General features: G+C 48.7%; 13 protein-coding genes, 5 long non-coding RNA genes, 1 other non-coding gene and 2 pseudogenes across 80 annotated transcripts; 14 read left to right on the top strand and 7 right to left on the bottom strand.

The window, feature by feature from the left end:
• The first annotated feature begins 1,826 nt into the window (after positions 1-1,826).
• LOC111561052 lies at positions 1,827-1,932 on the top strand. The gene has a single exon (XR_002743422.1). It is a non-coding gene; the product is annotated as a U6 spliceosomal RNA (small nuclear RNA).
• A 4,982-nt stretch (positions 1,933-6,914) lies between these two features.
• ISM2 (isthmin 2) lies at positions 6,915-21,312 on the top strand. Of its 8 annotated transcripts, XR_006599844.1 has the most exons (7): positions 6,915-7,148; positions 13,721-13,963; positions 15,233-15,608; positions 17,249-17,389; positions 17,642-17,725; positions 18,907-19,543; positions 20,961-21,312. XR_006599844.1 is itself a non-coding variant. In XM_045060316.1 (6 exons), the coding sequence occupies exons 1-6, from the start codon at positions 7,023-7,025 to the stop codon at positions 19,422-19,424; spliced, it is 1,356 nt and encodes a 451-aa protein (XP_044916251.1). In that variant the 5' UTR covers positions 6,915-7,022; the 3' UTR covers positions 19,425-20,571. The 8 variants fall into 8 exon arrangements, 7 of the variants coding, with proteins under 7 accessions (XP_044916251.1, XP_023111667.2, XP_023111668.2 ...); XM_045060316.1 differs by lacking the exon at positions 20,961-21,312 and having other exon boundaries at positions 15,233-15,476; positions 18,907-20,571; XM_023255899.2 differs by lacking the exon at positions 20,961-21,312 and having other exon boundaries at positions 18,907-20,571.
• Positions 21,313-24,360: 3,048 nt separating this feature from the next.
• Positions 24,361-32,209, bottom strand: AHSA1 (activator of HSP90 ATPase activity 1). Its single transcript, XM_011283425.3, has 9 exons — positions 31,977-32,209; positions 30,436-30,626; positions 28,621-28,703; positions 28,106-28,223; positions 26,926-27,014; positions 25,986-26,114; positions 25,402-25,503; positions 24,869-24,920; positions 24,361-24,751 (listed from the first exon to the last, which is right to left on the bottom strand). Exons 1-9 carry the CDS (start codon positions 32,054-32,056, stop codon positions 24,579-24,581), a joined length of 1,017 nt encoding a protein of 338 aa, XP_011281727.1. The 5' UTR covers positions 32,057-32,209; the 3' UTR covers positions 24,361-24,578.
• A 397-nt stretch (positions 32,210-32,606) lies between these two features.
• VIPAS39 (VPS33B interacting protein, apical-basolateral polarity regulator, spe-39 homolog) lies at positions 32,607-57,648 on the top strand. 2 transcript variants are annotated; one of them, XM_003987868.4, is made up of 20 exons: positions 32,608-32,765; positions 36,926-37,018; positions 38,359-38,461; positions 40,133-40,279; positions 41,118-41,156; positions 41,507-41,571; positions 42,298-42,354; positions 43,538-43,630; positions 44,265-44,298; positions 44,785-44,887; positions 46,437-46,464; positions 49,974-50,047; positions 51,746-51,821; positions 52,265-52,399; positions 53,069-53,110; positions 53,438-53,527; positions 54,578-54,664; positions 55,252-55,341; positions 55,743-55,847; positions 56,596-57,648. In XM_003987868.4, exons 2-20 carry the CDS (start codon positions 36,926-36,928, stop codon positions 56,614-56,616), a joined length of 1,482 nt encoding a protein of 493 aa, XP_003987917.1. In that variant the 5' UTR covers positions 32,608-32,765; the 3' UTR covers positions 56,617-57,648. The 2 variants fall into 2 exon arrangements, with proteins under 2 accessions (XP_019688934.1, XP_003987917.1); XM_019833375.2 differs by lacking the exon at positions 55,252-55,341 and having other exon boundaries at positions 32,607-32,765.
• On the top strand, positions 56,741-77,631 carry NOXRED1 (NADP dependent oxidoreductase domain containing 1). 3 transcript variants are annotated; one of them, XM_019833377.2, is made up of 7 exons: positions 56,741-56,878; positions 60,919-61,090; positions 62,765-62,967; positions 67,114-67,294; positions 67,914-68,065; positions 68,726-68,948; positions 77,013-77,631. In XM_019833377.2, exons 1-7 carry the CDS (start codon positions 56,842-56,844, stop codon positions 77,188-77,190), a joined length of 1,146 nt encoding a protein of 381 aa, XP_019688936.1. In that variant the 5' UTR covers positions 56,741-56,841; the 3' UTR covers positions 77,191-77,631. The 3 variants fall into 3 exon arrangements, with proteins under 3 accessions (XP_019688936.1, XP_006933092.1, XP_003987916.1); XM_006933030.3 differs by lacking the exon at positions 56,741-56,878 and adding an exon at positions 57,788-60,387; XM_003987867.5 differs by lacking the exon at positions 56,741-56,878 and adding an exon at positions 57,788-60,391.
• A 1,292-nt stretch (positions 77,632-78,923) lies between these two features.
• On the bottom strand, positions 78,924-91,420 carry SAMD15 (sterile alpha motif domain containing 15). Of its 3 annotated transcripts, none has more exons than XM_045060314.1 (3): positions 90,915-91,420; positions 86,979-87,077; positions 78,924-80,118 (listed from the first exon to the last, which is right to left on the bottom strand). In XM_045060314.1, exons 1-3 carry the CDS (start codon positions 91,254-91,256, stop codon positions 79,882-79,884), a joined length of 678 nt encoding a protein of 225 aa, XP_044916249.1. In that variant the 5' UTR covers positions 91,257-91,420; the 3' UTR covers positions 78,924-79,881. The 3 variants fall into 3 exon arrangements, with proteins under 3 accessions (XP_044916249.1, XP_006933091.2, XP_019688929.2); XM_006933029.5 differs by lacking the exon at positions 90,915-91,420 and adding an exon at positions 88,021-90,239; XM_019833370.3 differs by lacking the exon at positions 90,915-91,420 and adding an exon at positions 88,021-90,239 and having other exon boundaries at positions 80,006-80,118; positions 86,979-87,150.
• TMED8 (transmembrane p24 trafficking protein family member 8) lies at positions 90,268-125,431 on the top strand. Its single transcript, XM_023255898.2, has 6 exons — positions 90,268-90,487; positions 108,774-108,855; positions 114,762-114,891; positions 116,455-116,581; positions 116,809-117,114; positions 118,445-125,431. The coding sequence occupies exons 1-6, from the start codon at positions 90,403-90,405 to the stop codon at positions 118,660-118,662; spliced, it is 948 nt and encodes a 315-aa protein (XP_023111666.1). The 5' UTR covers positions 90,268-90,402; the 3' UTR covers positions 118,663-125,431.
• On the bottom strand, positions 100,195-100,539 carry LOC123386155 (annotated as a pseudogene).
• On the bottom strand, positions 125,311-140,503 carry GSTZ1 (glutathione S-transferase zeta 1). 2 transcript variants are annotated; one of them, XM_003987864.4, is made up of 9 exons: positions 140,411-140,503; positions 137,387-137,438; positions 135,415-135,482; positions 134,861-134,941; positions 134,385-134,510; positions 133,205-133,283; positions 132,600-132,652; positions 132,121-132,170; positions 125,311-131,334 (listed from the first exon to the last, which is right to left on the bottom strand). In XM_003987864.4, the coding sequence occupies exons 1-9, from the start codon at positions 140,423-140,425 to the stop codon at positions 131,208-131,210; spliced, it is 651 nt and encodes a 216-aa protein (XP_003987913.1). In that variant the 5' UTR covers positions 140,426-140,503; the 3' UTR covers positions 125,311-131,207. The 2 variants fall into 2 exon arrangements, with proteins under 2 accessions (XP_003987913.1, XP_006933088.1); XM_006933026.4 differs by lacking the exon at positions 140,411-140,503 and adding an exon at positions 137,717-138,124.
• Positions 140,502-184,206, top strand: POMT2 (protein O-mannosyltransferase 2). Of its 5 annotated transcripts, XM_045060311.1 has the most exons (24): positions 141,021-141,154; positions 142,135-142,203; positions 143,106-143,231; positions 144,621-144,684; positions 147,294-147,378; positions 152,431-152,535; positions 154,507-154,615; positions 156,338-156,446; positions 158,381-158,540; positions 159,847-159,953; positions 160,624-160,706; positions 163,460-163,569; positions 167,921-167,987; positions 170,526-170,595; positions 172,328-172,406; positions 173,748-173,899; positions 174,578-174,669; positions 175,772-175,848; positions 178,747-178,818; positions 179,147-179,206; positions 179,293-179,398; positions 180,468-180,608; positions 180,760-180,874; positions 181,701-184,206. In XM_045060311.1, exons 5-24 carry the CDS (start codon positions 147,319-147,321, stop codon positions 181,804-181,806), a joined length of 1,980 nt encoding a protein of 659 aa, XP_044916246.1. In that variant the 5' UTR covers positions 141,021-141,154; positions 142,135-142,203; positions 143,106-143,231; positions 144,621-144,684; positions 147,294-147,318; the 3' UTR covers positions 181,807-184,206. The 5 variants fall into 5 exon arrangements, with proteins under 5 accessions (XP_003987912.1, XP_044916245.1, XP_044916247.1 ...); XM_045060312.1 differs by lacking the exon at positions 142,135-142,203 and having other exon boundaries at positions 141,019-141,154; XM_003987863.4 differs by lacking the exons at positions 142,135-142,203; positions 143,106-143,231; positions 144,621-144,684 and having other exon boundaries at positions 140,502-141,154.
• A 3,364-nt stretch (positions 184,207-187,570) lies between these two features.
• NGB (neuroglobin) lies at positions 187,571-193,638 on the top strand. Its single transcript, XM_023255897.2, has 4 exons — positions 187,571-187,853; positions 189,198-189,309; positions 190,927-191,046; positions 192,449-193,638. Exons 1-4 carry the CDS (start codon positions 187,765-187,767, stop codon positions 192,581-192,583), a joined length of 456 nt encoding a protein of 151 aa, XP_023111665.1. The 5' UTR covers positions 187,571-187,764; the 3' UTR covers positions 192,584-193,638.
• Positions 193,639-200,572: 6,934 nt separating this feature from the next.
• Positions 200,573-330,199, bottom strand: TMEM63C (transmembrane protein 63C). 18 transcript variants are annotated; one of them, XM_023255892.2, is made up of 27 exons: positions 275,576-275,690; positions 263,400-263,491; positions 255,848-255,920; positions 255,224-255,367; positions 242,027-242,089; positions 236,441-236,602; positions 235,828-235,907; positions 235,330-235,411; positions 230,562-230,599; positions 226,240-226,382; positions 224,803-224,851; positions 222,720-222,828; positions 219,885-219,958; positions 219,181-219,261; positions 218,944-219,067; positions 218,069-218,202; positions 216,515-216,637; positions 215,979-216,132; positions 214,673-214,779; positions 213,618-213,704; positions 212,987-213,052; positions 210,898-211,060; positions 210,550-210,655; positions 209,977-210,144; positions 207,860-207,969; positions 206,399-206,467; positions 200,573-203,574 (listed from the first exon to the last, which is right to left on the bottom strand). In XM_023255892.2, the coding sequence occupies exons 6-27, from the start codon at positions 236,588-236,590 to the stop codon at positions 203,371-203,373; spliced, it is 2,421 nt and encodes an 806-aa protein (XP_023111660.1). In that variant the 5' UTR covers positions 236,591-236,602; positions 242,027-242,089; positions 255,224-255,367; positions 255,848-255,920; positions 263,400-263,491; positions 275,576-275,690; the 3' UTR covers positions 200,573-203,370. The 18 variants fall into 18 exon arrangements, 15 of the variants coding, with proteins under 15 accessions (XP_023111660.1, XP_023111662.1, XP_044916237.1 ...); XM_023255894.2 differs by lacking the exon at positions 263,400-263,491 and having other exon boundaries at positions 275,576-275,706; XM_045060302.1 differs by lacking the exons at positions 255,848-255,920; positions 263,400-263,491 and adding an exon at positions 271,788-272,006 and having other exon boundaries at positions 275,576-275,698.
• ZDHHC22 (zinc finger DHHC-type palmitoyltransferase 22) lies at positions 304,408-315,051 on the top strand. 4 transcript variants are annotated; one of them, XM_023255896.2, is made up of 3 exons: positions 304,408-304,651; positions 306,548-307,087; positions 312,262-315,051. In XM_023255896.2, exons 2-3 carry the CDS (start codon positions 306,562-306,564, stop codon positions 312,525-312,527), a joined length of 792 nt encoding a protein of 263 aa, XP_023111664.1. In that variant the 5' UTR covers positions 304,408-304,651; positions 306,548-306,561; the 3' UTR covers positions 312,528-315,051. The 4 variants fall into 4 exon arrangements, with proteins under 4 accessions (XP_023111664.1, XP_019688924.1, XP_019688923.1 ...); XM_019833365.3 differs by lacking the exon at positions 304,408-304,651 and adding an exon at positions 304,837-305,073; XM_019833364.3 differs by lacking the exon at positions 304,408-304,651 and adding an exon at positions 305,116-305,247.
• On the top strand, positions 322,445-327,564 carry LOC102902640. Its single transcript, XR_440591.4, has 3 exons — positions 322,445-322,825; positions 325,281-325,359; positions 326,799-327,564. It is a non-coding gene; the product is annotated as an uncharacterized LOC102902640 (long non-coding RNA).
• Positions 329,658-350,237, bottom strand: CIPC (CLOCK interacting pacemaker). Of its 9 annotated transcripts, none has more exons than XM_045060307.1 (5): positions 350,043-350,058; positions 345,597-345,644; positions 343,259-343,448; positions 336,883-337,052; positions 329,658-333,325 (listed from the first exon to the last, which is right to left on the bottom strand). In XM_045060307.1, exons 3-5 carry the CDS (start codon positions 343,392-343,394, stop codon positions 332,432-332,434), a joined length of 1,200 nt encoding a protein of 399 aa, XP_044916242.1. In that variant the 5' UTR covers positions 343,395-343,448; positions 345,597-345,644; positions 350,043-350,058; the 3' UTR covers positions 329,658-332,431. The 9 variants fall into 9 exon arrangements, with proteins under 9 accessions (XP_044916242.1, XP_006933083.1, XP_003987909.1 ...); XM_006933021.5 differs by lacking the exon at positions 350,043-350,058 and adding an exon at positions 348,397-349,625; XM_003987860.5 differs by lacking the exon at positions 345,597-345,644 and having other exon boundaries at positions 350,043-350,184.
• Positions 350,238-350,402: 165 nt separating this feature from the next.
• Positions 350,403-382,726, top strand: LOC102902606. Of its 13 annotated transcripts, XR_006599836.1 has the most exons (12): positions 350,403-350,545; positions 354,007-354,197; positions 363,060-363,170; positions 370,385-370,542; positions 371,697-371,814; positions 372,420-372,765; positions 374,046-374,257; positions 377,103-377,519; positions 378,205-378,545; positions 378,886-378,992; positions 379,094-379,464; positions 379,925-380,094. It is a non-coding gene; the product is annotated as an uncharacterized LOC102902606 (long non-coding RNA). The 13 variants fall into 13 exon arrangements; XR_002158827.3 differs by lacking the exons at positions 379,094-379,464; positions 379,925-380,094 and adding an exon at positions 380,878-382,726 and having other exon boundaries at positions 350,404-350,545; XR_002158824.2 differs by lacking the exon at positions 379,925-380,094 and having other exon boundaries at positions 350,404-350,545; positions 379,094-379,871.
• Positions 382,727-406,826: 24,100 nt separating this feature from the next.
• IRF2BPL (interferon regulatory factor 2 binding protein like) lies at positions 406,827-410,060 on the top strand. Its single transcript, XM_011279729.3, has one exon. The coding sequence runs from the start codon at positions 406,827-406,829 to the stop codon at positions 409,194-409,196; it is 2,370 nt and encodes a 789-aa protein (XP_011278031.2). The 3' UTR covers positions 409,197-410,060.
• A 6,320-nt stretch (positions 410,061-416,380) lies between these two features.
• LOC102902323 lies at positions 416,381-434,771 on the top strand. Of its 5 annotated transcripts, none has more exons than XR_006599830.1 (5): positions 416,381-416,754; positions 425,219-425,385; positions 425,658-425,816; positions 426,155-431,936; positions 433,594-434,771. It is a non-coding gene; the product is annotated as an uncharacterized LOC102902323 (long non-coding RNA). The 5 variants fall into 5 exon arrangements; XR_002158813.3 differs by having other exon boundaries at positions 416,398-416,754; positions 431,798-431,936; XR_006599827.1 differs by having other exon boundaries at positions 425,658-431,936.
• Positions 434,772-450,289: 15,518 nt separating this feature from the next.
• LOC123386154 lies at positions 450,290-451,404 on the bottom strand. The gene is made up of 3 exons (XR_006599826.1): positions 451,278-451,404; positions 450,668-450,791; positions 450,290-450,349 (listed from the first exon to the last, which is right to left on the bottom strand). It is a non-coding gene; the product is annotated as an uncharacterized LOC123386154 (long non-coding RNA).
• Positions 451,405-452,971: 1,567 nt separating this feature from the next.
• LOC111560968 lies at positions 452,972-454,977 on the top strand (annotated as a pseudogene).
• A 5,575-nt stretch (positions 454,978-460,552) lies between these two features.
• On the top strand, positions 460,553-466,408 carry LOC109500935. The gene is made up of 2 exons (XR_002158811.2): positions 460,553-461,557; positions 466,195-466,408. It is a non-coding gene; the product is annotated as an uncharacterized LOC109500935 (long non-coding RNA).
• Positions 466,409-470,991: the final 4,583 nt, after the last annotated feature.

Here is a 470,991-nt window from a genome sequence, read left to right as displayed (position 1 = left end):
TTGCCCCTTCTGTCATCTCCAGTGACTTCTGTTTTCCAAGCACCTTTCGCTATAGACTGAGTCTTTTTTAGGTGGAAAACAAAGGAGTTAGCTTGATACTTACTGAAGTTGTATAGTCTTCTCTGGTGGGTCTGGCAGTCCACGCTTGGAGGTGGCTTGATGGGGGAGCTGTGGGCAAGGTCTTGTTTACTACACAGTGCACATGATAGATGGCCTTAAACTGTGATTCTTTGTGGTATGATGAGTTATTATAAACCGATCCTAAAGAATGCAGTGGTTCTTAAACTGCAGCTACACGTTTTTATTGAAGCAATACCCAAAGCTCTGTTCTTTGGAGTGGTTGTGGGGAAGCTGAATGGAAAGTAAAGACAAGAGCAATACCCTGATGTGCTAAGTGTCCTGCCTTGTTGCCATCTCCATGGATAAGTGGATCCCTCCATGCGTGAGGACCCTTGAGTCAATTCAGAGCCTGCGTTTTCTGACAATTCTCAGGTTTCTTGTGCAAAAGCTTGGTCGCTTGGCCCAGGCCTTCAAAGGGAATGTGGGACATATTCCTGACTGGGGTGGATGGTAACTTGTCTTCACCCTTAACATTAGGTCATGTTCCCTCAGTGATGTTAAACCAGTGGTTGGAGTGATAAAAAGCATCCTTGATGGTTCTTTACAGGATACTGGTGAAATCACCATGTCAATTCAGCCAGCATGTCCATACAGTCTTGATGATCCCTCTCTGTAGAAAGGTAGCAAACATTAAGAGAAGGGGGAAAGAGAATAAGAACAGAGAGATAGCTTATGGGGAGCTGAGATCTTGTTTTGTTGGCCTTTTTTTTTTTTTTTTTTCATTGACCAATTTGCCTGTAAGCTGGACTTTGCAAGAGGTGCTGTGATAACCCCTCTCCATTGCTGGGATGCCTATCTAATCTGAGAAAGTGTGAGAGGGGGAAATGTAAATAAAAAATGTTAAATTCTAGTACTGTGTTAAAATGTCACTCTTCTCTCTTTCTCCCTTATCCCCATCTACCTTTTTTGCCAGATGATTTTTTTTTTTTTTTTTTTTTTACCTTGGATGACTGTGAAGCTATAAATAATGGGTTGGGTCAGGTGTATCAGTTATCAGTTTTGAGAGCACATGTTAAGAACTGATGGGGGACTACTTGAAATGACTTAAGAATCATCCCATGCAAATAATATTGTTTTGCCCAAATAAACTATTCAGAAAGCTATCTCTGCCTTTATTCATTCAACCAATAAATATGGAGTGTTATTTCCATGTCAGGCTCTGGCATTACCAGTACCAGCAGCAAACAAATAAGCATCCGGACACATACATCATTTTACAAACTGGTAAGTCTGTGAAGGAAAAGTAAAGAGCATGATAAAAACAGGTAACCAGTATGGTTTAGACAGAGGTGATACAGAAAACATTTCTAAGGCATGAGGGATCCAAAAGAAAGTGTGACTGATGCTCTGTGAGCAAAGGGAAGGATGCTGGGGTGCAGGGGTGGGGGGAGGTGGTGCTGATGAAGAGGGGGCAGAGGCTTGCTGCCCTGGGCTGTCAGGGTGCGGGGTTATCTTATGCATTGGGGAAAACCAGTGTGGAGTTGCAAGCGCTGAAAAAGATCACCACTAGAGTCCTTTTTTTTTTTTTTTGGTAGACATTGGCAAGTTGGTAAAATGCACATAGAAATGCAAATAACCAAACAATTTTGAAGAAGAATTTGTACTACCCGATTTCAAAACTTGCTACAGAGCTACAGTAACCAAGACTGCATTTGGCATTAGGATGGTCATATTGAACAAATAAGACAGAATAGAGTCCAAAAATAGTGCTCACTTTGGCAGCACGTATACTAAAACTGGACCAGTACAGAGAGGATTAGCACGCCTCTGCACAAGGATGACACACGGATTTGTGAAGACTTCCACATTTTTGAGTGATGTATAGAATTGTTCAATCACTATATTGAACACCTGAAACTAATACAACACTGTGTTAATTATACTGGAATTAAAATTTAAAACTTAATAAGAAAGTCCAGGAATAGACCTACACATATATGGTTAGTCGATTTTTGACAAAAGTGCCAAATTAATTCAATGCGGAAGGTACAGTTAGTCAACTAATGGTGCTGGAACAACTGAATATCTAGGGGAAATGACCTTCAACTCTTCCCTCACATATGCAACAGTTAAAGCAAAGATCTGAACATAAAAACTATAAAACTTCCAAGAGAAAATAGAAAAATCTGTGACTTTGGATTAGGCAACGATTTCTTAGAACACAAAAAGCATGGCTCAGAAATACTGATAAGCTGGACTTATCCAAATGAAAACTTCAAGGGACACCTGGGTGGCTTGGTTAAGCATCCAACTCTTGGTTTCGGCTCAAGTCATAATCTCATGGTTCGTCAGATTGAGCCCCACGTCGCGCTCTGGGCTGACAGCATGGAGCCTGCTTAGGATTCTCTCTCTCCCTCTTTCTCTGCCCCTCCTCTCTCTCTATCAAAATAAATAAATGAACTTAAAAAAATGAAAACTTCAAGTTTCCACAAAAGGAAAATGCAAACTCCAGACTGAGATAAAACATGCATAACACATATCCAATAAAGGCTTTCTATCTGGAAAAAACCCTTAAAACTCAATAAGGCAAGGCTATTCAACAAAAAATAGGCAAAAGATTTGAACACTTTTTTTTAAGATTTTATATTTTTTAAGTAATCTCCACGCCCAGCGTGGGGCTCAAACTCACAACCCCGAGATCAAGAGTCTCGTGCCTTCCAAACCTAGCCAGCCAGATGCCCCAAAGATTTGAACAGAATTGTCACAAAAGGAGATGTGCTAATGGCCAGAAAAGCACAGGGAAAATGTTCAACATCACTGGTTGTCAGGGAAATGCAAATTAAAACTACACTAAGATTCCACTACTCACCTACCCACTACAATGGCTGAGTTAAAAAAAATTTTTTTTAATGTTTATTATTTTTGAGAGAGACAGAGTGCAAGCAGGGGAGGGGCAGAGAGAGAGCGAGACACAGAATCCAAAGCAGGCTCCAGGCTCTGAGCTGTCAGCACAGAGCCCGATGCGGGGCTCGAACTCACAGACTGCAAGATCATGACCTGAACTGAAGTAGGCCCTTAACCGACTGAGCCGCCCTGGTGCCCCTAGAATGGCTGAGTTTAAAAAGAATTACAATACCAAGTGTTGACAAAGGTATGGGAATACAAAGTTTATAGCCATTTGAGAAAACAATTTGGCAGATTGGGGCAGTGATTTCATCTACCTTAGAGAAGCATGCTCACACTTGCACTTGAATATTCACAGCTGCTAGATTCACACCAGCCCCAAACTAGAAACAATCCAAATGCTGTCATTGTGAGTGGCAAGGACGTTGTAGTATTATGTTCATGGGATGGAATACTGCTCAGCAATGAAGAGGAACAAATCACTGATACCTACAACTGTATGGATGAGTCTTAACATGCTCAAATAAACCAAACACAAAAGAATACATAAATATGATTCTATTAATACAAAAATCTAGAAAGGCAAAAGTAACCCATGGTGACAGAGAGGGGTAAGTGGTTGCCAGGGAGCTAAGATTGGGAAGGTAGGAATGAAGTGCATCCAACAGGATTTTCAAAAGATAATTTTGGGGCGCCTGGGTGGCTCAGTTGGTTAAGTGTCTGACTTCAGCTCAGGTCACGTCTCATGGTTCGTGGGTTCTGGCTCTACACTGGGCTCTGTGCTCACAGCTCAGAGCCCGGAGTCTTCTTCGGATTCTGTGTCTCCCTCTCTCTCTGCCACTCCTCGGTTTGCGCTCTTTCTCAAAAATAAACAAACATTAAAAATGTTTTTTAAAAAGATAATTTTCAAAAAAACAAAATGATTCTCTTACAGATATAAAAATGAACACGAGTTAAAGATTTTCTTTAACTCCCGAATGAGGAAACTGGTAAAGATATTATAAGCAATCAAAGGAGATACTGAAAAACAAGAACATTTATGGATCAAGAATATTGAAATGGATGTGCAAATGTAGGCAAAACTGGGGGCACCTGGGTGGCTCAGTCGGTTAAGTGTCTGACTTTGGCTCAGGTTATGATCTCACGGTCCATGGGTTTGAGCCCCGCATCAGGTTCTGTGCTAGCAGCTTGGAGCCTGGAGCCTGCTTCAGATTCTGTGTCTCCCTCTCTCTCTGCCCTTCCCCTGCTCGCGCTTCTGTCTCTCTCTCTCTCTCTCAAAAGTAAATAAAAATTAAGAAAAAAAATTGTAGGCAAAACTGGTTTCTTCTATACTGGGAGGTCAAATGAACCTCAGAGGACAGGACATAACTTGCATTTCCATATGTAATAACTATTTTACTTCGTTATTCTTGCCTACAACCTATATAGGGCTATAAAATAGCTCAAAGAATCAAAGAGTAGAATCAGATGAACTCAGAAGCATGTACTGTATGTAGACGATGCCTTGTTTTCCACTGAAGATAACCAAGAGCATTCGTGAGGAGGCAGTGAGAACAGGAGAGGATATAATAGAACCAGTCAGGAGGCTACTACAGCTGTCCAGGTAAGGGGGAGAGGGGCCTGGAGCACAGTGGTAGTGACTGACTCAGACAGGTATGCACAAATGAATGAACTTGAGCTCTGACTTTGAGCTGGCAGAAGGTGTAAAAGTTTGATGAAAAGAGGGGCACCTGGGTGGCTCAGTTGGTTAAGCGTCTGACGTCAGCTCAGGTCATGATCTCTCAGTTCATGGGTTCGAACCCTGTGTGAGGCTCTAAGCTCAGAGCCTGGAGCCTGCTTCAGATTCCATGTCTCCCTCTCTCTCTGCCCCTCCCCTGCTTGTGCTCTGTCTCTGTCTCTCAAAAATGAATAAATGTTTGAAAACTGTTTTTTAAATGCTAAAGAACAAGGTAGTCTCACTTTTTGTCTAGAAAAAAAAAAAACAACAACAGTATGACAAAGCAGGTGCTCAAATGCAGGTTTCTTTGGGCTAACAGTTGAATGTTTACCATGTACCAACCATCTTATTAGGTTGAACCTCATGAAATTGCCAATATTTGGCACTTTTGACCAAAAAATGGTAACTGCACCCTAATAAGAATCCTTAGCATAGATTCTTATTTACTTCTTACACCTGTGAGGTAGGTACCCCCCACCCCCCCCCACTCCCCCACTTTTATAAATGACAAATTCACCAAGAGGTCAAAGAACTTGTCCAATAATATCAACTTCTTAGTAAATGGTAGGAGCCGGATTCAAACCTTGGTGGCCAACTCCAGACCCAGTGTAATCCCTGTGATGCACTACTATTCAAACCACTGCCTATCAACAATAGCCAAAGTATGGAAAGAGCCCAAATGTCCATCGACGGATGAATGGGTAAAGAAGATGTGGTAAATATATACAATGGAGTATTACTCGGCAATCAAAAAGAATGAAATCTTGCCATTTGCAACTACGTGGATGGAACTGGAGGGTATTATGCTAAGTGAAATTCATCAGAGAAAGACAAAAATCATATGACTTCACTCATATGAGGACTTTAAGAGACAAAACAGATGAGCATAAGGGAAGGGAAACAAAAGTAATATAAAAACGGAGGGGGACAAAACAGAAGAGACTCATAAATATGGAGAACAAACAGGGTTACTGGAGGGGTTGTGGGAGAAGGGATGGGCTAAATGGGTAAGGGGCACTAAGGAATCTACTCCTGAAATCATTGTTGCACTATATGCTAACTAATTTGGGTGTAAATTTAAAAAAAAATTAAAAACAAAACAAAACACTGCAGAACCCTGGCCCGTGCCGCTGGGGATTGGAATGGTTTCTCAGAACTGTGCCCGGGCCCCTAACTTTTTCACTTTGGCTAAACCCAGATCCCAAGATTACCCCTATGGCGTATTTCTTGGCCATCCTCCCAGCACCTCCAGGGATTTGCTATTCCTGCCCTGAAACCAGGCAGCCTTTGTGGTCCCTGAATAGGCCTTCTTCCTAGTGTCTTCCCACAGCTCCTCACTGACCTGTCCAACCGCTCTGCCCCACGCCCTGCATCACTGCGCTCACATTCCCTCACAGCCCCCATCCAGGCCACTAAAATTGTCCCTGCCCTTCAGGGTTACTGATCTTTATCACGAGCTGAGGTTTTATTTCATGACCCGCATATGCTACACGTGAGGATCCCTGCACAAGAGTCTCGCTAGAGGGAGTGGGTGGTCCCATTGTTTTATCCGGGATAAAACTAGGTGACACCCAGTGGCCGGGCTAGATCTTCTGACCACTCCCTCAACGTGTCTAGCTGCTGTGCTCCTGGGGCTCTATCCTCACATCTGAATCTCAACTCTCTCTCGGTTTTTGTGCTCTGAGAACATCCTGAGGAAATCGGGTGCACAGTGGCAGGTGTTTTTCTGGGCTCCACCTCCAGCTGGGGAGCTCCGGGAGCCCTGGAGGAGTTACTTCCCGGCCCGCTTCCCTGAGCAAACCTACCTCGAGGCACAAACATCTGCCCCAGGCCGGAGGGCTCTCACGCTGGGCTGCGGCGCGTTCCGCGCTCGCGGGGTCCTGGGGGTCCGTGTGTCCCCGCGCCGTCTGCGCGCCCGCGGGGAGGGCGACCCGCAGGAGTGGCAGTGCGGAGCCTGAGCGCGCCGTGCCGGCCGGTCGCGACGTCCCCCGAACAGGAATTCGCTCGGGGCTGCGACGGCACCAGCGGCGGGGACAGGGGGCGGGGAGGCGGCCAGATCAAAGGGAGCCAAGACTGTCCGGGCGCGTCGAGGAGCCGCCCCTCCGGGAAGGGCGGGCACATCCCGGGCGCTGGCCCGAGAGCCGCGCGGCTCCCCCGCCCCGCGCGTCCCCGCGACCGCCGGTCTCCCCCACCTCCCGCCCCCGCCCCCGCCCCCGCCTCTCGTCCCCCGCGGCCGGCGCGCTCCCGCCCTTGGAGGAGGCGAGGCCCGGCGCAAACCGACGCGCGGGAGCGGCTCGGGAGGCGCGGAGGCTCGGCGCGGAGCAGCGCCGGCAGGGAGACGATGCCTCGACTGCCCGGCCGCGCGGGGCTCCTCCTCGGCGTGGTGCTGCTGGCGGCGCTGCTGGCCGCGGGCCGGGCTCTCCCCCTGAGGAAGCCGCGGTCCCGGAGCCCCGCGAGGCTGGCGGAGGTGAGCGGCGGGGAGAGGGGTCGGCGCGGGGCCCGGGGCACGAGCGGGGACCTCCGAGGGCGGGCGCGGGGCCGGGACCAGGTGCGGCGGACTCCCCCCCCCCCCCCCCCCCCAAGCCACCGCTCCGACCGCGTGGCTGGCCGGCCGAAGACAGACTGCGCTAGTGGGCAGAGGGCCGGGCGCGGACCTCCCCCCACACGCCCCGAACGGCCCGGCCTCTCCCACCTGCGGCCGCCTCGCCCTGAGCGAACCTCTCCTGCAACCCCCACTGTCCGGGGGCGCATTCCGAGAGGAGTCGGGAGGGTGGGAGGGGAACGCGACGCTGCGCGGTGTTGCTGAGGTTCAACCCGCCGAATAACGGCCGGTGCAGCCTCAAATCAAACCTGCAAAAGATTTGAGTCCCTTTGGGTGTGAATTGAGACGAGATGAGGTAGTGAGTGGGGTCTTTCAACTTGCTGGAGAGTAATATCAGCCAGGGACCTTGATATTACTATGTAGTTGGAAGAGCAGAAGTCGCTAAGACGTGGCGGGGTGGGGGTGGGGGGGCACTTTCTGGGTGGCCCGTGAGTGGGCTTTGGGGATGCGACCGAAAACAGAGGAGCGAGTCGGAGAAGAGTAGTTTAGACGCGAAGAGGAACCACGGTCTGTCGACACCTGTCTCCCTTCACCAGGGGTCCACAGTCCAGCCATTACTGCGTGGATTGTCCCCTTGGGGACAAAACCCTCCCGACTTGTTCCAGGGTTTGCGGGCTGGTGTGGTAGGGGGTCCTGGCTCCTTCCAGGCTCCGAGCTGTTCTAGGAGGAGGAGGCCAGAGTAGTTCTTTCCATTTTCCAGACGAAGGCATTGAGAGGCCCCGCCGGGTGCGTGCAGGAGACCGGTGGGTGAGCGGCACCAGAGCTCGGGCTGCTAGCGGTGTCCAGGCTGCTGAGGCCCTCCAGAGGCGGCCGGGAGCACCGCCTGCATTTGAGGTCTCTGTGGACTGGTGTTTTATCCACGTTTTTTTTCAACGCTGCCTTTCTAAGGAGCCTTTTAGACATTTTCCCCCCCTAAATGCCTCTCCCACTGAAATTGGGATATACCATTTCATGAATATACTGTTTATGTATCATGGCACTTGGGTATGTTACAAACCATTGTAATATCTAAGATTTTTTTTGCCTCCTGTTGAGACTACATCCTGTAGACCAGAGTTTCTCATCCTCCACAGTCCTGTCATTTGGGGTTGTATAATTCTTTGTTGTGCCTTGTGGGACATTTAACAGCATCCTTGGCCTTAACCTGTTAGGTGTTTGTAGCACCCACTGCCGGACAGAGCCAGACATTGCCCTGTGTTTCCTGAGGGACACCCCTCTCCCCCACTGTTGCTGACAACCACTGCTGTAGACAAATCCAGAGGAAGTGAACATCCCCTGGCCAGTCCCACCTCCTAGGTGGAGGTGGCAGTGGTCATAAAGTTAATTGAATTGGCATTTTTTTCCTACTCATTTTGACATATTTTCTATTTTAGTACTTACTGCCTTGTATTGTGATTATTTTTGATATATTTGCCAGATCTTCCCCCGAGACCAGTCTAGAGGATAGGTTATTTCAGAGCCAAAGTCATACCCCCAGCTCCAGTATAGGGCCTGGTGGAACCCTCAAACATATGTTAAATTAGTGCCATGAATGAAAAACAGAGCTTAGAGCTCAGGTCCTGGGGTTCTGGTCTCAGTGGGTCATTAACTCAGGTATGACTCACCTCAGATGATTTCCTGACATTTAAAATAAGGGGCTAAGTCATCTCCGTGATCCCGTCCAGTTCAAATACTGCTTCAGAAGTCCATGTGATGTGTGTTAAAGCTGTTATGTAATCAAGGTGGTAGTTAAGACATTATGTTGACATAATGCAGACTGCTCTTCTAGGGCCTTAAGTGATATGTCAGAAATAAATGACAACTCCAGAGACTTTTACGATGAAGCTGAAGAACATACGGCCCCTCGGTGTTGTTCCCATGGGTGTTGGATGGGTGTTAGTCTCATTTTCCAGATGAAAAAAATCAAGGCACAGAGACATTAAGCCTGACTGAGACTGGGAGCCAGGTCTGTCATTTCAAGATCTAGACCCGGGACCTCAGGGTCCATCTTTGTATGGCATGCCCCAGCCTGCTCATCGTAAGTCTTGAAAGGTCTTGAAATCATTGGCATCGTGAACAAAATGTGCCACCCTCTCTCTGGTCAGGCCTGTTGCTGAGCATCAGTTTACTCCCACAGTCAAATGGGAATAAGAGAACCCATTCTGTCGGATGGCCTGCTGGGTGAGAAAGCACTGGACGTACACATGTGTGGCATTGTCGTTACAAGAGTTTGTTGGGTGAGGCGCCTGGGTGGCTCAGTCGGGTAAGCATCTGACTCCTGATTTTGGCTCAGGTCATGATCTCACAGTTCGTGACTTTGAGCCTCGCATCGGGCTCTGCACTGACAGTGTGGAGCCTGCTTGAGATTCTGTCTCTCTCTTTGCCTTTCCCTCACCCATGCTCACTCTTTCTCTCTCTCTCCTCTCTCTGTACATTAAAAAGAGATTCAAACTCATAACATAGTTAAAAAAAAAAAACAACACAAGGGTTTGTTGGGCACCAGACAGGCAAAGAAAGAATGACAGAACTCTGCCTTGGGTGTCTTCTGTTCTGGATAGGATCCAAACACCACCCAAACAGCCACAGTGCCTAGCATTTTGTGGTCCTTGTCTTGTTTTCCTTGTTTTAAGGACGAGGAAACAGACAGTGGGTCTGATAACTAAGCCTCGGGTCTGCAGCTAGTGAGTGGCTGTCTCTCAGGCAGAGCTGAGTTTGAAGCCGAGCTTCGATATTATTACAACCTTGGACTTTATGTAAATCCCTTACCCTCTCTGAGCCTCCATAGCCTCATCATTAACATAGAGACAGTCACATTCATCCCTTGGGGTGCTAGTGTTCATTCAGTCACTCAGCAGTGATTTATTGAGCTCCTCCCGTGTACCAGGCACAGGATACTGCGTGAAACAAGCAGACAAAGTCCTACCTGCACTCTAGCTGGGGTGGCTGGGGTGACAGAAGGCACATCCAGGGCCTACTAGCTCAGGCCTGGTAGAGAAGATGTGCTCAGACAGTACTCACGGGCCAGGGCTCAGGGGGCTCTGCCCGTATCTCTGCCTTACTCCCTGTTGCCAGTGTCCAGTTGCTTGAGGGCTGTCACTGGCATGAGGGCCTGTTTTCAGCTGTACATGACCAATCTGAGGTGCCCGGGGAACAAATCCTCTCCTCCACCCAGAAGCCCGTAATCAGTGACTGGTAAGGTTTGCAGGTATGTAGCCCAGCTCCCTACTTCTGGGGGAATAACTGAGGCACCAGTAGGATTGAGCTCCACTTGTCCACCATGGTCACTAACTTGATGGAGCATTCTTTATTAGCTGCCTCCCACCCGTGACCCACTCCCCCACTCCCTGCTGGTGTCTCCTGGGATCACCTTCCAAAGGAATGCCCTTGAATTCTGGTGTCAGCATTGGCTTCTGAAGAAACCCAAACTAAGACCCATGGCCCCATTCCACTCCTGAGAGTTCTGGGGCCTGAAGCACAGAGCAGGGGCTCTAAGCAGCTCTAGAGAAGGGTGGCTGTGATGTGTGGCTGTGGTAGTTAGCCAGGAGTTTCTATGGCCTTGAGGTTGGAGAGGGCTGGAAATGAACATTCTGAGCCCTGCTGGATGCTAGCTCTCTCCCATCATTGTTCTCATTTTACACATAAGGATGCTCACAGAGGTTCTGTCCCGTCAGTGTCCCACAGGTCAGAAACCAGACTATTCAGGGATTCAGATCTAAGCAGCCTGACTTTAGAGCAAGGTTTCTTTTTTTTTTTTAAGTTTATTTATTTATTTAAGTAATCTCTACGCTCAGCATTGGGGCTCAAACTCACAACCCCAAGATCAAGAGTCGCATGCTCTACCAACTGAACCAGCCAGGCGCCCCCTAGAGCAGGGTTTCTTAATTGCAGCACTGTTTTTAAAAAAAAAACTTAAAAAAAAAATTTTTTTTTAATGTTTATTTTTGAGAGAGAGAGAGAGACACAGAGTGCAAGCAGGGGAGGGTCAGAGAGAGAGGGAGGCACAGAGTCCAAAGCAGGTTCCAGGCTCTGAGCTGTCAGCACAGAGCCCAACGTGGGGCTTGAACCCATGAACTGTGAGATCATGACCTGAGCTGAAGTCGGCACTTAACCAACTGAGCCACCCTGGCACACATAAAAAAAAAATTTTTTTTTAATTTATTTATTTTGAGGAGAGAGAGAGAGAGAGAGAGCGCATGCGAGTATAAGTGGGGGAGGGGCAGAGAGAGAGAGAGAGAGAGAGGGAGAGACACAGAATCTGAAACAGGCTCCAGGCTCCGAGCTGTCAGCACAGAGCCTATCGCAGGGCTCTAACTCAGGAACAATGAGATCATGACCTAGGCCGAAGTCCACGCTTGACCGGCTGAGCCACCCAGGTGCCCCTTGATTGCAGCACTGTTGACATTCTGGACTGGATGATTTTTGTGAGGGCTGTCCTCTGTGTTGCAGGATCTCCCACATGGTGCCAGTAGAACCCCTCTCCAAGTGACAACCACAAATGTCTCCAGACATTGCCAAATGTTCTCAGATGAGAACCATTGCTTAACTACCCACTCATGAGGCGGTGATATCCACATCAGCCAGAAAGGCTGCAGCCCCTGAACTCCTGCAGTCCTGAGGCTGCGGACAGAGGAGCTACTGAGCCAAGGCACCGGGACACTTAGGGCTTTGGTGGCATAGTGAGTGGGAGGTGCCAGGAAAGCAGCACATGGGGATGTCCCAGGCCTCCAAGACTGGTCAGTGAAGGAGCTGAGTTGTTCTTACTCATCTGTCCATCCCCTCTGCTCGTCTGGCCTGGCTGTTGAGACCAGAGCACTTTGACTCAGTAACAGACTCCAGGGCCAGGCTCAGATGGGCCATGGTGATTAGTGCAGGAGCCTTGGAACCAGGTGTTTGGGCAGCACCGAAGGAGGGGGTTAAAGGGGAGAGGCCAAAGGTTCTGACTCTCTTTTTCAACCCAAGGAAAGAGAGTCATAGTGAGAAATTAGACTGAATAAGCCCCTGATTTGTGAAATAGACTCTCCACACTCTTGCCTGTAGTGTCAGAGCAAAACAGTTAAGAGTGTGAGCTCTCAGGTGCCTGGCTGGCTCAGTTGGTAGAGTGTGTGACTCGATCTCAGTGTTGTGGGTTCGAGTCCCACATTGATGTAGAGATTACTTAATAAAATCTTAAAAAGAGAGAGAGAGAGAGAGAGAGAGAATGGGCTCTGGACCCAGGCTGTCTGTTTCAAATCCTAGGCTCTGCCACTAAATGTCTGTGTGACCTGAGGCAAGTTACTTGCCCTCTCTGTGCTTTAGTTTCCATTGTCAAAATGGGGATGACAGCTAGCACCTACCTCTGAGGGTTGTTGGGAGAATGAAATGAATGATTAAGTGTTTCGAACAGTGCCTGGCACACACATGCTGTGGACGTAAGTGTTTGATAAGTAAATTCTGACAATCCTTCCAGGTAGGAATTATCCTCATTTTGCAGATCAAGTTGAATGAGCTAGTAAGAGGCAGAGCTAGGATTTGAACCCAAGCTGATCTGACTGTCCAGACCTGTGTCTTTTCACATGGCTTTAGGTGTGAGATGGGAAGTGGGGTCAAGGCTGTGGCCTGGGTGGGGCATGCTTTACATCATAAGGCAGCTCTGGACAGTGCCCCCTCTGTCCTGTTGTAGAGACCTGAGCAATGGCTGTAGCCTGGAAGTAGGTGGATGGCCACCCCAGTGTCCCACTGTCTGAGCAGGTGAGGGCTGCTGCTGGAGTCAGAGACAACCAGGGTCTTTCACTTACTATCTGAGCCGAGGCAGGGACTGTCACGGTGTGGACCCCATGGGCACTGGCTGGTGGAGGGAATTACCTGGCAGACAGACAGCTGCGACGGCACCTGAACTAGGAAAAGGCGCTGGGTCCCAGACGGGCAGGAGGAGGAAGGTAGCAGTGGTCAGAGATGCTAAGGAACACAGCCCTCACGTGGACAGCTTGGGAGGGTCAGTGACAGGGGAGCCTGCTGGGGGAAGGCCCAGGTCTGCCACTACCCTCCTTGTCAGCCTTTCTGGGCCTTCCTGCCCTGACTTGTGAGACCCGCCATCTGTTCCTGGGCAAGAGCCCTGGGGGATTCTGAGGCATGTGGTCTGTGAGCTGCACTTGGAAACACTGCCTTAAACAACATGCTTCCCTCTATGGACCTCAGTTTCTTCATCTGTAAAATGAGGAGGTTGGCTTATGTTTCTTCCACGTGTAGAAGCCCGATTTAGCCCCCCTGTTATGCCTCATGTTGGCACCATTTGTCCAAGCACTCTGTGCACATGGCCTCATTTACTCTCTGAGGCATTGAAACACGTATGTTTGGATCCATGGTCACAGGGTGAATTTGTGGCCTGGTCAGACCCCAAGACTCCTGCGTTGCCTACCTTGGGTCCATTTGGGGTAAGCCCTGACCCCAGTCACCCCCTCCTCCCCTTCTCTCTCCTTCAGGTCTCAGCCTCCCCAGATCCCAGCTCTCCTAGGGAAGAGGAGAGGACCCTCCTGCTCCCCAGAACCCGCCTCCAGGCAGGGCCACGCCAACATAGGCGCCGGGCTCTCAGTGAGCCAGCAGCCCTGAGCCTGGACAAGGCATCCATGCCAAGGACCCTGGAGGACACTCCCTTGCTGCTGGAGCTGCAGAAGCTGCCAGGATTGGCCAACACAGACTTGACTGCCCCAAACCCCAATATCCAGGTGAGAGCTACAGGAGGGCATAGGCCCAGTGGACACCTAGAGAGGAACTGGGCTGACCGGCTCCATCCTCAGGTCAGGCGTCCCCATCCTGTATTCCTTGGAGGGCGGGGGTTCTTTTGGGGGTCACAGAGTAGTGGGGGCTGCTCCTCTACTTCCCAGCTGTGGGCCGAGCAGGGCATGTGGCCCTCTGAGCCTGTGTTTTCCAGTCCATAGCAAAGGAGAAACAGCACCAGCCTGGTAGGGCTGTCATGAAGACCCAAGGAGTGGGGAAGCTTTGTGGATGGCAGGGCCTTCTAGGGAAATGGGGAAGGGGCGACTTGTGGCCCCTACCCAGGCCCAACCCTTCCTGCAGGGTTGGTTGAGTGCAGAATGGGGTGGGCTCGTGGTAGGGGGCTGCCCGCCAGAGGGACTTTATGGAGCCAGTGGGATTCCAGTTTACATTCTCCACTGCCAGTCCTCAATCCCTGATGATAAGAGTCCCTGATGATAAGAGACCTACAGTTTGCAAAACACTTTCATCAAAAGAGAAAAGGCAACGGGGAAGTGTAGAAACTAACATTCTAAACTTGTTTAAGAGTTTGTGTGTATGCGTGTGCGCGCGCGTGCATGTGTAAAACCTGGAAGTTTAATTATCAAAATGTTATTTGTCAGAGATGGAGTGGGGCGATTTTAATTTTTTTCATTATATTTTGCTGGTTTTCCCCCAAATTGTGTTCGGCGATCTCGTATTATTTTATAATAGCCAAAAACAATGTTTCAAAGTTCACTTTCATGTGAATGATTTCATGTTACTTATTTCCCGTCCACAACGTGGTGAATGAGAGCCCCCCCCACCCCCGCCCCCCCAGGGCTGCTGTGGGACTTTGCTCTCTTTGCTACCATTTTCCAGCCCTACAGCGAGACCCAAGGCTGTTAGTGGCCCCTAATTCTGGGCAGCCTGCAGCAGAGTTCACAGCCAGCTTCTCTTAAACTGCTGGCACCCTTGGCACATGTTAGAGCCACCATACCTAGCCCCACCTCAGATAATTAAATTCATGTCTAGGGTTAGGTCAAGGAGCCTGGAATATCCAGGGGATTCTGATGCACAGCCAAGTCTTAAATTGTGACCCCGTGTGCCCTGGGAGGCCAGGAAGGTTGGCCAAGAGAATGAGCTGGTTTGGAGGAAAGGTTGGTCCTCTGCCCCTGCCCCCACACTTGTCATCTCTCCTCTCCTTGGAGCCTTGCTCTGAGCACTCCTTCACTGGCTGGCCTGTGTCTGACCCTCTGCAGGTGACCATCGAGGTGGTGGAGGATCCCCAGGCGGAGGTGGAGATGGACCTATTGGCTGAGCCCAGCAGTCGCTGGCCCCAGGGTGCCTCTAGCTGGCTGTCCGCCAAGGAGCTCTTCTGGCCCCTATTCTGGAGCTACCTGGAGGGCGAGGAGGGGAGGACCAATCTCAAGGGCAGAGCCCCAGGGGAAGAAGAGGAGGAGGAAGAAGTGGAGGAGGAGGATTACCCTGCAGAGTATAGTGAGAGTGAGGACCAGGAGGACAACGAGGAGGAAGAGGAGGAGGAGGAGGAGCCTGGGTTCAGTGGGGCCACAGGCAGCTGGGAGCAGGGCTGGCTGGCCCCTGGGGACTGGGCCTTCAAGGAGCCAGACGGCTATGGTGAGCATCCCCACCTTGGCATCCCCGGCTGCTGCTTCTGGAAGTTCTGAGAGTAACTGGGGCTAAAGGGAGGCCTGAGAGCTTCACCGGGCAGGGGCAGCTATGAAGGCCAGAAGCTTAGGCCTGTACAAACACCATCATCTGCTAAATAGCAACATTACCCATAGCTTGCAAAATCTGTTTTTCCCCCAAACATTTGACCTTCACAACAGCCCTGAGACCCCCTAAGCAAATCGACGTTTGTTAATTTTATATATATTCATAGCTGTCACTTTCCAACAAATTGGGAAATATGGTAAACCCCACCACTCATAACTGACCTCATTTTCAGACTGTGTGGGCTTGAATCCTGGCTCTGCTGCTTACCAGCTGAGTGACCTTGGGCAAGTTACTTAACCTCTCTATGCCTAATTTACTTCCTCTCTAAAATGGAGAATGGCACAACCCTTAACTACATAAGATTGGGCGTAGAGGGTATTGAGTTAATACATTTAAAGTGCCAGCATGTAGTAAACTAAGTATTGGCTATTTTTATTATTTTTATTAGAAAACAACATAGCACAGACTATCAGAAAATGCCACCTAACACCTGGCCAGCTCCCATGACAGCCATTCTTGTTGTTGTTCAGGTTTTCCTGGGTACAGACGTGTTTCATGGACAGTTACAGCCATTCTCCCTAGAGCCCTGATATTTCATCCTTGGACAGCGGTGCCATCATTAAGACTAAGGCATAGCAGGCTTTCCCTGGTTCACCAAGATGGTGTAAATTGGCAGTTTTCGTGCCTTTCAGCTTTTCTTCCATTTATTTTCCTTAAACTCTTGGTGCCCACCTGCTCCGGCCTGCCTGGGAAGTGAGGAGAGAGCTGGGTATGTCAGTACTTTGGGGGCTCCACAGAGCCCCCTGGGTCTCAGCCCTGCAACAGCCAGAGGTCTGAGGGTGCAGTCATGGTGTATTTCAGGTTCCTCAGACCAGGTCTTGGTCCCTATCATGGAAAGTCAGGACTTTCCTTCATGTCCCCAGTGCTGGGGAAGTGTTGTCAGCCTTGGTTTTAATTGACATAAAAATTATAGGTCAGAGGAGCACCTGGGTGGCTCGGTTGGTTGAACGTCTGACTTCGTCTCAGGTGATGATCTCTCTGTTTGTGAGTTCGAGCCCTGCATCGGGCTTGCTGCTGTCAGTGCAGAGCCCACTTCGGATCCTCTGTCCACCTCCCTTCTCTGTCCATCCCCTGCTCTCTCTCTCTCAAAAATAAATAAACATTAAAAAATTACAAAAAAAAAAAAAAAACCCTCTAGGTCAGAGACGTAGGGGGACTTGCCCAGGGTCACATTGACAGTGGTCAGGTAGCTTCCAGCCCCAGATATCTTTTTCTCTTCATCGCTGTGTTGGCACAGAGTGGGTGGCTGGGATTGTTGCTGTGTCTGTAGAGCCACCTGATGATTTACATGGGTGTCCACCATGCAAGGGTCCCCGGCTGAGGGACAGGTGGGGGCTGAAGTCCAGCCCGTGCTTCGTCCGCTAGGCTGGGAGCCCTGGCACGGATGGCACCCTCCTGAGGAAGGGGTACCCTTAGCTAATCTGCACCAATGCGCCCTGTGGGCTGTGCTCACTCACCCCTGGCTCCCTGCCTTGACCCAGACTATGAGCTTCAAGAGGAGTGGAGCCCCTGGTCTCCCTGCAGTGGGAGCTGCGGCAGCGGCAGCCAGAGGAGGACTCGGCCCTGCGGCTACGCCTGCACTGCCACCGAGTCCCGTGCCTGCGACCTGCCCCTTTGTCCTGGTGAGACGAACCCCAGCTCCTACACAGGCAGAGGCTTATACTCTGGGCTTGGCCCCCTGGGAATGTGGGCCTTGTTTGAGGGTGGGGCCTGGAGAAGGGATGCAGGAAGCTTATAGACACGGTGGTTCTGCCTCGTCCCAGGCCTAGTCCAGATGCTGTGGGCACCGAGAGCCTAATGAGGGCTGGGCTTCCCCACTGGGAGCACAGAGGTGCCCTGGGGCCCCACCAGCCTGGCCTCCTCTCTTCCTAAAGGCACCGAGGACAAGGACCCCTCGGGCTTCCCCGGTGAGGGGTGGCCGCCCCTGGCCCACAATGCTACGGACATGCTCAGCCCAGGTCAGTGGGGAGCTAGGCCCTGCTCCTGGGGGCTTGGGGAGAACCTCTCTCGGGAGGGTGGAGCATCACTGCACAGGAGGAATCTCACCCCCATCCACTGAGGCAGAGTACATGTTCCGGCTGGAAGATTAGTCTCCCCAGCAAAGAGGCCCTGTCATTTCTGAGTCCCTGTCATTTCTAGCCAAGCCATTGGCCTTTCCCAACCTGATATTCCTGCTGGGAAGACCGTCCTGAAGGGAGCCACTGAGCTTGGAGATCCACCTGGTGGGGCATATTCTCCCTGGCTGCAGGAAGGGATGGGGACATTCTGGCTTCCACTCCCGGGTGCTCTTGGAGGCTCCTGGGTAGGCTCTGTGTGGGAAGGGATGCTGTCAGAAACAGTTTAGGGGCCAGAATTCCAGGACTGCTCCTTCCAGCAGTTTGGAGCAGACGGTACTTTCACTGGGACATTCTGCATCTCTGTCTCTTGGTGTCACTTGCCCCTCACAAGGAGGTAGGCAGCTGCCAACAGGCCCCCTTGCGGGTGGGACCTATGCTCAATACTGTGAAGCTCCCTGAGCTGGCGTGGTGGGCCTGGCACCGTGCAGGGCAGGGGTTCCCAGAAGACTAAGGCCCGGGATCTGCCTTCAAAGAGCTCGGGTGTTAGGGGGAGAGACACACACGACCAACTTGAGCACGATGCTGCAGAGTGTGCCCCAAAGTTCTGGAGTGAGGAGGAAGGGGCCATTCCTTCTGTGTGGCCAGAGTCAGCGGCCACATTCCCAAGGTAGAGAGAAGGGAGGAAGACAGCATAGATGGAGGGAGTCACAGCGGGCAGAGGTGAGAGTGGGCCAACACGCTTTCTTACCAGTTGCTTAAAACAGCGGTTCCTGCGCCCAACCACCCCAGCTCCTTCCCCAAGACCCCAGATCTTCCCCACCATCCAGCACATAAAGGGACAGCACCTGGCACTTCAGACAGCCTCCAGGCTCCTCCTCCAGCCCCTTGGCCAACATCCATTCTGAGCCGTAGCCTCTGGCTCCAGGTTTCCTGGGTGGTTGTGTGGTAGCCCTTATCTGGCAACAGAGGAGGCCAAGCTGGGCTGCACTCAGCTCCACTGCGGGGCCTTCTCTCTCCAGGCATTGGTCCTTGATCAGCCCCCACCCCACAACGGGGCTGACTGGCTCCCCTCCCCTCTGCAGATGTGGATAGCTGTGAGAAGTGGCTGAACTGCAAGAGTGACTTCCTAGCCAAGTACCTGAGTCAGGTGCTGCAGGACCTGCCCAGCTGCCCATGCGCGTACCCGCTGGAGGCCGTGTACAGCGCGGTGAGCCTGCAGGATGAGCACCGGGGCCGAAGCTTCCAGTGGAGGGATGCCAGCGGGCCTCGAGAGCACCTGGACGTGTACCAGCCCACGGCGCGCTTCTGCCTGCGCTCATTGCTGTCCGTGGAGAGCAGCACCCTGGCCGCCCAGCACTGCTGCTACGATGCAGGCAGCCGGCTGCTGACTCGGGGCAAGGGCGCCGGTGCGCCTGACCTCGTCAGCACCGACTTCTCGCCCGAGCTGCACTTCAAGGTGGACACGCTGCCCTGGATCCTCTGTAAGGGGGACTGGAGTCGCTACCACGCTGTGCGGCCTCCCAACAATGGCCGGGCCTGCGCCGACAACCCTCCCGAGGAGGAGTACCTGGCCCAGTTGCAGGAGGCCAAGCAGTACTAACCAGGGGGCTGCTGTTCTGGAGAAGATTCCCCTGCACACCCCTCACCCTGCCTCTGCCCAGACCCCGTGAGGCCGGCCGGCCTGGTGCTGCGGGCCCTCTGCTTGTGAACCCAAGGCAGGTCAGCACCCCAGGTGTCGGTGTGGGGCTGGGGACAGGTCGAGGGGTGTACAGTGCCCAGGCTGAGGGAGGGAGCTCAGCCCCCAAGGTCTCTGGGTGATGGGGGAGGGGGGAAGTGTGTGTCTGTGGGGGCTGCCCTCTCCTGCCCCCTGGGAGGTGCTGTCCCAGCCTGGCCACTCATTTTCCTCCCTCTCCCTCTGAGCTGGGCTCTTCCACCCTGGCTGTGGGCACACGTCGTGATTCCCAGGGCCTGTGGTGCCACAGCTGCATTTTGTCAGGCTGACAACCAGCCTAGCAGCCAGCCCTCTTTATCTCTGGTTGGTTGTGGGAGGCCCTCTTGCCCCACCCCTGCTGGGAGCCACCACAGACCCACACCGGGGCCCTAACAGGTTCTCCTCAACTCCGAGCTGCTTTCCAGTGGACACTACTTTGGTTAGGGCTAAAGTCAACCCGTGGGGCCCAGCGTGGACAGACAGGCTGAGGTGGCCGAGACAGGGCCGGCTCCTGGCTGGGAATGGGTCAACCAATTCAGGTCCCTTTCTTTGTCCAGCAATCTCTGCTCTGTCCAGGTTGTAGGGATGTGCAGAACTGGATGGCACTGCCCTGAATGGACACAGCTGCCAGGTCTGGGTGGGCTCAGAACAGCTCAGGAGGATGCGCACCATGGTGAGCTGGTACACCCGTTCTCGGCTCGGGTTTGGCGGCAGGGAAGCCCAGATTTGGGCAGTTTCTGTGGTGTTTGTAAAGGCTCCCGCCATGGCCCACTTGACGCTCCCGAGGTGATGTCATTGAACGCACTGAGCTCAGAGCTGGGAAGAGATGCACATAATCGGCTCACCTAGCAAACCTGGTGCTTCTTCCCTGCCCTCCTCACTCCCAAAATCTTACTTCCTTGCCTTGTGTGGGGTTGAAGGGCTGAAGTCCCCACCATCCTGTTCACAAAAGCTCCAAAAGGTGGGAACTTCAGCCCCTAGACCGCCGCCCTGAAGCTCTTTGTGATCCTCAGCAATAAAGCACTTTATTTTCAAATTCTGTCTGATGAAGAATTTGGAGCCTCACCAGAGGTGTAGGGAGCCCTGTGTACAGCCCAAGCCAAGCCCCCATGGTTGTGTTTGTGACTCCTTAACCTAGCCGGGCAGGCAGAGCTCCTGGGATACAGAGGTTAGATGTAGATGTGAGTTATCCCTACTCATACTTGCACAGGGTTTCCTAGGAGGTACGGACCTCAGAGCACATTTACTAGTTCTTGGGGAACAGGAAGACTTCCAAGGCAGAGGTCAATTAGCATGCACTCCAGAGGAAGTGGCCCTATTTCCCCAAGTACCTTGCTGCAAGTTTGGGCAGAGTTGCCCAAAGGACTACCCCTATAAGATGACAGAAGTGGACCTGTACCCTGCCTTGGTTGCTACCCTTAACAGAAACTGCACTGTCACTACTAGCATCTGGGGAAGGACAGAGACACATCAGGAAGTAGGATGAGGCAAGGTATGTCCAGAGCCACCACCTGGAGACGCTCAGAGAACCAGATGTTTCCATAACCATCACACCTAGAGGTAAGTTTATTAGTCTGGTCCTGGGCCACAGTCTAAAAATACTCTGGTGCAACTAAAATATTACAGGGCCAGAGAGGGCAGGATCTCGTCACCAGATGGGATCCAAGTTCCCTCCCATTCTCTTGTCTGGGAAAATCAACATGATTAGTACAGGCATAATTTAATTATCTGTTAGCAGAAACTGTGTGTGTGTGTGTGTGTGTGTGTGTGTGTGTGTGTGTGTGTGTATTTATTTTGAGAGAGAGAACACTAGTGGAGAAGGGGCAGAGAGAGGAAGAGAATCCCAAGCAGGCTCCACACTGCCAGCGCAGAGCCCCGACTTGGGGCTCAATCTCACAAATCGTGAGATTATGACCTGAGCTGAAATCAAGAGTCAGACGCTTAACTGACTAAGCCATTCAGGTGCCCCCGCAGAAACTTTTTTTTTTATAATATAAAAATATCCTAGAGTCCTTTTTCACAGGAATCTGCTAATTCTCCTCCTTTCTAATATAACTCACCTTAACACTTGAACACACTGTCTAAATTTAATCTATACCTAGTGGTTGTCTATTACCCAAAAACTGAGTTTAGCCAGCCACATTTTTGATCTGTAAGTGACATGGGAAATTGCTACCATCTCAGACCACAGATGACAGAAGATAAAGGCAGTTTGGAAAGGAGTCTTGAAGAGGTTGGAGAGCAGGTCAGCTATAAAATAGTGTTTATTCAAACTCTACAAAGGAGAAAGAGGCACTGTGCAGGTGACTTTGGGCTCAGGGAATAGGTGTGTGTGAGGAGAAACAGTGATAGAGAGGTCACTGATCCTGTTAAAGGGAGGATTTTAGGAGCGGCCAGGACCAGAATCAGGCGGGGGCCCTCCCCCGTTTGGGTCCAGTGTTAGTGAGGTAACTGTCTTGCCTAGCTGTTCTTACTTTTCCAAACACCAGCCCTCGTGGCTGCACACCCAGCACGAACACCACCACGATTTCTAGTTTAGCTGCCCGTCATCAGGATGGCTTGCCCAATTTGTCTCCATCTGGTGTACCTCATAAAGGGTCCTAGGCTAGGCAAGACTGGTCAGATCGAATTCTTACTAGGGTTTAAAGCAACATAGTACATCCCTTCCAGATCCTGCTGACTTCCTTTGTTGGAAGATAGAATGTTTTCAGAGCCTTTGTCCTATTGTTCATGAGAAGGTCCCAAATGTGTTTCTTTGGCTCCTCCATTACAATTAGATTTTAACAGGTGGGGGTGCTTCTCAAAATGTGTCCTGACATCAGTATCACTTGGGGTATTTATGAAAATGTAAGTTCATGGGCCACACCCCACGCCAAGTAAGAATCTTTTAGGGGTGGAGTCCACATTTTCTGAATTTAACGGATTCCCCCAGAAGATTCTTAGGTGAATCCTTGGCCTATGATTTGCAATTTAGCCAGCTAACTAGCTTTTCAAAATGTTCTTGCTCAAGGGAGAACATTTGGGCCCTTGAGTCTGGAAGTCAGTAGGTACCATTACCTATGCTTCTATATTCGTCATCTCTAATGCTCTCATAAGGTACCTGTTATAACCATTATACAGGTGGGAAAATTTGCCCCATTTGTTAGAAGTGGTATGATTCAACCCAAGTCCAACCAAGCCCACAGTTTTGTATTTAGCTCGATCTGCGTTTTAGGCTCAAAAATGCTAGCAGCAAGGGGCACCTGGGTGGCTCAGTCGGGTAAGCATCCGACCCTTGATCTCAGCTCGGGTCTTGATCTCAGGGTTGTGAGTTCAAGCACCATATTTGGCACCACGCTGGGCATGGAGCCTACTTAAAATGCTAGCAGTAAAATGGCAGTGGTAAAAATGGGAACAGCCATCATTAGTACTGGGGATGTCAACTGTTACTGAGCAGGTCACAGGAGAGTTCATTTGCCTGGTGCTTTGGTTTTTTTAAGGTGTTTATAATCTCTACTTCAGATTTCTTTTAAAGAACTCTAGACTTGGTTAACTCTCCAGCCAGGCATGAAAGGGCTCCTATTTTGTCACTGGTCTCTGTGTGAGGAAGAGGAGTCTGTTAGGAAGGGTCCCTAGATTTGATTCAAGCTACAGTCCAGGTTCTCTATCAAAAGACTTCTTTTTGGACCCCCAAGAGGAAGATCTAATGCCAAATTAGATGCTAATTAGTTTAGTCCACCATTCCTATGAGTAATTCAAGCCAAAAGTGGCTCTTGGGGGTCTAAATTATCCAGATCAGTACTGGTCTTTTGCTTTAACTACAATGTTTTGGCCAAGTCACCTTGGTAGGATTAGCCTGCAGGCCTCACTGCCACCTAATAAAACAAGCAAAAATAGATGAAGGAAATAGCTGTGCCTGCAGGAGGTAGCATGTCTGGATTAGAAGGCCCTGACTCATACTGGGACACAGGGCACCAGGGCAGGGCTTGTGCAGGAAAGCGGCCCTCCCTGTTCAGGTAGTTACTTCTGCCACGTGGTGGCCTGAACTCCAGTTGAACATATCCCCGCCCTGTGGTCAGTGCTCAGTAAACTTGTTTAACGGAACCAGGTACTTAAAAAATACTTGACCAGGATATTCGTATCTTCCTCTTTCTGGGAGTACTAAGAGGCCTGGCATTTTTTTACTCCAGGAGGGATGCCTAACACACTAGAAATACAGCAGCCTCTTTAAGCAGATGAACCCAGCAACAGGGCAGTAGACATAGTGGTTTAGACTGGAGCACTGGCTCTGCAAGTTCCAGTCCTTCTCAACTCTTGCAAAGGATCAGCTGTAGGATCTGGGAGGTTACTGAAGAAAAGCAAGACTTAGATTTTTCCAAGACAGAAATGCAGGTAGTAGCTTTTTCATAAGGCTATTATGGGGGTTAAACGAGCTAATGCAAGGGGGCTACTTAGTCTCCAGTACATAGAACTGCTCAGTAAGCAGAAGCTCTGAACCTGAGGTCCACAGTCCCCCCTGCCACAGGGCAGGGGATCTTCCCATGTATCAAACCAGCACCTGGTGCTCGTCTCTTCTTGCAGAGAAGAGGCCACACAGAGAGGCAAGCCCAGGGTGCAGTTTCTTGGCACCGTTTACCCCCGAGAACCCCGCCTTGTCTTCTTGCAGTGAGGGGAGCAGCTCTGTGCCAGTCTGCAGAAAGGAGACTAGCTCAGGAATGCGGTGAGGTGGTTTCTTTCCTGCCTCCTAATTACCTGCCTTTTCCCAGAATGGTTTTCCCTTTAATTCAGTGTCTTCAAGGGAACTCATTAATACCAGCCACCCAAGCAACACAGGTTTCCAGATATGCACATTTTTTAAATTACGTTTATTTAGCGTATGTACACATAAAAGAGAAATCACCCTCTGATCCCACCCAGCAGAAAACATGCACAAACCCAAGATATACGTGGAGGGAAGGGGCCCCAGCCCCAAGTTAGTGGTTGGGATGGTGCAATCCTGTGAGTCCCAAGCCCCAGTCAGGAGAGGGCTGGACCGAAGCACTGGGCAGCCCCTTGCTGCCAGCCCTAAAATAAGCGTGCGCCGTAGCCAAAGGTCTGTTTGATGCCTTCAAAGTAGTACCGCTGCCAACCCTGCCGCGTCCTCTCTTCCTCGGGGGCAGGGATGCCTCTGCCTTCCATGCACAGCTCAGTCTCTCCATTCTTGTCTATGAAGGTCAAGGTGATGGTGGCAAAATGCCCTGGGGAGAGGCAGAGGGGAGGGGCGTTTAAGATCCAGGGTTTCCGTCAGGGTTGGAGACTAAGGGGGAAAGAAAGAGTTCTGGGGGTAATGGCACTAAGCAACTATGCATACTTACCTTCTGGCCAAGATTTAAACCTCCACTTCATCACAATAAGTTTCTCAGGGACCTAAAATAACCAGAGAGATCAGTGTGTACCGTAGACTCCAATGCGCCAGATCCTGGCTGGGACCAGCTGTCTGTCTTTCGTTCGGCCTACGGTCTGTGCAATTCTACACCTCAGGGGCACAAAGTGGACCGTGGAGTTGGTAGCATCTGCACCAACACAGGCTACGGTCTCTCCTCTCACTCCCAAGTCCAGTCCGGTCAACTGTGCCCAGGTGACAGTTCAGCGCTACAAATGGAAAGTTACCAGCCGCCAATATACATGACCTCTCTTCCATGTTTGATTTCTTCAGGAAGAACTAATTTAACTCTGAGGAGAAAAATTCTAGGAAAGCAAGAGAATTCAACTGCAACATTCTTTTGAAAATACAAAAATGAGGTTTTACTAACCAGAGAGATTGAATTTTACCTACAGAGCTGAAAAAAGGAATGTTTTTCTTCTGACCTGAGACTATATCCTGGGTCTGGGGCTAGCAGGCACTCACCAGATCAGTGAACTCCCCAGAGACGTTGCCATCTACCAGGTGAAACTTCCCACCTTTGTCTGCTTCTAACATTGCAGGAGCATGGGTAAAGGCCTGAACGAGCTGTGGGGGGAAAAAAAAAAAGAGGTAGGGAAGATGTCCCTCTCAGTGGGACCTAGGGACAAATGCCAGGTGATACTTGCACACCTTAGCTCTCATTTCTAAAGGCACCACTCTGTCCAATGACTGGCTTCTGTTATGTCCCACTACAAAGGGACAGCCACTGCTCAGGGCTTTGACTTGAGTAACTCTTTGTAAATCCATGATGCCAATACTTCAGATCCATTCACTTTTCCAACAAGAATGTTTCCAGTGGTGCCCACTTAAACCACCCCAAAACACTATACGGGAGGACAGAGAACAAGTCCACTTTGAGGAGTAGAGTGAACACAGAAGGGTTTTTTCTTTGTCGCTACTTGTACGAGGAAATCCTCATGGCACCACTTTTTAGTACCTGCTCTGCATGCAGAGGGGATGTGCCTACAACATCCCAAGTCACCTGAGCAGCAAATGCCCGGAGGCCTGACGGACAAGATTATACTTACCTCTTGGGTGGTAAAGACTCTATACAGCTCCTCTGGTGATGTCAGGAAGGTTTCTCTAAGGGTGATCTTACAAGTGGGGATTTTGACACCAACGGGTCTGGCCTGGGTTTTTGAAGGAGCAGACTTAGCCTGTGGAAGTGGCAGCGAGAAAGGTTTAGAGGGTGGGAAGCCTCCATTAACGTGGCTTCCAGGACAGGCCTGTCACTCATTCTCACAAGCTTCTTCGCCTCCAGTGCTAATTATTCCAGGAGGCTGGATGGACGTTTCAGTCATTAGGGGAACCTTCCCAGAATGTTCTCAGTTCCCACCGAAAACAACACTCCCAGTGGAGGACAGATCCTCACTGGAAACCCCACTGACCAAAGGACCTGGCAAACCACTGGGCATTTCTGAAGCACTCAGTGTAATTCTCCAGGAAAAATTCTGTGCTCAAAGAGCTGGAAGCAGCCACCTCCCCTCGGGAATCTCCTTCACTGTGCCGGCAGAAGGGCAGCGGGGCTGCAAACCAAGTGCTGAGCCTGAACTGTACAAGTTCTAGCTCCACAAAAACTAGCTGCTCACCCTGCAAATGTGGTGAAATTGATCAATTTCCTAATAGGTGAATGTCGTGATCTAAGCCCGGTACCTTTGTGACCCCTCTAGTGTCAAAGTACGAAATATCAACACCCCACTTAGAAAGAATACTGAAAACATAGATAGCTGAAGACCATCCTGTGTTCACAACCTAACCAGTGTTAAATGCAATCAAGAGAAACTCTGAAGCCCCTGCTGGCTTCCATTTGCTCTAGGGGTTTGTTATAAATGATTAAAAACCCAGTTAAAGAGGGACAAACAACTACACATTGTAGACTCTGTAAAAAGCACCATGGGCAGATCACAGGCTGCTGTGGCTTGGAGGTTAGGGTCAGAGAAAGAGCACATGGAAATAGCACTTATTTACCTTGCGCTCCTCAGTTTTCAGTGCTGGCTGCCCGGCTGGGTCTACTGACTCTCCGTTCATTGTAGGCAAGATCATGCCCTGCGTGAACTCTGAAAAAATAAAATCCCCACTCCTGGAAGTTATTTCTTAGTAGCTGAGATTTGGGCTTCTTTAGAGTTTGACAAACATGGACGTCTTACCCCCAAATGAAGTAATGACAAAGAAAGAAAGAGTCTACTTACTTTAGGTCTTTACCTTTGCACTATGCCAGACAGGTATCTGAGTGTATGCTACAGAACACAGAATGTTAACTAGGATGATTCTAAATCTCGCTCCATTAGAAGCAATACAACTTGTTAAATGTACATGAGGTCTCCTATGGATGGTAGCCAACGAATGTAGTGGCACTTTCAAGGAATTCAATAGCAGGGCAAGATACCCACAGATGCATACTTAGTCCCCCTTCTCCACTCTGCCTTACCTCAGTAGAATAGCCACGCCTAGTGCACCAGAGCACTCGTTCTCACCAGAAGAGGTATCACCTCGTATGCTGGTGCCCTTTGACAGTCATTTTATGTACTCCCAACACCAAGATCAGAACACACTGGCAGAACTGGAATTCTAGGGGAGAGCTGAGCTGACCGCTATCCTAATAACCCCCTAAGTGTCCCTGGAGAATGCATGTCAAAGATAGTCCAGGACTGTGCTCAAGCAGTCCAGGGATGCCAAGTCTTTAGATCGCACCGTTCAACAGAAATGTAATGACAGCCTCAAATATAATCTTAAATTTTCTAGTAGCCACAGTAAAGTGTTAAAACAGAGAAGTGAAATTAGTTTTAGTAACATGTTTAACCCAATACATCCAAACTATTGTATCAATATAAAGCTATTAGTAATTTCACATTCCTTTTCTGGTACCAAGTTTTCAAAACCCACCGTGTTTTCTACTCACGGCACAGCTTGACTTGGGACTATCTGCATTTCAAGTGATCATCAGTCAATATATCAGATAATCCATCTCTATATCTTTCCCTTATTCAGAGTTTATAGATTGATTTTGAGGTGAAATAAGCCCCCTCCCCCATAAATCTTTTACCCATCTGGCAAAGAAAGGACTGTCAGGACCCTTAATCAGAGTCTGATGGTCGGGGGTGGGAGGGAACTACCTCCTCAAGGCATACGTTAACTACTCAAGGGATACCTGTTTTGAGGGTGCTGATGTAAATTCCCATTGCTTCTCTTAGGAGTTTCACCCCTTCTTCCTTCATTAAGGCCACGAGATTTGTGTCAGGCTCATCTTTGGCAAGGCTCACACTAATCTGAGTGAAAGATCAGAAGTAGGTGGTAAATAACTTGAGGGGCACTCACGGCATGGAATGTGGGTGCTGAGCAATCAGATAGCTGCTGACATTTCCAAAGGAAACGTGTGAAGGTTGGGGTATTTTTCCAATCCCCATGAGTGTTCCTTCTTGCATTCTGCCAAAGCCAAGGTGGCTAACATTAGAACCCAAGTTACTAGCTAAAGCGGAGTAATTAAACAAGCACAAGCTGTGCTGGAAAGCTCTCAATGGCACCACAGACCTAGGAAATCATCTACAAACTGAGGTTCTGAATGCTTGGGCCAGGCCTGGGCTTTAATCTTGAATGGGAAGTCATTTTTCTCATCTGAGAATAGAGAATGTGGAAAACTCAGATGGGGAATTAAGAAGCACAAACCTCTACTTCATCCACACTGTTTTCATCAGACAAATTGGGGATCTCCACATGTCCCTTGTACTGTACTCCAGACTTAGAGGTACCTGTCAAAAGCAATGCAACATCATTAGTCTCCCCCTTTGCAGGAAAAGGCTGCTCTAGAGTCCTAACTACTCTTCTGCTTGCACTTTTTTTTTTTTTGCTTGCACTTCTTTTGAACTACTGAACTGACCCTCTTTATTCTGAGATAAAGCCAGACGCAACCAACCCTCCCCGCTTCTCCCCTAGAAGAAATGTCTTTCCTCATTAGATCTGTTGAGGCCAACTGCGTTATTACTGTATGGGACTAAGAGCTGTGTGGATGTGGCACTGGCAGGAATTGTGCCAGGGAGAACTTAGGTCAACAATCAATGCAGTCAGTTCTGCTAGAATGCTTGTTTTGAAAATACAAATTTATTCCAATGTGACTGACATATTAGGGGTCAATCTGATCACAGCATGAATTTCACATTTGCTAACACAGGACTTCTTTCACGAGAAACACTAGGTGAACACACACCCACGCAAAACCACACCCAGCTGAAATGAGCTGCACAGGAATACACAAAACACACACATCTCAAACATTTATCTGCCAGCAGCCTCAGTTCCCCATGTGCTATGAGCCACGCCACCCACACTGGTGTTACAACTTCTGATTTCAGCTGACCCTCCTTCCACCAATCGACAACAACCCACATGCTGCAACCCTTCTGATGCCCACTTTCACAAGTGAACTTCAGGTCTTTTTCAAGGTAAAGCACCATGTTTACTGTATTATTTACGTACTTCCTCCCATATAACATGTGTGGATTGTGCTATCAATTTTTATGTTCCTAAATTTTAAAAATGTGTCACCAATGAAGGTTTTTGGGTGTTGTGTCGTGTCCCTAACCCTATCCTCCCCATAAGCCCTGTGGTTTTGGTTGAGCAATTTTGCACAGTATGGGGATTTTTAGGAACACACGGGTGACGTTACAGCAGAACTGACTGTATTTCAAAATGAACCAACAAGATGATTATTGATCTTCACTTCTCCTGACCTCAGTTTCTCAATCTATAAAAACAGGACTGGGTAAGATGATACCCAAGGTTCCTTTCAGACTACTATAGTTTTTTTAAAAAAAGTCACGAACAGATAGATCTACTCTTCTCCTCTTTATTACCATTTACTTGAAAAATGCTCATCGAGGCACAAATCTAATGTATGCTTTGCCCCACACATGTATTCCTTTAGCTTTAGTGCCTTTTAAAATTGTCAGGACCATCCAGTTAGGGCACATACATGGCTCCAATTCTTTGCCAATACCACCACAGAAGGGACACAAAAACTGGAGGATAAAACCACCCCAAATTATAGTCACACAGAAACTTTGTTAGCAGGGTAGTCTAAACTGGTAGATTCACACAGGAGAAAGTAAAAAAAAAAAAAAAAAAAAAAAAAAATCAAGACCAAAAAAACCCTCCCCTTTCCACCTTTAAGTCAATCATCCAAGAGACAAAAGTTAGCTAGTCTGAGGAAACGTTACCTGACATAAAATGTCCTAACATGTGGCCCAAAGATTCAGTGGCCCAGCTGCTTCACTGGTGGCGGCTTATGAGGCCCACAGAGAGGAAATGCATTTAGTGTCCCACAGCAGCAGAGAAATTTTGGCACCCAATACTGATTTCTATAAAAGTAAAGAGCCCTGTGTCCCCTGAAGAGTTCCTAACCTTCCCAAAACTGTTCTCCCGGCTCCTTAATAGGTCAACCAAAATGCAGTTAGCCTTTGTTCTAATGGCCCAGCACAGACTTACCTGTCCAGTTTAGTTTGATGCTCCATTCATAAAAGAAGATAAGTTTGCCTTTGCGATTGTTAATGGATGCCTCTCCATCAAGCTTATTCACTTCCGTCACCTCACACTTGCCTTCCTCATTTTGCACCCGCACTGCCAGGAACAGCGTTTTCAGCTTATCCGTGGACCAGTTTGAAGCATCCCTCTCTGTCCTGCAAAACAGAAATAAAACTATGGACTAGCGGCCAAATGGAAGACACACTGCTTGCTCTGCGCGAGAGAATCCAAGGCTAAAAGAGACCTGACAAATACTCTGAAAAGACCAGTCCCACTCCCGTACATCCACAAACATCTTATCCTCTTTTAAGAAGATAAGGAGTCCCATACTGTCAAGAAAGATAACTGCTGTGTGGAATGGTTACAAATCAAATGGAAAATTATACTTTCCTTTCTCAGCATGATGGTGCTAAAGTCAGTATTTGACACTTGAACATGGCGCCCCCGTTTGACCAAACGGAAAACTGTGACCATCTTGCTGAGGTCAGGAGCCTAAGAGTGGGCCCTAGAATGCAGTATTTAGCTAACAAGTCCAGTAAGTAAGAAAGCAATAATCTTGACCTCATTAGCACAGTGTTCTGACCTGTCAAATTCAGGCTGTGCTATAAATTCCCTACACATTCTGTGTCCTCTAAACGTCTAGGAAAACAATGTTAAATCCAGGGCTTCAAACCAAATTAGATCAAAGCACTATGTATGTTAAAAGGAGAGGAGATAGGTTGAAATATAGAGAAGAAAAATCACTATCTGCCTCCCAACATACTAACTAGCAGAGAACCCAGCAGCAAAAAGGGCTGCAACAAAGTAAAAATGAAAGCAACGGGAACAAAGTTCAGTGGAGTTAAAAAATAAAGAAATAGTACTTTTAGGACATTTCATAAATGAGAGTAAGCTTTTAAAAGTGGTTAAGTTATAAAACCGTGATTGCCCGGCAACCGGGGTAGTCCTGGGAGTTACAACACAACCAAATGAATAGTTCCGGGTGAGAGGCCATGGCATCTTCAGCATCACTGTGCTCTTGAGCACTCACCGAACACGTTCCAAACCTTTGTCCTCTGGACTGAGGCAGTGGTTCTCTACGACTCTGAATCTCACCCGTAAGCCGCAAAATAAGAATTCCAGCCCACTAGCCCCGAGCCTAACACAGAGATCTCCCAACACAATCCACGCCGATTTGGGTCTCACGGACTCCTCCGGCCACGTGTGGGAAGCATGTCCTTGCTCAGGCTGGATGCATCGGCCACGGGGGTTATGTTCTCGTATCTCTGAAACCCCTCCTCTGGGCGCAGCCCTCCACGTCGCCCTCTTGCCCTCTAAACACTGAAACAGAGGCAGGTGGTGGTGTGTGGAGAGACCTGGGACTACGGACCCCTGCCACAGGAAGAACCCACCCCCATCTCCGGGCAGGGCTGTATCGGCCCTAGTTTTGTTCCGCCCGAGGTTCCAGGGACCCGCACCCCTGGCCGCGCCGTAGCGTTCCCGCGGCCTGGCCCGCTGGCCCTCACCAGTGCCAGTTGTTGACGTTGGTGGCGTCCGCCCGCTCCTCCACGATCCAGCGTGGGTCGCCCTCACCCCACTTGGCCATCAGCTTTCCTGTCGCGCCGCCACCAGCTTCCGAGCAGCCACAGCCACAGCCTCAGGACTGCCTGGTCCCAGCCGCCCGGCAGCGCCTGGAAACTACTAGAAGCGGCCGCAGAACCTCCTGGCTTGCTTTTCCCTCCACCCCCCGCCCCTCCCCGCCTTAACTTCCGGCTCCTCCTCGCTTCCACCGGGTACTTCCGTTCCACCTCCTCGGACTTTAGTTTATGTGTGTTATAGAGTTCCTTCAAGCTCCGTTGGGCTATCCCTAAATGGGCCGGAAAAGCAACCGCTCACACGACCATTTATCACCCTTAAGGCCACAAAGAACACGTCTCATTGTTTCCCTAGTCTCTGCATTGGCCCTGCCGAGCCTCATGGGAATTGTAGTCTTGTTTAGTAACCCGCTGGATAACCGCGGAAGGTCGCGCTAAAAGTAAAGGAAACTACTTAGGCACGGAGCGCCAGAAGTTCTGGGAGTTGTAGTCGAGAAGCCCTGTGGCACCTCCGGACAGCGCTTAAAGGCAAAGGCGGGAAAACTACAACTTCCAGCATGCTCTGCGGCCACTTTCTTGACTCACGTTCCTTCCTGCCGCCCCACCCAGCGACTGTTCGCTTCCGCCCATTTTCTATGCAGCTTAGCCTGACTAGAAAGGGTGGTCCAGCGGCGGAAGAGTCTGACGCTGCCCTGAAAGGGTGGGCTCGGTGTGGAAGAGGTGAGGGTGTCCTAATCCGTTTGGGCCGCGTATCTGGTTGAGTCCGGCCACGCCGCAGACATATCCTTTCCTCTTACTCTTTGAGGTGTCCCTAGACACCCCCCCCCCCCCCCCCAGGCCCGACTCCTCCAGTCGGAGCGACCGAGTACGCTAGGAGCCCGAGTACACTCGAGGTTGGGGCTGTGAGTGAGCCTCGACATTTGATTTTGAAAGAGCATTTACTCTGCCAGCGATCCGCCGGACTCTGGCGACTGCAGTAGGTCCATGGCTTCCTGGACTTTTCGCCTGTAGAGTCTTCCTAGGTTAACCCACATTCCCCGGTCTCCGTTAATAGCCTCACATGTGGAAGCCTGGCTCAGAAGATAATTGAATCTGAGTGTAACTTCTCGGTAGCTGGTTTCTGAAGTGTCCTGAGGCTGGGAGCGTGTTGGTTGTGGATTTTTTTTTTTTTTTTCTGATGCCTGTTGTCCTTCCTTTGTCCTGTACCTCGGATTTGCTTACCTGTCTTGTGGGCTCTCAGTACAGGTGACGATAGGGACAAGCCTCTGCTGTATTTGAAATCATGTTGAAGCACTTTTTCCAGTCACTCTTAAAATTGTACCTGGTTGCTGCAACTTGTAGAGCCATTAAATCTTTATCATTATCTCTTTACTTGGCAAGTAAATTTGCGTTCTGATTTGGTTAGAAGTACAAATTGGTGGCAAGTATCTCCTGCGGTTGCATGGTTAAAAACGATTCCAGAAATTCTCTGGTGGATTATCGGGTGTGTTAGACACATTCTATGCTTATCTGTAGATATTTCCAGATATTTATTTACTGCCCTGGTTTTCCCTAGAGTAAAACAGAAGGACCATGCATGTCAGAGTGGAAGTGATCCAGGAGCTAGAAAACCTAGATTATAGGAGCAATTAGCAAAGTGGTTTTGGTACCTCATTCTTTTGTGCCTCATCTTCCTCATCAGTGAAATAGAGATGGAATCTGCCAGATCTACCTTACAGAGCTGTGGTGAGGATGAGAGTGCTCTATTAAGTTGGCAATCTGTGCTAGGGACGTTTACATACTCTATGTACGTCTTCAGTGTTGGTGATAGCCACTCTCAGCGTTTTTGTGTCAGATTAATTTTTTTAATCTTTAGGATTGCTTGAAAGTATTTTCTGTCTAGCTTTTTCTAAGCTGCCATGATGCTTTACTAATAAAAATTAACACTGAGCATTAATTTTGTATCAGACACTAGGTGCTCCACATGTATGATCTAGTTTAAGCTTCACAACAATTTTATAAGGTAAGGGGTCTATTGTTATGCCCATTTTACAGATGAGGAAACTAAGATGGAAAGGTGTCAGTAAAATACCCTACACTAAAAAGAACTGATCTTTAGTATTTACTTTCTGCTAGGTGTTCCCTGAGTCCTATTTCTTCTTCACTGCAATCTTGTGAGGTAGGATACCATTTTCTCCAAGGTTTAGAAGTAAAATTATTTACCCAGTTTCCTCAGAATTGGGAGACCAAGATTTGAATTCAAAGCTGCCTACTATAAAGTCTGTGCTTGTACCGCCATGAAGGATGATTTCATTGTATCTGTCGACTTTTTTATTTGGCTTTAAATATACAAAAGGATTTTTAAGTTACATCTGGGTTCAGTAGAAATTGATTAGTGATGTCTGCCATGGGAAGGGATCAGACATTAGAAAATTCCCACCATACCTTTGCAATCCCTATATCCTCTGAAAACACAAGAGTCAGGAAGTGAGAGTACACATGATTTCCTGGCTTATAGTGGTTTGACTTACGATTTTTCAGCTTTATGATGGTGCAAAAGTGATGCACATCCAGGAGAAGCCGTGGGGTGAGTTTTGAATATGGATCTTTTCCCGGGCTGGCAATATACAGCACTGCACTGTTGTGATGCTTGGCAGTGACAGTGAGCTACGGCACCCAGTCAGCCACATCACAAGAGTGAACAACTGGTACATTTAAACTATTCTGCACCCACACAGCCATTCTGTTTTTTCACTTTCAGTACAGTAGTCAATAAATTACATGAGATATTCAACACTTTATTATAAAATAGGCCTTGCGTTAAATGATCTTGCCCAGGGGTGTCTGGGTGGCGCAGTCGGTTAAGCATCCGACTTCGGCTCAGGTCACGATCTCACGGTCCGTGAGTTCGAGCCCCGCGTCGGGCTCTGGGCTGATGGCTCAGAGCCTGGAGCCTGCTTCGTATTCTGTGTCTCCCTCTCTCTCTGCCCCTCCCCCGTTTATGCTCTGTCTCTCTCTGTCTCAAAAATAAATAAATGTTAAAAAAAATTAAAAAAAAAATGATCTTGCCCAACTGCAGGCTAATATAAGTGTTCTAAGCACATTGAAGGTAGGCTAGGCTAAGCCATGATGTTCAGTGTTTTCCACTCACAATATTTTCTTATGCTTGGTTTATCAGGATGTTAACCTCATTGTAAGTTAAGGAATATCTGTAGAGTATGTTAAGGGCCATCAGAAGCTTCAACAGGGCTGCCGTGATGAGTGTATGTCAAGCTTCTGTTGTGAAAGGTACCATTGAGAGAAAAGGAAAAGCAAATGAATTCTTTAGAATTTAACCCTGTGTAGCCTTTGGAGTTCTTTTTGTTGCTTTGGGAGTTTTGGTTACTCCGTCCTAGTGTTTTTTGTTTTTTAATATTTATTTATTTTGAGAGAGCATGTGTGAGCAGTCTGGAAGGGCAGAGAGGAGAGAGAGAATCCTAATCTGGCTCCTTGCTGTTAGTGCTGAGCCTGACATGGGATTCAATCCCAGAAACTGTGAGATCCTGACCCAGGCTGAAATCAAGAGTAGGACCCTTAAACCGACTTAGCCACCCAGGCATCCCACTGTTCCTTAGTTTAAATCAGTTTTCACTCTGTCCAGTTGGCATTGATAATTTTTTTCAGAGTGAAATCTAATTTTAGAATAGTGATGGGAGGGACTTGTGGTATTTTGACTGATTCTTTATATATATATATATTTTCTTTTCTTGGCCATGCTCTCAGTTCCCAGAATTTGGCCAATACTTATTCGTAAATTAATCATAATTTGAAGATACAGGCAGGATAATTCTACTTCATTTAATCTTTGCTTTCTTTCTTCTGACATTTAGCAAGCATGTATGAGAACAAGAGCCATTTTTATTCACTGTGGTATTCCCAGAGCCTGGAATAGTGCCTCAAAGATGGCACTCAGTATTAGATATATGTTGAATACATGAATGCAATTTTTATCTGTTTTGTTGATGCTTTTTCTTCAATTTAATTTTTTAAATATTTATTTTTGAGAGAGGGGGGAGGGTGTGAGCAGGGGAGGAGCAGAGAGAGAGGGAGACAGAGAATCCAAGCAGGCTCCTCACTGTCAGTGCAGAGCCTGATGTGGGGCTTGAATTCATGAACTGTGAGATCATGACCTGAGCCGAAATTGGATGGTTAACCAACTGAGCCACCCAGGTGCCCTGGTTTTGTTGATACTTTGATCTTGTGTATTCAGCAAAATTTGGGATGCATTCTTATAACATTTGCCTGTCTTGTGCTGTTACCTTTATACATATCTGTGCTGAATACCCCAGCTTTCTTGTAGGGTGCTTCAGAAGAGGGGCTGTGTCTTGTACTTTTTTTTTTTTAATGTTTATTTTTGAGAGAGAGACAGAGACAGAGAGAGACAGAGTGTGAGTGGGAGGGGGACAGAGAGAGAGGGAGACACAGAATCCGAAGCAGGCTCTAGGCTCTGAGCTGTCAGCTCAGAGCCCAACGCGGGGCTTGAACTTGCGTACCACGAGATCATGACCTGAGCTGAAGTTGGCCGCTTAACCTACTGAGCCACCCAGGTGCCCCTGTCTTGCATTTTTTACATATCCCTCACAGCTCCTGAGAGAGTGCCTTGAACAAAGTAGGTAGTCTAGGAATGAAGAGTACTCGTGGGTAATTAGAGGATCAAAAGTATGATTTGATCAGGTGGAGACGCAAGGATCTGATTTTATGTGGCAGATTCAATATTTGCTCTATCTAATTCTTTGAAATGTCCCCAAATTACTGGGGTGTGGGGTGGGAGGGAGAGTTTGTAGTGAAGGAAATTAAAGTTTTTGGAGCTCTGTGGGAAGTGATCCAGGAAACGACATGTATCTGTCTTACTCTTACTCCAGATGAATCGGACAAAAGGTGATGAGGAGGAGTATTGGAATAGCTCCAAGTTCAAGGCTTTCACCTTTGATGATGAAGATGATGAACTGTCACAGGTGGGTTTTCTTGAGCAATTGCTGCAGGTCACACCTCCTCCACGGTGCCACTCTAAAATTCCTTCCCCTTGTGTCCTTGGTAAGCTAGCTTTTGACTGTCTCCATTAGGCTCAGAAGTGTTTGGGGTCAGACCTTTAGAAAAATCTTCATAGAAAAGAGGTTTCAAAACAGAGCCAGAAAGATTGTAAAAATCAACTCTCCACCCTTCTTACTTTTGTTCTTAAGGTAACTTATTCCTTTCAGTTTTTTTTTTTTCCCTCAGAACCCCAAGTCTTTTATCATATGATGTAATTGTTATTTTTGAACAATGAATTGGATTGGAAGTTGTCTTTATTGCATCTATTTTACAAATGGGGAAACATTTATTTTGGAGAGATGGACAAACTCACTCAGGTTTACACAGTAAGTCATTGCCAGGAATATGATTAGCACTTTTTTTTTTTAAGAGGTTTTTTTTTTTTTTTTTTATGTTTTACTTATTTTTGAGGGGAGCGGGGGCAGACAAAGAGTCAGATAGATCTGAAGCAGGCTTCACATTGACAGCAGCGAGCCCAATGCAGAGCTCGAACCCATGAACCGTGAGATCGTGACCTGACTGAAGTCGGATGCTCAACCAACTGAGCCACCCAGGCGCCTCAAGAGTTGTTTGTTTGTTTGTTTTTTAAGTTTATTTATTTATTTTGAGAGAGAGAGGTTGAGAGAGCATACGCATGCACTCTAGGGCAAGGCAGAAAGAAGGAGAGAGAGAATCCCAAGCAAACTCCACATTGTCAGTGCAAAGCCTGATATGGGGCTGGATCCCATGAACTGTGAGATCATGACCTGTGCTGAAATCAAGAGTCAGAACTGACTGAGCTGCCCAGGTGCCCCTATTATTAGAACCTAAAAGCAGCTTTGATTCCTTTTAACTCTTGCCACTGGACTGCAGTGTTGGCTAAAGAACAATTTGTTTTCGGGGCGCCTGGTTGGCTCAGTCGGTTAAGCGTCTGACTTCAGCCCGGGTCACGATCTCGTGGTCCGTGAGTTCGAGCCCCGCATCAGGCTCTGGGCTGATGGCTCAGAGCCTGGAGCCTGTTTCCGATTCTGTGTCTCCCTCTCTCTGCCCCTCCCCCGTTCATGCTCTGTCTCTCTCTGTCTCAAAAATAAATAAACGTTGAAAAAAAAATTAAAAAAAAAAAAAAAGAACAATTTGTTTTCTTGGCAAGTATCTGGCAGGCTAGATTGCAAAGGGTGAAAGTGTTTGCCATCTTTAAGTGTCAGTTGCTCAGCCACCTTGATTGTCAAAGCGATAGGTGGGAAATACTGCTTACCTGAGTGCCCTGCCTTATGTCCCTCCGCAGTTAAAGGAATCCAAGAGAGCAGTAAATAGTCTTCGAGACTTCGTGGATGATGATGATGACGATGACCTGGAGAGAGTCAGCTGGAGTGGGGAGCCAGTGGGAAGTAAGTAGAAGAGGCTATAGGAGGGGATTGATATTCAGGGTTCTTGTCACTAATGAGGGCTCCATTTGCTTGTCTTCTCAGTGTTTTGTCAGGAAGGGGAATGAGGGTAGACTATTTTCAGATGAGCATACATTTGGAAATTTAACCTCAGAAGATACTTGAGGAAATAACAGTAGTTCCCATGTGGCTGTCTAGTCTGCTGTCTTAGGGTTAATGCTTGGCTGGGTATTTCGGACTCACTTGGGGTGCTTGTTAAAATTAAATTCCTAGGCTTCACTCCAGAGACTTTGATTCAGTAGGTCTCGGGGGTGAGGGTCTTAATTTATGATAGGTACTGTAAGTGCTTCCAATATGCAGTCATATTTGGGACTATTGGCTTAATTGCTCCTAACTGGCTGGCAGGACTGACTTCCTTAGCCACCAAGTCTCATCGTCTAGCTGTTATATAATACCACTTAACGCTTTTGCAGAGTCCATCTGATTTTTGAGAATGTTAAAATTTTTTTAATGTAGGAATATCATCACACTTTAAAAATATAGTATTTTAGGCAATCAATGAAAAGTTTCCCTCCAACACTATCGTGCATTTACTGTTCTCAGTCCCTGCTATCCCAAAACACTGCTGTGGTTTGCTTCCTGTGTGTTCAACTAAAGATTCTTTTTACATTTGGAAATGCATATAGGAATATGTATATTCTTATCCCCTCTTTTACACCAGTGGTAGCATGCTTTATACCCTGCTCTTTTCAATTGACAATACAGTTTGGAGATCTTTCCATATCAGTATGTAAAGAAGTTTCTCATTCTCTATTTATTTTTTAAAATTATTTTATTTTATTTTTCAGAGAGAGAGAAGCAGAGCACAAGCAGGGGAGGGGCAGAGAGAGAGGGAGACGAATCTGAAACAGGCTCCAGGCTGTCAGTACAGAGCCCAATGTGGAGCTCGAACTCATGAGCTGTGAGATCATGACCTGAGCTGAAGTCGGACACTTAACCGACTGAGCCACCCAGGCGCCCCACTCTCATTCTGTCTTTTAAAACAACAGCATCGATTATGTTGTATGGGTTTACCATAATTTGTTTAAACAGTCCACTTTTGATGAACTTTAGATTGTTTCCAATCTTTTGTTTATACTGCTATCAATAACCTTGTTTTCTGCCCATATATGAGTATATGAAAGATCAATTCTTGAGTGGAATCACTGGCAGAGGGTATTTGCATCTGTATGGGTTAGATATTGCCAAATTGTTCTCCACAGGGACTGTACCAGTGTGCCCCCATCAGCGATGTTTGAGTGTTCCTGTTTCCCCACAGCTTTGCCAACACAGGGTATTATTGAACTCTAGATCTTTGCCAGTTTTACAGGGGCCAATGGTATCTCAGTGCACTTTTACTTTGTGTAATTCTTTTATTAAAAGTAAGGTTGAGCATCTTTTCGTATGTTTAATAGCCACTTGAATTTCCTTTTCTGTGATCCATTTGTTAATTTCCTTTGCTCCTTTTTCTGTTGATGAGTCGATTTGAATGTATTTTTTCTCTCTACTTCAATTTTTTAAGTCCATGCCAATAACAGACCGGGGCCTCTGGTGAAAAACTTCTAGTATTTATCAGAATGCTGTATATCAAGGATTATTTTGTATGAGAATCACTGATTTAGTTCTATCTCACAGGTATCTCATGGTCCATCAAAGAGACTGCTGGTAACAGTGGGTCAAACCAGGAGGGGCGTGAACAGCTCAAGAGCCGAAACAGCTTCTCCTCCTATGCACAATTACCCAAACCTACTTCTACCTACTCCCTGAGCAGCTTTTTTAGAGGTAAAGAGATTGTTAAAGGGGTAGGGGGTCCCTCCTTTTCTCTTTCCAAAAAAAAAAAAAAAAAAAGCACTCAGTTTATAATTTTCATTTACTCTGGAAGAAAAAGATTATTGAAGGATAAAGAATTATCTTTGGAACTGGCAGTTAGGGATTAGAAGTTAGAGAAGAGAGACATTCAGAGGGATTTGGCAGGAACATGATGAACAAAACTGACATTAGTTCTGTGGCAGGTGCTGAAGAAATTTACCTAGGTCAGGATTCCTGCCTACCCCTGTGCATTGCTGTAGGGAACCCTTGTTTACTACTGGTGGGGATATAAAATGGCGTAGCCACTGCGGAAGACAGTATGGCAGTTCCTTAAAAAAGTAAGCCAGACATACAAGGACAAATATTGTATGATTCCATTTCTATAAGATACCTACAATATTTAGATTCATAAAGACAGTAAAATAGTGGTGACTGGGACTGGAGGTTAGGAGAAATGGGGAGTTATTGTTTAATGGGTACAGAATCTTAGTTTGGGATGATGAGAAAGTCCTAGAGATGGATAGTGGTGATGGTTGTTCAGTGTGAATGTACTCAGTGCCACCAAACTGTGCATTTAAGAATGGTAAAAAACGTTTATGTCATATATATTTTACCACAAGTAAAAAAATTTTTTTTCCCTGACTTTGTTTTTCATGGCACCTCAAATTTCTGAAGTTGAATGGAGGTTTGTTTTAAGCCTTGAGTTCCCACATTGCATAAAAAAGGTTCTATACATACTGCATCCTTAACCAAGTGAAATGCTTCTGACTGGAACTATTGACCTCTCCCCTTACATGTTCTTTACTTCCAGGGAGAACTAGACCTGGAAGTTTCCAGTCTCTTTCGGATGGTAAGCATTGACCCTCTGCTCTGGAGTACTATGGGAGAAGTTACTGATATGGGGTACACTCTGCAGGGTCATGGAGATAGGTGGTAATTAGATGAAATGTTTTCTGAGTCTACCACCATTATTAGAGAAATTTTCTGATTTTGAGTAAGGAGGTCAAGATCATTCTGGCTATAGGGGCAAGGGGTGACTTCTAGGGGCGCTGTTTCTGGGGAGGAGCTGAGATCTACTTTGGGCCATAAAGATGCCTTGGGACCTCACGAGTCAACAAAATGCATGTGAGAAGGAAGCAGTAGAGGACAGGAGTGACATGAAGATGGTGTCTTTCTGAATCAGCTGCCTATTTTTTCCAGCTCTGTCGGACACACCTGCCAAAAGCTATGCTCCAGAGCTGGGCAGACCTAAGGGGGAGTACAGGGTGAGTTATATCTTGCACTGGTGTGACACTTCACACAGTGCAGAGTGCTTTGACATACGTTATCTTGCTTGATCTTCCTAACTTTTTGACCAGCTAATACCTTAACTTTTATGTAGAGAAGAAAACTGGATTTCTAAATATCAGGGCTTGCCTTGAGTCTCACAGCTATTAAATGGTGGAACTGGGACTCCGTTTATTTTCTGATTCTGTCCTAGCGCACTTCCCTTACCCATTATACTGCCTTTTGAAGGCTGTATTTTGAAACTTTTGATCATCGCTGTGGTCTGGAAGCTTTGTGGAGCTCATATTCCCAAGAAGCACATAACAAAGTAAATTGATTCATAAGGAAGGAAGTATATCATAAGATCCAGAAGAGAAACATGTCTTTCTTTTCCTTCTGTCTGCATAACCGTCAGTTAGAATCCCAAAATGTGACTAATTGTATCTAGGGGGTGACATCCTGAACCAGTAGGCATAGGGTTATGGTTTTGTCAGTTGGTTCTTTCCCTTTTTGATCCATCTCTTCTTGCCTGTATTGTCCCTGTTGTAATTTCTTCAGACACTCAGAACAAGACCATTCTTGTTCTTCATTTTTTTTTCATCCATTCCCTCCCACAAAATATTTCCCCATTAGGGAATAAAGATAAGAGTTTTAAGTGAGGAGCTGGCACAATGATAATGCTGACCCCTTAACTTCTTGAGATTCGTGTGTTGCTGATATTCTAGGATTATAGCAATGACTGGAGCCCCAGTGACACAGTGCGACGCCTTCGGAAGGGCAAGGTAAGGCCACTGGAGAGAGAATTCTTGTGGGAAAAGAGCACCGTGGCTGGGAGAAAACATTTTCAAAATACATATGTTATAAAGGATTTTTTTTATCAAGAATATATAAAGAACAATGATTATCTTCAATAAGAAGATAAACAACTCAGTAAAAAACTTGGTGCAAGATGTAACCAGTTACGTCAAAAAAAGATACGTGAATAGCCAAAGAGCACTTGAAAAGTTCTTTCACATTAACAGTTATCAAGAAAATGTGAATTAAAACTGTGAAATACCACTGTATAGCCACTAGAATGGCTAAACTTAAAAGTATTGATCATACCAAGCATTGGGACGCTGTGGAGGAGCCAGAACTCTGGTACACTGAGAGCAAGAAGGGAAAATGTTAAAACTACTCTGGAAAATAGTCTGGCACCTTCTTATGAAGTTAAACATACACTTAACTTCATTGCTAGATATTTACAATCCAAGAGGAATGAAAACTTATGTTCAAAGACTTATACACAAATTTTTGTAACAGCTTTATTTATAATAGCCCCCAAAGTGGAAATAACCCAAATATCCTTCAGGAGATAAATGGATAAATGGTGATATGTCCATACAATGGCAAACTGTTTACCAGTAAGTAGGAATAAATTAGTGGTACTCACCACAATGTATTGATTCATCTCAGAAATGTGATCTTGAAGGGCACCTGGCTGGCTCAGTCAGTAGAGCATGTGTCTCTAGATCTCAGGGTCATGAGTTCAAGTCATGTGGGTGTGGAGCCTACTAAAAACAAAACAAACAAACAAACAAAAAAAGTGAAATTGAGTAAAAGAAGCCAAATGTGAAAGAGTACATATTGTATGGTTCTGTTTCTGAAATCCTAGAAAAGGGAAAACTTTGGTGATTAAAAACAGGTGAATGGTTGCGAGGGGCTAGAGATTGGGGGGGGGGAGTTGACATCAAAGCTGACAAGGGAACTTTTTGGGGTGATGGAGTTGTTCTGTATCTTGATTATGGTAGTATATGAACTTGTCAAACTCACTGAATATTACAGTTGAATAGGGTAGACTTTATTGTATGTAAATTATACCTCCTTAAAAAGAGAACAGGTGATCTCTCTACCCATTGACTTTGGCAGGACTTTATCAGGACATCAGGACTTTCTTGCACGCTAATTCTGTTCTTATTTTGCCAGGCCTGCTCACTAGAAAGATTCCGCTCCTTACAGGACAAGCTACAACTCCTAGAGGAAGCAGTAAGCATGCATGATGGAAATGTCATTACTGCAGTAAGTTGTGGGTTTTGTTTGTTGTTTGTTTAATTGTTGTTTTCAGTAGTTTCTCAGAGTCCATTCAGAATAGGACTTTAACATTTTAGGTTAAATGTCTAGAAAAGATCCTAGATTTCTCTTATTTATTTGTTTGTTTATTTTAAGAGAGAGAAAGGGAGAGCAAGAGCATGGAAGGGGCAGAGAGGGGGAGAGACACAATCCCGAGCAGGCTTTGTGCTGTGGGCACAAAGCTTGATGCGGCACTTGAACTCACAAACCATGAACTAAAACCAAGAGTCAGATGCTTAACTGAGCCACCCAAGCGCCCCCTCAATTCCTCTTAAAGTGTAGGATTCTCATGCTCTGAGGCTCGGCTGGCAGGACTTGCATTGTATGTGGAACTCTTGATTATAATCAGGAAGTAGCAGGTTGGCTTCTAAAAAGTAATCTGAGAGAGAAGACGTATGAGAGCAGTCTCTCAGAGGGGGTGTCTCTTGCCAGTGTGGGAATGGGCAGGTGGACTTCTCTTAGACATCTGCCAAGATGCCTAATGTGTCGCTGACATCATTTCTAGACATCAGGAGCTCAGGGCAGGGCTTTGCGTTTGAAAGGTTACACAGAGTAATTTATTCTTTGTTCTCCTTTCCTCTAGGTTCTGATCTTCCTGAAGAGGACACTGAGCAAAGGTGAGCATGGGTTGAGAGAAATCTTCAGTCGACAAGATAGCTGCTACATTTGAAGGGAGAATGTCATTGTGGCTTTTATCAGAATTCACCATCATCAGGTCTGTTTCTGAGACAGCTGGGATGGCCTAAGACTTCAGAGTATCCATCTCATCTCTTGAGGGCAGTTTTTCATCCTGTAGGGTGATAAGTCTATTAACTTCAAAGTGTCCCTGTTCGCTAGACAGACAGATGGCTGTGTTGATTTGAGGACTTCAGAGTCCATGCTAGGTGCCTGCTGGTTGAGTTGGTGAAGGCTGACTGAATGGCTAAGAGTTGCCCTGGACCATGGAGTGCATTGATGGTGGATTGAGCCAGAGGAATGGGTACCATAAAAAACTGTTCCTTGCTTGTGATTGGCTCTGAGATGTTTGGAATGTATGAGGAGGGAGACCAATTTCATACCTGAGTAATAGGCTTTAATTTCCCCACCTATTTCCTGCCTGCCAGAGATCCTCTTCCGAGAGCTGGAGGTGCGACAGGTTGCTTTGAGACATCTCATTCACTTCCTTAAAGAAATAGGGGATCAAAAGTTGCTTTTAGACCTCTTCAGGTAAGAACTGATCATCTTGTCTATGAAGTTTACTGAGTCTTTATTCAAAGCACACTGGAGAATACAAAGAGAAAAGACATTGTCCTTTTTTTGTTATTAGATAAGATACTGAAACGGTGATGGGATAACTAATAATGCACCTCAGCCTGTGATAAAGTGACAGTATAGCAGGTGGTTAAGAAGGAGGCCCTGGAGTCAAACATACCTACATTGAATACTGGCAACACCACTTAGTTCATAGAGTGACCTTGAGCAAGTTGCCCAGCCTTTCCAAGCATTAGTTCCAAACCTGTACAACGGAAATGATGATTTGTACCCGGCAGGTCATTATGAAGATTAAAAGAGTTAGTGTGGGAAAAGCACTTAGCTTAATACATAGTCTGTATTAATATTTTTAAGCATTTTGTTATAAAAAACTCAGAATAAAGGTATCTTTTATTGCTTGGTCCCCAATGATGCCAGTGGGAAGTACGGTGGAAGAGCAAAAGAAGAAAATAACAATCTTTAGTCAGGATACCCAAGGAAAGCCGCATGGAGGTGTTTAGGAATTGAGACTAGGTAGGATTCTAATAGGTAGAGAGGCAAGAGGTAGGCATATGTGCTGGTGGTCAGGGGCAGGAGAATATCTTCTAATGTTTTCCTTCCTTCCCTATCTCATTCTAATCAGTAGAGACTTTCCTGCCCTTAGCTTAAAATGTATATTATGTCTTGTCTTCAATGTCAGGAAAGGGGTTAGTTAGAACCTTTATTTAGGCTGATAATGTGGCTCATGGTAACTCCAATTATCTAGTGACTCCAGCACAGTGATGAGCTGCCCCAAGACTATGGTGGGAAAAGCAGATCACCTAGTCAGGGCCAAGATTACAGATGTTAGCCAGGAATTTGCAGAAGACATGTTCATTGAGGCAGGCTGTTCTCTCCCTCCTTCCCTCCCTCCCTTCCTTCCTTCCTTCCTTCCTTCCTTCCTTCCTTCCTTCCCTCCCTCCCTCCCTCCCTCCCTCCCTCCCGATCAACGAGGCTTTATTAGGCATCACCTCTAGGCCAAAGCAGTGACGTTAGTTACAGTGGTCCATTCAGAATAAGAAAGAATTAGAAGACAATGTCCTTGTTCTCCAAGGTCTTACCACCTTTGGGATAGACAAAACCCATTCTACACTACGTGAAAACAACAGAATAATATAGAAAATCTGTTTCCAAGATTGTTCTGACAGAGAAGAGGGCTTTAATCTTTCCAAAAAACCCTGTAAGATTACTGTGGGCTAAGGTTTTGTGGAGGCTCTGAGCCTATCAGACCTGTTAACATTACAAAGTTATTACTGTCCTGCAATGCCTTCTTGTCCTTGCTTCTTTCTCAGCTAGAGCGATCAGGGGAACAATCATACCTGATCCACCATGTGTTTTGAAGAGGTTGCTCATAGAAATTTTAAGAGGAGGGCTTATTTCATTTATGGAGGCAAATGAGTTTGAATAGCAGCCATCCTATTTTGTGAGGTTATACTGCCACACATCAATAGATAAAAATGCCCTGCTCCCTTCTGCTTCTTCCCAGGTTCCTAGATAGAACAGAAGAGCTTGCGGTAAGTGTGGCCTTTGTTTCAGTTGGGGACCTGTTTAACAGAAATCTAAGCCAAAACCCAGCCTCCAAGATCCCAGAAACCTAAGCCAAAACCCAGCCTCCGAGATCCCAGACTAGTTAACAGTTTCCTTCCTTTGGTATTGATTGCATCCGGAAGAGAAAGGCACTGGGAAGCCTGAAAACTAAATCCAAATGATGTTCTGTTTCTTTTTATATGCTCTTTTGATTGGGCGTGTCAATAAACACTTTTTTGAATAAATGAATAAAAAACTGGCCTGGTCAATTTGTAATTTGTTTTTTAGTTCTTAGTTGTTTTCAGTTCCTGGTTTGTAGGAGCTTTTGGGTTTTGGCTTCTAATACTAGAAGATGTTGGAGAGTTAAGGGGGATTAGAAAGCAGATATAGGTCAAGAAGGAAGATAGGTCAAGCCGGGCTGTACCCAATACACATTTTGGCTGAGGGCTGAATGGCCAAGTGTGTAAACTGATTTTTGGCAGATTTTCACCATTACAGAATAAACTCCTGAAATACCAGAATAAATCTGAAATTGTACCAAAAATTTCATTATTTTATTAAAAATGTAGAGATATACTTTTAAAAGTTTGCCATTGTAGTGCAGGGGTAAGAATTCCTCAGCATGTCCATGGCAGGATTGTCCCTTCAGTCACTACACCACACGTTTGTGGTATTATCAGTGCTCACATTCAGCTGGCACGCTTAATAATCTTGCTAACCTTCTTCTAACCTTCTTCACACCGCAGAATAAAATTGAGGAAAATGTTTTCTCAGTCACATTTTGTAAAAGGAACTTTTACTTAATATTCAAGGCATGGAACAATCACAAAAATCCTTTATCTTAATCTACTGAAAGTGATTGGCAGTCTGTAGTAATCATTTTGAAAAGCTTTTTGTTTACATTTTTAATCTCTACAGATTTGTTGTGGTTTTTTTTTTTTTAATGTTCATTTTTTTTTTTTTTTTTTTGAGAGAGAGAGAGAGAGAGAGAGAGAGAGAGAGTGAGCAGGGGAGGGGCAGAGAGAGGGAGACACAGAATCTGAAGCAGGCTCCAGGCTCTGAGTGTCAGCACAGAGCCCAACACGGGGCTCGAACTCATGAGCCATGAAATCATGAGGTGAGCCGAAGTCGTATGCTTAACCGACTGCGCCATTGAAGCGCCCCTAATCTCCATAGATTGGAAGCTGTAGGGAATTTTCTTCATACAGCATTCTTATAAAGTTTGTTGTTTTGAAGTTTGATTAGTGAAAATAGATGTGTTTGGGTAACGCATTTTCTTCTAAAACTTTATTTTCTTCCTATTCTCTATTATATTTGAATTGAAGATTCAGATTTACATGCATGCGGTTGTATATAAATTTGGAGTTTTCCAACCTTACGAACTTGAGAATTGACAAAGCTGATGATAGTCTCCTTTCAGTTTCTCCTCACAGAGTGGGAAGTTTACCTAAGTAGGACTTTCCTGAAAGACTTAAGGCCAAATGGAATTGAACAATAAAAATAAACCATAGCTCTCAAAGATTGCTTTCTTTAATACTAGGAATGATTGTATACCAAACATTTTATGAAGATTAGATTATGATATAATTTCTATTCTATTTTATGTTATCATTTACATTTTTTTTTTAATTTTTTTTTCAACGTTTATTTTTGGAACAGAGAGAGACAGAGCATGAACGGGGGAGGGCAGAGAGAGAGGGAGACACAGAATCGGAAACAGGCTCCAGGCTCTGAGCCATCAGCCCAGAGCCCGACGCGGGGCTCGAACTCCCGGACCGCGAGATCGTGACCTGGCTGAAGTTGGACGCTTAACCAGCTGCGCCACCCAGGCGCCCCCATTTACATTTTAATATACTTGTTCCTAAAAGGATATACTGTCCTTCTTAAAGCCAGTTCATTCTCTTAATATTCATATTAACTGTCAATCTGTTTATTTATTTATGAAAGATTGTATTTTTAAGTAATCTTTACACCCAATGTAGGGCTTGAACTCACAACCCCAAGATCAAGAGTTGCATGCGCTACCAACTGAGCCAGACAGGTGCCCCTAATCTATTTTTTTTTTTTATTTTTGGAAAGTTTTTAATAATTGTGCATAAAATCTCAACTTTTATAACCATCATAAATTATTGCATCAATTAGCTCTTGTAATAATAAATAGGGACTAATTTTTTAATTATTTTTAATTTTTAATGTTTACTTTAGAGAGAGCACAAATGTGCTCATGTGCAAGTGGGGGAGGGACAGAGACAGAGGGAGACAGAGGATCCAAAGTGGGCTCTGTGCTGACAGCAGAGAGCCCCAGAGCCTGACGCTGGGCTTAAACTCAGGAAATGTGAGATCATGACCTGAGCTGAAGTTGGACACTTAACCGACTGAGCCACCCAGGCGTCCCAAATAGGGATTTAATCTTCAGTTCCTTTTTCAGAATTCCAAAATAGAAAGCACATAAGGAGATTGTCTTTCAGAGTTACATGTATAACTTACGGTATTTGAATGTGAGTCTTCACGTGTCAACAGTGAATCAGATGACTTGCCTTACTTGTGTTACTGATGTCAATTATTAGGTATTTACAGGATAATGCTACCATTGATTGCATATAAGGTTAAGGATGCCAAAAATAATGTTGAAGTAAGCATTTAGCTCTTTGGCCTTTTGAAAGACTAAGGCTGAAGCAAAAGCTGGTTTTAGTTAAATAGGCTAAAGCCAAACTTTGGAGTAAAGCTGGGTGCTCAGCTACTCAGTGCTTCATTATAGGCCAGCGCTGTCCAAATAGAGCTTCCTACGATGATGGCAGCATTCTGTATCTGTGCTACTGGATATGGTAGCCACTAGTCCACATGTAGCTTTTGTACACTTAAAAAAATGACTACTGTAACTAAGGATCTGAATTGTTTAATTTAACTTAAATCATTTAAATGTAAATGTAAACCAGATATGGGTAGTGGTTACTGTATTAGATATTGCAGTTATAAATAAACCAAAGAGTGATTTTGAAGATTTTTTTTTTTTGAAGTTATCTGTATAACCCTGAGATCAAGAGTCGCATACACTGGGGTGCCTGGGTGGCTCAGTCAGTTAAGTGTCCGACTTCAGCTCAGGTCACGGTCTCGTGGTTCGTGGGTTCAGGCCCCACGTTGGGTTCTGTGCTAATAGCTCAGAGCCTGGAGCCTGCTTGGGATTCTGTGTCTCCCCCTCTCTCTGTTCCTCCCCCGCTCATACACTCACTCTCTCTCTCTCAAAAATAAATGAACATTAAAAAAAAAAAAAAAAAAGTCACATGCACTACTTACTGAGCCAGCCAGGTGCCCCTGAAGAGCAATTTTGAATCACTGTTTATCCTCTCCACACCCACACACCCATCCACACCCAGAGGAATCTCTGATAATGAAGAATTTAGTTTTTAAGGATGGAAGGTCTAGTTACATAGCTAACTCAGCCTTCTAAGGAGACAAAATAACTCAAAGCCTGCCTTTTTTTTTTTTTTAATTGTAGTTGTCTCATTATCGAGAGCACTTGAACATTCAGGACCCCGAGAAACGAAAAGAATTTCTTAAGACCTGCATTGGGTAAGTATGGGGGAGAAATGTTTTTAAGCATAAATCTTCTTAGAGAAGCGAAGAGACTAAGGAGTGGATAGGTAGTTGAAGGGAAAGCCTAATAGTGGGTCATATAAGCATCATTAAAGATGGTCTCATTCAGTGAAGTGATTCCAAAATTAATTCCCCAGTAGAGTTTTCACTGATGGGTAGTAAATTGAGAAAAATAAAGGCAATAAAAAGAGGATTTTTTCTATCGCTAAATTTATTTTATTTGAAGACTGCCTTTTATTCTGGAATTTTTTTTTTCCTTCCTCTCCTTCCTTTTTTTGGTGACAAAATGCATTGGAATTTTTTTAAATGACCTCATATATTAAAATAAAAAGTCGGCAACACTTTACCTTCCATATTATTTTCAGTGTTACTGGTCCTTGAGACCCCAAAGCACAAGAACCACTGATTCAGCCTAGGTATTTATCCAGGATGTAAGTTCCTGTAAAAACCAGCCCCACATATTATTCTTCCAGTGATGAGCACTCACTGCTCTTGGAAGTAGGTTATTTTATTGTTGAATAACCTTCATTATCGTAAAAGCTTTGTTATCTTGGGCTGAAACTTGCTTCCCTCTATCTTTCAAGACAGGTATAGAGTCTTCCCGGTAGGCCTTACTCCATGTTCAGTATTCATGGTTGCTTTAGTCCCTAATGGGACGTGAGTGCCCGGTTTCACATTTAGAAATTTGTCTTTGTCTGTGCAATCCTTAATTTGAACATTATCAAATACTGAGCTATGTCATAGTGGCCTCTGGTGAACCAAGAGAAAAGTTGGAATAGTGAAGGAACTGAAACCTATTGCTGTCTCTCTTTATCTCTTGCAAAAATTGGCTGTGGCTCATGCTTCTCTGGGATAGTGTAATTGAGTTTCAGAATTCTTCCAGGAGTGAGTGGAGTATGGGACTAAGACAGCACTTTCTAAAGGAGAGATCTGTGAACCGGAAGCTTAAAATCTGGCTTCTATTCCTGGCCTTACCTCTTGACTTACCATGTATGACTTAGGCAAGACGCTGTTTGTCTCTTAACATTTTCACATGTAAGATGAAAGGTGGGGACCCTTGATCAAGTTTGTGTAGATCTGTGAGATCTTTATCAATCTATAAACGTACCACCATGCCTTGTAATTTAATTGTACCTTATTTCTCTGCAGTAAGAAACCACAGCACTTCACTGGGTTGTGGGTGATAGGCAGTTGGCTAAGCTCACTCACTCAGTATCTCATTTGTCACCAGCTCCCACAGTGAGAGGATTCTAACTAATTCCTCAGACAAACTACTGATGACTACATACATCTTGTGGACTTTGAGGATCCTTCCTTCCTTTTTTTTTTTTTTTAAAGATTTTATTTTTCTTCAAGTAATCTCTCCACCCAACATGGAGCTTGAACTCATAACCCTGAGATTAATAAGAGTCTCACGCTCTACCAACTGAGCCAGCCAGGTGCTGATCAGGATCCCTCCTGAAGTGGCAAAACCTTAAATACAAAATCCTAGTCAAAGGTCTATTCTGTTTTCTGCTTTCTCTCTCTGCCTTTCAGGGATGGTCTAAAGGTGCATCGGGATCAGATTTGTGAAGCGCTGTGAGCCTCTTGTGCTTAGAGTGGTGTTTTGGTTTAGTTGGGTTTGTTTCTTGTTTTAGTAGAAAAAGAGGCGCTAACCTTCTGGCTCTCTACCAGTTTGCCATTTTCAGCAGAAGATTCTGCACATATTCAAGACCATTACACCCTCCTGGAACGTCAGATCATTATTGAGGTTAGACTCCTTATCTCTACATTTTCTGCTTCAATGCCAGTGCTCAGTGTCATTCAGCATCTAGGAGACTTCTGTGCTCTGTCATATATGTCATTTCCTGTTACACTCTGCGAGAGCCTTTCATTTCCTCTTTATGTGATCGCCCTTTTCCCTCCATTGTTCTCAGGCATCCTTTTCCTTCTCACTTGCTCTTAACCTGGAAGTATTTTCTCTTCCTCCTAGAACTCCCATTTCATCCTTACTTCTCCAGTCTTCCTCCATTCAACATGGCTCTGTCATCATTTTATGGTTTTTAAACTCCCTTGGGATATCCTGGGAAGTTTCTTTTTCTCATCTTTGCCTCTTTCCTAGGATAGGAAACACAACTGCTGTAGTATTTAATGTTTTTTCCTACCTCTACTCTGTGGACATTGTTTTTTTTCACTTGTTTCACTCCACCACAGGCAAATGATCGGCATCTAGAATCAGCAGGACAGACTGAGATCTTCCGGAAGCACCCCCGCAAAGCTTCTATCCTCAACATGCCGTTAGTGACCACGCTTTTCTACTCCTGCTTCTACCATTACACGGAGGCTGAGGTATAGGCAAAATGTGAAAGACCCCATACACTCGCACTGCACAAGAGGAATATACTTTGAAGCCAGTTATTTCCTTGTGCTCTTAACAATGGGTGTGTATAGTTTTTGGAAGTCCACCTGGAAGCTTTCCTGGCCCTCAGAAAGGATAAGGAACAATGGATAAGGAACTTCATGTTATTTGACTTTCTATGCTCAGAAGGGGTGGGCCAAGTGGGAAAAAGAGGTTTGTAAGGGCTTGTGTGGCTTCCGGTGAGCTGGCATGCTAGCATAGCACATTCTGTCTCACCAGTGCTGGTCCCACAGCAGTCTCTGTTCAAAGGTCCATAATTTCAAATGGATTTGCATGGTACAGAGAAGAGCAGCAGGGTGTTAAGTATTTGTGAGTACTCTAAAAAATTTTGTTTTTTGAAGAGATTTGAGTTTAATGGTAGTAGGTGGGAATGATCATAATGGTCACAAGATTAACATTAAAACTGGGAAATATATGTATTAATCCAGTTTCATTCAGCCAAGTTGTGATATCCTATTAGACCTGGTGGAGTTTTTCTCTTAAATTATTTTCTGTGTTTAAATGGCTACAGAGTGAAATGTAGTAAAAAGAAAATGTTAGATTAGGTGGTATTTGAGAAAGTCAATAACACTAAAATTCCTTCTCTACTTTCATCCTAGGGGACGTTCAGCAGTCCAGTCAACCTGAAGAAGACATTTAAGGTAGATATAAATTGGTCACTGTTGGGTAAGATAGTATCAGGATAACTACGTGGAGTGGATATTGCTTTGTAACCCTGCACAAGAAGTCTCTTAATATTCACAGTTAAAGGTGGAAAGGACTGAGTTTGTGGGAAGTGAAGAAAGACTGCAACCGAATGGCTTACGGTGGCGCTGGGGCTTGGGAGTGAGGAGGTTCTTGATGACTTGAGAGATTTGTGCATTTTAAGGGGCAGAATCAATCCCAGGGGATATTTTTGCCTGTCTTTTCTAGAATTCTCCCTGATGCATTTCTACTTACCCTTAATTCCTCTGGTCTCTGTTTTTTAGATCCCAGATAAACAGTATGTGCTGACGGCCCTGGCTGCTCGTGCCAAGCTTCGGGCCTGGCATGATGTAGATGCCCTCTTTACCACAAAGGTGGGTGCCCTGGAATTGTGTGGTGCTGCTGGGGCCTCAGAGTTACCGTCTTGTGACCTCATGCCTCATGGGAATCTCGAGTTCTAGTTACTGGTTTACATTTTTCCTCCAACCTTTTATTTGTCAAACTGAAGGAAAAATTGAAAGAATAGTATGATAAACACAAATAGTCTTTACTTATTTCACTAGTTTATTAACATTTTGCCATATCTACTTTCTCTTTTTTTGCCGAACCATTTAAAAGTGAATTGCAGACATAGTGACACTCTTCCCTTGAATACTTAAGCATTTATTTCATTTATAACCACAATATTATCAACTTAAGGGTATTTAATGTTAATATATTTTTAAAATTTATTTATTTTGAGAGAGGGGGAGGCAAAATGCAAGTGGGGGAGGGTCATAGAAAGAGAGGGAGAGAGAGAATTCCAAGCAGGCTCTGACAGGGGGCTTGATCACATGAACTGTGAGATCATGACCTGAGCTGAAATCAAGAGTTGTATGCTTAACTGACTGAGCCACCCAGGCCCTTAACATTAATATAATATCATATGTATAGTCTATATTCAAATTGGCTCTTTAAAACTTTATGTTTTTGTGTTTGCTGTCAGGATCCAATCAAGGATCTTACATTACTTTGGTTGTCTCTATTTGTTTATATTTTAAATATCCTTTTTTCTACTATAGGTTTGAGAATTTTCTCTTTCTTCCCTTTATTAGGTGGTTCTTACTTGTTTTTTTGTTTTTAAGATTTTATTTTTAAGTAATCTTCACACCCAGGCTGGGGCTCAGACTCACAACCCCTGAGATCAAGAGTAGCATGCTTCACCAACTGAGCCAGCCAGCCTCCCCGCTGTATATATGCGTACACACACACACACACACACACACACACACACACACACACATATATATTATATGAGAGCATATAAACCTCCCATCCATCCACACTCCCTACCGTGTTGTTCTAGTCTGACCATGAAATGAATGGTTACAAAGTGTGTTGAGTCTTTCTTGTCTAGCTACTGCTGCCTCATCTTCCCTTTTCAGAACTGGCTGGGCTACACCAAGAAGAGAGCGCCCATTGGCTTCCATCGGGTTGTAGAAATTTTGCACAAGAATAGTGCCCCTGTCCAGGTAATGGCCTTCTAAAGAGAGTTGGGTACAGGATCCTCTAGGAGACCTAACTTTTAGCCTCTTACTGGTCAATGATGGGAGACTTGATCTGCTCTGGTCTTATCTTAAAGACAATATAGTAGCTGCAGTGGATTTTGATATAGAAAAGGTCAGGTAGGGAAGTTGTCCTCTGCCCTTTAGAAGGAATCCCAGACTGCCCCTCTCTGAGGAGCATCTACTGTGTTTAGCCCGTGTGGAGCACTGACATATTACTCAAATGATACAAAAGGAGAGCTCAGTGACAAAGGACATCAAGTAGCACTGAGCACAGCACCGGATCAGATCTAGAACACACCTGTTGCTGGCATGGATGTCTAATTATAGGGTAAGGCAGAGTGTGCTCTTCCTGTCTCTCCTGGGCCAGCATGGAAGTACCGCATAGAGTCTACCTCACTCCCTATTGCAGAACTAGTCTTATGGTTGATGGTGGGAATTGTAGACATCAGATATGGAACTCATGCCTTCCTCAGGATTTTTTTTGTGTAGCTTTTACAACTCTTTGTTTTATGAGTCTGGGAATCATTAATCAGAAGTACCTCTTCCTATAGATATTACAAGAGTATGTTAATCTGGTGGAAGATGCGGACACAAAGTTGAACTTAGCCACCAAATTCAAGTGCCATGATGTCGTCATTGATGTGAGTCCCTAAGAAAGGAGAAGTCTGAGTTAGACCCTCAGTGGAGAGTGGGGGATTATGATCTTCTCTGTCTAGATCCTATGGTACTTCTTTCAATTTTGGCTTTAACAGACAAGATGATCTGGCAAGAGTTAGTTTGGAGACCTGTTCTCCTGTATTATTTTCCCAGCCCTTTGATCTCTCTTTTTTTATAAATTTGTTGCATTCAGAGAATTCATAGAACTGAATCCAGCCACATGAGCTCTTCAGTAAGAAATTCTGTAGGTGCCTGACCCCACTGTCCTCCCACTGTAGCCTCTCAGTCTCTCCTTGAACCTTGGCCCAGTGTTGGGAGTGGCAGGAAGAAAAAGGCCCTTGTAGAGAAGGCTCATTGGAAATTTTATTGCTGTGTGTTGGTACAGACTTGCCGGGACCTGAAGGATCGTCAGCAGTTGCTAGCATACAGGAGCAAAGTGGATAAAGGATCTGCAGAGGAGGAGAAGATTGATGCCATTCTGAATAGCTCGGTAAGCAACTACAGTTTACCCCCTGCAAGCAGTCTCAGGAGATGATCCCCAAAGTAGCATCAAGTATATATTCCCAAGGCCAAGATGGGGTCACAGTTAGCTGAGCATCATAGATATAAGAGTCTGTGAGCCTAAGGGTCTGAAGCGCTGCTTTGAAAGGCAGAAATTACTCCTGAGATGTGGGATGATCCAGGGGTAATCTGGGGACCTTGGGCAGAGATTTCACATAGTATCTTGATAATCGTTAAACATATCAGGTAGGAGGTACACGCCCAGGGACCATGGGAATGACTGCTGCAGACGCAGAATATCCAGATGGTAGTTTTCTGGGGCCAGGTATGATCTACTGGTTGGAAGTAAGTGGCTAAAACAGCTTTTAGCTATTTGGGCAACACAACTGACTCATCTCTCATAGCATGAAATTACTGAGCTTTTTGTTAACATAGAGCTTAGCTCCCTGTTAGATATTTGGGAGCCTACCATGGAGTCATCTAAAGCTAGTGAATCTTGGTCCTGAGGAGGGCAGAGCCAAAATAAATGCCCTAAATCAGGCTTGTAAGATACAGAATGGGTATTTAATTCATCTCTGAATAAGCAAACTCCCCTACATATTAGAAAAACATTTTTCAACTTCCCCCTCCATTCTCCTTATTCTTACTTTACCTAGCTGTGAGCCTTGTTTTATTGTATTCCCCTGCCTGTCTGTAGGGGTCAGTGGAAACTGATCATTGTTTGTTCTTTTCCACAGCAAATTCGATGGAAGAATTAAGTGGCATTAGCTACCCTGAAACCTGCCTCATTTCTTCCTTTCCTGCCTATAGTAGAGAGTGCTCTTTGTTGGGAGAATTACAGTATCACATCGCTTTGGACCCATCATCAACAGGCAATGTCTGCTACTCTTAGGACAGAAACCAGCGTCTGGGCACAGACAGCTTCAGACTGATCTTCTGTCCAAGAATCATCATCTAAGGGCCAAGATCTAAAGCTCTGACTCATGAGAAAGATTCTCTCCACCTGGTGCTCAAGTGAAGGTGGGAATAATTTCTAGATTGGGCCCATATTGGGCAAGATCTCTCTTGGTCTGGGAAAATGACTGCTCTAGAAAAGAAGTCTCCTAGACTAAGAGGTCAGGGATCATAGGATGGCCACTCCATCCCTCTCAGCTAATTATGACCCTGGACTTGGTGCTGGACATTGGCAGTTCTGCTCTGAATGAAGTCAGAATAGAACCAAAATGGCTCTCTCTCAAGGGACCTCAGGAAGGGGTGCCAGTATAGCCAGGAGCTGTTGGAGGTGCCCTCACACCAGACTGCACAGAGTCCTCCGCATAATGACAGAGAGTGCCCAGACGTCGTGTTTCTTCAGCCAGTGTCCTTCTGCTGCCCCAGTCTAGCCTCTGTTCGAGACTTGTGGTTCCTCTTTCACCTGCACACCAAGATGGCCTTGTGTGGGAGATAAGGACATCCCTGTTGTCTACTTCTGTTTCCTCTACTTCTCCCACCCCAGACCCGTAACTTTATATGGAGCTAAGATTCAGCAGTGCTGGAGAGCTCTTCCTTTATGCACAAATCTCATTATTTCACTAGGAGCTTTCAGAAGGTCCACCAGGGCTAAACTCAGCAGCATTTCAGACGGTTAGGATATTAATTAAGATGGAGGTTTTAGTTTCACGCTTGGTTTTCAGGAGGGTATTCTGGAGTGCTAGCCTCTTGCTCTGTACCAATAGAAGCCTCTCTTCTCTATAACTGAATTGGGTTTCCCCGACATGCCTAGACTCCTAATAAAGCTATTTCGTCCTTGGTGCCTTCTCTTTTCCCTCCCAATTGTTTTGTGCAGAACAATGAAATAATTGCCTTGTCTCTTGGGACCACTACAAACCTGCCTCAGTGACCGCATTCAGTAGTCTGTCAACACACGTCAGGTCATGGAGTAACGGTGCTTATGGCAAAGTACAGCCGTGTGGTTAACAGAGCACTGTACCTGGAAACAAAAGACCTGGCCTCTTGTCCCAGCTCTGCTGCTGACAAGCTGTGTGATGTTGGGTGAATCCCTTTCTCTCTGGACTCACTCTCTTAACCTGTCATAGGGGGGCATGTTTCTCTTGGAACTTGTAGAAGTCTATGCTCCTGTGACTGTGCGGAGCAGGTGAAGGGGTAGAAAGAAGAGATGTTGTATAGAGGCACAGAGCATGCTTAAATGCATGTGGTTCTCAACTGGGAGAATTTGGGCCCCAGGAGACTGTCCAAATCTGGAGAAGCTTTGTTGCTACAACTGGTGAATGCTACTGGCATCAAGTGGGTAGAAGCAAGGGATGCTGCTAAATATCCTACCATGTAGGACAGCCCCCGCCAACAAAGAATTATCCTGCCCAGAATGTCAGTAATGCAAATGCTGACACACCCTGCTTTCGGGGGATTAGACTCTATCTCTTGCTCCTCCACTTTGAGATCCCCTTTGCAATTCCAGGTAACCTCATAGTTCCTTCCCTAACCATCTGTCTTGCTGTTCAAGAAACAGGATTTGCTAAATTGTGCTCAAGTTATTTGCCGATAACAAACCACATTAACCTTATTAACTAGTATATCAGGGTTCATTTAGAGAAGCAGAATGTCTAGGAGTATATAGTCTGTCTATATGTGGGATTCATTACAGGGATCTGACTTTACTCAAGTATGGCCATTGGTTAAACAGGCTCTAGAAGGTTGTCTTCGTATCTGGTGGTAGAGGTGGACGTCCATAGGGCAGGCATTGGGGAAGGGTAGATGAATAAAATGTGAGGGAAAGCAAGGACAACATGAAGGCCATGAGGCTGGACAGGAACCCGTGTCAGCTGTCACCGCCTCCAATGTTGAGGATGTGGGTGTCCTGCAGGCAAAACTAGCTGGTGGTCTTTGTCACGAAACTGAACACAAACCTGGCCCAGGAGTGTGAGAAGCTGTAAGAGAGAGGATCCAGGGGAAAGTGTAGTGATCATGGGTCCAGCTGCTGCTCCGCATCAACACGGTCGCCAGCAAAGTACCTGCCCAGGCCTTGTAAGCAAGCAACACAAGCTGGTTGCTGCTTCAGCCTTCCAGATCCTGTGCAAAAGTCTTGTGGCACACCCTAACTGGAAACATTGAGGGAAGGGAATTCTGGGAAATGTAGTTCAGCTTCGCCAACTTGACATGTTACCAAGCCACAACCACTGGATCCACATTTTTGAGGATGTATTAGTGAAGGATGGGCCTAGGATCCACGCCTGTACAGGTTAACCAGTGCTGAGTGGGGAGGTTTTGAACTTGTCTTTCCTTTGGAACAATAAATATCACTTGCAATGTTAGGATGACCTACTCGCTGTTTTGATCAAAGGAAGTATTTCTCAGACTTGACGAGAATTTCCATACTCTTCACTTCAAGTGCTGAGATTGTGAGTGACATAGCCCTTCTATGCAAAGGATTAGAGAAGCCAGCCACGAGAGGTCACATATTGTATGGCTCTAGTCAACATGAAATAGCGAAAAAAGGTAAATCCACAGAGGCAAAAAGATTTGCGGTGCCAGGGGCTGAGGAGGGTGGCGAGCAAGTGGGGGGTAACTGCTTAATGGGTACAGGGTTTCCTTTCACTGGGAGGATAAAAATATTTTAGAACTAGAGGTTCCAGAGCATGTACAACACTGCAAATGTACTGAATTGTTCACTTACAAATGGCTGTGTTATGTGAGTTTTACCTCAATTTCTTTTAATTTAAAAAGTAGATTTGAGGGGTGCCTGGCTGGCTCAGTCCATGCAGCATGAGACTTTTGATCATGGGTTCAAGTCCCACATTGGGTATAGAGATTACTTTTTAAAAAGTGGATTAGAGAATTGAATAGTTTTGATTTCTGGTCTCAATTTTGCCATTGCTATAAAATAGAGTTCTGAATATCACTGATTGTTTTCCCACCGTTACTGAAGTATAATTGACAAATAAAAATTGTATATGTTCAAGGTATACAGCATGATGATTTGCTATATATATTGTGAAATGATTACCAGAGTCCAATTAATTAACACATCTGTCATCTCATATAGTTCCATTTTGTGTGTGTGGTGAGAACATTTAAGATCTATTCTTAGCAAATTTCAAGTATATAATCTAGTATAATTAACTATAGTCACTATGGGGTACATTATATCCCAAGAATTTACTTGTCTTATTCTTCAGTAGCTTGAATACAAAAAGAAGAGGTATGAAAAATAACACCTTGAGTAGTGCTGGGATCTGTATGATATTCCAGTCTGGGAAAAATCTAGATGTCCAGAACCTTCTGTTAGGAAAGGGAGGATCCCATACTGCCCTGGTGTAGTGCTCCTAGGAGTAGCAAAAAGAATTCCTGTCCTCATGAGGCAAGTCTAGAAAACCTCTGGGTGGGGCTGGCCCCTTTAAGGCTCAGAGACTGAAGTAATCTGGTAGCTAAGGAGTCATAATGACAACTTTCTTGGGTAATTCTCCCTAGAAATGTAGTTCTTACTCTCCACGACCAGAAGTACCTAGGAGTAAAGCCACCTTCTCCTCATTTTGGTTGGTGAGAGATATATGTAAATGGGCTTACATATCTCTGGCTTCATTTTCTAAAACTCTAGATGTCCTTGGCCTAGAAAAGAGACCATGTTAAATTTGGGCCCTTTCCTATCCTGTGGGGAACACAGAGTTGAGTGAAAGGGAAGAATTCCTTTGAAGTGGTGTGTACATGTTCAGTCCTATTTCTCAAATCTTGGAGGGAATAGAAGGGACAAGGCCCTGGCCCACAACCACCTGTGAAACCCACTGCTAAAGTAAATGCATCTGCTGAAAAACGTGGCTGTAGCCTATGTAGATGACCATCACTTTGGATTTTTGTTCAGGTTTTTCATGAATCCAGATATTCCTGATCCACGAGCAGTCAGAGCTTAGGAATCCTCCAGGACTCACACTGCAAGTACAGAATCTGAGAGGAGAGAGGTGCTGAAGCCCACCATCACAAGAGCTTGTGACTGGGGCACACACCTTCCTGCGTAGACTCCCTTGTCTTCTAAGAGAGGGAGCCAAACTGATTGGTATCTATCACTGCAGGAGATGGTGGCTTGGAAATGGACTTGCTTGAGGACCTTGAATCCCTGCAGTTTGAGTATGGGATTCAAGAGGAAGACTGCAGCTGGCTGTATTTGCAGGGCCGTTCTCGAGGGCTGGTGATCAAGGCCTGTGCCCACGCAACTTTCTTCTGCAAGCTACTCTGTAATTTGAGGTAAGCTAGGTCTCCAAGGTCAGGCAGATGGAGAAGAATCCCACTGCAGAGAATCCAAACAACTTAAACTTTTTATATTGGAGGATAGACTTGGCAGGGGGAGTGTCTTCCTACCTTTTCCAACCCACAGTCAATCACTCCTGGTCTGAAAGCACCAGGAAATGCATACCAGAATCCCTTGGCTGTGGTTACATAACAAAGCATGGCTTGTGATTACCTTTTGGTGGGTAGATTGGTTAAATGATCATCAGTTCATTCATTCACCCATTCATCCCTCATTGGGACCACCAACTTGGCTTCTACAGCTACCATATCTAGCTATTCTCTGGCTGTTGGCCGAAAATTTGGGGGCTAAGCTAATAGTGGAATTCTCCCTAACAGGAAAACCACCTGAAACTTTGGGGGTCCTTTTGGCCAGGTTACTTACATGAATACAGTATTCCAGGAATACTCTCAGTCTAGTCCTGACCTCTCGTGTCTTTGTACAACGCGGCTTCAGACACTTAAACAAGAAGTGTGTGAGAGCAAGGTACTTAAGACCAGACTCCTGGATTCTATAACTCTAGGTTACTCCTTAACATTGGTAGCTCCCCTGCCACCAGACTACTTTTCTTGGAAATTAGATCAACTCCTAGATGGTGGGACCAGATCTAAATTGAGCATGTTACAGATACAGCAGAAACTCAAAGAGGTAGTCTGCTTAATGAGTTTGCTGATTGGTTGACTGATAAGAATACATAAACCTTTTGGTTGCATCCCAGATGAGTGGTGAGAAATCAAAATATGAAACTTCCGGAGGCATTTTATATTTGGGAGGATTGGACACAGAGGAAATGCTTTCCTTTCAACTTAGAAAACTTAAATAGAATGTGGCTTGTGATGTATATATGGAAACTCCAGAGCTTAAGACCAATTTTTACAGAAATATAGAACAAATATAAGATAGTATAACAACAGAAAACAATGCCTTGTATATTCAGAGGTTAGACTTTGTTCACCTTGGGCCAAGGAAACACATCCAGAACCAGTAAGTGAGCCTCTGGAAAGAGTGGCCTCAAACCCTTGGTCCTCAGTTTCTCAGGTCTGTTTTCCCTTATACACCACTTTTATAAATCATGTTTGAAAAAAGCTAAGTTATCTGGTTCCCCAGATCTATGCAAAAGCAAAATAGCAAACTAGAAAGAGTAGGCGTAGGGTGAGAAAAGGTATGCTTATCATGATGTCAATGAAAATTGACAGCTGTCTGCATAGGAAACAGTGAAGGAACTGGCCCACAGTGTTCCAGGATGATGTATAAACAGTTGGCTGTTCACAATGATAGTCCTGAGTCAAACAGTTCAATATTCAGATCTTGTGTCTAGGGCAGGGAAATGCACAGTGCATGTAACAACAACAACAACAACAACAACAACAAATGTTCATTTAAAAATGTTTTAAACAAGTTTCGGTCCCTTGAAGGGGTATGCTTTTCTTTCTGGAAAATTCACTCAGGAGAAACATTTCATTCCCTAGCGATACTGGACAAGTGGCACTTGATTGGAATGCCTTATCTCTGGAGTAGTAAAGGTGCCACCAGGCTGCCATATGAGGAAGTTAAAGCAGAGAACACCAGAGGTTGACAGTTAAGAGCTACAGGCATATATTCATTTATGTGTCTGTGTGTTCCTTCTCCAGAGAATCATTACGTGAGAAGCACACTTCCAGGTGTCTCTTGACTGGATTGCTTGCTGACACTCCCGATGATGATGATGATGAGTTAAAGGTGGGCATCATTGGAGGTGGCCACCTTGGGAAGCAGCTGGCTCGTGCACTGCTTCAGCTTGTCCCCATCCCTGCTGAGAACCTGAGGATTTCCACTCGCAGGCCAGAGGCCCTGGGTGAGAAGCAGTGTGTGGTAGCTCTTTAGGTGTTGATGAGGCCATTTTGAAGAGGTTCCTTGAAGGAGGAACCCCTGCATGCAACACGCTGAGTTCTCTGCTTGCTAGCCCTGAGAAAAGCTAGGAAGATGTGTGTGTGTGTGTGTGTGTGTGTGTGTGTGTGTGTGTGTGTGTGTGTGTGTGTGTGTTTTAAAGGTTTTATTTTTAAGTAACTTCTGCACCCAATGTGGGACTTGAACTCACAATCCTGAGATCAGGAGTCTCAAGCTCCACCAACTGACCCAGCCAGGGGCCCATAGAAAGATGGGTTTTAACTTGTTCCTTAAAACAACTTTCTTCTCATGCTTCTGTTTCTCTTCAGATCAAATAAATCTTTTGCTTTTTACTGGAAGAAAAAAAAAAAGAGGAAAACTTTCTTTTCTCTGTAAATGTTTTATATACATCTCTCCTCCCTGTGCCCTTGGTGATAAAATAGCTTTCTGAGTCTTTGATACAGAAAAGTTTTCTAAAGAGAGTTCAGATCTTCTCATTGGACCAATTAGAGTCTGGTGGGTATTAACCAGTTCCAAACATTTGGCCTTGTGTTTTTAAAAATAACAATTACTAAATTTGAAAAAATGTTTTATAATAATTTTACTTACTAGTCTATGATGATAGAGGTCAGAAGAGTGGTTGCTTCTGGGGAGACTGACAGAGGAGGGACCCAAAGGAACTTTTTGGGGAGATGAAAATGTTCAATATCTTGAGAAAGGTATGAGTTACATGGGTGTATGCATTTGTCAAAAATGATAAGACTAGATACTTCAGATGTGTGTGTGCCCTGTATATAAGTTATACTTCAGTAATAAAAGTATAACATAATTTTATGTATATTATAGGAAATTTGGAATATTCTATAATGAAGTAAATAATAACTATCCATAATCCCCTTACCAGGGTTACCATTTCCTTCCTATATTTCTCTGCTCATATCAGATTATATCAGTAATTGATACTGTACAAAGTTGTTTGCATTCTGCATTTTTCACTTAATTTATCATAAGCATATTCTCCTATTACTTAACATTCTTCAAAATAATGATTTTAAGGCTATCTAGTATCCCAAAATATGGCTGTATGGTAATTTATGTTGTATTTGGTTGGATTTCCTTGCACATAATTTAAAAAATAAAATTACTAGGTCAGATAATAAGTACATCTTTATTAAGATATAATTTGTGTATAATAAATTGCACATTTTCAAAGTGTACAATTTGATGTTTTGACACATCTGTGTTTTGACACATCTTTGTACACCTGTGAAACCATCAACACAATTAAGGTAATGAACTTATTCATCACTCCCAAAACTTTCCTTGTAATTTCTCTCTCTACCTCCTTGCAGCTCCCCATGGAACCACTGATCTGAATTCTGTCACCATCAATTAGTTTGCATTTTCTAGAATTTTATATAAATGGAATCATACAATTTGTACTTTTACATTCTGACTTCTTTCACTCTGCATAATTATTTTGAGATATACCCATGTTGTTTCACATATTGATATTCTTTTTATTTCTGAGTAGTACTTCATGGCATGAGTATTCCATAGTTTATCTGTTCAGCTGGTGGTGGACATCCAGGTTGTTTCCTGGTTTTAGCTATTATACATAAGGCTACTATGTACATTTGTGTACAGATATTAGTGTGGACAAATGCTTCAATTTTTCATAGGTAAACTCCTGGAAGTGAATGGCTAGATCGTATGGTACGTTGTTTAGTTTTTTAAAGAAACTTCTAATATAGTTTTTCAGATTGACTTCCAAAAAGGGATGTATGCTTTCACCAGAATTGTGTAAGAACACCCATTTCACTAAAGTGGGTGGTTGGCATTGAGGAGGGCACTTGTTGGGATGAGCACTGGGTGTTGTATGTAAGCCAATTTGACAATAAATGATATTTAAAAAAAAAAAAGAACACCCATTTCACTATACTCTTGTCAGTTCTGGGAATCCTTTTTTTTTTAATAATCATTTAAATATGACTAAAATTTTTCTCGTTTAATATATTCTTCATTGATCACTAGAAGAACTGAATTTTTTTTTTTCAGGTTATAAAGATGATTTATATTTTTTTCAATATATGAAGTTTATTGTCAAATTGGTTTCCATACAACACCCAGTGCTCATCCCAACAGGTGCCCTCAATACCCATCACCCATTTTCCCCTCCCTCCCATCCCCCATCAACCCTCAGTTTGTTCTCAGTTTTTAAGAGTCTCTTATGCTTTGGCTCTCTTACACTCTAACCTCTTTTTTTTTTTCTTCCTTCCCCTCCCCCATGGGTTTCTGTTAAGTTTCTCAGGATCCACATAAGAGTGAAACCATATGGTATCTGTCTTTCTCTGTATGGCTTATTTCACTTAGCATAACACTCTCCAAGAAGAACTGAATATTTTTTATAGGTTTATTGCTATTTCATCTTTTTTGAGTTCTTTTTGTTCAACTTTTGTGTGGAATGCTGAACATTTTTTTTTCTAATTTTTTTCTTATTAGTTTGCAAGCATTCTTTCTGTATTAAAGAAACTTGAAAAAAATCTTACCACCCAAGACAAATCTCTTAAATCTTATCAATAGGACTAGTATATGTGATATTTCAATAAGGTACATATATTCCTTGGAAAGCACTATATTTTTTAATAATAAAATTGCAGTTTTTAAAATTAATTAACTAATTAATTTAAGAGCATGAGCAGGGGAGATGCAGAGAGAGAGAGAGAGAGAGAGAGAGAGAGACAGACAGACAGACAGACAATCCCAAACAGGCTCTGCACTACCAGCGCAGAGCTCGATGCCGGGCTCAACCCCATGAACCATGAGATCATGACCTGAGCTGAAATCAAGAGTCCGATGCTGAGCCACCCAGGTGCCCCTGAAATTGTAGTTTTAGAATATCACTGCATGTTGTGTCAGGAAGCAGGAACTCAAAATGCTTAGCATCAGAGTCTGTACACTTTTGAGAGCAAAACATGAAAGAAGAATGGCTGCATGTTTTCTTTTTTTATTTTAGAGCATGAGCAGGGGAGGGAGGGAGGGAGGGAGGGAGGGAGGGAGAGAGAGAGAGAGAGAGAGAGAGAGAGAGAGAGAGAATCTCAAGCAGGCTCCATGTTCAGCATGGAGCCTGATGCGGAGCTTAATCCCATGACCCTGGCATCATGATCTGAGCTGAAATCAAGAGTCAGACACTCAACTGACTGAGCCACCCAGGTGCCCTTGTGTATATTTTTTAAACTTCCTCTTTGTCCTGTCCATCTTCTAGGTTTACAAGTGCCCAGATAACAATAGCATCACATGTATCATGTACTCTTGGTAGTGAAAATAAAAACTCACCTCTCCAATGTCTATAATATTCTGTTTTCCAATAACAATTAAAACATGCTGCCTTATGTGAGTTTACATTTTTACTTTTGAAATCCATATTGAAAAAGTACAAATGATTAACTATCAGTGACTGATATACTGAAAATACATGAGCTACCACATTTCTCTCAACATTTAAAAGTATCTTGCTAACAGTCAGTTGTGTCTACTTTACTGAAACTGTAAGTATATCTTTCCAGACTCCTCCCAGCCTCTGCCCTATAGTCTTCCACTCTCTTAGCCATTCCTACCTGAGAGCTCAAGCCAGTTAGCTGTGTAACTCTAGGCAAGCCAAATGATTTCTTGAAACCTCAGTTTCCTCATTTGTAATATAGGAATAATACCAATCTCTGTCTCAGAAGGTCCTTGTGAGGATTCCCTTACAATGTACGCAGAGTACTTTGTACACTATCTGGCATGTGGTAAGCCTTCAGTAAATTAGAGCAAGAAGGCTTCTTCCAGATTTTTTCTTTCTCAAAAATAAACAAACAAACCTGAAAAATTCTAGCATTAGGTCTAAAAGAAGATAAGGATGAATTGTAATCTCAAGCACTGTTGCAGTGGTGCTAACTGCTTTGATAATGGGGTTAGGGCATTACCTGTGTCTTCTAGAAGATGTGAGGGGAATTCTTTGATTTATGTGTCGACAGGACTTGAGATGAAGTAATTGTCATCCTCTCCCCATAGCTGATGTTTAGCTCAAACTCATTTGTACTATGATCTTTCTTTCTTCCTTTATCCCTCCCAGATGAGTTCCAGAAACTGGGAATCCAGTGCTTCTACCATAACCCTTATCTGGTGAACTGGGCCAACTTGATATTCCTCTGCTGCCTGCCATCTCAGCTGCCTACTATCTGTCTGGAAATTCAAGCCCGCCTCGAAAAAGGTTGCATTGTGTACAGCTTCGCAGCTGCTATCCCAATAGCCAGGTATCCTGTTAGGGAGAGCACGGAACTGGCAGAACCATATCCCCTCATATCTGGCTTCTACCCCCCACCTCCACCCCGGCCCCCTACCTCATGGAGTTGGTCATTCCCGGTAATAAGGTAGAAGCAGCTTCTCCTGCCACACCCAGCCAGCCTTTCTAATTGTGTCTTCCCCACTTTTCCACAAACAGCACTTGTGGGTGGAACATTTTCTTTGATGTGCAAATGTTTAGAACTGCAATGTCGCATTGCTTCCCACTACTTGAGGCTGACTAGCGTTCCCCTTGTGCATTAATGGGAAGGGAAACCATCAGTGACCAACATGAAAAATGATTCACAGCATGTGTCAAATAGTATTTTTGTGCCCCTGTTGTCTAGCCTGGTGTTTGGCATGAGACAACATTCACTAAGTGTTAGTGGTTGAAAGAGTCCAACTAATAAGCAGTGCCCTCAGTGCTGCCTCCACCCATGTTTGCCTCTGAGCGGTGTTGTGCAGAGGAGGATATCTTGTTGTGCAGAGGAGGATGTTGTTGGGGTTGGATATGATCCAATGCAATGGATCCTGTGGTGGTTTATGATAGTCCTGGCCCAGCACTCCATGTCTTGGGGGATTTCCTTTCAGGTTGAAACTCCTGCTGAACCACACCAATATCTTGCGGCCTCAGTATCAGTGTGTTGAAGATTTTGTCAACATCTGGGGGGCCAATAAGGAGATCACAGCTGCCCTCCAAGATCCTGCGACCCTTCAGGCTACCTGCCCCTACAGTTCTGCTGGTAAAGGCTTGCTGTGTGTTTGGCACTCTTTTGAAAGTTACTTCCTCTCGGCCTGGTACTATTTTATAACCCCAGTGTGTGTGTGTGTGTGTGTGTGTGTGTGTGTGTGTGTGTGTGTGTGTCTGTCTGTCTGTCTGTCTTGGGTTATGTGTGTAGGGGGAGTACAAGCTGGATACATTCTCAGCTGTTTAGTTTTGAATGGGAACAGCTTTGGTAACAAAAAGCAGCCTCCATTAAGGAAAGCAGACAAGTCTGAGTATTTGGACCTGTTAAGGCTGAGCCAGAAACAGCCAGAGGGGAGAGCCTATTTAAAAAGGAGGATGTGCTGTCTGGCATTAAATGGCATTTCCCTGCTCTAATCTTGCATTTTTCCTTAGTTTCTTCTCCTTATTGGGAGGATCATTCTAGAGATCTCTAGAGATGCTTTTGCCATTAGCAATGTCTACATTAGTCATACCTGTCCTCCTGTGGTGGGGTTGATACATGATTTGTTATAAAGGGCACAATCAGGGCTCTTGGCCCAGAAAGAGGAGTGTTTGCTTATCTTGAGGTTCATATGACCCACCTGTCTTGGAAAAAAGGCGACTGTTCTTTGTCCTGTGTTCCCGGCAAACCTTTTTGGTGGTGCTGACTGGTATTTCCCTTCCCATTAATGTGTAGGGGGAATAATCCTCAATATCAAGTGGTTGGAGGGAGTGTTCTACGCCATCCTAAACATCTGCACCGCAAAGGACATGCCCCACTTACAAGTGCTGCAACATCTGAATGAACTGTTCCTCTCTGTGCACTTTGAAGACTGTGAGAAGGATGGAGCATCTTGCCCCAAATTTCAATTAGGTGATTTTGTCAACCAAGTCTATACCAAGAACCTATCTCAGAAAAGGTAAGGCATCAGACAGCTGGCTATTCTAATTTCTCCCACACATCTTAGCAGATGCTTTTTCCTTTCACGTGATCTTTAAAATTTTATAAAAATAATACATTCTTGTGAAAAATCCACCTAGTGGAAAAGCGAAAGCTCTCCTTTGCTCCTCAAATACCGTTTCATAGACTTTACCTCCAGTGAGTTTTATATTTTTGTCTTTTAATCTATGTATTTACAAACATTTATATTATCATGGTATTATAATGTGTATGCATATCTATATCTGTACATTTTTGAAACATGGGGACTATATATGCTGATTTTTCATTTACTATGTTGTGGATGCCATTCTACGTCAGTACAATCATATCTACTCTATTTATAAGCAATGCATAGGGATCCATTGGGTATATTATTTCATTGAATTTATTCATCTTATTTATTCTTGACGGTAATGTAGTTTCTCCCTGCCTCAAAATCTGAATAAGGGTCTGCATATGAACATTTTTATACATAGCTTGCACACTTGTACCAATATTTCTGTTGGATGAATATCTAGAATATTCTAGAAGAATATTTCTGGGTTAGAGGGTATATACATTTTATGTTTGATAGGTATTCCCAAATTGCTTATCAAAAACGTGGTGCTTAGAGCACCTGGGTGGCTCAGTCGGTTGTGTCTGACTCTTGATTTTGACTCAGGTCATGATCTTAAGGTTGTTGGGATTGAGCCCCATGTTGGGCTCTGCACTGACAGCGTGGAGGCTGCTTAGGATTCTCTCTCTGACCCTCCCCTACTCGCATGCCTGCACGCACACACTTTCTCTCTCTCTAAATAAATAAACTTAAAAAAAAATTTTTTTTTTCCAACGTTTATTTATTTTTGGGACAGAGAGAGACAGAGCATGAACGGGGGAGGGGCAGAGAGAGAGGGAGACACAGAATCGGAAACAGGCTCCAGGCTCTGAGCCATCAGCCCAGAGCCCGACGCGGGGCTCGAACTCCCGGACCGCGAGATCGTGACCTGGCTGAAGTTGGACGCTTAACTGACTGCGCCACCCAGGCGCCCCCAAAAAAAATTCTTTAAAAAATGTGGTGCTTATTTACATTTACACCAGTGTGTATGAGTGTGCCATTTCTCCATAGCTTGATAGCTATAAGAATCAATCTTTTTAATCTTTGATAATCTAATAGGGAAAAACTGTTGCCCTTATTACCAGTGACTTCCATGCCACTAAATTCATTTGGCAATTTTTTTTAAGTATTTTTTTAAACGTTTATTTATTTTGAGAGAGAGAGAGAGAGAGAGAGCAAGCAGGGGAGGGGCAGAGAGGGAGAGGGAGACACAGAATCCGAAGCGGGGTCCAGGCTCTGAGCTGTCAGCACAGAGCCTGATGTGGGGCTTCAACCCACGAACTGTGAGATCATGACCTGAGCTGAAGTTGGAAGCTTAACCGACTGAGCCACCCAGGTGCCCCAACAATTTATTATTTTTTTTAACATTTATTTATTTTTGAGAGACAGAGAGAAGCAGAGCATGAGTCGGGGAGGGGGAGAGAGAGAGAGAGATACAGAATCTGAAGCAGGCTCTAGGCTCTGAGCCGTTTGTTAGCACAGAGCCCGACATAGGGCTCAAACTCATGAACTGCAAGACCATGACCTGAGCTGAAGTCGGACACTCAACCGACTGAGCCACCCAGGTACCCCTCATTTGGCAATTTTTAATCCTCCTCTTCCTTGACTATTGAACCTGGAACTCTTGAATCCTTCTTGAAGCAATCTCTTTTCTTGGCTTTCATGATACCCTTAGGTTCTTCTCATTTTCTCCCTGTCTCTCTAGCCCCTCCTTTGCCAGCTCCTCTTTTGCCTCATCTTTATGTCTGGGAGTTTTCAGGGCTCTGTCCTAGGCCTTCTTTATTGCCATTCTACACTTTGTTCATGGGTGATCATTTCCAGTTCAGGGACTTAGGTTGCCATCTTTGCACTGACAGCAAATGACTCTTTTTCTAGCCTAGAGTCAACTCTATACCCAAGTTAAGTTTGTAGTCACCATCTCCCCTCAAACTCAACATGTCCAGAAGCATACCTGCTCTCATACCTGCTCTGCTGGTGTTTCTTACCTAATTACATGCTCTTTTGCCAAGTTGTTTAAACAGAAGCCTGGAAGTAATCCTTGATTGTCTCCCATCTCTCGAATTCTAATTAATCACCAAAGGCCAGTGAAGCACTTCTAGTTTGGGGATTTCCCTTCACCCTTAGCCTGGGATTCCTTTTTCTCTCTTACATTGGATCTCTTTTTCCTGGATCCCTCTTCCTCTGGTATGGTTTACTCTTTCATAGTGGTGGATCATATCTTCTTTCAGTAGCTTCTTTTGAAAACAATGTAATTATAGAGACTGTGTCTGAAAATGTTTTTATTCTAACCTAATATTTTATGAGAACATAGCCAGGTGTAGAATTCTAAGTTAGAAGTAATTTTGCCTCAGAGTTTTAAAGGCATTGCTTCATTGTCTCACAGAGTTGCTGTTTTTTTTTTTTTAATTTTTAAATGTTTTTACTCATTTTTTGAGAGAGAGAGAGGGAGACAGAGCGCGAGTAGGAGAGGGGCAGAGAGAGATAGAATCTGAAGCAGGCTCCAGGCTCTGAGCTGTCAGCACAGAACCTGACAAGGGGCTCAAACCCACGAACTGTGAGATCATGACCTGAGCTGAAGTTGGACGCTTAACTGACTGAGCCACCCAGGCGCCCCAGACAGAGTTGCTGTTGAGAAGTACAACGCCATTCTAATTCTTGAATTCAAACTTTTTTTGAAATCTGTTCCTTTTCTCCCTGGAAGCTTTTAGGATCTTTTGACCTCAGTATCCTGAAATTTTATGATGGGTGATGAATTTGGGTCTATTTTATTTTATATTATTTTTGATGTAGGTCTATTTTAACTCACTGTGCTGGGCACATGGTGAGCCTTTCTCCTTTCCCCCTTAATTAAAAAAAATTTTGTGAAATATAACACTTATGCAGAAAAGTGCATATTCCATTAATTCCTAAATAATGCAGTTTAATGAACTATTGTAAAGGAAATATGCATGTAACTGGTACCCATAAAAGAAACAGAACATTCAGCAGTCCTTTTTAACCTGAGTGTCAAATTCTCTACTTTTCTCCAGTTATGTCTTTGATAATTTCCTCCCCTTTCCTGTTTTGTCTCTTCTCTTTAGTCCAATGTTGAACTTCCTGGACTGAAACTCTGATTTTCTTTATCTTTCCTATTTTTAAATTATTTATTATTATTATTATTATTATTATTGTTGTTGTTGTTGTTATTATTATTATTTTTAGGAAGATGGGGAGGGACAGAGGGAGAATCTCAAGCAGGTTCCATGCTTAGTATGGAGCCCAACATGGGGCTCGATCCCATGACCACAAGATCATGACCTGAGCTGAAATCAAGTGTCAGATGCTTAACTGACTGAGCCACCCAGGTGCCCCTATCTTTTCTATTTTTAATATCTTTGTCTATTTCTATTTTCTGAGAGATTTCAACTATACTGTTTTTGCTATCATATTTTGAGCATATTTTAATTTTTGGTATATTCTGAATATTTTCAAAATTTTTAAGTCTCAAAATATTCCTTTTTATGTAGCATCCTGTTGTCATTTCACTATGCAATACCATCTCTTATCCCTTTGAGAATGTAAATGAATTTTTTTTCTTCTGTGAGGAATCTGTACTGATCACTTGTTTTGGTTTCTATCATGGATTTGAGAAGCTTTATTCGAGTACGTATATGGAGAGCTTTGCTCATATTTAAGGTCCGGTTACTAAAACGTTGATTGGAAACTCTGTTACTGTAGTCATTACTACAGAGTGATTTGGTCAGCTATTTCCTTGGGAAACGCTGAATATTGGTTTAAGTCTTTGGGACCCAACTGGGGGAAAGAAAGCTATGCATGTGTATAAGAAGAGGGGTCATCTTATTGCTTATATTTTTTTACTTTATATCCCTTCTATTCAGCAAATCCTTGCCCGCAACAGTGCCTATTGTCTCCTTGTCCAGAGACTCCCTATTTTTTTTTAAAGTCTTATATATTTAAGTAATCTTCACACCCAATGTGGGTCTCAAACTCATGACCCCTGAGATCAAGAGTTGCCCACTCCACCGACTGAGCCAGCCAGGTGGCCCTCATGACCCTCTATTTATTCTCTATTCTAGAGAATAAATCTTCTGTTGGGGAGGAGGAGGGACAGTCTCCTAACTGTGCAGCATTGGGTAGTGTGCTGTGAGGGTCTCTCTCTTTTTTAAGATTTTCAGTCCATCATCCTATTTTGAGTCCCATCTCATCTCCACTTCTGATGTACTGGGTCCCACTACATCTTGAGTCTTTTGTGGGTTCTATGATGTAAATGGACTGTGTCTTGGTTCTCCCTGTTGCTGACTTCGATTCAGCTCAGTGTTATTATTTGTCCATATTTTTTCCAGCTTCCAAGTTGTTGCTCTTGTGTTCTCTCTCGTTCTCATTATATATTCTTTGCCTATTCGTTTCTCTTTTGTTTGCTTTTATATATTGTTTCAGAGAAGGTTTTCAGTAGGAATACATTATGTGTATTGGAAATAATTTCCATATTTTTCTTTCTTTTTGGTACCTTTTGCTGCTCAGAGATTCTCATTTTTGTAGTCAAAAGTGTCAAATCACTGCTTTATGGCTTTGGGGTTTTAAACCATATTTATAAAGACCATCTTCATCCTAAGATATTCTATATTTTCTTCTAGTATTTTATTTTTAAAATATTTAAATCTTTAAGCAGTTTTGGATTTTTAGTATCTTCTATTCATTTTGGAAAGCCAATTTTCCTACATTATTTATAGAGTGGCCATTCCTTTTCCTACCAATTTGAAATATGATTTTTATTATTTAATAAAATGCAGGATATTTATGGGTATATTTTTGGACTGTATTCTGAACTGTGGGCCTATTTTCTATTCCTATGCTATGATTTTTTTTGTCATCAACTTTATTTTTATTTATTTTTAATTTACATCCAAGTTCGCATATAGTGCAATAATGATTTCAGGAATAGAATCCAGTGATTCATCCCCTACCTATAATAGCCAGTGTTCATTCCAACAAGTGCCCTCCTTAATGCCCCTTGCCCATTTAGTCTTTCCCTCCACCCACAACCCCTCTGGCAACCCTCGGTTTGTTTTCTGAATTTAAGTCTTTTATGTTTTGTCTCCCTTCCTGTTTTTATATTATTTTTGCTTCCCTTCCCTTATGTTCATCTATTTTGTATCTTAAATTCCACATATGAGTGAAGTCATATGATATTTGTCTTTCTCTAATTTCACTTAGCATAATACCCTCTAGTTTCATCCATGTTGTTGCAAATGGCAAGATTTCATTGTTTTTGATTGCCAAGTAATATTCCATTGTGTGTGTGTGTGTGTGTGTGTGTGCGTGTGTGTGTGTGTGTGTGTGTGTATGTACTTCTTTATCCATTCATCAGTTGATGGACATTTGGGCTCTTCCATACTTTGGCTATTGTCGATAGTGCTGCTATAAACATTGGGGTCCATGTGCCTCTTCAGAACAGCACACCTATATCCTTTGGATAAATACCTAGTAGTGCAATTGCTGGGTCATAGGGTAGTTCTATTTTTAATTTTTTGAGGAACCTCCATACTGTTTTCCAGAGTGGCCCAGTTTGCATTCCCACCAGCAGTGCAATAGGGTTCCTCTTTCTCCGCATCCTCATCAACATCTGTTGTTGCCTGAGTTGTTAATGTTAGCCATTCTGACAGGTGTGAGGTAGTATCTCATTGTGGTTTTAATTTGTATTTCCCTGATGATGAGTGATTTTGAACATTTTTTCATGTGTCTGTTAGCCATCTGGATGTCTTCTTTGGAAAAGTGTCTATTCATATCTTTTGCCCATTTCTTCACTGGATTATTTATTTTTTGGGTGTTGAGTTTGATAAGTTCTTTATAGATTTTGGATAGTAACCCTTCATCTGATAGGTCATTTGCAAATATCTTCTCCCATTCTGTTGGTTGCCTTGTAGTTTTGCTGATTGTTTCTTTTGCCATGCCAAAGCTCCCATGCTATGATTAATTGCTGTAATGTGTTTCTATATTTTTGTATCTGATAGGGCAAGTCCTCTTCATTATTATTTTCCAAAAAATTTTTTAATGTTTATTTATTTAGAGAGAGATAGAGAATGAACAGGGGAGGGGCAGAGAGAGAGAGGGAAACACAGACTTTGAAGCAGGCTTCAAGCTCTAAGCTGTCAGCACAGAGCCTGACACAGGGCTCAAACTCACGAACTGCGAGATCATGACCTGAGCCGAAGTTGGACGCTCAACTGTCTAAGCCACCCAGGTATCCCTATTATTTTCCAAAATCCTTATGCATTTATTTTTCATGTGAATTTTTAAAAAATGACTTTAAAAATTAGAAAAGTAACAAATGTTTATAGTAAATAGGATATCAACTAAAATGTACCAAACAGAAAGTGAAAGTACCTCCCTTAAATCCCATTTTCAAGAGGTAACTACTCTCAATATTTGCTGTGACAAATGAACTTGAAAATAGGCTATGTTTTTAATGTTAAATTACTGAGTAGGATGTTTGCTCTTGGCTTCTGGCACTATTTATAAAGTTGAAAGATTCCTTCTTAAATGAAGGAGTGGTAGAATATCATCATTTTGTAAACTCTAATGAAATAATCTAGGCAACTATAGGTGAAAAGTTGATGGGGGAGCTTTATAATGAATAGATCAGACTGAATCCATTAATCAGTCTTAATACTGCAGAAAGAGAGACAATGTATTTCTGGATAAAAATAGATACAGATGAAATACTCTTACAAAAAACCCCAGAATTTGATCAAGTATAGATATAAATTCAAGAGACAGGAAAATGTTAAATGACCATGAGATATTATCAGCAAAATCTAGAATATGGGAAATTTTAGAGGATAAACAACCTAATTTCTTCAACAAAAAAACTGCAAGGAAAAAAAAGAGGAAGGGGAACTTATAGATAAAAAAAAAGACTTGAAAGTCCCTATACGTGTTGATTTATATACCTTAATAAGTTGAAGAGGATATCTTTTTTTCTTTTAATGCTTTTTATTAATTTTTGATAGAGACAGAGTGTCAGCTGGGGAGGGGCAGAGAGAGAGGGAGACACAGAATCTGAAGCAGGCTTCAGGCTCCAAGCTGTCAGCACAGACACCGATCATGAACCCGTGAGATCATGACCTGAGCTGAAGTTGGACGCTTAACAACTGAGCCATCCAGGCACCCCATTTGTTGAAGAAGATATCTTTAAGCTGAAGTTGGACGCTTAACAACTGAGCCATCCAGGCACCCCATTTGTTGAAGAAGATATCTTTAAAAAAAATTTTTTTTTTAGTATTTATTTTTGAGACAGAGTGCAGGTGGGGGAGGGGCAGAGAGAGAGAGAGAGAGAGAGAGAGAGAGAGAGAGGAGACACAGAATCCGAAGCAGGCTCCAGGCTCTGAGCTGTCAGCACAGAGAGAGAGAGAGAGAGAGAGAGAGAGAGAGAGAGAGAGAGAGAGAGAGAGGAGACACAGAATCCGAAGCAGGCTCCAGGCTCTGAGCTGTCAGCACAGAGCCCGAGGCAGGGCTCAAACTCACTGACCATGAGATCATGACCTGAGCCAAAGTAAGCCGCTTAACCGACTGAACCACCCAGGCACCCCTGTTGAAGAGAACAGCTAAAAAGAAATGAGATCTTTTGTATTCCTAATGTCCATGATCCTCTTACATATTCTATTTCTAAATTCAAGGGAAATATACTGAAAAGAACATCAATGTCATTATTATAATCATTCTTTAATTAATTATGAATTCCTGCACACTTAGAAAAATGTACATAAGTACAAAAATCATAAGTACAATTAAATCCACATAGTGAATAGTTCTAGCTGAATGTTTAACTATGAATTTTAATTAGTTTGATATAAAAATAAAGTACCTTATTTCCTGTTCTGTTTAACAGCCAAATCAGATGTACTGAACAGACGTTAAAAAGTAACAGTATTTTTTTTTTCACTCCAGGCCTTTCCCCTGGTTTGATCTGACTGCTGTGCAACTCAAGGAAACTCCCTTTAGTCAGCAGCTCTCAACCAGTACTGCTCTCCAGGACCACCTTACCCTTCTATACTGTGATTCATTTGGCATCTCCCTAACCAAAAAACAGCAGCCAGTGGTCTCCAGAGGCTCTCCCTCCCAATAAGAGAAGAGACCTCAGGAATCAGGATTTTTTTTCCCTTCCACAATGGTTGTACCCTGATTATCACAATTCACATTAGGAATCATGTGATTACATTGTGTTTGCCACATGTTGGGCATTAAGGAATTAGAAAATTATGCTGATGTTCTTTAAAATATAGAAGAAAACAAGAAGTCTTTTACATCAGTATATTTGGGTATGTCTGGCTTTTGGAAGCAACCAAAAGAAACTATATAACCTGACACACTTAAGTAAGCCGCTTCCCTAGGAAAGCCGTGTTAATATAAATTATTTCACTTCTAAAAGCTAAATTATTAGCTGTTTAGACAGTATATATTGCAGCTTGTTCTCCTGTAGCAGTGAGTAGCTGACAAACGATACAGCTTGCTTTTCCTACCATTTTGGATAAAGAAGTAAAATGTGTGGTAAACAATCTTAATTGAATTATGACTCATTTCATGCTTATTTCAGCTATATATGACTGTTCTGGAATTATCTTATTTAAAGCTGTTCCCATTTAAACCATTTTATTTTTTATTTGTATTTATTTTTTTAATGTTTTATTTATCTTTGAGAGAGAGAGAGAGAGAGAGAGAGAGAGAGAGAGAGAGAGAGAGAGAGAGAGAGGAGCATGAGCAAGGGAGGGGCACTGTGAGAGAGGGACACAGAATCCAAAGCAGACCCCAGGCTCTGAGCTGTCAGCACAGAACCCGACGTGGGGCTCGAACTCACGAGCCGTGAGATCGTGACCTGAGCTGAAGACAGATACTTAACCGACTGAGCCACCCAGGCGCCCCCATTTAAACCATTTTAAACCACAAAACCATTTTTATAAATGGCTGGCATTTATATTACATGGCTAAAAATAATTTTGCAAAATATAGATCTTATTCCTACACTGCAAAGTTATTGCCTTTACATTTTGCAAATACTTTATGTCAGTTATAATAGAGTAGAAAACAATAGCAGTGACCATCAGGTTGAGAAAGGAGGACACTGACTATGCTCTGTCATTGAACAGGACAATTGTTTGCTAAACGCTAAAGTGCTTTTGAACAAAACCATTCACTATACTTGTAAACCACCACTGTGTTAGATTAATCATTTACATTTTTCTCTTTTGCATAATTGTGAGCCAGGCAAACTCAATGGTATGGTGTAGAATGGTTTGAGATAAAATTTCATTGATCCAATGTGGGAAAAAAGTAGGTGCATCATCAAATATTAACAGTTGGTACGAATGCTAACTTGAGGTACTGTTCCTTTTCTCAGTACAAAAAAAAAAAAAGAAATTGATTCCTTTGACTATTCATTCAGGTGTAGGGAACTGGATAGGGTACATCATTGCCTTTCTGGATTATGGTAGCTCTTTAGTGGCTTTTAGGACTAAGAAGTGAGGCTCGGAAGAGAAAGAACAGTTAAGCCTGTAAACTAGAGAGGAACTGGAGTCATTCAAGCAACACGAACTATTTTATCTTTTTTTTTGAGCAGTCAGTTATGGGTAGACTCTGAATTCATTCATTCATTCATTCTTTCATTCAATTTCTTTCTTTTTCTGTTTTTCTTCTTTCTTCTTTCCTTCTTTTTTTCTTTCCTTTTTCTTTCTCTTTTTATTTCTCTCCTTTCTCTCTTTCTTTCTTTCCTTTCTTTCCTTTCCTTTCCTTCCCTTCTGTAAACCTTACCCCCAATGTGGGGCTCAAACTCATAACCCTGAGATCAAGAGTTGCATTCTCTACTGACTGAGCCAGCCAGGCACACCCTGAATTTTATTTTATAAAGGTCTGGAAAGTACCACATAAAAGAGCCTGGTAAAGAAACTCCAGTCCGTATTCCATACTCCAGTGGTACTCCTATAAGCCATGTTGTTTGTAAGGATACATATAAATTTTAAAAAATATTAACATTTTTTTCTCTGATGCAAAAAATGAAAGAACTCCCCTCCTCCCTTTCCTTACAACATTGCCTTTACAAAACGTGTAATTTAAATCATTTTTCTGTTTTTGACATGTACATAAATCCTCTAAAAAGTTGAGTAAGTCACCTACCAGTTTTACATCCCAAGACTGTCTGTTTGGGGGGCTTTGGGGCCATCTCTTTGAAATGTGAGCATTAAGGAGGATGGCACCTTATCTTTTGGGCCTAAGTGCCTGGCTCCAATAGTAACTTCATGTTTGTCATAAAGATATGAGAAGTTTTCTTTTTCTTTTGGATACAGACAGTTAACATGTAAGTAATGGATTCTGTCTGGCTGGCTATATAAAAGGGTGAGATCTCCTCGACTTTGCAGTCTTCTTTAGCAGCTTGCCTGTGATATACATCACTGACTGATTTAATGCTGATTCAATAATACAACTGTTTCTTTTTCTGCATTTGTCGAGAAGATTAGGTTGGCAGGAGATTTTACTTTTAATTCCATTTCCCTAACATGTTCCTATACCAGATACATTACTGAAATTTATCAGGAATCCTTATAATTACCCAGAAAGAGAAATATTGATATCTTTGTTTAAACACGGAGCTAAATTGAAACCCAAATAAAAGGAAGGTGCTGCGAGGTGCTGACAGAACTAGGGGTGGAGCCAGGAGTTCTAACTCTGATCCTTAATGAAGAAGATAAAAAGAGAACCCAAAAGACCACACTTCTTCCCCCAAGTAGTTTAGTTTGATCTTTCAGGTAAGTGAAATGGCTCTTCCCTACGGTTCAGTGTAATACAATGCTTCATTCTTTTCAGGGGCAGTTACTTTTGGAGCATAGTCCTGTAATCCTGCTGCTTGCACAAATTCAGATAAGGTCAAGGAATCAGATTTTACCCCAGTATGACCTTTTTGCTCTAAAAATAAGCCTATATTGTCCCTGTAGGGAAGGGTGATGGTGCGTCTGAATAATGGCTCTTCAATTCCCAGTAGCTCCCGTGTATGCCGAGAAATTACCTAAAATACAAGAACAATTTTTTAATGGGGTTAACTGAAAATATAAATTAAAGAAGCTTTATTTATTTTCCTAGGCCTTTTGAATGGTAACCTTTTAAGTTATTTCTAAGGGAAAATAAAATAATGAAATAACACATGGAAATGCTTACTAGCCTGGCCTCAAAGTAAAGTCCTTATAAGAAACATCAAATGATTTATTACCTTTTTATAAGTTCCATTTAAAGGTGTTTCTAGGCTCTTGGCAATGGCTTGCCATGGATGGGTTCATTTCTTTCTTTTGGCTGAGCAATCTGATCAGCCATATGAGCAGATAATATGTTCAGATTAAGAGCCATGACTGTCTCTGGGAAGGTTAATAAATAACTTGTCTATAAGGGGCTCAGTTAATTTGCAATTAAGAAAAAAATAATAACTCAAATAGTTACTTAATTTGTTTGACTAAAAACAAATCTCAAACACTAAAAAGCAGACATTAAAGTTCCAGCTGTTTTATTAGAATTAGAGATCCAAATTACTACAGGTGGCTCTTAAGAATTCTCATTTGTAATTGATGCTGCTACACCGAGCACCTTGTTAGGTCAGCACCTCACCCTGAGTGCCCCTGACCAGAGCAGGTTCTTTCACAAATTCACTGAGGTTAACAGATGGTGCCCCCAGGAGGGACCCTGTAATCATAGACAGATTTATTCACTATTAACCAAAAGAACTATGTGCCTACTGCAGGCTGAGAGAGCCCAATACTGTTTAATATTCTAATGCAGAAATTAAAAGTGTTACAAAGCTACTGGTTAGATGTGGAATCAGGAAATAAAATCTAACCATCTCTCATCTAATTCTATGTCTGAAGTTCATCAATGGACCATGAGGGACCTTTGATAGGCTATAAATTAATATAAAACTGTGAGTTCTTTCATTAGTTCTGATAAATGATAAGCAGCAGATCTTATTTTTGCCAAAGACTTAGAATACAGATATTTATGAAGATTATAAGAGTTTCCTAAGGATTCTTAATTCTGCGTTCTAGGATGGAGCCTCATGCTCAATGCAAATGGTCTCATGCAGAATCTGTAATAGTTCTAGTTTTCAAGAGGATTCTATTATTACTATATCATCACTGTATTCTGTGTTGATTATGGTTTTTAAAGGTTGCTATTCTTTTATTTGTAAGCTACGGATAGTTGTGCTTCATCATTAACAATATAATACATACTGTTTGTGGTTACCTTATGTATGTAACTATGCACGTTTACATAATTGGAACCTATAATTAAACCTAAAGATGTCGGGGTGCCTGGGTGGCTCAGTCATTTAAGTGTCAGACTTCGGCTCAGGTCATGATCTGGTGATCCGTGAGTTCGAGCCCCGCATCTGGCTCTGTGCTGACAGCTTGGAGCCTGGAGCCTGCTTCCGATTCTGTGTCTCCCTCTCTCTCTGCCCCTCCCCAGCTTGCGCTCTCTCTTTCAAAAATAAATAAACATTACAAAAATGTTTTAAAAAACCCTAAAGACGTCATCATTATGGTTCAAATATGAATTATCTATACCACCATTATTAAAACAGATTGTATAGTCTCCTTAAAATCTGCTTGTTGATTCATATAATAATGTTGATTAAACTTTTTTTTAAGGTTATTTATTTATTTTGAGAGAGAGGGCGGGGGGGGGGTGGTGTGCAGGGGAGGTAAGGATCGGAGTGGGAGAGAGAATCCCAAGCAGGCTTCATGCTGTCAGCACAGAGCCTGATGGGGGCTTGAACCCACAAACCATGAGATCATGACCTGAGCCAAAATCAAGAGTCAGACACTTGGGGCGCTTGGGTGGCTCAGTCGCTTAAGCGTCCGACTTCGGCTCAGGTCATGATCTCGCGGTTCGTGAGTTCAACCCCCGCGTCAGGCTCTGTGCTGACGGCTCAGAGCCTGGAGCCTGTTTCGGATTTTGTGTCTCCCTCTCTCTCTGACCCTCCCCCATTCATGCTCTGTCTCTCTCTGTCTCAAAAATAAATAAAGGTTAAAAAAAAAAATTAAAAAAAAAAAAAAGTCAGACACTTAACTGACTGAGGCTTCCATGTGCCCCAACAATGTGGATTAATCTTAAATGCATTTTGCTAAGGGAAAGAAGCCAGACTCAAAGGCTATATATTATTTGATTCCATTTATATGACATTCTGGAAAAGGCAAAACTATAGGGACTAAAAACAGATTAGTGGTTGCCAGGGATTGGGGTGAGGGGATAGGCTGACTACCAAAGGGACACAAGGGGGACAGAATTGTTCTTTATGGTTCTGTGTGGTGGATACATGATGCTGTGCATTTGTCAAAACCCACAGAACTACAGACTGCAAGGAGTGACTTTATGCAAATTTTTTTAAATTTTTTTTTTAACGTTTATTTTATTTTTGGGACAGAGAGACAGCATGAACGGGGGAGGGGCAGAGAGAGAGGAAGACACAGAATCGGAAGCAGGCTCCAGGCTCTGAGCCATCAGCCCAGAGCCCGACGCGGGGCTCGAACTCACGGACCGTGAGATAGTGACCTGAGCCGAAGTCGGACGCTCAACCGACTGAGCCACCCAGGCGCCCCAATTTTTAAAAAGCCAGGATGTCTCAGGAACCCATATAGAATATAGGCTGTGGACAAATGAATATAATTATATTACAAAGTAAGACATAATCTCACTGAAGGAGGTAGGGAAGAAAGTTATTTAGCTGACCTAAATAACTTTGAAAAACAGTGCTTTGTCTAGGTGGTGTAAGGCTAAAGACAAGAACAACTGTAGACAAACACTGTACTCTGTTGGTAATTTGTTTCTCATATACATATTTATAGATAAAGAGAATCAGGTTTCTCCTATCAGGGAAAGAAGTTATAAAGAAGCAAAGTAGGGTAGGGAATCGGAAGGATGGGAAGGCTAGAATGAACCCAGTGGTGCTGGACTAGAGTCAGAGATAACAGGATGAACTCATGCTTACAGAAATAAATAGAAATTTGTATCTACATGAGATTTGCATATCTATGTATGTTTCCTACATCTTTCTGCTCAGAGTGCCTAGAAGTAATGATACTCCCATAGCAACAAGCACAACTGGTGCTACATCGTGGTTTCTAAATTCCATTCCCTGATAAAAGCAACCAGGGCTCCTGGGAGACATGGCTGCTTCCAGAGCTGCAGCAAGGAAAGTAAAAAATGAGTCTGAAGTGATGTGTAGTGCCAGAAAGTACTAGAAAAAAATAAGGGGAGCATTGTCCAAAGGACACATGGGCCAAACTGAAAGAACTCCCAAATGGGAGAGAAGGGACAATTAAACATAGAATCGCTTACAAAGCATTCCAGTTAAACATGGAAGGAATGAGGGAAATAGAAAACCATCATCAGAACAACACAGTACTAACTGTTGCAGGCAAGAGTTTAGCATCCATCATGGATGCTAAAATTAGTGGGCCAGACTTTAAGGAGAAACCAATTTGCATAGCCTCAAAGTATCTTCTCCAGCATATTTATTACTGTGGTCGTTTTACTATATGTCCATAAGCTCTGGTACTCCTCCCTCCAGGAGGTGGATCTTAATTTCCATGTCTCTGAGTGTAGGCCAAACCTACTCACTCACTCCTAGTGAATAGAATATGAAAAGGGAAACACAATAACTTTATAATGAAGAAACCTGGCAGATGCCACCTTAATCAGGTGATAAGGTTCACATCTCCAGTAATATAGCCCATTGATATCATGTACTCCCTGATGAGATGAAAAGGGCTCATCACCTCTGTGATCTCTTGTTTCATGGGAAACATTAGACAAACCATAATTGAGGGAAGTCTTCAAAATACTTGGCCACTACTTTTCAAAGTGTCAAGGTTGTGAAGACAAAGATCAAGAAACTGTCACATAGGAGTGCCTGGGTGGCTCAGTCAGTTAAGCATCCAACTTTGGCTCAGGTCATGATCTCATGATTCATGGGTTCAAGCCCTGCATCAGGCTCCACACTGGCATGGGATTCTCTCTCTCTCCCTCTCTCTCTGCCCCTGACCGACTTGCGCTTCTCTAGCTCTCAAAACAATTAAATAAAAAACTTTATGAACAACAATAAAAAAGAAACTGTCACATATTGGAGGAGACCAAAGAAACAATAACAACTAAAGGCAAAGTGGTATCCCCAGTTGGATACTGGAATAAAAGAAGGACATAAGTGGAGAAATATAAGAAATCTGAATAAAGTCTATAATTTACTTAGGAATACTGTACCAGTGGTAATTTCTTTGTTTTGATAAATGTCCCCATGGTTACATAAGATGTTAACATTAGGGAATGCTGCGTTAAGAGTACATAGGAACTTTGTACCATCTTCACAACTCTTCTATAAAACTAAAATTATCTGAAAATTGAAAGTTAAAGAAAAATATTTTGTCTTGTGAGAATTTGCTCACATATTATTAATCTGTGCTTTTCAAATAGTTTGAAACAAGGCAAGTGTAGTAAAATTGCTGGGATATAAAGCTTATGAGTTATATTCTATAATATAAAATCATGCATGCAAAAGGAATAAGCAATTCATCTATGTTCTTCCCCAAATATTTCCCAAGAGTTCTTTTGTTCACTTGATGGAGTGAACAGTTAAAAATATTTTGAGAATTGGGGCACCTGGGCGGCTCAGTCATTTGAGTGTCTAACTCTTGATTTAGGCTCAGGTCATGATCTTGCAGTTGTGAGATTGAGTCCTGCATCAAGCTCTGAGCTGGGTGTGGAGCTTGCTTGAGATTCTCTCTCTCCCTTTCCCAGTGTCCCTTTCCCCTGTGTGTGCACGCGTGCTCTCAAAAATTTTTTTGCTTTGAGATTCTCTAAGAGACAAAGCTGAAGCAGGTGTAATGCTATCTTGTTTAGCTTGTCCCTAGAATAAATACGATTGACTTCCTTTCCCCTTTTTACCAAGCTAATGCATCACTACAAATGGGAATGATAGGATAGTGGTTTTAAGAGATCCTTTGGCCAGGTTCAAAGAAGAATTAGTGCTTCGTCCCTTCTGTACTCCCCATCAGTCTCACCCACCCCACTAGCTCTTTTGTCATCTTCTCAGTACGTTGGAGAAAGAGCAAAGGGAATGGTGAGTTCTTTCTACAAGTGAGGCATGAATAATTGCATAATTAAGGAAGTTGAAGAGAATAGAAACTGGCCATATGTTAACTGCAAGGCTTGTAAATGGGATGCACCATTCAAATGGGGTTCAGTTTCTTATCAGCATGCCTAGAATTTTGCACTCTCAAGCCACCAGCTCTTTTCCCAGTCCTGCTATTCTGCCCAAGTCCATGAATGATGATACAGGAGAGTTATCATGGAAAAGAGCATTACACTATGTAAGTTTTGTTATGGGATGAATTTTGGATGTACTAGGTGCTGTAATTACAATGGTAGAACTAAAAGTGCTTATTTATCAGTAAAAAAGGTATCTATAGCATGCTTAAGTGTGGGGGAATGTGATAAAAAAAAAAAGATGTGACTGCTGATTGACCTATGAGCTGGACCTGGGCACCCAGAGGCTCCTTACCCCCTTCCCTGTCCTTGGAATGTGGGCTCCACTTGCCTTTCCCGCTTCCTGAGGCTGCTCTAAGGACATGGCCTTGGAAAGGTGATGTGGTGTTGAAAACACTTGCACAGTATACATGACTGACCCCTGTTAGGGCTTCTTTATAAACTTTTGAGATTTAGAGGACAGGCATGGAATCATTCATCTTGTTGCCACCCAGGAAAAACCTCATATGTAAATTCTCTTTGTTATTATTAAAACTGCCACCTACCAACCTGGAGTGGCCTACATGTTTCTTCAGTCTCTCCCTGCCCTCTGAGTACAGGGGCCAATTTCAGACGACACAAGAGAGCTCCCAAAAGGGTTGAGAACCAACATTAAGTTCATGTGTGATCTCTAAAAAGTTACCTGTGTCATAGTGTATAATTAGCTTTTTTAAGTGGACCTATGTGTCAAGCAAAGCTTATCTAAGATACCTTTAAATGTCTTAATTTTTATTACTCTAGTGACCTCAAGGAGGGGGTCACACTTTGGTGACCCCAAATATTGATAAATATTCTGAAGTTTGCTTATTCAAAGTTCTTGAGGTATAAGGATAGACCACTGGATTCATCATTTGAGGATTTCAATTTTTTAAAAAATGTTTTACTTATTTATTTTGAGAGAGAACGAGCATGAGCAGAGGAGGGGCAGAGAGAAAGGGGGAGAGAGAGAATCCCAAGCTGTCAGTGCAGAGCCCAACAAGGAGCTTGATCTGACGAACCATGATATCATAACCTGAGCTGAAATCAAGAGTCAGACCCTTAACTGACTGAGCCACCCAGGCACCCCAATTTTTCTTTAACTGAGCTTTATACCCAATATGGGTCTTGAACTCACAACTGAGAGATAAAGAATTTCATGCTCTACTGACTGGGCCAGCCAGGTGTCCCTACTCCTGCAAGACCAGAAAAGGATAATTAGAATTTTTCTTATTGCATTGTTGATACTGTATTTTTGGAATCAAAATGTCAAAGAAGCAAAATGAATTGGAAGACTCTGAAAAATGTTTTCTCATAAGAAGCTGAAATTCTTGGTATTTAAACATTTCAGGAATTTGTATTACAAGTTACTAATTTGCTAATTCTGTTCCTTATTTTTATTTAGAAAATCCAGTACACTATTAATGTAAGTTGAAATTAGAGCTCATACACATAGTTGTATCATCTTTGAACATAAAAAGAGTAAGATATTTATCTGGTGGTACTTGGTAGCTATGTGAGGGTATGACTGGAAATACCAACTTGTAATAAGTGGTCTTTTTCTACAATACAGTGCTCTATAGGGAAACATTAAACACAACTCACCTTCATGTCCTCAAAATCTGTTATCCCCATCTGAGGGAGGTTTGAGCAGTTTACATGAATGAGTTTTCGGCCACTGATGAAGTTTGTGGTAAAACACTCCTGTTAGTATAACAAGAACATCACTCAAATGATTTATGGCAAATAGCAGGAAGTTGGGAAGGAGAAGAAAGAACTGGGGGAAGAGAAGGAAGGGAGAGACAAATCATGTTTGTTTCTGGTTCAATACAGAGAAAAAATTTTAATTAAATTTTAAAGCAAATTGAAATTTAATAATAATCCTAATAATCCCACATTTTTTCCACCTGAGCTCTTGATTAAATTTCACACTGCTCATATATATATATATACACACTTTTTTTTTTGGCACGATACAACCAATGCTTCTTTCATTCCTCAATTACATTTCTAAGTACTGGGGTGCAAAAGATTACAGATCTTATGTTGTTTTGTGGCAGCCTAAGAACATAGCTGGCATCAACGAAATAAGATTTTCTCTTATCTTTTTTTCCCAGCTTCCTTTTTTAAAATTTTATGTTTATTTTTTATTGAAGTATAGTTGGCATTAACTCTATCTTTTTAATAGAACTACTCTTGATGAACTGTTTACATTAATACTGTTAGGTGCTCATGATACATATGACATTTTTGGGGCAGACACTTAAGATTAGTAGTACAAGTTAGGGAGCTGACACTAAACTTGACAAAGTACCAAAAGTCTACCTTGGATAAAATCTGTCAAAAAGAAAGATACTTATCTGTGAAAAGAGGCCTATATAATTTTTTTAGTCTTTATTCAAGAATTACAAAGAAGTATACTTACTGTGATAAATAGGGAAACAAATGTGACCCTCCCTTCCTCTATCAAAATACAAAATACATCAGTAGAAAGGCCAAAATTAAAATCCAAGTTACCTCTACCATAGTCCAGGACTTTTCTATGCTCCTTCTAGGGAAGAAGAAGCAAGAGCTCAGGTAAGGGTAAGAGGAATAAGAGGTAGAAAGATGAGAGAATGTGATCTTTAAAAACATTATTCTTGTATACCTTGTACTGAGGAAAGCCTAGCTTGCTAATCCACTCTGCAACTTTCTCTGGGCTCCATTTAAGATACTCAAATTGTAGCTCTATACTTTCTTTTGGCAAGGTTTCTTCATCTTTGTGTGCCAGTTCCTTCAACTCTGGGGACAAATCTTCAACTATTTCACCAAAAGGCTCCCCCAAATCCCTCTGATAATCTGAGACATATGCGTAGAAGTCACTACTGGTATCAGTAATCTCAAACAGTCCATTATGTTCTTTGGAGAACTCATAACTTGTACTTATTGAGTCTATTTCACTTATTGTGGGAGACCCAAACATAGAATCTCTTTTAGCTTTCTTGGTTTCTTTTACCGACCACGTTCTTGTTTGATAGTCAGAGTACTCTAGCTGATCCTTGTCTACAGACTGCTTAAATTTAACTAGTTCTGGCCAATCTTCCTTGGAAAATTCTACATGTGTCTCTTTTCTCAGTGGTAGTTTGGCTTTATCAGGTAACTCTAGATCTTTCTCTGTAGCTTCCTCTGTTTGTGTCTTCTCTTGAACCTCTGGTTTGGTCTTCTGTGGCAGCACTTGACCTGTTTCCTCAGTTGATTTTCTTGGTTCTTCCTTTGGAAACTTTGGTTTAGTCTGTTCTGGTGGCTCTAGACCTTTCTCCTCTGTTGACTCTCTTACTGTCTCCTCTGATTTGATTTTCTGTGGTGGTGCTAGTCCTATCTCCTCAGTAGATTTTCTCTGCTTATCATTCTGACCTGATGATTTAGTGTCCTCTAGTGGTTCTAAAACTTTCTTCACAGTTGATTCTCTCACTATCTCTTCTTGCACTTCTGGTTTTGTCTTTCCTGATGGCTCTAGACCTGTTTCCTTGATTGATTTTCTTGATTTTTCCTCAGGAAATTCTGATTTGGTCACTTCTAGTGGCTCTAGAACTTTCTCCTCAGTTGATTTCCTTTGTGTCTCTTCACTAGACTTAGTTGGTTTCTGGTCTAGAAACTTTGATTTAGTTTGCTGAGGTGGCTCTGTCTGTTTCTCCTCAGTTGATTTTCTTCCGTCCTCCTCTGGAATCTCTGATTTAGTCTCTTCTGGGGGCTGTGGACCTACCTCCTCAGTAGAATTTCTTGGTTTCTCCTTTGGAAACTCTGCTTTAGTCTGTTGAGGTGGGTCTGTCTCTTTCTCCTCAGTTGCTTTTCTTTGTATTTCCTGTGGAGCCTCTGTTTTAGTCTCTTCTGCGGGCTCCAGACCTGACTCTTCAGTTTCTCTTGGTTTCCCTCCTGGCAACTCTGGTTTCGCCTGCTCAGATGGCTCGGTCCTTTCCTCCCTAGGTGACTCTCTCTGTGCTTCCTTTGGAATCTCTGGTGTGGTCACTTCTGGCGGTTGTAGATCTGCCTCTTCAATTGATTTTCTTGGTTTCTCACTCAGAAATTCAAGTTTGGTCTGCTCTGAAGTTTCTAGACCTGTTTCTTCATATTGTGCTCTAAGTGAATCCTCCAGAACTTCCAATTTGGTCTCTTCTGGTAACTCGAAATTAGTCTCACTAATTGAGGCCCTTTTGGTCTCCTTTGGTAGCTCCAGATCTGTTTCCTCAGCCAACTCTATGAGTACATCCTCTCTAAGATCTAGTTTGGCCTCCTCTGGTGACTCTAAGCCTGGTTCTTCCTTATCATGCATAAGGACATCCAAATCCTGGAAGAGCTCTTCCATCTCTCTGAGTGTTTCTGACTGTGCCTCCCGGGACATCCCTGGATCAGTCTTGCTAGAAAGGTCTATCTCTGACTCCCTGGGAATCTCTTCCTCAGACATGCTGGTCGGTTTTAGGTGTAGGTATACATTCTCTGGCGCCCCCAATTTGAGGTCCTCTTCCTCCGCCTCTGGTTGTGGCTCCTGGTCAATCTGTAGCTCCAGGCCTACTTCTGCCGTGGTGTCAACTTCGCCATCTTGAGCCATTTTAAGTGACCTAGGCAGTTTGAGGTCCTCATACTCCAGGTCTCCTTCATCCGAGCCTGAATCGTAATATTCTGGGACTTCAGCCATGACGCACATTGGCCGACGCGCTCAGGCCTCCTAGCAACCCCAACTTCCGATAGCGTCTCTATGGATACCATGATTTCCGGTCGGGTCTTCCTGACTCTTCCCAAGGTTTTGCTTGTTCTGTCTAGCCCTGACTAAAAACCTGCGTTCAAAAGCACGCAGTCACCCTCCCCGCGTCCGCGTCGCCAGCCTCCGCTGCCCAAAGCCCGTGCAGCCCCTCGGGGCCGGCACTCGGCCCCTTCCGGCCCGCGGGCCCCACTCGGCTCCTCCCGGAGCGCCACCGCCGTGCTCGCTCGGCCTTCGGCTGTTTCCGGAGCCACTCGCTGGTGGCGGCGGAGGCGCTCGCGGCGCTGGCTGCAGATGTCGGAGCGGCAGGCAGCCGGGGGGCCGGCGGGCCGCGCCGGGGAGAGCCCGGGAGTGGAGGGGAGCCAGGCGGCCGCCTCAGGTACGCAAGCCGGGGGCCGGCGGGTGGGTCCGTCCGGCCCGGGGCCCGGCGCGTCGTGCGACCCTCGGGCCGCGCCCTGCCCCGCTCTGTCCCGCGCGCCTCGGCGGAGCGGACCCGCCCGGGCAGCCCTTTGCCGCGCAGAGCCCCCGCCTTCGCTGCCCCTGGCCGCGCCGCTGCCCCTGGCCGCGCCCCTGCCCCCGTCCCCGCCGCCCAGCCTGGGGCTGCGCTCGAGCTTGTTCGCTACTCCTCTTTCGAAATGGCGTGGTTCCTGCCCCGCTTCCGTCCTCCCATCGGCCCAGCTGGCGGTGACGGGGCTGCTCTGCCCGCGGCGCCTCTTGAGCTCGCCCGCCGGTTCCTCCTCGGCCGCGGACCCCAGCCCCTCTGGCCTCGCTGCCCCCTGCTTGTGGCTCCGCACCCCGCTCCCCACCTGTCCGCGCGCTCTCTGCCCGCGTCCGCCTGGGGAGCCTCGCCTTCCGCTGGCCTGAGCCCCGCTTGGTCCTGGCCGCTGCACGCGGGCCCCCGCGCCTCGCCGCCCCTCTCCGTCGCTCAAAGTGCGGGAGACGAGAGCCGGGCGGGAGCCGGTAGGCTCCGGGTCTTCTGAGTGAACGTCATTGCCAGAGCCAAGGCAGGACGTAGGGGCTGACTTAGGGACTTTGGCGACCTCCCTCATTCGCCGGCACCCTCCTCTTCTGGTTCGGGAGACCGTCCCCGTTTCTACCCACGCCAGTTCCTCGGCAAGGGTTCGCCATCCCAGGGGCGAAGGGTGCATCTGGCGCACTTCACCTTTCGGGGCTCCTTATGCTTACCACACCAGGGGGTTCAAAGGGTAGGGGGAGACAACTGGTCTCGCGAAGTGGCAAGTATAAATTAATTTTCCAAGTCTGAAATTAAAATAGGCACCATAAATTGTAGCGGTAGAGGTGGCGCCTGGGTCGGAGTCTGAATCTTCAGTTTACTGATTTGACCTTGGGCAAGTCACTTCTCCCTGTCTCCGTTTCGTCATCTGTCAAATGTGGGTGCTGCTGGTACCTGTCTAATAAGACTGCTGGGGAAATTACATGAGCCAGTGAGAGCGAGGCACTGGTGCCTAGCTCCTGGTACATAACCATACTGGTGGTATTCGTTATTACGAGAATAAGGTGCTGTGGGAGGTGTTCCTGGATGTGTGTCTTCCAGCACAATGGTTTTTCTCGTCTTTTACTTCTTTCCCAAATCTCTCCCATCTTCTAATGCTACTTCAGTGGAACACACACACACACACACACACACACACACACACCTTTGAGTCACCCAGCTTTTCCCCATGACTTTATGTTCTCTTTAAAATATCTAACAATTTTTGTCTTTTCTTCCTTCATGTGAACTTTTATGCTTTGTAGTATATTCAAAATTGATGGCATGTATTTAACATTATACCAATAAAAATTTTAAGCATAATTTCTAGGAGACTCAGCAAATGAACACTCAAAAGTCTCATAAACATCTGTCCCTTGCATATGTCAATAGTTATAAGTTGAGGATTTTTTCTTTTCTTTTCAAATTCCCCTTTAGCTCCTTGTGTGCTTATGGCAAACAAACCCAAACATTTTAAATAGAAAAGTCTTAAGAATAGTCCAGGACTATGTTGGAGGATGGTGGTTTTGCCTCTGAGTGAGTCTCCTCTCCCCCTCACCCCTTTTAATTGGTTCCTGAATTCTCTTTTTGTTCCCAGGACATTGATAAAATACTTCTGGTTAGTTTCTTCCTCTTGTCCTTAACAGGGTGAGTGTTGGTTTCTTCTTCTGTCATGTAGGGGTTTGTTACTGTGGCCCAGAGCAAGTTCTTCCCCTTGAGGTAGGATTTGTTGCTCTTAAAATAATAGTAATGGTAACTTACATTAATTGAATGCTTACTCTGTGCCAGAAAGTGGAAAAAGATTTACTTGTATTATCTGATTTAATCCTGTGAAGAGTCATTTTCTCCCCATTTGATTTATTTAATTAATTTATTTGAGAGAGAGAGAGCACGCGCGCAAGGGAGAGGGGCAGAGGGTGAGAGAGAGAATCTTAAGCAGCCTCCATGCTCAGCACTGAGCCTGACATGGGACTCAATCCCACAACCTGAGCCTAAATCAAGCATCAGACACTCAACTGCCTGAGCCACCCAGGCGCCCCCTCCCCATTTTATAGGGGAACAAACTATAGCTGACAGAGGTTAACTTACTGTCCAGGTTAACTGTGGAGATTTTACTGCCTATAGGAAATTGTCATCTTGTTGTGATGAAGTTTACAATCATTTGTTTTTATTGGCTGTTGAGCCAGTATTGGTGTTCCAGAGCAGATTATGGTCTTTGCCCTCAAGGTGTTTTTAGTTTGGTAAAACAAGAGTACCACTGGAAAAAACATCAGCAATTCAAAACATATAATTGAATGTGATACTACAGTTCTTTATGCACTTACCCCAAGAAATCTGCTTGAGGGAAGGGAAGAATCTGTCTTGTCTCTTTATCTCCTATAGCCCTTGATGTGTCCTAGAGGTTCTACAAATATTTGCTGGATTGTGAGACAGAGTCTCAACACAGAGATTTGGTGGAGCACCAAATGCATATGAAGAATTAGGGTTGAGGTATTCAAGAACGTTCCTTGGATTAAAGCAATGGTTCTCCGGGCGCCTGGGTAGCTCATTCAGTTAAGCGCCTGACTTCGGCTCAAGTCATGACCTCGCAGTCTGTGAGTTCGAGCCCTGCATCGCGCTCTCTGCTGACAGCTCAGAGCTTGGAGTCTGCTTCAGATTCTGTGTCTCCTTCTCTCTCTCTCTCTCTCTCTCTCTGCCCCTCCCCTACTCATGTTCGCTCGCTCTCCCTCTCTCTCTCTCTTTCTCAAAAATAAATAAACATAAAAAGAAAGAAAGACAAGCAGTGGTTCTCAAACAGGACTGATTTTGCCTGGGGATGCTCAGGGGATGTTTTGGTTGTCGATACTAGGGTTGGGGAGGAGTAGGAGGGCTATGACTGATACCTAGTGGGTAGAGGCCAGGGGTGCTGCTAAACACACTGCAATGCACGGGACAGCCCCCACAATGAAGAATTATCTGGCCCCAAATGTCAGCACTGCTCCTTTGAGAAACCTTGAGTTAGCATGCAGCTGGGTTTCCAAAGCAGTGTGGAAATCATGTATCTGGCTTGGCTCAGTGTTGTATAACCTGGGGAATGAAGTTAAAAAACTGCTTCAAATTAAGAGTTTGATTGGATCCTTATGCCACCTTCCTCTGGAAAATGATCCAATAAGTAAGCAGTGGAAGCCTAAGAAAGGATGAAATTGAAAGATTTCTGCCATCCTCTCTTAGAGGGAAAACAGCAATTAAGAAATGAGTTTGGACATTCAGTTGTTACTGAATTAAAGGTTTTGATTTTTTGGTGTATCTTATTCCTTGAAAGCAGGAATCTGCAATTATCCATCGTAACTATAACTTGTTTTTTAATAATATTCTCTGCAGAAAGTACCTTTTGAGTGTCTTCATGTTAGCTCAAGTTTTAGTGATGAAGTAAGAAAACTGTTTATTTTTTCTGAACTCAGCTCTGCAGTGGCCACAGCATTCTTATTGTTTTGTGAACTGTAATTGTTTTTAATAATCTTTTATTTGGGGCACCTGGGTCCTTTAGTCCCCAAGAGGAGAGGGCTACTGCTCTTTATATAGTGTAACTCTCTGAGGTATACATATTGCATCACTTAAGAACAGACTTTTTTTTTTTTTTAATTTATTGAGCTTTGTGGAAAATAAAGGGCAAATCTGTTATGACCTTGAAGTTAGCAGCAGTACTTGGTTTGGTGTATATGACCCTGAGAGCTATCGAGGTACTGAGATGCTAAGGACTATAAACAGGTCATGTGAACTTGTTCATGATTCTTATGTAGGTCTTTGAGCAGTGCAGTTTTTCTGCAGGGATGGAAATGTTGCCTACTGTGGCTATTTCAGTTTACATTGGAATTGAAAAATTGGTGGCTACCATATTGCATAGAGCAAAAGAGTGGAAATTTATGCCAAAGAGCCCTTACAGTGTTTTGGTTTTCTATTGCAGTTTTATATCAAAATGGAATAAATTTGTCTGCCTGTGGTAATTTTTTTTTCTGATAGTAGTTGTGTTTTTGTGTTGAGATAGCCAATTAGTCCTGTCGTAATTCATTCCATAACCCAAAGTTTGTAATATGAATGACCACTTAAGAGCTTATTTCGCTCATAAGGACTGACAAAAAATTGGGCCACATGGTCTCTGGATTTGGTTGGAATGTAAATTCAGCCGGTTTCTTTTTATTTAAGCCTCTTGAGTCTTTAACCACATAACCTGCTTTTGGTTCCTCTGCCCTTGAATCTAAAAGGCCAGGCTAATTATGCCTTTGCAGCCTGTTTAGTGAAGGGGAAGTCCTATGAGACCTGTTCTAAAGAACTCTGACCTGATATTCAAATGCTTTAGGAAAAAAACACTTTTTTGGTTCTCTTTGTAGAAAAAGTACAAAGTACACCATAAATTTAAATCTGAAACATGATCAGAATGTTTGAAACCATATTCTGGTAACAGGAAGAAAATTAGTATTTTAAATATTGTCAAATATAAAAGAAATCATAGGAAAGTTTTTTTCCCTCTTTACCTTGCTTTAGGGGCTATCAATTATAAATTTAATTATTCCTGAGCTTCCATTTTCCTTTCTCTGCCCATTATTTCCAAGACTTCAGCTGTGCAGGTATCACAGTCATGGTTTTTGCCATGTTAGAGAATACATTCCAAAATTATTTGGTTATTATTTTTTCTTTAAATGACATTAAAATTTTTGTTTCATTCTAAATGGTATCTGTGCTGTTACTATTTTGATGTATCAACTTTTCCTAATGTGTGTTGAAATAAATATATATCCATTAACACCGCCCCCCCCCCCCCCCCCATATTCCCATATACTATCTAAATTTGCAAAACCTGTCCTGGTTTCTCTGGTCTCTTTGAGGAATGCTTGTAGAATTTGTCTATATTTGGCTGGCATATTAAAAGCTATCCTATAGGAAAACATGGCTTTTTCTTCTTTATAGTGGTCTAAATTTCATTAAATAAATTTAGGAAACTTGAAAAGCTGTGTTTGTAATTGTTTTCTCTCTCTATAGCAGGACTGCATCTTCCACACTTGATACTTCTGGAAATAAACTTAAGTATTTCTTTCTCCTTTTCTTACTTCCTAGCTCTCTGAATCTAGTTACACGTTGTTTTACCAGTAGCTCTTACATAATTTAGCATGTACCTTTAACCTTAAAAATCAAGAGCACTATCTCTTTTCACTTTTTTCTCCTGCATACATTGAGCTATTAAGATGCTCTGAGAAGTGGCTCTTAGCATATGAATAATGCTCAACCTAATTTATGATAAGGGACATGGAAATCATAAAACTCTGGGCAACTTGGTGTCTCACTGTTGTGCAGGAACAAATACTTTTGTGCGTTGCTGTTAGGAGTGTAAATTGACACAAATGCTGTGGAGGGCAATTTGCCAATATCCATCAAAATTATAGTATATGCCCTCATTGATCCATTCCTTCCAGGAATTTATCCTCTAGATTTTTCTTGTGCCTGTTTAACGACACAGACATAAGGTTATTATATATAGGATGGTTTGTAATGGCGAAAGGTTAGAAAGGACATCGATGTCCATCAGTAGGGAACTGGTTAAATAAATTATGGAATATCCAGCCAATGAAATATTAATCAGCTGTAGAGGAAAATGAGAAAGCTTTTAATATATAGTTACGGAAAGCTCTCTGAGATATAAATGGAAAAAGCAAAGTATGTTTAATATCCTCATTATTTGTATAAAAAAGAATATATATGCACACACTTAATGTGTGTCTAGTATCTCTGGGAGACTGTATAAAACCTAATAACATTGGTTGCTTTGGGAGGTGGGGACTGAGATGAGTGGAAATTTCCCCTGTATACTTTCACGCTTTTTGAATTTTGAATAATGTGGCTATATTACCTATTCAGAAAAAATACACGCAGATGGGTCATGAGATTTTTTCACTGTTCTTATATTGTAAGAGACATCTCTATTACCTTTGTGCTCATCAGGAATTGACCCTTTCTGGGCCTTTTTCTCTCTGATGAATTTTTTATGAAATACAGGTTATAAGTCTCCTTAGGGATTAATTTTTTGTTACTCTGTCCACTACTGCCTTTCATTATTTTTGTGGTAATTTCATTTACACCCAAGGATAAATCAAAGGGGGATAGAACCACTGCTTAGATCAGCTGATACTGTTAGCCAGTGACAGAAAGAAGGCAGACTTTTAAAATTTCTATTTGGTTTCCATTTTATTCAGTAAGGTATTTTCAAACTGAAAAAGGTAAAGAGGCAATGTTGCTTGCTGTTTTGAGTAATGGCAGACTAGGTAATCGGATCAGTTCTCCCATTGGGGACAATTAGAAAATAATTGTCAACATATAAATATTTGCTTGAAGATCCTGGGGAGCTAGCTAGATAATGAAGAATTACCAGGCTGTAATCAATGTGAGGGCAGAAGTATAAAGATAGAAGTTCAAGGATGAGAGTCCATTTTGGGGGTCCTTTCTCCTCTGGTGGCATGTGCTGGATTCTTGAGTGGGGAGGCTTGTCAAGGTTGTGAATATGCTTCTCTGGACTAAAGCAACAAGCATTAATGTTCAGAACCAAGTGGGGGGAACCCTGGTGAATCCCGTTTTCTCTAGGTTGGGACTATGAAAGGCCACGTTCTGGAAGTAGGGGTAAATCAGAAGTACACCGTTGCAGGGATTACAGCTCACCTTCGGAAAAATCTAAGTTCATGAAATTGGGTTAAGGTACCCTCAGGCTGCTAATGCCTCCAGGTATGTGGAAGAGGCAAAGCCACATCTCCGAAGGCTCATTCAGATTAGGCTTCAGATGATTTCTTCAAACAATTTTGTGAGAACAGTTTTCTGGCACATATCATAAATGACCAGATTCCTGAGAAGAGATAACATGAACAAAAATCAAAAGAAACAACAGACAGTAAAAATCGATCCCAAGGGGCACCAGACTGAAACATAATTATATTTATTATGTTTGAGATCAAAGACAAGTTTCAGAAATTTGGCAAAGAACTGAAATTTATAAAAATAGAACCAAATAGAAATTGTATAATTGAAACATACAGATGAAAATTTAAAACTCCATTGATAGGTTTAGCAAAAAGTTACTACACCTGAAGAGAGAATAGTGAACTTGGTCATAAAAAAAGAAGAAAATATCCAGAAGGAAATATGTAAAAATGCAACCATGGAAAATTCAGGAAAGAGGTAAAAGACATAGAAGGTATGGTGAGAAGGTCTAACGTTTGTATAATTGGAGTCCCAGAAGGCGGGGAGAGCCAGAATGGACAGAAGCAATGTTTGATGAGATAATAGCTGTGAATTTTCCAAAGCTAACAGAATGCACAGATTTAAGAAGTCCTGTGTATCCCAAGCAGGATAAGTACAATGAAATCTACAGTAGGTATACATTAAGTTAAACTTGCTATAAAACCAAAGCAGAGAGAAAAAAGTAGCCAGAGAAAAATTACAGTTTGCTTTCAAAAGAATAGTAATTAGACTGACAGCTGACTTCTGCACAGGGCAGTAGAAGCTAGATTATTGAAAGAAGATACCAATATAGATTTTTTTTTTTCAGGAAAATAGTCTTTTTTTTTTTTTTTAAATTTTAGAGAGAGCGTGTGAGTGGGGGAAAGGGGGCAGAGGGAGAGAGAGAGAGAGAGAGAGAGAGAGAGAGACTCTTAAGCAGTTTCCACACTCAGTGCAGACCCTGATTCGGGGCTCGATCCCACAACTCTGGAATCATGACTTGAGCTGAAATCAAGAGTCAGATGCTTAACTGACTGAGACACCCCGGCATCCCCAGGAAAATAGTCTTTGAGAATGAAGGTAGGGTGCCTGAGTGGCTTAGTTGGATAAGCATCTGACTTTGGCTCAGGTCATGATCTTACAGTTCATGTGTTTGAGTCCCATGCTTGGTGAACTTGTACCCCATTTTGGGTGAGCTTGAGCCCCACTTTGGGTAAGCCCTGCCTCTCTCTCTCCCTCTCCCTCTCTCTCTTTCTCTCTCTCTCTCTCTCTCTCTCTGCCCCTCACTCACTTGCACCCTCTCTCTCTCTCAAAAAAAAGTACTCATCAAAAAAAAAAAAAAAAGGAATGAAGGTAAAAGAAAGATATTTTCAGATAATCAGATACAGGATTTGTCAGCCTGCAGACTGGCACTTAAGGAACAATTGAATTCTTCAGGCAGAATAAAAATGATCCCAGATGAAAGGAAAATCACAATTTCATCTCACTCATTAATATAGATGCAAAAAGTCATGAGCAAAATATTAGCAGACTAAATCCAGCAATATATATGACCCAGTTGGGTTTTTTTCAGGAATGCAAAGTCATTTTAACATTCTTTAAAAGTAAGTGTAAATCATCATTTTAATATATTAGGGGATCAAAATGATCAGCTTAATGCAGAAAAAAGTGTTTGATGAAATTTACCCTCCACTTATGATTCAAAACTCTTAGCAAACTAAAAGAAAACTTCCTTAATTGGATAAAGCATGTCTCTACAAAAACCCTATAAGCAGCATCAAACTTAATGGTGAGATTTGAAAGTTTTCCTCTTGAGATTGGGAATAAGACAGGGTACCCACTTTCACCACTTTTATTGGATATTCTAGCTAATACAGTTTGACAAGAAAAAAAAATATATGAGGATTAGAAAGGAACCCTGTTAAATCTGTTGTTTGCAGATGATGGCTATGTACATGGAAAATCCAGAAGAATCTACACATAAATTATTAGAATAAGTTTAGCTAGATTACTGGGTATAGAGTCAGTATGCAAAATTTCCTTGCACTTACATATACAAACATACATCAGAAATATTGCAGGTTCAGTTCCAGACCACTGAAGTAAAGCAAATATCGCAATAAAGCATCTGAAATGAAGTTTTTTTTGTTTCTCAGTGTATATAAAAGTTATGTTTACACTATAGTCTATTAAATGTGCAATCGCAGCCATGTCTTTAAAAAGTAATACCTTAAATTTTAAAAAATATTGCTAAAAAATGCTAACCGTCAACTGAGCTTTCAGCAGAGGTGTAATCCCTGATCATGGATCACTGTAACAAATATAGTAACGAAGAAGTTTGAAATATTGCAGGAATTATCAAAATGTGACACAGACGTGAAGTGAGCAAATACTGTTGGAAAATGGTGCTGATGAACTTGCTTGGCACAGGGTTGCCATGAGCCTTCAGTTTGTCAAAAATGCAGTAACTGGGGCGCCTGGGTGGCCCAGTCGGTTAAGTATCTGACTTCCGCTCAGGTCATGATCTCGTGGTTTTTGGGTTCAAACCCCGCATTGGGCTCTGAACTGACAGTGTGGAACCTACTTGGGATTCTCTCTCTTTCCCTCTTTCTCTGCCCCTCTCCCACTCATGCTTTCTCTCTCTCTCAAAAATAAAGTTAAAAAATTGCAATATGTGCAAAGTGCAATAAAGTGAAGCAAAATCAAATGAAGTATGCCTATCAAATGCCTATCAAATGAAGTTAAAAATATATAAAAGTACTATTTACCATAGATTAAAGAAAGTTCAAATACCTGGAAATAAATCTCACAAAATATGTGCAAAGCCTTTGTGCAGAAGATTATAGTACCTTGTTATTATTTTATTTTTGAAACCAGAACATCTATTGTGTGACTAAATGTTGAAATCCTTGAGATGAACTGGATGCCACATTAGCTGCCCTCTTGGGTTTAGGTGTTGTTCCTTTACAGAATCCAGGCCTGAACCTGCAGCATAGTTTTTAGGTGCCTCGTTCAGCTGGCCCAGTATTATTTTGTCTTTTAGTCTTGGCACTCCAGTTATACTTTCTCTTCCGCTTGGCAGGATAGACACATTTGCCGCAGATTGACTTCCAAAGGTGGTAGGCCTTAGAGCCACAGTGGTGCCACAACATATGTGTCTTATTGTGATGCTTTCCAAATGATGATGTCACCTTTGTCATCTCATTTCTGTGGCTGAAACCCCATAATTATTGAGAGAGATGAAATAATAAATAAATGGAAAGATGTATCATATTCCTATATTGAAAGACTCAATATTGTAAAGATGTCAGTTCTTCCCAACTTGATATATAAATAAAATACAATCCCAGTAAAAATCCCAGTGGGGTTTTGATGTTTTTTTTGCGTGGAATTTGACAAGCTAGTTCTAAAAAGTATATATAGGAATGAAAGGCCATAAATAGCGTATTTAAAAATACTCTGAGTAAGAACAAGATGGAAAGATTTGCTCTATCAGGGTATCAAGATTTATTTTAAAGCTTTTACAAAATAGTTTACTAGGTCCTAGGAATGGAATAAAAGCCTAGAAACAAAATCTTTGATTTACAACCAAGATTGTACTGCAGAATAGTAGGAAAGAATGGTAAATGTTGCTGGGACTATTGAATATCCTAAGAGAAAGGAAAGAAGGGAAAGAAAAGAAACTTGATCCTTACCTCACACAGCACACACACAAAAAATCAACTCTAGTTGGATTTTGCACACCAACATGTGAAAAGCAATACAATATGCTCCTAAAAGATAATATAGAAGAATATATTGTTCTCAGCATAGGGAAAGACATCTCAAACAGGACACATGAAGGGCTAATAAAGGAAAAGAGTGATATTTTTGACTACACATTAAAATGAAGAACTTTGGTTCACCAAAGGATACCATTAAGAGTGAAAAGGTGTATCACAGAGTGGAAGCAGGTATTTGTAACACATGTAATTAACAAAAGGTTTGTATTTAGAACTCTTATAAGTAAATAAAAAGACAATCCAGCTTTCAGCTTTTGGCTTGGAGGTGGCCAAGGTGTAATTTTCTGTAGCTGTCCTTAATCCAAGGTCATCTGACTCCAGCTGCTTCCACCATGCCACATAAATTTGACCCCAATGAGATCAAAGTCATGTACCTGAGGTGCACCAGTGAGGAGGTTGGTGCTACATCTTCCCTGGCCCCAAGATTGGCTTCCTAAATCTTTCTCCTAAAAAGGTTGATAATGACGTAGCCAAAGCAACCAGTGATTGGAAGGGTTTGAGGATTACAATGAAAATGACCAAGATGGATAGGCCCCGATTGAGGTGGTACTTTCTTTGTCTGCCCTCATTATTGAAGCCCTCTAGGAACTGCCAAGATATAAAAAGAAACAGAAGAATATTAAGCACAATGGAAATATCAGTTTTGATGAGATTGTCGTCATTGCTGGACAGAGGAGGCACCCATCTTTTAGTTAGAGAACTGTCTGGAACCATTAAAGAGATCCTAGGGACCACCAGACTGTGAACTGTGATGTTGATGGCCATCACCCTCATGGCATTATAGATGACATCAACAGTGGTACAGTGGAATGCTCAGCTAGTTGAGAACTACAAAGGAAAATATTTCAATAAAGGATCATTTTGTTAAAAAAAAAAAAAACAACCCAACAGTAAAATAGGGAAGAGACTTGAACAGGCATTTTATAAAAGAGGATTTCCAAATGGCCGAGAAACATGATAAGTCATCAGTGATATGCAAACTAAATGAGCATACACCAATCAGAATGGCCCAAATAAAAACTATTACTATGACCAAGTATTGCAGAGGCTACAGAATAATGGGAATATTCTTCAATACCAGCACGAGTACATATTTGGTACAACCCCTTTGGAAAATAGTTTGGCATTGTCTATAAAAGTTTATTCAGATTTCTATTACTCAACCATTCCATTTCTGGTTTATTACAAAATAAATGTATGCACATGTGTACCAAGAGACATGAACAAGAATATTCATAGCAGCATTATTCATAATAGCTAAAAACTTAGAAAGAACCCAGACTTCATCAATGGTATATTGATAAATTAGCATTAATCATAATGGCCCAAAACATAGAACCCAAATTTCATCAATGGTGTATTAATGAATTATGGTGTATTCATGGAATATTATATAGCAATGAAAATGAACAAACTTACCCACAACAACATAGTTAAGTCTTTCTCTTTTTTTTTCTTATGTTTTTGATGCTTATTTTTGAGAGAGACAGAACATGAACAGGGGAGGGGCAGACAGAGAGCATCCAAAGTAGGCTCTAGGCTCTGAGATGTCAGCACAGAACCCAATGCAGGGCTCGAATCCACAAACCGTGAGATCATTCCAAGCTGAAGTTGGCTGCTTAACCGACTCAGGTGCCCCTCTTTTTTTTTTTAAGTTTATTTATTTTGAGAGAGAGAGAGAGTGGGAGCATGAGCAGGGGAGGGGCAGAAAGAGAAGAGGAGAGAGAGAGAGAGAGTGAGAATCCCAAGCAGGCTCTTGTGGGCAGCATAGAGCCTGATGTGGGGCTCCAACTTACAAATCATGAGATCATGACCTGAGCCAAACCAAGAGTCGGACACGTAACCGAATGAGCCACTCAGGTGCCCCCATAGTTAAGTCCTTCAGACATAACGTTGAGTGAAAGGCTTGTTTTAAAATATTCTGCATTGTTTCCCTTTACATGGAAATTATTCCCCTTTACATTCAGGCAGAATGAAGTAACACTAGGAATACGTATTTAGGTGGTCTGGCTGTAAAGAAAAGCAGGGAAATGATTCTGTAAGTTAGGACAATGGTTATGGAAGAAGGGAGCAGGTAATGTTTGGGAGGATCATGAGTGGGGCTTCAGGAGTGCTAGGATTGATCTGTTTCTTGCCTAGGTAGTAGTTTGCACGTTTCCTTTGTAATAATTTATTGAGCTGCACATTTTTGTGTACTTTTCTCTATGTTCTATTTCACAATAAAGATTTGAAGAGGTGTCAGTGTATAATCTATTAAGAGTGCTAGCTTTGGACGTGTACTGCCTGAACTCCTGTCACTTCTATTCCTATTTGCTGGTCATCTTGGGCAAGTTAACTTGATTTTGTTGAGCATCAATTTCTTGAGTGATAAAAAGGAAGTAATGTTAGTATCAACTTCGGTGAGATTAAGTGAGAATTCAAAAAGATGCTGCCTGCAAAATGCTTAGAAAGTAATTGGCATATAGTAAAGATCACTAAGTCTTGGCTGTAATAATAAAGATAATCAGAATGAAGTTAGGATGTCTGGCTACTTTAAGTTCAGATTTCTGGACCTACGCAAATACTATCTAGGTATTTTGGTCAGAGTTCTTGGTTACAAGCAGTACAAACTAATTTTGGCTGCTTTAAGCAGAAAGTGGCTTATTGCAAGGATACAGGAGGCCCATCATATTGTTGGAAAACTGAGGAGTAGGCCAATCCAGAGGCTAAGCAGCAAGAACAATTTGGTTAGGGCTCTCTGGCTGCCACTAGATGAATTCTCTTTTGTGCCACTCCCAGTTCAAATTCTTGGTGGGAATATTTTAGGTCATGTGCCTGTTCCCTAATTTCCTGGGGGCTGGAAAAAGAAGAATCTTCCATTCTGACTTCCATTGTTCACTGTTTACAAAGTCCATCCCCTCCAGGAGAAGGTTGGATATTTGAAAGCCAAAAGATTGACAGATGACTACCACATCTGGGGTCCCGAAAGAATCTGCAAATGTAATTGTGTGCTATCTTTGAGGAATGTCAGGGACTAGAAATGAACCTATATATCGGTTATCCAAAGGGAAGAACAGATTAGAATCCAGTAGACCATTGTTTAGACCAGTAGACCATGGTTTAATGTAGACCATTAAACTTGATGCACCTTCTCAGCAAAGTTCTAGAATATGTCACAGATGGTTTGTGAACATATAGTGAAGGGTGGGGTGGGGGCGGGGAAAATGGGTGATGGGCATTGAGGAGGGCATTTGCTGGATGAGCAATGGGTGTTTTATGTAAGTGATGAATTATGGGAATCTACTCTGAAGCCAAGAGCATGCATATATATATATATATATATATATATATATATATATATATGTATATATATATATATGTATATGTATGTGTGTGTGTATATATATATACATATACATATATATATATGTGTATATATATATATGTATATGTATATATATATATAAAGAAAATCAGCGTCACCAGCATGGGCATCCTGAAAACAAACTTGACCACCTAATGATTTTCTAAGAGAGTCGTCTCTACTCTTTCTCAGCTATCACTATTAGGTCCTCATTATCTCTCGTGAACTGGGGAAAGGCCCCCCATCTGATCTGGCAAAATCCATCTTACCAACAGCTGCTATAGAATTCTACCAAAAAATATAAATTTGATCATGTCATTTCCTAGCTTAAATTTAAGCTTAAAATTCTTGATCATCTGTGGGATGAGGGCCCTTCACAGTCTGCCCTGCTAGACCAAACGCTTCATTAGGGCCAGAACTGTGTCTGCTTAGTGCATCATCTCGAGTATCTGGTATGGGGCCAGCCACTTGTTAGGAATTCATTAAATAATGAGTTAAATTGGTGGGACACGCTGAACTTGCTGTGCACACCGAACTGTCATGGTGTTTCCTTTGTTTATTTTACTAATGTTTATTCTTTTTATTTCTGTGAAGTGCTTCTAAATATTTCCTTAAAATTTTTTTGTGTACAATACAGTATTGTTAATTATTGGCACAATATTGTACAGCAGATCTCTGGAACTTATTCATCTTATATACTTAAGACTTTATACCCATTGACTAGCAACTCCCCATTTCCCTCTCCTCCCATGCCCTGACAAATATCATTCTACTCTCTGGTTTTGTGAGTTTGGCTATTTTAGATACCTCATATAAGTGGAATTGTGCAATATGTATCCTTCTGTGACTGGCTTACTTAGCATAATGTTCTTAAGGTTCATCCATGTAATCACATGTTGCAGAATTTCCTTCTCTTTAAAGAATATTATAATATTCCATTGTGTGTGTGTATACCACATTTTTTTTAAACTGCCACATTTTAAAGGAGGCTCCATGCCCAATGTGGGGCTTGAACTCATGACCCCGAGATTAAGAGTCGTGTGCTCTACTGGCTGAGCCAGCCAGGCACCCCTGCCACATTTTCTTTACCCATTCATCTGTCAATGGACAGTTAAGTTGTTACCACATTTTGGCTATTGTGACTAGTGTCACACTGAAACATTGGAGTCCTAATCTCTTCGAGATCCTGATTTAAATTTTTTTGGATGAATACCTAGAAATGGGATTGGTAGATGATATGGTAATTCTATTTTTAATTTTTTTGAGGAATCTTTATACTACTGTTGTCCATAGTGGCTTCACCATTTTACATTCTCATGTAGATTCAAGGGTTCCAATTTCTACACATCCTCTCCAATGCTTATCTTGCTGTGTTTTTGTTTTTGTTTTTGTTTTTTAATAATAGCTATCCTAACAGGGTAAGGTGATACTTCATTTTTTGTGGTTTTGATTTGCATTTCCTGATGATTAGTGATGCTGAGCATCTTTTCATATACTTGTTGGGCATCTAGATGTCTTTTTTGGAGAAATGTGTATTTCAGTCTTTAGCCCATTTTTAAATCGGGTTATTGGATTGTTAGTGGATTGTTATTTGGATTGTTCCTATTGAGTTGTAGGAGTTTAAAAATTTTTTTTAATGTTTATTTATTTATTTATTTATTTTAATTTTTTTTTCCACGTTTTTTTTTTTTTTCTTTTTTTTATTTTTGGGACAGAGAGAGACAGAGCATGAACGGGGGAGGGGCAGAGAGAGAGGGAGACACAGAATCGGAAGCAGGCTCCAGGCTCCGAGCTGTCAGCCCAGAGCCTGACGCAGGGCTCGAACTCACGGACCGCGAGATCGTGGCCTGGCTGAAGTCGGACGCTTAACCGACTGCGCCACCCAGGCGCCCCGTGTTTATTTTTGAGAGAGACAGAGTGCGAGCGGGGAAGGGGCAGACACACACACACACATACACACACACACACACACAGAATCTGAAGCAGACTCCAGGCTCCCAGCTGTCAGCACAGAGCCCGACACGGAGCTCGAACTCACGAACTGCAAGATCATGACCTGAGCTGAAGTCAGATCCTCAACCGACTGAGCCACCCAGGTGCCCCAAGTCCCTTACTTTAAATGGAACAAAGAAGAACAACAGAACAAGGCCAGTGTGGTCAGAGGTCGTCTGAGGGATGATTGAAAGAACTGGAAATGGTCAGCCTGAGGAGGAATTTGCAGGAAAGATGATAGCAGGCTGTAAATATTTGAAAGGATATTGCGAGGAAGGATAGAAGGGCAGGGCTTAGTAGGAAACAGATTTTACTTAGGTCAACATAGGGGAGAACTTTGTATTCTCATTGTCTCTGTGAAAAGGGCCTCTTCACAGAACTGGGAAACATTTGACAATTGTCTGAGACTCAGTTCCTTTGTTGGGAGGTTTAAAGAAAGCTTAGTCCTTCTGAGTTTCTACTTTACTCTCACACTGACTGCCTCTCACTGCACTTCTGACACCAGAGGTGGGTGTTTTTCCCTCACACCAAACAATTCTGTGACACCATCTGGGTGTCCTACAATTTAACTGAATTATGACACTCTACCTGGATATATAGTGTTACGTCCCACAGATTAAGGGCTTGGTCCCATTAAACTGTTCCTCAGCCAACTTTAGATGCCAGTCTCGAGTAGTAGGTCTCAGGTTACCCACAATTGCCTGCTGACTTGGCTATAAATTGGAGGTTCCCATGACCTCCCCTCCTTGGATTTGATGATTTGCTAGAGCAGCTCAGAGAACTCAGGGAGATACTTACATTTACCAGTTGATTAAAGGATATGAGAAAAGATACAGATGAATAGTCAGGTGAAGAGATACAGAGGGTGAGGTCCAGGAGGATCCTGAGTGCAGGAGCTTCTGTCCCCTGGGAGTTGGGATACGTCACCCTCCCAAGATATGGATGTGTTCGCCAACCTAGAAGCTCTCCAAACCCTGTACTTTGGGGGTTTTTGTGGAGGTTGTATCACGTCAGCATGATCAATCATTAACTTCATTGCCAGCCCCTCTCCCCTTGCTGGAGAATGGGGCTGGGGTCACAATTCCAAGCCTCTGATCATGGCTTGGTCTTTCTGGTGAGCAGCCCCCATCCAGGCGTCCACCCAGAGTCACCTCATTAGAACATAAGACACTACTAACACCTAGTAAATGCTAAGGGATTTATGAACTCTGTGTCAGGAACTAGAATCAAAGACCAAGTATTAGAACAAAACATGCTCCTACTGCTCTTTTCACTTAGGAAATCATCAGGATTTTTGGAGTTCTGTGCCAGGAACCGGGGGCAGAGACTAATATATGTACTTTCTATTACGTCCCAAGAAGAAAATTGGGTGGCATAAGCTCTAAGGTCTTTCTATCTATGAGAGTGTGAGTTGACAGAAAGAAAAATAGATCTTTTCACATACGAAAAAATGAGGTTGGATTTAAGTTGTATCAGAAGGATTTGTCCATCATTTGCACTTTTATGTTTTTACCAAACTCTGAAATTTGCAGTTTTTGACATTTACTTCATTAAGTTGTATTTTGTATTGAGAAGTGGACTTTGGGTTTCAGTTTCTTTCAGTCTTAACTAAAGGAGGTTAAACCAGGGATTATCTAAATATGCTGAACCATTTTCTGAGTGCTCAAGGAAAGTCTAGATGAATAAACCATAAGACTTAGTAGCACCTAAAGGTTAGGAGCATGACTGCCCACATTTGAATCTGTCTGTACCCTAGTGTTCTTACTTGTAAAATGGCAATGATACCAGTCCTAGGCTTGTGACCTGGGGGACATGGCCTTCATTATGCATTTCACCTGTATGCTCCTTGAGGCTACCTAACAGTTCTCCAGTAAGTCATTGGTGAGTGAGTAAGTGAAAGAAATTATAAAAATCCTTTCCCTCTGATATGTGGTGGGAGCCTACCGAATGTGGAGATGACCCTCCATCCTTTGGCTCTGATTCCAGTTCATTTCATCCTAAATCTCACTCTGCCTTCTGTATTTTACCTAATTTAACCATATGCTTTCTGAGAAGTGTGATTCTTAAATTAGAATGAATTTTGTGGGGACTTGTTTTGGAAAGGGTTTTATTCTTTCATGAATGGGTTATGATGGTCTGAGAATACTTGGATGTGAGGACTTGAATAATTTATGCACTGGGCCTCTCAGAAATTGATGCCCAGGATATTTTTGTAAAGAGAAGGTTGGTTGAAACTGCCAGATTTTTTTAAAGGTACAAGATAATTATGATTGTGCCTCTTCTCAAATATTGAATATTTCTTTCCATGATTTTCTAGAGAATGAAGATCTAGAAAACACCAAGGTGACCTCTCTAGTGGCTTCTGCCTCTGATCCAGAGTCCCATTCCTCACCCTACAGGTAGGGACAGCAACTCCTTGGCTCCTAGAGGTTTATCTCCTGAGATAAGGGATTAATGAGATGTGGATGGCAACTTTGAGGGGGACAGCAAGTTGGAGTGAAGAGTATGGATGGTTTGGTGACTAATTAGCCCTTAAGTGTGTTTAGGGGCAGTGTCAGATCTTTTTCAGATTATGAAATTTTCTTCACTCCCAGAGAACGAAATTGTAACAAAAAGTGTAGTCTTTTTTATCTTCTCTTGAAGCCCAGGTTGAAATGTTAAAACATTAGACATGGATCCCAGGTAGACTTTCAAGACAATGTGTGTTTGGTTTTTACCCATAAGATACACAGCCACACACACACACACACACACACACACACACACACACACTTTTGGAGGGGTTTTTTTCTAATGTAATTTTTAGATTAAACCAGTGTGAGAACCTTCAATATTGTTATTCTTTTTTTAAAAATTTTTTTAAATATTTATTTTTGAGAGAGAGAGACAGAATGTGAGTGGGGGAGGGGCAGAGAGAGAGGGAGACATAGAATCCGAAGCAGGCTCCAGGCTCTGAGCTGTCAGCACAGAGCCCGACACGAGGCTCAAACTTACAAACCGTGAGATCGTGACCTGAGCCAAAGTTGGACTCTTTACTGACTGAGCCACCCAGGTGTCCCTCAGATTGTTCTTCTTAATTTCCTGCTCCATCCATTTCATCTGTCTACTGTCATTAATATCAGAGTATATAGCAGAAAGGAAACAGTTGTACTGAGCTCTAGAGTAAGTGGAAACCCAAAAAACTAATGGAATAATTAATGAAAAACTGTATTTTGGAGAACCCTGAGCAAATGGATATTATAGCCCAACTGATCTGCTCATGGCACAGTACTGTTGAGTAGAACCAGTGTGGTCTCAATGCCCCACACAAAGTTGATGGCTGGGCGTAGGGAGGAATGTCAAGATATTTAAACAATCTGTTATTCCTTTTTTTTAAATCTTTTTTTAAATGTTTATTTTTGGGAGAGATAGAGTTTGAGAGAATGTGAGTGGGGAAGGGGCAGAGAGAGAGGGGGATAGAGGATCCGAAGCGGGCTCTGCACCCACAATAGAGAGCCTGATGTGGGGCTCGAACTCATGAATTGAGTTCATGATGTGAGCTGAAGTTGGAGGCTTAACCGACTGAGCCACCCAGGTGCTACTGTTACTTCCTTTTTTAAAAACATTATTTTATTTTATTTTTAAGTAAACTCTATGCCCATTGTGGGGCTAGAACTCACAACCCTGAGATCAAGAGTTGCATGCTCCACCAACTGAGTCAGCCAGGTGCCCCAGTTTGTTATTTCTTGAGTAGAATTTCTTTCTTCTTACTTTTGCATATGAAATAAAGCTTTTTCCCCCAGAATTCAGATGATGGGAGATAATAATGTTTAATATAATAATTATGGTAATATAGTTAGTGATAATAATATAATAGCCATGCTTCATTGAATATTCTCCATCATAATGATAATAAAATAGTTACTTTTTACAGAATGTTTCTTAAAAAAGTTTTTTTTAATCTTTATTTTAGAGAGAGAGTGCAGGCAGGAGAGAGAGGCAGAGGGAGAGAATTTTAAGCAGGCTTCATGCTCAGTGTGGAGCCTGATGCAGGGCTTGATCCCACAACCCTGGGATCATGACCTGAGCTGAAATCAAGAGTCAGACAGCTGCTCAACCCATTGAGCCACCCAGACGCCCCTTTTACAGAATGTTTCTATTTGCTCAGTACTATACTAGGTGCGAAAATGCATTCTACCGTTTAATCCTCCTAACAGCCCTACTGAAACAGGTGTTTCTTTTCCAATGAGGAAAACAAACGGTGAATTTAAAAATTTGCCCAAGTTCACATAGTTCTAGGTTTGTTCTCTAAAGCTCGTTCTGGTAAGTAGCATTAGAAGGGTTTTGAGTTCTATGCTTAGAGCTACTAGGTTATTTATAGAACAGTCCCTTTAGAAGACCAAGCCTCCCCAAGGCTGTGTTGATTTGAGACAATTCCTGTTCTCCTCAAATCCCAGGAGGGAGCGCCTTTTCCTTCTTGCTGCCACCAGCCTTTTTCTGGATGTTGATCTGAGGGATGTTTGGGGGCTGGCTTTTGACACGGACTGATGTTTCCTCCTAAGAATAAAGTTTTGAGTGAAGAATCTACAACATTCTTAGAAAAAAGGAGATTTAATTTTAAAGCTCTGTTTCTAAAATCTAGTGTGTGAAGAAAGAAGTCCAGTCCAAATGACGCTTGAAGTGCAGTGTTTATGTTTTGTGTATATTAGAAATGCAAGGGCCCGACTCTCTCTCTTGCCAGTGAGGCTGGCAGGCTGGTCAGGCTGTCCCCTCCCTTGGGATGGCCTCCCTGCTCTGGGTCAGCACAAACCAGAAGGCTTACAGTAGGAGTTTTTCCTTTATGTGATTTATCATTGGCATCAAGTGATTTGCAATTTATCTTTCCCCAAATACCCTTCATTGATTCTTCAGAGCATGAAATGCTAATGTGAACATTAAACTCATGTGGCTGTTGCATGTCCTGTTTAAAATAGTTTATTTGTTGGTGTGCCTGGGTACCTCAGTTGGTTAAGCGGCTAACTTTGGTTCAGGTCATGATCTAGCCATTTGTGGGTTCGAGCCCCGCTTTGGGCTCTGTGCTGACAGCTTGGAGCCTGGAGCCTGCTTTGGATTCTGGGTCTCCCTCTGTCTGTGCCCCTCCCCCACTTGCGCTCTGTTTCTCTGTCTCTCTCAAAAATAAACATTAAAAATTTTAAAAAGAACTATTCTCTAAAATAGTTTATTTATTTTTAAAAGATTTTTTAAAATTTATTTTGAGAGAGAGCGTGGGAGGGGCAGAGAGAGAAGGAGAGAGAGAATCCCAAGCAGGCTCCACACCATCAGTGTGGAGCCCGATGTGGGGCTCAAACTCATGAACCATGAAATCATGACCTGAGCCAAAATCAAAGGTTGGATGCTCAACTGACTGAGCTGTCTAGGCACCCCTAAAACTTTTTTAATAAGCAGAACAATATTTATACAAAGTAGCATACACAAAGGCAAAGAGGAGACTTAATTTTAGATGCCTTGTACAGTAAGGTCAGGCTAATGGTCAGATTAACTTGTATTCTCACATGCCAGTATTTCTCTTTTGCTCCTAAACAAAAATTAATATATTCATTTATTTATTCAACAAATATTTTGGGACCGTCTACTATTTATTCATTCAACAGATATTTGTTGAGAGCCTGCTACTTACCTGGCAGTGTTCTAGGCAATGGAGATACAACAGTCCAAGTCCCTGGTCTCATGGCGTTTATATTCTAGTGGGAAGGGCAGACAGAAAGCAAGCATACATCCTATTTCATAGACTCTAAGTTGCCATCACCTGTAAGATGTACTGTTATTTAATGAACTACCAAGAAAGGGAAAAATGTCCCAGGCAGAGAGTCTAGTAATAGACACTCCCTCCCACCCCCACCCGCTCCCATCCTTCATGGAGCTAGGACACCAAAAGCGTGAACCTTCAGTGAAAAGGTAAACAAGAAAAAAGATCCCTCCACACAGAGAAAGACCGCAAGGAAAGTTGAGTGTTTCCATCTTGGCTCTGTGTAAGGGGAGGAGAAAAAGATCTCCCCTGAGAATATGAACCACGAGTCTGTAGTCACCAGTTTGTGGTCTAAATTCACCGTGCCATTGGAGTTTGAACAAAACCCTCACACAGAACTTATTCAAGTTGTCTCAGTTGGAAACCCTCCTGAATACTGGCAGAAGCAAAGGCAAATCTCCTGGGCAAAGACTGTGTCAGTCCGGGCCCCGGGCAGTTGTAAGACACCACCAGTTTTTAGGACATCCTGCATTTCATTTGTGTTAAAATCTGAAAACAAATATACACCTTGCAGTCAACAAGATACGAGACATAATATGTCAGGCAGTAGTGAGTGCAGTGAAGACAGGTGAACAGGGTAAGGCTAGAAGGACTGATGGGGCTAGGGCAGGGTGAACCATTCAACATGCGGCTATCTGGGGAGCCTCCCTAGAAGTGATAGCTGAGCAGAAGCCTGAAGGAAGCCCTCAGGTAACTGGCAGCAGGATATTCTAGGCTGAGGTGACAGCGGGTGCAAAACCCTCGAATGCTTGAGGTGTTTGAGGACCCTCAGAGATTCAAGAGGCCATTGTGACTGCAACGGACTGGGCACGACGACATGAGGTCATTTTAGGAGATGAGGGTTCCATGTGATGGGCCTGGCAGTAGATGCCATGCATGCCGGGAACAGGGCCCATCCCTGCCATCAGGCTCACTAATGGAAGACACAGATAGGGATAAAGAGTGTCAAGAAACAAAAGCAGACTGGAATTTCTGGGCTTAAGAGAAAAAATAGGCTTGCAGCCTAGACTAATTTACATTTTACACAGGATTACCCAAGCAAAACCATAAAAATCAACAGTATCCCATACCTTTGGTTTTTATAGTGACTACCTCTTGTTTGTCCTGAGGTAGGTTGGGGTGACTTGTATACTCCAAAAGATGGCTCTGTTTTATCTGAAAAGAGGTAATTTGTAAACTAGGAGTGCTTTTTCTTGTTTATAATTTAAAAAAGAAGAGAGAAAGAAACTAATGAACACCCAATAAGTCCTGTTTCCCCATATTGTCTCTGGTACTGTTTTCCAGTCATTTACTCAGTGGGGAAATGATGCTTGAAAGCAGTGGTTCTCAAACCTTTACACAATTCAAAGTTATTGAGAATCCCAAAGAATTTTCCCTGTGGTTTATCTCTATCAATGTTTACTATATTAGAAATTAAAACTGAAAAATTAAAAAATAGTTATTGATTTAAAAATGAAAATAATGAACTCATTGCACGTAAACATAAATAATATGTTTTTAATGGAAAACAACTGTTTTCCAAAGCAGAAATAATTTAGTGAGAAGAGAGATGTTGTAACTGTCTTTCATGTCTGGCTTCACAAAGACAGTTGGATTCTTAGATCTGCTTCCGCGTACATTCTGTTGCAACATCTCGTGTCCTATACTGGAAAACTCTAATGTATTCTCTTGAGAAGATGGAAATCAAAAAAGGCAATCACGTTTTAGAATTATTATAAAAAAAGTCTGAAGAGCCCCAGCGGTCCTCGCACTGAACTCTGATGACTGCTGCTCTAAAGAATCCCATGCCACCTTTTGTTGACAACAGATTTCCAAGAGACCTGGGGTATTGTGCCATTGCCCTGGCACCTAGCTCACTTTGTGGTCTTTCCAGAAGCCAGGGGGAAGGGAAGAGAGCCGAAATTATTCCTCTGCTTCTTTAAAAGTATTCAAATTGTCAGGCCTTAAGTCATTGGGATAATAGATTAACGTGCTGAAAAAGGGAAAGAAAATGATGACCTTCTTTCATTAGCCAGTGTGATCTGGAGGATGGTGTGAGGCGGAAAGGCTGAAAGACTGCTCCCAGCCTGACTGGAGAGGGATTGCCTTGCTAATCAGTTTGCGCCCCCTGTGTTTTGGTGATTGATTTCTGGCCCTGGCGAGGCCTCCTCTGTTTGCTTCTAACAGAAGTTTTATGTGTAGAACAGAACTGGGATTCTGACTTTTGTTGAAATCCTGTGTGGAGCAGATGGTGTGGGTCCCAGAGAACAAAATTCAGACGACTGACCTGCGTGTTCGCCATGGTTCTCAGAACCTGGGGCCTGGCTTCATCAGTCCTGGGCCGTCACACGCTGTCACCGCTTTATTGTGGGCCAAGTCAGCCCGGGGCAGTGGTCAGCTAAACTGACAGTGGACCCAAATGCCAGAGGAAAGCAGAGGTTGGGAGATGTCCCTTGAAGGTTGTTTTATTTCTAAGTTTCTCCAAGACTACTGTGCCCTTTGAAAGAGTCCTTGAATTGACATGCTGTCTTCTTCTGAGAGGCCACAGACGGTATCTCGAGCGAGTGAGGATGCCACTGAAGATCTGCGAAAGACAGCTGGTGCCTTGGAGGCGCAGGCCTTGGTGGAGCAGGAATCGCTGCCTGGAGACCAGGCCCAGGTCCTCAACAAGGTAGGGAGGGCAGTGTCGCAGTCTCTTCGGGAGGAGCGGTGTGTGGCACCAGAATCTAGATGTGTGTGGATGGGCTGGACCTAGAAAGCATTGGGGCGTCTCAGTTTTATTTATTTGAGAATGGTCATGTGTGTCACCCTCAGGGCCCATCACTGAACTAGCAGCTACTCAAGAAATGAAGTGTTAGAATGGATGTTCATGTGGCGTCTGACATCCTCTGGATGTGAAGAGCCTTCAACCATGGGATCGTGTTTTAGCTTCAGTTTTTTTGTGGTAGATCTACTCAGGATTTATGGTCAAGGTTCCATAGAAGTGGTGTAGATAGCAGTAATCTCCCTGCCATGGAGGAAGGAGTTGTTTGTATTATTACTAACACATATATTATAATAACTAATGGTATTATGGTCAATAAAGACAATGCCAAACATTATCATTACATTTACTTTACGAAGCATTTTTATCCACAATACTTCATTTGCTTCTGAGAACAAACCTATGAGACAGGTACCATTATGTTCCCATTTTACAGATGAGGGAACTGAAGCCAAGATCTGCTGGTGACTTTACTAATGCTGTGCTGCTAATATGTTGCAAACTAAATCCTTTGTTTAGCCTTGTGGAAAAGGAAAGACTCATGTAAGCAGGTTAGCCAAAGTCTGATTCACCTCATTTGGCAATAGAGGTAATATCTTCAGAAAGAGATATTATGAGAATATAGTCTGGGATGAATTCAAAATTTCTTTCTTGCAAATATAATTCTGGTTTCTTAACTGGATAGCCATCTCACTGGTATGCTGTCCCGTGTGGCCAGTGGGTGTACATTTCTTGAGTTGCCTGCTGACTGCTTGGAGAAGGATCAAGAAGTTATGGCATAAAAACAAGAAACGGGAGCACTGATTTGAGTGGTTTCATGTGAAACCCGCTAGAGAGAGACTGCAGCCTCCTGTCATGGGTTAGCGAGGGCTTCGAATTTCAAGGGATGCTTGTACTCTTCCGTAGAGGTTAGATATCTGGCAGCAAATGGACTGTTTAAATACATTAGAACAGGTGAAATGACAATTGTTTACAGAACACTGTTAGTGGATGTGACAGCCAGTGGCATGGGACATCCCGGATGTGCCGTGGATAAGCCAGGGACAGAGAATATAAACCACAGGCTCTCTCTGCAGTGCTTTGGTGACTTGATTGACAGGGATCTGGAGGTAGCCTGGGAGTGGGGATTGTAGCGGGAGGCTGTGTGGCAGAGTCAGAGCCGGGCTAAACCCCGGATGCAAGCGCTGTCATGAGAGGGGCCACAGGGAGGTGCTGTGCAGGTCACGGTGTGGCACAGAAACACTATTGGTGCAGAAGTCAGTAGCAAGCTTGGAGGAAATTCACGGGCAAGGATTTTATAAAGGGTCTGGAGTGGGAGAGCTGCAAAAGGGAGGAGGGAACATAGCACATCAGGCTTTGAGCTGATGGAAAGTAGAGGCAATAGGGCAGGGGTGGGCAGCCCCCTTGGGAAGGAGGCTAATTGGAATCTGCCATGCTAGTAAGTGCTCTAATCAGATTTCCATTGTGCAGATGGCCAAGTACCAAGTTCCACAAAGGTCCGGGGACATCGTTATGATCCAGTCTGAGCACACAGGAGCTATAGATATCCTTTCAGCTGATTTGGAATCTGCAGATCTCCTGGGGGATCACAGGAAAGGTGAGACCTTTGGGGGTATGGAAGGTAGTTTCTTTGTTCCCCGTGGGTGCTTAAATAAAGACAGGCAGACAGATGGAAGGAAACTAAGAAGGTGACTTGTGAAAGGCAGTCAAAGAAGCCAGGAAGTAGAAAGAATGTCTTTGACTATGACACCCTGCCTAAGCAAAATGCCAGATTTGGCTGTATTTTCTCTTGGTTTCTCAGTAGTAAGCTGCTTGTCCTTTTAGTGTCCCCACCTCTGATGGCTCCTCCGTGCATCTGGACCTTTACCAAGATGAAGGAATTCAAAAGCAAGCTGGGCAAAGAGAAGAACAGCCGTCTGGTGGTGAAGCGGGGTGAGGTGGTGACCATCCGGGTACCTACCCATCCAGAGGGGAAGCGTGTTTGCTGGGAGTTTGCGACTGATGACTATGACATTGGCTTTGGAGTTTATTTTGACTGGACCCCTGTAACCAGCACTGACATAACTGTGCAGGTCAGTGATTCCAGTGAGGATGAGGATGAAGATGAAGAAGAGGAGGAAGAGATTGAAGGTAAATTTAATTTTAGCATAATTTGCAATTTGCTTCTTCTGGCTCAACCCAGTTTCTAATGACCACTTCCCGTATTATACCAGTCCTTCCCTTCCTTAGAATGCAGGCGAGGAATCCTGCTTTCAGCACTGTAAGCTAAACTGAGTGGTACAGGCCAAAGTCTGACCCTCAAAGAACATTCTGGTGGGGTTGGTATTGGTGCCTTAGTGGAAAGCTTCTTTTGCTTTTAGTCAGTATCCAGCTGTTTCCCCAACATCTCCTTGGGGAAAGGGATAGGATGGGCAGGAAAGGGCTGGGTCAGTGCTGCAGTATATAGATCATGTATAAACCGAGATTATTTTATATTTCTCTCATAGTTTGGGATATTTGCCATTGTTCTTAGTCTGGAACCAAACTGGGTGATTGCACATTGCTGACTGTACTCCTCTCCAACCTGTCACAGTTGGCCGACTACTGTTTACTTCCTTCATTTCATGCCCAGAGCAGGTTTTTTTAACCTAAGTAATCTTTATTGAGATATAATTGATGTATAACATCATATTAGTTTGAAATGTACCACGTAGTGACTTAATATCTGTAAATATTGCAAAATAGGCCCAGAGTAGTTTTAAACATAGTTTCTGTGCTCTATTCCAGTTGTTATTTGCAATGCCTACTCAGGATGACTCAGAGGCTTTTTTTTTTTTTTTTTTTTTTTTACAATAGTATGAGTAGGTTCTAAGTAGGTTCCAAGCATCTTGATTTTTCTATATAATCTTAAAAATCAATCCCTTGCTTCTTCGTGGAAAGGCAAGTCTGCAGGGAAATCTTCAGGTTTTTAGGCAGTGGGGGGAACCTTGTGTCTTACTTAGCTGTTCTTTAGGAGGCCAAGTAGAAGTTCTGGGTCACTCTGTTCAGTGTGTTTGTATTTCCTACCTCCATTAGCTGTTTCTTTCTCCTGTTGAATGAAGAGATGTCAGAATCTTCCCTTCGAAATATTTTCTCCCCCTTGGAGATGTCCAGACACTTCCGGAACTAGGTGGGCTGTATAAGGCTAAATCATTGTTTCTCAGTGGAGACATTATTGGCATTTGGGGTGGGATGCTTCTTTGCTGGGCAGGTACTATCCTGATGTTAAGTGCTCCTGGACACTCGGGCACTAAATGCAGTATCACCCACTAGTTTCTCTGATGGCCAAAAGGTCAGCAGACATCTCCAAATTCCCGTAGGAGGGTAAGAGCATTCCCCCGGCTAAACGCCACTAAGTCACCTGGTCCATTCTTTTCTCTTGAGGTCGGATTACTCAGTCTCTGAAGTCATATCCCAACACTGTGCCATTTTGCTTATGCAGACCCTGTCCCAGTTGGAGACGTAGAGAGAGGCTCCAGGAGCTCCCTTCGAGGTCGCTATGGGGAAGTCATGCCCGTGTACCGGCGAGACAGCCACCGGGACGTGCAGGCTGGCAGCCATGACTACCCTGGCGAGGGCATCTACCTGCTCAAGTTCGACAACTCCTACTCCCTGCTCCGCAACAAGACTCTCTACTTCCACATCTACTACACTAGCTGAAGGCCCGCCGGGACAGGAGGCAGGCGGGTATTTGCTGGCTGGAGCAGGCTGCCAGCTGGTGCCTCTCGTTTTGGATAGGCAAGAGCTAAAAGTTGAGCGTGAGGCTCCTGACCCTCACGTCCTGCCTGGCATGCCTGACTGTTGACCCCATGTAGCTTTACCCCTTCTCGGCTTCTGCAGGTGGTGGTGTAGTGCTCCTGTTCTGTGGTCCTTGACTCACGCTCCTCTTGCTTCAGACTCCGGCCACGTCCCTCCGTGAAGGAGCCCATTGGGCAAAGGCCTAAAGGGTAGTTGGGTGTTGTCTTTTAAAAATAGGCTTGTTTTGGTACGAGGTATTATTCCAGTTGCTGCTCTCTCCTCTCCCACAGCCTATATTGCAGACGTGTTTAGTGGCACCCAGTCTTCATCTTTTGAAAGTGCTGGAAGAGGAAAAGCACATTGTCCATGAAGGAACCCAGTGTTTTGGATGGAGAAAGCTCTGTCCAGCCTCTCACCACTGCCATATTCCCGCCTGCTGGTTCTTCTTGGTCTGTAGCACAGGCCGGGAGCCCTCACTGCCTTTGGAGGGGTGTTAGTAGTCCAGATTGTTCGACTCCGCCTCGTGCCCTCCTCTTGCCTTTCCCACGCCTGTGTCCTTGCCCTCACGGCAAGAACGTCCATGCAGTCTAAGTGACGATCACGTAGTCTAAGATCCAGAGGGGAGAAACTGCCTCCATCACTTCCTGCTTCAAGAGGTAGTGTCCCTTAGCAAGGGTGCTGGCAATTGAAGGGGAAAGGGTGGAAATTAGGTACTAGATTGATCTCAGAATCCACATCTTTGCAAGTCAAATGTTACTGAATTATTATTTTTTGTATAATCAAAGAAGGGGTATAATCTGAGAGACAAGGTTAAAAAACAAAAACCACTCCAGATTCCCCACCATTCTTTTTTATCTCGAGGGTAGGAGTGTTATTTAGTAGTTTTTCTTCAGAAACAATCTGACTTCAAGTTTCTGGATTTAGGTTTCTTGCATTGAGGGTTTAAAGCTTTCGGTGTTCGAAGTCTCTTAGAAAAGGTGGTAATGAAACTTCACTGTTGCTGCTGATGGGATTTGTCTTTACCAGGCCAAAGCTTGCGTTTTCCGGGTCACAGCCTTCCCACTGTATTAGTCATGAGGCCCAGGAGTGCCACGGGAGGATAGGGGAGCTTCAGTCAGTAGCCAAAACGGTGGGGTGGCTGGGCCTCGGGCAGAGAGGGGACCGCTGTGGTTGTCTGTACCTCCTTGTTTCTTATTCCTTGTGTTGAGTCTGTTACTGCCTTAGAATTTTGAGGAATGATTCAATTTATTTATTACTTTATTTATTTTTTGGCACATTTCATTTTTGCCTCTGAGATACTTTCCATCTGTTTCTTGGAAGGCTTCTGTCTGCTCTGAGCCATTTAGGCCTCCTCTTCTGTGGAGTGAGATGATGATTTTAGGAGAAGCTGGGAAGTGATAATTCCCTTCCTGCAGGTCAGTCCTAGGATGCTTTGGGAGGACTCTGCCCTTCTGGGGTGGACGATGCCACCTTTCCCCAGGATTCCCTGTGAGGAATTCCAGGCCGTGAGGGGCCCTGCCCATTCACCCAGGATTGAGTGCAGGGGACTTGACTTGCCAATCAAGGATATCCTATGATTCTGGGATTTCAAAGTCCTTTGCCAGCTCTGAGGAGTCCTCTTCCTCATGATGTTTCCTTTGGCTCATCCCTTTCTTGTGCAGGTGTCTGACACCAAACCTGTCCTCCCTACGGGAGCAGGAACTCGATCAGGGCTCCTCACGGTAGCACCTGTGTCACCAACAAAGGGCCCTACAGCCTGTACCTTCTCTTCCCCTGGGAGCGAAGCCCCAAGGAGGGTAGGATGTTGTGGACCGAGCAGCATCACACCACCATTGTTTTATATTTCAGTGCGTTTTGTAGAGGATTACACTGGCCAGCGTTTATCTACCTTGTAAGAAATTAGAAATGATTTTAGGGACTATCTGTTCGGGCAGCGAAAAGCGAACTCGCTGCACATCATCTAATCATGAGATAAACGGAGCGAGCACTCTTTCAGCATGAAGTTGAATCCTGCCTTAGCTAATTGAGTCTAATCTTTATAAAATAATTTTCTACTGAGCTGTTCTCCAGTCAGCTAAAGCCTTGCTTATTTATTTTTCCTGTTTATTATTAACTTCTGGCTTTCTCTTAAAATGGAGCTGTCAGGCCCTAGCAAGCTCCCTGGGACAACAAACACTCTTTATTTTTGCCATGAGCATCTCTGTACTTACTTTCTTTGGCATCCTGGTTCTGGTGCATCAGGGAAGCCTGAGGGACCTGTTCCTGTCACCTCCATGTGCCTCTTTTTGTCTGGTCACTTTTGAAATCCTGGACATTGTTACATTTCACCCTGCACTGGCGTTTCTTTGTTCCATTAGCACAAAATGGCTAAAAAGATATTTTCGCTGTCTAACCATTTACTCTTCTCCTATTAAATTTCTGCAATCATTGAACTGTAGGGACCAAATATTATTTGTGGAAGCACATGTAATTACTGAGAATTTCATAGCCCAGCGAATCCTCAGAGATCATCCTTTCCTTAATCTCTCCCTGTCCAAATTCTTAAAAGCAAACAATGAAATCAAAGTCCTCTGCTTCCCCTGTCACCCTATTCTCTAGAGCACAAATAAATACAAACAGAATTCTGAGAATGCTTTGTAGTGGGAGAGAGAAATTCTCTACACACAGTAGCTGACTTCTTAAATTTCTTCAGTCTGTTTAGCTTGGCCACTCTGTTGAGAGATGGGGCTTTTAGAAAGGAGGACATGTTTAAAGTGTTAATTTTTTCTAACACTTTTTGATAAAGAATTTTCAGCAAGCAGAGGACTTAAAAGTAGAGTAAGTGTAACTGTGACGCTGCTCTGGAAAGACTTTATTCTAATCTGTTGCTTTATGACAGGTCCTCAGGACTCCAGAGTTAAAACTCAATCCTCAGACAATGTATAGCTTTATAATGGGAGTAGGTAACAACCTGAAATAAGGCCATTCATGTATTTTTAAAATATTTTTTTATCTGTTATTTAGGAAGGGAAACCTCAGACTTTTTAAAAGTACATATTGCCCCCTACTACGTGTATATGAAAGAGTTAAATCTGAGAGTTCTCTGTCTTATGTTAATCAGTAGGACTCAACATTATTGCAGAACTTACCAGTTATAGAAAATATCTGAGTTTTGATGTTTTTGATGGGCCCTATCCAGTTCCTCTTTGGAACAATTAGGCGAAAACCCAAATCCTAAAGTCTGTATCTTTATATTTATTTTTTAAGACCACTTTTCTGCAAAATGTTGCCTTTTAACCCCAAAGTATATGATTCTAAGGCATGGAGTTGAGTGACTCTAACATTTACATAAAAGATGATTGTTTTAGTGGAGGGAGGGGGAGAGGCCTGAATGAGTTTTGTGCAGCTTGGGGACTACCTTTTAAAACTGATAGTAAGGAAGAAAAAGAGAGTAAAGTGAGGGGAAGAGAGATAAGCTATCAAATGCATCCCAGAGTTTTGCTCATATCCCAATTTTGTTTAGTTCTTTAGTCTGTATTTCATTAGTTGGAACTGTTGTTGAAGTCAGAAGCCTTGCTGGTCCTCATTATGGTTGTTGGAGAAACCTCCAAACCCCTTTTGCTGTCTTTCCCAACAGGATAGACTCCTTCTGAGTAGGTCTTCTCTACCAAGTGTAATCCCCTGACCCGAGGCTGGATTTCATCTCCATGTTCTCTGGGCCGTGGAGAAGGATGGTGAAACTAGAAAGGGGCTGGGAGGAGGTGCAGCTGTGTCTCGGCAGCCCCCGTTGGTTTTGACTTGGCCAAGAAAGGGATGAAATCAGTTAATTTTGACCAACATCACAGAAGGGCCTCAGGCCACAGGCATATGTTTGCGAACCAGCTATGCCCCTGCAGGCCGACCTCCCTGTGAGGTGTAGGAATCACCATCTTCTTTAACCTGTGTGGAGTGGTCACACACATAGCAGTAAGTGGGACAGTTCTCTCTTTAAAGAGCTTCCATTTGGAATTTCTCCTGGGTCTAAAAGGTCCACATCAGCGTCTTTAACTAGTCTCTTTCCACCTGGCCGAAAGGGTAGAACTCCTGGAAACCTGAATTTGCTGGAAAAGGAAAAAGCACCATCCCTGTAGAATCTCAGTGGTTGAAGAGAGTTGGAAGGTGAGTTTCTGTCTGAAGGAAGGTAATTTCATTTCTTTTATTGTGAGGGGCCGCACATTAAGGGATTAATGCTCTTTAGAGAGCAAGTCATTGTTTGAATTGTGTTTGTGCTCAGGAAGCCACGATGCATGATTCTCTGGGAAGTAAGTAGGAAATGGGTATCTAGAACCAATCACAAGCTGGGTGCTCTCCAGTAACCCAGTGTGTGGTGAGCCTCTTTACAGCCAAAGTCCCAGTCTTCATGCATGGAATCCATTCCTAGGCCCTCATTTCCACACACCTGAGAGATAAAGAGGGACTAGGCTCCCTCCATTTCTCTATGATATCTTGATTATTTACGATATTGTTTAGCACTGGCAGTATGGTATCCAAGGCCTCTGTTTATCCGATTAATCATCTAGTGTGAGTTGAGTGGATAAGGCAATCAGCCTTGGTTGGAAGTAGGACTGGGGAAGGATTATGACTTAATAGTCCCATATTGGGATAGCTGAGTTACTGGTGTATGACTATACAATCATCAGTTGGAACTCTTGTTAACCTTACCAAGTGAATGAAGAGGATATGCCAATGGGATACTAATGAAGACAACAAGTTAATTGAGTCGAGTAATAACTAGAGCAAGCCCTCCTTCTCTGGGAACTATGTGTGTCACAGATTATAAATGCAATTGTAGTGTGAGTTTGCAGCTCCTCCGTGTTCTCAGAAGGAGAGGAACCCCCTGGAAGTTGGGTCCTGGTGGGCAGTTTTCTGGAGATGGGGGAGGCATCCAGGAGAAAACTGCTTTGGCTTAGTTGGTACCTGGTGATGGTCGGTGTTACCCCTTTGCTCTGTCTAACCCATCTAGCATCTGTGAGCACTTCTTTGACCTTTACCCACTTATTTAGATTCTGAGGCTAGGGCAGGATTTGGGACCCAGAGGGTGAGAGAAGCTTTGCTAAGTATTATGTGACCAGATTTCATTGCTCCTGCCTGAACCATGAAGGCCACACAAACCCCTGCTGTTTGAATCGCTTGTCACTAAGCTAAGAAAACCCAGTGGCCCAATGCCTGATGGGGTTCATTTATAAATAGTTATTCCTTCACAAACGAAGTCCACATGTAAGATGCTGGCTTTGAAATTATTTGTGGTTCTGGTCACTGGTTTGAACTCATGATCTGATTACCATTATACATACTTTGATTTCTTTTAGGTCCCAGGCATGTGGACCGGGTTAATTTCATGGCTCTTCCTTACTCTAAGATGTGAGGAGAAAGTGCCCCAGAAATACAGATATACAGGCTTCCTGTCTTTCTGTCACTTAAAGTACTTATCTAAGGGTAAAATAATATATGTGAAACTTCCAGTTTTCTGTCAGTTTTCTGTCAGTTAAAGTACTTATCTAAGGGTAAAATAATATATGTGAAATGACTTCCAGGGGACAAAGTGCATTTTCTAAAAGTTCTGATATAGGGTCATGAACAAGTCTGAAGTTTAGGTTTGGGATATTCTAGCATATAGGGTTCCAGAAGAGCCCTTAGCCAACAGTTTAAAGAGTTCTCTTCCTGAACTCACTTCTTCACTCAGGTTTGAAATATCTCTGTGTAAAATGTTCCTTGTTATTGTTATTGTTATTGTTGATTTTTAGGTTCAGGCTGACAGTTGTCTGGAAAACATTATCTTAATTCCTTCTCTCACGTCCTAAGTAGTACATTGTACTAAGAAATTACATGTTAAAAACTCTACTGACCTCCATTTCTGAGATTATTGTCCCATAAATGAAGTTGTTTTAATTTAATCAAGTTGAATTATGTCCATTTAGCCATGTTCAAGAGCAAGTGTGAAGTCTAGAGAAAGCAGTCCTGTAACCCATGGACTCTGGTGTGCCCATTTGCCCTTAATAATGGGAAACATTTTGAAATTCCCAGAAGAAAGTTGCTTTGTAATCAAAGGGATGGATTATGAGAAAGCCAGACTTTGGGGAAGGATAACTGGGATAGAGGGAGGTGCTTGCAGATTTCCTAAACTACTTTATGCCATTTAACTTATATTTCTGAAAGGCCTGCTTTGGTGCTGTGCACTGAGATCTGTCCATTGAATGAAAGATGATGATGCTTTCTTGGCAAATTGGCAACCACAAAGGCGTCCTTTCCTTATTCTATATCATGCTTTGACGCTGATGTTACAAAAGGGGTCTGAAAGGGAAACAGTCTTTTCTTTAAAGTATAAAAGTAGCCCAACCAATCATTTATTGCAGTCATCTTGTTTTACATGTTCTGTATCATGAGAAATGCTGTCAACAGATCCTATGATTTCTAAGAGCTCTGTACCAAATTGTTACTCAATCGTTGTGTCCTGCTGAGTGGTTTTTCCTTTAAAATACCTTCTCTTACCACCCTGTGGCACTGAATTTGTTGCTGTGATACACAGATGATCCTGAGCTGTGGTTCTTTAAATAGCTCAGTTCTTGTGTTTTTATATTCCGTAACTGTTTTGTGAAGCTTTTGTGCATTCTTTGTCTTCTCTTCCAAGTTTTGAAATCTGTCCTAAATAAACTTTTTCACTATGCACCTGAAACATTTGACTTATATCTTAACCTGATTTACATTTGACATTTTTTATTCATCTTTGTATTCCTCCTGGAAGAAAGGTATTCTGTAAATCTGTGTGAGTAATTCTGTAATCTCTTGATTATAAAAATTAAGAAAAATTAACAATTAAGAAAAGATTGAGAAAGATTAATGATAGATCTTTCAGCCGTGTTTAAATTCATGGCGCAGAGTATTACGAACTGGGGACTGGGTTTGGCCCGAGGGCAGAACAGGTGGGCGCGCAGTAATGATTACTAAATAGAACATTATAGTTTTATCAGTATTTGGTTTCCAGTGATGTTCATTTTCCAATGAGCTTACTGTGTTCAAATTTGGAACTGGTACTTTTGACACCAGGGTAATCATTAACGCAGTCCGGGTGATATTAATTCAGCCTTTTTTTCATTTTAAAAATGACACTTAAATGACATTTTAAAAATGTCTTAGACATCTCTTAAAATGCTGCCTATGTGTGTCTCTGGTATTTATTACAAAATGAGAAAGACTCCTGTCTGAGGAGGAAGGAGCACCTTTGAAATCTTTACTTTAGTGAGATCTGTGATTCTAAGACAAGCCTATTAGAGCTCTCTCTGTTTTCCTTTGGGTCGTATTTTAGAGGCTGCTGTATAAGGGAGGAAGAGATTGGAAATAATTGTGAGTTAAGTGGATATGATCTGCCCACCAAACTAGGACACAACCAACCATAAAAAGCCCAGGCAGACTACATGGAGCTAGGGGCCTTTTATGAGTTATGTTTGGCTATGCTGAATATGTAATGGCTAAGTCATAATATATTAAAGGTTATTTTTTATTTAAACATTTATTTTTTGGAGAGCACAAGCGGGGTGGGGGCAGAGAGAGGCGACAGAGGCAGAGGATCCAAATTGGGCTCTGCGCTGAGAGGCTGACAGCAGCAAGCCTGATGCGGGGCTCGAGCTCACAAACCGCGAGATCATGACCTGAGCTGAAGTTGGATGCGCAACCAACTGAGCCACCCAGGCGCCCATTGAAGGTTATTGTTTAACGTTTAAAGGCATTCATTTCTGTCACATCATTGACCCGGACACGGCTCGGGATTATATGTTGCGGCTCTTGACATTTAGTCTTATGTTCTTTAACCTATGAGGTTCCGGCTAAACTCGGCAGCCATGTTAGTTCACATATTCTCTGGCAGTGGAATGATGCCCGCTGGTGACTTTGGAATGAGAGCTAAGTAAGTTATGTTTAAAAGTTAGGAGGAGCCGATACAATGAGTCCTTCTGAGTATGTGTATCCACCTGCGTGTTCAATAAGTGTACTACTTTCCTTAATGGATATGTCAAATTGCTTTGGAACAAAATCCCGTATATTTTGCTTTGTTCTCAAGTGTGTCCGGGAAGCACCTCCTTCCTGGTTTCATCCTTCTCAAGTATTTGCCGGGATTTCCCGCTTCCGTAGAGGTGAAAGACCCTCCACACCTAATTACCACTCCAGCATCTGCCGGCCATTCCCTGTGGCCACTCCCACTGTGACTGCAGATCAGGTCTCCCTGTGGCCTCTGACATACCAGGTCAGGGATCTGCCAGTTGTTCCCCACAGGTCTGACGACTGAGGTGGGAATGAAGGACTTGCCATTTACCACCCACTCAGCCTTTGGAAAGAGGCTCCTGCTGGGAAACATGCCCTAAATAGGTGATGGTTTTGAATTGAAAGATATATCTGACCCCTGAAAACCACTTATTTGCAGACCTAAGGGAGTCACAGAAGAGGCAGTTTTCAAAACACTTTAGAGAATCCTAATTATTGCCAAGTCCCAGGACCATTTGGCTTGACCTCTAAGTCATCTCTGTACTTAGGGAAATATTTGCTCCTTCATGATCTTCTAGGGCCCCCCAAAGAAGAGAGGGACATTCTGGGAGGGGAGGGGGTGGCCAGCCATGGCTGCACAGGAAGGACATGTTTCCATCTAACATGCCCTTACATAGTAACGCTAGTCACCTTGTGTGGCACGGGGGTCACAGGGAGGTCGGGAGTACAGTCCTATAGGAGTTTGAGAGCACTCAGCTCTCATGCAGGGAAGATGGCTTAGAAAGGCCACATTCTTTTACTCCCCTCCCTGGAGCACAGCTAAGTTCTTCTGGGAATAAAGAGGGTTCTCCTTCCTCCCATGAAACCAGCCACAGGGCCCCGGAGGACAGTTCCCGATGGGGAGGGCTGAAGCCAGCAAAATCTCAGGTCTCCACATCCCTCAAGGGCGGGTCAGCTTACTGTGCTGGTGACCTGGACTCCGCAGACGGCCCGGGGCTGGAACACATGGAGTGGTAGCCTCACTCTGACTCAAAACCACAGGCCCAGAAACCAGACCGCTCTCCTTTCTCGGGCTGTGGTCCTTCGGCAAGGCCAGAGCCTCTGCGCATCCCATCGCCCCTTTCCACACTCCCCTCCTCCATCCCTCAGTTCACCCTGCACTGGTGGCTCCCCCCCTTTCCCCCCCCTTCCCGCTTGCCTTCTCTTGCAGGCCCCCAAATCTCATCTCCAGTTCCCGCACTTCCTCAACAGGTCCGGTGCCCTAGCCCGCAGGAGACACCCAGAGTTGTCGTGGGCCCTCGAGAGCTCAGGCACTGTCCTCAGGTCTCGGTGAAGAAGGCAGCCATGGTGGTCCCAGCCCGGTCCCGAGACCAGCCCGTGGTGCTGCCAGCTGTGTGGAGAGATCCCAGGGCTTAGGTTCTGTCTTTCAAATACAAAAATCTTTACAAAAACGTCGTGAGGTGGGAAGATAGACGACTGTCCTCCTAAAGCCAGTGCAGCCGAGAGCCACAAAGGTTTAGGCACTTCCTCTGGGTGGTGCAGGTGAAGGATGCGGGGATGCTGCAAGTACCAGCAAGGTCCAGGTGAGTCACCTCGCAGGAGCCCGGAGCGAGTTTCTTTCTCTGCCGTAGACACATTTCTGGTTTTTGTGGAGAAGGTCAGGTTTGTCTGAGTTTGGGGGTGGGGGCTCTGGGGAGAGCCAGATAGAAAGGAGCGCCTCAGAAATGGGACTCCAAGGATGTCTGCTGAGCCTAGAGGAAAAGCCACAAATTCATCTCTCTCCTCCCTACCCACCCACAGCTGGTATTCACCTTACATTTGACACGTACCAGAAACTTCCTGTTGAATCAGAGGACCAAACTATGGGAACTATGAGAAAAATATGGAAAGTGTGCCACAGATGAGGGATGGTTTCCATGTTTTGACAACAGAGGCTGTATCACCTCTTCCCCTGATTTGAGATTTCCTTAAAACCCATTAAGCTCTTGCCACCAGTTTTAGGCTGATAGAGTCCCAGGTTAAAAGGGTTAATATCTGGTAGTGTCCAAGAGAAGACCTAAACTGAACTCTTAGAAGTCATCTTGGATCAGACAGACAAGCAGAGAAGCAATGGTGGGCCTGTTGGGTGGTGGAGTTCACATGCCAATTAAACTTCCACCAGTAAGGGGAGGGACAAAAGCTCAGGAAGAGCAAGGGCCATGTCTACCACATTCTCTGTGGCACGGCCACATATCCCTGCTCCCAGCCGGGGTGGGGGGTGGTGGGAGGGTCACCTGGGAAGGCTCACCGCAAGCTGGTGGACTGAATGGAGGGGGCGGCAAATCCATTACTAGCTGGAGTAGGACAGCCACCACTTTTCTTCCAGGAAAACCCATTCCCCCCCTTCACTGTATCTAATTCTCTCTAGAATCATTCAGGGCAGGAGGAGTGGTCTCAGGTTGTCTGTCTCAGTGCCCTGTCCTGGATGCAGACTCTGTCTAGTTCCCTGCTTTCCCGGAAGTCTCTCTGTCTGTTGCCCGGAGATGGGACTGGGAGGAGGAAGGGGTGGAGGAACCTGGTAACCTCAGCAGTGTTGGAAATCGGTTCCAATCATCTGGGCTCCCAAGGTGTCTGCTGGCGAGGGGCAGAGCCAGCTGTCTCCTTAATCCCAGGGAAGTGGCGGCAGCAGCCCGTCTGGCCTTGCCCACAGCTCCTCACCTATCTCTGTGAGGAGATAGGTGTCTCTCCAGTCTCTCCAGAGCCAGGAAGGCTGACTGCCATGGGGCTATGGGAGCACAGCCTGAAGTGGCCAGCCTCCTTTCCCCAGAGTTCGTTCTGTCTTTAAAATCCATGGGGGCTGTAATCACCTTCAACTTCAAATGTCCAAGTCAGGTGCCAGTCCTGATCCCTGGGCTGAGATTAGTTTCTTGAGTCAAGGTTTTCTGGAGGGAGGCCAGGTGAACTTTACCCAGCCAGGCAAGTCTGGGGTAAGCTGAGGGAAAGATGGCGGCAGGACAGGAGGAACCGCCGAGTCTCCCTTGTCACTGCTGTGCCTCACCTACTGTCCTGTGCTTTTTTCTGGCTCTGCCAGGACAGACACAGCTTGGGAACAAGAGTGGCCCACTTTGGTCATTCTAAAGCCTGGAACCCAAATTCAGGAAAGAAGAGGCCACAAAGGGGATGATGGGAGAACTAGGTACTCTGGGATCAGGGCTGTAGGGACTCGGCTGAGAGTGGCGGCTTCCATTTGAACCAGACACATCGATCTCAGTTCACTGTTTAAACCCTAGCCATGCAGGGGAAATGAAATCTCAGGTACAGGACATAAAAGTCATCTGATTCCACTTCCAGAAGGGACCTCAAGGTGAGCTGCTACCTGGTTGGGGTCCTGAGCCATCCTGATCAGTGGCTGTTCACACTGCCCACGCAGGAGCCTGCCTCCAATTCCCAAGGCCATTCACGACTGGATTTATTTGAAGTGCTTACTCCTGGGACTGATCCGGAGAATGCTGCCCCTAAGGATGTGGGCCAACTTTCCTCTCCGTGTTCCAGTCAACACTTAATAGTACCATTCTAGCCCTGGAAACTTAGCTGGTCACAAAATGCTCTCTTTCCTAATTTTCCTTAAAAAAAAAAAAAAAAAATTTTTTTTAATGTTTTATTTCTTTTTGAGGGAGAGACAGAGCAAGTGGGGGAGGGGCATAGAGGGAGACACAGAATCCGAAGCAGGCTCCAGGCTCTGAGCTGTCAGCACAGAGCCCGATGCGGGGCTCGAACGCACAGACCACAAGATGATAACCCAAGCGGAACTGGGACGCTCAGACAACTGAGCCACCCAGGCGCCTTCTGCTTTTTCTATCTGTTCTCTTCTGCATCTGGGTCTGGTTCTCTCAGGCAGGCTTTTGAACTTCTTTCTCTCCAGTGCTCTTAAGTGCCAGGGGCCAGGCCTACCACAGGGTGGGCAAGTGGCTGGCTGATTTCCTCTCCTGGCCCAGACACAGGGGGATTCCAGCTAGGAAGAATGTTCGTTTTCTGGAAAGCATCTTAACTGAATATAACCTAGAGGCCTGGGCTTCAGTTTAATTACCGTATTTCAGTGTGGACATTCTTTGTAGTCAGGTACAGTCTCAGGGAAGGGAAGAGGCGCTCGGGCTTCCTGACTTCTCTCCGGTGAACTTGCTAGGCATTTTAGTCTACACTGTGCCTGCATCTTCATGACTGCCCATGACATAGGTAATAGGTAATGTTCCTGGCTTCCTCCCTCCCAGCATCCTCTCCCCCACCCTACCCACATTCGACAGACTGTGGGTACTGGAAGCACAAAGAGGTTCAGTGGGAAGGCAGGTCCAGGGCTAGACTTCAAGTTCAAGGGCTAGGAGTTCAAATTTCCTGCTTCTCCACCTAGGGCTTGCCTGTTTCCAGGCCTGTTCAGCCTACCTAGCTTCTGCTCCTGTACCCCTTTCCTGCCCCCTCACCCATGGGGCACAGTTTGAGGGCTAGGCCCTCAGCTCAGGGGGTGTATCTGGCTGCCGACAGGGGTGAGACACTTGGAAAGCCTCCAAGGCCAGCAGCGTCTTGTTGATGCGGCTGATGGTAGGGTAGGGAGTGAGATCCACCTTGAACCTGTAGCAGAGAAACACCTGTCTCACACCATCTCAACACCAGGTGTGCAGGGGAACGGGCAGACTGCCCTGTGTGCAGCGAGGGAAGCACAGAGGTGGGCTGGATGGGGCCCCTGGAGCTGACCAGAGAAGGACCAGGAAGGTGGCCCCGTCACGTGGGGGCCTTGTTCACAGGCGGCTCTGGGATGGGCGGGTCTCATGCAGTACTGTCTAGCATCTCTGTTGCCTACTGTTCCTATTCCAAGCAATGGCTGTTCATCGAGAACCTACTACACATTTACATATACAGATAATCTCTCTACCCATATCCCAAGCTTCTCAAGGGCAGCCAATGTGTCATAACATCTCTGTATCCTGATGGTGCCTGACATGATGCCTTCCAGAGAGGCACTCTTTCATGCCTCCCTGAAGGGCTGTTGGAGGAAAGCAGAGTAGAGCTCACTGCTGGGCACAGACATACCATGTCGGGGGCAGCAGGCTCTTGCGGGAGGTTTCCTCTAGGGGTGGCCACCAGGTGAGCCACCTCCTCTTAGGAGCAGGGGCTATACGGGATTGTATGAGCTAAGACGGGCATGGTCGGGGGCGCTCCCCTGATTTCTTCTGCCTGTCTCCTCTAGGCCACAGTGGCTGGTGTGGCCTGGCACCCGGGGCTCCCTGGCCAGCTGGAGGGAGTCTCCGCATGAGACGCTTCCTCGGTAGATGAAGTTGGGGCCTGACGGTGGGAGGAGGCTGGGCATTTAGAGGGGAGGAGCCAGGTGGGAGAGGATGGGCAGTGGGGCTCTCTTACCTTTCAGCGTTTGCCACCTGAGGCACTAAGCAGAGATCAGCCATGGACACCTGAAAGAGGGTCGGGTGGGTTTGCATCAGGGTGTGTGCCCCGGACTCACAGGCTGGGCTGGCTGTGTCCACGGGCTGCCAGCCCTTGACAGTTCCCTTCTGCTCCTGGGTCTTCCACCCCATCCCCACTGCCCCATCCCCCTTCTCTTCTCTCCCATGTGTCTCCCAGGCCAGGATCCAGTTGTCCTGACAACCGACTCTGTGGGGGGCCAGAAAAGGTTTGATGGTCTCAGTGGATCTTAGCGTGCTTGTTAAAAACCACCATCATAGACACTTCCCTTGGGCGCCCAGCAGGGAGGAGATGCCTCAGGATGAGGTGAGGGGCCCTGAAACCACCCCAACCCTATGCCTTCTCCGGAATCTCTCTGGCCTGCTCTTGCCCCAGGGTGGAGGGAGAAGGCCGCTGTAGGAAGGCCCGGGAGAGCTTACCTCGTCTCCCACACAGTACCTCCCTGCTGTGCTCTGCAGGATCTGCTCCAGAGCTGTGGGGAGGCCACATGAATCTTACTCGGGGCACAGACTGGGCCTTGGCCCCCATAGTTCTGAAATGGGCAGCTGAGTGACAGGCTGGGGCATGTGTGTTGGAGGGAATGCGACAACCAGATCTGGAGAGAGTTGCCGGGGATGTGGAGGCAGATGATGTTTCCCCGGGCTCCTCCAGCCCAGTGGCCGTTCCCTCCCCAAGAAGGGACAAGACCGGCCACTGGCCGAAGTAGCAGCTCTCACACGATGGGCTGGTGCTTTGCTAGCCTTCGTTTCCCGGCTGGGGCAGGCAGTGAAGCAGAGGTTGGGCCATCCAGCTCCAAAGGGCTGTGGGCCTCAGGTGCTGAGGTGCCCAGAAGTACTACAGGTTGAGGCCAGGTTTGGACACTATCCAGTCCCACTTCCTCCTTGGCTCTGCCCCCCCACCCTCACCCATGCCATTGTCAGGACCAAAGAGCCTGGGAAGCTGTTTCAGATGCCCACGGCCTTAGGCACGAGAGCTGTGTCATTGAGAGGTCACCCTGGGATGGCTCGCGGGAGTAAGGACTCACCGTTAAAGCCAGAAGTGATGGCCTTCTGGGCCCAGGTCAGCTGGTTCTCCTGTCCCACTTGCTTCAGGACAGACAGGTTCTATGCAACCAAAGATGATAATCTGTGACTGGCTTTGGGAACCGCCTGCGCCTGCCAAGCCCCCTCAGGGAAGCTCAGTTCCCTTTCTGCCCCAGCTTGTCCATCTGTCCCCTCCTGGGCTCCATGAATCCCCTCTTCCCGTCTGGGCACTGAGGGTGGATGGGGGCTGGGACAGAGAGTGATCCCAGCAGCCACCTTCTCAGGTTGCCCCAGTGCCCCCTGTTGTCGGGAAGCTTGTGACCCTGGCGGAGGTGTGGATGGGTGGGGGCACAGGACGCGGCCATGACCTGAGGCCCATCTCCCCTGCAACCAGTGGGTCTCCCTTATGTGGCCCCTTGTGAGGAGAGGGGGGTGCAACATGAGAGGTGGATGGGGGAGAAGCATAGGTGGCTTTCAGGAGATTTGGACCCTTGTTCCATCCTTACACCCCTGGAGCCATTTCACTTCTGGGCTTCAGTTTCCTCATCTATAAAATGGGACTACCTGTCTGCTCCAATCTCCTTGTTACAAACAACAAGGTAACATGGGGATGGGGGCACAGGTACAGTCAGGGGTCCTGGGCCCTGGCCTCTGCTCTGCCATTCTTAGTCGAGTGACTCTGCAAAGTCCCTCCACCTTTCTGGGGCTACTTCCTCATTTAAGCCAGGGGTTAGCACAGATGAATTGCTTTAACACTTATTTTTTAGCAGGGAAAATTTTAAAAGATAAAAATCTCTCGAGACTCCCAATCTATGCTACAGAACAGATGAGAGGGAGGCCGTTCTGGTTAAAGGTGGGGAGGGATCTGGCTCTGCAGCACTCAGCCTCTCCCCTGCCACCTGGCCCCTCCCCTCCTTGGGAACCTCTGGGCTGTCCTTGGAAACCTGGGGCTTCTGAGAATGCGGCTGGGGCCCCCGCGAGGCAGGTGATTTCTGGGATCCCTCGCCCCTCTGCCACGTGGTCTGGGTCTAAGCCCCTGAGGAGCCCTCCTGTCCTCCTGCCGCCCCCACTCCCAAGCTGGGTACCCCACTATGAGGCCCCACACCCAGTGTGCCTCTGAAGGCAAGAGCGCGTGAGGGGAGGCATATGAGAGGCGTGCAGGGTGCGAGTCCAGAGCCACACCTGCAGGGGCTGGATGCCGCCGGCGATGAGATCGGAAATCATGCGCACGTGGGCTCTCTTCTTCGGGTCCTGAGGCAGGAGTCGTGGAGTGGGCCGAGTCTCCTCCAGGTACTCAATGATGGCCAGCTGTTGGGAGGGGAGCAGCGAGACACTGGGACGGGAGGGCCACAGACCCCTGGACCAGAGTGACGGGGCCAGCAAACTCCTCCTCGCCCTCCTCAGCTGGAGCCCGCGAGGCTGACACTCCCCCAGGGAAGAGCTCTTGGTGGCCCCCTGTCCTGCAGAACTTGGTCCCCATATGCTCAAGTCTCCCGTCACTTCCCCAAACAACCAGCCGAGCTCCCTCCCTCTTCCAGGAACTTATCATGTCCCTACTAAGGCCTGGGCACTTGGCCGCACACAAGCAAAGAAGAGCTGTGAGGTCCTCTTGTTCGGGGCACCCCTCTTGCAAGGGGCCTCCCAGGCCCTGCACTCACTGACTGGCCAATGGTGATGCCATCGATCTTCAGGGCCGGCACCTGCTTCATGGGATTCAGTGCCTGGAATTCTTCAGAGAACTGTGGAGACAAGGACCTGATGGACGAGGTGGCCTGGACTGGGCACACAGGAAGACCCCAGGCTTGCGGCCCACCTGCACTCTCCTCCCCTGGGCAAGGCCTGAGGGATCCAGGCAGTATTCCAAAATCCACTGGCTGCTGAACTACAGGATTCATCCCAATGGCCTGGCTGTGTGTGTCCCCTTGTACCTCACACTGTGGTCACCAAGGTACATCCAGATGGCCCAGCAAGGGGAAAGGACCCCCATTCGCCACTCACCCTCCTGGGGTCAGGCACCGAGAGGCCAGGCTGTGGCACAGAGCCTGGAACTGGGGCCCTTCCCATGACTCCTCATGCTGCACAGCTTGTCTCCCCGTCCCTCCAGGGAGAGCCAGCAGGTTCACCTCTTGCGGGGAAGAAGTCTGCACCCTCTTCTGGGTCCCTCTACCAGACCTCCAACTCTCACATGGTGGTCCGGGGGCAGCCTCCTCACCTGCTGGCCTCCATCCTTTATGAGGTTGATGGGGATCGTCTCATAGTCGATGCTTTTCAAGGCCAGAGCTACGAGAGACAGCAGAGTCAGGGGACAGCTTCTGGCTATACTTCCAAGGGCTACATGAGGTTCCAGAAGGAGGCTTCTTTTTCCAGGCAGCTAGGTGACCAAGGCCCAACTTGGCCCTGTCCTCATCTCTCCAGCTTCCCTGGTCACTACCCACTCTCCTCCCTCAGGTCTCTGAGGCTCTTCTTGCCCCCAAACTCTCAGGGCCATCCTCTCCATACCCGCACAGGGTCCCCGCACCCAAGTGGTGCCTACAGGCGTGTGCCCTGGCACCCTGGGATCTCCTGGAGGGCAGCAGGGAAGTGTTCTGGTCACCTCTGTCCCCTCCAGGGCCTTGAACAGTGGCAAGCAGGGCTTATTTGTTGGAGACCTGCAATTATTCTCTCATGAAGGTGTCCAAGGGCCCAGGGCAGGTGCTCAAGTGACCACAAAGTGCATACACAAGCAGATGACACTCTTCAGAGAAGAATTCCCTTTCTCATCCATTTTCTCTGTTCTCAGAGCTGATTACTACCCATTCCAAGCAGGGCACCAGGGCTCTTTAGTGGCCTCACAGTATCTGCTATGACTCCTAGTGACCAGATTTCCTCTCTGTGCCCTTTGATAATTTCCCCTGGCAAAGTGAGGGTAAACACTGGACCAGCCTAGTGAAGACTCTGTGTGTGTGTGTGTGTGTGTGTGTGTGTGTGTGTGTGTGTGTGTGTGTATGCGCATGTGCACTGAAATATGGTGACGGCTAGTCTCGGGCAAAGGCAAAGGAGCGAGGGGAGGGGATGAGACGTGTCACGGTCTGAAGAGAGACTGGGAGGCACGGGGCTCTTCCTCAGCGCTGGTCAGCCCCACTCTGGACAAAGTGGCTGCTGGGGCCAGGAGGGAGAGGTCATTGCACATGGGTCCTGTGGCTCCTGTCTGGCCCAGCTAGGGCAGAGGTTCTGGGCCCAGAGGAGGTGCCTGGAGAGATTGTGTCCTTTGGCACCCCAGTGCACTTGCCTACTGATTCTAGCAACTGCCAACTGACTGTGGGGCGGGGGAGGGTCATGGCAGATGGCTTCCCAGTTAGGGCCAGACTACCGGAGGCAGACTGCTTGGGTTCAGATTTCATCACATTCATTTGCTAGCTGTGCAGCCTTGGGCAAGAAACTTAATGAGCCCCTGTGCCTTGGTTTCCTCATCCAACAGTAGAGTAGTTAAGAACACAGACCCTGGAGGCAGACTAGCTGTTCAAATTCCAGCTCTGCCTCTTACTAGCTACCTAGTCTTGGGCAAGTTATTTAATGTCCCCGTGCCTCAGTTTCCTCACCTGTACAATGAAGGCAACAATAATCCCTCCCTCCTAGGGTTGCCGAGGTTTAAATGGAACCATGCACATAAAAACATCCAGCACGGTTTTCTTGCAGTATGAGCTGGGACTATGATCTTTGCCACAGGCTGTGTTGAGCTGAGGGAGGGACGGGTCAAGCTGGGACTAAACCGGAGGGCCCTGGTTTCTGCTTCCTTGAAGCCTCTGGGGTTGACACTGGCCAGTTCCGTTTAATTGCCAGATCAAATAAGATAAGAACGGAGAAAGGCCAGCTGTTCCCTGCCAGTTACCAAGCACCTCTGGGTTTTGTGAGCCTGCTTTAAGTGTGGTTGCTAAGTGGCTTTGGAGAGCAGGACGGGAGAGGTGGCAGGTCCAAGGGAAAAGACAACCCACCTTCCTGCCACCCCCACTCTCCTCTTTTTGGCACTTCCTAGGTGGAGGTGCCATTCGAGGTGCAGGTGCTAAAGTCTCCAGGGCTCTGGGGACACTGGTTGCTGGGGGTGGTGCCCTGTCTGACAGAATACCCCTCTGTCCCAGGCCAGCTCTCCACGCAGGGCTCTCTCCACCTCCATCCCCCCAGGCTCTTGGTGGGAGCACAGTTCTTACCGATTCGAACTCTCCATGAGCAGGAGCTCCGGAAATAGGAGTACAGGATGGGCTGAGGAGAGACAGCATGAAGATACATGTTAACCCATGCTCGTGGGGGTTCTCAGCCCCAGAAGCCCGCTGGTGAGGCAACGGCCCTCAGCCGGGGGGCTCCAAGTCAGCAGGCCTCCGTTCCCAGACCCGTGTCTGCAACTCAGGCCAGACTCCGAGCTCTCTGGGTCAGAGGCCTTGGGAGTCAGGTGGGGTCCCTCAGCTCCAAACCGTGCTATCGTGCATCCCTGAGGTCCAAGGGGCCCCCAACAGGGCAGCCAGCCTGCACGTCTTCCTTACCTTGCCAGACTCAGTCATGGTGTTGTGGTGACCCTTGGCCTCTCAAGGAATGTCCCCTCTCTCAGAGCTGCAGAGCAGGGGGAGGAACCCTGAAGGGGTGGATCCCATGAGCCAATGGGGAAGCTGGGCTAGATAGGCTTCCGGGGAAACTTTGACTCTGGTCAGAAAGGACATCTCTTTCTAACTTGTGGGAAGTTTTCTATGTTCCCGGTGGAGCCAGATTTGGTGTCTTGGGCAGACAAGGTGGCTTGGTTTTGGGAGCAGTAATTCATGCAGTGTGGTGCACTGAATGCTGGCATACCTAGGGTCTGGTCCCAGTGCAGGAACTAGCTCTGTGTGACCTTGGGCAGATCCCTGCCTTCTCTATTCTCTAGTCTTTTCTCTCTCATCTGTAAAATGAGGGGTTGCTGTAAGATGATAGCATAATTCCTTCCAGCAGTGACAGAAAGACCAGGAATTCTAGTTCTTTCATGCTGCAGTGCCCGTCTCTCTCAACCCACCACCCACCCATCAGTCCTTTAGGATGGTCTCATAAAAATAGCTGGGGGATATGCCCATGGACTCCAAAGCTAAGGTCACAAAAGGACAGCCTATAGTGTATTGTGTTTGGTCTACTTAAATTTAAAAATGTTTCGGGGTGCCTGAGTAGCTCAGTCAGTTGAGCGCCCACCTTCAGCTCAGGTCATGATCTCACGGTTCGTGGGTTCGAGCCCCTCACTGGGCTGTGTGCTGACTGCTCAGAGCCTGGAGCCCGCTTCAGATTCTGTGTCCCCCTCTCTTTCTGCCCCTCCTCCACTTGCACTCTGTCTCTCTCTCTCAAATAAATGAACATTAAAAAAATTAAAAATGTTTCTAGTTGGTTGCCAACATTGAAAAATCAAGATGTTTCGTATATAAGCCCTATTGTCTGTTTTTTCTTAAAAAGATTTGGAGACAGTGGACTCGGATTCTTGAGTAGCAACAATTGATTGGAGACAATTACTGGCCTCCTTCAGTCAGGGCATGCCCTCTCTGGTCTGCCATGTTCTTTACCTGGCCCTCTTCTCTCATTTTTGTTACCCTGGAGGAGGCTGAGTGTGTGTGTGATCTCTCCTCTAAAGTTTAAAAGACTCAAAGTTCATTTCTCTGGTCCTTCTTGGGTAGTCAGCATTTCAAAGCAGGGCCCAGGACTAGTAGTTAGCACTCATGAATCTCCGGGCAGACACGTGTGTATCCATATGGATGAGGGAGAACACAACAGGATTTCTAGATCACCCCTGACTACCATCCCTTTGACTACAGACATTTCCCCCAAGTTCCCTCTCCCTTCTGCACCCCGGAGCACACCAAACTGCTCTGTGGCCCTGCCTTCACCTTCCGTGAACTATCAACTCCCGTCTTCTAGAGAGGGCCCAATCCTCTCTAGACTACATCCCTGAACTATCAACCAGGCCTTCCCAGGTTGGTTTCTGAGCCTGGGAGTTCCAGCCGGTACTGGAGGCACCTTTTGTGGGGAAAGTAAAGATGGCTCTGGTGCAGAGGGCAGGTGATAGACGGCAGGTGTCTTTGGAAGCAGAGGAACTAGGTGGCCACGACTAGATGAACCCTATTCAGAGGTACATCCCTTTCCCTAACAGGTCAGGCTGGAGGGGCTCCTGGGGCCAAGAGGCAGGGGCTGCTGGTGAGGGCCGGGACCACTAGAGAGCCTCAGACATTAGCTTAGAATCCTTAACGAAATGTCTTACCTAATTACTGAATGTTACATCTTCACCTGTGCTGAGGGTGACCACAGTCACTGCGAATGCCACTGCCCCCTGGTTTCCTACTTATGGGCCATCAGGAAACGTAGCGGAGAGCAGTTTCTGCTTTTCCTCTTACCAGTGATAATTGCGTCAACTACCCTGTGTTCCCTTGTGCACTTGTAGAGCTAGATTTTAAGCCCAAGTGAAGAATTCATCTCATCACTACCCCTGGAGGAACTTCGTTCCCAATTCAAATCTGGATTCTGACGAGTCTAGCAGATTTTATTTTTAAACCATTTCTCACGCATGTTTTGAGAGAACGACTCCTAAAATCCCATTTGTGAGTGGGAGAGCTATATATTATTACGGGGATGCTGTATCCCATCTGACATGCCCGCTACCTTCCTTGGTGGTTCTCAAACTTGAATAAGACTTTAAAAGTTCATCGGGGGCGCTTATTAAACATGCAGATTCTCGGGCCCCTTCCCCCAGAGGTGACACCGTGGCTCTGGGCCAAGCGGGGAGGCGCTCCCCAGGTGCTGGCAATGACTTAAAGCGTCCAGGTGCTCTCTCATAAAGCAAACCACCCGGGAAGGCCCTAGGTTAAGTGTTAGGACCCGTCGGGCCGACCGGCTGGGAAAGACCACACGGGCTGTACGGAAGAGGGAAGCAGGGGACAACGTCTTGAAAACCTAGCAGAGAGAACGGTAAGAGACAGGTGGAGCGCGAGGGTACAGCGACTCCACAGCGCCCCGCACAGTCCACCAACCCGCGCCGCGTCGGGCCCAATCCTCTCCAGACTACAGGCCCCAGCGGGCAACAAGAAGCTGGCAGTGCGCAGGCGCAGAGCGGCGCCCGTGCGGCGCTCTGCATGCCGGGAGCGTGCGTTGTCCAAGCTCACCTTTAGCCCCCGCCCCCCAGGGTTTCTCAGTGTTTCTAAGTAGTTCCCTCTCCCTGTATGCGTGGCACAGACCTTCCCCGCTTGCATCTCGCGCCTCGGGCCACCCCTCTTCCAGGCCCGGAGACTTCACGTCTGGGACTCTCCGACTCGTCGACGGCTGTGGCCCTGTGAGACCCCGACACGTCAGAGCTTACACTTCTGTTGTGGTAAAGCTAGGGGTTGGACTAGAATGATCTTTAAGGGCTCCTCTGGCTCGCCCCGCCCTGCCGCCACGCCCCCACTCCCGGAGCTGCTGGGAGTTGCAGTTCCTTGAGCCCGTTTTCTCCCTGGCCGGCCCGCCGGGCCCGCGCGGTCCGTCATGCTCTGCGCCACTAGCCGCCTCTTAGCGGCCCGGACGGCGACCGCACTCCCTGCCCAGCCCAGAGGCCGGGGCCCCGGGGCCCGCTGCCGGCGCAGGGAACTACATTTCCCAGGGCACCCCGAGCTGGACCTGGATGACTTCTTGACCGGGCGGCTCGCAAGACCGAGCGTGCCGGTGGGCCGGAGGGCGATCCTGAGGAGGGGCAGGATGCCACCAGCGGTGGGCGGAGGCCCGGCCCGGTCCGAGCTGCGTCCCCGGCGGGGCCGTTGTGGGCCCCAGACTGCTAGGGTTGTGGGCCCGGACGAGACCGCCAAGCCTGCAGCGCGGAGCCGCAAACGGCCTGGTTGGGGCTCGCGGCACTTCGAGGCAGCTGGCCGGTGGGCCCTGCTGGCCCTGGTCACGCTGCTGTCCTTCGCCACCCGTTTCCACCGTCTGGACGAGCCGCCGCACGTCTGGTGAGTGACAGGAGGGACTCGGCGGGTCCCATGGCAACCGGGTGGGAGGGATGCGCCCTCTGATTGGCCCGGGGGCACGAAGGGGGCGGGAATCACAGGATGAGGGGCGGGGCTGCGCTGGAGTGGGAAACAGGTTTCTGGAGGTTGCTTTTGGCCAGGGGCAGTCTCTGTGAGAGGAGTCTTTTTTTTTTTTTACTCTGGCAGTGGGATTTGCTTTGGCAGTTGGATTCCTTAAGATCCGATAAAGCGGTCTTTCAGATTGTGGCTTTTAAAGGTGCTTTGAACTTTCAAGGAGGATTGGAAATTCTTAGTATAGAATTCCCTAAAGCCTGAGTTCCTAATCTGCAGGATTTCCAGGCATCATGGGAGGCAAAAATCATCCTGGGGAGAGGGGACGACAATTTGTGTGTCCAGGGATGATGACAGGGGTCTCAGGAAGCAGGTCTGGGGCCCTTTTGTGAGGAGAGACTTGTGTTCTTAAAGACTTTATTTTGTAGGACTCAAATTTCATGAGATAAGTTTAAAAAGTCTCCAACTAGAAGGAGAAAAAGTTTTATACAATCTGAAAATGGCTAATTTATTAGTGAACAAGCGATACCATGTTTTGTCAGTATCCCTGACAAGAAAGTTAGCGTAGGGAATGTTAGAAATGGAACTCTGACCAAAAAGCCAGCTATCAACCTATCTGGGCTATCCTACTGGGAGGTGAATAAATTAGCCTATTATTGTTTCACGAGTGTTGGCAGAAGACACAAGACTCCTGGGTCAGAGATAAAGGACTTACGCATGGGCCAGGAAGTAGGGTGAACATCAGCATATTGGCTTAAGTTTGGATCTCCCACTCCCTCCCCCCTGCTGATCTGGAGTTGTTAGGGGAAAGAAGGACAAATCATGCTCAGGAGTAGTCCAGGAAGAATCTAAAATGTTCAAAATGTAGGTTTATATAACTCTCCACCTCTTTTATCCTGATCATTACCCAGTTGTTGGCCAAGAGGAGATGAGCCCTTTCTGATGATGACTGCATTAGGTGACCAAACTGCTTAACTAAGGTGTGTGAACCAGGAGGAGGTGAGGGAAGCAGAGTTAGAAATCTTTCTGTGCTTGACAATACCAAATGCCTGTGGAGGGTAGGGAGTATGGAATGTCATCAAGTACCTTGACTATTGGCTCATTATTATGTGAATAATTATAAGGGGAAATAAGGGAAAATAATAAGGGGGAAAAAGTGCACTATTGTCAGACTGTGGATGGTTTGGAATGACATTGTTTAGTCTCAAGGACCCCAATGACATATGTGGAGTCAGATAATTAGACTGGAACAGCATCATCAACACTGTAACCTGAAAAAGTGTCCATAACAGTAAGGCACCAGTGATAGCCCGGAGAGGAGAACAAAGTCCTAAAACAGTTAGTTTCCTTGGAGTGGGCAGAGTCAATGCCCAGTGCGATGTGGCCTCCTTTATTGCAAGACAAACTGGTCAGCTTTTGGCTGGAGTCACAAGTCACCACAACGCAGTGATGGCTTCTGCTTCAGAAACATATAGTCCTTTACTTTGTGCCCAGTCCACGATGATAGATGTGTTTCCATGCCTGGGGCATTCATGAATCCAGGTGGCAATGGCAGGAGTCTATTTGGTACAAACTTGATCTGCACATTGATTTCAGTCAGTCTTATCAGAATACTGGTCCTTACTGTGGGCATCTGTGTGAGTGATCCAGATTGTCCCATTGACAGGAAGCCATGACATTTTCCCCCACAGTTCTTGGCTCTGAAGAGGAGTGTTTGAAATTTCTCAGTATATAGTCTTCTAGGTGGCACACAGAAGCTAGGTTAGTGGTAAAAGCCCAAGAGCCAATAAAAGTATAACTTGTCTGTTTCTCAAAACTATTGTGTAAGGCAAGAGCAATGACTTTCAATTCAGCCAATTGTGCCCATCAACCATTATTACAGCTGGCCTTCCAGAGTTGTCACTGCGACCGGATGATTGTTGCTGCCCCGTGGACGCTATCAATGAACCAGGCCTTGAGAGGAACCTCTGTGAATCAAGACTCCACTGAGCCAGTGGTTTTGCTTCAGGTGGCGGAGTGGAAGATAGTTTCTCCAAAGTGGGAGCTCCTACCTCTTCTTATAAAAAATCAAGATGCCCCTAGGGCCAGGCCAGCTATATCACTTCCATTTGACCAGCAAGCCTGTTGAGCCCTTCCCTTGTAGCCTTCGATTCTAAGTTGACTCACCCCAAGGTGGCAATATCAAGCCAAAGAGTCCTAAGGCCTTCATGGGTCGGGCACTCAGTTTTAATAAAGGCTTAGTGGGTTGATAGCTGTCCCTTTTATTTTTATTTATTTATTTAAAAAAATTTTTTTTTCAACGTTTATTTATTTTTGGGACAGAGAGAGACAGAGCATGAACGGGCGAGGGGCAGAGAGAGAGGGAGACACAGAATCGGAAACAGGCTCCAGGCTCTGAGCCATCAGCCCAGAGCCCGACGCGGGGCTCGAACTCACGGACCACGAGATCGTGACCTGGCTGAAGTCGGATGCTTAACCGACTGCGCCACCCAGGCGCCCCGATAGCTCTCCCTTTTAAATAATATGTGCCTGGTACCTGTGTCCAGCAGATGGCGCTGTTATCCTGGTGAATGGCCTCTCCTGGCTCTAGCTGCCCTATGTCTTTATGGCTGTGATTTCACTTTCCCTTCTTGGGATTTATATTATTTCTTCTGGACCACCCAGGATAGGATAGGATCACCACTCAACACACAGCAGTCCCGGAATGGGATAATCCCCTTTGACACTTATAGGATCAATGCCAGTGTACATCCCACTGTGGGAACCACAATAGTAATATAGGGGCCTTACCCACAGCTCATTTTACCTTTCCTTCCCCACTGGGAGCTTGGCTCAGACCCTGTCAGTTGAATTTGGGTGCTTTTTTCCCCTTGAACTTGTAAATCTAATAGGCCTGCATCGGTAATTATAGTGACAGCCATCCAAAGATTATGCCATTCCCCAGTGGAGACTGTGGAGTGCTGGATGCAGGGGGTAGGATACATGTGTATGGCCTTCAGTCCCCTTTAGGGAGAGGGAGACCTTGGTTTTTAATTATTTTATTTTATTTTATTTTATTTTATTTTATTTTATTTTATTTTATTTTATTTTATTTTATTTTTTTAACACAGCTGAGATTGTGGTAGAGGAGGAGGGATCATGGGACACAGGGAGAGAGTGGTTCTGAGCCACTAAGCAAGGCACATTTACTTTTGAGCACACAGCTCACCCAAGGAGCTTTCAATGTGTTCATTTTGCCCCAATTTTCTTGAATAGCAAGATCTCCTTACTGCTGGCACCACTTATGAAAGCTTTGGAGACTCCTTGATTCAGCAGCCATATGCATATTGCCTTTTAGCTGCGCCTGCTAGGCTTGCTGCCCCATTGTCATGATTACATCTCTTTCTTATTTTGCCAGAAGAGTGAGCAGTAACCAAGGCAGCTTTCAAACTGTTTCTTTCTCCATTCAGCCTCATTAATAGGTAAGATGGTGGGAGACTCTTACTACCTTCCTTGCCCACCACTTGGATAAGGGCATTTATTTACCAGATTCCATTCCCAGCTTATGGGGCCCTTGTCCTTTCTCTTACGGAAAGGTATGTCTCGGCATTTATGCTTGTGACCACAGTCAGGGTCTAGGATTCTATTTTACCCAACTTACAAATTAGTAAGTTAGCCTGTCATTATTTTATGGATGCTGGCAGAAGACGAAGTACTGGGTCAGAGACACAAGACTTTATTTTTCATGGCACAGCAAGCAGGATGAGAGCATCAGCAGGTGGGCATGTGTTCCTCTTGCTCCCCAATTCCCATGTGATGCCATGGGTCTGAATGAATGCCTGCACGTGCAGTGGGTTGCCTCACAGCTGAGGGATACTGAGCTTGGGGAATCCACTGTTTTATAACAAGCAGTAAACAAGAGTGCCCTCTGTCCCGGAGGAAGATGCTAACTCTTCTCTCAAGGTTGCCTTTCTGCAAACGTATCCTGAGAAATGGCCTGAGTGAAGAGCAGCCAGGGCCTTGCATTCTTGGCATACCCAGCAAGGTCTGTAGGAGCAAGAGAGAGTCAGGGAGGATCGTCTCTCCCAACACAAACACAATAAAAGCCAAGAAGAGATGTGAATGTTACTACTAGTTTTACTTGGGAAATTTTTGAAGTAAAAATCTCATACCCCTTTGTCAATATGTTTCCAAACAGACCTCAACACTAACCAGAGGTGTTGGGGCAGTTTAAATAGTGCCCAGTTGGGACAGTTTATAAATGTATGGGATTTTATAGTCTACAGAGTTCTTTCACATGTTTTCTAAATTGAGTCCTAATACTTCCCTGTGAAGGGCACATAGCAGATATTATTGTCTTCATTGTGTAGATGAGAACAGAGATCCAGAGAGGGTGGGTGATTTTGCCAGGTTGCACTGTTGGTAAGTGGTGGAACTGGGACTGATTTCTCTTCTTTCTGCAAATCCATTTTGTCACACTGCTCAGAAGTTACTTCTCTCTTTGACATCTCCATGCCACTGTTCTTACTTCATGTCAAGCAGAGCATTAAGCAAACAGACGCAGAAATAGATTTACTCTTCTGCCTTACTATTGGACCCACTGAGTTAAAGAATAAAAAAAAAGAGCCCTACACTTTGGGGAAAAGCATGTTTTGCCCCTTACGTTGTAGGTTGGTAATAACTGCTTATGGAAGCTGATCTGGGGATGGCTAGTCCCTAGAAAGCAACCGTTCTTCTGAGCTGCAGGGAGGAACTGACAGAAATAGCCAGGCTGTACCGGATTAACTGGGCTGCTTCCGTAAAGTCTTTGTGCAGGATGTGAAAAGGTCATATAGAAGAACAAGATCTCTGCATTGTGTTTAAAAGCTAACATATTAGGGGCGCCTGGGTGGCTCAGTCGGTTAAGCGTCTGACTTCAGCCAGGTCACGATCTCGCGGTCCGAGTTCGAGCCCCGCGTCAGGCTCTGGGCTGATGGTTCAGAGCCTGGAGCCTGTTTCCGATTCTGTGTCTCCCTCTCTTTCTGCCCCTTCCCAGTTCATGCTCTGTCTCTCTCTGTCCCAAAAATAAATAAACATTAAAAAAAAAATTAAAAAAAAAAAAGCTAACATATTAGAATCACTTATTTACTTGCTTAATAATTTGTGCAACGAGGATAGCTTCTAGGTAGGCTCTTAACTCAATTTTTATATACACTGATAAGTTCATTATAATAAGCTCAGTGAGTTCATAGTCAGCAGGTTAAGTACCAGAGGGTTAACGAGTGAAATTAGACTCCTGTGACAACCAGTTTGTAGTCTCTTACTGTTCAATAGCCCCACGGTGTAGTTTGTAATAGCAATAGTAATCTGCTTTCTAGGAGCAAAGTAGTCTCAGAGTCAGAAGGTAACAGACTTGAGAGAAAACCCTTACCTCAAGCCTTTTTATTTTATAGGAAAACTCTGTTCTGTTAAAATGAATAGAAGTTGGGGAGCCTGGGTGGCTCAGTCGGTTGAACGTCCGACTTCGGCTCAGGTCATGATCTCTCAGTTTGTGAGTTCAAGCCCCTCATTGGGCTCTGTGCTAACAAACAGCTCAGAGCCTGGAGCCTGCTTTGGATTCTGTGTCTCCCTCCCTCTCTCTCTGTCCCCCTCCCCTGCTCATGCTCTGTCTCTCAAAAATAAATAAATGTTAAAAAAATAAAATAAAATAAATAAAATGAATAGAAGCTCAAGCTACAGAATAAGTATAGATTTCACTTAAATTTTTAACTGGTTGGTAAATATTTGCTAACCTTTCTCATCTATCTCAATAAAGGTTAATTATCAGTGTGATGTCTTCCTCCAATTACTTACGTCAAAAAAAATTTTTTTAAGTAAGCTCTACCCCCAACATGGGGCTCAAACTCACGACCCCAAGATCAAGAGTTGCATACTCTACCAACTGAGCCAGCTACATGTCCCAACGTGTCAAAAAATTTTTAATTCATATTTTCTCATTAACTGATTAAAACTTACAGCCTTTGGTTTTAACTGTAATTTTAACAATGTTGTATTATGGCTATTTGGATTGTATGATAATTTAAAAATTCTCATTTCTCTATTTTTCCTTTAGTTGGGATGAGACTCACTTTGGAAAAATGGGAAGTTATTATATCAACCGTACCTTTTTCTTTGATGTACACCCACCTCTGGGGAAGGTAAGCAGTGTGATGACTGACAGCTCTCTTCAAATGGTTGGAGCAGAGTCTCAATCTTGTATTTAATTCTTGGGTTTGTGGAAAGAAATCCCTGACATTCCAGTCCAGCTGCTTACATGGTAAATCTTTGGTGTTTTTAGGAGTCCTCTGGGCTCAGAAATGGGGAAGCAGTCCATCAACCAATGGATGGATATTTAAAAAATATGGTACAGCTAGCTATACAATGGAATATTATTCATCCATGAAAAGGAATGAAGTATTGATACATGCTGCAACATAGATGAGTCTTGTAAACATTATGCCAAGTGAAAGATGTCAGACCCAAAAGGCCACATAGTATGATTCCATTTATATGAAATGTCCAGAATAGGCCAATCCACAGAAACAGAAACCAGATTAGTAGTTGCCAGGGTCTGGTGGGGAAGGACTGGGGGGTGACTGCAAATGGGTATGGGATTTCTTTTGGGGAGATGAAATGTTCTGGAATTAGGTAGAGGTGATGGTTACACAACCTTGTGAGTATGCTGAAAACCACTGAATTGTACACTTGAAAATGGTGAATCTTACGGTATATGGATTTTATCTCAATTCCAAAAACTAAAAGAAATGAAGAGAAGGAACATATTGCATAAAGCAGAGATTGCTTAGGGCAGCTGACTGTCTACAAGGGAGCACAACACCTTTCTCCCTCCCCACTCCCAGCATGCACATTCTTTGACCTATACCTCTCACATGTTTTACAATTAGAAATCCCACAATCCGAATTCATTTTAGTCTTTTAAAAACAACCACCTCTGAGAAAGCTAATGGATCAGCCTTTTCTTCTTAAATAAAGGCTGAGATCATTAGCACCAAGGGGACAGGAACTCGTCTGTTAGGAAGTTGGGGAGTCATCTTGGAGCATGGAGTACTTGGGGATGAAGGCATGGGTGAGGAGAGACAGGGGTGGTAGGCTGTGATAGGTAGGCTTAGGGGCGCAAGAGCACTGGGTAGGGGCCAGAGAGGGTTGGAGGGGGTGGTGGGATGGTGGCTTATTTCAAAATTAGCTCTGAGCCCACAGGGCACCTGGGTGGCTCGTCAGTTAAGCATCTGACTTCGACTCAGGTCATGATCTCACGGTTCGTGAATTCGAGCCCCACGCTGGGCCCTGTGCTGACAGCTCAGAGCCTGGAGCCTGCTTTGGGTTCTGTGTCTCCCTCTCTCTCTGCCTCTCCCCTGCTTATGTTCTGTCTCTCTCTCAAAAATAAATATTAAATAAAAATTCAAAATTAGCTCTGAGCCCAGAGCCAGAGTGGAAAATATGCCTTGGGGCACCTGGGTGGCTCAGTTGATTAAGTGTCCAACTTCGGCTCAGGTCATAATCTCGTGGTCTGTGGGTTCCAGCCCCGCATCAGGCTCTGTGCTGACAACCCAGAGCCTGGAACCTGCTTTGGATTCTTCTCTCCCTGTGTCTTTGTCCCACCCCCCTATTTGCACTCTCTCTTTCTCTCAAAAATAAATAAACATTCAAAAAAGTTTTAAAAAAGAAAATATTATGCCTCTTTCTGTCTCCTTTTAAAGATAACAGCAATAAGAATCAGAGCAATTGAAAACTTAGTCTGTTTTAGTTATTTTCCATACATTATCTTATGTCATCCTCAGAATAAGCTATGAAGTAGATACCATTGTATCTCCATTTTGCCAGTGGGGAAACTGGGGCACAGGGAGGAAAAGAAGTTTGCCATAGGGAGGAAAGCTCCTAAGTGGCAGAGTCAAGGTTTAGGCTGGCTTAGCGTCTACTCTCAACTCTTCTATCACACTGCCTCATGAAACTGGCCTTGTCCCAGTACTCGGATGACATCTGTTACTACCATACAATTAAGCAGTGGAATGTGTTGAATGTTTGCACTGGGCTAGCAGTGGAGGAGATTTTTCCTAGGAGAGCCAGCACAATTTTCCAGCTGGGGACTGCCTGTGTGTTTTTGGAGTCCCCCAGTGCTAAGCACAGTGAAGCATGTGGAATATTGGTTGATTTGTTTTTACTTAAGCCCTCGTTGCTTCACATCTGGTCCCTGTGTGAAGGGAGAAATGTAAGGCTTCTTTCTAAACCACCCCTGCCCCACCGATTTATCTCCTGATGGTCCTGTGCTCTGCCTGGTTGAAAGAGAGTGATGAACACAGCAGCTTTCATAGGTTCTAAGGCCAAACCAGTCAAAGACTCAGAAAGCCCCTTGAAGTTGCAAATGGGAAGTTTTCTCCTACAGTACTGAGGCTGATACCTGCTACTCCACACTGGCCCCCAGCCCTGGGTTAAAGAAAAATGCCTGCATGTAGTGAAAAATTTGATCTGCACAGAAGAAAGTAAAAGGTCACAAGCTACCTTTCCCCATATTTCTATTAGTTTCTTAAATGTTTTCTTAGAAATTCTTTGTACAAATGTGTGTATATTTATACATATACATGAACAATTGACATGTATAAATCAGACCAGACTAAAATTGTTCAGCAACTTATATTTTAAACATGATAGATCTTAACTTCTTTCCATGTTAGTACATAAAAATGTACTCCATTTTTTAAAAAATTATTTAATTTATTTTTAATTTGATTATAGTTGACACACAATGTTACATTAGTTTCAGGTATACAACTTAGTGATTTGACAAGTTTATACATCATGCTGTGTTCACAAGTGTAGCTGTGGTGTTACACTGCTATCACAATATCATTGACTGTAGTCCTTATGCTGTGTTTTTTATTCCCATGACTTACTCATTCCATAGATGGAAGCCTGTATCTCCTTCTCCCCTTCACTCATTTTGCCCATCCGTCACCCCGTTCCCTCTAGCAACTGCCAGTTTGTTCTCTGTATTTATAGGTCTGATTCTGGTTTTGTTTGTTCATTTTTTTTAGATTCCATTTATGAGTGGAATCATATGGTGTTTGTCTTCCTTAGTCTGATTTATTTCACTTAGCATAATACTTCCTGGGTGCATCCATGTTGTCTCAAATGGCATGATCTCATCCTTCCTTATGGCTGTTGCAGTCCGTTCTTTTTAATGTTGTATATTATTCTATTATACAGATGTGCCGTGAATTATTTTACCCGTCTTCAATTGGTGGGCATTTATGTTACTTCCAGTTTTCAGACGTTACAAAAGATTTTGCAATGAACATCCTTGTACATTTATCTTTTCATAATTATTTATGTAGGTGTATCTAAAAGTTTCTTAGGAGCCAAACTAAAGAGTCAAAGGATATGCACACTTAAATTTGTGTTGCATATTGCTAAGTTTTTCTGCAAAAATATTATAGTGATATATACTCCTACCAACAGTGTCTGAGCGTTGTTTTCCCCGCACCATTGCCAGCACTGGTATGATCATACTTTCAAAACATTGCCAATTTGAGAATGAAAAATTGTGTGTCACTGTTTTCATTTGCATGTCTTTATGAGTTGAGTTGAACATTTTCTTCATATGTTAATTAGCCGTTATTATTTGTTTTCTATGAATTTTCCCATTATTCTAGTAGGGTTTTTATTATTATTATTATTATTATTATTATTATTGATTTGAACGAGTTAGTTAGAAAATTAGCTCAGGGCTACTTTTAACCTTAAGGGCTACCCTTTTAACTGTGAGGGAACTGGTGTTTGGCACAGTGCCAGCGTTTGACTTATTGCACTGTCTCTAATCCTCCCAACCCCCTGCAAGGAAGGTTTTATTACTTGTAGCTCAGAGATATTAAGTGTTGTCTGCAATCAGAGAGCTGAGATGCAAACCATCTGTGCATTTCTTCACTCTAGCAGACCAGCCAAGCAGTCTGGGAATTTATACCAGCTCCAGGCGAATTTGTCTTCTGAGATCCCAGGTGGGAAGGGACATCCATTTAATTGTCACCTGTTGGTTTTTGTCCATCTAGGTATTTGGATAGTTCCGTCTTTTCGATTCCTTCTCTTATTTTATATTAAATTAGTTATGTTAACTTCTGAGCCCTAGGATTCCTTTTTCTTTTCTTTCTTTCTTTTTTCTTTTTCTTTTTTTTTTAACACGGCTTTATAATCATTTGTAAGCATTTTGGCTTCTGTTCCTTGCCATGGAATTATAGAGAGTGGAACTGGTTAGAACTAAAGTAAAACAGGAGCTGATTAGTGATCTAGACCCAGTGGTCCAGACCCACGAGCCGCGTCTCAGGGAGGGACTTTCTCAATACAGCCAATGTACTCTATCCTTCCACGCAGCCTAACGGGGGCATAGGGGTCCAGCTAGGGCATTCTGGGGCTGTTAAAAATGCTTGGTATTTGCTGACACTTTTTATGTCTTAGCAGCTTCTGATTGCTTGTGTGGAAACTAGACTTTTACACTGTTGATAGCCAAGGAAAGATAGACATGAAGGAGCTGATCTTCTTGAATGTTTTGAAGGACTCACAAATCTCAGTATAATAGTTGATTTGTTCTGGTTTGGAACATGCCAAGGTTGCCCTCCTTTGAAATATTAGAAATAAGAGAAACTGGTCTCTGGCCTTTTTGTATTTTTTCCACTGGGACTTTTCTCCTCTGGGAAAGCCTGTCTGTCTTAGCATTCTTTTTTTCCTTCTGCCCATTCCTAGTATGAAACTCCTTGGCCACTTTTCTCCGTCCTCATTCTGACTGGGAATCTCCTTCCCTTTCAGTGGATCAGTCTTTCAGGAATCAGCCCCTGCCCATGGCTTCCCCCATGAGCTGTCACGTTTTATTTCATAGCAAATGAAAGAAGGCTGAACGAGAGAGCCCCTCACTGGCCTTGCCAGTGGGATTTTTCTTTGTGGGATTTTTCTTCCTAAATGTTCAATCTGCCCTATTCCCAAGAACTTGGCCTCAACACAAGAGAGGATTTGTTTCAAGCAAAGAGCTCTGTGGACAAACGATTCTTTGCTCTGCAACAGCTGCAGGAGAAAATGTCACATTGGCAACTCCTGTGGACAGTTGTCAAGGGAAACCAAGTCTGGGTGCAGCTGGAGGGAAATTCAGGGGACAGAGGAATCTTAAAAGTCTCTCATCATCTTTTTGTTTGTTCTCCTTCTCTCCTCAGATGCTGATAGGTCTTGCTGGCTACCTGAGTGGGTATGATGGTACTTTTTTGTTCCAGAAGCCCGGGGATAAATATGAGCATCACAACTACATGGGAATGAGAGGAGTAAGGCTTCCTGACTTGCTCTAGACTGAACCCCGGGGCCACACTCAGAACATAATAATTGGAAGCCCTGGAGGGTAGCAAGTGTAGACAGAGGGACTTTATGTGGCAGTGGAAGGGAGGATGATTGGACCCACATCCTGTAGTAGATATTCAGGCATAGAGATTCAGAACTGGGTGAGTAAGAAGGGAAGGGAGGCCGCAGATAATACTGAGATTGCATAGGTAGGAGCGAGCACACAGTGTCACCTATTGCCCAGCCCATGTGAGGCTTCAGATGTTGAGTTAGAGAGTAACCTAGGACCCAGGCAGCCAGGAGTCTCCTGCAGCCCTGACATTGGCCTCAGCACATTGACAGGCTGCACATCATCCCTCTCCATGGCCACAACTGCTAGAGCACTGCCTACCTCTGAGGGCCCTTCTTAAGATTTTAGCATCTTTACACCCCTGCCATCAGGCCCCTGCTTCTTTCCCTGTGAAGCGTTCAGGCACCCAAAAGGGGTTTTCCAGTCTTTTAGGGGAGGCTATATGTTTGTCCCCAGTCCCAGCACCAGCCTTGATGAAGCATGGCCAGGCCTAAATACCCAACTCTGTGGGGACCCTTATCTGTAGCTAAATGAAACCTGCAAAATCTGACCTCTGACATGGAGCTCTCAAAGCAGGTTGTGTTTATTTACAAGCTCCTTAAGGAGCTCAAAACGCTTTGGATAAAGGCTATATGCTTATTTGGGCTAACCATTGGATGATTTGCATGGTCATACCATATTAAACAAAGTTTTCCCCTACCCTCAAGCTTACATTCTTAAGTGATTCTGTGTCTTCCTAGTGACTTTTGAACATCACATAGTGTACGTAATTGGATATAGGTCTGACTCACTATGGACTTACTGTGGAAATTGAGAAGGCCAAATATAACAGCCTTGTATTCTTTCACACTAGGATACATTGCTTTCTATTGATAAAAAGTGGCAACCAAGATGTGAGAGTTTCCATTCCCCAGCTTGTCTATTTACCTTTGATGGACAGGGTAGGGAGGTGGAGAGAAGGCTGGTGGTTCCAAACAAAACAAAACAAAACACAGCTCTCCAGATACTTAAGTGTCAGGTAATCTTTTTTCCAGAATCAAAATGCAACCTGTAGATTAAAGAGTGATTTCTGGTGTGATCGAAGAAGAGAGCCAAGGGAGAAATAACAAAAATAACATTAGAGTTCTTTAGAATATGAAAACACCTTAGAGAAGTCTTTCTCAACTTGCACCCACAGTTTTGTAATAGAAGCTGATGTTTATTGAGTACCTTGTGTGTGCTAATAAAACTAGCTCATTTAATCTCCAGAGAAAACCTTATGAGGTAGGAACCCTTATTTTTCACATTACATAGATAGGGAGGCTGAGATTCAGAGATACACTAGTTCAAGGTCACAGCTGGCAGTTGATGGGGCAGTCCAACTTCGGAGTTCCCTACTTGAAACCACTGTGCCATCCTGCCCACATCTACTTGGCTGAACTTTGCTGATTTCATATCAATGTTCAAGTTGGTGCTCAGTAGGCACATGAATGTTGCTTGATATGACGATTCACTGTCACACCAGCCCTTTCTTATTTATAGATATTCCAGGTGATTTCAGGTCACCAAGTCATGCCTGCGTCAAAGTCCTCCATTTTAAGTTTTTTTAAATGTTTATTTATTTTTTGAGACAGAGAGAGACAGAGCATGAATGGGGGAGGGTCAGAGAGAGGGAGACACAGAATCTGAAGCAGGCTTCAGGCTCCGAGCTGTCAGCACAGAGCCTGACACAGGGCTCGAACTCACGGACTGTGAGATCATGACCTGAGCCAAAGTCAGATGCTTAACCGACTGAGCCACCCCGGCGCCCCAAAGTCCTCCATTTTAAACATTAGCTTGTACCAAGTCAAGTAGGTCTCTGATACTTAGCTTAGTTGGCTGTTTGACTGCTTCTCTTTTCCTTCCATAGTTCTGTGCTTTCCTTGGTTCCTTGCTGGTCCCCTTTGCCTACCTCATTGTATTGGAGCTGTCCAACTCCCTCCCAGCAGCACTGCTCACTGCTGCCCTTCTCACCTTTGGTAAGTTGTCTTATACCATATTTCTTAGGAAATTGACTGCCACAGTATGAATATAGTTAGAAATCAATATATTTAAGGATCCTATCCATGGGCCCAGTAACTTTAGGATTGGGTGAAGTATTACAAATCTTATTTTCTTCACCAGTAATATTTACATATATGAATAGTTGTATGTAGCAAGCCTTTATATTATTAGAGGAGAGAGCTCGCATACATAATCCCAAGGAATAGATTACCTCCAAGTTATCCACATTTGACGTTGGTGTAGATAAGAAGATAAATTTGTGTGTGTGCGTGTGTGCATTTATGTATTTGAAGGAGGCTTATGATTCTAATTCTGCTTCTCTCAGTTTACTATAAGTTTGCATTCGGTAACTGATTTCAACTGAATGCAAGTACAGATGTCTCAGAAGTAGCTGGGTGGCAGGAGATAGCAAAATGAGAACTTAAATATTTTCTGTGGCTATTTCTCACATGGATAAATGAGAGCTGATCCATAGAAGTTGGTCCTCTGCTGTTCTTGTTTTTGTGAAAGCGAGTTCATGACTTCATAGAACTTACATTTAAAGAAGTCCAGGCCAAGTTAGGTGGGTGTTTCATGGGTGAATCTGGCTTTGTTCTGACAGATATGTTGCAAGATTATAGGGCCTTTCTATAGAGGATTGTGTCTTGATTTCCTTTTTCAGTTATTCACCCATTCAGCATTTATTCTTTTTTCATTCCATAACTATTTTTCAAACATCTCCTCTGTGCCATGCCACTTTTTTTGGCCTCAGAGGGTATGCTGATGAGACACTTTGCTGTCATGAAGCTAACCTTCAAGTGGGGCAGATGATAAATAAGCAAGTAAATTAGTAAGTCTGAAATGTAACAACTTCAACAATAGTGCGATGTAGAAAATAGAGTGGTATAAGGGAGAGAGTAATGGGGGAGGGATTCTGTTGTAGGTAGGGTGGCCAGTGAGCAGCTCCCTGAGGAGGTGACCTCCTTGAGCAGAGACCTGAATGAAGCAGAAGATTAACCCATGGAGAGATCTGAGGGAAAAGTGTTCAGGCAGAGGGAACGGCATGTTCAGTACAAGGCAGCACTTAGTGGTTTCAGGGAACAGTAAGGAGGCCAGTGTGGCCATAGTGGAGTCTGTGAGGCAGAGAGTGCTGGAGAGGAGGTTGCACAGGGCGGGAGACCGTGCCGGCTTTGGCAGCTATCATGAGGGGTTGCTTAGTTTGAGTGAGATGGCAAGACTTTGAAGGCTTTAAGCAGGGGCTTGATGTAATGAAATTTTGTTTTAAAAACGATACTTTGGTGCCTGTGTGGAGGATCAGCTCCCAACAGAGACTTCATGTAAATCCTAAGACTCTACCCTAAGTATAGGTAGTTTGCGGTTACATAAGCAGGGCGGCAGAATTCCTCGTTTGCTGGTGGAAATGAGGAAGAGCCCTCGTCTCAGGACTGCTCCATCTGATTGAAAGACATGGTCCTTTCTTGGGTCATGGGTCTGAAAGCAGTGTGAGATACAGTTTCCTACTCCTGGGCTTCGGTGTACCCCAAAGCTGTGGCCTTCCACCTCCCTGGTGACTCAGTGGCTTATCTGGTCTTGACTGCATAAATGCTTACATGCAATTAAGTGTAAGGGGCACTATTTCTTATTGTTGGGGTGTTTGGTTCTCAGAGGGGCCCATCTCTGATTTCTACATTTTTTACCACTGAGCTCGTGTTTTTCAGACACAGGATGCCTCACTCTGTCCCAGTACATCCTCCTTGACCCCATCTTGATGTTCTTCATCATGGCTGCTATGCTGAGCATGGTCAAGCACAACTCCTGTGCCAACAGGTCAGAAACACCATCTTTTCAGGGGTTGGCATGGGGGTGGGGTCAGAAGCTGTGGAAGCTCCAAAATTTCTATAATGGCCAGAGACAGGGTAGATGCCTTCAGGACTTGTCTTAAAGCTGAACTTAAGGCAAGCATCCTTTTTTTTTTTTTTTTTTTTTTTTTTTTAGAACTTAGATTGCCCATTTTAGATCATAAAAATATATTTTAAAATGTTTTCTATGTATTTTTGCCTTACATGAGATTAAGAAAATGTCAGTTGTCTTTTTTAAGAGTATTATTATTATTTTTACAATGGGGTGGATTTGGGTAGGGGTTTGTGGATATCATGGAGGAGTCCTAATGCCTTCCTCCACCCCACCATTTCCTTTTCTTTTCTTCCTCTTTTCTTTTCTTTTCTTTTCTTTTCTTTTCTTTTCTTTTCTTTTCTTTTCTTTTCTTTTCTTTTCTTTTCTTTTCTTTCTTTCTTTCTTTCTTTCTTTCTTTCTTTCTTTCTTTCTTTCTTTCTTTCTTTCTAAATATATGAAATTTATTGTCAAATTGGTTTCCATACAACGCCCAGTGCTCATCCCAACAGGTGCCCTCCTCAATACCCATCACCCCCCCCCCCCCCCCCCCCATCAGCCCTCAGTTTGTTCTCAGTTTTTGAGAGTCTCTTATGTTTTGGCTCTCTCCCACTCTAACCTCTTTTTTTTTTTAACCCCACCATTTTCTAAGCCACCCCTTGGCACCAAAGATGGTTAGGAGATCCCAGGGCATTTCTTTATCTTTCTTCTTTATCTTTTCTTCTTTATCTTCCACATTCTCTGTCCCAGAGGGGAGGGCATCAGGACATAACCTGCCTGGGAACTATTTGTGTCCCTACCCTCAGTGGTTGCATCCAGTCCCAACCTACCAATGGGAATAACATATATAAAGTTTGACTTAAATGATCCATACCCATCAAGAGGACTGGTCAGTTCTGGAGCTGTTCTGGAGGGTCTGGTCTTCCTCCAGAATAGTCTTTTCCAGATCATCCTTCTGCCCCTAGAGAGTAGAGTAGGTTATTCATTCTATTCAAACCAAACGAGCTGACTGTAACTAGGCTTTTCCAGGAGTCAACTTGGTTTCACCATGGCCAGGCTCATTAAATTATGTTATGCTAATAAAGCTGGATCCAGTGACTACCATCTCCCTGTGGTTTTGGGTTATCTTCTCCTTCTACCACATACACTTCTACCTGCATTTCTTGAATACATACTATGTGCCAGGTTACTGTGTGAGGAGCTGGAGGTACAGAGGTACACAGGTCTCGCAGTTGAGGAACCTTCACTCTGGCTGGGGAGGCAGCCAGCTAATCAGAAAATCACGGCACAGAGTGCTGTAAGTATGACAAACCTTGGAAGCGACTGCCGGGGTTAGGACCATGCTCCATCCACCACTTGCTGGCTGTACTGCTTACCCTCTCTGTACCTCGATTTTCTCCTGTGTGAAAAGAAGATAATATCTACCTCCATGTGCTTATAGTGAAGGTTAAAGAGTTTATACGTGTAAAGTGCTTGGAACAGCACCTGACACATAGTAAGCACTCAATAATTGCTGGCTTTTCAAGGTCCACAGGTGACACCAAGGAGATGGCTGACTGAATCAGTGGGATTCTCTGGATATTCTTTTTCTTTCTTCTTGACTGGTCACTACTAAAGAATAAGCCTGCTCACTTTGAAAGCTATGACCCCCCTCCCCAGAAAAATACCCTCCTCACTGTCGCATGGCTTCCTGCATGTGACCACATCCTCCTTGGAGCCAAGTCATGGTCCCCTGAGGTTAGGGGCCCTCAAGAAGGATGGCAGGCACAGCCTCTCAGAGTCACAGAACCTCTGCCCTTCCCCACTATTGCTGTTGCTTTTGAGTTTGGTCCCAGCTGCCAAACTGAACTCTGTGTCTTGTTGGTTTTCAGGCCCTTCTCTGCCCCCTGGTGGTTCTGGCTCAGCCTGACTGGCATTAATCTGGCTGGTGCTTTAGGGGTCAAGTTTGTTGGCCTCTTTATCATCCTGCAAGTGGGGTGGAACACCATTTCAGACCTTTGGCACCTGTTTGGAGACCTCAGTCTTTCAGTGGTGAGAACTCAAGTGCTTGTAGAAATGTCATTGCTCCGTGGTGTTGCTCAGCAGAGCCAGGGGCCTTTCTCTGCCTTTGGTGCAGGTGATGGAGTGGCTGTATTCTGGGCCCGAGGTGGGATCCATCTGGCCACTGTCCGTGGGCAGCGTGACAGCAGAAAGTAGGCCATGGCTGAGAAGCTGGAGAGGTGTAAAGGGAGAGGATGAACTAACATCCTTGGAATTTTCTTTTGGCATTTGTTTCTGTGATATTTTTCAAATACTCTACAAACTATCTAGCCAGGGGATTCTGTCCAGCTGGGCTCAGACGCTGGCTGCATGGGATGCTAGGTCAATTGGGTAGGATGACTTTCTGAACTCACAATTTTCTTTTTCTCACCCAGGGTCTCCAGATTTGGAGGCCAATAAGGGCCTTTAGAGTTTATTACTTTAGAGTTTATTAGCTGATTCTGTGCCAAGCACTGTGCAGAATGCTTTAGTTCATTATCTCATTTACCTCCCATAACAGTCCTATGAAGTAGGTAGTTATTACCTTCTCCTTACAAATGAGGAAATCAAGACCTAGGGAGGTAATTGTGTTCCCAAGACCATACAAGAGTAAAACGTAGATCTAGGATTCAGACTTAGGGGAAGCTGATTCCAGGCCTGAACTACTTTGCTATAACGCTTCTCCATCACCTCTGAGCCAAAGTTCCAAGTTCATTTATTCATTCAGAAAATATAGACAGACTACCCTTTAAGTGTGAAGCATGGAATATGCAGATGAATAAAATAAGGATTCCTGTTCTCCAGAGACAATGGAGAGAGAAATAATTAAACAGGCAATACAGTCCAGCCAAAAAGTGCTGTGAGAGCACAGAGGAGAGTATGAGCCCAGGTCATGTGGTCCAGGAAGGCTTCTGGGAGGAGGCTGAGACCTGATGTTAAGATAAGGAGCAATTATGTGTGTGATGGGTGGGGCTGGCATAGTACTGGAAGCACAGTGACCATGCAGAGGGGACTAATGAGTGATGAGGCTGAAGATGCACGCAGTGTCTTGCTGTTGGCACAGTGCTGGGCTGAGGTCCTGGGTGAGGGCCCGGGCAGGTAGCAGAGGGCTGGCCCATGTTCAACCCCCTGCAGTGCTTAGGTGGTGGGGTGTTATGAAAAGGCTAGGGTTTCCACATACTCTTTCTCGTTGGCTGTTAGTTTTTCCATCTTTTATGATTTTGATTGATACATAAAAACCCATGTATAATGTGCATATAAGGTATAAGGTAGAATAAAGCCCCATTTGCCCAGCACCCCTCACTGGCTCTGTTTGCAGGTGACCGTGGGAAAACACCTGACTGCTCGCATCCTGTGCCTCATAGTGCTGCCCCTGACTCTCTACACAGCCACTTACGCTGTTCACTTCATGGTGCTGAACAAAAGGTACAGCAGAGCCTTTCTAGCCTCTCGCTTATAGTCTTCCTCTTGCCTCTAAGCCCATGGGGGGGGGGGGGGTGGGCATGTGATCTCCTGGGTCTGTGGTTGGGATATTAAAGAGACGGATAGGTTTTACCTGTTTGTTTCCTCCTATGTTCTATCTTCTGAGTATCCAGAGGGCTCAGAAAAGCAAGCACCCTGACCTGAAGGAAGAGGAGAATTTCCCAATAGCCAAGCTTCCCCTTATCCCTAAACAGAGTCCCTGTGTTTAACAGGGATGGGCCAGAATAAGTTGTGTGGTTGGAGGATAATTATCACAGCAATACCAGCAGCAGCTCCCATTTAACAAGTACATACTAAATGTCAGCATTTTGTACATACTATCTCAATCACGATCATTTTTGAGTTCTTTGATTTTTTTTAAATAACCCAATTTATAAATGAGGAATTGAGGCTAAACAAAGTGAGGTGCTTCTGAAGATCACCTCACTAGCAAGTGGCTGAGTTGGGATTTGGACCCCTATGTCTCCACCTCCATTATTTGTGTCATTCCCATGATACCACATCACCACTCCATTGTAATTCTCTTAAACCGATTGTACAGAACTCTTCCTAGGGTTCCCAGGAAATTGCAGTTTCCCTCCATGAACTTGTCTCTCTTCTCCTTTCCCCACAGTGGTCCTGGTGATGGCTTCTTCAGTTCTGCCTTCCAGGCCCGGCTTTCAGGCAATAACCTTCATAATGCTTCCATCCCTGAACGTGAGTATCTCTTGGCCTTTATGAAAGTAGAAGGGCAGAAGCCTTTCTGGAGAGGTGAATTGGAAAAGACATGTATGATAGCTTGAGTTATTTTAGCCTATAGATGGTGAACTGGGAGAAAAATCCAGTTAGATCTGGTACAGGCAGGCACTCAAGAGCGACTTGGGACACAGGGTGGAGAAAGACACCCTGAGTAGCGAGCTCTTTGCTGCTAAAGAATGACTTATTTGTGACTGTGGAAGCATCCAAGTCAGCTCTGTGGGAAGCCAGCCAGAGAGAATCTGGTGAAAGGGCAAGGCTGTCCAGTGCTAGTGGTCAGTTTCCACCATGGTGTCCTGTGACTCACATCCATCCAGTTATTCACAGATCAGAACTGAGCACATGTTTGCCACATTGGAGGCTGTAGATAGACGCCCTCCAGAGGATAGGATCTGGTGACTGTATGTGTTAAATATATAAAGAGGGAACACAGAGCTATGTGAATTGAAGGGTGCAAGAGATCACTTCTGCTAGAGGGTTGGAGGGCATCATGGGCTCATAGACTGAGTTGCCTTGGAGTCAGTCTCTGGAAGAATGGGTAGATTTGAATGGGTGGAAAGGGAGGAGAGGGCATACAGGGCATAGGGGATAGCATGATCAAGGCCAAGAACAGGATACAACATAAGGCGCAGATTATCCACAGAGAAGGATTGAAAGATCAGGCTGAAAGGATAAGTTGGGCCCAGATTATGAGGGTTTGAAACATTTGGGTGTTTGACTTCATAAACAGACATTGGAGATTCAGTGGGGGCCTTTGAGTAGGGAAGAGGACAGGAAGGCTGTGCTATAGGGAGGTGACACTGATGACAAAGTATAGGATGGCTAGGGACGGGGGGGAATTGGAGGCAGAGGATACCCCCTGGACTTGAGCTGGGCGTCATGGCAGCAGCCGTAGGAGTAGGGCCGATGGGCATGTAGAGGGGAGATCGGACATAGAAAGAGGAGGAAAGATGTCACTGAGGACTTGAGCCCAGATAATTGTCTCTTGGAGGCATGACTGTCTTTTAGTCTCTCCAGTGCTTTGTACAGTGCCTAGAACACAGGGGGCCCACCAAGACCATGGATAGAATGAGAGATTGGAAAGCAGGTTAAAAATTGGTTTACAAAGACAAACATTGAGTTCTGCTGTAGAGAGTTTGACTGAGACGCTTGGAAAAATCCATGCAACGGGGCCAGTGGGCTTGTAGCTGATGCTTTCAAAGCAGAAATCAGCCAACTAAAGGAGTAATTGATACTGTGACAGTGGCCAATGTCTGTACGGAAACTGTAGAAAGAGTAAGAGAACAGGGTTGAAGTCAGGTCACCGGGGAATGCAGGAAGAAGGGGGTTAGGAAAGTCTGTAGAGGACAGTCCATGAGGGAGTGTGAATTGAAAAGGGAGAACAGAGCATTTCAAGAAGCAAAGATGGTCATCAGTGTATAGGGCTGCATATGTTAGCCTGAATGAGAACATAGAAAAGTGGAGTTGTGGGGTTTAGCAGATTCCTACCCGGTATTTAAAAGGCTTAGATCAGCTGTGATCTCTTCCATCGAGCCAGACTCTTCTTACTCTTTGCATGGGAATTCATCCTACTCTGCTCTGGGCTCCCCCCATGTCACATATTGTTACTCCTTTACTGGAGCATTTGCCCATTGTCCTGTGTTCATTAGTGTGTATAGCCACCTTCCCCAAGACTGGGCTCTCCCAGGGCCACAGCCAGGCCTCCTCCAGCTTTGGATCCACTGTGTAATTGGCACAAAGGAAGATGGGAGTAGCCTATCACTGGCAGAGTGAGACCCGTGTCAGTGGACAGGGTTGGCAGGGCAGCCAGATTACAAGGGACTGAGAAGAGGGACAGTAAGAAGGAAAAGAGGCTTCTCAGTAATCCAGGGCCTGCAAGGAGAGGGGATGTTCTTGGGTAAACTATTTACTCTGTTTTTTTGTTTTTGTTTTTTTTTCAATTCAGAGTTAAAAAGAAAAACAACGAACACCGTTGAACTTTATTATATAGTATTAGATTCAAAAGACACTAAAGGATTTCGCAAAAGTAAAAATTATTTTTTAAAATTATTTATTTATTATTTTAAAAATATAATTTATTGTCAGATTGGCTTACATACAACACCCAGTGCTCATCCTGACAAGTGCCCTCCTCAGTGCCCATCACCCATTCCCCCGCCCCCATCCCCCTGTTTGTTCTCTGTATTTAAGAGTCTCTTGTGGTTTGCCTCCCTCCCTCTCTGTTTATAACAAATTTTTCCCCTTCCCTTCCCCCATGGTCTTCTGTTAAGTTTCTCAAGATCCAAAGTGAAAATTATCTTAACAGTCTATCATAACATTATACCTATCTTGAAGAATATTCTAGGTAGGACATGAAACATCTTCTTCTTTATTCTGTTGATTGTATGTGTAGACTTTGACTGAAGGACAGTCTGTTTCTAATCTCTTGCTGTTACAAATAGTGCTTTGATTATTATAGTGCACTGTTAATACCAGCTGCTTCTGAAGTCCTGAGGAGGGAAGAGGGGGTGAGGGCACTGGTAAGACCCTGTAGCGAACTCCCACTTGAGTTGATGAAATTGGAGGGTAACTTCGCATCTTGCTTTAGGTGGTCGCGGGCCCAGTGGAGTCTGTTAGAGGGTCGGTGAGTTCTTTGGCTTCAGGGGCTCCTCCCAGTCAGGGGCAGTCGAGCCACTGTGCCAGCTCACACCCTTCACTGTCTTCCTTCCTCCCAGATCTGGCCTATGGCTCTGTGATAACCGTGAAGAACCTGCGGATGGCCATCGGCTATCTCCACTCCCACAGGCACCTCTACCCCGAGGGCATCGGCGCCCGCCAGCAGCAGGTCAGAGAGCCTTTTGTATTGCAGCAATACCAGAGTGTTTCATGTGACTGAACCCGCTGTTCTTTCTTGCCCCGCTGTCCTTTACCTTCGTTGTTGTTTTCCCCACTTGAAACAGGCTTCCTCCTGCACCCTCCTGCTCTTTCCTCTAGCTAGCTCCAGCTTCTTGAGACTTCAGCGTAGGTGTTCCCTCTGATTACCATGACCCACCTCCACTCGATACTGTGGTAGGTGCCTCTCGCATGAGAGGCTTGCCTGGCATGCTTTGTAAGCCTATGTGATAATTCTCTCCACATTGAGTTGTGAGTGCTTCCTTCCGTCTCTCTGCTACTTGATGGCCACTTCCTGATGGTGCAAGCACCTAGCACAGTGCCTGGCATGCCATGAATGATGAGTCAGGTATTGTGGTTACAAACACAGACCTGGGAACCAGACTAGATTATCTGGGTTTGAATCCTGGTTCCACTAGAATATGACTTTGAGCAAGTTACTTAACCTTTCTGTGCTTCAGTATCCTCATCTTTAAACTGAGGAAAATAAATAGTGCCTTTCTCCATCATGGCATTGCTGTGTAGATTAAAAGTATGAGATAATATGTGTGACATGCACACTGGGGGATCAGCCATGACTATTACCTGAGTGAGTGACACTGTGTCCATGTCACGGTGTCGGGTGTGGCTGTGGTGGACAGTGCCTGAGAGGGAGGAGCAGGATGTCGGGAGAGTTTGGGGAGGCCAGGTTGTGTAGAGGCCTTCCATGTTACAGTAGATTTGATTTTGCTCTGTGGACACTGGTGAGGCATTGAGATTTATTAAGGCATGATAATATGTGATTAGATTTTTAGGTTAGAAAGGTAACTCCAGCAGGAGGGTAATGGATTGAAAGGAAGAGCAGACTGGAGGCAAGGAACCAGTTAGGGTGCAATAATCATGACAGAGGATGATGAATGGAGGCAAAGCCCATGGATAGAGGTGGGAATTGATTCAGGAAACACTTTACAGGTCAAGTGCTAGAGCCCCCAAACTGGTGGCTGTCAGGGATGAGCTATGTCTAAGTCTGTAGGTTGGTCAAGGTGTATGTGTGATAATGCTATTTCACCATAGTCAGAAATGGAGGAGGAAGAATAGCTCTGGAGATGACTTTCCTTTGTGTATTTTAGGTTGTGGGCTTGTCTTCAGGAAAGAGATCTGAGTGTGTAGCACATGGGTGTCAGCAACACAGAAGGATGTGTGGGATTGCCCCAAAAGGGTGTGCAGAGGGAGGAGAGCCAGTGAAGGAGCCCTAGGGAGCAGCAATACTTAGGCAGTGGTAAGAGGTGCTCCCAGGGGCACTAGTAGAAGAGGCTGAGAAGGAAGTTGTGAACAGGGAGGTTGGAGGAGAGTACAGGACAGACAGTGTCCCCAGGAGAGGGGTGGTCAGCAGTTCAGGTGCTGCAAAGGCCTCAGAGGGCTGCAAAGGTGAGGGCTAAGAAAGAGGTCTTTGGATGGCAGTAAAGGGCCTCGTAACTAACTGAGATCACTTCTGAAAAGTGGTGGGGCCAGAAGTCTCAGCCACAGTGACAGGGAGTGGAGGGGACGGGAGGTGTGCAGGCTCCAGGGCAGGCTGTTGTTCTGAGAAGCTGGGAGTGACATTTCTCTTCCTGAAAAATGACCAGTATCTTTACTTTGCAAAAAAGTTTTGCTTTTCAAAATTCCTTATTATTATTTCCTTAATTTACTAGTGTACCAGAAAGTTGACCCAGAGTGTTGGGTGTCAGTATCAGTTTCTCATTCCTGATTCTCCATTTGTTTCTAGCACTTTAGAACCCACTGGAGAGCTTTTAAAACATTCTGATGCCTGGGCACCACACAGCACCTCTGACTCCATTAATCTGGGATGGAGCCCATTCGTTGTGCCTTTGTTTTGGTTTGAGGCTCTCCAGAAGAGTCATTATGTACAGTCAGGGCAGAAAACCATAGCTCACCCTTCTATGGGAAGCTGCTGCTATCTTGTACAAGGTAAAGTTACAGACATGGTGGCCAGGAACATCTACACTGTACAGAGGGAGAGAAGGACCCTGTCATGCTAGTCCTAGGGTTACACACTTGTGGCCCATACATGGAGGTGTGATGTCATGATGGTAGTGTGGAGAGAGCATGTGGGGGCCAAGGAGTGGACGAGTCTGGCTCTGTCATGTCCTAATCACACTAAGCCTTTCTGAGCCTGTTTCTTCATCTGCCAACTGGGGGATTGGACTAAATCACCTCTAGTGACCCTCACTGCCCTGGGATTTGACGTCTTGTCAACAACTCTAAGTGTCCATTTTTAAATATTAAAAAAAAAGTTTTTTTTAATGTTTTATTTACTTTTAAGAGAGAGAGAGAGAGAGAGAAAGACAGAATGAATTTAGGAGAGGGGCAGAGAGAGAGGGAGACACAGAATCCAAAGCAGGCTCCAGGCTTTGAGCTGTCAGCACAGAGCCCGGGTACAGGGCTTGAACTCATGTTCTGCGAGATCATGACCCGAGCCGCAGTCAGACTCTTAATCGACTGAGTCACCCAGGCACCCCTAAATATTTTTAAAGTATAACATTTATAAAATTGAGAAATATAGAAAAGTAAAAAACAAAACAAAAACAAAACCAAAAAACCCCCAAAAGATAAAAGCTACACATAATTCTGGAAGATCAGTTTTTATCCACATGACTTGGTGCACAACATTCTGTTGTTAGAGGATACCAGCGTTTTTGGAGACCTCGTGTTATTGAAAAATGCATTGTAAAAACAAATGTTTGGCTGGGAAAAAGAGGCCGTGGACTATACTCACAATAAAGAAGTAATTTTTCTTACAGGAATTTTACTAATAATAGGTTTTATTTAAAAAAATACACAGAGTACACACACATAACCACCAGAAAAATCTTAAGATCCATAAGCAAATCTAAGGTGGACTCTGTATATCTGTGTTCAGGAGTATGGACTTACTTTCTCTATGGCTGCCAAAATATTTTAGTTTCTTGTATATTCTTAATACCATTAGTCCTAATTTTTTTTTTTCTGAGAATGTAAAAGCCACCAAAACAAATTGGCCATAATACATGCATATTTTTTTCCTTAAATGCTAATTCCAAATCTCTTTGCAAGTAAATCAGTCATGTTTTGTCCAATTGGAGTTATAAAAACTCACTTTGTAAGTATTTCTGTTGTCTCTGGGTATTTATGTTCTTGTTTACATAATTGGCATAATTGTTTGTTAGACGGTCTCTATCCTGGGAGCATTGGAATTAGCTGCCTTGGTTTGAATCATGTCTCTCCATTGATAGGCTGTGGTGACCTTTAACAAATTACTTAACCTTAGTTTCCTTATAATTAAGGTGGGGATAACCAAAGTACCTATAGCATGGAGATAAGACGTGCCTGGTGCTTAGAATAGTACCTAGTGATAAATGGCAGCCATTTGCAGCATCAGCATTTTATAAGCCTTTTCCTATGCTGGTAAAAAATGCTCAGAGACGTTTCCTGTGGCTGTGTAGTATTCTGTCCTGGGACATACCATCATGTTAACTATTCCTCTAGTGACATTTATACTGTTTTCAAATTTTTGCTGTTAGATTCATCACAGTGTTACAGGCATGTTCACATGCATACACACACATTTAATTTTTAAAAAATCTGTATATAGGATGGCTGTGGGCTAAAACTTCAGGCTTCTAGGATGAGATATTTATGGAGCTTTTTAGTTTCATTTGGCCACATTCTAGAAAATATAGCATGAATTTTTCATTTAGAAAGTTTGAGGCATGGTCTTAATTACTTTTTTTTTAAGGGTTTTTTTTTTTTTTTTTTTTTTTTTTTTGAGAGAGAGTGTGTACATGTGAGGGAGGAGAAGAGAGAGAGGGAAAGAGAATCCCATGCAGGCTCTGTGCTGCAGAGCCTGATGTGGAGGTTGAACCCACGAGCAGTGAGATCATAATCTGAGCGGAAATCACAAGTTGGACACCTAACAGACTGAGCCACCCAGGCATCCCTTAATTACTTCTTAAAATGCACTAAATCCTCTTTGTATGCTGGAGACTATGTTATACAAGGTATCATGGCTCCTCCTCTAGGTGGCTGAAACTTTAAAGACAAGATGCAGAAAGATATGAAGAGACAAATCAAAAAGGCTGTTGTGGGAGAAACCTCTAAATGCAGATGGAAGGAGAGAATCTTACCAGTGTTACTTCTGAACCCCATTGGGAAACATGGCCCCTCGGGTCAGCAGCTCGGGATTCTGAAAGAGGCTTAGGCAATGTTGATTTGTTGTTGATTGTCCTGTGGCTGTGCCGATAGTGATGGTATTCTCCCCCCTACCTCCTCCCACCCCTTCCCCTCAGGTCACCACCTATTTGCACAAGGACTACAACAATCTGTGGATTATCAAGAAACATAATACAAATGCAGGTAATACGGTAGGGAACTGAGTGATGTCTCTTGTGTTATTGCTCACTCTGAGCCATTTTTAACATTTCTCATGCCTTCAAATGGTACAGAGGTGGGCTCTCCTGATCATTCTTGGGCAATACCTTTACTGAGGTCAATTATCCTTTCAACAGTTATTTTTTGAGCACCTACTATGTTCCAAGCACTGCAGTCAACATAGGAGATAAGCAGTGAGCAAGACGGATAAGATCTCACTCTTGACAGCTGTCATTTTGAAGCTAGAGAGCAGGGCCAAGGTTCAGGCTTAATCCAGAACTGGTTGCCTGGACTTGCTGCCAGGGGCTGGTCAAGTAGCCCCAACTGAGGGCACATGGTAGCTGCTGTCCTTTCTAATTGAGAGCACACCAAGCCTTGCAGACCCCAGCATATGGTGCAGCTCAAGTTGTCTTGATCTGAGGGCCTGTGGCTGGGCTCATCTAGCCTGGTGCTTAGCCCCTCACTCAGTACTTGCTGGCCTGCCCCTGATTGGCCTGGGCAGAGCTGCTCTGAAGCACACTTAATGGGCTCTCAGGACTTTATGACACGGGCTATATCTGGATCTTTCTTTGGTCAGTAATCTAGCTACCTGCAGGCTGTGCCTTCTGCTACAGCTAGGAAGAGAACAGAGGGCATCTCCTGCTCACCTTCTGAGCCCCTGCTGATTGTCCTATGTCACAGGCATTCTCTGTGACTCCTCAGTAAACACCACCTGGCTCAGCCTGTCTTGAGTCAGCTGCTCCTGAGCGTTTGTGTGGCAGTGGGCGGCTATTCATCTAAACTCACCTTCTTTGTTCCTTTCCCCAACTCTTCTTGCTGTGGTCTTGAGACTAGAAATGTGGCACACACAGCCACTGTTTTTGCCTCCTACTCCTCAGTGACGTATGTTGTGACACCACTGGTCAGAGTCTGTTTGTATACCTTTATAATACCAGTATTGATTGTTTTCATCCAACAGGATAAACATAAGTGGTCTATCACAATGAGGTGTTGTAAGGCAAGACCTCTTTCTTTTTATTTTTTTTATTAGATTTATTAATTTTTGAGAGAGAGTGAGACAGAACGTGAGCGGGGGAGGGGCAGATAGAGAAGGAGACACCAAATCCGAAGAGTCTCCGGGCTCTGAGCAAGCGTTCAGCACAGAGCCTGACGTGGGGCTCAAACCCACGAACCGTGAGATCATGACCTGAGCCAAAGTCAGACACTTAACCGACTGAGCCACCCAGGCGCCCCAAGACCTCTTTACTTCTAAAGCTATGTGGGCATCGACCAAATCTTTGAACATCTAGGATCTGTTATTTGATGTGGCTTCTAGATTAGGGTGGTTGCATTTCACCTAGGCAACTGAGGCTTTGTGTGAAGACAGAGAGGTATAAGCACTTTGGGAAGTGGGGGCCATATATTCTGAGGTCTCTGTGTTCTTTTGATAGTTTATTTGTTTCTAAGAATTTATCCATTTCTTCTACGTTGTCCAATTTGTTGGCATATAGTTTTTAAAAATAATACTCTCATATGATTATTGATATTTCTGTGGTTCAGTTGTTATTTCTCCTCTCTCATTTGTGATTTTATTTATTTAGGTCTCTGTGTTCTTGATGGCTGTAAATGCCCCCACCCCGCCAAATCCATGTGAGCTGAAACTTCCCTCTTCCCTCCCCATTGACTTATTTTGTCACTTTGCTGATTAATCTTTTTCGGAGACTTTAAAGTCCGCAGAGGAATGGGCATCTCTACACTTGAATTCTCTATTTCTCTTGATAGCCAGTGATTTGTTCTGGCACATTTCTCTTTCCTGACCTTGAGTGTCACTGTCTCACTGTCTGGGACAGAAGTTTGCAAGGATCCTTTTGTGTTGCTGATTACTGCCAGCAACTTTGCCATTGTCACTGCCTTGCTAGACCTGATTGCTCTTGGCTTCTGGAAGATGTGGTCCCTTTCTTTTGTTACCTCATCATTTTCTTTGCCTCACACTTAGCAGGTTTTTGCCAGAGACAAGATAATGACTGGCAAAATTTGTAGGTTTAACATTGGATTCTGAGGAAAGCTGGGCATATGGTCGTTTACATGGAATTAATTTTTGGAATACTATATTTTTACTACTAAAAGGAAGATATTATTATTTGCCTTCTCAGCTTAAAAATCTTCCTGTGGGGGCTTTGGTACCTGTCAGATACAGGCCTGTCCTTCACTGTCTGGCCCTACTTGTTCACACCCTCACCTATTCCCACTGTCTTTCCCGCCCACTCTCCCACTCATATGAAACCATTTACCTCTGATCAAAAGTGTTTTGTTCTTTCATACAACTGTGCCCCACTTGTTCACCTGACAAAATTCTCCCCTCCTTGAAGAGTCTTTTCAAGCATTTCTCTGAGACAGTGAGGGGCCCTTTCTCTTTGTTCTCCCAGCACTCTATCTGTACCTCTCAAATATACCATATTGTACCATAACTCTTTACCTGTAGGCCCTCAATTGGCACTAATGAGTGAATGATTTCAGATATCAGTGATTGTTTCTTCTCGGCAGATCCCCTAGACCCTTCATTACCAGTGGAGTTTGTAAGACATGGAGACATCATTCGGCTAGAACACAAAGAGTAAGTAAATTTGCTGTCTGGGATGAATGAGTGGTATGGGCACCAAAGATAGAGAGTTCTTTTAAGCTGGAAATAAATAGAAGTCAGATTGGATGAGGCTCTAGTAAATAGAACAAGGCTGCTGTGCTAGAATGGGAGAGCCATTTTATGAAGGCTGATCAAACAAGCAGGCCAGTTTTGTCCACCTCTTTTGGCTTTGGGGAGTTCGAACTTTGAAGGCACTGTTCAGTTTCCCTTCTTCTAGAGAAAAAAAAAAAAATATATGTTTGAGTTATCCAGAGCTTCTTGTCAAGTGGCTGCCTTTAGGAAAACATAGAAGTCTGTTCCTGAGAATATGGCAAGCTAGTTTATTTAAGCAATGTTCTCACTGGAAATGACTAAAAATGCTGGAATGATATGAAAACATCTTAAAGCATCAAAGAGCTGACAGACAGTAGGGAGTTACCAGGCCAAAATCTAAGTGAAAGTGAGAATCCAGAGAAATGAGTGGGGTGCTGCAGCCCCTTCTGCCTTGACCCCACAATGTTGAGTTTCGATCTTTGGTTTTGTCTGCCTTGAGAGAAAGGGTTGTAAATTCAAAGCTCTAAGCTCACCCAATGTGGTAAATTTATTAAGTAATCCTTCCCCTAAACTTGGAACCCCAAAGGGCTTGAGCAGGGGGAGCAGGGATGAAGAGGGGCTATCTCTGGTTCCTGAAAAGTTGTAACTACCAATTGATCCTCACATGAATTTGTGGCCCAAATTAATTTTATCTGGATGGTCTCGATATCTTTAGGTCATGAATTTAAACAAACATAATCCTAGACTGTAATATCTCCTAGGTACCTGCCTAAAAGCAAATATAAATCCGCTTTTGGGAAATACATTGTCATCCATTCCCATAAATAGCTTTTCAGTGACAGTGAATAGTACATAGTAAAAAATAACTAAGCACACAAGGAAATAGGGCACCATGTGCAAGAGCGAACAGGAACAATAGATTGCAGAAGCAACCCTGCAAAAATTATGTATACAAGAATCATCAGGTACAGATTTTTTTTTGAAAATCAGGGATTATGTATATAGAAAAGCTATAAGCAGTGTTTGGTTTTGTTTTTTTTTTTTCCTATCCGGTAGGATTATAGACACTTTTAAATTTCATTTTGTTTTATAAACAAATTAAAAGTTATTATTTATTGTTAAGTTTTATTTTTGGAAATTTCCAAAATTTTTATAATGAACACTTATTGTAGATAAAAGTAAGAATTATTATAAAAGGCACAAAGCATAATAAAAGCTAAATTAATCCCCCTACTTACCCCACAGTTCCCCACTTTGTAAAACTGGTAATGAGGGTAGAAAGAGTAAATGGGAGGGAGGAGGCTTAGCTGGCTCAGGCAGGTATAGAATACAGATTTTAACTTCTTCTCCCCAAAGCTGCCTCATGAGTCAGGCAAGCTAAGTGTTTCAAAGCCACCAAATGTGATAAGTCATCCCTCTGACTGCTGAAGTTAACCCCTTTCTTGGCGTGTAGTCCAGGACTCCTACCATCTGTCCTTCCTGGTTTGGGATTCTCTGATTCTCTGGGTATTTCTTGTAAGTAGGCAAGACATTCCTGATAAGTTGGATTTCATAGTTCAGATTCTAATTTTTCTTGCCCTAACAGATGATTGTGAATATCCTCAGAAAAGAGGAGACACTGCATGTCTCTTTTTTCCAGGATGATGATATTTCTCTCTCTTTTAACTTCTAGGACTTCTCGGAACCTGCACAGTCACTATCATGAGGCCCCCCTGACCCGAAAGCACTATCAGGTCACCGGCTATGGCATAGTAAGTGAGCAACTGGAGTGTGAGTAGGATGTAAAAAATTGTGAGGCCTGGCTCAGGGCCATGTGGCAGAACACATCCTCCCTGGAATTCTGCAATGTTCGTAAGGATTGGGGGCTGCACAGGGACTCTGTTAACATTGGGAACGTTTTGGCTAGGTTTGCTGTGGGAAAAGCAATATATGCTTCCATTTGTCTCCATCTCTCTCCTCCCATGATAACCAGGCCATTCTTATGTTCTGACACTTAATAAATGTTACATATGAATACTATTTGGGTTTCTTTTAAAATCACATTGGAGGGGGCGCCTGGGTGGCTCAGTCAGTTGAGCGCCCACCTTCAGCTCAGGTCATGATCTCATGGTTTGTGAGTTCAAGCCCTGCATCGAGCTCTGTGCTGACATCTTGGAGCCTGGAGCCTGCTTCGGATTCTGTGTTTCCCTCTCTCTCTGCCCCTCCCCTGCTTGTGCTCTGTCTCTCTTTCAAAAATAGATAAACATTAAAAACTTAAAAAATAAGTAATAATAAAATAAAATCACATTGGACATAGAAGCCATGGATCCACAATATGATCCTAGGTGAATATATAAGTTTATCCTTTGCCAGATCCCAAATCTTCATTGGCTTTGTTTTTAAGGATTACTTGCCTGTTCTGCAGAGCGATGTTAATCACCACATTATTTTGAGATTTTTACTACCTTGGGGTGATGTAGTTAATAGAAGAAGCTTTATACTTATGGCTTGGGGAGTAATTTGGAAACAAAACAACTTGTGGGCAGCTAGACTTAGGACCATCTTATGTTCCCTTGCAGAGGCTTTGGTGCAGAATCAGTAACGATTCTGCTAGGTGGACTTCCCAACCCTCTTTCTGTTTGCTCAGCCTACAGTACTGGAGCCACAACTCATCTTTTTCTTGCGGGTATCTCCTGAGGAGAATTAGACATAAGTGTCTTAATTTCTGGCTTAGATGAGTAAGTGTCCAGATGGCCAAGTAATGGGTGCAAATGACCCAAATCTATTTCTGTTGGTTCAGGGTGATGTCTTGGGTTTGGTTTAAGAGTAAAAACATATGTTTAGAATTTAAACTCTAGTCCCATGAAGTGAAGAATCGGACTGCAGGCTGTAGAAGTTACACTACTTTTCTTGGTTGTGATAGTGAGTGCTGAGGAATGTGTATCACTTGGGGTGTTGCTGTGTTCCCTTTCCCACCTTATCCATTGAGGCCCATTTAGTCTTTGACCTTTGTAACATGGTGGCATCTGAAAGGTGGCCATTTCCCCTTCCTGACATGCGTTCTCTAAAGTCATCTTGCTTTCTTTGTATTTTTTCCTTGATTTACATGGCAGAATGGGACAGGAGACTCCAACGATTTCTGGCGGATTGAGGTTGTAAACAGAAAATTTGGAAACCGGATCAAAGTGCTGAGAAGTCGAATTCGACTCATCCATCTGGTCACAGGTTGTGTCCTGGGCTCCTCGGGAAAGGTCCTGCCCAAATGGTGAGTCTTTGGGGTACTGATGTCCCAGTTGAGGCTCATGCTTCTCCTTTCACAGTACAAGCAGTATACCAGAAACTTCTGTTTCTCCATTGTCAATGTTTACCTCATGTTTTTGTATTTAAAAAGAAAATATATATTTTTTTAATTTTTATTTATTTTTGAGAGACAGAGCATGGGGGTGGGGGTGGGGCAGAGAAGGGCAGAGAGAGAGGGAGACAGAATCTGAAGCAGGCTCCTGGCTCTGAGCTGTCAGCACAGAGCCCGACGCAGGGCTCACACTCACGAGCCATGAGGTCATGACCTGAACTGAAGTTGGACGCTTAACCAGCTGAGCCACCCAGGCGCCCCTCATGTTTTTGTATGGTAAATAGAGGGAGAAAAGGCATCGGGTGTGTTATAGAGCAGAGAACTCCAGAGTCCCTTGGGTATTTTATGTGTACTGAGAGTTCAATGTTTATTCATCTGGTTTGGACCTTCTAACTGCTCTGGACTTTCCTAAAGTGGGAATGCTCTATGCTAGATGACTTCTGTGATAGTCGTGGGATACAAGAGTGAGGTTGATAAAAGCATGGCCCCTGGATTGAAAAGAACAGAGTCCTGTGTATTTAAGAGATTCAACAGTGCTACTCTGGTGAGTTTCACATCTTCTGAGAGACATCTGTGACTGCTTTTTCACAGGGGCTGGGAGCAGTTGGAGGTTACTTGCACCCCATACCTAAAGGAAACCCTCAACTCTATCTGGAATGTGGAGGACCATATCAACCCCAAACGTGAGTGAACTTACTTCCTGGAAACACTTATAAGTAACTCTTATCTTAGAAAAATAAACCTTTATAGACTCTGCTGTCACTTTGTATCATTATTGCCATTTCTTGCCTTTTTTAAACTGAATCTCTTCACACGAGTTTTTGTATGAAGGTAGCTCCTTTCTCTTCCCATCCACGTGAACTTCCCGTCTTCCTTAAACTCTCCCTAAAGTGACCAGTGACTTCACTCAGGACCAGAGCTAATTTCCTCTTTTCATTTTCCTTGCCTCTCTCTGGATTTAATGCTTCGCCTTGACTGCCTGCAGTGCAGGCCCACCTCTCTCATCTGCTTCTGGGCTGTTCTGTCCCCTGTACCAGGGGTGCTTCCCACTCTCAAGGCTTAGAGCAGGCTGGTGCTTTCCCTTTATGCCCCTGTGTAGAGCTCCTCCCCTCCCCACAGCCAGCCAACACTTGTACAGAAAGCGATGGCCACAGCCCTTGATCTGAGCCCCATATCTGTACTCCCAGACTCCTGTTTGACATTTCTACATCAGTGTCATCTTCAACTCAGTGAATCTTTGGATTCATCGTCTGTCCTCCCCAACCACCCCTTTCAAGCTTTTGCTTGATTTCCCTTCTCCATGCTTCCCATTTTACATTCTTCTTACTACCTAATTTAACCAACCAGCTAATTAATTCACCAATTAAACAACTCTTTAGTGAGTATGACGGGAAGACTGGGGGTCCCAGGAAGACACTGGTGGATGAGGTGGACTTGGCCCCTGTCCTCACAGACCTGCCTGGCAGGGAGAGCAGCATTTGAGGCTGTACCGTAATGAAGGGTGATGGGGCCGAGAGCGGTGGCCACACCAGGGACAGACCGGGGACAGGCCTCATCATCTGTTGCCTTTGTGTTTCTCCAAATGCCTCATGAGTGCTTCACACAAGCTGAAGGCGGATGATCAAGAATTGGGTCAAGCTTTCTTCTGTCTCCTCAACACTCCTACCTACTGGTTAGCCAGAGCATCAGGAAGGCTGCACTCAGACTCTGGCCACAGTGTGGATGCCGTGGACAGCTGGGAGAATGTGCGACCAAGGTTTTCTTCTCTGTCATTTCTTTGCCTAGTGCCGAACATCAGCCTGGACGTGCTGCAGCCCAGTTTTCCTGAGGTCTTGCTGGAGTCCCACATGGTGATGATCCGGGTACTGTGGCCCCTCTCATTCGATGGCTTCTGTACGAGCTCTTGCCATCCACAAATTTGCATCACAGATCAGGAGCTATGTATAGATCCACTGCCCCCTCATGGAGGACTTTGAAAGGGTCTTCACTTACAGTTTACTTGGTTTTCAAAGGCATTTCCCTTATCACAGAATGATGATAGTGGTGATGATGATGATGATGATGATGACAACAGACACCAGTGCACACGTATGTAGCTCTTATGTGCCAGCCACCACTCTAAGCACTGCACGTGAACTGACTTATTCAGTGGTTATTACAGTCCTATGGAGATTATTGTCCCCGGTTTATAGATGAGGGAATTGGGGCACGGAGAGGTTAAAGCTGCCCAGGGTCACACAGCTAAATGTAAGAGGTGGATCCGGGCTTCACAGCGAGGCTGGCAGAGTCAGTGCTGGTTACTGCTACACTCTTCCATTTCTAAGTGATTCTCAAATCTGTTCAAATGGCAGAGCTCCTGAAAGCCAGAGTGCTCTTGCCTGAAGAGCATGAGATGCTGATAGTTCATTCCATCACCTGAGGTTAGAATGAATTAGGATGAATAGCTAACCTGAGCATGTTGTTTAGCTGCAGCATAAAATCCCTACCATGAGCCCCCTCAAGTTCCTAGACTTGGGATCTATTTAGGGGGCCTGATTGAGTCTTCTGCAGGTTTTATAAGATTCTTTGTTTGTACTCTCCATCATTGGTATCTGACAGCAGTCGTAGCTCAAAGGCATAAGAACAATTGAGAGAAGAGAGCTTTAAATTGAGGAAGTTCTACCCATTATCTTAACTTCTCCCGGTGTGTTAGAGAAACCTTGCTGCGGTGTGGATGTGTAGAAGAGACCCCTTTCCTTTGGCTTATGGAAACCAGTGTTCTGCAGGAATGGTGTTTAAGAGTCACTGTATCCCAAGTCAGGTTTGTGATTATCACTCCACCCACAGGGCAGCAGAGAGGTCTAGTGATTGTTATTTTTCCCCTGCTGAGCTGTTGTCAAGCGGACTTCCCTGGAAGTGATTTTATAGGCGGTACTCAGTAAATATAGTTGACTTCTTCCACCAGTTTAAATTAAAAAATTCAGATTTTGTCATTTTTGCACATTGCGAGGTGATGACTTCACATCAAGTGATCTCTGGGTCACTTCTTCTCTGACTCTCTGCTTGTAGCTGTCACTGTGGCCTGATGACATAGCTCCTTTGAATATGTGCCTGTCAGTCAAAATATCATTCTAGGTCTGGGTAGAATTTTTTTATTTTTAAAGTTTTGTTAACTTATTTTGAGAGAGAGGGCACATGTGTGTGTGCGTGCGCACGAGCGGGGGAGGGGCAGAGAGCGAGGGAGACAGAGAATCCCAAGCAGGCTCTGCACTGTCAGCGCAGAACCTGACATGGGACTTGATATCATGAATCGTGAGATCATGACCTGAGCCGGAATCAAGAGTCAGTCTCCCAGCCAACTGAGCCACCCAGGTGTCCTCGTCTGGGTAGAATTTTAAGACTAAGTCTAAATAGTCTCGTTTCTTCTTTCATTATCTAAGAGGTAGAGCCAAAGAATAAAAGGGCATAAGGGAGCTTTCTTACTCAACCAATGTAGCATCAAGATGGGGAAAGAGATCAAAATAGTCCAGATGATGGAAACTGCACGGGAGAGGGCTTTTCTGCCGGCTGAGTGGAGGGCCTGAGTCCTGTGCAGAGAAGGCTGCCTCGTCTGGTGAGGTCAGCTGGAACGAGCCCACTCAAGGTGTTAAGCATAGAGAACAGTGTACAGATGTATATGCCTGTAATGGTTACAGACTTTTCCTTCCTTCCATTTCTTGGTTTAGTAAAGGAACTGGATTTCTGACATTAATGGAGTAAATAGGATGCCCCTGGTTTGTTATAGCTCTGGCTGGAGTCCTTGAGCCTGGGACTGAACTGCACTGGTTTGAAGGAATTCATTTCCCTCCACAGCTCCTTTGGGGTCCAGATTCATTCTTCATTCTGAGGCCCTTCAATGGAGAAACCCTGACCTAACTCACAGCATCTTACAACTGTTCTCAGGAAGTGCCTTCTCAATTTGTTCTGATAATGAGGCTGACACCAGACCTGTGCTTAGTATCCAGGGTCCTGATCCTTTCCTTCTTGCCTTTGAAAAGCCCTGATTTTGCCGTGTAGAGGACAGTCTTAGCCACTGGATTAAAGGGGCTGAATCTTGTCCCTTCAGGCTAAAGTATGTATTCTCAGTGCGTAATATCACCCAGAGGGTAAAATGTGTTCTTGGAGGGCAGAAAACCGTTAACTTTTTCATGTATGAAGCGTAGGTAGTCATCCAGTATATAAACATATTTACAGTATTGCTGTGGTATTAAAATGTCATCGGAGGCATTTAGGAAAAACATGTCTGAAAAGTTCCAGGAGGGGCAATAATGAAAAAAAAAAAAAGTTGAGAAACACTAGGTTAAAGGAACTTTTTCCAAGTCTGGGAACTCATCAGATTTCTGGTTCTGTGTTTGAAATTGGGTTCCTGAGGGAACAAGTAAGTCGGCTTGATTTTGTATCCCCACCAGCTCTCTTCACACCTTCTCCTTGGTCTGAAAGATGGGTGTATGTTTTGTGCTCACAGGAAACAAGTCTTTCATTCTCTTTTCTCTCAAGCATAGTGGGTCTGAATGGACTGTCTCTGGTGGAAATGGAGGCTTGTGTGTTGGGAGAAGTAAGGCAGTTGTAAGCAGGTGAACAGTGACTGAAAATGAGCACCTGACTTCCCTGCAGGGAGGGGGACGATAGGGGGAGGTTTCCTCTGGACACTTGGCCATATGTCAGAGATGCCCATTGCTCACACTTCTGTCAACTCTCTAGATCTCTGCCTTGACTAGCTTCTTTTTGCCATTTTCCTGCAGGGGAACAATGGTCTCAAACCCAAGGACAATGAGTTCACGTCCAAACCCTGGCACTGGCCTGTCAACTATCAGGTAGGGCTCAAGGCTAGAGTTTATCCCAGGAAATGGAGCCAAAAAAGAGGTCACTGAGACTTGGTTGGGTGGGGTGAGCTAGGGTAACTAGGCAAGGCCTTACCTGGCATGAGGTGGCTGGCCGACAGGGCTCTGTTTTTTGTCCTGAATCATGTAGAATTGGCACTTTCTGAGCCTCCTGCCCAGAGAGCTCATGTAGAATTGGCACTTTCTGAGCCTCCTGCCCAGGCTCCCTATCTGTGAAAGGTAACTGGTCTTCCCCTGACCGGAGCACATGTGGCCTGGATGCACTGGGCCCTGGATCAGCAGGGTGTCCTCTGCCCCACAGGGCCTGCGCTTCTCAGGGATCAATGACACAGACTTCCGTGTGTATCTGCTTGGCAACCCGGTGAGTACCCAGCCCTCTCCCTGTGTAGACCTTCAGCCTGGGGACTGCGGCTTTCCTCTCACCTGCCCATTCTCCTTTCCATGCAGGTGGTTTGGTGGCTGAATCTGTTGAGCATTGCCCTCTACCTCCTCTTGGGGAGCATCATTGCTGTAGCTGTGCAGAGAGGGGCACACCTGCCTGCGGAGGTTGAAGGTTGGGTCCCTTGGGCTCTCCCTCCCCTGACCTAGCAGCTGGCTGGGGCCTATACTTCTGCTGGGCCATTCTGCCTTCAGCCCCCACTCTCTCCCTTCTTTAAAGCTCAGTCACCGAATGCCTATCCTCCCAACAGCCCTGTAGAGTAGAACATTCTTACCCCCATTTTATGGATTAGGAAGCAAAGGCACAAAGAGAAGAGACTTGTCCCAGAACGTACACTGGTAAGTGTAGAGCTGAGATTCAAACCCAAGCAGTCTGACTTCAGAGCCTTCACTTTTTTTCTTTGAGAGAGAGAGAGCGCGAGCACGAGCACGAGAGCAGAGGAGAGGAGCAGAGGAAGAGAGAGAATCTTAAGCAGGCTCCCATGCTCAGCATGGAGCCCAACACATGGGGGCTTGATCCCACAACCCTGGGATCATGACCTGAGCCGAAATCAAGAGTTCGATGCTCAACTGACTGAGCCACCCAGGTGTCTCCAGAGCCTTCGCTTTTAACCTTTACACTCTGTAGAGAGCTACCCACCTCTTCTCCTCTGCCTCCTCCCTGTTCCATGGCCCGTCTTCTAGTGGGGTAGGGAGGAGCCCCTAGGGCACGGACTGCAGCCCCTGAAACGTTCCCGCAGGCTCTTTTTACCCTGTGCCGCTCCCTCTGTGAACAGCCACAGTCCTAGGCCCCCTCTGTCCCCCTCCATCCTCGTCTCCAACTTCACCTCCCTCCTGTCAGCCGCTGCAAAGATCTGTGGGCAGCAAAGGTGTGGGAGACGGAGGTGGGATGGGGGCAGCTACCTGTGGGATGTGAGCATCTTGGTTTCTTTAGAGGCTAGGCTGCCTCCTGCTGGTGTTTGGTGCACCTGCATGGGTGCCAGCCTCCCTGCGTGGGTAATGTGCAAGGCTCTCGAGGGCCAGCTGCTCCTCTCTTCCAGCTGCCTAGGCTTGCTCAGCATTCTCCAGATGAGGAAAGGCAGCCCGGTCCAGTCACACAGCAGGGAAGGGGCAGAGCTGGACAAGGACCCCGGGTCTCTGCCCTCTCCCTGGCTGTAACCTGGGCTGTGCTGCTTGGGGCCCAGGGTTGTCCCAGGTCCTGCTGCGAGGAGGCGGTCAGCTCCTGCTTGGCTGGATTCTCCATTACTTCCCGTTCTTCCTGATGGGCCGGATTCTCTACTTCCACCACTACTTCCCAGCCATGCTCTTCTCCAGCATGTTGACAGGTCAGCACTGCCTACCTGGACCTGGGGGAGAGGGGCAGAGGAACAATGCTGAGGGGGGTCTCCCTGATTCCTGACCTGGAGTGGCTCCTTCGTGCTGCATCCCAGAAGTCATCCTCTGACAGACTGGTGCTAGGTCTCTTCTTACACTTAGGTATTCTGTGGGACACTCTCCTGCGGCTCTGGGCCTGGAGCCTGGCCTCCTCTTCCCTGGCCAGGGGCCTGTATGTGGTGGGAAACCTGAGCCTGCTCCTGGGAACTGCCTACAGGTGAGTATTCCCCACTCCTTGCATAGCTGTCCCCCACTCTCCACCCACAAGTCTGATGCCTCTGCCCTGGATGCATTTTAGAATCCCCTGGGATTCTAAAGCACTCTGCTTTTAAACTCTGCTTTTAAAGCACTCCGGTAACTGAGCCCCACCCCCAGAGGCTCTGATTCCATTTTTCAGAGCTCCCCAGGTGACCCTAATGTGCAGCCAGATAGGAGAAACAGGGGCTAACTCTGCATTGTTTCCTTTTACCAGTAGGTTCCAGGTTTTATATGACCATGGCTCCCTACCAGACAGCTCTGGAGGAGGCAGGGTGAGGGAGAGGGTGGGAAGAGTGGTGTGGGCTGTGGCTCAGAATAACTGGAAGGAGGGTGTTTGGCAAGCCTCCCCTCCTCTCCCCACCTTCATGCCAGTCTCACAGATCCCCTATTGGGAGTCACTGGCCTTTAGTGCTGCCAGGGAGGCAGCATTAAAGCATGAACTGCAAATGGTGGGTCTGTGACCTGAGAGCACATGCACATTATAACATATACTCTGAGCCAAACAGCCATGACCAGACCCCTGGGCTGGTCTCTCCCTGGGGCCTCTTGGGAGGGGCCCTTTCCTTCATTGTCATTAAGTCAGCATCTGCTAAGCTCTCAGACAACAGTGTGCCCAAACAGCAAACCCAGACAGACTATGGTGACAAGAACAAGCAGATCTTGTAGGTGGAGAAGACCTAATGAACTCTAGGGGGGGGGGGGGGTGAGGGGGTAGGGGGGTGGCTGAATTTCAAGGGTCTGTAGGGCCGCTTGCCGATGCCAAGGCACTGGATTCTCTCTCACAGCTTCTACCTCTTCCACCCTCTGGCTTACGGGATGGTTGGTCCCCTAGCCCAGGATCCCCGAAGTCCCATGGCAGGACTAAGGTGGCTTGAATCATGGGACTTTTGAGGCTACTGCAAGGACTTCAGCCTGAGTCCAGGAACTTTCTGGGCATAGCCAGCTGTGCAGCCAGCCCTTGGACCCTCCCAGCTGCGGGCGAAGCTGCCCGAGGAGCCTGAGGAATTCTGCTGCCTTCCAGGACCGAGCTCTGGGGGCACACCCGGAACTTAACCCAACACAAGGGAGAGCCGCGGCTCTCTCTGCAGAGGTCCCACCACTGGGAATGGCCCAGCAATAGAGGACACCACCTCTCTGGTCTGTTTCCCCAAGTGTGCAACATAAGGAGGGATGTGTGTGGGGGTGTGAGGGTACATGTGCCCATATACCTGTGGAATATAGACTGTGACTGTGGACAGCTGAGTGTCATAAACTCAAGAAATAGTCCAGGGCTACAGTAGTATTTTCTGGTATTTTCCTTCACACTGGATTTGGTTTGAAAGTAAGACCATCATAAATTCTCTGACCTCCAAGAAGGCTGAGCTCACCGACCCCACTCTGGGATATCACCAAGGCCAGAGCAGACGGGACTGTCCACGCTGCGCCGCTCTCCTCCCAACAAACAGAGCGGAGCACCTCTGGGCTGGAGGGCCGGCCTCCCAGCTGCTTCCTGGGTGGCAGCTGCTGGGAAGTCTCCGGAGCAAGGCAGCTGAGAGCTCACCAGCCCTGGCTTCCTCACTCTCAGAGTATTACGTGATGTCTTGTGGGAGGAATGGCACCCTATCCTGGGCTGCTCTGTGTTCGCAGGGCCTGCTTGCCAGAGGTGTTTCTTGCTACTGTCCTTTTCCCTCTGCATCCAGCCTGGCTGCGCCAGTGGGGCAGATGCACTCTCCTGATGGCTGGGAGAGCCTTTGGGGCCCCTTTCTTAGCAGCCGAGGGTGATGGGCAGCAGGGCAGGGATCTGTGGTGCCGGGCTGGGGTCCCAGTAGGCCGTGTGGCCCGTCCGGATTGATGTCCCTGTCACTCATGAGGTGTTCCTTTTACTTCTCTAGTCTTCCCCTGCTGACACCCCATTTCCATTTCATTCCCCTTTCTCTGTGTCACTGTTTCACTAATCTCTTTCCCCAAGGACCCAGAGCACCTAGAAATGCAGCAAAGCTTCTACTCTCTGCCACTTTAAAGCCCAAGGAAGAAGCTCAGAGCTAGCTGTTCCTTTCACTTCTTCCCCAAATAGAAGAGATTAAGGAAACCCTTGGGTGAGAACCGAACCAGCCCAAGGCCAGCTCCTCAGCCTGCCTCCCTCCCGCCAGTACATGACAGAGTATTTTGTCTCGGAGGGCTGTGATGCTTCCAGGTTTAATGATGAGGCTCTGCCACACTTCATCTTCCCTCCTCTGTAGCCCCCACCAATTCTGACAGGGTCAGAGCTCTTTAGAGCATCTCTGGGAGGCGGTTGCCACGGAGACTGGAAATTGGTCCCAGGGACAGACTGTGCTACCTACTGGGAGGTGGGGAGGGAAGCTTCTGGCCATCCTTAGCCGTTCGGACCAGCCATCATTAATGTTAATAGAGGAAATGCAGCAATGTCAAAAGCAAGGCAGGTTTGTTAATTAGATCTGGGGTGTGATGACCTCCCTCTCCCAGGGCTGCAGCCCTTTTGACTTCCCCTGGCAGGAAGTGCTGCCTGTGTGCTGAGTCTGGGCTGTGTGCTTAATTGCATTTCTGGAAGGAAAGAACAGGGATGGAGAACCTCTGCTTGCGCTTTCCACCGCACCGCTGTCTCTCCTCCCCAAAGGCAGAGAGTTGGTTTCTTCTGAGCTGGGTGGGGACAGCCATTTGGGTGGGCTCTCCTGCCCACCCAGGGTGAGGGCAGGAATCTGCGCTTGCCTCTCAGCTAAGAGCACTGGCCTGATGACAACTGGGAGGTGGCCGTTGTTCCTTTGCACCTTCTTCTTTCCTAATAGGAACTTGTTGGAAGGGAGGAACCCTGAAGGAGCCAGAGGGGCAGCCACTCTGGGGGAGGGTGGGGAATGAGAAAGCTCAGCCAGCTTCCTCCCCGTGGCTCCCTCCTCGTTTGGCCACACTGGGAATGAAGGGTTCCTCCGTCTCTTCTACTGTGTTCCAAGGATGAGAGGATTGCTTGCTCACTCCCCCCGCTTCCTCTTAGCCCAGATGAACAGACCTTTCTCTGGGGACGAGGCTGTGCGGGTGGACGCAGCTGCAAGTGTTCAGGTTCTGTTGTTGGCAGATGCTGGGGAGAGGGGCTGTCGGGGTGGTGCCCTGAGTATGAGCTCCAGTGCCCAGGAATCGGCGGAAATGTGATCTGCCCCACAAACTTGCTGGTGGAGGAAGAAGATGTTTGTGAGCACAACCTCCAGCCAGCTTCTTGAGCCACGATTTTATATTAAAAAAAGGTTTCCACAGATAATCAGAGGCCGTTTACTTTTGTAATAAATAGCCCTTGTTTTGAAAGCCATGGTGTTCTTGTTGTACTTAATTGAACCTGACTTTCCCTCGGGCTCCCAGAAAGAGAAGAATGTTTTGGGGGCAAGAACCATTCCACCGTGTCCCGGTGTCTGAGGCCATTCTAATTTCAGCAAAGGCCCTGGCTGGGCAGGTGAGCCCCGTCACCCCGAGGGACATTGGGGCCCTCCCACATACAAGGTTACTTGAGTAACGAGGGCTGTTCTTTTATTTAAACTTGTCCCAAAATAAGTCGGAAGCTGGGCTGTTTCTCTGGTAACCTGCCACCCAGTAGGGCAAGGAGAGTGGAGAGTAAGAGTGTCCATGTCTGAGACAGCCACACAGCCCAGCACTGTAGCAGCTGCCATTGTGCTCGCCAGAGGCCCCGTCTCGCAGGGGTCTTCTGTCATCGGGAGTGATGGCGAGCGTCCCAAGGAGGTGAGCGCTGGTGTGTGGGGGGCAGTGGGTGGAAGAGGAGAGGAGTGGCACTGCCCTGTGAGGTGCAGGCGGCCTGACTCCCCCTCCCCCCTGAGACAAGAGGGGCTGGAGGAGGCGGGGAGGGGGACGTGCAGAGCTTCAGGGGAGGGAAGACGCCGAGTCCAGGCAAGTTAGGAAGGGACCAAACACACTTGACCGGCATAGCTTAGTTTACTGAGCACCGACACATCAGTGACACTTCATCCTCATAAAGGCACAGTGAAGTCAGTGCTGCTTTTGTCTCCATTCTACCCATGAGAGATTAAATTATTTGCCTCAACTCTTGTGATTAGTCAATATCAGGGCCAGGACTGGACACCAAGTTGGGCTTTTTCTGTTTCTCCGGCTTCGTCCTGGGATAGAAGCACCTTCCCAGAACAACAGACAACCCTGGGTCCCGGGGGAGAAGGCCTGGACTCAGCTCAGAGGTGTCCACGTTTAGCACGTTCCTTTGTGCATTCTGCTTAACACATCCACAGTGCACCCGGGGCCCAGTGTTTCCTGGTGCACCCAGACCAGTGGTTTTCTGGGAGGGGAAAAAAGGCCTGGTGGGTAGCACTTGCCAATTTCCATGGTGTACATATTCTCACCATGGCCCATTTCAGGCTAGCAACCTGACGTGACTAGATGAGAATCTGGAAAGATCAGTGCACACCATCGGCTCTCCGAGGCGATCTAAGAGCCAGTTCCAGTATACCAGTACCAGTACACCAGTCAGGAACCACTGACCCAAACCCAGTGACCTTGGTTTGGTCTGAACTACGGATAGAGCTCTTGGTCATGGTCCATTAAAGTGAAGGGGCAGAGGAGCACAGAGGTCCAGAGAACAGGAGTCAGACTTGAGGGCAACTCCTGGCCCCACCGCTTACAGCCATGTGATCTTGGGCTAGTTACCGAACCCCTGGGCTTCTGTTTCCTCAACGGTATAACCAGATTGAAACAAATGGTACCTTCTTGGCAGAGACAGTGTGAAGACAAGGAGTAAATGACGCAAAGAGCCTTGCACAGAGTTGGGACAGGAGTGCTCCATGAATGCCAGCTCTGTCACTGTCTACTGTTGACAGTCCACTCAGTGACAGCACTGGCTCTAGGACAGCACTCAGCTCTCCTCTGTTAGCACCTCCTGCCTGAGTCATGGCAGATGCCAGGCAAGGAGGGGAGATCCTGGGAACTTCTGATACAGACTCAGACCTTCTGTCTCCTGGAACCTCCTCTCCCCTCTCTCCCGCTGGCCCTGCAGAGGCCCAGCTAGTTTCTCCAGCCTTTTCTCCCAGGGAAGCAGGGATTACAGTGCACTTAGCAACCCTTCTCCTGGCTCTAGAATTCTAGGCAGAGTGAGTGCTGACTCTACCACTTACCAGCTAAAACCATTAACTGCCATGAACTAACTTATTAGGCCCAGACACTTTCTCCCAAAGGAGAAAGGAAGCAAGAAGTTCTCAAGTAGAGACTGTCGCCAGGAAATGCAGACTGGGTAGAGTGGGAAACCTTAGATAAGCCAGGTGGCCTGCACAGAGCTCAGAACATCTGGGCACTGAAAGGTGAAGCTCACCAGAGACATAATATGGCCTTCTCCCCCCTGACCTGCTGACCTGGCTGTAGGGTCATGGGATACTGAATGAGAAATCTAGTCCCCGATCTCAGACTCTTTAGGACACAAGCTAGGCCTTCTAGCCTGGCTCTCCTGCTCAGCCCAGAGACCCCAGAGATGTGTGGGGAGGTGGGGAAGAGAGGAATGGGATGCACCCCCACAAACTCCTGGGCATGGAGCCTCAGGCTATTCGTGACCACTGGCCCTGAGCACTGCCTTGTGTCCATGGAACGAAAGGAGGTGGGCCAAAAGGCCCCTAGAGACCTCACTACTCAACCCCCTTACCGTATGCTGAGGACACTGAAAGAGAAGTAGGCAGTCAGGCTGGGAGGAGCTGGGCTCTGAGACTGGAAATGATGAAAGATAAACGAGGGTTTTGCCCTGCAAAGCCCGGGCCACTCACACTGGGGTGGGACCGGGGGAACTTTGGAGCTTGAAAGAGAGAGGCTCAGGCCTGGCAAGAGGTCAGCTTCACACTCTGAATGGCAAGCAAGAGATCGCACTACCTGAACTTCAAGTTAGAGAATGAAGTAGTACTTCCGTTTAAATTTTTTGAGTCTATTGAAAGTCGTGGAATAGCATGTTGGCACTTAACTCCCTCAATGTCCAGGTATTGCAGTGGTCACTCCCGCTGCACCCCAGACCTGGCCCTGGCCAGCAGAGCCGGGGTTAGAACTGGAGCTCACAGATTGCTAAAGATGATCTCAAGAACACCCAGCCCTGCCTGGAAATGGCTGCAGTCTCGGCCCTGTCCCTAAGGCTGAGAGCCCTGGTGGCCCCCAATGTGCAGGGATGGGGAGTGCGGATGCCTCAGACCCAGAGCTAGGGCAGAGAGCCTCTCCAGCCTGGGCCTGGTCACACAGGCAGGTGCTGGGCGTCCCCTGGTCCGATTTCCAGGCGGAAGGAAGGAGAACCTGTGCCAAGGGGGACAAAGTCTAATGCCTCCGGGTAGCGCTTGAGGGAAGCTTGTGGAGAGAGGGCACATGCAGAGCCTCCTAAGGTGATCAAGTTCAACTGGGTGCCCTAACCATTAAGTGGTGAAATCATCACCAGTTTCCAGATGAAAACCTGAGGCCCAGAGAGGCTCGACGTTTTCTGTTAAGCTCTGACGCCCAGGCATTTCCCAGGCCACCAGGTCGTCCCTGGCCACAGCCGGTTGCCCAGAGATGAGCGCCTTGACGGACGGAGGAGGGCGGGGGCCGCGGTTGCTTTAAAGCGCCCCAGCCGGGCGGCGCGGGGCGGGGCGCTCTCGGAGCCTCGGGGCGCGCAGGGCGCTGCGGGCCGGAGCGGGGTCCCCGGAAGCGCCAGCCCGGCGGGCACGGCGGGGCGCCTCCACCTAGGGCGGGGAAGGAGCGGCGGCTACACCCCGCCCGGCTGAGGCGCGGGGGCCGTAGGGGGTGCGGAGTGGCCCGCGTCGCCGCGGAGATGGCGCGGCACGTGCGGTGACGGTGCCCGCGCCCCGAGGGTCCCAGCCTCGCGCCCCGCGTCCCCGGGCCAGCATGGAGCGCCCGGAGCCCGAGCTGATCCGGCAGAGCTGGCGGGCGGTGAGCCGCAGCCCGCTGGAGCATGGCACCGTGCTGTTCGCCAGGTGAGGGTTCCCCGAGCGCCCCGGGGGTGCGGGTGGCGGGGTGCCTCGCCAGAAACGGGCTCCTGGCGGCTGCACCGGCGCCGGAGGAGGAAAGATTGGCCCTCTGCCTCGGCGGCGCCGGGGCGCTTCCAGAAGTGCGCCAAAGGAGCGAGCGCGGCGACGGGTGGCGCAGCCCCTCCTGCGCTTCCCCGGGCGGTGGGCGCAGCCGTGGGGGGGGGGTGGGGGGCTCCCCGGGGACGGGCGGCTGTCCTCCCCTGCGGATCTCCTTACACTCTGGCCAGCGGGCTCTGCTCCCCGCGCTGCGCCCTCTCCCTGGCTCTGTTCCTGAGTGTTCCTTCCTTGGGTGGTGCCTGAGGGGTGCCCCGAGGGCCCGTGAGGGGAGGGTGTGCCTGGCTCCCAGAGGGCAGGCACTGGCCAGGCCCTAGGAGTGCACACTTCAGGCCGCCAACAGAAGGATAAACCTTTCGGAGGAAAGGACCAGGCTGGGAGGAGAGAACAGCCAGGGAGGGGACCATACACGCCCACGTCTCACCTCTGGGGAGAGGAGGAAGGGGTTGCCCAGACCCAAGGGCACGGAGGCCAGTCTTCAACCTTACCTCGAGAGTCTCTAGGTAACCCCTCTGTCATCACCAGAGCCAATGCTCTGTCACCATGGTTTTTCAGGAGCCTTGGCTCCCAAAGCCAGCCCGGAACTTCTGAGGAGGCTTTTGCAAACCACCACCTCCCCCCCACCACACACACACCAACAAAAAGGGAAAAGGGGAGCCCTCTGTGGCTCTGCTGCTTCTAAGCTGTGTGACCATAAGCAAGTTACTTAGAGTCTCTGTGCTGTAAGCCTGGGATAACAGTCATACCTACTGCTTAGGATCGTGAGGGATACAGAAGTTAACTACATGTAAAGTACTCAATGACCAGTAGGTGTAAGGAATTCTCAGTAGTACGGCTATCATCATCACTGGCCCAAGCCCCTCCAGACATGATGAGACTCAGACGTTCTGACCCAAGAGTGGAAGAGAGAGAGACAGAGACAGAGAGAAGGGCTTTCCTATTTGAGGACCCCTCCCTGTCCCAGCCCTCTGAACTGTTTATGGAGGGGCTTCTCAGTGCTGGGTCCTGTGAGAGGCCTAGAGACTCACTGAGGATGCCCCTCAGAGCCGGTGGAGGAGGAGGGAAAGGAGCACTGGCAAAGATGGCAAAGGGGTCAGTGCCCGGTTGGTGGGTGTGTTCTAGGTTTCGGCTGAATCCCTGCACACACACCCCCCCCCCCCCGCCACTGCTGGGCAGCTAGGGCTCGCGGAGCCGGGGGGGCCTGTAGGGACTGACACCTGGGCCTCCCCCCCACAGGCTGTTTGACCTGGAGCCTGACCTGCTGCCCCTCTTCCAGTACAACTGCCGCCAGTTCTCCAGCCCAGAGGACTGCCTGTCCTCCCCCGAGTTCCTGGACCACATCAGGAAGGTGAGACAAGGCAGAGCGGCCTCTGAGATCCTGCAGAACGCCTTCCTGGGAGAGAATGAGAGACTTGGGATAGGGAAAGTTCCTCCTGCCCTGGCCTGGTCTCATTCCCCTCCTGCTGCTCCCCCATGCCAGGGGCATCTGCTCCTTGCCTTCTGTGCTGAGCCGGGCAGAGTCTGGGGCACCCTGTGCTCAGCCAGCTGGTCCCAGCCCCACCCTTGCCCTCAGCCTTGTCCCTGGCTCCTGAGGGTGGTGTCGGCACTGATCCACTAGGGCCATCTGCCCATGACAACCAAGCTGGGGTTCCCCTTAGAGGCTTGTGACTCTCACAGTGCCTCAGTTTCTCTTTGTCCAGGGTGGACAGCACCATCCAGCTGCCAAGTTTAGGGCTTTGAGACCCTTAGAGGAGAGGAGCTGCCTTCACAGTATAACATTAGTAGTTTGGCCACTGTTGAGTACTTCCTGCATGCAAGCTCAGATTGCCTTGCACTCCCTTCCTCCCTCCCTCCCTCCCTTCCTTCCTTCCTTCCTTCCTTCCTTCCTTCCTTCCTTCCTCCCTCCCTCCCTCCCTTCCTCCCTTCCTTCCTTCCTCCCTCCCTTCCTTCCTTCCTTCCTTCCTCCTTCCCTCCCTTCCTTCCTCCCTTCCTTCCTTCCTCCCTCCCTCCCTTCCTTCCTCCCTTCCTTCCTTCCTCCCTCCCTTCCTTCCTTCCTTCCTTCCTCCTTCCCTCCCTTCCCTGCTTCCTTCTTTCCTCCCTTCCCTCCTTCCTTCCTTCCTTCCCCCTTCCCTTCCTTCCTCCCTTCCCTTCTTCCTTCCTTCCTTCCTCCTTCCCTCCCTTCCCTCCTTCCTTCTTTCCTTCCTTCCTTCCTTCCTTCCTTCCTTCCTTCCTTCCTTCCCCCTTTCCTTCCTTCCTTCCTTCCTTCCTTCCTTCCTTCCTTCCTTCCCTCCTTCCTTCTTTCCTCCCTTCCCTCCTTCCTTCCTCCCTTCCCTTCTTCCTTCCTTCCTTCCTCCTTCCCTCCCTTCCCTCCTTCCTTCTTTCCTTCCTTCCTTCCTCCTTCCCTTCCTTCCTTCCTCCTTCCCTCCCTTCCTTCCTCCCTTCCTTCCTTCCTCCTTCCCTCCCTTCCTTCCTCCCTTCCTTCCTTCCTCCTTCCCTCCCTTCCTTCCTCCCTTCCTTCCTTCCTCCTTCCCTCCCTTCCTTCCTCCCTTCCTTCCTTCCTCCTTCCCTCCCTTCCTTCCTCCCTTCCTTCCTCCTTCCCTCCCTTCCTTCCTCCCTCCCTTCCCTCCTCCCTCCCTTCCCTCCTTTCTTCCTCCCTCCCTCTCTTCCTTTCTTTCTTCCTCCTTTGATTTCTTCCTTTTCTTTCTTTTTAAAACATTTTATTATTTATTTTTAAGTAATCAATACACCCAACATGGGGCTCAAACTTACAACCCCAAGATCAAGAGTCGCACCTTCTACCATCTGAGCCAGCCAGGTGCCCTGATTGCCTTACATTTCTGATCCTGGAAAACTGAGGGTCCTGGTGACCTCTCTTACTTCTGGTTGGAACCCCCACCTAGACTGTGGTTGTGAACAGGTGGCACTGCTCTGACCTCTCTGATTCACTGCTCCTCTGCCTTGGCAGGTGATGTTCGTGATTGACACTGCGGTGACCAATGTAGAGGACCTGTCCTCGCTGGAGGAGTACCTTGCTGGTCTGGGCAAGAAGCACCGTGCCGTGGGTGTGAAGTTCAGCTCCTTCTCGGTGGGTAATGGGGCTCTCCTCTCTCTGGAGCTCCTGACCTGAGGCCACCACTCTCCCTGTCCTCCCTGCCCACCTGTTCTCTCTCCCCATTCCATACCCTGAGATGACTAGGGCTGGGGGCCTGCATCTGTGTCTCCCCCGGCACTGCCTTGACCTCTCTGAGCCTCCAATTCTTCTTCCGTGGTGTGGCTTCTCTTAGAACCGTGGAAACTTAAGGAGCCTTTGGGATTTGCCAGTCTGCCCGGTTTCCTATCACTGTGTATAAAACCATCCCAAGCAAACGATTTCTGGGTTCGGCGGGGCCGTGCTTTTGCTCCGCAGGGTGGGGCTGGAGCCACTCATGTACCGCACTCAGCCGAGAGCACGGCTGGGGCTGGTGCATCCAAGTTGGCCTGTCATCCTTTGGGGCCTCTTTCCCTGTGGTGTCTCGTTATCCTGTGGTGTCTCGTTATCGGTGGCCTAGCTGAGCTTCCTCGCAGAGCGGCAGCTGAGTTCCAAGAGGGCAGAACCCCGACGTGCCAGGACACTTCCTGCCTCCGCTTGCAGCCCCCTTGGTAACTAACGCCCATTGGCCAAAGCCAGGCACGCGATGAGCTCAGGCTCCAGCTGGAGGGACCCCACTCAGGGGGCGTGAATCCTTGAAGTGTGATTCACTGGGGGCCACGGACGTGACAGCCTACCCCATAGTCCAGTCACCTTGCCAGATGGCCAGCCCACTGAGGAAGGGACCACGCTGACCTTGGCCTCTCTAACTAGAGCACTGGTGCGGTGCCTGGTCTTTAGTGGATATTCTGTAAACATTTGTGGAATAAGTAAGCGATATTTTGTTATGGTTAATAACAAACAAGAGCCATTATTATTCTTGAAGGCTCACTGTGTACAGATGCTGTGCTAAGGGCTCTTTATAGATGGTCTCATTTAATCATGCCAGCAATCTGGTAAGTAGGAACTTTTACTTTCCCTGTTTTACTGATGAAGCAACTGAGGCTCAGGTTGTAAAACTTGCTTGAAGCCACACAGCTCATAAATGGTGGAATCAGGAAGTGAACGCAGGTCTGTCTGGTTGCAGAGTCTGGGATCTTAATACCGTGAGTGCTGCCGTGCAGAGGAGGAAACTGAGTCCTGGGGGCAGTGACTTTGCTTGGTCTGAGCTGGGGGTCCCAGGCAACCATGGGATGGTTACAAGGCTGAGTGGAATGAAATGCTTGGTTCACTATAAGGCCTCACATTTAAGGGAAAAGGGGACCCGATGTGGCACCCAAGGATTGGGGCAGAATCTTGCTTGGGAAGCATGGACCCTGTGCAGGAGAAAAGAAAGGTCCGGGCCTCAGTTTTCTCACCTGTGGAATGGAACGATGCCTTCCTGCCTTCAGGAATGACAAGGTGCCGCTTGCCTCTGCAGACGGTGGGTGAGTCCCTGCTCTACATGCTGGAGAAGTGCCTGGGCCCTGCGTTCACACCAGCCATGCGGGCCGCCTGGAGCCAGCTCTACGGGGCCGTGGTACAGGCCATGAGTCGAGGCTGGGATGGCGAGTAAGAGGCAGCCCCTGGCCAGCAGCCCCCACCTGGAGGCCCCCATCTGTCTGTGTCTGTCTGTTGCTCTGTGTCTGTCGTAGCCCAGCTCCCCTTAGGCCTCCTTGCACCTAGGCCCTTGTCCCCTTGACCACCCTGGAGAGGTGATGGAGCAGGGCTGGGTCTCAGTCCTCCTCATCTCTGACTGCAGACAGGGGTGGCTTTTCCTTCAAGAAGGGGCTTCTGGATTTCCTTGTGTCCCCAGTAGCTTTTCCCTGCCTGCCTTTTCCCCCCTCTAGCATCCCCTCCTCTGCTAAGAGAGGAGCAATGTTTGGGTCACAGAGGTGGCACGGGGCTGGGAAGGTGGAGATCTTTGAGAGCATGGGCTCTGGTCGTCCATCCTTCTCAGGTGAGCTGGGCCAAGCAGGGAGTGGGTGGCTGAGTTTCGGGCACCTTCCCATTTTGCCTGCTTTCCATTCTTCTCTCTCCCAGGGGTGTCTGCCTTTCATAAGTAAACAAGAGGGACCATTTTAGCCTTCATGGTGGAATGACAGGTGGTAGGGGCAGGTGATCAAGAGAACTGCTGGGGAAGGGAGAGCTGACCTGGGTCTGTGATGGGCTCAGCGGGGTCCCAGGGGCCTGCTTAGATGTCACGTGACAGAGTAGTTTTTCTTTTGCTGTTTCCAGTTCCCTCCTTCAGTGCTGCTGCTGGGAGCTCCTTTAGTACCACTCTGTAGAAGCCAGCTAGCCAGCCAGGGCGGGGTGGGGCTGGGGAAGGGCACGGAAGGAGGGGGATTTCATTCCAAAGAGGCCTGAGTTCTGGTGGCTGTTCCTCACCGCCCCACCCCAGCAGGGCTGGGTCTCACCTGCCCCGCGCTGCCTCTCTGATGCTACCCACGTGCCGGGCACAGCTCCCCACGTTTAATAGCTGGTGTGTGTCTGTACTTAGGCTGCGACAGAAGAGAAAGCAGCAGGGGAGGCCCTCTGCCCTTGCCCAAGCTGTCTGCACTTTTACCTTTTGCTCTGTGCTGTGGTTGTATAAACTCGTGAGGAATAAACCTGTTCTGTGTGCCTCTCTGACCTGCTGGGACTGGTCTTTTCTTGGGTGTCAGCTTGTGGCCAGATGAAGCTGTAAGGTGGGGGATCTAGGGCAGGGTGGGAGGATGGGGTCAGGAGGGCCAAGGCCAGAGAGTGGATATAAAAGAAAGGAGAGGCTTGGGGAAGGCAAGAAGCCAATGGCAGAGATGGACCTAGGGGTCTGTGATGGAAACTGGCTGGCAGGGCACCAAATTCGGTTCCTCTTCCTCTTAGGTACACAGCCAGACTACATTTCCCAGCCTCCTTTGCAAACAGGTGGGGCATGTGACCTAGTTCTGACCAACGGAATGTGTGGACCTGTGTGCCACTTCTAGACCTGGTCCTCCCAGACTCCTGCAAGTTCCTCTGTGCTCTGTCATCTCCCTGCCAGCCCGATGGAGATCTTACAGTGACCTTGAGGGCCATGTGTTGATTGTGGCAGAGCCACAAGATGGAAGGAGCCCGGGTCCCCGAATTGCTGCTTGGAGGAGAGCACCCACTAATCGGAAGTGCCTGGTAGGGCCAAGGAACTTCTCCATCCTGTGGAGCAAGGGCCCATTTTAAATTTTACAGGAAAGAGACAGAAACATCTATTGTGTTTGTGCCATTATGTATTTGGGGTTGTTTTGTTACAACATGCACCCACACTAATCCAGAGTCTGAAGCAGTTCACTGGTCAGGGGTCTGAGAGCCCACCTCGTAAGGGACAAAGTGAGGCCAGGGATAGGAATGGGCCAGGCACCAGGACAGCAGCAAAGGGCACCAAAGACTCACAGGGTCCCTGAGGAAAACTTCTAGAGCCTTCCTGGTTGGGCAGGTGCCAATCCCAGGGTGGGCTTTTTTAAGGAGATTGAATGGGTTTGCCTGCAGTGCACCTTGGAGTTGAAGAGCCGGTGTGAGAATGTGTGAGTGTGTGCGAGTATGTGTGTGGTCAGGAAGAGTGAGCAGATGGGGGTAGAGACCCAGCCAGGAACGTGCAGCAGCATTAAGAGTGGGCATGATGGGGCACTTGGGTGGCTCAGTTGGCCGGGTGACTGACTCTTAGTTTTAGCTCAAGTCGTGATCTCATGGTGTATCTCACCCAGCATCGGGCTCTGCACTGACAGCACGGAGCCTGCTTGGGATTCTCTCTCTCCCTTTCTCTCTCTCTGTCCCTCCCCTGCTCTCTGTTTCTCTCTCTTAAAAAAGATAAATAAACATTTTTAATTTGTTTTAAACGTTTATTCATTTTTTGATAGGGACAGAGCGTGAGTGGGGGAGGGGCAGAGAGAGACGGAGACACAGAATCCGAAGAAGGCTCCAGGCTCTGAGCGGTCAGCACAGAGCCTGATGCGGGGCTCCAACTCACGGACCGCGAGATCATGACCTGAGCCGAAGTCGGCCGCTTAACCGACTGAGCCACCCAGGCGCCCCTCTCTTTCTCTTTTTAATGTTTATTTTTGAGAAAGAGCAAGCTGGGGAGGAGAAGAGAGAGGAAGACAGCACCCTAAGCAGGCTCCAGGCTCTGAGCGGTCAGCACAGAACCCGACGCGGGGCTCAAACTCACAAACCGCGAGATCATGACCCGAGCTGAAGTCGGACGCTTAACCGACGGAGCCACCCAGGTGCCCCTAAATAAACATTTTTAAAAAACAAAGAGTGGGTATCATGTGAACAGCCTCGTGGGGCCCCGGGGCTAGGCTGTGAACAGTTGGAGGGGCTCCGCTTGGGCCCACTGCCCTTGCCCTGAGGCTTCGGTTTTCTCCGCCACGACCAATGTTGCTGGTGCCCGCAGGGCCTCTCTAGCTCCCGGCTGGGGCCTCGTTTTGGATAAGCTCTGGTGACCCAGCCTGCCAGGCTGTGTGATTGCAGACATGGTCTGGAGCATGCGGGGGATGCTTTTCTCCCTATGGCGCCAAAAGCATTTTTTCTCGAGCCCCAAAGGCTCCAGTGAGAGAAGGCCTCCTTCCCGAGACCTGACAGCTGAGACTCAGGCAGCCAGGCTCCTGAATGCTTGTCTGGGGTGACCTGCCTCTGGAAAGGCCGAACACCCTCCTTTGACCTGGGTCTTGAGCCATTGTAAGCATGGGCGCGTTCACCTCTCTTGAAGGCTGCCTTTCTACTTGTGTGTGCACGCACGCACGCAAGTGTGGGTGTGTACATGTGAGTGTGCGTGCCTTTGAGCGTGCGTGCATGTGGGATGGGGGGTGGTTCCTTCTTCCTCTGTGCCAGTCTCGGCCCTGAACCCTCTCTCTCCGGTATTCTTCCGCATTCTCCCAGCCACCTCCCATCTTCTACAAGGAGCCAGCCCTCCCTCGGCCCCTTCCCACTCCAGCTACTGCCCTGCATCTCTACTTCCTTTGATAGCAAAACTCTACAGGAGTGTCTTTCCTCGCTGTTTTCATTTCCTCACGCCTATGAGAGAATGGGAGCCTCCTTCACCCAGGCTCTCGTCCCCGCCCCTGATCTGCTACCACCAAGGTCACCCAGGACCTCCGTCCTGCCCAGTTCAGAGGTTGAGTCCCACTCCTCACCTTGCTCTTCGGCTCAGTAGCCCTTTGAAGAGTTGATCACTCCTTCATTTTAAATTTTTTATTATGGGGGCGCCTGGGTGGCTCAGTCAATTAAGCTTCTGACTTCAGCTCCGGTCATGATCTCGCGGTTCGTGAGTTCGAGCCCCGCGTCGGGCTCTGTGCTGACAGCTCGGAGCCTGGGGCTGCTTCAGATTCTGTGTCTCCCTCTCTCTCTGCCCCTCCCCTGCTCACACTCTGTCTCTCTCTCTCAAAAATAAACACCAAAAAAAAAAAATTTTTTTTAATTTTTTATTATGGAAAAATATAACATGCACAAAAACCTGAGCCTAGTGCATCTCTGTGTACCTCAGCCAGCATCCGTGTGAGCAGCTCAAGATCTCCCCCACCTCTTTTGTTCTCCTGGAAAGTTTTTTTCAATAATGATAATAAAAAAAAAAACTTTAGAGAGAGAGAGCGCACGAGTTGGGGAGAGGAGCAGATGGAGAGAGGATCTGAAGCAGGCTCCACACTCAGCGGGGGAACCCGAGGCGGCTCAATCCCATGACCCGGGGATCGTGACCAAAGCCAAAATCAAGGGTCAGCGGCTCAACTGACTACGCCACCCAGGCGCCCTCTGCTGGAAAGTTTTAAAGCAAATCTAAGACTTCATGCCGTTGTAAAGTCTTCCATAGGGACATCTAGCTGATTCCCTTTCCGCTTTAATCCTCGCCATCAGCATACCTATAGAGATGAGCAGTGTCTCCTCAACATTGCCTAATGCCCAGTCTGCGTTCAGATTTCCCTGATGTCTTTCTGCAGGTGGTTTATTCAGTCAAGGGCCACACATTGCATCTGGTTGTGTCTCTTAAACTTTCCCTCCCCTCTCCCTTCCCCCCACGCCTTTGATGTGTGGGAGAAACCAGTTCACTTGTCCAGTGGCATTTCCAGCATTCTGACTTGGCTGATGCCTCCTCAGGGCGTCTTTGAACTCACTCCCCTCTGCCCTGTATTCACTGTCAAGTGTGGTTAGTGCTGGGGCTCCCTGCTTACTTTCTGAATCCCTTCCTTTCCTTGGATTCCGGATGCCAGGGTTTCCTAGTTTTCCTCCTTTGTCATTCTTCATTCTCCCTGTGGACCCCCCTCTCATCTCCCTCGGACCTCCCCTTAGCTCCTGCCCAGGTCTCAGCCAGTCCCATGCTTTAAACACCTAGATGCTGATGACTCTGGGTTGCATCTCCAGCCTAATGCCCCCCACTCCAGACCCCGGTATCCAGACCCTTGCCCAATGTCCCTACTAGGCATTTCAAACGTAACACAACCAAAGTAGAGCCTGGTATTTTCCCTGCACCTTCCAGCATCCTCTGCCTTGGTAAACCAGTTTACCCAGCTGTTCAGGCAGAAGAACTGGGAGCCCTCCTCACTTCCTTGCTTTCTCTCAGACACCACATCTAATCCATCCATGAATCCTCACACCTGTTCCGAACTTCTCCATCTCTCTCCTCGCTCCCTGCCTCGTTCTTGTTGGAGCTACCATGCCACATCTCCTGGATGCTTCCAACAGAGCCCCAACAGGTTTTCACCTCCACCTTGTTCTCACCCAGAGGCTGCAGTGATTGCTTCAGAACCTTAGGTGATCACATCCCCCTCCCCATCCCCACCCCCAGCTTGGAAACTTCCAGTAGCCTCCACATCACGGGGATAAAGCCCAGGGTCCTGCTGCCCTCTCAGATATGGCCTCACTCTGCTGTGTGCCCTGACCCCCCACCCCCACCCCCGCTGCCCCAGGGCCCTGTATTTGTTCCCGGGCCCGATCGGCCCAGCACCCCCTTCATGCAGCCCCCACATGCCTCATCCCCAGAAAAGCTCGTTCCAGATCCTTCCCGTCTACAGTCACTCCCCTCCTTCTCCAGCTTTGTGTTTTCTTCAAAGCCCTTGCCCCTACCTGACACCCACCATATACATTGGCTTATCGCACTTATAATCTATTGCAAACAAAACGGGAAGACTTTGGGCTCTGTGTTTAGAGGAGAGAGAAGAGGTGATTCTTCAGACCCTTGGTGAAGGGGACAGGGTAGCCGGAAGGGACCCTTGAGGCCCCATGTGTGTCTCTCCAGCCCAAACAACAGTTACAAAGTAAGATGATTATAATGGAAGTTGTGTGGGCACTGGGTATTAATGGCTTATAAGACAGAAGGCAAACGTTGGGTCTGTTGATTACCTACCTGTTGCCTGATATTTGAGCTCCCCGGAGGCAGTGTGAGGGGAGGAGCGGCCACTCAGCCTGTGGTTTTGTACTTATGTACAGGTTGGGGGCCCCCTACTTCCTCCCCAAGGCGAGAGACAGTGTGAGGTGCTTAGACCAGTTTCCCTTCCTCCAGGGGTGTTAGGCTGTGATTATTTTCCCCACCCACAAGAGCGTTGCCCACTCAACCCTCCTCGACACTGGAGTCCCTGGTGAGCTTTTGTAAAATAGGAGTGCCTGGGCCCCATCCCAGATTTGTTTAGGGATGGGACCTGGACACTGGGATTGTTTAAAATCTCCCAGGAGATTCTCATTTGCAGCCGAGATAGAGAACCCCAGCATTTGAGGCTGGAGATATGCTGGGCAGCTATGGGTTGTCAAGGCCCAGGGGCCACCCGATGTTTAGAAAACAGCTCTATTGAGAAAACTGTGCACTGCCTTCCCATAAGCCAGGCTCCTCCATCCCCGCCACACCACCGCCCCCAGGGCCTGCCCCAGAGTGGACTTAGAAACCTGGCTCTGGACAGCTTGGAGTGTTCTCGGGACAGAACTGAGCTACCCCCAGCACGACGGGATTAGGTGGTGGGGAGCCAGCCCTGGAGGTGCCTGAAACCACCCCAAGGGTTGGCCTCCGGGCACAGCCTCTTGGAGCCCAGTGCCCTTCTGCTTCCTCCCCAGCCCCACAGAGTGCAGCGTGACAGTCAGGTGCTCCAGTGCCCTGTTGGGCAGAGTCCTGTCAGACTGGGATCCTGGGCCTCCCTGGCACCTGGCCTCCCTCTTGGCCTCTGCCCCAGTCCCACTCCAGCCCAGCTATATGGACCTCCTGGGCCTCCAGTGCTCCTGGCGTGCTGGAGAAGACTGACCAATTCCATTGTCAGGGACTTGACATGCTTGGGGCTAGAACCCGCCCTCTGTAGCTTGCCTATCTGTGTCTTTGTCTCTCCCTGAGCAAAGTCCCCCGAAAGGTCTGCTGAACCAAGGGATGGCCCAGGGCCTGTGATCTGGGGGACCCTGGAGGCTGCTGGCCCCTGGGAGGAGACCCTGAGGGGCAGCTGTTGTGGCAGGGCTTTGAGGATCCTAGGAAAAGGCCCCTGGTCCTCCAGCAGCCATCAGCCCACCTCTGTCTCCAGGCCTCAGGGCACAGCCCCTGCCACCCAGCCACGGTGGCCTTCATGTGTCTCTCTCCTCTGAAGCAGCCCTGCGGCTCTCATCTGACCTGACTTGGAAAAGAATTGCTTTGGGGTGAGAAGGGTCAAGGGAGTGGGCCCTGGCCCTATGCCCAGGCTCATGCCAGTGGGGCACTTCGAACCCATGCCCGTCAATGGACTACGAAAGCTTGAGGAGAGGGTCTAGTGATGGGGGCTGGGGAGCAGCCTGAGATTGTCCTGTGTATTCACAGGGAGCAGTGAGGGAGGAAGCCTCCCCTGCAGCCCCACTCGGTCTGCTGAGTCTGCTCTACTCACTAGTAAGGCAGAGTAGTGTCCCCTACCCCTATTTTCTGGTGATGTGACCAGCCTAGGGTCACGGCTGGAGGAAAGGCCAGAACTTTGGTCTCCCGGGCCAGGACACACTCCCCAGAGCAGGGACGTTTTCCCCAACTTACTGCGGGTCCAACATAGCAAGCATAACTAGCCTTTGCTACAGGGTGTTTCTTATCCCGTTCGGGCCTGACCTGGCAGCCGCACATACCTCCCCGAGGCCCGCCTCTCCTCCACTTCCCCCTGCCCTTGTGCTGCGGGCTGAGACCCAGCACGGGCCTGAGCCTTGTCTGCCACTTTTTCTGGTGGCCTCCTCCTGAAATCTTCATCTTTTCAAGCCCAGCAGCAAGTCCGGCCAGCGACCCACTGAGGGGCCCAGCACTCACCCTGGGGCTTCTGCTGCCCAGGAGAAGCCTGTTCCAACAGCCGCATGGTAGCTGGAGGACCAGGAAGTCCTCTGCTGCTGCCCGGGGGGCTCTGAGAGCACTCACAGCAGAATGAGTGAGGCAGAGCCACTTCCTGTCTCTCCAGCAGACCAGGAGGCACTTGCCAGGCCTTCCCTGTGAGGACAGGGGCCTGGGAAGGCTTCAGGGGCTAAAGCCATGAAGGTACGGTGCTCCAGCCTGGCAGCCATAGGGAGGTTCATCCCTTAGCATCTCCGGCTCTTTCAGGACGGGGGACACCCTGCTGGGCCGGTCCAATGCAGAGGTACAGGCCAGCAGAGGTTGGGAGAACTTGTTTATTCAAGGCACAATCATAGCATTAATAACGAGAAGTTTCGGCATTCTGGCACATTCCTTTAGTGGTGGTGGCCAAGGGAAGTCCACACCGCGCACCGGGGTCCCCAGAGGATGCAATGCTGCTGATAGGCACTTTGCTTCCAGAAGCATCTGAGGAAGAGGCAGGCAGGCATGGAGCTACTCTAGGCCCAGTGGGGCATTTCTTAGAGGCTCTAGGCAATCCTGGGTTCCCTCGGAGGCAGCCCCCTCCAGAAAGAATCAAGTCTGAGAGGTGGTGCTTGGGTGGAAGGATGGAGAAGGGCGGCTGGGAAGTGGGCTGTGGGGTGGGGTGAGATAGTGATGGGTGGAGGCCAAGGGTGGGCCGAGAGGGCAGGCCAGAGGGGAGGTGCCTGGAGAGGGCCTGGATGTGATGCGTAGGCCCTAAGGAGCCAGAGCACGCCCATCCCACCCTCACAGTGACTGTGGAGGCTGAGCGGCTGTGTGTGTGTCAGGGTGGGGCCGAGGGTGCCGGCCAGTTGCCCTGGGTCTCCAGGAAGTGTCGAGAAGTGAATGGATTCTGGAGCTTCCCCAACATTTGCACCACCTTCTCTCAGAACCAGCTGCACTTGGCCCAAATGCAGAGGGGGGAACCCCCAGCCACGCTGCCATGTAATTTGCTGGGACCCTTCCATATGCAGCATCCATACACTGCCAGGTGGGCAGGGGGAAGACAGAAGAGGGACAGTGGCAGAAGCGGCAGGAATAACCCAGCAGGGACTGCAGGGTTGGGGGGCAGGCGCCCAGCAAGCAGTGCCCGGTGAACGTGAGCCTGCAGGCCAGCTTCTGGCAGGAAAGCCACACGCACACCAAATACACCTTCTGGGGACCGGAGGGCCTGGAGCTGGCCACCTCCCATGGCATGGGCAGATCTCCCTGTTGGGAAAGGCCCCTTCTCCTTGTTGGCTGGTGAAATGCTAGGAGGGGACCCTGAGGGGCCTGGGTTCAGGAGGGACTGGCTGGGTATAATTTCCTCCTTATTCCTAGCCGGACAAGGAGTGGGAGAGACTGCCGACTCGCCAGCTGACCCAAGCTCTCTGGAAAGATCCTTCATGCCAAGTCTGGGCCAAGCCCCGGGGGTATGGCAATGTTTGTCTCTTGAGCGCTATTTCTCCTCTGGTGAAGCCTGGAGCTTCTACAGCTGAGATGTGGGCACAGGCGGAAGAGGGACAAGACCGAGGTGGTCTGAGTTCAGGGCCGCCCGTGTGCCTGGGAGGTGGTGGGAAATGCCCGGGGGAGGCGAGCTTGGGGCCTCCTTTCGGCAGGTTGGCCACATGGACCCAGACCTTTGCAGGAGGGAACTCAGGAGAGTTCCAGACCACGTAGACCCCGCTCAGCTTAGCTCCTTTTGGTCCCTGAGGCCTCAGCTGGGCCCTGTCTGTATCCTAACATGCTGCACTGCCTGGTGGTCCTGATGGGGGCCTGTCCCCAGAGGCAGAGGTCTGTACCCCCGACTGTGGCAAAGGGGACAGGTGTCACCAGCATTGTTCCTACTCAGGATTTGGTTCCTCCAGGTCTCGGGTGGTGGCAGCTCTGGGAAGGAGGCCTCCACCAGATAAGGGCTTCTCTATGGAGGACACAGCCCCACTCCCACCCCATCCCCAGCAGGGTATGGGCAGTGTCTGGGCCAGGACCATATCGGAGGCCATTTGAGTGGTCTTCAGTCCAGCATGCAGGTGGCCCCAAGAGAGGAAGGGTCCTACTCAGAGGCCAGGGAATGGCCGTCGCCTTCCATTTGAAGCATGGACTTCTCACCCCAAGCTGCTGCCCACCTTGGTTATGCTGGGGGCTCAGGCACTCAGTTTGGTATGAGGCAGGAGCAGCTCTCAGTGGCCACATCCTTGACCTTGAGGGTCCTCTCATTAGGCCTGGGGCTTGGGGAAGCTGTATCTGGTTTCCCATAACCCAGTATTTTGGGACAGCACCCCTCTCCATGAATTCTGCCTCTGCCCCTCCCACCTCATAGTAACCAGCCAAGGTTGCCTTCATCAAAATGCACACAGGTCCCGTTTAATGAGCCCCGAGTGATCGTGTCCCAGCTGCCCTTGCGAGAATAGAAAGGATAAGGGTCTCCACCCTGCTGCTCCTGGGGATGTCTGCCGAGGGGCAGAGGAATAGGACAGGTCTCCACTGCCTCCCCTCAGGTCTATGGTCTCAGCTGCCGCATGCCCCAGGTGCGTGCAGAAACTTCTCTTTACAGATCCCCACGCTGGGGATGTCATTGATGAGGCTTAGCACAAATACCTGGGCTTCCTCAGACCGCAGGGGAGGGACTGGAGTAGGGGTGGGGGATGGCGTAGGAGCAGCGGTGGAAGCTCCTTGGCAGGGCAGCTGGTGAAAGCGTGGAGAGGACCCTGAAGAGTCTTCGGTGGGTTTCCTTCTGCCTCCTCCCTTATGCACACCTTCTCCATTTCGACCCCAGCAAGGTCCCTTAGCCTGTAGTCTCTGTGCCCAGGGCTTTGGCGGCTGTTCCCAAGACGTGGCGCTGCCCGTATCCTGCATCCCATCCCGGGGGCCCTCGGCACTGCCCTCTGCACTGCCCGGCACCTTCCATTCTAGCTGGTCAGCAGGTTTGGGTCTCCATGTGGCCAACACCCAGGGCGCAGGTGTCTCTGTTGGGGCCTTCCCAGAGTCTGCGGGAGGTAGTGGGGAGGTCCGGGTGGCCCTCCTGCCTCCCCACTACTCGCCGGGCCCTCCCCTGGCCGCTGCTCCCGCTGGAGTCGCCAGGTGGAGGCCTCCGGTCCTGGTCAGTGGTACTGGCTCTGGCCCTCTAGTTCCAGCCCGTCCTGGAACTGAGCGGAACCCAGCTCGCTCGCAAAGCCCCTCACACTGCTCTCCTCTTCTCCCTCCTCAGGCTGTCTGTTCATGGTGCCGTAGGTGTGCCGAGCAGGGGAGGAGGCAGGGGACAGGTTCATCTCCGGCTCCTGCAGCACAGTAGCCACGTACAGCTGCTTGGGACAGAGAGGGGAGAAAGAGCTAAGGTCACATCTGGGGCCACGCCCTGGGCACGCCATTGCCCTCAAGCCCTACCCCCAGAGCTTCTGCCTCTCTGGACCCACGAGCCAGAGCCACGAGCCACGGATCCTTTCTTCTACCCCAGCAGCCGGGGGCCTGGCCGTCCCCACCTGCTGAGGGGCCCTTAACCATTTAATGAGCCATTATAACTCGGAGGGTGAGTTAGTGCAGGCCTCCTAGCTCCCAGCCCACTGCTCCTCCAGTGCAGCCCCATTCATTGTTGGTTCCAGGTCAGGCTGACCCTGGAGAGAGAGGATGTGAGGCTCCCCTCTGCTGGGGTCTGGAGAGACCCCACGCCCGGGCTAGCGTACTTTCCAATACAGCTTACGAGGCATGTCCATACCCGCCGTGGCGCGGATCACCAGCTGGCCTGGGAATCAGGATTTGGAACAGATTGCTACCTGAGGTCTTACAAACTGTGTCTGTGACACCCAGGAATGGTCCCAGAAATGCACAGGAGGGCAGCAGAATAGAAAAACAGGAAGTACTAGGGACAGAGCTGTTTGTCATCCTTCGAAGTGGCTTTTAAACCAACTCCTTATTTTGAAAACAGGTAATTATGGGACAGAATTAAACCTTTCCTGTGTATTCATTTCAGTGAAACCAAAACACCCTGATGGATTGTTCCGTAGGAAGAATCTAGATACTTGTATAATGCCAAAGCAAACCCCCTGTAAACCTTTTGGTCATAAGGGGTAAGATGGTAACTGAACAATGGAAGAGGCCAGCTGTGATCCTCCTAACCTGGGAGTAACCAGTGTCATAAGTGGGAATAAATGGGATGTTACGTGTCTCCTGGTGTGGTGCACGGCACCACCTAGAATGTGTTTTAGCCCCTAAGGCTGAATTTGAACCTGTCCAGCCTTTGGATCTAACTAGTTTTCAGGAAATACAGGAGACCGTAAAACCCGTTATAAGACATCAGGAAGAAATACCCAGAAATATCCAGAAGGTGGGATATTCTGCAGGATAACCGGCTTGGAGTCTCTGACAAGTCGCAAGAAAGAGCCTGGGCTAAAATACGAGAGACGTGCACAGGCACCAGATTAATCTAGCACAGAGATCGGATTGGATCTTGATTTGGACATGTTGTAAAAGATATTTCTGGAACACTTGGGACAACTTGAATATGGACTGGGTCTTGGAAGACACAGAAATGTATATATATGGAAAGATGGAGCTTGTTAACTAAAAATGCAGATTATAAAAGAGTATGTACAGTATTATTTCAGTTTAGCAAAATTTATACATATACTCGGAAGAATATTTGCTAAATTATCAGCAGTCATCTCTGGGTGGTGGGAATATGAACTTATTTTCTTATTTTTGCTTATCTGCTTTTGCCCATAATTACCTGCAATGTTCATATGCTACTTGCTTATCATGAAAGATTAAAAAAAAATCAATTCCAGTAATGTTTTTTAAAGCCCAGGCTTTAGAGTGCGACCGACCTGGTTCAAACTTTGTTCTGTGACTTCCTTGCTCAGGAATGCCCTGGCGTCTAAATTAAATGATCTTTTGAGCCTCAGTCTCCCCATTTATAAAATGAGGAAGAAAACACCTACTATGTGGGTGTATCATAAAGATTAGGAGCGTTAACAGCGAAGTGTCAGGTTCCTAAGAAGACTTCAATAACCGATTGCTAACAATATTCCAGAGGGCTCATCTTGGGAGGACCCCCGAGGGGAGATGCTATGCGAAGCAACTTCCCGTCGCCTCCCAGAGGAAATGTGCCCCTCTATGCAGGAGTTTTTCCCAGTGTGAGACAGACCTGCAGTTCTGTGCACGGGGGGTGGGCACGTCCACCACTGTTGTGTCTGTGTACTTTTCCCCAACTCTGCCACGACTAAAGAGTCTCCTCTCCCACTGGGTCCTGCCACCCACGCTACACTTCCACCAGGCCCAAAACCCTTCAGGTGCTCAAACGCTCCAGATTCTCTCTTCTGGGCCTTTGCACAGGCTGCTCCTCTTCCTCAAATGCCCTTCCCCCACAACGTATTCCACCTAGCAACCCCTTCTCCCATTCCCGGACTTGGATTAGATGTTCCCTCCTCCGGGAAGCCTTCCCTGAGTGCCTAGGCTCAGGCTGGCTGGTGCCCTTCTTCAGTGCTCCTCCAAGGCACCCTGGCATCGGGGCATGGGACAACCCGGTACCCAGCTCAGTGCGTGCATCGGTGGCCCCACATCTACACCTGTGGCAGGGACATGGGTGAGTGCTCAGGCCCCTCCAGGCTGAGCCACGACGTGGGAGCCAAGGCCCAGCCAGCCAGAGCCCTGCATTCTGAGTCGGCCTTATCTCTTCACAGGCTGATGGGCTCACTCACGTGGTGCCACCCCTGCCTTACCATTCAGCGCGGGCCTCCAATAGCTCCCTGCAGCTCTGCGCAGCTCTGCCTGGCATCTGTGCCCTTGGAGGCAGCCTTCGGTCCTGAGGCCGAGCCCCAGCACGTCCCTGCGTCTACACGACTGAGCTCGCTGTGGCTGGGTTCGCCCTGACCTTTCTCTTCCTCTCTGAGATGCTTTCAGGGTTTGTCTTGCTTCTTCTATCTTCCCAGCTCTTCAGCCAGGGCCATGGCAACAGTTTGACCTGGGCCAAGTCCTGCTGTGTCAGGGGAGGGCGCCCAGGGGCCCCCCCGTCTCCTCCCCAACACCCGGGGAGGGCACTAAATGCCAGTGGCCCCCGCCCCTGCTGCTGGAGTAGCCCACTCCTACAGGTACCCCCCTCCTGACCTGTCCCCCGGGGTGAAGGCACTGACTCACAAGGGAGGTGGGTGTGGAGGTGCTGCTGCTTGGCTCCATGTCAAACACGGTCTCCATCTCCTCCTCGGGCTGCAGCAGTGGGGAGAGATGTGGAGGGTCACACAGTGGGGGTGTCTGCCCTCTGCCCACTCCCTCCCCGAATCTGCGCCTGGGCCTCTTGCTCCCCCGGAATGCAACTCATCTTCTGTTTTCCATGACCTACAGCCCAGCTGGTAGGGCTGAAGCCCAGGGGGACAGAAAGAGGACCGGGATGCTGGGTGACCCTTCCAGAATATTCCATTCCCAAGGACCATAATGGGGGGGGAAGTAAGGAGAGTTGGCATTGGGGTTCAAAGATGAGCCTGCTTTGACTCTAGTAAAAGCCTTGGCTTCAACGGTCTCTTCTTTCCTCCTGGGGTTTCCCCCTCGATCTTGCGACCAGTCTGAGATCACGGTCTAGGTCCTCTGCCACCTTCCTTCCCTAGAGTGGACACCTGGGCAACCAGATCACATGGCATCGTTGTATCGGGAAGACAGGGCCAGAGGCATCGTCCACTCTGGTTCCTCACTGGCATGGCACTGGAGCCGGGGGTTGGAGGAGGCCGGGTAGAGAGGGTGGTGGGGGTCTGAGTTCAGGGCCCCCAGGTATAAGGTCACTATAGGCAAAAGGATCCTCTTCCAAGAGGCTTGTTCCTCTAACTCAGCAGGATACCAGAACTTTAGCTTACTTTCTTCTCTTTCTATAACTTCATTTTAAAAGGACACAATTTACTATTATGAACAGAAAACCTGAGTTAGTTGAAAATAAGCAGAAATATAAGTAAATGTGAGCCAATAGAAAAACGGGTAACCATGAAAAATAACAAATGTTTTGGTCCCTGGAAATCATTCTAGCACACCGTACTGACACGCCGCTCTGGGCACAGACCCTTGTTGGCAGGGTGCTCAGCGGGCAGGGATTGGCTCCCGTCTCTAATGATGAGGCTGACCCCACTGGCAATGAGCCAAAGGAGTCACGGGCTCCCAGAGAGCCAGGCCTCAACTTCAACAGCCTGGGGCTCCTCAAAGTGTGCTGACGATTCCCCTTCCCTCTTCATCGTCCTTCTCCATGCCCCACGCTCCTGTCCTTCTCCCCATCCTCTCTCTCTCAAGCCTCCATCCTTGGAGTGGCACTCACAGCTCAGTGGCCCGACAGGCTCACATTGTAGGCGGGATGTGCCAGCAGCCCGCTGTTTGGAGGGGGCGGCAGAAGGGAGAGGAGGAGAGGACGGTTGTCTTTTAAAACTCCGCAGAGTTTGCGGGGGGCCCGGCACCGGGGCTGGCTCACGGGCACACACCCATGCACGCTGAGCTTGCACACCCCGTCATCGGAAAGGCAAGGACCTTTGTCTCCGTGGTGCTGTGGGTGCCCAGGTCAGGAGTAGCCCAGCCGTGTCTCCAGGGGCCGGGGAGCATGAAGAGAGGAAAGCGAGGGCAACTCACCTCATAGTAAGATACCGTCCGGAGCTTCCCCAGAAGAGTGCTAAGGCAGGCAACTACCATGGAAATAATGAGTGTGGAAAGGGAGAAGAAGGTGATGTTGTGGAGCGAACCTGCCAAGGAGAAGACAAGGCCATGGGGCTCCGTGCTTGAGGACGGGAGCTGCGGGCAGGAGTCTGCCAGCCGAGGTCCTGGGTCACTAGGGGCCACCCCAGCGCCTCTATGGGGGCAGAGAGGCCCCTGCCCCAATTTTCTTCCTAGCAACTGGGGTCAATGAGCCTGACCCACGAGACCATCTCTCGGTGCCATCTGACCAGTTTAGAATTTGGCATCTTATGGATTCCATGAAAAAAATTTAATTGCCTTAAGTATCCACTCAAGTGTCCATTAAACACGTCCTTCTCGACCCATCAGCTCACCTCCCACATCACAGTCCCTGGGCAGTATCTCTGAGCTACTCGCTCATGCCACTGCCCACAAACACGACCTCTGACCCACGCCTGTCTTTGTGAGCTCCTGGCGTGCTCAGTTATCTCTGCTAACGGCACAGAAGAGCAATCCAGAATTTAAGTCGCTGACATTTTGCTTAGGGATATTTGGTAACTTTTTTTTTTTTTTTTTACCAGCTTTCTACAGAAGTGAAGATTAAAAATCAGTCTTTACAGTCAGAGGCTAACACGTAGTGATGCTTATCATCGTGTTTCTCTAACAGCAAAAGTGGCAAAGAGCTTCGGTATCCAACAATGGAGAGCTGACTGAAACGGGTAGAATTTAATGCAGCTGCTCAAAGTCACGTGCTCCAACAGTATTGCAGTAACGCAGGAAATTGTTCAGAACAGTACGCTGAGCGATGAAAGAACGTTATAAAACAGAAATCACAATTTTGCAAAGTAAGACTAAACCAGTAAACTCCCTCCTGTTCTGCCCTCTCCCCCAAAATATGCCCAGAGAATGAGGTCTGAGAGCAGCAGACGTCAGGCCCTGGATGAGATTATGGGTCATTCCAATTTTGATAATGTAATCTTTTACAGTTAGGGGAAAAATTCTTTAAAAACTGAAGTCCGCTGGGCGGTGGGGAAAGGCTGGGGGATAAGACACTGGGAATGGACAACAAATGGATAATTCACACAAATTTAATTGTCATAAGTATCCGCTCAAGTGCCCATTAAACATGTCCTTCTCGACCCGTCAGCTCAAAGGAACCTGTGATTTCCATTTTATAACGTTCAGGTCCTGTATCCTGAGAGCTGTTTCCAGCTGCCACCTCGACAGGAAGTAAGAAAATACGGACTTTGCCTTCTCTGCTCCACTGAGAGGATTAAGGTCCGGTGTCTCTGAGGACAGGCCAGTGTGGGGAGAAGGCAGGAAATGGTCTGGTGGTGGAGAGGATGGGGAGGTCAGTGTGAGCTTCCCGCCTCAGGGGACAGGACAGCAGCTTTGTGGAGCCAAGAGCAGGGGAAAAGCTGGTCATTGGGGCACACCCCAAATCCTCCTCCAGCTTTTCGGCAATCTGTAAGACCACGCATCTTCCAGGATCCCAGTGGGGATGCCACAGGAATTGAGGCCTGAGAGCTAATATTTTATCCTGCCAGCCTTGAGTTAGAATGAACGAATCTGAGTGGTGCCTGGGTGGCTCAATCAGCTAAGCATCTGACTTCAGCTCAGGTCATGATCTCGTGGTTTGTGAGTTCAAGCCCCGCGTCGGGCTCTGTGCTGACGGCTCGAAGCCTGGAGCCTGCCTCGGATTCTGTGTCTCCCTCTCCCTCTGCCCCTCCCCTGCTCACACACTCTCTCTCTCTCTCTCAAAAATAAATAAATATTAAAAAAAAAAAAAAGAATAATGAAGGAATGTGAAGTTTCTTGCTCCGGTGGTCATAAACCCAAATGCATACTATTTGGTCCGTGTCAGTCCCAGCCCTCCTCTTAGCCTCAAAGGTCTGCTGGGACTCTGGTACAAGCCCCTTAAGCCTAGAGAAGCCACCTGGGTGGCTGTAATCCGTGAGCAAGCCTTGCTCCTCCCGGGCCTTTTCTGCTTTAACAGAGCAGAGGTGTTGTTGAGGGCTTTCTGCAGCAGTGGGGAGCAGGAGGAGGCGGGACTGCCCGGCAGGCCTGGTACCTACCTAATCTCAGAATGGAGAAGAACAGCATCCAGAACAGACCCAGGAGTGGCGCGAAAATGGCCTGGTAGACAGCAGCCATGTGGATCTGCTCGTTGAGTTTGGTGGGCGCGTACGAGTAGTACATGTTATAGCGGTCCGTGATGTGCTTCATGCACAGGTACAGCAGGCCTGCGGGGCAGGAAGACCGAGGCACATTCAGTGGTGATTCCTCAGCCGGGGCCCTGTGCTGTCCCAAGGCTCCCCAGGCCTGGGAAGCCAGAGTCAGGTCTGGCGGGGCAGTGAGGGCCAAGGACGGGGCGTCGGAGTTCTGTGGTGCCGACCCCTGGGACCATCGGCTTCCCTTGGGCCCCCAGAGCCTATTCTGCCAGTCTGGCGAAGGGTCATTCACTCGAGAAACATCCCACATTTGCAGCTACCCAACCTCCCCTGATCTGGCCCAGGCCCCTCCTCGCTCTGCTGACAGTCTGTCCCAGGTCTCCTCATGCTCCAGAAGGTGGCCTGACCTTGCGGGGCCCAGCTCCTCCGCCCACTACGAGGGTGGGCAGCCCTGGAGGTGTCCGAGGGAAGACTCACCAAAAGGGACAATGATGGGGCAGGTGATGCTGTATGCTACGACCACGCTGAAGACGTTCATCATCCACGCGTACTCTCGCCCGTACTGGAAGTCCATGGCGTGGCTCTAGGGCAGAAGGCAGGGGTCACCTGAGGTGGCTCGGTCCCCTCGGCTCGGCTGCTTCTGTGGCTTCTTGTCTATCCCGTGGGAGCCGGAAGGCAGCTCGGGCCTGGAGGCAGGCTCCCTTGCAGCCCCAGCACACCTCGCCTCTCACCTCGAGTCCCTCATGCTTCCAGCAGGCCCCCTTTCCTGACACCCTCCCAAAGGAAACTCTGAAGGCTGTGCTCAGGGAAGGGCCCGGCCCCCACCTTTCTGATGTGGACTCTCTCTGGCTCCGACCTGGAGAAGAAGAGGCGGGTGCTGTACAGGAAGAGTGACCCCAGGCGCAACAGCTCCATGCCCGTGCCAAGCAAAGCTGCCGTGATCACATAGTTGACGAAGAAGGCGCCATTGTCTGGCAGGAACACACACCTGGGAGAGTGGGGGACAGCACAGAAGCCAGAGGGAGAGGGAAAGGGCAGGGATGTCGGAAGAGAGGTAGAGGGTAGGGGTGGGGATGGCGATTATAAGCTTCATGTACACATGTGCCCCGGGCCCAATTTAAGTGAATGCGGGGCCTTCTGAGCAGGGATGAGGTTGGTGTTCAAGTATGGATGTGTTGGGAAATACATGCAACTGGGAAATACATGCAAAACACAATCAAAATCTAAAGCAGGGGTGCTTGACCGGGGTCCACAGACCCCAGAGAGTCCATGAGTAGAAATTTGGAGGTCTGTGACCTTGAAGAGTGAAAAGAATTACGTCTTTATTTTCACTAACCTCTAACTGCAGTGTAGCATTTCTTCCCATTAAGAGAACGTGGGCAACAAATCACAGCAACGTCAGCTATGGCTGTGACTCTGTCAGTAGTTGACATCAGATATTTTCATATCACGTTGCCGTTGCTAGTGATATATGACAATACTATTTGCACTCACCATCACTTCAAAATAAGGGTAGTTATTAAACAGGCTGCTGAATGACACATGCTAACTTTACAGGATCGACATTTTCCTATCTGCGTACTTGGCATGGCTGGCCAGCTTCAGCTGGGAGCCATTCAGCCGCCTGAATGAATGGCCGCATTGCCTGTTCTCACGTTGGTGACCCAGGCATCTCTGTGGCTGTCCAGTCGCCCCATCTACACAATTCTGTCCACTTGTTTGAAAAGAGAAATCTGTGAGCTCCCTGGGTATATTTCAGAACTCCTTCAAAAACTATTCTTTCTTGATGGCCTCAAAGTGGAGCCATAGAGCTACTCTCTCATACATAAACTGTATTGAAGATATTGACCTCACCAAAGATGAATATTCATCTCAGGAAAAAAAAAAAGTCCAACTTATCACAATTATAGTTTAACTGTAGAAACCTTACAGAATTCTGGTCCTTGCCCTATAAAGCAGGCTGTGAAAGCTTGCGTGTCATTTGCAACATGACATCTTTGAAAATTGGGATTTTCAATATTTTTAACCTGAAAACAACACAAAACAAAATCGAAATTGGCCGGATGTCCAACCTGACCCACATGTTGCTTTGTCAAAGATCCCATCACCTCACCCCAACTTAATGTTCTTCTGCTAGCTAAGGGTGTCACACTAATGCCTTTAAAATAATAAAATATGGGGGCGCCTGGGTGGCTCAGTCGGTTAAGCATCTGACTCTTGATTTTGGCTCAGGTCATGGTCTCTCACACTCCGTGAGATCGAGCCCTGCGTCGGGCTCTGTGCTGACAGTGCAGAGTCTGCTTGGGATTCTCTCTCTCCCCATCTCTCAAAATAAATAAGTTAAATTAACAAAAACTAAAACAATAAAATGTAATTTCAGCTTGCTTGTGTTTAAAATCCACTGTCCTGTTAGGAAATGTGTGCATAAAGATTTTATGACAAATTTGACTTTTAGAATATTTTGATAACACCATTTCAGTATAATTGGTTTTCTTTGTGATCCAGGTATTCTGTGCATCTACAGGCATCTATTCAGAGACTATGTAAAACTGGAAAAAATCTGAATAAGCTCTGTGGATTGTATCAATGTCAGTTTCCTGGCTGTGATACCGTATTATGGTTATGCAAAATGTTACCAGAGGGGGAAACTGGATAAAAGGTACACAGGACATTGTGGGGGCCATTTCCTGTAAATCTACAATTATTTCCAAAACTTCATTCAGAGAAGGGATCCCAGGGCTTTACCAGATTGCCAAATAGGTCCATGGCCCGGGCTCTCTTAATGACAGCCTGTGTATGCATTCATCTCTACCCATGTGAGCAAATAAAGGACACACATATCTCCCTAGTATGGACCCAAGGAAGCCCCAGCATACACTGGGAGTACACCTGTAGCATGCACTCTAGTACTCACTGGAACCGGATGGATGCCTGCTCCAGATAGTAGATGTCAAAGAGCCAGCGGAAAAAGACATTCAAACTAGAAACAAGAACAAGGTAGGTCCTTTAGTCAATGAACCTACGTGCTGAGGCTTGGGGTTCAGTTCCTCTTGGCCTGGCTTCCCTCCCGCTGTCCTCCCTTTCTCAATCCCTAGAGAGACTCTTGCATTCTAATATTCCAGCTGGACAGCCCATACTGCCTCTCTGCCTTTTTCGTGCTGGGCCACCCCTACCCCTAACCCTTTGGCCTCTCATCTCAAGGCCATTTCTAGCAAACTTTCACCAGGTATTTCTCCCACAGTGCTCTCTCCCTCTTCCAAATTTCTACTGCAGGTTGGCTGTGTTTTTTCCACCTTGGGCTCTCAGCTGACAGCCATGGCTCATCTCCCCAGCTGGATGATAAGCTCTTTGAAGGCAGAGTTGACAGCTGACACCTTAGAGTTCACATGATACCTGGCTCATGCTAGGCTCATGACAGGCACCAGACTGTCCTTTGAGGAATGGATTTGCCGCAAGCACAGGTAGGCCTACAGTATCTGAAACAGGAGGTTCCAACTCTAGGGTGAGCCTGTCTGAGAGAGGAGGGATAATTGGAGGTGAGGTACCTGGTCAGTCCCATAGAGGGCAGAATAACCACCATGAACACCAGAAAGATGTAGCACTTGTTCACTATGATCAGATTCTGACTTGATCTGAAGGGAACAAAGAAATACGAGATAAGAACCAGGGACCTAACTACAGAATGACGGGAAAGACAGAGGCAGCTGCCTGGGCTAGAAAGTTGGTTGAACAGTGCATCCAATATCATCCCCACAGAGCGCTGAGAGCTATGCTGCAGCAGGAAGAGTAGCATAATCAACTAGTGATGTCTGCCTTGGGCACGGGACGGGGAGGAAGGGCACACATGTGCTGTGTGCTCGACACCTTTGTTAGAGGGACATTACCAATGATAATCAGGATCCCTGCAGTTTTAATAATCAACATAAGCCACGTTCTTGGCCAGATAAAAGACCAGTAAGGGTTTCTGTCAGGACAAACCCCCTGGCTTACTGCCTGGTAGGATGGTAGGAGCTTCTGGTGCAGGAAGTAACTTTTGAGACCCGCACAGCCTTCTGGCAAAAGCCCAGGATGTGGTACATACTTTCTACCCCACCAGCTACCACCATAGAACTATTAGGGCCAAATAGCTCCTATTGTTTAAAATGCTGGCTCTGCACGGCCCGGGCCACAGGTGTCTACAGTCAGATTGAGTTCATGGGCTTCTCTGCAACTGCCTTCCTGACCTTCTTCAGATGAGTCCTGCTCTTTCCTCTTCCCCCGGTGCCTTCTGTCTGGGGTTCCTAGCACTGTAGCTCTGCCTACAGCTCCATCGCCTCAGTGCATGGCTGGAGGCTGTGGGAGCAGCCCAAGAAGGGCTTGGTTTGGGCCTCACATGCTTGATATGGTGGTCCTATCTCAGGGTCCCTGAGCCCAGAGGCCCAGAGACAACTCAGACCCCTCTTTCAAAAAAAAAGTTAGTCTTTTGGGATGGTTCTGGGTATCAAATCCACCCCTATGTCAATTCCACTCCTTAGGCCAGATGGCTGGTGGGGGAGTGGGCAGGGGAAGGGGCCGGGGCTGAGCAAACAGCAGGGCTGGGAGAGGAGGCCCCCCATCTCACCTGGTCCAGTGGGCCTCTAGGAAGGCAGAGAAGTAGACCATCAGAGGCATTATCACTGTAAATGCCCAGAGCAACAGGGAGGGGAAGAACTGGGTTATGACTGGGCTCTGTAGGGTAGAGCGGAGGAGGGCAGAGACACATCAGTGCAAGAAGCGCCCCTTCCCCTTCCGGGCCACCCCTGCTTCTCCCACACCTCTGGCCTCGTCTTCCCCAGCTTAGTCCCAGAGCAGGCTTGGTTTCCCTGAGGCTGCGCAGCGGACCGGGCCTTCTTCGTCAGCCTTCCTGGCCAGGGGTCTGCCTGGCTGGTGGCGGGCAGAGGCTGACACCCCAAGGTCAAGTTCTGTCTTCAAGGGGCACAGGTGTTCTAGGCTGAGGTCCCTAGAGGGATGGCCTGGGGTTTTCCTGGTGACTCCGCCCGAGGGCCAGAGCCAGCTGCTGTCACTGATATGGCAGAGCTCACAGAGAAGACACTACTTTCCCTGTGATGTCATGTGAAAGGAGGTATAGAAGTGGGTAAGGTGTGAAGGAAGAATCCCTAGGGTGGTGCTTTGTGGGCCTTCTGTGAGCTTGACAACAGAGGGCAGGAGCAAGCAGCAGCAGGCGTGTGGCCTGTGTGTGCACATGTTGCTGGAGTAGGGATGGGGATTACATGCAAGTGGAGGCCTTCTAGGCCTGTTATAATGGCCTTGAGGCTATAGGATTTGGAGACAGGCCAGTCCAGTTTCTCTGACGTCCCATGTCAGTATGAAGCATCCTCTAACTTCAGGGGTGGCCCCTCCAGGGCCTACCGCCCCCAGCCTGGAGTGGGTGTGCCTGGCATGAGGGAAATGGAAGTCCTGCTTCTCTTGGATGGCTGCATGGGAGCTGACCTCACACTTCCCCACCCTCAACCCTACCCTTCAAACCAGGGACCCCAGCTCGAGAGAAAGTGGGGAGTGCAGAGCAGTCACACTTGCCACACCCTTGCACCTGTTGTGCCTCCAGCTAGTCTTGGGTGGCCCAATCTAAAGACTGGACCGCCCATCCCCTGCCCAACTCCCCACCCCAGAACCTGCCTGCAGCACCACCACCCCCTCTTTCCTTCCTTGCCAGCTCCAGTCCCTAAGATAGGCAACGACCTGTGCATTCGTCCCCTTTAGAACAAAGGAAACTCTACACCACCATCTACACAGCCATGGCCACCTCCACAATGGTGGTGGTGCAAGGGCTCTGGAGCCGTGTTCCAGGGGCCCCCCATCCCGTCCTCGCCTGGGTTCTTCCCTCATCTCCCTGGGGCCCCCATGCCTGGCCTGAGCAGAGGTGGCACCTGCAGGTTCTCAATGGGGCGGGTGACGTTGTACATGTCGATGGTGTTGATGATGATGGCAGGCGTGGTGAGGAAGAAGAAGAGGAAGAAGAGGAGGGTGTTGATTACGATAAAGCGGGCCCACCAATGGAAGCGGCGGACGGACAGGTGTTTCCTGGGGAGGGATGGAGGAGGGAGATGCACTTAGGACCTCGGGTCTCAGACATTAGACAGCCCCCACGTGCGGTTTCTTGCACACCAGCTGTAGACCCAGACTGCCCTGGTCTAATTCAGCCCCCTGGGCCCAGACCTGCTTGCAACAGGCCCGGATCCTCCCCTCAGTCACACCTTTTGTAAAGGCACCTGTGGTGGGCTGGGTTTGGGGGGGGGCAGAGGCCGTGGTGCTCAGGAGAGGACAGGGCCCTGCCAGCCCAGTGGGAGCCATACGTGGGTAACAGAGTAGGAGAACGGGTCCCGATTCCCTTCCCACCCCTTCTTCAATCTCAGCGAAGCTCAAAGGAACGGGGAAGAGGAGAGCAGTGGAGGGGGGCGCTTACCAAATAATGTCTTTAGGGTGTGGGGCAAGGGCAACCCTCCAGCGGTAGGATTTGACAGTGGTGGACACCGAGGACTGCTGGGGGGACACGCCACACTGGATGTACTTGTAATCTTCCTGGATGCTGCAGAGATGGTGGGGGGCAGGGATGGGCAGGAGAGAGAGGTCTGGGTGTGAGGACAACAGACTTAGGAGAGGTCTCATGCCAGGGTCCTAGAGAGATGGACCCCACTTCCTAGGGACTCTTGAAGCCTCAGATATGCCTCTCAGGACATTAGAGGTGGGCAGTTCCTAAAGCCTAGTCCCTGGAGAAAAGGGGCACAGAGGGAGGGACCACCCCGGAAGGGAGGGGACCACATGGTTCTCAGTTAATGTCCTTCCCCCTTAATAGCAGTGACAGCACAAAGACACGCTCTTTGAGGTTGGTGCCAGAGGTACTAATTTCAGCCTCATCTTAGTATTAATAGCTACCACGTGAGTTCTTTCTGTATGCCTGACACTGAGCTAATGGTTGATGAATATAGCCCCAATTGCACGGCTTACTAAATTGAGGTGCCTGAGACACAACCAAAGAGGGGCAGATGCTGGCCCTGGGTCTTTGGTTTTCTAATTCACATCTCTGCTGTAATTAAACCTCAGATCCTCTCTACCGAATGACAGTGTGTCGGAAAAGAAACAGTGTTGTCTCACGTGGGTATATTGTTTGATATACCGTATATACTAAATAGAACACATATCCCTTCGTATCCCTCTGGGAGGTGGACAGGGAAGATACAAGGAACCAAATTTGACAGATAAGAAATTGGAGAGTATAAGCGACTTGCAAAATTGCACACAATTGTATCTGACTAAATTCTAGGCTGTTCCACTGCTCCTTTGTAGGGTATGGGTGAGTGAAGACCAAGTGTTATGTACAACCAGGCTCCCTAAGAGAAAGGAGGGCCCCCACAATCCTCAAGGGACTGATTCTGGGGTTCCCATCTATTTGACCCTGTCCTTAGGATCCTTCCAGAACATTCCAGAGTGCATCTAACCCACTCCCTATCAAGGTAGAGCTGCCAGAGGCTGGGGCAGAGGAGGGAGGAGGCTGTAAGGCTATGAATTAGGGGAGACCTGCAGCAGGAGAGGAGAAAGAGCAAGCAGAGAGTCTCTACTCTGACTCTTTCACCTGTGGTGAGGACAGGGGTAATATGTAATGGGGGAAAAATGGATTCACTCTTGTCAAGGCCTGGAAGAGGAACCAAGATGTCTACTCTTAACACCTCCGTGCTGAAGCAAGGACCTAGGGAATGGGGAGCCCAGGGCCTGGGTATCTCTGGAGACAAGCTGAGCCTGGCAGCTGTGGGGAAATGGATGCAGACATGCTCTGGAAAGCAAGATGGCGGCTGCCTGCGGAGAACACAGCGGGCTGGAGGGGCGGTCAGAACATGGCAAACTAGAGGGAGGTTCTCTCTCTTTCCCCCCTTGGCTGGAATGAGGTGAAAGAGGATGGTTTCACAGAAGCAGAAGCCCACTTGCAGGGCTGGGCACAGCAAGCTGCTGCCCTGGCACTCACTGCTTCGTCATCCTGGAGTCCTGGAAGGTGACAAAGATCAGGTCCAGACGCTTCAGCCGAACACGGTTGAACTCAGCGTTGAACTCATCAGTCAGCTGCTCCTCCAGCTCACTGTAATATTGTTCTGCATCTACCTGGGGTGAGATTTGGCCCTCAGAGCTGGGGAAGCCAGAGCTCCAGGAAGACCTCACCTGGGCATTGGACTCTTTCCACTTGAGTGGTGGGCCTGAGGCCTTAGTACCGTTCCCAACCCCCTTCAAAGCCTGGCAAAGAGCTCAGGATCCCATTGGGCTCCAAGATCCCAACTTAAGAACAGGGAGAGGCTGTGACTCTGAAATTAGCTCCTTGCTCTTAGATCTGGGGAAGGTAAGGCACACCTGGGGGTTAGGGGGTGCTTTTGGACTTGGGCTGGACTCTAAAGGAGCGTTAGAATGTGTCTGCGGCATTTTTGGAGAAGAGGGATGATTCTTTTTCTGGACTGGCTAGAGTTCGGTCCTACCCTGTGGCCTCCTCCTAGCCACGGTGGTTGGGTAAGAAGATGGAGCCCAGTGCCTTCAAATGTTTCAGTCCTAGCCCTTTGAGAGCCTAAGGCCTGGCACCCTACAGCAGTCTACTGTGTTCTCTCTGGTCCTCCCATCCAAGACTAGAAGTGGGCATGAGCAAGCCTCCCTGGATCACCCAAGAAAGGCTTCAGCTCCTCTACATTCTCAACAGGGAGGCAGGAGGGAGGAGGAGGGAAAAGAAGGGAGGAGCTGGGTGCCACAGCACCAGAGCAGATCTGAATGGGGCCCAAGGGTCCAGAGCCCTGGACAGAGCTGGAGACCCAGTGCCCCAGCCCCTCCTCTGCTGTGTCCCCTGATGCCCGGGCCAGGTACCTCTTTGAAGCAGGTCCAGCACTTGCAGAAGCACAGGTGGGAGCAGGGGTGGATCTTGATCATCACCTTCCCATTCTTCTTGGCCTTGGCAGTGTAGTAGAGCCGGCCCCGCATCGCATGGCGCCTGTTGGCCGGTGGGCAGTGGGAGGAGGGATCTTGTGGCTGGGGACCAGCAGAGCCACATCCTCCCCCTTGTACCCCCACCCCAGATCCAGACAGACCCCACTGCAGACTCACCTCTGATCATCCAAATCGATCAGGGTCCTGACGTCATAGCAGAAGTGGACTCTGGTCACCACGCACCCTGGATAGGCCTCACTGTAGCCACAGACATGGATGCTGAACTAGCCTGTGGTGCTGGGGATATGCCATCCTCCCCACACTATCCGCCCCCCAGAACTATAGCCCACAGGGCTGAGTGGCTCAGCTGTCTGTGGTCCCTGGTTCTTGGATGGGAGACCCCATTACTCGTTCCTAAGGTCAAATTTCAGAGTTGATCCCTGGTCATCTAAGATTTGCCACATCCTTCCCATATGGTCCAGAATAGAGCTAGGCGGGGGCAGACCTAGAAATTGCTGCCCACGAGAAATAATTATCTCCTGGGGCTAGGACCTTGGGTCACGAAAGATGCTCCAAGATGATCTACTCTAGATAACTGGTCCAGGAGCTTGCCAGGCATTTGGTTGGAGCAGCAAGGGAAGGGAAATTTACACCCACCACGCACATGCCATGCGGGAAATCCCTTGACTTCAGAAAGCCTGCTCTGGCCACAGGGCCTCCCCCTTTCTGGAAAGCTAATCCTGAGCCAAGCCCAGGATAAGCTATCACCTGGGGTGTCTCTCTCACTCCACCATCCTATGCCAGCTTACTATCCACATGAAGAATCAGGCAAGGTTACCGGGAAGAGGCAATCCACGCTTCAGTCCATTTGACCGACTTACTGAAAATGCTTAATGATGATTTCTGGGTCTTGGATGTCCGTGGGGACATAGGTGATCATTAGTGTCCTGGTGACCTAAGTGGGGAAGGCAAATGGAGAGAGAAGAGTGTGTTTACACAGGACTCCTGGATGTCTGGATGTCTGCGTGGCCCAGAACTGTCTGGAACAGGCTTGCTACTCAACCAGGCTGCCCTTTTGCTGGGGAAGCTCAGTGCCAGCTTCCCTGGCCTGTGTCCCCGAGGTCAGCAGGCTGTGGGCTGCGGGAAGCTGCAGGCAGGCAGGCCACGCCTCTGTTATTCTCCGTGATCCTGATCCAGAATAACTGCCAACGAAAGCTGAGGTCAAGGGAGAAAGAGGCAGAAGCTGTCAACAGGGAGGGCCGGGGAGGGAGCCTGGAGCTCCGGGACTGGCAGGGGCTGCTCCCACTCCTGGCTGACGGCACGGCCTCATCCTGCCATCACTCTGGCCTCCCTGCACCTCTGCTGTGCCACGGGATGTCACGAGAAGTCAGTGGGGCCGTCTCCAACATTACACTGGGCAGGGGGTTAGGAGGTGAGCTAGACTCTGGGGAGGTGATGGGGAAGCCCTTCAAATGTCTTCCTGACCCATCCCCTCAGGGTGACAGTGAGCTGCAAGAGACAGGAGTCTCAGCAGATGCTTCTGGTGACGAAAAGGAAGCTGATGTAGCTGAGTCCACACTGCTCAGGGGTGCCCAAGCCACTAGGCCTGCAGGCCAAAGCATTCAGAGTAACCTTTCAGGGGTATGTGGATTTGCGATCTGGGGTGGGGTAGAGCACATCAGTCCTTCAAGATGGATGGCGTTGAGGGAGCTGGTCCTACTCCACCAGAGCCAAGGGTGTTAGTCTTCATGGTTCCCCTTCCCTGCCACAGTCTGGACGGCCCACACACCCCTTCCCTTGCTGGGCTGGTGCAGGTGCGGGTGCAGGTGTGGGTTAGGGTGAGGGTGAGGGTGAGGGTGTGGGCGAGGGTGGGTGTGCTGGTGTGGGTGAGGGTGGGGGTGAGGGTGAGGGCGAGGGTGTGGGTGAGGGTGAGGGTGTGGGTGTGGGTGAGTGTGCGGGTGAGGGTGGGTACAGGTGGGGGTGAGGGTTGTGGTGCGGGTGCAGGCGAGGGTGGGGGTGTGGGTGTGGGTGAGGGTGAGGGTGTGGGTGAGGGTTGTGGGGTGGGTGAGGGCGAGGGTTGGGGTGAGGGTGAGGGTGTTGGTGCGGGCGAGGGTAGGGGTGTGGGCGAGGGTGGAGGTGAGGGTGCGCGTGAGGGTTGTGGTGCGGGTGCAGGCGAGGGTGGGTGTGCTGGTGTGGGTGAGGGTGTGGGTACAGGTGGGGGTGTGGGTGAGGACTGTGGTGCAGGTGAGGTGAGGGTGGGGGTGCGGGTGAGGGTGTGGGCGAGGGTGGGTGTGCTGGTGTGGGTGAGGGTGTGGGTGAGGGTGTGGGTGCAGGTGAGGGTTGTGGTGTGGGTGAGGGTGAGGGTGCAGGTGCGGGTGGGGGTGGGGGTGAGGGTGGGGGTGTGGTTGAGGGTAGGGGTGCGGGCGAGGGTGGGAGTGAGGGTGGTGTGCAGGTGGGGGTATGGGTGGGGGTGCGGGTGAGGGAAAGGGTGCAGGTGAGGGTTATGGTGTGGATGCAGGTGAGAGTGCGGGTGTGGGTGAGGGTGCGAGTGAAGGTGAGTGTGCAGGTGGGGGTGTGGGTGGGGTGCAGGTGAGGGTGAGTGTGCAGGTGGGGGTGCGGGTGAGGGTGTGGGCGAGGATGGGGGTGAGGGTTGGGGCGAGGGTGAGGGTGAGGGTGGGGGTGAGGGTGGGGGTGGGGCTGCGGGTAAGGTTGTGGGTGAGGTTTGGGGTGCGGGTGGCGGTGGGGGTGCAGGTGAGGGCAAGGGTGCGAGTGAGGGTGAGTGTGCAGGTGGGGTGCGGGTGAGGGTGAGGGTGCGGGTTGGGTGCGGCTCAGGCGGGCAGCGCTGAGGGCCCACCTGCCGCCCTTGGGCCTCACGTCTACACCCTCAGGGCAGCTGTGCACTTCAAGCGCCTGGACTGCCAGTAGCAGGAGCAGGTGTGAAGCATCAGGGCCCCAGTGCAGGCTCCACTGCTGATGGATGGGGAGTTGGCGGGAAGGTGCCTGACGGCCCCCCACCCCACTCAGGCTGGGAAAACTCGGGGAGGGGGGCATGTTCTGCCTGATCCCCAGGCTGCCCAAAGTGCCCGTTCCTTAACGGCTGCCTCTTATCTGCATCTTCTTCTCCCTCCCACTCCCCCCCACCCAGCCCAGTGGTTTTTCCTAGAATCACCTTCAAAACAGGCGAGTGCTGTGCTATTCCTTATCGCAGTGCCTGCTTGGGAGGTGGGGTGGGGTGACCCAAACCAGGACAGGGAGGATACTGGGCCAGGACCTGGGGTCTCTGACCTCAGAGACTGTGGAATGGCAAGGAACTTGGGCATTCCCCAGCAGGGGGCACTGGACACTGAGGATGGGAGCCCCCCTGCTGGCCCAGGGGTTCGTTAATCCTTTAGTCTGTGGATGGTGGGGGTCCGGGGGGTCTTTGGAGAGGGGCCAGGCAGCGGGGTGTAGCGGGAGGAGGCACCTGGGAACAGCTGTTTGCCAGCTGGCTTGGGAGAGTTCAGTGGTTTACCACTCAGGACAGCTGTGCTAGGGGCCAGGTGCTGATTCACCGGGCTAAGAGCAGGAGGCTTGCGCCGCTCAGGTGAGACTGCCCCCTACAGGTGTGCAGAATGTGCCCGTGTGGCGTGCCTCTGCAGGCTGGCAGTGGGACGGTCCAGCTGGGGAGGGCTCTGGCTGGCAGGGAGTAGTTCCGGGAGTCCATTTCGCTTACTCACCTTATGGCTCTTCTTGGGCACAAACCCTAAACAGTGATGGGTCATGAAGACGAAGTTAATGATGAAATAGAGGAAGGAGAAGCAGCTATGCAGCCACAGGACCTTACTCCTGCCAAGAACAAGACACAGGAGGGGTGAGACCATCCTCTCCCACCCCATCCGGTTCTCTCCTGGGCCACCCTCTGGTGCATCCAGACACTGGGGCACCTTGGAAGGGGACGGCCATGGTAAGAAGCGGGTGCCCCATGTGGGCTGCTAAAGGCTAACGTTTATTGAGTGCTTCCTATATGGCAGACCCAGGCTGGGACTAGATGCTTTATGTACATTTCTCACTAGACCCTAACACCATATGAGGGTGGTACTGTGACTATCTTCATTTGATCAGAGTGGCGGGTGGCCTGCCCGAGGTCACTCCTAGCCGGGGCAGCCCTGGCAGGTGAGCCCGGGCAGAGGAAGTGCTTCGACTCCTCACCGCTGTGCTGTGCTGCTGGCGGCCGCAGCTCAGGCTCCCATGGCTGCCCAGCAGCCCACACGGAGGGGTCATCTGACCTCTGTGGCGAGGGACAGGGGGTCACACTCGCGTCCAGAGGGAGGAGGGCCCGGCGGGTTTGCTCTGCCTCTATGGGGTAGGAAGGGCGGTGGCACGCGGGCTTTGGGCTCAGATGATGCTGTCCCGGGGCATCTGGCCAAGCTGACTGTTCAGAAATAGGGCCCACCTTATTTGGTGCGGTCTGAGGAGAGAAAAGCTGTGTCGCTTCAAAATATCTCCTCGTCACTCATCCCAGTGCCTGACATTTCACATAACATCCCCCTCCAGCTAGGTGCTTCAATCTTCCTTTCCTGAGAGCCGGCAAGTTTATACGGTCTCTAAAGAACATTCCTGCTTTCTGCCAATACGGATTTATGGATTTTGAAGGGTCTTTCCTGCCCTATTAAAATTAACATCTTGGGGGCGCCTGGGTGGCTCAGTCCGGTAAGCTTCCGACTTCGGCTCAGGTCATGATCTCGTGGCCCGAGAGTTCGAGCTCCGTGTTGGGCCCTGTGCTGACAGCTCAGAGCCTGGAGCCCGCTTCGGATTCTGTGTCTCCCTGTCTCTCTGCCCCTCCCACTCATGCTCTGTCTGTCTCAAAAATAAACCAACATTAAAAAAATTTTTTTAATAAAAATAAAAATTGATATCCTGTTGGGAAGGTGTAGGCACCGCACCCCCACCGTGGCTGGCCGGGGAGAAGGTGGTGAATTCTGCTCTGGTGTCGGCAGCACCGGGGGAGGAGATGGCTGGAAGGGGTGCTAAGAAGATGCCACAGCCCCATTCTGCTGATTTGGGAGTTTGATGGATTGCAGGGTGCGGGGGGCAGAGGGGCCGGGGTGGGGCAGGAGCGTGTGAACCCCCTCTCACACCTGCTGCTTCAGCTTTGTCAGGAAGTCAGCCACACCTGGCCGAGACACCCTGGGGGCCTGTTTTCTCAGCAAGGACCGGCAGGGCCACATCTGGCTCAGTACAAGTTGATCTGATCAGGTTGGCTGCTGTTGAAATCCACGAATCACGTCCAACAGTTCTTTCTCCACCACAGACTAGACTAGTAATAAAGCTCAGGGTGGCGGTGTATTGCCCCAGACCCAGGGTCAGCTAATGGCACAGGTGGGGCATAAACTCAGGTCATGTGGTTCCTCAGTCCCCCTGCTGTGGGAATCAGGTCTACACTTTATTCGGTTATATGAGGGTTAACTTGCTCTATTTTGTGAGCAGGAAATAATACCTCAAGCCTCTGCTTGCTACAGGGTCTTTGCCACTTGGGGGCTGGACATATTAAACAAACAGGACCATCTTTCCAAGTCTTCAGGAGTGGCCAGTTTGGGTAGTTCTACCTACTACAGATGTGGGGACACTGAGGCAGCAGGAGTCCTGCCCCCCTAAGAGAATGCAACTTCTGGCATCCTACTCAGTACATGGGTCCCAAGGAAACTAGGCCTTTCTTAGCAGCAGAGCAGTGCCCGTGTTTTTGACCCACAAGTTGGACCTTCTCTCCCCACCAATAACCCTGAGCCAGTAGAATGGGAGGTAGGACGATCAGGTACCTACTCTATGGAGACATTGACAATGGTGGTCCGACCGAAGTGACTATTCCAATCTGAAAGAGAAGAAAGTGACTGATCTCAAAGCTGGTTCCTTGATTGAGTGAGTGTGGGAGCTGCTTGCGTTCGAGGTTCCCAAATGAATGCCTGGGGTCTAGAGATGCCTGCCCACATCCTCCCCTCCCCTCTTGTTCCCCAGAACTTGCCCCCACCTCCCCACAAAACCAGAAGAGGCCTCTTCTTCTTCCTGAGACTGCTGGTTGGGGCTCTACAGCCAAGTCTTGACGAGGCATCCCCAGTGCCCAACTGGATCAAGCAGACACCAGTAAATGCTGATTGGAGGAGCCCAGGGCCCCAGCACGAGTGGAGGGAAGAAATCAGTAACACTGTTACCCCTGGCAACAATCACAAGAATGTCACATTGCCTCCTTTCGACAGAGTAAAGCCTTCTGGCAAAATGTATTCATTTGTCAGTTTGGACATCTCTGGGTATTATGAAATGTGTCCAGAAATCTTGCATTGATATACTATACATATCTATGTTACATGTAATATAACGTATCATTGCCAACACACAAGCTCTTAGGAAGGGAATCTGGAAAGACAGAAGTTACTGTGGCAGTGGTATCTCGTGGCACATTGTGTGCTAGCCTGAATTAACTGAGGTCTTCCTCTGGCTGAGGAGAAACAGACACCTGAGGAATCAGGGTACCACTGGCTGCCACATGGGCACTTAAGGTGCTAAGCTACACCACTTAGTTGTACAGCCTTCGGCTCCGTCCATCTTCACATTTCTAAGTGAAATACTGGCTGTTATTCACCGGACACTCACTACGTGCCAGGCTCTGGCATCGTCTCCCGATCCCCATGACAGCTGAGGATCTGAGGCCTGGGGGGATTGATGTGCTTAATATAATAAGAAGTCATTTGCTAGATCGAGCAAAGGTATTTTCTGGGAAGCAGACACGGGTCAAGTCTACACCCACAATGTCATTCTGTCAAAAGGACCCTCTTATAATGAGTGTGGCTAGACTTCCTATCAGACCAATTTTACACTTCCAGTGCCATGTCTGTCACAGAGGAGATGGGGAGAGATCAAGTTCAGGGATCTTTGCGGTAGGTCACATGCCATAAAAAGGCCTCTGCAAAGACCTGGCAAGATGTAGGGTGGGGCTGCAGGTAAACATTCAGCTCCAGACTGAATTACTACTGTATGTCTGCCATGGGCCAGGTCCTGGGCCACACTTGTGATGAAGGACGCCCCAGGTCCAGTCTCCACATGGGAGGACAGAAGTTTGGGTTGTCCTAAGGTCACATAACTAGTTTCGAGATGTGGACTTATATTTTAGATTTCTAGACTACCAAGACCCAAGCTCTGCCCCGCCTACCAGGCCGCCCGTTAGGTCGAGTGGCCCAGGCGCAGGGCGCGCTGAGCTCCGCCTACCCAGAACGGTTCCAGTGTAGTTGATGGGCAAGATGATGCCCAAGGAGGGGATGCAGAGGATAAGCACAAAGATGATGAGATGATACTGGAACATGATGTAGATGCGGGCATCGTCTCCACACTTGCTAATTAGATCCTCGTTCCTGGAAGAGACACACAGACAAGGACACGCCTCAGGAGCCAGCGTGGCCACAGCTTAAGTCGGAGGGAGGTAGAGAAAAGGAAGAGAAGATTATCAACCTACCCCCAAGTTTTCTTTTCTTTCTTTTCTTTTCTTTTTTTTTTTTTTAGAAATATCACCCTTCATCTCAAATCCTCTGTTATGCCTCAAATGTATTTCACTGAATTTCACAGGCATATCGAAGGCAGAAGTTATGTTACAGACACTCACTCGGGAATCCAGAAGCACTTTTGAAATCAAGCATTCATTCCATCTTTTATTGCTTCTTCATACATTTTGAGTGCTTGCCATGGTGCGTGCACCAGACAAACCACCAGCGAGATCAAGATGCATCCTATTTTTTAAAAAGTTGTTTCTTTTAATGTGTCAGTTAAAAAGGAATTCTTAAAACCACAAAGAGATATCACTCCATACGGCCAGATTGACCAAAGCTAGAAAGTCAGACAATACCAAGTCTTGGCAAGGGTATGGGGGCCTGGGAGCTCTCCCACACTCATGGGTACGACTCCGGCAGAGCCACTTTGGAAAGCAGTTGGTATTATCTAAGGAAATTGAATGTATGCACAGCCTATGACCTAGTAACTCCAGGTCTAGTATTAACACATGCACATATCAAGAGACATGTATAAGAATCTCATAGACGCCTTGTTTATAACAGCCTCAAACAACCTAAACGTCTACCGAAGGTGGAAATGGACACAAGAATTGTGAGATAATGTATGTATATACATGATATATATATATGTACATATATATGTATATATATATAATGATATATATATATAAAACACTGTATATATAATGAAATACTATACAGAGATAAAAATGAATGACCATAGCTGAACCTCACAAACACAATGTTGAGTGAAAGATCCAGGGACAAACAGTACATGTTGTATGTTTTCGTATACAAAGTTCAAAAATAGGCAATATAGAACCATGGAGTTAGAAGGCAGGATACTCTCCCTTTGGAGAGGAGGAAGTGATGGAGTGTTGGCAATGTTCCAGTTCTTGATCTGCTTTGCTGTATTTGATCTGGACATTGATTTTTTGTGGACTTTTCCACGTGTGTGTTATACTTCAATAAAAAATTTAAAAGTATGGGGCGCCTGGATGGCTCAGTCGGTTGAGTGTCTGACTCTTGATTTCAGTTCAAGTCATGATTCCAGGGTTGTGGGATTTAGCCACACATGGGTCTCTGCACTGAACATAGAGCTTGCTTAAGATTCTGTCTCCTTCTCCCTCTGCCCCTCTCTCCTGCTCATGCTCTCTCTCTCTCTCTCAAGAAAAAGAAAGAAAGAAAGAAAGAAAGAAAGAAAGAAAGAAAGAAAGAAAAGTGAAATTTTATTATAGAAATTTTTGGGGGTGCCTTGGGTGGCTCAGTTGGTTGAGCTTGCAACTTTGGCTCAGGTCAAGATCTCACAGTTTGTGAGTTCGAGCCCCACATCAGGCTGTTCTGACAGCTCAGAGCCTGGAGCCTTCTTCAAATTCTGGGTCTCCCTCTCTCTCTCTGCTCCTCCCCCACTTGCACTCTGTATCTCTCTCAAACATAAATAAACATTAAAATAATTTTTAAAAAAAGAAATCTTGGGAAATACAAAGGAGAAGAAAATCATTCATGCAGAATCTCATCCAACCCAAGATAATGACTATTAAGCATCTTGGTTAATCTCCTTTAGTTTTTTGCTGTTGTGCTTGTTTAACATAGTGACTATAGCATAAACAGCATTTGATGTATTGCCCAGAATTCTCAGCATGGCAGTCAAGATCCCAGCTGATCCTTCCAGCCCAACCATTTAGCCTCTCTCTTGCCGTGTATCCTTGCTTCTAGCCACACTAGACGGACCATTGCTGGATGCTCCCTGCCCATCTCTGCCCCCAACCTTCACTCATGTAGTCCTTTATTTGTGATGGGTCCTGCACTTGGCATAGAGTGGAAATTCTCCCCATCCTTCAAGGCCTAGCTCAAAGCTTGCTTCTCCTGAACGCCCTAGCTGGAATTAATTTCTTGCCCCCCAAATACCCCCTGCACAGCAATGCTAACTTTCCCATTATGAATTATATACAGTGAGTTGTTAACCTTTGCCTCTCCAACTAGATTCTGTGGGCTTTGTACACTGGGACTCTGGCTTCCTTGTCCCTGATCAGTAAATGTATTAAGCTGCCGTCTAGACACTGTTCTCAAAGGGTGCGGGATGCATAATACAATGCCCAGCCTTCCTCCTTCCCTGGACGATGAGTTCCCCATGGAGGAACCTTTGGGTGGAGTAGGGTGGGGGGGGGGGTTGGGGAGGATTCTCACCTGGAAACACACACTACTGTGCACACTGACCTCCCACTGACCCGCAGGTCTGGGTATGCACACATGAATAGCTGTATACACGGATTTGCACCAACATAGTGACGTGCCTCTTTTATTTCATATTCACATGTGCACCACAGAGATGAAGTTTTAAGTTTTACACGTACGCTACTCTCTTGCAACACTTCCCCCTGCCCCCATATATACCCGCTAATGGGTCAGCAGACAACAGAAAACCCAGAAAGTCAGCTGTCCAAGACCGAGGGTGTGGTCAGCTCAGGCCGGCCTATGTACCCCAGGTTTCCCTCCCTCTTCCCCATGTAAAGAGCTGGCTAATGTGCCATTCTGCCCTGGCCCATCCTTCACGAACTTGCTAAGCCCAGGAACCCATAGCCAGCTCGTATGGCTTCCCAGGGTAACCAGCTCCAAGTGTTCAGACACGTTATTGATTATTTAAACATGTTTTAAATCGGCAAATGCTTGCGGAAAGGAAAAAAGTAAATTCCCTTGAAACTGTGGACAAGGGTTGCCTCTCTGCAGGAGGCCTGGAGGTGGCTTCCAGGTCTCTCTTAATGAAAATATATTTAATGTGAGCTTGTGCATGTTCTAAAACTTACCCAAGCAAAACCAGAGAAGGTGCCAAGAAATAAAATGTTTCCCCTCCACTCCCCCTACATGTGGCTAAGATCCCTGAACCACACACACAAACTAGCTGTATCACTTCTGGATACTAGGAACTCTGATGGATGATGAAGACAGCCCAGGAGGCAAGGCCACGGGCACTCCCCCATCAGTGGGGTTGGAGCTCAAACACCAGAGGCCAGTGGTCCTAAGTCCAGCTCAGGATTCCCAGGGCCCAGTCAGGGTGCCTCGTGCCCCCTTAGCAGGTCTGGAGGAAGGGGGGGTGCCCTGAGGTGGCCCAAGGGGGTGGGATGGGGTCTCGGAAAAATGTGTGAATGCTCCCAGCCAGGGCCTGACTGGTGGGTGTGGAGGCACACGCAAGAGGAAGTTCTATGAACCTTTGCCAAAAAAGCAAATTAGCAGGCCCATTCAGGCCCCTTGCTGCAGGTGGCCTTTGAGGGGCAGTGAGACTGTACCCTAAGGCAGGCATCACCAGGCAAGAAAGGACCCTGGAGGAGGGCTTTGAAAGGTGGACAGGGCAGGACAGATGGGGGATATTTAGGGAGCACCCAGGAATGTACAGGGCTCTGAGGTGGAGGCAGAGCCGTGTGCACAGGCATGAGTGTGTGTGCACACACATACACACAGTGGGGACAGAGAGTTCTGGTAAGCGCTCAGCTGAAGCCGGGCAGAGTCAGGAGGGTGCAGTCAAAATCATGAAGCGTGGGGTAATTAGGAGAAAACAGGTGACTTGGGGTCTTTCTCCTTGCCAAGTGGGGTCTGGCCCTAAAGAGATCCAGAAGGCAAGCGGACAAGGGGCTGTCCCTCTGTAATCAGTGCTGAGGCAAGAGGAAGTATGCCCTTCTGCCTGGTATTTTCTTTTCCATTTCAATACGATGAATGGTGTTCACAGAAAGAAAGCAAATAGCTATGCGAGAAGAATTTCTTTTTCCTAGTGTGGGATCCATAAAAGCATTTTTATAAGCATGAGAAAATGGTCCTTTCCTGAGGGCTGTGGGCTGTGCCCAGGTCCCATTTCACCCACTGTGACCCAGAAAGCGTCCCCTGCCTGGGCAGGGCTGAGGCAGTCAGTGGGGAGTGGGGAAGAGGGTCCAGAACGCAGGCCGGGGCCCAGACCTGCAGGGCAGCACGCCCCACCCCCATCACCACCCAAATATAGCAGCTGCTATCACAAGCTCGGAAAGTTCAGGCACTTACTTCATGGTGATGGTGTTGAAGAACCAGGAATAGAAGCCCTGGGGAAAAAGGAGAGAACATGTGAGAAAATCCAGGCCCAGGCCGGCCCTCCTCAGCTGTGGGAACCTGGGAAACATGAGGCAGCGTCAGCAAGGGGCCTCCTTCCAGGCAAGAGATGGCAGCGAGAAGGGCATGGGTCCTGGAAGGAAGTGGGCTCCATCTGGAATCAGTGGTGACTGTCCAGGGAGAGGTCTCCCCGGAAGTGAGCTATGAGCTCACATTCCTGCCATGTGGCATCCTGTTACAGGAAATGGGGGCTTAGTGGGTTTTGGACCGGAGGGAGAGAAGGGACCGTGTGTAGAGCGAACGTTGGCTGGTTTCTGCCTGTCCCTCATTGCTTCTGTTTGGGAAATTCACCCCCCCCCCCCATTGCATGTGGCCCGGTGGGCTGTCCGTCAAGTAGGGGTCCGCCACCAGTGGTCAGCTGATCAACGGGAACATGATGCAAGTGGGGCCGATCAAAATTCTCTTAAAGGGATTGAGAGGGGCGTTGGGAGAGAGGGTCTCTCTCCGTCTGAGCTCCTGCACCTTGGTGAACACCATGGAGCCTGCAGTGGCTTGGTGTCATCTTCGATGCTACAGGCAGGAGCTTGTCTGAGGAAAAAAAAAAAAAAAGCCTGGAGAGAGGATCCTGGTAGCATCACAGGACTTGGATCAAGTTGTACCCAAAGAAGCCACTTTTCTCTGGATTTCCCCACACTCTAGCCACGTGTTGCCTTTTTTTTTTTTTTAAACACTAGTTTGAGATGGGTTTCTTCTCCTACATCTGAGAGTCCTACTGGGGCGCCTGGGTGGCTCAGTCGGTTAAGTGTCCGACTTCGGCTCAGGTCATGATCTCATGGTTCGTGGGTTCGAGCCCCGCGTCGGGCTCTGTGCTGACTGCTCAGAGCCTGGAGCCTGCTTTGGATTCTGTGTCTCCGTCTCTTTGCCCCTCCCCCACTTGTTCTCTCTCTCTCAAAAATAAATAAACAAACTTGAGGAGTCCTGTTGATTATGCCTTTCTCTCAAGGTCTTGCTGTCTGGGGTTTCTGGGTGGTGGGGAAAGGCAGCCTCAGCCATGGAGGTGATGAGGGGCCTAGAAAGGAAGTCTGCTTGGGGAGAGTGTGCATGATGATGGGCTGGGGCCCATGGCCCTAAAAGTGGCCAGATCTGATAGCTGGTTAAGTTGCCCTGGTGCGTGATTCCTTCCAGGATACTCTAGGGATTAGGAAAATGTTGGAAAAGGTTTAACTCTTGATTGACCCCATTTGATCACAAGTACATGAGTGAAACAGGCAGCCTGCCTGGCTGACATTCCCCTGCGCCACGCTGATTGGAGAAGGGTATTTCCCAAAAGGAAGTGATAGGAAAACAGAAGGAAGTTCCTTGCTCCATTCAGTATAAGACCCACCAAGTACCCTTCTCTGTATGGGGTTGCCTGATGGTCAGACATCCACCTTAGGGGGGGCCGTGTCCTCAGTTATGTCTTGAGGAACTAAAATACAGATGCCCAGTATGGGTCACAGCAATGAAGGGGACTAGCACGCTGGTGGCATTGATTGTGAAAGTCCCCAGGGAAGTCGTGAGTTGCTAAACAGGAGTTGGGCTGAGAGTCTGAACTCCACTCTCCGCATCGGAGAGTTTTTCGCACCACCACCTATGGGCAAACAGGGGTGTGTTTTATTTAGTGGGTGAGGAGGTTTGTTGTGCACAGCGAGGGACACACCTTCCTGGGAGTCACTTCCACCCCTTCTATGGCAGGTGCAAAGGTGTATACCCCACATGGCACGTACAAGTCCTGGAATTCACACAGGACAGGACTGTCCTTGAGAGGGCAGAGGTCATGAGAAGAAGTGTGGCCTATGTGCCTGTAGAAACGGCACAGACGTAGATGCGTGAGCGAGCACGCGTGCAGCATCTCTCTTCTCTCACGGACGACAGGCCCACACATGCGGATGTGCTCCCCTGGGTTTACACCGCAGCTCGGGAAGGCGCAAACCATTCACAAGACAGAGCACCTGAACGGCAGGCCTGAGAAGCAGCTGCCACCTCTCCTCCCATCCCATCCCTGCAGGAAATGGCCACAAGGTCCTAGGAACCAGCTCAGCTGACAAGACTGAGTGACAGTGGTCAGTTCATTGCACCTCGCTTGGTGGCCCCAAGCTCCTCACTCCCACCACATGGGGTAATGACCCGTTTGCTTTACCCACGCCACTCGGCCTGGCTGAGGCCCCGGCATCCTGGCCGGGGCATCCACGGGCCACCTCACCAGACTCTCTCCCTGCCCGTCTCATTTCTACCTCTGCGGTTTGACCACCTCACTGCTGCTGTAATGATTCCTCAGATATTTTTAAATAAATGATCTTTTTGCCATTGTACAACAACAACAAAAAACCCCAACCAAAGCAATGCTTCCGAAAATAAACCTGAGAGTCAACCTTGTAAGGTAGGCGTGACTGTCCCTGTTCTATAGAGGAATTCTAAGGGACAAATTTGTCTGAGGCTCTCCACACAGCTTGGGGCAGATCCTGGCAGATAAGGGGACCAGGTCTCTTGGAGGGATGATAATGGAAGGAATATGGTTTTACTCACTCACTGCCTCCAACAAACACAAATCAGATGTTAATTACATAGCAGGTTGGCCTGGCTGGGGGTGGGGTGGGTGGGGTGGGGACAGTGGTGGGCCAGCCCAGGTCAGCACCTGCTCTTGCTGGGGGAGCAGAGACCCTGGACCGATCTGGTAGATGAGGGACTGTTACGGACTGAGTTAAGAGCTCTGAAGAAAAGCAATGCGTGTAAAACCAAAGATCTGGACCCACAAGGCAGGGATGGGGCTCCTGGGGAAGTGGCGTTTGGGCTGAAATCTGAACAAAGGGTGTGTTAACCTGGGGGGGGGGGGCACCGGGGAGGGGGAGGGGGAAGGACAGGCCAAAGGCCCTGTGGAGGGAAGGAGGTGGCACTTTTAAGGATCTAAAAGGTGGCCACTGTGGCCAGGGATGGGGGAGTTGGGAGGCAAGGACAGATGAGGTGGAAAATGGGTGGGGCAGGACACAGGCGTGGACATATTGGTTAGAGGCCACCCTGCCTCATCCAACAAGAGGCTGATGGGGGCCTGGCCTGGGGGGTGGTGGGAGAGGTGGAGAGAAACAAGACTGGGAGGGTGACAGCAATACAACTTGGTAATGAACTGGCTGTACCTGGGGGCCTGGGCCAGACCCAGGGAGTGCACCTGGGTGGGTGGTGGGCAGAGTCTGAAACCAGGGATCTAGGAACAGGTGGGTGGAGGGATGTCGTGGCATGTTTTGGACATGCTGAACTCCAAACGCCTTTACAATCTCCACGTGGAGATATTTTGAAAATCACTGGATAAATGTGTCTGGAGCCCAGAGAGAGGGTTAGCTGGAGACAGAAATTTAGGAGGGTTCTGTGCAGAGGTGGCAGACGAGGCTGGGAGTGTGGGTGACGTCGCCCAGCAGAGAGAGGAGGAGGTCTGGGACCAGCTGAGGGAAACCCCTGGGGTGGAGGAGCCTGCAGAGGGGATGGGGAGGAACAGAGGAGCGGCAGAAGAGAAACCCAGAGAGTGTGATGGCACAGAAGCGACTGGAAGTGCCTGTTCAAGAAGGGAAGGTGGTCTACAGGGCTGGATGTCTCTGAGAGACCAGATGAGATGAGAACTCAGCAAAGCCCTTGGGATTTCATGGCCTGGGACAACCGATGGCTCGTCTGGGTGGAACGGAGGGGTGGGAGCCACTCTGGAGGGGTGGAGGAGTAAGTGGGAGTGAGAAAGTGGGCAGCACAGGTGCAGAGGGAGACAGGCAGTGCGGGCTGTGGCAGGGAGGGCCCAAGATCGTCCCTGACACCACCTGGAACTCTCCAGCTCTGTGCCATGACTGTGTAGTGCCTTCCTTGCCGCTTTTTGAGTTCATGCACTTACCACCAATACGTGCATCTGTCTGGGTGTCTCTCACCCAGACAGAAAGTCCCATGAAGCAGGACTTGGTCCATTGAGTTCGCTGCCCAGGTCCCAGACCAGCGGTGGCCCACAGCAGGTGTGCCACGGCAGCCAGCTAAGTGAATGAAGAGGCTCGAGTGGAGCCCTGGCATCCGACAGGCAAGAGAAGGAAGACTGGGCTCCATCGAGCAGAGTTGGGAAGCGGGAGGTTGAGGGAATCCCTGCCTGATGTCTGGACTCTCCTCTATGAAGTGGGAGGTGAGTCCTTGGCTGGGGCAGGACCAGGACTGTGACAAGGGTTGGAGATTTGAGAAAAGCAGGAAATTTAGTTTTAGAAATTCCTTTAAGGGGGCATCTGGGTGGCTCAGTCGGTTAAGGGTCGGACTCTTGATTTCGGCTCAGGTCATGATTTCACGGTCGTGAGATCGAGCCCCAAGTCAGGATCTGTGCTGAGTGTGGAGCCTGCTTAAGATTCTCTCTCCCTCTCCCTCTCTCTCTCTCTCCCCTCCCCCGCTTGCACACTGTCTCTCATCCTCTAAAATAAATAAATAAATAAATAAATCCCTTTAAAATACTGGAATTAACTAACTCTTATTTGGCATCCTAGGAGTTAGGAATGGTTAATATCCCCGTCTTTCTGATGGGGAAACTGAGGCTTGGCAAGGCTGAGGAGTGTGTCCCAGGTCACACTGCCAGGTTGGATGCAGCTGGTTGCAAAGCCCCTGATCATGAGCGGGCTCCTTCCTGCACGTGGCAGAGCCAGGAACCCGCTGGGCCCAGGCCCACCCCAGGGCTCACCTTGTCCTTGTGTTCCATCTCCAGGGAAATATCCGAGGGAGATGTCTTCTCGCTCTGCTCCCCATAGATCAGTGAAGTCAAGCTGCCGGCCAGGAAGATCAGTGAGCAGGGAGGCGGAGAAGGAGAGAAAAGGCCTCGGCCACCCGCCTTGCTGTCTCTCCAACTCCCAAGCCAAGAGCCGCCACCCCCTCTTATACAGTACCAGACACATCTCAGCTCGTGTGCTGAGCACACAGCTCTGGGTACAGACGGTAATCACCCCTGCTGCCAGGTGCCCAATGTATCTGGGGAGTCACGCGATCCAGAAAGTCTGAGATCTGAGAAAAAAGTGGGCTCGTGCCCAGAGATGACTGCCCCCACTAAGTTCCCTTCTTTTGAGGAGGGCCAGAGCTGGGCAGGAGTGGGTGACGGCATGACACCTGCTGTATCCTGGTTGTGGCCTTACTTCCCCCAAGGGAGCAAGCAACTGGCTCGCCCTGACCCCCGGCCTCTCCTCACCTGTCATTGTGAATGAGCAGAGCCAGGCGCCCGTAGTCCCACGCAGCTTTCCGGAGGAAGGAATAAACCAAAATGATGACCTGTAGGCCGGGAAAGGGAATGTGGGAATATGTCTCCTGCTCGGCTGGTCCCTGAAACCCCGTGGGGGAGATCCTGTCCCTCAGGTTCCCAGGGGCTTCCCGGGCTCTCCAACAAGTGGCCAGCTTTGTTAGGGTAGAGGCCATGCCTGTCTAAACTCTGGACCCCCGGTGCCCAGCAGCTTCCCAGCAGAGTGGATTCTCAGAGTTTGCAGAGTGAAGGCATCGGTGTCATGTTTAGAACGATGCAACAAGAACATTCCTTGAAGAAATCAGCAAGAGGAAAGAGAAGGGAGGCCCGAGGGCACTGGCCGGGTAGGTCCCTGGACAGTGGCGCATGGAAGGGAATCTTAGGAATTCTGCCTGTTCCTGCAGTTCCCTCTTCCCCGGGCTGCCCTGGGCATGACTGACATTCAGGGAGTCCCCACCACTGTGGCTGACGTCTGTCTGGAGAGCCGAGGCCCCTGCTGTATCACCTGTGACAGTGTGACGGTCTGCCCGAGGCCTCCCTGCCTACCGTGGGGCACAGGACTTACCACCCACAAGATGACGTTGAGGAACAGCACAGTGGGGATTCCCCCAAAGGGCTGCCCCTGCAGGACGGTGCTCTGAGAATTGAAGCAGTTGTGTGCTGTCATGTTCTGTGTCTCTTTCACCATATTCAGGTTGCCCTGCACGGCAGCCATCCTGGGATCTTCCTGGTGACAGAAGGGTGCTCAGGTCAGACACAAGGAATCCCTCTCACTCTGCAAATGCAGAAGGCTGACGGGGAGTTGGGGGGGAGGTAGGTGCACTGAGTACCCATCAGACCCAGTGTCCATTGCCAGCCTGTAGCAGGTCAAGGCAGGGAGGCTCAGCCCTGAAAGGGCATAGAGCCCTACCCGGGAGGAGCACAGCTGCCTTAAACCCAGGGCCGTGATGGCAGAAGAGCCCAGGTCCCAGATCCCCTGGAAGAGATTTTATTTTGTACCACTCGCTCCCTTTACCAAGAGTTGTGAGAAGCACATCCAAATGGATCTTCCTATTTCTACCTTTGTGAAACTTTTCTTGTATATAAATGAACAAACTTCACAGAGGTGGGTAGGACCCCAGAGTGGAAATATTCGGTTTGGAGAACAGAACTGCATTCATGGGAAGCCTGTGCAGATAGGGTCTAACATCTTATGATTCTCTGATCCAGTTTCCAGGAAAGGAAGTTTCCTAAAACTAAATGAGGTAAAGCTATATAGTGCCCTGCACATAGCAGTGACTCAGTAAACGTCACTGTCTTCAGGTCGAACTTGAACCAGGGAGATCAGCACCTGCCCAGAGCCTGAGCCAAGCCAGTGAGCCTGAGCATTTTGGTGAGACTCAAATGTAGGGCTCATGGTCATGGGCATCAATAGGTCTCAGACTCAGAAAAGAGCAGGAAGCACAGATGAAAACTGGAAGTGACTGGTAGCTGCTTAAATTTATCTGCAAAGTGTTCTGGTTTTAAAAGATCATTCAGGGGCACCTGGCTGGTTCAGTAGCTAGAGCATGTGACTCTTAATCTCAGGGTTGCGAGTTGAAACCCCATGTTGGGCAGGGAGCCTATTAAAAAAAAAAGAATAGCTAAGATTTCAGGGCGCCTGGGTGGCTCAGTTGGTTGGGCGTCCAACTCTTTTTGTTTTTAATTTTTTCTTAATGTTTATTTATTTTTGAAAGAGAGAGAGAACATGTGCAAGCTGGAAGGGCAAAAAGAGAAGGGGACAGAGGATCTGAAATGGGCTCCGTGTTGACCACAGAGAGCCTGATGTGGGCTCGAACCTTGAGATCATGACCTGAGTCGAGGTCAGATGCTCAACTGACTGAGCCACCGAGGTACCCTGGGCATCCAACCCTTGATTTCAGCTCAGATCATAATCTCACGGTTCATGAGATAGGGTCCTGCGTTGGCCTCTATGCTGACAGCATGGAGCCTGCTTGGGATTCTCTTTCTTTCCCTCTCTCTCTCTACCCCTCCCCCATTCAAGCTCTCTCTCTCTCTCAAAATAACTAAACATTACAAAAAAAAAAAAATCATTCATTTTGTCTCCAGACCTTGTCTCACCCTAGAAACTCTTCACTCCCATTCAAGAAAAGTAGGCTCATTCATCATTCATTCATTCATTCATTCAACAAGTATTTAATGAACAACTGCCTTGTGCCAGACTAATGCTGGTGATGCAATAGTGAATAGGCAAAACAAAACAAAAAAACCCTCTCTCATTGGATCCTGGTGGGGAGAGGCAGTGCAGGGGTGACGGTGGGTCAGAAGGGTAAAGAGGGTGACTGGGAAGACCTCACTGGGAGGATGACATTTGGACAAAGACTTGAAGAGGGAGCAAACCACATGGCAGGCACAGCAGAAGGTCTGGGGGCACAAGCTTGCCTGGAGCCTCCAAGAAGAGCAAACAGGCCCATGTGGCTGGACAGGGGAGAGTGAAGGGGGTGAAGCTTGGCCAGGGGAGAGTGAGGGGGGTGAAGCTTGAGCCAAGGAGTGACGTGAAATGACTTATGTATTAAAGGCATCACTCTGACCCTTGGTTTGAGCATAAATGGAAGCGGGGCAAGCCGAGAAGTAAACACAGAGAGGTCAGTTAGGAGGAGATTACAGCAATCCAGGCAAGAGGTAACAAGCCTGGGATGGAAGGGGAGGAGGCGGTGAGAAGCAGTCAGATTTTGGAAGTATTCTGAAGGTGAAGCCAGCATGTGCTGCTACAATGGGTGGTGGGGGGCGGGGTGTAAAAGAGAGGAGTCCAGGGTGACCCTGAGGTTTTGGGGCCGAAGAGCAGAAGTGCCTTTATTGGGTGGGACAGACCAGGAGTGGGGGGAGGGGTCAGGAGCCGGGTGCTGGACATGCTAAGTGGAGATGCCAGGTGGGTGGCTGGACACGTGAGCCCGCAGCTCAGAGGAGAGTCAGGAGACATAACTGTGAGAGTCACCAGCAGATGACTGTTGGAGGCATAGGACTGGGTCACCGAAGGCGTGAGCTCAGAGTGAGGCTCAAGGTCTGAGTCTGTGCAGGGTGAGGCCCCAACACGGGGAGGTGAGGCAGATGAGGAGGAAACGAGAAAGGGACTAGAAGAGGGGCCAGAGAGGAAGGAGGAATAGCAGGAGTGGGTGGCATCCTGGAAGCTAAATAAAATGTTTCCAGAAGGGAGGGATCGGCTGCACTGATGCGGCCAAGTAAGATGACAACTGAGAACCAGCCATAGTTGAAGCAACGTGGAGGTTTAGTCGGTGGCCAGACTGGAACAGGCGCGAGAGAGAATGGTGGCCGGAGAATTGGAGCCAGTGGGCATGAACGATTCCTTTGAACGGGAATGAGAGTTTGGAGGTGGTTAGGACGGGAGAAGCAGCAGCACAAGAAAAGTAGGCTCCTTCGTTATTCATTCATTCATTCATTCATTCAACAAGTATTTAGTGAACAACTGCCTTGTGCCAGACTAATGCTGGTGACGCAATAGTGAATAGGCAAAACAAAACAAAACAAAAACCCGTGCAGCAGCACGGAATGCCGGTGGGAACGGGCCGGTGGGAACTTAAAGGCTGGCGATACGGGGGAGACAGGGCATTGCCGACGCAATGCGAGGATGTGGGAAGGGCCGGCAACCGGTGCACAAGTGCAGACGTTGGTCTTGGCCGAGAGCTGGGTACTGACCCACGGCAGCAGGAGGGAGGCAGGCGCACAGGTGGAGCTCGCGGGTGCGCCCGCCCAAGGCTTCTATTTTCTCAGACGCAGGGGGAACAAGTCTCAAGGTTGCTGAGCGACGCAGGTGGTGGGCAGATGTGGGATGTTTGAGGACAGGACGCAAGGCAGAAATAGAAGTCTAGAGAAGTGGTGGAGTGAATGCATTATGAGAACATGGTGGGACTGTCGCGCAGCACTAAGGGGCCACTGAGGTTCACGGTCTTGAATCTGCAGCAAGAGCAGCCAGACTCACTGGGCCTCTCCCCCAGCTGTGCTCATCGGTGTGGATGCAGGTGAGCCGCTGTGGAAGAGGCAGACAGCTCGACCTAACCAGGGCAGACGTTTTCCCAAGTAAGTAGGAGAATGAGAGGGCTGGAGTTGTACATGAGGGAGTCGTTTTAATGACTGGCCAGGTAAGGACAGAAAGGACACATGAGATGAGCGAGGGATGGTGACAGGGGTCCACGGAGGTAGAACTGTTGGGTATCACAGGCTGTGACCCGACACGTAGGACGTGGCTGTTGGAAAATGAGCTGTGTGGCACTGAGATTAAGAAGGGATCGGTTATGGGTAGAGAGAAGGTCTAGGGCATGAAAATAGAGTCAGCGACTGAGTGGTGTCAAGGAACTGGGAGGCTGGAATGTCCTTTATGGACAGGTGGATCTTGAAATCGGTAAGAATGAAGACGGGAAGAGCACTGACGTGACGGTGAGGCAAGAACTGAACTCTTCTGGGAAGGAGGGGAGTGATCTGGTGGGGGGGGGGAAGTCAGCGCCTGTACCAAAGACGGGGAGCGAGATGTCTAGGCTGACACCTTGGATCCAAGATGGGGGCTTCAGCAGGAAGGAAGGAAGAAGAGTCTGGAAGATGCACAGAGGAGGAAGGAATACATCTCTCTCGTCCCCAGGCCTGAGAGGGTGGTAAGGGAGGCCCCGTCCTGGGGAGTCTCTGGTTTCAGTTCCCAGTGGGCAGGCGAGGTGCTGCAGGAGCTGGGGGTGTTTCTGGGCATCTTGGGCTCTGTGGCACTGAATGCCAGTTCCAACACTTACCTCGAGCAAGCTACTTAAGGTCTCCCTGCCTCATTTATTCATCTACAAAAGGGGAGTGGTGTTAGTAACTAGGACTCACTTTGCAGTGCTATTAAGAGGGGTAAGTGGGGGGGGGGGAGCCCTGGGTGGCTCAGTCGGTTAAGCGGCCGACTTCGGCTCAGGTCATGATCTTGCGGTCCGTGAGTTTGAGCCCCGCGTCGGGCTCTGTGCTGACAGCTCAGAGCCTGGAGCCTGTTTCAGATTCTGTGTCTCCCTCTCTCTGACCTTCCCTCGTTCATGCTCTGTCTCTCTCTGTCTCAAAAATAAATAAACGTTAAAAAAAGTTTAAAAAAAAAAGAGGGGTAAGTGGGGGCATCTGGGTGGCTCAGTCGGTTAAGTGTCTGACTCTTGATTTCAGCTCAGGTCATGATCTCATGCTTTGTGAGGTGGAGCCCCATGTCGGGCTCTGAACTGACAGCATGGGGCTTGCTTGGGGTTCTCCCTCTCATCCTTTCTGCCCCTTCCCCCTCAATAAACAAATAAACATTTTTTTTTAAAAAAGATGGATAACTGGGTTAAGATTTGTCAGTCATGGAGAGCAATGCCTGGGACACAGAAGTATCACACAGACACTTGTCAAATGAAAAGTGGGCGCAGAGCTCCAAGGGGCACAGCGGAATGCTGTCTGGAGTTGGGGAGGCTTTGGAGATGGGGACAGAGAAGGGAATAAAGAAGAGGGTGGTGTGCAGGACGGGTCCGGGGCTCCCTGTGCTAACTCACAAAAATAGGGAAACACACGAACTCATCCTTCTACCTGCCACATCAGCATCCTTCTGTTCTCTCTGCAGGGGCTGCCCACGGTTTTACTACTCCAGGTCACTGCTTAACTCATTGACACAAGCATGTTTAGCTAAATATAAACTTACAAGGATTTGCACTGAACATGGTACCTTTTTCTTATAGTTTTTAAAAAATGTTTACTTATTTATTTTGAAAGAGAGAGAGCGCATGGGGTAAGAAGCAGAGAGAGAGAGAGAGAGAGAGAAAGAGAAAGAATCCCAAGTAGGCTCCACACTGTCAGTGCACAGCCCTGACACGGGGCTCGATCCCACGAAGCGTGAGATCATGACCTGAGCCAAAACCAAGAGTCGGAGGCTTAACCCCCTGAGCCCCTGGGCGCCCCTGAACGCGCTACCGTTTAACAGCAAGCCTTCTGCCGTAAAAGCCAGAGTAGCCCGAGGAGCGAGGAGCGTTTCCCTTGGCATCTCTGGCAGCTGCGGCACCAAGGTACAGTTCTGCTGGCGGCCACCTGGGGGAGCCCGCGCTGAGGAAGCCGCGGGGGAAGGCGGGGCGCGGGAGGCGCAGGCGCGATCTGAAGGCCTTGGAGGGCCGTTCCCTACCTGCGTCAGTTCTCCAGAGAGGGTCTAAGTCAGGCCTGGGGGCTTCGCTCAGCTACCCGGAAGCTGCAAAAGAACAAATGCAATCTAAAAACCACAAGGCCTAGGGGCCCAGGCCGTCTGCCAGGGCGGCATCATCTCTCAGGGCTCCTGAACATCTTTATGTTCAGGATATACGTCCTTTATCACGTGTATTTTGCAAATACTTTTTCCCAGTCTGTTGCTGGTCTATTTGTTTTCTTCATGGTATCTTTGAAGCACCACTGTTTTGGATTTTGACAAAGTCCAGTTTATCAAACGTTCTTTTATGGACCGTGCTTTGGGGATGGTGATGGTGTCTAGGAAATCTTTGCCTACTCCTATGTTTTCTCCTAAAAATCTTATAGTTTTAGCTCTGACACTGAAGTCTCTGGTCCATTTTGAGTTAAAGTTTGCAGAGGCTGTGACGTAAGCGTCTAAGTTCATCTTTTGGCGAGTGGCTATGCACTTGCCCAGCACCCTTTGCTGGATCTCATCTTTAAAACGAGGGGAACAGCTGGGAAGCCCCTGTCAGGGCTGTCTGGGGGACTGGAACCAGGGCAGGGATGTGCAAGTGCTTGGTGACCAGCAGCACAGCCAGAAGGACGTGTGACTTTTATTTGGTTAATACCGTACATGATGAGGGAAGGGGGTGGGCCCGGGCTGGGAAGAGCTCTGCCTTCCATCTGGCTCTAAGGAGGTTTGAGTCCTGGATGCTGCTCTTTTCCACTTAACTCCTACACACTCATTTTCTCTCCTTCCGAAAGCACCCCCCTTCCTCCCTCCCTCCTCCTCCCTTCCTTCCTTCCACAAAGAAGGGCTGAGTACCTACCATGCACCAGCCATCATGCGAGGCCCTGGGGGCCTGGCAGTTCCGTTTCCTACCAATATGAGTCTCCCAGACTCGCTGGGGAGACCTGTAAGCATGCCAGGCACGAGCCACCACACACTCTGGCACACTTTGGTAACCCCGGTAAAGGGGGTCATGGGGAGGGCCCACCTTGAGCGGTCAGAGAAGCCTTCTGCAAGGAAGTCACCTCTGAGCTGAGATGCGAGGGATTTGACTCAGCAGTGTGGTGGGGAGCATGGACAGAGGGAACCATGTTGGCCAAGAGCCAGAGGGGGGACAGAGCATGGTGTTTTGGGAATGTGAAAACGAGTACTCATGGCTCGAGTGCAGGATGGATCACTGGTTTATGCTTTCATTTGTTCATTTGTTCGTTCAACAACAATTCGTGGCAGATCTACTCTTCCCAGGAAGTACAAACGCAAGTTCCTCTTCAGGGGGTTCCCAGTCTTTGGGGTTTGGGGAGACGACTGCTGTTGGGAGAGGCATGGCCCAGCTGCCGTTCTGCCTAGGAGGGCCTCCAGACACAAGGTCCGAGCCTCTAACCTGGAGTGGGATGCAGTCCATCGGCAGGGTTGGGCAGGTGCAGCCTGCAGGAAGGTGAGGCGGGTGAAGGAAGGAGGTGAGGAAAGAGAAGAGACAAGAGAGCCTCGCCCCCATCTCAGCACCTTCCTCAGCTTCCTCAGCAGCAAGCAGAGGCAGTGTCATGGAAACCCAGAGCATCGTCCTGCCTTTTGTCCTCACCCTTAAACCACGACTGGACCTCCTTTCTGGAGAGGTTTCCTTCTTCCTTCTTTCTAGCTCTTGGGTGTGAAGAGGAGGGGTAGAGAGCTTTCTGGAGACCAAAGTAGCAGCAGTGGAAAGAATGCAACTTGAAATCTGAGGGTTATAAGGGAACACAGAACAGGGGCACCCACCTGCCACGTGCAGGGGCATCAGGGAATTTCTCTTCGGGCATGAATTTTAGGGAGGCATGAACACAGGGAGGTTATTCAGGGCGGTGGGAAGAAGTGGACTGTCTGCAGCCAGACCGTCTGGGCTTAAATCCCAGGTCCACCCCTGTTCGCTGTGTGACCACGGACAGTGACCTCAGCTCTCTGGGTCTTAGTTTCCACCTCTGGAAAGCGGGGATAATGGCACTGCCTCACAAGGTTGTTGTGAACACGGAATGAGTTAACTCACACAAACCCCTTTGCAAATGCTTGAGAAGCAGTGCCATTAGCCAGTACTACCGTCACTGGCACCAGGTCATCTGCGACGTGCTAGTGAAGGGCCCAGACTGGACCATTCCTGGTCTCCTCCCGCCTACTCTGTTCCGGAACAGACCAGGGGAGGACTGTCCAAGACCCCACAAACTGCAGCCTGGAGGCTGCTGCCTCTGTTCTTCTTATGCATGAAAACCGAATGTCAGCCTGGCTTTTTGGGCCAAGGAGGGGCAGTGAGTGACGGTGGGGATGCCGGCTGGGGGGTCAGGATCCTCAGTCCCCTCCTCAGCTGCACATCTTATCTGATGGGGAAGTGTGTGGCCTTCCTCCCCTCCCATTTCTCCCCGTCCTGGCCTCTAGTGGCAGAAGCTGGAGGCTGGGCAGTCCCAGGCCGCAGGCGAGGTTTGCTTGGGGAAGTGGGCAAAAGCTTCAAAAAGAACGAGCTCTGTCTTTATTAGTCAGTCCCCTGGTCCGGCGCTCACCTCCTTCCTTCCAGACCTGGCCTGGCTTCAGCTACTGCTGTCCTAACCAGCCAGGCCAGCAGGCCAGGCCCTCCTCATCTCAAGGCCAAGTCTTCTGTGTGAGGAGCCCAGATCCCGCAGCTAGGGCAGCCCAGGAAGCCCTCGGTGTGTGTGGGAGGGGCACGATCTTATTAATAGCTAACATTTATGGAGCACTTACTATAGGAGAAATACTTCCCATTTAAGTATGTAGCTCTCACAAGTACCTAAGGGTACTAAAATCATCCCCTGATGAGAGGACAATTAAGGCCCAGACAGGTGAAATCACTTGCCTAAGGTCATGGTGCTAGTAGGTGGCATGCCACCTTCTCTCTTGCCACCACAGGTCCCTTGCATATGCTAGACCTTCCACCTGGAATATTCCTCCCTCCCACTAGTTAACTCATTTTCCCCTAGTTAATTGCAGCTGGAAAATGTCTTATGTTTACCACCATGCCACCATTTTATCAGTATCTTTTTCTTCTCTGTGTGTGTGCATGTGAGGGGTGTGTGTGTGTGTGTGTGTGTGATATACTCTTATATTCTTTTTTTCCCCTGAACTCTTTAAGAGTATAAGTGAGGGGCGCCTGGGTGGCGCAGTCGGTTAAGCGTCCGACTTCAGCCAGGTCACGATCTCGGTCCGGGAGTTCGAGCCCTGCCTCAGGCTCTGGGCTGATGGCTCAGAGCCTGGAATCGGCTCAGAGCCTGGAGCCTGTTTCCGATTCTGTGTCTCCCTCTCTCTCTGCCCCTCCCCCGTTCATGCTCTGTCTCTCTCTGTCCCAAAAATAAATAAACGTTGAAAGGAAGAAAAAAAAATAATAATTGCAGCTCGGTTTTTGCCTCCATAGGGAAGAACCCCAGACCAGGTGAAGCCCCCACATTCCATGCCTCAGAGCATCTTAGGTCACAGACACAGTATGACATTTAAGAGTGGGTCCCAGGGGCGCCTGGGTGGCTCAGTCGGTTAAGCGGCCGACTTCGGCTCAGGTCACGATCTCGCGGTCCATGAGTTCGAGCCCCACGTCAGGCTCTGTGCTGACAGCTCAGAGCCTGGAGTCTGTTTCAGATTCTGTGTCTCCCTCTCTCTGCCCCTCCCCCGTTCATGCTCTGTCTCTCTCTGTCTCAAAAATAAACATTAAAAAAAAAAAAAAAGAGTGGGTCCCAAATCCTGTCTCTGCTATTTGTAAGCTCCATGTCCTTGGGCAAATATCTCAGCTTCCCTGTGCCTCGGTTTCCTTATCTGTAACATGGAGATGTTAATAGCATCTACCTTATTGGCTGGGTGTTAGGAATGTATGAACCAATTCACATAAAACACTTAGAACGGTACTGCTATACAGCAATGGCTCAATACAGTTAAGTATTATTTTCCTTGTTTGAACCTAGTACATTTGACGTTCATTTACAAGATGACGTACTAAATGGCTGGCTCCACCAGTGGATGCAAAGCTCCTTAATGGCTACGTTTGCTTAGTATTTTCTCTGCTGTGCTGGTTAGAGCTTGGTGCTTTACAAATATTTGTGGAAAAGGGGCCCCTGGGTGGCTCAGTCGGTTAAGCGTCCGACTTTGGCTCGGGTCATGATCTTGCGGTTCGTGGGTTCGTGGGTTCGTGGGTTCGTGGGTTTGAGCCCAGTGTCGGGCTCTGTGCTGACAGCTCGGAGCCTGGAGCCTGCTGCGGATTCTGTGTCTCCCTCTCTCTCCGCCCCTCCCCACTCGTGCTCTGTCTCTCTGCAAATATTTGTGGAAGAAAGGAATGACTGGCAGCAGGCTGGGGTGGGTCTCACTTGGCCCCCCGATCTCCAACCCAGAGTGTCTGGCTGGAGGGGCTCCTACAAATTCTCGAATCTAAGCCCTTCCTCCCACAGATGAGCAGAGGTTTGCTGCAGCCGAGTATGTCCTTGGCCTCCAGTCTCACAGGGCTGGGTGGCCCCTGGCCACCCCATTCCCCCTGGAGCTCAGCTCAATCAGTAGATTGAGGGCACGGTGAGATCTCAGGCTGAGCAGCCACACACACACACACACACACACACACACACACACCTGGCACATCTCTTATCTGAGTTGTGGAGCGAACACATTCCCTCCACAAGCTGCAGGCTTCACTTCGACCCTGATTTACTGCCGTAATTCCTGTCTCTGTGGTAACAAGCGGGACTGAGCCTTCGGCTAGCAAAGACTGGGCAAAGGGCTCCTCGTCGTCAGGTCAGCACTGTTGTTCTCTCCCCAGCCTCCTGCCCGCTGGATTTCTCTGAGGGAGTCCTGAGTGGGCTGGGAGGGGAGGGCTCCGGAGGGGAGGCACAGCCCCAGTTAGAGCAGGATGAAGGTGCCCGGCAGCAGGAGCTAACAGGCAGGAGGCACTGTTGGGTGCCGTCCCCCTCAGCTCCTGCTGCTGCTAGGGTGGCCTCTGGTGGACCATGGCATATGCTGGGGAGACAGAGGGGCTGAGCCCCAGCCCATGCACACCCAACCCACTGTCGATGACTGGTCAATGTGTAACTAGAACCAGCCGTGACTGGACACCTGCTCTGTGCCCGCACTGGGCTAGGAAGTGGGGAGGAAAGCTAAACTACAATAGACCTGGCCTCAGTGAGCATTCCATGGACCCGGCCTAGTGAGCGGTCTGTGGTCCTGGCCTCAGTAAGCGTTCTGTGGTCCTGGCCTCAGTGAGCGTTGCGTGGTCCTGGCCTAGTGAGCAGTCCGTGGTCCTGGCTTCGGTGAGCATTCCATGGACCTGGCCTAGTGAGCAGTCTGTGGTCCTGGCCTCAGTAAGCGTTCCGTGGTCCTGGCCTCAGTGAGCGGTCCGTGGTCCTGGCCTCAGTAAGCGTTCCGTGGTCCTGGCCTCAGTGAGCAGTCCGTGGTCCTGGCCTCAGTGAGCGTTCCATGGACCTGGCCTAGTGAGCATTCTGTGGACCTGGCCTAGTGAGCGGTCTGTGGTCCTGGCCTCAGTGAGCGTTCCGTGGACCTGGCCTAGTGAGCGTTCCGTGGACCTGGCGTAGTGAGCGGTCTGTGGTCCTGGCCTCAGTGAGCGTTACGTGGACCTGGCTTAGTGAGCAGTCCGTGGTCCTGGCCTCAGTGAGCGTTCTGTGGTTCTGGCCTCAGTGAGCATTCCGTGGTCCTGGCCTCAGTAAGTGTTCCGTGGACCTGGCCTAGTGAGCGTTCCGTGGACCTGGCGTAGTGAGCGGTCCGTGGTCCTGGCCTCAGTGAGCGTTACGTGGACCTGGCTTAGTGAGCAGTCCGTGGTCCTGGCCTCAGTGAGAGTTCCATGGTCCTGGCCTCTGTGAGTGGTCCGTGGTCCTGGCCTCAGTGAGTGGTCCATGGACCTGGCCGCAGCGAGTGTTCGTTCCATCAGGTGGGAGAGGCCCCAAAACATGAAAGCAGGTAATCGGAATAAAGAGTAACAGATGCTCTGTTGAGCGAAGAAAACAAGACACGGACGATGGCGCAGGGAAAACACCCTGCACGTCTGCCTGGTCTCTGGAAGGAGACCCAGGACACCCTTAAGTGGCTGCCTTCTGGGAAGGAAACTAGGTGGAGGCTGAAGCCTCCTGAGGAAGACTTACTTTCATTATATTCTCTTTTTCGCTTTTTGAATGTTGTACTGGGCACACCTAACGAACAAGCAAAACGAACAAACAAACAAACAAAAACCAAACCAAGATGAAAAGCCGTGCCGGGATAAGTGCCATAGCAGGGTGTGACCCCCATTGTGCTGGTTCCAGAGGTGAGGACTCTAACATCGAGGACTCTTCTCCCCTCAGGATCCGAGGGTTCTCATCTGCCAGGGCTCTGTGTGTGTGCGTGTGCGTGTGCGTGTGTGTGTGTGTGTGTGTGTGTGTGTGTGTCTGTCTGTCTCCATACCTGTGCATTTGGGAATGTGTGAATGGACTGGATTGAATTCCTGTCCACTTGGAACCACAGAATATGACCTTATTTGGAAATAGGGTCTCTGTGGATAGAACTAGTTAAAGTGAAGTCGTATTAGATTAGGGTGGGCCATAAGGCCACCGCCTGGTGTCCCCATACGAAGTCTTCGTGGAGACACAGACAAGACAGCCACGAGAACACAGGCCAAGACAGAGACATGAAACCACACAAGTCAAGGTGCAGGGGTGCCGGCCACTCCCACAAGCCAGAAGCAGCCAGGGAGGCGTCCCCCCCCGAGAGCCTGCAGGAGGGCACAGCCCCTGCCAGCACACTGGATGTCACCCTTCCGGCCTCCAGAACTCTGAGAAAATGAACATCTGTGGTTTGTGGCCGCAGGGTCTGGGGTAATTTGCTACAGCTGCCCTCGGAATGGATCCAGTGGACCTACGCATTTATGTTTGTGTATTTTGAGGTGTATCGGCGTATTGTGTGTGTGCATCTGCATAGGGGGAGTGGCATTTGGGTGTGCTTGGGAATGTGTTTATGACTATTTGGGTTTTGTGTGCTTGTGTGTGCTTTGGGGAGCATGCATGTTTATGTATTTGTACGTGGGCATGCTGAGTTGTGTATGTGTGTGTGCATGTGTGTTGGGGCGGGGGAGAGAACTCATGGATGTAGCCAATGCTCTCTAGGGTCCTTCTTAGCCCTAATATTCCAGAAGTCTGCCCTGAATTTTGCTACAGGGGCTGGGCTCAAAGGGCTGCTGGTCAATGGCAGTGGGGAGGGCCTAGCACCAAGACCCGGTTGGACCCATTCTGGTCTAGTGCCGCTTGGGAAAGGAGAGGTCTGTGGGGACAGTGTTCTCCCCCGCACCTGCCCTGTCAGCAAAAGGGTCTCAAGCTCAGGAGCGTGGGATCAGCAGGAGCTATGTCCTGGGGACCTAGCCGACAGCTTTCTTGGAAGCCTTCAGCAGAGCAGAGACCCCCGAGACCCTACCTCCTATGGACCTGAGTTACTCTGAAACATGAGAGTGGTTCTCACACTCTGGTGCCTCAGCATCACCTGGAGGGCTTGTTTCCCGCAGATGCTGCCTCCCTGCCTGAGTTTCTGATGTGGCAGGTCTGGGATGGAGTCTAGAAGTTCCTGGGTTCCTGGGTGATGCTGACATTGCTGAATGGGGCTTCGAGGATCACTGCACTGGGCCATGGGACACGAGGCGGGGTGGTCTTCAGCCGCCTCACCCTACCCCCAGGCCTCGGTGTGGGCATCCTGGTCTTTCAGGACAGGCCCTGGAAAAGTCAGGCCTGGAAGGCACAATCCTATTCTCTCAGTCCGTCTCTCCCGGCTGCCTGTCAGTCATGAAACCATTCATTCAGCAAAACAATGGGCCAGACTGTTCCTTGCATTCAAGGTGCTTATAGTCAAAGCACAAGATTCAAGTGGGTACAAAGACCTCAAAGAAACTGTGACAGGTCTGCATAAGTGCACTCCAGAGGCCTGGTGAAGGGGTGCCGGGAGCACAGAGGAGGAGCCCTGAACAATCCAGAAAGGCTGCCTGGAGGTGGTGCTGGCCAAGGCGGCTCTTCAAAGTCGGACAGCAGTAGTCACGTGAATTGAGGGCTTACTGCCAGATGCTGTGCTCAGAGTCTGTAAGCGTGGGCTCTTTTAATCCTCACAACTCCAAGGTGGGAACTACTGTCACTAAAGAGAGATTTGAGGGGCACCTGGGTGGCGCAGTCGGTTAAGCGTCCGACTTCAGCCAGGTCACGATCTCGTGGTCCGGGAGTTCAAGCCCCGCGTCGGGCTCTGGGCTGATGGCTCAGAGCCTGGAGCCTGTTTCCGATTCTGTGTCTCCCTCTCTGCCCCTCCCCCGTTCATGCTCTGTCTCTCTCTCTGTCCCAAAAATAAATAAACGTTGAAAAAAAAAATTAAAAAAAAAAAAAAAAGAGAGATTTGAGTCCAGCAGCCACATTCCTAACCTTGGGTGCACATGGGGCTTCTGCCCCGGAGTTGGAGCTGGGGTTACAGCCACGGGAATGCCTTCCGGAGGGCACATGACATTCCTGGAGGAGACCAGGAATACACAAAAGTGGAGAGGAAGGTGGGCTCGGATTACGTTAGGACTGTCCCCTGAGGGAGTTCAGGTCCCCATATAGAAACGCACCACCCCTTGGGGCGGCAGAGATGGGAGGGACACCCAGCTCTGTTCCCATCTGTCTAAATAGGGCAGGAGCCAGGCTGGCTGCTGGCAGGGGTGGTGGTAGGGGGGGCGGGGGGAGGCGGTGGTGGCAGGGGGAGGGGGTTGGAGAGAGGTAGAGGGAGAGCCCAGAGCGCAGCTGCTCCAGCCACGGCGGGGAGCCAGATGGCAGAGGCTGCGGGGCTGGCTCACGTGGCTTCACGGGACCTGTGGGACAGAGAGCGCCCAGGGCACAAGTGGCCTGAGGATGACGGTGCTGGGGGCTCTCTGGTTACAGATTTGACCATGATGAGGGCCAGCCCTGGAGAGTGGCTGAGGAGTGACGGGCTGGAGCAGCCTCCGTGACATAGGGTGGTCCCCGTACTCCGGCCCCCAAGAAATCTCTGAGAGGGGTCCTGGCCTCCTCAACTAGAGCATAAACTCCCAGGCCACGGGCCAGCCTCATCGTGACCTGGCTCCTGCCTCTTGGACAGGGGAGTCAAGAAAGTCACTCTGATCCTCACTGAATGAAGACTCAAAAGAGCTCCTTGAATTCAGAGGATAGAACCAGAGGAAATGAGCCCCAGCCGTGGTAAGTCGTATTCTAGTTAGACACCAGGAAACACTGGTCTGGGATGCTGAAGGGGGTAGTAGCTATTTCTGGGGAAGAAAAAACCCACCCTCTGTCTCTTGACAACCTGCCTCAACTAGAAGAAACATGGTGGGGAACCTCTGTCCCGTTTCTTCACTAGCACCTCCATCCTGTCTCACCTACATTTCGGTTCCCTCTCTCCTTTCCTGCTCATCTCCCTCTTCTGCCTTCTTTGTGTGAGTGGGACAACCCCCGACCCCCACGACCACTTGTCCCAGTATTTCTGGGGACCTTTGAGCTTGGCCATACTCAATTCAGCCAATGTTTGCTGAGCCCTACACCTGCCTCATGGAAAGATCACATAGTTAAACCAATGCCTGTACCAAAGGCAGAGAGTAATGGCCATGAGAAAGGTAAAGCCAAGGTAATGGGGCTCAGAGACCACAGCTCCCCAGGGTCAGGGAAGTCTTCAGAGAGGCGGCAGGCTAACAGAAACCATTGAGACAGGGGCATTTGGGGCAGAGAGAACAGATGAGTGATGGAGAGAAGCAGAGAGTGGAATATTCCAGAAATGGCAGGTAGACTAGGCTGCAGAGGTGGGGTGAGCAGGGTCTGGTGAGATAAAAGGAAGGTCGTGAATTTCAGAATGAATGATTTGTACTTAATTGCGTAGGCAATAGGAAACTATTGAAGGTTTCAGAGGAAGGGCATGACATTATCTGGGCTGGGACTAGAAGGGTTTCTAGATTTAGCTGCTATCCTGGGATCTCGTGAAGGGCACTTGGCCCCGATTCTGAGCTCACGGGCTTCTCAGAGGTTCCCAAGGGGAGCAGACAATCGGTGTCTCCAATGTCACCTTTTTGGTGTGGCCTGTCCTGATGACCGTATTTAATAATCAAACTCCCCAGGCCCTCCCATCCCCTCTCCTCCCCTGTTTTTCCACTGGATTTATCTCCTACCACCCTTTGCCCATAGTTTATGCTGTTTATTGTCTGTCCTCGCCCTCATTAGAATGAAGGCCCCATGAGGGCAGGGTCTATGTCTATCTGTCTTGCTGCTGAATATCGCTTGCTGCAAGCGATATGTTTAGCATATCGCTTGGAATCCCAACAAATTCATTCACTTGTTGAATGAATAAAGCCAAACACGCCTCCGTGCAGGAACCAGCATGGTCTACTGTGTTCCCTCTCTGTCACTTCACTCCTGGCTTCCTGAGCGTGGCAGCACCAGTGTGGAAAATCTCTGCGAAAGCCAGACAGAGCTCTGCTTCTTCTCCACCGAGCCTCGCGCCCTTGCCAGGATTCGGAGATTTGGACTGTTCTCTCTCCCCTCCCTTGCCAAAGACACCACCGCTTTTCTTCATCTTAGAGTGGAGGCCAAGCGAGGACATTTTCAACTAAGGAAAGTGAGAGGCTTGCAGGACGGAGGCGGCTGCACCTGGCAGCTTGGAAGAACACCTCTGACGGACGGAGCAAAATGACCACAAGTTACAGGGTGCCCCGCCCCATGTAGGCACTGTACAGGTGCCCCCTGGGCACTTTGATCCATTTTGGCCTCCCATCAATCCAATGGAATGGGTACTGTTCTCCCGTTTTATAGATGGAAAAATAGAGGCTCAGAGAAGCTAACTGACATGGCCAAGGTCTCCCCACCCAGTGAGGAGCCCGGTTTTGGACATGAGTCTGTCCTACTTCAACCCGGTGCCCGCTCCTCTGTGGCACGAGCCTCTCTTCTGCCAGGGAAGCAGTGAGGTGCAGGATGGGGGGCTTGCCAGGTTTCCTGACCAAGGTGCCATGTCGCGGGTGGTTTCTGCTGGCCTTGGGCTTCCCACCTGAGCTATGGGAGCTGAGGTTCTGGCCACTTCCCAGGGATGGATGAGGACAAAGACGTCGCGTCTGCCACCTGGCTGGAACTCATCTGAGTGTGAGTTGTAACTGCGGTCACTGCCTGCTCTGGCCTGTGGCCGGGCATCCCCTCCTCACTCTGACATGTACCAGGAGGGCTGGAGCCCGAATGGCGCCCCCTGCACGTGAGGCCCCCGCAGCTCCGGGGGAAACCAAATCTGCCCCCTGGGCAGATGCAGCGACAGACAACCAGGGCTGCTCCTGCCGGGGCATGACGGGGGGAGGCAGAAGAGCCTGGATCAAGCCCCCAGCTGTGGGGTTGCCAGGGGCTGTGCTTCCATTCCTTAGGGACTCAGTTCACCCACCTTGAGGGTGGAAACCCTCTCTCTCAGCAAACACTACTGATTCCTTATTATGTGCAAGGAAAACAGTAAAGCTGCTGCTTTTGAAGCCCTTAAAGGACAGGTTAGACACAGTCACTGAATGGGCAATGGGGAGCCATGGATGGTTTTGGTGCAGGGCAGAGAGATGACTGCTTTGCTTTAGGGAGGTTAATCAGGAAGCAGAATGTGGCTTTTGTAATGACCAGGGCTAACACGGGTCAGCACTCACTGAGTGCTGGAGGTTGTCCCAAGCACTTTACAGATATTAATTTTAATCTCTACATCACCCTAGGGGACTGCTGGTATCCCCATTACACAGATGAAAAGACTGGCATACACAGAGATCACAAAGCTAGTGGGTGGTGGCATTGGGACCTGCGCTCTCCTTGCTCCCAAGCCTGCGCTCTCCACCACAATTCGATGCTGCCTCTCGGGGCAATCTAGACCAGGCAGACCAGGGTCCAGTGCGGGCTGGGGGTGCACATGGCCAGAAAGATGGACGTGAACTACTCGCCTGTGGCTAAGACTCCTTGACCTGGAGAGCTCTCACAGGCCGGGCCAGGAAATTATAAGAGAGATGTGAACATCAAGCACTTTGATCTGCACAGAAAAGAACTCTATCTATGATCGCTTTTATTGATAATGGCAACAATCACAGTGTTCTTGGCCAATAGCTTACACAGCGGTTAACTTCTTTGGTAGAAAAGAGATTTTAGAGACTCTCAGATAGAGAGATCTTATTACTGTGAGAGCCTGTCTTGACTACCCAATCCCTTCTTGATTTGATTGATTGATTGATTGATTGACGTTTATTTATTTTTGAGAGAGAGCTAGAGCACACACAGGGGAGGGGCAGAGTGGGAGACACAGAATCCAAAGCAGGCTCCAGGCTCTGAGCTGTCAGCACAGAGTCTGACATGGGGCTTGAACCCACAAACTATGAGATCATGACCTGAGTCACCCAGGCACCCCCCTTCTTGATTTTATTAACTTACTTAAACTAGGGAGAAAGCCTCACTGCGATGCTAACTTGGCTTTAATGCCCTCTGATTGGGATGTCTGATCACTGCCAGTGTCCCTGTCACAAAGGGGGATGAGTTGCTATGAGTCACTGGGTAGGTGGAAGGAGGGGAAAGGACTGGGGGTCCTCCTGGCTGAGGCTGGGCAGGGAGGAAGGGGCTGAACCACGAAGGGCTGCCTGAGACCCAAGGGCTTTCGGTGCTGTTTTGACGAGATTACAGCTGGTTCCTTAGACATGTTCAGCTACAACATTGTCAGCAACACTATTGATACTACGCTTGAGAGGTTAAAAGAGACTGAGGTTGGATTATATCACTAAGATCCCTTCCAGTTCTAAGAGTCTATGGAGATACCATCTGTCCCAATCCCTGTGTCTGGCTGCGTTCTAGGCCTGTCCCAAACCAGGCTCAGCTGGGCAGGAGCCAGTCGAGACCCAGCTAAGGGTTCAGAGTGGGTGTTTCTTCAAGCAGGGGACATCCTACCGGAGCCAGAGTAGCCTTTGGCCCCCTTCCCAGGCTTTGGGAGTCGAGGTCACCTGGAGCAGAGAGGTCACCTTTGGAGAGAGGACTGGGCTTTCCTGTACCTCTTTCAGGTTGTGGGTTTAGGAGGGGTTAGGGAGAACCTTCACCCAAGCACTGACTGGAAAGCCACAGGCCATGGGCAGTGGGGTGGTCACATTTCCTGAGCCTGAGAGAGAGTTGGCACGAGGGTCTTAGCACTGCTGGGTGGGATGGCTGCAAGGGCACCTACCTGGACCAGCAGGTGAGGTTTGTGGCTCAGGCAGATGGGTGGTTCACTGGTCCTCCCTCCTCTTGATCGGTCCTCAGGTGCTTCTGAGCGGCCCAGCCTTGTCCCTGCTCAGTTTCTGACAACGAAGGTGGTTCCTCCAAGGCTCTGTGGCATAGGGACAACAAAGCACTCTCAGGTCTCCCCAGCCTCCCCAAGCCAAGGACCCTCACCCAACATGCTCGTCAGCATCTTCTCATGAGGCCTGCCTCAGGGGAGTTCTCCTGGAGCGAGGGGCACCCCAGATGAAGCCATGACCCCCCAGTCTGCCCTATCTCCACATCCAGCTGCCCATCCCTGAGGTGGGTGAGCCAGGAGCCACCCTTCATCCCAGGTGAGCATGAGCCTGGGGATGCACTGTTCTAGGAGTCCAAGCACCGAGGTCCCCTCTGCCACTTCCCTCCTGGTGACTTGGAGCACCCCCACTTTCCCACACGGGGGCCTTCAGCCTAGATACCCAGACACCGCCAGCAGCGCTGAGCTGGGGAGCTCAGGGGGGCCCATAAGCAGCAGGGGATTTCAAGTAGCATCGTAGGAGTCCCAGCTCTGCCCCCAGCCAGGGGCCCTGGGCAGCCGCTGAAACCTCACTAGGCCTCATTTCCTTTGGCGACATCTCTTCAGCCCTTCCAGATTTAAAATTACAGATGTAACAAGAGGGGACCTACCGAGAAACAAATTTAAAGAGATAGTTCAGGGTGAGGCATTTAAATGGTATTCTCCCTTTCTAATTGCTTTCTTTTCCTTTTTAAATTCTGAAAATAACACGGTTGTAGGGGGAAAAAAAAATCAAATGCACCATGAAACCTCCCCCTGCGACCCCAAACCCCTGCTCCACTTCCAAACAGAGCCACACTTCCTGCTGTGCATTTCTGCAAAAATGTTCCCATAAATAATGACAAATACATATGTATGCCTGCCTCTTTATTTTAAACTCAGCCAGGAACATATTTCCAGTACTCTGCTTTGTTAACATACACCACACGTCCCCACATACCAGCACAGACAGAGCCTCCATTTTTGCGGCAGCTCATGCCTTCCGCTGAAAAATGCACTTATAATTTATGTGAATCCATCCTCGTCGATGGATGCTTAGGTTGTTTCTACCTTTCTGCCGCGCAAAGCTGCAAAAAACGTCTTTGGTTATAATCGTCGTGCACGTGTGTGAGGTTAGCTGGAGGATAAATCCCCAGGGGTAAGGAGCCGAAGGTTAGGTGGGCCTGAAATTCTGAGAGGTGTTTCCAAATTGTCTTCCAAAGAGGATGAGCCAGTTTGAACTGCCCAGCCACGCACGAGAGTGCCTGTTGCCTCCAACCTTGACAACACTGTGCGTTACCAAGGTTTTAAAGTTTGCCAGGGTGAGTGTTGAAAAATGGTTATCGTTTCGGTGTGTAATTCTTTAATTATCAGAAAGGGCAGACATTATCTTCATGTTTATTGATTAACTGGCCTTTGCATTTTTCTGTGAACTGCCTATGTCCTTTCCAATTTATCTTACTGATTTTTAAAAGGTTTTTCTAAACTAAGGCAATGAATTAACTTTTTGTCATGTGTATTGCAAACTGTCATATTCTTTTTTACTTTATGCCATCTTTTGCACAAAATTTCAGATTTTTCTGTAGTGAAAAGTATTTCTTACTAGAGCATCCTAAGAATCATTTGCCCCTGTTTACCACTAGTACTGTTAGGGTTTTCTTTCTTTCTTTTTAATCTTTCCTTCTTTCTAATCTTTTTTTTTTTCTAGAATATATTTTGGTGTAAGGAGTATAGCTTACTCCTTATAGGAGTAAGGCCTATAGGAGTATGGCCCAGCTTTCTTTCTTTCCCCCAAGGGGCTAGATAGTTGTCCCAAAGTCACGTATGAATAATCTCTTCCCTCCCTCCACCCAGTCACCCTTTTTCTAAATTTAAAATCTCAATTTAACTATGTAGTAGGATGGATACAAAGAGCATGACCTCTGAGTCAAGTGCTGGTTCAAATTCTAGCTTCACTGGATCTAAGAGAAGTTACCTAACCTTCCCGTGCCTTGGTTTCCTCATCTGAAAATGGTAATAACAATAGCACCGTCTATTGTGAAGATTAAGTGAATTATTTCAGGTAAAAGGTGCAGAAAAATGCGAGTATGCGCTGTCTATAAGAGACTCACCTCAGCTAGCTGTAAGGACACACATGGGCCACAAGCAAAAGGATGGGGGATGACCCTGTATGCAAATGGTAACTGAAAAAGAGGAGGGGTGGCCATACTTCCATCAGACAAAGTAGACTAAGAGTCCAACACTGCAGCAAGACACAAAGAAGGATATTACATATTGATGTAAGGGTCCATTCTCCAGGAAGTTATAATTATAAATATATATGCATCTAACAGCAGAGCACCCAAATAGGTGAAGCAGACAGACAGAATGGAAGGGAGAAAGAGTAACTCAGTAACAGTAGGAGATTTTAATAAACCACTTTCAATACTGGGCAGAGCAACCAGACAGAAGATCAATAAGGAAACAGAGGACTTGAATATACCCAACACTACAGACCAACTGGTCCCAGCACACAGGTGCAGGACACCCCACCCAACGGCTGCAGAACACACACTCTTCTTGAGTGCACAGACTGTGTCCCAGGACTGGTCACGTGCTAGGCTACAGGTGAAGGGCGTCCTACTGTGCCTGGCACATGGGAACCACTTCGTGTCAGCGATTACTGTCATCCCTGCTGTCTATCAGACGTGCGTGGGTCTTTGTCTGGATAAACTTCTGCTCCATTGATCTGGGAGCCATGCCACCACTTGACAAATATTTATTACCATTGCCAGGCCCTATTCTAAGTGCTGGGGCACCAGGAGTGAACGGCAGTAGTAAGAATCTGCTCTTGCCACCTCTGCTTAGACTGACTTCTAATTATGTTTAGCACTTTTACTGATATTATAAATGCTTCTTTCCATTATATGTAATAGAGCTATACATTGTTGTCTTTAATATTTATTAGCCGTCATCTTACTATATTCTTTTATTATTTCTCCTAGTTTTTCAGTGGATGATCTTGTTCTTTTTTCCTTCAGGTAGTCAATCTCATCATCTTTAATTGATAAGTTGGCCTCCTTTTATAACTTTAATTGATAAATTGGCCTCCTTTTGTAACTTTTATTTTCAAAATTTGTATTGGATTGTTTAATACTTCTAGAGAAGTATTAAAGAATGCTCAAGGTAATAGTGGTCCTTTTCCCCTTGTATGTGTGTATATCTGTACACACACACACACACACACACATACACATGCATAAAATTATGTTAAGGAATATCCATCTACTCCTATTAAATAAGAGTTAAAATTGAGACCTGGAGTAGCCCAAGCAATCTTGAAAAAGAAAAACAAAACTGAAGTTATCACAATTGCACATTTCAAGTTATATTATAAAGCTAAAGTAATCAAAACAGTATGGGACTGGCACAAAAATAAACACATCCATCAATGGAATAGAACAGAAACCCCTCAAATAAACCCAAAATTATAAGGCCACTTAGACTTTGGCAAAGGAAAAGTGAATATCTAATGGTAAATGGTAGTCTCTTCAACAAATGGTGTTGGAAAAACTGGACAGCCACATGCAAAAGATTGAAACTGGACCACTTTCTTACACCATACACAAAAATAAATTCAAAATGGATTAGAGACCTGAAACCATAAAAATCCTTGAAGAGAGCACAGGCAGTAATTTCTCTGATATCAGCCGCAGCAACATTTTTCAAGATACATCTTTTGAGGCAAGGGAAATAAAAGCAAAAATAAACTGCTGGGACTACATCAAAGATAAAAAGGTTTTGCACAGTAAAGGAAACAACCAACAAAACTAAAAGGCAACCTACTGAAGATATTTGCAAATGACATATCCACTAAAGGGTTAGTATCCAAAATATACGAAGAACTCAATACCCCCAAAACAAATAATCAAATTAAAAAAATAGGTTAGAAGTCATGAACAGACATTTCTCCAAAGAAGACATACAGATGGCCAACAGACACATGAAAAGATGCTCAACATCACTCATCATCAGGGAAATGCAAATCAAAACTACAATAAGTTATTACCTCACACCTGTCAGAATGGCTAAAATCAACAATAGAGTGTTGGTGAGGAACCCTCTTGCATTGTTGGTGGGAATGCAATCTGGTGCAGCTACTGTGGAAAACAGTATGGAGGCTCCTCAAAAAATTAAAAATAGAACTACCTTATTATTCGGTAATTGCATTACTTGGTATTTACCAAAACAAACAAACAAAAAACCCAAAAACACTAATTCAAAGGGATACATGTACCCCTATGTTTATTGCAGCGTTATTTGCAATAGCCAAACTATGCAAGCAGTCCAAGTGTCATCCATAGATAAATAGATAAAGAAGATGTGGTATATTTATATGTATACATATATCTGTGTTATATATATACCATTGCAATATATACCATTATATACAGTGTGTGTGTGTGTGTGTGTGTGTGTGTATGTATTCCATTATATATATTACATTGTGTATTTGTGTGTGTATATATACATATATATAATAATATATATATATATATAATACTATGTGTGTGTATACACACATACACACAATGGAATATTATTCAGCCATAAAAAGCATGAAATCTTGCCATTTGCAACTATGTGGATGGAGAGTATTATGCTAAGCTAAATAAATCAGTCAGCAAAAGACAAAATACTGTATGATCTCACTCATATGTGGAATTTAAGAAACAAAACAAATGAGCAAAAGGAAAAGGGAGACAAACCAAGAAACAGACTTTTAACTATAGAGAACAAACTGATGGTTATCAAAGGGGAGGTAGGTGGGGGTGGGTGAAATAGAGAATGCAGATTAAAGAGCACACTTATATGATGAAATAAACTAAAATGAAAAAAAATAACATGATAAAAACACTTAAAAAGAAGAGTTACTATCAGGGACATATTTTGAATTTGTCATAAAATGCCTTTAAGGCCTTTTTAGCATTTATGGAGCTGTTTATGTGATTTTTCACCTCTTTTGACCTATTGCTTTGTTTAAGATATTTGTTTGTGGTGTATTTGTTTTTTAAACATAACACTGTATGATCCTATTTGTTAATTTATGAATTTTGCACCAATATTCATAAATTCAATTTTTTCCAGTAATTTTTATCTTTTTCTGTGTTCTTTGTCAGTGTCACACTGGCTTCATAGAATAACTTGGAACCTCTTCTTCTCATGGTCTGGTATGGTTGGTCACCCTTAAATAATGTAGAATCATCCCTTTCTTGAAGGTTTGATAAACCTCAGGTTTTTGGGGGTGGGATTTTATGAAAACTCAGTTTTCTTCATGATTATTGGTCTGTTGAGGCTTTCTAGTTAGTTCTTCTGCTGGGGTCAAACTGGTGATTTATATTTTCTCAGAAAACTATCAGTTTCAGCTTGTTTTCAACTGAATTTACATGTAGTCTAGGACAGTATCCCCCAAGAATTCTTTCTCTGTTCCCTGGCTTAGTGGGGTATTTCCCCATTTTAATAGTTCAATTTTATAGATTTGGCTCATTCCTCCCCAACCCCCATTAGATTACTTAGACTTTAAAAAAAAATCACCAAATTGACACATGCTGTTCAAGCAGTAGCCTACTGACTATGCACACAGCCCAGAAATAGAGGAGCTGGAATCAGGGATGAGAATGAGGAAGGGAGGGGCAGCTTGACAAACACAAGTTATTCAACAAACATTTAAAACGTGCAGAGTGATTCCTATCAAAATAACACCAGCGTTCTTCACAGAGCTAGAACAAATAATCCTACAATTTGTATGGAACCAGAAAAGACCCTGAATAGCCAAAGCAATCTTGAAAAAGAAAACCAAAGCTGGAGGCATCACAATCCCAGACTTCAAGCTGTATTACAAAGCTGTAATCATCAAGACAGTATGGTACTGACACAAGAACAGACACTCGGATCAATGGAATAGAATAGAGAACCCAGAAATGGACCCACAAAACATATGGCCAACTAATCTGTGACAAAGCAGGAAAGAATATCCAATGGAATAAAGGCAGTCTCTTCAGCAAATGGTGCTGGGAAAACTGGACAGCGACATGCAGAAAAATGGATCTGGACCACTTTCTTACACCATACACAAAAAGAAACTCAAAATGGATGAAATCCCTAAACGTAAGACAGGAAATGATCAAAATCCTCCAGGAGAAAGCAGGCAAAAACCTCTTTGACCTTGGCCACAGCAATATCTTACTCAACACGTGTCCAGAGGCAAGGGAAACAAAAGCAAAAATGAACTACTGGGACCTCATCAAGATAAAAATCTTCTGCACAACAAAGGAAACAATCAGCAAAACTAAAAGGCAACCAGGGAATGGGAGAAGATATTTGCAAATGACATATCAGATAAAGGGTTAGTATCCAAAATCTATAGAGAACTTATCATAGTCAACACCCAAAAAACAATCTAGTGAAGAAATGGGCAAAAGACATGAATACACACTTCTCCAAAGAAGACATCCAGATGGCCAACTGACACTTGAAAAAATGTTCCACATCACTCATCATCAGGGAAACACAAATCAAAACCACAATGAGATACCACCTCATGCCTGTCAGAATGGCTAACATTAACAACTCAGACAACAACAGATGTTAGCGAGGATGCAGAGAAAGAGGAACTCTTGCACTGCTGGTGGGAATGCAAGCTGGTGTAGCCACTCTGGAAAACAGTATGGAGGTTCCTCAAAAAATTAAATATAGCACTACCCTATGCCCAGCAATTATACTATTAGGTATTTATCCAAGGGATACAGGCGTGCTGTTTTGAAGGGGCACATGCACCCCAATGTTTATAGCAGTACTATTGACAATAGCCAAAGTATGGAAGGAGCCCAAATGTCCATCAATGGATGAATGGATAAAGAAGATGTGATATATATATACAATGGAGTCTTACTCAACAATCAAAAAGAATGAAATCTTGCCATTTGCAACTACGTGGATGGAACTAGAGGGTATTATGCTAAGCATTATTAGTTAGAGAAAGACAGAGAAATTAGTCAGAGAAAGAAAAATATCGTATGACTTCACTCATATGAGGAATTTAAGATACAAAACAGATGAACATAAAGGAAGGGAAGCAAAAATAATATAAAAACAGAGAGGGGGACAAAACATAAGAGACTCTTAAATATACAGAACAAACTGAGGATTGCTGGAGGGGTTGTGGAGGGGGGATGGCCTAAATGGGTAAGGTGCATTAAGGAATCTACTCCTGAAATCATTGCTGCACTATATGTTAACCAACTTGGATGTAAATTAAAAAATAAATAAAATTTTAAAAAAATTATAGAGAGTGGCTCAGTCGGTTAAGCACCCAACTTTGGCTCAGGTCATGATCTCCCAGTTCATGAGTTCGAGCCCCACATTGGGCTCTCTGCCGTCAGCATGGAGTCCATTTCACATCCTCTGTCCCCCTCTCCTGCTTGTGCTATCTCTCTCTGTCTCTCTCAAAAATAAATAAATAAACTTAAAAAAAAAAGTATTAAAAAGTGCAGAGAGGGGCGCCTGGGTGGCTCAGTCGGTTGAGCATCCGACTCTTGATTTTGGCTGAGGTCATGAACTGCCCTGACAGCAAGGATTCTGCTTGGGATTCTCTCTTTCTCTTTCTCTCTCTGCCCCTCCCCCGTGCTCTCTCTCTCTCTCTCCTTAAATAAATAAACATTTAAAAAGTACAGACAGCCCACGCACACGTACCCTGTCCTTGAACACTCTGCATCTCCTTGTCACAAGTCCCCATACCTGGTAGAACCTGACAACCCCCACCCTGCCTTCAATGCCCAGCTGTCACCTCCTCTTGGAACCTTTCCTGGCTTCCCTGGGAAAAGCTGACGCCTTTCCTCTGACATTCAAGATTACTTTTTTTTTTTTTAATTTTTGACATTTTTTTTAAAGACTTTATTTTTTTAAATTAATCTCTGCACCCAAGGTGGGGCTCAGACTCACAACCCTGAGATCAAGAGTCACACTTTCCTCCTGCTAAGCCAGCCAGGCATCCCTAATTTTGAAAAATTTTAAACACAGAAAGTTAAAAGAATAAAACCAATGGAATTAACCAATGGTAACACTCTACCATTTTTGCTTCAGATCTTGTTTGTTCAAAGCAGCATTACTGACGAATTAAAAGTCCTTTCTTCTACCCGCCAGCACCAGTTCCTTCTTTCCCTTGCCAAAGAGCACAAGTGTGAATATTGCAACATGTTTGTATCCATAAATCATAAATAGTGTTATTTCCATTAAAATTAAATGTTCATGAATGGCATTATTCTGCAATTTCTTATTTATTGCAATATTGTTTCAGATGTACTTGTGTTAACACAGATAGTTGTGTGTATTTATTGTGGTATAAGTTACAAAACATAAAAGTCCCCAATTACATATATTTTAACTGCTGCCTAACATCACAGTTGTAGTTGTCTACTCCATTATTGAAGATACTGAGGTGGAGACCTCTTTTGTGTTTCCAACATTGCTGCCCTAGATGTCCTTGGGACTGTCTCCTCACGCACACATGTGAATTTCTCTAGGTAATTATACACCTAGATGCAAAACTGTTGGCCATCAAGTGTGTATGTTTTAATGCCACTTAAATGCCATTGCCAAAATGCCCCCTGGTGCCTTGTCCTGCCATTATTACAGCATTTCTGCAGCTGTCGTCATTATCGGTTGACTTGCCTACCTGCCCCCTCCCCACGAGTTACCGGAGGGCATGTGTGTGCCTGGCTGGCACTCAGTGAATGCTTGACAAATGAAAGGGTGAGCTCACTGTCTAGCACAAGAGACGGACTCTAATGGGACAAGTGCATTAAAGGCCATGAGACTGGCCCTGGCTGGGATCCAGTGAAGGCTTCATGGAGGCAGTGGCATTCGAGCTGGACTTTGAAGGGCAGGGGGGGCCTGACCAGATGAGGATGGGGATGAGGCCAAGGACTGGGCTGGGAGGAGGGGGTGGGTGGAAGCTTTGATTTGCCAGGGTGGGTGGTTCTTAGCTGAGCTGGGTGAGCGGGAGTGGGAAGGAGGGGTACAAAGCCAAGTGTGTGTATTTGGTAATCTTCAAGGTGATCGGAGCCATCCCCTACCCCGCACAGGAAGAGACTCTGAGCCAGAGCAGAGTGTGTGGGAAGGGGGAAGGAAGCAGGAGGGCAGGCAGAGAAAGGTAATTTGGGTTTAATCCAAGCTCAATCTTCAATGGCAGGCTCCTGGGAGCCAGTAAGAAGTGACTAGGTCAGGGGCGCTTGGGTTCAATCGGTCAAGTGTCTGACTCTCGATTTCATCCTAGGTCATGATCTCACAGTTTGTGAGTTCGACCGGCATCCACTCCGCGCTGAGCCTGCTTGTGATTCTCTTTCTCCCTCCCTCTCTGCTCCTTCAGCACACACACTCTCTCTCTCTCTCAAAATAAATAAATGTAAAAAAAAAAAAAAAGTGACTAGGTCAGAGCTGGGCTCAAAGATGATTCCCTTGATAAGCAGGCATATAGCTGTGATACCCAGGCCCTGGAACAGGCTTGCTCCACCCAACCTCTCTCCCTCCTCTGTCTCTGGGGACAGATCAGGCCACCAGACCTGGACTTCCTCCCCAGACCCACAGGACAGCACTGGGACTTGGGCCCCTCCGCCTCCTCCACTCTGCAGCTCTGGGAGCCCAGGCCATGGCTTCCTGTCCCCTCCATCTGGGCTGGTCCATGCCGGTTCCCCAGGCCAGGGGGCTGGGGAGAGCCTCCAGGAAGACAGGAGACCGAATCTGCTCTCCCTGCCTCATTCAGCCCCTCTGACCAAGCCCACTGTGTGTCCCGGGGCATGAGGGGAGGGTGGAGAGGGCCTCCCGTTCTTCCATTTCCCCTGCTGTCCTTCAGCAGAGCCCAGCTCTGGGCACCCTGCCCGGAGTGGAGGGGAAGGGGAGAAACGCACGACCTTCACTTCCAAGTCCTTTTGTCTTAAGCTACTTCAGCAAAACCATGAGCAGCAGCAAATAGCAGGTGACCGGAGGACGTGCCGGCTGTGCTCTGGGGAGAAGAGACACTCCGCTGGAGTCAGACTGGCCTGGAGCCACTTTGGGTTCGGCGCTTTTGTGCCTATGTGTGGGTGTGTGCAGCTGTGGCCATTAAAACCTCTCTGAGCCTCAGTGTTCTCATCTGTCAAGTGGGCTCCTCACACCTGCTCTGCCCCTCCCCCGGGGCGTGCAGAGGATTAAAAGGAGTAAGGAGGAATGTGAGGTCACTGAGTGGCACCAGGACCTCAGAGCGGGGACGTGGTTCAGGCTGTTGCTCCGTTGCCTGAGAAGCTCTCCGCAAAGCCTGGCCCAGTTTGCAGGCCTGCGCACACGAGGTCCCAGCTCAGAAGGGATCCTGGGCCCAACAACAGCTGGTCTGCGGTACCGAAGGACAGACATTCCCCCACGCCTGCCCTCCACACCCCACACACACCCTCTGCTTCTGAGAAGACCTCCCCATCTGCCAGCTCTTTTGGAGGGGACATCTCAGTTCAAACAGTGCCAGAGGCAGTCAACACTGTTGATCAGCACTGTCACCAAAGCTTGGCCAGCCAGCCCAGAGTCCCTGGGCAACCCACCACTGAGCAGGTAAAGGGGGAGCACACGGGAAGAAGGGGGCTCCCGGTCACTAGGCACGTGCAGGCACGTGCACCTTTCTCCTTATGGCCATTCATCCTCCAGCTGGCCCTTTGCAGTCGGGACTATTTCACTTCGCTGTGAACACAGAGGTGAAGCAAGCAGATAATGAAGCAGGTGGAAACTCAGCTCCCAAGTGCCCCCTGGACAAGATGTCTCTGTGTGCCTCGTTCTCGTGCTCCCATGCCCCCCAACAAAGCAGCCGGTTTCCCCATGGGGCTCAGCTGACCTCTGAAGCATTTCCAGCCTATGGTCAAATCATTGCCACTCAGACGCCTGAGGTGATGAGACCTCCACATCAAAAAGCAACCAACAGCCATACCCTTGCCAAACGGCCATCTTGCTCATCTGTATCTCCAAAGACCTCAGGACGCCTTTCTCTTTTGACAGGATCTCATGGCCTGAGGCCAGCATCCCTCTGGCGGGCACGATCTAAGGAGACTCAGCCAGAGTGCAGAGCGGCCTTCTGTCTCCAGGGCCGCCTTCCTTGCCGAGGCCATTCGGTGAAGGGAGCACTTGTCTGGCTTCCCACTGGAGGCTGGCCTGGCCCCTCCGCCCCTGGTCCTCTGGATGCCAGAGCCCTGGCTTGGCATGAACGGGGGTCTGCAGGCACAGGGCCGTGCCCTACCTCAGCCACCCCCAGCCCAGCTCTTCCGACCCCGTTTTGAGGGTGTTCATGCAAGACAGCAGAGTGAAAGGGTGGGAAAAACAGACAGTGGGAGCCCAGGACACTTGGATCCTGGTTCTGCAAGCGGGTCCAGGCTTCAGTTCCCTTTCGGAACATGACGAATCACCAGGAGCAGGCAGGAGGTGAAAGCGGGCATCCCCCCCCCCCCCCCCCCCCCGCCCAACCCTGCCTCTGCATGCTTCAGTACCAGCCACAGGGTGCTGGGAAGGAACATGGAGGCTCGGTTGCATTCCGTTCCTTAGAAACAGGACACAGAGCTCTGGCCAACGAGTGCTCTTCTGAAGGGCCACCCTTGGTTCGCCCATGGCCGTCTAGACAGATCTAGAACAAGGACACACACGGTACCTCATGAGCTGCCCAGGTTCTCATCTCAGCTCCCCCTGGGACCCCATTTTGCACCAGTTCCACCCGCCAGCTCATGGCAAGAACAAGGAGTCCGGTCCACACCACCCGTGCTGGTGTGTGAGTAAGCCAGGAAAACCAGTCTCTCCCAGGAGAGAGAGGAGGAGAGGACACGGGCCCCATCACAGGCAACACAGTGCACTAAAAGCTGCTGATCTCACTTCCTCAGAGTGCTTTATTTACGGCGGGTCCCAGAGCGAGCCTACCCAAGGCCCTGAAGGCCCCCCGTGGACTCTCGCACCCTGGACGCTGTGTGCAAAGAGCTCTTATGCCTATTATCTCCACAGTTCTTCCACCAGCTGCTTCCCAGGAGGAAGCCAAGCTGAGAGTCTCTGGGATGTGAGAGTCAGTGGGGGAGATACCGGCCGGCAGCAAGGTCCACTGTGCCACCAGTCACCAGCATTTTAGTCCGTGGGAATCCTGTTAAATAGCACAGGCAGTCGAGGAAGGGGAATGGAGCCTTCAAGGGCCAAAACACAACTCGAGGTACGTTGGGGAGGAATGGCCTGCCTTCCAGGCCTTAGAAGGGTGGCTTCGACTGGCCACGGGGGAGAGGGCGCCCTCCACAGAGGAAACAGCCACGTTTTCCCCATAGGGGCTGGAAACAGATAGCTCCAATCTATACCACAGACTCCAGGAATAACACCGCCCATCCGTAATAAATGCTTGACATGTTTCCAGAGCCCTCCTACCCAACTGGGGAAGGTGTTTTCATGCCCAGTTGTCAGGTAGGAAAACCAAGGGCAGAGCGCCAGCCAGCAGGGACTCTGGTCCAGAACCAGGTGCCATGCTCCTCTGCTAGTGGTTCTTCTGCCACGAGCCAGGAACCTCTCTGCAGCCTGCCCCTGCCTCTGCTAACCAGGAAGGACACACCACCAGCTTCCCAGGACTATGGATCAGTGGCCTTCCTCCTGGTGAAGGGCTGGAAAGGACCCTCGGAGCATCCAGATGCACGGCGGGTCCTCTTCTCTCTCTGGTATTGTACCATCACCCCATGGACAGCTAGTTCTGATCCGGTTTACTGGGAACATCATCCCTTCCCACAGGTCGCCCCAGTGATTGCTGGCGATTGATCATCAGGTAGCCCAAGGCAGAATCACCAGGGGCCAGCTTCAGGGGTCCTGTGCTCAGATAGTGTATTCAAAGAGCAGCAACTCATGAGCTAGGCACAAGGTAACTCCCTTTCACGCAGAATAAGGCTGGGTTGGGCAGAAACTCCCTTCCTGTGATGAGAAGTAACTGAAGGCACTGGCCCCACGGGTCATCTCCCAGGGGCGACCACAGCTGCTGGTACCAGGGCGGGCGGGATAGCTGCACTTGGCTCCAGAGGCCCAGAGAAATGGTGTCTTTCCTGTGGGGGCACGATGGGAAGGCAACCAAGTGACTTTGGCTCTTCTAGCTGCTTCTTTTCCAAGTAACTTGAAAACATCTCGTAAAGGAAAAAGTGCTGAAGCTGTCCCCTCTCCCTGACACCCCCCCTTCACCCCTTAGGAGGTACTCACAGCCTCACCCTACCAGGGCTGGGGGCTGGGGGACCAGAGGAGAAAGCAAGGGGCCTCGTCCACAGCCCTGTGGTGGGCCAGGGAGTAAGAGACCTGCGTGTAGGTGAGAGACCTGGAGCAACTCGCTGCACCCTCTGTGCCTCGGTTTCCTCACCTGCACCATGGCGCTGGCTGGCTCCAGCTCTGAAATAAAACACAGCTCTCCCCCTACCTCAGTTTTCCCCCAGAGAAAGTCATCTGCCTCAGGCAGAAGGAAGACAAGGTGAGTTCGGGAAAAGCTCACTTCCAAGAGCCACAGATCCAACAGCAGCCCATCCATTTCTCCCGGGGACAGGAGCTGGGGAGAGGCCAAGGGTGGGATGCTACACCACAGAGGGCGGCGTAGGGAGAAGGCCATCTTACCAACATGGTTCCCCGGCCTCTTCTCCAGTGAGACACAGGCCATCAAAGGAGAAAAAGTCCATCTCTTCATCCCCTGTCCTTCCCACTGCGGCCTGGGAACGTACAGGTTTTCATCAAGGCCGGTACAGAGACTAAAGCCGGAACCGGGTTGCCCCCTCGGGCCTTCCTCTCCCAGAAGCCAGCTCTCCTCTCCCTGGACCCACGAGGATAGTAGAGGCCCACAGTTCCGTCTGCTCAGATGAACGTTTTTTGGGAGTAATTTTCTCCCGTCCCCGGACAATTCTTAGCCCTGCGCTGTTCACACCCAGAACACCCCAAGCCCCATACAGAAGTTGCAACCTCCTCCATTCTCAGGGATGGGGCAAGGGGGGCGCTGGGGTGGGGCGGTGCTCCCCAAATTGGACCAGAGATCTAGAGAGCAAGCCTGGCCCCTGCCCCTCCAGAGGACATCAGATCAAGGCAGTGCCTGGGAGGCCAGCTGTAGGACCTGCTAAGTGACCTTGGTGAAGCCACAGCACCCCAGGCCTCAGTTTCCCCAGGTCCATCGTCCAAATCCGAAGCTCCTCTCTCCAGGCCAAGATAAGGATGGAGGCAAGAACCTTTCTTTGGAAGAATATAAGGTGGCACCCTCTACCCCCGGGCCCACGAGCCCAGCCCACCAGCACAGAATGAGACCTCCACCCGGGCGCGCAGCAGTGACGCTGTCATAACTCATAACGGTGAAGTAGACTGCGGGGGAAGCGCACACCGCTCCCAGCCCAGCCAGTGGGCGGCACAGCCCGGGGGAATCCCTGGGTGGGGGTGATCCAGAGAGGCAACCCCACCTGGCTGTAATGCAGGCGGCGGCGGCGGCGGCGGCGGCGGCGGGGGCGGGGGAGGGGGGTGCCTCCTGCCCCACCCTCCCCCCAACCCAGTGAAGATGGTCGACCAAGCCACGGCCCTCCCGGATACGCGGCTCATTCCACCTTTCCCTGGGTCCAGGCCGGCAGACAGCCTGCATGGCAAGGGAGTGTGGCGCAGTCTCCCCCACCCCCACCCTCACCCCTCCCAGTCCGAGGTCCCGGAAAGCTGAGGGCAAACAGTCCCTCCCCACCCCCTCCCCTGTCCAGGACCCGGATTCTGCGCCCCTTCTCCCGGCCGGAGCACTCCTGGCTCGTACCACCAGCGTGCTCACCACATCTGCGCCCTGAGCGTCACGACCCAGCCCCAGGCAGGGTGCACCGGCCGCCGGGACACGGTGACAGGCAACACGCTCCTTACCTGGGAGGAGACAGCCAGCCGGTCCTCGTCGCGGGCCTGGTGAAGCCAGCCCCACCTGGCAAGGGACTGTCAGCAAATTCCCCTCTGCATCACCGCGGGAGCGGCATCCCGGCTCCTCCCCGGCAGGAGCCAACCTTGGCTCCGCCCCAAGACTGCTCTGACCCACGGGGGAACCCAGGCTGGATTATCTTATACGAAGCCCCAGGCTCCGCCTCAGAGACCCTGTAGCTACCAGGAACCATCTGCAAATTACCACTGCAAACGCACAAGGCTGCCGGTCCCTTGCTGCAATGGCTCCAGCACCCTCTGTTGCCCTGGGCCTCGGCAGCCAGCCGTCTCGCTGCTCTCGGCCCACCCTACGACCTCACCGCCACTCCAGGCTCTCCTCCGAGGCTTGTTCCCCTCCCCACGGATGCCAGCCAAAGCCAGAAAAGATGCACAGCCACACAAAGGTAGCAGGGTTCTGCCCCGCCCAGGGACCAGCTCCTGGCGCCCAGTGCCTGGTACCCAGTTCTGCCTCCTTCCCCAGCAAAGGAGAGGTCTACAAATTGGCCACAGCCCTGCCTAGGAGACCCAAAAGGAATGGGCTGGGTCATTTCCAGTGTGCTCGAGCCACAGTCCTGCATGCCTCCAGTTTCATCCAAGTCCTGGCTACTCTGCTGGAGACAACTGCTTAGGGGGCCTGGAGGCAGATACCAGTGTTTGAATCCCTAAAGATCGGTATACAGAGTGAGGGGTAACAGTGAACACGGCCCTCACTTGCCCAGGCAGGGGCTCAGGCACATTAACTTAATAGACATTGTCCGTTATGGGTGCTTTCAGTGCAATAGCTAATGGGTGAGGAGGGCTGCGGACCAGTCTCTGAAAGGGACTCTCCCCGGTTTTATGACACTAAGATATTGCTTGGTAGGACTTGCTGGCAACAGGCGGAGAAGGCCAGAGAGGAAGCAGTTGAATACAAGGCTGGAGGGATGCTGGAGGGAGGGTAGCTATGCTTCCATGGACTGGTTGCCCCTAACACGCTGCACAATGGCCCCCTCCCAGACTGGCGCACCTTGGCTACGTCCTTCCCAGCCACGCACCTACTCCCCACCTCACAACTTGGTTCTTCTTACCCAGACACCCTCTGAAAATCCAAAGTGAGCCACTAGACAGATTCTCTCAACATCTATCCATTTCTTCACTCACTCATTCATCCGTTTTTCATTTATGGGACAGGAAGGCTTTGGGACGTCTACTGTGCAGTGTCAACAGGGCATCAGGGGCTGGGGTCCAGGCCCAGGCTCAGCTGTTAGTGTGCTGTGTGGCCTTGGGTAGCTCACTCAGTCCCTCTGACTTTGTTTTCCCCTCTCAACTGTAATCCTGAGAGGGCTGGGCTAGTGGGAGTCTAAGGCCTCTCTGGCCCTAACACTTCTGGTACCGCTTCTAGGATAAGGGCTGGTGGGAACAAAGATTAACCCCGATAAATCCAAGAGCAGTGTTGGAGAGGCCTAGCTTCCTGGATTCGAATCTAAATATGGGGCTTAACCTCTCTGAGCATCACTCTCTACACATATAAAATGAGGGAAATAATAATAACCTTAAAGGCTGGTTGTGCGGACGACATGAGATACCGTGTACAAAACAGGTGCTCAGTGAAGAGTAATAGTTGTTGCCATTGTTATGATGCTGGTGCAGAAAGAAAAGCCTGCCCTCTCTTTTCTCTGCTTCCTCATCACAGATCTAGTGTCTTGACCCCAGGGTGGAAGGACTAAGCGTCTTGCGTAATGAGGCTAATAGCTGTTCTTTTAGAAAGGTCCTGTGTTAAGTGGGAAAAAACATGGTTTTCAGACCCAGTTGAACCTTAGTTCAGAGCTGAGCTTTGTCTCTTACTCTCTCTGTGACCTTGTGCAAGTTACTTAACCACGCCGAGATTAACTTCCCCATCTGTCAGAGAGGTGCCCGGACACAAATCAAAGGAGCCCCATAATAGTACCTACTCCCATAGAGCGGCTAGGAGTATAAAGTGCCTGGAAGGTGCTTAACTCAGTTTTTCACATACAGAAGACCTGAGTCAGTGTCAGAAAGACCCAGATGAAAAGAAAGGAAGAGCCTACACTGAAATTCCCAGGCATCCTGGACCGAGTGTCCTGTGAGGAAACAGAGTTGTGGGTATTCTAGCCCAGACCAAGAGCTGTTTCAGCTCTCCAACCCCTTCACCAAGGTGCCACCCACACAGAATCGGTGCAACCGGCCTCCCTAGATGAGCCTGACCCTGGACATGCCCTCTGGTGGGAGCTGAGGCCAGAATGGAAGGCTGGAAGCAGGTCTTCAAAGACCTCCAAGACAAAGCACAGAAGTTTGGACTTTACTTAGGCCAAAGGGAGCTATGGAAAGTTTTTGAGCAGAAGCAAGGGATAAGACTGATAAGACCCAAGACCTGAAAGGCATCACGGATATACCCGCAAAGAGGAGGAAGGAGGACCCAGGAAAATGCCACATGGCCTGTGTGTGATACAATCAAAGAGATGACCCCAATGTCCTAACCAATTGAACACCAACCTCCTAGATGAGTGTCAAGAATAGCTGAGACTTTGTGGATTTGGGAGGCGTTTGAAGGAGAGGTGTTTCCAAACCGTGGATGCTGAGAACATTTTTCATGCTCTCATGTGGATTGAGGTAGGTGCTCCCTGAAAGACAATAACTGTTATCCTATTGTCTTTATGATTGCTTTGTTAACCTCCAGCAGCTTGTCTGGAGACATAATCCAGAACAACAGCAAAGAAACCAAGGGCCTCTGAGCAACCCAAACAGTTGGGGTTGGAACCGTCAAACTGTCAACATTGGGTGCTCTCTGTGCAGAAAAGCACCTTGTGTCTTCAATGAGAGCCCACCTACATTTACTCCACACACAATTTTAACAGACCCAGTGTAGCAGAGACTGCCAAGGGCCCCCTTATAATCTCTCCTTCCCATTTCCTTTTAGCACTAGAGCTTTCAAGATTAAAACTTGCATTCATGGCTCCCCTGCCAGAGACTACATATCCCAGCCTCCCTTGCAGCCAGGAGCAGCAATGGGACTAAGTTCTAGCCAATGAGATATGAGTGAATGTGCTTTGTTTCACTTCTGGACATTCTTAAAAGGAGGCTGCCTGCTCCCAGCTTCCTCTTTCCCCTTGCGTAGACTGGGCCATGGGCGTGGGGATGGAGGTGGTGGGGGGGCAGCTTTGATGAAGCTGACAAGAGCAACATCCTAGGGTTGGTCAGTCAATCAGACACTAAGAACCTGTTTCATGATGACCCGGAAGAGAAGAGCCCTGGACTGCTGACCACAGAGACTGTTGTCTCTGTGACAACAGCTGAACCAATAGCTTAACTGATAAACCTAGTCTCCTGATTTTCAAGCCCACAGCGGAGGGGCAGGAAGAAGAAAGGACTCATAAAAAAGCAAGCACAGTGAAAGCAAGAGTAAGAGGACATAGAACAACCCATTTAGTTCAGGGTTGCTCCAAGAGGCTTGGGGCCATCCTTGTATTATAGGGTAGTGTTGGAAATGTGCTGAATCATTAGGGAAGATTAGTTCTGAGCAAATATTTTATTTTAAAATGGAAGCAATGGTCTATTTAGAAAGTATTTCTTTTTATTTTTAGTTTATGTATTTTTGAGAGAGAAAGCAGGGGAGGGGCAGAGAGAGGGGGACAGAGGATCTTAAGTGGGCCCCACACCGACAGCAAAGAGCCTGATGTGGGCTCAAACTCATGAACCATGAGATCACAATCTGAGCCGAAGTCAGATGTTTAACCAGCTGAGCCACCCAGGTGCCCCTAGGAAGTATTTCTAATAAAAAATGGTTAACATAAAATAAAATATATGCTTGGGGCGCCTGGGTGGTGCAGTCGGTTAAGCGTCCGACTTCAGCCAGGTCACGATCTCGCGGTCCGTGAGTTCGAGCCCCGCATCGGGCTCTGGGCTGATGGCTCGGAGCCTGGAGCCTGTTTCCGATTCTATGTCTCCCTCTCTCTCTGCCCCTCTCCCGTTCATGCTCTGTCTCTCTCTGTCAAAAAAAAAAAAAAGTTGAAAAAAAATAAAATATATGCTTAATGGTTGGAACCTTCAGCATCCAGAAAATTCAGCCATCTAAAATGATAATTTTCTTTAAGAGTCAGAAAGCAGGAATTTTGATTTTTGATACTTACATTCTCTCCCACTAGATTATAGGTCAGATTATATCTTTTTTATCTTTTTATTCCTAGTATCTAGCACAGTGCCCTGACTCAATAAATACTTCTTAATGGCAATGGGGGTGAAGTATGTGTTATCTTATCTTATATCCCCGAGCTTAGCAAGGTCTTACTGATTTGGATTATTAATCAGTGACATTTCCTGAGGTCCTTCACCATTCTCATGAAGGGGTGCAAGCACATAGCCCTCACCAGAGTGTTATGGACTCTTGGTGACTCTGGGACCTCCCCACTGTTGTCTAGAGATCATTGCATCCGAAACATTCCCCTGATAAAGGCCTACATGCACAAGGATTTCAATGGCAGAATTGAATGTAATTGCTAAAAACAAACGCACCTACACAACCTACACAACTGTTCATGGCCTTTCTGCACTGCCCTGATGAGATGTTCAGGAAAACTCGAAATGACAGGAAAAAGGTGGGAGACCCAGGAAAGAGTCATCTAGGTGTGCTCACTGCCTGTTTTTAATTAGTTTGACTCTACTGGTTTTAGGCTTCAAGGCAGGAAAGCTACACTAGAGTCCCCATCACCCCAGGCCTGGTGTGAGTTTAAGACTGCTGGGTGCTAGATAAGACTATGAGGGAGTAAGCAGGGGAGGGGGGCAGCGGGTCCAGAGGTGATGGGCACGAGACTCCACAGATTTTGCTATAAGACCCAGAATGTAAACTCATTTTAAGGCAGAACCACATCACTATTCACACCGTAAGTGACAATCAAGATACTCTAGGGTATCCTCTGTCCCCAAGGACCAAATCAAAGCTCTCTGAGAATGTGAGTCCATTTTTGGAACTTGGGTTTCTGTCACACACTCTAATCTGCTTTTCTGAAGAGAAAGGAATTTGCTTTCCTGTGCAGAAGGCAGAGGAGCACTGGGGAAAACTATTTTCCCGGTGTCTTCCATCTAACCAGACATAAGGTTGTAGATTTCAAGATAGAATAAGGTCTCAGACTTCAGTCCAGAAACATAGCAAAAACCCCTCATTGGAAGCTGGCATTCCCCAGGTTGGTGGGGCCAGAGTAGAGAAGCCAGGTCCCACTAACAATTTGGCCCTCCATAGCAGAGAATCTAGGCCTCCCCTGTGCTGGCACAGCCTGGCCTCCCTGCCCTCCCCTCCCCTTAGCCTCAGGCTGGAGCCCCACTCACCAACGCCCCACCAGGTAGATGCTCTTAGCTAGTAGCAGCCTCTTCTACTAGTACTTCTCTCCCGGAAGAGGGGAAATTCATGACGGGAAATTCATGACGGGTGGGAGGTCACTTTCATCCACCACCAACAGCCACTACCAATTACCAGTATTAGAAACTTCTGGCGGCCCGGTCAGAGGCAGATGTTGATGATGTCACAAAGGAAGCACCTCTGTTGTGCTAGAACTCTAGAGGCATTTGAGAGGGAGGGGTCTCTAGAACTGAAATAAGCTTGAGCATGACCAGTCAGATCTGAGTATTGGAAGCCTGTGCAGATTCACCTCAATTCTGTCTTGAGTCTGGCTGAGGCCCTGCAAGATTAGGTCGATAAGAATACTTGAGTCATCATGTTGATATTAAGGCTAAAGACCATCCAGGTGGATCCTCGCAGGATGGAAATATGGCTTTCCTATTTTTTCTGGGCTACAGAGAGAGGATCCCCTCTTCATTTCGAGGTTCTTGAAATCAACTCTGTTATATCCATTCCACTGGGAGCTGGCATCTGTTTCAGTATATGAGCCCTTTTTTTTTTGTTGTTTTATAGCCTTTATTAACTTCATGAAATATAATACACATACAAAAACGTATATGTATAATATACAAATGAGCACTATAATGATTAATCGTAAAGCAAAATTGTGTAACCACTACCCAAGTCAAGAAATACGACATTATCACAAGACATTTCTCTGTGTTGCTTCCCAATCACGCTCCTTCTGCCTCCATCAGACCTCCATCCAGAGATAACCAACCCTATCCTGACCTTAATGGCAATCCTGTTTTCTCTTTCTTTCACTTTTGCCATCTCCAATCCATATAGTTTGGTTTGGTCTTTGTTTTTTTTTTTTTTTTTTTTAAGTTTATTTATTTTGAGAGAAACAGAGTGCAAGCGGGGGAGGGGCAGAGAGCAAAGGAGGATCCCCAAACGGGCTGGAAGTGCTGTCAGCCGTCAGTGCAAACCCCCGACACAGGGCTCCAACCCACAAAACCGTGAGATCATGACCTGAGCCCAAATCAAGGGTCCAAAGCTTAGCCAACTGAGCCACTCAGGTGCCCTGGTTTGGTCTGTTTTTTAAGTGAACGTTAATGGAATCAGAGTCTCTATATACTTTACATTGGGCTTCTCTTAACATATCTCCATGTTTTAGCATGAAGTTGTAGTTTATTCATTATTACTGTATAGTATGCACTGAACTCTCACCATTGTCTGCCCTTCTGTCTCTGTGCAAGCAGAAAGTAAAAGGTAAAACAGAGTTGTAAACTGCCTGGCTGAGTTTGGAAGGATTGCCCCAACACAAACATGGAGTCCATCTCCAAAGACTGGGAGATGTTTTTTCTTGTTGTTGTTGTTATTCCAGATGTTTAAATAAACCTCCATCAAATCACTAGCTTACCACAAAGCTACTGGAATAGAGACTTCAGTGGCCACGGAAAACAAAAAATATAGATTTTGCAAAATTAGTTCAGAAAAGACATTAGGCAAACAACTTCTACATCAACCAGCAACAACACAACCCTGGAGAGAGAAAGCCTCTAATTCCCAGATGTGCCACATTATAATATCCAAAATGTCTAGTTTTCAACAAAAAAGTTATGAGGCATGAAAAGAAACAAAAAGGTATGGGGCACCTGGGTGGCTCAGTTGGTTAAGCACCAGAGCCAAAGCTCAGGTCATGATCTGAACCCACAGTTTTGTGGGTTGGAGCCCTGTGTTGCAACGGCTTTGTGTGGGTAACTCAGAACCTCGAGCCTGCTTCAGATTCTGTGTCTCCCTCTCTCTCTACCCCTCCCCCACTCATGTTCTGTCTCTCAAAAATAAATAAACATTTAAAAAATAAAAAAAAAAAAAGAAACAAAAAGGTATGTCCCACATACAAGAAAAGAAATGGTTGGTAGAAATTGTTGCTGAGGAAGCCCAGACATGGAACTTCCCTCAAAAGATTTTAAGCTGACCAATTAAAATATGCTCAAAGAGTAAAGGAAGCCATGAGAATGATGTGTCACCAAAAAAAGAGATAGAAATTATAAAAAAGAGAAAAAAAAATTTTTTAAAGTCCAAATAGAAATTCTGCAGTTGAAAAGTACAATAACTGAAATGAAAAATTTACTAAACAGGCTCAACAGGAGATATGAGCAGATAAAAGAAAGAATCAGCAAATCTAAAGATAGGTCAACTGAGATTATCCAGTCTGGGTAGAATAAAGAAAAATGAATAGGGGCACCTGGGTGGCTCAGTTGGTTGAGCATTTGACTCTTGATTTTGGCTCAGGTCATGATCAGGTTTATGGGATCAAGCCCCACATCGGGCTCTGTGCTGAGCATGGAGCCTGCTTTAGATTCTCTCTCCCTCTCCCCGCTCTCCCCTGCTCATGCTCTCTCTCTCCCTCAAATAAAAAAGAAAAAGAAAAATGAATAGACCCTAAAAGGCCTGTGGTACACAATCAAGAATACTAAAGTGTGCATGATGGGAGAGCCAGAAGAAAAGGGTGGGGGGGAGGGTGCATAGAAAGAAAATTTGGAGAGATAATGGCCCCATACTTCTCAAATCTGATGAAAAACAATCTACACATCCAAGAAATTCAATGAAGTACAGACAGGATGAACTCAAAGAGATCCACACCAAGGCATGTTATAATTAAACTGTTGAAAGACAAAAGAATTTTGAAAACAACAAGAGAGAAGCAGCACATCATGTACAAGGAAGGCTTGAGAAGATTAATAGCTGATTTACTGTTGGAAACCATGGAGGCCAGAAGGCAGTGGGATCACACATTCACAGTGCTGAAAGAAAAGAACTGTCAATCAATAGATTCTCTACCCAGCAAAATTATCCTTCGAGAATGAAGGAGAAATAAGACATTTCCAGATAAACAAAAACTGATATAGCTCACCATTAGTACACTTGGCCTTTAATAAATGCTAAAGGAAATCCTTCAGGATGAAATGGAAGGACAGTAGATAGTAATTCAATTTCACATGAAGAAATAAAAAACACTGGTAAATGTAACTGCACAGGTAAATATAAAAGTCAGTATTAATGTGTTATTGGTTTATGTAGCTCCTTTCTTATTTGATTTAAAAGACAACTACATAAAACAAAAATTGGAAATCTATGTCAATAGGTACATAATATATAAAGATGTAATTTGTGACAATAGCAACATAAAAGTGGGTACAGAGCTATATGGGGCAAAGATTTTGCATACTATTGAAACTAATCTGAGCTAGATTATTCTAAATTAAGATGCTAATTTTTTTTAATTTTTTTTTCAACGTTTATTTTATTTTTGGGACAGAGAGAGACAGAGCATGAACGGGGGAGGGGCAGAGAGAGGGAGACACAGAATCGGAAACAGGCTCCAGGCTCTGAGCCATCAGCCCAGAGCCCGACGCGGGGCTCGAACTCACGGACCGCGAGATCGTGACCTGGCTGAAGTCGGACGCTTAACCGACTGCACCACCCAGGCGCCCCTAAGATGCTAATTTTAATCCTCAGAGCAACCACTAAGAAAATAACTCAAAAATATATAATAATAAAAATGACAAAGAAATTAAAATGAAAATAAATGTCTAACACAAAAATGGTAATGGAGAAAATAAAAAGAGCATAAGGCATACAGAAAACAAATAGCAAATTAATGGAAGTATGTCCTACCTTATCAGTAATTACTTCAAATGTAAGTGGATTAAACTCTCCAACCAAAAGGCAGAGACTGGGAGAATGAATTAAAAAGAAATATCTGGGGGACCTGGGTGGCTCAATCAGTTAAACATCCGACTTCAGCTCAGGTCCTGATCTCCTGGTTCATGAGTTTGAGTCCTGCAGCAGGCTCTCTGCTGTCAGCACAAGCCCACTTCAGATCCTCTGTCTCCCTCTCTCTCTCTCTCTCTCTCTCTCTGCCCCTCCCCTGCTTGTGCATGCACACGCTCTCCCTCTCTCAGAAAACAAGTAAATGTTTAAAAAAATAAAAAGAAATAAAAAGAAATATCCAAGTATATGCTCACAAGAGACTCACTTTAGATTCAAAAACACAAAGAGGTTGAAATTAAAAGGATGAAAAAAGATATTCCATGCAAACAGTAACCAAAGAGAGCTGGAGTGGCTATACTAATATCAGAAAAAATAGACTTTAAGACAAAATTGTTAGAAGAGATGAAAAATGACATTATATAATAATGAAAATAAAAATTATATATATAAATATATAATAATAATATATAAAAAGGTCACTCTCTCAAGAAGATATAAAAATTGTAAACATATATGCACCTAGCAACAGAATCCCCAAAATATATGAAGAAAAAACTGACAAGATTGGGGGAAGTAAACAGTTTGACAATAATGCCAATTTTGATAATGGCTACAGCAACTAGATGCAGATCAGCGAGGATACAGTAGACTTGAACAATTCTATAAGCAAGCTAGACCTAGGAGACAACTATGGAACACTCCACCCAACAACAGCAGAATGCACATACTTCTCAAGTGCACATGCAACATTCTCCAGTATAGACCATAAGTTAGGCCACAAAACAAGTCTCAATATTTAAAAAGAATGAAATTATGCAAAATATGTTCTCTGATTACAGTGGAATAAAATTACACAAATCAATAACAAAGAAATCTGGAAAACTCAAAAACATGGAAATTAAACAATACACTGTTAAATAAACAATGGATCAAATAAGAAATCTCAAAGGAAATTTAAAAAATGATTGGAGATGAATAAAAATGAAAATACAACTACTACATCTTACAAGATGTGGTGAAAGCAATGCTCAAAGGGAAATTTATACCTGTAAGTGCCTCCATTAAAAAAGAACAAAGATCTCTAACCAATACCTATACTTCCAACTTAAGAGACTAGAAATAGAAGAGTAAATGAACTCAAAGAAAGTAGAAAGAAGGGAACAATAAAGGTTGGAGTGGAGATAAATGAAATAGACAGTAGAAAAACAACAGAGAATCAACAAAACCAAAAAATAGTGCTAGAAAATGATCAACAAAGTTGACAAACCTTTAGCTAGCCTGAACAGAAAGAAAAGACCCAAATTACTAAAATAAAAAAAAAAAAAGTTGTGGGGACATTACTACTGACCCTACAGAGATAAAGAAGGATTATAAGAGAATATTGTGAACAAATATATGCCAACAAACTAGGTAGTTTAGATGAAATGGATAAATTCCTAGACACGCAATCTACCAAAACTGACTCAAGTAGAAAATATGAATTGGCCAATAACAAGTAAAGAGATTGAATCAGTAATCAAAAAACTTCCAACAGAAAAGGGAATCCTTGTGCATTGTTGGTAGGATTGTAAACTAGTACAGCTGCTATGGGAAACAGTATGAAGGATCCTCAAAAATTAAAAATAGAACTACCATATGATCCAGCAATTTCACTTCTGGGAATATATCCAAAGGAAATGAAAACACTTGAAAAGATTTCTGCACCCCCATGTTCATAGCATCATTATTTACAGTAGCCAAAACGTGAAAACAACCTAAGTGTGTGTCCATTGACAGATGAATGGATAAAGAAAATATATATACATATATATATATGTATATACATATATATACACACATTTGTATATATATATACACATATATGTGTATATGTGTATACACACAATGGAATACACACACATACACACACACAATAGAATATTATTTAGATGTAAAAATGAGGAAACCCTGCCATTTGCAACAATGTGGTTGAAACTTGAGTGAGGCATTATGCTGAGGAAAAGAAGTCAGACAGGGAAAGACAAATACTATATGATTTCACTTATTATGTGGAATCAAAAAATAAAACATGCATAAACAAACAAACAAACAAACAGCAGAAACAAACCCATAAATAGAAAAAACTGATGATTGCCAGAGGGGAGGGAGGTGGGGAGATGGGCAGAATGGGTGAAAGGGAGTGGGAGGTCCAAGCTTCCAGTTACAGAATGATTAAGTCATAGGGATAAAAGGTACAGCACTGGGAATGTAGTCAGTGGTATTGTGATAGTGTTGTGTGGTGACAGACAGTTGCTACACTAGTGAGCACAGCATAACCAGTAGATGTTGTATGCCTGAAATGAATGTGACATTACATATCAATTATACTTCAATTTTTAAAAAGTGTACAATTCAATGGTTTTTAGTATCTTCACAGAATTGTGCAATCATCACCACAATCTGATGGTAGAACATTCCTGTTATGCCAAAAAGAAATCTCATGTCAGTTAGCAGTCATTTCCATTCCCCTCACCATCCCTCCCTCAGCCCTAGAAAACTACAAAATACTTTCTGTATTCATAGATATGCCTATTCTTTGCCTTTCATATAAATGGGATCATCCAATAAGTGGTCTTTCAAGACTGGCTTCTTCTACTTAGCGTAATATTTTCAAAGTTCATCCATGCATTCCATTTACTTTTAATATCATTGTTTATGTGGTGGGGTTTAAGTCTACCATCTGGCTATTTCTTTCTATTCGTACCATGAGTTCTTTGGGTTTCCTCCTTTCCTGCCTTCCTTTGGATTGAATATTGTTTAAGAGTCCATTTTATTTTTAATTAAAAAAAATTTTTAATGTTTATTTTTGAGGGAGAGAGAGACAGAGCGTGAGCAGCGGAAGGGCAAAGAGAGAAGGAGACACAGAATCCGAAGCAGGCTCCAGGCCCTGAGTTGTCAGCACAGGGCCTGATGTGGGGCTCGAACCCACAAACTGTGAGATGAAGACCTGAGCTGAAGTCAGAGGCTTAGCCAACTGAGCCACCCAGGCGCCCCAAGAGTCCATTTTATTTTTGTAGGCTTAATAATTATTCCTCTCTCTTTTTTTAGTGTTTGCTCTAAAGTTTGCAATATGCATCTTTAATTTCTCACAGTCTACCTTCAAATAATATTATACCACTTCACAGATTACAGAAGAAAATTACAACACTATAGCTCCTTCTCTTCTCTCGTCCTTTGTGTTTTTTGTCATACATTTTACTTCTACATGTGTTATAAACTCTATAGTACACTGCTACTTTTTTTGCTTTACATAAACTCTTATTTTTCTTTTACATAACTTTTTTAATGAGGGGGAAACATCTCTTACTTTTACCATGTCTGGTATTTATTTCTTTCCATTTATTTCTTTGTGGGGATCTGAGTTTCTCTACCTGGTATCATTTCCCTCAAGCCTTCAACATGCCTGCCATCAATGAATTCCCTCAGCGTTATCACTGGCTACAGAATTCTGGGTTGACAGTTTTTTGTTCCATTCAATTAAATCTTAAAGATTTAGGGGCATCAGGGTGGCTCCGTCAGTTAAGTGTCCAACTCTTGATTTTGGCTCAGGTCATGATCTCACAGTTCATGAGTTCCAGTAGGGCATCGGACTCCATGCTGGCAGTGTGGAGCCTGCTTGGGATTCTCTCTCTCCCTTGCCCTCTGCCCCTCCCCTACTTGTGCTCTCTCTCTCTCCCTCTCTCCAAATAAATAAATAAATAAATAAATAAATACACTTTAGGGGTGCTTGGGTGGCTCAGTCGGTTAAGTGTCCGACTTCGGTTCAGGTCATGATCTCACAGTTTGTGGGTTTGAGCCTCTCGTAGGGCTCTGTGCTGACAGCTCAGAGCCTGGATCCTGCTTTGGATTCTGTGTCTCCCTCTCTCTCTCTGCCCCTCCGCCATTCACACTCTGTCTCTCTTTCTCTCAAAAATAAATAGACATTAAAAGAAATTTTTTAAAAAACTTTAATTGGTTAATTAATTAAAAAATGAATAAGTCTTAAAGATTTAATTCCATAGTCTGCTGACTTGTATTATTTCTAATGAAAAGTCAGAGATTATTTTTGTATTTTCCTTTGTGTATAATGTCCCTCCCCTGGCTCCTTAAAAAATATTTTTCAGGGGTGCTTGAATGACTCAGTCTGTTGAGCATCTCACTCTTGATTTTGGCTCAGGTCATGATCCCAAGGTTTTGGGATCAAGCCCCTGTGTCAGGCTCTGTACTGAGCGTGGAAACTGATTAAGACTCTCTCCCTCTCTCTCTTTCTCTCTTCCTCTACCCCTCTACCCGCCCCCCCCCCCGCTCTCTCTCTCTGAAATAAAAAAAATTTTAAATCTTTTTTATCATTGATTTTCAGCAACTTAAAGATACTGTGCCTTGGTGTGATTCTCTTCGTGCTTGGCATTGATTCAGCTTTTCAGATCTATAGGCTTAGATTTTTCATCAAATTTGGAAAATTTTCAGGCGTTATGTTTTCAAATGTTTCTGCCCAGCCCCCAGAGTCTAATTACATATCTATTATTCCAGTTGGTATTGTCACAGGTTACTGACATTCTGTTCCTTTTTTTTTCAGACTTTTTTTTTTCTCTCTCTGCTCCTCCTGCAGCCTCTCCAGAAGTCATCCAAACCTGTAGGCCTTTAACTGGAACTCAAATCTTTATAAAGCAACCTATCCTTTCCTTTGGATTTATTTGTGTATTTGAGAAAGTAAAAAGAGTGCAAGGACATAATAGAATAGTGGTCCCCCCCACCTCCCCGCCACGAGAAGAAAGTGGGGAAAAGAGACGGGAAGAACACACCAGGGCAAGTTTAACTGTATTGGCATATTTTGTCTCTTAAACGGGTGACAGGAACATGGGGTTTTTGTTGTGCTATTCTTTATATCGGTTTGTTTTAAAGATTACCGAATTTTAAAAGAGCCCAAGGACATGAATCTGTATGTGTTAAAATCTCTGAAAGTGTAATCAAAGCGTTGAAATAAGATATTGGGGCACAGAAAACATTGGGGTCTAGATTTTGGCTCCCTGGCACTGTTTCTCCTGTCCCTCCGAGATGCATTTGGTTCTCTGCCTCAGCTCTCCCTTTCCTGAAGCAGCCGAAGGGGGTCCCATGATGGAGCGAGCAGGGACACAGGCGGTGGACACCCGTGGGTCATTTGTTGACTCTGGTGCCTCGAGGCTGGCACTACTCGCTTTCTAGTATATTTTACTCCTGACTTTATTACCAGCATATTATTAGAATGCAGAAAATATGGCTAACACACGAGTGCCTTTATGCTGTGGCAAGGCGACTCTTTCCCCCAGATTTCATTTCCTCTTTGGCTGAGCAATGCTTCATACTCTTAGCTCTGTTCACTGCAGCCTTTCAGATGCTTCTAGTCCTTGCAGAATCCTCCCTTTCTTCTGTGCCTCTCGGTCTCATGGGCTGGGGACCCAGCTCCCTCCCTGCCCCAGCAATTCCCTCACTAGCCTACATAGCAGCTAACCTTTGGTAGACTTCTTAATCTTCATGCTGACCCTACGTGGCAGATCCCATTCTTCACAGTTCTCGTTTGATCCTCAAAATATCTCAGGTAAGGGAGACATCACGGTTCTCATCTAGAACACTTTATGGATGAGGAACACTTTATGGATGAGTTACTGAGGTTCAGTAACTTGGTCAAGGTCACACAAGCAGGAAGTGGCTCAGCCAACTCTGGACCAGAGTTTTTCTCTTTCTAGACTCTGTGTTTCTCATGGATGGTCGGGAGGACCTGGGCGACCTGTAGGATAATGAGAAACAATAAACTGTGGTCGATTTGAGCCACTGGGTTTTTGGTGGTTTGTTGCACAGCAATATTTAACTGAAACAGATGCTGAAGATTAGATGGTAGATGAAAATTTTCCCCGTATTTACAGTGTGTTGTTAAGCGAAAAAAAGCAGGCTATAAAACAATATATGCAACATGATTTCACTGTTGTGAAAAAAAAAGGCGCTTAATCTGAATCTATTCAATTCCTGATTTGGGTAGTGTGTGATGTGGAAGGATGCTTGTATCCCTAACAGGTTGTTGATTAGTTCAGATCCTATTTGCCTGGGAGATGATGACTGGACACCGAATGGGGGGTGGGATGGGGGGTGGGGAGTGGGGCTGGCACGGACAGGCTCCCTCACTCCCAGGAGAGGGGGAAAGCAGTGAGGCATGTGGCACTCCCCAGGCATTTACAGGCTCCAGAACCATCCCTGCTACTCCAACCAGAGCCTCAGTTCCTCCCTCTTTCTGCCAACAGATGAGGATGGTCCGAGCCCTCAGTCCCAAGTGGGACCAGCTCCCTAATTCTTGACGAAAATGAGTGGCTCCTTGTTTGAAAGTTACTAAGAATTTCAAGACAGCAGAGCATCAGACCAAGCATGGGGGGCACTGATGGTCCTGGGACTCTGTATGACTGCACAAGTCACATGACCCCAGACTGGGGCAAGGGGTTCCCCTTCTACTTTCTGGGAGTGCGGGGGTCTGCTAGAGATTACTCCCCGAGTAGGGTACCTGTGACAGGAGGACTGGCACCCCATGCCTCAGCTGGGTACCCACCCATAGCCTCCTGGGAAGAAGAATGGACAGAGAAGCAGAGCAGAGCTGGGGGCAGTGCAGGGCACCCCACCCCCCACCCCACATGCCTCCATCTGGCCAGGCAAAGGTGCAGGAGTTTCCTGTGGGAGCTGTAGGTGGGGAGGAATTCTAGTGGTGAGCCTCCAGGGGCTAGAGATGACACGGTGTGTTGGAAAAAGTCCAGGCAGAGGGGCTTCTCCCCAGACAACTCAGCTGCACCCCACTTGGAAGACTGTCCCCAGGAAGCACTGGTCATCAGGGAGTGTTGGCCAAGGAAACAAGACCTGTGACTGTGCCCCTCTCCAGCTCTCATCCCCCCACCCCCCCACCATCACATCCCAACCTCAGACCCTGGAGGTAAAAGCCTTCTGATGGGGGCAGGGGAGGAGAATCACCCTAGATTTGCATATGCTGTTTAATTTTTAATTTTTTAATGTTTATTTATTTTTGAGACAGAGAGAAAAAGCACAAGTGGGGGAGGGGGAGAGAGAGAGAGAGAGAGAGAGAGAGAGAGAGAGAGAGAGAGAGAGAAGATCGGAAGCAGGCTCCCTGCTGACAGCAGACAGCCTGATGTGGGACTCAAACTCACAAACCATGAATGAGATCATGACCTGAGCCAAAGTCAGATGGTTAACCAACTGAGTCACCCAGGTTCCCTGATGCTTAATTTTTAAATTGGACTGGATTAGCCTGGGCTTTTAATAATTAAACAAACAAACAGGAAGTCTGATCAGAAAACTAGGAATCTGCCTGGAATATTGTTCAGGGCCAGAAAAGATTTAGCAAATCAGGTTGAAGGCTGTGGTTAGAGAGACAAAGCAGACACATTTCCTGTTTGGATCCTGTCAGCCTCAGACTTTTCCATAAACCAGGTGCGCATGAATAGAAATATGTCTGGAAGGGTATAGAGCTAGGTGTTAGACCACAGTTGGGTTAGGGGATTTTGTACTAAGACAAAGAGTCACTTTCAATGGAAGGAAGCATTAGGTCCTCCAACCAGCCCACCCTCCGAGCCAGACCCTGCTTTTCGCAGGCTGCCCCGCCCCCCAGGGCCCAGCCGGTGCTGGCTCTGGGGGCAGGACTCCAACCTTAGCCTCCTCACCCTCGCAGTGTGAGTCCCTCTGGACCCAGGGCCCCAGCCTCATTCACTTCTGTCCCCCACAGTGTGGGACAAGTCTCATAAAGGCCTGTTACATCAGAACACCACCTCAGAGGCAGGAAGGCTTCTGTCCTCTGTGAGGTGCGATTTACAGGTAACCCCGGGGCCAGGGGACAGGTGCAAGATGAGGAGGGGAAATGAGATGGACAAGTCCGGGGATCAACTTGTCCCTCATCCTGGGCCATCCAGGATGGCTAGTCACCCTAGGGGCAGGGGTGGGTTGGATGGAGGAGAAAGCTGGTAGAAATGGGGTGAGGACAGAGAGAGGGGTGGAGACATGGCTGCTGAGGGACAGGGGCCCTGGGAGCTGCCTTTCCTTTGTCTCCTTGGCTTTTACATCTTGTGAGGAACAAAGCCTCTCTCTGCTGGGAGGGGTTCCTTTTTCTAAGCCGGGAGGGGTGTATGTGCGTGTGTGTGTGTGTGTGTGTGTGTGTGTGTGTGTGCACGCCTGAGAGCTCTCACCACGATAGAGCTCTCTCTCTCTCTCTCTCTCTCTCTCTCTGGAAGCAGGCCTGCCCCCTCCTCCAAAGCTCCAGTGGGAATGACTCAGCAGGAAAGCCAAGTCTGCCCCTCACTCTGGCTCCAAGGCAGTAGCTGGGCCCCCAGCCACTCATGGCTTCCTGCCCCCTACTTCTCCCTGTGGCACCCTAGGTATGAATCTCCCTGACCATCCCCACCCCATCATCAGGGCAGGGGACTTCCCAGGCTGAGGCCCGCTGCCATCTAACTTGGTGGCCTTGAGGAGAGGCACAGGGCAGCCTCCTGGGGGGCAGCTGGCCCCTACTCACCCCATTCCTACCCTCTCCTCTCCCCTCCTCAGGAGCTAACACGTCTGGGTCCCTGAGCCAGATGCTGTGCTAGGCATTCAGCATGCTGATTTCATTTGGTCTTCACGTGGTGAGGTCGGTGTTCTAACTATTGTCACCTATGGATTCAGAAAGTGAAGTACAAGAGACCGGGTCCCTCCTTCCTACCCAGTTCTGAAGGGTACACACACCCACGCGGGCTCAATTGTACAGGCAGGCACTCACTAAAGAACTGTACCCTGTAGGTAACAGAGACACCTGACTGGCTCAAGTGAAAGAGCGTGAGACTCTTGATCTTGGGGCTGTGAGTTTGAGCCCCACATTGGGTGTAGAGAGTACTTAAATAAACAAATATGTAGAAAAAAGAGGGGCGCCCGGGTGGCTCAGTCGGTTAAGCGTCCAACTCTCGGTTTTGGCTCAGGTCATGATCTCGCCGTTTGTGAGTTGGAGCCCCACATCAGGCTCCCTGCTGACAGCATGGAGCCTGCTTGGGATTCTCTCTTTCTCCCTCTCTCTGCTCCTCCTCTGCTCGTTCTCTCTCTCTCTCTCTCTCTCTCTCTCTCTCAAAATAAATAAACTTAAAAAAAAACTGTGGGTAACAGCTGGAAACAATTCATGCTCACCTAGTAGGGCGCATCAAATAAATCGTGGTGTATCTGCATGATGGGACACCATGCCCCCATTAAAAAGGCTGAGGTGCTCTGTGTGTCCTTAAACGTGAGCGATCACCAGGTACAGCAATCGGGCTGGGAAAGGGTGCTGGGCAACTGGCAACTTAGCAGCTTGGAGGGCTGGTAGACAGATGCACCCGGCGTGGCCCAAGTGGTGCATTTGCATAAACAAAATAAAGCAGAGTGCCGAGCAGTGCGTCTGTGGGCTACCCTGTGTGTGTGTGTGTGTGTGTGTGTGTGTGCACGCCCGCGTGTGAGTGAGCAGCCTTATAGACTCTCATCTGCGAACGAGCTCTGGAAGGCGACACAAAGAAGTGGTGACAATGGCTGTCCCTGGGGAGGGGAGCAAGAGACTGGGAACAGTGAGGGGGAGGAAGACCCTTCCTTATTACATCTATGTGTGGTTCCAATTTCGTATATTGCCCTCTGAAAATGAGAAGTCATTGTTTAAAAACCACAATGCAGTATATAAGAGCAAACTTCGTATGTGACTTCAGAGCTCAGACTCTGACACCCAAGAGTGTACTGTCTTAGAAGAATTTAAACTAAGGGTCCCGTGCATGTGTGTGTGTGTGCAGGTCTGTTTGTGAATGTTGGAGTACAAGCATGCTTGTGTGCACGAGTAAGAGTGTATTTGTGGGAGCGGGGCTATGCAGATAAACTAGCAGGACATCCAGCTCTTGGGGGGCCTGGCTGGCTCAATCAGTGGAGCATGTGACTCTTGATTTGGGGATTGTGAGTTTCAGCCCCGCATTGGGTCTAGAGATTACTTAAAAATAAAATTTTAAAATAAAATAAAACAAACAAACAAGAACATCCAACTCCCAAACAAGAACATCCAACTCCTGGTCCCAAGTGGGTTTTCCAGGATGTGGGCTGAGATGGCCTCCACCCCTAACAGCCTCACCCCCTGCCCCCTCCGGGAGGGAGTGCTGCACAAACTGTGCCGATAGAGAAGCGGGCCAAGAGGACAGGCCTCCATGTGCAGACTCTGCAGAGTTGGCTCTGGGAGAGGCAGAGGCGAGAGGGCGCCCTCCCCTCTACGGCCTTCTGGAAAGTTCCAGGCACTTCCCTGATCCATCAGCCCTGGGACTGAGATGCAGGGAGGGAGGATGACCAGCCTGCGGGGAGGAACAGGGAGCTGAATGCAAGGGTATGTGGATGTGGCCTCCTTTGCTGAGCGGAGGGGTGATTTTTCTGGGCCTGGAGGGATTGAAGAGGGGGCAGAGCCAGTGTCCCTGGACATCAGGGATCAGGGTGTGGGCAAGATGCCCGGGGAGTGTGGGGCAGACAGGCAAGGGGAACGGGCAGGGGTGCCCACTGCAATCTGTGTCCCGTGACCACTCAAACCATAGGCCGGGCCCGTGGCTTTTTGCCAACATTCCCAGCCGGATCATATTTTCTCCCCTTGCTTCAGACTTCTCCCTGAAGAGCTGGAGGGGACAGTCAGTACAGCAAACACATCTGACAGTCTGCTTAAAATCCCGCCATCAGAACCCTACCTGGGACGCATAACTCACGAAGATGCAGTGGCTTGGGAGTCACAGAGCTGGTTCCAGTCTCAGTGCTTCCACCGTGAGCGGGCTGACCGGGGCCACTGCCTTGCGGCCCTCGGGCCCAGAGGTTGGATCTCTCAAATGGGAATGAGGCTCCTAAGGCACAGGGCTGGCATGAGGGTGCAGGGAAAACTGTTACTGTCCCCTTCCTCATTCCTCTCCCTGGGGCGTCTGAGGGCTTGAGAGCCCCTTCTTAAGGGAAGAGGTAGTCAACGGGCAAATGAATATTTCAAAAGGGTGGCAGGGGGAGATAACAAGGTGGGACCAGGGGGCCTCAGCTCCCAAGAAGTTCTCCTAAGCCAGAAAGAGTAGGCGGTGGCGGGTCAGGAAAACACATTTAGCAGCATTCTAGAAACCTCTGCCCAGCTCACCAAGGCAACCGCCACCGCTCCTGTGCTGTCACAGGGCCTCCCCGTCACTGCGCCCCACACCTTCTCTTCAGCCAAACTCCACTCTAGGAAGGGAGGAGGGGGAGTGTCGGGTGCATGGGAGGGCTTGTCTCAGGGGTGGGGGAAGGGATGCTAGAGCTGAACCTGCAGGAACAGGACTGGGCAGCTGAGAGCTGGGGGTTTGCGGTGCTGAATGTTGGCAATAGGGACGTGTAAACGGTATTTACACACAGAGAGGAAGTTACGTCGTTACCGTCTTTCCATTATTCTTGTTCTGTGATCTTATGGTTGTTGAGTTATTGTCCTGGTTAATCTATGCCAGGGACCTCCTGTAGGCAGGAATTGGTACTTCACAGGTAAGATGTGCTAGAGAATTCTTAGGGTTCCTCAATAACCATGCTCTTTTTCTCCCTTAGGAATTGAACACATCTGAAATAAGGACTATTTCCTAGCCTTCTTTGCATCTAGATCCGATCATGTGACTCAGTTCTAACTAATGGGAAATAAATGGAAGTATCATGAATAAGTTCCAGGGAGTGTCCTTAAGCAGAGAGGGCATGTCCTTGCTCAGTTGTCTTTCCTAATTCCCGCTGGTGGAATGTTGACTTGATGGCTGGAGTTCAAGCAGCCATTTTAGACCATGAAGTGGGAGCTGCATGCTACGAATGGTAGGGAAATGTTATAGAAGGGGCCTGAGTCCTGATATCATAAGGGAAGAGCTTTGCCAGCCCTGAAATGCTACCTCCACCGTGAGGACTACCCCTGACAGATGACAGAACAGGGTACTGGAAAGAGCTTGAGTCCTTCCTGACACCGTACAATGGCCATGTTAGCTCTGGACTGCCCGCCTCTAGACTTCATTTACACGTGAGAGCAATGAGTGTCTATCTCGTCTAGGCCACAACTACTTTGGGTTTCTTGTCTATTCACAGCCAGACCAAACTGAGGTGAAACCCATGGTGAGTTTGTTTGCTGCTTCCCAAACCTTGCCCCAGTAGGAGAAGGGCACGGAAAACCCCAGCTGAGCCTCTCTTGGTCTGGACCTCGGAGGAGACTTGTGGTGGTTGGGGCCAAAATGGTATTTACAGAATCCAGTCATTACGTGGCCTAAGAACTAGACAGGGTGAGACTGGGCAAGAATTCTTTCTTCTTAGAGTCCCAGAGGAATGGGATGGGGTCTGATGACTCAGGAACAAGATGGCAACTATACTAATTTTATTGCCCGTCATGCGACCGTAAGGGAGTAGAGGGTAGAGACTGGCACAGAGCCCGGCCCATAGTAGGTGCTCAATAAATATTTGTTCACTGGCCTACTGACTGTGACTCTACTAAGGAGTTTGGAGCGGAGACTGCAGTCGTGGCCAAAGCCCCTGAAGGGTGATGGATTGGTGCTGGAGGCTGGGAAAGGGATTCCCTAGGAGAAGACGACCCTGTGGGGGGAGAGCGACAAGATGGGAGTCACGTGGCTTGTGACACACCCCCGCCCCAATATATCCTCCCAGGGTAGTGTGAAGAGTCCAGCGTTTTATCAATGCAGGATACTCCTGGGCAGAGGTGCGTTACCGGTGGTGAAGCATGGGCAGGTTCAGGGCAGCGATTGTTCTTCACAGCCTCAGGGGCAGGGATGTTACTGCATTCTGTGCCGAAGAGAAAGCTAGGTCCCGGAACCGCAAGGTCACTTGCCCCAGATCACTCACTAGGAAATACAGCAGCTGGGACTTGAGCCCAAGGTTTCCAATCACGAACATTACCTTCTCTGGAGCAACGGGTGCAGGTGGGATTTCTGACTCTTAATGTCAGAAGTTCTGCTGAAGTTCTCAGGCCAAAGCTGAGGTCCTGGGTGTGGTTTTGTAAAACCTTGAAGCGAAGAGGAGGAGGGACAAGGCTGGGAAAGGGTGTCAGGCAATTTCTCAGCAGATTGGAGGGACAGGAGACAGCTGCACCCAGCACCACAGATAGCCCAAACAGTGCATTTGCACAAACAGCAAAAAGCACCCTTAATTTAAGATACTTTACTGCCATCTGCTGGAAAATTGTTGCAATAACCACACAGATCTATGAAATGTGAAAAATGTGCCCCTGGAATTGTAAAGTACAGAACCTGAGCAACTGGACAGAGCGAACTTAGATGTATCTTCCTTTGCCGGAGAGAATAAAAGACAGGGTCACTGCTACCATGATAGTTCAAGTCCTGGCCTCTTCTTTCCTGTTTGGGAGGCCCTGGTTCAAAGAGTCTATAGTGGTCTGTCTCCCACAGGTACTCCATCCAGACCCGTGTAAGCATCCATTCATCCTCCATTCAATTCTGCTATTCTGTGCACATGTCCTGAACATCTACCCTGAGCATCTATCCACTGGGCACTGCGGGTACAACATAGGCAGAAGCTAGTCCCTGCCCTTCCTGAGCTCACGGTCCAATGGAAGACAATCAACCAGGCCATTAAAACTTGGTACGATGTGGTTGTAGGACATGTGTCAGCTGGACTTGGAGGCTTAGGGGAGGTTTCCTGGAGAAGCATGAAGCTATGTGAAGCATAAAGTGTGAGCACAATAAGGCAGACACAGGGGCAGGAAGTGTGTTCCAGGTGGGGCCACAGCACATGCTGTGGTTAGTCTGAAGGTTAGAGTGAGTGTGCAGTCTACAAGACTTTGGATAGGATCTGGACCCACCCACTCAGGTGGGTCCTTGGAGCTCCAGGGGTCCCAGGACGCTGCTCAGGACAGGCTCCTTGCATAGGTGGGGACTAGAGAGAGTTGGGGGCTGGCTTCTGACTGAGGCAGCAATGGGGTGGGAGCCTTTGCTCACTCAGTCTTATAGCCACTGATGAGGAACGATGATTCTGCCCACATTCGGTGATTTAAATTGAGCCTCAGAGAGCAAGTAACTTTCTCACGGTCACATAACTGGAGAGTGACTGAGTCAGATCAGACCCAGATCTGTTTGACTCTGGGGTCTGGCTGCCCACGGGTGCTGTGTGTGTCTCTGCTGAAGGATGCCAGTGAGGACAGCAGGCTGGCTCCTTCCTCACCCCCTCTAGGCTTTCAGGTCTCAGTTCCCGGGTTCCAGAAGTGGAAAAGGGAAGGAAGGAGGAGGCAGGTCCTCACGTGCGAGGACAACACTCCTCTGCCACCACCCACGCAGCCCAGGCAGTTCTGCTTCAGGCTAGAAGGTCGCTTGCAGCACCTGCCCAAGGCTGTCTACCCTCGTGCGTCCCCCTCAGCTCGGGGACAGTACATTCTTCCTCCGCAAGGCCTCGGAACAACAGCCTTCCTGCTCCTGGGGGGATTCTGAAGGCTCCTTCTTTCTCAAGGCTTCAGGCTCTTACAAGGGTTATAGAAATGTATCGAAGTATGTTTTCCTGTCTGGATCAGAGAAAGTATGTGCTTCTACCCTGGATTATTTGGGTCCTTCGCCATTTACTAGCTGTGAGCTCTGGAACATTTCCTAAGCTTCTGGTTCCACCTGTGTAAGATGTGGATCCTATCTCACCAGGCAGTTTGAGACCTACACGAGATAATGTATAACAAGTCCCTGGCACGTGGTCAGCTGCCAACCTGTTGTGGTGGAGGACTCAGTGGCCAATAATCTTGACCTGCTCCTGGCGCTGTTAGTCTGTTACCACACACACACACACACACGCACACGCACACCAGGCAGGCGGGCAGCTCACTTGGGGAGGGCAGACACTCGGACACAGTTTCCTTCAGCAACAACCAAGAAGCCCTGGACGTGAATCCAGGTAAAGTGCCTAGCACACAGCCAAGCCCAGAGCAGAGGCAGGGTTCAGTAAGTACTGGCTTTCACCTTTCTTCCACATTCAAACCCTGGCCGGAAATGGATACAGCTCGGAGGACTTGGGGACTGCTCGAGTTCCCCTGGGGTTGAATAGCTGGGGTCATGGGGATCGGACCTTCTAGTCTTCATTTACCTACAAGAGAAGGCTTTCAGACTATTGCTTCATCAGGCTTCTGGAAACTTCCATCAGGGTTAGGAGCAGGGCCACCCGACCCTTGAGATTCAGTTTCCTTATCTATAAATTTAAGCCAGCAACATTTACTTTTCGTGATCGTTGTGACCCAAAAAGTCCAAAAAGCACCCAAGGAGTCTACCATAATGCCAGAGAGAAGATAAACACAAAATGAATTGTAGCTGTAATCACAATGATGGGGTCCAGAAGAGTTTGGAGCCGTCTGAAGGATGCTACTCTCAACCACCCAACTGCCAACCGCAGCGGGGGGTTGAAAATGCAGGTGCCATAGCTGATGAGGACCCAGGATACGATCTCTCCCTACTCCCCTCCTCTTGTGGGAGGCAAGTTGGTGCAAACTTTCTGGAAGGTAGTTTGGCAATAGGGATCCTTTTGATTCAGCCACTCTACTACTAGGAACCCAGCCAAAGAAATAATCATAGAGCCCCATGGAGTTGTTTGTGCTAGGACACTCATTGCGATGTTGCTAATAATAGTGAGAAACCGGAAGTAATGTGAAGTTAGAGATGCGCTCAACACACTTTGGCTGGATGCCAGGTGGCCGAGTGTTAAGATCAGTATTCAGCCAAAGTCTAGGCCAATGCCTACGATCGCCTTCATGGGGCAAATATTTTTGTTAAAGGAGTACGTCTAAAATTTTATCGGAGACTGTTCCTGATGATAACTTCGTTATTCATGAATTGCACTGTCAACGCTGTGCAGTTTAACACGACAGGGCAGGCACAATTGTCTTCTTGTACCTGTAGTTGCTGGCTTGCTCCTACGCTGTATCTTATAGACATGTTTGTGTTCATAAATCAAAGCTTCCTTTTGACTGATGATGGTGAAGGAGTGGGATCCTCACTTTTTCCAATAATTTCTTCTTCTCTTCAAAGTCTTTATATTCCTCTCCACATTGGGTCAAATATGATTCACCATGGATATTGTTACATGTGATAGAGGCTTTCTTCCTTATGAAATTGGGAGGTTGATTGACATCCTGTTTTTATCTTTACAGATATCTTTTAGTTTATCTGTACAAGACGAATTGTAAAGATATCCACAACTGGGCTTTTTTACTAAAGCCTTATGGCCTAACTAGAATACAGTAACTAAAAAATTGACGTTTGTAAAGATTATTTTGTTCAGTGTTGCAAATGCTAGCATCCCAAGCAATTCTACAAAGATTAGAACTATTATATAATCTAATTTCCATTATCTGCTTCATATTATTATTTTAATGTTTTATTGTTGTTGCCCCAAAAAAGTATCTTCTGAAAGCATCTTCTGAAAGCATGCATCTCAATATTTGTATCAGTTTTCAATGTTTCCTTCTATATTTAACACTGGAAAAATTTTAACATAAAAGGGACAGTGTTTATAACTGTCATAAGCAATACAGCATTTCACCCTTGTAATAATAAATATACATTTAAGCTTTAGCTGGCTGATAGGATTTCAACAAATAAAGCATAAAAGAAGATATTCATTACAAGCCACATGTGGAAGGTTATCTACATTTGAAACTAATTATTAACAGTAAATCCAAATGACATGCCATGTGTGTATAACAGAGGTTATTATGTTTCTTGGATACAAAGATTATGTAATATGGTCACGGGATCATGAATCGTACACAAGTCTAGGGAACTCAGAAATGACACTGAAGTCTGAACTTGAGCTATTCAGCCTTTCAAAGACCAAGACTGAAGCTGAAGTTGAAGGGTATACTTTGACGAGACACTAAGTTCAAAGCCAAATTTTGGTGTATCCCTACTAAACTGTGTCCCTTCTGTAAGAGAAGCAATCAAGCTGTCTGTTAAAAATGATGTGGGAGAAGTGTGTTTATCAACATGGGAAGATTGTCTTACTACTGTGGAATTTTATTTATTTTTAAAGTTTATTTATTCTGAGACAGACAGTGACAGCATGAGCAGATGAGGGACAGAGAGCGAGGAAGAGAGAGAGAGAATCCCAAGCAGGCTCCATGCCATTAGCACAGAGCCTGACGTGGGGCTCAAACTCGAAACCTGAGATCATGACTGAGCTGAAACGAAGGGTCAGACGCCTAACCAACTGAGCCACCCAGGTGCCCCACTATGGTGGAATTTTAAATGCTGGTTATAAAAGAGGATGAAGATGTGAGCCCAAATTTATAATTAAAAGGAAAAAAATCTGAATAAATAGAAGATTGAAAGGCACATACAGAATATTAATGATCATTATCTTTAGGTTTAGGATCAAAGGATTTCTGACTTATTTTTAATTAAAACTTCAAATTTTCATGCAAAAAATGTTACTCATAGGTTTTTTGTTTAAGTCTACTTATTTATTTTGAGAGAGAGGGAGAGCGTGTGTGCCTGTGGGTGGGGGAAGGTCAGAGAGAGAAGGAGAGAGAGAAAATCCCAAGCAGAATCAGTTCTGTCAGCACAGAGCCTGATATGGGGCTTGATCCCACGCATGTGAGATCATGACCTGAGCCAAAACCAAGAGTCAGACGCTTAACCCCAGGCACCCCACTCATATGTTTTTTTAAATAAAAAAATATTTAAAGTACATCCTTTGTGTCTCTCTCTGTATCATCAGGGTCAGACGTCCTGCTTGCTGAGCTGGCCAGATGGCCTAGGACACTGACCATAGCTGCCTGTAGCGCCCATTGTCTGTGTTCATTTGAGGTCAAGCCTTTGCCCGGCTGGAGCTGCTTTTCCTGGGCTTGTTTCTATGAGGAGAAATGCCCAGAGAAAGGCAAGGGTCAGTGGGAGGGTGGGAAAAGGCAGAGGTCATAGCCCCATTTGACCAATGAGAAACCGGAATCTTTTTAAAAATGTATTTATTATTTTTGAAAGAGAGAGAGAGACAGAGAGTGAGCAGGGAGGGGAAAGGAGGGGGGGGGGGACAGAAGATCCAAAGCGGGCTCCATGCTGACAGTAGTGAGCCCGATGGGGGGCTCAAACCTACAAACCGAACCCATGAACCCTGAGCTCAGGACCTGAGCCGAAGTAAGACACTCAACAGACTGAGTCACCCAGGGGCCCCGGGAAACAGGAATCTTTAAGTGACCGAAAGTGCCAGGAAACTCTTGCTTCTGTCCTGGGACTTGGGGGACAACTTGATGTGTCTAAACTTTTCCATGGTAGAAGACGAAATCTGGCTTTGAGCTTAGTGTCTGGTCAAAATATGCTCTTCAGCTTAACCCTCAGAACTTTTCAAAAGTTGGCCCCAAAATTAATTTTCCTTTTCCTCTTCATCAGTACAACTCAGAAGTGTTAGCTGGTTACATAGGTACCTGTAGCTAGGTGTGACCACGTGACTAAGTCCTGGCCGGTGAGAGGTAAGTGGATGTATTCTAACTTCCAGGAAATGTCCTTGAGGAGAAGGGTATGTCCTTTCTCTTTGTCTCCTTCTTGCTGGTTGGAATATGGACATGATGGCTGGCCCATTCTGGGCCATGAGGCAGGAGGGGACATCAGGATGACAGGGCAACACAAGAGAAAGAATCTGGGTCCCACATGATCATGAAATGTCCATAGCAGCCTTGGACTGGCTCCTTCAAACTTCATTTATGTGAGACTGAAGTGAACTTCCATCCTGGCTGACACCAGTGTTTAATTAATTAAGATTAGGTACAACGGCTATCACTTGTTTAATACTTACTATGCCAGCCACTATCGTAAGTGCTTTGCAGATGTTATCTTGTTTAATCTGCACGGCAGCCCTATGAGGTGGGAATTACAATTAACCCCGTTTCACAGATCAGGAACCTGAGACACTGAAAGGTCAACTGACTTGCTCAAGGTTGCACAGGTGACTAGTGGAACTGAAATCTGAACCCAGATCATCAGACCCCGGAGACTGTCTTCTCACCGCTCTTCTGGACACCCTCTCCTTTGGTTCCCTTTTATCTTCTGGTCCCATCAGACCCTCCCTCGCCCTCCTGCAGGCCTGTTTCTATTAACTCTATGCCACATCCCACCCCAATCCCGATCTCCAGACAAAAGCCCGTTCTCTCTACGTCCTGTTTCACTAAGAAAAGATTTTGACTGGCTAATTCATGCGAAAGAGTAAGAGATGAACATCATAAACATCAGCATAATATGTGACTCTTCCATAAGGAAAACAGCCTCTGTATTTCTGTCAGTGTGAGGGTTTAGGGGTGAGAGACAGGAGAAACCCCATTGGGTGAGACTTGGGCATTGGAGTCATGTGACCTGGATTTCATTTCTGCTGCCAGCGAGCTTTGCAATCTTGGCAAATCTTGTAACCACTCTGAGTCTCCATTTCCCCTCTACCAAATACGTAGAGTCAGACTTCCGTGAGGCAGAGTTTTTGCAAGGATTTAATGAATTAACCAATGCAAAGGCACTTGGCCCCCTCTCAGCCTGATACATAATGAGTGTCAGTAAAAATGAGTCTTTATTAGTTGAATTCTGTTGATCCATTGCTCCCTATAGTTTATTTTTTAAAGTCAGAGGGCACATGGGTGGCCCAGCCAGTTGAATGTCCGACTCTTGATTTTGGCTCAGGTCACGATCCCAGGGTTGTGGGACAGAGTTCCGCATCAGGCTCTGTGCTGAGTATGGAGCCTGCTTGGCATTCTCTCTCTCTCTCTCTCTCTCTCTCTCTCTCTTTCTCTCTCTGTCCCTCTCACTGCCCACCCCACACACACTCTCTCTCTAAGATAAAAATAAATAAATGAAAATAAAGATCAGATATTAAGGGTATAATTACATATAGTAACATCCACCCTTTTGACAGGTACAGTTCTATAAGTTTTGGTAAACATATAGTCATGTAACTATCACCACAATCAAGGTATATTTTACACCCCACGTCAGCCCCTCATGCTTTTTGTCCCCCAGACTGTCTCTTATTTATTCCAATATTAACTGAGTACCTACTGTGTGCCAGGCTCTGTGCTGGGTCCTAGCTACAGAGGCAAAGCTAATGGGTAAGTCCCTGTTCTAAGGGGTTTATAGTCTATCAGATGAAAAGAAACAGTAAACAAGTAAAGAAACACACAAACAAGATCATCACAGAGGCAGTAGTGTTAGGAAGCATGCAAGATGATTCGGTAGTTGGGGGATTATTTAAGTAGAAAGCCCAGGGCCTATTGAGTTGGCATCTTTGTCATGTAAAATTGATGACAAAATGCAAGTTAACGGACAGAGAATTTGAGGCTCAGAGAGGCTAAGGAAGGTGCTCAAGGTCACACAGCAAGTAAATAGGAACACAGGGATTTAGGCCAAGGCCAGCGGACACGGAAAGCTCACACCAAAAGCTCATGGTTGGTTTTTTTTTTTTTTTTTTTTTTTTCCCAATCACACCACACTGCCTCTCTCCTGGGCCCTGGGCCCTGGGCCATCTCTGCTGGAGCACTGGGGGAGACGGAGGCAGAGGGGTTCAGGGGTGTGAGGTCTGGGCTGCCCACTTCTCTACGACCATTACAACATATCGAGAGTCTTACAAGCAGCCAAGGGCACTGCAGTGCCTCTCCTGGTGTCACCTCCCTCCTCCTCTGATTGAGATGTCAACCTTCAGCCTCATTCCCTCCCATCCTGGACACCTGGCCTCGCAGCGCTCTCCATGGAGACAGCGGATCTCCCCCCGCGCCCCGAGCATCGTCCATCATGAAGACATACTGAGGTTGTGTCAGACAGAGGAGCGTGCTCTCTCTCAGCCCCTCTTTTTCTTCTCCCCTCTGCTCTCTGCCCACCTCCTCTTGTCCCTTCCTGTGCCCCCTCTTTCTCCCCCTCCACTCCGCTCCCCGCCCCCCACCTCCTGCACACTTTGAGACCAAAGCGCCAATTAATCCTGCTGCCACCACCTTGGCCAAGCTGCACACTGGCCCAGAGGCACAGGCCTCCCTACCAGGACCCGGAAACCACGCCTAATTGGTAAAAGATCACATTTGTTTTTCCACAGCCTGAGCACTCTCAAGGAGGCGCTGTCAAGCCAAGCCAAGAATTCCACTCTTATGCATCAATCACCAGGGGGACTGCCGGGGCTACCCGTCACCCCAGGGGTGACATTCAGACCTGCTGTTCCCACCTTGACACGTAGGCTTTGCCGAAGAGCATCACGGCTCCTAATTCCATACACGCTCTCCAGCACCACAAACAGCAGAATGCTTGAGAACATCTGATTAATGTGCTGCGGGCTTACTTTGCCTTATTTTATTTATGTAGCTTTATATAAATATCTCACGTAAAGGAAGATCATTCAGGTCTTTTATTCTGAAGGACTGTGTCATATACCTGCTTCCTTTATGCACTTGAGATGTTCCAAAAAAGTTGAGTATTAGTGAGATTCTTGCATGTTGAGTCACACTTTAAATCAAACATAGGCAAGGCTTGCAAATTAACACGGGGCAAGTCTCTGAACTCAGTTTCCTCCTAAGAAAAATGGGCTTAATAATTTTTGTCCCAGCTAGCTTACAGGGCTGTTGAGAGACTCATAGAATAAAATTTTAATTTTGTGGATGTACTTTGCCACCTGCAAAGCACTTTATTACATCAAAGTAACGTGTTATTGCTAAAATGAAGACATCGTCGGCCAAGTACCTTACCCCCTCCAAATAGAAATTCTGTGATAATCCAAATTCCATGTATTGGGTTTGATAAGACAAAGATGACCCTTATATGCTTTTTGGATCCAGGCAGGCAGGGATGGTGTCTCACTAAGCCTTCTGAGACTCGAGGAGCACTTTGTGGTTGCCCCTGGCTATGACTTGCTATCTGCAGCAAAAAAAAAAACATCCTGTCTGAGGATGTCTATTAAAATCTTAATTTCAGGGTACCAGTTAACCTTAAGACCCCAGTTTATCTTCACCCTAATCAATACGATATAAGGGTATGAGAATGAAGGAAAATCCCCACGGCCTCCTTCTTTGTGGCCCCTTGCATCTTGGAATGTTTTCCATCCCAAACAGCTGGGAGTTATAGGGCCAGATACACATGTGTGTGGGGTTCCCCACCCAGGGGAGATGACGCTTGCTGCACAGACTTCCTCTCTGGGTACACAACATTTTGAGGCAAAATGGAAGATAGCCACTCGGGAGGGAATTCATTTTATTCAAATAATAGCACCAAATAGCAAGATTTATGGCACGTATTTCTGGGAAAGTGCTCGGCAGCTCTCAGATGCCTGTCTTGTTCCCGCTCCCTTGGGCCCGCCTGCAGATATAGTCATAGCTTCACTCTAAGAATATATGACAAGGGCAATGGAGAGTGTAGTTTATAAATTATTTTCTGATGCTGTTTATGGACGATGAGACCATAGTTGGGGGGGGGGGGCGTGGGTAGTGGCAGGACGCAAGATCAATGGTGTCTGTGTCCTTAGCAGATATTCCAAAGACCTTGGAACACAGCTTTTCCTCTCAGAGAGAGACCAGTATCAACTCATCAGTCAGTACACTTTTACTCAGTGTCTCTGCGGGGCAAATAATCATTTTAGGAGACATGGAAGAGACCCCCAAACATTTCCAACATAGAGAGCTCTCATTTTAGCTGGAAAGGCAAGATATTCTTGTGGGTAGAGATAAGGGCCCAGAAGAGAGATAGGAAGAGAAGAAGCTAACACTGTCCAATCTCCTGCCAGGACAGAAGTGCTTAAATTACATTATCCCATTTGATCATCACCACGAGGTAACATCTTCATCCCATTTTATGGGTGAGAAGACTGAGAACAGAGGGGTTAAGTGACCTGCTCAAGGTCTCACAGCTGGGAAGTAGCAGTAAAGTTGTTCATTCTTGGTCTGCTTAATTCCGATGGGTCCAGAATCGAGGTGAGGTTTTCAAATTGACTTCCCTATTGATTTTGTCAGGGATAAGCACCAATTTTAGAAAAACAAAATAACATTTGGCTGGACTTCCTCTTAGTCAATTCACTAAGGTGGGGGGCACTGAGGAGATGCTAGCCGGAGATCTGAAGCTTTAATGTCTTCTCCTGTTGATAAACTATATTTCTTTTTTTTTTTTTTAATTTTTTTTTCAACGTTTATTTATTTTTGGGACAGAGAGAGACAGAGCATGAACGGGGGAGGGCCAGAGAGAGAGGGAGACACAGAATCGGAAACAGGCTCCAGGCTCTGAGCCATCAGCCCAGAGCACGACGCGGGGCTCAAACTCACGGACCGCGAGATCGTGACCTGGCTGAAGTCGGACGCTCAACCGACTGCGCCACCCAGGCGCCCCGATAAACTATATTTCTACACAAGTAATTGTTCTTGCCCATCTGCGTTTCCACAGCCAGACTCTTTCCTGGCTGAGTGCTCCCTTCCCCCACTGACATCTTCTCTCTCTCCCTTCCTCCACACACACACACACACACACACACACACACACACACGCAAATCCAGACGCACACCTTCCCACCACACACCCATATGCAAAATAAAATTAGAAATACTGCGCGACTCTCAAGGTATTTAAGGAATGGAGATCTTCAATCAGTATAACCCAAACCCAGCACTCCGGCCTCCCTCCCTCCCCAGCCGGTGGCGGGGGCCAGCAGAGCTTACAAAGAGGGCCCAGACAGCCATGATCTCTACACAAAGCAGCTGTAAAGGGAAAAAGGCTATTTGTGTTTCTCTGTGTCTGCCCTGTAGCCCCCCAAGTCACAGGGCTACCAGATTCTCAGAGACCAGCCCTTAGCAAGCTAGGCTTTTGCTTACATGTAAGACCCCTTCAGAATATAAAAAGGTTTCCTGGCCCCCTTTTTATTTTGATGTATACTGATAAAATACAGAGAAAACGGTGTCTGCTGATTCAAAACTATAGGCCGAGCTGATAAGCATATGGTCCTCGTTTTGAGGGATTGCCCTTGTTTTAATCAACCAGATGAGAAAGCAATAAACATTTATTTATTAATTTAGCCTTCACCCAGAGGAGAGGAATAGGCCAGATGAGTGAGCTATGACAGCCCAGGAAATTGGGGTAGTGGTGACACCATTATGCCTGCAGTGTATCTAAAGCTTTCTCTGCTTCCCCCTCATCCCCACTGAAATGCACGGGGCCAGGTGTCCCCACCCTCTTGGTGCCTCTCAGTACCCACCTCAGAATAGTGGAGTCAGGAAGAGGAAGGACATAGGAACAGGGGGCAAGGGGTGGGGCTCTAGGCATGAGCTTCTGGTCCGGATAAAACCTTCTGCTATCCTCCCTTCTCCCAAATGAGAGCTCCCCCTGGGTCTCAGGGTGATTCCGGGTGTCTAGAGGCTGAAGGCATATGCATTAGTTCGAACCCAGGCTCTGTCACTTCTCCGCTGTATGACCTTGGGTGTGTGACTTAGCTTCTCTGTGCCTCAACCTCCTCATCCGCACAATGGGGATGGTTGAACTTCTGAGGATTAACAAAGCTGTCTTATGCTAAAGGCTTAGCACAGTGTCTGGTACGTAACAAGAGCCCAGTAAACAGTGGCAGTAATTATGAACTAATACTCAAATAGAGCTTGCCACGGGCAGGCCCTGTTTAACGGCTTTACATACATTGTCACATAATCCTCACATCTCTGTTTTACAGATGAGGAAACTGGAATGTGAAAATCACACGGCCGTGGATGGGGGATATTCAGACCCAGGCAGACAGGCTCCAGAGTTGGGGCTCTCAACGCCTCTGTGCACAACAACGTGGATCATTATGGGTGTTGCCCCTGGCAAACTGAGCTCTCAACACCCCCCCCAAGGCCTCCCTCCTTCCGAGAGAGTGGGGAGCAGGGAAGGAAGGAGCAGATGATGGCTAACACATCCACATCAGCGCTGAATCCAGATCCCCCAGTTGGTGGCTGAAGTCCGGCAGAGCGCCCCAGCCCCACTCCAGGGGAAAAGGGGGGGGGGGCAAGTCTACGATGCTGAGAGGGGTGGCCAGAGCGCCGCCCCCAGGAGGGGAGGGAGGGGTGGCGGGGTTGAGGGGTGCCCAGCTGCCATCCCCGCCGCCTCCTGGCCCCCACTCGCTGGCGCCCAAGTGGGAGGAAGGCAGCTGCCCGCTCCCTCCTCCCCACGTCCCCGCTACCTGCCCAGTCCCCGAAGCGAAGCGTGAGGAGGCTGCGAGCCAGCGGGGCCGAGCCCACAACTTTGCAGCCTCGGGGAGCGTGAGAGCCGGCGTCCGGGGCTCCTCTTGTCCGCGACCCGAGCTCGGTGAGTTCATTTCCCCACCCCTCTGCGGCGGTGCGGCGGCGGCGGCGGCGGCGGCGGCGGCAGCGGCGGCGGCGCGGGGGGCGGCTTCCCCGGCGTCCAGGAGGCGGTGGCCGAGACGCCGGCGGCCGCCCGCGCCGCCAGCCTAGCTAGGGCTCCCGGCCGTGCCGCCCTCCGCCGCGGGCGAGGCGGCCGCCAGTGCGGAGCGGACAGCTCCCCGCGCCCCACGACCGCCCGGGCGGTCTCCGCGCTCCCTGATCAGGTGCAGGGCGCGGGGGCCGCCGGCCGAGCGCCCCTCGCTCCCCCAGCCCCTATCCGCCTGCCAGGCGCCGCGGCGCATCTGGAGGCTGCTCCCGCGCCCCCCTGGCGACCGGCGTGGGGAAGACACTTGCTTCGCCGGAGACCGGAGCCGAGGGCTCTCTGGGGTGGGCAGCGCCGCCGCAGCCCCCGGGGGCGCCTGGGTGGGGGCGGTGCCCGGCCTCTAGCGACCACCCCCGGGCTTGCTCCGGGCTGAGTTCCTGTCGAGGAGATTGGCTCGCGCTCCCTGTAGCGGCCGCAGGTCCCCGGGGGGCACTGGCACCTGCAAAGGGGACTCCAAGGTGATCGATCGCCCAATACGGACGGGACAGCCTGGACGGAGGCCTCGTGGCATTTGCCCATCCTGGGTGCAGCCGCCTTCCCAGAACTTTTCCTGCGCCTAGGGCTCGCCGGCTCCTTAGCCCCTGGAAAAGTTCTCTCGGGCGCCGGGAATCCTATTTCCCGGTGGCTTCCGAAGCTGGGCAGGAACCAGGGCTTTGGGGGGCAGGGTAGAGTGGGGAATGAGGTGGGGGTGTTCGGCAGCAGGGGGTAGATCCGCCGAAAAGGCTGGCCAAACATCCACTCCTTCGCCCAGGGCGGGCTTGTTGGCATCGAAAGGGTTTCGGCGCCATCGGGGTTGTTTGGGTTCTCGCTTCAGGAGGGTGGGGGGAGGGCGCGAAGGGGGATTTTAATTTCGTCGCTTCAAATGAAAACGCTCTTTGCAAAGAAATAGCCAGGGCAGCCAGCGTCGGGGAGATGGGCTGACCAGGATCGGCTGACACAGGTATTCCGACTGCGCCCCCCTTCACCTCACCCGGTGCCTGAGCGCGTGTGTGAATGTATTGATTGTTTTAATTGATTTTTTTTCTAAAAGCCAGGTGGCAGCGGCTGCGTGTGTGATACACAGATATATACATACACAAACACAGATACCCAGGCACACACAGATTACACGGACAGAGTCATGCACAAGGAATGCCCTCCACATATACACACACACTCGCCACACCACAACCACCACCACACACACACACACACACACACACACACACACATATCACAGACCTATAAGCACACATACCTCCAAGGAGCCTTAGGTTAGGGGTGTGGTCCCTGAGTATTGCCCAACATTGGGGGAGAGGGGTGGCCAGAGAGGGTCAGAGAAAAGGAGGTAAAGCAGGACTTCCAACAGGTCATTTCTCTCTGCCCCACTCCAAATTCTTTGCTTTCTCCTCCAAGGGAGTCTGGAGGAGAAATCCCCAACCTGGGCTCATTTCCACTGCCATAAAGGAGCGGAGCGCTGGCCCCACGCCCTTCATTCCCCCCACCCCCCACCCCCCAGACTGCCTCGTTGTGCCTGATTCCAGGGTTCTAGAGCCTCAGAGGATGCTCAAAAACCAAGCGGGCACTGGGAGATAGGGCCTGACCCCCAGAGGCCAGTTGGGTCTTGGGGTTTGACACCTGCTTGGGCTCGGGTTGGGGAAGAGAGGAGGCGTGATCCAAGGGACAGGGGTGGGGAGCTTGGGTTTCAGTGGGGCGGGAGCGACCAACTGCGCCCCCTGGACGCTGCAGTAAATCTTCCTCTCACCCTGGGCCCCTTAGGAATGTAATCGAGGATGCTGGCCCTGAGGCTGCTCAACGTGGTGGCCCCCGCCTACTTCCTGTGCATCTCCCTGGTGACCTTCGTGCTGCAGCTCTTCCTCTTCCTGCCCAGCATGCGCCAGGACCCCTCGGCCGCCTGGCTCTTCTCTCCCGCGCTGCTCCACGGGGCGCTCTTCCTGTTCCTCTCAACCAATGCCCTGGGCAATTACGTCCTGGTCATCCAGAACTCCCCGGACGACCTGGACGCCTGCCAGGGGCCCTCGACCAGGAGGACCCCGTGCCCCCCGCCCAGCACCCACTTCTGCCGCGTGTGCGCCAGAGTCACCCTGAGGCACGATCATCACTGTTTCTTCACCGGCAACTGCATCGGCGGCAGGAACATGCGCAACTTCGTCTTGTTCTGCCTCTACACCTCCCTTGCCTGCCTCTACTCCATGGTGGCCGGGGTGGCCTACATCTCAGCAGTCCTTTCCATCTCCTTCGCCCACCCCCTGGCCTTCCTCACGCTCCTTCCCACCTCCATCAGCCAGTTCTTCTCCGGTGAGTGGGCCTTGGCAGGCAGGTTGGGCCCTACATAGGGACCCTCCACCCCAACCCCAAGTTTGCCAGATTTAGTAAAGAAAAATACAGGATGCCCAGTTAAATTGTAACTTCAGATAAACAATGCATAACTCTTTTAATATAAGTATGTCCTAAATATTACATAGGGCATACTTATATTATTTTTAAAATTCTGTTAACGGGGTGCCTAGGTGATTCAGTTGGTCGAGCATCTGACTCTTGATCTTGGCTTAGGTCACGATCCCAGGATCGTGGGATCAAGCCCCGAGTTGGGCTCTGTGCTGATCGTGGATTCTCTCTCTCTCTCTCTCTCTGCTCCTCTCCCCTGCTCATGCTCTCTCTATAAATAAAGAAATACATAAAGAAATATTCTGTTATGTAGCTGAAATTCAGGTTAACTGGGCATACTGTATTTTACCCGGCCACCTCCCTCTCCAACCGCCGCCCCCCACCCATCCTCATTCATCATCTCCTCCTTGTTTGCCACTGACTATTTGCTCATAGAATTGTGTGGCAATCCAGGCAGTACACTTGCTCTGTGCCAGACAGGGCTGGGTGCTGGCCATCCCTCCATGCAGTTTGTGAGGTACACCCATGCTATGACCTTCCTCTGCCTGGACTCCAGTCCTGTTCACACATCCCCCCAAGGATTTTGCCCTCCAAAGGTCTCGCCAACCAACCACAGTGAGACTGACCAGGGTGTCAGGCCAGCCCCCGCAGAAGGGTAAGCCCTACCCTCCTGCCCACTAAATTTGTCCCCACCAGGCTGTTCCCTAGCCTGCAGATGGCGCAGAGCAGGGGCCACCCTGGTTAGAGACGCAGCCGTGTTTAATGGCTCCACCTTCACATCACAGTGCTGTGGCACTGGCGTGCGATTTGACCCTCCAGGGAGACTCTCACACTTGCAGGAGCCAGGCATGTGGGCCTTCACACCAGCACTCTCTTGAGCACCCTGGTGGGGACTGTACTTTCTATAGTGTGCCCCCAAGGAGAGCGCCATGATTCCTGGCACAGAGGGACCTGGCTCCTGGCAGTTCACCTGGCCTTGAAATTCGCCCCTACCTCATTTCCTTCCATTCCATCCCTACCCTGGCCTTTGACTTCAGCTGACTTGTTTCTTACAGTTGCTAGCATGCATACATGTGTGTGTCTGAGATCGTTATCTCCACCTCCCAGATGAAGAAACTTAGGCTTATATGGGATTGAATGGCTTGCCCAGGATCTTACTATTACTGACTAACAGCTTCTGCCCCGCCCCCACCCCTGCTCAGGTGTTTAAACCACCCCCAGCAGCACGGGGAATCTAGCACACCATTGGCCCATTGGCCTTTCAGGGACAAAGACAGACATTTCAGCTACATCCATTGAGATCCCAAGATTAGTTAGATGTACCTGGGCTGGACCCTCATAAAAGTTCTGCTCCATTCTGGGGGAAGCCACCATTTTGGTCTTTGTTGGGTCTGCAGCCCGGTCCTTCACAGGAGCAGAACTGTTGTGTCCTTGGGTAGTGGGAACTCAGAAACTCAGGAAGGCCACAGCTGTGGGGTTGCCTTGAGGGCTGGTGGCTGAATTTGGCCCAGAACTTGGAACTCTGGGGCCTTCTGGATCTTGGCACGGGCCTAGGAGGCTGCTGGGACCAAAATAACCAGACCGGGGGAGGGGAGGTGGGCGGGCTAGGGGGTGGAGTGTGAGCACAGACAGGTGGAGGGATGAGGAGAGCCAAAGAGCCTGATTACACTTTCTTTTCCAAGTAGCATCATCACATCAGAATGAATGGTTCCAAAGGGAGGATCCTGAAATGGTTTGATTTGAGATAAGCCTGGGCTTGAGGCCTGTCCATATGTGCTAGGTTTGGGAGACAGGATAGAAAGGAAGAGGGGCTCTTACTTTGATCTGGGGGAGAACAGAGCCAGTCAGTGACTACCTTGGGGCCCAGATCCTTGTTGCAGCACCCCTTTTTACCTCCTCCCCCTACCCACTGGGAAAAGGGGGCCAAGGTTTCTAATCTCCAACTCTCCTGTCCCACCCATCGTCCTCCTTTGCTGACCTTCCTTCTTCCCCCTCACCAGGCCTTCTCCCTCCCCGCCCACACATGCACCTGACCCCATCAGTGTCTCCCTTCCTATGTCTTCTCCTTCTATTCTCAACCCGAATGGTTGCAGGCACACCCTCTCTCATCTGCTCAGGGGGGCAGGTGGACAGGAGGGAAGAGGAGGGGACAAGCTGTTTAATAGATTGAGCTGTCCACAACTGTGGTACCGACCTGAGTCAGATCTGCCACAAGAGCACAGCATGGCTGGGAGTGTTGGCCCTCAGCTTATGCCAAGGAGGTGGGAGACTAGCCAGTTCAGTTTTGGAAGTTGTCCTTTCTTTGGGCTTCAGGGGGGTTGGTACAGGTTGTGTCAGCCCTCTGAGTCTCAGTCCTCTTATCTGGGAAATGGAGATGACACCATCTGACCTGTGTCATTGGGATAAGTGTGCCAGAGTGGTGGGTGCCACCAGAAAGTCCAGTAGAAGGGAAGGGGGACTAGCATTTGCTGAACACATAGTATGTGGATTATCACATCCATTTTATTTTATTTTTTTTTTTAATTTTTTTTCAACGTTTTTAATTTATTTTTGGGACAGAGAGAGACAGAGCATGAACGGGGGAGGGGCAGAGAGAGAGGGAGACACAGAATCAGAAACAGGCTCCAGGCTCCGAGCCATCAGCCCAGAGCCTGACGCGGGGCTCGAACTCACGGACCGCGAGATCGTGACCTGGCTGAAGTCGGACGCTCAACCGACTGCGCCACCCAGGCGCCCCTATCACATCCATTTTAAAGGCTCAGGAGCCAAAAGCTCAGCAAGGTTAAGTTGCTTCCAAACCACACGAGTGTGACCCCAACCCAAGATTTGGACTCAGAGCTGCTAGCCTCCAGAGCTCATACTCTTTCCACTGCACCACACTGCCTCTGGAGCTGCTTCTTGATGAACGGGCTACTTTGGGTGGAAGAGAGGTTCTTGTCCCTGGCTGTCTATTAAAGATGCTGGGTGATGATCTGTCAAAGGTGTTATAGATGCTTGGTGGGAAGCAGAGATGGAAAGATTGGATGGTGTGACCAATCAGGCCCTTTAGGAAAATTCTGTGATTTTCTAAAAGAAGAACTATTATTAAATAATTCAGAGGAGCTGAGGCAGCTAGGCTGAGCAACTTCAAACACTTCAAGAGAAAGCAGGTCCCCAGAATAGCCTTTTGTAGCTGCTGCAAGGGGCCAGAAAAAGGCCACGAGGTCTTTTCCGCATGTCTTGATTTAGTGCCAGAAAAAAGCCTATGGAAAACAGCTTCCATCAACTCAGGCTTATCCTTGCGGCTGAGTTGCAAGGCAGGCCCTGCACTTGACAGCTCTGATGTTCTCACATCACAGCTCGAGGGCCATCTTTGCCTGTCAGCATTCCTGGAGCCTGGAGGGCACCATGGTCCCGGGATCCTTCATCCTGCACGTGGCTGCCTGAGCTAACCTGTGCTGACAAGGAAGAAGTGGGTCAGAGGGATGGAACAGCCCTATGTAAGCCCTGTCCCACTGCCGCCCCCATGCCAGCTGAGGGGCTGCTCCAAATGCCAGCTGGAGTGAGCTCTCCATCCCCTGGGCAGCTGGACTTATTTGTCTCCAACTTTGCAAGGAGAAACCTTTCAAAGCTCCTGGGGCTGAGGGCAAGACGAGGCTGTTAATGAGCAAACCTGAATCTGGCCCACATCCTCCTGGCTGCGGAGTCCACCGCTGCTCAGACTGGACAAATTTTAAAAGCCCAACCCTCGGGGGTCTGGAAACTGGGGACTGGGGAAACCAGGGAAGAGGTGGGTTGGAGCCAGGGGAATGCTGGAGAAGAAGGATATGGTTGAGATTTGCAGAGGCTGAATAGATTGTAAGGTGGGGTCTCTGGAACAGGCACCCTCATCTCGTTGGAAGGGGTGGAGGTTGGCTTGCGCTGCAGGGAGAGAGGGGCTGAGGAGGGCTTTTGAGTTGTCTCCTGGACCCAACGCCCTAGCTGCTAGGCAGGTCAAGGTAGGTGTCTCTACCATGGCTGCCAAAGCTGCAGCCCATCCAGGACTCAAAGCCCTGGAAAGAAGGAGAAAGCTGGCTGGTCTTGGGAGTTAAATGTGAGCCCTTCTTGGATGTAGTCTCCTCATCTATAAATGACCCTCATCAGGGAGCATCGCACTGAGTGTGAACCAGAATGCTGGTCACTTTGTACACCATTTCCCTGAATCACGCAACCTTATGGAGTCATTGTTATTATGCCCATTTTACAGATGAGCAAACTGTAACTTGGAGAGATTAATTTATACAAGGCCACAGAGCCGGGAGAGTCAAACTTAGCATAGATTGACCACCCCAGTTCTGACGAAGCGTGTGGGATCTCTTATTCAGTGGATGTTTAAAACCAATGATAGAGAATGCTAGTTTGGAGGGGTTTGGAGAGGTCCTGCCCAAGACAGGGAGCTAGACTGATGATCTTGGGGGCCTCTTCCAGCCTTAGCAGGCCCTGGCTGACAGCTCTGGCCAAATGTTCTCGTGGCCATACTGTCCTCTTGTTAACATTAATGACTGAATTATTTTCTAAGTGAGCGCTCTGCACTGCCCTTGGAGCTTGTGACTTCTTCTTGATGACTAGGCCCTGTTCTCCATCATGCTGTCATTTTCCAGAGTCCTCCCCGCCAGTGTTCCCAGTTCTGTAGGGAGATGGGGCTACAGTCAAGGCAACTGCCCAGGAGCCAGCTCCCTCCCTTGCATCCTCAGCTCACCCCCCTCTGCTCCTGAAAAAACACCTTCTCCCTGTTTCCAGATCACAAAGAGAAGGTAGAGCAAGACGGCGTCTCTGACCCTAAGGAAATGGTGGCATCTAGGCACTGCCAGGAGAAGAAGCTACCTTCTCTTCTCCCCCACGTCCCCCAGTTCTCCCCTCTCACTTGAGAAGCCGTGGGCACTAAGAAAAAGTTAGGGCAACTAGTTCATCCTTCCTTCCCTCGCTGCAGCGCTAAGATTGCTACAGCATATAGCTTCAGCCTCATTAATCTCCCTCCTTCCCTAGTGGAAAGCGCCTGCATGGATCGCAGTTCAGTACGTGGCCTGGGTGTAAAGCGATTCTGGTCTTTCCCCTCCCCCCTGCAGGAGCTGTCCTCGGTTCTGAAATGTTCGTCATCCTCATGCTCTACCTCTGGTTTGCTATCGGCCTGGCCTGCGCGGGCTTCTGCTGCCATCAGCTGCTGTTGATCCTCAGGGGGCAAACCCGCCACCAGGTGCGGAAGGGGGTGGCGGTGAGGGCCCGGCCCTGGCGCAAGAACTTACAGGAGGTCTTCGGGAAGAGGTGGCTGCTGGGCCTGCTGGTCCCCATGTTCAATGTTGGAGGTGAGAGCTCCAAGCAGCGTGACAAATAGCAGGCATTCCCATCATTTCTGTGTGTGTGTCTTAACTCCTCCTGAACATAAGACCGTGGCACTCTTGTCTCTGCCCATGACCCAATACAACCTTGAGCCAGTAAGGTCCTAGCATCCACCCCTGGTCTGTGACATATAGAGAACAGCGCTGGCTGGTGGATTGTGGCGAGAAGGAAAAATGGCCACTCAGGCATTGCTAGGCTCCCAAGAGCCAGCCAACTGCTAGGAGGCCTCTGCTTTTGTTCCTTCCCCCTTGGAGCCCCTGCTTTCCCCCTCTGCCGGGCTCATCCACTCTCTCCCATGTCTCATGTCATCACTGCTATTGGCTAGAGCTCTTCCTCTCAGACCCATGTTAGGATGGAGAGTGGATTCTTGCTGTTGGTATGATGCTCCCAGGACCTAGAGGTAGGCAAAAATGTTTAAAATTACCATGTGTGAGAGATAGCCAAGTCAGCTCTGCCAACTGCTAGGGAGGTTGAAACAGGAGAGGTGTGTTCTTATTCTCTCTGTGGATTTGTGAGCAGTGGAAGGGAAACTCAGGAGCTTACTGCCCCACCCCCAAGTTGCAAAGCCTTTTCTCTGGGAGACAGCAGCCAATGGCCTGGATTTTCTAGGTGCTGTGTCTGTCCATTTTGCTCCATATGGCCACCCCAGCCCAGTCTGGGACCTGCCTTGATGCTTCCTTTCCTTGGCACTCTTGTAGCTTTCTCTCTGATGTCTAGTCTTTGGGGTTTTTGTTAGATGTTGGGAAGGCAAAAAAGAAGGGAGAAGGAAAGGAGAAATACTGATAAATGGGAGAAGCATGTAGCTGCATGACCATACAGAAGGGGACGTGTTCATGTGTGTGGGGGAGGGGGGAGGTGGTGGTGAGGAGTGTTGTGAAATTAGAAAATGCTTAGAGGAGGGGAGGAGAGAGGTCACACAGAGGTTGGGCACTGGGATATTTGGGAGATGAGAATGAGAGGGGAAAATGGGCTCATTTCTGAAGGACATTCTAGCATCTAAAGCTGTTCAGAATTTGAAAAGCTGCCTGGGGAAGTAAAGAGTGTCCCACTGGAGGTATTCCAGCAGGGACTGGTCAGTCATCTGGCAGGCATGCTGTGGAAAGAATTTCTGCACAGGGTCAGGAAAGGGAGGATCCTTTCCCACCCCCAAGAGTCTAGTGACTCTTGTGACTGCCAGGTCCAGAGGCAAGATCTGTAGAGATGCCTGTGAATTATTTGCTTTCACGAAGCAGGAAGAAGGCATGGAAGGGTCTGAAAATCATAATGCAAACCTTCAGGACCCTACTTTGCCACTGAGGAGGGGTCTCTGGTGAGACAGGACAGACTGGGTGTTAATGCTAGCCGAGGGGGTTGGCATTTGAGGAAAGGGAGATGGAGCAGTGTCAGGGGCAGGTAGGGGCCGTAGCGGGAGAGCAAGGCTGGAAGGTCAGGCAGTTGTGAGGCCAGCCTTGGCTATCTAATTGGCTCTGGATGGGGGCACTGCTCTGTGTTCTGGGGCCCAGAAGATCAAACCTCTGAGGCGTATTTGGGAGTGGGGACAACACAAGTGCCCCTTCTGACTGGATCCCAAGGCCAGTCTACCACCCGTGCAGGCAGCAGAGCTGAAGTCCACACCCTACAGTGTCCAGCTGGCGGCCGCAGGCACCCCAAGCATTGTCACACAACACTATGAGTTCTTGAGCAGAGCTCAGGAGCACTTTACCTTGGTCCTGCCTTCATGCCCCCTACAGGGCTAATGTAGTAATGGCACCACTGGCTCACACTCCCTCCCATTTTCATTCATTCATGCATCCTACATATATTTCTTGAGTGCCAACTCTGTGCCAAGTCTCTTCCGGGCACCGGTATACAATGATGAACAAGGCACACTTGTTGTAATGAGCACTGGGTGTTATATGTAAGTGATGAATCACTAGATTCTACTCCTGAAACTAATATTACACTATATGTTAACTAACTGGAATTTAAATAAAAACTTGAAACAAACAAAAATGATGAGCAAGACAATAAAATCTCTGCCATCAGGGGCATCTTGTTCCTGCCCCCACCCACTGAATCCCACCCCTTGGAAAATGGTTACTCTGCCATCTTGGTGTCAGCAGGGCAGGTCACTTGGAGGGGAAGGATATTGCAGAGAAGGCTGAAGAGGAGCCCGGGCTGGCTGGATGAAGGAATCATTGGGGAGCATCTTCACCCCCTACTTCTGGCCATACTGAAAAAGTGGGAGTGGAAGGGGAGGGAAGAGATTCCCTGGGCAATCCAGACCTTGGCTCTTCCCTGACTGCAGAGCTCAAGCTTGGAAGCTAGCCATGCCATTCCCAGCCTCCTGGAGGCTCAGCACTGTGAGACTTGACATGGGGAGAGGAACTAAAAGGGAGACCTGCAGGAGTCGGCTTCTGGCCGATTGGTCAGTGGGTGGTGACGGGGGGGGGGGTTGCCAGGTGTGGGACTTGAGTAGCATTTGTACACATGTCCCTGTATTGTTGATGAAGAACATCAATAAAACATGTGGTGTTAAACTGGATTTGATGTGATCACACGGGCACTGTGGTTGGTAGCAGGGCAGGCAAGGCTGGAATGCACCGACACAGTCAAACAAGCTGTTGAAATATTTAAGGTAAGTATTAAAAATACTTCTGTTCTAGTAGGTAAGTAACCATTGTCCAGACTCCCTGAGAACCCACTCCTGCTGCCCCAGCTGCTCCTGTTCCTCCCCTGGACTCCTGGCTAGCTTCAAAATCCAGCAATGAAAAGGGCAATGCCTGTTACCTGCATGGAACCCTCAGGAGTTTATTCCAACCCATCAGCCAGTGTCCTTTGTGACTGGTCAGGGTTTGTGCTGTGTGGCTGGTAAATGTGTGGATACCACCCCTTGTTGGTAGCAGGTCTATGTGCTGGGATCATGGACCCATGGGGGCCAGGGGTAGAACGTGTAACGTAGGAACTTTCCTCTTCCTCCTCTCACTCCTTCCCATGTCAGAGGACAGGTGGGGAGAGAATGAAGAGGAGAAGCCACTTGATCCTCCATCACAGGTAGAGCTGACTGCCCCCTGAGGATCAGCCAGGGCCCCCTGACCTCTCAGCCCCTACAAAACTTGAAGACTTCAGGCTGCCCAGTCCTGAGGGCAGCTGAGAGTGGGTTAAGCCCTGCAGGGAGGGAGTGGTCCCTGAGCAGATGAATGGGCATGACCTCTGATGCATCCTAAAGATGAGCAGGCCTGGACTAGTAGAGGCACAACTACAAAGTGTTAGTTCTTCTTGGGCTGTTGAAGAGCCTTCAGCCTAGGCCAGGGTTGTATAAAGGTCTGCGTTCCCTGGACACATGCCAACGAGCAACCAAAAAGGCAGACCCAAGATACGCCGGCGGTGGGGTGGGGAGGGGATGAATGGAGCTGTGACCTTCGGCACATTGTAGAGCATGGGCTGTCTACACTCCATGGGGCAGACACACCTGCCTTTTCACCATTGTATCCTAAATGCCTAGCAGGGGCTAGGCATATAGTAGGTGCTAGTAAATATTGACTAAATGAATGCTTAGATTTTGTGCTCATTTGCTCACTCCACATCTCTTCTTTGCTGTGCACACTGTGGGGCTGGAAGACAGATGAGACAACACTGTCTGTCCTCCAGGGGTTCACATCCTGGGAGAGGTTGCTGGGAAGCCCCAGAAGAGGAAGAGAGCATGTCCAGCTGTAGGGACCAGGGAGCTTCCATGTGTGCAGAGCTTGGAGGAATGGATGAGATTTGAGAAGGCAGACATGGATAAGAAGGCTTTCCAGGAAAAGGGAACTGGCCTGGAGCCCTGGAGTGATCATGGAATGGTGAGCATAGCAGCCATCATGGAGAAGCAGGTGGAATTAAATCTGGGAGTTGAGAAATCCTTATCAAAATAACACCAGCATTCTTCACAGAACTAGAACAAACAATCCTAAAATTTGTATGGAACCAGAAAAGACCCCGAATAGCCAAAGCAATCTTGAAAAAGAAAACCAAAGCTGGAAGCATCACAATCCCGCCTTCAAGCTATATTACAAAGCTGTAATCATCAAGACAGTATGGTACTGACACAAGAACAGAGACTCAGATCAATGGAACAGAATAGAGAACCCAGAAGTGGACCCACAAAATGTATGGCCAACTAATCTTTGACAAAGCAGGAAAGAATATCCAATGGAACAGAGACAGTCTCTTCAGCAAATGGTGCTGGGAAAACTGGACAGCGACATGCAGAAAAATGGACCTGGACCATTTTCTTACACCATACACAAAAAGAAACTCAAAATGGATGAAATCCCTAAACGTAAGACAGGAAATGATCAAAATCCTCCAGGAGAAAGCAGGCAAAAACCTCTTTGACCTTGGCCACAGCAATATCTTACTCAACACGTGTCCAGAGGCAAGGGAAACAAAAGCAAAAATGAACTACAGGGACCTCATCAAGATAAAAATCTTCTGCACAGCAAAGGAAACAATCAGCAAAACTAAAAGGCAACCAGGGAATGGGAGAAGATATTTGCAAATGACATATCAGATAAAGGGTTAGTATCCAAAATCTATAAAGAACTTATCAAACTCAACACCCAAAAAACAATCTAGTGAAGAAATGGGCAAAAGACATGAATAGACACTTCTCCAAAGAAGACATCCAGATGCCTAACAGACACATGACAAAATGCTCAACATCACTCATTATCAGTGAAATACAAAACAAAACCACAATGAGATACCACCTCACAGCTGTCAGAATAGCTAACATTAACAACTCAGGCAACAACACATATTGGCGAGGATGCGGAGAAAGAGGATCTCTTTTGCACTGCTGGTGGGAATGCAAACTGGTGCAGCCACTCTGGAAAACAGTATGGAGGTTCCTCAAAAAATTAAATATAGCACTACCCTATGCCCAGCAATTGCACTATTAGGTATTTATCCAAGGGATACAGGCGTGCTGTTTCAAAGAGGCACATGCACCCCAATGTTTATAGCAGCGCTATTGACAATAGCCAAAGTATGGAAAAAGTGCAAATGTCCATCGACAGATGAATGGATAAAGAAGATGTGGTGTACATATATATACAATGGAGTATTACTCGGCAATCAAAAAGAATGAAATCTTACCATTTACAACTACATGGATGGAACTAGAGGGTATTATGCTAAGTGAAATTAGTCAGAGAAAGACAAAAATCATATGACTTCACTCATATGAGGAATTTAAGATACAAAACAGATGAACATAAGGGAAGGGAAGCAAGAATATATAAAACAGGGAGAGGGACAAAGCGTAAGAGACTCTTAATTATAGAGAACAAGCAGAAGGTTGCTGGAGGGGTTTTGGGAGGGGGGATGGGCTAAATAGGTAAGGGGCATTCAGGAATCTACTCCTGAAATCATTGTTGCACTATATATGCTAACTAACTTGGATGTACATTAAAAAAAATCTGGGATTTGAGATCTGAGCAGAGGGGGCCTTGAATGGCAAGCTAAGAGATCTGGACCAAAGTTGACAGGGGAACCATTGAAAGTTGTGAACAAGGGAATTACATGATTAGAAATATATTTCAGAAAGTAGGGCTTTGGTGGGTAGACCAGAAGTGGAGATGGTGGAGGGACTCAAGAGGAGGCATTTTTTATGAGCTGAGGGTGACATAACCAGGGTTTGGGTGGGAATACTGGCTGTGGGCTGGTAAGGAAGGGAAAGTATCAGAGCCATTTCACCGACATGGAGCATGACTGGAGGGGTCCTGGGGAGAAGGCCCAAGATGATCCTGAAGGTGAAGACAGAATGGTCAAGATGACCTCAAATGAAAGGCCATCAGGAGCAGAGAAGATCATGACCCTGGGATTTAAGGTAACGGGGATCACTTGGCCTCTGTCAATGGCCCATCAGTTGGTGATTGATGCTATTGTTCTTAACTAACCACTCCGTAACCTTGCACTGGAGGAAGAGATTCAGGGCAATCTGCACATCGTGCCATGCAGCACAACCTTCTGGCTGCCAAAGCTGGGAGAAACCATCTGCCTGCGGCAATAGAGGTCATGAGTCCTTGAAGCAACCTGAGCCCCCACCTGCTATAATGAAGAAACCAATCCTTAGGTCCCAGCAGCCACTTTTTAGCCAGTCTCCTTTCCCAGGATCATGGTTGTCTTGTCACTTCATGAATTTGGTCCTCCTGGCTCCTCTCTGTACTCAGAATCCTGCAACTGGCCTCACTGCTCCCCGCATCTCCCTCCTCAGGGCATGCTCTCAAGGATGCTTGGAAGGCAGCTCCTCCTGCTGGGGAGAAAGGGAGGGGACGGGTAGGGAGCTAGGATGCATTGCTCCTGCCTTATCTGAGATGCTTTGGAGATAAGGCAGAACCTTGGACCTGGTCACCAACCAGGGTGAGCCTGTTGGTGGGGTTGGGGGGTCTGGGATAGTTCCTGATGTTGGTTTCTGCTTCTGTCCTCATTCCTCTCTGTGGGTAGTGCTGGCCCAGCTCCTCCATTCATTCCTCAGGCATTCATTGATGCCGACTCCATGCCAGGAATGATGCCAAGAACCAGGAATGCAAAGATTAATGAGACCTATTACCTGACCCCGGGAAGACCAAAGGGACGAGGACCAACTGCGGACAGTTATGAGAGAGGACAGGGTGCCACAGGAGGAGGAGAGCACCCTCTCGGCGGGTAGGCTGGAAGACTTCCCAGAGGAGGCAACGTCAAATTTATACAGGATGATTAGGAGTTGCCAGACAGGAAAGCAGGGCTGTGGGTGGGAGTGCAAGTAGAAGGGACTGTGCAGGGGCTGGAATGCCAGATGATTCCTGGGAGTTGTGAGTCGCCATTAGGAGTGATAGGGCATGAGTAAGCATCCTGTGGTCACAGTCAGAGTTTAGTCTTCAGGCCACGTTCCCCATGGACCTGCCTCTTCCCTCTGATCGCTTCTTACAGGCTGTCCTGCTTGGGTGAGTCAAGCACAAACTGATGTCTACTTTTTTTCTAATGATCAGCACGATCCTCCACATTAGAGACCAAAGGCAGAGGGTCACGTTTATTTCCCCAGGGTTCAGTCCAAAGCTGTTGGAGAACTCAAACTAGGGACATCAGAGACACTTGGGCTCAAAGAAGAGCCTCTGGGAAGAACTCCCCATCACTCTTTCCTTCCCACAGAACTTCAGCAAGGGGGTTAGAAGGAAGTCGTTTCTACTAAGATGGCTACCAGGGGCTCAGGAAGAGGGATGACCTTTCATGATGTACAATCCTCTCATCCTGACTGGCGAGGCCCATGTTCCTTTCATGGCCCTCTGCACCACCCTCTCCCCACACCATCACCTAGTGGCCCCCACATGTTTCTTCCGTTAGCCCTGACTGGTCCAGGGAAATTGTCCCTCCTGTATGAGTTTTGTCTCCCAGCTGAACCTCGGAGGGCAGGAATGGCAATGGTGGAATTCTCTGGTTTCCCATAGCACCTAGCATATAGTATACAGCACTGACACCATTGTTGATGCATGAATCACAATGAGTAATAATGACCAACATTTGCTGAACATTCACTATGTGAATAGGCCCTTGTCATACACACTTTACCTATAGTAACTACTTATTCCTCATAGCAACCCCTCGAGGTATGCTTTTTTATTACCCCTATTTTCCAGGTAAAGAAACTGAGTCCCAGAGAAGTTATATAAGCTTCCCAAAGCCATGCAGCTGGTAAGTGGCAGAGCTGGGATTCGAACTCAGGCCGTCTGCTCCTGAGTTAATCTTGTGAACCCAGACACCAGACTGTCTTTGTATTGTGGACTATTGTAGACATCCAATAAACTCCCTGCTGACAAGTAACAGTCAAGTTTTCATTCACTAATTCATTGATCGATTTATTCATTTAACCTACTGTTATTCAGCACCTGGTATTCCGTAGGCCCTGGTGGGTACAGAGAAAGGAATTAGGCACAGCCTCTGCCTTCACAGAGCTCACAGTAGCTGCTTAAGGTGACTGTGGGAGCAAACAGGCTGGCTTCAGGACCCTGGGATCCTTGGGATGTATCTGGTCCTTCCCAGGCTGATGATTATGGGCAAGTTGCCCAGGATGAAGCAGCTTCTTCCAGAGGCTAATTGTGGATGTCTGAAGACAGTCCCGGCTGGGGACCCTACCCCAGGTCACAAGGATGATGTCTAACCAGGGAAAAAAAAAGGCCTGAGCTGTTTCTGGGCTGCTGCCTTCCCAGGCAGTGTCAGGGTGCCCGCAGGAGGGGACCAGACACTGCCAGAGGCCTGAGCACAGCTGGCTTGTCTCTACACCCACCCCCTGGAGACCAGGGCATGGGGGCCACCAAAGACCCCAAAATGGAGCAGGCTCCGAGGAGAAAAACATCTGCCAAAGCTCATCTATGACATATGGGAGAAGAGAGGCCTCTGGAGGGGCCACAGCGATGGCTGGTGAAGTGGGATCACGTGTTAATGCCCCTCCCCCAATTTAAGCAGCATTAGCACAAAGCTCTGCTGGCAGGGAGCAGGGCACTGACCTGGAACCCTGAGCTGAGAGCAACAGAGAACCGGCCGTGAGGCCTTCTGGGGAGGAGGCAGTCCCATGTGTGGGCTTCTTCCCAGAGTCCCTGTCCCCAAATGCCCCCTTTCTGGCCTGCTTGTGATGCCTGAAATTCCCACCAGTAATATCTCCTTAAAAATAGCATTGGTCCCCCAAACTCCTCCTTGCAAATTCTGGGATTTGCCTGAGCTGCCTTCTTCCTCTGCCTGACAGCTAGTTGAGAATTGGGCCAGGAGCGGTGTGCATAAGGGATTTCAGATAGAGAGTAGGGGAGCATGGCATCCCCCCATACTCTGAGGGGCAGGGGGCCCCCATGAGCAGAGGGAGGGGTGCAGTCCTGGGACATTTCTCTGCAGCGTGGGAGAGGAGGAGCAGTAGGAACTAGGCCTCAGTGGGCAGAACTGAGCAGGGGGCTGCACATCCCCACCCAGGAAGTGGCATCTTAGAAAGATGACCACACTGAGTCCAGGGTGCCCACTGCTGCTGCTGCTGAGTCCCTGTCACCCTGGGCAAGTCACTGCCATCCTCAGACACTGGACTCCTTCTTAGACTTAACCAAGAATTGGACACTCTTGGCCTTCAGCGGGGCATGATGTTTGAATGACTCCGGAAAGGGCAAGCCACTCTGCTTTGCCACAGACCCCACCCCTCCCCACTACCCCACAGAGGGCAACCCCACACTCTTCCCTTGCCTGTTTGGCACCTGGAGGTTTCTGACTTTGTGACTCTTGAGAGATTAAGCTTCAGGAGAGCCAAGTTCTAGTCCCAGCTAGGCCCTACGTACGCTGTATGACCTTCCCCAGGTCTCTGGGCAGCCTGGCAAAACTGCTTAGCGTTTTGTGCTGTGGACGGTGGGGGAGAAGGTAGGAATAGTGCTGCAGAGAAAAAAGCAGTGAGGGGTAGGATTCAGAGATGAGAGGACAGGGAACGTGAAATAACATGAAGTTGATTTTGATGGATTCCCAGCCAGCAGAGGTCACCAGTGGCAGGGGAAGGGCTGTGCCCGCTTTTATTCAGGCTACAAAGATTGCTCGCATGGTCCAGGTGGAAAGGGAGCCAGGAGACCCGAGGAGGGACGCCCGCCGAGGGGGCAGCCAGGTGAGCGGCCATCGAGGTCCCTCCACCTGAGCACCCGCAGCCCAGGCAGAGAATGACTGAGCTGCTGCGGGATAGTTTAATCAACAGAGGAACAGGGGAGGGGACGCGCGGCTCGCTGGAGAATTTAATTAGCAACGCTTTCAAGAAAGAAAATTAAATTACAGGAAACAGTGGTGCACTCTGAGGAACACGAAACCCCTAAACCGATTCCCCAGACCCCCACGTGCGCCGGGACCACAGCAGGTGGGACGCGGCCGCGCGGGGCGGGGCCTCAACCGCCTCTCCCGCCCGGCTTACCCGGCGCCTGGCGTCTCGGCACCCGCTGCGGTGGCCCGGCTCCACCGGAAGGGGGCGCCGCCGGGCCACAGCCCTGTTCTCCAGGCGCCCGCGCTCCCGCTCGCGGCAAAGGTGGGCGCGGAGAGGACCTGGGCGAACCAAGCCCGGTACTGAACGGGCTGCTGGGTGTCTTGCCTCGCCGAGCCACACAGGGCTTCGTGGGCGCAAAAGGGCGAGATTTGGGTCCCGTGCTAATAGTGGTCTGACCCGAGACTCATCCAGGGAAATGGAGTCACAGAGTTCGAGGACCGGGCAGCCTTGTCCGCATCCCGCCCCCTCCCGGGTGCAACTCCTCAGACAGGCCCAGGAAGTCGCCCAGGAACACACAGCTGGTAAGTCATGACACTGACATCACACCCCATTGGCCTCTGAGTTCTTCTCCAGCGGGGGAACACCGGGTTTTGATCCCCAATCCCTATCATGACGCTTCTCTCATAGTAGGCACTCAGTGAGGATTTGCTGAATGAATGGTAGGTGTTTTCTTGGTTGTCAGAGCCGGTGCTAACAGCTGAGAGGCTGGGAAGATGAAATGACACCGTGTGTGTAAAACACCTGGCACCACACTCGGACCACTGTGAGCATCTAGTCAAAACTGGTGCCAGTGCTTCTCAAATTTGCCAGTGTGCGGGAATCACCTGGGGATCCGGTGAAAACGCGGGTTCGGAATCAGCTGGGCCTATGATTCTGCGCTCTGACAGGCTCCCAGGGGATGGCGCTGCTACTGATCACATACTGATGGCACCAGGAGGAGAGGGCCAGCTGAGATGGTCTGGGTTCAAGGTCAGCCGTTCACTTTGTCCTTACGGACAGTGAGCAGCAAACCAGCACAGCTCCCAGCCTGCCTCCCCCGCCCTGCTGCACCCAGAACAGAGCCCCCCCCCCCCCCCTTGGCACCAGCACTAGTCCCTCCTCCCCACCAGCCCGGAGCCCAATATCAGTCCCGTGATAGGGAGTCCCTGCGTAGTTCGTTCCAGCCTGGTCTGCACATGTGCAGTCACCTGAGGAGCTTGAAAACTTACTGATGGGGGTGGGAAAGGGGGAAGTCCTACCTCCTGGAGACTCTACTAGGATTCGTCTGGGGTGTGGCCTTGGCATCTGGATTTTAAAAGCTCCCGAGAGGCTGCCACTGTGCAGCCAAGGCCAGAGAGCCGCTGCAGTGGGGTGCCTGAGGAGGGCAGCAGTGCGAGCAAGTGGGGCTTTACAGAAGTTCACCTGATGCAGCATGGAAGGTGGACTGTACTTGAGCCTGGAGGCAGAGTCACCAGCCAGGAAGCTGGGCCAGGTACGAAATGGAGGCTCCCGGTGAGGGTGGGGCCGACAATCAATACTCCAGATTCCTCTATAGCTCCCCACCCCCTGACTGTGTAGCCCTGAACAGGGGTGAGGCTTGGGACAGGCTGGGGAGAACATGTTTGCCAAGTACTCTGCAGGGTGTGTACTTCAGGAGGGGCTCTGTTCTGGGTGCAGCAGGGTGTGGGAGCAGGCAGGGAGCTGGCCTGGTCTGCTGCTACTCCTTGTGCAAAGTGAAAGACTGACCTTGAACCAAGGCCGGCTCAGCTGGCCCTGTCTTCACTCCTGGAGCTTCACGTTTCACCTGTAGTAACAATCTTATGAGTACTGTTTATTGAGCACCCACCATGTGGGGCCACTGGACTAGACACTTTATACATTATGGCATAATAATCTTTGAGAGTAGATAGTAACCTAACAAATGAGGAAACGAAGCCCACAGAAGTCATCTAACTTGCTAGGATCATACAGAAACCAACGGGATCCAGACCCAGAGCTATGATATTTCCATCCCACCATGATGCCTCTACTCAGTCTCTTTCCTTTGCCAAAAATGCTGGCCCCTTCCTCTCAGCTAATCTAAACTGCACCATATGCCTCGACTGGGCTCAAATCTCAACTCCCCTAGAGTTCCTTTTCAGGCCTCGGAGAGCTCCTGCAGCTCTGGTCTGTAGGTGGCCTTGGGCACCAGGCCACACTACCCAGTGTCGCTGCTTTCCCGGTGAGTCACATCTCCTGGCTCAGCTCTGAGGGCTCCAGGGCCGGGACCTCATGTGCCTTTCTGTGGGCCCTGGGCCTTCGTAAGTGTTTGGCGCTGCCAGGGCCGGGACTAGGGTGAGGCAAGTGAGGTGCCTATGGTACAGAACCTCAGAAGGTGCTCACGCTTGGGGTCGCGTGAATGTTCCTGCCGGCCGCAGCTGCGAGAATGCAGTGAGAATGCGGACGCAGGTGCTATTGTGGGTGAGCTCAAAAATCTGGGAATGTGGTGACAGATGGTAACTAGACTTGTTGTGGGGATCATTTCATAATGTATAAAAATATCAAATCACTATGATTAAACCTGAAACTAACAGTATATTGTGTGTCAATTATACTTTAATTAAAAAACAAAAAGTCTGAAGGTGAGTCACCAAACAGATAATCCACTTGTGAGAACTCTCTCCTAGTGTGCCTGGGCGGGTGTTGGGGTGGACTTAACTAATGTATTGTGCCTGTATCAACACTTCTGTTCTCAGTTAGTAGCTTAACGTTAAGGACCCTTGCCCTAATCGGAGGATGGTGACCCCCCAGGTTATCAAAATGTTAATCTTTAAAATAAAAGTAGAAATGAGTAGGACATATCACCTTGCCCAGATTTACACACCCAACTTTGGATCCATGAGACCTAGTGAGACCCAAACCAACAAAGGGATGATGGACTTAATTGATGGTCATTGCTGCCCTCCCACTAGAATATCAGCAGAGATGATGCCTGTTTTGTTTACCACCCACAACTAGGTCAGTTCCTGGGACATAAACGTGCTGACAACTTTATGTATGTGTTACTCTGAAGTAACCATGACAATGTCTACATCAGGTAAGCTTCAGGAATCATTAAAACTTTCACAAGAAGCAGAAATGATCAGGGTTTGAGAAAAATACAAATTTGAGGGGAGGGAGGAGCAGGAGTGACAAATCAAGTAGTGAAGACCCCAGGTTTGAGGATTTTTAAAGGTCCCCAAAGTGGGACCTGACTCTAGGGCGGACCTGTGATGTCAGGGGCCTGCTCACTTCTGAGCCTCAAGGTCCCAGAGCCCTTTTCCCCTCAAAAACCAAAATCAAAACCAAAACATCAGCATGGCAGGCATTTACCATTGAGTGTGAGCTCCCACAATGCCCCCAGTCCTGCAATTGGCGGGGGGCCAGGAAGCCAGACCTGTCACCCTGGCCCAACCTGACTGGTACAACCGGGAACATTAGCAACTTAGTAGCTAAAGGCTTCACAGTGTAACTGATGCTTGGAAAATGCTTCAAGAATGAAAGCAGCATAGACTGTGAAGCACAAACTTCCAAATATATCTTGAGTAGACAAGGATCAACTGAAAGGCTTTTAAAAAAAAAGGGTTTTCACCTTCAAGTTATTCTGGCCCTTCTCGGGCCTGCTGGAGCGTGAAAACCGTCAGTGAAAACCCCACGTCTAAACGCTGCCTTAGCTTCCCCGTCAGCTGTGGGCATCCTGGGCTGTTTGTTTTGGCGGTTCACTGCCTCTCCTCTGTGTGTTTTGCTTAAGTGAACACTCATTTGCATTTCCTGAGCAGCTCAGTAATAAGAAGCCCAGAGCCTTGCTGAAGAACAGAGGGGAGCAGGAATTAAACACTGGCTAGAGGACCGCTAGGCCTCCGGAACCAGGCCTTCCCGCATTTGTTAAATATGATGCAGGGCCCGCTGAGGGTGCAGGTTTTTTATTTGTGGGCATCTTTAAGTGTCTTCTCTTCCCTTGACTTTGGAACAGATTATGCATTTGTACATGGGATGGGTAAAGACGGGTGATTGCAACCTGGCTGTCGTCGGGGTGGTTCCCGTTTTGCCCTCTACAGGTAGCAGCAGCTCTTGGTTTCTCAGCCTCACACCCAGCAGCTGCCGTGCTCTTAGCCCCAAATGGAGGGCAGGCTCCAGGCCAAGTGCTCCTGTCTGCCCCCCAGCGGTCAAGGCTTTTGGTGGGGGGAGGGTTGCCGGAACAGTCGGCCGCCTGTTAGACTTCCACCGGAAGTAGCGAGCCCCTCCTCCAAGCCACTGCAGTTCCTTAGATAGAGTCTTTAGGAAAACTAAAGGCAGCTATTTTCACTCCTGCTCTCAAGCCACTAGGAAGGCCCGGCTCCAAACCCTAATCTTCCAAGCTGCCTGGGCCCTCACGCGGGCTGGCCTCGGGATCCTGCTTCCAATTTTCAGTCCCTTCCTTTGCTAACGGCTTCCGCCCACTCGCTGCGTTAACTTCCTGCTCCACAGGCTTTTCTCTTTCTTGCTCATCTCCTCCAGCTGCTGTAATTTGAGGCAGGAACCATACAGACTGTTCTTCCAAGCAATTCTCTAACGGTTTGCATAACTGCCCTTCCGAGAGAGAGGGAGGAAAGCCACGTGCTCTAAGAAGGAGGCAGGAATTCTGAGTGGAAAAGGCCGGAGTGGGTCACAGGACGCCAGGGACCCACAAAATATCTCCTTCCGGGAAGCCAGTCAAAGGCTGGGTTGATAGTTGCTGTCTTCCCATTAGTTGGAGATGAGACTTTGGTAAAAGACAGTCATAATTATTCCAAGCAAATGACAACTCGTAAGGGTGTAATGCCCTCACTTGCATTTTGCTGATGGGTTCGAGTTGCAGGAGGCTGCCTGGCTCTGTGTTGCGATCTCAAAACACTTTAGAGACGGCACTGTTTTGCACCTCACCAACATCTTGGGATGCCAAGCGAACACAAGATCACACCCTCCTATGATAAAGGAAACTGAGGTAGCAGAGATAAAGGATGCTTCCTACTGCCTCTTCCTCCTGCCCTTCTGATCGGGCTGCCTCCAGGAGGACCTCATCTCCACCCCTCTTCCGCGCAGATGCAAGTGATACCCAGGAGGCTGGGAACAGAATAAAGTCCTCATCAAGTACCACCTCATTTACATGGTCTATGACTATTACCTTAAAAACAATGTTAAGTCAACCTCAGACACTCCTTATAACACTCACAGAAACATCTTCCCTGGTTGGGGAGAGAGAAATCCGTACTGAAATAAAAGCTAATTGACATGCCCTCCAAAATATATGAGTTATCCTTCATTAGAGACGAAAGGAAGGAGCCGTTTGCAGATGACTGACTAGGAAGGCGGTGATTTGACTTAACCCCAAACAACTCTGCTATGGGGCTCGTAATCTCTGAGAGCAGGCTTTTATATGGGAAGTAGTGAATCCATTTTAGCTGCAACCAGGCAATCATAAGAAAGGCAAAACCAAGGCAGACCAGCAAAATGCTTCTCTTAGAGCCACACGGAAGTTAAAAATCCGACGGAACACTTTATAAAGTCATCAGAGCACTAGGGAGCTACTTTGTAGGCACCCCAGGTTTTTAAAAATCTGTTAATTTTATGGCTCACCTATAACACAGCTAGAGATCTTTCGACTGGTGAGGGCTGGGAAGAACCATGGAGAACCAGTTACAATTCTTTATTATTCAGCCAGGAGGAGTGACATCTAGAGAGGCTTAGTGACTTACCCAAAGCCACCCAGCTGATGAGTAACAGAGGGGACAGGTGCATGCAGGTCTTTAGACCCCATCACACTGGGCTACAATCTACCGTGATGCCATCCACAAGGTGGACCAAACAGATGTGCTAGGTGGACAGATATTTCCCTGTACAGGAATCAGGCCAAGGGACCGGGGCCACAAACTCAAATAACCTCACTTACCTTAGCCTCCTGAGATCCACTGTGTGTGGTCTGCCTCTCTCAGTGCCACTCAGATGCAAGGATGGCTGTCAGTTTCAGGAGGGGCCTCCTCTAGCCATCTTGACATTTCATTTAAAGGGTCGTATAGCTGTATATTTTAAAGTTACTTGGAAAATTGTGTAGGACAGAAATAATGCTCTAAGAATTAGACTCTGGCATCAACCCTCTAGGCCTTTACATGAGGATAAGTTTTGCAGCATCTTAAAACTCTGGGGAGGGACGGCTTGACTGGCCTTGGGGAACAGGGAGGAGCCGAGTGTTAGGAATGAACTCTAAGAAGCACAGAGGGAGGCTTGGAGTTGTACTTGCTAAGGACTTCTGTTGTAGGAAGAACTTCATTTCATGTGGTTTTAGTTTATCCCAGCAGGCAACTGTAGTTTTGACATTTGTGAAAGTGTCAGATCAGAAGAAGGAGGGGCGCCTGGGTGGCTCAGTTGGTTAAGCATCCGACTTCGGCTCAGGTCATGATCTCATGGTTTGTGGGTTCCAGCCCCGTGTCAGGCTCTGTGCTGACAGCTCGGAGCCTGGAGCCTGCTTCAGATTCTGTGTCTCCCTCGCTCTCTGCTCCACCCCCACTCACACTCTCTCTCTTAAAAATAAACATTAAAAAGGAAGAAAGAAACCACTGGACTGTATTCTCCTCTTAGTCCTCCCAACCTACCCAATATAAACTTCTAAGATGCCAGGTAACATGGGACTTTCATATGCATTAAGATCGCCTTCATTTCCTTTTAAGTTCACACCAGTTCAGTATCTGATCCCAACATTCCCAAATGACAGGAGTACATATGTTTGAAACTTAATTCAAATACAGTTGAGCCTTGAACAACATGGGGCTGAGGGGTGCCGACCCCCCCGCAGTTGAAAATCCGCGCATCCCCCAAAACTTAAATACTAAAAGCCTACTGTTGACCGGAAGCCTTACCAGTAATAGAGTCGATTAACACCTATTTTATGTATTATATACTGTATTCTTACAATTAAGTAAGCTAGAGGGAAGGAAGTGTTATTAAAACCACAAGGAAGTGGGGCGCCTGGGTGACGCAGTCGGTTAAGCGTCCGACTTCAGCCAGGTCACGATCTCACGGTCCGTGAGTTCGAGCCCCGCGTCAGGCTCTGGGCTGATGGCTCAGAGCCTGGAGCCTGTTTCCCATTCTGTGTCTCCCTCTCTCTCTGCCCCTCCCCCGTTCATGCTCTGTCTCTCTCTGTCCCAAAAATAAATAAACGTTGAAAAAAAAAATTAAAAAAAAAAAAAAACACAAGGAAGTGACATTTGCAGCACGGTACTGTACTTATCGAAAGAAATCCGTGGGTAAGCAGGTCAGTTCAAACCCATGTTATTCAAGGGTCAAATGTACTTTAGATTTCGCTTAGTATTTTTTAAGCAGTTATAAAGCAAAAAGGCCGGATAGTTTTCAAGTAAGTGACTTTTATTTTTCTCTGACATTTCACAGTCGATTTCTACAAAACTTCATACTTCCTCAAAAGAATTCACATTTGGTAAATAAATCTCTACCCTAAAGAATTCATAGCAGGAAAAACACTTCAATATATGCACAAGGGTTACTTTTCTGTTGAAGGACTCATAGTAAAGTCAGACAATACTATAATCAATAAAAAGCAACGACTGTAATAAATTACAAATGTTATTAAACTCCATTCCCATAGCCAATTCAACCAGCAGCTTTTTCTAGATGTGTTTCAACATGGCCAAAAAATCTGCCAAAAGTTCTCTTTAAGGGTTGGTCTGAACTAAGAATTGCTTCTCGCCTTCAGAAGCCAGCAGCCCTGCCACAGTAGTTCATACCAGATCAAAGCATGCTCTCTAAGACCATTCCTACTTACAGCCGTGTGCAACCAATGGAGATCTTTCTGGTCTACTCCGAGGTTCCTCCATTTGCCGATCTGGCTTCTGGCCCCAAACGTCTGGGAGCCTCAACGGACTTCTTCTTCCAAGAACTAGCTTCCCTATTTGGCTTCATCTGCTTACAGCTCCACGAGGGAAGGAACACCCATGCTAACAGCCTAGAGCGACTTCCAACACTAAGTCACACGATCAGAGAAGAGCCGGGGAGGTGCTGCTTCGCCCTGCCACTCAGCAGTGCAGATCGATGATGGCTCTCATCATCTTTTACCATAACAGGAAGGGAAATGCAAACCCTGATCTAGGAAGAAGAGTCCAAGAGGCTTATAGCTCCACAGAGGGTTTTTCTGATGGAATAAATTTGGTTCTCAGCAAGTATGTTCAGATTTTTGACACTCAGTAAGACTCATGACTGGTGCCCAGGCTTTTCTGAATCCACCTGTCTCTCTAGCTTTGCTGCCAACATATTCTGCCAAAAAGGAAGCTTCCTAGCATGGTGCGCAGAGCAGGGCTGTCGTAGCAGCACAGATTCAGGGGAGGCAAAGGGAGTGGGCCAAGAGGAGAATATTCAAAGGAGCCGAGGGTCTGCTTAAAGACACATTTGCTGGGATTTTGAAACTCTTTTTCAGAAAGTAAATGGCAGGTAGTAATTCTGCCCTGGATCAGGAGAGTGTAGAGATTTTACCAAGCTATTTCTAAATTGGTCAGCCGTATGTAAATCATACATGGTGGACAACAAAGTGTGGGCAATCTGAGGTCTTGTCATTTCAAAACTATGTTACAGTTAACAACTACCAGGTAAATCTGAGCATTAGCTTCTGGCCTTGGTAAAACTTCAAGAACATTTTAGTGCCGAAAAGACGAAGCTGGTCATACAGAACTTCTTAAGATAATTTGTACATAGATTTTTCAAGATGATTTTTCAACATTTCAAATTTCAAGATCTGAAATTTCAAAATTTCAAAATTTCAAGATTTTTCCACATTTTTAGATGAAAGGATAAAAAGTCTGAAATGCTACTACTTAGAAATCCCATTTACCTTTAGCACGAAGCCGAAAGAATCGGGATCATCTGGAAATTCTTATCACACCCTCCATTTCTAGATGAACTTCAAATAACCAACACCACACCTCTGGCTTTGCTGCCGATATCTAATGCACGTAGGCAACACAGAAGACTCCGCCCCACATCGCTCCACGTCACTGTGACAGGCGACAAATGAGAACTTTGGGTATGAAAATAAAATCGGTACGAAGAATGGTCTCCCATATTTTGGGGACTTCTGTGTCATGACCTCAGGATGGTTTTAATTCAAAGTTTACCAAGCTCAGTAATCATTTCTTTCCTGTTTGACAAAAACAAAAGGAAAAAAAAAAAGTGGCAGCAGAGGGGTTAACTTACATCCATTCTTAGGAACCACGAAGCTACCTTGGAGATTTTCATACATACAACAGGTTGCACTGTTTCAAAAGAGGGGGTGGGGGAAGCACAAATTTCCAGAATCTTCCAGCTCCCAATCAAGAGATGCTGGCCATGTCTACTTTCTTCAGAGTCTAAGTCAAAAAAAAAAAAAAAAAAAAAAAAGCAATTCAGCAATTATAATTCCAGATGGTACCGAATCGATTCCATACTTTAAAAATCTGAAGTATTTTGCCTACCAGTTTAAGTGAAGAGAAATCTGGCTTGGAACTAAAGTGTAAGAGTTCAATGGTGCTACCCTTCTCTCCCCTTGACTTTCCAGTTGAGGAAGACAAAGCTTCACATGATTAAGCGCCTACACCCTCGGCCCAACCTGTGCCCATGGCATTTTAGTTTTCACCCAAATGGCACGATGCCTCGTGGAACATGAGCACACCTCATATTTTTCTCTGTGCATAAGATATCCATGAGGAGATCCACAAAGGGATCCTTATGTCACCTACTCCCTGGTTTGACAGATGTCACTCTGTGGACTCATCCCTGTCACTGTGCCCTTGATCACAGTGAGTGAGTGGGATGGTGGGAGGTGGCAGCCAGAAGAGCCCCACACAACCAGCTCGCCTGCTTTGCCCCGTGACCCATCTACCAGCCTGCAGGCTGAGTTAAGGGGGACTCGAGGACACTCCGCATCCGAGGTCCTCAGAAGAACGGAGACGTGTGTAAACTGTGCACAGACCACAGGTTAAGACAGCCAGGTCCTGGCATGTGGCTTCGTAAGTGAACTGCCAAACGGTTTAAGTTCAGAAGGAAAAGCTCTTACATAAGCTCTGGGAAACAGGAGTAGAAACCGCAAGAGTTAAAAAGAACCGCTCAAGTAACAGGGAAATACGCCTCCTGTGTTACATGTCTGGGTGGTCAGAGAACGCTTCTGGGTCGCTGCCGGCACGACTAGAGCCCGATGTTAACGATGCCTGCAGCTTGGCCCAGGCCTGAGGAGCCCTGCTCTTGGTGGCCTCTATAAACAGCTGGGTCTGCTCCTTCAGCTGGTCTAGCTCCGCCTGAGTCGCCTGGTTCTGACGAATCAACTCCTTGGTTTTCAGAGTGATCTCCAGCAGACCGGACTTGTGCAGGACCACCAGGGTATTCTGGAAGCGCCTGTGCTTGCTCCGCCGCTGCTCCGCGAAGAGGTCGGGGCTGCGGCACAGGTGCTCCGCGGCCCACAGAGGCGAGCCGTAGCTGGCGGACAGCGGCGACAGCGGGGAGCTGCTCTCCAGGCCATGCAGAGTGCTGTCTGACGCGCAGACGGGGCTGGCGGGGGAAGCAAAGGTCAGGCTGGGGGCTTTGGCCACGTGGCTGCTGGACACGGGCTGAAGAGTCTGTGGGCTCCCGCCTGCCACCAGGGAGGGCACACCCTGCGGGGCGGAGTCCGCGGCGAGCTTGGCGCCTGGGGGTGCCGGCGCGGGGGGCCCGGGTGGCGCGGCACCAGGCTTGGTGGGCTCACTGGAAGACAAGCTCGGCCCAAGTCTCTCCGTGCAGACTTTCTTCTGCACCCCGTTTTCCCTTCTTTCTTCCGGGCTGAGGGAAAGGCCCCTTTTGCCCGGGTGGGGGGCTATTTTGGTGTAAGAATTTAGAATGGGCAAGTAGTTCCTGGAGTCCGACTTTTTCTCGCCGGCGTGACATGGGCTGACGGGAGCGGGCGCGGGCGGATGGAGGAACAGCAGCTGTGGCTGAGCCGAGATCACTTCGAAGGAGGGCTGGACGGTCCACGACTGGAGCTGGGACGAGCTGCCGCCCTGAAAACAAAGGACAAGAGCGGCACGCTACTGTGACCCGCCGAAAGGAGAGGGGCTGCGGCCTTCTGCCGGATGCTTGTAACGATTTCAACTACAGGGCTTCCTCACATGGGGGGGGGGGGGGGGCAAGCCCTTCTAGAGAACCCTACCGGAAAAGTGGCTGGAAAATCCATCTGAGTCTGCTATCATTGGGCTGTTGTTTTTTAAGCCTACTTACGGGAACACTGAAGGAAATACCGGTTTTTATTCAAGTGCTATCACTGAGAAAAAGAAATTGTAGGTAGGTGAAGCCATGACATGGTTAAGGTCACAACTGAGGCAATTATAATGTGGGCGAGTACAACTGCCTGGCGTAAGCTGAAGTGTGCTAGTCTCAAGCCTACAAATGTGTCTTCAGGCCAAAGTCTGTCTTCATTTGGTTATACCTGGAACCTCTTCTACCTGAAACTGACTTTTTTTTTTAACTTTTTTTTTTTTAACGTTTATTTATTTTTGGGACAGAGAGAGACAGAGCATGAATGGGGGAGGGGCAGAGAGAGAGGAAGACACAGAATCGGAAGCAGGCTCCAGGCTCTGAGCCATCAGCCCAGAGCCCGACCCGGGGCTCGAACTCACGGACCGCGAGATCGTGACCTGAGCTGAAGTCAGATGCCCAACCGACTGAGCCACCCAGGCGCCCCCTGAAACCGACTTTTGATTAGAAAGTTACACGTTGTCAGGGCCCCTGTTTTTGAAGTCAGTGATGCCCCAGCAACCAGAAAGCCACTCAAGCGAACAGTGCTTACCTGGTACTTACTAGGGGTTGGCACTGTGTGTGATGGTTTCTGGGGGTGCTTCCATTTACTGTCCCTAAGAACCCATGTGGTCGTTACTGTCTCCTTTCATAAATAAGAAATGGAAGCTCAGAAAGTGGAAACGGCTTGCTTTAAGCCTCCAAGCTACTAAGTGACGGAGCTAGGATTCCATCCTGGGTCTGACTCTAAAACCCAGCCTAACCATTCTCTACTCTGCTTTTGTTGTTACTCCTCAATCATACACTTTTATTCTTCAAGTACTGATCCGGATGGAAGCCTATTAAAGAAGGGCATGGCTACTTGTCTCTAATATTCAAAAGCCAGTCTACTTCCAACTTGGTCCCAAAGATAGGAGTGGTGACGAGGCTAGGAAGAGAGAGAACCCGACAAAGGTTCTTATCCCTGGTGGGGTCATTTGAGTTATCTGAAGAAAGCTATGGACTGTCTTCCCACATCTGCCCACCATTTTGCACACGTTTCAGCTTCTTGGATGCCTGGCTAGGAACTTGAGGCCAAATTCAACTATAGTTCATTTGTACAAAGGCTAGGATTACCCGAAGAGCCCATTCTGGGGCCCACTTGGTGTTCAAACATAGCCGGGAGTACATGTAAGCAATGCTAGGCCCAGCAGCCACACTTCCCTGTCAGAGATCCAAAATTAGGGGTCTTCTGAAGTAGAGGTCAGCCTAGCCCAGTCAGAAGCAAAACTTCAGGCTATCCCGCTAGTCACTCATGCCCTAAGAATAGCCCCACAAGGCAAATGGATCCAGACAAGATCCAACTCATTGCTTTCCCAAGATGATTTCAGTGGACGGCTCTTACCGCTGCTGTATGCCCACTGCCCTAATAGATACTTAGCTCATTTGTCCTCATTCTTAGATTTTACAATGTATTATTCACGTTGAAATCATCTGAGGAAACACAGGACAAGATTTTCAGCTTGGATAGGATCTCAGCACATTTCACATAAAGCCTCCACGTTAAAGATGAGCAAACTGAAGTCCACGGTGGTTGAGTAATTACGTGCAAGATCACATGGGCCAGCGGCAGAAATGGAATCAGACCCTCAAAAGAAAAATACCTAAAAGCAAGCAGCAATAATCAAGACATTACACAATATGAGGAGATTTTTTTTTTAAGCGTATAATTATTTTAATTTTGGAATGTGCCAGATTCTAGCACGTAGGAAGAAACAACAAAACAAAACTGCTAGACTACTCCACTAGGTCAGCCTGCCCCCTGGGCCTCCAATCTCCTGATCCAGCCCAGCAGCCTTCCCGGAGGTCTTTGTCCTGAAGAATGCAGCTCTGCCGGAAAAGCCTACTCACTCCTCACCCGTGGGCTGTTCTCAGCTCCGGGAGCTGCCAGCCTCGCCTACAACAAAGAAGGCGTATAAACACAGACACACCAGAAAGAGCTAAGGGAACAAGAGAGGAAGGCAGGGAGAAAAAGAGCCCCGGAGAAAGGAAGCCCTGAGAAGCAGGCGGCACTGGTGGGGCCTGGACAGTCTCATTTGGGCTCCGTGTCATGTCTTTATTTTCTCTCTTCATTTCAGTAAGGGGAACTATGCTTCCAGCTGAGATATGATCTGCCAAGTAAAAATCTTCAAATTCTTTTCCCAGAGTCACTAGGTTGCCTTGTTGAAAATCAGTTTGTGTTCCTCTGTAACAACTACTAGGTAAACAGTTAAGATCTTAGGGTTTCCTGTGAGGCTCTAGCCTGTTCTTCTGCCTAAGGTGGGAAGGTCCACGACACAAAGCCAGATTTCAAACGTCACTAGTTTCAAGCAGCCTCATCAACGAATGGACCCATGCGAGAACTGGTATGTTTTAGAGCAAAGGAGGGTAAGGTTAAATGTTCTTTAACAAAATTCACATGATTGAATTCTCTGTTTCAAACACTGGGTCTTAGCTTACATTGTCATCTAAATCTTCTCTTCTTTCATATCCAGACAATAATCACACAATATGCATAGTTATATAATAAAGCCCAAAGCAGGGTATTTTTCAATGCCACAACAGTGCTGTGTGGAGGCTGCTGGGATGGCCATACCCAAACCAAAGAGCTGCTTTCTCACTAATGACATGGCTTTGGGAGAACATGGAAATCGCCCCTACTTCTCAAACAAATAAATACACCTTTCATTCCTCAATTCAGGGGCAATTCAAATTAAAAAGAGATTCTTTTGTTGCTACCCTCACTTCTGTCAAACGTTAGAATGCACCAGGAAAGTGACGACAGGGGTGCCTGGGTGGCTCAGTCGGTTGAGCGTCCGACTTGGGCTCAGGTCATGATCTCACAGTCTGTGGGTTCGAGCCCCGTGTCGGGCTCTGTGCCGACAGCTCGGAGCCTGGAGCCTGCTTCAGATTCTGTGTCTCCCTCTCTCTCTGCCCCTCCCCTGCTCATGCTCTCTCTCTGTCTCAAAAATAAATAAAACATTAAGAAAGTGACGACATTTCTGCTTCATTCCTTTATCTGTGACTAAAGAAAGCTGGGGTCCTTTTGGACAAACTAGGAATATAGAAATGAAGTAGGCCTGCCGTCTGGAAAATGGGAACACGTGTCATGACCGCTGTGGTCCTGCGGAAAACACTGTCAGTAGTTGAAAGGAAACATCGTCTCCCCAGGACAGAAGTGTGCATCGGTGTGGCACTGGCGGTCTACTTCTAAAATCTCTCCTGGGCAGATAGGGAGAGGCAGGGCACGCAGGAAGCTCGGGAACATTCCCGTGCAGAGACGGCAGGAGATAGTAGTCCCCCTCACCTGTTTGACCAGCACGTTCTTCATGACAACCATCGGGGACAGTGCAGGGAAGGCACTGCCTGCAGTCTTGGAGTTCTGCCTTGGCCTGTCTTCCCGGCCCCAGCCTAAGGCGCTCAGCATGTCCTCGGATTCCATCTGCTCTGCCGAGCTCAGACATTCTGAGCTCCCATCTGGTGGGCAGAAGAGTGGTCAGTTCACTTAGGATCTAGGCGAGGGGCTCTTAAGCAGACCTTCAAAGGAGTCAACAGACTTCTTGAAATGGAATAGAACATTTGTGATAGAAGTTTTTGTGAATTTTTCTGAATGGGTCTTTAGCTTTCATGGTATTCTCAATGGAATCCCTCCTATCCCCAAAGATTAAGAATCCCTGCCCTAGGATAGCAGGCTTCCTTTCTAACTCTGTTACAGACCAGAGCTTGCATCAGTTAAGGTGTATGTGAAAGTAACCATCACCACCACAGGAGAAATGGGTTGAAGGCTTCAGAGTGAGAGCATTACCTTCAAGAATCTGTTGCTGAAAGGGGAATGGAGTACATGCGTGACCTGGGGCAGGATTAAGACCTTTAGAGGCTCTGGGCACCACAAAATAGAGTTACAATAATAAAAACAAAATGAACCTGTAAGCCTCCAAACTTACATCCATGCTGAAATGTAAACAGCTCCATCCTAAGTTTTCTAATTGTACACTTCTGGGTAAGCTCATCAGAGCTGAAATTTGAAATGTGTCTTTGTTACCCACCTCCACCCAGTTAAGCACCTCTCTTGTGGGTGTCCTAAATGCATGCTGAGTGTGCCTCCTAGGGACCCTGCACAACCAGTGATAGAAAGACGCTGCTCTCTACGGTGAAGAAGATAAGGCTGCCCTACGGGAAATCCATACAAAAAAGACTTAATTAGCTACCTGCTAGAGTAAACCAAGAGATTGCTATAACCCTGCTAGTGAGGAGTCTGGGAATACACTAAATGCTCATCAAGAATCTCAGAGTAATTTGGATGAGGCAGGACCGAAATGTGACTATAATTTAAATGAGTGTAACTGTCAACACTTGCATTTAATCAGAATCTCTCGTGATGCTTTTTAGAATTTACAGATGTCGGGGTCCTCCCCTCAATCTGCTGAACTGATTTATCTGGTGCCCAGGAAGTGGATTTTCAGAAAGCACAAGTAATCCAAACGTGTGCCTCTAGTTAAGAACCATGGCCAGAAACAAAGGACCTCAGAAGCAAAATGCATACCTAGTGGATGGATCTTGGTTTCTAAATGTCACAGGTGAGTTCAATTCAAGTCTTTGGCAGTAAAAAGTACAAGATGAGCCTGGACGTCTTATTGTCCCCAAAAGCAAGGAAGTGTTCAAACATAAATGCGGTCAAGTCAAAAAGACACAGGAACTATCAAGAAGGAGCTTCCACTGGCCAAACTTGGGACAATTTGAGTATCAAAAAGAACAATCATATAGGATTGACAGACTGAATTACAAAAGAATTCCATGTATCCATAGCGATACTCAAAAAAGGAGGACAAACTCTTCTTTACAGAAGAGTGTCAGCTAATAAAATGTACAAGGAACAATAAAATCAGATCACCCTTTTTAAGCCACAAATGTAGTAACTGATTCAGCTAAGGATAATCAGTGGTAGTTGCAAAAACCACTAGTCAAGAGTTTTGGGGAAACAGGAGAGTCACACAGTCTCCAAGTATCATCTCATAAATTACGTTCTAATTACAAAGAGAAAAGGATACTTTTACGATAGAGAAATCTGGTACAGGCTTACACACTACCTTAAACAAGTGATCAGTCAGGCCTTCATCAAGAATAAGACAAATTTAGGGGCGCCTGGGTGGCGCAGTCGGTTAAGCGTCCGACTTCAGCCAGGTCACGATCTCGCGGTCCGTGAGTTCGAGCCCCGCGTCAGGCTCTGGGCTGATGGCTCGGAGCCTGGAGCCTGTTTCCGATTCTGTGTCTCCCTCTCTCTCTGCCCCTCCCCCGTTCATGCTCTGTCTCTCTCTGTCCCAAAAATAAATAAACGTTGAAAAAAAAATTAAAAAAAAAAAAAGAATAAGACAAATTTAGGAGTCTCATCATGTGTTGCAATGGGAAGGATGTAACATCAAAAATGTAGTACTCTGGGGGCGCCTGGGTGGCTCAGTCGGTTAAGCGGCCAACTTCGGCTCAGGTCACGATCTCACAGTCCGTGAGTTTGAGCCCAACGGTGCTGACCGCTCAGAGCCTGGAGCCTGTTTCAGATTCTGTGTCTCCCTCTCTCTCTGACCCTCCCCCGTTCATGCTCTGTCTCTCTCTGTCTCAAAAATAAATAAACGTTAAAAAAAAAAAAATGTAGTACTCTGGTAAAAAGGAAATGTTTATCCTGATTCAAATAATGGGGAAAACACCAGAAAATCTAGAGAGTGAGACATTCTACAAAACAGGCTATCTCATTAAAAAATGTCACTGTCATTGTAGCGCCTGGGTGACTCAGTTGGTTGAGTCCGACTTTGGCTCAGGGTATGATTTCACAGTTTATGGGTTTGAGCCCCGTGTCAGGCTCTGCACTGAGAACCTGCTTGGGATTCTCTCACTCCCTCTCTCTCTGCCCCTCCCCTGCTCATGTTCTCTCTCAAATAAATAAAATAAACTTGAAAAAAATGCCACTGTGATTAAAAAAGAAAACAAAGGAAAGAAGGGAAGGAAAAAAAAGGCAAGGCAAGATGAGAAAGCTGTTCTAGACTACATAAGACTAAAAAGGACAACTAAATGAAATGCCCAATCCTCAACTGCATCCTGGATCCAAAGCCAACAAATACACAAAAAGACAAAGGACATTATTGAGACAATGGGGAAAATCTGAATATGGACTATAGCTCATTAATAACTACATCAAGGTGAAAATTCTCGGTTACGACAATGATATTATAATTATACAGAAGGTTATTCTTTTTGGAGATTTGTACTTAAGTAGTTACGGACAAAGGGTCAAGTGTTTGCGACTTACTTTCAAATAGTTCAGTACATAAATACATTTTTTACACATACACGTTTAGATTATATCATATATAGGGGTGCCTGGGTGGCTCAGTTGGTTAAGCGGCCGACTTCGGCTCAGGTCATGATCTCGCGGTCTGTGAGTTCGAGCCCCGTGTCGGGCTCTGTGCTGACCGCTCAGAGCCTGGAGCCTGTTTCAGATTCTGTGTCTCCCTCTCTCTCTGACCCTCCCCCGTTCATGCTCTGTCTCTCTCTGTCTCAAAAATAAATAAACGTTAAAAAAAAAAATTAAAAAAAAAAGATTATATTATATATATTTATGTGTGTATAAAGAGGTGTGCTTGTGTATAGAGAGAGCAATATGGCAAAATGATATCACTCAGTGGATCTGAATGAAAGACATTTGTGACATTCACTCACTTTTGTGTAGATTTGAAGTTTTTCAAAATACAAAGTTGGGGGAATAACTAAAATGGGAATAATTAAGTATGGAAAAGTAATTACAATGGGAAAAACTACCTTGGTTTTACAAATCACATCACACTCCCAGGTAACTGGAACAATAACTCCTTGAACTAACTCACTGGCACCTGGCCCAGGAGCGGCCGGAGGCATCCACTGGGGCCATTTTCGGGGGCATAATGAGTTAGATTATTTTTAATATCATCTTGTGTCTGAACAACTCAATGCTTCTGAAAGCACTTCTACATAGACAATAAGGAAACTATCAGAAAAACTATGCCCCAGACTTTGGGACATAGTACCGAACAACCGGCCTGACAAGGTTGAGGTTGTCGAATGGTATCCTGAAATGTCAACATATTGGGAATAATAGGTGATAGGATTATGGAGAATGTTTCGTTTCTTCTTTGCATGTTCCTAAATTTCTAAGCTTCCTCAATGAGCATGCATTACCTTCACAGTAAGAAAAAAGGACGAAAAACAAACATGATAATAAAAGTAAGAGGTATTAGGCCTATGATGTTTCCCAAACCAGTCTGATCACAGAAATCACCAGAAACACTTGTAAAAAATAAAATAAAGTCCACCTTTCCTGAAGGCCCTCCCCCAGACCCTTGCTATCACAATCTCCAGGAGAGGGGTCTGGTGATCAGTATTTTTTTTTTCCCCCTCTTTCACAGCCCCGAGAAAATGAACCCTGTCCACCAGGAACCATGATCTTGGACTTCTCCCCTCCAGAACTGTGAGACAATAAATTTGTTTTCTGAGCCGCCCAATTTATGACACTCTGTTGTGGCAGTCCTAGCAAACTCATACATTATCCTAACCAACAGAAGTCTGGCTGGAGTAACCTCAGCTTAATCCAGGACAATATTCTTACCATCCAGATAACAGAACTACACACATTTCCAGGAGCCCACCCAAACTTCCACCATAAGCTTAGCCCATTCCCTGATCGGCAGCTTTGGCCAAAGCTCAGTATGTATGGAATGCCAAAGCAACGGAACCTTCTGACTGTCCTATGGAAGTACAACTTTATCACACAGCAGCGTGTTAGTCACACCAAATGTAGGTTTATTTTAGTCCCCACACAGAACATTTGCATTCCAGTGTCGCAACTGTGAGCATCCCAGCCAAAGTGTATTCCCCATCACTGACTACTCCTAATCAATCACTGAGTGAATAAATGATAAATGAGGTGGATTTGGCTGACACTGACCTAAAGAATTGCACCAGAGCTTTCCAGAATACTGGGCAATGGTGTCGAAAGGTAGGGCCTCTGGAAACACATGTCCCTGGATTCAAATCCCAGCTCTACCACTGACCAGTTGCATGATCCTGGAAATTATGTAATCTTTCTATGCCTCAGTTTCCTCATCTGTAAAATGGAGAACATAATACTTTCTCACAGGATAGTTATTATGATTTATTGTACGTGAACTGTGATCTATGCAGCGATGGGCTGCAGCTGGTTCTTACCAGCTCATAAGGACTGGTGGTATACATCTTTTCTAGTTCCCCAAATCCTCCCATCCCCATATTCAGTAACATCTTATTAGCAGCCTGAAATTAATTGGTCCTGGTGAGAGTATATACATCATGGAAACTGGCAAACATTATTCATCAGGGCCAGCCATTGGTTATATAGAACTTCTATGGTAAATTCTACATAAATGTTAACGTCATTATCATTACTCAGGAGGTACACCGATTCCCTTGTGAGTCTGAGAAGGCATGCTGCTAATTAAATAAATAACACTGATGAAATTCCTTCAGCAATTGATTACCTCAGGGGAATCAGTATATACCTGGATGGTGGTGACTGGTATTTTTAACAAGAACCTCAGATGAGCCTTGTGATGAGTCAAGCTTGGGAAACAATGCTAAGAGAGAAGAAAAACCCAAAGGGCTATAAGCTGGCCCTCCCTTCACTGGACTGTCCCTATTCTAGTCCTTCGATCGGCTGGTGCTCTGTTCCTCTCTGAGCAACTGTCTATTTATAATTTGGCTTCTCGTGCAGCATGCCTACAGGCAGAAAACACACCCCTCTAGGGATGAGAGAGTTCTAATTTTCCTAACAGCTGCATTTCTCACTATAAATTAATAAATCAACAAGATGGATTGATAAGTCTCTGTGAAGCTGGATAACATAAATCTTCCTCTCGGGGAGGGCTCTGCTCTCAGGATGCTGACCCAGCCAGAATCCCCTGGCTTCATCTCTCTGCATCCTCTGGACCAAAAATGTTGCCCCCAGAGGCATAGTCAAGTCACTGAAACACTCAAATGTGGAAACAGAAGTGCCGGGCACAAAATTAAATGATTCACTGCATATGCAGCTAGCCCTTTCAGATAAGGTTTGAAACAAACTAATGAGGAAAACCGTTCTGCTTTCTTGTCTCTAGTAGAGTCTCAAGTTTGGAACTGAGGCTCTCCAAGCCCAAATACAAACGCACAGGTACTGGCAGGGATGGGTTGTGGCGGGGAAATGTTTTTAAACACGGCAAATTACTTTCTTAGTAAAAACAGCTGTCTTAAATCACATACTCCTGTTTCGTTTGCTACATGGAGACAGCATGCAGCAGTACTTTTTTTCCAGCAATGTAGCTGTTCCTATGAAAAAGGAGCTCAGACAACAGAATTAGCAGTATTTAAATATTTTTTTCCCACTAACTTTGCAACGGCTGGAAATGTAAGGTTTAAAGTTGAGAGTCTGCACTGGAAAAAGATGTCAGATCATTCCTTCAGAACTAACCCCAGTGACTGCTGGGTAAGTGGCCCACCATGTGGCACCAGAATTACCATTTTAAGAGATCAGAGACTTATTTATCTTGTACATGAAAGCTTCCCACCTTTATCACACAAATGAGTTCTAGGGAGGGCGTTTTTCAGGCAAATCATTCATCACAATGTGGAAGGAATAAGGTATTTTTAACCTGAAAATCCAGAGTCCTTATCTGACTCAGCAGCTGCCATGCCGTGCTGACGAGCCACTTTCTTCATCTCTGTGCCTTTGCCCAGTTTGGCCGAGAGTCTTCTGGGGCTCTCTCTGGGTGGGTTTTTCCTCTCCATGTTTTACCGGGCTAGAAGTGGATTCATCAAGTCCTGTCTTTCATCTGGATTGCCCTGTGAGACACAACAATTACATAAGAAGACGCTGCCTGGAGAGCTGAAACAGGTGATCCAAACGGTGAGGAAAGGAAGGGCAAAGAACACTAGCCTCGCCCACTTCCTCTGAATTTTCCCAGAGGTCTCAGCTTACAAAGGCTTCAAGTTTGCTAAACACTGAACGGTTTCCACCCAAAAGAAGGTTCACTGTCCTCTCCTGCCCTCAAATTCCATTACGAATTCAGGGCACACAAACCACACTCAGTGGAAGCTTTGTAGACTGCGAACAAAGGCACACTTGATTAGGCTTTTTGGAAGGGGCATTTCCCCCTGCTCCCTGAGGGAGTGAGGAGAGGTAATGCCCACCTCGGACAAGGCTTGCTTTCCCAGCGTGCACTGGTGGGCTCTGGGCTGCCACCTCCCGTAACACAGTTGCTCCAATGAACCTTTCACTTCTTTGGGTGAGGTACTAAACAGAGTAAACACAGCTCCTCATACAAGCTACATACAAGAACTTTTCTGCACGAAAGTAAGATCATATATAACTGTGCTTCGCTTCTACGCAAGTCCACACACGACATTATTGCTGTTAATGTCCTCCTCGGTTGCTATTCCATTTTACAGAGAAGGAAGGTGAGGCTCAGCTAAGTTATACTCAGTCGTTTAGAAATACTTATCAGGTGCCCACTATGAAGCAGGCATTGGGCTAGGACCAGTACAAAGTGAATAGAACAGACATGGTCTCTGCCTTCCTGGAGCTTGCAGTCTAAATAGCCAGCCAGACATTAATCAACCAATCCCACAATTACTTAATTACTATTTGATACCAGCTATGAAAGGGAGGGGCTGACAGTCTGAGGGGACTGGGCAAAAGAAGGCTTTCCTGAGGAAGTGACATGTAGCCCAGGATCTGGAGAAGCCAGGGAAAGGGGGCTGGGTGGGGTGTAGAAGTGAGAAGGCCCTAAAGGGGCAAAGAGTCTGACACATTCAAAGAGTTGAGAGGCCAGGGAGGCCAGAGCACAGTGAATGGGTGGGGGGGGAGGGTTGAAGGCCATGCACTTGTGCCTCGAGGGATTGGTGAGGGCCAGACAGGCAGTGCCTTATGACCCATGATCAGGTCAGCATCTTAAAAGCATTTTGGATGCTGAACTGAGATTCAAGTGGAGAGAGGCAAGAGAGGCGCTGAGGTCACTCGGATACTGCCCCGGTAGCCAGGTGGATTAAAGTGGTGGCAATGGAAATGGAGAGAAGTGAACAGACCGGAGACGTATGCAGGAGGAAGACTTGGGGCTTGGTGACTGCATGTTGGGAGTGTAGATGGTGGTACCACTTCCTAAGCTAAGCAGCCCAAGAAGAGCACAAAAGAGATTGGGTGGGGTGGCTAGGCTGTTCCAGTCTTGGTCACACAGAGTAGTGGCTGTGGGCCATTCAGGTGGAGATGCCGGGTGGGCTGTCACATGCACAAGTAGGAGCCCCGAAAAGCTGAAGAAGCCTACACTTGCCCCACTGACACACAACTGGTCCACAGCAGACCTAGAACCTGGCTAACAGTGCAAAGAATGAGACAAATGAGCCCTTCAAAGGGCTGGCAGAGGCTGGGAACATTCCAGATATTTTAACAAGGCCGCCCGAGTCCCCACAGAATGGCAGGGGTGAGGACGGCATGAGAGGAATACACAAAGGATACTTCAGGGATAAAGAGAATGGGGAAAACGACAATAACAATGACAACTGGGGAGGTGCTATGGTCTGAATGTTTGTGTCCCCCCAGAATTCCTATGTTGCAACTCTGACCCCCAAAGAGGATGGTATTAGGAGGCAGGGCCTTTGGGAGGTGCTTACATCATGAAGGTGGACACTCACGAATGGGATTATAAAGGAGGCTCCGGAGAGATCCCTTTCCCCTTCCACCACATGAGGACAGTGAAACAGACTGTGACCCGGAAGAGGGCCCTCACTTGAGTGTGCCGGCACCCCGATCTTGGACTTCGAGCCTCTAGAACTGTGAGAAATACGTCTTTGTTGTTTAAAAGCTACCCAGTCTGTGGTATTTCGTTACTGCAGCATGGAAGAGATGGAAACAATGCCTGGTGAAGTTTTAATTCACAGTCCATTTGCCCTTCTGGGTGGAGAGAGACACAAGCTCCATGCCAAAGGGCACCGTATCTGGAATACCCCGAAACGCCAGGCCTGAACGCTTCTCTAGCAGAGGATCTAGTGAAGAAGCAGAGGAGCGATTCAGGATAAAAATTAAAAACAAAGATATTTACAAGCATCCTTGAGCAACCCTCTTGCTCATACTTTTGCATACAGAGTGGACTGAAGGGAACACATCTGAATGAGACTAAATTTTATTTTAAAAAATTGTTTTTAAGTTTATGTATTTATTTTTGAGAGAAAGAGACTCTGAGAGGCAGAGAGAGAGAGAGAATCCCAAGCAAGCTCTATGCTGTCAGCTCGGAGCCCAGTGAAGGGGTAGATCTCACGAACCCTGAGATCGTGACCTGAACCAAAATCAAGAGTCAGGACTCTTAATCGACTGAGCCACCCAGGCGCCCCTGAATGAGGCTGAATTTTAAACACAACTACAAGTAAAAATTATTTTGTACCATAGCTAACTCATGTAAGGGGACTGGCTTCCCCATTCAACCCATGTCAAACCAAGCACTCTTCCACAGGTCCCAAGTTAAGTCCTATGAACGTAAAAGATAAACAATGCCCCCCCCCCCCCATCTCGCATAGCACCATCTTGCAAAGCAATGTCTCTATTGGGTGGCTATGAAATTTGACAGCATGAGGGGCACCTGGGTGGCGCAGTCGGTTAAGCGTCCGACTTCAGCCAGGTCATGATCTCGCGGTCCGTGAGTTCGAGCCCTGCGTCGGGCTCTGGGCTGATGGCTCGGAGCCTGGAGCCTGTTTCCGATTCTGTGTCTCCCTCTCTCTCTGCCCCTCCCCTGTTCATGCTCTGTCTCTCTCTGTCCCAAAAATAAATAAACGTTGAAAAAAAAATTAAAAAAAAAAAAAAGAAATTTGACAGCATGAATAATCCAGTTTAAAAAGTAAACCAAAATGTAAAACTGTATTTCTAATTAAATCAGGATCCTTTTGTATGGAACCCAACAAATGTGCAGTTTCTTTTCCCTGAAATAATACCATCCAAAAGTGAATAGGAAGCTTATTCAAAAGGGAAGTAGATATAGCTTGTGGATGGGCAATCACTTATTCAGGTCTGACTTACTTTCTTACTTATTATTACAGGGCGCACACGAGAGCTGATTAGGAGCAGAAAGAGGGAGAATCCCAAGCAGGTTCCATGCCTAGCGCAGAGGCCAATTTGGGGCCTGGTCGACCAGGAGACCATGACTGAGCCACCCAGGTGACCCCAGGTATTTTAGATAAAGCATCCCAATTTAGTCTACAATCCTTTTGACAATGAAAAATGTCTTGCTACTATTATTAAAGTGTAGCCAATACAGCTACAGAAGATACACAGGAGGGGCACCTGGGTGGCTCAGTAGGTTAAGTGTCTGACTTCGGCTCAGGTCATGATCTCCCGATTCTTTAGTTCGAACCCCGCATTGGGCTCTGTGCTGACAGCTTAGAGACTGGAGCCTACTTTGGATTCTGTGTCTCCCTCTCTCTATTCCTCCCCTGCTCATGCTCTGTCTCTGTCTCAAAAATAAACATTAAAAAAAAAAGATACATAGGAATTTTCTGGCTCATTGGAAATGTGCAGAACAATACTAATTGTGGAATCAAAACACAAATGCTGAAATAGGTTAAAAGAGAACAGATGCAAAAATACTAAGTCTTAGAGAATGAGTGGTCATTGGAAATAACGCATAATCCACTTTAGAATAGCAAATTGAGGGGTGCCGGGGTGGCTCAGTCAGTTAAGCATCCAACTCTTGATCTCAGCTCAGGTCATGATCTCATGGTCTGTGAGATCAAGCCCCGAGTTGGGCTCAGTGCTGACAGCATTAAGACTGCTTGGGTTTCTCTCTCCCCGCCCCCCTTCTCCAGTTTGTGCACGTGTGCACTTTGCTCTCTCTCTCAAAATAAATAAATAAATAAGCTTAAAAAACAAAAAGAACAGCCATCGACTACTTTAGATGTGAAAGTGACTAAACGTATGAAAGCCTCTGCCCTAAGTAATGTTCTTTTTAAGCAACAGAAAGCCTTAGGGTCTTTGGAAAGTTCAAGCGGGATGGACAATGAAAGGTTACATCATCCCACCTTGACCTCTCTTCTCTGCGAGGAAACGTACTTCCTCCCTGAGAGTGGCACCAGGGACATCAATTAGCCAGTGAACAACAGACCCACTCATACACAGCACCACGAGGCCCTCGGCAGGAGAGAAGCACACAGAGTGATGGCATTTACTACCGCTGTTGTCAAACCCAGGGCCACGCAAATGGCAGTCTGAAAACCTTAAGATTCTTTTTCCTCCTCGATATTATTTTACCACAAAGTCAGATGCTCATAAGCTGACTAGCAGTCAAAAATAGGTTACTAAGCCCTTACCCACCATGCCGTCCCCTGCTTCCTGGCACTGACTGGAAACCACTAATGCTGCTTTACAAACATCTGAGATCCTCACGTGCCGGACTCCGCACTGAAAGGACTCCAACTTAAGTTCCCTGGATTGTCAGAATCGACCCTAATCGAACCTTTGGTAACTGCGTATGTAACATATTCTCCACATAGTTCCCAGACAGAATAGTACACATAAAACTCATAAGGGAAAGTGAATCGATAAAATACATAAGTTGATATAAATAGGTATAAGATAAAACTCTAACTAAAGTGCACCATAGCACTTCTATTTTTATACTTCTTACATTGGAGTCTAGTTATTTGTCTCCTCAACCTCAAGAGTTGTTTTTTTTCATCTTTGCAACTTCAGCCCCACCCCCCCTCCCATTAATGTGTGAGGTACTCAACAGAATAAAACATTCCAACAAACCTTCCATCCTGCTGAGTCTTGCGGACAGCCTAGCAGCTTAGCTGTCACTGAAATACCTGAACAGCTTGAATGAAGGTCAAGACTGTGCATCTCCAAACACCGTGGTCACCTCAAGACCTACCTTCCAGACCCAACTTCCTTATTCTAAGGTGAAGCCTTAGGAATAAATCCACCCACCAAATTAAAAGGTTGTCTAATCCACAATCTTTATGGAGATTTAGGCTTATGATAAAAAGGAGACCCAATGTTTACAAGGATTTGAAATGCTGCTCTCGGGTCTTTCCTTTTATAGACACCTGGCAACGTTCCCAAGAGCTCAAGCTCCCTTTAAAATGTGTCACGTGCATAGCATGCGTGCATGGACAGAGGTGTGAGGTGAAAGCCCAGAGGCTTAAATACAAAAAAGGACAAGGCCATAGAAAACTAAGACCTTACCACCCCAAAAATCATGAGTAATCCCAGTTAGAATTATAAATACATTACTAGCTTTTCTTTTGAGGTTTGTTTTCTTTTGGTCTCCAAAGATACCATTCTGGGAAAATGTCTATGTGTTTTAACAGGGGGCTGTGGGGGACCAACCCATCTACCTAAATCTCGAATATTCATTTTCCCCTTGGCATCCATTTCCATTCTCCAACTTGGCTGCAAATGTATGTCAAAGATCCTGAACCCCAATTCCATACAATGTCCTCTGTTTGGAACCAGATATGGCTCACTCCATCTCCTCCTTCAAAGAGGAGATGAGATTAGAGAATTTCTCCAAATCCCCTGCTTCCAGAAGGGTTCACAGTAACAGTGCCCACCTCCCCATTCGCACCAGCCCACGCTGCATCTGTGCCAGACAGCAGGAGCACCCTCCAGGCATCCAACAGCCTGCCAGCTCAGCAGGGCAGAACTGGGCAGACCCTAGGACTGTGCTGTGACTGGCATACCACCAGGCTCCCAGGGCAAACGCCCAGGCAATGCATACTGCCAGGACTTGGGCAATAACACGGAGTCTGGCTGCGGCCTGTGCCCTGGGCCTGGACCAGCGCTCCCCGAAACCCACCCACTAACTTCTTACTTGGCAACACCCACCTTCTCCTCTACCTCCCCACCCCCTGGCACCATACCTGGCGAGCTGGCCACCCAGGGGAAATAACCAGCCAAGTGGGTGACAGCACACCTGCGTCCCGGGCCCAGGACCGGGCACTGTGTTCACCCCCAAACTGGAGGCCCAGGACTCTCACCGGCTCACCAGCCTCGCGCCCACTCACCTGCCCATTCCCTGCCCCTCTGCTCACAGCTCTGCAGGCCTGCAGGCTCTCCGCCCGCTGCCCGGACTCTCAGCAGGGTTAGACGGGGGCCCACCCTTCCTGAGTGCGTACCCAACTCGTTCCCCACACAAACCCTCTCCCCACACACAGCCTCTGGGCACCTGCGATCCCCTCTCCCACGCAGCTTCGCCCCTCGCAGCAAAAGCACCAACTATAAGCGGAACAGCCGCACCGCCTCCCGCTCCCACCATTTGGCCCTCCAGTCCCCTGAAAGTCCGGGTGCTCTCTCTGGCCTACGTCGCTCCCCTTCTCTCTCTCCTACTCCTGCCTCCTTTCCCCACGCTCCCCGCGCAAACCCTCTGCCCCCGAGCCCAGCCCTCCCTCTCTCACCTAGGGCCGAGGTCGCCTCTCCACGACCGGACCCGCGGGTCAGGTGGCGCATGCGCGAGCCCGGCCCCGCGGCTCCATGACAACCCCGTCGTCGCCCAGTCTCAAGCTACCCCTCCACCTCCCGCCCATTTCTCCTCCCCGCGCCTCCTCGGCTGAATTCTCCAGCCACGTGACTCGGCTCGGAGGACCCGGCACCATGGAGACTGTCGGCAGTACTCCTAGAAGGGCCCTCCGCCGGAAGGCGAGGCCGACACCCCTCTCCGAGGGCCGCGGACGTCCCTAAGAGGCCTGCGCGCTCTCCGAGGAAGGCGGGCGTCTCTATGGTTGATTCCGCGCGTTCGCCGCCATCTTGTACAGGGGACCTTGAACGAGGAGTCGCGGGGGCACTGCTTTGAGGCGGGGTTTGGAGGAGCGGCGGGTGGGCGGGCTTCTAGCAGACGGCAGGTGGCGTGATTCTCCTGTGGGAGCCGGTGGAGATTGGCCAGGGGGAACTGGCTCTCTCGGTGTGTACGCGGGGACACCCTTAGGGTTGGGGACCGGGACCCGCCGGGTGACGTGCACGTGAGGCGGAGGCGGTGGCGTCAGGCGTGGGAGGAGGGGTTGCCACCCTTGCAGACGTCTGGGCCCGGCGGAGGCGTGTCTGAGAGCCCCGCGCGCGCGCTGCTCACGTTTTTGCCACGCCTGCCGCGGCGGTTGGCTTGCGTTCCAGTCTACCTCCAGAGACAGGCCTCCACGAGGCAGGGACGCAATCAGTATTTCTGTTGGATGGTTTCATGTCACTTGACGTCTGAGTCCCTTTATCTGGTGCTACTGTCCGAGCTCCTGGGTTGTATATGGGTACAGGCTCTCCTGCCAGCTTTTGGTGAAGTGCCACAATGAGCACACGTGTAACACCTAAAGAAAAGATAAAGGGGCGGGGGATGGGGGTGGGATCGGTTCTCTTGCGTCAGATCAGTGAGGGTTACTAATTAGAAAAAAAAATCATTCTCAAAAGAAAGAAAGAAAAACATTCCTTCTCAGGTGAATTTAAAGAGACAGGTGGAGGCAAGTTCTAGAGCTGTCCACTAGGGTAGCCACTAATGACTAGGGGACATTAAGCTAGCCACATTTCAAACCGTCAATGACCACATGTAACGAATGGCTACCTTATTGGACAGCGCAGATTATACCACATTGCCAGCCTTACAGAAAGTTGTATTCAGCGCCGCGGATCTAGATCCCGGGACGGGGAAATCGCCCTGTGTTGGTAATCCAAGCCTTTTTGTAAGCGCTGCTAGGTCATGGTTAATCACGTTAGTCCTCTAGACACAGTTCATGCTAATGCATGTTTACATATGAATGTGTTTGTTAGCATAAGCCCCATCAACAAATAATAATCGAATGACTACAGCATGTAAAGCTTTTGTTTAGAGGATGGAGGGAGTGGAAACAATAGTTAACAATTATCAAGTAATTAAGAGCCAGCCAGCCTTACATGCATTCTCTTATGATGCTTCTGCAAATTTGTAAGGTCGGTGCTGTATTTGCAGTTGATAGATGAGGGCACTGAGGTTTATGCTCATGATGACACAAACTACTAAGTCCAAGATCTTAACCATTAGCTATATTGCTTCTTTGGGGGCGGAATAAAACATCCTTTGTCTTCAGATAGCTTAGAATCTGATATGGGGAAGACATGCTGTAATTATATGAGAATGTGATAAATGCCAAAGGATTTGGAATAGAATCTAATTAATAAAATCAAGGGAGGAAAAAAAAAAACCCTCAGCTTTTTGTTTGTTGTCAGAGGAGGAAGAGAGCAGGAGGTAAAGCTTTAAGAAGGACAGATAAAAGTTGGATTTACAATAATGGAAGTAGATGAGGGCATAAAGCATACCAGGCAAAAGAGAATAAATGAAATAAGCCAAAGCATGAGGATAATTTTAGTCCTCCAAAGGTGCAAGTAAACCAGACTTCTCTGATTTTACCTCTTATGAGCAGACATCCATGCTGTATCAATGACTTGAACTTCAAAGACACGTTTGCTAATGGAACCGAATGAATTAGACCAATTTACTGACAGACTTAATTTTTGTTGAGTATTGTTCTATATAGTCATACAAAATAAGCCCTTCATGAAAATGGGTAATATTTTTATATAGCCAAGCCAATGTAAAAAAATTGCCTGACTTTGTTAATTCACCAGGGTTTATAGCATCTTTGTTGATAATTTTCTGGTGCCATGGGTTCTTTAAACTTTGCTGATAGGTGAGCCTAAATGTGAGTTTAGGTTCCTGGGACAGAGAGTGGGTTTCAAAGCACGGTTTCTTCTTGCAGTAAAGTCCTTTCCAATTGGAGTCCTCAGTGCCAGCTGTAGTTCAAGACTCATTTTGTCACCACTGCTGCCAGCAGGGGGAGTCCTGCTCCCTTAAATGGTACGCTCAAAGGCTTCACAAACTGGCTTCTTATCCTTTCTCCTGTCACAGAGTGCCAGTCTGGAGGCAGAGGCTGCACTTTGACCCAGACTGCTTCATTAAGATGTTACTCCCCTGTCCACGTGAGGGCTTGCCTTTTGAGTCCCACATCCCATAAGGATGCCATGAAGAGCCAACCTTGTGCTGAGTTTCATTTGAAGATATTTTCAAGTATTCAATATGGCATATAACTTAAAATATTTATAAATAGTTTTAAATACATATTTTAATATTTAAGGTTGAATTTAAAATTAAAGTTCAGGGGTGCCTAGGGGGCCCAGTCGGTTAAGCATCTGACTTCAGCTCAGGTCATGATCTCGCACATCGTGAGTTCGAGCCCTGCGTCGGGCTCTGTGCTGACAGCTCAGAGCCTGGAGCCTGCTTCCGATTCTATGTCTCCCTCTCTCTGTGCCCCTCCCCCACTCGTGCTCGGTCTCTCAAAAATAAATAAACTTAAAAAAATTTTTTAGTAAATAAATAAAATTAAAGTTCATTTAAACCTATTTTAAAGTAATTAAAATAGTGTAATAGCAGTGAAAGTATTCAATAGATCGAGTTTCAAATCCCAGCTCCTGTCAATATCATTTTATAAAAGAAGGGCATTTTAACATTTTCCCCCACATATATACAGGAAGGAAGATAGGCCATAATCTCATGATTTAAAAACTAAATAATTTCTACCTTATGAAGAATTCATTGCATGATTCTTTTCAGAATTTGCTGAGGATCAGTGAAAACATCATCCCAAAGACTAGCATTTGAGAACCATCTATTTTATTTTTCCAAACCTTAGTCTGGCCATCTGTAAAGTAGTTACCCTCTAGTCTGAATCTAGCATTATTAGCGCTGACCACTTCAGTGTTATAAGAGGATTTGCTGGGATGGTAGGCGTGTGTATGTTACGGAGTCCCAGAGCCGTGAGTCAGTAAGAGAAGAGGTCAGGGGCTCCAGCCTGTGCATGGGCAGAGGGATCCAGAGTTCCCAGGCTGGCAGGGGCAGAAGTGGGTGAGAGCGGGATGCAGACTCCTTTTTTTCTCAGCAGTCAGGTGACTAGGCCCCCATCAGCCAGGCTGGTTTTGGGCTCATGTTCTTAGAGGCTATCTGGAAGAGTGGGAACAACAATGGATAACATTTTGGTTACAATCAGGACGTTAATACACAGACACAGGTTTGATTTCAGGGGCAATGGAAGCCCCTCCCAAATAGCTGTCCATCTTCTGGCTGGTACCTGAAATTCCTTTAAGTAAAATTGCTCAACATGCAAATACTCTAGAAACCAAGACAGAGTTTTTCACAACCACTAACACAGAGTGCTTACTATTTGCCAGACACTGTCTTAAGTGTTTTGCCTAGATTTACTAATTTAATCCTCAGAGTCCCATGGACCGTTACAGTATTATTATTCTCGTTTTACAGAGGAGGAAACTATGGTAAAGAAGCCATGTCACTTGCCCAGGTCCCTAGTAGTAAGTAGCGGAGCAGGGTTTGAATTCCTGTGTCCTTGCTTTTAGCCATCCTGCTAGAACGGCTCCATGTCCATGTGGAAGCGGTACCGCCACACCCTTTCCTGCTGTGGGGAGGCCAGTGGGGAGCCAGAAGGCACTTGTGTGGGAAAGGATGCCAGGAATGGAGACTGGCCACCACAGAGGCGAGCTTTGCAGAAAACACCTCCATCTGGTCCTCTACTCTGCACGTGGTACAGGTATTTGGTGTGGGGTGGGGGTAGGAGGTCATGCAGATTTCAAACCACATGTTTCCAAACCCCTCAGCAGCTGCCTTTTACCTATTAGATCTCCTATCTAGGATCCTTTTAGTGGAAATATTTTAAAAGTGTCCTCTTCCCCCCCCACTGAGTGTGAAGTTTTTGACTTAACACTCACAACTTCTCTTTTGCTAGATGGCCCAGAAAGCCGTTCAATTTCCCCCTTTGTGTGGAACCATTTGATTTTTAACTTGTAGGTTCTCCTTGGCCACATCGCCTATCTTGCCTTATCGGCTCTCCTCCCTTCTGTAAATAGCCCTCGGATCCCAGCTGTGTTCCCCGGCACAGGATTGCCAAAAGGCAGGGCACACAGGCCACCACAGCAGAAAGCCAGTTGGAGCTGGGGCTTTTAGTGGAACCTGACACTTCAGTAATAGGAAGCTGGCTACAAAGCCCAAGATCAGGAGCAGCTCGACAGAGACAGTAGTAGTTATTCCCCAGATTAAACACTTGCTGTCTCTCAGGACTTGGTCAAGACTGGTTTGCACTGTAATTTCTTGGGTACCTATCTCTTCCCCACTGGAGTCTAAGCTCCTTCAGGGAAGAGATTACATCTAATGTTTTTCTCCCAAAAAGCAAAAAACACTACATATTAAGTATTCAAACGAGTTGTCTTCAGTGGGACCCCAGATGCCTGAAAATTTAACAGTGCGCTCACACGTCACTGACCAGAATCTAGAAAAGGAAGACTCTACCAGCCAGGGAAGTGAGTCACTTAGGTGGCCACCGGTGCAAGAACAGACTGGAGATCTCTTGTCGATTCCCTGACATGCTCTGCTCTGCCCCACCTCCAGGCGTCTTGCACACAACTGTATGTGTCACTGGGGCTTGTTGAAAGGTGGAGTGAAGGTTGTTGCTGGTATGTTCTGCTCCACACTTAGTAATTCTGGCAAAGAAATTCCAGAGCCTTCAATGTTCCTGCTGTACTCCCCAACCCCCTCCCCAGTCATTGGAGGTCTTTTCTGTTCTGGGCATTTGCTCAAGAATACCCTTGAATCCTGCCTGAGGTTTGACTGAGCTCTATTGGAATGGCTGGTTTTAGTTGGAATTCCACAGAGAACCTCATAAGACTCAGTAGTCAGTGGAGATGACCCATGTAGTGTCTTTACTTTGCAGACCGAAACAAGCCCAGCACCTCACACACCACCACTCCTTTAGGCACTGGATGTGCACGGCTGGTGTTTTACTCCACGGGGTTGGCCGGCTGGGCTTAAGTCAGTATCACAACAGGTTGGATAAATGGGCACCAGATGTTGGGTTGAAGGCTTACCCAGCTGTTCATCAAAACTACTTGATTTTATCTCAGTTCAGAATCTCTTCTCTCTCCAACTGATTGCCTGATCCCAGAGTCAAAGATCTTAAAATTCAATCTTAAACAGGAGACTGAAAAGCAAACAATTTCTCAAGAAGTTTCAAATATATTTGTGGGAGTTGGGAGTGGACAAATATTCTTTTTTTTTTTTTTTTTAATCTAGGAGGTGGTCCTTTTGAAACTTCACATGAAAAAGATGAGTACTCTTGGCCTTCCAAATTTGAAGTGGCATTTAAATTTGATTTCCATTTTTCTTAATGCCAGAGAAGCTTTGAGGCATTTCTTATTCATTCTCCAGGGCTTCACTGGGTTTTCAGCCTATTTCAAAGATAATGATGTCACTACCTACAGTGGAGTGAAGTCTTTACAAGGCAACTCATTTGCCTAAAATGTCTGGGAAGTCACATCCAGACAAAGAAATTACCAAGAGCATTTTCTTCAGGTATAAAAAAGTGTAGTTTATTCACCCAGAACTTTGGTTTCTTTGAGATGTTGAGTGCCCCATTTTAAGACTTAAAAGACTGCTTTTATCTGGTAAAATCTCATCCCAGCTGGAGTTACAGGACATGCTGATCTGGAGCCTTGACTGAATTGACAGCCATCCACACGCAGAACCGCAGTGCTTTTGGTCTCCTGCTTTGTGGACAGGGATAAGAGGGTAACCCACAGGGTAAACCCAAGAAAATTCACCAGAATGTCTTGTGCTGATAGTTTAACGAAATTCTCCCTCCAGCACTTTCTGACAGGGCATGGGGATTTTCTCGTGTCATCAGACTTCAGGAGTGATTATGTCATCCAGGTGCAGGTGTTCTTGGCTGTCCTTTACCTGTTGTCTCCTCATGTCACATATAGCCAAGAAAGCAGATGACAGGTTCATCTCTGTTACACACGGAATTGCCAAGTGGTTGCCTAGCAACTCAGCACAATCAACATGGTCTCTGTTATGGAATGTAGAGTGGTTGGCTTTCAAGAATGACTGTATTTGCATATTTCTTTGGGGCCTCCAGAAAAATAGGTATGTTTTCCTGGATTTAAGGTTATTAAAATGGCCTTTTGTATTGCTTCACCCTAGTACTCATTTTATAAAGTGACAGTCATCTAATCAAACTGTTAACATAGCAATTGCTTCGATTAAATTCAATTCAGTAAGCATCTTCTATATACGGGATACTATACCAGATACCATAAAGAGTTATAAGGAAGAACAAGTGTGGTCCCTGTCTCAGGGAACGTCTGTGTTTAGTAGATGTGTATAAATCTGTTGTTTACACGTGTGAAACAGACAGCTATGATGTGTATGAAAAATAAAGGTATTTTTATTTGGAAGGGTTCCTTTGTGTTTGATCAAAGGATTTTTCACTTTTATTTAGATTCCTTCCTTTATAGCTTATAGCGACGATCCGTTCAAAAAGCTGCAGTCAGTTCAAAATCACTTTTAAGACCTCACTCTTATTGGCATCTCAGTAATTAGCAGCTCTTACCCAGCTCGTGTTGGATGTGACACCGCCAGTGTTGTCGGCTGGCACGGCGCTGCCCTGCGTCTGTACCGCGGTCTTTCTGCATAATTGCTGCTGAGATACTCACAGCCTTCCCACCTCTATTCTGCACATTCCAGTTTAAAAGAAGCCCCTTGCCTTTCTTTGTCTACTTTGCAGCAGTGCCATCAGCCTCTGTCCACTTAAGGAGGGACTTTAGAATGTTCCATATCTTGCATCAGGGAGTCTTTTGATCACTCGCGCAAAGTTCTTTCCCACCGGAAAGATGGTTGCTAGACAGAGCCTGGAGTTTGACCAGCCCCTTTCCCTTGAGTTGGTTTGCTTGGTGGATTGGTCTCGCATCTTCCTCAAGAAGGCACCAGGGCCTGGCGTGAAGGAACTGTTCCTGATGGCTTTGGTGCGCACCCTTGCACCCTCATTAGCTGCCCCTCCTGAGTGGACTCCATCTGGAATCCACAAAGAAAAGAGGAAGCCTTTGAGGGCAGCTGGGCTGTGGCACCAGCGTTCTCCTCCACCACCTTCTGTTAGCACACTGTGGTTTCTGTGCTCGCCTTCCCCAGATCCAGTGCGGGACTGGCGTCTCACTCATTGTCTCCACCATCTAGTTCCCTCGGATCTTTTGCCATTCTCAAGAAATCACCGAGACCTCTTGTGTTCACACAGGGCATCTGACCTTTGCTTCCAGATCCGATGGCAGGCAGAAGAAAAGGGGCAGAAGGGAGAGGAGGACCAGACAAAAGGAGACACTGTATTGATGTTTGCCTTCTTGTTCTTGATTTTATCCTCACACGTCTTCTCGTCTTCTCGGTAGCTCCTGCTGGCCCGCTCTGCAGATGAAACTCCAGAAGTGCTAATACCCACCATTCTACTGAGCATGAGCATATTGTCCCAAGGCAGCTCTTCACTTATGATCAAACCAACCAACATTCACCATGTGCTGTGTGTCTCCTAAGGGTCAGGGACATGGTAAAGAATAACACAGTTTCTACCCCTGAGCAGGTCACCAGTCGGTTCTGTTAGGTGCTATAATGAGGACTGGGAACAGAGACAGAAGAGCAGTGAGTTCAGGTAGAGGGTGGGAGTTCAGGAAGAGATGTGTCTAACCCTTCAACTAGACCCAGGAGGCTGGCGGACCAGGGAGGTCTCTCTACTTACCTTTAGGAATGGGCCAAGAGCAGAGCGTCTGTGTCCCTTTGATGTTAGGAAATCCTTTATTGCTCTGATCTAAATCCTTTCCCCTGCAGTTTATACCCTGTATTGCCTCTCATTCCAATGTCAGTTGAAATAGCAAAAATCATTGCCTAGTAACCTAGTCAGTCAGAAGCCTTTAGTAAATCATCTCTGGTACTCTACCTTAATACAGGACAAAACCTATTTTCCTCCTACCCCAAACCCTGCAGCTTGACTTCTCCAGCTGCTGCCCCGGGGAAGAGTTTCTGAGAGGCGCCCCCCTATTAGGGTGCTTCCTGGAAAGGTGGGGGGAGACAGGGCAATCAGCTATGGAGATGCGTGCCCCAAATAATTGCACTTGGAAGAGTCTGTACTGTAAGCATGTTTCAGGGCATCTTCACTAAAGACAGAATTTTTGAGGTTGAATGACATAGTAGAAGAATAAAGTCCAGTGTTTACAACATCCCACTACCAGCCTTCACCAGCCTGTGCGTTGTCATATTGACATCCAGACGTAAATTTCCTTAGTTCTGAGCCCTCTTGAAGGCCTATAGAACTTTCTCCTGGTCCCCTCCTCCTACTAACTCACCTTCAGTGATTTGATGCCCCTGAGGGATCTGGTTCATGGCAGATCCAAGATGCTCTCCCATTGCAACCTCCCCATTGGTGGTCTACTCTTCACAACCCCTTACAAAAGGGTACCTCATCAGCATGTGTGTCCCCTGTGAGAACAGTGTTTTTTTTTTGTTTGTTTGTTTTTTGTTTTTAATTTTTTTTTCAACGTTTTTATTTATTTTTGGGACAGAGAGAGACAGAGCATGAACGGGGGAGGGGCAGAGAGAGAGGGAGACACAGAATCGGAAACAGGCTCCAGGCTCCGAGCCATCAGCCCAGAGCCTGACGCGGGGCTCGAACTCACGGACCGCGAGATCGTGACCTGGCTGAAGTCGGACGCTCAACCGACTGCGCCACCCAGGCGCCCCAGAACAGTGTTTTTATAATGGTCACTTGTGCTGGGCACAGCCTTCTCTCCCAAGTCACCTGCTGGGCACAGCCTTCTCTCCCAAGTCACCAACTTGCCAAAGTGGAGGGCAGGATGGAACACTGGGGGACAAATGACCTTCTTGCTGATTGGCTGTACTTTGTTACCTGTGTCTCAAAGCAAAACTGTTTGTATGTTCAGTTGCTCAAAGTCTTAACTTGATTACTCTTCTTTCATCCAACCTCATCTCTCACTGGGGCTAGAAAGGAATCTCTCAGGCCAACATGGCCAAGATGGGGGTTGACAGTTCATCAGTTCCTTCCTTGCTCTTTCTCCACAGGGAGCTCCTCACCCAAACTAACCAACTCACACAAAACAAAACAAAACAAAACAAAACAAATAAGCGTCTGGGGCACCTGGGTGACTCAGTTGAGTGCCTGACTTCAGCTCAGGTCATGATCTCGCGGTTTGTGAGTTCAAGCCCCACATCAGAATCGCCGCTGTTAGCATGAGCCTGCTTTGGATCCTCTGCCCCCCTCTCTCTGCCCCTCTCCTGCTTGCACTCTGTCTCAAAAATTTAAAAACCTTCAAAAAAGAAAACTCAAAACTTTTCTATTTTAATAAAAAATAACAAAAGTGTGCCAATCGATGCAAACATACTAATACTTGAGGGGACTGTTGGTGGTATTCTGTAACTCCATCCCATAATTAATAAAACTCAGGAGTATTGGTTTCTTGTATAATTTGAAAATGAGGTAAAGACTTTTCACCCCCTTCTTAAAGGCACCTCTTATTTCCATAAGGGGTATAATGCATGATAAACTCCCATCTCATGGGCAATCTGTGAGAATGCCATTTTAAGAGAAATTAGCAATGGTTACAGTTCAAACTTTAGCATTGTATTGTTAGTTAGGGTTCTTTATAAGAATTTTCTCTGTAGACTCCAAGAAGCATCCATACCATCATCTTTCTCCTCCACCTCTCAAAAGTGAACACAGAACAAACTGGTTGACCCTTGAACAACACAGGTTTGGAATGCATGAGTCCTTTGATTTATTTGTTTATTTCATTTATTGATTTAAGATTATATTTTTTAAAGTAATCTCTACACACAATGTGGGCTTGAAATTACAACCCCGAGATCAAGAATCCCATGCCAGCTGCGCCAGCCAGGCACCCCTGCATGAATCCATTTACACGCAGATTTTTTGGATAAATACAGTAGAGTACTATTAGTGTATTTTCTCTTCCTTCAGATTTTCTTAATAACATTTTCTCTTCTCTAGCTTACTTTATTGTATGAATCCTGTATATAATACATACAACATATAAAATGTGTTAATCAACAATTTGTTATTGGTAAAGCTTCCAGTCAATGGTATTGCTATTACTAGTTAAATTTGGGGGTAGTCAAAAGTTATACTTGATCTCTGTGCAGGGGTCGGCACTCCAGCCCCCTCATAGTTCAAGGGCCAAATGTATTTAGATCTAGATAATGAAAAAAACAAAAATAGCAATGGGATTGCCCTAAAAGTAGACCTTACTGTGCAGCGGACAGAGCCCAAGGTATGGCATTAAAGATCTCACTTGAATCCAGGCCCTGTCACTTACAAGCTAGGGTCCCCTGAGAAAGTCCCTTTACCTCTCTGAGCTTCTATTTCTCATTTATAGAATGGAGCAATGATGATGTCTGCCCTCCTTTCCAGGGTCGTGAAAATGGAATGGGAGAAAACAAATGTAAATAAAAGTGCTTTGCAAACTATAATGTGTCTGTTATTCCCTAAAGGGAGAGCTGGAAGAAATCACGGCGGCTCAGTCACGTCAATGTGGTTTTCGTAGGCTGGCGGAGTCTTTCTTGGGAGTGGTTCTGTGCCCGGACATCATGCCACCTTGTGTCTCCAGCATAAATATGAGCCCTGGAACTGACAGAACACATCCTGACGTGCCACCTTGTCCTTAGTTACAGTGGCAAATTCTTCTGATGAAGCCAGTTCTAGAACCAGAGAAAATGGGAATGACAGTGACTCGGTGGATGTGCTCACTGACATCTAGCATCAACCAAATCCCCTTTTCCATTGGAGGCTAACTCTTCTGAACCTCTGCTCATCTCAGAATCATTGCTGTTTTCCCCAACAATATCATTCTTCATACCAAGAGCACTCGTGATGCAGCATATCTTAAAAGAGTGTTTCATTATTATGTCTGGGATTTTTTCCAAGCCATGGACACTCTTTCTTCAAGTTTGATGCTGGCACTTTCTTGATCTTACCAGAAGGACCCCTCATATGCTGGGAGTGACAAACAACAGCACTGCTGAAACCAGGAAAAGCAGGGCTCCTACTCCTGCCCGCAACCCACTCACCATTGGCACAAAAATATGACAACAAAAGGCATGTTATCTTTCCTATCCTTGGAAAGTCCAGCGGGTGTCACTAAATGGTCATGACTTTGGCATTAAGAAGGTTTGGTGGTGCAATTGGCTCCACCAAAGATCCAACCCCAGCAGCAAAGGCTGCCCTCAGGTTAGGCAGCCCTTGCCCATCTCCCAAACTTTGGGCTGGATCCATCTAAGAGGGAGAGCTTTGAAGCGCTGTGTATTGGATGATGATTGGAGTTACAGTAGCAGATGGAATAGCTTTTTTTTTTTTAAGATTGGCCTTAAATTAATTGTGATATAAAGGGTCTGTTGACAGGCTGCCATTTCTCACTTAGAAACTTGTCTCTTTTGCTGTTTCTTTTCTTTTTTTTAATTTATTTATTTATTTTTGAGAGAGAGAGAGAGAGAGAGAGAGAGAGAGAGAGAGAGAGAGCGAGCGAGCATGGGAGGTGCAGAGGGAGGATCTCAAGCAGGCTCTGCTCTGAGCACCTGAGGCGGGGCTCAATCTCACTAACCGTGAGATTGTGACCTGTGCCAAAATCCAGAGTTGGATGCTTAACTGACTGAGCCACCCACGCTCCACTTTTGCTGTTTCTGTATAATATTTATCCTGCACATCTTATGGACTGTTGCTCACTCACCCATGGCTACCTTGCTGTCCCCCTAGCTCATGGTCTCTCAGCAGTCCCCAAGGTGAAGTTCTTGGCCCGGTGGGGGCCATCATCCCCCCCCCACCCATGTTCTGCTAGCTAGTCATACTGTACCTCTCCTCTGTTGCACCCCATCCCTCCCAGGCTCTTCTCATCCTCTTCTTCCTTGATGCCCAGGCCACTCATTGGCCCTGTCCCACTGGATGATGTGGACCTAAGGGCCACCACCTGGAGCACCCAGAGCACTATATGGGGTAGGGGGTAGGGGGTAGAGGTGTGGTTGGGGAGGACTGCCCAACTGCAGGTGCATGTGTGCAGGCACGCTGGCACAGCAGTCTCCAGGACTGCGGCACAAGGGTTGGTGGCTGCAGGCACTTGACCCTCAGGCTGTTGCCTTAGAAAACATGATTCCTCTGCGTTGGGTCCTACCCAAAGTCTGGAAAACAAGTCAGCAACTCACTTTATATCTTCTTCATATGGTGAAAGAAACTGTAGAAACTGGCTCTTGTGGTCTAAGTATTTTCTAAGTTCAAAACCAAATGTTCTGTTACCACTGTTACTTGTTCAAGCCAATGAGGGTGTCTGGGACCGGAAACGCATAGGATTTCTATCTAATGAACACAAAACCTCACTTCTACACAATATGCAATTTCTAGAAGGGAGAGGAACTCTCAATAAACATTAAAAAATCAATAGTATGTGACAGAGGCAGGTAAAGGCTGAAATAGAGCGTGGATACAAGTGTTCTTAAAAGGTATTATTAGGTACCCAGTGTTTAATCAACGTAATGATACATTGCTATTGTTTTCTCATAGTGGTGGATAGGAAATTATGAAGAGATGGTTTCTGGATCTCAGCACGAAGAGATGGTGCCTGGCCATGAGGAACCTTCATGTGCACTGATTGGACAATAAATACACAAGCAGGTATTCTCTACCCATTATTCTAAATCATTGATAAATCACTATACTGCATATGGACTTATGCATTTTGTAATGCACTGATTTTAGTTCATTTTTTGTATAGACAGGAGCCCATGAAAATATTTTCCTGGGGCCTGACTTAAGGTGGTCCGGGAGGAGCACTGCTGTATGGCCAGTGACACAATGAATTTCAGAAGCATTAGAATATAAAAAAAACTTGATCACAAAATAGATGAAATGCAATAATTCAGTGGCTTAGAAAAGACAGCAACTTTTTTCTCACTTGGGGTAGTCTTCATTCCGGGCTGGAAGGGGGCTCTGCTCCACATGGTGGTTCAGGGATCCAGGTACCTTTCATTTCCCTCTCTCAGCCCCTAGGGCATCCTCCTCACTTGCATGGTGAAAGCTGGGTCTCAGGCAAGTCAGTGAGGCAAGCCCACTATCTTCAAGCATTGGTCTGATGGTCCCTTCTATTCAGATAGTGCAAACTTAATCACGTGGTCACACCTAGCTGCAAGGGAAGCCAGGAAATGCTGTCCCCAGCTGGGCAGCTATGGGCCCAACTACAAATGTGTTACTATGGAAGAAAGGGAGGAAGAATCTTGGTGAAACTCTAATAGTCTCCATTTTAAGAACCCATTTAAAAAAATTTTGTTTAATCTTTATTTTTGAGAGAGAGAGAGAGAGAGAGAGACAGAATGTGAGCAGGGGAGGGGCAGAGAGGGAGGGAGACACAGAATCTGAAGCACGCACAGAGCCCTACGCAGGTCTTGAACCCACAAGCTGTGAGATCATAACCTGAGCCGAAGTCAGAGGCTTAACCGACTGAGCCACCCAGGTGCCCTAAGAACCCATTTGAATGAACCATGTCAGTTGCTACTTTGTCCTAGAGACATGTAAGAAAGCTTTTGTTTGTCACCTGGAAGTTGATTCAGGCAACTGTGGCACAAGCTTTGTACTGCCATTCAGCAACATCCTCTTTACACTGTTATCTCTCAATTTGATGTATTTACCAACAATGAGCTTCTTTTTAGTATAAAGACTGCTACCTATCTATTGCCTTTTGCCATCCCAAATCCTTCCACCTGTCCTCTGGTAGTTGTACCCTGATTCTCCTATTGGGAACCCCCATGTTTCCGTCTTGGATGTCCTGCACACAGAGCTGACTCCACCCCTAGATCCAGAGGGGGTCATGTGATTACAGCCTGACCAATTAGGTCATCACATTCCCCAGCTATTGTGTACTGCTTGGCGATGGACCCATGACCAAATCAGAGCAATGAAGTACAATGGGACTTTTGCTGGGAATACAGAAAGAAAACTACTTGGCATTTTTTCCTCCACAAATCTCAAACTGGGAACATACAGGATTGAAGCACTGGTGGCCATCTTGCCCACATGCGAAGAGAATATTCCGAAGAGCAAAGTCAGGAGGTAAAGATAAAACCAAGTCCCAGTAAGATTGTTTGAGTCCCTGGGTCAGATTACGCTTAAGCCAGTACTATGCCTAAGTCCCTGGTCTTCTCAGTTACAAGAGATGACCTCCACCCCCACCCCCCCCACCCCTTTTAAGTCATTTTGAGTTGAATATTCTGTCACTTAGTGCAACCAAAAGAGTCCTGATACAAGGACCATGAAGACTTGGTCTTTTGTATGTAGAGTGAAAATTCTCTTGGGCTGTATGCAGCCTACTTCTTCCCTGAATCTCTGGAGCCGACTTCCAGCCAGTGGTTCTCAGTCAGGAATGGTTTTGTCCCCAGGAATATTGGGCAATGTCCAGAGGTGGGTTTGATTGTCAAAGTGAGGGGGAAGGGGAAGGAAGGGATGCTACCGGCTTCTTGTGGATGGAGGGTACATCCTAAACATCCTACAATGCACAGGGCAGCCCCCACAACGAAGAAGCATCCAGCCCCAAATGTCATCAGTGCTCAAGTTGAGAAGACCCACTAACCCCATGCAGAGTTCAGACACTCTGAAGGGACTCCCCAGTCCAAACATACTCGGGAAAGTGAGCTCCCAGAAAGAGCTGTGTTCTCACCAGGGAAGGCCTCACCCTGAGACCCTCCAGGGCTCGTTAGCTCCAGGCGAAGTGACAGCAACTTGTTCATGATTAAGCTCTTTGGGAAACTGATCCAAAGAGGGCAGCCATTGCCTGGTGGGGGTTAAGACTGCTTCTTGGCACCCAGGAGAGAGAAATGGGTGGCCTGTGACAGATTTTATTTAAGGCCTAGCATCTTTTAAAGAGTGTTAGGAGCCCTCTCTCCAACAGACTGAAAAATGAGACTTGTTTAGGTCTGAAATACCGCTGTTATCCTTAGCCTGCAGGGTAAATGCTTTTTTACTGAAATATAGAGAACCGGGGATCTCTCCTCTCTGAATCCTCTGTGCTGGGGAAGGGGGGCTTTTCCAGAAGCCCTGATTGTGGAATGCCTTTGCTTCCAGGCTCACATCCCCACTTGCATTGCAGCCCACGCCTCTGCTCAGCGGGGTCCTTTCTAAGAGCTTCCTAGTGGGTGTCTGATCAGCAGACCAATGCTCTGAAGACCCCCGGACTCTTCACAGACTCCCAGCTGCTGCCTGGTCCGGGTGTCTCTCTCCAGGGCTCACCCTTCTTTACAAGCCTGCCTCCTATAAAGGGACAGAGCCACCCACCCTTGCTGCAAGGACAGTGAGAGAGGGGAGCTCAGAGACGACTTTATTCCCCCCCCCCCCCCCCCCGCCAATAATAACAAATAAGACCCTTCAAGCACTGATCAAATCACGGCTCCAACAACCCTGGGAATTTAGATATTTTTTTAGAGGAACTTTCCCCCCAGATGTTCAGCCTGGCTTTGCCCAGACCCCTCCCCCACTTAGTTGACTGCACAAAGCTTTCGAAAAACAGCTTTTGTTTCCAGGCGGAGCTGTATCCTCCCAGGAACCTTTCCTCCAGCACGCAGCCTGCAGACCTCATGCCTTGCCTCCCCCTCCAGGGTCAAGTCAGGCCAGCACAGGGTGAAGAATTCGGAGGGTGTGGGTGTTTGGCTGGGGACAAGGAGTCCCTTCTTTTTTTTTTCTTGGTGTCACTTCCAGACAGATAAGAAGGGGAAAAAAGGCAGTAAACATTCTTCACTTATGGACAAAAGTGGAGATGGAATTTTCTCCAGGACCCTCTCTGTGGGTCAGGGCTCTGCGGTTGGGGGTGGAGGGTAGGGAACGGAAGACCAACTTCCCTCGAGAAAGTTTGAGTTCAGTGAAACCAATCCCTCGAATGTGGGTGTAATCAAAATGTCACTCCATTTTGGCCTCTCCCTGGTCCACGTGAACTGTTCAGCAAGGGAGGCATGTCCCCTCTGTTCAGGCTCAGGTAAGGTCATTCCACAATCCATTTAGAGACTAAAAGCACTTGGCTGGCTCAGTCAGTGGAGAGTGCTTATCTCAGGGTGGTGACACCTTATCTTGTGAGTTCCAGCCCCACGTAGGGTGTAGAGGTTACTTAGGAAATAAAATCTTAAAACAAAAAAACTCATCTCGTCATAGATATGACACTTGCCTCCCTTCAGAGAAAAACATCTTCCTCCTCCTGCTCTAAGGTCTGTAGTCTGGACTGCTGGCCTTCAGGGACTGGTCTGTGGCAGAATTTTGTCTGTTTTCTCACCTGACTGCCTCTCCTTCCTTGCTGATGGTGTCCAAGGTCTAAGTGGGAGGGATTGTTGGGGGAAGAAGTGAGAACAGAGGAAAAGGGCAATTCTTATCTGACCGCAGAGTTGCCAGCCCTGTGGGCCCAGCAGATGGTAAAAGCTGTTGGCTGGGGCATCTCCCAGATTCTTCAGGGGTTCCCATCTCTGAGTCTCTCTCCTGAGGGTCCCGATCTGCATCTCCCTTACAGGTAAACCACTTGTGACTCGTCTTCAGCCCCCTGGGGAGTCCAGCATCCCCCTCCAACTTCTCCCTGCTGAGATCCCTTTGCCCCTTTAGGAGGTGTTATGGGGCTTAAAATGGCCCCATGCTGGACCTCTTCCCCCACAGCCTGCATCTGGTCCCTGGAAAGCACTCACAGGGCCCCTGCCCCAATCCCAGTACAATGCATCCTGTTGGCACAGACCCGTGGCGGCCCACAGCTCTGAATGGCTTCGTGGGAGCCCCCATCATGAGGCTTGAGGTGAAGGTGGTAGGGCCCCCACCTTGTTGAGGGTGGAAATCACAGGATAGCTTTACTCTTTGGGAAGGTTTCTATTTCCAAACCCTGCTGTTCTCTATACTCTAGCCCTTTTCATATCCTTGATAGGCTGAGGGGCCCGAGTGCTGTGCAGCTGGGTCTCCATTGTTTCCTTTGTAAATACTGCATAAGGCATGTGTCTCCTGCTCCGTCTGCTATCTGACATTGCAGTAGCCAGCCTCTAAGATGGCCGCCAGTTGTCCTCACCTCCTGATTTTCTCACCTTGTGTGGGCTCCTCCCTCCCGAACAGGGCTGACCCTTGTAACCATTTGCTATGACAAACACGATGGTATGTGGCTTCCGAGGCTAGGTCGTTGTGTGGGCTTAATTGTGTATCCTATGAGGATACGTTGAAGCCTTAATCCCCCAGTACCTGTGAATGTGACCTTAGTTGGGAAGAGTCTTTACAGGTATAATCAAGGGCATAATGGATTAGGACAGGCCCTAAATCCAATGACTTATAGGAAGCACAGAGCAGACGGACACAGGGAAGAGGCCATGTGAGGACAGAGGAAGAATTTGGAGTTATGCCAAGGCTACAAGCCAAGGAACACCTGGGGCCACCAGAAACTAGAAGAGACAAGAAAGGATTCTCCCCTAGATCCTTTGGTGGGAGGACTAGAACTAGGATCCAGACTCCCCACTTCTGGTCTTGGATTGTGTTTCCTGCCGACACCTTGACCTCAGCTTCTGGCTTCCGGAATCGTGAGAGTGGATATCTGTTGTGCTAAGCCACCCTGTTTGTGTTACTTTGTTACAACAGCCCTAAGAACCTAATACGGTCATAAAAGACATTGTGATTTCTTCCTTGATCTCTCTTGAATCATCCCAAGGGAAGCCGGTTGCCAGGCCACGAGGTTACTCAAGCAGACCTGCGCAGAGGTCCACAGGGCAAGGAACCAAGGCCTCCTGTCCACAGCCAGCACCAACTTGCTGCTACGCAAGAGAGAGGCCTTAGAACCAGGTCCTACAGCCTCAGCCAGGCCTTCAGACGACTGCAACCTAGCTGACATTTGCTGACATTTGCTACTTCTCAAGAAACATGGAGCCAGAACATTAAGCCATTCCCTAGTCCCTGGCTCACAGAAACTGTGAGGTGTTAAGCGTTTATTATTATATGAGCTGCGGATCATTGAAGTAATCTGTTATGCAGCCATAGATAACTAACACTGATATCTATATATTGGGGCTTCGGTATAACCTCAAACAGGAAGAGGTGCTCCGTGGAATCCTCATACATCACTTGGAATGGTCAGGGGCCCCAGTGCCATTCTCTTCAGGGACATTTCCAGCAACGGGCTCCCAGGCCATCTGTGGTTAGGTGTCCCAATTACTCATTTACCAGTGAGCACCTTCCATGCGCTAGGCACTGTGTTAGGGGCTGGGGCTATAGGTGTGAACAGTCTGTTCACGGCCAGCTGCCATGATGGCCGTACCTCTGCTGGTAGACGGGTATGGGCAAGAAAGACTGCACTCATCTGCAGAGCCAGGGGGAAGAGGGGACATGGAGGCCTTAAGAGGGGAAGCCTTCAGCAGTAAGATCCTTCGAAGACAGGAAGAGCACTAAGTTCCAGGGGCCACAGAGTGGTGGGAGGTAGAGCTGGAGCTGGCATCTCGACTCCCCACTTGGGGTCTTGGAGTTGTGTTTCTTAAACAGCACGGAGGCTGGTTCGTGGCACCAGAGTGTCTGCAGATCCTCGGAGGCAGAGACTCAAATCCTGCCGGGGACACTGTTCTTTGGATAATGGTGTCTCTGTGGAAAGATGGGGGCCCAAAGTCCCAGGATCTTGTTTCTGCTCTGCCAACTTGGCTAAGTCCCTCCCTCTGGGGATCCTTTGAACCATGACACATCGGCCACTCCCTCTGAAAAGCCTAAGGGTGAGAAGGCTAGCCCTTCCCAGTCCTAGCCCTCCTTACTGCTATTTTCTAGAGAGATTTAGTCAGTTTTTGCCACCTACAGAAACCTTCCAGGCTGGTCCCTCCCAAGGTCAACTTGCATACCTTGCAGATAAGGATAACCACCATTTCTGTAGCATCTACTCAACAGCAAGTGATTCCTCTAATCTTCACAGCACCCTCTAAGGCAAGGACTTATGACCCACAGTTGGCAGTTGGGGATAATGTCCCACTTGCCTCTCACTGCCCCAGAGGGTGACTAAGAGGCATTCAGTCTGAGGATTAAAGCCAGGACCCTAGGAACTGGGACTTTTTCCAGCCTCGAGGGATTACCGTGGTGGGTAGACATGGGGCAGTGAGGTTGCACAGAGTGGTGGTTAAAGAGAAGGAGTCTAGGGGAGCCTGGGTGGCTCAGTCGGTTGGGCGTCCGACTTTGGCTCAGCTCATGATCTCACGGTCTGTGGGTTCGAGCCCCGCGTCGGGCTCTTTGCTGACAGCTTGGAGCCTGGAGCCTGCTTCAGATTCTGTGTCTCCCTCTCTCTCTGCCCCTCCCCTGCTCAGAGTCTGTCTCTCCCTGTCTCTCAATAATAGATAAACATTAAAAAACATAAATTAAAAAAAAAGAGAAAGAGTCTAAGGCCAGACTGCCCAGTTTGCAACCTAGCTTCCTGTTATGCTCCTAGCTGCTGATTCCCCATCTGAAAGACAGGGATAAGAGCTCATACCTCCTTGGGTTGTTGGGACGGTTAGATGAGATAACGTGTGAATTCCATGGCAAGAGTAAGCAGCCCACGACGTTTTTCTTCCTTTGATATTATTATTGACGTGACTGTCCCGTCCCCCCCCCCCGCCCCCCATGGCCACGAGACTCTTCTAGCAGGGCGATATTTGAAAAGGGACGAATTTAAGTGAAACGGATATAAAGCTGGAGGCTGATGGAAATTTGTGGCTGGAGGCTGTTTTCTGCTTTTTGGAGGGATTCTTTTCCAGCTCCAAGACAGCTCCCTGTGTAAGGTGATGAGTGTGATGAACTGCGATCGGCTTCTCTCCACATAAGGAGGAAAGCTGGACGTCACCTGTGGCTTCCATCCAGGTGAGTGCAGTTACCCATCATGTCCACAGGATGTCGCTAACAATCACACTTCGACTACCTGCAGCCACACCAAGCTGTTCAGGGCTGGGAACTCAACAGCAGACTCCCATTCAGGGAAAAGACGTTACGAGGGGCTGAGCGATCTTCGGCAACACCCTTTGAACCCTTCTTGACACCACAACACACCGTGAGTAGAGGGGTGTGTGGTGGCCAGGAGTGACTTGGCCCAGGTGACCCAGGGGGTGAGGTACAGAGCTAGTAGATTACCAGGGCCTCCCGCCTCCCAGCTAGGTGTGCCGACCCCACACCTGTCCTGTGTGTGCAAGAGGCTCGGTGGGAACAGGAGCCTGGTTTCTGGGTCTTGAGGGACGGCCACCTTAGGGAATGTGATTTGAAGATGGGGGTTCAGGGTGACACGGAAGGGCCTGTGCTCCTCTCCCTTGAGCCCTAGGCCAGCTCTCAGGGCCCTCTAGGCTGCCTTCTGATTTCTGCTGTTTTAATGGCAGGAACAATGGAATTAGCAATTCATCCTTAAGGCAGGTGCTCACAGAGCCAGCCCCTCAGGACAGTGCTGGCTCCGAGCAGAGGGGTCTTTAAGGCTCTTGGCAGGGGTGGGGATGGTGTCGGCCAACACAAATTTCTCCCTCCAGAATCATTTTTAGGAGCTCTGACTGGGAGTGAAGCACCAGAGATGCAAGGAGTTATAGCCCGGGGGCGCCTGGGTGGTTCAGTCGGCTAAGCTAAGCTTCCGACTTCAGCTCAGGCGGTGATCTCACAACTCGGGAGTTCCAACCCCACATCAGGCTCTGTGCTGACAGCTCGGAGCCTGGATCCTGCTTCGTTATGTCTCCCTCTCTCTCTGCCCCTCCCCTGCTCGCTCTCTGTCTCTCTCTCTCAAAAATAATTAAACATTACAGACATTAAAAACAAAAAGGTCACAGCCCGCTTGCACAAAGGGAAGGCTGCTCTGAGGGGTGAGGGCGAGAGCATTGTCTGTGGAGGGTCCGTTGCATGTACAGTAGTCGTAGTCATAGTAGTAGATGCTCAGGAAGCTCCATTCCCATCCTTCCTCGTTTCCTCCTAGCCTTCTGGAAGGGGCCATCCTAGCCCCATCCTGAGGCACTGCTCTTTCTTTTCTGATGATCGCAAGCTCTGTGATTTCCTTCCCCTCTCTCTTCATTTTGCCAGAATTCTCTCTCTGCCTCTGGAGCTATTTGCCCTGGGGCTCCAATCTGCAGGACCCAGAAGGCATTGCCTCTGAGCTCCTTGGCCTCAGGGAAGTTGGCTCAGCCTGGGAAGCAAACATGTAATAGAAAGTAGAGCATTTTCTCCTCCGTGCAGGGTCAGCAGGAGAGAGGGAAGACGGCCTCGACCACCGTGCATTTGGACTGAGGCATCGCATCATCGGGGCGGTCGAGGGGTGCAGCCTTCACACCTCCCCTTGGTCTACCTGGAGCAGGTAGGGCCAACCCCACTTTTACTGAGATGTGGAAATGATGGGAAGGAAGGGAAGACCCAGGACTAGGAAGTGTGGTATTTTGTTTTTTGTTTTTTCAGAACTGTTGGAGGTAGGGACAGGGACAGGGAGAAGTACAATCGGCCCGGGATTGGTTTATTTTTATTGCTTTTAAAAATCATGTGAATAATACATGTTCATTGAAAAAAAATAGAAAACACAGATAAGCCAAGAGAAGACAAATCATCTGTTAACATCTTGGCAAATAGCCCGTTTCTATGCTTAGATCACAGAGAATACTTTTGTTTCATCAATAAAATGTTTTCTTGCTGTACGTTGCTTTAAAACCTGCCATCCTGGGGCTCCTGGCTGGCTCAGTCTGTGGAACGTGCGACTCTTGACTTCAGCTCAGGTCATGATCTCACTTTGTGAGATTGAGCTCTGCATTGGGCTCTGCGCTGACGGCACGGAGCCTGCTTGGGATTCTCTCTCTTCCTCTCTGCCCCTCCCCCATGCTCGCTCGCTCTCTCGCTCTCTCTCTCTCTCTCTCAAAATAAATAAACTTTTAAAATAAATAAAACCTGCTTTCTTATCTTTTTTTTTAACAGAAAAATATACTAGGACATCTTTTCAGGCCAGCAGATAAGTATATTTAATTTGCATGGATGTTGTGGGCTCTGCGGTATTAAACTAGTGGTTGGGACTTGCCCCCGTCATTCTGTCTTTTGTCAGCAGCGAAAATGACCTGGGTGCCTGCACCGGGCTTGGGACTGGACATCGGTCCTTGGGCGGCTGGGGAAGGTTAAAGTCTAGCAAGGCACAGAGCTGTTGCAGAATAAGGACATGCCTTCCCAACAGAACCCTGATGATCTTGACCCCTTTGGCCCCTGACACAGGAGAATACCAGCGGATGAGGCGGGGACGAACAGAGGACAAGGCCACATGGAGAGAGAGGTACAAGTGCGGTGTGTGGGAGCCAAGGTTGCACAGTGGCTAAGCCCATAGTCTCTGGAGTCTGACAAGGACCTGGCTACCAATCCTGGCTCTGGTACAACCAGCTGTGTGATCTGGGTCAAGTTACTTAACCTCTCTGAGCCTCCATTTTTGCACCTGTAAATCATAGCGGCACATAGCTTATCAAGTTTGTGAAAATGAAGTCAGATGATACATGTAAAGCACTTGGCAAATTGCACTGCATGTACCCAATTGATGGTAGCCAGAGTTATTTTGATCATTATTAGGTAAGTGGGCCTGGAGAGCTGGGGGACAGCTGCACATAGAAGATGAATGTGTATTTCCCCAAGTCCACAGCTATGGCTGAGTTTTTTTGTGTAGGGCCAGGTGTGGGTGTGGGTAGTTGGGATCTAGAGAGGAAGTAATGGGGCTGGGGGTTGGAGAGTGAGGGCTTATAATCATAGCTCCTCTGAAATCAGGTAAAGGCTCTGGTCACCCTTCCACTTAAGGAATATGTTGGATTTGTCCATATCGCACCTCCCTCCCTGATACTGTGCTTGAAAAGGTCCCCGGGGTGGGGGTGGGGGTGCAGGGCATGGTTCTCAACCTGGATAATAAGAACAGAGGTCGTTGGGCGCCTGGGTGGCGCAGTCGGTTAAGCGTCCGACTTCAGCCAGGTCACGATCTCGCGGTCCGTGAGTTCGAGCCCCGCGTCAGGCTCTGGGCTGATGGCTCAGAGCCTGGAGCCTGTTTCCGATTCTGTGTCTCCCTCTCTCTCTGCCCCTCCCCCGTTCATGCTCTGTCTCTCTCTGTCCCAAAAAATAAAAACGCTGAAAAAAAAATTAAAAAAAAAAAAAAAAAAGAACAGAGGTCGCGATGTCTGCACCTGTGTTTGTGCAGGTGAGGGAGAGAGGGTTGTATTCAGCAGGAGGACCCTGGCGAAGGGACTAGGTGGAGAGGGCGTGGTCATTGGAGGATTGCTGCCAGACCACCTCTCCAGTGAGCAGAAGGGGGCGGGCGCTGTGACCTTGAGCAACTAGGGACCTGATGGTCAACTGGATCCACCCTCCCGGGGAGCAGGTGCCCTACTGGCCTTGCCTGCACACCGGCAACCTGGGCCCCGGACCAGCACCCCCCACCCAACCCCCATCCCTTTCCCGTATGGCTACTAATGAGGAGCAGGTTCTCCAAGGGCAGAGGGCTGTGCTCTCAGCAGTTGGGTTGGTGGTAGATGATCAAGAGTGAGAGTGTGTCTGCCTGTGTTCTTTTAACTTCTCCAGAAAGGTCACCAAGGGGTCTCCATTACAAGCGGTCTTGAGCCCAGTATGATTTTCTCCTACAATTGAATCTACTCCCTGGATGGCCTCCAGTGTTCAAGCTGATGACAATCGCCTGTCTTTGCAATTGATTTCCTGGAAGCGGCTGGCCGGCCAGCAGCCACATGATGGATATGTGCTGGGGGACTGGTGCGGCCGAGCGGGTCATAGGAGCTGTAAGCGACCCCCCCCACACACACACACACACAGACACACATCATGGCAGGGTCTGTCAAATGTAGGACGCCTGCACTTCTGCCCACTCACTCCACCTTGAGGTAGCAACGCCCAGAGAACTATTCACACATGTGCACCGAGAGGCATGGGCAAGGATGCTGGCTACAGAATTGTTTGTGTGGAAAAAAATTGGAGCCGCCCGTATCTGTTCATGCGGGATGGGAGGAGCTGCCACATTCTGAATGTGAAGGGCATCCCTTGGGATTGTGCAGAGGCACTATTTACCATAAAATCCTTTTGACTCCTGCTTCCCAGAGTTGGGTGGGCAACGGGGACCCTGAGTGAGGGTGTGAGTGGAAAGGGTAGGATTGAATCGGCTGTGTTACATCCATTCAGGCAATATCACGCAGACGCTTTTAAAAAACAACCAACAAGGATGCCCCGTGTATGTTGACATGAGAAGATGTCCAGGATATACTGTTATGGGGAGAAAATTGCAGAGCGATATGGCCAACAGGAGAGTATTTGCGTAAAAGCAAAGAAAAACAAAGATCCTGGCACCCTGCACATGCGTGCATGGATGTACCTGCGCGTGTGTGTAAATGCTTAGTAAAAGCCCGTGATGACACACAGCAAACTGCTAATACAGGTCACTGCCAGGGAAAGCAGTGATAATTGATGAGAGATGGGAATAAAAGGAACTTCTCACTTTTTTCTTTCTTTACCTCTGTGTTCCTTTTTTTTTTTTTTTTTATGGAAAGCAAAAAGGGTAGTGTAAAAAAAAGTGCCCTCCTTTTCTGTGTGCTGCTTGCCTAACTCACTCATACACCACAGCCTGCACCAAATTCCTGTTCCTTACCATCCTCTTTGGGACAGTGAGTCCCTCCCAGGTCCCTCAGCTTTTCCTCTCAAAGGGGAAATCCTGGGCAGGAGACCTGGGCACTGCCTCGACTCCCATCAAAAGGCCCCCGGGACACTGGAGGGGACGGACAGGAGCCCGACATCCGTCCTGGACCTCTGACCCAAGTCCAGTGGGGGTCATGTTTTCCAGGAGACGCTGCAGACACAGCCCGTGGGGATGTGAAGGCCCTTCTCTGCAGATGTGCAGCAGGGGAAACACGTGGGAAGGAACCCAACAAGGCTGAGGGGGCCCGGAGGGTAGAGCTGTGTCAAATAAAGCCCCTTTTTCTGGGTGGGGGGGGGCGGCGAGTGTCAAGCCAGGCCCTGTATGCCCACCTGGCCTACTTGTAGGCCCAGCCCCCAAGCCCAGAAGGCTTTGCTTCCTCCCTCCTGTTCTTGAAGGAAGCACAGGGAATGAGGGCAGGACACACGGATCACGCACCTCTTCTGTGCCAGGAGCCTACCTAGGTTCTCAACACTTACCTCATTCACACCTTTTCACCACGCCACCCGTAGATGAGGCCCACAGACACAGTGGTGGGTGTTGCTTGGCCACACGGCCACACAGCAAACACGGGGTTAAGATCTGCGTCCAGGTCCCTCTGGTCCCACCACACCTTGGTGCAGCCTCACAGCTCAGCAGGCTTCAAGGGGGGTGTGCTTGGCACTCACTCCTGGAGAGCAGAGAAAACAGTGATGGAGGGAGCCAGGGGTAAGGACCTAGGCTGGGCCAGGAGCCCAAGGGGGAAACTGGCCTCCAGGGTCTCCTGAGGGCTCCTGGAACCTCCCTACCCAGCTCAAGGGGGTTGCTTCCAGGGATCCTCCTGGCTTGTGCTGGCTTCACTTACCTAGCTGAGACCCTGCTCCATCGGAGGTGGGGCAGGCCGGGCTTTGCCCGCCTCATGGATTTACCAGTCTTTCCTCTGGCATCCCCTCACCTGGACACCTGGGCAGGACCCCTTCTTCTAAACCCTCACCCCTTCCTGCCAAAACCTTTTAGCCAAGATTGGGTTTTTCCATGAGAGCAAATCAGCAAAATCTGATGGCTAGTATGGCTCAGATCCCAGCTCTGCCATCACTAGCCATGCGACCTAAGGGTGTCTCTGAACATCTCCACACGTCAGTGTCTTCCTCTGTGAAATGGGGATGGTGATAGCGGCAAGGGTTTTGGCCAGCATCACCACAAGCCAGTACTCAGAACAACTCCCGGCTGCCGGTTCATGCTCTGTATGTCTTCACTTTTACTGTCTCTCTTCCTCCGTGGGCCTCGTGAAGGGTAGGTCATCCTGTAGACCCAAGCCTGGGCGGAAATCCGAGTGGGCTGGATGGAAACTAGCCCATGGGCCCGATGAACTGCCATATGGTGCTTTTCTCAGAGCCGTAGAAGGGAAGAACAAGTTCATATGCCAGGTGGGGAGATGATGGAGGCCAAGAAGGGAAATAACAGAGACACATTTTAAAACGCTCCGTTTCTTGCTCCCTATCTTTCTCCAAAGCTGTGACCTCCCATAACTCCCTGTCAGGTTTGTGGGACTCCACCCGGGGAGGGCAGAGAGGTGGGGTCTTTTCTATAGGCAGCCGTAGGAAGAGGAATTCCCCCAGCATCTTGTGGAAAAGCCCCACTGGGAGGGGGTGGGGCAGCTGGGGGAGGGGGAGGCAGTGGACAATAGCCAGCCTGTCCTCAGGGAGATGCAAAGGGCCTGGTGCACTCAGTAGCGCAACCACCAACAGGTCCTGCAAGGATGCCTGATAGCAACTGTGGGCAAAGCCAACGTGAACATCTCTAGCAGCTAGCTTTCTTTCTCCCTGCAAGAGGCCCTTAAAGAAATGACGCGTTTCCTAGTAAAAATAATAATAATGATAATAACAACAACACTCAGAACCCTCACAGCTGGCCCTAATCCCTTTTCTGGAACATTTGTATTGATTTGCCTTCCCCACCAGGCTGCCCCTGAGGATGAGACTCTCTGTCCTGCTCACCACCGTGTCCTGATGCGCTGTGCCTGAACAAACGATTGATAAGTATTTGTGGACAGAATGATGGAAAGAGGGATCTGAAAACCTGGGAGCCCTCCCTGAGGGCTCCCATGTGCGAAAGGGCCTCCCATTATATGCTTTGGTGGCACTTGGCACTTCTCATGACTCTCATCGCATTTTGCAATTACTATGAATCTGTGGAAATACTATGTTGATGCCAGTCTCTCTCTGAAGCCTGCGTCTGTTTTCTCATTGCCTCCCTTGTGCCTGGTACAGGGTCTCATGCAGAGCTGGTGCTCTGCGAAGAGCAGCTGTAGGAGTGAACGAATGAATGAAGACAAGGCCAAGGCCCTCGGAGGCTTTCCATGGTCACTACGGGCTCAGGTGACTCTGGCTCTTTTAGAGCAATGAGAAGCAATGGAATGGGAGTGCTTTGTGGCATGGCTTCTGGGGTTCAAGCCCAGTCGGTTGTCACTAGCTGTGTGACCTTGGATTGGTTACTTAACCTCTCTGTGTGTGGCCTTGCTCATTTGCACAGTGGGAATAGTAATAGCACTCACTTCATAGGCTTTATGAGGATTAAATGAGTCCTATATGGAGAGTGCTTACAGGGATGCCTGCCATATGTTAAGCACTACCAAAGGTTATGTCTTATTGTTACCAGAGTGCCTAGCAATGGGGTCCCTCTTGCTTGCACCCTGGACTCTGTCCAAGGATCAGCTTCTGGAGAGTTCTCGCTAGTATACTTGGGTAAGCACTAGACCCAAGGAAGTAGCCCAGGTTTTCCATTTGGATTGACTCTCCCAGGATTTGTCATCCCACCTGCCGGAGGCCTCAGTGATGGTCACATGCAGTGTGCATTCAGGGGTCTGGCTCCCACCTGGCCTGGCTCCCACCCCTCTGCTCCCCACCGCAAGGAGCTGGCACTTCTGGCCTTCCCTCACCACCCGCCTGGCATGGAGCTGACTCACCGCCAGGAGGGGTGGTGATTAGCATGCAGGGCAGGTACTGGGAGGAAAGCTGTCTCCATGCAACAGCTCTTGATGTGTTTCTCTGATTAATGTGGCAGAGAGAACATTGCAGCTTTTTCCTGAATGGTCGCCACGTGGAGCCGGAGTCATTAGCATCACGTCTCCCGCTTGCCATGACCTGCTGACCACCCTAAGTAGATAAAAATGAAAATGGCCAAGACAGCTGCAAGGCTCAGAAACAAACTGCCTGGTGGCTCTGCAGAGTCTTTTATGTGGAAGCTTTCCGGAACAGCCCCGCCTTCCCCATCCTCTCAAACCCCTGTAAAGCCGTCCTGAAAGTTTCTGCTTCTCTAGCTGCTGGTCCCCGGTGAGGGCAGAACCCCTTTCTCGGGAGCAGAGCCCAAGTGTGAGCGGCCCCCACCACAGGCGTGCGCTCCAGGTGAAAGAAGATGGGAGGAGGGAAAGGCTTCTAGGCAGAGGGACCAGACTGGGCAAAGGATGGGAGAGAGCTGGAGCCCTGAGGCGTCTGTGCAGGGGCAGAGGAGGTGGGCGGGGTGGAGACTGGGGACCCAGACTTTATCCTGAGGGCAACGGAGAGTTAGCTGGGGTGGAGGGAGGGTATCTTGCACAGTGTGCAACGGGGTGTTGTAAAAGTCCCTCCATCCCAGCGTGATGGATGTTGGGGGCCCAGCGTGGAAATGGGAGAACGGTTAGGAGGCCGTTGCCAGAATCCAGGCAGGTGATGATTCTGCCTCGAATTAACACGGCACCTTCCTCAGTGCTCTTCCCCCAGTCTGGGAGTTGGAGCATCGGTCCGCAGTTTCTGGAGGACAAAATCTGAGACAACCGACGGCCACCTGACAGCCTCCCAAGGATGGGAGTGATGGTAGGAGGTTTGTCTTTGCTTTTGCCTCGGCTCTGTGGGGCGGGAGTCGGATTGCCATAGCATTCTGAGTCACCGGTTTTGGCTTTTTTTTGTTTTCTAAGCTGCCCCTCTCCTTCTCCGGGCCTCAGTTTCCCCAGCCAGGCCGTGGGGGCGGGGCAAGCCCTGGAGACTGGCTCCCGGGCTCCCTGGGAAGAACCGTACTCAGCAAGCGGGAGCCCATGCCAGCTCCACACCCCATCACTGCACCTCTGCCGCCGCCCCCTCCACCGTCAGCCAGCCCCACGGCAGCCGCTTGCCAGAAAGCAGGCCCGTGCACTCAGCCCAGGCTGGAAGGGAATGAGCAATGGCCCTAATTGCGGAGCCGGCAGGAGAGGCCGGGAGGAGGCAGCGGAGAGAGAGAAATCATCTTGCGCTGCGCCAATTACTGATCAGCTGGGACATAATTGTGGGGCTGCCATCCCGGCTGCTGGAGGTACCAGGCCTCCCTCTCGTTAATCAACGATAATCCAGAATTACGACCCTTAATGACTTGCAAAGACACTTATGCACACACGCACACATGCTCTCACACGGACACAAGTAATTGATAATCAACCATGTAATTTGAGGCAATAATTCTGTCCGGGCCAGATGACAGGCTCCACCCTGCCAGCAGAACAGAACCCAAATCACAGCCCCACCGCTGCGATGGGGGGCAGCCTCCCTGGGGGAGGGAGGCTCCTTCCTGTCTCTAGAGTGGGTGCCGAGGGGGCCTCCAGTTGTCTCTAGGCCGTAAGGAGTACAGGGAGGTTTTGTTTGTTTGTTTGTTTGTTTCCCACTTTTACTTGTCTGTATTTTCTAACTTTTGCACATTATTATTTGTAACATTTGCAAACCTCACTGCCGCCGTCATCCCTCACTCGTGGCCCTAAACCAACGGCCTCAAACTTCAGTCCACGTTCACGTCACCTAGAGAGATGGTTAAAAATGTGGACTTCTGGGGGCGCCTGGGTGGCTCAGTCCGTTAAGCGTCTGACTTTGGCTCAGGTCATGATCTCGCGAGTCGTGAGTTCGAGCCCCGCATCGGGTTCTGTGCTGACAGCTCAGAGCCTGGAGTCCGTTTCAGATTCTGTGTCTCCCTCTCTCTCTGCCCCTCCCCTGCTCGTGCTCTGTCTCTCTGTGTCTCAAAAATAAATAAAAACATTTAAAAAAAAATTTAAAAAAAATGTGGACTTCTGGGCTCCTCCCCAGGAGATTTAGACCAAAACATGGGACCCAGGAATTGCATATTTAATAAGTGCCCCAAGTGATTTGGGTACGACGATCCACACACCATACTTAAAGAACACTCTAAACCAGTGACTGTTGATCCTGGCTCCACATGGAAATCACCCCAGAGCTTTCAGGAAATTCTGATGCCTGGGCTTGACCTAAGTGGGCTCAGCCGGCATCTGTCCTCCCAACCTGTCCTGTTCTCTTTACCTTGGGAACCGCTACCAGAGTCCTCTCAAACTTGAACATACATATGGACCACTGGGAGTTTGTTAAAAGGCAAAAAATCTTGGAGTGGGGAGGGGAGCCCTGCGTTCCTAAACACATCCCAGGAGGGGCGCCTGGGTGGCTCAGTCCGTTAAGCGTCCGACTTCAGCTCAGGTCACGATCTCGTGGTCCGTGAGTTCGAGCCCCGTGTCAGGCTCTGTGCTGACAGCTCAGAGCCCGGAGCCTGTTTCCGATTCTGTGTCTCCCTCTCTCTCTGGCCCTCCCCCGTTCATGCTCTGTCTCTCTCTGTCTCAAAAATAAATAAACGTTAAAAAAATAAATAAATAAATAAATAAATAAACACATCCCAGGAGATGATGATGGTGCCGGTCCTGGAGAAGTAAGACTCTCTCATCCTTTGCTCTAGGCCCAAGCACATGAAGTCAGGTGCCAGAAAGTCCTGTTTATGAAGCTCTTCTTCTGGGAAAGGCCATGTGCCGGGTCTGCAAAAGTGAATCTGCCCCCAGTTTTGTTCCGGTGGGGGACTGCCTGCGAGTCACATGTTAGGTTCTTATAGATGCCTGAGAACAAGACAGGCTTAGGCTGATCTGCAGACCGTGCGACTCTTGATCTCGGGGTTGTGAGTTCGAGCCCCATGTCGGGCATAGAGCTTACTTTTTAAAAAGGTAGCGGGAGGGGGAGGGGAGTGCGTGGGTGGCTCAGCTGGTCAAGCGTCAGACTTCCGCACAGGTCGTGATGAGTTCAGGCACCCGGTCGAGCTCTCTGCTGTCAGCGCGGAGCCGCTTCGGATCCTCTGTCCTCCCTCTCTCTCTGACCCCCTCCCCCGCTCTCTATCGCTCAAAAATAAATACGCATTAAAAAATTGTTTTTAATTAAAAAAAAAAAAAGACAAGCTCAGGCTAACTTAGGTGCTGGGGCCCTAGGAAGCAGGAAACATTGGTGCCTGCCCTCAAGGAAACAAGATACAATAAATTCTTGCGAACACGAAGGTGTCACTGGGCAGGAGGGCCTGGTAAGACAAAACATGGGCATGTGCTTTGTATCAGGGGTCTAGCAGGCTTCATAAGAGTGTCACGGGTCAGGCCCAGGGGCTGAGAGAAAGGCAGCGAGGAGGCTGGGGACGGTAGTCAGTGTCCCGCGACGGCCACAAGCATCTTCCGTTCTGGTACGCGCCCTTCGCCACACCCTTCAGGAGGAGAAATCTGTTTCCCCTCCTCCTGAATCTGGGCTGACCCCGTGACTTGCTTTGACCAGCAGAACGTGGTAGAAGTGACACTGTGCCAGCTGGCCCCTACGGAGCCCGGCAGCTTCCGCTTTCATTCCTTGGGAAGCCGGCTGCCACGTAAGAAATCCAACTACCCTGAAGCCACCATGCCGGCCACATGGACAGGCCATGTGGAGGAGGGCTGAGGTGCCAGGCGTGTAAATGAAGCCTTCTGGGCCCTTCCCTCCCAGCCCAGCGGGCAGCCGAATGCAAACGAGTGACCCCAGGTAACTCATGAACGGAGAACCACCGAGGCGGGCCCTGCCTAAATTCCTGACTCACGAAATCACGAGAAAGAATAAACTAACTTTTCTAGTTGATTGTTCCACGGCGATAGATTGCCGAAACACTTGGGTTCTCGTCTCAGTTCGGACACTCGCAGGCGAGATCTGTGAGCTTGCCGGCCCTGTTTTCTGGCCTGCAAGATGGCGGGCAGGTGAGATCACGCATCCAAACCCCCGCGCGCGGGGCCTGGCACACTGCTCGTGCTCATACCAAGAATGTATGATTGTTAGCGAGGTGGTGCCAAGATGCCCACATCCGGCTCCACCCTAAGTGGCGGCCATTCGGATCATATCGTCCCACGTCCTCGCATGAGTGGCCATCATTCTCCTCTAATGGGAATGGCCTGTCACCAGGGTGACACCTTGGCTAAGAGCCGTGGCTTCTGAGCCAGACAAGCATGGACACAAGCCCTTCTCTGCCAGTTTCTAGCTTTGTGACCTCACACAAGTTATTTAAAGTCATTGAACCTTGGTTTCTTCACCTGAAAAGTGAGGCAGTCAGACCAGCTCCTTCTCTGGGAAGCCTACCCTGATTAACCTCTCCCCACCCCTTTTCTCTAAATAGAGCTTTGTCATATCCTGCTTGTAAGACAGGTGCTAATTTCTGAACTTTCAGAAGAGGGCTGAAATGAACTATATTGGATGGCAAGAGGGGGTAGGGGACCCTTGATCATACTTTGTTCATAAATATAGCTCCTCATTATTGAGTCCAAGAGTTTGCCACTTGATTTGCATGCACTGTCCTCACGCCTCGCCTGTGAAGGAAGTCCTGTTACCAACCACTCTCACCTGAGAAGTTGGGTGGGGTCTTGACGAGGATTTGCTTCCGTGTCGGTTGTGTTTGTGTGTGTGGACACCGTTCCTTCTCCCTACATACCTTATGGACTAGAAACAAAATACGCCAGGGAAATATTTACACAAATCAAAGTGGATGATTTCTCGTCTAACTCACCCCCCACCCACCCTACCTTTGGAGTACGTCCAGCAGTGGACACTCTCTCACCAACTTTGCCACCATCACCCCGGTCCCAGCCATCGTTTCCTTGTCCGCATCCCTCCCATAGCCTGGGCCCCCTGCTCTCCCACTCTTACTCCCTACAGAATGAGCCTGTTCAAGTGCCAGACAGATGATGTCACTTGTCTGCTCAAAACCCCGCATGGCTCCCAGCTCACTCAGGGTAAACACCAGTGTCCTCCTGATGGCCCTCAGAGCCTGATACCACCCGCCCCTCCTCATTCTCTCTCTGACATGTCCTGTTCTTCTCCCTTGTTGTCTCCAGGACAGCCTCCCTGTCAACAGGCGTGTTCTTGCCTCAGGGCCTTTGCACCTGCCATTTCCTCTGCTTGGGACCCTCTTCTACCGAGTAACTACATGCTTCACTCCCTCACTTTCTGTAGATCTTTACTTAAATGTCACCTTCTTAACACAACATTCCCTGAGCACGTTACTAAAACTTGGCCCCCATCCTGGGACACACAAAACACCTCGTCTACTTTGGCTTTCCCCATAGCACACGTTACCATCAAACATGTTTATGCCACTTGTTTATTTACTTCTCTGTCCCATGCCCCCACCACACATGCACACACACACTCACACTCACACACACCCAGGCATGTAAACCCTCATTGGGCAAGGATTTGTGTCTGTTTCGTTTACTGCTATTGTCCCGATACCTCGCAATCAATAGCTCAATAAAACTTTGTTACGTGAATGAATGCAGAGGCACATAAACACATCCTCAAAAAGCAAAACAGACCCAATTTGGGTTCTGTTAATACAGGTGTTAAAGCATCTCTCTAGCCTGGAGGGGTTCCAGTGCTCACCTTTGCTTCGTGTGTGCGTGCGTGCGTGCACACGTGTGTGTGTGTGTGCACATGTACATATGTGCAGTAAAGGCCACTGGCAGTGGAAATTGCTGATTGTGGTAGTGATGGGAGTTGTCAATAAAAATCCATTGAGAATGTATTTCCCATCCTTGTCAAGCCCTTGCAGCCATTCCCAGTGACAGGAATTGCCCGGTAGTCTGGGAGAGAACAGGTAGCCAGGAGGGCAGGTAGCCCTCGCCAGCCTGGTCCTGTGAGGCTAAGCAGTCCAATTAATTCGAGGAGGAATAACCAGGCGTGGCCTGGAATGTGCAGTGTGGGGATTTGCATGGTCAGGTTTGCTGTTTGCACAATCCTGCCACGTCCACTCTCGTGGGCTCAAGGAGAGGTTCGGGCTCTGCCATTAATCTCCATCAGAAGGGCCCGGAGCCTGGGCTCAGCCAGGGTACTGGTGGATGGGAGAGCGTGGGGAGCCTGGCATGCCGCAAGAACATGACAGGATCCCTTCCGGATGAACCAAATGAGTGACAGCCCAGGTTCAAAGGGATGAGGTTTCCATAGAGAAGACATGACGGCTTGGGTGGCTTTCCACTCCCCTAAGTGACAGCGTCTCTCCCCTCTGGTTTTGGGGGAAGGGTAGAGAAGACTTCTGGGTCACAGATGAGGACACTAATGCTCAGAGGGATTATGTGCCTTGTCCGAGGTCCCTCCACAGACCACCAGTCCGAGATGCAAGGAGCTTTGCAAGTGCTGTATCCGATACAGATGGTGGTTCCCGGGGTGGTTTTTGAGCTCGAACCCATGCCTCCCTGGTTGGCTTCAAAATAAGTTGGCTCCGAAAACCTAGTTTACCTGTCACTCATTTTGCATCCCTCTGAAATCCTGGCTGGTAACACCTGGGGCATGCTCTGTGAATACTGGGTCAATATATATGTCAATATACAGGTCAATATACAGCCAGTTGTGCTAGCGAGGATCCCCCCTGCATCACCCCCAAGCTCCCTGAGCCCACAGCCCTGCTCCTTTGCTCCCAGCCAGCAGGGGGCGTTGCACACATTGTTTCCAGCAGGCTTCCCACCAACCTCTCCAGGTGCCCAGCCCATTCCCCTTCTGTGATTGAGACATACAGGAGCCCGATAGGAACCAGCCTGTTTCCTGCCCAGAGCCTTCAAATTGTGTGGCCTTCCCCCCGCAGGCAGCCCTCTGGCAACGGATGGGACTAATATGTACTGAGTGGTTCCTCCACCAGGCACCGTGCTAGACGCTTGACAAGCATGACCTCATTTCATCACGCGAGCTACTGAAATGATCAATTTTATAAGTGAACATACTAAGGTACTAATTTTACCTCATTTTTACAAAGGAGAATACTTAGGTTTGGAGCTAGCAAGTAACTCGTGACCCCTACCCTTGAGGCCTCTCCTTTCTTTTTTTTTTTTTTTTTTTTAATATTTATTTATTTTTGATAGAGAGAGACAGAGCACAAGCAGGGGTGGGGCAGAGAGAGAGGGAGACACAGGATCGGAAGCAGGCTCCAGGCTCCGAGCTGTCAGCGCAGAGTCCGACGCGGGGCCCGAACCCACAGACCGTGAGATCGTGACCTGAGCCGAAGTCAGACGCCCAACCGACGGAGCCACCCAGGCGCCCCTGAGGCCTCTCCTTTCTGCTTCCAGGTGGCAGACTTGGGCAGTGGGATGGGGGTGGAGCGACGGGCTGAGGCCTGGGCCTCCCCGGAGAGGGCTGGCTTGGGAAGAATGCTTCTCAGAAGAGGAATAGTTTTTGCTCTCGCTGTGCCGGGTTCCTGCCTCCCTGGGGTTTGTTCCTCGGAGCTCTGGGTGGGCCCCTTGAACAGGCCTTCCAGCTCCATGTTGCTCTCAGGGACACCCAGGGACATTTTCTCCTGGTGTCAATTCCAGCTCCCTGGCAAACACTGAGGAGTGTCCCGGGTGGACGCTGGTGGTGGCAGGGAGAGGGCCAGCCCCATAGGAGGGGAGAAGGCCTCACGGCATGTCACAGTAGGACCAGCTAGCCCGGCCCCTCTGCCATTCTACATGCGAGGAAACAAACCCAGACAGGGGAGGACAGTGACCCGGAGTCACCTGGCTAGTAACGGCAGAGCCGGGGCCGGAACCCAGGTGTCTGAGCTGCCAGGCTTTCTTCAAGCTTTAGCAATCATGTTCTCCAGGGCCCAGAATTGCCCCCTTCCCACCACCCTACTCCCCATCACATCCTGGCCATATTCCACGTCAACTGCTGTGCGCCCTCTTCTAGGCCCAGCCTCCCACCCCTCTTCCCCGCAGGCTCTCTCTCCCTGTGTTAGAACCGCTTTGCTCTCTTTGAAGCACATGCCTTCCAATCTAGGTTGACTTGTCTCATCTCCCCAGCTGATGTTTGAGACAGGTGCCAACGGGTAGAGCAGTACATTGGACAGGGCACTGGGCCAGGGGCTCAGACACCTGCATTGGAACCTGGCTGGGCCACTGACCTGCAGCGTGTCTCAGGGAGGTCGGGGCCTCCGTGGCCCTGTGGTCTACACCAGTGCTTTTCAGACTCTGTCCGTAGGGTCTGCCTTGGCCAGAGGGAATCCTGCCCCCGCTTGGATTCAGCTGTGGCAGCGTTTCCCTTTTTCTTTCCGAGGGGAAGATTCTGAGGTGGTGAAGACAGTTTGAAAGCCATTTTGAGGTCCAATTAAATCCTGTTAATTTTTGTATTTCACTCACCCCTCCCGTTGCTAGCAGGAATACGGCATCCTACACAGAGCATTCACAATAAACATGTGGCGGATGGAATTGAATGGCAGTGCTGGGAAGCAGAGGGCTGCTAAGCCTGGCTGGGCAGGGAAGGGGCACGCGAGCGGGAAGTAAATGGCCAGAAGGCAGCTGGAAGGAACGGGGGCCTGGAACAGGCTTCCAAGGTGAAGGTGGTCTTTGAAAAGGGGCCGAGGCTGCCCTGAGCCTGCGGTTTCTGCTCCCTTCCTCCTCCGGGTTCCCTCCTGGCTTGCCCCTTAAGTGGGCCACCACCTCTTCCACAGCCCTCCCGCAGGGGCCACGGCGTCCTTGCACAAACCCTGCCCATCCCCTGCTGCCAGGGCCGCCCACGCGGCTGGGCGGACACGAGTCTGGCAGCCATTGGTGTGGCTGAGCTCTCCCGGAATGAAGTTCGAAAGGGCCACGGGGCTGGCACGGAACAGAATCCTGTGGCCTGGTCAGCAGGCCAAAAGCCAGGGGGGCCGCTGTCATCTGGGCCCCCGAAGGCAGGCCTTCCTGAAGCTGCAGAAGTCTGCAAGGCTTCTCCGGGCACGCGGGGAGGAGGCCGGATTTTGTGTGCTTTTGTCAGATGCAGTCTGTGCTTTCCGTTGTGTGGGTATGTTAGTGCTGCTTCCAGATCTTGGCTCCTCCTGGAGCTACAAATTACACTCTAGCCTCCATCCTGTAGCAGCGCTTCCATGCCCCAGGGTAACAGGGACCACCCCGATCGTACAAGTGTGGCCACCCACAACTAGAAAAGCCTGTGTCGTGCATGGTTTAACTCTGACCGGGGTAAGAAAAGGCCTGAGAAGCACAAAGGGGAACCACAGTGACAGCCCCAAGAAGCGCCATCAGGACACTTCCTAACATACTGTTTGAATTTCATCGTCATTGCCATGTTCCTCCAGCACCCGCCCACCTCAGAACTGCTCTCCACTTTATGCCATCTGCCAAGTTCTTGGGGCCGCCATCACAGTCATTCAAGCAAGCACTCACCTCAGCGTGCCTCAGCTGGAGAGTCTTTAACCTTTTTTAAGAACGTACTACGTGTGGGGCACTTTATAAACTTCAGGTACTCTACAAACTTTCTTTTATTCGGTCATCAGAACAACCCCACGAAGCCGATGCTTTTGGCCGCAAGTCACGGTGAATTCGGTGATATTGGATTGAGCCCGGGGTCCTCACCGAATGATGAAGGAACTGATGAGCTCAGGAAATAGTCCAGGGGCAGACGGCTCCAGCCGCCACGACCCAGGTTCTTGCCATGTTTCCATTCTATCATCTAGGTTCTCTGAGTAGGTATCTCCATCATAACAAGATGGCTGCTAATGTCCCAGCCACCATTCCAGACATGACATCTGGCTGTAAAGGCACAATTTACTTGCTCTCATGCTTTAAGAGCAAGGGAGTATTTCCTAAAACAACCCTACACACACACACACACACACACACACACACACACACACACACACCCAAAAGATCCTTCCTCACATTCACATCTCATTGACCAGAATTGGGTTGTAGATCCGTCAGAAAATTAATCACTGGCGAGGGGAATGGCATACCAAGGTTAGTTTAGACTAATTAGGATTTCCTCCTCCCACCCCAGGCAGCTTCAGGAGGAGGTGGACTCCTGAAAAAAAAAAACAAAAAAAAAAAACCAGAGCATAAAGGAAAAAAAGCAAGAGTGATGTCTGCCATTGGATGTCTGCCACATGGATAATTACTGTTATCTCCACCTTACAGATGGAAAAAGTGAGGCTAAGAGAGATGAAACAATGACTTAAGGTCACATTAAGAGGCCAAGTTAGGACGTAAGTCCAGAATTGTTTGACTCCAAAGCCCTGGCTCTTTCTACTACAGGATGTACCAAGCACTAGTCTATATGTGCTTATGAGTAAGAAAGATTGGGATATCCATATCCATCTCTGCTGGAACAAAGGGTATAAATAATATCCACAGACACTCGCACACTATTTTACTGCCAATACAATTATGTCATAAGAATTGACGTTCAGGTACGTTCATTTGGACCAGCATCTATCTAAGTAAGGCCTCTAGGGCCTCTAAGGTCTCTAGAAAGAGACTTTGACTTTCGGGACAGACTGGTAAGCCCTCGCCTTGACCTTTAGAGACTCCCCAATGAGGGAGTTGTATGAAGAGATAAGCACAACTCTTTGTGATATATGCAGATTGCCATGTAAGTACAGAGCCAGGACATGCTGGAGACCAGTATCACAGGAAAGGTAAAAACTTTACCTGCTGTTTTGAAAGATGCCTAGAAGTTTGCTTAAAGAAGAAGAGGGGAAACACATTTCTTCTAGGCAGAGAAAAAGGCATGGGCTTGAAAGTTCGGGTTACGTTTGAGGAACAAAGAGGGATTTAATGCGGTCAGAAAGTAATCGAGGGGCAGGAAGAGGCAGAAAGGGGGGTTGTAAGCACTTTCCCAGGAGTCTTGCCTTCCAAGGTGGGAAGTGTGCCCTAATTCTGTTAGGCACCTGGAAGATTTTTAAGTGGGAAAGTAAAGTGATCAAATTTGAATGCTTTTGGAGATTTGGAACCCCCTAATGAGCCCCAGTGAACGTGAGTGGACAATGTCCGTGGCTCAGCTACAGATACGTGGATTCCAGAATGAGTTACGAGAAGTCACTGACAAGGAACGATGCCTCTGGGCATTAGCACCGCGTCCCACTGTAATTGGAGCCAATGTGCCTGTACAGGGATGTGCAGAACCTTGCACGGGTTTGAGAAGACCCACAAAGACTATGGATAACTTGGTTGATGTATCCATACTGAACAAACACACTGACTCTGAGATTATTATGAAAAGCTAGCATCTATTGAGTACTTACTACATTCTGGGTACTCTGCTAAGTCCCCCATATGCACTATCTTATTTAACTCTTACTTAGACCTTGTAAGGAAGGTTTAAGCTACGCTATATGAAGTTGCCAATATTTGATGTGATTACCTTATGAAAACTGATGAGGAAGCCTGGTGGTTGGCACAGATCACGCGATCACACGTAGCAGAGCAGGATTCGAACCCAGCTCTGATAAAGACTCTAGAGTGAGGCAACCCTAAGTTCCCACTGTGGCTACCACTGACTAGCTGTGTGTCTTGGGACAAGTTACTTAACCTCTCTGAGCTTCTGTTTCTTCACCTACGCAATGAGGATAGTAACCGAACCCACTTCATTAGGTGTGGGTTAGGAGAGAGAATGCATTAAAACACTTAGCACGATGCCAGACACAGAAGAGGTACCCGATGAATATTAGTTGTGTCTATCATCACTGCTATTAATATTCCAAAGCCTGGGCTGTTAAGCACCTTCCCAACCTGCTGTGGGGGAGATGCCTTCTGGAATCAGTGTGCCCCCTGGGTGGAAAGGAAAGAGATTTTCCTGCAGGAACCAGATCGGCATTGCTGGTAAATAAATAGTCTTAGGCTCGCGGGGTGAGGAGAACCAGGAGCTATGCTCTCTCATTTCCAGCACTGCTGGCCTCTGCTTATTCCTTCTCTCCTGAGTCCCTGGGTCCTCATGGCCCCAGGGGATGGACCCGGGAGGAAGCGGCCTTCCCACTGGAAGAGTAGCTGGGGTAGCTCCCATGAAGCTACTTCTGCCTCCTTTTCCCATGAACCAGCCTGAATGAGATGTATCTCCAGGATACCCTGGCTGCTTTTGCTTTTGGGAACCACACCCGTCAGTGAGGGGTCCTTCTAGTTCCCATTGTATGTACTTTCCGGTTTTGTGTACAGATGCCTGTGATACATGCATGCATGCAGCTGTGTGTGTGTCTCTGGACCCAAGTGGAGCTCCACTGGCACGGGCTGGAGGTTGGCACCACCTTGGCAGCCTCAGCCCCAGGACACCTTTTGCTTATTACATTCCACGCTTGGGTGGAGCTCCTGCCTGCTGGGTGAGTATTGACTCCAGACACTTCTCCATCTAAATCTCCAGCGTTCCTTCTTTAGGCAGAAGTCACAAGTGCTGCTAACTTGAGAATGAAGTTCAAAGCCCGGCCCCCTGCAGTTCTCAGCATATCTCCTGGAGATGGGGTGCTTCTGAGCACAGACTGACACAGGCAACTGCGATAATAAGAGGCTGAAAGAAATCGAGAAGAGGCAGGCCGGCTAAACCACACCTTTGTCTCAGCACTTTTGCATGCGCACAGATCTTTCCGGCATCGTCTGCCCCTTTGCCTGGCTGGACTCTTGCACAAGACCTGGCTGCCCCCAGTTGAGTCTCTCTAAAAAGCATGTCCAGTCCCCTCCAGAGGAACTCAAAACACAAGACACTCCTTATACATTTTCCTGGAAACATGCTATAGCTCCAGCCTGGGAAAGCGTCCAAAAAATTTCCAAACCAAAGATGATGATGATGATGATGATGATAATAATAATAGAGGTGGGGGAGGAGAGAAACTTGGGCAAACGCTCCCACTGATTAATGTTCAAGGGAACAGACTTGGATTGTAGGGAAAGGAAAAAAGAAGGGTTTTCCAGGTCAATTTAAACATTTGTGCTGTTTGCTTTAAAGGCAGTTTCAAAATAGTTGGCCTCCCCAAAGCGATTTTTTGGAATCTACCCAGAGGGCAAAAACTTACCCTTCCTTCCCCCATCTGGAAAGCTTTCACACCAGAGGCCCCACTCCTTCCTGAGCTCTGGCTTCAGAAGGAAGGACTTTCCCAACCTTCCAAGATTCCCTGCCCTCCCTCACCCTGCTGACCCATAAGGAGTTCTGTTTGCTCCACCCAGCAGCAGCTGCATTCCAGCTGTGAAGCTATTATGAAACATTTAGGAATCCTCCGGCTGGAAGGCTGGAAGGTAAATGAAGAATGTGTCCTAATAACACCTGAATGCTGGCGAAAGCTGAAAGGAGAGAAGCACCAGGAGCACAGAGTTTTGACTTCGGGTTCCCTTCATAATTCTACTGTGCCGAAGAGGCGGCCGTGAGCTCCCGAAAAAGTTTTTAGTGATCTTACAGACAAAAGTGCTGACCAGCCTGACCGCGCCCCACCTCCCCCCCCCCCCCGCCCAGCCCCCGTCACTGTGAAACACCAGCAACCAAATTCAGACATATTTGTGAAGATTCAAAAATATTTTCACTTACTCATGAGCTCTCGTCTTTTTAATTAAAGCACAACATCTTGCTCAAAACAAGCCTTTGGAACAGCAGAGTAAACAGAACCTTAATTTAGGAATTCGCCAACCAATCTCCACTGCTGCGGGCAGGTTACGGCAGCAGTTTGGAGGCAGACGATGGACTGAAAGTCCAGGAGGCTCCGTGCCCTCCCAGAGATGGTGTCTGTGCCTGACGATTCAGGTGGGAAGGAGGGGGAGGGGGCTCAGAGACCAAAGAGGATCCTTTAAATACATAGAAGTTGGCCAGACAGGGCAGGCCCGAGCAAATGGCTTTTTAGGCAGCTGAAGCCCTCAGCAGCTGTCGGAACAACTGCCACCAAGGCCTCCCGGTTGCCAAGAGCGCTGCAGCATTGACTGGGGCCTTTCCCCTCAGCCTCATCGCCATCGTATTATCTCCTGGGACTGCACTGGAGACCCTTGGGTTAATGATCCCATCTCACTACCTGGTTTTAGAGCGGTCCCTAGCTACACGCTGCCTCATCCAAACCGCTTCATTCCCTGGCGGCTGAGATTCTGTACTCATTCGCTAGCATCACCGGCCACCCAGCCAGACAGCAACAATTAACCACCATGGGAATGCTTTGAGAACCCAGCATCTGGGGTGAGGAACCCCACGAAGTCCTCCATTAATTCCTGGTGCTGAAAGCCGATATGGAAATTTAGCTGGAGAGCTGGTGGCCTGTGTCCCAGGGGGCCACCCAGCTATTGTGAAAGTGCCCTCGCCCTTCTTCCTGCTCCCGCTGTCCCACTTCAAACACTCCCTGTGATCCACCTTTTTAACACCTCCAGGGCCACCACTGCCACCGTCACCCCCGCCCCCTGACCTAACCACCCACTTCTCATCCAGGTCCTTTTAGAGAGCAGCCTGCAGAGTTGCCATGGAGAGCACCCCTCCCCCCCCCCCCCACCGTACCATTTGGGGCTTTGAGACCCTAGAAGGAAAGCACCAGGAAACCCCAAAGCGTTCTCCTTCTCGAAAACAATGGCTTCCAGGGTCTGTGCCAGACACAATCACAGCACCCGAAATAGACTCATTGTCCTCTTGTGCAATATCCAGGAATTTGGTGAAACTCATCATTTTTCAGGTTACCGATAATGCAAGTTTGGAAACTGAAACAGGAAGGAACACAGGCTGAAAAAGCTTTTATCCAGCCCACAGCATTTTTCTCTCCAGATGCAAGACAGTTTGTTTTTTTTGTTTGTTTGTTTTTTGGGGTTTTTTCCAGCAGTACTTTGGTGGGGTTAAAATTAGCTGGCAGCATTCTGGTCACATGCTAGACAGCAAAACAAAAGGGAGTTGTTCCCTGGCAGGTCCTGAAGCGGCCGACAGACCTTCCTAATCCATGGACTTCTGGGAAGCTGGCTCTTCAGGCCCTGGTACAGAGGGGCCACGCCACTGATTCCCCTCTGTCGTCACCCGGCTGCAACAGGGGCGGAACACGGGCGGTGTCCAGGCTGTTTGGGACCTCGGAGCTTGCCTCCATCTGGGAAGTCACTCAAGGGCCACAAAATGGCTTTTGCAAATCTTCCCATTTGGGAGAGGAAGGCTGAAAAAAGGAAGAACCTCTGAAGCCAACACATAAGCAAACACGGCAAGGACGCGGAGAGAAAGAGGAAGGGCCGTGTCTGAAATGTGGACGCGGGCCTCACCTTCCGGGGCAACGGGCTGCTCCTGGCATGTTTAAAACAGAAAAATCATACATCCGAACTATGTGTGGCTAGCTTTTTGGTTGGATCCTTTATTACTGGACCCTGACGATAGGGACTCATCATGATCTGCTTTGTTCTTCCAGCTTAAAACTGTCACCCAGAAGCGCTGGATGAAAAATGCAGCCTCTGATTCATGCGCACAGTCAGGAAACATCTCTTGCGCTCAGTACAGAAACATGTCCGTCAACTTGGGGAAGGAATCACCGCCACGAAATGTGCTTTTGGCTTGCCACAGCTTAGCAGCTGCCAGAGCCAAAAACCCAGCTGCCTGGGTTGTCTGGGGAAGGTGGTAGCTGGGGGCGAGTGGGGAGAATGTAGAGAAAGAGGGGCTTTCTGAATCACCTGATCTGTGTGCCTCCACCTCCTGTTTAATTCCAAGCCAAAACCCACCTCGAGATGTCTCAAGGGCCAACTGCTCCTAAAAATCGTGTTTAACACTACCCCTTCCAGCTCTGCGCCTGCCGTCAAGGTGAAGCGGATGGCTTTTATTGATTAATTTATTTCTTTGGAAGGGGCTACTTTGAAGTCAGGAAATTCCAGGGAGACAGAGTGCGTTGCCCTGGCCAGAACTGCTGTGACAATCATAAGCAGACACCCAGAGAGAGAGGTGGGTTAAAAGAAACTGCAGCTAAGCGCCAGGAACTTGGATTTTTCGTCTTTCCCCGGCCCCGGCCTCCATGTCAGCAGTGCGCTTATGAAGAAATACCTCGTTTGGCTCAACATTCTGCGGTGGTCAAGGGTTTGTGCGAGCTATGTGGAGCCTGCTTTGTCAAGAGGGCTTCATAAACCAAACCGGCCTCTGACTTGGATCTCATCCTGAAGCCCTCATTATACAGGCAGACCGAAACAGAAATTCCCCTTGCTTTAACGCCCAGCACATAAAGTCCTCTTTAATAAACATACACCATTTTTCAGTGGGACAGCCTCAAGGTGTCAAAAGTACATAAAGGTCTGAAAGCTGAAACCGTAGATAAACAGTGCGCTGAAATATATTTAGCAGAAAATATTGAAAGCCACAGGAAAAATATGTTCTCTTCCTGGGATGTTAACGAAGGTTTAGGTTCAGGAAACCTTCAGGAAATAGCAAGTTGGGTTGAGAAGGAATACTGTTCAATGTAAATAAATCACTAAACCTCTTTGGCCTTCCTAGGCCTTGGCTGGAATGGAGTATTTCATTTTTTCCCCATTAAACAGGCCACCCGGGGAGTTGGCATTATAGACCTGAACATGTACCAAATCTGAATGTGCTATTTTGTTTCTGTACATTGAATCAGACTGTGTTTCAAACAGCAGCTTGTGCAAAATGGGGGGGGGGGGAGGGGGCGGGGGGCGGCGGCGCAGGCTGGTGCGCCCTCGCTCAAAGTGTCAATGACAGACCTGTTTCACCTCAGATCACCCAGTGTCTTGTCCCTCACAGGGACATAGTCTCTGTTGTTGTTGCCCAAGGTGATGTCATGCTCATTCTTAAACCCAGGGTTCTAAGGGTTGCGCTTATACTGCAATAAAATGGCTTCAGAAAGACCCAGATTTCCTGCCGTCTCAAGGTAGGGACATAGAGAACAGGAAAGGGCAGGCAGCCACTCTCCCTAAGATGGATGCTGCATGATGTAAGCGGCTGGCTAAACGTCTGGCATCCTTGCCGTTTTAAGTTGCCAGCAAAATATTATTAAAAAGATAAAATACACGCGAACCGTGCAGAATGTAGGGCTGCTGTGTTTACATCCGGGTTTTGATGACTCAAAGACTTACACTCGGGCTTGCTGAAAAGCTCTATTAAAAACACAGCTTTGTGAAAGCCCCCAGGGAGCAGGAAGCCGGGCTGGGGGTGTGCGTGATTGTGCTGTAGGGGGGTGGGGGCGGGGGGGGGGGGGGGGGCTGGTGACCCGCCCAAGGACGGGCTCTTAGGCCTGCGGTCCTGGCCCGGCACTTAAAGCCCGGGAAGTGCTTCGAGGTTAACCTTCTCTCGGCTTTGGAACCAGAGCAGGCAGGGTTAACCTTTTTCCAGAACATTTATTTCACCATCTCACTGACTAGAGGGAGGAGGGGCAGGAGGCAGAGCGAGAGCCTGCCGCGCTGAGAGGCTGCGGATCACAAGGCCATTCTGATAGCCTCCTGTCCCCATGGCAACTGCAACGGCATTTATCAGTTCCTTCTGCGCACAGGCCCAGCAAATCTGCATTGCACATGGCAGGCTTCCAGCATTTCAAATGAAAGAGCACTTTGAACGGCTGCCAAGTTTGGAAGGAGCAGAACTGTCAGGGCTGCTTAAAGCTGGCAGTTTATACTGGGGAGGCTTTCGCTTCCCAGAATCCTCCGGGCCTGGCGAGCTGCCAAGTACTTAGCGGAAGCTAAAAAGTAACTCGCTCCCCTCCCTCCTCTCCCCTCCCCTCCTCTCGTCCTCCCCTCCCCCTGCTCACACTCCCCCTCCACGCCATTCACTGCAGTGCTCTCAAAATTTTCCACATGTCCTGTGTCACCAGTGCAGGCTGTACAATGAAAACCAGAACGCAGGCTGCCCACGGCCGGTCTTTTTTATTAATAAGGGGGGTGCGGGGAATGAGGCAGGTTGGGATCCGACACTGACAGCCGGGGCACCCTTTCTCTGCTGTACCTGCCATAACCGCTGGGTGTGAGCCTGTGGGGTGTGTGTGTGTGTGTGTGTGTGTGTGCACGCGCGCCTCTCACCCTTAAAAATACATTAATGAAAGTAAAAGTAAAAGCAGCTTCGGGGCTCGAGACACCCTGAGCCCCGGGGGTGTAGTGGGGGTAGGTTTCCGCTGGGTGCTTTGGAGCTTCATTGAGGGTGGAAAATGGAGGTCATGCAGGCCGCGCTGTTCAGATCCAGCCTTTCCAAGAGCCCTGGGGAAGAGGGTTGTTATTGAGAACTGAGCCAGTTTCTGGAGCTTTCCTTGAATCTCTCGGGTGTCATGGTGAAAGCTCTGAGGCCACCGGTGGGGAGGGAGTTCAGAGATGGTTTTCAATGGAAAGTTTACCAGATAACTTCTGACCGTCAAGCACAGCACAAGGACTTCTACTAGCAGAAACTGGAAATTGGCATAGTGTTCACTGTGCTGAATTTTTTCAAAAAATTATAATCTACACTGAGATCAAGGGCCTAGGCTTTATTTTCCAGTACAAATAGAACGAAAATTGTCTGCCGCTTAGGCGGTTGGATAGAGTTCAGGAAAACTATGTCTGGCATTAATTCCAAAGTGGAGGTTTTGGTTCAAGCGAGGCCCATTAATTTCAGTAAACTGTTTTCACTAGTCCAGACCCTGCTGTGCAAGGACTATTTATTACCTTTTGCTAACCTGATGTCTGCAGAGTTGTAAAGCAAAGGGGAAAAAAAAAAAAAGAAAGATCCAGGGTGGAGATATCTATATCTTGGATCAAATGGGTTTTGCACCTTCCCTTTGGGGGCCATGTTTTATGGGGCGTTTTCTATCCTTGGTTTTTATCAGCCCCAGTTTTTATTTTAATCCATCTTGCAATGAATTAGAGAAAAAAAAATCCTGATGGAAAGGAATCTGGCAAGAGCAAATACCTATCTCTTACCTCCTTCAGAGGGGCACCGCCAGGCCACAGGATGTTTTGTGTGCCTGTCCCAGGCTTCCAGGTCCAGTGCAAAGCCCTGACATGATTCACCCCAACGATTGGGTCTAAAATACACCAAGACAGTCAATTTTGGCATTTGTTCTCCCTTAGGAATTTTACTAGCTGCCTTAGAAAAGCACATAAATTGCTTCCCCCTCCCTCTCTTTTTTCCATGCCTCCTCTCCTCATCACCCCCCCCCCCCCACTTCAGTCCATCTTGATGTCATTTCAAAGAGAAGGATGAAAAGGGGGGATTTGTCAGGCGGTCAGGTTTGTGAATGTGTCTTTCCAGCCCCCAACACACACACACACACACACACACACACACACACACACACACACACACACCCCAGCTGAGAATGTTAATCAGAATTAAAAGCCAGTCAGTACTATTAAAGCATCAAACACCAAGACTTAGAGCAGGAGGGGGAATATAGGGTGGGGGTGGAGGGAGTGGGAATGAAATGGAATTCAGGCCTCTGCACTGATTTACTAAAACGAAGGAGGGGAAAGGTAGCACCAATTTGATCAGCTTGTCAAATGTCAAAATTATTGGTCTTTTCTTTAACTACCCCCCTCCCTGCCCCAACACAGTCAAGTTTTGTGCCTTTCCCAAGTGTGATTAATCTCTGGCAGAGGCCAGAAACAGGAGTAGGTTTCTTGGCTGCCCGTTCTGATAAACAATCTGTTCCTGGGAAGAGTAGGTGAAGGGGGCGTAAATTGAGGGGGGTAATCTCCGGGTGTGGTGGCTGGGGGGGGTGCGTGGAGGAAAGGAGGGGAGGCGGAGGCCAGCCTAGTTAACTCTCACCACCCGCCTGGGAAATGCAAGTGTCCTTCCTTTGGAGCGCGTGGTTTTGGGGTGGGTCAGGTTTCCTGCCCCTAAGAATGTGAGCAGACAGTGAACCCATTCTTGCTGCCAGTTCACAACGTTCAGGAAATGTCGGAGGGACACCGAGGCCTCAGGGAGCAGGGGGCAAAGGGAGGGCAGTCTGGGCGTTGCAGACCACGGGCCAGTGTGCACACAGAAGGCTTGCCGGGGGAAACCGAGGCAGCGGCTGGGAAGCCTGGGTGGGGCCCGTGGTGGTAGGAAGTATTGCAAAGCGGAACAGGGAAAGACAGAAGATGTTCAAAACAAAAGGAGGGATGATTTTGCTGCATCGGACGCTGCTGGTATTGAAGCTGTAGGCAAGAGAGCTGGCTGTGGGTTTTGCAGTGGGTTTATTGTGTGGGCATCCAGGCAGAAAGCGGCAATATGAAAAAGTGGGGAGGGGGAGAGTCTACCTTGAAGAGAGATCAGTGCCGAGAAGGCTGTGCATGGCTGGGAAATGTCACTAAGGAGAGTGCAGTGGCACTGAATAAAAGGTGAATAATTGGGTACCTTTTGGAACAGAAATGTAAAAATATTAATAAAGGCAAGAAACCTGCTTCTTCTCAGCTTGAAAAGCAAATTCACTTCTCACCTCCTGCTTCTCCTCCCCACCCAACACACAGGCACAGGCACCCATACAGACACACACACACACACACACACACACACACACCCCTCTTGTCTACTCTGCATCCAAGAAGCCTGGGCCAGGCTCGCTTTCCTTTGGATTTAATTACATGAAAATGCTGAACAAAACCCTGTAATTACACCCTTAGTCCCTGCCACTCAGGCCCAGCACACTTCCTGCCTAGTTTTGTTTTTTAAAGAAGAGGTCATTGCCTCTTTTCTTTCCAAATTGACCAAAACAAAAAAGTAAAAACCCCAAATAAATCCAACTGCTCCAAGCTTCAGCACCACCAGGGATTGGGGATGGGAAATCCGTGTCCCTGTAGGAAAGAGGAGAGAAGACAGGCTGAGCTCCTGTCCTCTTACTTTAGCTCTTAGGTCGAGGGGCAGTGACTGTTGATTTGTCTGCCAGCCCAGAAGAACAGAGATGCCAGGCTGGCCACCCCGGAAGGAAATCTTCCAGGAACAGGATGAAGAGTGTGGCCAGGCCTTAGCATCAGGCCTCAATTTCCAGCTATTTTACTGAGCAGGGCTTAGAGCTGGAAAAGAGTTTTAAGACGATGGCTCACCTTTCTATAGCTCTATGCAGTTTTTTAATATATATTCTTAAAGTTTATTTATGTATTTTGAGAAAAAGTGCGCCAATGGGGAGAAGCAGAGAGAGAGAGAGAGAGAGAGAGGGAGGGAGAGAAAGAATCCCAAGCAGGCTCTGCAGTGGCATCTCAGAGCCCCACTAGGGACTCAAACTCGTGATCTGTGAGATCGTGACCTGAGCCGAAACTGAGAGTCAGAAGGATGCTTAACAGATTGAGCCAACTGTAGTGCCCCTAGCGCTATATGTATGTGTACAAACACACACACACACACACACACACACACACACACACACACACAGACGATTTCACAGTAAGCCCCTGAAGTAGGGAGAACAAATTTCAATATCAATGCTCACACTCAATGGGTGAGGAAACTGAGGCCCAGAGAGAATAAATAGATTGCTCTAAGTCAGTCATGTGGCTGGTGGGAGTGTTGAACAAGCACTGCCTCTGATGACTTTTATGCTCTAACACCAGGAAACTAGGACATCTAGGAGGAAATGGAGGTTTTTGGATTTGGGGCTGGAGCCAATCTGACTTGGTTCATCATTAGATCCTCAGGACCGAGAGAGAAAGTGCTCTCTAAAAAAAAAAATAGTTGAATAACGGAATGAATGGCAAATGGAAGGGCACACGTCAAGGAGCTGGGGAATGGAAACCCACCAGGCCATCTGGTGGCCCAGTTTCAGCTTTGAAGCAAAAGTAAGTGATGAGAATAGTTTCACACCCACTAGGGACATATCAGGCTTGGATCCTCTAGGTCTGGCCAGAGAGGGAAATTCAAATTAAAGCGTGGTGGTCCTCTAGATGGATCAGGGTTGGGGATACCCCTTGTTCCCTCACCTCCTATCTCCAATGATGCCTAGGCCAGGTTTGGTTGTCAGGGGTATAGACCTCCCCTGGGCGAGAAGTGTTCTGAGGACAGCAGCCGTACTTACCAAGTGGCCTCCAGCCCAAATACAGGCCTGCACAGTTTGGGTGGGTGTGTAGTCAGTGTTACCTGAATTAGGTGAGAACAAAGGGTTGTTTCTTACGTGATATGGACTGTGGGTCTGTGAGAACAAAGGGTTGTTTCCTATGTGATATCGCTTGTGGGTCTGGAAAGAGGTTCCTTCCACCATAAAAGGTACGCTCTCGGCTTTCCTCCTTCCCCTTCATCATTCAGCCTGGGGTCCTCCTCAGGGGTGAACATTTAAAATGTGGCTATCCTCAGGGGCGCCTGGGTGGCTCAGTTAAGCGCCCAACTTCAGCTCAGGTCATGATTCGCGGTTTGTGAGGTGGAGTCCTGCTTCGTGCTCTGTGCTGACAGCTCGGAGCCTGGAGCCTGCTTTGAATTCTGTGTCTCCCTCTCTGTGTCTCTCTGCCCCTCCCCTGTTCATGCTCTCTCTGTCTCTCATAAATAAATAAATAAATAAACAAATAAAATGCAGCTATCCTCAGTGAGGGTAATTTAGTAAGTTTCCCAATTCTTTGGTGTGTTCGAGAGCTTCATATTTTCCTCCAAACCCTCCCTCCTAAGGCCGGGTATAGAAAACCCAGAGAGAGAAAAAAGTCTCAGGGGATGCCAGGGAAGCAGTTACACCATTTTGCTCAAAGCTGACTGACTAGTGACTGTACCTCCAAAATAACTCGTGCTAATTTGTGCATAATTCTGCATCTATTGGGACAGTAGTGACATTCTTAACCTGCAAACTCTTGTGGGGAGAGGCATTTCACTTTCTTGCAGTTTCTGAATTTCTTAGAGGCATCCAGGGACTTCCCCCCACTCCCTCCCAAAAAGCTAGCAACTCGTGGGGGAGAATAAGGAATGCTGGGTTTAAAGCCAGAGAACCTGGTTTCCAGTAATTCTGAACTAGCTCTGGACCTGCTTTCCTCACCTATACAGGAGAGTGATGAAAGTAACACCTACCTCACAGGGCTGGTGGGGGATCGGTGAGATAATGTCTGGGAATGCACTGCAGGGCCCTAGACAAATGGCCGTCATTATATTGTTCATAATCTCTTACATTTTATTAAGTACATTATAATCTTGTATCTTCCATGCAGACCAATGAGTCAGGCAAAGGAGGCAGTGACATTATTCCCATTTTACAGACTTAAGAAACCAAGTTCAAGTGATTTGCTCAAGGTCAGATAGCTACTTAGTTAGGGTCAGCCAAGTCCAAGTCCAACAACATAATGTAAATATGTACAATGTACATATTTCCTTTCCTCCTCCTGAGTTAGGGGTTGACTGCCCAGCTCGGGCAAGTCAAAATATTTGCAGATCATAGCCATCCACCCCAACCAGTGACAGCAGTGATGATGATGGCCCATCTGTACCAGACTTGACCGACTTGAAGGTGGGACCGTGGGACCGGGAGGCCTCAGGGAGGGCTTCCCGCTCTGAGGCCCCGCCTTCTGGCGGCCCCCAGCAGGAAAGCGGGGCGGCGGCGGCGACCGGTCTCCGAAGCTAGGCAGTGGAAATCCCCAGCACTGGTGCGGACTGGTGGGAACCCACTGGCACCCCTGCTCCCTGCTGAGGCCCATGCGGAAGCCGGTAGGATGGAGGGTCCGGGGTTCTGCGCACCTGTGGCCTTAGTTGCTCCCCTGCCAAACTCTCCTCTGACTCTAGTCCTCCAAGGTCTCCTTCTCGGTTACTCCCCTTCTTGGGGTGTGGGTATTTGTTTTAACCCAACTGGGCCAGTGAATAGAACCCTTGTCTGCCGCTTCCCATTTTTTCCCTCTAGGCCTGGCCCTTAGGAGGCTCATTCCAGGGCTCCTTTATTTTTGGACCTAAAAACACACAGCAGCTTTTGCTGAGGGCAGCGCTGGGCTCCCCGGTGCCCTGGCACGCTGGCGAAGAGGAAACGGGGAGGAGGCAGGAACCAGACGCGACTCCCTCGGCCTTTCTTTCCTTCCCTGCTCCCCGCCCCTTCAGGAAGAAAGCAGTCAGAGATCTGATCGCTCGCTGAGGCCGCTGTGCCAGCACCAACCACTACGTCGTCCTCCTTTTCTTCCACCCAGCTTTGCCCAGAGCGCCCGGCTGCCCGCGCGCCGCAGGCTGGGCAGGTCCTGGCGGGTGGCGCTGGCTCCCCTCCCCAGGGATTCTCAGCGAATCACGTTGTTCCTGGGCTTTCACGCTCGAGTGGCTCTTGCGTAACCCTACGCCCTGGCCTAAGTTAATACTTTTTTTAAATACCAGAATTAATACTTTAGGAAAAGGCAAATACTTCCGCCACAGAACCCGAGAAAATGTGTAAATTACTCCGCTGACTGGTTCTCCCTCCCCCAGAGCCCCGAGGTTCCTGGCTCCTGGGGAAGGGGTCCCTTGGAGAGGCCGGAGCAAGGCCCAACCCAGACGTTTGTTTTCACCGGGTCCAGCTTACCGCCAGGCACAGCGTTACCAAAAAAGGCCTTTCTCCTGCCAGAGCGCTTGGCTGCGTACGGCTGTGCAGCGGGGTGACGCGAGGTTCAGCCCGGGCCTCTTCGAAGGCTGAGCCAGTTGGCGGCAGGGATGCCAGGCCGAAGAGTCCCCAGCCCGACCCATCTCTGCCACAAAGGGCTCGAAACGGCTCGGAGACAGAAGGGAGACTGCAGGGAGCTCAGAAATGTGTGGACACGCTGCGACCTTCTCACCCTTAAGGTTGGGCGGTGGTCTCTGGCAAGGCCAAGTGGAGAGTTGACCAGTTTAGAGGGGGACAGTTCTCTGAGGGTGTCAGCTCAGATGGCACGCTGGAGGAGCGACAACCATAGGAAGTAAATTCAGGGAGGACTGCAGGCGTTTCCTCCTTGAGCCTGGTTGAACCTGGCTTTGCTGGTCTCCCAGACCCCACCTCCAGTCTCTCCACCTGCTGTCTTAGGTCGAGCCCCAGACCAACCCCATCCTTCCCACCCACACTGTGGACACAGCACTGTCACAGGGGCTTCGCCTTCCAGGGAGAATCTACCTCCAAAACATTGATGTTCTTGCTTCTCACAATCCTGGACACATCCCCAAATAGGGCCATCTCAGACAAGCAGTTAGGACAAAACTGACCACCATAAATGACGGTGATTCTTTGAGGGTGGAAGGGTGTCAAGAGAACTATGCTTTTTAAATTAAAGGATTATGAGACTGTAATGGAAGTTTGTTTAAATGCATGTTTATTTCTAACTCAGTGTGTCTGAAGACACCCGGCATGTATGTGTATATATATCTCTCCTTTAGTAACAGCGAAGACAGAGACAGACAGGGAGATGGAGACATATGTGCACGCATACCAAACATAACACTGTGACATAGACTCCAACTTGCTTTCTCTAGCAGCCTGGCTAGAGGGTTGGGGCTAGGTTGCTGTTCCTCAGTATTTTTGGTTTAATAAAGGGATGGGCTGGATAAATATTAATGTAAAGAAATGGGTGAAGCAGCCTAGCCAAAGCTAATGAGCCTGGAGCCCTGGGCTGGTGGGGATGTCACTCCATTTCCCAGCCCTATGTTTTGACTCACTCCAGGATAGCTGTGGTGTGGGGAGGGCTGAAGTTTGGAAGGGTGAGGCAATGCCCTGGAGCAGCTCTTTACAGAGGAATCACTGCTGGGAGCCAGTCAGCCTGGGAAAGTTTATTATTGTTGGGGGGTGCACAGCGAGCTCCCTTTTTTTCTTTTTTTTTTTCTTTTTGCAATAACAGAAATCCGGCTGCTCTGAGATGAAAGAGGGGTTCCCTAGGGCTCTTCCTTCCCCTTTTCTCCCCATCCTTAAAATTCCCCTTCCTTTGCACCTCTGACCCCAGAATGAGCGGGAGAACCATGTGCTGAGGAGTGCTGGGTGGCAGAACAGTCTCTGAAGGTCAAGTGTCAAAATAAAAATAAATACATCTTGTTTCTTACACTCAACTTTATTACAATTAGTAGTAACAGTAGTGATGTGCATAATGACCCTCACATTTTATGCAATTTACAAAGTACTTTCACATGTTAAGTAGCAATAGTACCAACATTAATACCAATACTACTAATAACCAACACTTACTTCCTGTGAAGCCTGACACTGTGCTCTACACAGCGTATGGTGTGTTTGTTTCAGTCTGTGGCAGTGGCAGATCCAAAACTTCTTTATGTGTGAGAACTCACTGGCACAACCTGTTTGGAAAGGGAAGGACGGGGGTTGGTTATGAAGGTGTATTTTGCATACACTTTACATGAGATTGTATGTAACAAAGAAGGGCCGATGGAAATTGTGAACACTGCAAATCGCCTTTGAGAACCTGAGCTTGTCACAACTACCTCGCAAACCAGAATTACTGGATGCAGATCCCACCTCCATCTCTAATGGCCGTGTGACCTTGGGCAAGTCATTTAACCTCTTTACTTTCTGAGCCTGCAAAACAGCTAATGATAGAATCTACCTGGGAGACAGTATTGAGAGTTTAATGATGACGCAGGAAAACCACCTGGCAGTGTCTGGCTCACAGCAATCTCAGTGAGTTACCTCCTATTATGACAAAAAACAAAACAAAATCGCAAACAATTCTCGGAAGGTGGGGGCTATGATCCCATTTTACAGAGGGAAAACAGGTGATGTGAAAGAAAGTAACTAGCTCAAGGTCACAAAGCTAGTAAATGATACAGAGGAAATTCCAACCAGGTTCAACAAACTCCAGAACCTGAAAGCCCCTTATATTGCTTCCTCTCCTCCAGCCTAGCCCATGATAATCTCAGTTTTCATGAGGGTGGGATGAGGGTGGGAGGAGCAGACCCAGTACTTAGAAGAATCAGTGGAACTGTCCTAACTAGAGCTACGACCAACCTTATCTGTTTTGCAATAAGCAATAATGATGAGCAGTGATCCCCTAACGGAAAAGACATCACGGCCTTGCTCAGCTTTCTGAGCACTACGGAATGAAATCACAACATGTGAGAAAGAATCTTGAAACTGCCACTGTGCTTTACAAAGAGATAGCAATATTATTAAATGCTGCTCCACCTTCTTTTATCAAACCGGGAAAAAGCACTCACCTGTTTGGCCTCTGCAGCACCTTCCCCCTCCCTGCCCCCAACTGCAGCTGTGAGCAGCCAGTAGCTTGTTTTCCTTAAAGGCCTCCGGGTGCTCTGGGTGCTCGCTCGCTCGCTCGCTCGCTCGCTCGTAGCGTCTTTAGACATTAAGCCAAAATTTTTAGAGTGCGACTGGGGGGGAGGAGTAGCTCACCCTGAATTCATTTAGCTCTGTCGTTGAAAGTCGGGCTCCTAAACGAGAGCACAAAAAGAAATCGAAAAGGCAGTTTCTGGACCAATGGAAAACAGCTAATTTTGCAGGTGCTTTGGCATCAATGGCAGCAATGAATGTAACATCCATACCGGCGGGGGTGGGAGAGGTTTGATTACAGATGAAATGGGTAGTACCCTAAACGAAATTCGCAACGAAAATCTTGAAACTGGACATTTAAATTCACTGCCCGGGGTGGGGTAGGGAGCGGGATCGGAAATGACGCTTGTGGTTTTTTAATGCGTTTTTACTTGGGAAAGCCGGGCGGGGAAAGGAAAGGTCATCGTCTGTTTAATTTCCACCCCCAGCCCTGGACTTCCAGCATTAGCTCGCCCGGCCTCAGCTGTTGTACACACACGGTGAGGGGGGAGGGGAAGGCGGAGGCGCGGAGGCGGGGCCGACTGGGAGGAATCTGGGCGTCCTGCCGCGCATGCGCCTTCCCCGAGCAACAAGTGGGCTCCACAGACAGAGGAAGTGTAAGGGGGGGGGGGGGGAGAACTGGTGCAGAGCATGGTGGTGACGTCAGCGCTCCGCCCGGGCGGCATCCCGCGCGGCCAAGCCGGGGACAGCGCGAGCCGCAGCGCGAGCGGGAGCGCCGAGACGCGCCTCCGGAACGTAGAGTAACAATCACAACCCCACATTCCGGGCGAGTGCGAGCGGGAAGGGATGCGACCCGGGCCGAGGCGCCGCGCGAGCGCCCTGCAGCCAACGTGAGCGCCGCCAGCCGCGGCGGCCCGGGCGCCGGCCAGGCCTGGGGGCGGCGGGAGCCTGCTTGCGTGCGCTCCTCTCCTCTGCTCTCGTGCGTTCTGGAAGCAGTGGCCGCGGCGGCTCCCTTCGGCCGTGCAAACCCAGCCGCCGCCAGCGGAACGGCCGACGCTGCGGAGGGGAGAAGCACCTCTCGGCTGCCACCCCCTCCCTCCCCCGGCCCTCCGGGGAAGCAGCGACTTCAGCAAGATTGGACCCGGGCACCGGGTGGCACTGAACCCTCTAGCCTTCGCCCCGGGGAGCCTGGCGGGGAGAGGACGCAGCTCGTAGCGGGGCCCCTAGGGGAGAGGAAGAGACAGCCCCTTTCGAGCTTCCAAGCACCAGCCACTCCGGGGAGGGGGCCAAGAGCCAACGGCGGCCAGCACTCGGCACCCTCGCCCCCTCCCCTCGGGCCCGACGCTTCCAGCCCGGGTGCGCGGCACCAGGAAGAAGGCGCCTGAGCTCCCCTCCCGACGAGACAGCCGCAGTAGGAGGTGGGGGCGAGGAGCGGGCTGAACTCGTCCGCCGCCCCGGCGGTGGAGCCCCCGCGGAGAGGCGCTGCGCCGGCGGTGGAGACTCGCGCTCCCTCCAACCCCTGGGGCAGAACTTTCTCGCCCCCCCTTCCTCCCCCGCAGCCGGACTCCCTCCCCAGCCGGGCAGTCCTCCCGGAGGAGAAGGCGCCGCGGAGACAGCCTGGGCGGGGGCCTACCTTCCCCAGGGCGGGCATCATGTCGGCGGCGCAGGTGTCCTCGTCCCGGAGACAATCTTGCTACCTGTGCGACCTGCCCCGCATGCCCTGGGCCATGATCTGGGACTTCTCGGAACCCGTATGCCGCGGTTGCGTCAACTACGAGGGCGCCGATCGCATCGAGTTCGTGATCGAGACCGCGCGCCAGCTGAAGCGGGCGCACGGCTGCTTTCAGGACGGCCGCTCCCCCGGGCCGCCGCCGCCCGTCGGGGTCAAGACGGTGGCCCTGTCGGCTAAAGAGGCGGCGGCTGCGGCAGCGGCGGCAGCTGCCGCCGCACAGCAACAGCAGCAGCAACAACAGCAGCAGCAGCAACAGCAGCAGCAGCAACAGCAACAACAGCTCAACCACGTCGATGGTTCCAGCAAGCCTGCGGTGCTGGCGGCCCCGTCCGGCCTGGAGCGCTATGGCCTGAGCGCTGCCGCCGCCGCTGCCGCCGCCGCCGCCGCCGCGGTGGAGCAGCGCAGCCGCTTCGAGTATCCTCCACCGCCGGTGAGCCTGGGAAGCAGCAGCCACGCCGCGCGGCTGCCCAACGGCCTGGGGGGCCCAAATGGTTTCCCCAAGCCAACACCGGAGGAGGGACCCCCAGAGCTGAACCGCCAGAGCCCCAACTCCTCTTCAGCCGCGGCGTCGGTGGCGTCTCGGCGCGGGACGCACGGTGGGCTAGTGACGGGGCTGCCCAACCCGGGGGGCGGTGGAGGCCCCCAGCTCACGGTGCCCCCCAACCTGCTGCCGCAGACGCTGCTTAACGGCCCGGCCAGTGCCGCCGTGCTGCCCCCACCGCCGCCGCACGGCCTGGGCAGCCGTGGGCCCCCGACGCCCGCGCCCCCAGGGGCGCCCGGGGGCCCCGCTTGTCTGGGGGGCGCCCCAGGCGTATCAGCCGCGTCGTCCTCAGCGTCGTCTTCCACCTCGTCGTCAGTGGCCGAGGTGGGTGTAGGTGCTGGCGGCAAAAGGCCCGGCTCGGTATCGAGTACAGACCAGGAGCGCGAGCTGAAGGAGAAGCAGCGGAACGCCGAGGCCCTGGCTGAGCTGAGCGAGAGCCTGCGCAACCGCGCGGAGGAGTGGGCCAACAAGCCTAAGATGGTCCGCGACACGCTGCTCACGCTGGCTGGCTGTACGCCCTACGAGGTGCGTTTCAAGAAGGACCACTCTCTGCTGGGCCGCGTCTTTGCCTTCGATGCGGTCTCCAAGCCGGGCATGGACTACGAGTTGAAGCTGTTCATCGAGTACCCCACGGGCTCAGGCAACGTGTACTCCAGCGCATCTGGTGTGGCCAAGCAGATGTACCAGGACTGTATGAAGGACTTCGGCCGGGGTCTCTCCTCTGGCTTCAAGTATCTGGAGTACGAAAAGAAGCACGGCTCCGGGGACTGGCGCCTACTTGGAGACCTGCTGCCTGAGGCCGTGCGCTTCTTCAAGGAGGGCGTGCCCGGCGCCGACATGCTGCCCCAGCCCTACCTGGACGCCAGCTGCCCCATGCTGCCCACGGCGCTGGTGAGTCTAAGCCGCGCCCCCAGCGCGCCCCCGGGCACCGGGGCCCTGCCGCCTGCCGCCCCTTCGGGTCGGGGCACAGCTGCCAGTCTTCGCAAGAGGAAGGCGTCCCCTGAGCCCCCGGATTCCGCCGAGGGCGCCCTGAAGCTGGGCGAGGAGCAGCAGAGGCAGCAGTGGATGGCGAACCAGAGCGAGGCACTAAAGCTCACCATGACGGCCGGGGGCTTTGCGGCGCCCGGGCATGCCGCCGGAGGTCCGCCCCCACCGCCTCCGCCCCTGGGACCCCATTCCAACCGGACCACCCCGCCCGAGTCAGCCCCCCAGAACGGCCCTTCCCCCATGGCCGCCCTCATGTCGGTGGCAGACACTCTGGGCACGGCGCACTCGCCCAAGGACGGCAGCTCCGTGCACTCCACCACTGCGTCCGCGCGGCGCAACAGCAGCAGCCCGGTGTCACCGGCCTCGGTGCCCGGGCAGCGCCGCTTGGCATCACGGAACGGGGACCTGAATTTACAGGTGGCGCCCCCGCCTCCTAGCACCCACCCGGGCATGGACCAAGTGCACCCCCAAAACATTCCGGATTCCCCTATGGCCAACAGCGGGCCCCTCTGCTGTACCATTTGCCACGAACGTTTGGAGGACACGCATTTCGTTCAGTGCCCATCCGTCCCCAGCCACAAATTCTGTTTCCCTTGCTCTAGAGAGAGTATCAAGGCCCAGGGGGCCACCGGCGAGGTGTACTGCCCCAGCGGAGAGAAATGCCCCCTGGTTGGGTCGAATGTACCTTGGGCCTTCATGCAGGGCGAAATCGCGACGATCTTAGCTGGAGATGTTAAAGTGAAAAAGGAGAGAGACCCTTGAACCACAAGACAGCCACCTCCTTTGCCCCTGACCGGCTCCTCTCCGATCCAGAGGGCCCCTCCCCCACCCCCCTCCCCCCTCCCTTCCCTCACCCCCAAGGTGTAGAATTGTGAATATAACAAACTGCAAAAAGTTAGTCTTATGTATAGACATTATTTTCGTCGTATGTTTCTATATTTTGAAACAAAAGGTATGTAACTTCTTCATTTGAAGGATAAGCTGGTTTGTGTTAAGCAGTATAATATTGGTTGGGTCATTTGCATCATTTCGTTAGCATTTATTTGGTGGCAGAGTGTTTGCCTAGGTACCGAATTAATAGCCCTTAGCAACGACTGCTGCTGGTGTGTATTTTTGTAAATGTTATGCACTCTCTGAAAGGAAAAAAAAAAACACAAAAGAAAATGACTTTTTGTTTTGTTTTGCCAAGGCCAGTGTTGCTGCCTAAAAAAAAAAAAAAAAAAAAAAAAAAAAAAAAAAAAAGCTATAAAATGGTGAAAGCTTCTTTCTAAACAGCCCCAAGTGTTGAAGTCTTCACTTTATTTTGTTGGTTTTGTTCCGTTTTGTTTTGTTACTCTGTTTTGTTTGCAAAATGGTAAGGGGGAGGTGTTGGGGGGGATGGGGTGTTTTTTGTTGCAAGTTTGTGAGGGAAAATGTTTTGGTTTGTTTCTACTGACCTGGATGTGTTGGATCTTCACGTGTTGTTTTGTTTTTGTTTTATTGATGCACGGATGCTTTTGAACAGTAGAGCGAAATGCTAGACATGGGGAGTCTGCTCTGTTTGTCCTTTATACATTTCTGTAGTTAACAGAACACTGTAATGTGCCTTGGAGCTTAGTAACTTGTAATAAATTCAATTGATATTAATTCTGCCCTGAGTCAGCAAGTGTGTTTTTCTAGAGCTAAGGCCACATAGTTCCAACGTAGGGGACACCCTCCCTACCAGCAGAGGACACAAATGCTGGTGCCTTTGCAAGCCCTGAGAGGTTGGCATCTGTAGAAGGCCTTGTGCTGGCTGACTGCCCCTCCCCCCCCCCCCCCCCCCCCCCAGTACCAGGCTATTTACATTCACCTCTGGGGGCGGGATGGTTGCTGACTAAGCAATTTCTGTTTACTCTTCTGCATCTCTATTTTCCCCATGCACGCCCCAGCTGCAAATGGCATTGTCAGGAACTCTCCAGTGCAGCTGTGACTTGAGTTCAAGTGGGAAAAAGCAAAACAAAAAAGCTAAGATGCTTTGCCTCTTCAATGTGGCAGAAATCACGCCACATGTAAAGCAAAAACGCCAGAGAGCTGGGAGCTGTCCGCGGAGGCATGAAGGGTGTGGGCAACAGGGAAACACAAGCATGGACTGAGCCAGGAGAGTTGCCAGCAGCTTCCAGCTGATGTATTGGAAAAGCAGGGCCACCTCATTCATCACTCCTGTTTCTTCTCTTTATGATAAGTACTTCCAAAGGCTGGACACTTAGCTGGTGAGAATTGTGGGGAGCGGGGGAAGAGAAAAAAAAGCCAAATCCAGTTCCTGAGGCAAAGGTCACTTATGACATCAAGTAAAACCCATTCCCACTGGTGAAGAAATTCAAGTATTCGTCTAGTCAACTTTTGGGCAGCATTTGTGAGGTACAGAGGGGTGGGGAAAGGGACCAGGACTGGAATGTCCCTCGGAGCTCTGAGCCCCCTGGGCTGAGACCAGACTGGAGCTCTCCCAGAGCTAGGGCAAGGCAAACAAACCTGGGTTGGACCTTGTACTTTGTGGGAGGCAAATGGAAGAGGAGAAAACGGAGGGAGGTAGCAAAACAAAACCTATCTGAAATTCACTCCTGGTCACACCCCAGTCCTGAGAGGGGTGCGGGCTGGGCCAGGATAGTTCCCATCAAGGTGAGGAATAGATGAACAAGAGAAGAGACCTGGTGTCTCCAACCCACTCCCATCAAAGAGGGTGCAGGAGCAGGTGGGGAGGGAGGCGGGTATGGGTGCAGGCATGTTTGGGGAAAAGCAAATCACTGGTTAGCCCAGAACACCGGTGTGGAGGTTGGGTTGGTGTTGGGACTCGCTGTTAATAACACCCTTATAGTTTCTGTTCCTGCTTTGCCACCACCATCACTGAAGTAGTGGAAACCATGACTCTGTGTGTGTGTGTGTGTGTTTTGTGTGTGTGTGTGTGTGTGTGTGCGCGCGCGCGCGCATGTGTGCGTGCGTGTGTGTGTGTGTGTGTGTGTGTGTGTTGGGGGTGTGGATAACTGGCAATTGATGGATTTGCTGCAGCCTCTTAATCCTGGTACATGGGAGGTGCCTGTCTCACCTCTTTAAGAATCTCCCCACATATAAATAGATATGCGTGTCAGCTTCCTGCAAATGTGTCCTTGCATTTTCGTCTGCTGCCAAGTGTTGTATTGGTGCTTATGAGTCATGAAACCTATTTTCATCCTCAGGGGTAATTAACTTGGGGGTGATAATGCATAGCAGACTGTAGGAAGAGTTAATTCTAAAACCCATCCTCGCCGGCTACCAATCACGCATTTCACTTAAAGGTCTGGGTTGGCTTTTCTCATAAGCTCATTAATAAAAACCAAGCATGTTTCGCCTGGAAGATCCTCTAAGGTGCTCCCAACCCCCACTCGCAGCACATACACTCTTCAAATGGGTAAAGCACAGGAGCCTGAGAATACAGAGAGAGAGTGTCATGGGTATATTTTAACCACCATTGAATGAAGGAGCCGTGGGTGCCGCCATGGCATTGAACTGCGCATGTGGACTTTGATGTGTGGATTACCTGTCTGGACATAGACCTGCAAGTATAGTCCAGTGGCTCCAAGTGGGAGTTTGGTCCTGTTATTGCCTCTGTGTGCACATCTGCTGCCGGGGGCCTGCCACTGTGTCTTCATTGCTATGGTATTACCTTCAGGAACTTTTAGGATTACAAGACCCTCGCTTTAGTGCACATAGGTAGGAAAGGGGCCTGTCATTAAGAGCTGAGAACAGTGGAGTTTGCTCCTTCTTGTTGCTGGGTGCATTATTAGCGGGAGAGGCAGTAGCTGTAATAATGAGGCATCCAGCAAAGGCCGCCAGTTTGGTTTCACTAAGGAAGCCTGCCTTGATGAGGCCTGGGGGAGAGGAGGGAGGGAGTGGGAGGGAGAGCAAGGGTTGGGTGGAACTCTGGCTGGAAGTGAATTATAATGGCACAGTTAATTAAAGTTTACCATAGCCAGGGGCCATTTGTTAAATGGCGGCTCTCTCTTCTCTTTTTTTGGAACCATGTGACCTTTCTCCTCGCTCAGACCCATTCAGCCGCTAGTCTGGTTGCCTTAACCAGTCTTGCTTTGATCCTTCAGCTAGATTCCCCCTTCCCCGAAGCTTCCCGCATTGCGCGCCTAGGAAGCATTTTCTTCTCCCGCACGAAAGGATTCTTACGGGTTTCAGAGATTCAGATGGAGATGTCTGGATGAGCCTAGGCTTCTCCATCGCCAGTTCACCCTGGCTTTCCCCACCTCTGCCATTTCCCGTCCTTCTTGCTGCCTTCCCCCACAGAGCCAAGGTGGCCAACATTTAATAATACATATTGTGTTTATTTATATGCATTGTTGGCACAGCTAATCCAAGTTGGATGTTTCTTTTAGAGGACACAGGGGTAAGGCAAGGAGGGTTTTGAGAGAATGGGCTGATGGGGTCATTTTTTGACCTTGATCTCTGAAGACTGCACCATCAGAGAGCCACTGCATCCTGCACTCACATGTGAACCCACTCCGCTCATGTGGGCATGGATGCCAGCGTTACCAAATATACGATTCATGGGTGCATTTGCACGTGCATCTAGCCCAAGCTGTTAAGGTAGTGACTACTGAAATTCACTTTTGCTTTCTCCCAGACCTTATCACATCCAGGAAATGAGAACCGGGAATGACCATATAGTCATCTAGTGAAATGCTTTCTAAACCTGAGGTCAGAGACACCATAGAAAAAAATCTGATAAAAATGATGGATCCTTCCCCAGAACGTACAGGTGCCCTCACACACATGAATTTGCATACATTTTCTTTCCTTTTTAATATAAATTTTATGTGTTTATTTTTAAATAGAGGAAACATTTCTTTGGTTCAAAAATTCAGAAGGTGCAAAGGGGAATACGGTACCATCGTAAGGCCTTCTTTGTGCGAAAGGCCCTGCCCGTGCTCAGTTCCCTTCTGGGATACAACCAGTGTCCCCTGATTTGTAGAGGAGTCTGTGCACATATAAAGCCCAACCACAGAACCTGAGGTTGGAACTTAGGTCTAGTCCATCCACCTTATAAAGATAAGGCCGCCAAGGCACAGAGAGAGGAAGTAACTTGTCTATGGTCACACAGTGGCAGAGCCTGGACTAAGTCCCTGTTAGGGAACTGCTCTGATGGACATTTCCTACAATAAGTAAGTAAGTAAGTAAGTAAATAATAAATAGATAGGTAGATAGATAGATAGATAGATAGATAAAAATAAAGTAAGGACGCTTGGCCTAACCAGAGCAGTATATGAGAAAAGGCGACGACGAGGCGGGCAAAGGACTGTGAGTGCCTGATGGGGTGAGGCTCAGAGATATCACTAACTCTTGGAGGACTAGGGACAGGCATTTATTTGTCCCTTGGTTTCTTGTAGCCATTCCACTTGGGGACGAGGATGTTCAGAGAAGTTTCCAGGTTCCTGACTGTGAACGTGAGAGGAACCTGAGCCAGTGGTCTTTTCTTGACCTTTGAGCTGTGGGTCTTTGCACCACCTTCCCCTTTGCTGATCAGAAACTTCTGATGATTTTTAGACAGATAAGCAAGCATCTGGGCATAGAAGTAAGTAGGAAGAGAGAAAAAAGATCAACCAGGACTCTTCCTGCCTTCCAGTGAGCTAGTTTGGGGCCTCTCTCCTCCCTTCCTGTCACCCACCTCTGCCTGGCTGTGTCTCCCCGCTGACAGAGGGAACTAAGGGGGACAAGGAGCACCCCATGTGCTGTGCGATGTGCTGGGTAGGTGCACACTAGGCCATCCAAGCTTTAGGCCAGCCTAGGAGGAGGGTGTGATGATTCCCATTCTGCAGATGTGCCAACTGAGCTCAGAGAGCTTAAATACACAAGGGCATCCCTGTTATGTTATTCAAGTCCAGGGCAGCCTGGATTCTTCCCAGGACTCCTATGTTGTTCCAAGCAAAATGCCTCTGACTTCTGACCCTAAGGGCCCAGGAAATCCAGGCTCAGAGCTTAAACCCGTCCCTCAGCCCCCTTTCATCTTCCAGAGTCTCAGTGTGAGCCTGGCCAGTGCCAGTGAGCAAGACTGCCTACAGCAGGGGCTGTCGGGAGGCCCTAGGAGAGGGCGTTTCTTGGGCTCAGTGTTTTCGGGACACGCAGTGGTGCTGTTCAGACAATATGTGCAGTCAGAGTAAGATTTGTTCTCCAGTCTCCCTCAGCCACGTGCTACCTGCAAACTTAAAGAATGAGCACACCTCTGTCTCAGTTTTGACTGAACAGAGAGGTGGGCAGGAAGCAAATGGGGATTCTAATTTCTAGGGCACATCGCTTCTGATGTGGAACATCAGCCTTATGAGCCACCATCTTCCCTGGCGTTCTTGCTTCAGTTAGGGGAAAAGAAGTGGCAATGAACTCTTGAGCTTGGCTTGGTTGTCCTGTCTCTTTTGGAGTCTCAGGAATCAGAGATTGATATAAGGTATAAGAGATTGTGTGCAGTCTCTATGAAGTCTGTGTTTAGTGTTGGGGTTTGATCCAGGAAAGCATACCTCTCTGTGAGCACCAGATTGTGGACCCCCAATTAATGGGTCCCTGGTTCAGGCCAGACTCAAGCGGAGTGTCCCAACCCCCCCAGCTGGTCTCTTGTTGGCTGTAGTCGCTGCTCACTCCAGGACACGCCTCCGTAGTAGTCAATTCTTTAACACATCTGACACCCTTGCTAAGAAACATCCCTTGGCTCCCTGTTACCTATAGGATAAAGTCCAGATTCCTTGGCTCCACAATTTCCCTCTGCCAGGGGTAGGGTATTTTAATTTTTAAAAGGATATGACATGTACATGGTTACAAAAAAAAGAAAAGAAAAAGAAAGAAAAAGAAAATCACACAGCACGAAAAGAGGCTCAGTGAAAAGTTGGTCACTCTCCTTCCCGTTCCAGGTCTCTAGTCCCGCTCTCCCAAGGGAAGCATTGTGGGCAGTTATTTGGGCTATACTTTCAGTATTAGATGCACAAAGAAGTTAAGGCTTATAATATGTATCTTCTGGGGGTACATACCGAGACAAGCCGAAGACAAGACGAAAGGTCCAAGGCAAGGAGCCGGACTTGGGTCAGGGGTATCTGAGTCTGGGGTGTCTCCTAACCCCACAGCCAGGGGTTAGCTGTTATTCTTCACAGGCTCTGGACAAAGGGTGTGTGTGTGTGTGTCCCTGGCCCACACCCAGTGCACCTGCACCACTGTGATGTGTTGGGCTCCCCTGTGTCGTGTAGGGGGTTCTCTGGAGGGAATGGGGGTGGGGAGAAGTGGGGCAGTGGCCATGGAGGCCAGGTATCCCCTGCAGTGTGCTTCCTCTCCCAACACCCACCACAGGCAGCTCGGTGAAGCTGGCTCAACTGCTTCCCTAGGTGACAGACCAGGAACCTGTGGCTAAAAGAAAGCAAGGGAGGAACATTATTGAGTACACCTTTGGAGCAGACAGCCGGCCAGGCATTGTCATATACTATTTCTCTTTTATTATGGCTGCTTGTTGCATTACTCTCCGGGGACAGGAAAGTACCCACAGTAGGTACTATTATCACTCCCATTTTCCAGACAACACAACCGAAGGCCAGAGCTGTAAGTAACTTGCCCTTGCCTGGCCTCGGGCCTCCTCTCCCATCTGGAGGCTAACCTCGCGCTCCCCTAGCCCCACGCTCCCTCCCAGGCTCACTCTTGCCTCACTCTTCCCCAACGCAAACCCTTCCAGGGAGGCCTGGCTTTTGTCGCAAGGACTGAGCGCTTGAAATCCAGGCCACGGGGGTTGGTGGCTCAGGAGCCGCGACTCCAGGGGGTCCGGCTGCCTCGGAGAACAGGTTTGGGTCGCTGGGGGAGCCGGGGCGACGCTGGCGGCCAGCACCCCGGGAGAGGCAGCTGTGGAATGCCGGCCACGTGAACGCGAAGGAATTAACTCTGCGCCCCTGGGTCTCGGCCCAGACGGTCACGTGACCACCTCCTACAAACTCGCCCCTCCCCTCCTCGTCGGCTTGGAGCTGTAGGCCCGCAGTGCTCTGTCTGGCCAGGGCCAGGCGACCGACGCCCGAGACTCCTGGCTCGGGGAGTTGCCAACAAGCCCAATTCGCTGGGGGCGAGGGAGCCCTCTAGCATTAGGATCGATTTAGGGGACGGAGAGAGAGGTGTCCGGGGAGCTCCCCAGGGTAGGACAGAAAAGGGGAAGAGGTGGGGACCCCAGAGCAAGAGCAGCTGTGGGCTCCCTGCCCCCCCATTACGGGGAGGCAGTTAAACTACCTGGCCAGGCCATCTGCCCGGAGGCAGCTTCTCCGGCTCCAGCCCCGTCCTGCCCCAGAAGGATCTCCATGCCACTTGGGTGAGTGGAACAACTCAGCTGGCAGGCAGGGCCAGCCCCAGCCAGGCTGGGAGAGCTGGCACCCTGCAGCCCCCGGTCAGCCTCAGGCACAGCCTACACGTAACCGGCTCCTACCAGTGGGCCGCCGTGCCCCTCCCCCACAGAGGCGGAAGGGGTCAGCAGGTGTCTGCCAGCCAAAGCCGCTGGCTGCCTCCAGCGCCCCGGGGAAAGGGAGGGCCTCTGACAGCCTGCACCAACTTTTCTTAATTCCACATGGTTCAGGTCAAGCCCTTCTCCCTGGGAAGCAGCTGAGTCAGAGCCTGCAGCCTCCTTATCCCTTCATCTCCTGTCCCACCTGCCGGTGACTTCTTCCCAGGGCTCTCTCTCCTCCACACTGAGGCTGAGTGCCTGAAGCAGGGCTCCTGTTCCCTCAGGATTGCAGAGGCGGTGGCAGACACCTAGAGCCCAGGCTGTTGCTTTTCTGAAAGGCTGCACCCTCTCCTTTTGTTCCCCCAGTCCTCCTGCTTCTCCTTCAGTGCTTCTCATCGCCCAACAGATACCGACTGATTAACGTCTGGGTTCAAATCCTGGCTCTGCTGTTAACTTCAGGCAAGTTGCTTGATCTCTCAGGGCCTTAGGGTCCTCCTGTGAAACGGGATTACCCCTCACAAGGATGTTGGAAGAATTAAAACACATAATGCAAGTCAGCAAGGCTCTCGATGAATGTTGGCAGTATTGCTGCCCTTACTCTTGCTTGGCCCAGGTGCTCCCTCCCTCGCATGCCCCTGCCCCCAGTGCTGGGAGGGGCAGAGGACGGATAAGTGCTCTGACCGAGGGGCCTCAGGAGCACAGATGGGGCCTGTCCCATCTGGGGCACTGGAAAAGTCCCCTTCCAGAAGGTCAGGCTTATAAAGGAAGGAGAGAGGTGGGGGGGGAAGGGGACTAGGAGGCAGGAGATCACGGTTCCATTGGAGAAGGGCAAGGAGTTAGCTTGGTTTGGCTGGTGGGTGGGGAGAGGTCCAACAAGCAGGACCTCCTGAGCCAAGCTGAGGAGCTTGGAATTAATCCTGAAGGACCTTTGAAAAGTGCAAGCGGAGGGACACAGTCTGATTTGCTGTTTGATTTACTTTCCGGCAGTAGCGTGAGAACTAGATTAGCCGGGAAAGAGAACGAAGGCTAGGAAACCAGCTAGAAGGCGATGGTAGGATCCAAGCAGGAGGTGCTGAAGCCAAAGTAAGGAAGGGCAGTGGTATAGGGAGGGGCTCAGAGATGTTGGGAGGAGGGAAGGCAGGCCCCAGTGCGAGATGCACTCAGGTGCATGAGGGACAGGCAGAGGAAGGAAGAAGGCTGGCCTAGCCCTCAGGCAATGCAGCATGGGGGCAGGTTTAGGGGAAGAGGTCTGGTCACTTTTGGACACTGCCTGAGGTGCCACGGGCCAACTGGGGAGGGGGGCGATGCCAGGTAGGTAGGTGGACTTGCCTGTCTGGACTCTGCAGACAGGTCTGGGCAGGAGCAGAAGAGGGGTTGTCTTCCTTGTGGGTGGCATCGGAGGCGTGAGTTTGCAAGAGGTCCCTGAGGGAAAGCGGGCAGAATGACAAGGCTGTGGAATACTGGGAGCACTCACCTTCCAGGGCTGGGGGAGGAGATGAGTAGCCGGAGGGGTGGGAGGACAGCCACAGGAAAGAGTGTCCTGCCTGCCAAAGGAGATGCTGTGGATAGGGCTGGGTGCTGGCCTAGATGGAGGAAGATCAGGCCGGAAAGGTGTCCGTTCAGTTCGGCAGCAGGGAGGTCCCCGGAGACCCTAACCAGAGCAATATGTGCAGGATGGAGGTGGGGGGAAGTGCAGGGGCAGCGGAAGACCCAGCTTGTCCCCAGAGTCTTGGCCCTGAAGGGAAGCGGAGACCTTGGCAGCCAGGGGCGGGTGGGTGGGGTCTCTCTGGTGCACACTGAGAGAGACATAAGCACATCTATAGGGAAAATCTAGTGGAGAAGGAGTGGTTGAATATACCAGAAGGGGGATGGTAATGAATGAGTGACAGCCCCCAAGAGGGGAGGAGACATCAGGAGAAGCAGTGCAGGGTACTGAAGAGTCCTACTAAAATAGCCGCCATCTACATTGTGTCTCCTATGTGCCAGGCACCGGTCTAAGTGCTTTACAGATGCTAACCTGCTCAGTCCACACAACAGCCCTAGGAGGTAGGTGATGTTATTATGCACATTTTACAGAGGAAGGATATAGACAGAGAAAGGTTAAGTAGCTTGCTCAAGGTTATAAAGCTACCATGTGATGCTGCCGGTATGCTGGGAGTTGAACCCAGGCAGGGTGCCTCCAGAGATGTGTAATGGCCCAGAGCGTGGATTCTGGAGCCAGACAGCCTGGGTTTGTATCCCAGCTTCTCCGTTTACTTGCTTTCCCCTCTGTCCCTCAGTTTCCCCACCAGGAAGATAAGTATGAGAATTATACCTAATACGTAGTGCTGCTGGGTGGATTATATGTGTAAATGCCCGGAAAACGCTCAGAGAAGGGCTTGGGACAGGGAAGGCGCAGGTGGAGGGACTCACCTGCGACAGGATTGGGTGCCTCTTCCACTGGGAGCAGAGGGAAGAAGCCAGCACAGGGCTGATGGAGGGCTTCTCGTAAAGTGTTTGCCTATTTATGGGCCCTCTCTTGGGTCAGACAGGGCTCTCTGCTGGCAGCTTTGGATGCTGCTTGCACTAGAAGCCGTCGGGACTTTGCTCAGTCGCTGTGGGACCTTCTGCATGTGACTGTAAGCCTCAGCATCCTCCCAGGCCAAGAGGGGCAGTGATGCCTACCTGCCAGGCTGTGGGGAGGATGCTAACACTCATCCTGCAGAAGCTCCCTCTACCGCTTCTACAAACATCGAAGAATGGCAGGGGCCAGGCACTGTTCTGGAGTGAAATTATTAGTATTTTTCTTGACGCCTCAGCACAGTACCTAGATGCTCATTAAATGCTGGTCAGACGAGGAAAGAGGGTGTCTCCCGCATGGAATGAGAAACAGGTGAAGGAAGAGGTGCTAGAATTAATTAGAAGAGGAATGTGGGTAGAGCCCCCCTCGCCCCTTTGCTCCATAACATGCACCCTCAGATGTCCTCAGGGATCACTTGCCTCACTCCTTCTGGGACAGCATTTGCTCTGTGGGCTGATGGGCAGATCCCTGGTTACATGCACATGCGACCTAGAAGATTAGAGTTGGGGTTGTGTGCACCTGGGGATGGGAAGCCCGGCCTCTGGGCCAGCGGAGGATTTGCTTCCGAAGACCTTTGCTCTGAGGGCTCCTTGAAATCAAACCCACTTGACTTGGCTGCATGATTTCCCCAGTTACGGGAGGAGTTTGTTCCGGGGATAGTGTGGGTTCTGGGCAGGACTGGCTTCAGGAGCATGGACCTGGGGGGTCATACCAAGCCCCAGATTTGAAAGGGATGGTTTAATGCTTTGCTGTTGTCATCTTGAAATTCTTAATGATTTTGAGCAAGGGGTCCTACATTTTCATTTTGCACGGGCCCTGCTAATTATGTGGCCTGTCCTGGTTCTCGGCCCTGGGGTGCTTGCGGTCTCCCTGCCCATAATGAACCTGGGAGGGCCCGCATCTGCACGTGACAGAAGCTGAGAGCTTCATGGCCAGGCCAGAGGGGCTGGGGAAGGCAGCCTGTGTCTCTGTCCCTCCAGAGGCCTGGGGTAGGGGTAAGATTTGTGGTATTGGGTAAAGCACGCTGGTCAGACAACTGGGTTTGTATCCTCACTCTGCCACCAGGCAGCTGTGTGCTCTTAAGCAGGTAATGGACATCTCTGAGCCTGTTTCCTCATCTATAGGATGGGGATAGGGTGACCACATCACAGTCCGAGGGTTAAATTAGCTAATGTATGGAAAGTACTTGGTTCATAGCTGGTGCTTAGCTGATGTCTGCTGGTAAGTGTGTGGTTGGGGTAGAAGGGCAGTTGGATTGAGGGTAACATGCTCCCGCTCTAGCCCGCTGTGGGAGAAGAGGCATTGAGGCCCCCCTCTGCCATCCTTGGAACCATCTTCCAGGAAATGGGTGGTCAGCTCTTCCTTCAAAGTGGCCCCCATAGGGAGAACAAATCCCAGCTCTGGTCCAGCGGTCAGAATTTTAGGCTGCCAGGACAAGTTCCGGGGCCCTGAGGGACCCTGCTCCACCCTCCCCACACCTTTGCACAACCTAGTTTCCCGAGACCTTTTCCACTGGAACGCAGACCTTCCTCTGCACATGGTGTCTAGGCTAGCCCAGCTTTCCCTGTATAATAGCAGTGAGCCTTCTTTCCGCAGGCCCTCCCCCTCCTGGGGACAGAGCCATGGCCTGAGGTCACATGCCGCCTCCTTTTCAACCCCCTTTTGTCCCCACCCCTTTTCTGATCCTTGACTTACCCTGAGCTGGATTAAGACCTTTAAGCAGCCCAGAGAGCTGAGAGGTTGAGGTGTACCTCCCCCACTCATCTCCATGCAAACTCAAAATAAAGACCACTCTAAACCTTAAAATTAGTGTGAGGAAGTCCAACAAAGTTCTGATTTTTCCCAGGGTGACTACTTCCTTGCTATTTTTGAAATACTAGGAATCAGCCCTTTAAAAAAACCAAACGAAAACCAGGACACTGTTGATGCCCTTTTACTGCCAGTGCCCTAAGCACACGCTTAATCTGTCTGTTGGGCAACCTGGCCTCGCCTGCCCCCTCCCCTGTGCCAGAGCCGGACAGAGGACTGGCCTGCAATACAGGGCATTGGGTCACTCTGCCCAGAGACTTCCCCAGGGGAGAGGGAAGCCCAGGGCCAATCAGCCCCTGTTGGGGAGGTGACATCAGGAAAGCCCAGAAGGTTCCACTTCCGCCCCTGCCACGGGTTGGGGGGTGGGGTGCACCCTCTCCTCCCCACTAGAGAGCAGCCAGAGCCAGCCCGGGCCCCCTTCCAGTCCTCCAGCTGGCCAAGGACGGCTGGGCTGGGCTGTGTTAGTCCCTAGGCCTGTTGCCCTGCACTCCACACCTGTCAGGCAGGTCTCCCTGCCCTGAGCCACTCCTCGTCCTTCCTGTGGGGGAGGGAGCCATCGAGTGCTGGGACTTCTGCAGACTGGCTTTTCCAGATCCTGCTTGTAAACTCTGGTTACAAATGAACCCCACATGTCTGACGAGGAGGGTGCAGTGGTAGGAGGTAGAGAAGGTGAGGCAGGAGTCGATGCACAAGCAGCAAGGCCAGTCCTCCTCAAGCACAATCAGGGAGCACCCCAGAGAAAGAGGATCCCGAGCATCCTAGAAAATTCTAAGTGGGAGGGGCCTTTTAGAGCACTCCATTCTGCAGAGAGAAAACAGGCCTAGATAGAAAGAAAAGAGCAGGTGGTTTCCACAAGGTGAGCAGCAGACACATGGCAGGTCGAACAAAGCCCTCTTGGCCTTGTCTCAGTCCTCCGTTCTCCCTGAGTGAGTCAAGAGGACAGTCCTCTACCCCTGTCTGCTCCTCCCCCAGAGTCCCCTGCCTGCTACCCTCCCTGCCTTCTTGCTCAGCTGTCCTCCACCCAATCAGCACCCTGGGCCTATCCATTGTCCCCTTTCCCCTCACCAAGGGAACACTCATTTATTTGTCGAGTGTCTCGCCCATACAAAGCCATGTGTTCTTCTGGATAACAAACCGACGCCAGAGGTTAGCTGTTTTCTGCAGGCAATTTCACATTCCAGGGGAGAGAAGGGAAGGAATGAGTAGATTTGGGGCACTTTACAGGTGCAGGGCGTTTCCCCTACATGACTGTGACCTTGGGAGTACCTCCATCCCAGTGATGAGCCCTGGAGTCACAGTTTCAAAGCGCTGGGCTCAAGGTTTCAAAGCAGCCATGCTCCGGCTGGAGCCTGCCTCCAGACCTATGCCCTTGCTTCTGCAGTGCACAACCTTACAACCCAGCCTGAAGGCTGCAGCCTGCAGTGAGCAGTCTGCGTGATCTCGTTTCATCCTTACAGCGCCCCTGACAGCGCCACTGCTATCCCGCCTTTTTACAGGGGAAGCAACTGAGGCCCAGGGACACCCAACTAGAAACGATCGGAGCTGGAATTTGAACCCAGGGCTTCATGCTGTAGGTCCACGTGCTTGATCACGGCGCGGTCTGAGTCCTGCCGCACACGTCCAGCCCCTTGTCCCATGGCCTGCGGTCTTGGGCTGTGTGTTTCGAGCCAGGTGTCTGGAGTCTCCCTGGGGAGGGCAGGGGCTGCGGGTCCTCGTTCTGAAGCTGGTGTTGGCAGACCGCCACTCTGGTAAGGCTTGGCAAAGAGGAGTTGCCGATATGGGCTAAGAGTGCAGCTTGACATGTGTGTCTTTTGCTCTCTTGCCCTTTTTGGGGGTTCTAGCTTTGTCCCCATTGTTCTGGGGGGGATTGATTAGGCTGTGTTTCCTTCCTCACCAAGTGCTTGCCCAGAAAAGGCCCTAAAATACACAGATGGGGTGCTTGGAAAGAAGTCTTTCAGGCTTTGGGATTAGATAGAAGGGGGTTCAGATTTCTTCTGTACTAGTGATCTTGGAGAAGTCACTCCGAGAGTCAAGTTTCTGTTCTGTGAGGTAGAAAGAATGGTGCTTCCTTCAAAGCAGGATACAGGGAATCAAGTGAGATACCAGATGATCGTGAACTATGAGGTCCTCTCTAATTGTTGATTGCCATGCACTGATGCTGTTATCTTCCTAAAGGAAAGAGTCAGTGTGGGGGTTAGTGCAGGTGGCTGGTTGGGAGAGTGACAAGTGGAAGGCTGGGAGGCTGTTGGTAATGTGGATTGTGCCCCAGAGCCCTGAGACTCCTGAGCTACAGGGGGAAGGCTACAGGTGGGGGCTGTCCCCTGTGCCCTGGCGTATCAAGAACCTCACTTTGCCTGGGTTGCTGGGGGAGTGACAGGTGTTCACACTGCTCAGGGGTGGAATGCACCAATTGACCCTCCAGAGCGCAGGGCCCCAGGGCCTGTTGCCAGATAGGAGCGGCCACATTCCCTTCCGAGCTGATTCTGCCCCCAAGAGTCCCCTCCCCCCAAAGAGGGGCTCTCTGACGTGTCTGGAAAGCTGCCTGGGTACGCATGTCAGGGATTCTTGTTTCCAATGAGCCTGGTAGCTGTGGGGCGATTGGAGGATAGAAGGAAACTGCCTAAATGGAGCCAGGGGTCCATGGCTAGAAGAGGAGGGCCCTCCTGCTCCCGGCTGATGCACTCTTCCTAGATTATGTAACCATCTCCCTCAGCCCCCTGCAGGGTACGTACACATGATAACTTGGAAGAGATACCCATCTGGTTGAGGCAGGTCATCAAAACTGGGAACAGTCCCTGCCAAACAGGAACATCCTGCCCCCCTCAGCTGCGCAGATGCTTGGGTTATTTGGGAGGAATGAGAGATATAATCGCATTCTCAGTCAGGAAGCATGGCCTGTCCTTGCTTTATGGGGTCTTCTAGTCAATCATGATTTCTTCAGCATTTGGAATGTGGTCATAAATAAGCCAAAGTCCTTGTTGATGTGCTCAGCTTAATGAGGAAGAGTTCCACAAACACACGGCTTGGTAATGGAGGGACCTCGGTTTTAGGTTGGGCACTTTGGCTTGGGTCTTGACAGGTGAGTAGGAGCTCATGAGCAGCGAGAGGGAAATTCCAGGTCTTCCTTGTCCACCATTTAAGATAAGAAACCACCCTTCGTGGAATACATGAGTGCTGGGAGGTGCTCTAAGTCTGTAGGAAAGCATGACTCAGGAATGAAGCCATTCCGGGTCTGATGATGAATCTCCCTGATACTGGAATTTTGGCCTCCCCCCTGCCCCCCATCAGGCTTCTAGCCCTTCCCTGGGCTCAGCCGGAAGAAGATTTGGCCAAAGTAAATTTTTCTCTCTGAGGGAGCCATCCAGCGCCTGGATAGCTGGGAGCACAGAGGTCAAGGGAGGACCTTTTAGTGGTGCTGCAGAGAGTGAGCACACAGATGAGAGGCTTTCCACCCCACCCTGACCGCACCTCCTGCCTGGGACGCCCTCTTAACCTGCTCTTGCCTGGTCCTGAAACAGCCCAGCCTGGGCCCTGACCTGCCATTCTAGATCTGTCACTTGGCTCAGTGGTTCAGAACCTAAACTCCTGCATGACTATCTTCAGGCATTCCCGAGGTCCTGAGCTTGCCCAAACCACCTGATTGATTCTGGAGCCCTCTTAGGGACTCTCAGGTAAGTCCTCATGAATCCCAAAAGTCACAGTCCCAGACCTAAGCTCCATGCCCACAGACAGTCACCCACTCGAACATGGCAGAGCCAGGGTTCATCATTTCCAGGACCAGATGGACCAGCCGCAGGGCGGAGCGCGTGGAATGTTTGTGACCACAGCGCCCCATCACCTAAGCAGCAGGGAGTGCAAAGTGGGTTTGGTCTCAGCTGAATTTCTTTCAACGAATGAAAGGTCTATCATGTCTTACCTCTTCTCTCTCTCTCTCTCTCTCCCTATTTGTTTGTTTGTTTTAAGCAGGCTCTACGCCCAACGTGGGGCTTGAACTCACGACCCCAAGATCAAAGGCATGCTCGACTCACTGAGCCAGCCAGGTGCCCCTGGATCTTACTGACTTTCAAGTTAGAGTTTCCCCATTTGGCGAGTAAGAGTGGAGCTTCATCGGGACGCCTGGGTGGCTCCGTCGGGTAAGCAAGCGTCTGACTTCAGCTCGGGTCATGATCTCACGGTTTGTGGGTTCGAGCCCCGCGTCAGGCTCTGTGCTGATAGCTCGGAGCCTGGAGTCTGCTTCGGATTCTGTGTCTCCTCTCTCTCTGCCCCTCCCCTGTTTGTGCTCTGTCTCCCTCTGTCTCTCAAAAATAAATAAATAAATAAATGTAAATTAAAAAAAAAAGTGGGGCTTCAAAGGGAAAGTCAAGACACCAAAGGGTGATTTGCTCACAGCTTCTTTATTTCACAGATACCTATGGACCATCTACTTACCTGCCAATTTTTACTCCAGACACGGGGGATTCAGGAGGAAACAGAACAAAGGTCCTGTCCTCAGGAAGCTTATATCACTCTGGTGGGGCAGACCGACAACAAAGAAATACACCATGTCAAAATATGTCAGGTGGTGGTAAGTGCTAAGAAGATGAATAGGGTAAGTAGGGGATAGTGATTGACAGGTTGGGGAAGAGTGTTGTCGTTTATCCCGGTGGTTCTAGAAGGCCCTGCAGGTGAGGTGACATCAAAGAAGAGACTTGATGTAGACACGAGGCAAGAATGTTCCAGGCCGCTAGACAGTATCATCATAATCACACTCTACTGAACACACCGCTTTCACCTGCCTGCCGCTGGCCCCCACAGCCGGGCAGTGACTCTTAGAAAGAAAGCATGACATTTGCTCGTGGGGGGTCTTCGGTTCGGAACGTGGTCCGTACCATGTTGTTTGCATGTGTCTGTCTCCCCCTCTAGAAAGTCTTTTGTAATACTGAGCCGCCAGTCCAGGCATAGCCCTTGGAACAGAGGAGAACGTTTGTGAACCGACCGCCTGGCACACAGAGATGCATGAACAGAGGCCAGGAGCTGGGTGTGCAGCACAGGCCGAGGGCAGAAGCACATCCTAGGAAGGAGGCAGGAGTGATGTCTAATTTCAGTCGCTGCAGTTGATTTGGTGGCTTTGTGTTGGTCTTCTACAGAAAAATAATCGCAAACATCTGTATCATGTCAGCTGCTGTCCTAAGCACTTTGTGTATATTAATGCATTTCATGCTCATAAAAACTCCATGTGACAGGTAGTAATATCACACCCATTTTACAGGCCAAGGTTCTGAAGCAAGTGGTTTAGCTAAGGTCACACGGCCAATGCTTGGGAGAGCCAGGATGTAAACCCAAGAGCCCCTGTTCTTATCCTTACCCCATAGATATATACTCCATATCCTTACCTCGATCTTTCACTGGGGTGTTTGTGCCCTGTGTTTCTCGGAAAAGCCAAAGCGTTTTTGAGACTCAACTTCCAGGAAGGTCAATGTAAGGCAAAGATTTCAGAAAAAAATGAAATTTTAATTATAAGTCATTTAAGACATTTTTTAATGCAGCCAATATGTTATAGTGAATAACCCAAAAAGCCAGCTGAATTTTTAAGATAAAAAAGGAGGCGTCCAAGCCCTGTTGGTGGGTTGCAGGGTTTCTATCCCCAGGTCCCCTCCCCTGACTCCCAGCCCAGGGTGGCAGACTTCCCTTATCCCAGCACAAGAGTGTGTGTGTGTGTGTGTGTGTGTGTGTGTGTGTGTGTGTGTGTAAAAGAGAGAGAGAGCGAGCGCGGGCGTCCCCAGTCACTGTGACGTCTGGATAGAAGTGAGTCATGAACATGTCAGGCTGGGCTACAGTATGAAGTGTCGCTTTCTGATTTTTCTTCTTCAGGCCTGCGCCAGGGGTGGGGCCGGGGGGCCAGGCAGGGAAGGGGCTGGGCCTTGACTCTCCACGGAAGCTTGCCCAGGGCTCCAGAGTTTCCGGTTTGTGCCTGTGGGACAGTGTCGCACAAGGCTCATCCTACTTAACACTGCCAGGCAGTAATGCAGGAGGCAGGAGGGACCTCTCATCCTCTGTACCTTAAAATACCCCCGCCCAGGCCCAGCATCCAGTTTGCAGAGCACATCCTTAGGTGTTGCCTCCCGCAGAGTGAGAGGCGTGTTCTGGGACCTGTGTTTTCTGTATGTCCGTGTATGTCAAGCCCAGGAACCAGTGTCCTCACTGCCGTGTGCCCCAGAACGGGTCTCCCTGTGGAGGCAATGCCCGTGGGTGTTTTAAAGGCAGAGCAAGATGAATGTAGGCTGACACTTCCCCCCTCTATTGACAAGGAACTGACAGGCCTCGCAGAGGACAGACCTGGTAATTAATGTGCCAGCATCTTCATTGACAAGGCAAAAAAGCAAATACACAAGCTGAGGGGAGTTAGTCACGCCGACGGGGGGACGGGGATGGCGGCGGTGGGGACAGGGAAAGGGCAGGGAGGTGTGGGGCGTGTCTGGGGGATGGGAAGGGCTCAGGCGGGGCGAGCTGGGAGCGAGCGGAGCGAGAGAACAGAATTGTCTGTGCATCTGGGAGGAAACGTATGTGTGAGAGAAAGAAAACGTGAGAGAATGTGTCTGAGAGCAAATGTAGGGGTGGGTGAGGAGAAATGTGCGTGTGACTGACAGAAGGAGGGAGGGAGGCGGGCGGGGTGCGGGCAGCGGGCCTCTCTCATCCCTCCTTCAGCCACGAGGGCTTCTGGAAAGCCCTGCAGTTTGGAGTGAGGGACGTGCAGGAGAGGTGAGATTTCATTACCTTTCCCTTTGTGTGATATTTTCGTGTTAGAAATGTAAGACGGGAACTATAAATAATCCAGTCACAGCTGCGGCATCCTGGAGATTTATGGTGCGTGCCAATGCCGGCCAGCTTCGGGCGGGGGGTGGCTTTGCCTTACAGAGCCGAGATAAAAGGCTGCCCCTCCTGCACTTGGCCCTCCCGGCCCTGGCCGGCCCCCCCCCCCCCGCCCCCTCCTGGCACAAGCCATCCCTCCTGAGCTGCAGACTCCAGGGGAGAGAGAGGCTCACAAGTGCCTAGAAACCCCTTGTCCTGGGCAGCCTGGAGCCAAGTACCAAGTGGGCAGCCAGGGGATGTCGGGAAGACCAGTGAGGCAGGGGCCAGTGTGGGCAAAGGCGCAGGCCTGCCGTGGGAGGCCCCCCCTTTGCTCAGCTGCCACAGACAAGGGGGGACCAACAGGTGGCCCAGCCACAGCCAGGCTCAAGTCTGAGGTCCCTGGAGCACGGGCCAATGGCCCTCTATTCCTGGCCTCCTTACTGGGCAGGGGTCTTTTCCTGTGCACCATCAGCAGTACGACCAAGCTGTACTTGGTGCAAGACCCTGGTGGGGGCGGATGGCCACCCCCACCCCCCTGCCCCGCCGCTTCCCAGGAGAGGGTGCACGCCCTGTTGGCCTGAGAAGGGGTCGTCCTCCAAGAACTTGGGAGCTGCTGGCCAGTCCAGTGACACCCCAGGGAAGAGACAGACAGTGTATTTGGGACAGTGAGAGGGCAGGAAGGGGGCAGCCTGGTCTCCCCACGTCACCTCCCGGGATCTCTCTCCAGCCTTGTTGTGAGGACAGGGGGAAGAGGTGCAGGAAGACATTTGGGAGCCAGCCACAGGCTTGTCCTCGGGACTCACGGGACTAGAGGAAGAGGAAGGTCAGGGGTCTCAGGGAGAGGAGCTGGTTCAAGGCCCCCCTGTGACATGCCTGGGCTTCCCTACAGTGTCTCACGAGTACACTTGTGTGGCTGTGTCCCACGAGCCCTAGGCTTCCCGAGGGCAAGAGACATGGACGCACGGCTCTCACGGCAGCCTGGTGGCTACATGCGCCCTGGCCCCGGGCTTGATGCATCAGTTCTGCAGAATGGTGGGACCCTGGTGCTGACATGTGCATGTACGGACCCCACAGAATGGAGCCCTGGAGGGAGTGTGTGGAGTGGGGGAGCAGAGCCACCTGGATCTCTGAACCCCACTCGGTCCCCTCCTGTTAGTCCTTGGGCTGTCCCTGGGGCTGAGGGTCTCTGTGCCAGCCTGCCCCCGGCCCCTCCTGCCTTCTCTGGAAACCCCGGGGCTGGTGCAGCCCAGGAACTGCAGGCACCAGCCTGTCACCTCGATGGTTCTCGCTTTGCTTCCCTTCTGATTCTCTGAGCAAATATTGAACATCCAGAGACACATCCGAATCCTCGGCATGGGGTGGGAGGTGGAGGCGGTGACACAACTGGCTACTTCTTGGGGCAGGTCAGTCAAGATCAACCTCAGCTCCAGGCCTCTGGCCGAGGGAGGCTGCTGAGGGGGTGGGGGCATTAGTCCAGTGGGCAGAGAGGGGCCCTTCCCTCAGAGGATTCCTTCAGGGCATCTGGTGCGTGACTGTGGACTTCCAAAGCAGCCACACATGGGTTGTGGCAGGGTCTTTTCCTGGGGCAGTGCGGTCTATTTTCTGTCAGCCTCCTAAAGCAAACCATGTCTGGGAGTGGGGCACCCGCGGTAGAATGAAATCCCCTGGGGTGTCCCAGAGACAGCTCAGCCATAAGCACGAATGACCTCAAAGCAAGCTTGCCGAATTTCATGAATGGCAGAGCCGTGATATTCGGAAGGGGAACCGGGATCCTCTGAGGATGTGTCCCCGCTTGATGCATTCCTGATGCACCTGTCGGGGGTCACCACTCTATGCATCATCACGCTGTTCTGGGTGGTTGTGCCAGCCAGGGTGCTGACTGTAAGAGGCAGAAATGGACTCTGACATTCTCAAGCAGAGAAAAGATTTGCTGGAAGGATTGGGGGCTGCTCACAGCATCAGTGGGAAGGCTGGAGTCCCAGCTTGGAAGGTGAGCAGGATCCAAGAGATGCTAGGCAGTCAGCGTCGTTGCCAAGGTCACGCCACAGGGCAGCCTGCTTAGGATGCCTTTGCTGTTACCATCCCTCTGCCATCAATGGTGTGATGACAGGTAATTTTGTGTGTCAACTTGACTGGACCATGAGATGCCCAGATATTTGGTCAAACATTATTCTGGGTGTCTCTGGATAAGATTAACATTTGAATCCTTAGGCTGAGTAAAGCAGATTGCCCTCTCCAATGCTAGTGGGCTTAAATAGAACAAAAACGTGGAAGAAGGGAGAATGTTCTCTCTGCCTATTGAGCAGGAAAGTCAGTCTTCTCCTGCCCTTGGACTGGGATTTACCCCATCGGTTCTCCTGGTCCTCCAGGTCTTCGGATTCAGACTCTTGTCCCATGAATACTCCTCAGGAAGGGAAATTCCTACCCCATCTCCCCAAATACGGAAGGAACACTCTGGATGGCCTTCTCAGTCTGCCCCTCCAGAGTTCCATCCTTCTATCTTTTCCCCCAGCTCCGAAGTCCAGGAGGCTGACCTGTGTGGGCCTCATCGGCCGAAATCCCATGCCTCTGGCTTCCAGGGTCTCCCACTGGAGGAGACTGGGAAGGTGGGCGGAGAGAGGTCGGGGTATTTTTCCCCTTGTTTCTTTCCTTTGCAGCTCTCACTCTTTTCAGCTTCCGGCCACCTCCCTCCCTGTCACATCAAGGTCTGCAGAATTCCTTCTGGTTTCTTTTAGCACTGCCCGCCCTAGGCAAATAGTGCCTTTTGAAAGACTCCTCAATTGCCCCAGTTGAGGGTAATGCCTCTTACCTGCTGGCGCCTCACATGGGACAGGAAGTCTGGAGATTGGGAGGCAACAGAGCCCCAGCAAATGCCCACAACGTGGTGGTCCAGATGCCGAGGGGAGGCAGGGTGCACGGTACAGGGCAAGAGCGTGGACTTTGGAGACAGACTTACTAGGGTCTGAATTCTCAGCCCGACTCTTAGTAGCTCTGTGAACTTGGTCAAGGTCTTAACCAGGCTGACCCTTCTTTGTTCTTCACCTGGGAAATAAAAGTTCATATGGATGTCATAGGTTTATTGTGAGAATTGAATGAGACGAATTTTTAAGCACTCAGGACACCAGTGATGGCAAAAAGGGTCTACCTTAATGTGCCAGCTCCAACTGATCAGTTAGGGCTCCTGGGAGCCCTGGGTGAAGAATTCTGACCTCTCATCCTGGCCTGGGGGTGATGGGTGCACTCATGATTGATTAGTGATGTCTGTCATGGTGTGGCTTGGGAAGTGGCAGTAGGATGCACTTGCCTTTTCTGTAGTAAACACCCACTGAGTGATAGCTATCAAGTTTTATATTTCTTTGCTTCTTGGGAGGGGAAGTCGGATTCCTATCTGACCACCAGTGCTGCCCAGGTCCTGAGGCATCGAGCTACCCCTCTTGGCACATCTCAGATTCCTCAGTAGTGCCGATGCTCCGACCGGCCCTTGCCTTTGATCAGCAAACTGCTTCAGCCCTATCTGGGTTGTTTAAGGTCTTCTTTCTCTGGGAACGTTCTCTTGCTCTTTTCAGTCCCCAAATGCCCAGCCTGATTCTCCCCTCCGTGTCTACCACCCTCTCTCCATAGAAAATAATAGGGAACTATGTACATTTAACTTGAATTTCTCTGCCTCATGTCACCTCACTTTCCAAATCTCCCCCATTATCTCCTGCCCCAACCCAGGGGGCCTGGCGTTATCCCAGCCACACACACCAGAGGAGGTTGAAGACGGAAGAGGTGAAGAGAAGCATGGCCACAGGTGTCCTACTGTGTGAACTGGAGACTTAGTGATCATCAGGTGGCTCTTGGAGTAGCAAAAAAGGTAGAGGAAGCAAGGATTCTTTTTCAGAAGTGATCTCCTTTCTAGTTTCACTGGCGCATAGGAGCAATTTGTATTTATTCAAGAACCCTTTGTTCAGCACCTACTATGTGCCAGGGAGCAATGCATCAAACAGACATGTTCTTTGCCCTGATGGGGAAACAGACAAGTATAACACTGGGTGCTGGACAGTGCAGTAAATGCTAGACAGGAGCACAGGAAGGACCTCCAATTGCAAGGATGATTTGGGACAATCAGGGAAGACTTTCTGGAGGAGGTGGCTTCTAAGCTGAGTCTGGAAGGATAAGGAAGGTGTTTCAGGTGGTCTTGGGAGCAGCATCTGCAAAGATCCAAAGGTGTGTGTCCAAAGAGCTACTGGCTCCTGGCGCGTCACTGTGGCTGGCTCTCAGAGCTGGAAGTGGAAAGTGCCGGACAGGAAGTGGTAGGAGGAGGGTGGTAGAGTCCTATGGGGCCTTGAAAAGGAGTTCAGATTTCCCCAAAGCAGCACCCATCCCACCCACCTCACCCCCAGCCTGTCCTCTGCCCGCTGAGGCTTGAGGTTTGTGAGGCCTCTCTCCCATCGCTCCCCCCATCCCTCCCCATCCTGGGAGGGCTTCTCAGGCCTCAGGGAGCAGCCTCTGTCCCCTCACCCCAATGTCTTGTGAGTCACTAGGAGTGTAGTGACAGCTGCTTAATGTGACGAGTGGCTGGGCAGGTGGCCCACAGTGGCTGCATGAGGATGAACCAAAGTAGGGGTTAAGGGGAGCCCCCAACCTGGGGGATGAAGGTTTTAATGCAGTCTTGCTAATAACTGGCTGACCCAGCCATCAGCTACAATTTAGGGTAAAGCAGGCTTTCAAGCATTTTCTTTCTCCAGTGACTAAGTCGGTTTGCAATTATTTCCTCCTCTTGTAAAGGCCACTTCCCCTGCTCACACCTTTTCCCCAGCCACTTCCCCTGCTCAGACCTGCTTCTCTTTGGAAAATGCGAAATGGTGCATATGTGAAGCTGTGTAGAAATGTGTGTAGCTTTATGTGTGTCTGTGGATGAAAGCATCTCAGGGGCGTCTGGGTGGATCAGTCGGTTGAGTGTCCGACTTCGGCTCAGGTCACGATCTCACAGTTCATGTGTTCAAGCCCCACGTCAGGCTCTGTGCTGATAGCTTGGAACCTGGAGACTGCTTTGGATTCTGGGTCTCCCTCCCTCACTTCCCCTCCCCTGCTGGTGCTCTGTCTCTCTCTCAAAAATAAACATAAAAAAAAAAAGAAAGAAAGAAAAGAAAGTATCTCATACATGTGTAAGGAAGTGTGTAAATGGGAGTGTGTGTGTGTGTGTGTGTGTGTGTGTACTTGCCTGAAAACGTCTCTGCTGGTGCCATGCATGGCAGCACGTGTATGCCTCTGTGCATGTGGGGGAACGTGAATGCACGCATGTGCACTTGTGTCCAGGACAGGCTGTGGGTGTGTATGAGTGTGGGGGACCTGAGGTGTGTGTGGGTTTGCAGTGAGTGTGCATGGGATCCTATGCCTGGGATTCTATGCAACGGGCCCCCGTGATCCTCTGCAAGGGAGATGCTGTTAGGCTGGGATATTTATATTAACCCAAACCATAAAATGCCCAACTGGTCTCCCTGCTTCCCCTCTCGCTCTTTCCTTTGTAGGCTGTCCTCCACCTAGCAGCCAGTGCAAGCTTTTAAAAATGCGAATCATTTCTAGCCTGAAAACCTTCCGGTGGCCTCCCGCCCCATCTGGAATAAATCCAAACTTCCGACTATGGCCTGCCTCCATTGCAATCTTTGGAACTTTGTGGCCTCGTCTCCCAGTCCTCTGGCACCCTCTGCCTCAGCCACATAGGCCAGAGCCTTTGCACTTGACCTGCCTTCTCCTGGACCCCTTTGCAGTGGGGTGCTGTCATGGCTCCAGATTTCAGCTCGACATGGTGACATTATCGGTGGCACCTTCCCTGACTTCTCCATTTAAATCGGTACCTCCAGGGGTTCCTGGCTGGCTCACTTGGAAGAGCATGCGACTCTTGATCTCAGGATTGTGAGTTTGAACTCCACATTGGGTGTGGAGGTTACTTAAATTAATAAAGAAATAAGCTTAAAACAAACGGCATCTTCAGTCTCTCTCTGGCCCATCTCTCCGACTTCTTTTCTCCCGGCACTAACAGAGCCTGAGAGTCAGTTCTGCACAGAGGTAAGTGGGAGCAGCCCCCTGCAGTAGGAAGGACGCTGGATCGGATGGGGCGGGGCCTCCAGACCACGTGCACATCCGACAAGGTCTCTGCCAGCCCCTGAGGCACCCAGAGCAAAGCCTGCCCATTGGAGGAGTCCTGAATTGGGTGCAAAAGGCTAGATCCTGTACCACCTCTGGGCTTGGTCAAGGGCTGGAACCATCAGCTCAGAAGCTGGGGTTCAAGAGCATGAGAAGGCAACCCATAGATGGGGAGAATATATTTGCAAAAGCCAGATCTAAGTAAGAACCGTTATCCAGAATGTACAAAGAACTCGGCAATGAGAAAACAAACAACCCAATTTTTAAAATGGGCCAAACACCTGAACAGACATCTCACCAAAGAAGACCTACAGATGGCAAATAAGCATATGAAAAGATGCTCCGCATCCAATGTCATTTGGGAATTGCAAATTAAAACAACACTGAGCTGCTACCCTTAGAAAGGCCACATTCTGGAACACCGATGACACCAAATGCCGGTGAGGACGTGGAACATCAAGAGCTCTTACTCAGGGCGCCTGGCTGGCTCAGTCAGTAGAACGGGTGACTCTTGATCTGGAGGTCATGAGTTCGAGCCCCACGTGGGGTGTAAAGCTTACATTAAAAAAAAAAAGTTAAAAACAGAAAGACCTCTCGCTCATGTCCGATGGGAGTGCAACATGGTACAGCTACTCTGGAAGACAGTTCGGCGGTTTCTTACAAAGGTAAACATAGTCTTCCTATACGATCCAACCCTCGTGCTCCTCGGTATTACCCAAAGGAGCTGAGGCTTATGTCCACACAAACACCTGTATACAGATGTTTATAGAAGCTTTATTCATAATTGCCCAAACTTGAAAGGAGTCAAGCTGTCCTTCGGTAGGTGAATGGATAAGCAAACCGTGGTAAATCCAGGAATGGAATATTACTCTGCACTAAAAAGAAATGAGCTATCAAACCTTGAAAAGACGTGGGGAAAACTTCAGTGCAATTACTAAGCGAAAGAAGCCAATCGGAAAAGGCTACATACATTCGAACTGTAGGGCTTTCTGGAAAAGGCGAAACTATGGAGACGGTGAAAAGATCAATGGTTGGGGCGTGTGGGTGGCTCAGTCGTTAAGCTGACTCTGGATTTCGGCTCAGGTCTTGATCTCATGGGTTCGCGAGTTTGAGCCCCGCATCGGGCTCTGTGCTGTCCGTGCAGAGCCTGCTTGGGAGTCTCTCTCTGTCCTTCCCCTGCTCATGCTTGCTCTCTCTTTCAAAATAAATAAATAAACATTAAAAAAAAAAAAGGTCAGTGGTAGCCAGGAGTTAGGTGGGAGGGAGGGATGCATAGGTGAGCACAGAGGATTTCTAGGGCAGTGACACCATGAGGTATGATGCCATATTGGTTGATATATATTGTCCCATATTTATCAAAACCCGTAGAATGTACAGCACTAAGAGTGAACCTTAATGTAAACTATGTAGTTGGGTGATAATGATGTGTCAACATAGGTTCATTGATTATAACAAATGTACCACTCTAGTGGGGATGTTGATGGCCGGGGAGGACTGTGTGTGAGCGGGGGCAGGGATATGTAGGAATTCTGGACTTTCTGCTCAATTTTGCTGTGAACTCAAAAATGCTCTAAAAAATAAAGTCTATTTAAAAAGGAAGGGAGGAAGGAAAGTAGGAAGGAGGAAGGGAGTGAGGGAAGGAAGGAAGGAAGGAAGGAAGGAAGGAAGGAAGGAAGGGAGGGAAGGAAGGAAGGAAGGAAGGAAGGAAGGAAGGAAGGAAGGGAGGGAGGAAGGAAAGAAGGAAGGAATAGAATAGAGAAAAAAGAACAGACCAGACCAGAACAGAAATCCTCAGACATTCTCTCCGGGCTTCCTTCTTCTCTCGGGCCATCTGTCTCCTTTCCTTCTGCTGTCCAAGCGTTTTCTGACCTCCTCACGGGGGGATGTGTTTGCTGGGCATGTCTGTCTGCCTGTCCTTTTCTTTTATGGTTTGGCCGGATCCTTTGTTAAAGATTTTCCAGCTCAGGGGCGGGGCTGGCTGGGAGCTTCTTCATCTCCGCAGTTCCTGTCATCCCTCCCAGCACCCCCAACAGCTTCCTCCCAGCCCACTGACCTTTCACCAACAAATGACAGCTATGATCTGCTCCGTGAGCCCTGTCCCAGGATAAATGTGTACCCGGACACCCAGCCGAGGGGAAGGTTTTCAAGAGTGGCGAGAGAAGAAAATCCTGGATGCCTGGATGACTCATTAGCACCACCTCCAACCCAGCTTAAGCTCACCTTCTTTGGTGTCTGACAGAAGAAAGAGGAAAACGCCTTCCTTCTCTGTCCTTTGGGGACAGACTTGGGGGGATCCCACAGACCGTGCGCCCCACTTTCATTTTCCAGGCCTTGATGGAGACTTCTAGAGGCATCAGCCCCCAAAACAATCGGGCCATGAGCAGTACAAAACAAAATCAACACTAAGCCAACAAAGTAAGTGTGAGAAAGTGTTTCAACATTTTAAGTTTTCCCACGATGACTACTTTGAAGCTTTGTATTTCTGAGCTGTCAAATCTGAAATTCTTGTAAGTTTTTCTCCTTCTCTGCTGGTTCTCTAAGCGTAGGTGTGGTGTACATGTTCCTTCTAACTGTAACCGGCCTGGCTGACCTTCCTGTCCCCCAGCAGCAGCCTTGTCCTGTGCTGAGGCCACAGAGGGTGGTTCTCTGGCTGACCCCGAGGATCTCGGGGTTCCCTCCCTCGTGAAAACAGGCCTGGGGTGCAGTGTGGGGCGGGTCACATAATCAAGTTCTTGCTTCTGCTGCCAGGGCACACCAGCTGGGGGCTGCGAGGGGGAGACATGAGAGGGCAGAGTCCTGAATGGGTATTGGGAGGAGGACTTCACCCCCCCCCCCCCCCGAGGCTAGTCTAGCTTCGAAAAGCAAATTTGAATCAAATCAACAGATAACTGCTGAGATCCATATTGTCGCAAAAAGCTTAGTTGCGCTGGAGAGGAAGACCAGGATGGGGTCTTATCAGGGTGTGGGCGGTGGGGGAAATGGCCTTGATTCTCCCAGTGGACTCAAACGTCCACTGTAGTACCTCCCATCAGCTCAGGTATGTTCCCGCCTTTAAGTGTGGAGGAAGAAGGCTCCCGCATTACAAAGGGGCAGACTGAAGCCAAGGTCCCAGGCCCGCTGGTGGAAAAGCCAGTCTAACTGGGTCAGTATTGAGATTTTGCCTCACCATGAGCCCCGGGTCTAGAGTCTAGGGCTCCTCATTTGTGAGTTTTATCATCACCTGGCTTCTGAGGCTGGGAGGAAAGGTGAGCGGCCTACAGGAGTTTATGTCACAGCTGCATGTTTAGCCCCTTTTTGTGTGCTAGGCACCCGGGGAAATGCTTCAAATATATCACCTTGTCCACACCAGTATCCCTGCAGTGTGAGCTCAGAGAGGGAAAGGGACTAGCCCACGGTGACACCCAGGAAGCGCATGGCGGGGGTCTTCCAGCCCACTGGAAAGGCAGCTCTGTGAGTGCAGAGCCCGTCTGGCTTCTGGAAGCTGACCCCAGGTCACAGCCCCTGGTACAGTGACTGGTGTATTTAGGGCAAGCAATCAATATTTGGTAAAAGAATGAATAAATGAATGATTGATTAACTCCCTCTGGCCCCAGATCTGTGTTCGGGCCCGGTGCCCACCTAGCCTGGGGATCTGGGAGCTGAAGGCAGAAGCCTGGGGTCTTCCTGGTGGGAAAGGCTCCCGGGGCAGCGCTGGTGAGGGGCAACCTGGCCGAGGCCTCTGGGCTTCACCCTCTCAGAGAACTCGCGCCCTCACCCCGGTCCCCCGCAAGCCACTCCTGGTGGCCACGTGCAGTCACAGAGGACTCTGCAGAGGACTCTGCAAGGGGTTCACTACCAAATAAACACCCAGTGATTCAGAAGATCCGGCCATGCAGGCCTCCCACTCCCCAAACCTTGCCGTTGCCATGACAACTAGCCTGGCCAAACCTCAGCTTGCTGAGGGCATCCCAGTTAACCCCTTCCTGGCACAGCAGAGCCCTCAGTCACCCCCAGTTTGCCTGTCCACGCAGCCTGGACGCCCACAACACTGATGCCCAGGCTGAGAGACGGAACACAGGAACTGCGGGCAGAAGTGCAGGCTTTAGGGATTGGAGGACGTAGCTTGAATCTTTGGCTCAGCTACGCGAACTTGAGCAGTCCAGGAAACCTTTCTGGCCTCTGTCTCCTCTCCTGCAAAATGGACATAATGTGTCCCCCTGCAGGGTCACCGGCAGGGTCGATGAGGAACGCACAGGAACACCTCGCGGGGTACCTGGCAGAGAGCACGCCGTGGTTAACGCTGGTCGCAAGAGAGGAGCTGCTCCGTGCACACATCCAGTCCCCTCCTGTTACTGCAGGGCCCCAGGGCACGTCAGGGGGAGGGCACACAGAGTCACAGACACACAGAGCAGTGATTCATCTGGAAAAAAGGAAGCCCACAGCCACTCCAACTGTACCAAGCCTGGAGGTTGCCCTGGGAGATTCCCATCAAACAGCCCATTCATTCCACCTTGAACTCAAACCTCTCCAGGCCCCCTTGGGCTCTGGGACTCCCAGCCTAGAAACCAAGACCGACAGAAGGAAGTTGATGGAGAAGGGGGAAGGGCCTGTGTGCTCAGAAAGCAGGTCTGACTGGTGTGGGGTGAGAAGGGGTAAGGTGGGGCTGGGCCCGGTAGCCTGCGGGTATGGGGGCCGCCTGCTGTCAACTCCAATTGAGCAGAAAGGCCCCTAGGGGAAGTGACAGCAGAGAGCCCAGCAGTATTAATGGCCACCATTTATTGAGGGTCAGCCAGGGGCCAGAGTGATAAAAGCAAATAAGGCCACATTCCCCCACCCACTGCTCGGTGCTTGGGTGACTTCTCCCTCCTGTCCTTACTAGGACCCAGACCCTCAATATGGCCTGTGAACCCCATGTGTCCTGGCCCCTGCCTACCTCTCAGCTCCTCTGCAACACCCCCCATCCCCCCCAGCCACTTAGGCTTTCTTTGTTTTTTGTTTATCTGTTTGTTTTCAAGTGAATTGTGCTTTTCCAGCCTCAGGGCTTTTACACACTCCTGTGTCTCTCCTTGGGGACTCCTTCACGGTTTTTCCACAGTTCATTTATTGTACCTTATCAGTTGTAAGATCCATATTTTCAAAAGCCAACTTGGGGCTCCTGGATGGCTCTGTCGGTTTAGCGTCTGGCTCTTGATCTCGGCTCAGGTCATGATTTCAGGATTCCTGAGTCCGAGCGTCAGGCTCTGTACTGATAGCACGGAGCCTGCTTGGGATTCTCTCTCTCTCCCTCTCTCTCTCTGCCCCTCCCCTGCTCTCTCTCTCTCTCTCTCTTTCAACATAAATACATAAACTTAAAAAAAAAAAAGCCAGCTTTTTACTCTGAAATAATTTCAGACTACCTAAAAGTTGCAGAACAATAGTACAAATATTCCCATATTCCCTGCACTCAGTTTCCCCAAATATTACCCTTTTACCATGTTTACGGGCATGCAGGTGTGCTGGCTACTAGAGCTCTTGTGCCACTCTGTTCCCAGCTCCCTATTCAGTGACTTCATGTTGGTAGGCGGAAGTTGGCCATGGAGGCAGAGTATTGACACCACGGAAACTGGTGATTGGCCTTTTGTACGCTGGAAAATGTCTTATGTTTACCACCATGCCACCATTTTATCAGTATCTTTTTCTTCTCTGTGTGTGTGCATGTGAGGGGTGTGTGTGTGTGTGTGTGTGTGTGTGTGTGATATACTCTTATATTCTTTTTTTCCCCTGAACTCTTTAAGAGTATAAGTGAGGGGCGCCTGGGTGGCGCAGTCGGTTAAGCGTCCGACTTCAGCCAGGTCACGATCTCGCAGTCCGTGAGTTCGAGCCCCGCGTCGGGCTCTGGGCGGATGGCTCAGAGCCTGGAGCCTGTTTCGATTCTGTGTCTCCCTCTCTCTCTGCCCCTGCCCCGTTCATGCTCTGTCTCTCTCTGTCCCAAAAATAAATGAACGTTGAAAAAAAAATTAAAAAAAAAAAGAGTATAAGTGACAGATACGCCCTTTTATCCCTAAATACTTCAGCATGTACTTCTTAAAAAGAAGGTCATTCTCATATAACAAATAACGACAGTACATTGATCAAAATCGGGAAATTTGTGTGGTTACACTCCTAGTGTCGGATCCCACTGTCCTACTAATGTCTCTATAGCAAAAGGATTTCCTGCTTTGTGTACTGTCTTACTCTGTGTAAACATCCTGTTTCTTATCATCCACCACTGGTAGCATCCGTTCATGATTCTTGCCTGAAACAGTTAATATCGTGGTGATCGGCAAATGATGATTTTCCAATTCCATCATTTTTCTACATTTGCTTCTTGGCATTCTCTGTTAAGGAAGAGGGTTCTTTTCTTCCCCCATTCATTTACTTATTCATTTCTTTCTTTAAATGAGAGGGACTCATGGATTGTTATTTTATTCTTTGGCTTATAACCTATAACTCATTTATTTCAGCGCTCAAGTTATGCCAGATTCGTCCAGTAGAAACCCTTTTACACTGGCTCCCATTCCTATTGGCATGTCCTCATTCATTTTTTTTTTAGCACATCGTCATCTTCTAGCACAACAAGATGTTCCAGGGTCATCTCGTACCTTCCCTGAGCCAGCCCTGGAATTGGCTTGTTCCCCAAAGTGGCCTGTGTTTGTTTGTTTGTTTGCTTGCTTGCTTGTTTTTAGTGGAGAATGGTATTTAGAAACCAAGATCCGGAAACTGGGGTGCTCTGTGCTTCTGGGGAAGATGCACGTTTAAATCTCTGCCAGCAGGGGCGCCTGCGTGGCGCAGTCGGTTAAGCGTCCGACTTCAGCCAGGTCACGATCTCGCGGTCCGTGAGTTCGAGCCCCGCGTCGGGCTCTGGGCTGATGGCTCAGAGCCTGGAGCCTGTTTCCGATTCTGTGTCTCCCTCTCTCTCTGCCCCTCCCCCGTTCATGCTCTGTCTCTCTCTGTCCCAAAAATAAATAAAAATGTTGAAAAAAAAATTAAAAAAAATAAATAAATAAAAATAAATCTCTGCCAGCAGGATTCATTTTATAGACTACAGTGTCTAACAATCCCCCAGTTGGGCATTTGGCCCTTTTCCTTCTGCCACTCTTCTATTAGCAGCCAAAGCTGAGCCCAACAGTGGGCACCCAGCCAGGACCCCTTCCCCACCCTTCCTGCCCTTCTCTCTGCTGGCTCCGCAGAGCCTTCTTGTCCTGTCTCCCCTTTCCATGGAACCAGCACCTGGAAGCCTGTCCGCTACCATCTCAGGGATTTTTACACCGGCAAACTTGCTGAGGGCAAGGTGCACTTCTCTCGGATTTTACCCTACACTGATCTCTGACTTCCCCTTCCGTTTTCAGTCGAGTAGGAGATAGGAAACTCCTCTGTGGCTGAAGGAAAGTCTAAACAGAACTGTTTCTGGAAGCACAAACTAACATTTCTAGGGGTAAGAATGTTTTATGTCATGGTTAATTGGCACAAAGGGTCTTTCTCCGTGTTATCTAAACTAGAAGTGTGGTGACAATCCGTGCTTTAGAGTCAATGAAGTAGATCACACCTAGTTATTCCTCAAAACTGAGCTCACACTACTTCCTCATGAGTACTTTTTCTCCATAACACATAACACAATTTGTAACACAGGTATTAGGGTCATGATCGCTTAATACCTGTCTGAAGGCCCCATGAGCACATGCCCCTGTTTGTCTCTCTTGTATTCTTAGCTGTATCCTCAATGCCTGGCACACTACGGAGGCTCAGTAAAGATTTGTTGAAATAAATAACTGAATTAATTTAATCTTCTCAACAAGTCTGCAAGGCAGAGATGACTCTCCCAACTTTATCGATGGGGAAACTGAAGCTCCAAGAACCAAGATTTGTTTGGGGCGCCTGGGTGGCTCGCTGGGTTACGTGTCCAACTTTGGCTCAGGTCATGATCTCACGGTTCATGGGTTCCAGCCCCACATCAGGCTCTCTGCTGTCAGCATGGAGCCCACTTGGCATTTTCTGTCCCCCCAGCCCCGGCCCCCTCCTCTCTCTCTCTCAAAAACAAACAACCAACCAACACACAGGACCAAGATTGTTCCATGTCGTCCCGCCAGTAAGTGGTGGGATGGGGATTCAAACCCGGATTTGTCAGATTCCAACACCTGTGCCAAGTATTTCAACAGAGGAAATGGCTTTAGTGGAGAATTGAATTGAATTTTTATTCCCCTAATGAGTCTGGTTCCCCAAAGGAGTGTCTAAACTCTTAAAAATTAGGGCAGCACAAATATGATCCAGGAGCTGTCCCAGAACAGGGGCTGGTGATGCGAAACCAGCCTCCAGGTGTCCTTCGTGTGGCCACAGGCCTCGGTTCATCCTTTGCCATACTCCCATAGGGTTGGCCTGAACTGCTCTCCCCCCTTATGGAAGGGTCAGGCAGAAGTATGGGTCAGCGGTAAGCAAACTAGCCTGGCCCTGCTTGGCCTTGGCCCCACACCCCAGCTCTGCCTGACTAGCCCTGGGCCTCTCCACGGTGCCTGCTATGGCAGGGAACACGCTTCCCTCAAGGGCCTTCACCACCTCACCTTCGCTGCCTCCTACCCATGTCCAGCAGCTGCACAGAAAGGTTACACCTACTGCTTTGAAAACAGGGAAACTGAGTCTCAGAAGATGCAAATCCTCACCATCGGGCAAGGCCCCGACTTCTCCATCTGTACAATGGGAGGATTGGGCTTGGCACATCATGGATTTCTTCAGTTCTCCACAGAGCTGTTTGATGACCTGCCGCCTCCCCTCCTGCCCTTCCCCCACAACCTTAGGGCTTTCCGGCCCTCTTCCCAGGGGAAAGGTGCTTCCACTCTCGTTTCCCTGGGAACTGGCTGGGTCAAAACACGATCCTCATCTACATTTCAAAGGCCTTGATTTCCTAACCCAGATCAGACACACCCTCCACCAGCTCTCGGAAAGTGAGTCTTGGCCGGTTGGCTGGGTTAGCCTTTCATGAGATAAGAAAGCACCTTTGCAGACGATTTGACAGATCTGGCCCTAGAAACACCACAAATTATAATAGCCACGCATACTTATGCTTATATACATTAGGTGACAGGTACTCAATTCTCACAACAACTCTGAGGTGAATGTTATTATTTCCCCCTTTTACAGATGAGGACTTGGAGGCACCAGGAGGTTGTCTGACTTGCCCAGCGTAAGATCTGGAATTTGAACTTCTTGAGTTCAGGTTCATAACCACTGCACTCCACTACCTGAAATTCCATTCTTGGCTGTCTGTCCTTTTCTGGAATGCCAACATCATGGAGGAAAGCCTTGGAACACCAGCAACGCAGCGTGAAGGCAGACAGGCCCAGCGTGGATGCGTTCAGGCCCTACTGGAACCTGCTGAGTCTGAATCTTGAGTAAAAGCTGGGGAAGAATGGAAGAGCTCGGGGTGGTTCAGAAGGGCCATTCTCCTTGTGGGGTCTCCAACATTGAAGATGGTGCCTGGGCAGTCCCTGTGCTGGGGACTGGAATATGATGGTGATCCAACAGGCAGGGCTCATCCCTGTGGGGCTGTGAGTGAGGCGGGGAGTGCGGCAATAAGGCAGTGCCCATGGCTGCCTAGAAATGGGCCAAGCTTGCTGTCTGGGGTATATCTGGGGTCTGTGATTTGGAGACTATCCCTCTGGTAAGCCAAGGGTTGGAAGAGTTGGCAGGAAAAGGACAAGTAATGCCTTTCACCTGTCCCATTCATTCACCCCTGGGGAAAAGGTGTACTAGCTGGCAGAAGTTGGGGGGGCGAGGGGGCAGGGGGGGCCCGTGGTGGGGCAGAATGCAGCCCTGGGCAGGGAGGGGTTGACTCCAGCCTGGCCGTCGGCTAGCTGGAGGGCTCCAGTGGCAGCCCTGGGCAGCCTCCAGTCAGAACTACCTCTGGCCTGCCCTCTCCTCTGCTCACTGCCCCAAGACCAGCCTTGAGTTCACACCCAGGCCTGCATTCAGATCCTCACAGATGAGAGGGGCTGCGGGTGACTTTGAAACACCTCCCAGTGTTCAGACAAGGCTGGGGTTCCAAGTGTGATGAAAGGTCAAGGGCAGTCTGCTCTTCCTGGGGTGCCAAGGCTATGGAGAGGCCATCGTGCTCATTCGAGATGACTTTCAGATAAACCTCTGGCCAGAGGGGCTGGCCCCACTGTGCACCCTGCTTAGGACAAACAAATATAGCTACAAAAAGCTGAAATACACACTCACCTGAGACCTGATGAGTCTGCTTCCAGGCCTGTGCCCACCGGTACGGCATTCTCAGAGGTGACACTGCCGGCCCCTGTGAGCACCCCCAAAGCACGTTCACATCTGCATTTGTATACCACACACGCAAGCACACACACACACACACACACACACACACACACACAGTTGAACCCTTAAAGACTAGCCAGCTTTCCAAAGCAGGCACCCACGGGCCATAGAAAGAGTGTCACGTCATTATCGTCATTATCACGAGGTCATCTCCTGTTGGGGTGGAGACACCAGGGAGAGAAATTGCCACTGCTACTTAGATGGAGAGTGATGCTTTCCTTTATGCCTCACTTCCTCTCCACACTCACCCCACTCTCTGAAGGTCACTCCCACAGGGAGTGTGGCAGCTGGAGTGGTAAGGCGTGCAGGGAGACAGAGGCTGGCTCTTAGCAGGAAAGGGTTAACCTAACTGGGCGTGAGTCTCCAATATCAGAGCCGAGCCTCCCTCCCACTCCCACAGACTTAAACACATTACACACAGCTGCCCTCACGGGCGAGGAGGGCTGCGTGCCCAACACCAAAGCTCACAAGTGATCACAGCACCGTCATGGCTTTGCCTCTGAAATCCCCATCCGGCACAAGGCTGCATCCTAACTAAGGGGACTGCTAGGGTGGAGAGGAAGGGGCAGGGCAGGGCAGGGGAGGGAGGAATGGGAAGATGGGAGACAGGCGGGGTGTCTGGGGTGGACAAAACGACTGTGGGAAGCCAGGCCTCAGCTCAGGCTTCAGGCGGGCCTGGGGTGTGGGCACAGGTTAAGGGGGACATTTGAGCCCAGGCCTCCAGTCATAGCTGACCCAGAGGGACACCCCCTAGGGGCTCCCTCTTCTGCATACATCCCTGTAGGACAAAGACTCCTTGTTTGTAACCTGTTTGGGGTCAGATACCTCTTTGAGGAATTTGTAAAATCTAGGGATCCCATCCCAGGAAGATATTCCTACACAGTCTTCAGCTAGTACCGCCCAGGCCCATCTGTAGACACTTCCTAGGATTCATTACAAAACTTGCCCCAATTGGTAAAGCAGTACTTCCCAGTGGTCTGGGAGAATGCTTGCAACAAACGCAGGTTCCTAGGCCCAACCTCCACTTTACCGAAGCAGAATCTCTGGAGGATGAGTCTGGACATATTTTATTTTATTTTATTTTATTTTATTTTATTTTATTTTATTTTATTAAAAAAAATTTTTTTTTCAATGTTTTTATTTATTTTTGGGACAGAGAGAGACAGAGCATGAACGGGGGAGGGGCAGAGAGAGAGGGAGACACAGAATCGGAAACAGGCTCCAGGCTCTGAGCCATCAGCCCAGAGCCCGACGCGGGGCTCAAACTCACGGACCGCGAGATCGTGACCTGGCTGAAGTCGGACGCTTAACCGACTGCGCCACCCAGGCGCCCCGATTGTATTTTATTTTATTTTATTTTATTTTATTTTATTTTATTTTATTTTATTTTATTTTACTTTATTTTACTTTATTTTATTTAACTTTATTTTATTTTATCTTAGTTTACTTTATCTTATTTTACTTTATTTTACTTTATTTTTTGAAGTTTATTTTATTTTTTGAAGTTTATTTATCTTGAGAGAGAGAGAAAGAGCATGCGTAGGTGCATGTGATTGGGGAGGGGCAGAGAGAGAGGGGGAGAGAATCCCAAGCAGGCTCCGTCCTGTCAGCACTGAGCCAGATGCGGGGCTCGAACCCACAAACCATGAGATCATGACCTGGGTCGAAACCAAGAGTCGGACGCTTAACCCACCGAGCCACCCATGCACCCACGGACATGCATTTTTGACAGGCATATTGGCCAAATTTGGGGGAGCGGGCTGAGGATAGTTGTAGGGGTAGGGGAAGGGTATTAGATAAAAAGGCAGATGCCTGGGCTCCCCCCTCAGACATTCTGATTTGGCAAGTCAGGAGGGGAACAGGAATCTGCATTTTACTCAAGCAGCCCAATGATTTTGATGCAGAGAGACTCTGAGGAGTGGAGGGGAAGATGTGGCCAAGTCCTACGTGCAGCAAGCTGGGTAGAGGGGGTGCAGGGAGGCCTGTTGATTGATTTATACGATGTTCCAGAAAACTGTTTTAGCAAGGCATATGCCAAGCCAGGTAACTGGTTCCGCCCAGGGCTGCCGGCCAAAGGCCCGAGGTGGACCGGTACAGGAGCCCTCCTCTAGAAGGTGGGCGGCTGGGTCTGAGTCCCAGCTCTGCACCCACCAACTACAGGGCTTCAGCCAAGTCTCCTGAGGTCTCAGTTTCTCTGCCTGTGAAATCTGGGGCCTTTGCAACTCTAACAGTCTGCCCGCACGATGGTGGCCCTGGCCACATGTCAGGGCAGCACTGCGGCCAGCTCTCCCCACCAGCACCCTGCCCCTCCCCGGGAGAGGCTCTGGGGCCAAGAGCTGCCTGTGCCCCCTGCAGGTCTGGAGGCATGCCACTGGCAGAGCCCCTCAGTGGCCCTGAGTTGTCCCCACCCCTGAGGCGGCAGGACCCCTCTGGGCAGGACACGTTTTCTTGTGGTGGTCGTCAGGGCGTGTGTGTTCGGGATGGATGGGCCACGTCTGGAGGCTGAGGTCTGGAGGTCTGAGAGTGTGGGAATGTCAGACCCCTGAGGCTGGGACCAGGCTGCCCCTGTAGGGAAGTGTTTCCAGGCCTGAGTGGACGCGCCTGGGGTGGGTCCCCCACAGGTGTGGGACGCGGAGTGGCAGGGCTTTGGATCCTCTCCACCGAGGCTCTGGAACAAGATCCCGGGGAGCCCAGCAACCACGCGGGGGCCTTCCCTTGGCTCTCCCCTTTCTTTCTAGACAATCAGATAACACCTTCCAGGGGTGCCAGCGGCCATGCCTGCTCCCAGCACACTCTTCTTCTCTGCTTGCACCCTTCTCCCCGCATCTCCTCCACCCTCCAGCCTTCTGGTTGGGAAGGGCAGCTGTGGGCAGCCAACGGCTCCCCCCACTTACTTCCTGAGTCCACAACCCCGAGGAAGCGGAGTCAGTGGGAGGATGGAGGGGGAAGCCAGGCCAGACACCTTCCCCGCTTTCTCAAAGTTCTCCTCAGCTTCACTATTTGACCCTGTTCTGTTCAAGAAACCCACAGACGGAAAGCTGAGACAGTCCTGACACAGGAGAAGGGCTGGAGTTTAATCCAGCCATTTCACTCAGCAGGTATTTACTGAGTATCTACTATGTGCCAGGCACCGGGGAGACAGTGGTGAACAGAGATAGTCTTTGCTGTCATGGAGGCACCGACCCTAGAAAACAGGAGGCCCTCTGTGGGGGCCTTTGTGTCTTTTCCCTCGGTTGGTGGTGAACAGTTGTCCCTGTTCCCACCCTGAGAGCCTGGGGCACAGAGGCAGAGTTCAGGGGCTGTCCACTGCACATTTGTTTCCTACAGAGCCCTTCCCGGCTGGGCCTTTGACTCCACCTGTCTCAGGGCCTCTGAGCTCTTCCCCTGGGCAGCTGTCTCTCCCCTACTTTTTGGCATTGGCCACAGTTCTCAATCCTGGCTGCCCATCAGCAACTCTGGAAGACCCTTCATGAAGCACAGGCCCCATCCCAGGACGGTCAGATTCTGCCCGTGTGGGCTGGGGTCCTGGCCTCCGGAGATTTTAAAGCTCTCCAGGTCTTTCTGAAGCAATTGTAGGTTCAGATTCTGGCTCCAAGGCCTACAGGGACGGCCTAAAGGCATTTGTCCCAGATTTGACCTGGAGCTGGTGCCGAGGGCTGGGCGTGGGGGTTTCTAAAGAAGACTGAGGGCCTCAAAGACGGGTCAGAGGAGACGGGACTGAGCCCCACTGGTCTAGGTGTGCATGGTCTAGGTCGGTTGTGGGGCTGATAATCGCATAAGGAGGTCAGTGAGAAGGAGGGATCTTTTGCCTTCTTTCCAAGCCACCCCCAGAGCCCTCTGTCTTCTCAGGGCTGCAGCAGGCTCCTGGGTCAGAGCCTGGTTCTCTGAGGTCAAGGAGGAGAAGTGGAAGAGAGAAGGCATGGGACAGCCCTGGCTTCTTTCTCTCCTCTCTCTCTTCAATCCTGCTCATCTTTAAAGGCACAGTTCAAATTTTATCTCTTCCAGGAAGCCTTCCCTGACTGCCCAGATCAAAATCAACTAATCAATTCCTCATAGGACTTTCACAAGGACTTTGTCTGGATTCGCTTTGTATACCTGATTCATCAAGCTTAGATGTGGAAATGACCTGCAAGTTGGCCAACTCTCATCTGCTTTAGGCCGGCCTGTGTGTACATCTCATACGTGTGCACCCCTCACCCTGAGGCCAGAGCCCCAGGTACCTGGGGCCACTCGCAAGTATAGGAGCACACTTCCTTCACTCCCGTCACTCCGATGGGGGGCGGGCAAGCCCTGGGCCCCTGGAGGACTGAGAACACCACTCACTTGGGCTCCTCTGACCCTCAGCCCAGTGTCAGGACTCTGGGGCTTTCCTCTGGGGGAACCAGGTGACAATGTGCCCTATCCCTCCCTCAGAGGGACTGGACGCTTCTACCAGAAAACCTGAGCACAATTCTGGGCAAACAGCCCTCTTTGTGAATGTGTGGGGCCAGATCAGGGCTCAGCTTGGAAAGGATTGTGGGCCCCTTCCCCCCCCCACCCCACCATGTAATGCTAGAAAACCACATCAGAAAATAAGTAAAAATGCCCAAAAAAGACTCTGATTTTCCCCAGGATGACCTTTTCATTTTTTAAATATCACACTTCTTTGGGGCTGTCTTGCTCTGCTGGTGACCTCAGCAGCACATGTTACTTTGTGTACTGGGAAATCCAGTTTTGCACTCTGTGTGTGTATATAGGTTTCCACACATGGGTTATATATGCACACAGCAGGTGCACACACACACACACACACACACACACACATCACATTAACTAATGGTTCTCAGCTATGGCTGCACATTAGGGACACCTGGGGAGTAACAAAATCCCAGCGCTCAGGCCACCTTCCAGTTAAAATAAAAAAAGAACTTCTAGGGGTAGGATCCAGATGTCAGTAGTTTGCAAATCTCCCCCGGTGACTGCAGTGTACCATCACACCTGAGAACCACGGGTGTAGACGGCTGCTTGTCTGATGCAGTCCCTCTCCCGAGCAGTTAACAAAGTGAGTGTTCAGACTCTGAAACTGTTAAGGGACCCCGCTTGGAGAGAAGCAGGTGGCAAAGGCTTAGCCTGGATGTAGGGTCCTTACTTGCCAAGGGAGAGTGTGGGACTCAGAATGGTTTTGACCAACACTCTCCCTTAGAAAATTCTTAGAAAAAGCTCTGATGGCATTGGGTATGTCAGGAAGGAGAGGAAGAAATACGCTTCCCTGGGAGAATCTGGGCCCCATGTCCTGGAGCTGAGTATCCATAGGCCACAGCTGCTCCTCCTCCTTTTTTTTTTTTTTTTTTTTTTCTGTGTTCCTCTTTTTATGATGGGCATCAACCAAGGGGACTCCTGCCCACCTCCCACAGGAGACAGCAGCCGGTTTGAGCTGCTGGGGAGCTGAGATTAGAGAGGGATTAGTGAGTGTGGTTTGGAGGGGCTCTGGGGTCTTGCAGCCAGCTCAGGAGTCTGAGGTCCAAAGATAGCAAATGCGAGAAGGAACAGACAAGACTTTGTGTGGAAAGGAGGGAGAGATAAGGGAGGAGGAACGGTGGGCAAGCTGCCGCCTGGGCCACAAAAAGTTTGTGTATTGGTACTAATTTTTTTAAATGTAATTACACAACTGAAATATTCTTTTTTAAAAAAATACGTATCAGTTTTTAAGTTTATTTATTTATTTTGAGAGAGGGAGGGGCAGAGAGAGAGAGAGAGAAAGAGAGAGCGAATCCCAAGCAGACTCCACGCTGTCATTGCAAAGCCTGACACGGGGTACCAACCCACGAACCGTGAGGTCACGACCTGAGCCAAAATCAAGAGTTAGATGCTTAACCGTCTGAGCCACCCAGGGGCCCCACACAACGGAACTATTCTTGTAAAGATATGGACAATGTTGAAATATACCGATTAAAAAACAATGAAAAGTTCTCCCTTTCCTCACATTTCCTCCCTAATTCTGCTTCCCGCCATTATCATTTTGGTATATAGCCTTTCAGACCATTTTCTATATATACAGGTTTCTATATACATTGCTTTTCTTGTTTTTTTAAAACTTGGGTTATGCTCTACAGCTTGTCTTTTAAACAGTACACTCCCTGCCTGTTCATAAGTCAGACCTACTTTACTCCTTTTGACAGGTGCATAGAAGTCCATGGCCTGTGACTCTTATAGGCACGCAGCCTGCCGTCAGCAACTTGTTCAGGTATTTCCGTGGGATACGGCCCTAAAGGCGGAATGGCTGGTTCTGAAAGTACGTGCATTCCTAAACGGGTTGGATTTTGTACAGTCGTCCCACCAGAACATCCTCTTCCTCCTAACCTCATCAGCACTTTTATATCACATTTCCCAAGGTAGACGGGGCATGTGAGCAGAGTTTAAACACAGTGCAGTTTGGTGGGGGCCCTGCTAGCCTCCAGGGGCCTGTTTTCCAGCTGTGATGAAGATGGGGGGCGGGGAGTGATTTCTGGCAGCAATATGCAAGAGGAAAGAAGGAAGACCCCGGGCTGGGGCCACCACCCTTTCTGTGGGGTGGGAAGAACTTCAGCGACAAGAGGGCAGGAAGGGGTTTTCCTGTGGCTCCCGAAGCCCCGCCCAGGAGCCAGCAAGGTGGGGTTAATGTCGCAGGCGGGTGAGGCCTTTAACCGTCCCCCCTCCAATCCCAGCCCTGCCTCTCACTAACTGCGGGTTTCTGAGCAGGCCGCCTAACCTCTCCCGGCCTCTGTTTCCCCACCTGTTGATTTAGGGTGATGGAGCTGATCTTCCTCAGCATCTTGGGCAAGGGTAAAATGACTTGATACTTGTAAAGTTTAGAACGTTGCCTTGCAGTAAATGTCAGCGTGGAGTGACCTTTCAGTTGGGAAATCGTTCCTGGCTGCCCGCATGCGCGCTCCAACTCCTCTCCTTGGGGTAACCGCTGTTGGCAGTCCGCATATCATTCCAGACTTTCTGCATGCGGGTGCGTGTGACAGTTATAAATATTCCTGTGTGCCTACTCCATCAGTTAGGAGTTTTCTTTCTTTAAAGAAAAAATTTTAAAGCAACTTTATGTTTTGAACAGGCATTACATCCACATGGTATAAAATTTAAAAAGTAAAAAAGGGTATACAGTGAAAAATAAGCATCCTTCTCAGTTTCCAAGCTGGACAGGCCCCCATTGTTATCAATTTCTTGAGTATCCTTCGAGAGATATTTCGAGCATTTTTATAAACATGTAAGTTTATGCATTATTTTTCCTCACACAAATGATAGCGTACTTTACATAATCTGCACTTCTTTTTTTCATTTAACGATCTATCTTGGGTATGTATGTCTTTTCCTATCATAGATAGTTATTTTTTTTAAATGTTGGCGGCACCATATTTCACAGGTAGAAGTACCATTACTTCTTTAATCCTTTTTGTAAAGGAAATTTAGATTTTCTAATATGTTGCTTATAGATGAAGCTGTAATAAATATCCTTACTATAAAGAATGTTCATTTGGGGCTCCCGGGTGGCTCAGTCAGTTGGGCGGCCGACTTTGACTCAGGTCATGATCTCACAGTTTGTGAGTTCGAGCCCCACATCGGGCTCTCTGCTGTTAGCACAGAGCCTGCTTAGGATCCTCTGTTCACCTCTCCTCTCTGCCCCTCCCCTGCTCACGATCTCTCTCTCTCTCTCTCTCTCTCTCTCAAAAATAAACATTAAAAAAAAAGTCTTTGTTTTGGAGTGAAAGAAAACCTAGCTAAAATGGACTTAAACCAATATGCAAAATGGAGTTTGAAGGTTTAGTGACTGCACACATCCAGATCACACGCTGACTTCAGTTAAGGATTGGTGCAGCCACTCGCTGTCCTCACAGACCTGGTTCTCTTTTTCCTGTCTTTTGTGTGTGAGGCCTTTCTCTTCAGGCTCCACTCAATGTTTGCTCCCCTGCCCCCTTCACCCGCTCTAGGGTCTTCCCACATGGCACAAAAAGGCTGCCACAATGCTGGGCCTCTGTCCTCAGACCACGGCTCTGTCTGAGGCGAGGGTGACTGTGTCCTCTGTAGCCTCTCCAAGAGAGGGAGGAAAGACTTGTCCCTGGAAACCCGGCAAATCACAGCATCTTCTACACTGTCCTGTCCCTTGTCTTTTTCCTTTTAACATTACATCAGGGACATCGTTCCGAGGTGGTGTATATACACATACATTCATCCTTTTTGTAATCACTTCATGTACTTAGTCACGCAGTCAGCATGGCATCTTTTATCACTCTCTCTTGGATGGACATTTTGGCGTTTCCATTAAAAACAAAATGACCTGGAGTGCCTGGCTGGCTCAGTCTGTAGAGCATGTGACTCTCGATTCGGGGTTGTGAGTTCGAGCCCCACGTTGGGTGTAGAGATTACTTAACAAATAAAATCTTAAAATAATGAACAAGTTGCTTTTCCTCCCTGGCTGCTTGAAGCTCAGCCACCATCGTGGACGACACCATAACCATCGGGACCAGGAAGCTCGGGACCAACCAACTACCTCAGTGGCCGAAACAGATGCTCCTTGATATTCTTCAGCCCGGAAAGGCAACGGTACCTGAGACGGAAAGTCGAGAAAAACTAGCCAAAGCGTACAAGCCCACACCAGATGTCATCTTCGTATTTGGATTCAGAGCCCATCTTGGCAGTGGCTAGACAACTGGCTTTGGCGTGATTTACGATTCCTTGGATGACGCAAAGCAAAGTGAGCCCAAACATAGACTTGCAAGACACGGCCTGTGTGAGAAAGAAAAAGACCTCAGGGAAAGAGCGAAAGGAGCAAGAACAGGATGAAGAAAGTCAAGGGGGACTTAATGGCTGCTGCTGTTGGCGCTGACAAAAAGCTCGAGCCGGAGACGGGACAGCAGAAGGAGCAGAGATTCTGCAGTGACTTTATCTGTGGTGATTGTGCAGATTTTGCGTGAGAGGATTAGTGAACTAAGAACAATACACACATACATACAACCTATCAACCATGTTGACATTAACATCTGTGCCCGTTAAGATACAGTTCAGCTGCTTTAACAAAGAGCCACGGTCCAGGCGCTTAAACAAGAAAGAACTGGTTTCTTGGATTTTAGTAGGTGTGTAGGCAGTACGTGGTTGATGGCAGCTCAGCGTTGACAGGAATGCAGATCTCTTTTGTCTGTTCTTTTTTTTTTTAAGTTTCATTTTTTCACGTTGAGAGGGAGAGAGAGAGAGAATCCCAAGCAGGTTCCGCACCGTCAGCGCAAAGTGAGGTCTCACAAAGTGAGATCGTGACCTGAGCTGAAATCAAGAGTCAGACGCTTAACCGAGTCACCCGGGCGCCCCACAGATCCCTTTTGTCTTATGTCATTGTCTACGCGGTGGAAGATGACTCAACACCATGTCCTCTGAGTCCAGGTTCCAGCCATTGGAAGGTGGCGGTGGGGAACGGGACAGAAGACCCCTTACCTCCAACCCAGAAGTTGCACATCACTTTTACTCACACCCATTGGCCAGAGCTGGGTCACGTGGCCACACCTGGCTGTGAGAGAGCCTGGGAAATATAAACTTTACACTGGGTGGTTGAATGCCCCACCAAGAGTCGGGGGTTCTGTTGCTAAAAGAAGAAGGAGAGAAACATCTAGTGTGGGATCATTAGCTACCTCTCGTACAACATCCTCAAACATTGATCTGTAAACAGCCCTATATTTTTGTAGGATAGAATTCTTTTGGACACTCTCCAAAATGTGTCTACCAGTATAAGCTCCCACCTGCAGCCCTTGGACCGTTGCTTTCCCACAAGTTACCACGGCTGCAGCCCGCACAGCCCCAGCCGCCTGCTTACCTGGGCCGAGCGGGCCTTGCCCACCGCATGGCCCTGGGGCTCCGACAGTTCATTTGGAATCACTAGTTCTGTGGCCTTGACTGTCCTCAGATTCTTTACCCGCAAGATTAGGATATTGAGCTCTCTCTCGTCTAGGTCCCACAGAATCTCAGCTTCTCTTCCAGTCTAAGAGTTAGGTCCATGATTGAGGGCAATGTGGCCATGGGAGAGGCGTCTAGAAAGAGGAAGGTGATGGTCCCATCCCGAATGCTGGCAGAACACGCGCAGGTGGGCAGGGTTCAGATCTGGATGTGTCTCTAACGGCCAACGCCCTGGATGGTGGTCAGGGGAGAGCCGCTGAGGCAGAAGTGGGTCCGTGAAGGGAGGAAGAAGAATGGAAAGAGGTGGGAACATTTAATCTGGGGAGAGGAGATTGAGGGAGAGAGGGGAGGCAGGGCACATCTCCTGGACTGGCTCTTGAATGGGAGTGGGGGGCACTCACTGGTCACATTGTATGTTGCTTCCAGGAGCAGAATTTACAAGGCCGCTGGTTTGGACACAAAATAAGAAAAGAATCTTCTCTTTTCCTTAAATTTTTAAAAAAATTTATTTTATTTTATTTTATTATTTTATTTTATTTTATTTTATTTTTCATCATAAGTTTACTCCCCATTCCCCTTCCACCTCCCCCTGGTAACCATCAGTTTGTTCTCTAGAGTTAAGAGTCTGTTTCTTAGTTTGTCTCTATCTTTTTTTTTTCCTTTGCTCATTAGTTTCTTATATTCCACATAAGTGAAATCATATGGTATTTGTCTTTCTCGGACTTATTTTGCTTAGCATTATACTCTTTTTTTTTTTTTTAATTTTTTTTTCAACGTTTATTTTTATTTTTGGGACAGAGAGAGACAGAGCATGAACGGGGGAGGGGCAGAGAGAGAGGGAGACACAGAATCGGAAACAGGCTCCAGGCTCCGAGCCATCAGCCTAGAGCCCGACGCGAGGCTCGAACTCACGGACCGCGAGATCGTGACCTGGCTGAAGTCGGACGCTTAACCGACTGCGCCACCCAGGCGCCCCAGCTTAGCATTATACTCTTTAGCTCCGTTTACGTCATTGCACAAAGCAAGATTCCATTCATTTTTATGGCTGAGTAATATTCCACTACATTTATATTTATATTTATATTTATATTTATATTTATATTTATATTTATATTTATATTTATATATTTATATTTATATTTATATTTATATACCACATCTTCTTTATCCATTTATCAGCCGACGGACACTTGGGCTGCTTCCATAGTTTGGCTATTGCAAATACGCTGCTATAAACGCCGGGGCGCATGTATCCCTTTGAATTACTATTCTTGTATTCTTTGGGCAAACACCCAGTAGTGCGACTGATGGGTCATAGGGTAGTTCTACTTCTACCTTTTTGAGGAACTTCCACACTGTTGTCCAGAGTGGCTGCACCAGTTTGCATTCCCAGCCACGGTGCACGAGGGTTCCCCCTTCTCCGCATCCTTGCCAACGCCTGTTGTTTCTTGTGTTGTTGATTTTAGCCATTCTGACGGGTGGAAGGTGGTATCTCATTGTAGTTTTGATTTGCATGTCCCTGATGATCCGTGATGTTGAGCATCTTTTCACGTGTCCGTTGGCCATAAGAAATAATCTCGTAAGAAATGTAAAGACATTTAAATAATGCTTGACTGAAAGGGGGAGAGGCCCTTTGGGGCCCAGAGGCCCCTGTGAGCTGGCCTGGCCTCGGGCTGCTCCTCTCCTTGCCTTTTACTCCCCAGCCTCACGACCAGACTGCTCTCTGTCACTCTCCCTCGGCCACCGCCACCCAAACTGCTGGGGCCACGGCTCTCAAGCGTCCTCCTTTTGCTCTGTCTCTGGGAAGCTCTTCCGGCCTCGCCACACGTGGCCTGTGAGCAGCGTGCCGGACTGTTGACCACATCCTGCTCCTTGAAGCAGCGGGTTCCCTCTCCTGCTGCTGCTTCTCTGGTCCTTGGCTGGTGTCCTTCTCTGCCGGTGGCTTCTCTACTCCAGGCCTTCTCATCTTCTCGCTGTCCACCTCACCTCACCTCCCATTAGCTCTGAGGGTGGGCCGCTGGCCTAGAATTCTGCCTCAGGGCCCTGCTCGGGGGCCTAGAGCACCGGGCACAGCGGCCTAGTGTCCCACAGACACCTGGAATTCAACCTGTCCCAGAACGACCTTTTCATCCCTGCCCTCACCTCCTGCACCTCCAACCTCTTCCTCCTTCAGGGAACAGAGAACCACCATTCATGCAGAGACACGACGGACTGACCTCTCTGTGTCCAGTCTTGCCTTCCAACTCCATTCTGTGCCTTACGTTGCTCTGGCTTAAGACCATTCTGTGGCACCCCTCACCTCAGGACAGAGTCCAAATGGCTTAGCAGGCTTTTATGGTCCTTTTATTTATTTATATTTTAGTTTTTTTAATGTTTATTTTTGAGAGAGAGAGAGAGAGAGAGAGGTCGAGCAGGGGAGGGGCAGGGAGAGGGGGAGATACAGAATCTGAAACAGGCTCCAGGCTCTGAGCTGTCAGCACAGAGCCTGACGCAGGGCTCGAACCCACGAACTGTGAGATCATGACCTGAGCTGAAGTCAGATGCTTAACTGACTGAGTCACCCAGGCACCACTACGGTCCTTTTAGATCTGGCTCCTTCTACTTTTGCAACCCCAGCTCCTTGCACTCTTACCCCCCCCCCCCCAATCTGTGGGCTCCAGCCAGCCTCCCCCAAGATGGCACCACTCACAGGCCTGAGAAGGCTCTTCCCTTCCATCGCCGGGCAGCCAACTCCGGGTCACCCTTCAGGCTTCGGTACAGGCTTCTCTCCCTCCAGGGAGCCCTCCCTGGCTGCCCAGGGTGGCCTCAGCTGCCCCTCTCCATGTGCCTTTGCACACCATGCTCTAGCTTGTCCACTGTTTTTAATTGCTTGATTGCACCTCTGCATCACCCAGGCTTCTGGAACTCTGTATGCAGGAACCTCGCTCACATTGCTCTCCCTGTACACTTGAAGCCTGAAACAGAATATGTTGCATAAATATTTGTTGACTACGGTTGAGTCAAGACCTGACTAATCGGGTGCCACCCAGGACTTCAGCAATGGCCCTCACCTTGAGGACGGGGGCCAGGGCTCCGAGCTCCAGGGTGAGGAGCTGACAGAGAAGTGAGAGCAGCTGGAAAGTGAAAGTGAAGCTGACTGGGGAGGAGAGAGCCCCAGAAGGCCCAGTCTGGGGAGGGGCCGGGCCAAGAGTTCATTCAACCCAGTCTAGCAAGGGAGTCAGTCTAGGCTGGCACAGGGTTAGGAAGGGAGGGGGCACCGTGGGCGGGGAGCTGAGCAGACTGAAAAGACAGAAAATGTGTTTCATAATTAGTCATTGCCCCCTGGGGTGAGGCTGGGAGTTTTCGCTGGAGGTGGGTAGACACGATTTGCAAATGACAAACGGGGGCTAACCACCAGGTCTGGCTACCGTGGGGCTTCCTTCCCGGTGGCAGAAATCGAGCTTTCTAGTTTTTTCTCTGTCCTTCCCCGCTACATTCAAGATGCTACCAAATAGTGGAACCGGGAGGGGAAGGCATCTGAGGAAAGACACCCAGGGGCCACACCTGTCTTTCCTGACTTCCCAAGCTGCCCTCCGCCTCTCTGCAGGTTCTTAAGACAGGACTGGGGACAAGGTGGCACTTGCCACTTGGAAGGCTCAGCAAGTGACCCTACGTCCAAAAATCTCGACCAACTTGCCCTGTGGAGGTTCTTGGGAAACAGAAAAACATTCCAGGGATGGAGAATCGGGGTAAAAGTCACCATCTCTGCCTTCCCACTAAAGAAGGTAGCACCTTTAGGTGCAAAAGGGATGCCTCATTCTGTGCTCTGGAAAGTGGAGGGCAATTATTCCCCCTAGACCATCCTGGGGGTACGGAATCGAATGTTAGGACGAGAGACCCCTGCTTCTCACCCACACAAAGGGCACATTTTGGTCTTCCCTCCTTTGTTTTTTAGAGCAGTGGTTTTCAGACCTTCAAACCATGACCCCCAGGGCGCCTGGCTGGCTCAGCTGGTGGAGCATGTGGCTCTTGATCTCCAGGCTGTGAGTTCAAGCCTCACATTGGGTGTGGAGATTACTTAAAAATAAAATCTTAGGAAACAACAACAAAAACCCTGACCCACAAGTAAGAAGTGCATTTCTCATCTCAATTCATTATTCTGATGAGTGTTTACATACATATCCTTTTAAAAATTAAAAAAATTTTTTTTAACGTTTATTTATTTTTGAGACAGAGAGAGACAGAGCATGAATGGGGGAGGGGCAGAGAGCGAGGGAGACACAGAATCGGAAGCAGGCTCCAGGCTCTGAGCCATCAGCCCAGAGCCCGACGCAGGGCTCGAACTCACAGACCGCAAGATCGTGACCTGAGCTGAAGTCGGACGCTTAACCGACTGAGCCACCCAGGCGCCCCTAAAAAAATTTTTTTAATGTTTTTTATTTACTTTCGAGAGAGACACAGGGTGCGGGGGGGAGGGGAGGGTCAGAGAGACAGGGAGACACAATCCGAAGCGGCCTCCAGGCTCTGAGCCGTCAGCACAGAGCCCTGACGCGGAGCTCGAACTCGTGAACGGTGAGATCAGACCCGAGCCAAAGTCGGATGCTTAACTGACTGAGCCACCCAGGAGCCCCTTTATATGTATCCTGAAACAAGAGTTTTATGCAACTAGACATTCCTTTTTATATATGTAACCCGTGCTTACATTTTTTCATTGTATCTCTTTCTAAAAAAAAATTTGGGGTGCAATCCACCAAATTGATTTCATGATCCACTAATAGGTCCCAACTCACGATCGAAGGAGGAGTCGGTTCTTCAGTCTGCTGGGTCTTCAACTCCTGACAGCTGGAATTTGGCCCCAGCTTTCCTGATGAGTTCCTTCCCTCCATGTTCTCCTTACGAGAACACCCTGTAGCAGATCTATAGTCCCGGAAGTCACCACCAACATCGGGTTAGCAGATCTGGTCCAATCAGACTTCCCCTGATGCCCCCAGCCCCTGTTCCTGGCCGACTATCTGAGATAAGGATAACGTCCCAGGAGGGTCACCGGGTTCCTATGTGGTAGGCTGCTTTCAGCTGCAAGGTGACTGCCAAGAATAAAATACTTAACTCAAGCAACTTAAACTATAAGGGGTGAATACAATCACACACCAGGAAGCCCAGAGGTAGGTGGCTCCAGAGTTGGATAATGAAGGGATCACATGGCCTTCTGTTTATTTCCTGGTTGCTATCCACCAACTTTTGGAAATGCCTTTCTCTACCTTGGTCTCAGTGTGACAAGAGTGCTATGTTAAGGGGCTTTTGTGGGTAGCAGGGGAAGGGAAGGGTGGGGCCTGGGTTTCAGCTGGCTGGGTGAGTGAGTCACTGAGTGGCTGGGTCCCTTCAGCCCCATGTAAGGACAGACTGCAGCCGCCCACTGCCCGCCTGGACTGTGTCTGGACAGAAATGGGCATGTCTGCTTTGCAAGGGGCCCCACCTCATGCTCGGATAACCCTGTGAATCAGGAAGGCCAGAGATGCTTATCATCCCTTTTTTTCTCCACGAGTCACAGGCCCCAAAAGTGGAAATGACTCCTGGCTTCACCTACAGATCCAGGCCAGGGTTGAGCAGAGAACCCAATGTTCTGTCTCCAGATCCCCCGGAGGAGTGAAAGAAGCTGTCTAGTGGCCCCTTATACTTTGGACTTCTTCTAAGTCCTATCTTCAGCACTCAGACCCCTCACGCTGGCTCTTTCTGCCCACCTGCCCCTCCTCTGCTGGTGTTCCCAGGGGGAGCTGGAGACAGGGCTGTGACAGGGCATGGAACTGGAGTCTCCACTGCCATCTAGGTCTTTGGTAGCTCCCGATAGCACACACCTGGCCTTGATCCAGGTCTAGTAGCACCTAGGACTGTGTGTGAGCTGGAAGGAACCTGAGAGCAATGTCCGTTTTATAGATGTGGACTCTCAGGCCCAGAGAGGGGTAGTGACTTGCCCAAGGCCACACAGCCAGTTAGCAACAGAAGCATGAACGGGGGCCTCCTGCCCTCCGAGCTCCCACTCTCACTACTCCCACCTGCCTGGATCCCTGGTCTGCTTTCTAGTTGGCTCCACCTCCCACTTTCAGAAGCCAGAACCAAGCGGAGGCAGCACCTTTGGAGTGCGTGCGGGGCTGGCTGATCCATCTCCCCTGCCAGTCGGGGAAGGTCCCCTGTGTCCCTTTCCCAAGCCGGTTTACATCTCCTGCTAGACATAGCAAGCGGATGGAGTGACAGTCCACACTGCGGGCCTCGAGACGATAAATACTAAACCTTCTGAAAAAAGCCCTACTTTCAACGAAGGGGAACAGGGCTTGGCAGGCTCTGGGAAGAATTTGCTCCAGGAGCTGGCGCTCGGGAGGGCGTGGTGCCAATCTGTGTGGGAGCCCTGCCTGCGGGCAGAGAGGGAGGGCCCACCAGGGTGTGCGCTGGTGCAGACGTGTTTGCAGGAAGCGGCCGGGTGGTGCAGACATCCAGGGAGTCCTGGGCTAGGAGCTGGATCGCCGGGGTTCTCTCTGCCACGTGTTAGTGCCGCGACCTTGGAGCTCAACCTCCCAAAGCTTCAGTTTGCCCAGCTGCAAAATGGGGACGCTAAGAACCCCCCTCACACGTCTGTTAAGAAGATCCAAGCAAATGGATGTGGGGGGGCTCCCAGGGACGAAGCAGGAGGCTGCTCTGGGGTTGGGGCTGGAGGAGTTGTCCTGCTCTCCTCGGGCCCTCTCTGGAGCTGGGGGCGTCAGGCAGTACTTGGTCTGGGGAAGGCCAGGACTAGCAGTTCCGAGCCCCTCTCCCGTGACTTCCTCCCTTGCCTCCTTGGCTGCCCAAAGCAGCACTAAATCAGGTCACCACTTGTCTTGCCTTGCAGTAGCTGTCTTGCAGACAGCTCCTGCCCAGCTCCCAATCCAGGTCACTGGCTCCCACACCCCTCCCTTCCCCAGCAGCCAAGGAGACGGCGCTCAGTGCTTTTGTTCTTAAGTGCTGCTCATTAGACTCTGGCTGTGTGCCTGACACTGGGCCCATCGCTTTAAGAAGAAATAACAGGCCCCCTTTGCAGCACGCTCTATCACGAGATTCTCTCTCCCGTAGGGAGATAGGAGCACTTCTATTTTATAAGTGAAGAAACTGAGGCTGAGAAAGGTGAGTAACTCAGTCAAGGTCACTCAGCTGGCAAGGGCAGAACTGAGGTTGAAACCTAGATCTGTCTGATTCCCGAGCTTGTGCTTTTAATCACTGAGGTCCTGTGTTTAGAAGGCAGGAGACAGAGGGGGTGCAGACGGGAGCTGGGGGAGACTAGGGAGGAAAAGTGGGGGTCACCCTGAGAGTAAGGTGAGGTCTGAGGGATGCATGCAGGACTGAGGGAGAGAGGAGGGAAAGGCCTGTGGTGATGGGGAAGCACACACACACTCATCCCGACACACATATCACACACACACACACACACACACACACACAACATCCAGACACATACACACATGCACACTCACAGGAAAGAGGCTGACGGACACCCAAAGACCACCCCCCCCCCGACAGCACACACATAAAAACACACATAAAAGACACACACAAGAGACTCAGCTGCACACAAAAGACACACACAGACCCAGTGACACTCAGACTTATACACAGACACCCACACACACACACAGTCGGAGGGAGGGAAGAGCCAGGCCGCCTCGTTTCCCAGCCTCCTCCTCTAAGGCGAAGGGAAAAGCCTTCCCCAGAAGTGCTGAGTCAGCAGCGGGTGACAAATGAGCGTCCGGGGCGGCGGGCGCAGCGAGAGCACTTAGCATACGGAGCAGCGCGTGCGTGCCAGCGCCAGTCCCGGGCCAGCGGCGAGGGGGCAGGGAGCGGCCACAGGCTGCCCACTCTGGGGGAGGCCCCAGGGAGGAAGTGACTCACTTTGACTTTGCAAAGCCGGACTTTGCAGCCCAAGGTCACACAGCAGGCGCTGCCAGCCGGCTTCCTGCAGGGAGGAGGGGTGGGCTGGCTGGTGCTGGGCTGGCCAGGTCGGGCCTGGGAGAGGCTGGATGCAGGTGGGGCACAGGCAGGGGGCTGGCCCTTCCCACTCTCTGGGCTCCACAATCAAGACAATAGAACCGTGAGGAGAGGGTCCTGAGCTCCGAGGGTCTTCTCAGGAGTGCCCAAGTCTCGCTCAGGGCCTGAGTCTGGGAAATCTTTGGGGGCCTTGGTCAACACTCTTGTTTGCACCCTAACGTCCACACTGGAATCTAGTGAAAGGGGACATCACGGCGGGCCTGGGTGGTCGCAGCCACCCCCTGGCCTCGCTCTTCTGCCCTGTTGCCTCTGTAATTTATTCTTCAGGAAACAGCCTGCAAGGCCTTTTCAAGACATCAATCACATGATTTCCTCCAGTGGCTACCCACCGCACTTAAAATAAATTCAACCCCTCGTCGTTGGTAATGTCTTTCAAATGGGCCGCTCTTGACCATGGAAGGAGGGACTATTACAAATGACATTAGGACAACATGGGACCCAGGACTGTCCCTGGCACTGAGCCCTACCTTGGGCTTGTTCCCACCTCCTCTGTCCTCACTCCCATTTCTGCATGACTGGCCCTAATCTTAGCAGAAATGAGATAAACTCTCACCTCCTAGGTGAGATTGTCTCTGACATCCTACTGCCAGTTATTCTCCGTGTAATTACTCGGTGTTCGTTCCCTTACAGCATTTACGGCTATCTGGGCTTATCTTTTTTGTTTACTTCCTTTCTGTCTGTCCCCGCCCCTCCCTCCACAAAAGTTTCATCACGGCAAAGATTTTTTTCTGTCTTGTGTGACCCTGCTGTGTCCCTAGTACCTAGAATAGCGTCTGGGACGCAGTGGTGTTCAGGAACATTTATTACGTGGAGTACAGATGAGGGGCAGGCCTGAGACGGAACACACGATTTCAGAAGCACACATCTCCTTGGGGAGACTCGCGCAGGGAGGGACAGAGCCTGCGGGGGGGAGTGCTTGTGTGCAGGGCCTGCGGATAGGTGCCACAGTTGGGGTAGCCACCAGCCCCGAAACCAACGAGAAGGCTTTGGAGTAATCCAGGCCTGGCTGAGAATTCCTGCTCTCACAGTTGCTAGCTCCGTGTCTTTAGGCCAGCTATTCACTATCTAGAAAATGAGAATGCACACCAGCCTTTCTTCCAGGTTGTTGAAGGCTCTGTCTCCCCTCCCGGAAGTCATTTCCTCTCCATGCCAGCTCCTGACACACCGGGCTCTGCCAGCGAATCCAATCCCGTTCCTTAGGAGTGTCTTGAAGGTGCCCGCCATGTTTCCACGCCAGGTCTTGCCAGGCCCATGCCTCAGTTTCCCCCTAGTGGACAGGGATTGAGCAGGACTCTCCTGCTCAAAGCGGGACCTCTGGGGACGGTGAGGAAGTCTGGCAAGACAGAAACACTACAAAGTGCTCGCGTCCTGGCTTTGGTGGCCTCTAAGCTGGTGGACTTCTTTTTTATTTTGTTTAACTCCCATCTTTTCCATTCCCCCCCCCCCCCACCCCACCAATCCCAGAATGAGGATCCAGTGAGATAATAATCATGACGATGCTTTGGAAAGTATCCTTGCTGGAGGAATGTAAGGGAGTATCATTAGTGGAGATTTACTCACAGGGATGTGGGGCACAGGAAGGTGCTGAGCTCCCTTTCTCCCCATGCCCAGGGTTGGTTTATCTGACACCCCAGGCCCGCTCCCCCCATCTCCATGAACTGGTGGAACAGCCCCTGGCCTGGCTGTTTCTGCTTTGGTGGAGAAAATGGAAAGAGAAAGTGGCCCCGGGGAGCCTGCAGCCTGCCAGCTGTCTGCACGGGGACCCCAGGCAGGAAGGGCAGCTCTTTGCTCCCAGGTCCCCTACCCTGTGCTGCTTGCATAGCCTGGGGTCCTTCCTGTAGCAGTCCTGGGCAGAGCAGGCTGCCTGGGCAGCAAGAGCGTGGGTGGCCTGAGGCTACTGTTCCCCAGCATTCCGTCCTGACTCAACCTCCCTCGTGCGTGCGTGGGTGAGAGGAGGGAAGAGAAAGGCCTGGCAGCCAGGGGCTGTCCCTGTGGGATGTGTCCGTAGCTGGACTGGCCGGCTCTGGCTCAGGATGCTGCCTCAGCCAAGGCTTCCCTCTGCGGGCTCCCAACAGGGCTTCCCGAGGGCGTCACTGGGAGGCCCAAGGTACGGGTGTGGGTGGAGGAAAGTGAAAGGAACAAGACAATAGCATCGGCCAACCTCAAGCACTAACCACAGGCCAGGCCCCATGCCAGGTGCTTCAGCCACCTGGTACAGTCCCGGGTGCCTCAGAATCAGCGTCTGAAAACTCCTGTGCCGTTGGCCTGTTTAGCTCCATCCATCCACTTTTATTCCACAAATAATTTTTGAATACCCTCCGTGTGCAGGCACTGCTCTAGACACAGGGGACACAGCCATGGAAACAGATTTAAAAAAAAAAAAAATCCTTGTCTTCATGGAGCTTGCATTCTACTAGAGGGAAAAGAATCTACAACCAACAAAACAAAACAAAACAAAACAAAACAAAATAGGTGAAGTGGTCTGTACGAGAGTGACAAGGAAGGCAAGCAGGATGATCTGCACAAAAGTCAAGGACACGGGGAAGATTAATGATCCTTATGAAAGACAACGAAATCAAGCCCCAAGGATGAGTCCAAGGTCAAATGGCTGGGAAGTGGAGGAACTGAAATCTGAGCTCAGGCTCTGTCCTCGCTTGCAACCACCACGCACTACTGGGTGCTGAGAGAAAGAGAGGACAGAATGGAAGGGAAAAGGAAAATAAAGGGCGGATAGGAACCTCACAATGGTGGCCATCTGTTTTCCAAACTGAAAATCAGGACACGACCTGAAAAGATTTTCCTGTTGCTCATAATGAGAGTGGCCGTCTGGGAGAGGCAGTTTGGATGCTGGCCTGAAGGGTGGGATTTCTGAGACATTCCAGTGGCTTTTGGGCTCACGAGGCAGTCCAAGGGTAGGGCATTGCCATGGCAACCCCAGCCTGGCCTGGGGGCCAAGAGCCTGGTGCACGGCCACATGGCAGAGAAGCCGCGCTGGGCACTGGCCCAAGACTCTGCAGGCCAATGCCGAGGAGGTGGTGGAAAGGGGAGAGGGGTACAACCCACAGCCCCTGCCCTGGGCCAGTTGGGAGAGTGGGCTGGTGGGCTGGAAGATTCCCGGAAGCCCCCTGGCAGGAGTCTGTGAGGGTATGGGGCAAGAACCCAGGCTTTCCTGTTAGACAAGTCTGAGCTGAATCCTCCTGCTGTACTAGGCAAGTCACAGAACTCTGATGAACTGGTTTCCCCATCTGCAAAATGGGGGAGGATAACTGGTCTCATAGGATAGTTGCAAAGATGACCACGTATTGAGATAATGCATGAACCGCGGTTGGCATATTGCGGATTCAATACGTGATTACTGTGGTTTCCCTGCACCCAGTAGGGCACTGGGGGCATGCCAAGATGGTAAGCCGGGTGGGAAACGGATGACCCAGTCAACCAGGGCAGTTGCAGATTCCCAGCCAAGCCCTGCACGTGGGCTGAGGCTTGGTCAGCAACAAAAAGACAATACCCTCCCAAACGCAGCACAAGCCCTCTGCCAGTTCCCCCCATGCTGCAGCCCTAGTACCCTGCTCCACAGGCCTGTCCACCCCTGCATCCTGGGGGCTCCAGGGCCCACAGTTCCTCTGTGCAGGGAGGCATCGAGGCGCCCCCGAGGGGGAACAGAGACATTCCCATTGTTCCTGCCAGGTGACACCTTCTTTTCTGCCCTGCTGCCTCAGCCTTCCAGCAAACCCACTGCTGCTCCCGCTGTTGCTTCTGGAAGACTGTCCTTAAAGAAAGGAAAGAACCAGAAGGAACTTCAAAGGCCTTCGCGTCCACCTGTTACCACTTCCACGGGCTGAGCTAGAACCCTCTGGCCACGGCTATGGAAGAGTCAAGGACAGCTGGAATCCACCCAACTTTTACCAATAATTCACCACCGTGAGACCTTGAGCATCCCTCTCTGGGCCTCCTTTCCTTCATTTGTCGAGTAGGGGGCTTAGACCAGACCATTTCTTTTTTTTTTTATAAAATTTTTGTTAATGTTTATTCAGTTTTGAGAGACAGAGGCAGAGCATGAGCGGGGAAGGGGCAGAGAGAGAGGGAGACACAGAATCTGAAGCAGGCTCCAGGCTCTGAACTGTCGGCACAGAGCCTGACGTGGGCTATGAGATCATGACCTGAGCCGAAGTCGGACGCTCAACCGACTGAGCCACCCAGGCGCCCCTAGACCAGACCATTTCTAAAGTCTAGTGGTGACACCTAAGTGATGACGTTCACTCACTCTTTCATCTGTGTGCTGCCCCATTCACGACACTCGCCACTTCCTGACCTAGGATCGGTTCTGTTTGTCTGCTGGCTGTTGTCTTCCGTGTGGACTCCACGAGGCCCGGGGTTTTGTGTATCTTGTTGCCTACAAGAGGGCGCGGCAGGTAGCAGGGGCCTGCATTTGTCTGTGTCCTGGAAGGGACCAGGCCTGGAAGGGATCCAGGCAAGTTGCTTGAGAGCATCACTTCTAAGTTGTAGACATGGTAAGGAGAATTAATAAGAGATGGCGAGGCCTCCCTGGGCTAACAGCAGGGTAGGGGCTGGGCCCGAGGGAGCGTGGCCGGGCTGAGCTGTAGGATAGGATGACAGGACAGGAGCCATGGTGGCCTTTGGTGGAAGAGAGGAGCCAAGGCCAACCCATGGTTCCAAGTGAGTGGGGGATAAAGACCCCCATGTCCGTCTCCTGCGTCTTACCTCCTGCTGCAGCTTCCCATTGGCTGAATCCATCCAGAAGGCAGACAGCAAAAGAGCTCCGTGACAACGTCCTGTAGAGGTCAGGCTCCAGGGCACAGAAAGGGTAGCAGAGGGTGGACTGTGAACCTGGAGTGGGGGACGTGGAACATTCAGCACAGCACGCACTAGACATTTACTGAGCACTTGTTCTGTGTCAGAGTCCGTATGCCAGAGACAAACATGTGACATGAAGGGTTACAGAGGGCAAGGTCTCTACCCTCCAGGAGGTGCAAACATGCCCCGGTTGGATCTTGAAGAGCCTCTCTTCCCTCTGCCTGGGGGTGTCCTCTCTAGATGTCATTTTGGGGCAGGAAGTAGTTAAATCAGTCTGATTTGCAAAATCACACTGACAAATGGGAAGGAAGGAGCTGCAGAGTGAGGGGAGGGATGGGGCAGGAGGAGGGGCTGGAGGGTCTGGGATGGGGATGGGGATGGGAACTGATTGCGGAGCTGTCCGTGAACCGGCCGAAGGAAGGTGACCTTGAAGTTGTGGTTTAGGCTCCAGAGTTTGAAGGGTTCGAATCCCACCCCTTCACTCATCTGCTGTGTGACCTCGGGCCTGTTCCTTGACATTCCTGATTCTGTTTCATCATCTGTACAAAGGGGGGGAATAAATAGGGCACAGGAATTTTGTGAGGATTAAACAAGAATCTGTGCAAAGGGCTTGCTTAGCACGGTGTCTGGGCACATGGCGAGCACTATTATTATAATCAGAGACAAGGGCCACCCCCCACCCCCCACCATTCCATTTCTCACGACAAGACAAGGGATCTCCACCCCCTCTCCAGCTCCATTTAATTCTGAATGTTTTAGGTCATTCTATGCCTGGCGTTCTGCCAAGGCTCTGACAAAGACAGGAGTTTCTGCTCATTCACCCTGATGCAAGTTCCTGCGTTTATGATAATAGGGGAAAAAATGCATGAAAGGGCTCGCTGCCTGTGGAGGGGAAATCTGCTTAGAATTGAAAATCTGAGTCCTTCCTTGGCCCAGCTTTCCCCTCCCAGCGCTTTGGCAAAGGCTGCAGAGGGGAGGGTGGCTGGGAAAGGGAGCTGGGGAGGAAGAGGGGAGGAAGAGCTGGGGGAGGAAGAGCTGGCCAAGGAGGACCAAGGGCGGAGGGGGCAGGGGCAAGGCCCTGGCTCACCCCGATGAATGGGTTTCAGGGTGGCTGAGGAAGCCTTGCCAAAAAGGCAGAGTGAAAAGGCCGGCCCCGTGCGGCGCTGTGCGCGGTTTCCATGGTGACACCAGCTGCTGCCTGCGCTGGGCGCTGGCTGGCTCCTTCTGCGGGGCCTCGTCTGCCACCACATGGTTACCCAGCTCGGCGAGGAGGAAAAATCTGACGGGTCGCCTTGGCCCAGCGTGTCACCGGTAGTGCTAGAGGATCTGTGCAGCACTCTATAGGGGAGACAGGGTCCCGGGAGGTGCCACCAGAACCTCTGGGAGCACATGACTCGTCCCGTCCAGTGTGGAGGGAGGGGCCATACAGGTGTCACAGGGCCGTACAGCTGGACACGGGGATGAGACAGACTCTCGGTGGCCTGTGGGCCTTTGGTGGGAAAAGGCTGGACCAGATGTGTTTGTTAAACATGGCTGTGCCCATAGAGGGCGTCTGGAGGGTACATGAGGTGGTAGGACCCAGAGGCTGGGGGGGGGGGGGGGGAGGTGTTGCAGCAATCCAGGAGAAAGACAAAGGCCTGACCTAGGGCACCAGCAGGAGGTAGGGAGGAGATCAGAGTTACTTAAAGGTAGAAGTGACTACATCTGGTGCTCGGGTGCGAGAAAGCTGCTGATGACGCAGAAGCATCTAGAACATCTATCTCCCGGGGCAGCAGGTAGGTGGGGCCGCACTCCCCAAGGCAGGAGACAGGGACATGAACTGTCTGAGATGAGGGCTGTCTTGTACCATCGCAGTCTATCTGCTCCCCACCGTAGAGCCTACTAAGGACTTGGATCATGGTGGGGATGCCCAAGTTTGGTGAATGAATAAGTGAAAGAGGGAGAGATAAAAAAGTGTGTGCAACCAATAAGAGAGAGATGCACTCGACCCAAAGTGCGCACCAGGCCTCCGGATGTACACCACCCCAGGAAGCCCGAGCAAAGACAAAGCTGTACGGGTGAGAGCACACATCTTGTGGGACTTTGTCACCTAAGTGTGTGTGATTGCTTTTGTCATTTTTGGTCATCTTAGCATCCAAATCAGGTATCACAAGTTCATTGCAGTTCTATTTGTTTTCATTTATTATTGATTTTTTTTAATAAGCTCTACACCCAGTGTGGGGCTCGAACTCACGACCCCGAGATCAAGAGGTGTGCGCTCTACCAACGGAGCCACCAGACGAGCCGGTTCTATTCGGGTTTACTCACGGCAGAGGTTTTTGTTGTTGCTTTTTTGTTTGTTTTTGTTTTTGCTGTGAAACCTTTTTTTTAAGTTTCTTTTCTATATAATTTATTGCCAACTTGGCTAACATACGGTGTATACAGTGTGCTCTTGGTTTTGGGGTTCGTGATTCATCACTTACATGCAACCCCCAGGACTCATCCCAACAAGAGCCCTCCTCGATGCCCATCAGCCGTTTTCCCCTCTCCCCCTGTCTCCCCCATCAACCCTCAGTTTATTCTCTGTATTTAAGAGTTTAAATACAGGGTGGAGCCCTGTTTCCTGAGCCCTAAAACACATCTACCTGTGAGGATGGTTGGTTGGCAGGCACCTTCTCGCTTTAAGTAAGCAGACCCAGCGGGTGGATATTTAGCAGAGGGCCCAGCAGTGTCGCCCTCACGCTCTGGGCAGGAGTCTGCTGCTCTCCTTTATGCGCAGGCGCCTTGAGGCTGAGGCTGTGGGCGCTTCTGAAGGCTCAGTGGACCCGGAGCTTCACAGGGACACAGCTACCTGTCACTTTTAAGGGGAGCTAGCTGGCCAAGGGCATGCTTTATCTGATCCCTTCCACCTGCTCTTGCCTGCCTACCCAGGACGTCTTAATACTTGGGGATAACCGGGCTGGCACCAAGGGAGCTCATGCGTGTCCAGGTCTGCCCCGTGCTCAGTCCACGGACCTCTTCTCTAACAGACCAGCTCTCCTCCCAAGACCCAGTTTTAGGCTCTGCCGAACCCTTACCTGTCATTGTTCTGTTTACTTGTTTATAATCAAATGTCGAGGGGTGCCTGGGTGGCTCAGTTGGTTAAGCGTCTGACTCTCAGTTTCGTGAGTTCGAGCCCTGTGTAGGGCTCTGTGCTGACAGTGTGGAGCCTGCTTGGGATTCTCTCTCTCTCTCTCTCTCTCTCTCTCTCTTTCTCTCTCTCTCAGTCTCTGCCCCTCCCCCGCTCATGCTGTCTCTGTCTCTCTCAAAATAAATAAATAAACTTAAAAAAAAATAAATCAAATGTTGGTTGTGGGAGCGTAAGGTCCTTGAAGAAGGGACTTTGGTATAGCTCACTGAGGTTTCTGTTTCTAGAGCAGTTTCTGGCTGTCAGGAAGCACTCAGAGTTTGCTAAAAGAGTTAATAAGTGGATGAATGAACAGATAAACCATGAAAACAGGCCAGTATTTCTTTCTTTTTTTAATTTTTAATTTTGAGAAAGAGAGTGTGCACGCATAAGCTGGGGAGGAACAGAGAGGGAGAGAGAGAGAGACTCTCAAGCAGGTTCCACTCTCAGAGAGGAGCCCGACGGGGGGTGAGGGGGACAATCCTGGGATCATGACCTGATCATGACGCTCAACCGACTGAGCCACCCAGGTGATCCCTGCCAGTTTTTCTTATGC

The sequence above is a fragment of the Felis catus genome, chromosome B3, assembly GCF_018350175.1.
Source record: "Felis catus isolate Fca126 chromosome B3, F.catus_Fca126_mat1.0, whole genome shotgun sequence".
NCBI lineage: Eukaryota > Metazoa > Chordata > Mammalia > Carnivora > Felidae > Felis > Felis catus.
Note: the sequence above shows the minus strand (reverse complement) of the source record. Positions and strands in the feature narration are given on the sequence as shown.

Coding starts and splice junctions, on each gene's coding strand:
- NGB (XM_023255897.2), top strand. CDS start 187,765: ATGGAGCGCCCGGAGCCCGAGCTGATCCGGCAGAGCTGGCGGGCGGTG. Junction 187,854..189,197: donor GGCACCGTGCTGTTCGCCAG/GTGAGGGTTCCC, acceptor TCCCCCCCACAG/GCTGTTTGACCTGGAGCCTG. Junction 189,310..190,926: donor TCCTGGACCACATCAGGAAG/GTGAGACAAGGC, acceptor CTGCCTTGGCAG/GTGATGTTCGTGATTGACAC.
- SAMD15 (XM_006933029.5), bottom strand. CDS start 90,054: ATGTGCGTCATGGCTGAAGTCCCAGAATATTACGATTCAGGCTCGGAT. Junction 87,078..88,020: donor TAGGCTTTCCTCAGTACAAG/GTATACAAGAAT, acceptor TTATACTAACAG/GAGTGTTTTACCACAAACTT. Junction 80,119..86,978: donor CAGATTTTGAGGACATGAAG/GTGAGTTGTGTT, acceptor CTTGTATTTTAG/GTAATTTCTCGGCATACACG.
- POMT2 (XM_003987863.4), top strand. CDS start 140,697: ATGCTCTGCGCCACTAGCCGCCTCTTAGCGGCCCGGACGGCGACCGCA. Junction 158,541..159,846: donor GAGACCTCAGTCTTTCAGTG/GTGAGAACTCAA, acceptor CTCTGTTTGCAG/GTGACCGTGGGAAAACACCT. Junction 163,570..167,920: donor TCGGCGCCCGCCAGCAGCAG/GTCAGAGAGCCT, acceptor CCTTCCCCTCAG/GTCACCACCTATTTGCACAA.
- AHSA1 (XM_011283425.3), bottom strand. CDS start 32,056: ATGGCCAAGTGGGGTGAGGGCGACCCACGCTGGATCGTGGAGGAGCGG. Junction 26,115..26,925: donor TGAAAACTGAGGAGCGCAAG/GTAAATAAGTGC, acceptor CCACTTCCACAG/GCTAAGTCTGCTCCTTCAAA. Junction 25,504..25,985: donor GAGTCTTTACCACCCAAGAG/GTAAGTATAATC, acceptor TTCCCCCCACAG/CTCGTTCAGGCCTTTACCCA.
- TMED8 (XM_023255898.2), top strand. CDS start 90,403: ATGTCGGAGCGGCAGGCAGCCGGGGGGCCGGCGGGCCGCGCCGGGGAG. Junction 108,856..114,761: donor TCCCATTCCTCACCCTACAG/GTAGGGACAGCA, acceptor TTCTTCTGAGAG/GCCACAGACGGTATCTCGAG. Junction 116,582..116,808: donor CCTGGGGGATCACAGGAAAG/GTGAGACCTTTG, acceptor TTGTCCTTTTAG/TGTCCCCACCTCTGATGGCT.
- IRF2BPL (XM_011279729.3), top strand. CDS start 406,827: ATGTCGGCGGCGCAGGTGTCCTCGTCCCGGAGACAATCTTGCTACCTG.
- NOXRED1 (XM_019833377.2), top strand. CDS start 56,842: ATGAGAAAGATTCTCTCCACCTGGTGCTCAAGTGAAG. Junction 61,091..62,764: donor AAGCTACTCTGTAATTTGAG/GTAAGCTAGGTC, acceptor TTCCTTCTCCAG/AGAATCATTACGTGAGAAGC. Junction 68,949..77,012: donor AAGAACCTATCTCAGAAAAG/GTAAGGCATCAG, acceptor TTTTCACTCCAG/GCCTTTCCCCTGGTTTGATC.
- ISM2 (XM_023255899.2), top strand. CDS start 7,023: ATGCCTCGACTGCCCGGCCGCGCGGGGCTCCTCCTCGGCGTGGTGCTG. Junction 7,149..13,720: donor GCCCCGCGAGGCTGGCGGAG/GTGAGCGGCGGG, acceptor TCTCTCCTTCAG/GTCTCAGCCTCCCCAGATCC. Junction 17,390..17,641: donor CGACCTGCCCCTTTGTCCTG/GTGAGACGAACC, acceptor CTCTTCCTAAAG/GCACCGAGGACAAGGACCCC.
- CIPC (XM_003987860.5), bottom strand. CDS start 343,394: ATGGAGAGGAAAAACCCACCCAGAGAGAGCCCCAGAAGACTCTCGGCC. Junction 337,053..343,258: donor TAAGGACTCTGGATTTTCAG/GTTAAAAATACC, acceptor TCTGCCCACCAG/ATGGGAGCTCAGAATGTCTG. Junction 333,326..336,882: donor AGAACGTGCTGGTCAAACAG/GTGAGGGGGACT, acceptor CTTTGTTTTCAG/GGCGGCAGCTCGTCCCAGCT.
- TMEM63C (XM_019833359.2), bottom strand. CDS start 236,590: ATGGCTGCCGTGCAGGGCAACCTGAATATGGTGAAAGAGACACAGAAC. Junction 226,383..230,561: donor TTCAACACCATCACCATGAA/GTAAGTGCCTGA, acceptor TGTCTCTTCCAG/GAACGAGGATCTAATTAGCA. Junction 213,705..214,672: donor CTAGAGGCCCACTGGACCAG/GTGAGATGGGGG, acceptor TGTTCCCTTCAG/ATCAAGTCAGAATCTGATCA.
- GSTZ1 (XM_006933026.4), bottom strand. Junction 132,171..132,599: donor GGTACTGTGTGGGAGACGAG/GTAAGCTCTCCC, acceptor ACCCTCTTTCAG/GTGTCCATGGCTGATCTCTG. Junction 131,335..132,120: donor CAGGTGGCAAACGCTGAAAG/GTAAGAGAGCCC, acceptor TCTCTGCTACAG/GTTCAAGGTGGATCTCACTC.
- ZDHHC22 (XM_023255896.2), top strand. CDS start 306,562: ATGCTGGCCCTGAGGCTGCTCAACGTGGTGGCCCCCGCCTACTTCCTG. Junction 307,088..312,261: donor CATCAGCCAGTTCTTCTCCG/GTGAGTGGGCCT, acceptor TCCCCCCTGCAG/GAGCTGTCCTCGGTTCTGAA.
- VIPAS39 (XM_003987868.4), top strand. CDS start 36,926: ATGAATCGGACAAAAGGTGATGAGGAGGAGTATTGGAATAGCTCCAAG. Junction 38,462..40,132: donor GAGTGGGGAGCCAGTGGGAA/GTAAGTAGAAGA, acceptor TCTATCTCACAG/GTATCTCATGGTCCATCAAA. Junction 55,342..55,742: donor GCCATGATGTCGTCATTGAT/GTGAGTCCCTAA, acceptor GTGTTGGTACAG/ACTTGCCGGGACCTGAAGGA.